This window comes from Rhipicephalus microplus, unplaced genomic scaffold, assembly GCF_043290135.1.
Source record: "Rhipicephalus microplus isolate Deutch F79 unplaced genomic scaffold, USDA_Rmic scaffold_14, whole genome shotgun sequence".
Classification (NCBI taxonomy): Eukaryota; Metazoa; Arthropoda; class Arachnida; order Ixodida; family Ixodidae; genus Rhipicephalus; species Rhipicephalus microplus.
In genome coordinates this window covers 34,185,589-34,675,914 of record NW_027464587.1, presented here as the reverse complement: position 1 = coordinate 34,675,914, position 490,326 = coordinate 34,185,589, and the positions used below count along the sequence as shown (strand labels likewise).

The 490,326-nt window shown below is 45.7% G+C and overlaps 2 protein-coding genes, 1 long non-coding RNA gene and 1 other non-coding gene across 4 annotated transcripts; 2 read left to right on the top strand and 2 right to left on the bottom strand.

Moving 5' to 3' along the window:
* The first annotated feature begins 9,449 nt into the window (after window positions 1-9,449).
* Window positions 9,450-10,259, top strand: LOC119181514 (uncharacterized). Its single transcript, XM_037432768.2, has 2 exons — window positions 9,450-9,605; window positions 9,693-10,259. Exons 1-2 carry the CDS (start codon window positions 9,450-9,452, stop codon window positions 10,257-10,259), a joined length of 723 nt encoding a protein of 240 aa, XP_037288665.2.
* A 135,622-nt stretch (window positions 10,260-145,881) lies between these two features.
* Window positions 145,882-481,331, top strand: LOC119181513 (putative peptidoglycan muropeptide transporter SLC46). The gene is made up of 7 exons (XM_075882962.1): window positions 145,882-145,952; window positions 195,739-195,943; window positions 226,573-226,763; window positions 292,853-293,631; window positions 343,751-343,834; window positions 363,758-363,914; window positions 480,887-481,331. The coding sequence occupies exons 2-7, from the start codon at window positions 195,923-195,925 to the stop codon at window positions 481,029-481,031; spliced, it is 1,377 nt and encodes a 458-aa protein (XP_075739077.1). The 5' UTR covers window positions 145,882-145,952; window positions 195,739-195,922; the 3' UTR covers window positions 481,032-481,331.
* On the bottom strand, window positions 398,911-405,856 carry LOC142784534 (uncharacterized). Its single transcript, XR_012888674.1, has 3 exons — window positions 405,637-405,856; window positions 401,286-401,487; window positions 398,911-399,093 (listed from the first exon to the last, which is right to left on the bottom strand). It is a non-coding gene; the product is annotated as an uncharacterized LOC142784534 (long non-coding RNA).
* On the bottom strand, window positions 451,377-451,449 carry TRNAT-UGU (transfer RNA threonine (anticodon UGU)). The gene has a single exon. It is a non-coding gene; the product is annotated as a tRNA-Thr (tRNA).
* Window positions 481,332-490,326: the final 8,995 nt, after the last annotated feature.

Sequence of the window (490,326 nt, the reverse complement as noted above, 5' to 3'; positions counted from 1 at the left end):
ACGAAGTTCCCTGCAAATGTATAGCAGGTACCACGCCTCTCTGAAGAATAACAAAGGATGGCATAGTGAATGCCTGCCTACTATGCAATGAATAATGGCATAGTGGTTACCCTGCAAGTGTGCTTGCAGCAGCTACCCAAAGAGTGTTTAAAAAATGCTCTGAAAGGCTGCTATTCTAGCATTTACTGCGACAATGCTGCGAATTCAGTGCAGGCCTGGGGTTTTTTTCCCCAATCTTCAAAAAACTTGAGTAAGGTGTCTTGAGTTTGCCATATAAAGCATATACACAAACACTGTGGAACTGGTACATTCATTGCTTGTAAATGCTTGTACCCCGCCGCGGTGGTCTAGTGGCTAAGGTACTCGGCTGCTGACCCGCTGGTCGCGGATCGAATCCCGGCTGCAGCGGCTGCATTTCGAATGGAGGCGGAAATGTTGTAGGCCCGTGTGCTCAGATTTGGGTGCACATTAAAGAACCCCCAGGAGATCAAAATTTCCAGAGCCTTCCACTATGGAGTCTCTCATAATCATATGGTGGTTTTGAGACGTTAAACCCCACATATAAATCAATCAATTGTAAATGCTTGTTGATAAACAGGTTATTTTCTATCAAGTATTCACAAATTTTTTATTGCTTACCAAAGGTCAACTAAAATGAAAAGTTATCCTTAGAAAGTTACCTACTCGGCCATCTACTACCTTTGGCTGTCTTTGCTTCCATGTTGTGATATTTAAGGGCAACATTGACATAACACAGCCCAGGAAACTTGCATTGTGTAAAAATTACACCTCCAGTGTTACTGTCATGAACTTGTTCATTGGCAACTGTAAGAGCAGCTCTATTGTTTATAACATTATTAACTATATGACACTATATACACATATCATGAATTGTGTAAACTATTAACCGAAAATATGATGCAAACTATCATCTTTACAACTACTAGTTCAAATACTTATTGTGTACAAGCTGAGCAGGATAAACATCATTTGCACAGTTGCTACAGAAAACTGCTTATTTCAGTTTTGTTCGTGATAAGAGTCGTGGAAAAAGGTGCTACAGTACAGATGCATGAATTAAAAAGGCAGACATATAGTGCATAAAAAGGATAACCACACTGTGTCTTTATAGAAGTAAAGCTCATTCATTCATATTTCACAGAACTAGAACCACTGACTGAATCTACTGAATGCCAAATTATCAAAAGTATCAAGAAAACATTTAACCAGTGTGTTTTATCAATGCACATTCATTTTCTTGTAAAATACATAAGTACTGTATTATTTTGCATTAGAGCAGTGCAAAAGCTGGAGTTTTTCCCATTTGCGACTTTGTACACAATGGGAACACAACAGCCAAAACGATCCCTGAAATAGTATACCAACAATGTGATTGCGGATGCTGACCACGTATTTCTGAAAGCCTGCAGCAGTTTTGGCTCTTTGCAAATGCAGTTCTGACTGCTTTGGCCACTCTTGGTGGTTGGCATGCTTTTATGATTGTTTGAATTTACGGAATTGCAGCCAAATGTGACGTAATTAGTGAGAGTCTCATGTCATTGAACCATGTACCTGGTTGTCTGGACCACAGAACACGTCCAATTATCCAATTTTTCTAATTGATGAGCTTTTACTGCAATATGTTCCTTCTCCATGTTGTCTATGTGCTACCTTCACCTGAAAAGTGCATTTGCTTGAAGTGGGATGTTGTTGTTGTTTGTCTGCTTTACTTGTAGCCTAACTATTCTGCCTGTGATACATTTTGATGCAATAGGAAAAGAAAGGAGCTTGTTTTATACTACTGTTGTTAGCATTGCAATGATTGTTGCATTTTTATATTGTGTTTCTTGTACATGTATGGTATTGTAAAACAATTTCTTATTTCCTATACAGTACAAGCTTCTTAACCCTCATTTTTTGCCGTATGTGCTCTCTATTTGTTGATTTCACGATGGCTCGAGCTACAAATGATAGTACCTAAAAACTTGTCGCAGCTTGGTATGTTCTTCTTGCATGGAACTTTAATAAAAGGGTGTGCCTGTCATCATGCAAACAAAAGTTTTAAAAGTTTTTGACGTCTCATGGAAAGCCTTATTCTTCATCTTCAAATTGGCCACATCAAGATGAGAGGCGAGCCCCAAGTGGACACTTGCGATATAGCCATGTTTGCCACTTCAAGTGCACCTGTTTGTTGGTTCAACTTGGTGCACTTGCTCTCAGGAAAGTAGCGATGTGCGTTGATGTTGGTCTAAGAAGTATTTTACAAAATATACACTTTCGTAACTGAACTGTTTTGGATTGCTGGTTCATTAAAGAACACGCCCAGCAAGTGGTTATTGTGCTACAAAAAGAAATAAAACAAATTCTTTTCGCATGACTGTGGTACATATTTGCTGTCAAGAGCATTTTCGAAACGCTCTTTTCAAAGCACAGCTGGAAAGTGGGAAAGAAGCAAGGCGAATGGCACAATTCGATTTTTTGTGTTTGGCAGCCTTTAGGCATAAAAGACGCTTTTTCAAAAGTACGTTAGAATACAAAACAACAAATTGAAAAGGCGAATTTTAGCTGTGGTGGTAGCAATGTCAGTGGCAAAATGAAACTGATGCTCATATTGGCAGAAACATATTGGCTTCTCACATTGGCCAATCACCGTTGCTATTGTGCCAATTCTGAGTGACTCCTGCTGTGCTTGTGAAGAAAGGGCTCATTTTTTTGTTAGGCACATCAAATAAAACGAACAGATAATAGAGCTAGGAAAAGCATCGGGGACATTGTGTTATTCCTTTAAAGAGGTACCGACGCCTTTTTTTGTAGGCGAGCTTACTCCGCCATAGAAGTCTCCTGTATACAGAGCAAGTGTGAAGCTCAGCAAATGTTAATAAGATTTTTTTTATATGAAAGTCAATCCTATTGAGGCATGCCTACCAACCCCTTCTGTGTCCATTTCGTTCTCCATCATTTTTTCAGCATTACGACTGCTTTCCTTTGCTGTGGTTCTTGAAAACATGAAAATTGTGCGATGTCCTTGCGTTGTTCTTTTCATTTAGGACATTTTACGCATTGGCTAGACTGAAGCCCCTCCATGCGTTGATGTTCTGTGCTAGGCTCAACAAATGCAAGACAAGAAAGTTCCCTATTTAGTGCATTTTCCCATGGATATGCTGACGAAATTTCCCGCATGATTCCCTACACATAAAGACTTGAAAGAAGCACAAAGAGCCAAAAAAAGTGAAGGCCGCAAGAGCTTACTCGCAACTGAAAGCTTTATCGCTTGAACAAAAAATATAGATCTAAAATTAGCACTCGACTAACTGCCGCGCATGCACATTGTGGGCATGGCAAAATGCGAAAACCTGAACAGTAGTAATAATATAATAATAGTAATGATTCCCTGCCGAGTAGTAATAATATGCGCGAGCACCCCCATACACACATGATATAAATGTATGTATGTTACGTGTTTCAGACAATTGAAATCATGACTGCAGCGCCTGCACTGATGTACAACAAAAGTATGGCATTCATAACTCATGGGCTTTAAGAACATTCCAGGTAGCAGGTTTCGATTGTAACACTACGGATGAACTAGAAGACGCAAAATATTAGTATTGGGAAAGAAACCAGTGCGGTGCTTGCATGCCACTTCCACCAGAACTAAATGCAGGAGCCGAAGGCCCTCAGCAGTGACAGCTATGTACTGGTTCTCATGAGTGAATTCGATTCCTCAAATTCCCTGCAATGTTGCAAAGGTTCCCTTTTCTCTTTGGTCCAAAGTGATGCATACAAATTCTCTGCAAAAGAAATAAGTTCCTGCTCGGAACATCACTGCCTTTATCCATTTTCCACCGGCTAGGTTAGGTAGCCCCAACTACAGCTGCTGCATAAAAAAAAAAAGTGCGGCATGTTGCGTCGTGTCGCCACTGAGTTGACAGTTGCCGACATTTTTTTTTTTTTTTTTGGTGAGGGCGCTGACACTCCACCCTTTAAAGCGAGTAGCACTTCATTTTACAATGTGGTTGCATGAGGATTTGTGCGGGTCTGTGAGCTTTTTTTGTATGTCATCAAGTGTGTGGGGTAGCTTGCCTCATGTTGCCTGTGCTTTAGTCAGTGGCGTAAAGGTGGGGCAAGAGGCTACAAGTGCCCCGAGGTGCCGCATAAGAGGGTGCATCAAGCCGAGTTCTGCCCAACATGTGCTTGCCGGCTTGCCGAGGACCCAAACAGTGTACTAGCATCCCACAGGAAGGTCGCCCCTACAGGTTCAAAACCAGTGGGGGCATGCTGACACACTGTTTCAACACCCCCTTCCACATTTTCTTCTCCCCTGGTACTAGCCGGGAGGCTATGGACTCATTTTACCAGGTAAATACATATACAATAAACAACACAATCTTATGCGAGCCTAGGGCTCCTGGGAACCTGTGACTCGTATAAAGCAAGAAGCCCATGTAAAGCCCATGTAAAGCCCATGTAAAGCAATAAGATAAATGGGTTGATGTAAGCCTGTTTACACATAAGCAGGATTTTAATCACGAATGCACGTGTCCAAAGTCCTAGACAAAAACTTTCTTCTTGTTCTGTGTTTGCTTTATTTATGATCTGGCATGTGTTTGTAGGTGTGCACATATATAAACAAGTACAAATGTAATGACAACGGCACAATGGGAGGTTGAACCGCCTCAACCTCCTTGAAACTTGGATGCTGAACTTCTCGCCTGAAATGTTCCTTTTCTTCTGGTTTGGCCCAAACCACCTGGGTTCTTCAACATGTATATAAGCAGAGTAAAAAAGGAAAAGCGCTGCCCACGGTCTTGTTGAAGAGGTGTGATAGAGAAGCTCTGTACCATCTTATCAGAGAAGTCAGTCTCCAAGCTTACGGCGAGCTTTCATAGGCAGACATCAGAATGAAAGGAGGAAATGAAAAATAAATTCAAGTATAGGCTTTGCTGCGATCGGTTTTATTCTAGTCTTTTTAAGATAAGAAACTCGTTCACATACTGTTTTATTCCACGGAATGACGTCACCTCCTCATGTTTATATGTTTATCAGTAATTTCCCCACGGTAGTTTCGCCGATGGCATATGCGTAGGATGGGGTTGATTATGAGGAATGATGTCCCTGAGTGATTTTTCCGAAGACATCGAGGTGTTTGCGTCTTTAAGTGGAGAGGGAGGTGTCTCGTGTGAACTCACTGCCACTCACGAAATTAACATTTGCGTTCCTAGTGCGCAAAGTCACAAGCTTCTCGGGAGTGCTTGCAGTAAACAAATGCATGGTCATTCAGCTCATTATCAGCCATGCGTCTCGTTGATTGTTATCTTTGAAGTAAAACTGTAAATGTGAAAGTACATTTAGCTTTTTTTGCATGCGTGGTGCATTAATTGTGGCGCGCAGCCGCAGATAATTGGTCATGCTTTCTAAACTCTTGTAGATTCTAGATGCCAGTGCACATGAACTGGTTATGAAACTAGGCTGATTGAAGGCGAAAACGCGGAAATAAAAGCGCTCGGCCCGTCTTTAGAGACAGCTGGAAACACGTACTCGTGATGTCGTAGCTAGCACATGTGGACTGCAGTGCCCGTTTTTCCAGTGGTGGGCCTCGTGCACACTATCACTAAAGAGACACAGAAAGTAGAACTGCAATGGCAAATTATTCTATTGTAATCACATTCATGGCAACATTTCTTTGAACTGAGCTTTAACAAGAGACGAAATCGCTAAAAACTAAATGACATGTACAATTTGCATCCAATATGAAATGTGAACAGCGGTAAGTAATAAAATCGTACAGTGAGCACGCTGCAGTCATTCATCACCATAGGCGCCCATCGAGGAGGTTTTATAGAAACTCTGGAGTAGCAATCCCGGCCGCCACCAACGGCAGCAAGTGAAGCCGTCAGCGGCCATATTGCTAGAGGAAAAACAGGGTGGAACCCCCATAGACCGCAATGGAATACGCGCGTTGCGCGCGTTGGTTTGCAGTTTTACGATAAAAAAAAAAATGAAATGGAAACCACTTTTTGGTTACACCAACAAATAAATGCCTTTTCTTGTTTATTAAACAAATTATTTCATGCACCCGTTGTCAGCTGCACGTTTTCAGATCAATCTGTTGTCGAGTCGAAGAATGCTTCGCATATCGAGCTTGCTGGGGCACTATAGCGGTACTAAAGGGCTGTAGTATATATTGGGGTTTTCAGAAATGTGCCTGCAGGTACTCAAGATCAAAGGGAACGCGACATTTTCTCGCCTCTTTCATATATGTGCTTGTGTTTGTGTGTCGGCAGATTACGAGATAATATATATAAGGAAGTTGAAATAATTAAAGCTAAAGTTAGAAAAGAGAGGTAGTTAAGTAAACTTGGAGTCGCCAGTAATTTTTCTAGAGCTATCAAATTCTAACCAATTTACAGGCGGAACCAAAACCGAAGCACCGATGTCACGTGCAACCGACCAACTCCAGGAGACGTACCCTTAATGAACTGTTCATAAGAACGATTGCAGTGCTGTTAGTTATGCATAATATTTATCTACTTCCGTCGGTGACGTGTGTTGCCATGGCAAGCGCAGCCTCCAGAGCCTAGAAACGAGGCAGCTCAATGTTTGATATAACGCCACTCACTCGTTTTGGCAACTTCGTCTATCGGTGTTTTGGTTTCGGTTTCGTCGGCAAGATAGAACGGATTTCAAAGGTGTCTTATTTTAGACACAATTGCTTATTTTTGAGACTTCATTCTATTGAGCTACGTCAAGGAGGTAGACACTAACAAATTTTTGCAGATGCGCTTATAAAGCAGGAAAAATTGAAGTTGCACTGCCAGGCCGCAGTCTGGTTGTTTGCCCCGTTCTGTCGAGTCAGCATTCTTCGAAGTGAATAGAACAGAAGTGGTTACTGTCCGTAGCCCTCCAACTATTTATTCGAACCGCACGTTCCCAGGCAGAACGCAGCGCACTGTCTTTCGGAAACCTGTAACACGGATAATCATGGCATGGTATTGTTCTTTACGTTTGCGAATTCCTTGATAAACATGCGCCAAGTTCGATATTCACTCGCCAAAGAAATATGCATGCACGCCGTCAGTCTCGCCTTGAATAACAACACCAGAAAACTTAGAATTCAAAGGGCATTCAGAGTCCTAATCGTTCCAATGTTTGATACGTGCAGCCACAGACCGCAAGTCCTTCATCTATAAACTTAAAACTCAGGGACAAAGTCGTGTCAGCGAGCATGTAAAGGTTCAAGTTACCTTCCATACAGCTATATGCTTGTATTACACGCAAGCGCACCTTTGATTTTGTTTCTAATTTAACAAAATACGCGAAAAAAAAAAGGCGATCATCAGCGAACGGAGCGAGAATACTTATTCTTGAAAAGTGAACGGAGGCGCATTCTTGATGCGATTTGTGCAGCCATAAGCGACGCTCGAAGTCACCATGGCCTTGTAAAATCTATAACTAACTGTTTTACAAAAGCATATCACAGTCTCCAAACGCCATAGTGAGGGCGGAGCTACGAAGCGCACTTTGTCGTCTGCTTCCGAGTCTTTCTTTTTTCAGTATGGCGGCGACCAGTGTCACTTATCGGGGCGCACCTCCACTCCATAGAGTTTTCTAATATGCTCTACTCCAGAAGACACCCCCGCATTCACAAACGTTCCTCGACTCGACTTCCACCCTTCCCTTGACAAAGTTGAGCACTGCGCCACCACTTGGCTGATAATGACGCTGCGCTACTCAAGAATCGCAGCAGATTATCGCTGATACGCAGTGGGTTACCGTGCCTAGAGACGGTGCTCCCATCGGCTTTCTCAAGTGAACGTGGAGCGTTGAGTGAAGGGACGTTCTAGAATGCGGGGGATAGTCTTCCTTGGAGTGCATTAACCCTGGGTAGAGTATACTAGAAGTGTTGAGTGGCGTGACCGTGCCTCGCCACCTGATCCCTTCCACGTTGCCCGTAGCGGCGGCACTGCAGCCGAATAGTACTATGCGGAAAATGAGCGACTGTTGGAGTGTGCTCTTGAAGACGCGGAGCGCCTTGCAGGCTGCGGGGAAGTGCTCATTCTGGGGGACTTCAATGGCCATATTTCCGAGTTGGATGGGTATATACAGACGCGAATGACAAACTGCTAATCCAACTGTCAGAACGTCTCCAGCTGGAAATCTTGAACAATATTCCGCGTTGCGAGGGTCAAACCACTTGGCGTGTTCGAGGAAGCGCCACATCTATCGACTACGCTTTGGCGTCCGATGTACAGGTGAAAGTCCTCCAGCGACTCCACATAGATGAGGAGGATACGCACAGCATCGGCAGCTATCACAATCACAATCGGCTGGATTTCTCTAAAGCCTATCATTGAGAGCCAAATACAGAACGAAGGATGGCTCCTACTAGGTACCTGCCGGGCGGCTCACTTAAAACAGTGGCGGAGCAATTCGAGGCGAGCCCGAAAAAGAGAAGAAGCTAAGACATACGAAGAGTATGTGTCAGAGCTATGTCGCATCGTGGAAATGCACAAGGTTTGTGGTGGCACAAGACCTGCACGCCACCACAGAAAACCCTAGTGGGACAAAGAAGTGGCTGCAGCATCGGATGCCCGGTGGGAAGCAAATCGCTCCCATCGTCGAGCAGTCAAAACGAAGGACGCTGTACAAACTGACGTCGCGTGGCAGTGCTACCTTCAATTCAAGCACGACATGCAATCCCTAGTGCATGCTAAACTTGCCAGGTTCAATGCGTTGTTCCTGCAGAAGTTGAAGGCAGAGGACAGGAACGCGGCCCGGAAATTCTGGAATTACGTTCGAACATTGGACCGGAGTGAGCAGTCTGTACACTTCATTGTAGACAGCAACGGTAACCCTACCCAGGACATGAAGGAGGCCTTGACAGGGCACCTGGAGGCTCTGTATGGTTCACGTGGGTGCACGAGGGACCTTCAGTTGGATGAAGGAGACCTTCAGTGTGGCGAAGAGAGGACTGAACAGGGTTCCCCAGAGGAAGGAGCCCTAAAATAGGAATTCAGTCATATCTATATAGACCGTGCTTTGTCCCATCTCCGAGCCCAAACAGCGTCGGGGCCAGATGGCATCGCATCTCGCTTACTTAAGTGCTTGGGGCAGGAGGCGAAAGAACAGCTAGCTGGCCTGTTCAGCGACATAATTGCGGGAGCAGCCATTCCAGACGACTGGCATCGGGGCAAAGTCTCACTCATCAAGCGTGGAGGCAGGGCAGGGAACCTTCAAGATTACCGACCACTCACAGTCACCAGCACCATGTACAGGCTCTTTACCCATGAGCTTAAGGACTGGATCAGTGGCCGGACTGAATCTGAAGGGCGGCTGACAGAACTGCAGAACGGTTTTCGCAGAGGTCGACGACTTGAGGATAACCTTTCGTCCTCACGCAGTGTGCGGAGGTTGCCAGAAAAGAAGGGCGTACGCTTCTATGCTGCTTAATGGATGTGGAGAAAGCTTACGACAACGTCCCACGTGACATCCTGTTCACACGCCTGGAGACACTGGGAATGCCGAAAGAGCTGTTGGCGACAGTCAGACGCCTATACGCCGGCAATAGCGTCATTGCATACTTCGCCAATGTAGAGAGTCGGCCGGTAGGCGTTTGCAGGGGTCTCCATCAGGGATGTCCGCTTTCATCGATTCTATGTCTGCTATACGTGTGGGAACAAGCATTGCTCTAGTCAGGCCTGAGGTTCCGTCTGAAGTATAGCACAAGTGGAATCGACGAAAATAGACGGCTGCCTGGCTTGACGTTTGCGGATGATGTGGTCCTAATAGTGGAGACCAAAGTGGACCTGCAGGCTCTCCTGGACACCTGTGCCGCAGAGATGACTGAGCTGGGACTACGCTTCAACGCCAAGAAAACCAAGGTTGTACCATTCGCGGGCAACAGGGCTGAGGCGGCAGACCTCAAGCTAGGAGGTGAGAGCATCGCCACTGACACTGCCTATAAGTACTTAGGCGTGCTACTGTGTTCCGAGGACAGTATATACGGCCGGCAAGAAGTCCATGTCCGGGAAGTCGCGCTGCGGGCAAAGTGCATCTTCCGGCACCGCATATTGTGGGGCTTCAACCATTTCATCATGATCCGGGACCTATGGAAACTCGTTCACGTCCCCTGCTTGACGTTCGCAAATGCAGTAGTCTGCATGACGGCAGCAACTAGGCAATGGTTAGAGCGGCGACAGCAAGAAGTAGGCCGCACGGCGCTCGCCTGCCATGGAAGGGGGGCAAACGAGGCAGTCTAGGGGGACATGGGCTGGTCTGGTTTTGAAGCTCGGGAGGCATCCAGCAAGCTAACGTACAGGGGCCACCTGCAATTCATGAGTCTAGACAGGTGGGCACGGCGGGTATTTGAATACCTTTCGGCAACGTGCATCCGTACAACCTGGGTGATCCGGGTGTATCGCCTGGAACAGAAGTACATAACCTTTACGGAACCTGTACAGGCAGAAACCGCAAGGCGATATACCAAGGAAGTGCGAGAGCGGCTTCGTGAGAAGGAGAGGGAAATGAGGCGGCACGCAATGAGTGTCAAAGCCACCCTCGAACTGTACCGAACCTACAAGGACACGATCGACACAGTTCATTTGTACGACAACGGCACCGGGAGCTCACTTCTTTTCGAGGTTCACGGAGGTGCGCTCCAAACCCTTGCCTACAGAAGAACGTTCGACAACGCGGTGCTTTCGGTGTTGTGTCGTGATGTGGCAGTGCGGAGTTAACAATTGCGCACATTGTGCTCGAGTGCGGCCAAATAGGCCTCCCGGGGACGGAGCCATTGCACACAGCGCTGGCCTTTGCGGGTGAGGATGGTGTGATCAATCCACAAGCAGTGAAAGAGACGATGTGGCGTGTCGAGCACTGGAGGGCAGTGGTTGTCTCGCAGCGAGCGAAAGCACTGGGTGGCGCAGTGCAGTGACAGTGTAGCAGTGGTTACGAGCTCGAGCAGAGCGTGATTTTGTGTGTGTGTGCTTTTTGTCACCGATTTCTATGCTAGGGTGCCACTACATCCGCCCGTTAAAAAGGAACAGCATCAAATTATCATCATCATCATCATCATCAACAACTAAAAGAGCCGCGCACCGTGTGCAGGAACTGCTATGCGCTTCGGCTCCTCCGTCGCGCTTTCCTGATGCAGATTTCTTCGTACCTGCCCATCGTTCATGTCCAGCACATGATGCCATAGCCCTTGAAGTATGACGTGCCCATCTACTGAATTTGAGCTCTATAAAGCCCTTGTCAGAGATCGAAAATAATTCAGAAAGGGCGTGTCTTATACTGATTTCCTCTGTCTTGACTCTTTGCTCGTTGGTTAGTCCTCTACAATATTCAGAATAACTGAGCCGATTTATTGGAAGTTAGCTCTGCTCAGAAAGCTGTGAGATTTAAAAAAAATACCGTTTCAAACGCACGCTGAACCAGGAGGCCATAAGTAGAGAGGGGAGAGGAGGGACTCGAACCCCCTAAACCACAAAATGTTTTCGTAATTTATTTTTTCATAGCGTACTACAATATTTACACGCATTCACCGCAACCACCCATTGCCAGAATCAGTCATTCTGCTGCAGCCCCCACCCACCTTAAAAAAAAACATTCTGGGTGCTAGCCTTGTACCGAACGTTTACAGTTGGCGAAGCTGAATATAGCGTGTCTCTGTACAAATGCGCACTGTAAATTTCACCTTTTCGACAGTATGACGCCTTGAAAACAGTTCAAGTCTAATGTAGTCGGACGAGAAATGCGCCGCCTTAATAAGAAGCATTTCATAGATATTGTTATTAAGGTGGTATATATATATATATATATATATATATATATATATATATATATATATATATATATATATATATATATATATATATATATATATATATATATATATATATATATATATATATATATATATATATATATATATATATATATATGATTGAAAAAGAAGGTGTCCTTGGATCCAGTGGAAAAATACCAAAAAGTGGAGGACGGGCAAAACGAAAACTTTTTATTTTCCTACGTTTTTATTTTTCACACACACACACACACACACACACACACACACACACATATATATATTTCCGTCCGTTCGTCCATCCATCCATCCATCCGTCCGTCCGTCCGTCCGTCCGTCCGTCCGTCCGTCCGTCCGTCCACTGAAGATCTCAGGAACGGCTGCATTGGGAGCGTGCGCGCCGTAGCCTGCAAAAGCGTGTAATTGCTCGTTTTTAGCGCGTTTAATGTGTTTCTGAGCGTTTATCAGTGTTTGCACTCCGCTAAGCGCCACGGTGCGCGAGTGAATATGCAGGCAGGCGGAAATTGCGTCGATAAATTCACTGTTTCAAGAATCTGCCAAATATACACGAAATTTCAATCGGAATTTCCAAAGAAATGCCTAGCTTCTCACTCAAGAACCGCTTTGAGCTGCGTTACATCATAAGTGGCTACTGGCGAACTACAAAGAAATTAGAAGTATGAAAACTGCGATTAAATCACACGCTCATTTTGTCGGCAGTCTATACGATGTGCAGAGAACAGTGTTCCTCATATGAGCCTACATGCACTCGATCGTTTCAAGAGAAACCTGAGTTACAACTTGAGAAACAATCTGAGAAACCTGAGAAACTTGAGAAACGTTGTTACAACATTTAAACGGTGACGACTCGGTTTCATCATGGCAGTTTTGCGGAAGATAATATTTATTGCTTTCTGAAAGGCTTGTTACATATTGAACATATTAAGACAACGTACAAACTTGTAAAAAACTATGAATATTATATATAGCTCGTCTGTCAATCTGAGTAAATTCATTAAAATCAGTTCTCATTTTGTATCGACAGCTTAAATTGTGCTGCTTTACAAATAATCTATTGGCGTAACGCCATAGCAAGCCAGCAATTTTATGACGATGTTTTGTATTAAAAGTGTAGTTATATTCATCATCATTATCATCATCCCCATCGTCATCACCATCACCATCATCATCACTAGCCTGACTACGTCCACTGCAAGACAAAGTCATTCCCATGTTCCACCAGTTAACTCGGTTCTGCGCTTGCTGCTGCCAATTTATACCCGAAAACTTCTCAACTTCATCTGCCCAGCTAACCTTCTGTCTCCCCCTAACCAGCTTGCCTTCTCTCGGAATTCAGTTAGTTACCATAATGACCAGCGGTTATCCTGTCTACGCGCTACATGCCCGACCCATGCCCATTTCCTCTTCTTGATTTCAACTCTGATACCTTTCATCCCCGATTGTTCCCTGATCCACTCTGCTGTCTTCTTGTCTCTTAAGGTTACACCTACCATTTTTTCCATTGTTCGCTGCGTTGTTTCTGCTCCGTAGCTAAGTATCGGTAAGACACAGCTGTTTTATACCTTCCTCTTGAGCGATAGTGGCAATCTACCTGTCATAATTTGAGAGTGCTTGCCAAATGTGCTCCACCCCATTCTTATTCTTCTAGTTACTTCAATCTCATTGTTCGGCTCTGCGGTTATAACCTGTCGTAAGTAGACATAGTCTTTAACAACTTGAAGTGGACTATCGCCTATCTCTAATCGCTGCTTTCTTCCGAGGTTGTTGCACATTACTTTCGTTTTCTGCAGATTAATTTTAAGACCCACCTTTCTGTTCTTGTCTAAGTCCGTAATCATAAGTTGCAATTCGTACCCTGAGTTACTCAGCAATGCAATATCATCGGCGAAGCTCAGGTTACTAAGGTACTCTCTATTAACTCTTATGCCTAACTACCCCGCAGGGGCGCCTGCGTAAGTAGGCGTTTGGTGCGTAGCCACCCCACGGACCCGAGCTAACGGGAGAGTTTTGACACCCTCCCACGCCTAGCCGTGCGTGGCTTTGCCGGGTCCGGGGAAAAGGGGATCCTGGGGGTTGAGCCGACGATGGGTGATTGGACCTTTAAGGCCCCCCCCCGGCAGAGGCAACACACCCCTTTGGCCCCGGCTTCACGTAGACGGCACCCCTGGGCTGACCCACCCAGTGGAAATCGGCAGTCGCCTATTCCTTTCTCTCTCTCCCTACATCTTCGTCTTTATCTCTCACTTTTTATCTGTCCTGTCCTCTAGTCTCTTCCGTTTACTTCCAAATTTCTTGGCGGCTAGGGTTAACCCTGGGGGACTGGCCTCCCTTGGTCAGGACCACAGTGTTATAGTAGCAATGTATGGCTAACGTGTGTATACGTTCCCCTTGTTGGACTCCATGGTGGGTGGCCAGCATAGCTACCGAATGAACATGCTTTTCTATGGAAAAAAGTTCCCCCCCTTTTCCACAATGATCGGTCCCGTAAAAGGGGTCGCATAGAAGCAAATAGAAACCTTCTGTCTAAAGAGAGCGATTACACAAAATTCTTTGTAGTAACGTCATTGACTGAATAAGATTCAGGACTTATCGCCATTCCCGATTGCAAAAGCAATCAAAGAATGCATTGGAAGCAATTACAGTGCAAAAAAAGTGAATTCAGGAGATCTCCTCATATAAGTGAAAAACAAAGAACAAAGTGACAAAATTAGACACCTTAGAAAAATCGGACAACATGAAGTCCGTGTAACAGCTCACCAATCTCTCAATTACACGCGAGGTGTAATATCAGACAATGAGCTGCTCAAGTGCACTGACGCAGAAATTGAGGATGCTTTAGCGGATCAAGGTGTACTTGCCGCACGAGCAATCATCATTCGTAGAGATAAGAAGGAAACGCGCACAAGGAATGTAATACTAACATTCACAAGCACTACGCTTCCTGCTGCAGTTAAGGTAGCGTACCTTTACCTACGTGTGAGGCCCTACATACCTAATCCTCGCAGGTGCTTCCGATGCCAGAGGTTTGGGCACAGGTCTCATTCATGTCGTGGTAGTCCAACCTGCATGAAATGCGGCCAGAATGAACACGATGATGGCGAGTGCACTAACCCTTTAAACTGTGTGAACTGCAAGGGGCCCCATGCAGCGTACTCACGCTCCTGCCCAGAATGGCAAAAAGAAAAAGACATACTTACACTGAAAACCAAAGAAAACATACCGTATCCAGAAGCGCGCAAGCGAGTGGTTCTTGCCCAAAAGGGCACTTACGCTGAAGCGGTGCGAAGGGGGAAGACACCGCCGACGGTCTCTGTAGGCACACAGGTCGAACTTCAGGACCTAGTGGCCACAGTCCGTCCCTCAGACAAGATCGAAAAAAAGGCACCAATTGCCTTTTTTCAGGGAGGCCCTAAAGCCTCGACCAGTGTTGGTGCCAGTCAACCTAATGTCGAGGCTAAAGAGGTCTCAACAACGGTGCCGAGTAGCCAGCCTCCCTCGAGGAGGCCAGCATTCTCGCCGGGCACCAACACTGTTGAGCACCATGGTGGTGCTGAGTCTATGGACGTGAGTCCATCGGACACTGAAAGCCTGACAGACCCTGCTCCAACCAGCAGGGCGATCAGGCAGCCCATCATTCCTCCCTGCCAAGGAGGGAAAGGGAGCCGAAACACAATTCGGTCCCACAAAAAAAAGAAGTGACGAAGCACACGGATATTGTCGCTTTTTAGCCTATGCACAACTAACTCAAAATACTAAATTTTATACACATCATTTCACGTAATGGTATACATCATCCATTGGAACTGCAGAGGCATGACACGAAACTTAAGCGACATTAAGGACATATTTACAAGCTTCTCTCCTGTAGCGTTATGCTTGCAGGAAAAAAATCTGGGACCAAAAAACACCAAAATACTAAAAGGTTACACTGTTATACGTCGTGACCGCTCGCAAAGCAACCGGCTGTCGGGCGGCGTCGCCATTGTTGTCCAAAGTGGCATTGCGGTAAGAGAAGTTATAGTTAACAGTTTTATTCAAACGGCTGCAGTCACCATTTTATCACATAAAACTATCACTATTTGTTCCATATACATTTCACCTCATACACATTTTACTGTAAAAGATCTAGAATTGATTGCAGAACAGCTACCTAAACCTTTTTTAATGGCAGGAGATTTCAATGCGCACAGCATACTATGGGGTAGTGTAAAGAGGGCAGGTAATTGAAGATTTTATTCTTACTAACAATGTGTGTCTTTTAAACACTGAATCACCAACATGCTGCTCTCCAGGCACAGGAACCATGAGTTGCTTGAATTTGGCACTGTGCTCTAGCTCACTGTTTGCTGATTTTACATGGGAAACAATAAACAATCCTTACGGTAGTGACCATGTACCATCGATTGTAAAACTAACATCACCACTTCCGATCATACGCTCTCGACCACAGCGTTGGAAGCTTCACAAAGCTAATTGGCCTTTGTTCACATAGAGAGCTAATGTACAGGATTAGTCTTCTGAACACCTAACAATAGATGAAATAAATGACAAGATCACCGATTGCATACTGTCTGTGGCAGAGCAAGCTATTCCCCAGTCTTCAGGGCTAGTGGGAACAAAGCTAAAGCCATGGTGGACCAGTGAGTGTGCAAAAGCCAAAAAAACTACAAAATAAATCATGGTGCAACTTACCTAGGTACACCACATGTGACAAACTCCTTGCGTTCAAACAAGCTATAGCAAAAGCACAATATATTCGTAGAAATGCAGAAAAATCGTCCTGGCAGAAGTACATATCTACAATCAATAGCACAACCACACCCAAGAAAATGTGGAACCAAGTTAGAAAATTCAGCGGCGACTATTCCTCATACGCGAAACCCATACTTACAGACCCAGGCACACAGACATCTCTAGAGGAGCAGGCAAACATTTTAGGCGAACACTTTTACACTATATCCAGTTCCGCTAATTACACGCCAACCTTCCTGGCATACAAACAGACAACCGAAAAACAAAAAACTACCCGTAACCGGTGGCCTAGATGAGCCGTACAACGCTCCCTTGACACTCCAAGAGTTAAGCACAGTGCTTTCGGCGGGAAAAAAGACAGCAGTCGGTCCAGACAGAATTCATTACGCAATGCTGGCGCACCTGTCTCAAGCTGCCGTGCAAAACATTATTAAAGTTTTTTAACATGATTTGGAAAACTGGCAGAATGCCCGTAAAATGAAAAATGGCAATTATAGTACCATTTCTAAAGACTGGAAAACTACCGACTTTACCGGGTAGCTATAGACCCATAGCACTTACAAGCTGTATGGCAAAAGCATACGAAAGCGTAATAAACAGCAGACTAACACACACCCTTAAAGTAGACAACCTACTAGATGATCATCAGTGTGGGTATAAGAAAGGCCATTCAACGATCGATCATCTTGTTCGTCTCGAACACACAGTGCGTGAGGCCTTTTTGCATAGGCAACTGTCACAAAACGAGCGCTCAAAAAGGGCGCGCCGCCAAATTCTCGCGACGAAACGCCGGAGTGACGCCGCGAGGCCAACGATAAAAAAAAAGAAAACAAAGATCCAGACTCCCCGGGCGCGCGACTCTCTCCCTCGGAAGCGTGGGTTCGCCGACGAACCTCCTCTCATCGGCGCCCGAGCAAGCACTGGAACTTTCTAGATGGAAAGGGGCGTGGTGATGCCGGGTTGCGTCATCTGTCGCGGACGACCTTCGAACCATCTCGCCCTCTCCCCAGCCTTCGCTGCGTATCGCGCCGACGAAAGGATGAGAACTTTCTGGAATCTCGCGCGGAAGGTATTTAATCGAGCAGCCGAGATGAAAGATCAGGAGAAGACGGAAGTTAGCGCCAGAGAGCGTAGGGATTCCGCCGTGTAGTCGGCGAAGGTTTTGTCCGTAGGGACAAAGCAGGAGAAGAAGAGGATTTCCACCTGAGGGGTGAAGGCTCGAGCTACAGGCAAGAGCGTGTGTCTACCACTATCGAGCGAAGACGCGTGGCAACAGCTGCGTGTGTGAAGCCGACGTGTTTCCGGCGAAGAAGTTTGAAGCTTGGAGAGTGGCCTATTGAAGACGTGATGTTTTCTGGAAGAGAAACTTCGGCGAGGTTTCCTGGAAGAGAAACTTCGGGGGCAGCGGAACGACAACAACGCTGGACTTTGAGTGAGTGATTCTCGGAAGAGTATCATCCAGACTTTTGTTCCAAGAACTTTGGACTGAATAGGTTTTCCATCTCTTTAGTCTTTAAGTGTCTTGGTTGTTCAATGCATTCGACTGCATTGTAATGCGTATTGTTGTCAGTGTCCGTTGTTTCGAGTGTGTCTGATTGTACTGTGTAGTACGTTGTTTGATTGGTAACATATTGTATGCAACTATTGTGGAGTGTGCATACTTGTGTATTGTTTTCGATCTGCCATTATTGAGAATATAATTTTGTTTGTTTATCAACTCTCGGCTCTGACTTGTTCTTTGGGCCACAACCGGCGTCCGCTGGCGTGCCAAAAGGGACCACTTCTAAAATGTCCACGCTTTCGTGGTGCGGTTCGGGGGGCCGATACTTCGGCCCTTGGAATTAGCCCGGCGATCGCCTCCCTAATTAACGGGACCTGAGACAGCAACACTGCCTAGCAGTGTTTTTTGACCTGGAGAAGGCCTACGACCCCACGCGGAGGTACGGTATACTGAGAGGCCTGGCAAATCTCGGAATACGCGGAAGAATGCTTAATTGCCTCTGACTTTCTATCAAACCAAAACTTCCAGGTACGGTTGGGCTCCACACTATCGCGGGTTTTTGTCCGAGAAAATGGTGTGCCGCAGGGTTGCGTTTTGGGCACTACACTGTTCGTAGTCAGAATGAATTCAGTTAATGAAGTAATCCCACCCTCCATCATGCACTCATTATATGTTGACGACCTTCAGATAGCATGTCGGGCCTCAAGCACATTCACATGTGAAAGGCAGCTGCAGCTAACCATCAACAAACTGACCAAATGGGCAGATCAAAACGGCTTTCGCTTTTCTACCCAGAAAACCGTTACCCTACTTTTCTCACAAAAGTGCGGCTTGTATCCGGACCCTGTTCTTAAAATCAACAACAGTGTACTGCCACTCAAGTCAGAACACCAGTTCCTAGGCCTAGTCTTTGACAGGAAACTAAACTTCATTTCCCATATGAATTACACAAAAAAGAAAGCAAACAAAGCGCTCAACGTCCTGAAAATACTATCGTGGAAACACTGGGGTGCCGATCCAGTCTGCCTTTTACGCATATACCGCTCGATCGTGCGCAGCATACTTGACTACGGCAGCGTTATTTACGGTTCAGCCAGAAAATCTTACCTCAAACGTCTTGACCCAATACATCATCATGGATTGCGCTTGGCGACTGGAGCGTATAGAACCTCACCTGTCCAAAGATTATATGCTGAGAGCAACGAGCCATGCCTAGAACAAAGAAGAGCGCTACTTACTGTATCCTATGTTTTGAGAACCAGATCGAAACCAAGCCACATATGTCACACTATTGTCTCTCACATCGGTACCAGAATACGATACAACAACTGACCGCACACGATAAGACCACTTCTCATGCGCTTTGAAGAAATATGTCTAGACTACAAAGTACCGAATCAGGCACTAAGCGTTGCCCGAATGCCGGAAAGACTGGCTCCATGGTTGGACTTTTCGCACTACACTGACTTTGTCTTAACTCATCTAAGGAAGAAGAAAACTCCACGGGAAGTAATCATCCAGGATTTCTTAGCCGTACAAGAAAAATATAACACACACTCTGAATACTACACTGATGGATCAAAAACACAAGAATATACAGGAAGTGCTGTCATATCAAAATACTCAGAAACATGTATAAGACTGCCACCATTCGTATCTATCTTCTCAGCAGAAGATATGCTCTTTTGATTGCTCTCGAAAAAATTTTATCAAGAAATCACAAAAAAGCTGTCATATACACTGACTCACTTAGCGCATTAAAAGCCCTACATTTAAGCTCGGAAAACGAACCGTTTCTCGGGGACATTTTACAGAAGCTAGAAAGAGCTGAGAAAAATGGCAAGACAATCCGGCTTGTATGGGTGCCGAGCCATGTTGGTATCCCAGGAAACGAAAAGGCAGACAGGGTAGCCACAAGGGCAGGTCATCAAAGCGTAGCAGAAATAAGGGCACCATTCAGAGACTGTTTCAACAGTTGTCGGAGAGCTTTTAGGGCAAAATGGCAAGAAGAGTGGCCGGCTCAAGTGCATAACAAGCTTCAAATTATTAAGCCTATTCTACAAGAATGGAAGTCTGGCAACCACCAAAAGCGCTTCATCGAAGTAACACTATGCCGCCTGCGTATAGGTCATACTCACCTAACCCACAACTTTTTATTGCGCGGAGAAGATCAGCCAGAATGCGAACATTGCAAGGAACCCCTGACTACCAATCATATTTTAATAACATGCCCAGTCTTTGAAAAAAGTAGACACATTTATTTTAAACAGTTTTACAGAACACAAACACCTCTACACCCAATGTTAATACTATCAGAAAATGCACCCATTCCCATACAGGATGTTTTTAGGTTTCTAGACGCCACAGGTCTTCTAAACAAACTGTAAACAGAAATCTGTTTTTCACCTCACATTTTAACCCTGTTATCACAATCACCCAGTGTCTGGCACATCATAGCAGTTGTTGCTTTTGCGCCATAAAACCCAACGTAACTATCTTATGCCTAACTGTTCGCTTTCTAGGCCTGTGAAATCCTCCTGTAAACACGCGCTAAATAGCATTGAGGATATTGTATCCCCCTGCCTTACATTCTTCTTGATTGGTATTCTGTTGCTTTCTTTATGGAGCACTATGGTAGCAGTTGATCCCCTGTAGATTTTTAAAGGATATTTATATATGCTTCATCTACGCCTTGATTCCGCGGTGTCTGCATGGCTGCTGATATTTTTACTGAGTCAATCGCCTTCTTGTAATCTATGAAGGCTATGTATAGTGGTTGGCTCTACTCTGAGCATTTCTCTATTACCTGATTGATAGTATGGATGTGGTCGATTGTTGAGTTGCCTGTTAGAAATCCTGCTTTTCCTTTGGTTGATTGAATTCTATTGTTTTCTTAACTCTGTTAGCAATTACCTTTGTAAATAGCTTGTATACTACGGAGAGTAAGCTGATCGGCCTGTAATTCTTCAATAACTTTTCATCTCTTTTCTTATGTACTAAAATGATGTTAGCATTCTTCCAAGACTCTGGTAGTCTTCCCGTAAGGAGACATCTCGTAAACAGCGTCGCTAGTTTTTCTAACACAATATGTCCTCCATGTTTCAGCAGATTTGATGTTACCTGATCTTCACCAGCAGCTTTGCCTCTTTGCATGCTCTCCAAGGCTTTTCTGACTTCTTCTGTCATTACTGGTGGGGTGTCATCTGGGTTACTGCTAGTTCTTGTAGTGTTAAGGCCATGGTTGTCCCGGCTACTGTACAGATCTCTGTAAAAATCTCCTGCTATTTTAACAATCATGTCTATATTGGCAGTTATTTCGCCTTCTTTGTCCCTCAGTACATACATCCGATTTTTGCCTATCCCTAGTTTCGTCTTCACTGCTTTAAAGGTTCCTCCGCTTTTCAGAGCACGTTCAATTCTCTCCATGTTATACTTTGTCACATCGGGTACCTTACGCTTATTAATCAAGTTTGAAAGCTCTGCCAGTTCTATTTTGGTTGTTGTACTTGAGAGTTTCATGATCTGACACTTCTTAATGAGATTCTTCATTTCCTGGGAAAGCTTGGCAGTGTCCTGTCTAATTACCCTACCTCCAAGTTGCACTGCACACTCCGTAATGATACCCGTCAGATTAAAATGTATCTACGCTAAGGGTGGTTTCCTCACTAAGAGCCGAGTACCTGTTCTGGAGCGAGACTCTGAATTCCTGTACTTTCCCTCTCAGTGCTAGCTCATTGATTGGCTTCTTGTGTATCAGTTTCTGTCGTTCCTTCTTCAAGTCTAGGTGAATTCGAGACCGTACCATTCTATGGTCACTGCATCATACCTTGCCAACCACTTCCACATCCTGCACGATGCCTGGGTATGCACTCATTATAAAGTCTATTTCGTTTTTAGTTTCGTCATTAGGGCTCCTCCATGTCCACTTCCAGTTTCCTCGTTTTCGAAAGAAAATGTTCAAAATCCGTAAATTATTGCGTTCTGCGAATTGTACTAGTAGCTCTCCTCTGGCATTTCTAGTACCGTTGCCATAATCTCCTGCTGCCTGGTCTCCAGCCAGCTTCTTTCCTACCTTTGCATTAAAGTCTCCCATCAGTATAGTATACTGTGTTTTTAACTTACTCACGGCTGATTCCATCTCTTCATACAAGCTCTCAACTGAATGGTCATCCTGACTGGATGTAGGCACGTAAGCCTATACCACCTTCATCTTGTAACTCTTATTAAACTTAATTACAATACGTAACACCCTTTCATTATTGCTATAGTATTCCTCTATGTTGCCAGTTATGTTTCTGTGAATTAGGACCCCCACTCTCAGTTCTCTTCTGTAGTTCTATTATTAAGTGTCAAAAGTGTAGACAGGCAAAGGTGCATCTTGTTTTGATAAATTTAACACACACACACACACACACACACACACACACACACACACACACACACACACACACACACATATATATATATATATATATATATATATATATATATATATATATATATATATATATATATATATATATATATATATATATATATATATATATATATAGAGAGAGAGAGAGAGAGAGAGAGAGAGAGAAGGGTATTTTCGCTATTCGACACAGTATTAACGAGATCTAACAGACAATAATGCCAAGGAAAGTAGAGGGGAAGTTATTAGACCGAATTGTAATGTATTGTGAAGAAAGAAAATTGGGTGAAAAGGTAACTTGCCGTGGGCAAGAACCGAACCTGCGACCTTCGAATAATGCATTCGATGCTCTACCACTAATCTACCACGGCGGCTAGTCTCCCAGCCACTTTATAGGGTATATATGTAAATTTGAGCGTGGGAGTGTCAGTCAGCATCCTCAGTAACCATGGCAGCAAGTGTGGCACACTCTTTATGAACCTGTGTGGCATCACGTAGAGCGTGAACTTATTACGAGCTGGCAGCTGACCAGTATTCCCTCGTATAAAACCTAAAGAACCAAGTCTGCCAGTACGAGACCCTCGTTAGTGCGTAAAGCAAAGAATAAGTGTAGACTGAAATTCCCTCGCTTAAATGCACATATACACCCTATAAGGTGGCTGGGAAGATAGCCGCCATGTTAGCTCAGTGGTAGAGCATAGAACGCGTTATTCGAAGGCCACAGGTTTGGTTCCTTCCCATGGCAAGTTATGTTTTCAACCACTTTTTTCACATTTACATTACGATTTGGTCTCATAACTCCCCTATAATTTTTGGCATTATTGTCTGTTAGATCTCTTGTTATTGTGTCAAAACACGGAAAAACGAGCCCTTAAGTATATACTCCTTTCCTTTACTCATTGACGAGGGACTCATACGGGCAGACTTGGTGCCTTATGCTGTATACGACGGACTATTAGTCAGCTGCCAGCTCGTATTAAGTTCATGTGCTACGTGATGTTGCACAGGCTCATAAAGTGTGCCACACCGCCAAGGAATGTACAGGGGGAAGTTATTAGAACCAATGGAATGTACATAAGAAGAAAGAAAAGTGGGTGAAAAAATAACCAGCCGTGAGCAGGACACACGGCTGTTCACGGCTGGTTATTTTTTCACCCACCTTTCTTTCTTCTTATTTACGTTCTATTGGTTCTAATAACTTCCCCCTGCACATTCCTTGGCATTACTGTCTGTTAGATCTCATTAATATTGTGTCAAAACACGTGAAAACGAGCCCTTAGGTATACATTTCTTTCCCTTATATATATATATATATATATATATATATATATATATATATATATATATATATATATATATATATATATATATATATATATATATATATATATATATATATATATATATATATATATATATATATATATATATATATATGCAGAAGAATAACTTCGGTTGCCGCAAGGTTATAAATATGAAAGTAGATGCGCTTTCACATAACAACTGTTTATTGTGCCGACGTTTCGACGGGAACCCCGTCTTTTTCAAGGCATAATACTATTTACACATGTTCCCTGTCTTCTTATAGCCTGTCGAGACAGGAAGGAAGGGGTCAAAAGAAAGAGAGAGAGAGGAAAAAAAAGAAACAGCGAAAAAGGAGGACAAACATTAAATAAAATATAAAAAATCTAGGAGAAGAAGCAAGACCGACACGGCGTAATTAGAAAGGGGCAGCATTTCAACAGAGTAGGGCAGAGGTAGATGAGCAACGTCATCATTGTCAACAATACCTCCCCCGCACCCACTCTTCCCCAAGTGGGCAGGGAGCCGCCGTTCTTGTATTTCGCCTTTCCGTGTAGTCCGCTGGCGGCTCGTTCCTCTTTGAAGTGTATGACAAGTTAATGGGGAGGGCTTAAGCGCTTTGAGTGCGTGCTGGTGGCGTCGGGAGGAACGAAAAAGCCGGTGATTGAGGCACCGCCATCGATATTCATTATATGCATTGGCTCCTTGTCAGTGAAGGAAAAGAATGTGCGTTAAAAGTTAAAGAAGAAAAAAAAGAACAGGGGGGGGGGGGGGGAGACTGTACGACATCCGGGACAGTCACCACACAGTTGCGGCTCACTGGGAAGACATGCATGTATGACGCGCATGTATGAAAAAGTTAACGAAACCACCTAGCTGTCAGCTCCTTGTCAGTGAAGGAACAGAATGTGTGTTGAAACTTAAAGAAGAGGAAATAAAAAAAAGGGGGGGGGACCGTACGACATCCGGGACCACTTATCTGTGCGTTCCGGCTGTGCTTGACGAGGCAAATCATTTCTATGTTGTCAGATGCATAGGCCAAAAGCTTTGTTAGCGGGTAATATTATTGTCATAATGAATATATATATAAAAGGGAAACAAGTGTATACTTAAGGGCTCGTTTTTCGTGTTTTACACAATATTAATCAGATCTAACAGACAATATTGCCAAGGAAGGTATAGGGGAAATTATTAGGCCAATTGTAATGTAAATGAGAAGAAAGAAAGGTGGGTGAAAGATAACTTGCCGTGGACAGGATCCGAACCTGCGACCTTCGAATAACGCGCTCGATGCTCTACCACTAAGCTACCACGACAGCTACAATAACTTGCTGTGGGCAGAATCCTGCCCACGGCAAGTTATCTTTTCACCCACCTTTCTTTCTTCTCATTTACATTACAATTGGCCTAATAACTTTCCCTATACCTTCCTTGGCATTATTGTCTGTTAGATCTGATATATATATATATATATATATATATATATATATATATATATATATATATATATATATATATATATATATATATATATATATACATATATATATCATCATAAGCCTGACTACGTCCACTGCAGGACAGAGGCCTCTCCCACGTTCCACCAGTTAACCTGGTCCTGTGCTTGCTGCTGCCAATTTATACCCGCAAACTTCTTAATCTCATCTGCCCACCTAACCTTCTGTCTCCCCCTAACTCGCTTCCCTTCTCTGGGAATCCAGTCAGTTACCCTTAATGACCAGCGGTTATCCTGTCTACGCGCTACATGCCCTGCCCATGTCCATTTCTTCTTCTTGATTTCAGCTATGATATCCTTAACCCCCGTTTGTTCCCTAATCCACTCTGCTCTCTTCTTGTCTCTTAAGGTTACGTCTACCATTTTTCTTTCCATTGCTCGCTGCGTCGTCCTCAATTTAAGCTGAACCCTCTTTGTAAGTCTCCAGGTTTCTGCTCCGTAGCTAAGTACCGGCAAGATACAGCTGTTATATGCCTTCCTCTTGAGGGATAGTGGCAATCTACCTGTCATAATTTGAGAGTGCTTGCCAAATGTGCTCCATCCCATTCTTATTCTTCTAGTTACTTCAATCTCGTGGTTCGGCTCTGCGGCTATTACCTGCCCTAAGTAGACATAGTCTTTTACAACTTCAAGTGCACTATTACCTATCTCGAAGCGCTGCTCCTTGCCGAGGTTGTTGTACATTACTTTCGTTTTCTGCAGAATAATTTTAAGACCCACCTTTCTGCTCTCCTTGTCTAACTCCGTAATCATGAGTTGCAATTCGTCCCCCAAGTGACTCAGCAATGCAATGTCATCGTCGAAGCGCAGGTTACTAAGGTATTCTCCATTGACTCTTATCCCTAACTGTTCCCATTCTAGGCTTCTGAAAACCTCCTGTAAGCACGCGGTAAATAGCATTGGGGAAATTGTGTCCCCCTGCCTTACACCCTTCTTGATTGGTATTCTGTTGCTTTCTTTATGAAGCACTATGGTAGCAGTTGATCCCCTGTAGATTTCTTCCAGAATATTTATATATACTTCATCTACGCCCTGATTCCGCAGTGTTTGCATGACGGCTGATATTTCTACTGAATCAAACGCCTTCTCGTAATCTTTAATTCTTTTAAATAGTGAGGTTTAGGATTCGTACTTTGCAGTGAAGGGTTTAATTTGCACTCGTGCCTTGACTATAGCCACCAATCAGATAACCTCCTTCTAGTTAATTCTACCCGCTTAAAGTCTATTTTGCCGTCCCTGTCCCTAAACCCCAGTGCCTTGAAAAATTCTGCGGCATCCTAAACTATAGAGTGAGGCCCTTTACAGAATTTTATCAAGTGTTCGGCAGTTTCCTCCTCCTCTCCACATGCACTGCATACCGTGCCTACCCCTTCGTATTTTGCCCGATAGGTCTTGGTTCGCAATACTTCCGTCCTGGCCTCAAAGAATAGAGAACTACCCCGAGTATTACCAAAGATCCTTTCCTTGGCGATTCTCTGCTTGAAAGTTCGATAGATATCTAGTGCAGACTTCATAACCATGCCAATTTTCAATATATCGGTCTCAGCTTCCTCCGCCTTCTTCTTAACCGATAATTCTTTTTGGTTGGGCCCCCTGCTGTTTTCTAAGTATTTACCAGTGAATTTTCCGGTGCGCTTCCTTCATTTTGTATCGACATTCTTCATGTAAAGTAGCTGAATACCTTCGTAGTCCAACGCTCCTTTCCCATTTCTCTCAAACGCTTCTCAAATTTTATCTCGCTGCTAGCTTCCCTGCCCTCAAATGATGTCCATCCCATATCACTTGTACTCCCTGATTTGGGGTATTCCCGTGAGCTCCTAAGGCAAGCCTACCTATTCCACGTTGCTTAATTTCTACTCTTGCTTGAACTTCTGATCCCATGCACAAGACCGCATTGCCGAACGTCAGACCAGGAACCATGACCCTTTTCCATATCCCTCTGACAACATCATACCTATTGATATTCCACAGTGTCCTGTTTTTCATCACTGTTGCGTTCCTGTTACCTTTAGTCGTCACGTATAATTCGTGTTCCTTTAAGTACTCAGTCCCATTGGTTTTATTATTATTATACATAGTACAGTATTATACAAAGTACAGTACACAAAGTACAGTAGACACAAGTAAGGGGCATGGTTGGCAAAAAGACAAATTAATGCATGACAAGGTGCCATAACCCGTCCCAGACTATAAAGCGCAAAAAAAAGCAGTAATGTACACATAATTTCAATGTTTTAACAAAGAAGCAGACGCATTTACAAATTTTTCATAAGAATTCATAAAAAACGTTAGATGAACATTTTATTAAGTACAGACCTGTCTGCAAGACTGAGTTTATAGCAAACAAAGCGAGGAATATTTGAACAAACCCAAGTTTATCGAATAACAAACCAATTTATTAGAACTCAATAATGAAAATGCCACGAGTGTATACACTTCTATTATAAATACAACCTGTGCGATACCGCAGAAAGAGGAAAACTTATTCTTGGAGCCCCACTAGATGTGTGTGTATCTTTTTTAAATGCAATTATTGAGCGGCTCTCTTGCACTATGGTGGTAATTGCGGGATGTGCATTTATTAGTTTAGGGATCATATGCGCTAGTTTTGCGAGCCGTAGTCAGTCCTTATTCTTTCGCTGCAGTATGTTATGCACCTAAAGCTGTATGTATGTTGTCTTTGCGAATATGCAAAATGAAAAGCGACTGGGTCAGATTTCAATTTATCCCATATTATCATGGCTAGCTTTTTTATTTAGGATGTATTCAAACTTTAATATGTCGTGTTTGTTGAAAAGTGGAGTGCAATGTGTTCTAGGTCGAGCCCCTTCAATTATCCGAACTATTCTTTTCTGTATTTTATAAACACATTCTTTGTTTTTGTTTATAGTGTTCCCACATAATAATAAACAGTAATTTATACGCGAGTAAACTAAGGAATAGTACAGTTGCTTCGTTATCCAAACTGGCAAAAAACTTCTGATTTTCCCAATTACACCAATTGAGCGCGAAAGATTTTCATACCGAGAAATGTTCTGGGAAGTGACCCGCTCAATCGATTCCCCTCGAAATTTTACTTGGATGTCATGAGGTATAGTTTTATTTTTTGGGCGAAAAAGAACATATTTTGTTTTTTTGGTGTTCAGCTCAATCTTATTTGCTATCAACCATATTGATAAGTGCTTAAGACATTTGTTTGCTTGCTTCTCTAAGCTATTGATGTCTTTGCCAGAAAAAAAAAAACGTTTGTGTCATCTGCGTATACAACCATGTCCGGGGTTAGTGGTATATTAACAATATCATTGATATATAGGAGGAACAGGAGCGGGCCTAATATAGATCCTTCAAGGACGCCGTACTTAATTTTATTCATTTTAGATACTGCACGATGCGTATCACAATACAGAAATCGATTTGTTAAGTAACTGTCCATTAATTTGAACGAAACACCTCTTATGCCGTATTGGTTTAATTTTGCCAGGAGTATTTCATGTTTGATCGAATCGAAAGCCTTTTTGAAATCAAGAAATATTCCAAGCGTATAAGATCTCTGCTCAAAATTATCTATTATTTTGTCCTTGATAGACAGCAAAGCCCCCTCTGTACTTTTTTTCTTTTGAAAACCTTACTGCTGTTTTGTTATTATATTTTCTTGGTTACAAAAATTTGCGATTCGGCAGTATAAAACTCGTTCAATAACTTTTGAAAATATGGGTAAGACAGATTTAGGTCTATATTTATTTAAATCATTTTCATTACCACCTTTGTGAATGATTGAGACCCTGGCTATCTTTAGCTTATCGGGAAATATTCCGGTGCTTAAAATCAAATTAAATATGTGTGAGAGGGGCACACTAATATACTGTGAGACTGTTTTTAATGGCCCTGCTTTTGTACCATCAACACCTGCCACAGAGTTGTTAGGTAAATTCATAATGAGATAATGTACTTCAGATTCATCAATGGGGGCCGAAAATTGATATTGTAGGACATTTTGTAATGTACGTTCTTGGTTCACAGCCTACTTCGTTATCCATACGCCAAGATATTTGTATTTATCTGTTATTCCTAGCGTGACCTCCTGTATTCTAAGCTAACTGCCTTCATTATCATTATAATTATGGCTGCTGATTCTTTCTTACTGAATCTGAAATCTAACCTACCTCTCTCAATACCGCAGATGTCCATCAATTTCTGCAAATCTTTCTTCTTGTCGGCCATTAGCACTATATCATCTGCGTACATTAATGCTGGTAGTGTATGTTCAGTGAATTTTCTTTGTTGAACAAAAAAGAGGGTGAATTCAAGTCCACATCCCTCTAACTTGGCCTCTAATCCTTATAGGTACATCATGAATCACAAGGGTGACAGAGGAGACCCCTGCCTAACCCTCCGTTTGAACTCGGCTTGCTTGGACACCTGTTTTGTCGCACTTTACAGCTACCTTGTTACCTTTATAGATATCCTTTAAAAGATTTTGACTCCATCTTCCACACCTAGTGTGTCCAGTATTCCGCACAAGTCCTCTTGAACCACGCTATAGTACGCTCCCTTGATATCCAAAAATACTAGCCACGGGCACCTGTTTTCTTTTTCTGCTATTTCAATGATGCACTGCATCAGTGAGAACAGATTGTCTTCCAACCTCCTGTGTTTCTGAAACCCATTCTGTAGTTCTTCCAGCACCCTCTCATCCTCTATCCATGTCTGCAGTCTTTCCTTTATAATCTGCATCGCCAGCCTGTAGACCACTGATGTCGCTGTTATAGGACGGTAGTTGTTCATGTCAGCTTTGTCCCACTTTCCTTTAAAGAGCATGCTCATCCTACTAAGTTTTTATTCTTCGGGGTCTTCCCCATCGATTATTTGGCTCACTACCTCTCTCAAAGTCTGCTTATACTTCGGACCCAATGTTTATATCAGCAGAATTGGAATGCCATCCGGGAATGTTGATGTACTACTGAACTCTCTTCTCAGCCCTTTCCCACTCTCGTTGTGAAAATGGAGCCATTGCGCCACTTGATTGATCCTTGTCTACTGTGGTGCATAAGGTACTTTGTTGATATTTTTCTGACACCCTTGTTTTTATATATTCGATAGCTTTGTAGCATTCTAGCCTAGCACCTTGAGCTGTAGTTATAAACCTCTGCTGTAGGCTCGTCTCAATTCTTAGAAAGTTCAGACGGTCCCAAAATTGCGCAGCTGCCTTGCTATTCTTTTTATGTACTTCTGCCTGCCACTGAGCCCCTTTCTTCTAATCTTTCATTGATCAGAAGGGACGCTTTCCTTCTACAGCTTAGAAAGATTCCCATTTTCTTTCAACATCATCTGTGTGTTCGCCCCGCTGCTTAGCATGTCTGTGTTCCCTAGAGGCTTCCTGACGTTTTTCTATGGCTCTCTTAACTTCCTCATCCCAACAACTTTTGGGTTTGTGTCTTTTTTTCCGAGGTAACTTGTCACGTGCCTTAGCAAGCTCTAGCTCGAACAGCCTAATTAGATTCGTGTATGTCCACACTGTTCTATTATCCTCAGTGATTACTTCCTGAATTTGTTTAGTGGCTATATAAATCCGCCTTTCTGAATGAAAATTTTCCTGTAGTTGCTCGTCTTGTCTCCTTCCCACTTTTACTGTTCTTCCAAAACTTAGCTTGATATGTTTGTGATCACTACACAGACCTCTGAGCCACATTCATCTATGTGTACTCCCCTGAGCCTATCATACATTCTATGTGAAATCAGTGAATAGTCTATCGTCGACTGCAACCTTCCTACTACCCTTGTTATTTGCCCTTCACACTTCTCAGTACTGTTGCAAATGATAAAATCATGCCTTTCACACATATCCATGATCATTTTGCCTGTTGGGTTGGAATACCCATCTATATGTTCTATGTGCGCATTCATATCTGCTAGTATAATTATCCCGCACTCTCCTCCAAATTACTCAATGACCTTCGATATACACTCTACCATTGCCTGGTTTTCCTCCCTGGCCTTGGCTCCCATCCACAAGTACAGAAAACCAAGGAGTGTCATTTTCGCTGCCGCTTACCCTTTTAGCTATAAATGTTTCTTGCACTGCTGCATGGCCCTTTGACAGTCTGTACTTTTATGAATAAATGCCCGAATACCACCCCCCTTTCTGCTACATTCTGTTCTACTACAATATTTCCACCGGTAGTCCGGATTGTTAGGAGGTGTTCCATGTTCCTAAGATGTGTTTCTACAAAGGTGTATCCAATCGACATCTCGTCTCTTAGCTGTTCTTCTATCTCTTCCCACTTCAGTCTGTTCCTGCCACCCTACATGTTAGTATACCCTATGTCTGAATTGGCTCGGTCCTTGTGGCTACGTCTGACGTGGATGAATGGATGGATGAATGGATATGGCTGTACCCTTTAGATCGGGCGGTGGCTGGCGCCACCAAGCCGTAATACTTAATGAACCAAAAACTGTGACTTATTTTATTTTCCTTTAAATAGTGAGGTTCAGGATTCGTACTTTGCAGTACGAATCCTCAGCTTTTATTAAAACCCTTAATACACCTCAATTAAGCTCTTCACTTTGCAGTGAAGGGTTTAATTTTCACTCGTGGCTTGACTTTAGCCACCAATAAGATAACCTCCTTCTAGTTAAATCTACCCGCTTAAAGTCTATTTTGCTCTCCCTTTCCCTAAACCCCAGTACTTTGAAAAACTGCACCATCATTCTGAACTATAGGGTGAACTCCTTTACAAAACATTATCAAGGTTCCGGCAGTTTCTTCTTCCTCTCCACACGCAGTGCATACCGTCTCTACCCCTTCGTATATGGTCCGATATGTCTTGGTTCACAATACTCCCGTCCTGGCCTCAAACAGTAGAGAACTACCCCGAGTATTATCATGGATCCTTTCCTTGGTAATTCCCTGCTTAAAAGTTCGATAGATCTCTAGTGCGGACTTTTTAATCATGTCAATTCTCCACATATCGGTCTCAGCTTCCCCCACCTTCTTCTTAACCGATAATTCTTTTTATTTTGGCCCCACGCTAATTTCAAAGTATTTACCAGTCAATTTTCTGGTTCGCTTCCTCCATTTTGTATCGACATTCTTCAAGTACAATTAGCTGAATACCTTCCTAGCCCAACGCTTCTCCACCCATTCCTCTATATGGCTTCTCAAATTTTATCTTGCTGCTAGCTTCCCTGCCCTCAAATGATGTCCATCCCATATCATCTTGTACTCCCTGATTTGGTGTATTCCCGTGAGAAACTAAGGCAAGCCTACCAATTCCACGTTGCTTAATTTCTAATTCTGCTTGAATTTGTGATTTCATGCACCAGACCGCATTGCCGAACGTCAGACCAGGAACCATCACCCCTTTCCATATTCCTCTTACAACCTCATACTTATTGTAATTCCACAGTACCCTGTTTCCTATTACCGCTGCATTCCTGTTACCTTTTATCGTCACGTGTATTTCGTGTTCCCTAAGCTACTTGGCCCCATCGCTTATCCACACGCCCAGATATATGTATTTATCTGTTACCTCTAGCGTGACCTCCTGTATTCTAAGCTCACTACCTTCCTTGTCATTAAAATTCATGACTGCTGATTTTTCTTTACTGAATTTGAAATCTAACATATCTCCCTCATCACCGCAAATGTCCACCAATTTCTGCAAATCTTCCTTGTTGTTGGCCATTAGCAATATATCGTCTGCGTACATCAATGCTGGTAGTGCCTGTTCAATGAGTTTCTCTTGTTTGACGAAAGATAGGTTGAAGCCCAGTCCACTTCTCTCTAATTTGGCCTCTAATCCTTGTAGGTTGTCACGGACGGCTATTTTCGGTGACACCGCGTCACGGCAATTAACGGGCGCCGTACTCCCCGACTGACCGTGAGAAACGGCGGCACATGAAAGGGAACCGATAAGTGCAAAATGGGGTGCTCTCCTTAGAACGTCGCCGCTGACGGTTAATCCTTTTGTAACTGTGGCGACGTCTGCAAGGTCGTAGAAGGCCGCGGTATACCCCGTACAAGGATTAGACTACAAGACGCCCGGCTGAGAGCTAAGTGGTTGACCGTTCCCACGGAGAAAAGCGTGGGAAACGCTCTGGTGGCCAAGCCGTATGACAACAACCCGACAGGTTGTCACTCTCGCTAGTTGCGGGCCCTCTCCCTATTAAAAAGGGGTGGGGTCAAAATATTTTTGGGGCGGAGTTTTCCCTCAAATAAACGCGCATGATTGGACCCAGGTAGAGGTCTCTTGTCCCGAAGGAAGAGAGCGAGGAGACACGAGGGGGATTTAAGCGCAGGATTTTGCCCTGCTAGGCAGACTAGTCGCTGACCAAGATGGTGTAGAAACAGATCAACAGGCATCTCTTCTAGAAGTTTTTAGTGTGGCTCTGTATCGGCTGGCCACCTAAACTTAGCCGTTCGTCTAGTTGTGACGCGATATAAACGTCTGCAACGTAGACATCGGGACTTCGCTTCGAGTTAGCTCAACCTGCTCGAAGTCACCTGCAAGCACTAGCCTCCCGGAGCCACCAGCGTTGCAACACCGCCGACATCGCAGTCGTGCCAGAACTCTCTTCGACTTCTCGCATCCGATCGTCGGGGACACAACGCTGCCGGTCATCACACGTATGCCTTCACCTGTTTATATCTTCAAACTTTCTCCCCCGTCATTGTATTCTTGTTAGTTTGTGTAGTTTGTAATAGTTCTCTCTCGTAAGCTGATTTATTGTCTCTGTTATATATTTCTTTAGTTGTATCAAGTGTCGATGTATTTTGTTAGTTGTATTGAAGTGTTGTATTAGATCCCGTGTGCTGCAATATCACTAGAGTAAAGTTGTTTTGTTTTTTCACGTCTCTGATCTCTTCACTGTCTCTGCTTGCGTACGGAACGAACCAACCTGCTGTCATTCCCGTCGCCGACTTCGCGCTGGCGATGCTAGAGTGGCAGCTTGTAACAAAACTGGCGTCCGCGAGACAGGACGTTCCGTACAAGAGTAAGACAGTGAGGGGTGAACGAGAACCGTGCGGACAGCGGGGTGATAGAGCCGCACAGTTGAAGCGGTTGTAGCCTGCATAAGATTGCGCTGGTTTTATAGTGGAATTATAGTGACAGTTTGCAGTATGGAGTGTATAGATTTGGATAAGTGTATCGCGCAAGGTATACAGTTAGGCCTCGAGGGCGCCGAACTGAGACAGTGGGTTAAGGAGCAGCAGGAACAGGCGCAGGCGTTAGCCAGAGAAGAGCGGGCACGGGCCCGGGAGGAGAAGGAAAAAGAGAGAGAACGCGAAGAAAAGGAGATAGAGCACCAAGAAAGGGAGAAAGAATGAGAAGCGGCAAGGGAAGCGGCTAAAGAAGCCGGAGAACGGGAAGTGCAGTTACTGCAAATAAAGATTCGCCTCAATGAGAGTAGCAGTGGGAGCAGATCCAGCAGTGAGCACGGCGATGCCGGGGAGGAGCCGAGTTTGAGAATACACGCAGGTAGACTGCTCGTCACCTTTGACGAAGGGAGGGACGACTTAGATGCGTTTATACGCTGGTTTGAGAGCATCGCCAGAGGGCAAAAGTGGCCTGAAAGCCAATGGGTGACGGCGCTTTCGACATGTCTTACAGGAGAGGCGCTAAGTGTTTATGGCAGACTACCACCTGCAGATGCAGCGGACTACACCAAGGTTAAAACCGCCCTCCTGAAGCGCTTTCGCTTCACGGCGGATGGGTTCCGAGACAAGTTTAATAAGGAGAGGCCAGTAGGGGGTGAAACAGCAACACAATACGCGGCCCGCTTAAGACATTATTTCGATAGATGGGTTGAGCTGTCCAAAACTGAGACAGAATTCGAGTCCCTCCGAGCATTGTTGATTAGAGAGAGGTTTTTGCATGGATATGGTTCGAACCTGGCATTATATTTGAAAGAAAGGAGGGCGGAATCCCTGGAAGACATGCTTGAGCTGGCAGACCAGTTTTTGGAAGCTCAGGGTGGAGCAAGCCTAGCGAAAACAAAGAAAGATGGTCCCATAACGGACGAAAAGGGGAAATACGAAAGAGGAGGCAACAGCCACTCACCACTACAAAGGTGCTATATTTGCAATCGTGGGAATCACCCACCACACTTGTGTCGCAACAGACCTGCCGCTAATGTAGCCATCGTCTGCTTCAAGTGTGGGAAAAAAGGACATAGGGCAAACGACTGCCAGTCAGGAGCAAATAACTCCCTCCAGGCATCCTGCCTCTACGCACCGAGGGAAACGCGTGAGGATCCCATATGCGACGGGTATGTCGAACTTAGGAATGGTGAAAAAGTCCCCGTCGTCAACGCCGTAAGGGCGACACCACCGAAAAATCTGGCCGAGAACCTACCAGTGGCCACAGGGACCCTCCGAGGCACAGACATATCAGTGTTGCGGGATACGGGGTGCAACACAGTAATCGTGCGGAGGAAGTTGGTAAAGGAAGACGAGCTGACAGGTACAAGCAGACTCGTCTACTTGGTTGACGGAACAGCGAGGATGCTGCCCGAAGCACGGATTGAGGTTAACACCCCCTACTTTACTGGCAATCTGACAGCACTATGTCTGCAAGATCCACTGTATGACCTCATTCTGGGCAATATCGAGGGCGTAAGACCTCTTAATGATCCCAGAAAGCAGACTGAAAAACCAGTCGCGACAAAGGAGTTTAGAGAAGAGCCTCTGGAAGCAGCTATAACCCGTTCCCAAGTGCACGCACAGCCGGGAAAATTTGCCAAGCTTCGTACGCCTGGAACCACGGCGGGGTTGCCGGGAGATAACTATGGCTGCGAGCAGAGGGGAGATGCGACACTCAAACAGTGTTTTGAGAAGATCGGCAGGAAGCAAACATGCCGAAATGAGAAGGGAATCATCGAGTACAAACAAGAACAGGGACTGCTGTACCGACAATACACAGAGGCCAACGGACGGCTTGTATGCCAATTAGTCGTTCCGCGCTGCCACCGAGAAGCTGTGCTTAAAACGGCCCACGATGGTATAATGGCAGGACACTTGGGCACGCAGAAAACCAAGGACCGGATCTCGGAGGAGTGCTTTTGGCCAGGCATCACAGCTGACGTAAAAAGGTTCGTCGCCTCATGTGACATTTGTCAGCGCACCGTACCAAAGGGCCGTGTACCGCATGTTCCACTGGGGAGGGCACCCATAATCGACACCCCGTTCAAGCGAGTGGCGATCGATATAGTGGGACCGATTCACCCGCCCTCAAAGCATGGGAACCGATACATTTTGACTTTAATGCATTATGCCACCCGGTATCCAGACGCAGTGGCGCTCCCGAGTATCGAAACTGAGCGAGTGGCCGAAGCCCTGGTCGAGATGTTCTCCCGATTTGGCGTCCCCCGCGAGGTACTGAGCGACCGTGGCACGAACTTCACATCGGACCTGATGAAGGAAGTAGCGCGGCTCCTTTCCGTGCGCCAGCTCCACACCACCCCATATCACCCCATGGCGAATGGCTTGGTGGAAAAATTCAACGGCACCTTAAAATTAATGTTGAAGTGCATGTGCGCCGAAAAACCGAGAGATTGGGACCGCTACCTGGCACCTCTCCTCTTTGCCTATAGGGAGGTTCCACAGGCCAGTATGGGGTTTTCACCCTTCGAGCTTCTCTACGGCCGCCATGTGAGGGGACCCTTGGCGATACTGAAGGAGTTGTGGACGAACGCCGACTTGACTGAAGAAGCTAAGACGACGTACCAGCATGTCTTTGACCTTCGGAATCGTTTGGAGGAAACGTGCCGCCTGGCACACGAGGAGTTGGAAAAAGCCGGAGCACGGTACGCGAAGCTGTACAATCGAAAGGCGAAGGAGCGGAGTTTCAACCCCGGAGACAAGGTACTGATTTTACTTCCAACCGACACGAACAAGCTGCTGCTGCAATGGAAGGGCCCTTTTGAAGTCCGGAAAAGAAAGGTGAAGCTGACTACGGCATAGACACGGCTGGCGGCAGAAAAATCTTCCACGCCAACTTACTAAAAAGATACGAGGAGAGGGACAGCCCCTCCACCAAGGTGTGCAACGTGACGTTTGGTGTTGTGGAATCAAGCGAGGACGAGCATATTCCAACCTCTGACTGGCTGAAAGTAGAAGGGGAAGAAGACGTGAAGCTCTCCGACAAACTGGACGCTCAGCAGATCGGACAGCTGCAAAGAATTGTCAGGGAACACGCTCGTATTTTCTCGGATGTCCCGGGCAAAACTGACTGGGTCCACTGCAACCTCGAACCCACCACGAGTAACCCCGTCCACGTGAAACAATATCCTCTTCCCTTTGCAACGCGGGAAAGTGTAGAGAAAGAGGTGCGGGCGATGGAGAAGCTCGGCATCATTGAGAAATCAGAGTCACCTTATAATTCGCCAGTCATTTTGGTAAAGAAACCCGATGGGACAAATCGACTGTGTATCAATTTTCGACGCCTGAACAACGTTCTGGTGGCCGACTCCGAACCTATGACAAGAACTGACGCGGTGTTTGCTACAGTGGGAAAGAAGAAGTATTTCTCGAAGCTCGACTTCGTGAAGGGCTATTGGCAGATCCCGCTGACTGAAGAGTCCAAAGCGAAGACGGCCTTCTCGACGACATCGGGACTATATCAGTTCCGCTTCATGCCATTCGGCATCAAGACAGCGCCTGCTGTATTTGCTAAGTTGATGCGGAAGGTTGCAGAAGGTATACCCGGTGTGGACCACTACTACGATGATGTACTGGTGGCCACCGAGACATGGGAAGAGCACCTGAGGTCTCTGGGACTGCTTTTGAGCGCATACAGAGGGCCGGGCTTACAGTGCGCCCCAGTAAATGCGAACTTGGGGTAGAAGAAATCGACTTCTTGGGACACCGAGTTGGCAGGGGCAGATTGCAACCACTGGGGAAAACACTCGACAAGATCGAAGCTGCACCACGTCCTTCAACCAAGCGACAAGTGCGCGCCTTCCTCGGTCTGACCGGGTACTATCGGGAATTTATCCCGAATTACGCAGAAGTCAGCGCTCCCCTTACAGATTTAACTCGGAAGGGCGAAGCTAACTCGGTGAAATGGACAGCAGCCCACGAGGAGGCTTTTCAAAGTCTCAAACAACATGTCTCGACGGAGCCGATACTACGGCTACCAGAGTTGCACCAACCATTCGTACTTCGAACGGACGCATCGGACACAAGTCTCGGAGCTGTGCTCATGCAGGCCCACGAAGGCAAGCTCCACCCCACAGCTTATGCCAGCCGAAAGCTGCTTCCACGGGAGGCTTCCTATAGTACCATCGAACGCGAATGTCTCGCGTTGGTATGGGGAATTCAGAAATTCTCCATGTACTTATATGGTGTACATTTTTGTGTCCAGACAGACCACCAGCCTCTGAGTTATATCCAACGGGCAAAACAGCTGAACGCTCGAGTACTTCGATGGAGTTTACTACTCCAAGAGTACCAGTTCACCATTACGCATATTAAGGGTAGCGAAAACGTGGGCGCCGATTACTTGAGCCGGATATAGTTCTTGAGGTCTATGAGCATGTTGTTTTTTTTCCCTTCCGTCGGTTGTTTTCTGTTTGTATGTACGTATTTCATTGTATAAGAAGTGTATTTTAAGTTATTTTCTTTTTGCTTGGTGCATTGGTTGTTTTTACTTGCTGTAATGCACATTGAAGGATTGCACTACAGTTGAGCAGCGCACCTGTTCCGTTTTATTTTGTAGTATACATTCGTGCAGTGTATTCTGTATTGATGGCTGCCGTACACGGCTATTTACTCTTCTTGTTTGTATGGCGCATTGATATTGTTGCGTGTAAATGAAGCTGGTACTCTAACAATTTGTTTGTTTTTTTTTCTTTTGTTGTTACTTTGATGCACTCTGCCTAGTTATGTTGTGTATGAGAGGGACAGCCCTCATGTCTCCCTTGTTGGTGGTGTTTTGTTCCTTGTTGTCGGAAAAATTCCCCTCCGTGTGAACAAATGTTATGAATAACATTCTGAAAGTGGGGGGCAATGTCACGGACGGCTATTTTCGGCGACACCGCGTCACGGCAATTAACGGGCGCCGTACTCCCCGACTGACCGTGAGAAACGGCGGCACATGAAAGGGAACCGATAAGTGCAAAATGGGGTGCTCTCCTTAGAACGTCGCCCCTGACGGTTAATCCTTTTGTAACTGTGGCGACGTCTGCAAGGTCGTAGAAGGCCGCGGTATACCCCGTACAAGGATTAGACTACAAGACGCCCGGCTGAGAGCTAAGTGGTTGACCGTTCCCACGGAGAAAAGCGTGGGAAACGCTCTGGTGGCCAAGCCGTATGACAACAACCCGACAGGTTGTCACTCTCACTAGTTGCGGGCCCTCTCCCTATTAAAAAGGGGTGGGGTCAAAATATTTTTGGGGCGGAGTTTCCCCTCAATCAAACGCGCATGATTGAACCCAGGTAGAGGTCTCTTGTCCCCAAGGAAGAGAGCAAGGAGACACGAGGGGGATTTAAGCCCAGGATTTTGCCCTGCTAGGCAGACCAGTCGCTGACCAAGATGGTGTAGAAACAGATCAACAGGCATCTCTTCTAGAAGTTTTTAGTGTGGCTCTGTATCGGCTGGCCACCTAAACTTAGCCGTTCGTCTAGTTGTGACGCGATATAAACGTCTGCAACGTAGACATCGGGACTTCGCTTCGAGTTAGCTCAACCTGCTCGAAGTCACCTGCAAGCACTAGCCTCCCGGAGCCACCAGCGTTGCAACACCGCCGACATCGCAGTCGTGCCAGAACTCTCTTCGACTTCTCGCATCCGATCGTCGGGGACACAACGCTGCCGGTCATCACACGTATGCCTTCACCTGTTTATATCTTCGAACTTTCTCCCCCGTCATTCTATTCTTATTAGTTTGTGTAGTTTGTAATAGTTCTCTCTCGTAAGCTGATTTATTGTCTCTGTTATATATTTCTTTAGTTGTATGACGAAAAGAACCAGCATGACGAAAAGAAGAAACGCCCTCCTGTGACGTCACAAGCAACAGCGCCACCGGGACCTTACTTAAACGCTGGGAAGCTGCTCACCTCCGGGATTTGCGGCCACGAGTGGCATACTGTTAACACGTGCCTTCTTCTGTCATAAGTAGGAAACTTTTGTTCACACTCACCGTAATTGCAGCTACCACAACTTTATGAGGCCGTAAATCCCACCACGTGTGTTGTTACATTTGTGCCATGGGTGTCGACGTTTGTACGTACCGTGCACGCATCGGTACCTTCTTTCCCAGCCGAGCACACGGGTGCCGTCGTGTCGATTGTTTCTTTGAAGCGTTTGGTTTAACCCGGGTACTTTGCCCTAAACCTTCTTCACTGCTACTGTCTATGTGCCTTGCGCTTCTGCTGCTATCAGCTGGAGATGTCGAAGCAAATCCAGGGCCCAAAATCGATGATGTGCTCGCACTTGTCAAGGAGTGTCATGAAGAAACCAAAACGGCTCTGGCAAAAATCAAACAGCATAACACAAGCATCGACACTCGTGTTCGCGCTATCGAATGAAGTATGAAAAATGTGGCTGATTGTAAGGTTAACATCGATGCCGCCGCTGATTCCGTTAAAGAAGCGAAAGTTCACATTAACAAGACCAATGAAGAGCTCGTAGATCTCGTGGATGACATGAATAACCGCATGCGCAGAAACAATCTTATAATTAAGGGTCTTGATGAAGTCGAACATGACTACGTGGAATCGGAACGTATTGTAAGGGAATTTTTTTCTAAGCATCTCCGGCATGACGTTGGCGACATTGAACGGGCTCAACGCGTTGGTCGCAGACGACCTAACTTTCATAGGCCACTCATTGTAAAATTTCTGAACTTTAAATCAAAAATAGAGGCTCTGAGCCTTGGACATAAACTGAAAATTCTCGAATCACCCAAAGTATGGCTTGAGGAAGATTTTTCCCAGAAGGTTCAGTTCGCTAGAATGAAACTGCGTGAATTCGGAAAGGCAAATAGAACTGACGGAGAAAAATACTATGTGCGCTTTAACAAGCTTCACACGGAACGCGGCATTTACCGCTATGATTCATCCATATACCAAGTAGTCCAGGTTTCTGCGAAAAATCAGCCCTCCTCTAGGTGACACACTGTTAGTTGCTCACGTAGCTTCCAAACAATAGCCCCAGTTTCCTTACTCCTAGCAAACTTCCAAACTTCCGCAGTATATTTCCAAAGCTTGACACCCTTAAAGCTATTATGCACACATGTTCAGCCGATATCATTATCGGCACTGAAACATGGCTTTCCGACGAAATATCAAATAAACATCTTACCCTTCCTTCGAACTTCGAAATTTTTCGCAAAGACAGGTGCTGCTCTCGCGGGGGCGGCGTAATGATCGCAGTTAAAGAAGAGTATCGCCCATCACAAATAGGCATCGATTCACCATTAGAAATTATCTGGGTCAGCGTTCACATTGGCCATACACCTTGTGTCTTAGGCGCTTGTTACCGTCCCCCCGATGGTCCCGCAGATTTCGTCGACAGTTTAAACGATACAATCGGCACCATCTTGCACGAATTTCCAAGTAGATTGTTAGTTATAGGTGGTGATTTTAACTACTCAGGTATAAACTGGCCAACAAACTCCGTCACTGCGCAAAATAATCGCCTCGAATGCCTTAGCTTCATTCAATGTATTGATTACCACCAACTTACGCAAATAGTATGCGAACCAACGCGGAGCGCACATTTGCTTGACCTCATTCTCACAAATCAACCCGAAATTACTAACACACACGTCATTGACGAAATAAGTGACCATAAGGCCATACACTGCACACTATCAGTGGCACGCGCTATCAAAACTAAAACAGAAAAAAAATCTTCAACTACGGACGTGCTGACTTACAAAAAATGAACGATATGCTGGAAACCTTAACTGTTAATCTTGAAACTGGGTTGCAGGATCGTACAATGAATGAAAACTGGTGTCTATTTCGCGACAAGCTCAAAGAAATTCTGGCAGCTTGTATTCCAAAAACGGTAATAAGCTCCAGGACGAACGACCCATGGTTTACCCGTGACGTCAAACGGCTTTTAAACAGGAAAAAAAGGGCCTACAGAAAGTCAACTCGAACCAACGATCCTGATGACTGGCAGAACTACAAACAGATTTCTACTTTAACTGAACAAACAATACGTGAGGCAAAACATAAGTATTTTAATATTACGCTCCCAAGTACTATGAAAACCGACCCAAGCAAATTTTGGAGTATTATAAACCCCAAGAACAAAAACATGGTACCCGTCCTAACCAATGCAACCGGGGTTAAGTTATCCTTGCAAGAATGTGCCGAATATTTTAACAAAGCCTTTGCCAAAGTTTTCACTACCGAGCTACCTTTAAATGACTCTTTTGACCCGTCGCAACCAAACATAGATTCCAGTGTTACGCCCTTTGTAATTACAGCCCATGGCGTGGCATGCGCTATCGAGCACCTAGCTTCCAAGACTGACCCCGGGCCTGACGGTATAACAGCGAAGCTCTTGAAAATAACTTCTCCTTACTCAGCTTACCTGCTTTCGTTGTTATTTCAGCAATCCCTAGATTCAGGTTGCTTGCCGGACGATTGAAAATTTGCCCATACCCTACCATTTTTCAAATCTGGCGACCGGTCTGATCCCCTTAACTATAGGCCTATTTCACTTACTTCAATCAGCTGCAAGTTGCTGGAACATATTATTTTCACGCATGTTGTAGCCCACCTTAATCAGAATAACTTCTTCATTAGCAATCAACACGGATTTAGGAAACATTTCTCATGTCAGACACAACTTTTTGAGCTGGTCAATGACCTCCACGTTTCGCAGCACAGGTTGCTTTGTACCGATGCCATTTTTGTCGATTTGTCAAAGGCGTTCGATCGGGTTCCACATCAGCGTCTAATGGCTAAAATTTGTAACCTTAATCTGGATGACAAAACAACCCACTGGATTCGTAGTTTTTTAACAGACCGTTTGCAATCTGTAAAATTAAATGACCACGTTTCTAACCCAGTGGGTGCCTCATCAGGAGTCCCCCAGGGGTCAGTACTTGGCTCTTTACTGTTTCTGATTTATATAAACGACCTCGCATGTAACATTTCCTCGTCAATTCGTCTCTTTGCCGACGACTGTGTGATATATAGAGAAATAGTAACTTCCGATGATGTTTCTACACTCCAGCGTGATTTATTTACTCTAACTGAATGGTGCGAAAAATGGCTGATGAAAATAAACGTAGAAAAAACTAAGCATGTGCAATTTTCTTCTACGACAAGATCCGAAACTTATAATTACCTAATAGATAATGCCAATATAGAAACAGTTTCATCTTTCAAATATCTGGGAGTTACATTCACCTCCGATTTAAGCTGGACCCCCCATATAGAAAAAATCACATCGAAGGCGTGTAAAAAGCTCGGCCTGCTCAAGCGTCACCTTTATTTAGCTAATTCAGAGACACGACTTCACGCGTATAATGCTCTTATCCGCTCTTCACTAGAATACGCGCAAATCATCTGGCATCCACATCAGATGTGTCTGACTAACATGCTTGAATCCGTACAAAACAAGGCCGCGCGCTTCATTCTGTCATCGTATTCAAGATACCAGAGTGTATCTGCCTTGAAGGACGAACTTAATCTCCCCCCTCTCACCCAACGCAGGCAGTTGTCAAGATTAACTTTTTTTCACACCCTGTACCATCATCCAACACCATTCGCTCGCAAATTTATACTCCCGGCACCCTATACGTCCGCACGCGCTGACCACGCTCACAAAGTTGGCCCAATTTTTGCCCGAACAAACAAATATCAGAACTCACCCCTTGTTCTGGCAATCAATGAATGGAATTCTTTACCTAGTAGCCTAGTGGACCAAACAGACACCTCTTCTTTTCAAACCACACTCCTCGCTTTTCTAGCTATTCAAAATACCCTGTAACTTGTCTTCATCATGCTCATCTTTTCTAGGCTGTAAATTTGTGTTCCTGCCTTCCAAATACCAGATTTTCTGTCACTTTTACACCTTTTTTATATGTTTCACGCTGTACTTGCAATTGTGTACTTTTGCTGCCTTTATGATATTGTAATGTCACTTTTGTTGTGTTGATTCTTTCTTTTTACAATATTGTACGTTGTGTCGGCTTTCAAACCATTCCCCCCCTATGTAATGCCCATTTGGGCCCTTAGGGTACCTAAATAAATAAATAAATGAGCGTGGCATGTAGTGATTGATTGATTTGTGGGGTTTAACGTCCCAAAACCACCATATGATTATGAGAGACGCGGTAGTGGAGGGCTCCGGAAATTTCGACCACCTGGGGTTCTTTAACGTGCATCCAAATCTGAGCACACGGGCCTACAACATTTCCGCCTCCATCGGAAATGCAGCCGCCACAGCCGGGATTTGAACCCGCGACCTGCGGGTCAGCAGCGGAGTACCTTAGCCACTAGACCACCGCGGCGGGGCATGTGGCATGTAGTGATGTTACATGACACGCATGTCATGATTTTCATGTAAGGGTCTGTCGCTTGTGTTAGCCATTCAATCGTGTCATACAATACCAGTTTTGCAACATGCCATGTCAACGAAACCACCGCAAGAGCTGCAGGAGCATGAAATGCAAATCATGACATTCATGACATACATGTCATATTTGACCAGTCAGACATGTTTTTCATACAGTGATGTTATGCCATACCAAGTTTGGTATGGATACCGTTATCGATATGGCTAGGAGAGCTAAAAGTTGTAGGCGGCTAGATAAATAAATAAATAAATAAATATATATATATATATATATATATATATATATATATATATATATATATATAGATAGATAGATAGATAGATAGATAGATAGATGGATGGATAGATAGATAGATAGATATATATATAGATAGATAGATAGATAGATAGATAGATAGATAGATAGATAGGTACGCTCAATGAATGTCGCCGAAGTTCACTAAAAATGCTTCGCATTTAAAAACATTAAGACACCACGTGACAGAAAGTGCCACTCGGTGCTCGTGAGCTGGCAGCTGATCGTTCATAGCCACTTTCACTTTCAGCACAATGACAACCATCTACGTCCAGTGAAAAATCCTCGACGTCAAGATACTTTCATTGAACATCGATGCTGGAAGTAACCTGAGGAATTCTCTCCGCTGAACGACTTCGATAGGACCAACAACGCGTCATTGCAGAACACCAACACGGTGTCACTCACCACGTTTATCTGTCTAGGAATGCAGAGCAGTGCTGCCAACCTGCGGAGCCACTTTTGCTTTTCTGGAGTGAAAAAAAATTCCTTAGATTTCTCTAGATTTTCGTAGAGAGCGGTTTTCTGAAGACCAAGGCGTTTTCGCCGTGAAAAACAATTTCCAAGTTGACTCTTTTTTGGTATAATGGTGCATTAGTTTGAAAGTGCTCACTGAAATGACCGTGCTGAAGGTGCAAAAACGTCACAGTGCAAATGCAAAGCTTTAAACAACATTTTACTCCATAAAATCAGAAAGGGAAAGCAGTCATCACATTGGGGGGGGGGGGGAAGAAGGACATGTAGTATCACAATATTTTATATTATTCACTGAGAAAGAAGCAATCATTCCGTCTACACACGCACGACCAAACAAATTTAAAGAAACAGTACATATATTACAAAGCATGGATATAGAAAAACAAATGAATGAATTATATCAAAATAATTTTAATGTGAGCATTATTCATACGCGTCATCTTATTATATGTACATACTCATCATCATCAGTCTGACCTGTGTATGGGGCAGAGGCTCGATCGGCAAGTAAAAGAAGTGTCTTGGAGCCAAAGCGTTGCTTCACAAGTGGTGGAGAGTGCTTTCCGGTAGCCTGGTCCTCTCCCTGCAGCGCTTTTTCGTTATCTTCGACTACAAACCATCCCTGGAGCTCTGGTCGGGTCGCCGTCTGCGCGGTCAGCCTACGGTCATGTCGCAAGACGAGCACAACAACACGGCTCCATCCACCCGCCTGCACCGCTGGGCATGTCTTCTTGGACTGTCACCGTCCCTCAAAAAGATCCCCCGATGTTCACCGGCCTTCGCGGTGAAGACGTTGAAGACTGGTTGGATGAGTACGACCGTGTGAGTGCGCTTATCTATTGGCATGATTTTGTGAAGCTGCCCCGCATACCGTTCTATCTGACGGGAGTCGCTAAGACTTGGTTTTTCAACCACCAGCTGGATTTCTCAGACTGGCCTACCTTTAAGCAGCAGCTCCGTCAGATATTTGCCAACCCTTCTTTACGTGCAGACATAGCCAAACGGAAGCTTGCTGAACGGGTTCAGCACTCCGGCGAGTCCTATACCTCGTACATTGAAGATGTTATCGCCTTATGCCGTCGCGTCGACAGCTAGATGGCGGAGCATGACCGCGTTCACCACTTGCTCAAAGAAGTAGGCACCGTCGCAATTAACGCTCTAGCAGCAAAGAACCCCACCACGGTCGCCGATATCGTCAGTACGTGTCAGCGACTCGATGACCTTCAACTTATACGTTTACAACTTGAAACAGCAGATCTCAGGCCAACGCATGACGGCGAGCTCCATGCGTTGATACGGTCCATGATCCGCGAGGAGCTGCAACTCCAGGACACCTCGTCGTCTTATGAGCTCCGCATCACGCCTTCTGCAGGCAGCCTCCGCAACATTGTGAGGGAGGAACTAGCATCCATGACGTGCGAGCAAGTCGCGCGCTCGCATACCACTCCAAAGCCGACGTACGCCCAGGTGGTTGCAGCGTCCCCTTCTCCGCAAACACTGCAGTGTGGGTCAACTATGCAGCCTTCACTGAAAAACCTCGCCCCAAGGCCGACGCCTCCTTCTTTTCAAGCCTGACGTCCATCTCTACCAATTTGCTATTATTGCGGAATACGCGGCCACATCTCACGGTTCTGTCGTCGACGTCAACAATACGAAAGGCGTGGATATGGTGACTTCGAGAGGGATGAGTTTGCCCCTGCTCCACAACTTCGCCACCCATACCAACTGTACCAACGCCGCTCACCCCCCTCCACAGCACTTCGATGCAGTCATATACTTTCCGCTACTCGCGCCGTTCCTCGTCACCACTTCGTCCGGCTACCACGGCATCTGATCATCGCCCGGAAAACTAAACAGTGCAACTTCAGGAGGGAAAGCTGCATTTCGCGGACTGCATCGAACCCCTCCGGAACGCCCCTCAAATGTACTTTCAGTGTGTGTTGAGGGTATATGGACTGAAGCCTTGGGGGACACAGGTGCATCGCTCTTAGTAATTTCTGTGGACTTGTGTTTTCGTTTGCGCAAAGTGAAGACACCGTATGATGGCCCTATCCTTCACTGGGCTAATGCGGTTTTTGTTAAGTCTTCTTGTGTTTGCACAGCACGAGTTTTTATTGAGGGCATCCTTCACCATATACACTTCCTCGTTCTGTCATTGTGTACCAATGCGCTCATTTTAGAATGGGACTTTCTCTCGTCAGCTTCAGCCGTGATATCCTGCCATTAGAGGGTCATTCGCATGTCAGATACTGCGCTTTCGTCTGATAACGATGCTCATAGCCAGCACTTCGTCACCGCTGATGACTGTTTTATTCCTCCAGGTAATGAGTATATTCTGACCCTGACATCAAATAATATCTGTACTGGTGATGTGTTCCTAGCACCATGTGGACGCTAAATCTCTGGTGGACTTACAATCACTCCTAGCCTGGTGCGCTTTCGTGATAGCAGAACATTAGTTACGGCAGCTAACCCTACTTCATTGCCTGTTGCACTGCCCCAGAGAACCAGTGTGGTTTGCTTCACAGATACCGACCCACTTTCTCTGGTGCCCCTTCACGCAGACTCGCCATCTTCCTCTACGAGTACTGATGATCATGCTACAACAGCTGCTTTAACAGCCACAATCAATCCCGATCTCACGTCAGTGCAAAAGCAAGAACTTTTGGGTATGCTTCAAAAACACAGCGCTTAATTTGATGTAAATTCTTAGCTTCTGGGTCGAACTTCTGTCCCTGCGCATCGAATTGAAACGGAAGGCAATACAATCGCACGCCGCCGCCCATATCGAGTGCCGTCCGCAGAGCGGAAAGTCATCGAGGACAACGCTTCTGATATGCTCAAACGAGATGTTATCCGGCCTTCGTCCAGCTCGTGGTCATCACCTGTTGCGCTAGTCCGAAATAAGGATGGTTCAGTGTGATTCTGCGTCGACCATTGAGAAAATACTAAGATCACGCGCAAAGACGTCTACCCGATGCCACGAGTCGACGACGCACCTGACTCTCTGCAAGGCGCTGAATTTTTTTCCAGCCTCGATTTACAGTCTGTTATTGGAAAATACCTATGCACGAAGCGGACAAAGAAAAAACTGTCTTTGCAACACCAGACGGGCTGTATGAATTCAAGGTGATGCCATTCGGTTTATGTAATGCTCCTGCCACGTTTGAACGCATGATTGACACAGTTCTACGCGGCCTAAAATGGAAAACATGTCTCTGTTATCTAAATGACATCGTCATTTTATCTTCTTCTTTTCGTCAGCATCTTGATCGTTTGGACGTAGTTTTGACGTGTATTTCTAGTGCTGGACTTCAGCTATGCAAAAAAATGCCATTTCGCCAACAAGAACATCAAGGTGTTGGGCCACCTTGTCAACAAAGATGGCGTTCGTCTTGATCCTGATAAGCTTGCTGCCGGGATACGCTTCCCTAGGCTAGAAAATTAAACACCTACGAAGTTTCCTGGGCTTGGCGTCCTACTTCTGCCGCTTCAGTAGTCATTTTGCTGTCATCGCGTCGCCACTGCACAATCTGCTGACATCCGGATCAACTTTCGCTTGAAACGACGACTGCAAGCGTTTCTTTGAAGCCCTCAAGAATGCTTACACGTCTGACCCTGTTCTGTGCCATTTCGACGAGAACGAACCTACATGTCTGCACACCAACGCGAGCAGCCATGGCATTGGTGCAGTTCTTCTACAGTGGGATGCCACTTCACGGGAAAGAGCTATAGCGTATGCTAGTCGTGGTCTTACGGCTGCTGAACAGAACTACTCTATAACTGAGCAGGAGTGTCTCGCTGTTGTTTGGGTCATACAAAAATTTCGACCGTATCTTTACGGACGCCACTTCAGTTATTACAGACCACCACGCCTTGTGCTGGTTATCGACACTGAGAAACTTGTCTGGTCGCCTCGGTCGTTGGGTGCTCCGCCTACAAGAGTACAATTTTGACGTCATCTATAAGTCTGGCAAAAGACACCAAGATGCAGATGCTCTCTCTCGCTGCTCCCTTCCAGTGTCATCATCAAGTAATTCAGCTAATTGCTCGTCTGGTGGGCAAGGCACTGCGTCACCCCCCACATTATCACACGTTGCGGTTATCGACACGACGGCTTCAAATCGCTACACCGAGTTCACCAAACGCCAGCGTGATGATCCATATTGCAATCGCATTATCCAACGCCTAAATGGCATATCACCTACTCCTGATGCTAGATTGCGCCGACAACTATGGCAATTTAGCTCAATAACAATGTGCTCCATCGTTACGTTTACACTACTGATGAACACCGAGGGGTTCCAGTATTTCCACGTTCTCTACGTCATCAAGTCCTCGAAGCCTTTCACGACGACCCATGTGCAAGCCACTTGGGATTTCACAAAACACAAAGCCACACCAGAAATCGTTTTTTCTCTCCGGGCATCCCTACCTTTGTGGCCAAGTACGTTGCATCTTGCCATCTGTGCCAACGGTGGAAGCGATCAACTTCGTCTCCTGCTGGCCTTCTGCAGCCTATCTCGTGTCCCGAGACTCGTTTCGCCATCGTTGGCATAGACCTACTCGGACCTCTCCCCATCACGGCAGCAGGTAATCGTTGGATTGTGACTGCTGTCGATCACCTGACACGGTACGCAGAGAATGCTGCACTACGCACAAGTTCTGCTTCAGACGTCGCAGACTTCTCTCTCAACGCCATTGTATTGCGTCACGGTGCACCTCGCGTCCTCCTGAGTGATCACGGCAAGACGTTCCTGTCCACCATAATCGAAACCCTGCTCACAACCTGTGGCACAGTACATAAGACGACGTCAGCCTACCACCCCCAAAATAATGGGCTGACAGAGAGATTTCATCGGACACTAACAGACATGTTGTCGATGTACATCGCACCAAACCACGACAACTGGGATACGATTCTGCCTTTTGTGACGTTTGCCCATAACACCGCTGTTCAAAGAACTACTGGCTACTCGCCTTTCTACCTCGTGTATGGCCGTTCACCGACATTCACCATTGACGTCTCTTTCCTAAATGGGCCAACTGACGCCTCGGCAACCGTATCAGAGCAGTTCATCACAAGGCTCGAGGAATGTCGGCAACGGGCTCGCCTTAATATAGAAGCCAATCAGCAAGATCACAAGCAACGCTACGACAGCTCTCATCACGACGTCTCCTTCAGTCCGGAGGATGAAGTGTTGCTTTGGACGCCCATTCGTACTCCAGGATTGTGTGACCAGTTTCAGTCACGCTTCATTGGAGCCTATACAATCAATGAACAAACATCCCCAGTGAACTATCGTGTCACTCCCACCAACTTTTCTTCGGATCGTCGCTGTCGTGGTTCGGAGATTGTACACGTGTCGCGTCTGAAGCCATTCGTTTGACGTTCCGTTTCCGTCTAAGACGCGTCCGGGCTGGCCGCTCACGCGTGCGAGGAAATAAGTGTGAGCACTATTCATACGCGTCATCTTATCATATGTACATACTCATCATCATCAGTCTGACCTGTGTTGTGGGGCAGAGGCTCGATCGGCAAGTAAAAGAAGTGTCTTGCAGCCAAAGCGTTGCCTCACATTAATAATAATAATAATAATAATATTAATAATAATAATAATAATAATAATAATAAAAAGAAGACGAAAAGGAAAAAAGAAGAACAGGAAGAAGAAGAATATAAAGTCCAGTACATGAAATATATCTGTGAGCAATCTTTAAAAACTCATCAATTTTGTTATTTCGCAATTTTTGTTAGTTTGTTACTTTGCAACTCCAGCAGGAAATGCTTGGTGGTGCTCATATAAAACATGAAGCGATGCACGCTTACGTAACTTATAAACAATGTCTCGAAAAACGTACTCTAAGGCATTGTCAAGAAATCTGATACAGGATATGGTGACAAAGATAGTTTAACCAAGAAGGCACATTATGCCAGTTGGCAGTTCATCTCTCGCCACCTGTTGAATGGTTGCAAAAAGATATGTTCATTAGAAATGTTGACTGCCGTTTCACATATATTATTGCAGTCTTTCAGCACCCAATTGTTTTTTCAAGTTTTCTTCAATACTGAAGCTGTAGCGCACACACACGTGGACACAGATTTTCAGATGTGCAAATAAGTGCATGAATACAGCCTGCTGCTCTGGCTGCGCTTTACACAGTAATCTTGTTGAGCCACATGGCTCAACGGAGCAGCTCACTAGCAACGTGACAGCGTTAACAAACAAGGGAATTCCGATAAAAAAATGGCAGCATATCCACGGAGTGAATGAAGGAGAGTGGGGCAAAGCATTCGTCCGTCCATTCGTTCTTGCTTCCGTCCGTCCATGCGTCCATCTGTGTGACCGTCCATGCGTCCATCTGCCCGTCCGCGTGTGCGTCTGTTCGTGCGTCCGTCCCTGCGTTCGTCCGTGCATCCGCCCCTGCGTCCATTCATGCGTCCATCGATGCATCTGTCTGTGTGTCCGTTCATCCCTCTATTCAACACTACAAGTACCACCATCTCGCATCTTTTCATCATATATTCGATGGATGGATAGATGGATGGATATGACTGCACCCTTTAGATCGGGCGGTGGCTAGCGCCACCAAGCCGTAATACTTAATGAACCAGAAACTAGATTTTTTTTCCTTTAAATAGCGATGTTGAGGATTCGTACTTTGCAGTGAAGGGTTTAATTTTCACTCGTGCCTTGACTTTAGCCACCAATCAGATAACCTCCTTCTAGTTATTTCTACCCGCTTAAAGTCTATTTTGCCCTCCCTATCTCTAAACCCCAGTGTTTTGAAAAACTCTGCGCCATCATCTTGAACTAAAGGGTGAAGCCCTTTACAGAACATTATCATGTGTTCGGCAGTTTCTTCTTCCTCTCCACACGCGCTGCATACCGTAAATGCCCCTTCGTATTTGGCCCGATATGTCTTGGTTCGCAATACTCCCGTCCTGGCCTCAAACAATATAAAAGTATCCCGAGTATTATCATAGACCCTTTCTTTGGCAATTTCCTGCTTGAAAATTTGGTAGATCTCTAGTGCGGACTTTTTATTCATGCCGATTCTCCACATATTGGTCTCAGCTTCCTTCACCTTCTTCTTAACCGACAATTCTTTTTGGTTTGGCCCCTGCTGTTTTCGAAGTAATAACCAGTCGATTTTCTGGTTCACTTCCTACATTTCGTATCGACATTCTTCATGTACAAGTAGCTAAATACCATTCTAGCCCTACGCTCCTCCCCCATTTATCTCAATCGCTTCTACAATTTTATCTTGCTGCTAGCTTCCCTGCCCTCAAATGATGTCCATCCCATATCACCTTGTACTTCCTGATTTGGTGTATTCCCGTGAGCTTCTAAGGCAAGCCTACCTATTCCACGTTGCTTAATTTCTAATCTTGCTTGAACTTCTGATTTCATGCACAAGACCGCATTGCCGATCGTCAGACCAGGAACCATGAACCCTTTCCATATTCCTCTCACAACATCATACCTATTGTAATTCCACAGTGCCCTGTTTTTCATTACCGCTGCAATCCTGTGACCTTTAATCGTCACGTATATTTCGTGTACTCTTTGGTACTCGTCCCCATTGTTTATCAGTACGCCCAGATATTTGTATTTATCTGTTATCTTTAGCATGACCTCCTGTATTCCAAGCTCACTACCTTCATTGTCAATAAAAATCATGACTGCTGATTTTTCCTTACTGAATCTAAAATCTAACCTATCTCCCTCATTACCGCTGATGTCCACCAATCTCTGCGAATCTTCCTTGTTGTTGACCATTAGCACTATATCATCTGCTTACATCAATGCTGGTAGTGCCTGTTCAATGAGTTTTTCTTGTTTGACGGAAGAGAGGTTGAAGCCCTGTCCACTTCCATCTAATTTGACCTCTAATCCTTGTAGGTAGATCATGAATCACAAGGGTGACAGAGGACACCCCTGCCTAAGCCCCCGTTTTACCTCTGCAGGCTGGGATACCTGTTTTTCCCAATTTATAACTACCTTGTTACCTTTATAGATATGCTTTTAAAGATTAGTGACTACATCTTCCACGCCTAGTGTGTCCATAATTCTCCACAATTCTTCTTGAACCACGCTATCGTACGCTTCCTTGATAACCAAAAATGCTAGCTACAGGGGCCTGCGCTCCTTTTCTGCTATATTGATACACGTCATTGATATATTGATACTGCGTCAGTAAGAACAGATTGTCTTCCAACCTACTGAATTTCCAAAACCCATTCTGCAGTTCCCCAGCACCCTCTAATCCTCTATCCATGTCTGCAGTCTTTCCTTTACAACCTGCATCGCCAGCCAGAAGACCACTGATGTCACTGTTATAGGACGGTAGTTGCTTATGTCAGCTTTGTCCCCCTTTCCTTTAAAGGTCATGCCTATCCTGCTAAGTTTCCATTCTTCGGGGACTTCACCATCGATTATTATTTGGCTCACTGCCTCTCTCAAAGCCTGCTTATACTTCGGACGCAATGTTTATATCAGCATAATTGGAATGCCATCAGGGCCTGTTGATGTACTACTGAACCCTCTTCTCAGCCCTTTCCCACTCTTGTTTTGAAAATGGAGCCATTGCGCCACTTGATTAATCCTTGTCTACTGTGGTGCATAAGGCACTTCTTTGATGATATTTTTCTGTCACCTTTATTTTTATATTTTCAATAGCTTCGTCCCCTTCTAGCCTAGCACCTTGAGCTGTAGTTATAAATTTCTGTTCTAGGCTTGTCTCATTCCTTACAGAGTTTAGATTGTTCCAAAATTTCTCAGCTGCCTTTCTATCTTCTTTATGTACTTCTGCCAGCCACTGAGCTCCCTTTCTTCTAATCTTTTCATCGATCAGAAGAGATGCATTTCTATATACAGTTTAGAAAATTTACCATTTTCTTTTAACATCATCTGTCGGTTCACCTCGTTGCTTACCATGTCTGTTTTCCCTAGAGGCTTCGTGACGTTTTGCTGTGGCTCTCTTTACTTCCTCATTCCACCAACTTTTGGGTTTGTGTCTTCTTTTCCGGGGTGACTTGTCAAGTGCCTTAGGAAGCTCTAGCTTAAACAGTCAATTAGATGCATGTATGTCCACACTGTTTTATTATCCTCAGTGATTACTTTCTTAATTTGTTTAGTGGATATTTCAATTTGCCTTTCTGAATAAACATTTTGGTGTAGTTGCTCATCTTGTCTGATTCCCACTTTCACTGCTCTTCGAAAACTTAGCTTGGTACATTTGTGATCACTACCCAGACTTCTGGAGCCACCTTCATATATCTGCATTACCCTGAGCTTATCATACATTCTATGTGACATCAGTGTGTAATCTATCGTCGACAGTAGCCTTCCTACCTCCCATGTTATTTGCCCTTTACACTTATCGGTACTGTTGCAAATGATCAAATGAAGCCTTTCACTCATATCCATGATCATTTCGTCTGTCGGGTCGGTATACCCATCTATATCTTCTATGTGCGCATTTATATCTCCTAGTCTAATTGTCTCACGCTCTCCTCCTAACTGCTGAATGTTCTTTGATATACACTCTACCATTGCCTGGTTTTCCTCTCTGGCCTTTTATCCTAAGAACACGAAACCAAGGACTGTCATTTGCCCTGCCACTTTTCCTTTTAGCCATAAATATACGATATATACCATATATAGCCATAAATATTCCTTGCACTCCTGCTTGACCCTTTGCCAGTCTGTACTTTCATGAATGAATGCCCCTATACCACCCCCATTTCTGCCTTGTGTTTTATTACAATATTCCCACGCGTAGTCCGGATTGTTAGGAGGTTGTCCATGTCCCTGAGTTGTGTTTCTACAAAACCGTACACCATCGGCTTCTCCTCCCTTAGATGTTTTTCTATCTCTTCCCACTTCAGCCTGTTCCTACCATCCTGCATGTTAATATACTTTATGTCTGAATTGGCTCGGCGCTCATGGCTCCGTCTATTTCTGCCCCAGACTCTACCTATCTTAGATACTAGTGTCCCTTTGGAATTGTATCTGTCCATACCACCTGCCAAAGAGTTTGCCTGGTTGTTTCCCTCGTTACTAGCTATCCTGCACCCCGAAGGGCCCACTTGCCCCCCAAAAAAGCTACTGCGCGTCCTGCAAGTCGCCAACCCACCTCATGACCTAGCCGCCCATCGAAGTGAATTCTGTTTCGTTGAAAACCACTACACGTAAGCACCTCTCTGTTTATTTCTACCAGCTCAAAGGCTTTTTCTCGACTCATCCGCCATATGTCTTGGTTTGCGTTGATAACCGCTTTTTGCAGGTTGCTGTCACGCACCCGTACCTCCGGTATTGTGCATATCGCTACCTTTACCTCAGGAGAAGTGGCGCGCATGTCATAGACGCCTTTCGTCAGTGTGGTTGCTAGCCCTGCTGTATCTTCATTTAAGACATCGTTTAAACAGCGTGAAATTGTCACGAGGTTTCTTCCATCAGCTGTAGTTTTGAGTTTTGTGCTCGCTTGCCTCATGACTGCTCGGTGATTCTCATCAGCAGTTCACTCTGGACAACCATAATTTTCTCAATTTTTTCATCGACCTCACATTGCCTACACTTCGCGTCAGCCCCTTCTCCATCCGCTTCTACACTTGGTTCCTCTTTCAAACCCGCCCCTCATCTTGAACTTTTTAACCATGTCTTTCTGACACCAATTGTCCCTATGACTTATCTCACTCGATATATACAAAACTTGAGCCCTGCCCTACGCTAAATAGAATGTCTAAGCTCTTCTGCGAAATTTCGCGTGTTCATTGTACGTGCACCTCCTCACAGAGTGGCAAAAACAACAAAAAACAACAAAAAATCAAACACACACAAACGCACAAACTAATAAACACATGATGACTGACCCCAGAAAAAGCCGTAAAATAAAATAAGTGCTACAGGGATTTTAACTGCTGCCTTATAATTATAAAGACAAGCTCAAAGCATGCAAAACCACTTTTCTGCACAGTCGATCGGGAGCGCTCAAAAAACACGTCCATCCACCACAACAGAACGAACCGAATGCCATATAGAAGCACCGCCATCCAGCGGACATTCCAAGGAATAGACGAGAGGTGGCACGCGCACACTTTTTTACGGCTTGCGCTTCTTACCTACTTCCCACCTTCAACCACCTTGAGTTCATGGTATATACTAGTTCATTGTATTCATCGCACTGTGGCTCAACGCTCGCTAAACCTTTCTAAAACTAAGGAGGTTACACCACCAAGTATAACGTAACAACCCTTTCTTGTCAGATAGTGCTCAATGTACATGCCAATGGCTGCTAAGGGGGGGTGAGAGACGGGAGCATTCGGCTTTTAGTCAACGCGCACGCCGCGATCTTTCTATTGTTCAACAAAGCACATGTGAAATCTCCCACCGGCACCACCTTGCAGGTCAAAATGTAACACTGGTTACACAATACGACTAGGACTATGACAACGAAGGACGAACGGGTGCCACTTTAAGGAGCTTCGCCCCTAAAAAGCCAAAAAAATAACGCCGCGGATAAAAGGCGAGAAAAAGGAAGATTAGTGTAAAGGAAATCGTTTACTTTGCGGGCTCGGGAGAGAGCACTTGTATTTCTTTGGTTCGAAGTGGGATTCAGGCATTCGACGTCGAACACAAACCGCACAGAAAGAACCGCAACGAAGTGGGCGAGAGGAGAGCGCTGACACAGCGTTCAGGGCTGAGACCACCCCTGTCGCCCCTTTGCACCCATCGGAACCGCTACAGGTCATGGCACAGTGCCTTTGGGTGAGTGTAGAGGGGTTGTAAAAAGAAAAAAAATATGGAAGAAGGAACAAAAACAGGTTGTGGGCGGGAGGTTCCTTCGTCGATATGCTTGCTTCACGTGTGTTAAACATAAAAGAAGAGGTGAATGGGGGGCTTCACCATGAGAACGGCGGCTCGTCCTTTTCTCGACAATATTTTGGTGCCGCGAAACACGAGCGGGAGGGCCTTCAGAAGTGAGACGGAGCAGCCTTCACAAATTTCGACCGCAGTCACAGCCTCGAGGACTATTGTGAAGCCGCCGTTGGTTGAAGCTTATGTGCGAAGCGAAACCATTCCAGAGAGCCAGATCAAGAAGCATGACACCTCGAAATCGCTGAGACTTCGTGCTGCGAAGCGTTTGTGACGGACACCACGTTTACTGCGACTTCACCTAGTGACGGGAGTGGCCACTGATTCCTCACGTTTCCGACACTGGACTGGATAATGGAGGCCCTGTTCGCAAGGCGGAAAGAAGTGCGCAAGGCCGTCACAGAAGCCATCGCCAACATCGAACGTCTAGTACACGTGGAGCGTCTGTCAGTAAGTGAGTTACGATATATTCATCAAAGTTATATTGAGCATTACAAACTTCTTAAAGAAATTGACAAAGAAGTAGAAGACGCAGTTCATATCGATCAATTGGCAGCAGAGATGGAGGAAGCAGAGCTTTATGAACGCCAGATCGTTCTAGCCAAGGTCAGAGTGGAATATAAGATCGCGGACGTATTAAATGCTCAAGAATCTCGCTTGCAGGCCATGAGACAAAGGATTTGCACAGAAGTACAAGCTAACGTGCACTTTTCATCTGTGGCGCCACCATCTAGCCTTTGCTTCTACAGCAGCAATCTTGTTCTACGGAAGCTAGACGACTGAGACTCCCGACAAATCGCTGAACGTGCTGAAAGCCGAAAAGTCACCGATTTCGCCACCGTAATGAGCATCCAAGCACATAAAGAACAACTGCTACTTCCAAAGATCTGGCCCACGACTTTAGAACTTCCATCAGCGTAAACTATCAATGAAACAAATAGCACGACAGTTACAGCAACTCAAGTGCACATGCTGGAAGAGACTTGTACAAAGGAAAAGTGGAAGGCATCTGGAATTCCAAAGGATGACACACCAAAGCTTGTGGATGATTGCACGCCGAAGACGCCAGCTTTGTTGTATTGCAGTCCTCACGTCTGTGCAACCAAATACCTCATGAAAGGAAATCAATCAATCAATCAATCAATCAATCAATCTATTCAAGGCCATTTCACCAAGGGAAGAGAAATTTAAAGTCAACGAGAAAACGGAAGCCTACTACCAGTACTTATCAAAACTACGGCACTTCGGGTAAGCCACAGAAGTCAAGATTAGAGAGACTGTGGTTGGCGTGGGATATATTTGCGAAGATGCGAAATGTTAGGACGACGTCAACCCCCCGAAGAAGACAGCCCAGACCAACGCAGAGTGAAAGGGCTGATGCTCCCAAGGTAAGGGCAGCCAAGAGAAAGAAATCAAGAAACGTTGTGAGGAACAGATACCCCAGAAACTTGCGGAAGAGTCTGCATAATGGACCTTCCTTCGCAAGGAAACTGATCGTAGAAAGCAGTTTACCGAAAGTGACGTGTCCACTGGCAAGATCATGGAAGAAGCGCCATAAACATCGCTGGAAGATCAAGCGCAGAAGAAGACTCGGATGACACTCTACTAGGACTGACGTGGAACTCTTACCAATACCGACGAACAATTTGTACTCGGAACTCATGGGAGCGTTGAGTTTTCTTTGCCGTCAGGTGCCAATGCGGGGAGGGGGGGGGGCGTGGAGGATGTGAAATATTGTGTGAATGGCAAAGACCGCCACTATCATCATTGAGATTAGAGCAGTGCATTCGCTATAAAGAATAGGTGGATGGGTGGGCTTCGCAATGAGAACGGTGGCTCATTCTTTTCTCCGTAACACCGGGGAAGCAAAAAAATTCCGTAGATGATGACAAATTTCCCTTTTCCCCTAAGCACAACAAAACCCCTTAGGTCTAGGGAAACTTCCCGAGAGTTGGCACCACTGGTGCAGAAACATTTTGCTCTAATAGACCTCTACCGGGGTACGTCACAGCGTGACGTCACCGGTGCACGTGCAAGGCGGTGGTTGGCAAAACACTCCCACCGGTGCCTGAGTGGGTGCAAACGCTCGGTGCTTGGGGCAATTTTTTTTCTTTTTGAAAGCGTAATCTTCATCTCACAGTGGCAACATTAGCTGTGACATGTGTCAGAGAACATCTAGGTGTGTGATGAAGTGCGTGATGAAATGTTTGCCACGCTGGCTGGCTGTTTATCTACGAGAAGTGAACACACGTGGTGGCCTGTGCGAGGAACAGCAGCATATTCTTTGAAAATGTGCAGTGTAGACGGTGGCGTGTAGTGTGCGTTAAAAGGCATTGACAATATTGGTTCATCTTTACGGACGGTGAGATTGGGAATATTGTGCACGGTGTGTGCAGTGTGAATAATGCAATGCGTCCTGTTTGCCAAAACACTGGTATTCGTTGTGGGCCGGTTTCTGTAACCGATTGTCGATGGAACTTTACGATGTGACATTTTAGTCAAAATAAAAATGCATTTGATGCGATTATCTGCGAGCGGGTACATCTCAACGTATGCGCGGCTTGCAGAAAAATAAAAGTGCATGATCTCCTGGTGATGTACACGACTACGCATGAGCTATAAGCATGTTCTAGCGTTGCCGAATCTGCATATATGCTTCACCACGGCTATAACTCGTAATATCGGATTCCTGATACGTGTTAATGGAAACAGCGGAGTTTTTAGGTTTCTCATCTACTTTGTACTTTTACGGCTCGATCCTTATGAAGTGGCAATTCGCGTTAGAAGTTTGTGTATCAGACCTAAAAAAGCGATAGGTACGAAAACGCGTTATAGGTGTGAAATGCAGCAATGTAACTGTGCCATATACTATTATATATTATTAAAATGTCGGGTTTTACATCACATGAATTTTCACTGGGTTATTAAGAACTGCAGCAGCAGAACTTCACTTTGATTTTCACGACGATACGTAAACCTCAGCCTATAACCCACGGCAAGAAGTGTTTTTTTTTCATTCATCACCGATGAGACTTTTGGGCAATGAGTGAGAATCTTATCCATGAGGTCGCGCACAGCAGCTCAAAACGATGCTGCCGTCAGTGGTCTACCTCGTTTAAAACTGCATTGCACATGCCACTGTGGAAATTGAGTAAGTTTGCATCTATGTCATGCGAATATATCTCAACGCGCCAGTAATCGTGTACATTCAAAACGTTCGCTTTCGGAAAAGATCAGATTTTTTTAATGGCTGCCATCTACGTGGGTGAAGCCCACTGCATGCTAGTCGCGTCTCTCAGTACTCAGTTTCTCTCTCCATCCAAGTACGACGAGCGAATTCCCACACTATGAGCAGTAACCCTTCCGCGACCCCCTTCTTTCAAAAGCTGTGACTTTAGAACATAGCAATGTAGAAATTTTTGTCGAAAGAATGCAGGCACGCAGCTCTGCTATGCATGAAGATGCCGCCGGAGGAACTTTCTTGCCAACCAGCACCTGCTCCGAGAGGGGGTGTAGGGGGCGGAGCGCCCGCAGTGACGTCCCACTGTTTACAAACAGGGAGAGGTCTATACCAGGCAAGAAAGGAATCGCTTGCAGTGTGCTGCCATCTATCTAAGCACGTGAAAAAACAAGCGGCGCAGTGTTAACCAAGGTTTGGAAGTGCAAATCACGAGCCTGCACTACTTTCTGCGTACAATGAATGTTATGGGATTCATTCCCTACAAAAGCAGTGAGAATACTATACGCACGTAAAACAAGGTGAGATTCAACTATAAAGGTTTGACACTAACATTTATCTATGTAACGTGGCTGCAGAAGATCTCGCGAAGCAGATATGTGTACTCTGGGGAGTATATACGAAAGCGCAAGTTGCCGCGTATTTTCTCGGAAACTTCGCCTTTCGCAAGAACGAATCAGATTCATCGTGTGACGGACGGTCCGGTATATTCACTGATACACGGAACATACAAAGTGGTTTGGGTTCGTTTCTTGCTAACGCGTTAACACTCAGGCTAGCACTTGTCAAGCAGCAGTCCACTACCTGGCGTCTATTACAAACACGCACTTTCCCCTGTCCGTCACTGTACTGCCGTATTTACCCCGCTGTTCACATGCCACAATGCGAAGCGTGCGGTGCACCTAACAGCGAGCTCGATCATGTTATATGGGCATGCCCCGGAGCTACTTACTCAATCAAACACAGCACAAACCCTACATTCACAATCACCACGGCCGAGCAGTGGGAGGCTTTGCTGCTCAGCACGTGCCCGGAGGACCAGCTGTCCGGCTGGCCGAAGACACCGCCAGGATTCAAGGGCTGGCCGCTGCCTGAGAAAGGAGGTTACAGAGGGGTCAGTCTGCCAGCCCCCTACTGCCTTTGACCCCAGCAAGGACACTTGAACGAAGTTTCTTCTTTCTCTCTCTCAGGCTAGCACCGTCGAACAAGGGAGCGTTGCAAGCGTCTGCCTACTGATCGTCCATGAGAGCACGCTCCTGAAATCCACTAGGCGGCGTGACAGCCTAAGCTTATGAACATTGCGAATAGGTGTTTTCAAGTAGATATGGGCAACGCCTCCTAGAAAAAGTATACCTGGAACGTCCCTCTATTTTCGATTGGGAGCTTCCTGTCAGCACACAATCTGAGAGGCCATGCCTCCTGCCGCGTGTTGCGACCGTCCACCGCGTGTGAACGTTTGCCTGCGTACCGCTCAGTCACGTGACATAACAGATGCTCGGAGGTAACTGTGAAAACATTGCTGCTTTAGAGTTTCCTAAAATTTACTAGAGGGGACTCTGTCACTGCGATTGTTCAGCGACCATAGTAAGGATGGGTAGTACACACATTTGCCTAGTCTTCGTACTTGTGGGAGGCGAATCGTACTTGCGGCTTCGTTTATTGCCGTGTATCGGTTTTTTTTTTTTGAAAGAAACATTCAACCCTTTTGAACTTCGTGACCCAACTTGGAAAGGCAGGTCTAAAATAACAAGGTAGTGAAGCGCAACCGCTGAACATTTGTTGATTTTTTTTGTGAGAAAACAGCTCTAAGCCACACGGACACACACGGAGCCAACAGCAGACCAGAAGTACGAAGATTAGACAAATGTGTGCACTACCCATCATTTCCATGCTCGCTGAAGCACCGTGCGTTGCAGCTCCCATAAACATTAGCGCCAAAGTTCCCTCTAGTGCATATTGGGAAACTATGATTGCTGTGTTCGGAGGGGCCTCCGCCAGAGGCGTTCGCCTTCGTACCAGAGGGGGAGGGTAAAATCAGAGGGTAGGGCAGCGCGTTCGCGGCTCACGTTCCAGGCATAATGTTTTTAGTAGGAATTGATATAGGTGTTCTGTGTCTGCACCCCCAAATAAACGTGGGGAGAGACGCTGCTCCGTGAAAGGTCACGTTCGTAGTCCGGGTCACCAATAAATATAGCACTCTGAAACGCGGTTCCGAAAACACAGCGCGGTTTACTAATGCATCTCCGCCATTGTTCCAACTCCTTCTTACTTTCTCCTCAGCAGACTACCCATTACTAGCTTATGTCCCAAGTGTGTCGTGCCAGCAGAAGTATGCCACATTGTCTGTCTATCTATCTATCTATCTATCTATCTATCTATCTATCTATCTATCTATCTATCTATCTATCTATCTATCTATCTATCTATCTATCTATCTATCTATCTATCTATCTATCTATCTATCTATCTATCTATCTATCTATCTATCTATCTATCTATCTATCTATCTATCTATCTATCTATCTATCTATCTATCTATCTGTCTATCTGTCTGTCTGTCTGTCTGTCTGTCTGTCTGCCTGTCTGTCTGTCTGTCTGTCTGTCTATCTATCTATCTATCTATCTATCTATCTATCTATCTATCTATCTATCTATCTATCTATCTATCTATCTATCTATCTATCTATCTATCTATCTATCTATCTATCTGTCTGTCTATCTATCTATCTATCTATCTATCTATCTATCTATCTATCTATCTATCTATCTATCTATCTATCTATCTATCTATCTATCTATCTATCTATCTATCTATCTATCTATCTATCTATCTATCTGTCTGTCTGTCTGTCTGTCTGTCTGTCTGTCTATCTATCTATCTATCCATCTATCTATCTATCTATTCATCTATCTATCTATCTGTCTGTCTGTCTGTCTGTCTATCTATCTATCTATCTATCTATCTATCTATCTATCTATCTATCTATCTATCTATCTATCTATCTATCTATCTATCTATCTATCTATCTATCTATCTATCTATCTATCTATCTATCTATCTATCTATCTATCTGTATGTCTATCTATCTATCTATCTATCTATCTATCTATCTATCTATCTATCTATCTATCTATCTATCTATCTATCTATCTATCTATCTATCTATCTATCTATCTATCTATCTATCTATCTATCTGTCTGTCTGTCTGTCTGTCTGTCTATCTATCTATCTATCCATCTATCTATCTATCTATTCATCTATCTATCTATCTGTCTGTCTGTCTGTCTGTCTGTCTGTCTGTCTATCTATCTATCTATCTATCTATCTATCCATCTATCTATCTATCTATTCATCTATCTATCTATCTGTCTGTCTGTCTGTCTGTCTGTCTGTCTGTCTGTCTGTCTGTCTATCTATCTATCTATCTATCTATCTATCTATCTATCTATCTATCTATCTATCTATCTATCTATCTATCTATCTATCTATCTATCTATCTATCTATCTATCTATCTATCTATCTATCTATTGTCACGATGAATCACAGGTACTTGGGGTTTATTAAACCACCGAATAGCTAGCGCTGGGATGATGCGTCAGTCGTGGTTGGCTCTAGAGTCGGGACGAAGCACGCGATCTTCTTTCTTTCCTCCAGATGGTAGAGCCGCTTTTGCAGTCATCCCACTACGTATTGGTGGAATTATTCCCCCTTTTGAAAAGAAAAAAAAGTCCCAAAAGAGGGAAAGAAAAGTACATAGCACCACCCCGATGTTACGATATAGGCACGTGAAAAAAAAGAAATTGGAAATTCGGATAAAGTAACAGTAGAAATTAACGAGCGTGCCAATATAGGAAATATCAGTGAACGAAGAAGCAAGTTCACAAAAATAAATAAATAACACAAAGAAGAGTTTACGGCAAGGAAAAAGTTACGAACAACGCGCAATAAATGGTTTCATGCGCAACACATCAACGACGTCCGGCCTCGGTCGTGTCCTGCTCCGTGCCTGCAATGTTGTGTCCGGAACCACTTTGTAGTTCACGTCACTGACGCGGCGTAACATTTTATATGGGCCAAAGTACCGGCTCAGTAACGTTTCACTAAGGCCACGGCGGCGGACGGGCGTCCACACCTAAACTTGGTCTCCGGGGTTGTAAAACACTTCTCTGTGGTGGATGTTAAAGCGCCGTGCGTCTGCCTGCTGTTGCTGGCCGATGTGTAGTCGCGCGAGCTGCCGAGCTTCCTCAGCACGCTGTGCGAATTCATCGGCGGCAGTTGCCAACTCGTCTTCGTCTTGACACGGTAGCATAGAATCCAGCATGGTCTGCACTTTGAGGCCGCAGAGAAGCCGAAATGGCGTGAATCGCGTGGTCTCTTGCACGGCGGTATTATACGCGAAGGTCACGTAAGGTAAGATCCGGTCCGATGTTTTGTGCTGTACGTTGATGTACATTGTGATCATGTCTGCGATGGTCTTATTCAGTCGCTCAGTAAGTCCGTTGGTTTGCGGGTGGTACGCAGTTGTCTTTCAGTGTCCGGTGTTGCTCAGTTTGAAAACTTCGTCCATAAGCTGCGTCCCGAATGCCGTCCCTCTGTCCGTTATTATACTGGAAGGAGCACCGTGTCGTAACACGATGTGGCGCATGAAAAATTGTGCTACCTCAGAAGCCGTGGCTCGCGGGATCGCCTGCGTCTCGGCGTAGCGCCTCAAATAGTCGGTCGCGACGATCATCCCTTTGTTGCATTTCGCAGACAGGGGAAATGGCCCGAGAATGTCCTTGCCGACTTGGTCGAATGGCGTGCAAGGTGCTTCAAAAGGCTGAAGCAAACCAGCTGGCTTAACAGATGGTTGATTTCGGCGCTGACATTCCCGACAGCTCTTGACGTACTTCTTGACGCTTGCCGAATGTCCTGGCCAGTAGTACCTCTCGCTCACTCTGGAAAGTGTCCGTGAGTAGCCCAGATGACCGGATGTGGGTTCGTCATGGCAAGCGAAGAGGACGTCGTCTCGCATGTCTCGAGGAACCACCAGGAGGTAGGCACGGTTGTTCGAACGAGCATTCTTCTTGTACAGCACACCGTCTCGGAGGCAGAACGACGGCAACGAGCGGAATAAATGACGTGGTATGATTGTGCCCTGGCCCTCTAAATGATCGGTGATCGGACGAATCTCTACGTCATCCCGCTGCCGTTTACTCAAGCCCGAAGAGCTGATAGCGCTCAGGAAGCTTTTGTCTTCCTCTGCTTCCTGACTGACGACATGAAGGGGGCGCGTGACAGCGTGTCAGCGTCTTCATGCTTGCGGCCGTACTTATGGACGATGGTGACGTCAAATTCCTGCAGCCGCAAGATCCACCGTGCTAGCCGTCCTGAAGGGTTGCGCAGGCTTGCAAACCAACAGAGGGCGTGGTGGTCCGTCACTATCTTGAAGGGACGACCATAAAGGTACGGGCGAAACTTGGTGATTGCCCACACGACTGCGAGGCACTCTTTCTCCGCAGTGGAATAATCCGCCTCGGTACAGGATAGAGAGCGGCTGCCGTAGGCTATCACTCTTTTGATGTCCTCTTGAAGCTGAACGAGCACTGCACCAAGCCCAACGTTACTAGCGTCAGTACGGACCTGCGTGGTAGCATCATCGTCCAAATGAGCGAGAACGGGCGCTGATTGCATGCGCTGTCGCAGTTCATCAAAAGCTGCTTCTTGCTCGTTTTCCCAGACAAACGGCGTGTCGTCTCTTGTGAGACGAGTCAGAGGTTCTGCTATCTGCGAAAAGCCATGAATGAACCGGCGATAGTATGCGCACAAACCAAGGAAGCGCCGGACGGCTTTTTTATCGACAGGAGCTGGTAATTCGGCAACAGCGGCAAGCTTTTCTGGATCGGGCCGTACTCCTTCGGCGCTAACTACATGTCCAAGAAATTTTAGTTCTTCATAGCCGAAGTGGCACTTCTGTGGCTTTAGTGTGAGGTCCGCTGATCGGATAGCCTCCAGCACCTTGCGCAGGCGGTGAAGGTGCTGCTCAAACGTGGCAGAGAAGACCATCACATCATCAAGGTAGACAAGACAAGTCTGCCACTTGAGCCCTGTGAGGACAGTGTTCATCATTCGCTGGAAAGTTGCCGGCACTGAACACAATCCGAAAGGGAGTACTCGAAATTGGTATAGGCCATCTGGAGTCACGAAGGCTGTCTTCTCGCGATCTCGCTGATCTACCTTGATTTGCCAGTACCCGCTTTTGAGATCGAGAGTAGCGAAATAATGGGCACGACGAAGTCTATCCAGTGAATCGTCGATACGTGGTAGCGGGTACACATCCTTTTTGGTCAAGTTGTTAAGCTTTCGGTAATCGACGCAGAAGCATAGCGACCCGTCCTTCTTTTTGACAAGCACGACTGGAGATGACCATGGGCTGTTGGATGGTTCGATAACGCCATCATCAAGCATCTCGCGAACTTGCGTACGTATCGCTTCACGTTCTTTAGCCGACACGCGGTAGGGGTGCTGGTGTATTGGGCGTGCGTCCTCGTACGTGATGATCCTGTGTTGAGTGATGGACGTTTGGCGGATCTTTGAGCAACTTGCGAAGCAAGACCTGTACTCGAACAAGAGCGCTCGTAGCGCAGTCTGGTTATCAGTGGACAGATTAGGATTGATGTCAATGTTTCTCATTGACGTGTCTGCGTTATCCACTATTTTTCACGTGAGGCAGTTGGTTACGTTTGCTACTTCGTGGGCAAACGCTATCGAAGTTCCATGGAAAAGGTGTCGATGCTCGTTGCTAAAGTTGGTAACGAGCAATTCAGATCAGCCATCACGAACGTGTATTACACTTCTCGCTACACAGATGCCTTGCTGCAGGAGGTGTTCTAAATTTGTCTCGGCCTCCACATCGCCATCGCTCAAACCACAACATGTTACGTCGACTAGAACACTTGCTCGGGGAGGAAGCGTCACGCTCTGTTCAGAAATACGGAGTAAGTTGACACGCCTTCCGTCATCCTGCACGTTGATTGCTTGCTGGGCTGAGAACGTGACGCGGCGCTCTTGCAGATCAATGATAGCTCCATTTTCCCGTAGAAAGTCAACTCCCAAAATGACGTCACGGGAGCATTCACGTACAACAAGGCAGCTTGCTATGAATGTATAACCTTGAATCTGTACTCTAGTTGTGCAGGCGCTGAGTGGAGTAACGACATGGCCACCAGCCGTCCGAATCTGCGAGTTATGCCACGGCGTGATTACTTTCTTCAGCTGCGTTGTCAGTTTCCCGCTCAGTATGGAATAGTCTGCGCCGGTGTCCACTAACGCATTAACTACACAATCATCAATTGTCACTGCTATGTCGAGTGAAAGCCGGCTATCCTTTGCAGCAGCAGGTGATGTCGGACTAGTTTCTGAACGGTTCTGCGTCAATAGGAGGTCTTCAGCGCTTCGACGTTCAGTGACCCCACCCCCAGAGGTCGCTTCGGCTAGTTTTCCCGGCGAGGGCTGGGAGATCGTGCAGTAGAATACCGCTGGGGCGTTGACGAAAATCGCCTCGGTGATGGCGAGTGTGACTGGCGCCCGGAAGACGGTGGTGCATGGTGCTGGGAGAGGTAGTTTTCGATGTCTCGTGGTCTCTGGCCGTAACAGGGTGGCGGCGAGTACGCAGAGAAGCGGCGAAGCCCAAGACGGCGATATGGGCACTGGCGGTACAAGTGATCAGCTTCTCCGCAGTGAAAGCATAGAGGCCGGTGGTCGGGTGTGCGCCAGACATCAGACTTCCAAGGAGACGAATGTCGATCATCAATGTACTGGACCGGTTGCACCGAACGATGGGCGACAGAAGCACCACGGGCAAAGGGCAGGGGCGGTGGCGTGTACGTGCCTTCGTAGTATGGTATGTGCTGCACTGACTCGAGTGAAACTGCAGGGACAGGATGAACGAACAGTGGCGGCGATGCAGCAGGGCGTTTCAAGGCTTCCGCGTAGGTTGTCCCATGGCGGTATTCAGCAGAAGCTGACGCAGCTGTATCAGGAGGCAAGGTGTCCCGGAGGGCCTGGTGTAGCTCATCCTTGATCACAGTTGCAATAGAGCTAACCTTAGGATGAGGTGTTACACCAGCCTTTTGCAACTCTTCACGTACAATATTACGAATAAGTTCACATAAGGAGTCATTGCTGGTCCCAGTGGCAGTGAAAATGTCAGCAGTGGACATGCCACAGACTTGCATGTCATATTGGTTTGATCGCTGCTGCAGCATTTTTTTCTATTGTCATGGCTTCGGATAAGAACTCCGCGACCGTCTTCGGAGGGCTTCGCACGAGGCCGGCGAAAAGCTAGTCCTTAACACCGCGCATCAAGTGACGCAACTTCTTGTCCTCCGTCATTCTTGAATCTGCCCGTCGGAAGAGGCGGGTCATGTCTTCGACGTACGCGGTCACAGTTTCGTTTGGCGACTAAACGCGGGCAAGAATAGCTCGTTCAGCTCTTTCTTGGCGGTCAGCGCTGGCGTATGTCTGCAGAAGTCTACGAGAAAATTCGGGCCACGTCGTCAGCTGCTCCTCTCGATTTTGATACCAAGTGCGTACCCGGTCTTCGAGATAGAAGTAGACACGACCCAGTTTCGCTGCGTCGTCCCACTGATTCTAGGTGGCTGCGCGCTCGAAGTCCGCCAACTAGTCCTCAACGTCCTCGCGCTCCGTACCATGGAACGTCGCTGGTGCCCGTGGGCTTTCCAACGTATAGCGGTTCGTTCGACGACGTGCTTCCCGTGCCGGTTGGCAAGGTTTGTACCGAAGTGCTGGTCATGTTTGTTGACGTGGTGGGAGCAGTATCGTGGACTTCCGGAGGGAATCCCCTGATTCGGCGGCTTTTCCGATGCACGGGAATATTGACTGGCACTGGACTCGTATTACGGCTTTCTGTAGCATCCGTGAGACTACCCAGCACCTCCACCAATTTGTCACGATGAATCACAGGTACTTGGGGTTTATTAAACCACCGAATAACTAGCGCTGGGACGATGCGTCAGTCGTGGCTGGCTCTCGAGTCGAGAAGAGGCACGCGATCTTTTTTCTTTCCTCCAGATGGTAGAGCCGCTTTTGCAGTCGACCCACTAAGTGTTGGTGGCACTATCTATCTATCTATCTATCTATCTATCTATCTATCTATCTATCTATCTATCTATCTATCTATCTATCTATCTATCTATCTATCTATCTATCTATCTATCTATCTATCTATCTATCTATCTATCTATCTATCTATCTATCTATCTATCTATCTATCTATCTATCTATCTATCTATCTATCTATCTATCTATCTATCTATCTATCTAATCTATCTATCTATCTATCTATCTATCTATCTATCTATCTATCTATCTATCTATCTATCTATCTATCTATCTATCTATCTATCTATCTATCTATCTATCTATCTATCTATCTATCTATCTATCTATCTATCTATCTATCTATCTATCTATCTATCTATCTATCTATCTATCTATCTATCTATCTATCTATCTATCTATCTATCTATCTATCTATCTTTAGCACTCTGAAACGCGGTTCCGAAAACACAGCGCGGTTTATTAATGCATCTCCGCCATTGTTCCAACTCCTTCTTTCTTTCTCCTCAGCAGACTACACACTACTACCTTATGTCCCAAGTGTGTCGTGCCAGCAGAAGAAGAAAAGTATGCCACAGATAGGTCCCCCCTGCACACAAGTGGTCGTGGGCACTTGAAGAAAAAAAAAATCAGACGGAGCTTGTCTGAATGGGTGCCGGCTTGATCCTTTCAATGCTGACTGTGTCTTCATGCCCAATACACAGGATTGTAAAAGGATGTTCAGAACGCTTGAAAACTAGAAAAGGATCGTCATAGCGAGGCTGACGAGCACGGCGAGACGCATCGACACGAACAAAAACGTGTGAAGATGTCTGTAGGTTTGCCGGCAGAAAAACGTCGACCTTAGTGTGAGCTGAAGTTCGTGATGGGCGCAAGTTTTGCATGAAGATCCGCAGACGCTGAACGAAAGAAGATAGATTCGAAACACTCTGCGTAGTAACGCGGCTGAGGAGGTCACCGGGCAAACAGAGTGTGCAGCCATAAATTATCTCGGCTACAGAGCAGGCAAGTTCTGGCTGAAGTGTTGAACGCAGGCCGAGAAGCACGATGGGGAGGTGTGATACCCAAACTTCGGCATGAGGCTGCGAGGCGAGCGCTGTTTTTAGATGACGGTGGAGTCTCTCTACTAAGCCATTTGATGGTGGATGATACGCAGTTGTGTGAATACGCGCAACCTAGTAGAGATGTGACAGAGGTGAAAAGCGCTGACTCAAACTGTCTGCCTCGATCAGTAGTCACTGTTGATGGTACACCGAAACGGCTAATCCAGGTAGCAAGAAAGGTATGAGCAACTGTTTCTGCCGTGATGCCAGGTATTGGAGCTGATTGAGGCCACCTAGTGTACCTGTCAATACACGTAAGCAAATACGTATTTCCCTGACATGGAGCTAATGGCCCAACAATCTCCAAATGAATGGTGTCAAAACGTGCATTAGGGAGAGGGAATTTTCCCCATGGAGGCTTGGTATGTCGTTTCACCTTGATACGCTGACATGCTCTGCAAGTGCGAACCCAGTCACGAATGTTAGCGCGTATGCACGGCCAGACATAGCGTTCAGTGACCAGATGTTGCGTAGCTCTTACGCCTGGATGGCAGATAGAGTGGAGGGTGTCAAAAACAGCATGACGAAGCTGTGAAGGAACATAAATACGAGTGCAGTTGTGTGAAACATCACACCAAAGCGTAACATCATCGTCGGGAAAGTACTTGTTCCAGTCGTAGGGAAGTAGAGGATCGGAGTCGTGGAAGCTCATCGTCTAATGCCTGTGCCTCCGCGAGCGAGGACAATCAAAGGTCAGTGGTGCCTGTCGTGGCATTGATGGTAATACGACTGAGAGCGTCCGCTGAACTGTTAAAGCTGCTTTTTACATAACGTATGTCTGTGGTGAATTCGGCAATGAAAGAAAGGTGTCGAAGTTTTCTAGGAGTGTGCGTGGCACTGCAGGAACGTAAAGCCGAAAGAAGGGGCTTGTGGTCGGTAAGAATGGCAAATTGTCAACCTTCAAGCAAGTACCTGAAATGCTTCATCGCAAGGTAGGCCACGACGAGCTCCCGTCCGAAAGTACTATATCGGCGCTCAGTGTCGCGTAACTTGCGGGAAAAGAAGGAAATTGGAGCCCATGCACCATTGATCCATTGATGAAAAGCGGCCCCGGCTGCTTCCGAAGAAGCGTCCACCATGAGGCTAGTGGGAGCAGTTGGTGAAGGGTGGTGCAGGAGAGTGGCCTCGGCGAGCTTGGTCTTAATGGTGGCAAAAGCTTGATGCACGACCATGTCCCAGGGAAGTGCGGCTGACTAGGCTCGCGAAGTCGAGAGTAGTGCTTCCAGAGGCTGCAGCAGTGTAGAACATGTAGGGATGAAGTGGCGATAAAAATGGACGAGTTCGAGAAAATGTCGTAGACTTCGTATGGACGTGGGAGGCGGGCACTCGAGGATAGCTTGAACCTTGTCAGGTAGAGGAGTGATGCCATGTTTAGTGATCTGATGTCCGAGGAATGCTATCTCCGAGACTCCAAACTGACACTTTTCTACATTGATGATAAGGTCGTAATCACGCAGTCGAGTGAAAAGCTGACGTAGATGGGCCTTGTGCGTTTCAGCGTCCTTGCTGGTCGCGAGAAGATCGTCGATATAGGCGAAACAAAACGGCAAGCCTCTTGTGACTTCGTCTATAAAACGCTGAAATGTCTGAGCGGCGTTTCTCAAGCAGATGGCATTCTTAAATACTCATGGAGCCTAAATAGGGTAATAATTGCAGTTTTGGGAATGTCAGAAGACTCAACGGGGATCTGGTGATAAGCTTTCACAAGATCAATGTTCGTGTACACAGTTGTACCGGTTAAAAAGGCAGTACAGTCCAGAATATTGAGTAACAGGTATCGATCTGGAATGGTGACTGCATTGAGAGCTCGATAATGACCCCAGGTCCGCCAGTCATTGTTCTTCTTGGGAACCATGTGTAGCGCCGACGACCAAGAGCTTGAAGACGGACGAATGACTTGCAACTGTAACATGTGCTCAAACTCGTTGCGAGCAATTCGAAGTTTATCAGGGCCAAGTCGGCGAGGGCGGCAGTGAACCGGTGGGCCTGTGGTAACGATGCAGTGGGTCACAGTGTGCTTGGGGATCATTCATGGGAGACTGCGTTGTAATCTCCGGAAACTCGTTGAGCAGAGCTGTATATGGTGACGTGGGCGGTTTCACGAATGTGGAGTTTAGGGCCGTAGCGCGTGACAGAAAATCATAGACCGATAAGCCGGTATAGCTATCCACTAGGCGACAGCGGCTCATATACACGAGCAAATGAAAATGCCTTAAAAAATCGGCGCCTAAGATTGCGTAGCATACGTCTGCTATCCAAAATAACCACTGCAGTTTCCTCTTAAGACCGAGATCAAGGGTCAGAGACTTCTGTCCGTAAGTTGCGATGACCGAAGAATTGATCGCTTGTAAAGGAGTTGACACCTCGCGAAGACGCCGGTCAGTTTTGGACGCTGGAATTATGCTGACGTCTGCTCCAGTGTCCACCAGCAAGCGCAGACCTGTGGTTCTGTCGGTGATGTGAAAGAGGCGGCTTGATATTTGGCCTTGATCGCCCGCCGCTGTTATTGACGATCAGCTGGAGCGTTTCCCATGCGCCATAAGCAAGGTGGCACACATCTGCGAGCCCCGGCACGAAAACGCCGGTGCCAATAGCATGTGTTCTGCGGTGAAAATCAGTGCTCGGGCTGGTGGAGGGGCCGTTGCGGAGCAACCGACGTGAGAGATGGTCGATGTGGACGAGACTGGTCATTTAAGCTGCGAATGCTCAGCAATTGCAGACGCAAGTCGGCGACTTCAGCTGCGAGATCTTTTACCGTTTCTCGAAGGGAATCTGCTTCGGAAATCGGAGAGGTGTGGGCAGCGTTTATGACTGCCGGAACAACGTCCATGATGTCATCGGCCATTTCTGCCAGCTCCGACAGCGGCTTATCCTGAGCTGGGACAAGAGCCATTCGCATGGTAGGTGGAAGACGCTGTAGAAACAACTCACGTAGTATGGATGTTTCCGAGCCGTCCGGCTGGTCCCCAAGCAGGTGCTGCAGGTGACGTAGAAACCGTGTGGGACGGCGGTCCCCGAGCTCTTCGTTGCACAGAAGTTGCTGAATGCACCGATGCTTAGGCGGAACGAGTCGGTGAAGAAGAGCCTGCTTGACTGTCGTATATGGAGTGTCACCAGGCGGGCCTACGAGGATGTCGCGTTCGGCCATTGCCTGCGGCGGCAACGCTTCAACGAGGAGCTCATGCTTGCGAACTTCTGACGTGATGCGATGAATGCGGAACTTGTTCTCGACTTGAATGGACCATAGGGGGGGATCGGCGAGCCACAGGTGTGGTAGCGTCATGGTAGCAGTACCTCCAACAACACCCGAAGAGGGTACATGGCCGGGTGCAGTGGCAGCGGTACCAGGGCTGAGGCTGTCGAGATGCTCACGCTGCTCCGTGAAAGGTCACGTTCGTAGTCCGGGTCACCAATAAATATAGCACTCTGAAACGCGGTTCCGAAAACACAGCGCGGTTTACTAATGCATCTCCGCCATTGTTCCAACTCCTTCTTACTTTCTCCTCAGCAGACTACCCATTACTAGCTTATGTCCCAAGTGTGTCGTGCCAGCCGAAGTATGCCACATTGTCTGTCTGTCTGTCTATCTATCTATCTATCTATCTATCTATCTATCTATCTATCTATCTATCTATCTATCTATCTATCTATCTATCTATCTATCTATCTATCTATCTATCTATCTATCTATCTATCTATCTATCTATCTATCTATCTATCTATCTATCTATCTATCTATCTATCTATCTATCTATCTATCTATCTATCTATCTATCTATCTATCTATCTATCTATCTATCTATCTATCTATCTATCTATCTATCTATCTATCTATCTATCTATCTATCTATCTATCTATCTATCTATCTTTAGCACTCTGAAACGCGGTTCCGAAAACACAGCGCGGTTTATTAATGCATCTCCGCCATTGTTCCAACTCCTTCTTTCTTTCTCCTCAGCAGACTACCCACTACTACCTTATGTCCCAAGTGTGTCGTGCCAGCAGAAGAAGAAAAGTATGCCACAGATAGGCCCCCCCCCCCTGCACACAAGTGGTCGTGGGCACTTGAAGAAAAAAAAATCAGACGGAGCTTGTCTGAATGGGTGCCGGCTTGATCCTTTCAATGCTGACTGTGTCTTCATGCCCAATACGCAGGATTGTAAAATGATGTTCAGAACGCTTGAAAACTGGAAAAGGATCGTCATAGCGAGGCTGACGAGCACGGCGAGACGCATCGACAAGAACAAAAACGTGTGAAGATGTCTGTAGGTTTGCCGGCAGAAAAACGTCGACCTTAGTGTGAGCTGAAGTTCGTGATGGGCGCAAGTTTTGCATGAAGATCCGCAGATCTTCATGCAAAACTTGCGCCCTTTGGATGAGCCGTTTCCTTTGGATGAGCCGTAACATGCCACAGTCAAGGCGCCAATATATTTTGACGTGACGTGGTGCGCGTGCTCGCCGGCGTTAATTTTGTCGCGTGACATCGGCGTTGCCACGCAGCGGGCCGTACTACCATACACTCCAGGCGTGCGCCACGCTGCAATGCTTTGACGCACGCGCGTTTCAACGCGTCCGGCGTCTCTTCGTCACGAAAAGAGGGAGATGCAGTGTTGTCTGGGTGACGCAGCATGTTGTCTGGGTAACGCAGCAAGTGCAGCATGTCGCATTTCGCGCCGGTTGCCGTCGGGCACGCCAACGGACGCTGGCCGTGCTTGGCGTCAGACTATATAGTGCTCGCGTTTTGCTAGCGTAGCTTCGCTGTTCCCAGCATGCGCGCGCGTCAACGCTACATTGGAGTATATTGGGCCCTTCATGATGCGCTAGCAGCCGTTTTGCTAGCTCCACATATAGCAAATTTGGTGTTACGCGATGTCAATGAATGACAAAATATATGACTGTTGCAAGATAATAATCCTGACACGCGTGTCATGTAAGAACATGCCAACTTACCACTGTCATAACGAGCTCGCAGCGATTTCACTAGCTCCACATATACTAAACTTGGTATCACGTGACCTGAATAGATGAAGAATGTAAATGACACATCTAAACGTGGTAATCATGACACGGACGTCATGTATGGCATCGATTACTTCCCCCTCGTTACGTTGTGCTGCTTTCAAAGTGACATATCAACATTTATCATTCGAGCTTTGCATATCATCGATTTCCTCTGTACGTGAGATCTGCCAATTTTTTTCACGCTCGTAAGTCATATTGATTGTATTTATTGTATAATATTCATCCGCGAGCTCAAAATAAAAGCATACTTTTTTCTTGTGCATTGATTGTATCCCAGTTAGAGTGAATATTACAAAACGCCGCATGCCGCTAATCCACTCGAGCTGGACCAGCGAAGCGAAATGGTTAGAGCCATGAAATATGCAGTTACGACTAAAGTCCACGCTAACTTCTCCTCCACTTCACCGGTGCCGTCCGAACGACGTTGTTGTACGACACATTTTCACAATTTTGATGCTGCGAGAAGCGTAGGCGTGTATTCGTTTGGATATCCTTGTTTCGATCTCACTGATGGAACCTGCCACATTCGAGTGAAGCGAACTGCGCACTTTGAGAATCTGACCATGGCAGTGACACAAGCGCTACTCAATGGGAAGTTGAATGCTTGTGTTCCGTTGAAGAAACAGCTGCATGATGCTTACAGCGCATGTAATGACGACGGTGTAATTCGTTTGCAAACCATCGGTACGTTAAACATATGTTTAACGTACCGATGGTTTGCAAACATATTACGCCAGTCATGCGCAGCCGTGAGGGCTCGCTACTGACCTACTACTGCGGCAAATCTGCCAGGCAAGATCGGCACACATTACCTCGGAGTACCGTTCAGTTCATACATAAATTCTAGTTTGCGTAGTTTTATGTAGCACGCACAGGCTTACACAAAGCATCGTTGACACACGGTCGATCAGCTGACACCACCACCCTTCGCACTGCAGCAAAAAATGAGATAGCGAACATACAACATTTCCTATCATTTGGTAAAGTGCTTTGATGTGATATAAATTTATTTGATATTTTTTCTGCAGTACAAAGACAGTGACAGTGAACACGATGATTTCTGTGATAATCACTGATTTCTGCCAATCTGGCTTTCGCAAACAATGCATGAGATAATACAGCATACCATCAGTTTAAATCGCTGATTCATGGCATCTACTAGAATCGCGAAGCAGCAGCAAATTACCAAACTTGATATAATCGTGCTTCGATTGCAGGTATGGGTGTCGGCAGGCTGCGAGCCCGTGTTGTATCGCAGTGAGATGAGTATTCAATGGCAGGTGCTGATGTGACTCGGGAAGAGGGCAAGTTGCGCCTTATTGCACCCCTTCGCCTATGGAAATAAGTGCAGTTTGTCTCAGTAATGTTTGTTCACTCACAGTGACATCACAAATTAGTTGGTATTAATACCACACAGTGCTGTCGGTCGCGTATCAGAATATAATAAATAGTGGTCGCTGATTGTATATACGACACACAGAACCACAAGGATGACTTGATAACTTTAGTGAATGTGCACTAAACAGCGACAGCAGGTTCCACTTATGAATTTATGGTAAGCAGTGCACTAGGCACGCTTTTCTTGATCATTATAGTATATATGTGACGCAGGAGACGTGATGGCTATACGATTAACCATTTATTTGTCTTCGTCTTCCTCCTTCTCTACTACTCGACCACACCGTTCTCGTGTGGTTCATCACACGCTTCCCCCCTTTACCGAGAGAGACGTTATTGATTGATTGATATGTGGGGTTTAACGTCCCAAAGCCACCATATGATTATGAGAGACGCCGTAGTGGAGGGCTCCGGAAATTTCGACCACCTAGGGTTCTTTAATGTGAACCCGAATCTGAGCACACGGGCCTACAACATTTCCGCCTCCATCGGAAATGCAACTGCCACAGCCGGGATTCAAACCCGCGACCTGCGGGTCTGTAGCCGAGTTCCTTAGCCACCAGACCACCGCGGCGGGGCCCCGAGAGAGACGTAGATGCAGGGGTGGATGATATTGTTTAAGTCTGCCGACATGAACGATGTCAGTTTGGCAACCGAGTGGAGCCACGCTGCGTTCAATCTCGTAGTTAACTGCCCAAATCTTGCGTATGATCGTATAGGGCCCTTCCATGATCGCGCTGAGTTTGCCGCGGTTCGGGTGCCAGAATGTTTTAGAACAAAGTCTCCCACTTGAAGCTCTAATGAAAGGAACTTCTTGTCATATATGATCTTGTTTTTCTCGTGATATGCCACTGAATAGCGGATTGCGTTTGTACGAGCTTCCTGCAAGTTTTCGGCAACGTCTGAAAAGAGAAAGGGATATGATGGTGCGCCATACATAGGAAAGTAGGGTGGGTAATTTGTGACTTCGTGAGGTGTTCTATTGTAATCGTCGACAACGTCAGAGAGGAGACACGGCCACGGTTTTCGGGGTTCGTCGTTGATCTTGCGTCGAAGGCGAGTTACGATCGTCTGATTAGTGCGCTCGTTTAGGCCACTACACCGCGGGCGTCGTGAGCATGTTAAAAGCGGATGAATATTGTTGTGCTTGAGGAACTGCTTAAATTTGCCGACAGTGGATCCTGTGCCGCGGTCGGTAAGGAACTTCTGAGGCTTTCAAGCAGCGAATATATTTTGCAGGCAAGAGATGTACGCGTCGCAAGTCTCATTCTTGTGTGCGAAAGCTCCGACGTAATAGGTGGCATGATCAACGGCTAAGTGAATGAATCCTTTGGATGAGCCGTAACTGCCAAAACCTCCGCTAGTGTCCGTGGCCAGAAGATCAAACGGTTGTTCCACTGGTGGCAAAGACTCGAAGGAACCAAAGCGTTTGGTTTTCGGTTTCTTGCAGCACTGGCAAGTATCGCAGTGCCGTATGTACTCGTTCACGTCGGTGATGATGTCGGGCCAATAGTACTGTGGAGAGAAAAGCCGCAACGTATTCTTTCCCCCGACATGACTGAAAACGTCATGAGCTTTTTGGAGAGGACCGGAGGGCAAAAGACACATATAATTTTCGTATTCCTCTGCGTTTCACTATATTCAGTCCATTCTCAATGGTATGCTTTCCGGGCGGTTTGTCGTTGTAATGCTCTCGCAGTTGCTCAGCTGATAGGAATTTAACTATCGCGCTTCGAGATAGTGCATGAGCTTCAATGATTTCAATGCCCTTTTGGTGTTTAATGTTCACGTCGCACATAGAGAGTTTCAAGGATCACCAGAAAGGTCGGCCTTGGGCATTCTGGATGCTTTTAATTCATTGCAACGCTGCATGATGCGTGTTCACAGCGAAAGGTTTCCCGTGTAGATAGCAGTGCCATTTATCAATGGCGTCAATAAATGCTAAACATTCGAGTTTTGTGATGGCATAATTAATTTCGTGTTTTAGTAACTTCCGTGAATGATATGCGATTAGGTGTTTTTTACTTTCTTCATCAGCCTGCTTCAAGACGGCGCCGATACCTCTGTTGTATGCATCACAGCATAGCACACAAGACTTAGCGGCATCGTAGATGTTAAGGATTGGCTTATCCGTGACGCCATTTTTGAGCCGAGTGAAAGCCTGTTCACACTCCGAATCCCAGTTCCAGGTGGAGTCTTTGCTGAGCAGGCGTGTCAGTAGTTGAACAATTTGACTGAAGTGGTCGATGTATCGACGGTAAACATTGACAGTGCCGAGAAAACGCTGCGACTCTTTAGGGCGGGATGATGTCGGAAACCGTAGGATTGCTTCCACGTTGCTTTGTTTTGGAGTGACGGTGCTATGCGAAACCTTGTGTCCCAGGTACTCAACCAGAAGGTTGGAGAGAATTGACATTTCTTCAATATCAGCTTGACGTTTTCACTTTTGACAGCTTTTAAAACGCCCTCTAGATGCCTCAGATGGTCTGGAAACGTTTCAGAGTAGACAACAATGTCATCAAAGTAATTCGTGATGTTCTGCAAACGATGTTTTGCCAATATGAATGTGACAGCCCGTTCGAAGGTGGGTGGAACATTCTGAAGACCAAAAGGCATGACGAGCCACTCGTAGTGACCGGTACGTGTGACAAACGCTGTTTTCGGATTGTCATCAGAGTGAATCTTCACGTGCCAGTAACCTGACGTTATGTCGAACTTCGAGAAGTACGCAGATTTTCCCAGAGAATCGAGAACGTCTTCGTTGCGAGGGATGGGCTGATAATCAGGCACCGTCAATTCGTTCAGCTTGCGGTAGTCGATGCAGAAGTGCGTGCGACCTTCCCCTTTTTTCTCTGCCAGAAGGGCCGGTGCAGCGTATGGGGAGGTCGTATGACACCTTGCTTGAGAAGGTCGTTGATCTGTCTGTCCATTTCAACGCTGTCGGTTTCTGAGCATCGATAGGGTGCTCTACGAATGGGAACATTGTTGGTCAGATGAATGCGATGCATTTCGCCATTGATGCACCCAATGTCTGTCTGTGACTTGGAAAAAATGCCATCGTACTTTTGAATAAGCTGCTTCAGTGTCAACTATTGAGTTTTATTTAGATGTACTACATCGCAAACTTCATAACCTTTGCAAAGACGCGCACATGTTAGCCGTGGTATGGTTTTGTGTTCGAGAATGGAGGATGTCATTCTTTTGGCATAGAGCAAAGGTGTCAAGGTCCAACGACAAGTTAAAGAAGCAGACACTATCCAAGCCAAGACGTAAGTTGCTCTTCATGCCTTGTAGAACATGAGCCTGAATTTCTCTTGTCAATTTTCCTATCAGTAGCTTTAAATTAACGTGACACGAAGTTTGGGAGATGATGTGACTTGCTGAACTGAGAAGCATGAATTCCTCATTATTTGCAGGTGAAGTGCCTTTAGCACTGCTTCGCTGATACAGGTAATCGTAGCTCCGGTATCAAGAGTAGCGCTGACAGGGTACCCGTTAATAAGGACATGAAACTGAATTACATGAACTCTGGGTCGCCCTCCTCGTTTCCCTGGTCGGTGAAGAGAGCCGAAATGCTTTGGCGTCGTGGGCATTCATTATGCCAGTGAATCTGTCGGGGTAAGCCATACATCGCGCAGTGTTCGCACTCGCGCACGGGTGTTCGTACCGGGGTATTACGTGGACGCTGACTAGTGCTGTCGCTTGTTACGTTAATCTGTGTATTCTGAGCTGGTGGAAGGCGCTGTAACTTCACTCTCTGCATGGTTGGCTCTACACGAAGTGCAGCTGTAAGCCATGCCGCTGTTGTAGACGAGGTAAGTCCAGTAAGCGCCATCTCCACATGCGCAGGAAGGCCGTCAATGAGCCCTGATATAAGGTGCGCCTCCTTGAGGTCGGCGAGGCCTCCGAGAGATACTTTTTCATTACAATATTCCTCCAGGCTCTGGCCTGGTCTCAACCGACATTGAATGAATTGGCGAAAAAGATTCGTGACGCCACTCGTAAAGCGTTCCTTCATGGTTTCAGATAAGCTCTCCCAAGAGGCGTCAGTGTCGAAAACCTCGGTGAGAAACCAACCGAAAGCTTCACCTTCAAGGTAATCGGAGAAGTAGCACAGCTCGTCACGCTCCGTCTATGCTGGGCCCGCAGTCCTCACCTCGAAGAGCCGGAGCCACTTGTCAAAGGGAACGTCCCTAGATGCTCCGGAGTACTTCGGGATGTTGATGACTATATATATATATATATATATATATATATATATATATATATATATATATATATATATATATATATATATATATATATATATATATATATATATATATATATATATATATATATATATATATATATATATATATTGTGGGCATTTAGTATACCAATCCTCTTCATCTGTACATTATCATCATTATCATTTTGGTTCGTTCATCTCAGCTGTCGGCTGCCGGTTCCTCGGGCCTAATAAAGGTCTTCCAAACCCAGACTTCATACGTGGTGGAGCGTGCAGTTAGATCCCTCGTCATCCTCTCGACCACTCTACCCCTGGAGCTACGTTCAGGTCGCCGCTTGGGCCAGGTGTCCGAAAATATGTCGCACCAAGAAGAGGTCGGTGCTGCAACCATTCCCACTCCGCCACTGCGTGCCGCGCCTTTTCACGTCATTAACAGCCTCCAGCGTGAGCCCCATCCCTTCGCTGATATGCGCGGGGAAGATGTGGAGGAATGGCTGGACGATTTCAAACGTGTCGGCGCTGCTAACCGGTGGGATAACACCTACAAACTCGCTTACGTGTCATTCTACCTCACGGGTGTCGCGAAGACGTGGTTCCTCAACCACTTCATCGACATCCCCGACTGGTCAGCCTTCAAAGATCAGCTTCGCCATGTCTTTGGCACACCGACTGTTCGTTCGGCTCTCGCAAAGAAAGCTCTCGCGGCTCGGAAACAGCACATCGGGGAGTCGTATACATCCTACATCGAGGATGCCCTTTCACTTTGCCGCCGGGTTGAAACCACAATGACAGAATCAGACAAGGTACGCCAGCTTCTTAAGGAAATCGCACCCGTCGCATTCAATGCCTTTGCGATCCAGAATCCGGCTACTGTTGCTGACGTTGCGACAACCTGTCAGCGCCTCGAAGAACTCGAGTCTATGCGCCTACAACCGGACAGTGACGCGGCCCGTATTACGGCAGATCCAAACCTACGAGACACAATAAGGGTGATTATACGCGAAGAATTAGAATCAATGGGATTCACACTACCTTCAGTGTGTCCCATTCAGTCTTCTTTAACATCATTGCGGGATGTCATTAGGGAGGAGCTCACGTCCATGACTCTCACTGCTCTCTCTTTCGGTGCATCTAACACAAGCTACTACCCTCCTTATCGATCGACTCGCCCTACGTGCTATTATTGCGGCTATCGTGGTCACATTTCACGCTTTTGCCGCAAGCGCCAGCAAGATGAGCGCCGAGGGTACGGCATATGCGAACGAGACTATACCGCAGGAGCCTTGTACCAGGGCCTTCGTTATTCGTCACCGCCCCGTCGGTCTCCATCTCCGCCAGCATCCGGTGAACTGCGCAGTAGTCATCGATCAACCAGACGCCGTTCACCATCGCCCTACCGTCGCTCCTCTTCTCCTCTTCAGCCTGCTTCCCTCGCTTCTGATCGGCGTCCGGAAAACTAAGCGACGCAGTTTTTGGAGGACAAACTGCATTACAACACAGTACTCCAATTCCTCCAGCGCGCCCTTACAATATGATTGCCGTCTCAGTTGAGGGAGTGGACGTTGATGCTTTGGTGGACACTGGGGCTGGGTTTTCTATTATTCGTGCTGATTTGTGTACCCGTCTTCGAAAAGTCACGACGCCTTATAATGGACCAACACTGGTTACAGCCCAGGGAACAATGATTCGCCCTTCCGCTCTCTGTACTGCCCGTGTGCTAATCGACGACATTCTTCATCATATAAAATTCGCTGTGCTATCCCCGTGCTCCCACGAACTCATTTTAGGCTGCGACTTTCTTTCATCTGCTTCCGGGGCTATTTGTTGTGCACAACGTGTCGTCCATCTTACTGACACCGACCACTTGCTTAGTGACGAAACCTACAGGCCACTTCGACTTATCGCTGCTGTAGACATCGAGTTGCCCCCAAAAGAACATCAATTAGTCACCGTTTTGTCCAATGACGTTGACTCTGGTGACATTTTGGTCACTCCATCGCCCCGTTGCCTTAATAAAGGCATAGCTCTCGCATCAGGTGTGGCTCGCTTCAACAATGGATCAGCTGTCCTCGCTGCTACGAACACCACACCAGATAAAATTTTACTGCCGCGGGGCACTACTGTCACCTGCGTTGCCGATCTGGAGCCTGTGTGCGTCGTGCCTCTTACCCCTGCCTCCCCTAAAGGCCATCCTGGAGATCATGCTGCTTCCTCGGCATTTACAGCAGCCATCAACAAGGGCTTGACAGTCTCGCAGAAGCAGCAGCTGCTTGATTTGTTGCAAAAGCATGCAAACTCTTTTGACGTTCATTCGTCCAGCCTGGGTCAGACAACTGCTACAGCACATCGTATTCAGACCGACGGAACATCGATTGTGCATCGTCGTCCATACCGCGTCTCCCTAGCCCAACGAAAAATCATTGAGGAAAACGTAGAGGATATGCTGCAACGGGAAATAATCCGACCCTCAACCAGTCCTTGGTCGTTTCCAGTGGTTCTGGTGCGTAAAAAAGACGGTTCCGTACGATTTTGCGTCGATTACCGACCACTCAATAAGGTCACTAGGAAGGACGTATACCCCATGCCACGTATCGATGAAGCCCTCGATTCCTTACAAGGTGCTGAATTCTTTTCAAGCCTCGACTTGCGTTCCGGCTATTGGCAAATCTCCATGCACGAAGATGACAGGGAAAAAACTGCGTTTTCAACCCCGGACGGCCTATACGAATACAATGTTAAGCCGTTTCGTCTATGTAATGCGCCCGCAACTTTTGAGCGCTTGATCGACACCGTGCTGCGTGGCCTGAAATGGAAGACTTGCCTATGTTACCTCGATGACATTTGTGTCTTTTCATCGACATTTTCTCAACATCTGCAACGCTTGGGCGAGGTCCTGACTTGCCTTGCGGGCGCTGGTCTCAAATTAACACCAAGAAGTGCCATTTTGCCAGCAGATCTATTAAGGTCCTCGGTCATGTTGTGAGCAAGGACGGAATTCGTCCAGACCCTGAGAAAACTGCTCACATCTGCTCCAGCCGGTAGACTACAGCCTCTTCCATGCCCAGCCACACCATTAGAAGTTGTAGGCATCGATCTTTATGGCCCGCTTCTAGTCAGTGCTGCTGGAAACTGATGGCTAGTAACAGCCGTTGACCATTTAACGCGCTACGCTGAGACGGCATCCGTTACTACTGGTTCAGCTTCTGATATTGCCGACTTCATCCTCCGAGCCATTATACTGCGTCATGGTGCTCCACGTGTATTGCTCAGTGACCGTGGAAGGGCCTTCCTTTCACAACTAGTGAACGAACTTCTTCGCGCCTCTGGCACAACTCCCAAGACTGCCTCTAGTTATCATCCCCTAACTAACGGCCTCACTGAGCGATTCCACCGCACTCTTGCTGACATGATCGCCGCCTACATTCAACCAGACCGCAAGAACTGGGATGTAGTTTTACCATTCGTCACTTTCGCCTACAATACGGCTATTCAGCGCACAACCGGCTACTCACCATTTTACCTAGTTTGTGGACGCTCCCCTACTTCTTTCCTGGACGTCTCTTTCTTTACCTACCATGCGGATTCATCTCCATCCTCTTCAGAGGAATACGTTTAGCGGCTCGCAGAGAGCCGCCAACATGCTCGTATAAACATTGAAGCCCGACAGCAAGACAGAAAGCTGGTTTATGATGAATCGCATCGTGCTGTATCCTTTCAACCTGGAGACGAAGTGCTCCTTTTGACGCCTATTCGCACACCTGGTTTGTGCGACAAGTTCGAGCAACGATTTATCGGGCCGTACACAGTTCTTGAAGAAACTTCACCAGTGAATTATCGCGTGACGCCACTTGTAGCCCCAGCAGATCGCCGTTATCGAACTACTGAGGTCGTCCATGTCTCCCGTATGAAGCCCTTCATGCGACGTTCTTTGTCCCCTTGACTTGCCGCGGCCAGGCTGGCCGCTTTCACGTGGGGGTAATCAGTGTGGGCATTTAGTATACAAATCCTCTTCATCTGTACATTATCATCATTATCATGTGTTGCTCATGCATCCTCATCGTTGTCACGTATCATCATCATCTTGGTTCGTTCATTTCAGCTGTCGGCTGCCGGTTCCTCGGGCCTAATAAAGGTCTTCCAAAGCAAGACTTTATTATATATATATATATATACATATATATATATATACACACACACACACACATATATATATATATATATATATATATATATATATATATATATATATATATATATATATATATACATATATATATTGTGAGAAGGTTTATTAGCCGTTAAGGACAGCGACGAGACAGCGTGAAGAACCTTCCAGCGATCGGCACAGCAATAAACCGAGCACGAGCCGAGAGAGCCGGTCGATGGCGTCATCAATGCGCGGCAAAGGATATACGTCCTTGCGGGTTATCTTATTCAAACGACGATAGTCCACGCAAAATCAGATAGATCCGTCTTTCTTACGCACCAGGACGACAGGAGACGCCCAGGGACTGTGAGATGGTCGAATGACGTCTCTACGTAGCATATATTTGACTTGATCGTTGATGATGCGGCGCTCTTCAGTGGAGACACGGTATGATCTTTGACGCAGTGGCTGGTGTAGGCCGGTGTCAACATGATGCTTGACTTGCGACGTGCGGCCTAGTTGAGGTTGCGACACATCGAAAGAATTCCGGAACTCATGCAGAAGATCAAGCAGGTCGGCATGTTCGGTGGGAGTGAGGGTGTCGGCGATGGCGCTGGAAAACGTATCCTTGGACGACTCCTCGAGGGCCGACAGTAATTTTGGGTCGTCGCAGTAGTCGTCCGGGACATCAACCAAAGACGAAGGGTCGAGATCCCGCACGCGGCCGAGACATTCTCCCACAAGCAATGTGACAGGTGCGGAAAGCGGGTTGAGTATGAACATATTGCTTCTTCTGGCGGCAAGGTCAATCGTTGAGAAAGGCAGCGGCAGAGCTCGACGACTCGTGAAGATATCGGAAGGCATAAAAAAGACTAGCGTCAGTGTAGGCGTTGCATGAAACTGGAACAAGTGCGAAATTTTCAGGTGGAATATCGGTATCTTCATGCACGAACAACTTCGGCGGCTGATGAATAGCGTCAAGTAATGGGACATCACAAAAGGGTGAAAACTCAACTTCAGCGCGGGCGCAGTCGATGACGGCATTATGGCGAGATAGGAAGTCTCATCCGAGGATGACATGATGCGAGCAGGCAGCGAGAACAATAAACTCCACAATGTAAACAATGCCTTCGATGGACACTCTTGCAGTGCAGGCTGCGAGAGGCGTTACTTGCTGTGCACTTGCGGTGTGGAGTGACAGTCTCGAAAGCGGCGTCGTGACTTTACGTAATACGCGGCAGACATTAGCGGCAATAACAGAAACATCGGCGCCGGTGCCTAAAGGGCGAAAGTACAATAACCTTCAACAGTTACTGCGATCACGTTAGCAGGAGAGGGGCGAGGGCTTAGACAGTTCGAAAATGGCGCAGTTCTTGCCTCTTGAACTGCGGTGCTTAGTTTTCCTGGTCAGAAGGTCTGGGCCGGCGACGCATGGGAGAGGGCGATCGCCGACGAGGAGAGGGTGCGCGTGGCGTCACGAAGTTGGGGTCGTTGGGAGGGGCATAGCGAGGTGACGAGACCGGCCCGTATTGCGCGAAGTGACTGGACAGTGACAGTTACTGGACAGTGACTCACCACCATGCTGAGGCTGCCGAGTCAGAGTGCGTTGCTTCTTCAACTCGTCGTAGCTCTGACACAAGCTGACGACTTCGGAAACTGTGCTCGAATTTCTCGCCAAGAGCATTTGAAATGCACCGTCGTCGATGCCCTTCAGGATGTGTTTGACCTTGTCAGATTCGGGCATGGTGTCATTCGCACGTCGACAAAGGTCGACGACGTCTTCAATATAGCTCGTAAAGGTCTCACCAGTCTGCTGAGAACGGACGCGGAAGCGCTGTTCTGCCCGCTGCTTGCGGACAGCCGGCCGACCGAACACTTCAGCACATGACGTCTTGAAGACGCTCCATGTGGGGATGTTGTGTTTGTGGTTAATAAACCACAATTCGGCGACGCCAGTGAGATAAAATATCACGTGGCCAACTTGTCGGCTTCATCCCACTTATTGTTGGCGCTCCCCAGTTCGTAGTGCTCGAGCCAGTCTTCGACGTCGGTCCCATCCGCACCGCTGAAGTCCTTCGGGTCCCGTAGCCTAGGATGGCCAGGGCAGTTGAACTGGGGTAAAGGCGTCGATGTAGTGGCGTTATCAGTCATGGCAGGCGGTAGCGTGCGGCTTCGCAGCTCCAGGGTGTAGCAACAAGGATTAACAGCACCTCCACCAAATGTGAGGAGGCTTATTAGCCGTTAAAGACAGTGACGAGACAGCGTGAAGAACCGTCCAGCGATCGGCACAGCAACGAACCGAAGCACGAGCCGAGAGAGCCGGGCGTTGGCGATGCTGCTTGCTGTGGGCACATCTTCTTCATCACAATATATATATATACAAAAACAGCACACATATACGCGGATGATCTCGCGAAACTAGTGTAGCTGCTCTTCTTGATCACTTGCCACAAGAATTTTCAGAGGGATGGCTGTCGCGATAGCTGAAGTAGATCAGCTCATAGGTAAGACATACATTAACATATTCCACTGCAATATCCGCAGTATAAAGAAAAATCTAAATTTGCTTCTTGCTTTCTTATCTAAACATACAAACCACTTTGATGTGCTAGCAACTACAGAAACATGGTTGAAAAAAGGAGAGAATGTCAACATTCCCGGATACGAAACCATATCACATCAGCGAGACTCATGTTCATGTGGTGGTGGAGGAACGCTTTTTGTAAAAAAAGGCTGCGCATATACAGTTATATCCTTCCCGAACCACATCTCTCCCGATCTAAAAGCACTTTTTATCAGACTCCACTGTTTTGGCATGATTGGCGTGGTTTACCGTTCACCAAATTCCAATCCAGCGCATTTCCTCGATAGGATGAAAAAAATTCTTTTCTGTCTTTCAACTAAGTACCAGAACCGAGCAGTCATTGTTAGGGATATGAACATAGACACCGCAAACTCTAGTTACACTCATTACGCACAATTGGTTAGTTCTTTCAATTTTCGTAATCTCATACATACCCCTACGAGAGTAACCAGTACGTCGGCAACAACGCTTGATCACATCTTAACTAACGTATCATCGAAAGTGAATGCTGGTGTTTATAATGAACCGACTGCAGATCACCTTTCTACCTTTGTTTCCATAAGGAAAACTCCAAACAATAATGCTTAATTTTTCAGCAATACAAGCAAAATCAATTACAACTTATTACGGAATCACATTCTCTCCATTGAATTTGAAACATTGTATGACGATGACGCCAACATTGAATTAGAAAACATAACAAAAGCCCTTCGCCATGTCATTGAATGCAGTCTTTCAAACGTGTCCGCACGCTCATATAACACCTCGCTAGCTCCTTGGATGACAACAGAAATCCTTGCATTGCTGAAGAAGAAAGACTCTGGTACCACAAGTGGAGACAGCACAAATAAATATTTTTAGGTCAATTCAAATTGTTAAGAAACGAATCTGTGAATCTAATGAGGCAACAAAAAAAAGGTCTATTATTCTCGACTCATTTTCCAAGCACAAGGCGCTTCAAAGAAAACATGGCGAATTGTAAAAGAAGTTGTCGGTAAAGAACTAACACAGCGTGTATCACCTGATGTAGTCGATGTGCGTATACTTGATACATTTAATCTATTCTTTACTGAAGTCGGCTCTACCTTAGCCGTAAAATTCCCTAGTAGTGAAATGAAATGCTTTTCAACCTCCTTAAGAAATACGTTTGCTCTTCACTACATCAATGAGGATGAAATTCATGACACTGTTGCCAACATAAGCACGAACAAAGCCAGTGGAATAGATTGTATTACTGCTCGCTTAGTGAAAGATAACATTGATATTTTGAGTTCCATCTGGTGCCACGTATTTAACCATTGCTTGCGTACGTTGACGTACCCGTTTTGTTTAAAAAACGCCAAAGTTGTGCCGGTATATAAAGAGGGCGATCGCTTTGATCCTTCATGCTATCGGCCCATATATGTGTTCAGCATAATAAACATCATATTCGAAAAGATTCTTGGAAAACGAATGTGCCTAATCTTAGAAAAATATAATGCTTTTTGCCCGGAGCAGCATGGATTTAGATCACACCATTCCAGATCAACAGCTGTGTTATCATTATCACAGAAGATTAACAATGCACTGCACAACAACCTTCTTGTGCCAGTTGTCTTCGTTGATTTAAAAAAGGCATTTGATACCGTCGACCATAATATTCTGCTTATGAAATTAAAACACTATGGATTCCGCGGCAAAGTTTTTAGTCTCCTTTCTAACTACATTGATGGACGCCATCAAATGGTCAACATGCAAGATCTTACGTCGTCATTATTAAACATAAAGACAGGGGTACCTCAGGGGTCGGTCCTGGGGCCACTGTTATTCTTACTATACGTAAATGATTTACAATGCATACTCAAATCGGCCGAGATGGGAATGTACGTGGATGACACAGCTTTGATAGTTACCGCCGATAACATATCCGATCTAGAATGTAGAGCTAATGAAGAACTAGAAAATATTTAAGTGGTTTACAGTGAACAAATGAACACTCAATGCAAAGGGAACCAAATACACCATTTTTCACTCCCGTTACCGAAATGTAAACTGTGAGTCATTTCGACTTACAATGAACAACTGCCAACTTGAGCATGTAAAAGAATTTAAATATCTCGGTGTAGTGTTCGACAGCCAATTACACTGGAATAAACAAATTAACTCTGCTTGTACTAAGCTAGCATCTGGCTGTAGTATGCTACTGGCTGCTATAAATTATTTCAGCAGAAATATGCTCAGAGTCCTTTATTTTTCGTTTGTTCATAGTCATCTATCATACTGCTGAGACTCATGAGGATGGACCTTTTAAACTTACCTTGTTCCTATCCAAATATTACAAAAGCGTGCACTTAGAATAATAGATTATGCGGCATATAATGAACCCAGTGCGTCTTTGGTTCACAAGTTTGATATTCTACCTTTTGATTACTTACGGCAGCATGAAACCGCAGTCACCATCAATAATGTTATTGCACGCAGTGTACCTTTCGATGTATCTATCTTTTCTTCCTCGTCCTGCGTCACTAGATGCATGACATTGCAGAATTTTAATATTCCACCTACTAAAAACGTGTATGGTGAACGCTTACTACAGTTCGTAGGAGCTAAAGTGTGGAATAACATACCACTTCAGATTAAAGATTCTAAGGCTTTCTCGAGCGCACTCAAAAATATTTGCTACATGTAGATCAATAGTAATGACCATGTACTAAGCCTTACACATAGTTTGATGTTTTGTCTGTACTTGATTATTTCAGTATTTATGAACAAAGTGCAACAATGTGTTCTATATACATTTCTGTACGTTCTCTCAAGCATTTACGTCACCTTAAATTCCAATGATCTCTTCTTGTATTTTTGTTCGTTTTTTGAAAAATCAACGTTTTTTGATGTTTGATTTTTTTATATACAAATTGTATTCTGCTTGTATACTTTCTCCCGTTAGACCACTTACTAGCCTATGGCTATGGGTCTAATCAGTGTTGTGTATTTCTTGAAACGTAGTCATAAAAACCTCAATAAAATGAAAATAAAAAGTACTCCTTCATCAAGAATACCCCCCGCCAGCTATCATTGATGATGCAATAAAAAAAGCGGAAAATCTGGACCACCATACTCTTCTACACCACGAAAAAGATACCGACCAGCACCGTAACAAACATTAGCTATCAACTTTCACGAGCAACGCACTGAACATAAACAAGGTCCTAAGAAAACACTTTAACATATTGCAACAGATCGTGCAACTATCCAAAATTTTCACTTCTCCTCCTTGTATTGTATACAGGCAGCCTAAAAGTATAAAGGATCATTTTATAAACTCAAAGATAGGCGTAAAACCTCAAAGAGGGTGTCGCCCTTGCGGAAAAAGCAGATGCAAGGTATGCAAACACATGCAGACAACAACAGTGGCGAAAAGCACCCACTCGGATTTTAAGCACAGGATAAGAGGTGCACTGAACTGTGACTCGGATAATGTCATATACCTTCTGGAACGTGGAGTATGTAACATGCAATACGTGGCCGAGACAGACACTCTGTTTAGAATTCGATTCAACAACCATCGGGCCCATGTACGTTCCCTGCCAGGACTACCACTTTCAAAACACTGTATATTAAAAGACCACATCTTTGATGACGTCAGGGTTACACTATTAGAAAGCAATTTTCGAACAATCAGACAATGGGAACAACGGGAATCTTACATTATCTACAAATTCAACGGAATGAATGAACGCCCATGCACTCTGTCAGCGTTACGATCACTAAAACACGCAAACGCTCCTCTCTAATTAGTAAACTGCCCCTAGCTTCCCTTTACAACAATAATGTTAACGCCTACCAAAGCTTCAGCGTATACACCTATAGAGGAATCGTTTGCCGCTTCAAGCACAGACGGAACGCACAGATTAGTGGTCACGGATGTCGTACAATTCCCCTCTCCTTTACTTCTCTTTTTCTTTTTCTCTTTTTTTCTCTTTCTTTTCTTCTTCGTCTTCTTCTTTTCCTTCACTGACAGGAGCCAATGCATATAAAAATATTCATGCCGGCGACAAAACTACCGGCCATTTCATATCTTCCAACGTTACCAATATGCACTTGAAGTGATTATGCTCTCCCCACCAATTTGCCGTAAACTTCAAAAGAGGGCAAGCCGCCAGCGGATAGCACTGGAAGGTCAAATACAGAAAGGTGGGCACAATGTCCACTCCGAGGAAGGGTGGGTTCTTGGGAGGTATTGTTGACAGAGATGGCACTGCTCGTTTACAGTCACCTTACTCTGTCGAGCTCCTTTCCCTTGCTAATCCCGCCATGTCACTTTTGCTTCTTTCTAACGTTTCCTCCTTCTTTTCTTCTTTTTTCTTTTTCTGTTGTTGTTAATATTTTTCTCCTGTACCCTTCCCTCCCGTCTCGAGAAGCTATAAGAAGACACAAAAACGTGCAATTATTATCATGCCTTGAAAAAGATGGGGCTCCCGTCGAAACGTCGGCTGAATAAACAAGTTGTTTTGTGAAAGCGCATCTACTTTTATACATATAACCTTGCGGCAACCGAAGTTATTCGTCAGTATATATTCGTCAGAGGCCGTGGCACGGCCTCCGACGAAGGCCGTGCCACGGCCGAAACATAGTAAATACGATTTCCTTTTCAAATGTGCTATCTGCAAGTTCATTCTATATATATATATATATATATATATATGAGATATAACAAATAACAGACAGTAATGCCAAGGAATGTACAGGGGAAGTTATTAGAACCAATGGAATTTAAATAAGAAGAAAGAAGAAAGAAAAGTGGATGAAAAAATTACCAGCTGTAAGCAGGAATCGAACCCACGACCTTCGAATAACGCGTTCGATGCTCTCGAACGCGTTCGAAGGTCGTGGGTTCGATTCCTGCTCACAGCTGGTAATTTTTTCATCCACTTTTCTTTCTTCTTTCTTCTTATTTAAATTCCATTGGTTCTAATAACTTCCCCTGTACATTCCTTGGCATTACTGTCTGTTATATCTCATTAATATTGTGTTAAAACACGGAAATACGAGCCCTTAGGTATACACTTCTCTCCCTTATATATATATATATATATATATATATATATATATATATATATATATATATATATATATATATATATATATATATATATATATATATATATATATATATATATATATATATAGTTGACAAAAATAGACGACAAACGTACGACACGCAGTTTTTTTTTTACTAACGTTTTGGCAGGAGGGCCTGCCTTCGTCACAGTAAAAAGTAAAAAGAGCAAAAAGTAATTTTTTGACTCCAACGAAGGCAGGCCCTCTTGCCGGAATGTTAGTAAAAACTGGCGAGGCGCTGAAACACGTTTGAAAGCTCACTGAAAAGTGAAGCGTATATAGGGTGTGTGTGGCGAAAGTTAAAGTGGACGATCTGGCCAGTTGGTGATACAAGATCTAAGTATACTACACGGTAGAAAACACGGACGGCGCTTGTCCTTGCCTTTTTGCCATCCGTGTTTTCGACCGCGTTGTATATTTAGATCATGTAGCAAAAGTTACTGTCAGTGAATTGCTTGCCGCACATGGTCGATGAAGATGTGGGGCGCTTTCCTTCTCTGAGTATGACTATCCACTTCTTCCTCAGCTTCGAGTCCTTATGATATTCGTGAAAGCTAACACCCTTTTCGGCGGTGGGTGACACAGCAGTGCTTTACCATTGCATAGCACTCACCGCGGAGACAAGCGGCCACAGTTTTAAGATACAAAGCGCTATGCTTTTAAAATGAGCGGTGAGAGCAAATACCCACGGTCAAAACAGCGTATAGGTAGCCAAGATAATCAATTGAGTTGCTTCTTTGCCGACTTTTACCATGACGGTGTTTTCTATATTTTTATGTATTTTTTGGCAGCAGTTAGGAACTACGTTCACATCGTCTAAAGCATTTTTGCTGTATTCTTGCCGCAGATCACTTCTGCACAGCTTGCACAGCGCACACGGCCCTCCTGGACAGTTGGACACGTGTCGGCCGAATTCACCGAGTCCGTGCAGTACAAAGGGCGTGTTGACAGCGACCGTGTCAGAGTTTCTGCGCGAGTGCAACTGCCATAAAAGCACCGTTTCAAGCATCGCGGCAACGATTTGGCAGCAGTGACGAACTACATTCACATCATCCAAGGCATTTTTTTTTGCATTTTTGCCGCAGGTTGGTGCAAAGTCTTTTACTGTTGATTGATTGATTGATTTGTGGGGTTTAACGTCCCAAAACCACTATATGATTATGAGAGACGCCGTAGTGGAGGGCTCCGGAAGTTTTGACCACGCGGGGTTCTTTAACGTGCGCCCAAATCTGAGCACACGGGCCTACAACATTTCCGCCTCCATCGGAAATGCAGCCGCCGCAGCCGGGAATCGAACCCGCGACCTGCGGGTCAGCAGCCGAGTACCTTAGCCACTAGACCGCCGCGGCGGGGCAGTCTTTTACTGTTTCGTTTACATTTTCGAAGATATATTGTCACTGCTGCCAAGCTGCGTGATTTCTGTTAAATTTTTGCCATGTGTTGCGTGCTATTTTTGTTACCCGTATTTTTCTCTTTTTTTGTCGTTATATCGAAAGATAATGCAAAGGTAAAGGAAGATGTCAAGAATGGTATCTTGAAACTGAGAGATGAGTGTGAACAAGAAATGAAGCTGTCGTGGGAATCGTTTGAAGCAAAAAATTTTGAATTGATCCCGAGGAACCGCGGGCGAAATGCCAGATTCTTGGGACCCATACAGGGGACACATAGCGGTCGCTGGTTTTCCTAGAGCAGTATTCCAGAAACTCAGAAATTGAAATTCATGGTGTCCGAAAAGAAGAAAATGAGGATGTTCTGAGTGTTCTCTCAAAAATCGGTGAGGCTATTAATAAGCCTGTTCAGGAATTTGACATAAAAGCATGTCATCGGGTACCTGCCGAAAATACGGATTGCAGTAACAATATAGTTCAGTTTAAGTCTAGGCCGAAGTGAGACGTTGTACCAAGGAAAGGAAAGAAGATGCGCATCCGCAACAAGGACATCAGAATTTTAGACTCTGCGCAGATCTACATAAATGAGCATCTCTGTGCTGCTCTGAAGCGCATTCTTGGCACAGTAGTAAAGCAAAGGCATCAAAAGCAGTGGAAGTCTGTCTGGTCTTTCAGTGGTAAAATTTTCGTGCGGAAGTCTGATGACTCTGATGCCATACGGATAATTCAGGAAGCTGATTTTGAGAAAATTAAACTACTATTATCACGTCTTGCAAAGTTACAAAATAAAATAAATGGGTCAAAATGCACTACCATATCCTTGCTCTACCTCAAAATATCTCGCTACATTGTATATTGCAGAACGATGCTTTTTACATCTGGATGCACGTTCCACAGATGGGAAAAAAGATGACATAACAGGCTTTAATAATAAGTTCTCGTTTAGGTTTAACATAAATATGATGAAATGGTGGAACGATGGCTGTGATTTGCTTCGTCTAGAAGGTTACGCTCGCTCTGTAAGTAATTGCCCGAATCATCGAGGAGGGGGCCTTTGCACCTTTGTTGAAGCTTATCGGACACACGAACTGGTTGCCGATTTTTTTTGCGTAATTACGGATGACTGAATTTTTTAACACTTAAAACTGACTTGGAAATCCTTTTTGCTATTTACCGTCCCCTAAAGGGTAACATCGCGAGTTTTCCTAATTTTTTAGTCTTTCTAAGACTATGAGAACTCAAACAAATATGGGCTTGTGTGTGGTGGTGAATTTAATGTAAACCTTTTGGAAGACACTCAAAGCACGAGAAAGTTTATATCGTGCCTTCACTCATCTGGATTTAAATGTCTAATATCAACGACAACTCGTATCACAGTAACCAGTTCATCACTGTTAGACATGATGATTACGAATGATGACACACTTGTTTCTAATGCTGGTACTATTTCATCGAACATAAGTGACCACTGTCCAGTGTTCATGCAATACAGTTCCCCAATAACAGAAAAGAAGCGTGAACACCACTGTTCAAGTACAAAATATTACTGATGAATCACTGTAGGCTTTCCAGCACGCTGTTAGCATGCGTGGCTAGTCTTTCGCTTATATGATTGGAGATTTTTATGGAGGGTACCTAAAATTTATAGAACCTTTTACATATATCTACCTCACTCAGTTTTCATTCGAAACATTTAAACCGTCAAAAAATAGGAAAACTTTGGGTCAAACTTGCTATTAGGCGCTTGATGAACTGAAAAAATAAGCCTTTTCTTTGCACAACAACAGTGTAAAGCATTCAGAGATAAGCTAAAGAGATTTCATTGAAAGGCGGAGATAGCGTATTATGAGAAGTTGTTTTCTAGTATCTGTACAAGGTACCCTGATGCAGCTTAAAAAGCAATGAATAGTTTTTTAGCTAGGATGCTACAAGGCAGGCTTCATGCCACGTGAAATTACGTTAAACAATTGTGTAATGATTTGATTTGATTGATTTGTGGGGTTTAACGTCCCAAAACCACCATTTGATTATGAGAGACGCCTTAGTGGAGGGCTCCGGAAATTTTGACCACCTGGGGTTCTTTAACGTGCACCCAAATCTGAGTGCACGGGCCTGCAACATTTCCGCCTCCATCGGAAATGCAGCCGCCACAGCCGGGATTTGATCCCGCGACCTGCGGGTCCGCAGTTACACAATTGTGTAGTAACTGGTGAAGTACTTGATGATTCTTTCAATAAATATCTCACTTCTGGTATATCATCAATTCGCAATCGTAACACCCTGCAAATTCAGGTCGCGGGATCGAATCCCGGCTGCGGAGGCTGCATTTTCGATAGAGGCGAAAATGCTGTAAGCCTGTGTCCTCAGATTTGGGAGCACGTTTAAGAACCCCAGGGGGTTGAAATTTCCGGTGCCCTCTGCTGTGGTGTCTCTGATAATCAAATGATGGTTTTGGGACGTTAAATCCCACTTATCAATAGTAATCAATACCCTGCAAATGAATAGCCCAATTATTAGAAATGCTGAAAGCCTATTTCTCAACCCGGCAGACGAACCAGGAGTATTCAGAACATTTATGAATATTAAAAATAGCAGTGCATTAGATGTTGACTATCGTCGGATCGGTCCCATAAAATTTGTTTAAGAGCATTTAGCTCCTGCATTTGTGTATATATTTAATTAGGCGGTTGAGTCCAGGAAATTTTCCCGTGAAAGGTGGCGACAAAAACTTTCTGGGAAACTATCCCCCGATATCGATTATTCTGGTGTTTACTAAGGGTTTCGGAAAAAAATGGTACGCTTCAGATTATTCAACGTTTCACTAAAAGTGACATTATAAGTGCCGCTCAGTTTGGAAGGTCTACAAAGTTAGCTTTATTAAAGCTAAAAGAAGTTATTTTAGAGAACATCAAAAACAGGATATTTACATTAGGTTTGTTCTGTGATTTCACGAAGGCTTTTGATTTCACTGACCATGGCACGCGCTTTCATAAGTTAGAAATCTATACTGTTAGGGGTACTCCCCTGGCTCTAATTATGTCATATTTAGCAGAGTGATCACAATATGTGTGTTTAGGTAACCATCACTCATCGTCATTGCCTGTCAGTAGAGGTGTCCCGCAAGGAAGTGTATGACAGCACCTTCTTTTCAATGTCTTTATCAATGATATTGTTAATATCAACGAATCGGTAAACTTTATAATTATGATGATGACGCCACGGTCTTGTTTTTCGACGCAAATACAGATCCGTTGGTGGAAAGTTGTAATCGTTTGTTTTGTAATATTACATTATGGTCACTATCAAATAAACTTAAAAAACTAACAAAAAGAAGGTAATACTATTCAGATCTAGAAACGAGATTCTGAACGTTAAACAAGATAATATTTGAGGTGACCTAAAAATAGATATTGTAGAACAACACAAATTTTTTCGGTGCAACGTTTTCATCTAATTATAGTTGGGATTCCTACGTAAGTCATTTATGCAAATAAATTTCTTTTACCGTCGGAGCTCTGTCGCACTGTTGAGACATTCTTCCTGCAAAAACAAAAATCAGCATATGTTCAGCATTGTTTCAATCACATATAAATTACTGCAGTGTGGTTGTATTTACTACAACTCAAGGTAACATCAACAGAATATTGCTTTTTCAGAAGAAAGCTGTCCGTCACATTGCCAACACTAGTTAGTATCACCGACATCGAGATAATTTTGCAAGTATAGTATAATTAAAATCCAATATATTTATGATTTCCAGATCCTGCGATCATTTTACACATGTTCTTCATTTAAACACTTTATCGAGTTAACTGCTGCATTGCAAAGCAACCGTCATTCTATCGATACTCGGAACGTTGGAGGCTGCCATATACCACACTTTCGCACTGATTATAAACTTCAGTCATTGAAATATAACCTCCTGTGTATTCTTCACAAGCCTAAGCATTTACGTAAAACGGTGCTAAAGACATTATTTGAAATATTTCTGAATGACTAATGTATTCATACATTTCAGTTATTTCTTCATGTTGTACTGCATTTCACTGCACACCTTTTTGCATGGTTAGCTACGATCCTTTTCTTTTAATATATTGTGTTCATATTGTTACCACACGTGTAATTTAGGTATGTGCACCTGTGTAGCGGGGAACATGGTGGTAGCAGAAGAAGAGGACGTTCGGTTGGTGGCAAAAGCTCGCTGCTGCCCGTTCACTGCGGTATACCGTCGAGTCGACCGTTACGTCTGCTTCGAATAAACCCCTCGTAGACGTAACAGAGTGGTGGAGGAGCTGGGTACGACACATCGACGTACCACGGAGCTACAGCTGTTCGGAGTTCGCCGGAGCCGTCGTCTTGCCGGTCTGCCGCCAACAACAATCGTCATGACCCAGAGTGAAGGTCAGGAATCAACCGCCTCGACTTCGCGCCAATCTACACTGGCTACACCAAGGCATCACTACATGGAACCCCGCCCGTTCACGGGAATGGCAGGAGAAGATGTGGACGCGTGGCTAATGCACTACAGAAGGGTGAGCCGGTACAACCACTGGAACTCTATCGATCAGCTGGAAAACGTCGCGCTGTTTCTCACGGACACTGCCCTGATGTGGTATGAAAACCACGAAGAGTCCTTGACAACATGGGCTATTTTTGCTCAAGAACTCAAGAAGTGTTTTGGTGACTCCGACTCAAGAAAGAAAAGTGCGGAGCGGACTCTTGCTGGAAGAGCCCAGACTCCTGGAGAAACCTGCACTGCCTATATAGAGGACGTTCTTAAGCTTTGCAAGATTATAAACCCACAGATGTCTGAAGAAGACAGGGTCGGACACCTATTGAAAGGCATAGTGGAAGACGTTTACAATTTTCTGATTGAATTGAATTGAATTGAATTGAATTGAATCTTTATTTTCATGTCTGGTACAACATGAAGGATGGCGGGAGTAAAAGCTGCACTAAAACAGCTTGACTAGCTCCCGCTACCTAAAAATAAATGGGTCACAAGCAGTGGCATACAAATGAGAACAAAAGCATAATGTACAGAAATTCCCATGCTATTGGGAATAAAATAATTACATAATCTGAACGTAAACAGGATACAACAGTTCCTACGAATAGAAGAACAAAACATCGGTAGCTTGAAGAGGCTGTGTATACATGTGTTGAAAAATACATAAGAGGTCAAACGGATACAAAAGGGTAGATTTCATCATAATACAATTTATAAGAACAGAGATGCAATATTTTTTGTGGTCATGGTTTCTATATTTACGTCATTGCTGCTTAAATAATTCAACATTCTGGGAATAACACTGCGTACCATTTGGTCACCATACTTTGTGCGTGATCGTGGTATTAACCAGAGGTTATGCTTACGGGTATCATATTTATTTTCCGAAGGTTGCAGGTTGGCTAAGTCAGATAGTACAGTTTTTTGCTTCAGCTCTTTTTTTTATAGTCCTACAAATGTTGTAACTGTAAAGATTTTGAAAACTGATTAGTTTATATTTTTGTTGCATGTACATAACTGATTGATACGGTTCTTTCTTAGCAATAATTTTCAGAAATCTAGTTTGAAGTCTAGTAAGCTTCTCAATATTTGTTTGTGTTGTGTCACCCCATACTATAAAGCAATAGTTTACATAGGACATAAATAAGGAATGATAAATAATAAGTATTGTTTTTAATGGAAGTAGATAATTGTTGCGATAAATTATACCAAGTACACGTGCCGTTTTTGTTGCCACCTGCTCTACTTGTGCATCCCATAGCATGTTGTTTGAAAATACGATACCTAATGTTTTGACATTGTCAACTATTTCAATCAGACTGTTATTAAGATAGAGCGGAGAACTTACTTGTACCTGCTTGCCTTTTGCTCGAAATATAACCGCTTTGGTTTTTTCCGCATTTATTAATAGTCCATTGGAACATGCCCACTTATATATCTTCTCTAATATATTATTTCCTTTTTGAATCAACTGGTCAGTATCGTTATGTGCAAAAAATACGCTTGTATCGTCCTCATAAATAACGAATTTTGCTGAAGGGTCTATGTTTACAATATCATTTATATACAAATTAAACAGGAATGGACCTAAAATACTGCCCTGAGGCACTCCAAGAGAATTTGGTTTAGTCACCGAAGAAAAATTGTTTATGCACACGTATTGTTTCCTTTCGCTTAGATAGTCGAGCAAGTCTAAAGCAACACCTCGTACACCGTATAACTCCAGCTTACGTAAAAGTAATAGTCTATTCAGAGAGTCGAAGGCCTTACTGAAATCGATAAAGACACCGAGTACTAGTTGTTTACATTCTATGCTATTTAGAATGAACTCTTTCTGATCAAGGAGGGCAAGCTCAGTCGATCTATGTTTCCTGAAACCATATTGTGCGTCACATAACTTATTATGTTTGTTAATGAATTCTGCCAGCTGGGAGTGAAGAATTTTTTCTATTATTTTAGAGAATACTGGCAAAATTGACATGGGTCTATAGTTTGCTAAATTATTCTTATCTCCCTTTTTGTACAAGATGCACACTTTAGCAGTTTGAAGTATTGTAGGAAAAATTCCTTTTCCCAAACAAAGGTTAATGATTTCAGAAAATGGTTGGGCAATTATTTCGGCGGTGTGTTTAATTGGTTTGATTTGAAAATCAAAACAATCACAGCAGTTACTATTTCTAAGCCGCATGATTGTTTTATATACCTCGCTTTCACATGTAGGTCTTACAAACATAGTACTTGAGCATTTATTGGAAACGTATGATGTCGCATCAAGAGATGTTTCTGGAAAAGCTAAGTTTACTAGATAATCGTTAAATGTATTGGATAAGTTACTACCATTAATAACACAACCATTAATTGTAATTTCCGTAATTACGCTATTTGAGGTGGGTGTTCCTAACACTTTATTGATGTTTTTCCAAGTGGAAGCAGAATTTCCAGCTGATTGCATAAAAATGTTATGAAAGTAGTTTTGTCTAGCCTTTTGGATGTCCTTATTTAGACGATTACGAAATTTTTTGAAGGTACTAAGTAGCTGTGGGTCACGAGAGACGAGAAATGCATTATACATTACATTCTTTTCATTGATTTGATGCAACAGGTCCCGTGTGATCCATGGCTTCCTAATTTTTTTAGATGGGCGGTGGGTAATTCGAGGGAAGTTATGGTCATATACCTCCTTGAATTTTTCTATGAATGTATTGACAGCAATGTTCGGGTTGTCATTTGCGAGAACATCGTTCCAGGATGTATTAATTAGTTCCTGACGAAAATTTTCAAGATTTTTGGATGTTATAGAACGCACTGGTATGGAAAGTCGTTTCTTTTTTATTCGTTGCCTAATAGCTAAAAATATGGGAAGGTGATCGCTAATGTCGCATGAAATGGTCCCAGCTTTAGTATCCTCAGAACTAATGCTCGTGAGAAAGACATCAATTAATGTAGATGAACAGGCAATAACTCTTGTTGGCATATTAATCATGTTAGCCAATCCAAAGCTATCAAACAAACACGTCATCTCATGCTGTGAAGTTCCATTAGACAGCATGTCAATATTAATATCGCCGCCGCAAACAGTTACATGGTTATTGAGCATAGCGTGGTGAAATAGGCTCTCCAAACGAGCCGTGAAAGTTGTAATACTTCCAGATGGAGGACGGTACATAACTGAGATGACGTAATTGCTTAGGACAGCTGTCAGCATTTCACAATCAGGCTCTGAATAACAAAATTCTGTTAAGAGTTGACAATCAAAGGTTTCTTTTACAAGTAAGCAGACACCACCCCCTCTACTGTGCGTGCGATTAACACAGAAAACATTATAACCAGGCATAGAAAATGGGTTATCATCATTTGTGTACCAAGTTTCAGTCAGCATGATGATGTCAAAGCGGAAATGAAGCTCTGAAAACAAGGAATTTAGCGATGCATATTTGTTTCTCGCGGACTGACAGTTTAGCTGAAAAATTTTTATGCCAGGCATATAGTTGTCTCCAATGTATTTATGTAGATCTGATGGTAAAATGAACATGATTCCTAAAAAGTAAAGTTATGAACGATTCTGATTTTTCAGGCCAATTTAGAGAAATCTTCCTTTCTCTTCACCAGAACGGCAGGAAAACCATCTCTGCGTCTCATTAGAACTTTACCGTTCGCACACCACACAAAACGGACGTCATTCTCTCGCGCCCATTGTTTTGCCTCCCGAAGTAGAGTTCGCGTTTGTTTGGTTAAGTTTTCTTGAATCATCACTTCGGATTTGGTATCCCTGAGCTTCTTACGACTATGTAGCCAGCTGTCTCGAACTGACTGTTGTGAGAAACGTACAATGATGCCCGGGGTCCTTTCCGCCTTAGAGGGAAGGCGGTGTATCGCGGTAACATCAGTTCCTGTCAGAGCGGGCATCGCAATTGATGCAGCAATTGCGTTGACCTTATCCAATAAGTTCTCGTGCTCAGTCTTACGAATTCCATGAAACTCGAGATTCAGCCTTCTGTTATGCCGCTCTAGTTCGTTCAGTTCACCTTTTATGTCTAGAATTTGTTTAGTGTTCGAGCTTGATTCTGCGGAATCAACTTTCCGTTTCATATCTGACAACTTGTTATCCTGTTCTTTAATGGCTGTAAGTACTCCATCATATTTGTCAGACAGCATTTGGACGCTGGCCTCGATATGGGCAATAGTATCCTTCAGGTTTTTCACTGTCTCTGTTAACTCTGCAATGGCTAAAACACTGGGATGATCGACAACCTTCTTTGTCCGTGCTCCTCTGCATGTGGGACAACGCCACTGTTTTTTTGTTGCATCGGATTTCGCTCTAAATGTTCTTTCACTTATGCCTGAGCAAGTTCCTATGTGATAAGAACTGAGGCATTCGCTGCACACCATGCAATCATCATCAGAACCAACACACAAGCCACAATCAAAGCAAGGTACATTAGCAACAGTGCTCATGGTGACAAATTCTTGGGCAACAGTATAGGGCACAGTTAAGTGTGTAGTGTCTTAAGAAATAATAAGAACGTGATGCGATTCACAAACCTGTAAACGTAGAAATGTAGTTTTAGGACGCGCCTTTCCTGTGCCGCTGCTGCTGCCCAAGTGAAGACGGCGTCAGTGGAACTTCCTTTTAAAGCTGCTAGAAGGCAGGGGGGCGTCTTCGTCACGTGTGGTGTCCTCTGCGCTCGGCTTGCTGATGACAGCCTTACAGACACGTGTACGTTCGCGATCCGAGATTCCTAATACAGTTGACGCGGACTGAGAGTTCCACGCAACGTCCTGCGCAGCCGGTCACCGGCTACTCCTTCGCACGTGTCGAGACAGCTGCCCAAAACCTCGCCAGGCAGGAAACACTGTGAACGTAGAAATGTAGTTTTAGGACGCGCCTTTCCTGTGCCGCTGCTGCTGCCCAAGGCAGGGATAACCTCACCTCTGCCTCCGACGTCCAAAATCCCTGCCGCACGTTTGAAAAATTGAAGACTCGTCGCATCGCCCCGAAATTTGGTAGGCTGGCAAATGTGACAACGGTTGCCAGCGTCGACGTGAGCCCGCCCACCGACCTTGCCGCTACTATTCGGGCAATTGTGCGTGAAGAGCTGCAACGACAAGGTGGTAGCGTTGACGAAACCATTCCTCATCCACCTACCAATCCACCCTACTACACGGTGGCACCATCAGCTCCTTCGCCACCATCGGTATGTGTGGCAAACATCAGCGAAACGGGAAATCCGCGGCCACGTCGTGACTCATTCGTGGCCGACCAGCGATATGGCCAACGCCTTCGGCACGGCCCCGCCACACAGAGGTGGGCAGCCCCCGCGCAACAAGCTCGTCACCGACCCTTTACAGCTGAGCGGTCCCAGCATTGGTTAAGCGAGCGTTCTCTACCAGTCTGTTACAACTGTGGCTTCGAAGGACACATTGCCAGGTATTGCAACTACCGGCAGCCGCCAAGGTATGACCGATCACCGAGATTTAACCGTTCTGGCGTTACCCGAGCACCGACATTTCCGGGAAGCGCGTTTTACGAGATCCCAGGACCGCTGCGAAACCAATCTCCGGCCTCTGACCGCAGTCTGACACCACCACCTGCCCCTCGCGCCAACCGATCACCGTCTCCTCGGCGCCGCCACTCCTCGCCTCCTACGGAAAACTAGCCGGCGCGGCCTTTGGAGGTGAGGTCGCCGGACAGTCTTCGATTTCAACAGATATACCTCCGTTAGCTTCCATGTTTAGAAATAAGGTTCAAGTGCTTATCGATGGTGTACCGACGATGGCGTTGGTGGACACAGGTGCAAGCGTGTCAGTGATGAGTTTAGTTTTCACCCGCCTTCTTGGACGAAAGGTTATGTTTCGTTGGGACCGTCCTGATACGTTTCGTGGAGTGAGCGGAGAGGTGTTACAACCTGTTGGTGTCTGCACTGTGACTGTTAGTTTGGCATGCCAGAACTTTGTCGCAGAGTTTGCTGTTCTCCCTCATACTACGCATGACGTCATTCTGGGACTCGATTTCTTGAAGCTGTGTGGTGCTACTGTTGATTGCCGCACAGGACAAATTACAGCAGATTCTGATATCCCAGTTTCGTTTATGGAAAACTCGCCCTCTCAAGAAAGTGCTCTTTGCGTGTCTGTGGATACAACTGTGCCGCCGTTGTCTGCAAAATGTGTCCCTGTTGCCTGTTCACCTGCAAGCGAGAAAACAATTGACGCAACTGTGGAGCCCGTACATCTCAGTTGCATAAAGAAGACAGTTTTAATACCCTACTGTACATTATCGGTTGCGCAAGGACATACTGGTTTATGGGCGATTAACTGCTCTAATGAACCTACAGTGCTGCCGAAGGGTCTGAAACTTGCAGAGATTCATGAACACGAAGTATTCTCGCTTGCCACCCTCGCAGAAAGCAATGATTCCCCGGATAAGACCCACTGCGATAATCTGCACGCCAGGGACACCACCATTATGGCTATGACTGATAAGTCACTCAGCACCAAGGAACGTAATGAGCTGGCGAGTATTCTGCGCAAACATGCCGGTATTTTTTATTTCGCTCAGCATGATTCACCGTCATTCCCTGCTTCTCGTATAAAGCACCGAATCGACACGACATTTCACAGACCTCTCCGACAGAAACCATATCGTGTATTGCCTTCGGAATGCGCAGTGATCAATGAACTGGTTTGCGAGATGCTCAAGCAAAATGTAATTCAAGAATCATGTAGTCCGTGGGCCGCTTCAGTAATTCTAGTGAAGAAGAAGGATGGGACATGGCGATTTTGTGTTGACTACCGCCGTCTCAACGCCATCACTAAAGAAGACGTATACCCACTTCCGCGGATTGATGATGCTATCGACTGTCTATCATCGGCCTCTTACTTTTCGTCTGTGGATCTGAGGTCAGGCTACTGGCAGATTCCAATGCACGAGGAAGACAAGGAGAAAACGGCATTTGTTACAACAGATGGACTATTTGAATTTAATGTCATGCCGTTTGGACTCTGCAACGCGCCCGCAACTTTTGAGCGATTTATGGACAACATTCTGCGTGGATTGAAGTGGGAAGTGTGTATGTGTTACTTGGACGACGTTGTAATTTTTGGGCGCACCTTTTGTGAGCACAACACACGCCTTGGCCTCGTACTGGACTGCCTAAGCAAAGCACGCTTGGTGCTCAACTCAAAGAAATGTCGTTTTGGAGAGCGCCAAACGCTCGTCCTTGGACACTTAGTAAACAAAGAAGGCATACGACCGGATCCCGCCAAGACGGCCGCAGTGGAGGCATTTAAGCAGCCAAGCTCGGTGAAAGAACTGCGCAGCTTTTTGGGGCTTTGTTCATACTTTCGCCGATTCATTCCTGGCTTGGCCAATATCGCATACCCGCTCACGTGTCTGCTTCAGAAAGGTGCGCAGTTTGACTGGACCCCGGAATGTGAGTCTGCTTTTTCGGAGTTGAAGTTTCTTTTGACGTCCCATCCGATTCTTCAACACTTCAATCCTCTCGCTCCTACTGAGATTCACACAGACGCCAGCGGTATTGGTGTGGGTGCTGTCCTGGTTCAACGCTTGGATAATCAAGAACACGTCGTAGCGTATGCAAGTCGCTCGCTCAGCAAGTCCGAGCGTAACTACACTGTCACAGAGCAAGAATGCCTTGCAGTAGTCTTCGCAGTGCAGCGCTTCTGGTCCTACCTGTACGGACGCCCCTTTACCGTAGTGACAGACCATCATTCTCTCTGCTGGTTGGTCAACCTGCGTGACCCATCTGGTCGGCTGGCGCGCTGGGCACTTCGTCTACAAGAATATGACTTCACGGTTTCCTATAAAAGCGGCCGATGTCACGCTGACGCAGATTGTCTTTCGCGACTACCGCTTCCAACGATGGAATGTGACGCGGACACCTTCGATACCTACATTGCATCACTCGACCAACCATTTCCCGATAACAAGACCTTTAAGAATGAGCAACAAAGGGACAGCACCATACAACAGCTTCTTGCTACCAAACCAAAATCATCGCCTACGCGCTTCTGCATCCGAGACGGGCTAGTTTACAAAAAGAACTACACCAACACCGGCTCACGATATCTTCTGGTGGTTCCGAAGAGTCTTCGCGTTTATGTCTTGCAGGCTATGCATGATGACCCAACATCCGGTCATCTAGGCACAGCGAAAACTCTTTGCCATCTTAAAGCAAGATTCTACTGGCCCAAAATGCGCCAGACGACGGAACAATACGTGTCTAGCTGTAACGAGTGCCAACGTCATAAGCGCCCAACAAGTGCTCCTTTAGGGCGATTACATCCGGTGCCGCCCCCTAGAACTCCATTCGAGCAAGTCGGGATTGACCTCCTTGGACCCTTTCCCCGGTCTTCTGATGGAAATCGCTGGATAGTCGTTTGCACCGACCATTTAACACGGTACTGCAAGACAGCTGCCATACCATCGGCAACTGCAGCCGATGTGTCTTCCTTCATGCTACGTTTTGTAATTCTTCGACATGGACCTCCCAAAATCGTAATCAGTGACCGTGGCCGACAATTCACAGCAGACGTGATGGAAAAGATGCTTCGTGTCTGTGCTTCAAGGTTTCGGCACTTTACGCCATACCATCCCCAAACGAACGGTCTAACTGAACAAACGAACAGAACTCTCTCGAACATGCTGTCTATGTATGTTGCATCCGATCACAAGGACTGGGACAGTATTCTACCCTTTATCACATATGCATTCAACACCGCTCAGCATGAAACTACCGGCTACAGTCCTTTCTTTCTTCTATATGCTCGACCACCTCATCATACCCTGAATACCATCTTCCCGTGTTTGGACCACCACGATCCCTGCATATCCGAGATCATCTGTCGGGCTGAAGAAGCTAGACGCCTTGCTTATTTGCGCACTCTTGCTTCGCAAGATCGCTCGAAAGCACATTTTGACCGCCGATGCCGACACGTGACGTACAATCGCGGCGACCTAGTGTTGCTGTGGACACCAACTAGAAAACGCGGTTTGAGTGAGAAACTGCTAGCGCACTATGCGGGACCTTATCTTGTTGTAGACCGTATCAGTGATTTAGTTTACCGCATAGCGCGTCTCCATTCAAACGGCCGACGGTCTGCAAAAACTGAACTTGTCCATGTTGCACGTTTGAAGCGCTTTATTCCTCGAGAGACTGTTTGACTCGCCCAGTGGGCTTCGTCTGCGTGGAGGGAAGTGTTACCACAAGTGTAATTTAGGTATGTGCACCTGTGTAGCGGGGAACATGGTGGTAGCAGAAGAAGAGGAAGTTCGGTTGGTGGCAAAAGCTCGCTGCTGCCCGTTCACTGCGGTATACCGTCGAGTCGACCGTTACGTCTGCTTCGAATAAACCCCTCGTAGACGTAACAATATTATTGTTTCATTTAGATTAATGCCAGAAATACAGGTGTACTAATGCTGTTATTTTTCTTGTACTCATAGTATCACAAATTCTGTTCTGTAGATAAATTTGAGTATTCTCTTATTGTTTGTTAGAAGTTACGCCTATACAAGTATTGTGATAAGCTTTGTTTTTTTTTCTAGCAAGTGTGATTATGACTTATACATTTGTGCAAATATTTGCAGCTGTCACTTGTTGCCATGAAATTGTTCGTCTGGGCCCTGGTCAAGCCGTTGCATTACAGCTTTTAACCCAGGAGACGAGCCAGAGTGTGATGTTTTCGTTTTATTCTGGAAAATAAAGAGAAATAAAGAAAGAAAAGCACACAAGTCCTCGAACTGGCATAATACAAACGCGGTTCGCAGCGTCGCCATTGGTCGCACACCAGAACAATAGCTCTTGGGGCGCCGCAAAGAAACAGTGTGCCATGAGCGCACCCGTGATCTTCGTTCTTCTACCTACGATCAGCACGCTCGCGGCCGGTGCTCCCAGCACGTGCAAGCCACGACAAGGGACGTACTATGTCAGCCTGAGGAAAGAACAAGGCTCGACACTAAGGAGCTTTGCCCCTAAAAGTTTTCAGGTATAACGTGGCAGCAGAAAGCACAGGACCGAGTTGACTGGCGAAACATGGGAGAGGCCCTTGCCCTGTAGTGGGCGTAGTCAACCTGATAGGGATGATGATAGTGTTCACGACGGTTGATTTCAAAGTGGGAGTCACCCATTTTCATCACTCCACGTGAAAGCCGGCCCAGAGGGATCCCAATATGTTTGTAAATCAAAACAAAGTAAGTGTACTAGAGATGCACAACAACGAAACAGCAGCATTTCTCAACAGATTGGATTTTGTATGCTGCGCTGAAGTTCTTAGGAGAGCTACAAACAATGGTCATGAAGTCGTGACAGAGAAAATCAGTAGTAATAAATGTAATGATTGCTGGTGCTGAACCGACCTTATTGTGGTTAGAAGATGCATAAACGTAATCAACGAAATTACCTTCCACAAACGTGTACTAAAACTCACGTCGCGATAACGAGTTCAGAGGTGGCTTGCATGGGTTGCGCAATGTTTCTTGGCGCCCACCCATTAGGTCAAACGACTTTTAATTGCAACAATTTGTAGTCCCCCTTGCGTTCAAATTAATTAGCTTTCACTGTCGCGGTATTTAGGTTAGCATAGAAAGTAATTGTGATTGGTCGAAAGTGACTGTAATGTTCTCTGTTAAAATCAGAATATTTGTTTCAAGAAAAATGCTGTGAGCTTCATTGCTGTTTTATGAAAAAGGGTTAGTTACTATTAAAAATACTTGAATAATGTTCAATTCGTATATTCATATTATATTCGTACGAAATTTACATTAGAATAAAATGCTCGCACACATCTAGATAAACACATAGAGGTGTCACCGGTTATGGAGAGGTTGGGTTCTACGTCATAACTGCGCACTACTGCACTATGAGAGTGCGTTCCCCGATCCTAATAAGTTTATTATGTTTAATAATATTTCTTAGCATGCGATTCACGGAATATTCTGATGGCGGCAAAATGAAAGCATTTCGTTGCCTGTTTTGCCCCCGAAGACGTCAAGAATGACGAGCGTGGCATCGGCACACTTTGATGCTTAGTAGGTATGAGCTATGAGTAGGTATGAGGTATGAGATATAATAATCACTGGAGACTTCAATTCACATCATGTGGCTTGGGGTTTTAAAACAGATTTAAGCGGAAAACGCTTGTGGGAATGGGCTATTGACAAGAATTTATCTTGTTTAATTTCGCAATCTGCTACTTTTGTCCGTGGTCTCTCTAAATCTGTAATTGACTTGACATTTTCAAGCTCATCTCTAAATATATGTTCGTGGCAAGCTTTAGACTGTGCTACTAACAGTGACCACTTGCCTGTTAGTTTTGTACTGAACTTTCCGAAAAAACATGTCGCTGAAAAGGCCTACTCACTCCCCATAGAAAATTAGAAAAAGACTTGAGGGCTTCTTTTGATCACCGCAAGGACATACAAGGTGACATTAGGGCTATGAGTCTGTGCGCAGTGTTAAAAAGATCAGTAAAAGACGCAACGTTTAAATTAGACTCGGCCACAAGAGGTTCTTTTAGTCCATGGTGGACTGAAGAGTGCATGAGGAGCTATAGAAAACGGAAAGCAGCATGGAAACAAATGCTGGTGAACCAATGTCCAAAAAATTGGTGTGATTATTAATTCGCAGCAGCAGACTTCAAACGCACAGTAAGTACAGCAAAAGATGGTTATAATATGAAACGACATGAGTATCTTTCTAAGGCTAAAAACAAAAAAGCGCTCTTCAGATTTTTAAGATCTCAAAAGATGTTATCACCCGCTGAAAATACTGACTCTTCTGTTCTTTCCCCCCGTGAGCTCTCTGATTTAGTAGAAAATATTGCTAAAGGGCTCCAAGATAGATTTATGTCAACTATACCACTGCACATTGTGAACCCAATGGCAGGCGAGGATTTCGAGGAGGTTACTTTAGATGAGCTGGCAGAAATAATGAGGCACTTATCTCCTTCGGCACCTGGACCAGACGGGGTAACAAATGCAATGATAAAAGTAATAGTCAAGATTTGTTCAACTGAAGTACTTAATCTGGTGAATTTTTCTTTGACAAAAGCTTGGATACCCGCGGAATAGAAGCTGTCTAAAGTGATTCCACTTCTTAAAAAGCAGCAAAAGGGATTCGGCTTGGACAATGTAAGGCCGATATCACTCAGGTCCAATCTGGTTAAGCTATTGAAAGAGTTTTGAATGCCCGGATAATGAAATATATTAATAATAACGCAATATTAAACCCCAGTCCAATTGGTTTTAGATCCGGTTGCTGAATATGGTGTGCGCATGTTGATTTAGAGAGCCGAATACAAATGGCTCGGCGTCGGCGCCAATACTGTGCTTTAGTTACTCTAGATTTGGCTAAAGTGTACGATGGGGTTGAGCATTCAATTTTATTAAAACAGATGGAATATCACCACTTTCCCAACTACATCCCTGCGTGGGTGTCCGAGTTTTTAAGAGGGAGAGAATATTACTGCTTTAAAGATGGGTACTCATCGAATAGATATAAGCAGTCACGTGGCGTACCACAGGGGGCTGTCCTGTCGCCAGTTTTATTTAACATTTTCTTAAGCTCTATTCCATCAACTAAGCATATTCAGTTATATGTGTACGCGGACGATATTGCTTTCTTTGCAAGTAATACCGGCCTTCAATCATTATACCAGAGTCTACAAAATTATCTCAATATGATAGAAAGATGGCTTAAAAATATTCATATGACCCTGAACGTAAAGAAAAGTGTGCTTCTTGCATTCTCTTTTCTGCGGCCTATCAACATCTCGTTAATGTACAGTAATGAGCTCATTCCGCAGGCGAATTTCCTTAAATATTTGGGCATCATATATAATGACACATTAAATTGGAGAAGTCACATTGATGATGTGTACTCTAAGGCAACACGGGCCATGGGGTGGCTACGGAAGCTTGCAAACCGTAAAGCAGGTTTAAGAAGAGATGTGCTAATAATGATATATAAACTTTATGTGCGGCCCATTATGGAATTCGGATGTGTATTATTTTCTGGCAGCGCAGCTTATAAAATGAGACCCCTAATACTGCTGGAAAGAGAAGCGTTGCGTTTGTGTCTGGGTCTACCAAAGTTTGTTGCAAATAACGTGTTGTATATGGAAGCTCGCCTACCTTCTCTGCTAAACAGGTTTAAAATTCTTACTGTGCAAGCATTCTTAAAGATATACAGTTCACAGCGAAGACTTTCATTTTACGCTTTGATTCAAGAACCGACTTTATTTTTCGAAACCCATTGGTCGCGACTACACACCCCGCAAATAGTATTTGCACAAGCGCTACTACAGCAATTGAATGTAAAAATTAAACATATTGGTCCAATACACAACCTAAAGTCAATGCTTAGCATACAATTCGATGATATATTTCCTCGTAACGCGAAACAATTGGCATATAGGTATTTAAATGACCAGTTAGCAGATTATCTAGCTCACCTAGAGATAAGCAATATCATAGCGACTGATGCATCTGTGTCAAAAAAAAAAAAAGGCTGGGGTTGGCATCTTTTCGCCTTCTTTGGACTGGTCCTTTTCGATTCGGCTCCCAGATTATACCCCGGTATTCATTGCAGAATTATTGGCCATTGTTCTTGCCCTACGCAAATTGCCCTCAAGCGAATCATTAGCAGTTATCATTACAGATTCGTTATCACTTTGTAATGCACTTTCTGCGGCAGTAAATTCAGAGCTGATGAGTACGTTTGGGCATTTAGTACCGAAAAACGTAAAAAAACTGCATTTGCTATGGGTACCAGGCCACCGCGGATTATATTTGAACGAAATGGCGGACTCTTTAGCAGCAGTATCCCTGGGTGGGCCCACCATCCCAGTTTTGCCAAATACGGCTTACGTAACAGCGCTAAGGTTCCGAAATGCTTGCCTGCAATGGGGAAAAGGTATTTTGGATAAATTCAAAGATTTCGAGCATTTGAGCTATTGCTGGAATAAACAGTGGTGTGCATCACGCCAGTTAGAGGTCACTTATACCAGATTGCGCTGTGAAGTTCCACAACTAAATTATTACCTTAACAAAGCTGGGCTCAAGGCGTCACCGCTATGCATTTGGTGCAACGAAATTGAAACAATTGAACATTTCTTTTTATTTTGTCATCGTTATTCTTATCAGAGAAAAAGATTTTTAGTAGCCCCATTACAAAAGCTAGGAATACAAGTAAATCTACCAATAATTTTATCACTTGGCGGAACTTCATTTGGTTACTGCCACAGGGATGTCTGCTCCGCTGTGTTTGATTACATCAATGCAACTGAAAGATTACCGTTCTAGTGAACCCCTACCTTTTCCGATCTTTAGTTTATAATTCGTAGCTATGTCTTTCAAAAACAAAAGATGGTTTGACCGCTTGCTCAGCAAACATTTTTTTGCAATAATACTTTAAGCTAATTTTTCAGATTGGCTTCATTTTCGTTTTAGTTTCATTTAAGTATCCTGCCGCCTGGTTCTTGGCCCATCCCCCTTTGTGGGTAAGCGCCATCTATCAGAGGTCATCAGCATCAGCATCAGTATGAGCATAGGTATGAGCCATTGGTAGAGGCATCATCATCTTTGTGGCAGCGGTTGCGACAGGTGCCATCCATTGCATCAGCAGCGCTCAGCGGTCACCGTGCAAGACCACGGACGTCGCCAGCGGCGTTGCTCAGACTCGGCCACACAAGGTGAGTTGGCACCACTTTTCCGGTACAAACGGGAACGAGCTGAGCTTTGTTTTGTATGGAAGTGGTGCTTTATCCGTCGTTGTGATGCGATATGCTTGGAATCGTGGCAATACCATGAACTTGTTTAGCATATAAGCTGCTCAATGAATTGTTGGAACACCGAGTGAATTTCTAACGGTGTAATGGTGTAACGATGATGACGTCATTAAAATGCATGCAGATGTGCGGTGGGGCTTTAGTACGAACATGTGTAACGTATTCCGAGGATCGTTGGGCGACTCGTGAATGTATGGCGTTACAGGAAACCACGAAGGCGACGTATAACATTTCACCGCAGAGTCGTCGTTGTGCATGGTGAATGAGAGAATTCTTTTGGCAGTTAAGTGAATAACAAAGGGAGGTACACATTGTAGTTTGTCATGCTAATGTGACAGCAAATTTACAGAAACTCCAAAAAGAATGCGTCACTGTGTTATTTCGCAGAAGGCTCAAACGTGGTAAGCTCCCTTGGGCACACCTGCTGTCATGTAATGAAGAGAAGGTGTGCGCACAGTATTGGAGAGGAAGGTTTTGCCCACCATGCTGTAAGAAAGAACATTCTGAGAAATGGCCTGCCAGCAAATTCCTGCGTTTTCTGTTTTTACTTTTTTTCTGCCAATTCACAGGTTGTTTCTGTTTTCAATGAACAAAAAACACTGTCACATTGGCGGAAAATTTCTGTGGCGCTACGTGTTTATACTTTTTCGTCTTTTCTTTTTCATGTCACAGTATTTTCTGTCGGCAATTAACACACATTTTCTCTGGAAGTTTACTGCATGGTATTTCATGGCTTTCTTTTTTTTTGTCGTTTGACAGGTGTTAAAAGCGAAACATTTCTTAGGGAACTTCGGCGACATTGAGCGTATCTATCTATCTATCTATCTATCTATCTATCTATCTATCTATCTATCTATCTATCTATCTATCTATCTATCTATCTATCTATCTATCTATCTATCTATCTATCTATCTATCTATCTATCTATCTATCTATCTATCTATCTATCTATCTATCTATCTATCTATCTATCTATCTATCTATCTATCTATCTATCTATCTATCTATCTATCTATCTATCTATCTATCTATCTATCTATCTATCTATCTATCTATCTATCTATCTATCTATCTATCTATCTATCTATCTATCTATCTATCTATCTATCTATCTATCTATCTATCTATTAACCAATCAATCAATCAATCAATCAATCCTATCTATCTATCTATCGAGCCGCCTACAACTTTTAGCTCTCCTGGCCGTTTCGATAATGGTATCGACACTAAACTTGGTATGGCATAACATGAGTGTATGAAGAACATATTTGACTACTCATAACATGAAAATCCAGATATGTATAACATGAATGTCATGATTCACATTTCATAGTCCAACAGCTCTTGCGGTAGTTTCGTTCACAACACAAGCGACAGACCCTAACATAAAGATAATGCCATGCGTGTCATGTAACATCATGTCTACATGCCACGCTCATAATGCGCTCGTGGCCGTTTCGCTAGCATCACATATACCAAATTTGGTATTACAGTACGTGAATGGATGAGGAAGGTATGATACCGGTGCAAACATGATAATCATGAGATGCGTGTCATGTAACAACATGACTATATGCCAGGCTCATGATGCCCAAGTGGCAATTTCGCTAGCTTTACATATACCGAATTTGGTATTACGGGACGTGAATGGACGACGAAGGTATGATATTACTGGGGCAAATATGATAAACATGAGATGCGTGTCATGTAACAACATGACTACATGTTACGCTCATGATCTGCTCGTGGCCGTCACATGTACCAAACTCTATATTACGCGACGTGAACGGACGACATAGGTAAATTACACAGCGTAACATGATAATCACGACATGCGTGTCATAACATGACTACATACCACACTGAGGATGCGCTCGCGGCCGTATTGCTAGCTTCGCATATACCAAGTTTGGTATTACGTGACGCCAATGAATGACGAAGGTATGTGACTAGTAGAAACATGATAATCATGAGATGCGTGTCATGTGAGAACATGACTACATGCCACAGTCAAGGCGCCAATACATTTAGACGTGACGCTGTGCGCGTGCTCGCTGGCGTTCATTTCATCGCGTCACGCTGGCGTTGCCAGGCCAGGCACTGGTCCTGCCATATACTCGCAGGCGCACGCCGCGCTGCGTTGCTTTGACGCATGCGCGTTTCAGCGCGTCCAGCGTCCCTCCGTCACGAAAAGAGGGAGACGCAGTGTTGTCTGGGTAACGCATCGGCACGAAATGCAGCATGTCGCATTTCGCGCCGGTTTCCGTCGGGTCGCACCGAAGGACGCTAGTCGCGCCTGGCGTCAGACTATAGAGTGCTCGCGTTTTGCTAACGTAGCGTTGCTGTGCACAGCGTGCGCGCGCGTCAACGCTACATCGGAGTATATCGGGCCTTTCATGAGGCGCTCGCAGGCGTTTTGCTAGCTCCACATAAAAGAAATTTGGTGTTACGTTACGTCAATAGATGACGAAAGTATACGACTGGTGCAAACATGATAATCCTGACACGCGTGTCATGTAAGAACATGAAAACTTACCATGCTCATAAGGTGCTCGCGGCCGTTTTGTAAATTCTACATATACTAAATTTGGTATCACGTGATGTGAATAGATGAAGAAGGTAAACGACACATCAAAACATGATAATCATGACACGGAAGTCATGTACGGCATCATTTACCTCCAACTCGTAACGTTGTGCAGATTTTAAAGTGACATGTCGACAACTGTCATTTGTGCTTAGCATATCATCGATTCCCACTGTACGTGGGATCTGCCATTTTTCTGTTCCCAATTGATAGGCAATACCTCGGAAGTAGTGGCATAGCCAAGAACTTTGTTCAAGAGAGATGGGGGAGGGGAGGGGGGCTCACGTTTCAGCGCAGCTTTCTCATTGAAATTTCGAAGGACCAAACACACAAATAATAAATGCATTATCAGTGCCAATTTGTATTAGATACTTCAAATCACTTCTTGAATGCCGCGGACGGTCGAAATATGTTTATTAATGTGGTTTTTCATAAGAACGACATATTGAGAACAGAAAATATCACTAGTATCCCACAAACTTTCGAACTGCATCAGTTTTCAACCCAAAAATAGCGTGATAAAAACGAGCACCACATGGTAACAAAGACAAGAACAACTAATTTAGTGTAAATTCTTTATACAGCAGTATTAATCTGCTTGCACTAATGCTAAGGCCAGGGAAAATGAATATGGAAAAGTAGACTTCACTTACGGGCAAAACACGTCATCGTAAACACAGTGTGCAGCCTGCTTGCACAAAAGACTGTAAACGTAAATTTATATATTAAATAAATGCAGGTAACTAAGCTTGGATAACTGTTTATGATGCCCAAATTAGGGCACAAGGACATGCAGCGCTATCGTAGAAACTGATTTCTTTGGGCGAAGCTGCCGTCACGAACGCTATATGTGCACAGAAACATAAAGAAATAGCTCAGAAATAGCAGAAATAATGAAAGAAAGTATTTCCAATGTGTTTTGAAAATACGGACCATTATGTTGCCCTCAATATATAGCCAGGAATGTTTTATGTAGTTAAAATAGCAATGAGAAATAAGGACAACAAATGAAAGCCACAGACGCCGTCCCAAAGCTGAATCAGTTTGGTGATGCCGTCTATGCCGATCTCTCTATGAGCAAGGTGACACTGCCGATCAACTTTTAAAGTCCACCTGATGCTCGTATTCTCATGGTAACATTAGGTCTTCCTGTTAGCTCCTAAAAGGTGCAAGAAATTTGATGTGTTAAAAGGTGGTGAACAATGGCATTGCGTTAAATCTATGGGTTCATTCACCTGAGTTTTGGAACGGCAGTTCCTTATCCTGGTCGTTCACGCTGATTTTTTTTCCTGCTTGGTATAAAATGGCAAAGTTGACTAAGCGAGGAAGTTCAGCGAAGTGGTCCAAAATTGGGAGACCTTTATAGAAATTCACACTAAGAAGAGAATGTAGCTATCGCGTTCAACTCCTAAAGGCGAAGCTTGAGTTATTGCATGAAATATTTTCAAACTCGCCATGCACCCACCACGCGGCCTTAAAGGTGTAGGAGTGTGCGAGGCTTTTGTTGTGGGCTATGGGTTTTAAACTACGAAGTCAATATGAGAATCCCATGTTCTAGCCCGATGGCAGTGTACGGTTGTAGCACACATTATTACGGCAATATTTCATGTTGTACTGTGAAACATGTATGCAGGACTTGTGTGCATGTAAAGCATGAAGGTTACTTTAACTGCATTTCCAAGCAGAGGAAGTTGATTTGACTATATTGCAAGTATATGCCTGGCTGTGTGGTGGAACACGCGCTTGCCACGCAAACGACCTGGGTTCGATCACCACTTCGACCCATAATTTTAAAGACGATAGTTTTTCTTGGGGTACTTCGACGCAGAAGTTTTGGCCTGTCTGTCTTTTTTTTCTGTCTATCTGTTCAATTGTTTTTGTCTGCCGCAACAATACCCCAAACGGCACCAAACAATACCCCAAACGGCCAACCCCATCTGCAGCACCCACCAATGTTGCTCAAGTTGCAGCGTTCATACTTGTGCGACTGTCAACTAAAAAGCAATTATGGCACATATATGAGGCACCACAACAACAGGACAATATTTTGTGTGTTCTTATACTAGAGAGAGCATGCAGAAGTAATTATAACGACCGTAGCGTTTATCACAATGCTCTGACAATGCAACTTGATGCTCAAAAAAAGCAAGTGTTTTCAGTACTTTGTGCTACGACGACACGGTGGTGGCACGTGCCCGTCGCTTTGCGTTCTACACATTATCGCCTCCAAGACGGGCGCGCACGCCTTCCTTCGTTTTCGAAGATAACTGCCAGATAGCGCTCGTTCCTAACGTGCCTCGATGGGCCCGTTCGCCTTCGCTGCACGGATCGAGACTCACTAGCGCAGCGCCTCCTGAATACAATTCACTTATTTTTTCGCGCAGAACTTCAAATAAACGTTTTGTTTATTCTCTTCAGACGCAAGACTATTGTCTTTCGATGAAATTTGCAGTGAAACATGCAGATACAGGGCCATTTTTATGATTTGTTTTACTTGCATCTTTTTCGATCTTGTGGTCACGCAACGATGATCATTTTTTTTTTTTCACAACCAGCAACACCGAAACTGACACCGACGCTGGAATTTTCGAGACACCAGCTCTTTAAAGCCATCAAAATATTAACTTCCGACAGGCTGATGTCGACAACTGTGGGTGTACGGAAGTGCCAGGCCCACCATGCGTTCCTCAGACATCGTGGAGCATGAGCGTAACCTCATGCTTTAAAACGTTCCCAGTGCTGGCAGTGGTCACTTGAAGAGTGACTAGAATCTGCAGTAGCTTGTATATGTTGGGATATAACCTGCAGTCGCAATGAGAGAAGGCATCGGTTCTTGTGCTGGGAGGCTTGTTTTCTGCTTTGTTCTGCCGCCTTGTCCACCCTAGTCGTAGTTCTCCTAAAGCAGCCCTGGTTTCGACGTCACGCAGAAAAACTGTCAGATTTTGCGCTTCTTTCGATCACCTTGCATTGGTGGTATTGCGGATGGCACAGTTACTAAATATTCCTTCAGGATTGCCCAGTACTTTTCAAACTGTTGGTTTATCAGGGCTAGTACGTTGTTCATGAACGGAATGAGCAGGGTTCTGCGAAAAATATTCTTCCACACTCTGGAATGCATTGCTCCCATTATCTTGCTGCTGGACACCGGCTCGATGGTTGGTGATTTACATGTTCAGTTTTTGTGCCAATGCGTGCACTTGTGCAAATATATCCATGTAATGATTCTCGTTCCTAGAAGCATGTGCAAGCACTCGCATTCTCGCGGTCTTCCTGAATTGTCTGCTGTTCTGCTTCGATGTCGTCAACGGCAGCGCTAATGTCCATGCACCTCGTTTGCAGCTTTTAGCTTGCACCCTGTCCGGTGTCCGCTGGTGTGTACAGCAGTGTTGCCAGTGTTCTCAGGTCACTGCTCTTCTGCTCTTCTCACCACTCCATAGGCACGGGAGCACGTGACAAGTTCCTACGAAGAATGTTACGCAAGGGTACTGATATCCTCCCAAGCCCCCTCATCTGCCTGCTCTCGTGCCGCCACCCGAAGCATTCTTTTCGATGGCCCGCATGCTTGCCTCCTCACGACCGTCGCGAAGAGGCGACGAAGTAGATGTAGTACATTCACTTCGTTCCTGTTGCGTTGTTGGCAAGGTATCACGTGACAAGTTCTTACGATGAATGTTACGCACGGTTAGTGATATTTTCCCAAGGCCCTTCCCCTGCTGGTCTCTCTCCGGCTATATAGCAATGATTTTAGACAGCCCGCGCGTTCGCCTTCTCGCGACTACGTCCACTTCGTTCTCTTCACTTCGTAAGCACGGCAGTACGTGATAAGTTCCTAAGAGAAGTGTTACGCGTAGGTACTGATATCCTCCCAAGCCCGCTCACTTGTCTGTTGTCTGCCCAATAGGAGAACGCCTGATTCAACGTCTGCCACTTAGACCGTTAGACATTTGACTCACGGCAGCGGCCAGTATGGCATAAAGGCGCTGGTGGTTAACGTGCCGATCGACGTGGCCAACAGTGTGAAGTGGCGGCCGCACAACGAGCTCAACAACGCTGCCTTCATTGGAGGATGCGCCGGCTCGCTAAAAGTTTTTCTACAGAAATGAGCTCACCAGAAACGCCCCGTGCACCTCCGAAGAAGCTCCTATAACATCATTCATTTTGCGTATATGGCGGGGATTTAGAAAATGCGCATGCATTTCTTAGTTGAGCTATGTCTGGGGTCCGGTTGTGTCCGCGCTCCGGCAGGTCTTGTTTCCCGTCTCTCACTCCTTCTACCATCGCAGCAGATGCAGGCGCGCGCGGTTATCCTCGCCCCTAGCAACTGGAGCCGGTGGTGCAGGCAGAAAAGCAGACAGTGGATGGATGGATGGATGGATGGATGGATGGATGGATGGATGGATGGATGGATGGATGGATGGATGGATGGATGGATGGATGGATGGATGGATGGATGGATGGATGGATGGACGGAGGGACGGACGGATGGACGGATGGATGGATGGATGGATGGAAAGATGGATGGATGGACTGACGGACGGACGGACGGACGGATGAATGGATGGATGGATGGATGGATGGATGGATGAATGGATGGATGGATCGACGGACGGATGGATGGATGGATGAATGGATGGATATGGCTGCATCCTTTAGATCGGACGGTGGCTAACGCCACCAAGACGCAATACTTAGTGAACCAAAAACTAGATTTATTTATTCTTTTTCTTTAATTTGTGAGGTTGAGGACTCGTACTTTGCAGTGACGGTTTAATTTTTACTCGTGCCTCGACTTTAGACACTAATTAGATAACCTCCTTCTAGTTAATTCTACCCGCTTGAAGTCTATTTTGCCCCCTTTCCCTGAATCCCAGTGTTTTGAAAAACTTTGCGTCATCATTCTGGAATATAGGGTGAAGCCCTTTACAGAACATTTTCAACTGTTCGGCAATATCCTCCTCCTCTCCACACGCACTGCATACTGTGTCTAGCCTTTCGTATCGGACCCGATATGTCTTTGTCCGCAATAGTCCCGTCCTCGCCTCAAACAGTAGAGAACTACCCCGAGCATCATCATATAGCCTTTCCGTGGCAATTCCCTGCTTAAAAGTTCGATAGATCTCTAGCACAGACTTCTTAATCATGCCAGTTCTTTACATATCGGTATCAGCTTCGTTCACTTTCTTCTTAACCAATAATTCTTTTTGGTTTAGCCCCCTGCTGTTTTCTAACTATTTATCCGTCAACTTTCTGGTTCACTTCCTCTATTTTCTATTGACATTCTTCATGTACAAGTAACTGAAAACATTCCTAGCCCAACACTTTCCCCCCATTTCTCTCAATCGCTTCTCCAATTTCATCTTGCTGTTAGCTTCCCTGCCCTAAAGTGATGTCCCTCCCATATCACCTTGCAGTCCCTGATTTGGTGTATTTCAGTGAGCTCGATCCTAAGGCAAGCCTACATATTCCACGTTTCTTAATTTCTTATCTTGCTTGGACTTCTGATCTCCTGCGCAAGACCGCACCAGAACGTCATATCAGGAACCTTAACCCCTGTCCATATTCCTCTCACAACATCATACCTATTGTAATTCTACAGTGCCCTAATTTTTCATCACTGCTGCGTTCCTGTTACCTATAGTCATCACGCAGATTTCGTGTTCCCTAAGGTACTCCGTCCCACTGCTTATCTATACGCAAAGATATTTGTATTTATCTGTTATCTATAGCGTGACCTCCTGTATTCTAAGCTCACTACTTTCATTATTATTAAAAATCATGACTGCTTATTTTTTCTTACTAAATCTAAAATATAACCTATCTCCCTCATTACCACAGATGTCCATTAATCTGTGCAAATCTTCCTTGTTGTCGGCCATTAGCACTGTATCGTCTGCGTACATCAATGCTGGTAGTGCCTGTTCGATGAGTTTTCCTTGTTTGACGAAAGAGTGGTTGATGCCATGTCCAGCTCCCGCTAATCTGGCCTCTAATCCTTGTAGGTACATCATGAATAACAAGGGTGACAGAGGACACCCCCGCCTAAGTCCCCGAATTAGCTCTGCGGGCTTGGATACCTGTTCTTGCCACTTTACACCTTGTTACCTTGATTGATATCCTTGAAAAGATTAGTGACTCCATCTTTCACACCTAGTGTGTCCAGTATTCCCCGAAAGTCCTCTTGAACCAAGCTATCATACGCTTCCTTGATATCCAAAAATGCTAGTCACAGGGTAACGAGCAGTAAGAGACTCAAGCAGGGTCGGTATATCGGCTAGTGAGATTCGTGTGGAGAGGTGCGGCGTTGTGTCTTGTTTTGTGCGCTGAGGAAATTCTGTGTCGATATCTAACTCAAGCGAATCAAAAGAGGATGCGAGGTTAACTTGGCTGGGTGTGAAAGACATGCTTCTGGTAGGTAAGTAGGTTGCGTGAACGAGTTCGGGATGTAGTAGAAGTTGTGGTAGTTAGAATGGTACGGCTTATGGCAAAAGTACTTATCTGGACCTCCAGCTTCACGATGTGTTCTCAAAGGGCGGTGGCTTCAGTTCGGGCTTTTTGAGCTTCTGCTCTGGCTGCAACTGCCTCCTGCCGAGACTTGACCAGGGCGTCTTGTACACTGAAAATCGCTGCTGATGACGGTGCGTGCTTGAAAAAAGAATGGGGAGGGCCTCAGTTTAGGTGTCAGCGGCTTGATCTAGGCTTGGTTGGGTAGGCTGGGCTGAGGACTCCGGTGACAATTGGGAGAATTAGCCCTCGCGTGAAACCAGTTCTTGTCACTGCGTTTGAGGTTGCTTTATCTGCTCGCATGGCTGGTTAAGGTTGCGTACTTCGCATGATCCAGTGACGGTAAGATGAGAGCCCTCGCACAGAATGCACTTGGGCGTGCAAGGAGGTTCCAGGGGTTGATGTTGTATGCCACAACGTGGGCACAGATTAGTCTTCCGGCTTGGGCATACGTCGTAACGATGACCCGGCAGTGATATTCTGGGCAGAAAGTATTCCTTTTTTCGGGGGAATTTTTGCCCGTCATTTTGAGCCAAAGGAAAAAAAGGGAATCTTCGTGATATTTCTGGGAATTTCATGAATGTTTGAATTCTCCTATGACAACCGATTATTAGCGGTCATAATGTGCCTCCATCTGCTGTAATCAGTTCTGAGGCATGCAGTACGCAAGCATAGCATTTGAGATTTGTTTCTGATATTTACATAAGGCGATTGATAGTTCACTAGAGGTGTTAGACTTGAAGTCCGCAATGTGCAGTGTACTAATAGCATACGAATTTTTAAAGTCATGCTTTTGATGTACGGCAGTGAAGAAGTTAGTCGTGATCTCAAAATTTGCTAGTACGTGAGACACGTGTAATCATAATATGTGTGTGCGTGGATGGGGCGGAAATCGGTACTTTTGGGCAGTAAATGGCTCTGGGAATTTCTTCAACGTTTGCAGGAAAAACTCCTCGAAATAGAGAGTTTTCATGTCTCCAAATGGGATTTCTTCGGCATAGTACGGAACATCGCTGGGTGGGAATAGCATGGTATAACTGTCGTTCAAACGCGCAAATTAACAGAAAGGAAAAGAGGTCAAGCGTTTTCTGTTTATTCGTGCACTTGAACAACCGGTATACCATGCATATCCAACTAGCCCAAATTTGGATTTCGTTGTGAGTAGCACGTCCCGTTTACCAGAGCCAACGTTACAGGTATCTGTTACCGTTGGCCCCCTCTATCCCTCTATAGTCGGTGACAACCAAAAAAATAAATATAAGCTCCACCGACGAGGCCCCATTACCCTTATTTCCCATGCCTCCGTGCTACGAAGAAAGGAGTTCCTCATCAATGGCAATAATTTTCAGGCATAGAATCATTAGCTCCCAATACTTCACTGATATTGAATTTGAGAATTCAAGCTGTGATAAAGAAACTGGAGTAGGCACAGAGTTCAGCGTCAGATGAACAATATAGCTGTTGTTTAAATCGCAGCCCCCAACACGCGCATCTCGGAGTCTACGAAGACGCAATGTACATTTCTCGAAGGTGACGCTTCTGTGAGGTACCTTTGTGGCACTAAACCAAACAACGCCACGTTTGAAATATTGCTTAAAATAAAAACAAACGTTTTTTTCAGCTTCACAAAATGAATCAGGAGCATTAGTCCTTACTCATAACGTTGTTTTTATTTTGTCGTTTTACAAAACTTCCGCTTGCAGATTTATTCACCGCCTGTTGTAACTATGGCAACTATGACTCACAGCAAGCGAAGAAAGAATAAGTGCTCTGAGATTGACTTCCTAAATTTCGATTCTTCCGCTGTCGTAAGTATATAATGTGTGTCTCGCGTCACGGTGCCTATGATTGTGTTTGAGGTAAATGCCCTGTTTCATTCAACGTCTCGTTTCATCAAAATAAAAGCGCGTAGCGCACATTGTGTCCAACAGTGCAGGTCATTGCATACGTGATCGCGAACTTAATGCTAAGGGGATGTACGCGGCTATTGTGGCCGTAACTAAAAGCTGCAGGTGAATTTTTTCTTTGCTTCGACAACTTGCACTCTATGGTGTTGACCTGGCGCCGGTCAACAGTAGCGCGACCAAGTTTCTCAAAGCGGGACCAAGTTTTTCTGCAACAGGGGTCACTAGCTTCTATGAGTGTGTCTGTGCGAAGGTTCGAGCAGGCAAGAGGGTTCTTTCTCCAGGGAATTCGACTGAATTGCGGGCCAGACTCGGCTTTCACCGGGCAGTGCAATGCGTCCTTCATGTTTTCTATCACAGGGCTCTAACTTATTGCTATACAAGTTATTGCTATATAACAAGTTATTGCTATATGTAATACAAGTATGCAATACTGGCGAAGTGCAAAAAAGATACGTTGCACAAATGTAAGACTTCCTAATAACACATTGTTTAGTATGATACAACACCTTTTCAAATGTGCTGTATCAAAGTCTTCTGTTTGCTTAATTGTTCTAGCCACGTCATTCCAGGAACAACCGTGATCAACTGATTGTGATTGATTGCTACCGCTGCAATAATCACTCTTGATTGAGCGATCTTACACAGCACGCGTCATTTTGCGTTCAGAAAAAACCTTGCACGGTGTTTTTCATTAAAGGCATTTGTGCATCGATTCTGAGATGCGCCTGAAGAACAGGCGCTTCATCTTGGCACATAATTATGAGCCGGTGAAAATTATTTCTGCTGAGATGACGCAGCTGCGCTGATTGACCTACGTCAAATTAATTACGCACCCACCAGATGACCACAATTCGTTTTATAAATCTTACACCACTGTGTATTCTCCCCACCTGGTTTCTGTATTTTCGTACCAGGCCATGCTAGCAGGTTCTGTTGGTTGCTTTTTTTCTCATGCTTCGTCTGCGCGTACAACGCTCATATTCCTCCCTAATAAAGGCGCACAGCACATCGCATCCCGCAAAAGACCACCAAGATACCCACGTCGTTGCGATACGCAAGTGACAAACTCATGCACGCACATGTGAAAACGCCGATGTCATGGCTTGTGTGGGCGGTAGGTCACAGACGCGTACTTTCAGATTTCACCTTCTCCTTACTGAACACGAATGACGGCGACGACAATCGTACAGAGTGGTCACTTTCAGGCGATGTGCTTGGTGCCGAAGCAGAAATAGACGCCTTGTTGCTGCTTCACGCTGCCTAAACGACGGAACACAGCTTTGCCGCTTCGGTGCATTTCAAAGGCTGCCAAATCAGACACGTCAGCATCGAATGACGGCCGCCGAGGATGGTGCTGAGTGCGAGTGGATGAAATAGCTTCTTGAAGAAGAAAACACCACAGAAAAAATGACTGCGATTTCCAGAGTGGGAACACTGGTTAGCATGCGGAGCATATATGTTGAACTGCGATAAACGTGATTTGTAATTTGCGACATGCGTTGGTGTTATGAGTGAACAAAAGTGAACACGAGTGAACACGCGCGCACGTGTGCTGCGAAAGACAATCTTTATTGATGAGACGCTTTGGGTAATTTGAGCAAGATGGCTTTATGGTCCGTAAAGTGAAGGGTGAGTGGATTTGGTTGCAGCGGTCGAAGGTCGAAATTTGCAAAGACGTGGTTATTGCATGTCCCGAGAAGTGTGGTCGGATGATGTTTGCCGTCATTGCGTTGCTAGTTACAGCGAGTGCCGTAACTCATGCTGAGCGATGAACTTCTACCGGCAATTAACGACTGCTTGCACGTGGCACACGCGACGTAGTCGGCAAATTCGTCGGCGTCGCTTCCGAACGCTTTTTCACCAGTGAAATGGGACGCGGAGCGACCGCACAAACTAACCGAGGAAGGGCGGCACGCTTAGACACTCGGTTATTTATAGCGAGCGCCGGCCCCGGCCTGCGCATGCGCGCGTTAGCATACAGCTGGCGCACATAAAACTAAAGGTCGCGCGGCGCGCGGAGGGTAGAAGCGAGCGCAGCGCGCGCTGTGTTGAGAGGAGGAAGGAATGCACAGATGACTGGCGGAGGGGGAGGGGAGGCTGCGGACGGTGACGGCGCATGACCAGCCTCTAGAATAACATGCTCCGCATGTAAAAAAGAATGGACGCCTTCCGGTCTTGAAGCAGCAGCAGATCCCCTCTCGCCAGAGAATACTCTCGTCACGAACGGCGCCAGGATAAATTCGTTATTGGTTCATCGTAATTGTTACGTCGCAGTGAAGAGCGGCTGCAGTTGGACGCGCAAATTACAAACGAACAGCACTGCACTTTACTTTTTTACTCTTAGCTTTTCACTGGCCATAGATGCAGTGCTTCGCCATTCCTTCTCTCGCCCCATTCGCCCTCTCTCCCCCGTGCACCCCACTTCTGTCGCTCACTGGATTTCGCGCCGACCGGTTGTGCCCCCGCAATCTCCGACGACAGCGCAGCTCCGACTGATTGGCTCGCCCTACGCCATCTCCTGACGCCGACAAGAGCTCTCACCGAGTGGTGCCCCGTCCTCAGACTCCTGCGACCGTGTCCATCTTTCCTATCTTCTCCTTACTTCCGTATTTGTCTGTCCCTGCACCTCTCTCTCTTCCTGTCCTCCTCTCTCTACCTCTATACCTTTTAATCCTCCCTATCCTTTTAATCCCTCCTTACCCTCATGCCTCATGTGCTACTGTTGAGGTGTCCTCCCCCTAAGAGACAGTTACGGGGCTCACTTTTATCTTCTTTTTATTTAGGAATCATCCCCCCCATACGTATACGTAAATGGAGTGAAGCACGTGCCTCAATCTCTACCACTGGCCGAAGGATGAAGGTGTAAATAAATGGTTACGGTACAAATTCTTGCATCGTCATTCATTTTCAAGAATGAAATAATCACATCATGTACTCTCGGCGCCAGAAATGCATTCTTATTTCCTCACGATTTCCTTCAGGGAGGTGGGGCAATTCTTTACAGTGACTCACAGTGACAGAGAACGTGTTCTTAAGTTCCCTAACACTTGCAGGCTGCCGAGGATGGCCAGTTTTTTTTCAGACGTTACGGCATCGTGACAATTGTGTCAACATTATACTGTTTGCCCGCGCTGGGCTTTCGCAATATGGCAATCAATGGCTCAAAGAATCCCACAAAAGAAATCACTGAATCGTGCTCCTCGACCTAGTCCGTTTCACACAACCCCAAAAAGTGCTGCCTTGTAGTCCCCGGACAGCTCAAAGTTATCATTTTTCACAGAAGGAGATCCGCAAGAGAATAGGGAGTTCAGATGTTCATCCCATCAGCTCCTTGGAAAGTTGTTTTAGCTCGTGGAAATTGTGCAGTAACAGGAATCACCTTGTATAATCACCTACCTGAGCTCTAGGGCTCATCAAGACTATGATTGCAGGACTATGAGTACGTTTGTGGACATATTGTGGTCATTTTAGTGTACCGCGTATCCGCCTAGCACAGCCTTACTAGCGGTGAACAAACATGGTGACTCGGCATGGCCGGCGGCCGCGGCGTTCATTTCAGAGCCCGGTTGTGTAGATTCGACGGCATTGGTGGTGGCCGTGGTAGGTACTGAAATTACCTCTGAAACGTTCAGAGCCACGTGCTGAATCACGAAAGTCGGAAAACATGTCAGAGATCAGGGCGTCTTGAGGGGCTAGTTGGTTCATTCTATACAGGAAAAAATTGCGCTAATAAAATAAAGACGGAACAAAGAAGGAAACACTACCATCACTTAACGTCCATCGTAGTCACCGATGTTCTCTTCAAGCGGCCTTCGTGCATAAGGAGTCTTTGACAATTCTCCGAACACACATTGGAGGGCTCTAAAAACGCCACGTGGTAGGCCGCAATCAAGTAGTATCTTTTTAATTTTTGCGCACTTTGAACCAATACGAAAAAAATTAGACAGCGCAGTTTTCTCACTGATGATGGAAAGTTTCATTATTTATGAGTGAGCGCTACAAGTTTTGTATTGAAGATTCTTATCTAGAGAATGCATAAGTGTGGCTAAGCCCCGAACCCTACCTCCCCAACCACCCTCCACAGAAAAAAACGTTCCAACTAAGGTGCTCGTGTACTACTTGTGCGACGCTATTCCACTCGCCATCACCGACGTGCCCGTGGAGTGAAGCAGGAATCCCTGCATTGTTTACATTGTGGACTCATTGCCTGAAGCAACGTAACTTACCATCCCTAAAGAAGTAAGCCATCCCAGACAACTTTTCATCTTCATGACTGTAGCGCTACCATCGCCACTACGTCTGTGACGAACGCAAAAGACTGTTATTTCGGCCATCTACGTTAAGACATATTGTAACGAATTTAGCAGCCTCACAACAACGATGTTCTATTTACACGGTCTATTAAGGGCGAACTTGTGCCCAAAGTGAACGACGCACAGCTATCAAGAAGATCCAAGGGCGTTAGTCCTCGTGAGCCTCTGCCTCGAGCACCCTCGTTCTCTTCTTCACGCGCGTTGGCTGTTCGGCGGAGTACCGGACGCATGCAGGGCAGGCTCATGCATTGCGGCTGGCTTCGTCGCTCGTAGTCGTGCCGTTAGCGTTTCTCTGGTTCCCAACGTCCACGTTGCGCGGAGCAATGGTGATTTCCTGTGGCATTATCCCGCCTCTCAAGAGGCATCGCCCCGATGCTTTCGATGATAATGTATGCAGCGTTTCCGTCTCGGAAGGTTTGTAAGAGGGAAATGGTTGTACAGCAAGCAAGTGGGGTGGCTAGTCTTCGTACCGGTCGTAGTACGGTTTCATGCGCACAATGTGTACACGCTCGGTGGGATTGCGTCGTTTAGAATGCCCATGTCCTGTAGGCTTGACTTCATAAACGAGGTCGCTGAGTCGCTGTACTACCTCGTAAGGACCGAAATATCGACAAATGAGTTTTTCAGACAGGCCTCGTCGTCGTACTGGGGTCCATATCCACACTTTGTCACCAACTTCATACAGTGTTTCACGTCTTCCTCGGTTGTAGCGATCGGCATCGATTCGTTGTTGGTGATATATTCGGTACCTTGCTAATTGGCGGGCCTCCTCCGCTCTCTCTATATAGTCATCGAGATCAGAAGGGTAGTCATCTTGATCTATAGATGCGTCCAGTAACATGCGTCGTAACATGCGTCCAGTGTTGTGGTAACTACACGACCGTAAACTAGTTGAAACGGGGTAATCTTGGTAGTCTCTTGTACGGCGGTGTTACAGGCGAAGGTGACGTATGGTAAAATTTCGTCCCACTTTCTGTGTTCGACGTCCACATACATAGATATCATGTCAGCTAGAGTTCTGTTAAGGCGTTCAGTCAGGCCGTTGCTTTGAGGATGATATGCGGTAGTTTTCCTGTGAACAATGTGGGTCATGTTCAGCAGACATTCCATGAGTTTCGTCGTGAAAGCCAGTCCGCGATCGGTGGTTACAACAGTTGGAACGCCATGCCGTAGCACTATGCTCTGTATAAAGAATTTGGCGACCTCAGCTGCCGTTTCTTGATGCAAGGAGTCTGTTTCCGCGTATCTCGCTAAATAATCAGTCGCTACAACGATCCACTTCTTGCCAAGTAAAGATGTCGGGAATGGTCCAAGGAGGCCTATTCCAACTTGTTAGTAGGGTGCTTTCGGTGGGTCTATCGGGTGCAGAAGGCCCACTGGCTTAGCATGAGGGGCTTTCCGTCTTTGGCACTCGCGGCTTGTTCTGACATAGCGCTGTACTGAAGACAGTAGCTTGGGCCAATAATAGTGCTGACTGATTCGGGCAAGCGTTCGAGTGACCCCCAAATGTCCAGACGTAGGCTCATCGTGGCACGCTTGTAATATTTCTTGCCGCATAGCTGCGGGAACGACAAGCAGAAACTTTTCACGGTTGGGCTTAAAGTTTCTCTTGTAGAGGACATTTCCTCGGAGGCAGGACGATGCGAGGCTTCGAGAAAATATACGAGCTACTTGTACGTCAGCTCATTTCAGGTGTTTGATGAGCGGGGGCAATTCTTCGTCCGCATGTTGAATTTCAGCTATCTGAGAAGTCTCGAGAACAGCCACGAATGGAAAGTCCTCTTCATCCCATAGTGCTGTGTCTGCAGGTGCCCGTGGCAAACAGTCGGCGTCGGTATGCTTCCTGCCAGATCGGTATACCACAGTTATGTCAAATTCTTGCAGTCTGAGACTCCACCTTCCTAGTCGTCCGGACGGGTCCTTGAGGTTGGCGAGCCAGCAAAGGGCACGGTGATCGCTGACTGCCTTTAATGGTCTAGCATACAAGTAAGGCCGAAACTTACTGATGGCCCAGATGACAGCAAGGCATTCTTTCTCTGTGGCCGAATAATTGGTCTCCGCCTTTGTTAGAATCCGGCTGGCGTATACTATCACCTTTTCTTTGCCATTCTTCCACTATATTAGGATGCATCCTAGGCCGATGTTGCTGGCGTCTGTGTGTATTTCCGTGTCAGCTGTTTTATCGAAATGAGAAAGGATTGGGGGCTCTTGCAACTGTTTTCTTAATTCGTTGAAGGCGCTTTGTTGCTCTGTTTCCCACTGGAAAGGTACATCTTCTCTCGTAAGTTTCGTCAAGGGTTCTGCAATCTGCGAGAAATTTCTGACAAATCGTCGGCAGTAAGCACAGAGACCTAGGAATCTCCGTACTGACTTTTTGTCTGCTGGAACCGGGAACCTTGCAACGGCGGCTGTCTTTTCGGAATCAGGGCGCACACCGTGGGCGCTGACAACGTGCCCAAGGAATCGAAGCTCTTGGAAACCAAATTGGCGTTTTTCTGGCTTGATGGTTAAATCTGCCGAACGGATTGCTTCTAACACTGTTCGCAAGTGCTTGATATGCTCCTAGAATGTAGCGGCGAAGATGACCACGTCGTCAAGGTACACTACGCAACACTGCCACTTCAGTCCGGAAAATACAGGGTCCATCATGCGTTGGAACATTGCCGGCGCACAACAGAGACCAAAAGGGAGAGCCTTGAATTCATAGAGTCCGTCCGGGGTAACAAAAGCAGTCTTCTCGCGATCACGTTCATCAACTTCGATCTGCCAATATCCACTTTTCAGATCTAGTGATGAAAAGAACTTGGCACACCGAAGTCTGTCTAATGTGTCGTCAATACGCGGGAGGGGATATACATCCCATTTAGTCACAGCATTTAATTCCCGGTAGTCGACGCAAAACCTTAGCGTGTTATTCTTCTTCTTGACAAGTACTACAGGAGATGCCCACGGACTGCTAGAAGGTTGATTAATATCATCTTCAAGCATCTCCTCTACTTGATTCTTGATGACTTCCCTTTTTTTTTGTGAAACGCGGTACGGGTGCTGCGTACCGGCCTGGTTGTCTCGTCTGTTACGATCCTGTGTTTTGCAATGGTGGTGCGTCGTACCTTTGAACTATTGGAGAAACAGCTGCCAAATTCCCGTACAAGGTCGTATAGCTGTTGACGTTGGATCACTGAAATATTGGGATTTACGGATATTAAGTCGCAGACATCAGATGCAGGTTTCATATCCGTTGACGTTGTTTCGAAGCTGCATATTTCTGTGGCTTCACAAACCTCATGAGGAAAGGCCATGGCTGTGCCCTTTGCGATGTGCTAAAATTCGTTCCAAAAATTTGTCAGGAGGACGTCTGCGTACTCGTTTCGTAGCTGAATAATCCCTCGTGCCACACAAACACGTCTTTTCAGGAAAACATCCATGCTGCTGTCTGCCACACCTTCGTAGTCACCAAATGTATTATTTCTGACTAGAACCATTACACTGCTCTGCGGCGGTACAGTCACATCATCATCGACGATGCGCAGTGGAGTGGTGTATTGCTCGTCTGCTCGAGCTACCTTTATAGCTTGTTCCGTCGAAAATGATACGCTGGACCTCTGCAAATTAATAATGGCACCATTTGCTTGCAGGAAATTAATTCCAAGTATAACTTCTCTCGAACATACGGGCAGGACAACAAAGCAACCAACGTAAGTGAAACCTCGTATCTCAACTCTTGCGGCGCATCTGCCGAGAGGCGTAATAAGGTGACCGCCTGCCGTACGTAGTTGAGGTATACTCCATTCGGTCAGAACTTTCCAGAGGCACTTCGCTAAATCGTAGCTTATCACAAAGTAATCCACACCGGTATCGATTAAAGCCATGAGCTCTAGCCCGTCAATTACCAACGGCAAGTCTGAAGTTATCTTCTCATTACTGCACTTCTTTACCTGGAGACAGTCGTCGTCGTCGTCACGCTGGTGTCGCAGTGGAGGATCTTCGTATTAATCTCACCAGTGGCCTCGCCTCCACAGGTCGTCCACTTCAGTTTCCCGGGTTTGGACTAGGCGAACGATGCCTAGGTGCGTTTGGAAAGGAACGTGGGCTTGGCGAGCGCTGACGTAGAGGGGATGGTGACCGCGGTTGGTGACAACGATGCAGGTCGAAGCTCTGACGTGGGCACAGGTATTCCTCAATGTCGGACGGCCTTTCGCCGTTTCGCGGACACGGTGCGTTGACCGCAAATCCTCGAAGACCAGCTTGACGATATCGGCAAAACCGGTAAAGATGGCCAGCCTCTCCACAGTGGAAGCACAGGGGCTTACGTTCCGCATCCCGCCATACATCGCTTTTCCGAGGTCTCGTCTCTGTCGGAAGAGGTGCGCTGCGAGTTGCCTCTACGATATGGCGCGGGCTACGTGTTGTCGGTGCGTAAGTACCAGGTGTCTCGATAGGCGCACAGTGGACAGCAGGCCGCCTGAGCACCTGAGAATAAGTTACCGCGCGTCGTGTCGGTGGTGCATCCCTTTGCGGCTTCCGTATGGCCTGCCGAATTTCTTCTCGGACAACATCCACAATAGACAGTTCCAGTGAAGCGGGTGGCTGCAGCTTGCGTAGTTCCTCCCTGACAACTGGCCGGACGAGCTCCCGCAGAGTGTCAAGATTATCGACAATGTTTACCGAGAAGACCCCTGCTGATGTACAGGCTACGTCACGATTGTATTGCCGGGCTCTCTGCTGCAGCGTCGTTTCTATTGTTGTTGCTTCCGACCGAAACTCAGCAACAGTGCGCGACGGATTGCGAACGAGTCCCACGAACAGCTCTTGTTTTACCCCATGCATGAGATGACGCACCTTCTTGTCTTCAGTCATGTTGGGATCAGCTCGCTTGAAGAGGCGGGACATGTCTTCTATGTACATAGCGACAGTCTCATTTGTGCGTTGATTCCGTGCACGAAGAGCTGCTTTTGCCTTTTCCCGGCGATCATTGTTGCCAAACGTACACAGTAGCTGCCGTCGGAACTCTTCCCAGGACGCCAAAGATGCGTCGTGGTTTTCGTACCGCACTCGCGCTGCGTCTTCCAAAGATATGTATACGTTGCGCAACTTGCCTGCTTTGTTCCATTGCTTTATGTTCACCACCTTCTCGAAATGATCCAGCCAGTCTTCGGCGTCCTCGAACGGGTCACCATGGAACACCTTCGGTATGACGGGCTGGCTAACAATGAGCTGTGATGGTGCAACTTGGCTAGTCATGGTGGTGGCGTTTCTTGTTTCCGTCGCTGATACCCTTGGCACAGGGGGAAGTGGTCCAAATTCTGGTGAATCCGTTTGAATACGGCGACTGATCTGTTGGTGCACCGGCGTAAGATCCACGGCTTGCGGATGGTCAGGGCTTGGACTTCGCTCTCTCGTGGGGGTTGGAATCATCTACCCAGCACCTCCACCAGAAAATGTAACGAAGGTAGCAGCCTCACAACAACGATGTTCTATTTACAATATGCGAGACTTCAACGCTGACCCACAGTGCGCACATGCCGAAGAATTGTACTTTCCTCCAGTTCTGCTAACGTAATTTTGATTTCGTATATATACACACACAAATGCAAACGCACGCACAAACATACATGAAGTACATGGCTGAACCCCCACCCCCCCTCTCTCCGAGAAACATTTCTGGCTGCGCCTCAGCTCTCCATGTACAACAGAGGCGTAGCTTGCTTGCTACAACTGCCACGTCGCACGCGCAACGCCATAAGACTCCCTTTTGCCATTTTACTGCTCTGGGACTACCACTGACGCCCCCTAAGCCCTTTAGATTGCACCAGTGATGATTTGTATGCTTCTCATTAGTCCTGCTACCAAACGATCGATAATTGTTGCCATCAATCACACGCTAAGCAGAGACTTCACCACCGCCATATGCAACGGCTATCAATGTCGCTTCTAATTTCACACCACCATAGGCGTGCGCAGGGTTCCCTGTCAACCTGAGGTGTAATTATCTTTTGTTATTATTTTGCATGTAGCCAGAACTAGCAGTGTTACAAAGGGCCGATGTAATTTCTCAGCAAGGTGCTGCAAAATGATTATAAACTGTTCATAAGCTGATCATTCACAACCCTACATTTAGTGTAGCATTCTCAGTCAAGTGCACTCGGCACACTATCATGATTCCCTTGCCTTACGCGAACACGTATTGCCGGTAAAAAAGGAATGCCAAGAAGGGTGCATTTTTGAACACTACGCGCAATTTAGCTGCAGGTGGTTATTCTTTTCATTGACAGGACATTTGTAAATTAACTGACATGTAAAGAATGCAAGCTCAAACCCCTAACCATTCCAGATTGCAGTTTGTATGTACACACTGCAGTTTTCCCACACTAACTACAGTGACTTTCAACATGATGCTTACTCTTGGCACTCGATTGTAAAGATTCGCAAGTGCCTTCGCCGAAATACCTAGCAGTATTGCAGTGAAGCCTCAATAAACGCGTGCATACTTACTTTGTTATTTTATAGCTTTCGTCAAACACTCGAAGCTGTGGGTTTGAGTTTAACTTCTTTGTTGTCTTCTAATTTGTTCCCCTGAAGTCTGTGCGTAATAAAGATACTGTGCAACAGCAGCAATCGCCGTGCTTTTGCTGAGTAGCGTAGTAACCGAAGCTGCGCCTGCCCGACCATCGTTTGCGAACTTGACTGCACCGGTGGTCTCGTAAACAAGCATTTTATGGCTCTGTTTGGAACTGCAAACAAAAAAAAAAAGAACTTACCGAGACCAGCATCTCGACGTCACCTCAATTAGCACTGCATACGACTGTCCACTTCTTGGTGTCTCTTGCAGTCGTAGAAAACAGACCAACACTGTCAGCGGCAGTAAAGTGCAGCGTTGATAGAAGCACATTCGCAGCTTTTTTTGGCATACTTGAAGTTTCTACGTGTGCTTCGAAATGATAGAAAGGCATTTCTCACGATCAAGATCACCTCAGCGAAAACAGCGTGCTTATTTAGTCTTGCCTCGCAGCTGCAGGGAGCATCGTGAATGGGTGCAGCCATGTTTGCTTACGACATCACGCACTAACCACTGAGAGTGCAGCTTCCGAGAGCCTCGTAAAGGCGCCTGGCGCAGTGCATTGCGAGAGGGGGGGGGGCTATCCGCTCGCCTTTGTACTCTCACTTCCGGGGCCTGGTTGAAGCGAGTCGATGAAGTGCGGCGAGCGGGGTTTGCTGACATCGCCGACTGCGGCGGCGTGACAAACATCGAGTACATTTTCCTTGTGATGTGACATTATTCTGGATTGAAGTGTTTGAAAGTGTTTCCGGATTCAAATGTATGAAGTGTGCCATTTCTTCAAGACAACGCCCGTTTTGAAATCGTTAGCGAGATCGGAGATCGTGAGCAGCCCTGAAAGTCGTTTCGCAGGTAAACACGGCTACACCTGCGTCTCTACGCCGGCTCGCTGCGCTTCCACCTTTGCTCTTCACATCGATGACATCGAGAAAGTAATAGAGTATGCTAATGCATTACAGATGAGTGCAAAGCTTCATAGTGTTGTCAAAAACAAGCGCTTCATGACGAGTTCGCGTATGAACGGCGTAGGCGACAGCCGGTGCCCACCATGCTAGGCCTGCCTATCGGAGTCATGAATAATCAGCAGCTGTGATGCGCTTATCGTTAAGGAAAGCGTTTTATTCATTATTTTTATGCAATGAAGCGTGGCTGTGCAATGTTTTTTTTTGTTTTGAACTTCATTGCGAGGATACGAAGGCCGTGCAGGCCGAGGCGCCGCATGGGGGTGGAGCCTGCTGCGGATAGTTCCTTCGCCCCCGCGTTTCCCGAAACGTCTCATGCGGCACGCCGCACCATGCGACGCCGCACGCCGCAGCAGACAGAAAATCGCACGTATGTCTCGCGCTTTATCCCGCTTTCTCCTATTATGCACTCTGCGTGCGAATGGCACGGTCGAAGGAACGGTGCGCCGCCGGCTCATCTCGTAGGCCACGCTGAAAGAAGGGCGGAGTTTCCTAATATTTCATCCAACAGGGCACCAACCCTCGCGACCTGACGAGGCTGTGCGAGAGAGGATGGTCTCCTCGTTCCGCGACAATGCGAGGAACAGAATGGTTACCTTTAGAGAAATCCTAATGTATTACCGCAAGGCCCGACTTAAATACCCACCACCAGAAAAGTGCCTAAGTAAGCAGCAGTCCACTACCTGGCGTCTATTACAGACACGCCCTGTCCGTCACTGTACAGCTGTATTTACCCCGCTGTTCACATGCCACAATGCAAAACGTGCGGTGCACCTATCACCGAGCTCGATCAAGTTATATGGGCCTGCCCCGCAGATACTCACTCAATCAAACACAACACAAACCCTACATTCACAATCACCACGGCCGAGCAGTGGGAGGCTTTGCTGCTCAGCACGCGCCCATAAGACAAGCTCTGGGCTGTCCGGCTGGCCGAAGACGCCGCCAGGAGGTCCTGCCACCGCCTGATGAAATAGGTTACAGAGGGGCCCGTCTTCCGGCCCCGCCACCTTTGACCCCAGCAAGGACACTTCGATAAAGTTTCTTCTCTTTCTCCTCTAAGTTTTTTTGAATAATGAAGGAAAAGAAGTGCCACAGTCGTTATTGCATCGCCGTAATTTTGTTTGCTGAAGACATTTGCACAATTTCTAACACACATCACTTCACAGCGATTTCTTTCCGTCACCCGATGCCGTGTTTGCATGATGTGGTCATTATTTCATGGTCGGTAAAGTGCCATTCATCGTAATATACGCACTAATTTATTCGATCCTAGAAAAGTCATTTATTCATCAGAAAATGCAGCAGAAACGGACATTAGGATCTAGTTCTCTATGAATAATATTTGAGTGATTGATTGATTGATTAATTGATGTGTATAGTTTGGCGTCCCAAAACCACCATATAATTATGAGAGACGCCGTAGTGAAAAGCTCCGAAAATTTCAACCACCTGGGGTTCTTTAACGTGCACCCAAGTCTGAGTACACGGGCCTACACATTTTCGCCTCCATCGGAAATTCAGCCGCCGCAGCCAGAATTAGATCCCGCGAACTGCGGGTCAGCAGCCGAGTACCTTAGCCACTATAAAATATCATCTTCAAACGCCGAAAAAAAAGAAGACTGCTGCCTGGAGCGAGCGCGCGCTACTTCACTTCTTCTAATAAACCGTGTTCGTTCGGAGCAGTCTCTGGTCTCGATCGTCTTAATAATGGTGCCATGAACCAGGATACTACCTCCTCGCCGGCAAGAAAGGTCAACCTGCCACAGAGCAGCAGAGAAGAAAACGGCGGAAGAGCAGAGGATCGACCTGGATCGAGCGACGAGACCACGGACAGTACGAGCACCAGAACGGATCGACAAGTAAGGAGTCATTGTTAACCGCCTCAATATGAGCAAAGAAGTGATAACGAAGAAAAGGAAAGCGCTTCGCTCCCACATCACGCGACTTATTAACGCAGCCGAGCAGCAAATTAATGATGGAGCTAACCGGAAGCAGCTGCTTACAACGCAGGCGCAGATTAAAGTGATAAGTGACAGTCTCAAGAGCGCGAACGAGTAAATGGAAAAGTTTCTAACAGAAGACAATGCCGAAGCTGAATTCGAAAGCGTCATAGAGTACGACATAAAATCAACGAAGATCTTATCTGCAATAGAAATCAGACTTCGACAGCCTGAACGATCGGATTCAAGCGATAGGACAAGGCAGGTGACGCCCGCAAGTACAGGACAAGAAGCAACGGAACTAGTTAAGCTACCAAAGCTTGAAATGATAAAGTTTGGGGGAAAAACTTTGGAGTGGAACCGCTTTTGGTCTCAGTACGAGTCGGCAGTTCACATGAGACCGAACATGAGCAAGGGACAGAAGTTCAATTACTTGTTAGCATCACTAACCGGAAAGCGGAGGCTGCTATTGAAGGACTTCAGTACTCGGCGGAGGAAAATTATGATAACGCAATAAAAATACTGCAAAAAACGTTCGGCAATCGAGAACACTCCATTGAAATGCACATGAATGAGCTATTGGGTTTGGAGAAAGTGAGGTCTGTTCAAGATACCGATGACCTAAATAGGCTAGTACAGAGAGTGCAAGTTAACATAATGGCACTAAAGTCACTAAATGTGGAAACCGAGAGCCTGCGCCGATGTCGTTACCGGTATTGAAAAGAGCACTTCCAACAGAATTATCCATGCAGTTCAAGTCAAAAGAGGCTATGAGAAACAGCTCAGCTTCAGAAAACGGTGAGCGAAACAACGCAACGGGAAAAGCGTGCGAGGAAAAGCTGGACAGGCTTATGTTATTCTTAAGAGAGCAAGCGGCTTTTCGTGAAGAAACACAACATGAACAGGAGAGGGTAACTGCAAGACCAAGAGAGAACCGTGGACAGATGCGCACAACTTAAAGCTTCTATAGCTCAGCGGACAGAATATGCTTATTCTGCAAGCGGAAAACCCACGCAACCAAAACCTGTCGTAGGAGCATTCCAATAGATGAAAAGAAAGCTATGCTTACCAAAAATAGAGCATGCTTCAGATGCACGTGACCAAACCACACTGCACGCATTTGCAAAGCCCAAGTAAAATGCAAGCAATGCAAGGGACAACATGCCACGTCAGTATGTAGAACGGTGATGCAGAAAACAAGGGTACAGCTGGCGCCAGCTGAAGCGACAACGTCTACGCTACAAGCAACCGGAAATATCAAGCATAAGTTTGTGCTTTTGCAGACAGCTGTAGCGTGTGTGGAAGGAGAAACATGTGACCGACATTGCCGTTTGTTATTAGACAGCGGAAGTCAACGTTCATTTATTGAAGCGGGATTAGCGAAAGAAATAGGTGCGAAGGTGTTGCGACAGGAAAGGCTGACGATCGGTTCATTTGGAGGAGACGAAAAGGTGAAACTAATGAACGTGGTGCAAGTGACTGTAGGATCACGAGAAACAAGCACGACAACAGTGATTGAAGCGTTACAAGTCGACGTTATCTGGCACAGTTGTATAGCCACTCCAACTAAGAAACTGAGCGAGAAAATGAAACAGCTAAAGATGCAAGTGGCTGATCACAGGACCGAGACGACTGCAACAGATTATGTAGAACTACTGATTGGCTCAGACTATTATACCCGTGACACACGGGCAAAAGTAAAGTACTTTGAAGTAAACGCCTTTTGTCGCCTAAGGGGACCATTTGCAGAAAGGAGTGGCGCTGATGACACACTGCACCGGACTACTGCTTTAGGCGGTGCCTCAGAAGAATGCTGCGGAAAAAAATGGCGCTGTTTGTGGAAGCAGCAAGATTGGAAATATTAAAAAGAATCTGCGCATGTACATCACATTCAACGACGCCGGAGCATAAAACCGTTTTATTTTATTGTGTGGTGGCTTATAATGCGCATACCTGTAATTCTCTTTCGCTTTTTTGCGTGTTTAGCCGCAACTTAAGTTCATCTGGCAACTATGAACAGTCGGTGTTTTGCTGTTTTTGTTTTTGTCGTGCTTTTTACATGGCTGTGTCCAGCTGGGTCAGTGACGGCGTGCCGCGTTTCATCGTGGTCCTGCGTTGTCTCAGCGCAGAAACAGAGATAAAGCAACAGTCGAGGTGGGCCTGACTCTTGTCCCCCTCGGCTCCATCGAAGATTAGCTAAACGCTGTGAAGGCAAGAGTGATGAGCCTCAAACAAAGACTCGTCATGAACAGCTTCAATATGACTGCTTCCGCACTGTCCCCCCGAGCCATCAACCGCGAAAGGTGGGCCTATGTGCGCAACGAACGGTGGTTCGAAGACACATTGCCGTTATTAGACGACGGCCACTTTAAGGAGTGTTTTAAGCCGACTTCATTGTTACAAGATACTACATCGCCGACACAGCAACTGCAGCTGCCAACCCTAACATGATCACGCTAGTGACGTAATGCAGGCGTTTGAGAGTATGGACAGACTATAGGCCGTCACTTTTCAACAAATCGCACTGCTGCTGAAAATGAAAACATTTTCTCAGCGCAAAAAAATACTGACAGGGCACCGAAGTGTTGCGACACTTTTTCTTCTATTGATAAATTATGCACACTGTATGCGAGAGTACTCCCTTCCTGCCAGAAAAGTAGATGCGGGATCTGCTTTTGCGAAAAGGATCTTTGTGGGAAAGGAGTTACTTCTTTGTCGTGTGCCACTGCGCCCGAACGCCTTTCCAAAAGATGTCCCCTTGTCTAAAGGACTTCAGGGTGCCCGTTTGTCAGGGGCATTATTGGGAATTCTTCACTGGTAGAACTCAAAGAATCGAGGACAGACTGATGGCAGTAGACACTATACTGGGATGGGTACTGCAAGGGCCGTCAGAGCAAAGCAAGACAAAACACATAATCAAGCAGTCATGGTTCTGAAGGTCGAAGCTGCGGAGACAGAACTCCAGCAAGAGCTACAGAAGTTCTGGAGCCTGGAGTCAATGGGGATCACAAGAAATAGTTTGGATAACACCGAAAATGAAGAGGTCGAAGAGTTCGAGAGCAAGATTGTACAACAAAACGGTCGCTATCAAGTCAGCTTGCCATGGAAACAGGACGTAAACTTGGAAAGCAACAAGGAAAATGTGATAAAAAGACTACAGCAACTGACTAAAAGGCTGCAGAAAAATGAAGACATGCTGTATCGCTACGACACAGCTATATCAGAGTATATGGCATTAGGAGTCGCAGAGGAGGTCCAAGAGCCATCAGAACAGCCAAATGCACTTTGCTACAACATGCCACATCATGCGATCATTAGAGAGGACCGAGCCACAACAAAGGTTCGAGTAGTGTTTGACGCCTCATCACATTCTTGAAAAGGCATATCTTTAAACGAGAACCTAGAGGCAGGACCCAATTTGAATGAGGACATGCTATCGCTGCTCATTAATTTCCAAAAAGAAAAGGTGGCGTTAATTGGAGATGTTGAAAAGGCATTTCTACAAATCTCTATACATGAAGAGGATAGAGATGCAATGAGATTTCCGTGGTAGAAGCATGACGCTGAAGGAAGGTTAATGAATGAAGTGCAAACATGGCGCATGACAAGAGTAACGTTCGGAACAACACCAAGCACGTTTATACAATTAAACACCATTTGAAACAAGTGGAAGACCAGTTTCCTGATACGACAAGGACACTGCAGAAAGCGATCTACGTGGATGATGTCATTTTAGGAGCAGCAACGCTTGATGAAGCAGTTAAGTTGTACAAAGAGGCAAAGCAAGTGTTCAGAGAGGCAGTGATGAATTTGAGAAAATGGACATCTAATGAAGAGCGATTAAACAAAATAATTGATGAAAACGAAAGAGATGATTCTCACATATATATTCGATCTAGAGGATTTACAATGCTTCTGGGCTTGATATGGAAACCCTCAAAGGACATGATTTGCTTCCTTATGGAAAAGTGGAACCTATTAACAGATACAACGCACTTGACAAAAAGGGCTGTGTTACAAACCACAGCGAAGATATTTGACCCACTCGGTTTGTTGTCGCCATTCACAGTACGCGCGAAAATAGGACTGCAGAGACTGTGGAAAATGAACGTCATGTGGGACGACCAGCTCCCTAAAGATGAATGCGACAAAAAGAAGAACCTTATGTCTGAAGCGGAGGACTTTCGAGTTCTAGAAATCCCACGATGCTACGCAAGCAAGAATCAACCAGTACAAGCATACAAGCTGCATGTATTTGCCGACGCGAGCCCATTAGCATACGGAGCGGCAGCATACTTGATAGCAGTATACCACGATGGAAGCAAAGAATCAAGGCTGGTAACAGGAAAAAGCCGCGTAGCTCCAATTAAAGAGCTGACATTGGCGCGACTTGAACTGATGGCTGTGGTGGTAGCATCAAGCTTATGCGACTACATCAAAGGTCACTTCAACGAAAGTTTTCAGGAAATACACTGCTGGACGGACTCGATGATTGTGCTGTACTGGATCAAGGAAACAAGCAAAAGAGATCCGTTTGTTGCCAACAAAATTGCAGAAATTAGAGAAAAAACACTTCAAGCAAGCTGGTCATTCGTGCAAAGTGACGACAACCCTGCTGACCTACTTACACGAGGAATGAGCGCAAAGGCATTGATAACGTCAAAGTTATGGTGGAACGGTCCCGAATGGATAACATCACTGGAAAAGAACTTAGTAAGCATAATTGTCACAAATAAAGACGTGGAAGACCAGCATAAAACACGTCACCAATGCATGGGAAGAGCCGAAATTGCGCCAATCTTGGAAATCGAAAGGTATTCATTATACGGACGGCTTATAAGAGTGACAGCATGGGTGTTCAGATTCATAAACAACACAAGAAAGGAAAATCACAAAGGGCCGTTGACAGGGAAAGAGGTAACAAATGCAGAGAAATACTGGATAAGACAGACCCAAATATGACTGAGACAAACAAAGGGTGAGGCCTATTGAAACAATCGATCATTTGAAATTAGGGACACGAAGTCTACCTTGATGATGATGGAATCATCAAACAGAAAGGACGATTGCAGTGCAGCCAAGAATGCAACAAGCATGTAATAGTAATTCCAAAGGATGAGCATTTCACGGAACTGCTAATACCTCACGTGCATAAAATGGTATGACATGGAGGAGTTCAAGTGACGCTAGCGCAACTTCGAACTAAGTTCTGGATATTGCAGGGTAGACAAGCAGTGAAAAGAGTTCTAAACAAATGTGTCGTCTGCAAGAGGCATAACTCCAGACTGGCGACTCAAGACATACCTCCACTTCTGGCAGACAGAGTCACTGAAGCAGAGCCATTCATAGTTACGGGAGTTGATTTCACAGGACCTCTTTACGCAAAGGACAAGTACCAGATTGTGAAGCAATATGTACTGATCTTCACCTGCACGGTAACAAGAGGAGTACACTTGGAAGTTACCAACGATTTGTCATCGTCAAGTTTTCTACAAGCATTCCGACGATTTACAGCTCGACGGGGAATACCAGTAGTAATATACTCGGACAACGCCAAAACATTTATAAAAGCTAGAAAGGAAATCAACAGAATGCTCGAAACAATTGAAAACGAGGTCTTAAAGAATTACTGCAGTGGTCAACAAATTCAATGGAAAACGATAGCCGAGTGCGTGCCATGGTGGGGAGGATTTTACGAGCACCTCATAAGAAGCTTGAAGACGTCGATGCGAAAAATAATATCGAAGAGCACAGCTTCGGTAGAGGAGCTACGCACTATTGTAGCAGAAGTTGAAGGAACACTCAACAATTGACCATTGACTTACGTATATGGAGAACCTGACGAGCCAATGCCACTAACGCCGACAGACATCATAGGTGGACGGCGACAGCTTCAAGACGGACAAACAATACTGTACAACGGTGACATTGAAGACGCATGGCGACGCAGATGCAAACTCGTGCGCGCTTGGTGGAAAAGGTGGCATCAAGAATATATCAAGGAAATAGGAGCTACGGTCAAAGCCAAGACACGGCAAGCAAAACCACTCTCACAGGGTGACATCGTGTTGGTTGAGGACAAGGCTCCAAGAACATTTTGGAAAATATGCCGGATTGAAAAACTCTACCCTGGGCGAGACGGAATAACAAAAGCTTGTCTCCTTCGCACAGGCAAAAAAGAGCTTCTAAGAAGATCGGTCAACCACATATACCCAATGGAAGGTTGTTTCAAATAGCCCGCGAGAGCTTATCACATTTCAACTTGGGCGGGCGGGAGCCTATAAAATATCATCATCAAACGCCGAAAAAAAAAGAAGACTGCTGCCTGGAGCGAGCGCGCGCTACTTCACTTCTTCTAATAAACCGTGTTCGTTTGAAGCAGTCCGTGGTCTCGATCGTCTTAATATTTTCGCCTCCATCAGAAATTCAGCCGCCAAATACGGAATTCAATCCCGCGAACTGCGGGTCAGCAGCCGAGTACCTTAGCCACTAGACCACCACGGTAGGGCTGTGAATAATATTTAACTATAATTATGTTGGTTTTTTGTTGATCTTCTCTTGTAGGCCTCAAGTCTGAATTGCTGTTTTTTATAGCAGTAGTGTAAGTGGTAAAGCTTTTTTTACTATGTATCTTGTTTATTATTAACTGTATCAACATCCCCTCCTCCGCCCACCCCCAGTAGTACTCTTCCCGAGAGGGGTATTTAGAAGTAACGTGAACAAATACATAAATAAGCAAAGACATAAATAAGTAATTAACCTAAATAATTGAGTAAACAATACCCCTGTGAAATACGTTTCATGCAGGGATGCGCTAAATGGGCGCTGTGCTGGCCCCAGCTGAGGTCGGTGGCTCGTGAAGGCAGAAGGTCTGGTCCAGAAGCATAACGCCGTCGTTGTGAACCGTCCGATGCCTCGGGAAGAAGGGACTAGCTCGGATGTTTTCGCGGTACCAGAGGCAGTGTCGGGCACGAGCGGCAGAGCTGGGCCCACGTTGCAACACCACGTCCTGAGTGATGGCTACAAGAGGTGAGAAACATGAATCAGGCTATTGGACATCGTGAAAAAAGTGGTTTTAATTCGGGACGTGCAATACGTCTTACCATTAAGCGAAGTAACGGACAATCAAGGAGATGAAAGTAATGGGCACGCTACTTGTAATGAAGGTGATATAAGGGCTTATAATTGCATGCTAATGCTCATACATTCAACGCACCCGCTGGGACATTCTAGTGGCCACGGTGCTCGACTGCTGACCCGAAAGTCAGTGGTATCACTAATGTCAATGTAATCCCTCCGTCGTATCACATCCTTCGACATAATCGCATTAGCCAGTGGGAGGGGGGGGGAGAGGGAGCGTAGTGATAATACAGAAAAGTTTCGTTGCCAGCACTCTTGCGGGAATAGACGACGGTGAAAGCCTTTTTTATAAAGGAAATAGCTGGGGCCACATCTTTGTTGTATGCCCTGCTCTCTATCAGCTTCCGTCATCCCCTCCCGAGTTCTGATGTCTGCTACATGAACACATGCCGTCGTTAAAGTGTCGTCATAGATTATTGGCCTTCCGTTACTTGCCTTCCTTTACGCGGCCGCAGAAGCTGTCTCCGAATGAGTGGCGTAACCAGAAACTGTTTTCCAGGGCACGGGGGGAGGGAGGGCGCCCTCTTGATATAGTCATGTTTCGCTCTTCCATGACATAGAGCATGTAGCACGTAGGTAGCATAACGACTGGTTATTAAGGATAACTGACTGAACTCCCAGAGAAGGCAAGCGGGTTAGGGGGAGACAGAAAGTTAGGTGGGCAGATGAGAATAGGGAAGTTTGCGGGTATAAAGGGGCAGCTGAAAGCACAGGACCGAGTTGATTAGTGGATCATAGAAGCGGCCTTTTTTCTGCAGTGGACGTAGTCAGCATGATGATGATGAAGCCATGGCGAAAGGAAATTTCAAGGGCAGGGGTCTGAGGCCCAGTGTGTGCTGATGCCAAGATACTTATAGAAACTCCTATTAGAAGCAATGGAAGTGTAAATATGAAGAAATGAATGGTGCCAGAAGGATAAATTGCCACCGGCAGCGTTCGAACCTGCAACTTTCAAATTACGCATGCGATGCTCTACGACTAATCTACGGTGGCCGTCGTCTCCCCATCCCGTTTAAATTATGGGATGTATATGTGTAACGAAACCTGGGAGCGTCAGTCAACACCACTTGTTGCCATTCTGTAGAGGTAACATCAATGACAACAGTAGAAGAGCGCTAATTCACAGTAGAAGCAAATTCACAGTAGAAGAGAGTATCCAGGCCTTTATCATATGCATATCTGCGCGAGAAACGACAAACTATTAGGTTATCGTTGTGAAGGTTTTATTATATACAAATTTGTTGCAGACACTCTAGAAAGCACGTGACATCTATATGTAACTTCAGGTTTCTTAGGCAGTGCACGCAGCTAATGCTAATCTATATTTTGAAAATAGCTTCGTCAAACGGCCAATAACGATTCACGTCCCTTTAGAGGTCTAGGTGAGGTTTGTTGAACGTAGAGTGCAGCAGCAGGACTTTTGCCAGACGCGTCGCTTGTGCGTGCACTCAAGAGACGGATAGCGTGTGCACTTTTTTAGAGACGATTGTCTCTCTTGGGGACCTTCAACGCAAATATTTCTGTCTGTCTGTCTGTCTGTCTGTCTGTCTGTCTGTCTGTCTGTCTGTCTGTCTGTCTGTCTGTCTGTCTGTCTGTCTGTCTGTCTGTCTGTCTGTCTATATCTCTGTCTGTACGTTTGTCTCTTTGTCCGTCCTTAACGGCACCAAAGTGGTGTAGCGATACTCCAAATGGCTGACCCCATTTGCAGCGCCCACTAATATTGCTCATGTGTTAGCATTCATACTTGTACGATTGTCAATTAAAAATCAATTATTGCGCATATCTGAGGCACCATAACAAACTGTAAATATTCTGCATGTGTGTCTTTTTACTAGAAAAATGCCCCACCGTGGTGGTCTAGTGGCAAAGGTACTCGGCTGATGACCCGCACGTCGCGGGATTGAATACCGGCTGCGGCAGCTGCATTTCCGATGGAGGCGGAAAAGTTGCAGGCCCGTATACTCAGATTTAGGTGCACGTTAAAGAACCCCAGGTGGTCGAAATTTCTGGAGCCCTCCACTACGGCATCTCTCATAATCATATGGCGGTTTCGGGACATCAAACCCCACATATCAGATTATTACAAGAAATGGCATACATAACTAATTCTAAGGACCGTGACATTTACCACGCTGCGCTAACCACGCGACACTTGCACGAAAAGGCAAGTTTTTCCAACGCTATGCTAAGATGACCCGGTGGTGGCACCTATTCTTTGTCTTGCGTTCGACACCTTATTACCTGAGAAACGGGTGCGCACGCCACACGCTTCGTTTTCAAGGACAACTGCCAGATAGCGCTCATGTCTCACGTGTGACGTGACTTGATGCGCTCGTTTGCCTCGGCTGCACGCTCGAGGCACTCTAACGCAGGGCCTCCAGAATGCCATTCACCATTTTCCTGCGCTGAACATCAAATAAACGTTTTGTTCCCTATCTCCAGACGTAAGACTATCGTCTTTCGACAACATTTGCGGTGTAACATGCACATACGGGGCAAATTTTTTGTGTCATGTGCCTCTGCATAAGCAAGTCACCCATTTCTACGGAAGGCAATATTCCTTCCTCTGCAAAAAAACAGCATCGCTTCGATGCTGCAAGGCATGTGTACGACAGTAAAGAGAATACGCAGCGTGATAAGATGAGCATGACGAAAGGATAGGTTCAAGTAGTCAATGACTGTTTAGGCGCAATAAAATGGAAATGAATGGCAAAAGAAATTACGAACGCGCATTTTAAATATTTATGCACACGACATGACCTATGCCAGACAGACAGACAGACAGACAGACAGACAGACAGACAGACAGACAGACAGACAGACAGACAGACAGACAGACAGACAGACAGACAGACAGACAGACAGACAGACAGACAGACAGACAGACAATGAACTTTATGTGATCTTGAGGAGCTTTCGGGGGAACCCCTATCGGGGATCCGCAGAAGCCGCTGGCCGCGTCCAAGTTGGGGCTGGGACACCGTGATGTTCCGCCCTTTCTTAGGCTCTCTGGATTGCCTGGATTTGTGCGTGGAGCAATGGGCTCCGCAGTGCCTCTTCACAGTCGGCTTCGCTGGATAGAGGGCCGTTAGGTAACGCGGGGCATTGCCAAAGCATGAGCGCTAAGGAATAATAAATTTCATTACATTCTGGACAACTTGAGTCAACGCCCGTGGAGATACGACTGAGAAGGCCCCGCGAGGGGAACGAGCCCGTCTCGAGCATTATAAGTGTAATTGACTGAGACCTATCTAACTTCGGGTCAAGAAGAGGATAGGCCCCTCTACTTAGCTGATAGGGAGATGTGATTTCTATAAACGTAAGGAGTGGATCGTTATGCTGGATTTCATCCTGACCCCATAAGGCCTCCATGCCGCCGCGGCGCGTTAGATCTCGCGCACGGTCATGGGCAAGCTCATTGAGGTTAGGTACGTGCTGATGAACGTCCGCACTCATATGGGCAAGAAACCAAGAGATTAGGTGAGTGCCAGGGTCTGTTCTTTTTTCTAGAATGGAGGCCGCCTCCCGCGCTATGTTACCCCACTAAAAAGCTTTGATGGCCGCTCGTGAGTCTGTTAACACGGTGGTGTGTGAGCGGTTGGTCATGGCCAGGGCTATGGTGACCTGTTCTGCAACTGCGCTCGTAGCCAACCTGACCGAGGCTGAGGAGCGTAATTCCCCGTTGCCGTCAATGACTTCCAGCGAGAGTGTGCTAGACGCCGTACTGAGCCGCTTGGACAAAGACAGTCGATTCTCGATTCTCGGTGACGCTTTGTAATATCTCCCGTGCTCAGGCTTTTCGCCTCTCTACATTGTACTGCGGGTGCATATTCCAAGGGAATGGGCTGACCGCAAAGGTTTCCCGGACCTCCCGGGATAAGGTAATTTCCCGTTCAGCAAGCATTCTGGGAGCCATGCCTGCCTCGTCCAGGTTGTGTCTTCCTGCCCTGGTTGACGAGAGCCTAACCACCTTGGTGGTGACCTGCGCTTCGATCACTTCATCAATCTCGTTGTGCATACCGAGTTGTCTTAATTTGTCAGATCATGTGGTTACTGGTAATTCCCGTACCTTTTTGATGCTCTTACGGATGAAAGTGTCTAGCTCACTTTGTTTCTGTTCTAGTCCAGGTAAGGGCCGATGCTACATAATAATGTGTCTCATTAGGAAGGCATGATGGATCCGAAGTAGGTTGGCTTCCCTTAGTCCCTTTCTGCGTCCTGATACTCTAGCAAAAAGTCTCAGCATGCTTTCGGTTTTGGCCGTGATGTTTGTCAGGGTTTTGGCGTTACATCCTCTCGCGTCAATCAGTAGTCCTAGGATCCTGTTTGAATCTACTCGTGGAATGCGCTGTCCATTTCTTGCAAAAAGGGAGATGGGAATTTGGTCCAGGTGTGGAAGTCTCCTAACGCCTTGCCTGGCCGGCCTGTACAGTAACAGTTCTGATTTGTTTGGAGAGAGTTGGAGGCCCCTGCCTTCTAGGTAGGACTACAATTCGTCTAGGGCTGACTGCAGCGCGTTTTCTACTTCTGCGAGTGATCCTTCCGGGCACCAGATCGTGATATCGTCTGCGTAAACCGAGTGGCCTATATTGGGCAGGGATCTGAGCCTCTCCGATAAGCCCTTCATGTATATATTGAATAACAAGAGGGAGATGACTGCCCTTGAGGAATGCCTCTGGCTCCTAAGGCGAACTCATCTGACTTGTGTTGAGCGATCCTTATGGTAGCCGTTCTATTCACCAGGAATGATCTAACAAAGGTCTGAAACCTATGACCTATGTCAGAGCACGGTTGTTTTATTTTGTTTGAGTTGATCACTAACTGTCCGGAGCTACCTCGTAATTGACGTTACTCACGCCATGCAGCACCTCATAGGGTCCGCAGTACCAACTTATCAACTTTTCCAAGAAGCCACGGTGACGAACAGGGCTCCACGTCAAAACTTGGTGTTTCCTGGAATGTGGGGCACGTCTCGATGGCGGGTATTGTAGTGTCGTGCATCTGCCTGCTGTTGCAGATCGATGTGCAGCCGTGCGAGCTGGCGAGCTTCTTCGGTCCGTTCGGTGAATTCTTCGGCGTAAGCTGTTAACTTGTCAGCGTGTTGACAGAGAAGCATATCCTCCGAAAAATTTTGAACTTCGCGGCCACATGGAAGAAAAAATGGCGTGAAACGCGTTGTTTCTTGAACGGCGGTGTTGCAAGCGAAAATCACAGAGAGCAATAACTCAGCCCATGTTTTGTATGTACTTGTAGATAATACTGGTGACTGTCTCGTGTAGTCATTCGGTAAGTTTAATTTCTGCGGATGGCAAGCAGTAGTCTTCTGATGCCTAGTGCTGCTAAGCCGAAAAACATTTCCCATAAGTTGCGCAGTAAACGCTGTCCCTCGGTCTGTTATTACAGTAGAGGGAGCTCCATGAAGCAATGCGATGTGGCACAGAAAGAACTGCGCTACCTCGGCAGCCGTGTTGCTGCTGCCACCTGGCGTGGAGCGTAGGCGCACGTTTCTTTCGCTCCGTTCTTTTTTCACTGATTTCGCCGATTTATTGTGTCGAACCTTCATGAACAAGCATTGACCGGATGTATGAAGTCGTGTGGACCACCGGGGACCCCGATTCTGAGGTAGGACCACTTTGAGGGAATTTAGAAAACTTTTCTGTGCCCGCAAGGAGCGCCCGTCGCTGGGCCTAACGTCAACATCGGCTTCGGCCGGAGAAGCGGTAGGCCTAGCCCAAGCTTCGGTGAACGATGCTAGTCAAAATCGAACTTTCAGTGATTACGCCAGTGAACATTGCCCTAAAATGACTACGCGTGTAGAAGTCGACGGCTACGAAAATTCACTGGAAGAGTGCACAAGATCACAAGGCTAGAAAACTGCCGGCGAGAAAGTCAGGCTCAAGGGCGCGGACAAGCGAAGCCTAAACCCTGCACTTCGAGCGAACCAAAAGGGTGCCGAGGCCACCGCTGATATCAACAGCTGGGGCAACTACCTCGGCGATGGTGCCACAAGCAGCGATTCCCTTACCTCAAGTGCGAATCGTATAAACAAAGGCAAATTGTTGAAAGGCGCACGCATGCCAGGTTTACCGCACGGTGACATAAAGATTGTGTTGCGACCGAGAGGCGGGCTCCACGGGAGCGATGTGACCCGCGTTGAACTAAGTCGTGCGATTGCGGCGGCGGCACACATACCCGCAAATGGAAAAAACGAAGACGTTGTGTGCCTGAACCTCCAGCAGAATATCGTCGTGGTGAGCACCTCCTAGTGAGAGCACGCCGACCGCTACGCTGCTGTAGGACAATCGATATACGTGGCACGGCGCACGAAGTCAGTACTTATGAAGCGGCTGCCTACGGCACGGCGAAGGGCGTCATAAGGGGCATCACGCTCGAGGACACGGCCCAAGAAATTCAGGACTACGTTGCACACAAGCATAACCCAATGGTCTTACAGGCAAACAGTATCGGTAAGACCCGATTGGTCGTTATTGCTTTCGAAAGGTATAAAGTACCCAACTACGTGAGATACGGCAAACTGCGTACAGCGTGCACGTTGCACAGAAAACAAATGGACGTATGCTATGCGTGTGAAAGAATGGGCCACAGAATGGACGTGTGCCCGGATCCTTTGAACAAGCTCGGCCGGGGATGTGGAATCTCTAAACCCACTGAAGACAACAATTGCATCGTAAAGTGTGGCCTGTGCGGAGGCAATCGCCTGACCGCGGACAGGGCCTGCAAAGCCCGCTTCAAGATGCCTTGCATTGTCCACCGGTGACGCTGGAAGCGGCGCCGAGAGAAGGAACAGTACGACGCTGGGAGAGGTAACCGAGACAAGAGAGGTCCTGCAGGTGGACCCGCCGTAGCGCCTTCAAACAACGAGACCAGTCACAAACGCCGGACTTGAGCAGCAACAACAGTGGCGGCAGAAACGGCCGCCAGAGCCGCTTCCGGTCGAAGTCACGATCAGGGGGGTGGCAAAGGTGGGGGCAACTGCCGCTGGGAGACGACGCATAGGACTGCCTCGGTGTCCCTGACCTATTGAAAACCCTGGACCGGCTCCAGCTGCCGGGCCGGTTTGAGCTACAGGGCCGGTTCGAAGCCCCGGAACGAGTCAACCGAGCATCAAGGGATCACCGAAAAAAAGTGGGCTGAATCAACAGGTCTGCCGTCGCGCGAAACAGTGAAACCGAATCCCCACCCCTCTCCCCTTCCCAATCTCTTAAATGGAATACGCAAAGGACACTAACGAAGCGACAGAGCTTAAGAAAATTATTGAGCGCCAAAAGGCTCAGATCAAGGAGCAGAACGCCCAAATACAAGCGCCTCTGGGCAAGATTGAAACGCTAGTGAGTAATGGCAGCTCGCAAATACAAAACCCCAAAGCAATACCACGGCAGTAAACAATGCCGTAGGCTTGAGCAAGGTGCCGCGTAGAGACCCCCCCCCTCAACCCGCCTAGGGTGTATGACGAGAGAAGCTGAGGCCTCGCAACAGGCATCGAATAAACAAGAAGCAATGGACGCTGATGAGAGCCGTGTGATTGCAGAGACCATGACCACGGCAACGACGCAGATCCCGCGAGAAGGAGAGCTTGGTGCCGTTTTGGCTGCAATCACCCGAATTAACGTAAAGCTAGGCAAAACGGATGCCCGACTCGAAGCTGTCGAGAGTCAGTGTCACACGCTCCCGGTGAAGTGCGACCGCCTAGCGACAAAAGTAGCCTCAACGTCGGTACGGAACCAGTTCGCGTCCTTGAAAAAGAAAAAAAAGGAGCGGGCCAAAAGAATAAAGGACGCGATCGCGAAAAGACGCGGTCGACTCGAGACGCCCGGAAAGGATGATGAAAAAGCTGAGTAAGAAGCATAACAAGACCAAGGGGGGGGGGGACACTACCGTAATTTACCAATAGAACTGCCGCGGCATTCACAATAAAGAAGTGGAGCTACTGTTACACATTGACGGGCAAGAAAAAAGGCCAGATATAATTGCTCTACAAGAAACGAATGGGAAACCAAGACTCCCGGGGTACGTCACGAACGCTGACCCCACAGAGAATAGAACGGCGGTGCTCGTGCGGAGCAACGTGGCGGCTACTCAGCACGTCACGGCGCAGGGTATATCCGAGCAGACGCTGGTAGAAATTCATGCAAGAGAAATTGGCAGCTCGGGCAATCCATTCGTAGTGAGTGTGTACTGCCGGCCGTCACAACATCAGTACGAATTTGACCCAATCGTGAGACAGGCGAAGGGGTTGGCGGGAACTAGGCCGCTCCTGATCCTCGGTGACTTTAACGCCCCTCACACAACGTGGGGATATAAGTTCCAGTCCAAGAGGGGAACAACGTTAGCCAAAGTGATGGAGGATCACGAGATGGCCCTCCTGAACAAGCCGGACGTAACCACTAGGAGAGGCAACAGTGTCGCGAGGGACACTACGCCGACCTGACGTGGTTATCGGGAACACTATACGTCACCTGGGCAAAAAAAAAGACGTGAACTTGGGTGCGACCACAGCGTGATCGGCATTACGATCAGAGGCTCTTGATAACGGGCTGTACTGGGGAAGCCATGTATCACGGATTGGGAGATGAGGAAGTTCACCCAAGAACAAGAAGAGGCGTCCGAGGAAGAATCGAATCCATCTCAAAGAAAACAGACCTACACTGAATGGGCGAGGGACCAGAAGAAGGCCCTACCAAAATTCACCCAAGAAATCGCAACGACGTCGCAGACACCGTACGTGGATGCTAGACTAACCAACATGTGGTTGGCCTGGCACTCGTTAACGTGGCGGTGGAAGCATCAAAGACACAACAAAAACTGGCATGGCACTCTTGAACAAACAAATCGCCGAGCACGCGGCCAAGCTCTGCAGGAAAAATCGGCTGAAGACCTGCGACGGCCTGCAGGGTAAGCTCTCGGCACGGAAGACGGGGTGCCTCTTGAGGCATCTGATCGACCCGCTGAGTAGCGAAACCGCGAGCAATCGCAACCTTGCCAAAGTATTGAACATGTACAAGGGAGACGGCCGCAGACTCCTGGAAAATCGTAAGGTGAAGTACCCATAGACAGAGAAAGGCCAGTCAGTACCCGGTGCCCGAGAGGTACGAGGGAGCCGATAACGAAAAGCTCAATCGGCCGTTTATCATGACGGAAATGTGGACAGCGATAGACGAAAACAACAAAAGAAACGCACCCGGCCAGGACGCCATAACTTACAAACTGCTTGGTAATATGAGCGATGCCGCGGCCCACGGCCTCCTAAGGCACATCGACGAAGCTTGGGAGAGCTTGCGGTTGCCGAAGAAATAGAAGGAAGCCGAAGGCCACTGTATTCCAAAGCCTGGCAAGGCCCTCATGATAGACAACATGCGGCCCATCTCCCTCACGTCCTGTGTTTAAAAGATGATGGAGCGTATAGTCCTTCACCGGCTGCAGAATCACCTTGAAGAAACAGATCAGATGCCATAGACGATGTACGGCTTCAGGCAGCATCTCAGCACCCAAGACGCGACGATCCAACTCCACGAGCTGGTCGTCAAGCAAGCAACGAAATACGCACCACGTGAGATACTCGCCGTCGACCTGAAAGGAGCCTTTGACAGCGTGTCGCACGCGAGCGTGTTGCAAAATTTGAACAAAACCAGGTGTGGTCACAAGACATTCGGCTACATAAGCGACTTTCTGTCAAACCGGACGGCGACCATCAGAATAAGAGAGGAGAAATCGGACCCTGTCGAGCTCGGTGATCAAGACACCCCTCAGTGGTCGGTCCTGTCGCCCCAGCTCTTCAATACGGCTCTTCTGCCCTACCCAGCCTGCTCAAGCAAATCGAAGGAGTGGACCACGCGTTCTACACCGATGACATCACGTTGTGGATGGCCCGAGCAGGGTCCGAGGCATGGGCAGGGGAAGCCTTGCAGCGGGCGGCGACGACCGTGCGCAAGTATGCCAAGTCGTGTGGACTGAGCTACTGAGCTGCGCTCCCGAAAAATCGGAGCTGCTCATGATGCAACCAGAAAACTCCAAGAGCCGCCGCCTAACGTGACTATCACCATCGACAGAATAGCGATCAAACCAACACAGCAAATCAGGATTCTCGGTCTACTGCTTCAGAGTGATCGGAAGGCACGGCCGCTGTCCAAAGATCAAGACTACAACCGAACAGATTTTTGGGATGATTCGAAGCGTATCTAATAGAAACCGAGGCCTGAAAGAGGACGATGTCATGCGCTTGGTACGCGCGTTCGTCGTGTCGCGGGTTAGCTACTGCGCCCCGTATCTCCAGCTGACAAAGGCGAATAGGAACACCCTCAACACGATGCTTCGCAAGGCAACGAAGCAAGCACTGGGCGTGCCAATATAGTCATTTACGCTAAGATTGCTAGACATGGGCGCCCACAACACAGTGGAGGAGCTCATCGAAGCCCACCTGTCTAATCAGAGAATCCGACTGAGTCACACGAAGCACGGACGAGCTGTCTTACGCAAGATAGGATGACAGATCGAGCCAGTACCCATCAAGGCGGCCCTTTCGGAGGACTGGAAGACAAGAACTCAAACGAAACCCCTTCCCCGGAACATGACGCCGGGCACGGACGACGCGAGGCGCACCGCGTGGGCCAAAGCCATGGCCCGGTGGCTGGAACCCCAGGGTGATGTATGCGGATGCATCAGTCCGAAAACACAATGACCGTGCTGCGGTAGTGGTTACGTCTATTGACAGGCTAATCGTAAGCGCGTCACTGAGGAAAAAATACCCTGCAATAGCCGAGGAAGTGGTTGTGGCACTCGCACTCGTACAACCGAGCGTGGACACAGTGGTCACCGACTAAAAGACAGCCTATGGAAGCTTCCGCAAGGAAGTAATCTCATCAGCGGCACGAGCCATTCTATCCAAATGCAAGCCTCCAGGAAGAGCCGTAGAGCTCGTGTAGGTCCCGGCTCAATCGCAGGTAGCAGGCAACACCATTGCCGACTATCACGCCCGAGAATTGTCAATCCGGGCCGAGCATGAGCCGGAAGAGCTACCACACCCGGTTACCACCTTTCGGGACATTATCCAGATGTACTGAGAGGGAAGGTGCAGACTCCCAGAACCGCACCCCGACCTGACCAGGACACAACAGACGATATTGCGTCGAGCGCAGGGGGATCGCTTGCGCATCCCGTACTCCTGAACCGCATGTACTCCGTGGAACACGACACGCTCTGTCCATTTTGTAAAATTGAAAATGGCACCCTGCCACATATTTCGGCAGAGTGCACAGAACTTAAGAACCCCCCCCCCCCTACCGTCTCTTCCTCCCGACACCCCGAATCCTCAACCCCTTGAGCGATGGGAGACCTTGTTATTCAGCCCCGCCCTACCGACTCAGTGCTGACAAACAGGTGCCAGGATCTGCTGGATACATACGGGCCCCGCAACTATAGGGAACCGCCCCGTCTGGTGCTTGCGCGCACTACCAGCAATGTTCGGCTCAATAATTTTTGATTCATCATCATCATCGGCAGCTGTGGCTCGTGGTATCGATTGTGCAGTAGCGTAGCCAAAAGGGGTTGGGGTTCAAACCTTCTCCTCGAAATTTTTCGTCCAATACTACCCCCCCTCTTATCACCTACCGAGCTTATTTTTTTTTCGCCGCTTCGCACTGACAAGATTTAGAACCTAAACACTGCTCCTATATCATTCCTGGGCGCTTTTACAATAAAGAATGTCTGCAAACGAAAAAAAAAAAACATGTCGTGGTGTTTCTCAAGGCATTCACACTGTGAGATTTTGGGCAGGAACCTCGGCCACGAGTGTTTTAGGTTGGCTCGGCGACGGGATTAAGGCTTAAGTGGTGGTCATATTTGTACCCGCCGGAACAGATCTTGCCGGAGTCGATAACTACGATAATTTTCGATAGGCAGAGTTCGTTTTATTGGAAAAAGCCAGATACAGTTGCGAGGTTTGTTGGGCCATGTTCAAGCATATAACAGGGGGCTCTTCGTACGTATGGTACGATATATTCATGCCAGAGAATAACATTTCTATTGAACCATCGCACGTTCTGCTAACATCTAAACAAACACACGTGCGCGCGACAGGTTATTCGGTACATATACCTAACTCGGCTTGTATGCGAGTGTAAAATACATTTATACATATCTTTACTAAGCCTTAACGGCTAAGGGCGCTCCAAAGTGTTTTCTTGTGACGATGGTGCAACAAAGGCAAACGACCAGGGGAATCACAGCCTTCGGGAAAGGCCCACTAAAATGCTCATCATGTAAGTTAGGCTAATAAACAAATAGATGGTGGTCATAAACCTAAAGCATCGCAATGACAAATGCAGTGTGGGCAGCTGTAGTGAGCACAAGCTTTATTTTTCAGCACTCTGGCAAAAAATAGGAAACATAAGCTGAAAAAATATACGACAAACTATATATGTTGATTCGCTGCATCTGTTCGTTGCTTTACATTGACATGACTAGAAGGGCACACCGACCAATTTCGGCAACTAACAACATGACGCATAAAAAATTCACACAATGGAGAAACATGGGTGGCCATGTTATCACGTAAAATTACGAGCGATGTAAATAGCAACCATAATTTTTACGAGACATGAAAGAAACTCTGTGCAAGCAATGTCTTACGCATCAAACAGACACATTACATAGCGCAATATTGTTGATTATCTTTTACAGTTGACACGAAGATTATCCTGCGCATTACATGTCATATTATATGCCCCATATGTTAACGAAAACTTGCGAGAATGGCCCCATGCAAATTTGGGTTGTTGCATTGCCGTTCACACTTTTCGTATCCGCGAACCACGTCAGCAAGTGAAAGTTGCCACTGAAAAGAAAGGGGTAGGCCACGGGAGGAAACGGAATCACTCTGCCATGCTGTCGAAGTGATTTCGAGCAATATCTTTCATACAGTTGAACTTGCTTCCTTACAGCTGGACGAAAAGTACAGCGCATACTGATTTTACCAAAACGATCTTTTTTACCACCTGCCAGGGTGGTCCAGCGCTTATGGTGCTCTATTGCTGACCCGCGAGTAGCGGGATCGAATGCCTGTCGTATTTTCGATGTAGCCGAAAATGCTTTGAGGCCTGTGCACTTTGACTTAGATGCATGTTAAAGACCCAAAGTGGTAAAATTTTCAGAGCGCCCCACTATGGTGTGTCTCGTAATCATATTGCGGTTTTGGGATGTTAAACCCCAACAATTGATCAATAACAACTATGTTTTTACTGTTGCTCAGGAAATCTCAATCCAAGAATACCTTCAGGTAATTTTTTTCCTTAATTTTTAGCAGGTGCCTATTGTTCACACTACTCACACATTCAGCTGAAGCAGTCTACGTTCTCGGTAAAGAAAAAGAATGTCTTCCGGGTGGACTTGTATTTCATGGTGGATGTTCAGAGAGCGATGCCAAACAATTTTTCATTTGTTGTTGTATCTCTCAGGTACAAGAGCGTTCCAGTTCACCTGTTCTCACCGGCAGAGTTGCAGGAATTTTTAGAAGATGGTGCACGTTTGGAAAGAATGCCTCTGGGCAATTCGCAACTGCTTGCATCGCAGACATGCTCAGGGTTTCTCGCTTCCCTCGCTTCCATATCGCAGCCCATACTGCTAATTCCCTTTCCTATGAGAGATAAAGTTCAAGTGCTTGTCAGCAAACTTCTTGGCAGTGGGAAGAGTGGCAGATTAGAGACTATTCTGTGGCGGAAGAGTAGAAAGCATCTTCAAGGTGTGCCGATGCATTTTAAAGCGCTCGTTGAGCTGGTCTAATAAATAGCAGACAGAAGGTCAGAAATTTTGAAAACACAAAGTGCTCTTCAACGCTAGCCACTGGCACGTTACTTCGATTAAGCTGCCTACCTGTGACAAGTGGCATCCTCGTTTTAGCTGGTTGTCAAGCGTGCACTGGGAGAAGTGTCGAATTTCGGAAAATATTCATCAAGCGGCATACCGTATGGTGTTTCGGTGCGACCATCGAGTCTCATAGAAGGGCGCTGATCAACCCAGGCAACGAATTACCCACCAATACGTGTAGGCAGCGTATTTCGAGGGGTTGACTTCGCATTGTTAGGAGGCAATGCACTTAGCAAAGTTCGGGCCGCGATCCTGAATGTGAGAAACGAGAACTTTAGCGACGATACATGTCGGCTGGTAAAGTTCCGCCTTAAACACTAGCACTTGTTTCTCGCCTGGCAGAAAGATTCATGGGTACGTTTTCTCCGCTTCCCTTCAGGGGCCGGTAAGGTTGCGCTCGTTTAGAGTGCCTCGATGCCCGCTCTTGCGCTCAGAGTGAAGCCACCTGTGGCGGCCGCCATCATCACTCCAGCTGTATACAGATTTTACTCTGGCGCGTAGTGGCCCACTAGCTTAACCGGGATGATTGTAGCCCTGAAGAACTCAACATCCAAGGAAAACCTACCGAAGAAAGCAGGCACGTGAGCTCCACAGCTTGGCGAAGACGCTGCGGGCACTAAAATGACGGAGACAGCGGTACAAAAGATGGTAGCACCGTGAGCGGGGGCGTGCGCATCGAGGCACTCTAGCTCGTCCAGTCTTACTCTGCGTGCGAGATGTCTCACGTTTGTGACGGCGCCCCTATGGAAGGCCTATATTTTCTGCCATGTTGTGATGAAATAACAAAAACGTGAGTGCAGGCGAAGGAGTTGATGGCAGCACTTAAATTCCAAATGCTCGCATCAGAATGCCCGAAAAAGACAACCAACAGGCATGAACGGTGCACACCAGAGCTTAAGTAAACTCTTGTTGCTTGCGCTGGCAGTTTTCGACAGAGTTCACACGTTCTGAGAAATGAAGCACTACGCTCTTAGCAACTCTGGAGTTCATTCCTCCATCACTGGTGAACCGATCACTGAAGATTTTGTGTGGCTCGAGGCTGCTTCTGTTCGCACCGGGTTAAGTGCTGGAAGCATGAATGCACGTATGCTTCGTGGTGAAATATTCTGTACAGTTCTGAATCTGCTGATGTAGAAATGTTGACCGCACTCTTAAACAACGAAATACACCTTGCCGCAACGCTATCCTTTCAAGAAGCCGAGTGATGAAAGCTGGGGACAACTTCTTTGCCCGTATTTAAGTGTCTTAGCGCATATACGCAGCGAACAAGCCAATTTTATTTATTTGAGTATAGGTATAGTCCAGTCACATGTGAACTTTACTGAAGATTGCAACCAAGTGAACATTTATCATGAATGATTACCTTGCCCTCACCGATTGCACGATAAAACCTATACGATTGGAGTACTTCATTGCTTTCAAAAGCAACAGTGCAACTGAAAGCTTGCACGAAAAATAACCTGGGCGAAATTGTCTTGCCAACGTGCAGCGTATCTTACAAAAAATTACTATTGTGTGTCGCAAGCATGATTGGATGCACGCAGTAAAGTGAAAATGTTGACCTGATGCTACCACTGCGTCAGGGCTGCTTGACTTATAGAGATTAACATAAACGTGATTGCAATTGGCTTGCAGTCACAGACACCAACAGTGAGAAATTCGCGCAGTAAAGTAAGCGAGACCTAAATGTAATTATGAATGCAGAAGACATGCTGCGTACATACCTCTCATTCCTCGTTGTAAGCGGAACCGTCCTTGACCTGTGAAACGAACTTCGCCTCAACAAAGATTACGCTATCTACGGTTAGCAGAGATTTACAAATAATGATGTCTCCTCCGATCGGGTGGGTGATCGCAATAATGCGTTTCCGAAGAATAGTCCACTTAATGGTGCGACAAGTGGCCGTTGCTCCAAACGGCCACTGTACCTGTCGTTTACAATATCTTACAGTACTTCTTACAGTACTGCCTCGCCACCGTGGTCTAGTGGCTTAGGTACTCGGCTGCGGCGGCTTCATTTTAGATGGTGTCCAAAATGATGTAGGCCCGTGCTCTCAGATTTGGGTGCACGTTAAAGAACCCCAGGTGGTCTAAATTTCAGGAGCCCTCCACTCCGGCGTCTCTCTTAATCACTGTATTTGAGGCGTTACACCCCACATATCAGTCATTAATTCTTAAAGTACGTTTATTTACTCTTTTGACAACCATACGCATGGGGAGAGTGGGATCTCATGAATCGGTATACTTGCACACCATTTGTGTAAACTACCGACGATAGTGACGTCACAGAGGAAAAGCTGATGCTTGTGACCCCCCCCCCTCCCAGATGGGTTGGTGTAAACCCCCCCCCCCCCCCCCCCCCCGTAAAAATTTCTGGCTACGCCCTTGATGCATGTCATCGATCCACCTAGCAAGCTCAGCGCTGCCGAGGCGACAGGGCTAAGAAGATCACAGACGAACACTTACATAATTCTGCACACTCTCCACCTGATCTACCCCATGGCGTATAGAGACATATGCCCGTGATGTGGAGCCGCCCCAACACTATTTCACATGTGGGAATGTACAGCGCACGACGAAGAACACGACACCAATGGCGCATAGTACGAATGAGAGGCGCTGCTGTCTAGCGTGGTGGATCAGCTGCGACTGATCCACAAAGCTGAACAGTTGGCTCGTGCCAGTGGAGCCCTGGAATAGGGGCACCATCCTGCCGGACAGACTACGTTTTTTACCCTGTGTATTTCTTGCAGGCACTGGAGTTCTAGCCTGTCTGGTTTTAGAGGTGAAGCTCCTTAAGCCGTGGGTCGCGCGTTCGCGATGTATGTAGTGGTAGTGCGTCGTAGTGGTACGTAGCCAGCTCCACAGCCGGACTAGAGGAGTGGCACGCGCGCGCTCTTTTGAGTTGAGGAGGAAACTCACGCACAATAATGATAAATAAAAAAGATAGTTGTTTCTGTAAAATTAACCTACAGAGACGAGTATCGGTGACTCAATCTGCAATGAAACTTGGCTTCAATTTGGTGCTTACTAAAAAAAAACTAGTATTAGATGGACGCACTTTGAGCACTATCTAACCGGAAAAGGTTGCCATGTTGAACTCGCTGGGCGTAATCTCCTTGGTTTTAGCAAGGTTTCGCGGGCGTTGGGCAGCAGTTCCTTGAACTAGAGGCGGCGAAACGTGGGAAATAGACACGAAACGCAGGCTGTAAGAAAATGCGCACGTGCCGCTCCTCTAGTCCGGCTGTGCCACTTCTCGTGTATTCCTTGGAATGCCTGCTGGATGGCGGTACTTCTATATGATGAATATATGATAAAAACATGTGAGATAGCGGTACTTGGAGGTTCACTAGATGGAAGGAGGGATGAACAGACGCACGGACGTAGAGACAGACAGATGCACAGAGGAATGGACGGAAGGATGGACGCATGGATGTACAGATGCATGGACGGACGGATGGATGCACGGACGCACGAATGGATGGGCGGATGCTCACACGAATGGACGCAAGGGCGGACGAAAGCAAAAACGAATGGACAAACGGCAGTGCAGGCGGACTGACGGATGCTTCGCCCCACTCATCATCATGCACTCCATGAATATGCAGTGATTTTTTGTATATGACAAAGTTTTGTACTACTACTACACGTTAGGGCCTGTCGCTTATGTTGCCATGCAGTCATGTCATACCATTCCAGCTTTGCAATATGTCATGTAAGCGAAACCACCGTGACAGCAACAAGACCACGACATGTAAATCATGACATTCATGACAAGTAATGATTTTCATGTTATGACTAGTGACTTATGCTCATCATGCAGTCACATTATACCATATCAATTTTGGTATATATCCCATGATGAAAACGGCCAGAAGAGCTTAAAGTCGTAGGCAGGGCAGCTAGATAGATAGATAGATAGATAGATAGATAGATAGATAGATAGATAGATAGATAGATAGATAGATAGATAGATAGATAGAAATGCTCAATGTCTCCGAGATTCGCGAAGACATGCTTGAAATTCAAAGTGATGTGTGTCCACTGTCCTGTATAGATGGCGTCCTTGACTGCCTTAATGATTCGAACTATTGTTCTTCAATTCATCTCCGACCGTTCAGGCTGTTGGCAGATCAGCGTTGATGAGGTGGATCATGAAAAAAATTCCGCCATATCCACGAAGTGAATGATGATGAGTGGGCGAAGCTCCGGAGGTAAACCTGGTAAACCATGAATCCTCTGTACATTTTGCCCACTCGATTTTATTACATCGCTCCCCCTAGCGTACGTCGCCGCACTAAATCGAACGATTGCCTTCAACCAATGACACGCACCATATGTGACATCATTCCTATTTTATAAGATATCGCGTCTTTCATCAACTACAAGTACCGCTTTCTAGTTTATAACATCTTGCATCTTTTCATCATCAGCTACAAGTACCACCATCTAGTAAACACTACAAGAACTAAACTAGAGGTGGCTACATACAGGGGACGGTACCGCCATCTAGTGAACACTGCAAGAGCTAAACTAGAGGTGGCTACATACAGGCTACAGGGGACGCACAGCCCACGCCCTAAGGAGCTTCGCCCCTAAAAACTGCTCTTGTCACCCAGATAGTCTTTACCAGTTCAAAGTCATGCCCTTTGAATTATGCAATGCGCCAGCTACATTCGAGCGCATGATGGGCCTCTTCCTGCGTGGCTTAAAGTGGGCAACGTGCTCCTGCGACTTCGACCGTGTGATAATGTTTTCGCCGATATTTAAAGGCAACCTAAAACGTCTCAAAACTTTCCTCTCGGTGTTTCGCTCTGCTGGCCTTCAACTGAATAATTATAAAATGTCACTGCGGTCGTAGCAAAACTAACGCACTAGGACATCTCGTAAACGCCGTAGGACTCCAACCTGAGTTATGTATTCTTTATTTATTTGTACTGCAATACACTGGAGGTATTTTACCAAGTGAGTACAAAAGACGTAAATATCAGCATATAACACCAGGCAAACAGATGGAACATCCTATCACATTTCACATAGTAGCAGCCATATATTTCAAAGCAAACAAATGACTATCACTTGCGTTTTACAGCGTAAACAAACGTAACAAAATATTACCGATGGCACATCACTCTCATTTTAAAAAAAGAAAAAGCTACACTGCAAAAATATTTTCCGTTAATGACGTAAAAAGGCGTAGGTAACATGCTGCCAACCACTTCCGTTAAAAGAAGGAAGGAAAATAGAATGAAAAGAACGGCAGGGAGGTTAGCCAGCCTATAGGCAGCCAGTTTGCTGCCCGGTGCATGGGAGGGGGATGGGGAAGATGAAAGATAGCAGAGAGGGAAGAGAGATAAACACAGCACATTCGGCCGCACACGCGCGCACTCAGTCATAGTCCAGTCTTGCCTTTCGCGGTGTGTGACATTGCTGTTACAGCCGCCTGTTCAAGTCCGTGTCACGTAGGAATTTCAACAGAGCTTTTGTCATCTTCTTTTGCAATGTCTTCTCTCGCGCACTTGACAGAATAGTGTCCACAGACATTTGACTGTTGTCGATGCGCCCAAAAACGTATGCCAGTGACTGCCTCTAGATGTCATACAGTGGACAGTCCCAAAGGGTGTGGTGTAGCGTCTCTTCGCAATGACAGGCATCGCAGAGAGCGTTGTCGGTCATTACTATGACAAATGAATAAGATTTTGTAAATGCCCCTCTCAGCCATAAGCGATGAAGAAGCGTGACTTCTCTTCGGTCGAGCCCAGTGGGCATGCGGAGAGCCATCAAAGAGGACAGGTGTTGTTGACGATTCGTCTCGTTGCTTGGTGGGCACCATAGTGAAAACGTCATTTCACACGCAAGTCGTCGAAAATTACTGGCAGCATCGGTACGCGAAAGTGGTATGGCTTCTTCTCGTGTTCTTTCAAGAGCTGCCCGCGCGGCAGTATCGGCATGTTCGTTCCCTATGACGCCGCAGTGACTTGGCAGCCACTGAAACGTACCATGATGCCCTTTCTTGTGTGGAGTGCGGAGAAGGCATCGAATTTCGAAAACAAGCTGTTCGTACGGCCCGCGACGCAGTGCTGAGAGCACACATTGTAGGGCAGCCCTTGAGTTGCTGAAAATCTACCATTGTTGCGGTGGTTACCGATTGACCACAGAAAGTGCAGCACGCAAAGCAGCTAGTTCCGCTGCTGTAGATGCCGTGGAGTGGCCAGTCCTAAAGCTGGTGGTAGCACCTCTTGCTGGGACAACTACTGCACCTGACGAACACTCACGGTTCGTGGAGCCATCGGTATATATATGTACACTGTCTGAATATTTCTCGTGCAAAAGAAGAAGAAACAGCCAATTGTTTTAACACGGGCGACGAAAGTTCAGATTTTCTTAGGATTCCTGGTACACTAAGATGCGCTGTGGGTCGAATAAGAAACCAAGGGGGTATCGATGATTTATATGCAGGAGTGAAACCCGTTAAAAGAAAATAGTACGCCAGCGGTCACGTAGAACACATAGAATCTACAGCCCGTTCAACTTTCCCGCAGATCTTCTCAGTGAAGAAATAAAGTAATGACTATTACAGAACAACACCAGCTCCGTAGGGCCATTTCTCACACATCATTGATAATACTATTGCAGCATGTCCGTAAATAACAAACGTGTTTCCAGTAGATTCAACACGAGGCATACGTAATCATCAGGCCTTTCTTCTACAAGTACAAGGTCATTCAAAATTTCCCATTCCGCTATTCCAACTAACCCTGTGGCAGCATCCCATGGAAACTTTTGACAGCATCTGCACATGTTAAAAAATTTACAAAGTGAATTCAAATGTTTAAACACCAACAAGGACAAGTTTCTTATTTACTGAAATCGAGTTTTATTTTCCCATGACCATAAAACAAAATACAGCACAGACATGCTACAAATGGTATGAAAAAAATTTCCAAGAAATAATTTTATTTCGGCGGCTTTGTATCTGGAATTTAAAATACGAAGGAGTATCATAACTTCCAGATATCCAATGCACCTGTGTTGTTTTGCTATTGTAATAGTACTGTGCAGACTTCTTTTCTGAAAAAGAGAAAAAACATTTTGTCAGCACAACCACACCAGGCGAGTACAGAGCAGAACACAGTGCGAGCACAATGAATTTATTCATTTCAAGACTCCTAATAGGCGTTGTTAGAGACACTGGCTTGCAGCACAAAAATAAATGATCACACATATTAAATATCAATACAAATCATACAGAATGAAATGGCTGAGAGCATTAGCAACTTCATTAACACACCAAAATATTGGCTAACAATATTAGTTGAGGCAAAAAAAAGCAAAGGGGTAATTCGACCTAATAAACAACACAATGATTAGGGTTATGCCATGCAGAATCTTCCAGCGTTTTTTTTTTTTTGACGATCACGAATATGCTGGAAAAAATTTTCGCGTTTCTGAAAGTTTAAAACTCGTCGTTTCTGAAAGTTTAAAACTCGTCCTGGTCTTTTAATTCCGGTGCCGAAAATTTTGATCCCTAGTTATGAGAGTGTGTAGTATGGCGCCGACTGAGCTAAAAGTCGTCAAACAACAATTTTTTTTCAAAAGTTCTTTTGAAATGCACTCAATAAATAGCACTCCCAGCAAGGTCACGAAGTCATCTAATTAAAAATAATTACTTACATATGTACATCAATTCTTCTAGACATTTCATCACGACCAATATTAAATGATGTTGCCAGGTTTGGGATTTCGTTTTAGTAACATGGCAAATTCCAAGGACACAAATGAAATACGTGCTGGTGACCTTCTTGACATGCCACGAAATAAAAATAACTTACGCACTGAAGTTTAGCAGATAGTTTAAAAAATTGTGATTTTCACTTTTTTGGGGAAAAGCTCTGTATTCAGCTTCAAAAAGCCTGCCTTGGTGGTCGGACAAGAAATATACACATTTCATCTTGAAGCTCTATTTACTTCCTCAATATAGGTGAAGTTACAAAAGGGGAATATTTTCAAACTCAAGAAGTATTTTTTTTTTAAATTAAGTATCTCCACCACCATTACCGCCACATAACTCAAGTGGCATGAAGCACTCACAAGGGCTACCTTCAACAGACTTTCACACCCCTGAGGTACACACAGCAAGCTTGATACGGAGCAATAATTAGATATGGCTATCATCTGCATTTAATTACCAACAGAGGTGCGCTACAATGAATGTCGCTGGAGTGTGGAGACCAGTAGCGTGACAGATATTTTTCACGTGGGGGTGATGTGTGAGGGGAAGGCTACTTCGGTCATACTTTATGTACATTCTTGTGTGTTTGTATGTCTGCATGTAGGTACACACATGTAGAACTAAGAAAATCACAGCATATCTACGAAGTGAATGATGATGTGTTGGGCGAAGCTTCAGAGGGTTTTATTGGTAACCGTAAATCTATCTGTCTGTCTGTCTTTCTCACAAGCACCTTCTGCTGAGTCATCGATAAACTAGGTGGTCAGGAACCGGTCACAGTAGAAGAACAATCCATGGATTTAGGATAAAAAATAACTTATCTGTGCAGGGGGGGGGGGGGGTGGAGTTAAGCAGCTCCTCCTGCCTTCCTGGCTACACCACTGGTGATGACTTCCAGATGAGCCATCAAGCTGTTAAAAAGTATACAGTACAGAATTATCCCTTACGCACAACATAAATGCCTTGGCTACCAGTTCCTAATTTAGAGTTTTTTTTGCTTCTGTATTCATATGACAGGCTTTGGGTCTGAGAGCAGGGTGCTCTCCTGAAAGCCAGAAAAATAAGAAACGGTTGTTTTACGATAGCGTTTATCAGTATACTGCATCAATGCTACTAGCATACTATGAGACATATGTGCTGAATATGACTAAATATTTTTGTTAAGTGTATAAAACACACCTACTGCGTTTGCAGAGCTCCCCAGGAAAGCAGGATGTCGCACTTTATATCTATAAAGCTGCATGGCTCACCTGGAAGTCACCACACTAAACCCAGTTCTTCTAGTACCCCTGCATTGGCAATTGAATGAAGATGATAACCCTTATCCCATTTCAATACTCTGTCGAGAGTACTAAATTCACTCTTTGTATTCCAGGTCAGTGGGATTCTGCTTAAGATTGCCCTTGCGAGTGTGTCATGCTGCTTGTGTTCCGTAGGCGAAAAGCTGGTGCAGATATATATTAAAAATATTTTTCGAATTTAAAAATAATACCCTCTAGTAATTTCATCTGCAGTTAGCTTGTCCATAGAGCTTTAAAATTAAATTTTGTGCATATTTATAGTCCAATCATCAAAGCAAGTTTTTGATGCTTAATACCAAGGTTTTCCCAAACAAAGTGACTTTCACAATATTTTTCAGAGTATCTGCTTTAACATAAGTGCCTAAGTTATTTTTAATTGGTGGCATGTTGACAGGCCACCAGCACATATTTTATTTGTGTGCTTGAAACTTACCGTGTTCCCAAGAAAGTACCAAATATGGCAACTTTATTCAATATTGCTTATGTAAAAATCCATCTAAAATTGATATACATAGGTCATTATTTTAAAGTTAGATACCTTCATTACCTTGCCACAAATGTCTTTTATCGAGTGCAATCCAAAAGCTTCTTTTGAAGAAAAATTGTTGTTTGACACCTTTTACCTTACTTGGCGCCAAACAGTAGGCTCTCATAAGTAGGGAGGACAATTTTTGGCAACAAAAATAATGACCAGTACGAGTTTCACACTTCGAAAAATATGCGAAAGTTTTATCAGCGATATTCATGATGGTTGGAAAAAGATTGGATGACTTGGCATGGAATGACTTATTAGAGATAACATCAACAGATCGTTCAAGAAATGTGCCAAATATTTTTTTTTAAATTGTAGAAACGAGTCATTTGCGTGCTACATGCAGCGTTGCTTTCCTGTAGCAGAAGGCATCTTCAGATAGGTACAAACATTAATCACGGCAGTGATTATTGAAATTAACACTGATCTGTTTAACCAGTGGTAATAACCGGACGGCTCGAATGGGCGGATTGAACCCCTTCCTACAAAAAAGCCAGCCACGGGTAATCACCGCAGAGCGATGCATTCTGCCTAATTTAGCTGGCGAAACCGAAACCGACGAACCAAACAGTGCATCTAGCATTCGCTTCGACAACGCCCTCCATGGCGACATTGTTTCTCTTGCATTGGGGAAGAAGATTAAGTGAGCGTCTATGAGCGGGCACAAAGCAAATTCTCTAAATTGACGGTTGATAACGGCTAGAGAAACAGTGTCGTCATTGAGGGCATTGTTGAAATGAATGGTAGTTGTGCTGTCTGGTGCATCGGTTTTCATTTCGACAGCTAAATTAGGCAAATTGCTTTACTCCACGGTGATTATCAGTGGCTGCTTTTCCAAAATTACAAAGTGACTATCGACTTTTCGCAGAAAGAACCCGAATTTGCCCATTTGACTCGACCAGCTACTACCACTGGTAAAAAAGGTAATTGTCTTACTTGCTATAATTACTGCCGAAATTAATGTTTGTGCCTATCTGAAGATTCCTTTTGCCACAGGAAAGGCAATGCCGCAACAAGCACGCAAGTACCTCCTTTTTCTAACTTTTAAAGAATATTGGACACATTTCTTCAAACACCATGTATTTCATAAACATGCAGACAATCCAAGGTAAAACAAACAATGAAGAATAAGAAAGAAGAAATATCGAGCTCATAAAGAACATTCCGTAGCCTGGAATGTTTTTTGGAGGGACGGGGGGGGGGCACATGCTGATTGCCATGAAAAATGACTTCCTTACTTATGCTCAGTAGGACAACCCACAACATCCGAATTTGGGAGCAAGGGGAGACAAACTCCTAAGGCACCCCTGTGGCTACAGACCTCCACTGAGCACACTTCCTTGGAATACTGCAGATGTCACATAAGCAGAAGAAAGTTGTCATTATAAACAGATGTAAACAGAGGTCTGTACAAAAGAAAGTATTTACCCCAAGTGAGCAAATTCAGGGAAACTCTATCAAGAGCTGTAAAAAATATGGAAACAATACGTCAACCTGAGAGCCCTTGTCAAGTAACAAATGTATACAGTCAAAAAGGTCAGCAAGCCTAGTGTCATGTAAAAAGACCTACGAAAGCCGCACTCATATTTGAAAATGATGTTGCGAACTTGGAGTAAGAGGCCTTGCCTTGCAACAGGAAAGCTGCTACTCATCACAGATTAAACTTCTTAATTGTTGTACAAGTTGGCAATGATAGGTCTGATCTTACTAGTTGAAAATTTGCCTAAGCATGCACTCTGAAAATTCAGGTATAGTGGCTGACTTTTTATACAAACTCCTTCACAGTACCGCCACTCATCCCACTGAGGTAATGTAAAATTACGAACGAAAATTTCACTGCCCTAGTGGGTGCTGTTTTCACTTATTCTGCTCTAGCTGACTAATTTGGTGTGTTTTCAAACACAGTAAACAATGTGTCAGCGATGTTTACAATACTCTTGCTAGGTTGCCAGCACTAAATGTTCGCTCTCACTACGGTTCGAGGTTGCCAGTGTAAAATTCAACGCAGAAATCACAACTGCACGTCTTGAAGGTCACTTTTCGAAGCCTATGTTTTGAATGTGCGATGTCGAAAGCAAATTTCTAACTGGATATTGACCAGAAAGTAAACATCACCTACATGGTACAGGTTTTTTTCCACTCACTAACGTAGAAGAACATAAACAATGAGTACGATATCTTGACTGTAGTGCTATAACCTGATGTAATGAAGATATGGGTGTCCTTATGAGCTACCTAATCACCTGTCACTGTTCCATGCTGCTGGACTGAACGCTGAACCATCTAGAATTGGTAGTGGAGGATGCAGCAAAAATGATGGCACTTGATAATTTTCTGGTGATGCGTTGACACAAATTTCTGCAACATCAGGCCACCAAGGTGCTTGTGGCTTGAACAGTCATAGTAGTGCTGGCATGAGGGGCAAGAGCTTGTGCAAGAACAACAGAAGCGGCACCTGGAAGAGATTAAAGAGTGAGTGTGACATTGTAACTGCTGTGTCATGAATTCTTGATATAAATAATGTGACATGCTTGTCTAACACGGTGTCAATCCTTTTTCATCAGTCACGTGTGTGCATACCTGCACACTACTGTCTGTGGGATGTGGGTATGACCCACATGTGATTCACTGGATGTGAACTCAGGAACAGCAAGAATGCACTTTGGGAATCTCTGAGTAAGCATTAAGGAGATAGTGCAACAGTACATCTGTTGCGAAGAATAGCAGCTTCACAACGTGTGAAAAATTTCAATGAAAAGATGCAGTAAATATCAGTTGCGGCTACATTTGAACATTGAAATTCAAGGTGGTGTACATAGCCACACTCGTGGTTGTAGTAAATGCTCCAGAAAAGACTAATCAGGCATCGTATTGAAGCAATGTCGAGTGTGTTTGCAATGACGACTATCTTTGTTTAAATCATTTTAATAAATAATAAATATGTACTCATGTATCACTCAACAAGCAGCAATGAATCGCTGTTTTACCTGGCAGAAAATATGATATGCGCATCATGGCACCATCGCATGCACCTGATTTTGATAAACCTGAAGTCTGTGCTCTTAAAAGCACAGATGGATATGCAGGCATGATATTGTACCATCAGCCACTCCTGCGGAATCAGTGCGATTGACATATCTGGTAAGCCCTTAATATGCTGATAGCTCCTAAGTTTACACAAAACTATATATCAACTTAGTAACAATTGACTCAAGGAGTAAAAAAATGCAGCCAAGACAGCTTGCCATTGAATCTTTCACATGAAATTGATTTTCACAAATCATGAGATACACTGTATTTTATTTGAATTTAGTCCACGAGAGAGTTTAAAAACCACACTTTTTAAAGTTAATTTTGTGCCCTCTGCTGCACTGTGAATACTAATTATATTCCAGGTATAACACTAACAGAACTTAAAAACAGTATGCTTATAACGAGTGTGTTAAACCAAATATATGCAACAAAATATAAAAGTAAGTGTATATGGGCTTCAAAAATTCTTGACACTAAACGCATGAGCCATTTACTTGTCCTCTAACATTTCAGTCTCTGAAAGAAATAAGAGGAGCTTTCCAATTTAGTTTACAAAAGTTAGCATTATTTCAACAATTCATGTAAACCATTTTAATATTTATAAGCTAGTAATGACCAAGAGTGTGCAAAAAAGGAATACCTTTTGTGAACGTAAAAGCTTCATGCTGAAATAAATTGTGAGGTTTGTTTCCAACTGAAAAAAAAATAATTTTATTTCTATCACAATATTAAGGTATCAACTATGTTTCTAAGTGAAAAATTGTATTGATTATATTTCATTACCAACATTAGGGTATCAAATCTGTCCCTTTTAAAGTGGAAGTGACATCAAAGATATTAAGCATCTCTCCCCCTGCAAAATTCAAACAGAACTGAAGAAAAAGAAAAGAACACAACTTTTTAATGAAGTTTCACCTTAAAATAATCAACTACTTTCATGATAAGTGCCCCACTATAGTTTATTTGTTTTTTTTTCACTTTTCCGATCTTTGACCTGCAGTATTTACCTGGAGATAACACCAGCCATATAATCTGTAGAGGCTTTAATAAACGCCAGTAGTTAGCAGTGTATTCGTATTCCTTTTTTGTTTCATCCGTGCGTCTAAACTTTGCTGTAATTACTCAACAGCAGGTAGCACCATATTGTCTCATTAATACAGCTGTTTGTTTGATGATAAAAAAACATCTTTATTTCTGATTTCAATAGATCATTTTCTTAATTGTAGTCTTCTTGCCACTTCCAAATCTTATCGCACAGGTAATAAGTTCTTGCATGTATCGGTGTCACTTACCAGTGTTGCATAAGCACACTATTCGAACTGCCAGAAGATAGCTGCATGTGGTTAAATGCACCCTTGTACGGTTTGGACCTCTCATTTACTCATGCAAGCTAGTACTAGATAGCAAAATATTAAAGCAACCATGGACGAAATCGATATGTTGTCTAAATGTTCCTCATGATTGGGCAGCTAGTACTCATCACTAGGATGCATTGCTTCAAGGTATAAACACGGCCAGCACAGAGTCCAGCAACCACATCAAAAAAGTTTTTATCACCTAAAATAAAAAGCGATTTGATTACTTTCTCTGACAGTAACCAACTAAGCTTAATAATAAATGTGTTATTTACCATAGTTTGTTACTAGGGCCACCTTAATGCTAAATTTACAACCAAACATGTACGAAAACCCACAACTTTCTAAATTTTTCACCAGCTATAAAACTTATTTTGTGCTGTACACATATCCAATTACTCCTTCCCTACAGAAAGAAAACTCTGATAATCAGCTAATACGAACTATCATAGTTCACTAAATGTTATCTTTTAATCTACTGGCTGAACTGAGGAAACCGCTTTTTTCTGTTACTGCATTTATTTTGGTCAAATTTACGAAGAAAATCACTACAGCTGCTGCAATTTCTTGATAGGTAATTGTGATACGGTATGAATTCATCCGGGGCAGTATTACTTTTATTGCGATAACAATTATATGAACTCTATCGGCTGGATTTTCCCACCGGCATCGTCTTCAATATTGGTGTCGCCATCACTCACCGTAATTGTATACGTATCTCTAAATATTTAAATGCAAAAAAAGAAAATAATCAAGAAAAAGACTCCGGCTCGCGGAATCAAACTTGGTACCTCTGAATTGTGAGTGCCAGGCGCTAACCGCCAAGCAGCGTTTTTTTACTTTCCTTATTGCCTGTGTACATACAACATTCACGAACAAATGTACATCAAAGGACAAACTGTAACACAAGAAGAAAGTAAAAAGCGTCAAAGTTAACAGACTTTTTAAAATTTCTCCATCTGTAGAAGGCTTTATACTTGATGAAGCCAATCGGGCCCCTCTTGTTGAACCTTTTGGGATTCCACGAATGAACAGATTGATTGAAAGAAGTATTGCCGAACCGGACGTGCATTAACATCAGCATCGCGCACCGCCAGCCTAGATTGCCATATACCGTGCAGGCTCAGTAACATAACTGGGTCGAAAGGCATTCCTTCTTAATTTGATACTGGTAAAAATATGGTGCCGTAGGCATGAAGAGGCAGATCTTTTTTCAAAGTCTTTTAGAGAACCTCCCAGAAAAAGACCGCATCACAGCAGTCCAGGAGAACATGTTCGATGTTTCCAGCTTTTTTGCAGAGAGGGCAATCAACACCCCAAGGCACAAATAAGCCTTTTTCTTGCATCGACGTTTTCATGGGCAAGGTCCCAGTGTGCAATTTAAAGAAAAACGATTTCGCTCCAGGTGATACCTCTAATTTTTTACACCGCTGAAGACATTCTGGCCTGGGCCTACATGGTACAATGTTCTATATAGAGGAACAGGAAGAACCGTTTCTACTACATTTTCGTATAACTTTTTACGCGAAACTGTACTTAGGTATTCCAATGAAAAACATGTTTTAGAAAAAGGCATGAAGCAACAACTTCTTTTAGGTAACCTCTAATGCTTGCTTTCGCGTGACCAGATGCTACCACAAATTCTGGTAACCGCCTTTCAAGCCTAAGCTGTATAACAGTACGTATGAATGGGTCTCAATTATTTCGGAAAAAAACATGAACCGATTAACTAACTGACGAAGGTACAAATGACACAGACCAAGCCCACCATAGCCAACATGTCTGAATAAGTTAGTTTTACTTGTTCGCTCTCAAGAAGAACCCCGCAAGAAAATAGCAAATATTCGATGAAGCTTCTGTACATTCACACGTGAACAATGCAGTACTTGAAGGATATACCAGGGCTCACTGACTAAAATATGTTACAAAAAGTCGCTATGGCAAAAATTGATATCTGGAAACCTTTGAGTTGTTCAGCTTTTTCTCGTAGCTCAACGGCCTGACGCCACAAGTACAGTTCACTGTGACAACAATATTCTAATGGAACACCTAGGTATCGTATTGAAGTAGCCGTCCATGGAATACTAGCCACAAATTGTGGAGTCACAGGCCATTTGCCGTGCTAGTAACCCACACACTTGCTCCAGTTTACCAAACTACCACTTTCATTACAAAAAAAGGTTCACAACTTTTATGGTTTCAGCGATGCTATCACAAACTTTACAAAACAAAGCTATATCAACTGTGTATGCCGTACCCGTACTTTAGCTTCTTGTAGTTTGTACCCTTCTATGTTACTGCTTTTTATGACTCTTTGGCAAAATGACTCTATATAAGTTGAATATAGGAGAAAAGAAAAAAGGACAGCCTTGTCGTACAGAACGTCTGACATCAATTCGTTTCCCAAGAACTTTGTAGATGATTAGCCGAGTTTTACATCTAGTATATGCCATTCGAACTGTATCTCGAAATACTTTACTAACATCGACATAGTCTAACAAAAGAAAAAGAATTTCGTGAGGCACTCGGTCAAATGCTTTTTCTAAATCTATCTGGATCATCGCAATGTGATCGTTTGTGGCATCGCAGCACTCCAATAGACTTCGTTTCTTGTGAACGTTTGTGAACATAGTGCGTCCTTTAATTCCACATGTCTTGTGGTCACCTACAATATTAATAATAACTGCCTACAGTCTCCTTGCTAACACTTTCATCAAAATCTTGTAGTCGATATTTGATAGACTGTTTGGCCTGTACAATTTCACTTCACGTAAATAAACTGTGTCTTCAGTTTTTGGAATTAATATGGCATGAGATACCAAAAAAGAAGGTAGCAAAACCTTTAAGCCTAAACGTCGTTGAAAACCACAGCTAGAATCGGTGCTAGTTCTTGTTCGAACTTCTTATAAAAAGCGGCTGTTAACCCGTCAGGTCCTGGAGACTTTCCCAAGTGCAGGGCAATGATTGCTTTTGTCACTTCCGGCTGAGAAATAGAACATTCTAAGCTGTCTTTCCTGCAGTCTTCAAATTTTGGCATTAATTTAAAAAAATTCATTCTTGAATGCATATACATTTACTTCACATTTATCAAATAATGTGGTCTAGAACTCATTGAAAGCATCCTCTGTATACCTCTGTTCACTTGTAACATTACCCACCTATTCAATCTGATGTACAGAATTCTGCTGAGCGTTTTGTTTTTCAAGAGTGGGCATTCTTTTGGTCGATATCTCTCCTGCGGTCATTTTCTCTGCACTTGATCTTATTTGCGCACCACGATGCTTCTCTTTGTGCAGCCATGAGCGCCTAGATAGGGCCTAGGTGTCACTGGAATTAGTTTCAATTATAAGTGAGTACAATGTCCTCCCTATTTCATTTGTGATCACTGCTTAGTATCATTTGTAGTAGGTAAAAGAAACGGACGTAGACCAGTATTAACTGGGACACGCGGAAGCTTAATTCTAATCTCTTGGAAAATGACATATTTATGGACAGCGTTCGAGAGGCGCTAGTAAACACAGACGGTGGAGACCAAAAATATCAAGTTAAGTGGAAACAATTTGAAGAGGATATAAAATTGAAAGCTATATAGCGCTCAAGTATAATAAAACACGCAAAGAGTGAAGAAGAACACTACGCTTAAATGTGAAACAACTGCTAGCAGAGGAAAGCAAAATGCCAGGCTTATTCATAAATGATATAACGTCAGTAAAGTCCGAATTGGAACAACCGTCAAGCCACATAGAAACACCTCCTTCAAGGTTCAAACAGCATGGTACCTCGATCTATACTTGCTGCTGATAGGCATGTCTGGGGGAACTATCGTGTTTTCAGCGTTACGAGCTAGATTGCGCAATTAGCGTGCGTTGCACATCGGCACGATGCGGCGGTGTGCGCTGTCATCTCCCTCGCATACTTTGCGACACGGAGAGAAGGGGAGCGACCCTCACTCGCGCACCCTAACCTTGTGATGGGGAGAATCGTACGTCTTGGCTAGCCTTGGGCTTTCATTGGAACAATTTTATTGTAGTTGCCAGGCGCACAAAGATAACGGCGATCGTTGCACAGTCTCTGCGGAAAGGGCGCGCTTTTCAGACACAGGGAAGTAACAACTGAGACGCTTATTCACAATCACCTGCACCTGTGAGCACGTTTCTTACATAATGTGTGCGTGAAAAACGTGGGGTACGTTTCTATCTGCTTGCCATTCTGCACGTGACCTTCTAATTTGTTGCTATCGCGTTCATTTCTTCGCCTTTGCGGCAAAGCTGTGACTTTTGTTTTAATTACAATCCGTTTTGTCTTGGTGCTAAATACTTCTATTTGAGGAATATAGAGGCATTCTATAGTCTAGTACGGCTGAAAGCTAGGTAAATTATAGTCGTTGAATTGTATTGCTCCTATACTGACCCATAGTTTTACTATCATATCGCGTAAGGATATATATAAGGTGGTCAATTCAAGTGAAGTTACGCTCTAGATAACTGCATGTCATTGAAATAAGGTAAATGAGCTACGTGAGAAGCACTTTTGCCAGAATATTGCAGAAGGCTTCCGTTATCCGACCTGCATTCACTCCCCACGTCCTTCACAGTCAAAGTGCCTGAGTTGTCATCGTCTCATTTTCGTCATCTAAATTTCGATTCTTTTTTTGGTAGCACAATGATAATATCAGCGTCATGTTCAGCTACTGTACTGTCGACTGCACACAAATCAAGCGGTCACACATTTAGCGTAACAGCGGCGTCTTAATGGAAATGAAGTATTCGCTGAGGTAGACTACTAAAGAAAGAAAATGCGCAAACTGCCACTGCTATGTAACCCCGCAGTGTTTCCTACCATGTACATCATAATCTGAATGCGTGCTGTGTACTTCTTGAACAAAGAATACATCTCAATGTTAATTCGTACATTCCCCGATTCCCCACTGAACACTGTAAAATTCACCGAGCGAATGGGCAATCATTAGTGACCGAAACGTGCCTGTAACCTGCCCGTAGTCGTCGAAGAACCAGTACATTCAATCTAGACGTAGTCCACACGCATGGTGACAACCTGCACCTTTCTGCAGCTCGACGGAAGTATTCTTTAAACGGTGTCACAATGTAAAGCAGGGCCAATTTCCTGAAAAGAGAGAAAAAATGCACCCGTTTATTAGATGGAGTGTAACTCGTCAGCTAAAATACGGCGCTCTTGTGATTTCGCTTGCAGATCGGGCTGTCATTCTTTTTCTTCTTCGCCAGTGCCCCCATACTTTACAACCCGTAAACTTCTAGCACGCGTCGATTTCTTGCAGAGGCATCGCACTTATAAATGCAGTGCAAATCTAGAGCAAGAGAGTCCCATTAGATAATGTATACGTCCCGGCCTTGACTGTGTTTCTCATACACTTTGACCTGACATGTCCAAACGAGCACGGCACTGAATAGAAGGACGAAACCCCCTCCTCCTCGCCTTTTTTTTGCCACTTGCAAGTTACGCAAATAGCGTGGCAGCCTCTTCGATATTCCGTGGAGGTGCTGTGGTGCGGAGAAAATAGCTGACAACGCTGGAATAACTAGAAACACGCTTTCTCCGTGAGAGTTGGAAGGCCTGAGAGACACATGCCATGCACCCGACATCTCGGAGGCCACGGACAGAGGCAGAAAGCTCGACCCCAAGGACGTTCGCCCCTAAAAAATCGAAGCGGAGGATGGAAGGAGTGAGAGTGAAGATGCCGATGTTCGAAAACTGCTTATTGCGTCTGATGGCAGGAACACAACTGAATCGACACAGACTGGTCTACACTCTTTTAACAAGATAACAGCGCCACCAAAGAGTGCACACGCATGCTCTAGGCAATGAACAACTAAAGACAGATGACATAACACACTTTACTCGCGATTACCACACTCCTGCCAAAGAAAATGACAGCCGGTCAAACATCAGTCGACCTGGTGGACGCGCCACCCGAATGCTACGTCTAAGCATAGGATTGATGTAATTGATATGTAGGGTTTAGCGTCCCAAAACCACGATATGAATATGATTGCTAATGGAGGGCTCCGTAAATTTTGACCACCTGGTGTTCTTTGACGTGCACCCAAATCTGAGCACACGGGCCAATAACATTTCCGTCTCGATCGGAAATGCAGCCGCTGCAGCCGGGATTTGATCCCGCAACCTGCGGGTCAGCAGCCGTGTACCTCAGACGCTAGACCACCGCGGCGGGGCTCTGAGCACAGGAGGGGTGGCTCTTTGCTGCGGTGACGACACTGCCGGTTGTACTGAACAATTTTCCCTTTCCAAAACGTCTCTTTCATGCGGCAACGACGTTTCATGTTCACGATCTTCCACATACTCATCTTTCAAAGAAGTACAACACAGGTGATCGGCGTGCCAAAGCGTGTTTGTTTGTCAACGTATATCGGATACGTTACCGGAGATTTCACGCTCGCCACCTTTCCAGGCCGCAACTTCACAAGTTCACCACTAACAGTACGCATGGGCATATAATATCAAACAGAAAATGCTCTAGGCTTGCCCCTACGATTATTTGTGCTGCGCACTACCCTGTCAGACTTAGATTTGATCGTAGCTTCCATGTCTGGTTTGAGCAGAGATTGCCTTGTGCGCCACTTTCTCTTTGAAAACAACTCTGTTGGTGTTTTACCGGTGAATGTGTGCGGCAACAGTGGCGTAGTTCTGTACGCAAAGAGAATGTTGTCAACTTTCTGTTGCAAGGATCTAGAGCTTTGGCTCAGTTCATTCTCTAGCAGCTGCTTCGACAATGACTGTTTAACAGTCTGCCGTGCTCGTTCTGCTGCGCCGTTCGATTGACGATGATAAGGCTTCAGAGTATGCTTCACGCCATTCGCATGCGAGAAATTCTCACTCTTTTGCTCGAAACTGTGACCTATTGTCCGTAACTATCTCACGAGGCAACCCGTAGCTTGCAAACAGTGACCTTACAGTTTCGACAGTTCTTTGCGCAGTAGTAGAAGTCGTAATTTTTACATCTACCGACTTACGATGTGAATCGACTGCGACCATAAACATCTTGTTTTCTTTTTCTGCAAAGTCAGGGTGCACTCGCTCCGAACTGCTAGTACACCATCTCAATGGGGTAAGTGGCACTGGCTGGCCTACTCGTCTTACCCTCAGACAGATGTGACATTGTTTTACAGATTGTTTGAGGCAACAATTTAATGTGGTCCACCATCTCAATGATCTTGCCAAGGCCTTCATTTTACTGATATGTGGGTTGTTCATGTAGCAACGACAGTACTTCCTCCTGAAGAGCACGGGATAGAACGACTCGGTTGTCCCAAACGAAGCAATGCTCCTCTACCGAAAGCTCAAGCCTTAACAAAAAGAAAAGTTGATACTGTGCATCAACAGATGGCGGTCAGCCATGCCAAGTCATTTCGTGAACAGCACTGAAAACATAGTCTTTAGACGTTTCACACACGATGTACTTTGTTGCTAAGGGCAATTCTCTGACGGGGCAAATGTTAAAAAAACTTGTCTACATCATCAGTGGTTTGAGACCATGGCAGACACGACTACCCGTCAGCATTGCTAATATTTGCCTCTGATTGTGTACAATGCGGAAGTAGTAGTTTGACACAAATATGGCCTAGTGGTGGACACGCGCCACTGCCACAGCAGTGCTGCGGTGTTTTGCTTCAAATATTACCGTGAGTGGCTGGTGATCAGTGATAACATCAAAGCTGTAATAGCAAAGTGAGTTGAGGGGCTAGTTGGGTTTTCATGACTGGAGAAAATTGCGCTACAATTGCTGCGAAAAATATAATATGAGAGGAGACGAAAAAGAAGTAGACAGTACAAACTCAAACTATCAACTGAAGTGTATTGAAAGAACTCCGAAGAATGAAGGATTGCCGGAATTATAATAGTCATTTTACGAAAATGGTGAGCTCGGCAATCTTGATCGACGGTCTTCAGGTGCAAACACGTGGGGTGATTACGATTACCAGATGTGATGCTCTTTCCAAGTGGTTGGCAGGGTATGCTGATTAAAATGCTATTTCTGGCTTCTGAAGAATTCGATTTCTGTGGGGTCAGTGCAATGGAGCTGGAGCTGACGCATGCGTTTTCTCTGTCTGATATGTGAAAGGCTTCCCAAATTTTACGTTTAGTCTTCGCGTGTAGGCCTTTTTCGATTTGGCCAAAATTTTAGTTTTTTTCAAACAATGCACTGCACCCATACTCTGCAGTGCATAGCGAGGTTACCTGTGATGGCTGTCCGCTGACATGCATATCGATGCTCTTTGAGCCGTTAATCGATGCACCTTCCTGATTGCCCAATGTATTCTTTGCCACATGTCAGTGGAGTAGAGTATGTGATGCCTACTTCACATTCAACGCATTCTTTAGCATGACGTGTTCGGTACTTTTCTTTATTCGCCTCGGGGTCGTTCACTTTTTGGCACATTCCTTTTAATTTGACTGGAGCTGAGAACAAAACATTCAGCTCATGCCTGGCTCCTATCTTCCTCAATTTATGGGATGCCTTGTGAACGTATGGAATCATTACAGGATTTTAGTCATGCTTTTGTCAAGAAAAGTGAAGAACCCAACAAGCACGTGGTGAGTGACAACACGGCATCACTCATCACGTTTATCTGGGTGCGAAGAACAATTCGCTCTGACACCCGGCATGAAGCAAATCGCTGGAATTGTGCGGCCATCAACAGACGTAAAAACAAATAGCCAGCGTTGCTTAAGGTTTAACCAGCAAATTTCAAGCCTGCGCTACTTTCCACGTACAATGAATGCTCTGAGGTTCATGCACTACAAAAGCACTGACAAATGCTGTGCACGCGTAAAACAAGGTGATTTGCAACTGCAAAGGTCATGTGATAACATTTACCTATTCAACTTGGATGCAGAAAGTCTTGCGAAGCTGATATGTGTACTCTGCGGGCTACAACCAAACGCGCGAGTTATCACGTATTTTCACAAAAACTTCGCATCTCGAAGAAACGAGTCAGATTTATCGCGTCATGGACGGTTCGGCATATACGCCGATGCACGAAACATACAAAGTAGTTTGTGTTCGTTTCTTGCTATGAGTTAACACTGAGGCTAGCACAGCTGAACAAGGGAGCGTCTGCCTACTGGTCCTCCTCGAGAGGACGCTCCCGAATTCTGCTAGGTGGCGTGACAGTCTATGAACGTTGCGAATACCTTATGGTGCCTCTGACGCCACCGTCTGATCTGCGACGTCATTACCGTGAGGTTGTACAACTCTCAGTCGAGACAAGCCGCACCACAATTCTAGGGACCCTGCCCACGGCTTAGTGTCCAGAATGACTCAATCCTTTTTTCTGCGGGACCTTCTAACGAACAAGAAGTACTCCGTCACAGAAGCAGCATCGAGTGTGTGCCAGAGGCTCGAGCTATTTAACTATGCCCGGTGCAGTGCCACCAGCGCTAGGCCCAGTGAATCTCTTTCATAATATGCAGTGTATAAATACAATAAGCACATGTGCAGGTGTGTTGATTGAAACAAACAAGAAGTGAAAATGATCGCAGATTTTTTATTCTGCGGCAAAGATTCTCGGCAAAACGAGCAATGAGCAGGTCCGCGTACACTACAAGCATATAGCAGTGGGAGGTGTGTGCCATTAGCTAGCCATCCTCCAGTCTGCACGCAAATGAATTCATATTCCTCGACATGTTTATACGATGCTGTACCTGCAATCATTTTCACTTCTAGCTTCTTCCATTGTACAAATATTATGACGTTATGAAATAGAAGTTGTAAATATCACTTGTCCCTTGCATGTCATTCTTGTGTGATGCGTTTTTTCTTGTGATAAGTTATTCTCGTCAATATATGCACCAAGTAGGCCCCCGAAACTCTTTTTGAGTCCGTTAGTCCTCGGCATTTCTTGCCACCAAACAATGACTGATTCGACTCCTCAGTCTTGGCTTACCAATTCCAGAACAGCGCGTGTTGCACCACTATCATTTTGATAAGACTTCTCCGGCGGAATTGCGGTGCACTAACTAAAGGAAGATATTGTTATAACCAGAAAAGCTTGTTAATTCAACACCTGTTAATTAGGGAAATAAGACTATTCGGGCATGTCCTCTGGTCTCGGCTAGTGAATGTATCGCTTGATGTCACAAAACTCTAGTTACGGTCATATTTGGCCGCAACCGGGCTACTTCGGACAATCCTTAAAGTGCGCCGAGTGCGAGGCGCTGCAAATCTGCCATGCAGAATTAAGTTTTTAAAAAGCCGACATGGCCGCGGACTCAAAAAAAAAAAACAAATGCGTGGTCGCTTTGGGTAAGCATTAGGTAGGACCCCGTGTTTTAGGAATTTATTTTCTTGAACTTTTCTATCGAAAATTTTTATATGATGTGTATGACAAACATTCAACAATCACGCATGGTCACATGAAAACAAATATCGTTAACATGTGTTCATACGAAATTATTGGATATGAGGCATAAGTGTCACGAAAATTTCGCTAGGGTTAGAGAGTGTTTTTTGGAGTTTACTTTCTTGCAGAATAATTAGCTTTTAACAGAGTTCATTGCTTGTGAAATACCGATTCTCCGGAATTCGGTGTTTATTTTTATATGTAAATTCTCGAAAATACAATTAAAGCGTGCTGCATTAGTGCTGATAGTCTTGTTTTTTTTCATTCTTTAAATTTAACTCAAAATGTTTTATACCGGGATCCACCACGGCTTCGCTTACGTACTACCCGCACGGAACTGACTTTGAAAATATTTATTAAGAGATTGCAAAGAAAAGAAACACTGGGCAAAAATGTGTCGTTCGTAATCGATCCAACAACCTCTGGAACTTCTGCGCACCGCGCTAACATTTACGTCACTACCTTGTTTAGCATGCAACACCAAGCCATTAATGAGCACCATACACTGTTTGGCGGTCCTCAGAGCTTCGAAACTTTACCACCTTTTCGTTATCAGTGGCCAGATGGCCTGACGGGCTCGCGTTGGGCGCGTTCTTAAGGTTGTAGTCTCCACGAAGTGGTCTCTCCTGCGTGTGTTTATCAGACTCCTAATTTGGGAGTGGACGAAGGCCACTTCGAACGCTGCCACGGTCGTGTTTACGAAAGGAGCGCAGTGCCGACTCACGACGTGGAAAGAATCGTGACAGTTCGCACTTGTACTCTGCATACTTTTGAGCTTGTTTTGTGCCTCTTTCTTTCCGTTTGGAAAGCGCACTTGTGTCGAGTTTCGAGCTGTCATAGCTGTTAGTCCATGCTCATCTAGTGTATGCTTATTTTGTACGTGTTTTCGGCTTGAGGTGTGTGCTGCAAGTTTCGAGCTGCTTGCGGTTCCTAAAGTACGTGACTTTGCAATTTGTTGTTTTCGCTGAAACAATGCACAATAAACACTGAAATACCTCTTTAAAGACAATTTTCAATAACGCGTTATAGCGATTCCTATATAGGGAAGGGGGTTAGGGGGACGCAGAAGATAAGGTGGGCAGATGAGATTAAGAAGTTTGTGGGTATAAATTGGCAGCAGCAAGCACAGGACCGGGTTAACTGGCGGAACATGGGAGAGGCAGTGGACGTATTCAAGCTGATAATGATGATGTTGACGATATTGATGATGATGCTGATGATGATGATGAAGATATAGGGAGATCAGCCCCGTTTTTTCACTTCCTGCTCATTTTGTACTCTGTTGGCTGTTGATATGGCGGTTGATGTGCACTGATAAAGTCGAAGAAGTGCATTTTTGAAGAAGAGCAGGAGCTATAGCCAAGCTATTTCTTATCATGCTTTTAGGCAACTGCGTTTCATGGTTACAAAAAAGATGACAGAAAAATAAATCACAAAGCTTTTCAAACTATACAATTCCGATAAACACTCATCTTGTGGAAGCGCGCACCTATCGCACATCTCACATTACGGATATTGCGGGCATTTAGTATACACACCCTCTTCACCGGTACATTATCATCATTATCATTTGTGGCTCATGCATCCACATTGTTGTCGCGTAGCATCATCATCTTGGCTCATTCATCATAGCTGTCGGCTGCCGGTTTCTCGGGCCTAATAAAGGTCATCCAAACCAAGACTTCATACGTGGTGAAGCGCGCTGTTAACAAGATCCCCCGCCATCCTCTCGACCACTCTACTCCCTGGAGCTACGTTAAGGTCGCCGCTCGGGCCAGGTGTCTTGAAATATGTCGCACCAAGATGAGGTCGTTGCTGCTGCCGTTCTCACTCCACCACCACGTGCCGCGCCTTCTCACATCATCAACAGCCTCCAGCGTGAGCCCCATCCCTTCGCTGGTATGTGCGGGTAAGATGTGAAGGAATGGCTGGACGATTTCTAACGTGTCGGTGCTGCTAACCGGTGGGATAACACCTACAAACTCGCTCACGTGTCATTCTACCTCACGGGTGTCGCGAAGACGTGGTTCCTCAACCACTTCATCGACATACCCGATTGGTCAGCCTTCAAAGATCAGCTTCGCCATGTCTTTGGCACACCGACTGTTCGTTCGGCTCTCGCAAAGAAAGCTCTCGCGGCTCGGAAACAGCACATCGGGGAGTCGTATACATCCTACATCGAGGATGTCCTTTCACTTTGCCGCCGGGTTGAAACCACAATGACAGAATCCGACAAGGTGCGCCAGCTTCTTAATGGAATTGCACCCGTCGCATTCAATGCCTTTGCAATCCAGAATCCGGCTACTGTTGCTGACGTTGCGACAACCTGTCAGCGCCTCGAAGAGCTTCAGTCTTGGCGCTTACAACCGGACAGTGACGCGGCCCGTAGTACGGCGGATCCAATCCTACAAGACACGATAAGGGTGAATGTACGCGAAGAATTAGAATCAATGAGATTCACACTACCTTCAGTGTGTCCAATTCAGTCTTCTTCAACGTCATTGTGGGATGTCATCAGGGAGTAGCTCACGTTCATGACCCACATGGCCAACCTGCAGCCCACTGTCTCTCGTACTCTCCCATCATTCCCACACACCGCCGCCGCACCACCAGGCACCGTCAGCTGGACGTCCCCGCCAAAAACGTACGCGTCGGTTGCTGCCGCACCTCCCACAAGCTTTCCCACGAGCTTTTTATCACCACCGCCTGAGCCGTCATCTGTCCCTCTCACTGCTCTTTCTCCCGGTGCAGTTAGCGCATGCTACTACACTCCTTATCGACCGACTCGGCCTACGTGCTATTATTGCGCCTATCGTGGTCACAATTCACGCCAGCAAGACGAGCGTCGAGGGTACGACATACGCGAACGGAACTATACCGCAGGAGCCTTGTACCAGGGCCCCCGTTATTCATCACCGCCGCGTCGGTCTCCATCTCCGCCAGCATCGGGTGAACTGCGCAGTAGTCATCGATCAACCAGACGCCGTTCTCCATCGCCCTACTGTCGCTCCTCTTCTCTTCAGCCTGCTTCCCTCGCTTCTGATCGGCGTCCACAAAACTAAGCGATGCTGTTTTTGGAGGACAAAGTGCATTCCAACACAGGACTCCAATTCCTCCAGAGCGCCCTTACAACATGATTGTGGTCACAGTTGAGGGAGTGGACGTTGATCCTTTGGTGGACACTGAAGCTGCGTTTTCTGTTATCTGTGCTGATTTGTGTGCCCGTCTTCGAAAAGTCACAACGCCTTATGATGGACCAACACTGGTTACAGCCCAGGGAACAATGATTCGCCCTTCCGCTTTGTGTATTGCCTGTGTACTAATCGACGAAATTCTTCATATAGAATTTGCTGTGCTATCCCCGTGCTCCTACAAACTCATTTTCGGCTGGGACTTTCTTTCCTCTGCTTCTGCGGCTATTTGTTGTGCACAACGTGTCGTCCATCTTACTGACACGGACCACTTGCCCAACGACGAAACCTACAGGCCACTTCGACTTATCGCTGCTGTAGACATCGAGTTACCACCACACGAACATCAATTAGTCACAGTTTTGTCCAACGATGTCGACACTGGTGACCTTTTGTTCACTCCGTCAACACGTTGCCTTAATAAATGCATAGCTCTCGCGTCAGGTGTGACTTGCTTCAACAATGGATCAGCTGTCCTTGCTGCTACGAACACCACAGCAGATAAAAATTTACTGCTACGGGAAACTACTGTCGCCTGTGTTGCCTATCTGTAGGCAGTGTGCGTTGTGCCTCTTGCCCCTGTCTCCTCTAAAGGTCATCCTGCAGATCATGCTACTTCCTCGGCCTTTACAGCAGCCATCAACAAAGTCTTGGCAGACTCACAGAAGCAGCAGCTACTTGATTTGTTGGAAAAGCATGCAAACTCCTTTGACGTTCATTCATCCACCCTGGGCCAGACAGCCGCTACAGCACATCGCATTCAGACCGACGGAACATCCATTGTGCACCGCCGTCTGTACGGCGTCTCTCTAGCCGAACGAAAAATTATTGAAGAAAACATAGATGATATGCTGCAACGGGAGATAATCCGACCCTCAACCAGTCCTTAGTCGTCTCCCATCGTTCTGGTGCGTTAAAAAACGGTTCCGTACGATTTCGCGTCGATTACCGAGCACTCAGTAAGATCACTAGGAAGGACGTATACCCCGTGCCACGCATCGACGACGCCCTCCATTCCTTACAGGGTGCTGAATACTTTTAGAGCCTCGACTTGCGTACCGGCTATTGGCGAATCCATATGCACGAAGATGATAAAGAAAAAACTGCGTTTGCAACCCCGGACGGCCTATACGAATTCAATGTTATGCCGTTTGGTCTATGCAATGCGCTTGCAACTTTTGAGCACATGATCGACACCATGCTGCATGGCCTGAAATGAAAGACTTGCCTATGTTACCTCGATGACATTGTTGTCTTTTCATCGACGTTTCCTCAACATCTGCAACGCTTGGACGAGGTCCTGACTTGTCTTGCGGGCGCTGGTCTTCAAATTAACACCAAAAAGTGCCATTTTGCCAGCAGATCTATCAACGTCCTCAGTCATGTTGTGAGCAAGGACGAAATTCGTCCAAACCCCGATAAAACTGCGGCGTTGCTTCTCTTTGCCCGCCCTGAAAAACCGAAACATTTGCGAAGTTTCCTTGGTCTCGCCTCTTACTTTTGGCGATTCATACAAAATTTTGCTTCCATAGCCGCGCGACTCCATAAGCTAATTGCTTCCGGTATGCCCTTTCAGTGGTCTCAGGAATGGGAATCGGCTTTCGACAGGTTGAAGAGTGCCCTGACGACCAACCCTGTACTTTCTCATTTTCACGATGATGCACCGACCTTCCTGCATACAGACGGTAGCGGCCACGGTTTAGGAGCCGTGCTCCTGCAGCACGACAACTCTTCGCGAGAGCGAGTCGTTACCTACGCCAGCCGCGTCCTCTCTGCAGCCAAGAGGAACTACACGATCACCGAGCAGGAGTGCCTCGCCATCGTTTGGTCAGTGGAGAAATTTCGTCCTTATCTGCACGGCCGCCATTTCACCATTGTGACGGATCACTACGCTTTATGTTGGCTTTCAACACCCAAGAACTTGTCGGGACGCCTCGGCCGCTGGATTCTACGCCTCCAAGAGTATGATTTTGACATCGTATACAAGTGTGGCAGAAAGCATAGTGACGTCGGTGCTCTTTCTCGCTGCCCACTACCAGCGCCTCCCCTCAGCGTTTCCGCAATCACTTTGCACAACACACCCTAGGAGTCCACGTCCACGGCAGTTTCCTCACTCGCCTCTATGGACCAGCTGCCTTCGGATGACCCCCACGATTTTTCATGTGGACAGCTGGCTGACCCATACTATCGACGTATTAGAGGCTACCTCACTGGCAGTTCCCTTCCACCTAATGCGAGGCTCCGTCACCAACTCTCGCAGTTTAAGCTGGACAACTCGGTGCTGTACCGCAAAATTTACCATCCTGGCGGTCAGCGCTGGGTTCCCGTTCTACCCCGATCACTTCAATCCGAAGTCCTCAGAGCGCTTCATGACCATCCGACTGCTGGTCACCTTGGTTGCCATAAAACATACGATCACCTTCGAAATCGGTTTTATTGGCCAGGTATTACCACTAGTGTAGCTCGGTACGTCGGGTCCTGCACTGCCTGCCAATGTAAAAAACTACCCACATCTGCTTCAGCCGGTACACTACAGCCTCTTCCGTGCCCAGCCGCACCATTTGAAGTTGTGGGCGTCGATCTTTATGGCTCCCTTCCTGTCAGTGCTGCTGGAAACCGATGGATAGTAACAGCCGTTGACCATTTGACGCGCTACGCCGAGACGGCATCCGTCACTGCCGGTTCAGCTTCTGAAATTGCCAATTTCATCCTCCGAGCCATTATAGTGCGTCATGGTGCTCCACGTGTATTGCTCAGTGACCGTGGAAGGTCCTTCCTTTTTCAATTAGTCAACGAACTTCTTCACGCCTCCAGCACAACTCACAAGTCTGCCTATAGCTATCATCCCCATACTAACGGCCTCAGTGAACGATTCCACCGCACTCTTGCTGACATGATCGCCACTTATATTCAACCAGACCACAAGAACTGGGACGTAGTTCTGCCATTCGTTACTTTCGTCTACATTACTGACATTCAGCGGACAACCGGCTACTCATCATTTTACCTAGTTTACGGATGCTCCCCAACTTCTTTTCTGGACGTCCCTTTCTTTACCTGCCAAGCGGATTCATCTCCATCTTCTTCAGGGGAATACGTTTTACGACTCTCACAGTGCCACCAACGTGCACGTATAAACACTGAAGCCCGACAGCAAGACAGAAAGCTAGTTTATGATGAATCGCATCGAGCTGTATCCTTCCAACCTGGAGACAAAGTGCTCCTTTTGACGCCTATTCGCACACCTGGTTTGTGTGACAAATTTCAGCCACAATTTATCGGGCCGTACACAGTTCTTGAAAAGCCTTCATCAGTGAATTATCGCGTGACGCCACTTGTAGCCCCAGCAGATCGCCGTTATCAAACTACTGAGGTCGTCCATGTCTCCCGTATGAAGCCCTTCATGCGACGTTCTTTCTCCCCTTGACATGCCGCAGCCAGGCTGGCCGCTTTCACGTGGGGGGAATTGGTGTGGGCATTTAGTATACGCATCCTTCACCGGTACATTACCATCGTTATCATTTGTGGCTCATGCATCCACATTGTTGTCGCGTAGCATCATCATTTTGGCTCAGTCATCGTAGCTGTCGGCTGCCGGTTCCTCAGGACTAATAAAGGTCATCCAAACCAAGATTTCACAATATAAATAAATAAATAAATAAATAAATATATATATATATATATATATATATATATATATATATATATATATATATATATATATATATGTATATGTATATATTTATTTATTTATTTATTTAAAATACCTTACAGGCCCTTGTTGCAGGGCATTGTGTAAGGGGGGTTACAAAGGGTGAGTGTCGCGACAAAACCGTAAGGAAACATCAAACTTTGAAAGAACTCACCAAAAAATAACGCGTTATATGCCACTAAAGAGAAAATGTACAAAAAGTCATTTGAAGTTACACATCGGAACATTGCTGGTGGGAGGAGAACAAATATCCGCAATACACTTACTTAAAAACACCTAGCACACACGTAGCCAAAAATATTTTAGAGCAGCATGCAGAAAGCAATTTGTTCTTGTTTAAGAAATACAGGATAATAAAGGGCGATAAGAGAGTTTTTCTCGTGTGTATAAGAACATTATAAAGTAGGAAAATGCAGGCGGTCACAAAGTGTGAAAAAAAAAAACCGCGTTCTCTTTACTGAACGAACACAAGGCCCTAAGCTGTAAGTGGGAGGAAATGGAAAAAAAAACGAATGAATATAATTACACTGGAACGATACAGGACGTGCAACAAATACTTGTAAAGAGAAACCAATCGAAGTGTCTATGACTGAAAGAAAGAGTGAAGAAGTTGTCTGAATTTTTCGGGGTCTGATTGATATACAATGTCATTCGAGAGATCATTCCACAAGCGGATGACGCGAGGAAGAGCCGATGAGTTAAAGGCGTCCGTTGACCAATATATTCGCGTGAAACTTAAGTTATTATGCAGCCTACGAGATGTAACGCAAGGTTTATCGAGTTGGAATGGGAATGGTTTGTTACTGTAAACATACTTATGGAAGAGGCATAGGAGAGAAATATCGCGCCGAGTACTCAACAGTTGAAGAGAAAGGCAAAGTTTAATTTCCGTTATGCTGCTATTGTAGTCGTAATTTCGTGAGATGAATCGAGCTGCCCTATTTTGAATAGCTTCAAGCATGTTGATTAAGTAATTTTGGTATGGGGACCAGATCGATGCGGCGAATTCGAGTTGTGGTCGAACGAAGGTCTGATAAGCTAGCTGCCGAACATGGGATGGGCAGCTATGCAAGTTGCGGCGTAAGTAATCCAATAATTTTGAAGCTTTCGCACAAATGGTGGTGATATGGTGTGACCAAGAAAGATTTGGTGTGAAATGAATACCGAGGTACTTGTAGGATGATGCGTACGACAGAGGGTAGTCATCAATTATGTACGAATGGCTAGAAATATGTTGCTTGCGTGTAAAACACATAATTTTGCACTTCTGCTTGTTTAGCGACATAAGCCATTTTTTGCACCAATCATTAATCTTGTTGAGGTCATTTTGCAGTGTTAGGTGATCATCGGTACAGGTTATTGAGCGATATATAATGCAATCATCGGCGAAAATTCGCATGCGAGATGAGGTGCTGATTGGCAAATCGTTAATATAAATTAAGAACAGCAGGGGGCCGAGGACGCACCCCTGCAGTACACCTGAGGTTACGTGGGAAAGAGGGGATTGGATATTGCTTATTACCCTGAACTGCTGGCGGAGTGAAAGAAAGTTTCGAAGCCAAGATAAAGTGAGCGAATCTAATCGGAGTGAAGATAATTTAGAAATCAGACGACAGTGGGGTACGCGATCAAATGCTTTTGAAAAATCGAGAAAAATGCAGTCAGTCTGAAGGTTATTGTTCATGTTGCAATGTAGTTCTGACGTAAATTCCAGCAGCTGTGTCTAGCACGAAAAACCTTTTCTAAATCCATGTTGGTTGATAAAAAAGTAATGGTTAGATTCTAAGTGCCTGAAAACATGAGAAGCGATTATATGTTCCAGGAGTTTGCAGCAGATGCACGTGAGAGAGATGGGGCGATAACTTTCGGGTGAATGTTTATCGCCGGCTTTAAACACAGGGACTATTTTACCAATCTTCCAGTCTATGGGAAGCTGGCCTGTTGCTAATGATTGTCTGAAAAGGTGATACAGGATATTAACAGAAACAGAAAGGGTGTTTTTCAGAAGTTTGGAATTTATACCGTCAATGCCAGCTGAAGTATAGTTTAAGATTTGTGACAAGAAGTGCGATACCCTCAGGCGTTATTCCAATAGGTTGCATATAATCTATGTTGAGATCGAGAACGTTCGGAACGTCGGCGTGGTCTTCCCGGGTGAAAACGGATGAAAAGAAGATGTTAAATGCTGAGGTGCAATGACTATGGAGCATGGTGATCATCTAGCAAGGAAATCTGTTTAACATCATGTTCCGCAGATATTTTATTCCAGAATTTTCTAGGATTTGATTTCAGAAGGGAAGGCAAATCATTAGAGAAATACTTTAGTTTAGCTGATTTAATTGTGGAACAGTATATTTTCAGAACATTTTTGTACGCCTCCCATGCAGAGGACATACCAAGTCGTTTAGCCGCGCGGTATAGACGCTTCTTTTTATTTCTGAGCTGCCGGATGGGTTTAGTAAACCAGGGGTTTGTTTTATCATTTTTGACCGAAACAAGTGGAATATACCGGTTTGCCAGTGCGCATAATTTGTCTCTGTACAGCATCCAGTTATCATTGACGTCACGACTGGAAGAGGATGGCAGGAATATGTCATTGTAGAAGGTTTCTAGTTCGGAGTTGATTTTGCTGTAGTTAGCTTTATTGTAATCGCGGATTTTTTTATGTTCAATGTCGGAGAAAGGTGGTTGAATGTTAAGGGTTACTTGAAGAAGACAATGATCGCTGAATCCATCTATGTTCAGCATGCTATTTACTGTTTCAGGAGCAGAGGTGAGAATTAGGTCGAGGATGTTTGAACCACGAGTGGGCTGATTCACCATTTGCGATAAGTTAAAGACTAAGGTTAGGTTGATAAATTCTGTAGACATGCGGCAAGGGGAAGACAACTGGTTCCAGTCAATCGCGGGAAAATTGAAATCACCAAAGATGAATATGGAATCGGTATGGCAGAGATGGATGGCCTCAGTGATGCTACTGCGCAGTTCTTCCAAATATGAATGTTTACAGTCAGGAGGTCGGTAACAATTTCCGATGAGCAGTGTGGCGGACTTTGTTAAGCATGCTACCCAGATAATTTCTATGTTAGAGTGTACTTTGATGGCATACGATTGTAAAGTTTTTTTTACTGCGAGAAGAACCCCTCCACCCCGCCTATCTATCTATCTATCTATCTATCTATCTATCTATCTATCTATCTATCTATCTATCTATCTATCTATCTATCTATCTATCTATCTATCTATCTATCTATCTATCTATCTATCTATCTATCTATCTATATATATATATATATATATATATATATATATATATTATATATGTATCTGACGAAGGCCGTGCCACGGCCGAAACGTTAGTAAATACGATCCTTTTCTTATGTGCTATCTGCAAGTTAACTCAATATATATATATATATATATATATATATATATATATATATATATATATATATATATATATATATATATATATATATATATATATATATATATATATATATATATATATATTATATATATATATATATATATATATATACTTCATTTCCTTCTGCGTTATCTGGGAAAACTGAATGCGCAAAGAAATATTCATACAAGGAGAAATATTTCAATGAATATACTCAGGTTTGATCATATTACAAAATTGAAGCTTGTGGAAGTAGACGCAAACATACTATAGGAGGTTACTGCCTCGGATGGAGGTGTGCTCCTTTCGATTGATGATAGCCAGTTTCGAAAGTTTCCTTTGGAAGTCGAAAATTCCCTTTTGATTCCGGACCATTTGACGCGCTACGATACGGCCATTCATCGGACAACTGGCTACTTACCATTCATGGTGAGTAGCCGGTTAGATGCGGGCACCGGAGTTTACTTGATGATTTCTAATCATTCACTATTTTACCAGTGAGTGTTTATCGGCTTTTTCTAGAATTTGTCCCAAAATCACGCAGCGTAACTAAGTAATAAGGTGTGGATTCAGAGCAAGTTTTGGTTTAATACACGGGTGTTGACATTTCCCGTTAATATCTTGAACGAAGTCGCAAAAGAATAGAACTGTGACTTTTCCTTGCTTTTAATAAAAGTAGTTATTAGACTGGCGTAACTAGCCATAAAATGAAAGTGAGTTTTTGTAATAGGCATCTAATCACTGTTTTTTGGATATCTCGAAAGCTCGGCATTTGTTGAATTAGGACAGTTTAGGCGTACTTCACTCGCTAGACAAAAACGTAAAAAAAGTAAGCGTGAGGACAAAAAGGTTCGCATAGATTGAGTATGGTAAATATTAAGACCACTGTAGGAACGTACACGCTAGACGACGCGTATGGCACCACATGGACGATTCGCAAGCAGTGACATATTCCTGTGTTGTTCGGATGACGACGTGGACTGACGGCACAAAGTGGTGTAGTGGGAGGTGTTCGAGGTGCAAAGAAGGGTGTCGGAAATGAGAAAAAGTGCGAGAACCTTTCCCGATGTTGTAGTTTCACATCAAACTACGTGGAGGCATTCTTGCTCCTACTACGCTTCACAATGCGCAGGTGTGAAGACGACGCCATAGCCGCCTCGACGCCCAGCGCTGCCGTGGCAGCGGATGCGGGCACCTGTCTGGCGTGTAGCAACGCGGTTACCCTGCGCGCCGTCCAGCTGAGCGACGTGTGGGCGGCGCTGGTCAAAAGCCAGGCGCTGTGCGTCTTCCTCCTCGCCTACACGGTCTCCTACGCTATGAGGCTGCTGATCACGCAAGTAAGAGCGTCGCACCCGGCTGCCAGCTTACGCACTCACACTTACGTGCCTTGTCACAGCGCCTCATGTATTTATTCATTTATTTATTTAATTTATTTAATAATTCACCTTCAGGGCCTTTCGACATCGCAGAGGGGAGTGGGTTGCAGAGTGGGAAGAAAAAAATAGACAGCAGCAATAACAAAGGTAACGCAATTCATAACTAGTAAAATGCTCGCTAATCATACAATGTTAGCTGAATATGACGAATATCGCGCACGACAAGAACATAAATAATTATAAAATGGGTGAATTTTTTTGCTTATACAGAAATAAATGGGCAGGTTAAATACAGTGATGGATCAACATCTCCAGGTTCACTTAAAATAAGATTATAAGATTGACAGGCACAGCATTAACAGTATACCATATAAATTGTTCAGGTGACATTAGTTCATGCAAGCACTTGTTACTGTACAATTGTTTTGTAGTGCTTTACAAAAGCTCTCGTTGTTGTTGTTAATACTCACAATATCAACCGGGAGGTATTCCAATCATGTGATCTATTATGAGGTGTAAATGGTTTTGAAAAACACATGGTGTTACACACACAAATTCTAACTTCGTGTTGACGATGAATGCGGTGAGATAAGCAATATGGTAGCCACAAGAACTCCTGATGTAATGTGGGTGGTGATATTGTTTATGAAAAAATGATAAGCGAAAAACCTTACGTCGGGAAGCTAGCGATTCGAGATGCAGACGTGATTTCATTAAAGATGCGCTCGATGTTCGGTGGCAGTCATATAGAAGAAATCGACAAGAGATATTTTAGATTAGTTCAATGGATTGAATATAGTTGTGTTGATAGTTGAAGCGTACGCTAGTTTTGGCTTCGTCAATGTTTTATAAAGTAGTAACTTTAGTGATGATAAAGCGCGAGAAGAGTTGCAGCTCAAATAACCTAAAAAATAATTGGCTTGATTAGTTATGTATTTGATATGTTTATTAATTTTTAAGCTAGATGTTATATGCACACCTAAGTATTTATATGAGTTCGCAGTTTCTGATGAAATGTTATCCAGGTGGTATACGGGCAGCATACTGTACGATCTAGATATTCTCATAAATTTACACTTGTTAATGTTTCGCACCATTCGCCACAGATGACACCAGTTGCAAACGTTATTTAGATGGGACTGGAGAGTAGATACATCATGCAGTGAAGTTAATTCTCTAAAAATTACGCAATTGTTGGCACACAAGTGTATATTAGAGGTAACTACAGAAGTAAGATTATTAATGTAGATAAGGAATAAAATACGCCCCAGGACCGACCCTAAGGAACTCCGGACTGAACGATGGAACGTGGCAAGTCATGATCATTAGCTGTTACGAACTGGAAACAATTGACAAGGAACGATTCAGTCCATTTTAAAAGGTTACGATCAAGGTTTAGTATGCTTAGTTTATGAAGCAAAAGCTTATGACTTCCTTTATGAAATGCTTTTGAAAAGTCTGAAAAAATGCAATCAGCAAGAAATGAGTGGTCAAATATCTGGTGTACTTTGTGAAAGAAGTACAATAATTGAGACCCACAAGATAAAATTTTATAAAATCTATGTTTTGAAGAAGTAAAAAATAAATTAGATTACAGAAAACTTATTGAATTAGTAAAAATTGACCGTTTACAGCAGGTTCTAGGTAATTATTTGGGATGATATTTGCAGGTGATTTTTCGCTTACAGGTATATGTAATGAAATAACTTTTCCTGTTTTCCACACGAGTGTAAGAGTGGATGAGTCAAGTAACTGCTGAAAAAATTCAGCCAGTACGAAGACGAGGTGGTTTTAAGGAGTTTTGCACATATTAGCATATCCCGTAGAACAGTGCATTTTGAATGAATTTATCAGCACAGTACACTAGCTACCTCGACAATTATCGGAGACATTGGTAAATAGTTATAACTTCTCTGTACGAAGAATAATATCTGTAGTTCGCGAGAAGTTGTTTGCGAGAACATCGTTCAATAGAGTGGCACGGTGGTTTTCTGAAACAGGGTTGCCGAAAGAATCTTTAGCGATGACGGAATCATCGAGAAGAGGATGAATCGCGTGCGAGAATGTTTTGACGTTGGTTGTTAGAATTGATGGTGATGTCAGTGATAAAAATGAGCCTTTAGCGTGTTTGAGGGCGGCAACTTAGGCGTTGAATGCGTGTGCGTATAGTTCCCAACAAGAGCTGGTGAGTGATTGCTTCGCCGAACAACACAAACGTTTTTTTTTTTACAACCGTTTTAAAGTACGTACCAGGGCGTACGTGGATTACTTATAATGGAACGAGTTTGAATGCATTTGTTTGTTATATGTTGTATCTCAGCCGTGAACTTGTTCCAGTTTGACTGCACAGTACGGTTATTAAAGTTCTTGAGAAATTTGTTCACAAAGTCACACAGCTCCTCATTAATTTCTGAGAAGCTCGCTTTTCTGTAATCACTGATAACTTTGTTCTTGTTTTTCTGTAGCTTTCGAAAAGCAGATGGAATGGAAAAGCAGTGCGTGCGGAAACAGCATTGGCAGCATTTTGCTTAACCGATACGTTTTCGAAATGAAGGTGACGCTACCACTCGTTCTTGCTTGTTTATCATCCTGCCCTGATCGCCACAAAAGCCCAGTCCTACCATTTGGGAGCTTTGACATTGATTATTTCTTGTACCCAAACGCTAATGTTTTGGGTACCAGCAACTGCTCGGACTCAACTTCCATTGTCAAACTCCCGCTGGGCTGCACACCATCAGCGTCATCAAGTGCATTGACGTACTTAAACGGCCAGCACAGCGACTCTGTATACAGTGGGCACGGAAACAGAATTGACAAGGTTGTATTTAACTGACACGTTTTCGCAATGCAGGTGACGCTAGCAGTCATTCTTGCTTGGCTATCATCCTTCCCCGATTGCCACACAAGCCCAGTCCTACCATTTCGGAGATTCGACTTTGATTATGGCTTGTACCCAAACGCTAATGTTCTGGGTACCAGCAACTGCTCGGACTCAACTTCTATTGTCAAACTCCCACCGGGCTACCGAGCACCACATCAGCGTCATCGACTGCATTGACGTACTTAAATAGCCCACACAGCGAAAGCGCATTCAGTGGGCATGGAAACAGCATTGAGAACGTTGGGCTGAACCGATACGTTTTCGCAATGCAGGTGACGCTAGCATTCAATCTTCCCTGATCGCCACACAAGCCTAGTCCTACCATTTCGGAGCTTCGACTTTGATTATGGGTTGTGCCCAAACGCTAATGACTTGGGTACCAGCAACTGCTCGGACTGAACTGCCGTTGTCAAACTCCCGCCGGGCTGCACACCATCAGCGTCATCAACTGCATTGACATACTTAAACCACCGGCATAGCGACACCGTATTCAGTGGGCACGGAAACAATATTGACAGCGTTGTGCTTAACCAATACGTTTTCGCTATGCAGGTGACGGTACCACTCATTGTTGCTTGGCCATCTTCCTTCCATGATCGCCACACAACCCAGTTCTGTCATTTCGGAGCTTCGGCTTTGATTATGGCTTGTGCCCAAACGATAATGTTCTGGGTACCAGCAACTGCTCGGACTCAACTTCTATCGTCAAACTCCTGCCAGGAGACCGAGCACCTGCATCTGCGTCATCAACTGCATTGATGTGCTTAAAGAGCCGGCACAGTGACACCGTATTCAGGGGGCACGGAAAGAGCATTGGCAGCGTTGTGCTTAACTGACACGTATTCGCAATGCAGGTGCGTACGCAATTTTCGCCATATTCTAAGAAATCTGACAAACTTTTTCTGGTTATTTTCCCATGGTCCCGGGTGATGTGTGAATTTCTATGCCAGTGCTACTCAATGGCTATGTCACTGCTTTGTGCCGGTGACGCTGAACCTAACCCTGGGCCAAAAACTTGCGCTCTTTCTCTGCAAGGGCTCGAGGACTTACCCGATAATTCTGCAAACCTAATGAAGGTGCTTCCTAAAGATGTTTGCACCCGTTCTCTTCATTATAAATAAGTATGCCAAGCTGAACTTCTAACCGACGTGAAAGCCATCAAAGCAGGACAAAAATATACAGACTGGACTTGCTATCCGAATGAGGCTGGATGACCGTAAGGAAAAACTAATACCCTGTAGCGTTGTAATACCGCCGTATCATGCGTACACGACACTGTAGTCGAACTTACTGCTCACAAGAACTCATTACTGCTACGTCTCAATGACTTAGAAGACAGGTGCCGCCGCGATAACTTGATATTTTTGGGCTGCCCGACTGGAATGAAATATGGCAGCAGACAGGAACAAATCTAATCGCTGTACTAAGGGCCGTACTTGGCTTGGCTTGTATTGTTCACATTCATTGAGCCCACCGGATTGGCACTTACACAGCTCGCAAACAACGTCCTGCAATTTCCGGGATTGCTTATTATAAAAGAAAAAAATACTTGCAGCACGCGCGCAGCTGTAGCCAAGCAACTTCAGTGTTAACGTTGCTGCAGATCTCAGCGCTATTCACCAGTAGTTGCTTCGAATCCCGATGCTGATCACGCGTTGTTGCTGACCGGGGTCTGCCCGACACTTCCCCGCTGACGTGGGTTGCCGAAACGTCAGGATTACGTCGGACCTGGTCTCTTGCGGTATCGTGGTGTAACTTCGAGTGGAGGAAACGAACGCTGACAAAGTGAGAATACGAAAAACAAACATGTTTACAGCACTATATACATTTATTTACAGCATAGAGAGGTGAAGAGCTTCACAAACCACGAGCGTGGTGTTTGAACCGTTACATGGTTCACAGCAACGTCCAGCACCTTGCGGCGTCGTTATAAACCCTGTCGGGCTCCTGCTCCTTCATTGGAACGCGAATCACACACACACAAAACACTACCCACAGGGCATCACTCAGTAACACACGGTCCACCGAATAGTTATTACACCTCTAGACGCAATGCTCTGAAGAGAGGGGAAATGCGGTTCCTTGCCGGAACAATTTGGCGGTTGGGTTGCTTCTTCCACCTTTCCCAGGAAGTGCAGCCAAGGAGTGGATACTTCAATCGCGTAAACACAACCTGTGCGGTCGGTCTGCTTCGCCGTCTCGCTAAGCAAGCCGGCCCGGAGGAATTGCTTGTAGGGACATTGGCTCACGGACCGTCTTCTAATCATTTTGTCGCTCCCCGCCGCTGGACGCTGGTTCCGAGAGAACGGGGGTTCCGGGCGTGGGAGCGCGGACCAGCTACGCTTCTCAGTGACAGCATAGTGCCTACTGACGCGTGTCACAACAGTGTGGACTTTTCTCCCGCAACCCACTTGGCTCGTAAAAAAAGACTTTTTGAGTTAGCAAGTACTCTGGCAGACAGAGCGTCGTTGAAAATTACCTACAAGAAATTGCTAGTAAATATCAAGTGTTATATTTACCAGGCTAACCCTGCGTTCAGGAAATTCATTACCGTATCAGATGCTCTAACAACAAACTGGCTGCTCGACAACGCGTTTCTACATAGGGATGCCTGAGGTGTAGAGAAAAAAATAAAAACAGACAAGCCAACGTGCTCTTTACGAACATCAGAAGTATTCTTAAGAATCGTGACTTGTTAGCATGCACAATAGACACTTGCTTAGCCGACATAACAGCTCTTACGGAAACGTGGCTATCAGACGGTGTACTAGACTTGGAACTTTTTCGTAGTAGGAAACAATATATGGTATATCGTTGCAATAGGAAAGAGTATCGAGGAAATGGTGTACTTTTTTGTGTCAAATGATATCCCATCATCATGCATTCTCATCACTTCCAACTTGAAAACAGTTTGGGCCACAGTAACGTTCAACAACCAAAGAATAGTCATAGGGTTTGCTATTGTCCTCCTTCATCTCCAACCTCTTTTATTCACAATTTACAAGATTTATTTTTCAATATTAATAAAAAAATTCATTCTCCGCCCCTTTTTCTGCTAGACGACTTCAATTATCCTAAGAGAACGCGGACAGAAAGCACACCTATCTTATCTTCCAATCCACAAGAGTTTCTGGATTTCTACTGTATTTTTTGGCCAATTAGTAACGCGCGCCACAAGAATTACACCAAATGCGTCTAACACTCTTGATTCAATCTTAACTGTCCTCAGTATGCGTCGGATATTCATTAGTTACCAGGTATTAGTGATCATTACTTTCCCTTTCACTGTGCATTATGTTTTAACCGCTGAGCTTTTCTAAAACTACTTATCTCGCTTTGGTTCCCTGATGCACCCTCAGATTGCGTAACTGTCTCTGTCGCGAACGAAAGGCTAGCCGCACACTAAACGTACAAACGTAAGATACGCACACAAAATCGCAAAACATCCCAGAAAGAAGGGGACTTGTCCGAAGAGTTCGTTTCCTTTAATATTTCTACATAAATTGAGACGAGACGTAACTATTTACGAATGTATTGAGACCGACAAAGACAGAGCACAGCACGCTCAGTCGGCAAGGCAGTCCTCTTTGCTGTCTTTTGTACGCATGACGATAGTTAAAGCGCGAGAACAGAACGACGACAAATGAACAAGAAGGAGACGAGCACTAGTCTCCTTCTTGTGCCGCTGACGTCGTTCTGTTCTCGCACTATAATGATCCTCATGTCGTACCAACTAGCCCAAACCACCACACTTCTGTACGCAGCATGTTTCACCCCTGATGCGCTAGTTACGTAAATCATGACACTTGAACTCTAAAAGCACCGTCTCGGTGCCCTTCATACGTAGTCGTCTGAGAAAGTAAGGTATGTTTTCGACCGACCCGGGTGCCGCTGCTCAGCTTTGCTTCCTTCGTTGGCCTATGCAAGCCGAGTTGCACAGCGAAAAGTGCGGAGAAAGTCACGTGCTTCTGCAGAGTGGGTGTGGGATTACGTGGTCACGCCGTTGTCTCGTGTCATCTGCATCCCCACTCGCATAACCGCATTGTTGAAAGGCAGCTTGAGTTCCCAAATGAACATTTTTTTCGCAGCTGTTGCACTTCAACGACGGTGCATTGTGTTAGAAGCGTACAGTGAGCATTGGTTTTTACTGTTGCGAGCTTATTTCGTATCGGTTGCTGTTGAACGCGGTCGTATTCGAAGCTCGGAACTACTTCTCTGAAAATGGTTGGCGCCACACCTTCACTGTTTTTCTTCCCCACTGTGCTGTTGAGTGCCTCAGCGATGGAACACTATAATTGTAGACGAGAATGGCAGTCCCGTTAATACGAGAGGTGCCGGTTAGCCGTTTCCGAGAACGGCAATCACAACTACCGAAAAGCAGTGTAACGTGGCCCACTCGACTCAGCGAAGCTTGCCAAGACAAAAATTGCAGGCATGCCTGACGCAGTAATGCGCTTTCTTGTATGAAATATCGCATCCTGTTTACGCTTTACGTGCGATAACCTCATCTTTGTCCAATGGTTCTTCGATATAGTCGCAGTCAGCCGACCCGCCCTGCTGCGAACGATACTCTTGCGCACGTAGCTTGACACGAGCGGGACCAGAGGCGCTTCTTCTGTCTAAAAGACCAAATGACATTTCACTCTTGCATTATGTTCCGTACCCTGCCACTGCCAAAGAAAACAGCTGGTCTGGGGAAATTATCCGGCTAATTTGCGCTGTTGCTCTTTTGCATTCAGCAAATTAAACACGGAGTGCAAAGCTGCAAGTTTATTGTAGATGCTCAAGGAGTCGTAATGAGGCTGCGAATGGCACACAGGTGCTTTACAATCAAGTGTCGCAGCACGCTTACTTTTAATCAACACAAATACTTCGTTTTTCCAGCTCCTGTATTAGATGGGGGAGGGGGGCGTGATTAGTAGAAGAAGGCGCCAAATTTCTGCCACTCGGTAGAGAGCACGGCGCAGCGCCGCAGATGGCAGCGGCAGTGCCGCTCAGCGCGTTCGATATGAGCTCGCTTCCTTCTCGCTGGCACCCTATGCCCCTGTGCAAGCCACCGAAATGTGACCACCATTGTTAGGGGGAGTCCTCTACTCTTCCTTACTTCCGGTTCCAGAAAACGCGACTTTACGGCCTCTCCTCGTCATTCCATGTTCCATGTGATTGACTGAGGTCGCCCATTTCTTCCACAGAACTGTCAACAGTTTACTGTTGAGTTAGTCACTTTCACGATTTAGGGGCTTCAGGTAGCGGAGTAGTACATTTATTTTCCAACGCCGCTAGAAACCATGCACTGCAGAGAAGCTGGTGCACCGGCTGCACCACCGAAAGCTGTTGCCGTGCACTTGGATTCTATCGAGTGATCATCGTGCAGCTCGTTAGCTACGTACTGAACTTTTTATTTACTTAAAGGAAACCTGAAACAGTTATTTAAGATTTTGTCAGCGTTTAGGCTAGAGCATTATCAAACCATTCACACCACAAATTTAGTAACAAGATTTGTACCAAAACCACTACGGACCAATGTATCATACTCTCCTTGTCATCTCTGCTGGGCCTCCTCAACTCTTGAGGCACGCTGGAATCGCTGGCGATCGCAGGGCCTTATGTGATTCTTGAAGAGAAAAGAAGAGAAAAGTGAGCCCCGTAACTGCCTGCATCAGAGTACGACACCTCAACAGTAGCTCACGAATGATGAGGGTAAGCAGGGATCTAAATAATAGGAATAAATGTATAGAGTTAGAGAGGGGAAACGAGAGAGCGTGGCGCAGGGACAGTGACATCCACAAGCAAAGAGAAGATATGAAAGATGGACATGGTCGCAGGAGTCCGAGGACGGGGCACCACTCGGCGAAAGCTCTTGTGGGCGTAAGGATAGCGTAGGGCAAGCCAGTCGGCCAGAGCTGTGCTGTCGTCGAACATTGTGGGGGCACAACCGGTCGGCACGAAATCCAGAAAACGAGGGCTCTCATGAGCGCGCTAGACGTCTTGAGCTTTTGCCAGTCTAGACTTCGGAGATGGCACGCTGACAGTTTGTACGCATTATCAGGGTAATTCACATAGTGCACCCGGCCGCACGCACGCCGTCTGGAACAGAGACAATGATCGGGGAGTAATTCATATTGCCGTACGCGTTCTCGTTATATTAGGTTTTCGCCCACAAAGCCTGTCAAGTATACCCAGCGCGAACTGCGTCTCATTGGTGAAGAAGGTTCTCAATTTCTGTAGATCATTCTGTTGAAACTGTGCGCAAGACACGAATAGTCGATATTATTCCAGAGCTTGAACGCAATAAGGCCAGAATCTTTGATGGCACATGCATAAATGCCCACACGCTTCGTCGCTTGTCAAATGGTTGACGGCCGACGCTCAGGTCGCTGCTATCAACGACAATGTGTATCGCTGCAGTCTTCGGACTTTTCGTTGACGGGCCACAAGTTCAGCCCAAATAAATACTTCAATCTTTATTCTACAGCCTGCTTGCTTTGCCGACGTCACAACGCCGTGACAATACCTCCTCTGACAGCTGCCGCCATCCTACCAGCCAATCTTCCACGATTTCTACAGCTCATGACAGGCAATCAGATCAGCAACATAGGCGTACCAGTCGGGGGAGGGGGGGAGGGGCTCAAAACCACTCTAACTTTAGGAGTAAATCTGAACAGTGACAACTTTCGGAAGTTGTCACTGTTCGCTGCGCTCCGGGGAAAACTGCAAGTACGGTGGTCGTGAAGTTTTCCTCCGCAGCAGTATTCAGTCAGTTATGTCGTTACGAGGGAAAGGGAATATGACGAGGGAATGTGACAATGGAACAGAATTTTTTCAACATTTCTGCTGCGATAATTTTCTTATAGGCTCTTGAAGGTGCAGGCTGCATATGAGATGCTCTCGCGCCTTTATATAGTTCCCTCACTCATGCTTTTATTTTGCTATGCGTGGCCTTAAATTGAAACTATTGAGGATGCAACTACGCATAGGGACGAACAAACGTTCTATGGACTGGTCAAAGCACTTTCTGCTTCAGAAATAATTTTTTGTCATTGAAACGGAAGAGCATCATTAAGCGCTGCTATGTCGAAGCTGCTGCGAGCCGGTAAGTGTGGCGAATCTTTTTTAGTGTTTTAGTGTTGCCATACTGGAAGCACCCAAGTCGCTTGAGTCACCGACTAACCTTATTAGCCTTGCTTATGGTAGCTCGTAATGATGCTGGTAGCTGGCAAAGTGGCGATGAATAAAGCAGTCGAATCAAGCACATTTGGAAGCTCGGATTTGAATTTTGCCCCACAACTTAATCCACCGGACTATGGTGGTGAAGGTCTGGGGTGTCCCGCACTGAGGAGGTTTTGTTAATATTGAGTTGGGCTAGTTGACTTATTTATAGTGAATGGGCATTTACAGCTCAAAATAGAACTCGCACGGCAAAGAAGCACACACGCATTAGAAGCACTGCCTATTTCTTTTTTCGTCTCAGCAAGGGTGAGCTCACAGAGATGTATCGCGCACAAACTGCTAAATATATTTATGAAACAAGTAAAAATATTCATTGTACTCGCATGAATTCATCTTGACAGCTTATTATTATTATATGTGGGGTTTAACGTCCCAAAACCACCATATGATTATGAGAGACGCTGTAGTGGAGGGCTCCGGAAATTTCGACCACCTAAGGTTCTATAACGTGCACTCAAATCTGAGCACACGGGCCTCTAACATTTCCGCCTCCATCGGAAATGCAGCCGCCACAGCCGGGATTCGAACCCGCGACCTGCGGGTCAGCAGCCGAGTACCCTAGCCGCTAGACCACCGTAGCGGGGCCATCTTGACAGCTGCTATAATTAGCCGCTATAATGTGATCAGAGGCTAGCCTTTATGAATTTTTTAAGGGCGAAGCTCCTTATAGCGGCACCCGTTATTTTTTTTTCTTTATTGCCTTCTTGACTACAGGTCAAGCTAATATGACAATCACTATTACACGTGTTTCATGCGTGACAACGCGTCAAACAAAGATATTACATCTTCATTACAGTCGGTAGTCTTATACACATCTCGCACTTTTATAACAGCTTCCACGAAAACCTCATTAACGGATAGAACTCTCACATCACAGTGTCTGTACGATAGCATACTACGCCAAACCGAATGAAGACCAAGTACAAATATAACATCCAAATGTTGCACAGAACTATCACAAGGCAAAAAACGAATTCCATATGAAGTAAGAGGTAAATCTTTCTTTAAAGTTCTCTGTAAAATGCCCCAAAAGAAAATAGCGTTCTTACAATCAATAAACACATGTTCAATGGTCTCAGGTTTGTTACACAGGAGACAGCTGCTTCCCCATGGTACATACATCCCTCTCTCTTCAAGCCACGTTTTTACTGGCAAGGTTCCCGTATGAAGTTTAAAAAAGAAGGTTTTCACATTGGGTGGTATACACATGTTTTTCACTCGCTTTAGTACGTCATGACCATATGATTTTTCATACCTTGAACGGTACAGGGGCACAGGAAAAACATTCTGTATTAGGTCTTTCATAAGGCGCTTTCTTTTCACATTAGTTAGGTAATCTATCGAAAACCTCGCCCTTAAGAAACGATATGAGAACACAACTTCGCGCAAGAACGGTGACCCGCTAGTCCCTCGTAGCCGTTGTAGTAGTGCGTAACAAGTATAACATTTTTACCTCCAAGGTGGTGCCGGTGAGAGATTTCTTCTGTGCGTTGTTGAACAATAAAAGATAGGGCTCAATGTACATGCCAATGGCTGCTAAGGGGCAATGAGAGACAGGGGAATTCGGCTTTTAGTTAACGGACACGCTGTGAATTTTTGATTGTTCAACAACGCACAAAAGCCAAGAAATGGTTGCTACGTTATACTCGCTGGGCGTAACCTCCTAGGTTTTAGAAAGGTTTAGCGAGCGTTGGGCCGCAGGGCCATGAATACAGTGAACTAGTATATACCATGAACTCGAGGTGGTTAAAGGTAGGAAGTAGACACGAAGCGCAAGCCGTAAGAAAGTGTGCGTGTGCCTCCTCTCGTTCAGTCCTTGGAATGTCCGCGGGATGGCGGTACTTCTATATGAGGAATATATGATGAAAAAATGCGAGATGGTGGTACTTGGAGTGCTGAATGGGTGGAAAAACGGACACACAGACAGATGCATGAACGGACGCACGGATGGCAGCACGGACGGATGGACGCATGGACGGTCGCGGGAGCGGATGCATGGACGAAAGCAGGGACGGACGCACAGATGAACGTGTGGACGCACGAACAGACGCATGCACGGACGGGCGTATGGACGCACGGGTGGGCACACAGACGCATGCATGGATGGACGGAAGCAAGAACGAATGGACGGACGGATGCTTCGCCCACTATCAATCATTCATTCCGTAGATATACTGCCATTTTTTGGAAAGATACATTTCTCAGCTATTCCAAAACGCTTTTGATATTGTTCGGTACGTCAGCTAGCTGTTTAATGTGCATGCAATGTAATAAACAACGCGACATTTCAGATACGTGACTTCATGTAACAAGCGAGGGATTTTATGGCACACAGAAAATTTAGGTGTCATATTTAGTCATAGTCATATTTATGACTATGTCATATTTATGACTGAAATACCTAACTGAAGTCTTTCTGGACCCTGGCATTCAACAGTTTCGGATTAAATTGTGACAGAACCTATGAACTGTGGGAATTGGTATCATGCGAAGCAGTCAGTGATTACGTGTCTCTGCCGCATTTGTAATTTCTCTTTGACAGGTAAGATGCGGTACATCGACGTCTTTTCGTAAGTGAAGTAGCGTTCACTACGCATGTCGACTACACTGTCACTTTAAGGAAAATTTATGGAAGGACACTTAAGAAAACACTCACTTAGGGTGCGAATGTAAATTTTATGGCAACTCAGTACGCGCTACGGTGTCATGATGGGGATATCATTTGTTAGTGCAGTCCTCTGTTGCCAAGCAACAGTTATTTATAGCTTACTGAGTCATGTGAGCTCATATATGTTTTTCAAACTGTTCTAAAAACGAAACCGACAGTGAAGCCACACAATTGATGTTGACCCGACATATAGCCTGCATAGCAGGAGCACTTATGGAATGTTTATCTCCTTGTAATCAATTTAGATAGCTATCATGGTAACCACAATGGACGCCACACCGACCTGATGTCTACATAGTACCCTTTTTAAAGGTGACGTTGGACCAACACTGCCGATGCCGGATTTAAACAGGAAAGTGCCTTATGCCGAGTCCCCCATGGCTCCACTGACGTAATCCTTTCATGGTTATCACGCTGCAAAATATATATTAACAGCTTGTAAAAAAATGAAAAAAGTGTCGTCAACGAGCTTCAAACCTATGGGGCCTCTTTCTCCGCGTCGCATGGCGCGAAACCGCTAAGCCATGACGTCTTCCAGCTTGCTAACTCCAAGCTATTTATGTACGCAATGTACTGTTTGAGACTCCTCAGAGCTTCGCAACTTCAGCGCACTTCGGACAGCAGTGATGAGATGGAGCGAGGAGTAGGCAATGAGCGTGCTCTATAGCAACCTTACTAGAATATTCTATTAGCGTTGCTGCTCTAAAGGTTGTTGCCCCTCGTGTTTTCACGTGCACTCACCTCCTCGGGACGTGGTCTGTCGTGCGCGCGTGCTTAGCTCGTGATGTGGCAGAGCATGAAGGTCACTTCGCTCACAGCCACGGCCGTGTTTACGAAAGGAGCGCGCTGCTCACATACGATGAAATAACACACGCCCGTTTTAAGCCTGTGCGCTCGTTTTGCACGTGTTTCTCTTTGAGCTCTGCGCTATAAATGTCAAGCTAAGGTCTAATTAAATAGGTCGCGAACGCTCGGGCGAAAAGTAGCTCAGAATCTATTGCCAGTGATATCATCATGGGGAGCTATGAGAGCGGCGATTGAAGCGCGACCATGTGTGGAGGGAACAAACACTAATAGGGAAAAATTAAGTTTGAATCAAAGTCAAAGCAGTCAATGAGTTTTTCAAATGAGGTTTTTTTTCGCCAACAATATGACATAGTTGTAATGAACAAAAATGCTTGCGACAGTTTTAATATTACGAAAAATCTTTTAGTGCCCTCTGCCCTTGCTAATATTACTCAGTGCCGCCCTTGCACTACATGGGTACACATGACAAGGCCCACTCATATTATTCGTCTGCGAAGACACACCCCCTCACGTGCTTTAGTGTACTGCGCCTGCTTGCGTAGTCTGTTGTGTGCGAAATTGTTAGGTGCCTTTTAGCCTTGGTGAACGTCTTCAGTGCAGTGTCCAACGGGCAGCGGAACGATGTGAATTAAGGTTAGCGCTGATTGCTTTCGCCGGTAAATGCGGCAACGATGTGCTGTGCAACGATGCAATAAAAACAAACGTATGCCCGGTGATCCATGTCTTCTAGATAAGAAACAAGGACAATGGTTCGGAATGAACTACTAGCTGTATACTTTCATCCATCAATAATCCTGCAACCCGGTTTCCTTCTTGAGCATGCAGTGTCTACTATTCACGTTATCGGTGAGGAAATTGCCAAGTTACTTATCATGGTACAACTCGTATGTCTTCATTCGCATACGTACCGGTAATTTCTCAGAGCATAATGTAAAAAAAGGAAAACATAACGCAGGCAATGTCCCCAGATTTTTTTCTACCTATTGCGATTGTTTGCGGTGTACTAAACTTGAGTTATTGTGACTATTGAATGAAGCTAAAATGTCATCATTTTAGCGTCACTATAGGCGTCATATCTACTTGCTAAAACAGAAAATCACAAGCATTGTGAATGCTAAAGAGCCTGTGCATGTGTGAAACAATTAAGCCAGCTGCAGATATCACTTGAATGCGCTGCTACAGTGTTGTTTGCTAATTTATCGGTTGAAGATGCCACGAACGGCGAATAAAAGTTCCAAGAATAAGTTTTCTTATAAAGTCGAGGCAAAATTAACAGTAGTACACCCTAATAATTCACTATTCAGTAATGAGTCCGTATTTGATTAGCTGGCGTTCGCTTGAAGCGCACTCGTGGATGACTCGCCGGCGATCGCCTTAGCGCGAGTCGTTAGCGATCAGGGGCCTATGAAAAGTGATTTGAGATCAAATATTGCGCTAGTGGCTAGTGCACACAAAATGGCGTCACTTGTTTATGAGATATGCGTCACATCCGCTTTGTTTTTTGTTCAACCGAAGTGTTCCCTCCTCACAGAAATGGCGTTAAGCCCCATGAGCGGCTGATCAGCCGCCAATTTTCTGAACTCTTATGGACCCTTCGCTACCAGTCTATATGTACCTTGGTCGAGTTGTGAGATTTGTTTGTCCGCGCTTGCCCGGTGTATGCTCATTTCGTGCGTGCTTTCTGCTTGACCTTCGCACTTCTTGTTGTGAGCTGCTTGCCTTTCTTTCTTCACGTGACAATACTTGTTCCTGTAGCACTCATTTCTTCGCCTTTGTGGCGAAATAATTACACTAAACGCTTAACTTCCGCTGTGAAGACACCTTTCACTTTCTTGTGACATTGATTCCTAGGGAGGAAGATCGGCCACGTTTTATTAAAGTTTTCGTGTTGTAATCGCCGACGTTTGTGGGCGCCGTTCCTGGGTATATATCAAAAGGCTCATACTCACAGACCGCATCCCATGTTGTATACGGCTATGTGGCACTTATCACGGAAGGAGTCTCATTTCGTATATGACATGATTTTGTCGTTCTGCAATGACCAGACACTTATGTTCGTCATGCTATCGTTCCTTCCTATGCCGATCTAGGTTTATGCTAAGGCAATGAGGCAACTACGAGAGTATCCAGAAGTAGGTGGTCAGATAGGTATACATAAGCACATAGAAATGGTGTAAGTACCTTTGGTTCGTCGCTGAATAATTGAAAGCGCAAGCGGTTAGATACATACAGATGACAAGGACACACGTTTTCTACCCGTTGCACTGTCAATTATTTCACGATAAACATCCATAAACTTGCCCAACTCGTGATTTTGCTTCAGTACCTTTATAGGTCTCCTGAGGTTTGCTTCGTATTTAAAAAATTGATTATTATTGAACAGCTTTTAGTCATTAACAAAACTTCACTGAATCATACCGATATATACTGCTGTGAAGGTCGTGATCTTACAAATACATTCATGCGTACGTTCTGAGGTAATGCATAGGAAGCGTCACGTGTGATACTAAGAAGTTTTAGAATAGCGCACCGCAAGCCCTTGTGGTGTGGTCGCTGCCACTGCGCATGCGTCGTAACGTGAGTCGCCGTTCGCATTCGTGGTTCACCCACAAAAGATCCGAAATAGCATGCGGTGATCGCGGCCCGCGAGGCCCGCGAGGCTCGCAAAGTGCTGTGTGTTGCCAAAGCATTTGGTGAAGCTTCCTTGCATTTAGGTTTGCTGTCGGGGCGAAAGTCCCTTGAGCTTTCCCTAAGAGGAGCAAGCGCTATTCTAAAGCTCATATATTAATTTTTTTGTAGTATTATTAGGCACTATGGCACTATTTAAGTGATCTTCAGTGTATGATAAATCACATGCAACAGCAACTATTGATGAAGTCATCTCTCTCTCTCTCTCTCTCTCTCTCTCTCTCTCTATATATATATATATATATATATATATATATATATATATATATATATATATATATATATATATATATATGGAGACACGTCGTGGTTCAGATGTCATGCGTGTATTTTAAATCACGTGTACCTCTTATTCCTCGGCTTCTTCTACAATCACCTTGTTAATGCGTCACACTTCCCCCTCCACTCGAGAAACTCTCAGTTCAGAAGGTACAAAATAACGCTTCAGTTTGCTAACATGCACAATGTCAGAGTTTCTACCTATGGGTATCACGGAGCGGTTGATGTCGTAGTTCACTGTTGAGATCTTGCGCAGAACCTTGTAAGGTCCTTCCATGACGGAACTCAGTTTGCCATTGTTGGGATGTTACGGTGTCTCGTACAGGACAATGTCACTGATTTGTAACTGAATCGTAAGAAATGTTCCATCATAGATGACCTTGTTCTAATTGTGGTAGGCGATAGAATTGGTAACTGCTGTTTCTCACTCTTCTTCAACAGTTTTTTCTCGTTGTTCCAGTATAGGAGGATAAAATGGAATTCCATACGTTAGGAAGGAAGGGGCGTAACCAGTCATTTCGTGGGCCGTTCTGTTGTACTCTTCAATTATCTCCGGAAGCATCTTACTCCAAGACTTCTGTGGTTCGTCATTGATCTTGCATTGAGACCTCGTTACGATGGTCTGGTTTGTCCACTCGTTCATGCCGTTGCATTGCGGATGATGAGATGAGGCGAATAGTTGGTGTATACAATTATGTTTTGAAAACTGCTTACATTTTCCTGCAATAAATCCCGTTCCACGATCTAAAAGGAACTTCCGTGATTTTCCAGAAGAAAAAAATTGTTTTTAAGCACGAGATGTATGCGTTGCTGTTCTCACTTTAAGAGCAAACGCCCATACGTAGCGGGTCACATGATCAATCACCAAGTGAATAAAGCTTTTTGATGAGCCGTATTCAGAAACTCCTTCAATGGTGTTGATTGCAAAGAGGTCAGAGGGTTCTTTAGCTGGAGGCAGTGACTCAAGTGTCCCAAACTTTTTTTGTTTTCGTCTTCTTGCATCTCTGGCACGTATAACATTGCCGAATGTAGGTGGAAACATCAGGCACGTATATTTTCCGTAGTCCTTTTCTTTTCACAATGATGATGTTGTCTTCGTCAAAACCGGTCTTCGTCAGGGTTTGCGAACAAGTGGACCAGTCTTCGTCAGGGTTCGCGAACGTCAGGACTTGCAACAAAAAAGCTGGGGGGTGCTGAATCCCCCCCCCTCCCAACTTTTTCGGTGGGTGGGCTGGCGGCCCTCTTGCCCCCACGGCTGATACGCCTATGGGCACACACCTCCTTGTCGATACTGGAGCTGAAGTATGTGACCTACTATCAGTAGCTCAACATCGCCGACGCGGCAAGTTTATTTCCAGCCTAATTGCGGTGAATCACATGGAGAGCAGTCAATGACGATAGACATCAGACTCAGGCCTATATTTCGTTGCTTCTTCGTTGTGGCCGACGTCAGAATTGCCATTCTGAGCGCGGACTTTCTGAGCCACTTCAGTAGTGACGTTAGCATTCGTGAGCGTTGTCTCAAAGACAAGGTCACTTCGCTCGCAGTTGTCGGACCGAAGTATGACCTATCCTGATGCGGTATTTGCACTTTCAACCCAGAGTCACGCTTTCAAAAGATTCTGGAGGAATTCCCTGATGTTACTATACCTCGGAACACCAAACTGCCAATCAAGCACAAGGTGACGCATCACATTGTGCACTGGACCACCCGTCACAGCTAGATCTAGGAGGCTCGCTCGAGAAAGACACGAAGTCACCCGCCGTCATTTCGATCCCATACTCTAACTCGGCATTATCTGACCTTCTTCCAGCAACTGGTATTCCGCAATGTACATGGTGCCGAAACAAGAACCTGGTGACTGGTGGTCTAGTGGCGATGGTTGAGCACTCATTGCTTTGACAACGGCAGACCAATATTCTCTCCCTCACATCTGAGATTTCAGCGCTCACCTCACGGGAACTACCATTATCACTAAGCTAGATCTGATGGTCGCTTATCACCAGATTCCAGTAGAACCAAGCGACATTCTAAGGACGGCCTTCAAAACACCTTTCGGATTCTTTGAATTCGTTTGTACGCCATAGGGACTGAACAATTTGGCACGGTAGTTTCAACGTTTCAAGAATGAAGTCACTACTCGCGGACTGCCATTTCAATTTGTTTTCGTAGACGACATTTTGGTTGCCAGCAAAATGCCGGAAGAGCAAGAAAACCACCTGCGGCTCCCTTTGAAGAGTCTAGACGAGCATGGTCTGGTTTTGAAGCCTCAAGAGTGCATGCTTTGTGTTGAAGCACTAGATTTCCTAGGTGATAGAGTAACCCAGCAGGGCATCTTGCCGCTCAAATCATGGGTAGAAGCCGCTAAGAAATATTCGACGCCTACCTCTTCCCTCAAATTGCGCGAGTTTCTCGGGCTGATCAGCTTCCATCGGCGCTTCATTCCATTCTGTACGCACATTCTACAGCCGCTAACCGGGCGCCGGGACGCCAAGAAAACGCCCAAGTTTTGCTAGTCAGCCAAACACGAAAGAGCCTTCCAGGATGCCGAAACTCAGCTTGCCTCCGCAACACATCTGATGCAACTGCTTTGCGACGCACCTAAGTGGCTTCTATGACGGATGCTTCAACGGTGGCAGTGGAAGCATTGTTGCAACAATACAATCGGAAAGACTAGAAACCAACATGTTTCTTCTATAAATGGCTGAAACAGGCGGAAGTGTGCCACAGCACCTTTGCAAGAGAGATGCTAGCCATTTAGTGCTCCGAAAAGCATTTCCGTTTTTTTCCTTGAAGGTCGCACTTTTCACATTTTAATGGACCACAAGATGCTGACATATGTGTTCAAGGCCAACAGTTCATCATAATCGGAAAAAGAAGTGCGAGAAGTTTCTTTCATTGCCGAATTTTCTACGGACATGCGCTACATAGCGGCGATCTAAAATCAAGCACTCGATGCACTTTCCCGTACTGACACTGTTTCAGCGCCCGTCGACTTTGAGAACTTTGCCCCCGCCCAGCGGGATGACCTGGAGCTAACCGAGATGCGACAGAATACACTGCCATTTGTGATCGAAGAGGTACCGCTAGCATACGCAATGATGGTGTTCGTATGCGACACATCGCAGAAGTCTCCAAGACCCTTTGTTTCCAGTTTCGGTGGGCATAGTTTGAAAGCGTTCACAACCTCAGCCACATGTAACGCCTCGTCACAGACCAATTTGAGTGACCAAGCAATAGCGCCGACATTCCACGCTGAATATACGAACAGCGCAACTTAAAAGTAGTTAAACTGTAACTACGGAAGCAAGGAAATAAAAACGGAAAAGAGCCCTACTTTTAAGTTGCCCTGTTTGTATTTTCAGTAATGTCCTACCAACTTGCCAAAGTGTCTACCCTTCATAAATACGACGCTGGGCGAAGACGCACCAAAAATGACAAGCAGTCAAAGTGACTCGTCACACACGCACAGCACTCCAAGCATTTCGGCCAGCGCAGTGTCATTTTGACCACGTTCACTTGGACTTGGTACAACCCCTACCCCCTTCCCGGGGTTAGATACCTGCCCGCATGTGTCGACCGCTACTCACGGTGATCAGAGGCGACCCCAATTCTGGACATCACAGCCACGTGGGGGCTGCCCACTGTGCATAACGACCGACCATGGACGACAATCGTGGACGGCATCCGCTAGAGCAGCAACATGGGGCTTAGAAGACACCACGCGGAGCTTTTGCAGCTCCTCGTGCACAATACTGTGCACGAGCTTCACCAGGTCTCTTACATTCGTGACGTCAGGTGCTGACAGGGCCAACGACACTGAGGAAAGACTGCCAGGACGCTCATACTGATGCGAACGCTGTCTTCGCGTTCTCTCCATAATCGTGGCTTCGCGGAGTAAATCCGCTACAGTGCTGGGAGAGTTGTGCAATAGTCCAGCGAACCACTGCTCTTTCACTCTCCGCATCAGGAGGTGCACCTTCTTCTCTTCGGTCATTGAGAGGTAAGCTCGCCTGAACAGCCGTGACACGTTCTCAACAAACATGGCAACACTCTCGTTCAGACGCTGATTTCGGCAATGAGGGAGCCCTTCCGCTTGCTTTTTTTGGTCGAAGCTTCGGAAGGTATTCTGCAAACGGTTACAAAACTATGGTCAATTGTCAGCGGCTTCATGGTTTTCGAACCAAGTGCACGCAGAGTCCTCGAGGTAAATGTAGACATACCGAACCATTCGGTGCTCGTTCCAGTCGTTGACACTGGTGCAACGGTTTTAATCGTAAAGCCAGTCGTCGAAGTCCTCGTCAGGGTCACCGCAGAACGGCTCCGGGGTTCGCGGGGCGTTGAAGAACCATGCAGGAGGTAGCATCGATGTCTCTCGAGTTTGCGTTTCCGCACTAGCCATAGTTCTGTCGAGTTGTGGAAGCGGTCCAAATTCAGGTGTTAGGCCTAGTTGTCACCGATTACGCCATAGGTCAGCTGGTTCTTTCAAATTGTGACTAGTGTCGGGATCTTGCTGCTGATTGTAGTGCATACAACACTACCCTGCACCTTTACCAGAAAATGTCACATGATTACAGATAAACCACAGCGTCTGTTCACAGGAGCAGCAGCACTGGAAGTCAAGCCGAACCGAACATTAGACCACGAGCAAAACAACCAGTCTTCTTCTTTGGCACAAATAGCAATCTCGTTCCGTGCCCATGGCATTGGTCGTGGTCTATCTGTAATCACGTGTCTATATATATATATTATATATATATATATATATATATATATATATATATATATATATATATATATATATATATATATATATATATATATATATATATATATATATATATATATATTGTAACAGACTAGAAGAAGACAGAGAAGAGAAGCAGAGGAGGACGAAGAGTCTTGGCACGATCGCAGTGTGCTGCCGCAAACGACCATCGTTCACCTCCTGTAAATAAAACCATGTTATCACAGCTCGCAGTTACAGTTGTGGTGGAGGTGCTGGGTAATCGACACCAGAAGACGGAAGGTGAACAGCAAGTGCTTCGATCGAGCCGTCGCATTGCTGGACTTCCACAGAATCCATCTAGTCTGGACATGTCCCACAACGCGAATGAACACCAACCCCTCTCGACTTCTGCGCCGACCAGCTCGGCTCCACAACTGAGAGATGCACGTTCCTTTACCGGCAGACCAGATGAAGACGTCGAGGCTTGGCTCATCCATTACAAACGGGTGAGCGCCGCTAACAAATGGGATGCCGCTTCTCAGCTTTTGTACGTCGCGTTCTTTCTGACGGATACTGCATTAATGTGGTACGAGAATCGGGAGGAAACGCTAACGACGTGGGACAGATTTATATCTGAAATCAAAGAGCGTTTCGGCGACCCAATAACGATAAAGAAAAGAGCAGAACAGACGCTAATGCAACACGCTCAAGTGCCAGGCGAAACTTGCACGACTCACATTGAGGAAGTCATTAAGTTATGTAGGACCATTGACTCCGGAATGTCTGAGGAAGACAAAGTCGGGCACATTCTAAAAGGAATCGCCGAGGATGTTTACAGTTTCCTCATCGCGAAAGACACCTTGACATCTGTCACCGATGTCATTCGTCATTGCCACAATTTCGAGCAACTAAATACGAGGCGCATCACGCCGAAGTTCGGCAGGCTACCCAATGTGACGACAATCGCGAGCATAGACAGCAACCAGGCGCTTGATCTTGCATCAACAATTCGGCAAATAGTACGCGAAGACCTAGGCCTGTACGCGCAAGTGGCAAACCGCCCAAGCACTCATCCCCCCTACCAGCCACCAGAGTTCGAGCGAAACGTGGCTTCATTCTCCTCGCACCGAGTGGCGGAGGGCTTTGAGGATTCTGATGCCACACCTCAGTATCAGCCACGTCTATACGATAGAGGCCCTGCCTATGACGCACGATCACGACGAGCACAGTTACATTCTTATACTCAGGGCTCTCAGCCGGACTACGTCCCGCTGCGGCAAGGACAGTACCAATCCTACTACCAAGATGTAACTTACGACGAATACAATGAATTCCAGAGAGTCGCAGAAAACCGTTTTTCGCGTGATAACGAACTTCCTCGCCGACAGCAGCGGCCCAGGATTCGTTCCATTGAATATAGTATAAACGTGACCCTCCGGTGGGCCACAACTGTGGTGTCACTGGGCACATCCATCGGTATTGCCGCCAACAACACCACCAATCACGAAGGACATCAGCCATATCTTCGCCACCAAGACCCGGTGCTTCATAAGACGTGCGGGCAACCGACTTGTTTCCAAGGGACCGTTTTTCGCGCGAGACCAGACTCAGTGATTCGCCAGTATCCGAGGCGGAGTTCGTCACCACCATCCAACCGTTCTCGTCGCTCGCCGTCACCTCTGAGTCGTTCTTTGCCGCCGCCGGGAAACTAGCATTCGCGGCCAATGGAGGTGAGGTCGCCGGACGGTCTTTTCAAGATATACCTCTGCCTGTTGTTATGATCACAAAGTGAATGTGTTGATTGATGGAATACCAACGATGGCGTTAGTTGACACTGGGGCAACCGTGTCTGTGATGAGCCTCGCCTTCAGAAACCACTTAGGTCGCAAAGTTATGTTTTCATGGGACGATACAATCACCTTTCGTGGTGTAGGAGGCGAGTGGGTTAATCCTCTTGGTGTATGTGTTGTCAGTGTTTCATTGGCTGGAAAAGTATTTGTATCGGAATTTCTGTTTCTATCTTGTTGTTCGCACGATGTCATTCTTGCGGTGCTTCCGTTGACTGTGGTAGTGGGGAAATATCACTAAACAATTTGTTTCTACCATCGCTTTCCGAAGAAGACTAACGTGGCGAAGACAGGAACACAGTGTGAGTGATGAAGTGATAGCACCATCTTGGTGCCTGACACCCGTTCGAGTCTCTTCCACAGCGGTCGACGATGCTTGTGTTAACCTCGTAGTGGGGCTTCTACGCAAGAACTGTTTTAAGAAGAACATACTTGTGCATTGTTCTGTTGTGTGCATGACAAAAGGAGTTGCAACATTGTGGGCACTGAACTGTTCTGCCATGCTGGTTGTGCTTCCTCGCGGGATGAAGATAGCTCTCTTTGATGAAGCCTCATGCAACTCGATAGCAGCAATAGCTACGGACCTTCCCACCTCTTCCTCTGCTTGTGATATTCGCCATAATGAGGATCGAATGCTCGCTATGATCAGCAAGACTCTCAGTACGACGGAACGGCAAGCGCTGGTGCAGGTCCTTTCCCGGCATGTTGCTGCTTTCGACTTCAAACATAGAGATGCACCCCTTCAGTTACCCTCGTCCCGCGCTCGTCACAGAATGGACACTTGCTCTGCACACCCCATCCGCCAAAAGCCCTACCGAGTGTCATCCTCTGAGCGCAAAGTTATCGCCGAACAAGTAAAGGACATGCTGAACATGCAAGAGTCGTGCAAGAGTCGTCCAAGCCGTGGGCAGCCCCGGTAATTCTTGTCAGGAAAAACGATGGTTCCTGGAGATTCTGCGTAGATTACAGGCGTCTAAACACTGTGACAAAGAAAGATGTATAACCCTTACCGCGGATTGATGACGTCATAGATTGCTTGCATGCCGCTTCCTATTTTTCAATGCTTGATTTGCGGTCAGGTTATTGGCAAATACCTATGGAAACCGGCGACAAAAAAAGACTGCTTTCATAACTCCGGATGGCTTATTTGAATTTAATGTCATGCCTTTTGGCCTTTGTAATGCTCCAGCCACCTTTGAAAGATTTATGGACACAGTATTACGTGGTCTAAAATGGGAGATATGCATGTGCTACCTTGACGATGTTGTGATCTTTGGCCGTACGAATATAACAACCGTCTCAGTCTTGTTCTCGACTGCATCGAAAAAGCTGGGCTGGTTCTGAATCCTAAAAAATGTCGCTTTGGCGAACGTCAAACTATCGTGCTGGGGCACTTGGTCGACAAGGATGGCGTCGGACCCGATCCTCGCAAGATAGAAGCAGTGAGCTCTTTTAAATCACCGCAGTCCGCACGAGAACTTCGCTCATTTGTCGGCCTATGCTCATATTTTCGACAATTTGTTCCACGATTTGCGGAGATCGTGTATCCGCTGATTGATTGATTTGTGGGGTTTAACATCCCAAAACCACTATTTGATTATGAGAGACGCCGTAGTAGAGGGCTCTGGAAATTTTGACCAGATCGTGTATCCGCTGACAAACGTCTTGCGACAGGATGCAACCTTCAACTGGACACCAGAGTGTGAGACCGCATGCTCACAACTTAAGTTTGTACTAACGTCAGCATCACTGTTGCGTCACTTCGATCCATCTAGCTGGACTGAGTTCCACACGAACGCTAGTGGTATCGGTGTAGGCACGGTGCTTGTACAACGTCACAATGGCGCAGAGCATGTCGTGGCATATGCTAGCCGTTGCCTGAGCAAATCAGAACGCAATCACACAGTTACGGAACAGGAATGTCTGGCAGCTGTTTTCGCCGTACAGAAGTTTTGTTGTTATCTTTACGGAAGGCCATTTAAGATAATTACCAATCACCATTCGTTATGCTGGATGGTCGGTTTGCGTGACCCCTCTGGCCGCCTCGCACGTTGGGCGCTGCGACTTCAGGAATACGACTTTACGGTGCCGTACAAGAGTGGCCGTCGTCACGCTGACGCAGACTGCCTCTCCCGGATTCCTCTTGCGACTACTGACTGCGATGCTGAGAATTTTGACGACTGCCTTGCTGCTGTTACAAGCACGTTTCTCAACACGGCTGATTTCCAGAGAGAACAACGCAACGATCTCAACTTGGATCCTCTTTTTGCCGCCGCATGTGCCTCCCAACACAGCGGTCGCTTTCCTGTCTGAGAAACGTTGCTCTATAAAACTAACTACTTCAGACCTGGAGCACGTTTTCTTCTAGTTGTCCCCGAGAGCCTTCGCTTCGATGTTCTACGTGCCATGCATAACTATGTGACGTCCGGTCACTTCGGCTTCATACGAACGCTGAACCGCACGCAGGAACGCTTTTACTGGCCCAAGATGTACGAAACGACGAAGCGTTACGTTGCTAGCTGCGAGACGTGCCAACGTCACAAGCGCCCGGCCACCGCTACACCAGGTCCCCTTCAGCGGTTCACACCACCCATCACACCTTTTGAACAAGTAGCAATTGACATTATGGTTCCAATTCCGTTATCTAACAATAAGAAGCGTTGGATAATCGTCTGCGTAGATCATCTTACGCGGTATGCCGAAACCGCAGCTATTCCCTCTTCTACCGCTGCATCTGTGGCGGACTTCTTGCTTCACCCCATGGTCCTTCGCGATGGCCCACCACGTGTTATTATCAGCCACCGTGGCCGCCAGTTCACTGCCGATGCCGTTGAAGAATTACTACGCATATGCACGACACAGTTCCGTCATTCCACACCGTATCACCCGCTGACGAATGGCCTCGTTGAATAGACAAACAGAACGCTGACCAACACGCTTGCCATGTACGTTTCTTCCAATCACAAGAACTGGGATGAAGTGCTGCCTTTTATCACGTACGCGTACAACACGGCAAAACATGAAACAACGAACTTCAGCCCATTTTATCTGTTGTACGCCAGGTTGCCACTAAGCCCTCTAGACACTTTCTTACCCTTCATTCTACACAATGACGACTCTGTATCAAACACCCTGTGCCTCGCAGAAGAAGCCCGTCGAATCGCTCGTCTTCGTACTCTGGCCTCTCAACGTCGTTCGAAGGAACGATACGACGACCGTCACGAACCGGTTTTATTCGAAAAAGGTGACTTGGTGTTACTTTGGATACAGCAACGCGAGCGTGGATTGTGCAAAAAGCTTCTGTCACGTTATTCAGGCCCATTTGTAGTTTTGGAGCGTCTAAGCCAGCTCACTTACGTAATAGCTCGTCTTTTGGCCATTGGTCGACAATCGAGCTGAACGCAGCTCACTCGCCTTGCTCGCCTGAAACCTTTCTACCCTCATTGTGCATCATAACTCGCCCTACGGGCTTCGTCTGCTTGCAGGGGAATGTAACAGACTAGAAAAAAATAGAGAAGAGAAGCAGAGGAGGACGAAGAGTCTTGGCACGATCGCAGTGTGCTGCCGCAGCTACCATCGTTCACCTACTGTAAATAAAACCATCTTATCACAGCTCGCTGTTACAATATATATATATATATATATATATATATATATATATATATATATATATATATATATATATATATATATATATATATATATATATATATAGAACACAAGCGAGTACACGTACGAAAGAGCAATACTTTTATGCCAACGTTTCAGCCGTGGCACGGCCTTCGTCAGGGAATCCCTGACGAAGGCCGTGCCACGGCTGAAACGTTGGCATAAAAGTATTGCTCTTTCGTACGTGTACTCGCTTGTGTTCTTTATACGTACCAGACCCCTTGAACTTCCTGCTGAATATATATATATATATATATATATATAGGAGACATAAAGGGAGATGAAAGTAACCCTAAACAATCTCCGCCGGGACGAGAAAATTACCGGCAAAATGTTAAAAGCAATGTTACCGGCCCATTCTGTTCCCGGTCGATTGTATTTGCTCCCCAAAATACACAAGGCAGGTAATCTGGGACGTCCGATAGTATCCAGTAACAGCACATCAACAGAAAATATATCAGAATTCATCAATTCCTTAATAAAACATCCCCCCAAATTTTCCCTATTAGCTAAAGGACACAAACTACTTCATCTGTGAAACTTAAAGTCTCGACATCCCAGGCGGCAGTTTTCTGGTGACCATGGACGTCTGCTCACTGTACACCAACATACCCCACCATGACAGAATAGCGGCTATGGTTTCTGAATATGTAAAATCTGACTCAACTAGTGTAAGTGGCGAGGTACTGTTTACACTTCTTGAACTTGTACTAAATTGTAACCATTTTGAGTTCAATGGCAAGCATTTCCTTCAGGTCACTGACACTGCAATGGGCACGAAAATGGCCCCAAACTTCGCGAGCACGTTTATGGCTTCACTTGAAATCCCATTCATTGAGGGATGCACCTTGAAACCTTTCTACTACAGAAGATACTTAGAAGATATTTTTATGATATCAAACCATGATGAGGGAAGTCTTTTCCGCTTCATAGAGGATTTTAACAAGTGCCACCCGTCAACAAAATTCACGCACAAAATTTCCAAAACTAGCATTAACTTTTTGGACGTCACTGTCACGGTCGAAAATGACCGCTTATCAACAAACCTTTACAAAAAGCCTACATACCGTTAAATGTACCTAAATTTCAACAGCAGCCACCCAAAGCATTCCAAAACAGGTATTCCATATTCTCAGGTCTACCGGTACCGAAGTATATGCACCGATATGCGGGAACTTGACAGACACGCGGAACACCTAAAGCATTTCTTATTGAAACAAAATTATCCGGAAGACATTATTGATGATGCCATACCACGTGCTCGCAACGTGAACAGGAATGATATTATTAAGGGACCAAACTGAGTATCTAAAACGACTTCCCAAACGAACCTTGTACTAACTTACTCCTCATCAGCGCCACGAATCAACAACATACTGTCCCGCCATTTCAACATATTCCGGCAAAGCAAACGACTAACTTCTATCGTCGCGAAGCCACCTCACGTGGTGTACCGCCGCGATAAAAATCTGAAGGACCTTCTTGTCAGAGCAAAAACAACCACCCCCAAATTTCAATCAGGGTGCCATCCCTACGGAAAAGCTCGATGCAAGGTATGCCCACAGATGGTCACAACACGTGAATCCAAAGGGAACTTCTCTGATTTCAAAGTCTGCATTACTGAAAGCCTTAATTGTGACTCCAGGAACGTAATATACATGCTACATTGCAACATCTGCGGAAGAGAATATATCGGCCAAACAGACACGCCATTTCGGCTGCGGTTCAACAATCACCGGTACCACGCCACTTCACTGCCGAAGCTACCTTTATCTAGACATTTGCGCTTGCCAAACCACAGTTTTGAAAATATCAGCGTAACTCTTTTGCAGTCCGGTTTCTCAAACAGACGCGAGCGCGAACAGCGTGAGGCATATTTTATTTTCAAATTTCGAACATTAGTAGCCGGCATCAACGAGGACCCCGGAAAACTCAACTGCCTCCGAGAAGTAAGCCAGGAGGAATTTGGTGACAAAGATTGATAGCTGGAGACCATGCTTTTTTCTGACTGACTCGTACGTGTACACTGTCCTTTCTTGTTTTTTGTTTTTCGTTTTTTTCCTTTTTTCTTTTCTTTCTTTTTGTTTCTTTCTTTCCACATGTACATACAAAGTGTTTTCGTTCGCCTACCACTTGATGACCATTGAAGGGAAACGGACAAAGATTAAAGGTAAAAAGAGCCGACCGGCCCATTAACAGGAACCCCTTCCTTTACGCACGCCACACGCTGACCGACCCATTACGGGGAAACCCTTTCTTTACGCACGCCGTCAAGGACCCTCCCGGCACCGCGGCGACAATCTTGGGTGGCCCGACACACGTCGAGAACTGAACAGCACGTGATAAGAAACGTATGTGGACGTACACGGACAGTTGGTTTCGTTCTCAGTGTTGACAGTGGTTCTTCCTCTTGTTTACTTTCTTTCTTTTCTTTCTTTTTCTTTTTTTCTCACCCTTTTTGTTTTTTTGTTTTCTTTCCTTTTTTTAGTTCCCTCTCACTCTCGCAAACATGTTTCAAGGCGAGAGGGACGCGGCAGCAATGAAGTTTGGAAATTAATGTCAGTATAACTCATCCCCTGATGAAGGGAGGACCCCTCCCGAAACTGTTGGGAAATAAATATATTTATCCTTGTTGAAAACGCTCCCGTTGTGCCATATCCCATACCTGTATATATATATATATATATATATATATATATATATATATATATATATATATATATATATATATATATATATATATATATATATATATATATATATATATATATATATATATATATATATATATATATATATATATATATATATATATATATATATATATATATATATATATATATATATATATATATATATATATACATATATATATACGTATATATATATATGTATATATATTTATATATATATATATATATAATTGCAGGGACTAAATTCTTGGACGCCGGTAAATAGTATGAAAAAAAAGGAGACACACGTCGAAAAACGGAAAGGTTTCTTTACGTTTCGGCCGTGGGACCGGCCTTCGTCAGAATAACCATTATATATATATATATATATATATATATATATATATATATATATATATATATATATATATATATATATATATATATATATATATATATATATATATATATATATATATATATATATATATATATATACACACAAAGGAGAGGGCGCTTATGGTTGCCGTGCTCTGCAGCCCGTTGAAGCTCCCGCCTGCTGTGGAGGCACAAGCCGCGCACTTATGGTTGACGCGCTATTTCGGCAACGATCAACGCGCGGCTTATGCCTCCACAGCAGGCGAGAGCTTCAATAGACTGCGCTCTCAACACGAAAAAACTGTGCCAAGAGTGTACCTGAAGCAGTCGTGTTCTTTTACATCAGCGTGTTGTAGGGTAACGTGAGATCCAATCTAAATCAGTTGATTGCTAGCCTCAATTCGTATATCAATGCCGTCATGCGCACGACCCTTGTTGGGGCCATCGACTGCGCCCGCGCCGCAGGAAACTTGGTTACTTTGCAAGCGCATATTTACTACCACTATTATTGCTCTTAAAATGCTAGCCCCTGCTTGGTAAAACATTCGAATATATTCCTATCGTATTCATTGCTTCGCCGCTTTAGGGAAACTGTCACTTTTTTTCGACAGCGTATTTTCCCCGTGTTGGAGTTCATACCAGCCAGCATACACCAAAGTTCTTTTTGAATGTATGTGATGCTGGAAATGAGACATTCGTTGCAATTGATTTTAGGTTCCCGCTAAATTGCGGTATTTACAGGACTTGCTGCTGACCAAGACGTGCCTTTACCATCTGGGCTTGGATCCCTCACTGTGCGAAAACTTCAGCAACTTCTCCGACACGAAGAACGCGATTGAGCGGGTGGCCAACAACTTCTCGCTCTTCATACTACTCGTGCAACTCACACCTGCCGCGCTTCTCTCCATCTTCCTCGGGCCGTGGTGCGACAAGTGAGTGCATGGGGAGCAATCCTGAACTAGTCGCATACGTAACAATTTCACGAGAGCTAGTCGGTTCATAAGTACAGAAAAAAATATCAGGGCATAGAAAGAGTATGTTTGAAAATATTGAGATTGTAATGATGATATGGGGGTTTTAACGTCCCAAAACCATCATATTGATTATGAGAGACGCTGTAGAGAAGAAGTCTCCGGAAGTTTTGACCACCTGGGGTTCTTTGATGTGCACAAACTCTGAGCACACGGGCCTACTACAATTCCGCCTCCATCAAAATGCAGCCGCCGCCTCCGGGATTGGATCCCACGACCTGCGGGTCAGCAGCCTAGTACCTTAGCTACTAGACTACTGGGGATGGGGAATATGGTGATTGTAATTACCAAGTTTTTCAAGGAAGCAAGTTTATTCTCAAGTTGGCAGTCGACGTTTGCGCCGTGGTCTTCGTCTGTTTGACACCGTTTATTTATTCGCGCTGGTATTTTTTTCACTGTAGCAGCATACAAATGGATTCTGCGGAACAGAAAACGAGCAATTCGCCAGAGGAGCAATATACTCATTGTGATAGCAGTAGAATAAAGAAATATCAAAGGTGACACTGGTTGTAACCAAGAATTCGACAAAAATATTCCGGGGGGTGGGGGAGGGATAATCCAAGAAAAAATATAAATAAAAGACACTCACGAAAAAACCCTTTAAAAACGAATGCTTCAGCTCCCGAAAGGTGACTTTATTGAACAAGGTCCCCGTACAGCAGCCGGAACATCTGTTTTTTTAAAGTAGTTTTGAATTGGCGTCTTTCTTTTATCTTAGGACCACTATTTGTTGTACCTGTTATAGACTGTATATACTGCAGAAATAGTGGCTTATAATGTTATTCAGCGTCTGCGTAAGTAGGCGTTTGGTGCGTAGCGACACCACGGACCCGAGCGAATTGGGGAGTTTCGACTCGCTCCCACGCCTAGCCATGCGTGGCTTTGCCGTGTCCCGGGAAAAGGGATTCCTGGGGGTTGAGCCGACGCCGAGTGATTGGACCTTTAAGGCCCCCCGGCAGAGGCAACACACCCCTTTGGCCCCTGCTTCACGTAGACGGCACCCCTGGGCTGACCCACACCAGGGGAAATCGGCAGTCGCCTTTTCCCATCTCTCTCCCCTACAACTTCGTCTTTATCTCTCACTTTTAGTCTGTCCTGTCTACTTATCTCTTCTGTTTACTTCCAATTTTCCTGTACGCAAGGGTTAACCCTGTGCAAATAGCCTACCTTGGCCTAGGTGCACTGGGTTATGGCAGTGTTGTACGGCTGACGTCTGCAAGCTTTCAGCACCTGAAAACTTGCAGCATCCCCTTGTTGGGCTCCGTGGTGGGTGGCCGCCAACGCTGCTGAAGAAAATTAAGACCGGCATGCATGGAGCACTCCCCCTACTGTCTGATCGTACCGGCCTAAAGCGGGTACGCACCGATGATATCAATTTCTTCAACCAGCCAATAGAAACATATCCCCATTTCCATGTCCGTCACTGTGAAAAAACCGAAAAGCAAGCCAGGACCGTATCTCCTTTCGTAGTTGCCAGGTGTCTTACTGGAACTCTCTGAGCTGGACACAAAGTAACCAAAATGGCTAGTGGAGACCTTCTCCTCAAAATTTGGGAAAAAGCACAATTTGTAAAGCTAGACATCCTCTCAACGTTTGGTGACGTACCGATCACCGTAACACCACACAGATCTATGGACATCACTCGTGAAGTGGTATCTGACGCAGACTTACTTGACCTGACCGAAACTGAACTTTTGGAGGGGTGGAAGAGCCAAAATGTCACTAATATACAGATAATTATCCGCACAAGAGATAATAAGGAAACACCAACGAAACACTTAATACTCACGTTTGCATCATGTAAACTACCAGAATCTATTCAAAGAGGGTACACGAAGACATCTATCAGGCCGTACATACCATACTCTCGTCGCTGCTTCCAGTGCCAGAGGTATGACCATGGCTCTAAAACCTGTCGTGGTTGCCAGACTTGTGCACAATGTGGAGTCCTAGGCCACGTGTCTGAGAACTACAAACAACCGCCACATTGTGTAAACTGCGAAGGAAACCATGCCGCATACTCACGCTCCTGCACATACTGGAAAAAAGAAAAAGAAATATTTACATTTAAGGGGAGAAGAACATTTCATTTAAGGAAGCACGACGAAGAGTCGCACCATTCTATGGACATACATACGCTGATGCGGCGCGTCAGGGGGCACCACCGCACCAGCCTTCGCCACTCCTTCGGCCCGCGCATGACGAGCTGGCGGTTGTTGCCCCCAAGGCGGCTGTAGTCCAGGCTACACCGCCTACTCCCAAACAGAGACCGGATACTCCAGAGTCCTCAGATCTCAAGGCCTCACCTCACCAGGCGAAGCCCTGAATTCGAACTAACAGCCCGCACGTGCGGGCATCCAGTGCCTCCGAGGAGGCAATGGATACGTCGGTACCCTTGGTGCCGAAAGAGCGGCGTGGCTCCTTGGAGCGCGCAAACAAAACAAAAAAGCAGATAACAGGGCCTGGTGATGGCCCCGTTACGTGGACTCAAACTCTCTGTCTAAGCAGCCACTCGTTTTTCGTACACACAGCACTGTTTTACATTAACCATGAACACTCAAATTATACAATGGAACGTCAGGAGCCTTCTCAGAAACCTTGACGACATCCAAGAACTTTTACACGAACACTCCCCAAAAGGGCTGTGTGTACAAGAAGCACACCCTAATTCAAAACACAAAATTTTTTTCGTAAGTACGTTATTTTCCGGCAGGACCATGATGATGTCTCGACATCATCCGGAGGTGTTGCCATCATAGTGAATCAAGGAATTAATTGCATGCACACACTTACAACTCCAAACATCTTTGGAGGCAGTGGCTGTTCGATCGGTTCTTTTTGATAAACTGATCACAATCTGCACTATTTACATTTATCTTATCTCTCAGCTGCAAAAGCATGATTTACACTCTTTAATTAATGAACTTCCGGGGTCTTATGTTCTCCTTGGAGATTTTAATGCGCATAGCAGGCTATGGGGTGACTCTAGTTGCGACGCGCGAGGTCGGCTGATTGAACAGTTCCTTCTCTCGTCGAGCGCGTGTCTCCTAAATCGAAAAGAACCAATCTATTATAATCTCGCTAATAACACCTACTCCTCCATAGACCTAAGCGTAGTATCTCCGTCTCTTGTGCCTCTACTCCAGTGGAAAGTCGTCAGTAATCTGTACGGAAGTGACCACTTCCCCGTAGTTTTGAGCGCAACTACAGCAACTGAGTGTCCACCACGTGTTCCCAAATGGCTCATAAACAGAGCCGATTGGGAACCGTATTATACCATCACTCGTCTAGATTGGAGCGACACATGTACTTTAAGCATTGATGTTGCTGTCAACTACTTCACAGCGTTTTTGTTTGATGCTGCAACGAAATGCATCCCACAAACAAATGGACACCCTGGAAAACGGCGTGTGCCATGGTGGAACTCTGAATGCCGAAACGCGCGCAAACAGCAAAACAAAACATGGAGGTTGCTTTGGAACTCACCGACAGCGGAAAATCTTGACACCTTCAAGGAAATAAAGTCTCAAGGCAGGAGAACGCATCGGCAGGCCAGAAGAGAAACCTGGCAGAAGTTTTTGTCAGGGATCGATTCATACACACAGGAGGCTAAAGTCTGGAACATGGTCAGTAGGAAAGCAGGAAAACAAGTACACACACTTCCACTCGTAAACACTCAGGGTGATACCTTGGAAGATCAGGCAAACTTCCTCGGTGCACACTTGGAGCGGGTGTCCAGCTCGTCACACTATACTGACGCTTTCCAAAAACACAAAACAAGAATTGAGAAGCAGAAATTAAAACACAAATGCACAAAACACGAAGTATAGAACCAAGCTTTCAGCTTGGCTGAGCTCCAAGCATCTCTTAACTCCTGCAGTACTTCTGCCCCAGGTTCTGACCGTGTGGTGTATGAAATGTTAAAAACCTACCAATGGAAACACAAAAAATCTTACTTTGTACAGTGCTATCTGGTTTTCTTGCACTATCCCTACCTCCTGGAAAGATGCTATTATTATTCCCATTTTGAAAGAGGGCAAGGATCCTTCTTTAGCTTCGAGTTATAGGCCTATTGCATTTGCAAGCTGCTTGTGCAAAGACTTCGTAAAAAATCATAAACTGCCGACTTGTACGTTTCCTTGAAACAAACAATTTGCTCTACCCATTTCAGTGCGGGTTTCGATGGAGTACATCGACCACAGATCACCTTGTTTGTATCAAGGCACAGATCAGAGACGCTTTCGTTCATAAACAATATTTTTTCTCGGTGTTCCTCGATATACAAAAGGCTTATGATACAACATGGCACTTTGGAATTCTAAGAGACCTGTCCCACCTTGGCGTGCGCGGAAGAATGTTTCACATATTCGCAAGTTACCTGTCAAACCAGACATTCCGTGTCCGAGGGGCAACGTTCTTTCCCAAACATTTGTCCAGAAAACAGGCGTGCCGCAAGGTGGTGTACATAACTGCACACTTTTTCTCATCAAAATGAATTCCTTGCGCTTGTTCATCTCTCGCAATATGTTTTATTGTACATATGTCGAGGACGTCTAGCTTGGCTTTAGATCTTGCAATTTGGCAATGTGTGAGTGCCAGGTTCAGTTAGGTTTAAACAAGGTCTCCAAATGGGCAGAGGAACACGGATTCCGACTGAACCCACAAAAAAGCACATGTGTCTTGTTCTCCCAAAAGAGAGACATGCACTCAAAACCCGACATTGAACTGAACGGTCAACGTCTGTCTGTTAATGCGGAGCATAAATATTAGGCTTAATCTTGGACAACAAGTTAACCTTCGTACCGCACATCAAGTATTTAAAAACAAAATCTTTAAAAGCCATGAATGTTTGAAAAGTGTTGTCACGTAATGCGTGGGGTAGTGACAGGCAATGTCGCGTGAATCTGTATAGAAGCCTCATTCGCACCCGCTCAGATTATGGGGCCGTTGTTTATCAGTCTGCGACTCAAAATGCTTTGAAGATGCTGGATCCCGTGCACCATTTGGGCATCCGCCTTTCTACGGGTGCGTTTCGCACCAGCCCTGTAGAAAGCCTTTACGTTGAGTCAAATGAGTGATCGCGTCATCTGCAGAGAACTTACATGTCCTTTGTATATTTCCTTATGGTGAAAGCAGACAAGAAGCACCCCTCATACTCTACTATTATAGACTTGACGGGCTTCATTCTGTTTCAAAACAGGCCTTTGATGAGGCAGCCCTTCTCAGTTCACCTGAAGGGTCTAGCTGAGGAAACTGGAGTGTCACTTGAACACAGTTTATTGGCTCCTGTAGCACTCCCGCCACCATGGCAGAGGCATACTGTATATTGCGATGTGTCTTTCCTAAAGGTTACTAAACATGCGCCTATTTCCCATATCCGAACATACTTTTTGTAACTTCAACACAAATACACACGTCCTGAGTTCTTCACAGATGCCTCTAAGTCTAACTCCTCTGTGTCTTACGCTGCTGTTGGCTCTTCCTTTTCGGATGCTGGCCCTCTACATCCAGGGACAAGTATCTTCACAGCAGAAGCTTACGCGATACTTGTGGCGGTTAAACACATAAACAATTACAAATACAAAAAGCAGTAATTTACATGAACTACCTCAGTGCGGTAACGGCTCTGCACACTCCTAAAAAACAAAAAAAAACCCTGCTGTCCTCGTCTCACTTTACTCCATTTTATGCACACTCCCCACACTCAAACAACATGTTGAAGTGTGCTGGGTGCCAGGGCACCGCGAGATCCAAGGCAACGTGAGGGCGGATCAGCTTGCTGAATCCGTCCACGAAAACACTGCCACTACACCCTTATCAATCCCAGCCCTTGATCTTAAGCCGTCTTTCAAACGAAAGCTCAGGGACTACTGGCAGAGCAAGTGGGATAGGTACGCACAAAACAAACTACACATTATTAAGCCACACCTTGGCCATTTGCTGCCAGTATCAAAATCGCGTCATACAGAGGTAATACTAACGAGGCTCAGGATAGGACACACATACACGACACACACATATCTTTTGTCCGGTGGCGATCCAACATTGTGTGACAGATGTGGTTTAGCACCAACAGTTCTTCGCATTTTAATCCAGTGCAAACAGTTGGGAACTAAGAAAACGACACTTTTCATTACCCTACCGACAACATATACCTTTACACCCTGCAATGTTCGTCGGTCGGGAACCACTTTTTAGTCATAAATCATTGTTAGTGTTTTTAAAAGAAATTCGTAGTTTTCATATCATATTTCCGGGCATTCCGTAGCATGACCTCTCCAGAGAGGTTTTTCCTGAGGTGGCTACACAACAAAGCATTTGCCTCACCACCCTTGGACGCAAGGGTAAGAACGAGGGAGGCAATTGTGCTAATGCCATACATGTCCACCATCGTTTTCTATTTTAACCAACGTTTTTAATCTATTCACAGCACACACACCTTTCACGGCATGGTCATAATTTTATGACTTGTATGTTTTTACCCACCTTCCCGCGAGGAATTTTACGGCCCTTATACAGCCGCTTATCACAATCATTGTCCATATCTTTAGTAAGAAGAACTGGCGCTCTTTGGCCGTGAAATGGCCCTTGCGCCACAAAACATCAAACATCATCATCATAATCATCATCATCATAAAATCATTCAGCGTGATGTCACAAGCTGATATAGTTGGCTATGAAAATATGCCACTGAAGGGATGGGAACAGATGCTGTCACAAGAACTTGCTCAGAATCTCGTTTGAAGGCAGACAAGCGCAAGCACGTCACTTCACGCATTGTTTCGATGCGTCTCGAAAAACTGAACAATTTCATGCGGTCGGCCCCTCATTCGTATTGCGGACACTGAGATTTCTTCTGCTGCCGACCTTTCGTCGCCCAACCTTGTGACAGCTGCGGATTTCCTCCTGCCTCCCGGACAAGAACGCGTCCTTACGGTCAAGTCACGAGACATTCTAGATAGTGACGCTTTGGTTATGCCTTGCCAGCACTGCATTTTCCGAGGGATCACCATCGCATCTTGTTTAGTGGGGTTATCCTGTGATTATGCAAGCATCTCAGCCAGCAACACGACGCCAGAACCACTTCTTCTGCCAGAGGGGACCACTGTTGCCAACATTAGCGAAGAAGCGCCGGTTTGTGTCGTCACTGGTTCATCTGCTTCGTCATTCTCAAAGTGTATGCCAGCGGAAGATTCATCTCCTGCTCTCAAGGCCATTTTGTATGAACATCTCAACCCAACGCAAACCGATGCCTTGATAGCATTATTAAAGAAGCACAAAACTTGCTTTGATGTTTGTTCCGAAGGTCTGGGTCAAACAACAGTGGCCGCCCATCGTATCGACACCGACGGATCCCGTATCATTCACCGCCGCCCTTACCCTGTGTCAGCTTCTGAACGCAAACTTATAGAAGAACAAGTCAACGACATGCTCGCGCGCCACGTCATCAGGCCCTCGACAAGCGCACGGTCTTCTCCTGTCGTACTAGTAAAAAAAAGTATGGCTCGGTACGGTTTTGAATTTATTACAGATCACTCAACAAGATTACTCGTAAGGACGTCTACTCAATGCCTCGGATCGATGATCTTGATACGTTACAAGGTGCCGAATACTTTTCAAGTCTCGATTTGCGCTCTGGTTATTGGCAGACTCCAATGCACGAGTCTGATAAAGAGAAGACTGCGTTTGCTACGCCAGATGGGCTCTTTGAATTCAATGTGATGCCTTTTGGCCTGTGCAATGCCCCAGCCACATTCGAACGAATGATGGACACGGTACTGCGGGTATTAAAATGGAAGACCTGCCTTTGCTACCTGGACGACATTGTCCTCTTTTCGTCCAGCTTCTCACAGCACCTGGAACGGCTAGACGAAGTCCTCACGTGTTTAGCTAAGGCCGGTCTCCAGCTCAACACTAAGAAGTGTCGGTTTGCCAGTCACAGCATCAAGGAATTAGGTCACGTCATCAGTAAACATGGCGTTGAGCCCAATCCCGACAAGGTTGCCGCACTACTGCACTTTTCTACACCAACCACACCCACAGAACTCCAAAGCTTCCTTGGCTTGGCGTCGTATTTCCGCCGCTTTGTACGCGATTTTGCTACTATTGCGGCTCCTCTGAACAAACTTCTAACCACGAGTGCACCCTTTGACTGGTCGAATGACTGCGAAGCCGCTTTTCACACACTCAAGCGGTGCTTCACATCATGGCCAGTGCTTCGCCATTTCGACCCTGCAGCACCTACTGTGCTACACACTGACGCAAGTGGACTTGGCATCGGTGCTGTCCTTCAGCGAAACCACGCTTCCGAAGAACAAGTCGTGGCCTACGCGAGCCGTACTCTGTGACCTGCTGAGCGAAATTACAGGATCACTGAGCAAGAATGTCTCGCCATCGTGTGGTCCATACAAAAGTTTCGCCCTTATTTATACGGCCGACATTTCACAATAGTGACTGACCATCATGCTCTGTGTTGGTAATCGTCTCTCAAAAATTTGTCGGGACACCTTGGCCGTTGGGTACTCGATTGCAAGAGTATGCCTACAGCGTCACATACAGGTCGGGTCGAGAGCACCAAGATGCCGACGCTTTGTCACGTTGCCCGCTCTCGCAAAGCGCCGAAGTGTCACCTTCCATCTGTTCGTCACCGCCCACAAAAGTTACCAAACAGACGGCTGGTGCTTCGAAACAGTTGTCTCGGTGGACCTTTTTTAGTCCACAGATCTCGCCTCGCTCCAACATGCGGATACCTACTGCCGCACAATCATCGATCAGCTCACTGGCTTATCACGTGCTCCAAACAGCCGCCTAAGACGACAACTTGCCCATTTCAAGCTTCAAGATGGAACATTATGTCGGCAAATATACCATTCTCTCGGTAACCAATGGGATCCCGTCATTCCTCGCTCACTTCATCTGGAAGTTGTACAAGCGTTTTATGGTGATGTGACAGCTGGCCACTTAGGGTTCCACAAAACTTACGACCGCCTCAAGACTCGCTGCTTTTGGCCTGGCCTCTCCACTTCTGTCGCCAAGTACGTCGCTTCCTGCGCGTCATGCTAGCACCGAAAACGTACTTTGTCTGTTCCTGTGGGACCATTGCAACCACTGCCGTACCCGTCCACTCCCTTTGAATTTGTGGGCATGGACTTATACGGACCTCTTCCGCTTACGCCAGCCGGTCATCGTTGGATTGTTACTGCCGTGAACCACCTTACTCGCTACGCGGAGACGGCAGCTCTTTCGTCTGGTGCTAGCTCTGATGCAGCCAATTTTTTTCCTTCGCGCCATTATTTTACGACATGGCGCACCGCGTGTGCTTCTTTTTGACCGTGGCAAGACATGCTTTCACATGTCCTTGCTGAAGTCCTCCAGGCCTCTAACACCATCTACAAGACCACATCAGCGTGTCACCCCGAAACTAATGGTCTGACTGAGCGTTTTCACCGAACTTTTTCCGACATGATCTCTATGTACGTGCAACCGTATCACAAAAACTGGGACACTATACTTCTTTTCATCACATTCGCATATAATACTGCCATACAGCGCACGACATATTTCAGCCCTTTTTTTTCTCGTGTATGGCCGTGTACCGACTTTTGTTCTGGACAACACCGTTTTGTCCACATCTTCCAATCCATCTTTCTCTCTCCCGGAAGAGTTCGCTGCTCGCGTAGCCCGCTGCCGTGAAATAGCCCGCGCCAACACTACTACCATTCAGGACAAGAGAAAACTCGTCATTGGTGCAAAGCGTCGAGTTGTTCTGTTCCCCCCAGGCGACGAAGTCCTTTTGTGGACACCTGTTCGTGCACCTGGGTTCTGCGAAAAACTCCTCACCTATATCCTGGTCCATACACCCTCCTGGAACGAACGTCTGAAGTCAACTATCGCGTTGCTCCTGTCAACGCGGATCCTGATCGCCGCCGCCGCCACACCGAGATCGCCCACGTCTCTCGACTGAAACGATATATTCGGCGTCCCAACCCTTTTTAACTTGCTGTCCTCTTTCGCGAAGGGGGAAAATAGTGTGAGCGCTGACTATGTACTTCATCTGTATGACAAAACCATTGTAGTGATCATCATCGTATGTCACGCGGGCTGGCTCTCTCGCTCGTGCGTCTGGATTAAAAAGATAACCTGCTTACTGCCGTACCGGACGTGCTCTCATAATATATATATATATATATATATATATATATATATATATATATGTATATATATATATATATATATATATATATATATATATATATATATATATATATATATATATATATATATATATATATATATATATATATATATATATATATATATATATATATATATATGTGTGTGTGTGTGTGACGTAAAAAGGTAGGTTAGGAGAAGTAGATGAGGAAGCAGTGAGAATGGAAAAACATGGGGTATGAGCCACGCCACGTCTCCCAGTCATCATAGCGTCACACGAGTCGACAGGATGAAGACCTCCCTGCCACTTCATCAGTGTCTCATCATCGACGCAGTTCTACACAAGACGCCCTGACCATGCATCGACTACGGAATCATCTCCTAGCTGCACACAGCGACCAGCACCATGACAGAATCATCGACTGACCTTCCCATCCCTAAGTACACTGGAGCAGCGGACGATGGACCTGCACAGGACTGGTTCGACCTGTTCGAGTTCCACGCTACCGCTGCATCTTGGTCGGAACGGGAAATGGTTACGAACTTCAGCGACTACGTCACCGGTAAAGCATTTAAGTTTTACCTCACCCACATATTCGACAACGATGAGTCTTGGCAAAAGATAAAACAAGAAATGATCGTTTGGTTTAAAAAATACGATGATGACTGTGACGAAGACTTGCTTGTAACCCACCATCCACAGACAGCTGCACTCAGTCGTCAATTTTACAGGCAGTCTTTAACCATTCGAATGCACAACAAGATTCAACCTCTGACAAAAGACGAAGTGGCACACGAGTTCAGTGGCAGACGACAACGCGTATTTCGGGAACAACTCATCCATCGAGCGCAGCTCTCTTGTGCACGAAAGTCGGCATTTCCAAAGTCGTGGCACCAACATACGACACGAGACGTCGCTCACCCTACTGATGCCTTTTATGCTTCGTCTCGCATACATGGCCCACCACCTGGTTTTCTACGACGCAGCTCTTCAAAGGCTCCTAACGGTCACTATTCGTGTCATAAGGACGCCTTGATCATGGTAGACCAGCTGGCACACGGGGAAAATGCTGAACAACGCCATGACGACTCGAAGAGTGAAAATCAGTCTTCACACATTGGATCAGCTTACTTTCCATCTAGCACAATTGGGTCACCTCCTGGTTTTCCGTCACTTGGCTCTTTCGTCGCTCACAATGCCCACCTCACATCTAGCACGCTCACAACTGTCGGGATAGAGCTGCGGAGCTCGGAAAATACTCATCCAAGCCCTGAACCTACCATCCAGATTCAGGCGCAAGAACCACTCGTAAGCGAACAACGAAGAAGCCCCTGATTATGTATCTATCAACTCTGAAGCATTACCTTCATTACCCCAAATGCAGCACAACAGCCTAGAGCCTACTACCTGCCCACTCGACACCACATTCAGTTCCCCAGAAAGTCAGTGTCATGGTCAAAAAGGGCTGCCACCTCAGCTCTTTTCGCAGCAACATCATCAATGCCAGCAAGTCCAAGAACAACAGAGATTCCAAGGGCTATACGAACAAGGACAACTACGAACACAAACATCATCGCATGATCACTCAAGGGTTAAACGAAGGCGTCTACAAGCTAGTCAAGTGAAGCGACGACAAATTCAATATGTCTCGCTTAAGACAAACAAGTCTTCTGATTCAAGATATTTTCGCAAAAAGGAACATCGCACAAGTTTTCTCCAGGAGAGATCAAGACTCAGTCTACAATCAAAGCTGTTTAGACAACAGGACACAAAACGACGAAGAAGGCGCAAAAGCACACCCTATATTCCGGAAGGACGCAGAAATCAGCTGATCAGTCTTGGACAACAAACACGCAGACGGGTGGCGCTGATTGTGTACCAATCAAAGCAAAGAACACGACGCTTACGCAAATCACGCTGCTGGTGCACCAAAGCCTTCACACCACGTTCACTCTTTGCAAGTATAGAAGCACTTTCGTTATCTGCAGTTTCCACGTTCAAGGTGTAGTTGTGTTTTCCAGTATGCAACAGTCAGCCTCATTCACCAGAACTCCAGCACTTACCGGATTGCTGCACTCTCCATTGAAGTCAAAGTGTGTTAACGGAAACTTTCTGGGACATGGAACGATCTTCCCTTTTTAAGAGTGTTCACTTCTAAGCCATGCATGTTCAATTTTCATTTCTGTTCGTCTGACGCGACTTCTTTCGGGGGGAGGGGGAATCCTGTGACGTAAGAAGGCAGCGATGGTTAGGAGAAGTAGATGAGGAAGAAGTCAGAATGGAAAAACATGGGGTATGAGCCACGCCACGTCTCCCAGTCATCATAGCGTCACACACACACACACACACACACACACACACACACACACACACACACACACACACACACACACACACACACACACACACACACACACACACACACACACACACACACACACACACACACACACACACACACACACACACACACACACACACACACACACACACACACACACACACACACACACACACACACACACACACACACACACACACACACACACACACACACACACACACACACACACACACACACACACACACACACACACACACACACACACACACACACACACATATATATATATATATATATATATATATATATATAAGTAGGCGCACTTTCACATAACAACTTGTTTATTCAGCCGACGTTTCAACGGGAGCCCCGTCTTTTTCAAGGCATAATAATATTTAAACATTTTCGTGTCTTCTTATAGCTTCTCAAGACAGGAGGGAAGGGAACAGAATAACAAATATAAACAACAATAAAAAAGAAAAAGAAAAAAAGAAAAAAAGGAGGAAGAAACGTTAGAAAGAAGCAAGAAGGGCATGGCGGGATTAGGAAGGAACATGAACTCAACAGAGTAAGGCGAACGTAAATGAGCTATGACATTTTTTGTCCACAATACCTCCCAAGCATGCACCCTTCCCCCAAGTGCACTTTTGACCACCATTTCTGTATGTCACCTTCCGGTGCAAGCCGCTGGCGGGTCACCCTCCTTTGAAGTTTACGACAAATCGGTAAGGACAGCTTGCGCGCTCTAAATGAAACAGCCGGTGATTGTGGCGCCACTATCAATATTTATTATATACATTGGCTCCTTTCAAGGAAAGAAAAGAAAAATAAAGAAAAAGACAAAAAGAAAGAAAAGAAAAAAGGGGGGAACTGTACGACATCCGGCACCATTTATGTCTGCGTTCCGACTGTCTTTGAAGCGGCAAATCATTTCTCTATTTGCAGATGTATACGCTAAAAGCTTTGTTAGGGGGAAATTTTGACGCAAGGTAGGCTGGCAACTGTAGTAGGCAGCCTCTGAGGAGTACAACGAAGTAGTTCTGTGTGCGCGTGCTCTGGTGTTCGTGTTTCTGGTCCTTCGGTTACGAAAGTAAACGCCCTATTTTGTACCTGCGTACCTGTGTCTTTGCGTTATTTTCCGGTGGAGGTGCGGGGTACGGTAGATGATACGTTCTCCTGAGAGCACCCCTGACGCAAGTCCATCGAGTAGCTCAGCCGAGCTTACCCCTGTGCACGTACGTTCCAGCCGTCGTCTCCAGGTGCTCGAGCCACAGCACGGTTTGCTGCCTGAACGTCAGAGGACTATGAACCAAACACCGCCTAACGTCACCGTGCCAGCACCAGCGCACCTGGTTATCAACCAGCCCAAGACGCCGAAGACATTTCATAGAGATGCTTTTGAAGATGGCGACGACTGGCTCGAGCATTTCGACCGGGTCGCCGTCATCAACGATTGGACCCAACAGCGTAAGCTACGCTATGTGTACTGCTTCCTAGAGGACTCCGCGAAAACGTGGTTTGAGAACCATGAATCAGCGCTTACGTCATGGGATGAGTTTCGCTGGCAGTTCCTCAAGGCATTTGCCCGTGAGGACAGGAAAGAGACAGTGGAGCGTGCTATAGAGGCAAGGGTTCAAGGCCCTAACGAAAGGGTGACGACTTACATAGAGGACATGGATCGGCTTTTCAGGCGTGCGGAGCCCTCTATGTCCGAATCCAAGAAAGTTCGCCACCTAGTGCGTGGTGTTAAAGAAGAAATTTTTGCCGGCCTGATTCGAAACCCGCCTGCGACACTTGCGGAGTTCCATGAGGAAGCCACTGCCATGAAGAGGGCCCTTCAACAGCGTGTCAGGCAGTATAACCGTGGTGTACACCCAAGTGAGGTCACTTCTGTCACTCTCGGCAATGACATCAGCGCGTTGTGAGAGCTTATCAGTGCTCTCTTTAAGAAAGTGCTACAAAAGATGCAGATGACTGCTTCACCTGTAGAGCAGCTCTCCATTGCGGAGATGGTACGCGCCGAGCAACGGCAAGCCGTTCACGCTCCCCAACTATCCGAGGCGCCACAACAAAGACACTGCGTCGAGATGAGCTACGCGGAAGCAGTGCGACGTCCTCCATCGTGCAGTTCAACCAACGTATTTTACCCCAATGAGCGACACGCTCAGCAAATGGAGGTAGGCTTCCGTCCTCGCAGCTCACCGTTGATTGCCGAAGCAAGACCGAGAAAGAGTGACATCTGGCGTACACCCGACCACAGGCCCCTTTGTTTCCACTGTGGGGAAGCCGGACACGTCTACCGAACATGTCCATACCGTCGTGTGGGTCTCCTTGATTTTTGCCTAATGCCCCTCGTCCACGACCTGGCGAGCAACCACTGGAAATAGAGAGTTTCATCTCGAATCGTCGCAGTATCGAACATCGGTCGCTAGAGTCTCGCTCGTCGTCGCCTGCTCGCTACAGGTCACCGAGCCCAGCCTATTCACACGGCGCTTCGAGGCGCCGTTCACCCAGTCCTGCAAGTCGGGAAAACTGAGTTCAGCGACCTCCGGAGGTGAGGCAGCTGACGCTGACTCTACGGAAGATCCTCCACTACGGCGACAGCGACGGCAGCAAAAAGATGTACAGACGCAGTCAAACGTGGTACGAAGAGCGGTGACATCAAACATTGCTGTAACTGTGGACGACGAAGAAGTAATGGCGCTAACTGGCACTGGAGCAGACACTTCCGTTATGAGCATGGGTCTTGCCTGCAGGCTGAAGAAGGTTACCACCCAGTGGGATGGGTCGCAGATACCTACGGCAGGAGGCCGTCTTCTCACTTCGGTGGGACGGTGCACAGCGCGAGTCAGTATTCATGAATTTACGTATCTCGGAGATTTTGTAATACTGCCGAGTTGCTCAAGGGACCTAATTCTCAGACTGGACTTTCTGCGTGAGAATGGAGCCGTGATTAATTTGCAAGAGTCACAGGTAACGTTTTCTACGGCACACGCTTTAGCGCGCAACCCTCACGGCAGTTACGTCAATGCTTTGAGAATTGTTGACGATGACGTCACGTTACCGCCGAAGAGTAGCGTATTGACCTTGGTAGCCCGCGACGTTTTTGATGAATTCAACGACTAAGAAGGTATTGCAGAAGCAAATATCCCGCTGCTGCTCAAACGAAACATCTGCATAGCCCGATGCCTTGTTCGGTTAGAGAATAAACGCTCTCGAGTTCTGCTGACCAACTTTAGCAATGAGTTTCAGCACGTCCCTAGAGACACTACTGTCGCTTTCCTCAGTGAAATCGCCGACTTTTCCAATGATTGATTTGATTGATTTGTGGGGTTTAACGTCCCAAAACCACCATATGATTATGAGAGACGCCGTAGTGGAGGGCTCCGGAAATTTCGACCACCTGGGGTTCTTTAACGTGTGCCCAAATCTGAGCACACGGGCCTACAACATTTCCGCCTCCATCGGAAATGCATCCGCCGCAGCCGGGAATCGAACCCGCGACCTGCGGGTCAGCAGCCGAGTACCTTAGCCACTAGACCACCGCGGCGGGGCGACTTTTCCAATGTCGGCAGATTGGATACGACTTCACCGCATGTAAAAGCTTGTGCTGACCTGGGAAGCCGCATTCACGTTAATCCAGACTTGCCAGATTCACGAAAAGAACGGCTGCTAAACCTTGTGAGGGGATTCTCGGACTGCTTCTCCACAGCATCGAAAGTTCAGCACCACCGTTACAAAACATCGCATTGTTACCGAGGAGTCGGCGCGGCCTTTCGCCAACATCCATACCGTGTGTCCCCGAAGGAAAGAGAGGTGATTAAGCGTCAAGTTCAAGAAATGCTGAGAGATGACGTCATTCAACCCTCGACAAGTCCGTGGGCGTCACCTGTTGTCTTAGTAAAGAAAAAAGACAACACACTACGTTTCTGCGTCGACTATCGATGGCTTAACAAAGTCACAAAACGCGACGTTTATTCCCTGCCACGGATTGATGACGCCTTAGACCGTCTACGCCACGCCCAGTTCTTTACATCCTTAGATCTCTAGTCAGGATACTGGCAAATTGAAGTTGACGAGGGTGACCGTGAGAAAACCGCGTTCGTGACACCTGACGGGCTCTACGAATTTAAAGTGCTGCCTTTCGGTCTCTGTTCCGCTCCCGCCACGTTTCAACGCATGATGGACACTGTACTAGCTGGACTAAAGTGGCAGACGTGTCTTGTATACTTGGATGATGTCGTTGTGTTTTCAAGCACGTTTGACGAGCATCTTTCAAGGCTAAAAAGTGTCCTCACTGCAATAAGGAGAGCGAACCTTACCATCAAGCCCGAAAAGTGCTACTTCGGCTATCAGAAACTCAAGTTTCTCGGCCACGTGGTGAGCCCGCGGGGTGTTCGACCAGATCCGGAGAAGTTGGCTGCCGTTGCCAATTTCCCTCGTCCTGAAGACAAAAGGCTGTTCAGCGATTCCTCGGACTCTGTGCGTACTACCGCCGTTTTGTCGAAGAATTTTCAAAAATTTCGGAACCTCTTACAAGACTGACACGGCCAGATGTGCCTTTCGTATGGACGGAAGAACAACAACAAGCCTTCGTAGAGCTACGCAATCGACTGCAGACAGCTCCAGTGCTAGCACATTTCGACGACACTGCCGACACCGAGATCCACACAGACGCCAGCAACGTAGGAATCGGAGCCATTCTAGTTCAATGGCAGAACGGCGCAGAGCGTGTGATCGCTTACGCGAGCCGCAGTCTCACAAAAGCAGAGGCTAATTACTCTACCACCGAAATAAAGTGCCTAGCAGTCGTTTGGGCCATTAGCAAGTTTCGACCCTACCTATACGGCCGGCCATTTCGAGTGGTCAATGACCACCATTCGCTCTGTTGGCTTGCCAATCTACGGGATCGATCAGGCCGCCTCGCCCACTGGAGCCTCCGCCTTCAAGAGTACGACATAACGGTGGTTTATCGATCAGGACATAAGCATACAGATGCTGACTGCCTGTCTCGTGCTCCTATTTCTTCGACGTCATCTGACACTGAACAAGATTTACCGTTTCTTGGCATCGTCGATGTGGTGCGGATGGCTGAGCTTCAACGTAAGAACACTGAGCTACTTCCTGTCATCCAGCATCTTCAAGGAGAAGACGTTATCGTCCCACGCCGGCTATCGCGTGGTTTAACAACGTATTGCCTGCGAAACAATGTTCTCTACAAGAGAAATCTTGAGAGCAGCCAGGAAACTTTCCTCCTCGACGTTTCAACGGCACTGCGTGAAGAAGTTTCACAGGCGTGCCACGACGATCCTTCTGCCGGTCACTTTGGTTTTGCTAGGACATTAGCACGCATCCGACAAAGGTACTACTAGCCACAGCTGTATTCGTCTGTTCAGCGCTATGTCCGCACCTGCCGTGACTGTCAGAGGCGTAAAGTTCCACGCGCAAAGCCCGCCGGTTTCCTCCAACCTTTAGATCCACCTCGAGCACCATTTCAGCAAGTGGGAATGGATCTTCTTGGTCCCTTGCCTACTTCATCCTCAGAAAATAAGTGGATAATCGTCGCAACCGACTATCTGACTCGCTATGCAGAAACCAAAGCTGTGCCTAAGGGCACTGCAGTTGAAGTCACCAGATTCTTTGTCCACGACATTGTTTTGCGCCATGGTGCACCTGCTGTTCTTATAACCGATCGCGGAACAGCGTTTACGGCAGAGTTATTGCAACAAGTCACCAAGCTGACGCACACCAACCACCGGAAAACAACAGCTTATCATCCCCAAACGAACGGCTTGACGGAGAGGTTAAACAAAACACTGGCCGACATGCTATCTATGTATATTGATGTAGAGCACAAAACGTGGGATGAAATTTTGCCGTACGTCACGTTTGCTTATAACACCGCTGTGCAAGAGACCACAGACCTAACACCATTCGAGCTTGTTTATGGCCGTCGCGTCACAACACCGCTAGACGCTATGCTCCACGTAGACCAGGACACCAGCGGAAATGACAGCGTTGACGACTTCGTCGAAAAAGCCGAGAGAGCCCGCCAGCTTGCACGGAACCGCATTCGCGCACAGCAAGATATCGACGCTCGCCGTTACAACCAAGGCCAAAGGAACGTCCACTATCAACCAGGTGACTATGCATAGGTGTGGACACCAGTTCGACATCGTGGGCTTTCGGAGAAGCTATTGCGAGGCTACTTTGGCCCTTACGAAGTTGTGCGCTGCCCCAGTGACGTGAATTACGAGGTTGTTCCCCAAAGTTTCGACACCAGTTTAAACCGAAGACGCCCACGTCCAGAGGTAGTCCACGTAGTACGGATGAAACCGTATCACGCCCACGAGTTATGAACACTTCGAACTTTTCCTTATTATCCACAACAGCGTGGGTTTTTTTTTGTTGACGTGATCATTTTTTTTCATGACCCCCTCTAGCATCTCAGTCAATCGACCGGGACGGTCGCTCTTGAAAGAGGGGAATTGACGCAAAGGTGGGCTGGCAACTATAGTAGCCATCCTCTGAGGAGGACAACGAAGTAGTTCTGTGTGCGCGTGCTCTGGTGTTCGCGTTTCTAGCCCTTGGGTTATGAAAGTAAACGCCCTATTTTGTACCTGCGTACCTGTGTCTTTCCGACAATATTAATGTTGTAATGGGAGGCTAGGGGCACAGTACTGATTAGAGAGGGGCGGTTGCATCTTTTAGTAATCGTAACACTGACAGAGTGCCTGGGTGTTCATTTATTCCGTTTTTTATTGTGTTGAATTTGTAGAAAAATTAAGATTCCCGTTGTTCGCGTTCTTTGATTGTTCGAAAATTTCTTTCCAATAGCGTAACTCTGATATCATCAAAGCTGCGGTCTTTTATTGTACGGTGTTTTGAAAGTGGAAGGCCTGGCAGGGGACGTACATGTGTCCTATGATTGTTGAATCTAATTCTAAACCGAGTGTCTGTCTGACCCACGTATTGCATGTTACATACCCAACGTTCCAGAAGGTATATGACGTTACCTGAGTCACAGTCCAGTGCACCTCTTATCCTGTGCTTAAAATCCGAGTGGGTGCTTTCCGCCACTGTTGGTTTCTGGATGTGTTTGTATACTTTGCATCTGCTTTTTCCACAAGGGCGACACGCTGTTGGAGATTTCACGTCTATTTTACTTTTAAATTTATCTAATGATTCCTTATATTCTTCGGCCGCCTGTATACCATACAACCAGGAGAAGAGAAAATTTTGGATTGTCGCACGCTCTGTTCCAATATGTTGTATTTTCTTAGGTTTGGTGGGTTGCTCGTGAAAGCGTCATCACTAATAGCTGGCGGGTATTCTTGATGAAGGAGTACTTGGCACATATGTTTGCTGTTTTTGTGGGAATCTTCAGTGCGGGAGCAGATTCGCCAGAATCTGCGTGCTTGGGAATAGTAAATGCTGGTCTTGCAGTGTGGCTGGTGGCAGCTTTTGAAGTGCAGATGTTGTTGCCTGTCCGTAGGTTTTCTATATACGCTAGTTACTAACGCACCATCGTTCATTCTAATAAGTACATCAAGGAAGCTCAATTCAGTGTTAGAGTAAGAGTGTGTAAGATAAATACTGGGGCACACTTTGTTAAATGCCTGCATGAATTTGAGCCGAATGTGTCTAAATCATGAATATATCGTGTAGGTACCGTTTGTAGATTAGTTTGATATCACAAGATGAAAGAAAATTGGACTCTATATGATGCATGAATATTTTAGCGTTGTTTGGGGCCATTCTTGTACCCATTGCCGTGCCGTTGATTTGAAGGTAGTACTCATTTTCACACTACAAACTGTTCAATTAGAGTACAATTCTCGTTAATATTTCAATTACTTTTTTTCTTGGATATGCGATAGGGTTGTAGGTGTCATACGATTCAACAAGTGCCCTTACACCATCGTCATGTGGGATATTTGTGTAGAGTGAATGAACATCCAATGTTACGAGGATCACCTTCTGGAATATATATATATTGTTGTGCCACAGACATGTTCCTCGTTCGGGAGCACGCCTCACAAGATCGAGCCCTGTTTCAACGAACTGTCTCCCCCCCCCCTCCCAGCGCCGCCTTCTGTGCAGGAGAACCGTGCAGTCCGGGGATAACGTCGTTTCCTCCGCCGAACCACTTTGCAGTTCCGGGTATGGCTACGTCTCCCCCTCCGAGCCCGAGAACTGGTCTGAGAGAATGGACCAAAGACGCTATTTAAGGCCGAGCCGGCCCCATGTTAGGAGATTTTTGCCCCAGCCGACGTTGTCGTGCTGGCCGGCTCTGTAAAACGACAACCTGCTACAGTAAACGCTACTTTTGTTGCCGTTTTCCAAACGGATTGCCTCCCTGTTTCACCTTCGGGCTAAGGCTTCATCGAAGTCCGCTCGACGGCTCGCCGCTCCTCGCCACCGCTACCATCGCGACAGAGCAAATTAATAACAGTGGTTGGCAGCTTCAGGATACAATATCCTACGTTTGGCACGCCGGATCAGACCCCTGTCCTCAACGTTTTGCTGCTCTGGGACCCGCTACCCCGATCTCAACGGCTGAAAAGTTGGATCGGATCTCCGAGCACGAGGACGACCGCCGTGATAGCGTTTGGCTACGCTGCGACACGCTACCCCTGTTCTCATCGTTCGGCAAGCTGGGACAAGCAACCCCGGATCTCAACATTGGCAAGTTGGATCGGATCCCTGAAGGCCTGATACTGTTCGACGGCAGCCACGAGTTGGACCATCGTCGGCTACTTAGGTTGGGTGTGTGCCCAACGTTTACTGTTCATTTCGCCAGACCTCTCTAGCACAGGCAGATGTTAGGAGAGTGTTTTGTGTTTTTTATTGGTTATACTTCAATATTCACGTACTTTAAACCACGAGATTAGTTTTGGAGTACGGTGAATATAAGTAGTAGAGCATCACGAGGGACGATATCGCGATGGAGCAGTACCTGGTGCAGGACCTCCTTAAAATTTGTGGAGCCATGGGAATTTCCGCCGGGTCCGCTAAAACAAGGGAAGCGATTCTTGAGGTGATGCAGGCAGAGAATGTGACGGCCGAGGAAGCTGACGAGTTTTGGGAGCTCGTTTGTGAGCAAAAGCGGAAGGCCGAAGAGTGTCGCAAAAGGAAAGAGCATGCTCTCAAAATGAGAGAGCTTGACCTTAAAATTCAAGCACTTAAGTGGGAGCGAGCCAAACAGCAGCTGCACAACTTTCAGACAGGCGAAAACATCGCGCATTTTCTGGATGATTTTGAAGTTGTTTGCAATAATGTGGGTGTTAGCCGCGACCTTTTGGTGGAGAAGCTCGCCACGTTGTTGCCGAGCAAGATCGCGCATGTTTTGAATTGCTTACCCTTCGAGGAAGCAGGAGACTTCAGTCATGCTAGACATGCCTTGATAAGATATTTTTTTCTTTCGAGTCCGCTGACTGGGAAACTCAGAGCGATAGAGACAGCGCTGAAGCGCGTCGAAGGGCGCTAAAGGTAGACGCCCGCTGAAAAGAGCAAGAGGACGAGGCGCGTCGTAAAGCGCTGGAGGACGACGCGCGCAGTAAAGCGATGGAGGCCCGTCGCGCAGCGCTTCAGGATGAGGAAAGTCGCGAGGCATCTGGCGTTGAGGCCCGTCACAAGGTGCAAGACACCGAAGTGCGTCAGAGAGATCCGGGCACTGAGGAGCCTCACGAAGAGTTAGGGGCGGAGGCCCATAGGAAACCTCGGGACGCAGAGGCACATCGTAAAGTGCCAGAGACGGAGCCGCTTCGCAGCGCACATGATCAAGATGCATCGCGTCAAAAAGAGCTTGACGGCGAGTCGCATCGCAAGGCGCTAGAGGTTGACGCATGTCGACAAAATATTGAGCAGTATGCGCGAGATAAAGCGCTACAGAATGAATCGCGTCAAAGAGAGCATGAGGCCAAGTTCGAAGGCCAGAGAATTAGGGCTATCCACGACAGCGATAGACCCTCACACATCAAAAGCTCTCTAGGCGTGTTGGTTGGCTTTGATGGCATCGGGAACCCCATTCTGTCGCAAGCAGAGACAGCTAGCAACGGGCCCGAAGAAAGGCTAGCTAACCAGTCTAGAGTCTTGGCAGTGCCTGTCAAAGGCAGCACACTTGAAATTAGGTGTGTCGAAACAGCCGGCATTCCTAGCCATTCCGTCAAAAGGAGGCATCTGCGTAAGCGTAACGTGGTAAAGACGACGCGCGCCACGTGCGCTAGAGCCGCTGTTAAGCGCCATGACGTCTTCATTCGAGACGCCAGGTTCAAGGCTAGGCGCACGAAAGGGCACCCCATGAAATGTTTGAAGCGCAGATTGTCACGCACATCAAGATTTGGCGGACAGCGTGTTCAGAAAAACCGGCTTTCGGGAAAATTCGAACGCTGAGATCCCCGCCTGGTCTTATCCTTTTCGCTGCCGCGTAGATGCAAGCCAGTGGGGAAACGTTGGGAGCGCTTGAGCGGTAACACGAGCGGTTGTTCTCCGCCATGGCGAAAGGGTCGCTGGTCGAACGGGCGGCGTAAACGATGCAGTGCAGATGCCCCTTTCTTCGAGTTCAGCGGCTGCGGGTCAAAAGTCGCTGCTACTGAGTTCGGCGAACCAGGTGATTCGTCGTCCTTTTGTCCAGACCGCAACCCTCAGAAGCTGTGGAGTGCGCGACTCCCCAGAGTTCGCTTGAGAGAAAGCCGCCTCGCTAATACGAAGAGTGTGTTTTTTTTGTATTCAATTTTGAGAATAACTTTTTCTAGTTTTGTCTTCTGCCGATGAGCAAGGAATGGTTCTAAATTTTTGTAAGTTTTACTTGCCTTGTCATCGAAGAAGCTCCCATTAATATGTTTGTTTGATTAATTTTGTTTTCATAATATTTCAAAAAGGTAATAGTCAGTGTGTTTTATTTAAAATTTATTAATAAAAACCCCTGTTTAAAGTACCTTCTGTGTTTTGCATTACGTGTTAGTATGTACGTAAATGTAGGTCAACTTTTCGCTTTGTTTTGTGTAACGAGCACAAGTTTAAATTTTAGTGTTACTTTCTTACCTTTTCAAGCGTGCATTCCCTTGTTTTGATGATCGTTGGCGGCGCGCATTGAATGTTTGCTTGTAGGATGACAAACTTTGTTATGTTTAACAGTCTGACGCTTGCAAGCGACGCCAATGTGCGTGATTAAGACTTGCTTGGCATTCTAAATTGTAGATTCGGGGCCAAATTGAGTTAACCTCGGTAGCTTTGATCACCCCTAATCTGCCCGGGTCACAATCGAGAATCGCTTGAAAACAAAAAAAAATTCTGTTTGGTTTAGCGGTGTCATGCACTGACACTTAGCTAAAGGTGTGTCCGCATTATGTATTCCTCCCGAGATTCGTTGCTCGTGATGCTATTTGTTAGCCCAGCGTAATCTCGAGGAAAGATTTGGTTTCTGCTGGTCTGGCGACTTCATCAGCATTTGGAGGGTGCTTGCTTTGGCCAGAGTGGTTCGGCTTTGTGTTCGACTCCGTCGTTCCAGTGAACCTCTGCAGGCCTATGGAAGTCTCAACGGGCGGAGAGAGCGGAACGGCTACCGACGGTCAACCAGCATCCCTCCTTCCGAGCCGCGCTGACGGCTCAAAACTCCGGATGCATTGTCTGGCGGCGGGGGTGCTGTTGTGCCACAGACATGTTCCTCGTTCGGGAGCACGCCTCACAAGATCGAGCCCTGTTTCAACGAACTGTCTCCCCCCCCCTCCCAGCGCCGCCTTCTGTGCAGGAGAACCGTGCAGTCCGGGGATAACGTCGTTTCCTCCGCCGAACCACTTTGCAGTTCCGGGTATGGCTACGTCTCCCCCTCCGAGCCCGAGAACTGGTCTGAGAGAATGGACCAAAGACGCTATTTAAGGCCGAGCCGGCCCCATGTTAGGAGATTTTTGCCCCAGCCGACGTTGTCGTGCTGGCCGGCTCTGTAAAACGACAACTTGCTACAGTAAACGCTACTTTTGTTGCTGTTTTCCAAACGGATTGCCTCCCTGTTTCACCTTCGGGCTAAGGCTTCATCGAAGTCCGCTCGACGGCTCGCCGCTCCTCGCCACCGCTACCATCGCGACAGAGCAAATTCATAACAATATATACATATACATATATATATATATATATATATATATATATATATATATATATATATATATATTTATATATATATAGTCAACTAGATCCTCCATGAGTGGTCACAACGTGGTTTATTTCGACGTTTCGACGTAGAGTCTGGCCTTCATCAGGATTCACATATTGAATACTGATTTGATTCATTGATTGAATACTGCGTTTGCCTTGCGTCAATATATATATATATATATATATATATATATATATATATATATATATATGACGAAGAGGGACCACACGAAGACTTATGATGGTAATATACAGATGAGGAAGATGAAGTGTAATGAATTCTTACACGAACTTCCACCGTGGACGGAAGCGGTCAGCGCGAAATACGATGTGGAACAAATACGATAAGACTTGAAACTTGCAACGTGCGCAATTTCTGTCCCGCGACAGCGTTGGTGACGGGGGGCATGAACAGGTGTGACACAGTTAACTGGTGAGGTATGCTCGACAACTTTGTAGAGGCCAAGATAGCGAGACTCAAGCTTCTCGCATAACGCGGGCGTTCCTGTAGGCGTCCATTGAAGTACATCGTCACCAGGTCAGTAGAGAACGACGTGGTAAGTGACATCATAACGATGTTTGTGATCTTCTTGGATAGTTAAAGCGCGAGAACAAAATGACGACAAAGAGACAAGAAGGACAAGAAGAATATGAACCAGCCCAAGCTGCCACACTTCTTGGATAGCTTCGGTGTTCACACGGGCAATATGGCGGCATTGGGCAACGCGGAAGAGAAAGTGGTCGCAAACGAATGGCGAAGAGTTGATGGAGCCAGAGGAGGAAGAAACGTCCAGTGTTGATGCCAGTTGGTGTCCGTACTCTAGAAAAAAAGCAAGAATATCCCATATTCTGTTGAACTGGCGTTTTTTATGCGTACGTGACAAAAGAAACACTGCATTCCAGTTACGATGGTCCGGTCAGATATATATGGACAACATGTCGCACAGCGTGCGATGAAGTGTCTCCGTTAAAGCATTGGTTGGCGGATGAGAGCTAGACGTTGTTTTATGAACCGTTTTGATACTTCAAGAACATCAGTGAACATGCTTGAAAAAAATGCCTTGCATCGGTCACTCAAAAGAACATGAGGGGCCCCATGACGCAGGTAAATAGCATTCAAGAAGAAAGTTGCTCATTCGAAAGCAGTTCCTGAAGTGATCGATGCTGTCTCAGCGTACCGGGTCAAGTGATTGTAGCGTAGCGCTATTGGCGGCCAGCCGGCTAGACAAAAAGAGGATCAGTGCTGATAGCTCGTACCACGAGGTGCCTGGAATGTGGGTGCTTCTAGGTGGCTGTACGCTATGGCTGCTGCTCCACTTCGGCAACTCACTTCTTCCTGTACGTCTCGTCTGCTCATTTAAGTTGCGACAACGGCACGTCTACGTGGGACGCCGTCTCGTCGCAACAGTTGGTGACAACGGACACACGGAAAAGCGACCGGCGCTGCACAACTGCCCTTAGCTCTGTGGCCATGTTCCAGCCAGCGCAAGCCTGGCAGGCATTATTCGACCCGCCACTGCCACCATTTCGAACCTCTCGCCTAGAGTAATGGTTCGAGGAATTTGGGGCGGCCTTGAATCGCAACGGCATCTAGATCCAAGAGTTAATGTACGAGGAATTGAAATATCATCTTCCACATGAATTCAAACGCCGCCTCGGGTACTTCTTCTGGAGCCCTCGCCCATACGACGATCTGCAACGTGCTCAAGTTTTACAGCATCAAACGTGATCTTTTTACTAAGGGCGACACAGTGGCACCTGGCTCATCATCTTCCAAGACGTCTCCCACACCATGGCCACTCGAGACCATTGTCCTGTCAGATATTCGCAACGTTCGTGATGGCGACTACCCTCCCGCTTCAATCAAGCTGTTGACCGAGGGACCCACTACCGCTTAGTTCACGGATCCTGCCTCCAATGTGCCGGTTATGCCAACAAAGGCATTTCAATTCTCTTCGTTGCAGATTTGACACCCGCCACCACCCCGTGCGCCGTCGGATTAATTGCACAGACCTGCTCAGCTGCACTGTCTGCACCGGGCTATTCGACGACCTCAGCTGGGCTGGCTGACCTGCCTGCAGACTTCACGCCTGTCCCGACACATGTGAGGCTCCCGTCACCACTCACTCTATGGACCCAGAGCCCACCGTGACGCTGCACGGTATCAGTTTCCCGAGCACACCGGTGCCTGGGGCTCAAACCCTCGTGGACGGCCTGCCGAAATACGACTTCTCTAACGTTTAAGATGGTAGCCATAATTTTACAGACGTGCCTGCGAAGATTTCATTCTACCTTTCTGAAGAGCCACTTTTGCCTACCTCGACGTTTCCCGAAGCTTAACTTCCTGCCCGTGACATGCTATGGACGAACTTCCGGGATGCTGCTACAATGACCGAAGACCATGTGGGTACCAACCACACTGGTGGGCATCCACGTGACTGTACCGACGAGCACGGGCACGCCATCGAAATCTACGGCAGAGCTCATGCTTTCTGCGCTCCCCTGCTATGCTCCTCAGTCCTTGAAGGTTGACAAGTTTTCTGCAGTGTCCAGTGCGCCTCATATGGTCCTAAACACCCCCCAAGCAGCTGGCACCCAGAAAGAATGACTGGAGCAGAACAGTCAGAACGTGCTCCACTTTTTCGATGTCACCGATAGCCCCCGACAACTGCGACACCACACACCCACCGGATCTCATGGCACACGTGATCGGTTCACCTGCCCTGCCCACGCGAACACACCAAATGATGTCCGGCGCAAGACGAGCAGTTCATCCCACGTCTGCATGACAGACGATGCAGCAGCAGCCGCCGTATGACCACTTCCATCGTTACCGTCCACGTCGAAAGAACACCGGCGTCGCTCTCACGACCCGGCGAGGTTTGTATCCACCAGCCACAACTATGCCCGTCAAGAGCTTCAGGCCTGGCTGTACTGCGCCGGCGCAACCACCGAAACCACGGCACCCACTGTATGTTCTGGCATCGACGTGCTGCACTGAGAAATTGCAAGACTGCCAACAGATTTCTACGTTATCAGTTTCGCCCGCTCCTTCAAACAGCGTGCATGCGTCGCCAACCTCGCCCGTTGCGTGGTTCCCAGTGACGCCCACAGGAACTGTCAGAATATCGTACGCCTTTCACCCTGGCGACATTCTGTCTTCAATGTGGACACTTTAGGAACTGCCGCACGTGTATATAATGTTTATATGCTCTTCTCACATCTTTTACATTCCTTTCTTTACGCGTAACTCACTAGGTGGGGAGCCTTTGTAGCGTGGCGCTAGTGGCGGCCAGCCGGCTAGAGAAAAAGGTGATGAGTGCTGGTGGCTAGTGGCGCGAGACGCCAAGAATTTCGATAGGCTTCTGGCTGGCTGGACGCCACAGCCACTGCTTTACTTCGGTACTCGCTCCCTGTACGTCTCGTTTTTTCATTTAACCGCCTACGACGGCAAGTCTATGTCGGACGCCGTCACGTCGCTGTATGATCACCGCGGTGATCCATCGCTTGCCGTTTGAGGTTGTTGAGGGGGGCTCGAAGAGGTAAATTTCGACGACAGAGAACGGCTCTTCTGGGCAAGTAAGTGATTGTAGGGTCCCAATTGGAGCAGTAGTGGACCACTTGCGGTGTTGGCAAAGTGCGCTCGAGGCAATATACTTAGCTACCATCGTGGAAAGACTTGGCCAGAAAAATCGACTGCGAATGTGCTCGGAGGTTTTGCAGTAACCATTGGCCTGACATCTGGTTGTCATGTGAAGCACGCATAATTTTAGCGCAAAGAGCGCGTGGTACAACGGGAACCTATTGATGGCTTTGCGGGTAAAAAATGTACTGATAGAGCGCATCGTCCTCGAACTTGAATAGCGGGAGTTGCTTCCGGATCCTAGCAATTGGAGCAGACGAAGCACCGGTAAGCCGACTGATGATGTCAGTGCAATAAAAATTGGCTTGCTGATAGTGAAAAGTACTTAATAACGGGTGGATGAACACAGGAAAGAAGTGGACGATATCGACGAGGCGTCCTCTGCATAGCCGATTTGACAAGGCGATGTGACGTGCGCCGAAAATGGCATCAAAGGGCATCGTGACAAAGCGTCGGCATCTTGGTGCTGTCTTTCGGTCTTGTAGATGCCAAAGTCATATGCTTGTAATCGGGGAATTCAAGCGCCAAGCTTTGGCGCCCCGACAAGTGTTTGATTGTCGACAACCAGCATAGAGCATGGTGGTCTGTATCAACAGTGAAATGTTGACATATGGACGAAATTTTTGGATGAACCAGACAACAGCCAAGCATTCTTGTTCAGTTATCGGGTACCCCTTCTCTGCAGAGGTCAGAGTGCGGCTTGCATACGCCACAACTCTCTCGTAAAAGGCATAGTTGCGCTAAAACAGTACGGTACCGATTCCTTGTCCGCTAGCGTCAGTGTGTAATAACGTAGGTGCCTTGCCATCGAACTAACAAAGCACCGGTGGAGATGTCAGTGCGTGCTTGAGTTCTTGAAGTGATGCTTTGCACTGATCATTCCAATCGAAGGAACCGGTACTAGCAAGGAACTTGTAGAGAGGAGCAGCAATGGTGACAAAGTTGCGAATGAAGCGGCGAAAGTACGATGCAAGTCTAAAGAAGCTGCGTAGTTCGTTGGAACGAAAAGGGTGCGGAAAATTCAGTGCTGCGGAAATATTGTGCAGATCAGACTGGATGCCATCTTTTCTAATGAGATGTCCGAGAACTTTTGTAGCTGTGTCACAGACATGGCACTTCTTTGTGTTTAGTGGAAGTCCAGCATTGAAGAGGCATGTGACCATTTCATCTAGGCGTTGCAGATGTTCAGCAAAATTGTAAGAAAACACGAGGATATCTTCAAGGTAGCATAGAAATGTTTTCCACTTGAGGTCGCGAAGAACAGTGTCGATCATCCTTTGAAATGTGGTGGGGGCATTACATAGGCCGAATGGCAATACGTCAGAGCTGAATGGCAAATTCTCAGAGCTGAAGCCTGTTACTAAGGGTGTACCTCAGTGAAGAATCCTTAGACGTCTCCTTGCATCCTACATAAATAATTTAACTCGCATTTACCCAGATGCCAAAGACGTCTTATATGCCAATGATGTCAGCATGTTTGTTTCAGCTGAAAATATAATCGCGCTTGAGGAAAAAATGAACCAGTTTCTTGTAAAACTAAATCTTTGGTTATGTTGTAATAATTGAAAAATAAACACTAGTAAAACGAAGGTGGTACTGTTCGAACCTAAAAATAAGGCTGTTAAAACATACATCTCAAGTATGATGATACTTATATTGAGCTAGTAAATGGTATAAAAGTTCTTGGAGTTACTATTTCAAGCAATATGCTTTGAATCAAACACATTGACAGTGTGCTGGGTCAGTTATCTCGCGTTGTGTGTATGGTGTACAGTGGCACAACTGTTCTACATACAAGGTAAAACCCTTACTTTATAAATCACTTTGCTATTCACATTTTATCTATTGTTTCTGGGTATCGGGGACTACACCTCACACGGACTTGCAAAAACTGTACCTAATGCACAAGAAGTATAATATAATCAGTTTAACTTGCCGTATGATGCTCACACAAGCGAATTCTTTAAACAGGCTGGAATACTACACGTACATTGTCTCTACATTTATAAGTTAGCATTGCCAATCAGGCGTGAACTGAAAGTCGACATTTTTTGTACGACCTCTCAAAACTGCAGCCAAATAATATAATGTTGAAACACAAACTAAAGAACCATAGAAAATGAATACTTCCGTACAAACTACTTCACATATGTTATCCTACATAGTTCCTACGTTACTTAATAGATATGTGAAAGTTGGCATACATTTCCCACACTGTACACATACTCAATTGCGGGGTATACACATGTTTAGTTTTTAGGATTTCTTTGCAATTGCTGTATTGTTATCATGGTTTGCATGTTTATTTTTCGAATTTGTACTTGATTTTTATTTCTCTATTTATTTTCAATTTTATTTATTTATTTATTTATTGTTGTTGTTCTTGTTGTTGCTGTTGTTGTTGTTTTTCAGTTCACATTGCTTACTGTTTGCCACTGCTGTCGTGCTAAAAGGTGGCTCTAAGCCTTTGTCAAGCTGCATCTTTCGGAGAGCAGCTTTTACCTGCAGCTGTCCTTCATCAAACTATTGATAAAAAATGAAGGATTATTATTATTATTATTATTATTATTATTATTATTATTATTATTATTAATATTATTATTATTATTATTATTATTATTATTAACCTTAAAGATATCTGGACCGAAGATCAAAGGTAGCGATGTATTGGGTGCCTTGCAAGGAGTCTAGTGCATCATATATATGCGGCATGGGATATACATCTTTTCGGGTAATCTTGTTGAGCGCGCGGTAATCAACATAAATCGTACCGATTCATCTTTCTTTTGTACCAACACAACTGGTGATGATCAATAGCTGGTAGAGGGTCGTATGATGTTCCTTTTTTGCATATCGGTGACGTTCTCCTCCATTATTTTGCGCTCGGCCAAGGAGACTCGGTAGAGACGACGGTGTACAACAGCCTGAGTTGAAAGCACTGACAGTATAGCGGTGAAATTCAGCAATCAATGGGTATCCCTGACACATTGCAACCGCAACCTCAAGCCATGAGCTACGCTGATGCTGCCTTACGCTACACTCCACGTCCACGTCAAGAGGCCGCACCACCGCATTTTCATCGCCAGACGCCAACGCAGCCACCACCGACGCCTCACCGTGCACCCGCCGGCCGGCGCAATGCTCCGAGAAAAACCGTCGTGTGGCGCGCCCTCGACCACCGGCCTCTCTGCTATCACTGCGGCAAAGCTGGCCAGACCTACCGCCGCTGCCAGTACCGTCAGGTGAGACTGCGTAGTTTCGCCATCGACGCGCCGCATCCACAGTGTGGTGAGAGACCACGTGACATCGCTGACTATCTCGCCGCAATACAGAGGACACTCCGAGGATCATATCGTTTACCTTCAACCGGCCGCTGTCACCGCACGATCGTCAGTACACTGACCCAAGTCAGAGCCAGTCACCCAGCCCGTATCAGGAAAACTAAGGGCAGCAACCGATGGAGGTGAGGTTGCTGCACGACGAACTGCCGAAAATACTCCGCCGCTGACGACACCGCCACGACCAAACTTCGAGAACCCGCCGTGCTTCAACGTAGGCCCGACGTCGAAACTTCGTGACCAGAAGTAGTCCTGATTACGCAACGTCAAAACAGTGGCGCAAACCGTCGTAGCCGTGATACGACGCCGCGACCCAATCGCAACGCGAGGCGAAGAACTAGCAACCTCGACATTCTCATCGACGGCCACAGCGTCACAGCTCTCGTCGACACTGGTGCCGACTATTCCGTCATTCGTGGGGCTTTCGCCGCGAAGTTCAAGAAAGTTAGGACCGCTTGGGAAGTCCCTGAAATCCGTGCAGCCGGAGGTCACCTAGTGACACCTGCGGGAATCTGCGCAGCTAGAGCGATCATTAACAGTCACATTTATCTCGCAAGCTTCGTCGTATTGCAGCATTGCTCGAGAGATGTCATTCTTGGAATGAACTTCTTGAGCCTCCACGGTGCATTCATCGACATGAGAATAAAGTCCATAACACTATCCACAGAAAAAGCACGGCCGCCGCACACGTCGTCAAGAAGGCACACCCTGGATGTGTTGGAACACCAAGGCACCATTCCTCCTCGCTCCAGCGTCAGCATTTTCCGTCGCCACTCAAGAATCAACAGACATGCAAGGCGTCGTTGAAGGCGACCAACACCTGTTAATCAACCGCAAAATTGGCGTCGCTAGAGGAATAGCCGAGTTGCGAGGAGGGAACGCAAGAGTGATAGTTGAGAACGGCAGCAACGAGTACAAGCACGTGAGCAAAGGCACGATGGTTGCCTACATCGAAGAGATAGTAGAAGCCAGCAACGCTTTCGCCCTCAACAATTCCGCCGAATCTACTCCGACGACTGAAAAAATTGAGTGAGCTTTTGACGTTAATCCAAGCATTCCGACGCATAAACAAGAGCAGCTCGAGAACCTGCTCCTGAAATGCAAGAACTGCTTTTCGTCGTCATTGAGAATTCGACAGACACCAGTCGCGAAACATCGAATCATAATAGAAAAAAGTGCTTCCGTCAGAGTGGGTACAGAGTTTCGACACGAAAACGCGAGGCCATAAAACAAGTCGACGAAATGCTCCGCGATGACATTACTCATCACCTCCACCAGATTTCACGGAGTCGCCACGTGACTGAAGTCAGGGGACTGAATGGTCCGGTAATAAACTTTATTCGGGCCTAATTCGTGGCCACGTAAAAGGAAAGTCATATTACAGCAAGACACTGGCACTGATAGCGGCGAGCAGAGCGTCAGTTGTCGATCAACAGACCAGCGGCGAAGCGTGTCGGTATTTATACACTTGCCATCGAACATACTAGCGTTATCGCTAGCGGCGACGTAGGTTCCTGAATAATCTGAAAGGTAATCCACCGCCCGCCGACAAGAAGGCCGTGCGTCATTCTTTCGGCCTGTGCGGCCATTACAGGCGCTTTGTGAAAAACTTTGCCCGCATCGCAGAGCCATTCACTTTACGAGCACTGACGTCGAGTTCAAGTGGGAAATTCTACAGGAGGAAGCACTTGGGGAACTAAAACGACGCTTACGGGTGCCTTCGTTACTCGCTCATTTTGACGAAAACACCAAAACAGAAGTGCACACTGACGCAAGCAGCGTAGGACTCGGCACCGTCCTTGTGCAGAAAACTGACGGACTGGGAAGGGTTATTAGTTACGCTAGCTGTTCACTATATAAGGCAGAAAGCAATCATTTCACAACAGAAAGGGAGTGTATTGCCATCCTCTGGGTGACGTCAAAGTTTCCTCCCTAACTCTATGATAGACCCTTGAACGTTGTGAGCGACCACCACGCCTTCTGTTGGCTAGCTAACTAGAAGGACCCTTCCGGTCGCCTCGCCCGATGGGGCCTGAGACTTCAAGAATACGCCATATTCAAGTCCGACAGAAAACATTCTGACGCCAACTGCCTGTCGCGAGCCCCCATCGAGCCACCACCGCCCGAAGACCTGAATGACGACTCCTCCTTGAGAACGATAACTGCCGACGTCTTTGCTGAACACCAGTGGGCTGACCCGGAACTTTGGACGTTGATTGAATACCTCTATGGCAGGACCTCAGAGATTCGGAAAGTACTCACATGGGCACTTACGTCGTTATCACTGTGAAACGGCCTTCTCCAAAAGAAGAACTTTTGCCCCTTCGAGCCAAGTACCTTGTCGTGGTGCCTTAACCTCTGTGACCAGAACTCCTTCCGACCCTGCATGATGGTCCAATGGCAGACAACTTGGTGTTTCCCGCACGCTCGCAAGGGTACAAGAAAGGTACTCTTGGCCGTGCCTTACCAACGACGTCACTCGTTACGCCAAGGCAAGCCGAGACTGTCAGCAACAAAAGACACTGCTGACAAAGCCCGCAGACTTTCTTCCGCCGATCGAACCACCTCGCCGACCGTTCCAACAAATTGGGATGTATCTACTGGGTCCGCTTCCGACGTTGAATTCGGGAAACAAATGAATCGTCGTAGCTACTGACTACCTCACTGGCTATGCCTATACAAAGGTCCTACCCAAAGGTAGCACCGGAAAGGTAGCCAAGTTCTTCGTCGAGAACATCGTCCTTCGCCATAGCACCCCAGAAGTTGTCATTACCTATAGAGATACGGCCTTTACTGCTGAATTGACTGAAGCGATCTTGAGACATAGCCAGAGAAGCCACCACCGCCTACCACCCACAGACAAATGGTCTCACGGAGATGCTAAACAAGACAATCGACGACAACGTGCGTCGACGTCCAACACAAGACATGGGACGCCAACCATCCACACGTGACGTGCACGTTGTTACACCTGGGAATCCACACCGACAGTCATTGCCTCTGCAAAGGCAATCTAGGTCAAGGCCAGCGATCGAGCCCGCCTGACGCTATCAACTCAACGACGACATCAAGCGGTGGCTCCAGTCTGTCTTACGCAACGCAAAGCGAGCCCCCTCAGCCCACGAGTCCGATGAAGCAATCGGCGCCTTCCAGTCTGGCGAGTCTTACGCAATGCGTGACAACGTCACTCGTCCTTGGGTGTAGCCACGCGCAGCGGCTCCGGATTTGATTATCATGACGCAGCCCAGTGGCGGGTCCCCATTGGAGGATTCTGACATAATGGCCAGTGGTGTTTCTGGTTGGACGTTGCTGATGAAAAAAGGTCCTCCCGGTGCCTATAAAAAAGGCCAAGCGGCAAGTCGCCAAAACTTGACGTATGCGTCAAAGAGAAGCTGATGTATGCCTGCGAGAGAAGACATCTCCTTGCTTCGAGCCCTTTCGCTGTCGGCGCGGCCGGCGTTCTTGTAAACAGCGAGTTTCGTGAAACCCTTCGTATCCTCGTAGGCGGCGCGCTTCGTAACAGAGTACAACATGGCTGTACAAGAGACGACGCAGATTCAACCATACAAGTTGGTCTACGGAAGGAACCCTGCAACGACGCTCGACGCAATGCTGTCCAACGTCGATGACAAAGAAAACCTCGCCGTCACTCTCTAACTTTAGTGCGCTGAAGAATTAATCTCGTCAACTCGCCCGGCTGCGAATCTCAAATCAGCAGACGACGGATTGCCGCTGTTAGAATCTTCGACGACACTTCATGCAATACCAGCCCGGTGAAAGTGTATTGGTATGGACGCTGATGTAGACTCAGCGAAAAACTTCTGCGTGGGTACTTCGGAACATACAGGATAATTTGACGCCTCGGCCCACTCGATTACAAGGTTCTCTCCGACGCCATTGCGAACTCTCAATGGCGCCGATGACGACCTAAAGTCGTCCAAGTCGCGCGCCTGAAGCCGTTTCATGCGTCAAGGTAAAACAGTGTATTTTTTGTTGTTTTATTGCTGTATTGTAGTTTATTGCTTGTACTTTCTTGCAGTATTTCTGCACTTTCATCTTTTGTTAAAGCATCGGGATGACGCCTTTTTCAGAGGAGGGCAATGCCATGTTCCTGTCCTCAAATTTTGTTATCGCCCCGTTACAATATGTTCTGCGCAAACCGCGCCTACGCTGTCTGAGAACTTTTGAGGCTGTAGTAGATCGCTTTGTTAAGATAACGCCCATTTCTTGAACCTTTCAGATGATTCTGAAAAGAGCGTCACCCCTAGCGGTAACGCTAGAATATTCGGTGGAAAGTACATAAATACCGACATGCTTCGCCGCTTGTCAGTTGATCGACGACCCACGCTTTTCTCGCCGCTATTAGTGCCAGTGCCTTTCTTTCCTTTCCTGACTTTCCTTTTACGTGGTCACAAACTAGGCCCGAATAAACAGTTCATTATCGGACCATCTAGCCTCCTGCCTTCAGCCACGTCACGACCCCATGACAATATGGTCTCTTACCCACGACTCCCACTGGCCGTTGATGGCTAGTAACAGCTGTCGACCACTTGACCCGTTACGCTGAAACGTCCTGCGTGATTTCGGCCTCCACTTCTGCGTGGCCACATTTATGCTTGAAGCCTTGTTCTTGCGTCACGGTGCTCCTCGTGTCATATTCAGTGACCGTGGAAAACCTTTCATTTCGCAAATTGTGGAATAATTGCTCAAAGCCTCCGGCACCAGCCACAAGACAACCTTCATTTATCACTCCCAAACCAACGGGATTACTGAGCACTTTCATTGCACTCTGCCCGACGTGATATCCATGTACCTTTAGCCATACCACACCAGTCGGGATGCAATTTCGCCGTTCGTAACGTTGGCATATAATACCGCCGTGAAACTCACAACTGGCTACTCGCCTTTCTAGCTTATCAGTGGCCGATCACCATCTTTCTTTCTTGACGTCTCATTCTTCACAGCCCCTGTTACACCATCACATCCTCCTGTGAACAATGCGCCCCGCCTCCATCACTGTCGCCAGTTCGCCAGACATAACACTGAGGAGAAACAAGTCCGTAAAAATCTGCTTGACGCAACCCACACCACTGTGATCCCGAGTAGCACCACTGACGTGGTGCTACTCGGGACACCAGTTCGCACTAGCGGCTTGTGCGACAAATTTCAGTTACGGTTCCTAGGCTCATGCAAACTCTTAGAGCAGGCTTCGCCCGTTAATTATCGCATTAAACCTGTGATTGCACTAAGTGACCGGCACTGTCGCGATACCGAGATAGTGCATGTCTCATGTATGAAGCCTTTCTTAAGGCGTTCTCCGCATCTTTAAATTGTGGCGAGGATGGCCGCTCTGATGCGCGGGCAATTAGTTTGGGCATTTACCTGACGATTCTTCATTAACTGTACATAACCATCATTACATAGTGTTCCTTATCGTCATGGTTAGTGGACATAGCCCAAGAGTCTGTTTTGTTTTGGCCACGTCTTCCAGGCCTAATAAAGGCGTGTTAAGAAATATATATATATATATATATATATATATATATATATATATATATATATATATATATATATATATATATATATATATATATATATATATATATATATATATATATATATATATATATATATATATATATATTGGTTAGGTTAGGTTAGGTTGGGTAGCTGTGGTAGCTCAGAGGTTAGAGCATCGAACGCGTTATTCGAAGGCCGTAGGTTCGATTCCTGTTCACGGCTGGTTATTTTTTCATCCACTTTTCTTTCTTCTTATTTACATTCCATTGATGCTAATAACTTCCCCGTACATTCCTTGGCATTACTGTCTGTTAGATCTCATTAATATTGTGGTAAAACACGGAAAAACGAGCCCTTAGGTATAAACCTTATTCCCTTATTATATATATATATATATATATATATATATATATATATATATATATATATATATATATATATATATATATATATATATATATTTATATATATATATATATATATATATATATATATATATTGTAACAGCGAGCTGTGATAAGATGGTTTTATTTACAGTAGGTGAACGATGGTAGCTGCGGCAGCACACTGCGATCGTGCCAAGACTCTTCGTCTTCCTCTCCTTTTCTTCTCTACCTTTTACTAGTCTGTTACATTCCCCCACAAGCGGACGAAGCCCGAAGGGCGAGTTTGGATGCACAATGAGGGTAGAAATGTTTCAGGCGAGCAACGTGAGTGAGCTGCGTTCTGCTTGATCATCGACCATTGGACAAAAGACGAGCTATTACGTAAGTGAGCTGGATTAGACACTCTAAAACTACAAATGGGCCTGAATATCGTGACAGAAGCTTTTGACACAATCCACGCTTGCGTTGCGGTGTCCAAACTAACACCAAGTCACCTTTTTCGAATAAAACCGGTTCGTGACGGTCGTCGTATCGTTCCTTCGAACGACGTTGAGAGGCCCGAGTACGAAGACGAGCGATTCGACGGGCTTCTTCTGCGAGGCACAGGGTGTTTGATACAGAGTCGTCATTGTGTAGAATGAAGGGTAAGAAAGTGTTTAGAGGGCTTAGTGGCAACCTGGTGTACAACAGATAAACTGGGATGAAGTTCGTTGTTTCATGTTTTGCCGTGTTGTACGCGTACGTGATAAAAGGCAGCACTTCATCCCAGTATTTGTGATTGGAAGAAACGTACATGGCAAGCATGTTGGTCAGCCTTGTGTTTGTCCGTTCAACGAGGCCATTCGTCTGTGGGTGATACGGTGTAGAATGACGGAACTGTGTCGTGCACATGCGTAGTAATTCTTCAACTGCATCAGCAGTGAACTGGCGGCCACGGTCGCTGATAATAACATGCGGTGGGCCATGGCGAAGGACCATGGGGTGAAGCGAGAAGTCCGCCACGGATGCAGCGGTAGAAGAGGGAATAGCTGCGGTGTCGGCATACCGCGTAAGATGATCTACGCAGACGATTATCCAACGCTTCTTATTGTTAGATAACGGAAATGGACCCATAATGTCGATTCCTACTTGTTCAAAAGGTGTGCTGGGTGGCGTTAACGGCTGAAGGGGACCTGGTGTAGCGGTGGCCAGGCGCTTGTGACGTTGGCACGTCTCGCAGCTAGCGACGTAACGCTTCGTCGTTTCGTACATCTTGGGCCAGTAAAAGCGTTCCTGCGTGCGGTTCAGCGTTCGTTTGAAGCCGAAGTGACCGAACGTCACATCGTTATGCATGGCACGTAGAACATCGGAGCGAAGGCTCTCGGGGACAACTAGAAGAAAACATGCTCTAGGCCTGGAGTAGTTAGTTTTATAGAGCAACTTGTCTCGGACCGTAAAGCGACCGCTGTGTTGGGAGGCACGTGCGGCGGCAAAAACAGGATCCAAGTTGAGATCGTTGCGTTGTTCTCTCTGGAAATCAGCCACGTTGGGGAACGTGCTTGTAACAGCAGCAAGGCAGTCATCAAAATTCTCAGCATCGCAGTCGGTAGTCGCAAGAGGAATGCGGGAGAGGCAGTCTGCGTCAGCGTGACGACGACCACTCTTGTACGACACTGTAAAGTCGTATTCCTGAAGCCGCAGCGCCCAACGTGCGAGGCGGCCAGAGGGGTCACGCAAACAGACCATCCAGCATAACGAATGGTGATTGGTAATTATCTTAAATGGCCTTCCGTAAAGATAACAACGAAACTTCTGTACGGCGAAAACAGCTGCGAGACATTCCTGTTTCGTAACTGTGTAATTGCGTTCAGATTTGCTCAGTCAACGGCTGGCATATGCCACGACATGCTCTGTGCCATTGTGACGTTGTACAAGCACCGCGCCTACACCGATACCTCTAGCGTTCGTGTGGACCTCAGTCGAGCAAGATGGATCGAAGTTACGCAACAGTGGTGCTGACGTTAGTACAAACTTAAGTTGTGAGAATGCGGCGTCACACTCTCGTGTCCAGTTGAAGGTTGCATCCTGTCGCAAGATGTTTGCCAGCGGGTACACGATCTCCGCAAATCGTGGAAGAAAACGACGAAAATATGAGCATAGGCCGACAAATGAGCGAAGTTCTCGTGCGGACTGCTGTGATTTAAAAGAGCTCATTGCTTCTATCTTGCGAGGATCGGGTCTCACGCCATCCTTGTAGACCAAGTGCCCCAGGACGAGAGTTTGACATTCGCCAAAGCGATATTTTTTAGAATTCAGAACCAGCCCAGCTTTTCCGATGCAGTCGAGAACAAGACTGAGACGGTTGTTATGTTCCTCAAACGTACAGCAAAAGGTCACAACATCGTCAAGGTAGCACTTGCATTTCTCCCATTTTAGACCACGTAATACTGTGTCCATAAATCTTTCAAAGGTTCTTACAAATCTTACAAAGGCCAAAAGGCATGACATTGAATTCAAATAAACCATCCGGAGTTATGAAAGAAGTTTTTTCTTTGTCGTCGGGTTCCATAGGTATTTGCCAATAACCTGACCGCAAATCAAGCGTTGAAAAATAGGAAGCGGCATGCAAGCTATCTATGACGTCATCAATCCGCGGTAAGGGTTATACATCTTTCTTCGTCACAGTGTTTAGACGCCTGTAATCTACGCAGAATCTCCAGGAACAATCGCTTTTCCTGACAAAAATTACCGGGGCTGCCCACGGGCAGGACGACTCTTGCAAGACACCTTTGTTCAGCATGTCCTTCACTTGTTCGGTGATAACTTTGCACTCAGAAGGTGACACTCGGTGGGGCTTTTGGTGGATGGGGTGTGCAGAGCCGGTGTCTATTCTGTGATGAGCGCGGGACGAGGGTGACTGAAGGGGTAGATCTCTATGTTTGAAGTTGAAAGCAGCAACATGGCGGAAAAAGACCTGCACCAGCGCTTGCCGTTCCGTCGTACTGAGAGTCTTGCTGATCATAGCAAGCATTAGATCTTCATTATGGCGAATGTCACAAGGAGAGGAAGAGGTGGGGAGGTCCGTAGCTGTTGCTGCTAGCGAGTTGCATGAGGCTTCATCAAAGAGAGCTATCTTCATCCCGCGAGGAAGCACAACCAGCGTGGCAGAACAGTTCAGCGCCCACAATGTTGCTACTCCTTTTGTCATGCACAACCCAGAACAAGGCACAAGTATGTCCTTAAAATAGTTCTTGCGTAGAGGCCCCACTACGAGGTCAACACAAGCATCATCAACCGCTGTGCAAGAGACTCGAACGGGTGTCAGGCACCAAGATGTTGCTATCCCTTCATCAATCACACTAAGTGTGTTCCTGTCTTCGCCACGGTAGTCTTTTTAGGAAAGCGACGGTAGAAACAAATTGCTTAGTGATATTTCCCCGCTACCACAGTCAACGGAAGCACCGCATTGCTCCAGGAAATCAATACCAAAAATGACATCCTGCGAACAACGAGATAGAACCAGAAATTCTGATACAAATACTTTTCCAGCCAATGAAACACTGACAACACATACACCAAGAGGATTAAGCCACTCGCCGCCTACACCACGAAAGGTGATTGTATCGTCCCATGAAAACATAACTTTGTGACCTAAGCGGTTTCTGAAGGCGAGGCTCATCACAGACACAGTCGCCCGAGTGTCAACTAACCGCATCGTTGGTATTCCATAAATCAACACATTCACTTCGTTTTTGATCATAACAATAGGCAGAGCCGGTACGATCTTGAAAAGATCGTCCGGCGACCTCCCCTCCATTTGCCACGGATGCTAGTTTCCCGGCGGCGGACAAGAACGACGCAGAGGAGACATCGAGCGACGAGAACGGTTGGATGGTGGTGTCAAACTCCGCTGGGACGCTGGCGAATCACTGCGTCTGGTCTCGCGCGAAAAGTGGTCCCTTGGAAACAATTCGGTGTTCCGCAGGTCATATGAAGCACCGGGTCTTGGTGGCGAAGACATGGCTGGTGTCCTTCGTGATTGGCGGCGTTGTTAGCGGCAATACCGAGCGATATGCCCAGTAAAACCACAGTTGTAGCACACGGGAGGTTCACGGTTTATACTATGTTCATTGGTACGAATCCTGGGCTGCTGCTGTCGGCGAGGAAGTTCGTTATCACGCGAAGAACGGGTTTCAGCCACTCTCTGGAATCCATTGTATTCGTCGTAAGTTACATCTTGGTAGCAGGGCTGGTACTGTCCTTGCCACAGCGGGACGTAGTCCGGCTGAGAGTCCTGAGTATAAGAATGCGGCTGTGCTCATCGTGATCGTGCGTCATAGGCAGGGCTTCTATCGTATAGACGTGACCGATACTGAGGTGTGGCATCAGAATCCTCAAAGCCTTCCGCCACTCGGTGCGAGGAGAATGAAGCAACGTTTCGCTCGAACTCTGGTGGCTGGTAGGGGGGATGAGTGCTTGGGCCGTTTGCCACTTGCGCCTACAGGCCGAGTTCTTCACGTACTATTTGCCGGATTGTTAATGCAAGATCAAGCGCCTGGTTTCTGTCTATACTCGCGATGGTCGTCCCATTGGGTAGCCAATGTGATGCGCCTTCGGCGTGATGCGCCTCGTTTTTAGTTGCTCAAAAGTGCGGCAATGGCGAATGACATCGGTGGCATATCTCAAGGTGTCTTTCGCGATGAGGAAACTGTAAACATCCTCGGCGATTCTTTTTAGAATGTGCCCGACTTTGTCTTCCTCAGACATTCCGGAGTCAATGGTCCTACATAGCTTAATGACTTCCTCAATGTGAGTCGTGCAAGTTTCATTTGGCATATGAGCACGTTGCATCAGCGTCTGTTCTGCTCTTTTCTTTATCGTTCTTGGGTCACCGACACTCTCTTTGATTTCAGAAACAAATCTGTTCCACGTCGTTAGCGTTTCCTCCCGATTCTCGTACCACATTAGTGCAGTATCCGTCAGAAAGAACAGGACGTACAAAAGCTGAGAAGCGGCATCCTATTTGTTAGCGGCGCTCACCCGTTTGTAATGGATGAGTCAAGCCTCGACGTCTTCATCTGGTCTGCCGGCAAAGGAACGAGCATCTCTCAGTTGTGGTGCTGAACTGGGCGGCGCAGGAGTCGTGAGGGGTCGGTGTTCATTTGCGTTGTGGGACATGTCCAGCCCAGATGGATTCGGTTGAATTCCAGCAATGCCACGGCTCCGTCGAAGAACTTGCGGTTCACCCTCCGTCTTCGGGTGTCGATTACCCAACATCTCCACCACAACTGTAACAGCGAGCTGTGATAAGATGGTTTTAATTACAGGAGGTGAACGATGGTCGTTTTCGGCAGCACACTGCGATCGTGCCAAGACTCTTCGTCTTCCTCTCCTTCTCTTCTCTACCTTTTACTAGTCTGGTACAATATATATATATATATATATATATATATATATATATATATATATATATATATATATATATATATATATATATATATATATATATATATATATATATATATATATATATATATATATATATATATATATTCGTCGTATGGGAGAGTGAAGCTCTATCAACCCGCGCATAGAGAATACTTGATACTTGTGTACTTTCTGAAGTTCTAGCTCGTCCAAATTGGGTCAGATTTACACGGGGTTTTCAGCACTATATTTCTTTTTATTGTATGGAGAAAACGTTGTGAACAAATTTTCTATTCAGGCTTTCATTTTTTCACATACTAGAGTAAAAAATCTAGAAGAATTGAACTTTTGTACGCTCGCACGTTTTTGTTGTCTCCTAAAGACAATAACTCAATTATTAAAATTATTTTCACAACAATTCTTTCCTTTTTGTCCTAAATGTTATGGTATAATTTTGATGCAGATAAGTCCAGTGGTTCGCATCTTACAGCCTCAAAATTGTTTTGTGGGCTTTCTGTGTGTATTTAAAAATCGCGCCAAATTCAACAGGCGCGACGTGGCTTTACCTAGTGCCACCTATGCTCATCGATACTACATCCCACCACCAACCACTCATGTGAATGTATTCGTGCGCCATGAAGAAATGGGATGACTGCACTTGAAAGACCTTTTTCGTGTGTTTGTGTGGGTGGGGACGGGAGAGGTGGGGGAGGGTTGTAATGGTTTATATCTTCTAGTTTTTGTATTTTCATGCTATCTGTCGATTGTGCGCCTCGCGACGATGAAGAGGAATGTTGTGTGTTCCCCCCATGCACAAAGCAGCGTTTGAATTAACACTTAATTTTCCAAAGCAGGGTCACCCTAGCAAGTTGTCTAGAAATGCACGGTGTTCAGAGATGATTGTTATCAAAATAGTTATTCCCTGACCATGCCTAATCATGGTATTCAGTGGCGCAGAGGCTTGCTGTGGTGACAAAAATAACAGCCGTGGCTTCTGCAGCAGAGAGACTGTCCGCCGCGTTTTCCCCTTTCGGTCGATCGCGATGACGCAGATTCAATGACAAGCGCGACATCATGACTGTTTAGAAACCTCATAAGGAAAAGCAAATGAGATTTTCGGATGCAATAGCGCAATAAATATGTATGCATGTATATATACATATATATATATATATATATATATATATATATATATATATATATATATATATATATATATATATATATATATGTATATATATATATATATATAAGGAAAGAAGTGTATACTTAAGGGCTCGTTTTTCCGTGTTTTACACAATATTACTGAGATCTAACAGACAATAATGCCAAGGAAAGTATAGGGGAAGATATTAGACCGAATTGTAATGTGACAAAGAAGAAAAGTTGGTGAAAAGATAACTTGCCGTGGGCAGGATCCGAACCTGCAACCTTCGAATGACGCGTTCGATGCTCTACCACTTGAGCTACCACGACAGCCATCCCCCACGCCACTTTATTGGGTTTATATGTGAATTTAACGTGGGAGTGTCTGTCAGCGCCACCAGTAGCCTTGGCGGCGAGTGTGGCACACTTGCCGCCAAGTTTGGCGGAAAGTGATTGGTGGAAAGTGACAGGGCAAATGACACTCCTTGGTTTTGTGAACTTGGGAGCAAAGGCCAAAGAGGAAAACCAGGCAATGGTAGAGTGTATATCAAAGGACATTCAGGAGTTAGGAGCAGAGTGCGAGATAATTATACTAGGAGATATGAATGCACACATAGAAGATATAGATGGGTATAACAACCCAACAGGCAAAATGATCATGGATGTGTTTGAAAGGCTTGATATGATCATTTGCAACGGTACCGAGAAGTGAGAATGGCAAATAACATGGGAGGTAGGAAGGCTGCAGTCGACGATAGATTACGCAGTGGTGTCACATAGGATGTATGATAAGCTCGGGGGAATGCACATACATGAAGGTGGCTCCAGATGTCTGGGTAGTGATCGCAAACATTTCAAGCTAAGTTTTGGAAGAGCAGTGAAAGTGGGAAGGAGACAAGATGAACAACTACAGGAAAATTTTTATTCAGAAAGGCAAATTGAAATAGCCACTAAATAAATTGAGAAAGTAATCATGGAGGATAATAAAACAGTGTGGACATGAATATAATTAGACCGTTTGAGCCAGAGCTTGCTAAGGCACGTGACAAGTCACCCCGGAAAAGAAGACACAAACACAAAAGGTGGTGGGATGAGGAAGTTAGGAGAGCACAGCGAAACGTCAGGAGCCTCTACGGAGCACAGACATGCTAAGCAGCGGGGGAACCTACAGATGATGTTGAAAGAAAATTGGAAATCTTTCTAAGCTGTAGAAGTAATTCATCTCATATGATCAATGAAAAGATTAGAGGAAAGGGAGCTCAGTGGCTGGCATAAGTACATAAAAAAGATAGAAAGGCCGCTGCGAAATTTTGGTGCCATCTAAGCTCCATAAGAAATGAGAAGAGCCTAGGGCAGATGTTTCTAACTACAGCTCAAGGTGCTAAGCTAGAAGGGGACGAAGCTATTGAATATGTAAGAACAAGGGTGACAGCAAAGTATCAACAAAAAAGTGCTTTATGCTCCACAATAGACAAGGATGAATCAAGTGGCGCAATGGCTCCAATTTCACAACGAGAGTGGGAAATGGCTGAGAAAAGGGTTCCTAGTAGTACATCAACAGGCCCAGATGGGATTCCAATTATGCTGATAAAGACATTAAGTCCGAAGTCTAAGCAGACTTTGAGAGAAGCAGCGAGCAATATAATAATCGATGGAGAAGTTCTCAAGGGATGAAAACATAGCAGGATCAGCATGATCTAAAAGGGAAAGGGGGACAAAGCTGACAAACAACTACTGTCCTATAACAGTGACGTCAGTGGTCTACAGGCTGGCCGGACTCGCTTGCTGGATTCCGTGCCGACCAGTTGTGCCCTCGCGATCTCCGACGTCAGCGTAGCTCTGGCCGATTGGGCTCACCCTACACCATCTTCTGACACCGACAAACTTCAACGACAGTGTAGCTTTGACCGACTGGACTTGCTCTACGCCATTTACTGACGCTGACATGAGCTCTCGCAAGTGATGCCCAGTCCTCGGACTCCTTTGACCGTGTTCACATATTTCCTATCTCTCCTATTCCCTCGATTTGTCATCGCTCTCTCAGGCTTACCACCTCACGCCTCTTGCTCTTTTCTACACCTTTATTCCTACCCTTTCAATTTCTCCTCACCCCCATCCCTTGTGAGCTACTGTTGAGGTGTCGCTTAATGAAGCAGACAGTTAATGGGCTCACTTTTCCTTTCTCCCTTAAGAACCACTTATTAGTACAGGCTGGCGATGCAGATTATAGAGGAAAGGATAGGGGCAGGCAGGGATAGGGGGACTGCAGGCAGGGATAGGGGATGAGGGGGTGCTAGGGGAACTGCAGAATGGGTTTCGGAAACACAGGAGGTTAGAAGACAATCTTTTCTCACTGAAGCAGTGCATCGAAATAGCAGAAAAGGAACACAGGCCCCTGTGGCTAGCATTTTTGGAAAGCAAGGAAGCGTGAGATAGCGTAGTTAAAGAGAAATTGTGGGGAATACTGGACACACTAGGCGTGAAAGATGTAGTCACTAATCTTTTAAAGGATATCTATAAAGGTAACAAGGTAATTAAAAAGTGGGAAAAATAGGTATTGAAGCCAGCAGAGGTAAAATGGGGGGTTAGACAGGGCTGTCCTCTGTCACCCTTATTATTCATGATGTACCTACAAAGATTAGATCGGCTGTGGCGGCTGCATTTCCGATGGAGGCGGAAATGTTGTAGGCCCGTGTGTTCAGATTTGGGTGCACGTTAAAGAACCCCAGGTGGTCGAAATTTCCGGAGCCCTCCACCACAGCGTCTCTCATAATCATATGGTGGTTTTGGGACGTTAAACCCCACATATCAATCAATCAAATCAATTACAAAGATTAGAGGCTAAATCAGAGGGAAGTGGACTGGGCTTCAACCTTTCTTTCGTCAAACAAGGAAAGCTCATTGAACAGGCACCACCAGCATTGATGTACGCAGATGATATAGTGCTAATGGCGATAACAAGGAAGATTTGCAGAGATTGGTGGACATCTGCGGTAATGAGGGAGATAAATTAGATTTCAGATTCAATAAGAAAAAATCAGTGGTCATGATGTTTAATGACAATGAAGGTAGTGAGCTTAGAATACAGGAGGTCACGCTAGAGATAACAGATGAATACAAATATCTTGGCGTATGGATAAGCAATGGGGCCGAGTACCTGAGGGAACACGAAATATACGTGACGACTAAAGGTAACAGGAATGCAGGGGTAATCAAAAACAGGGCACTGTGTATTTACAATAGGTATGATGTTGTGAGAGGAATATGGAAAGGGGTCACGGTTCTTGGTCTGACGTTCGGCAATGCGGTCTTGAGCATGAGATCAGAACTTTAAGCAAGATTAGAAATTAAGCAACGTGGAATAGGTAGGCTTGCCTTAGGAGTTCACGGGAATACACCAAATCAGGAAGTACAATGAGATATGGGATGGACATCATTTTAGGGTAAGGCATCTAGCAGCAAGATAAAATTTGAGAAGCGATTGAGAGAAATAGGGGAGGATCGTTGGGCTAGGAAGGTATTCAGCTACTTGTACATGAAGAATGTCGATACAAAATGGAGGAAGTGAACCAGAAAATTAACTGGTAAATACTCAGAAAACAGCAGGGGGCCAAACCAAAAAGAATTACCCGTTAAGAAGAAGGTGAAGGAAGCTGGGACCAATATGCGGAAAATTGGCATGAATAAGAAGTCCGCACTAGAGATCTATCGAACTTTTAAGCAGGAAATAGCCAAGGAAAGGATCTATGATAATACTCGGGGAAGATATCTACTGTTTGAGGCCAGGAAGGGAGTGTTGCTAACATAGACATATCGGGCCAAATACGAAAAGGTAGATACGGTATGCAGTGCGTGTGGAGAGAAAGAACAAACTGCCGAACACTTGATAATGTTCTGTAAAGGACTTCACCCTATAGTTCAGGATGATGGCGCAGAGTTTTTCAAAGCACTGGGGTTCAGGGACAGGGAGGGCAAAATAAACTTTAACCCGGTGGAATTAACTAGAAGGAGGTTATCTGATTGGTGGCTAAAGTCAAGGCACGAGTGAAAATTAAACCCTTCACTGCAAAGTACGAATCCTCAACCTCACTATTTAAAGGGAAAAATATAAATGTAGTTTTGGTTCATTAAGTATTACGGTTTGGTGGCGCTAGCCAACGCTCGATCTAAAGGGTACAGCCATATCCATCCATCCATCCATCCATCCATCCATCCATCCATCCATCCATCCATCCATCCATCCATCCGTCCATCCATCCATCCATCCATCCATCCATCCATCCATCCATCCATCCATCCATCCATCCATCCATCCATCCATCCATCCATCCATTCATCCATCCATCCGTCCGTCCGTCCGTCCGTCCATCCGTGCATCCATCCATCCATCCATCCATCCATCCATCCATCCATCCATCCATCCATTCGTCCGTCCGTCCGTCCGTCCGTCCGTCCGTCCATCCATCCATCCATCCATCCATCCATCCATCCATCCATCCATCCATCCATCCATCCATTCATCCATCCATCCATCCATCCATCCATCCATCCATCCATCCATCCATCCATCCATCCATCCATCCATCCATCCATCCATCCATCCATGTAACCCAAGGCGGCGATGCGCTGCGCAGAGACGGCAATCAACCACGGGCGCGGGCAATGTGAAACATTTAAATATATTTTTTGCTCGTGCGAGGCCTCAAATGGCGACCGAAAAATATGTTAATTAGCTTCTGGAAAACCAGATGCCTACGCGGTTGCCTACCCCTGTCAATGCGGGCAATTTCGCCAATCACAGTGTGCTCGAAGTGCCGGGAGATGTACCCCTCGCTGAAGTACAGCTCGCACAGAGCTGAGTTTTCTTGAAGCAGCTTGTCAGCGCGCGGAATCGCTCTCCGCCACTGCGCTAACAGTTCTTCGTCCTTCGGAACGACGAACAACGCATGCTTCTTTTTAGCTGACCTGTCGCCTGTAGTGAACCGCGGGAAGAAGCAATGACTTTGTTTTCGCGCCATGAAAGTACATACAAAAACGTTGGTGTCAGAGTCCCACCGCAATTTAAAAAAACGAGGACGAACGCGCCTGTTGAAACTGTCGGAAACGTGCAAACGATGTGTAAACGATTGCGCGTGCCCCCACGCGCCTCCTCCTCGAAAGCTTCAGGGCGCACCGTAGGCGCTCCGTAGGCGCCGCTTGCTGCTCATCACACTTTCCTATTTCAGCCACTGTAGCATCGGCCCACCGCAGAGCACGCGATAATTCATCCGGATGCGGTGGCGCTGCGGTGACTTTCGAGATGCCCATCCTCGCACGTATCAGTCGTTTTTTGTTGCAAATATTTCACGCTACCCTGCGGATTGTAACAAAGTCTACCTGTCACAATCTGGCGGCGCGCTGCAAAACGTGTATTGGCACTGAAAACTGGTGTTTTCAATTCGCTTCGTAGTATACCAGCTACGAAGCTTAGAAGATAGAGAATGAAATGACTGGCCGTGAGCTTGACACCAAAATAATGTCCGTGCAGTTTTCAAATTCGATGCCGCAGTGTTCTCCGTGAAGTCCTAATGTATATGTATAGATATCGGCAACCATAATTTTGATGACTCGTGCAATCAAGGGCTAATTTTACCAGCAAGACATTTATTTTCTTGAAAGCGAAAAACAACATGAATATAAACACAGCATATGCATTAGGGTGAAGAAAACTGCAAGTTATATGAAACTAAGCTAAAGCAAGTGAATAAGGCTACTAAAGAGAACAATGATACAGTGGGCACACATACACACATGACATATAGATTTTATTGGCAAACACAGATACAGTCATGAACCAGTTCACAAAAAGTTATTTCTGCATATGTGAACACAGCAAGACTGTGATATCACAGTTGTTAATAGGTGATTTATAACAATGTGAACAAGAGAGTGAAATCCCAAGAAACTAGAGAGTGTGAGTAATGCACAATACCATAAAATAAAACCTTGTTCGCTGATTTATACTGTGACAGGTAAGTCAGGCGTCTCAACTTCAAGAACTTCATTTTTTCTCTCTTTTTTTTTATTGGACGCATTTTCTCCAGCAAGAGAAAATGCATTCTGGTCAGTGTAAAGAACCTAATTATCCAATTTGTCACTTCTATTTTGTGGTGTTCACAGCCGACCATACTTCACCTCTTCACAGACAGGCAAGAGATAAGGTCTGTTATGCTGTCACTTTTTAACTTGTTGAAACTGAAGCAATAGGGGAGTGCATATTTCATAGCTTTCACCAGGTCCAGGTCTGTTAAGGACTTGGACGGGTACAAAAAGCATGAATCTGCCGGAAGCAAGCTGGATATATTAGTGAAGCAGCAACCTGCTACAATCGTTGTACTTCGTTCTTTCACCCTCTTCCGGGCCACATAGTCACTTACGCAATAAGTGATCCGGGAGTCACTTTTGCGTCCAATGAGATCAGTGTAGTCAGGGAGAGCTTCACAAGCAACAATAATTTCATGAACCTTATTGGGACGCCCCACATCTAGCAGCTCATCCAGCATATTCTGCAATTTTATTGAATTATTGTGGATGCCCGGACATGGAAGGCTGCTCGGAACTCTGGAAGGTATGTTTACACTGGGGGTGACTGTGTGAAACTGTAAAAACTGAGGCAAGTCACGGAGATCAAAAATTGTGTTGGCGAAGGGTGATCATTCGAGCCAGACATATGCTTCAGAATTACAAAAGGATTTCAAGTGAGCCTTGGCAGTGGCAAGACGTCATCAAGTGCGTTTTTGTGACATAGTGCCAGATGGAAAGGGTGCTGGTTAGAGTGACGCGGGGTCCTTAGCAGTTGATTCACCCAGGAACCACCCTCCTTAAAAACGATTTTTTCCAAAGTTGCTAAGAACCCATTGCTAACATGCTTGTAGCTACGGACAATGAATCTTTCGTCGAAATGAGCTTCGCACACAACGCAGTTCATTTCCAGTGGTTTGTCAGCGCGAGGAATCGCCCGCTCCCAGTCCTTGCTCTGTTCATTGTCGGCGGGAGCAGAGAAGAGAAAAGCTTTCTTCCCTTGTTTGCGGGCCGAAGCATATCCCGCATTGCATCCAGGTGCAAAGCAGTGTCTTTGCTGTTTACTCATCACTGTTGCATGGTCACATTGACACGTATTGATCCCGAACAAGTCCAAATAGGCAAAGCGCAGACGTTGCGACTTGCGAGCACATGAGCAAGCGACTAAAAGTGCCGTGCTAGCGGCTGGCAAACGCTTTCGACCGATCATGGTGGCGACTAGCGCGCCGCTTCGTGGCGAGATGAAATACCAGCACGCCTCCTTTCAAGCCACGGCCGGGACTATGCTGACACCTCTCTTTCTAGCCACCATGCCTGAACCATCTTACTGCGGCTGGCTCCCGATCCCTCCGCACCAGGATCCTGGTCTCGAGATTACGACCACAGTCCCCAGCATCCGGTCGAAGAGCAACACGCCCCAGACTGCCCCCCGCCAGGAGACTGCCGCGATGCTCGAGGAGCGGCTCGTTGACCGAGTTCTTCTCTACACTGACGGCTACGTCACAGCGGATGTTCGGCGGCAGCCGCTAGTTTAGTCCCACCCCTCAGCCTCCACGAGAAGTGCCGGATTTCTATCAGTGAGTCTTCCGCTGCTGCTGATCTTGTTGCGATTGATCTCGCGGTAAATCAACTCGCTGTCTTCCTTTCGCAGTCAGCAGCAGTGGTATGTGACTCGCGTGCCAGCATCCTGACACTTGCGCGTGGAGAGCGCGGCGCCCCCATTGCGCAATGGCTCGCGCGGAAGTTTCCAGTTATTCTGCGGAGTGGGTGGGACGTTGTTTTCCAATGGCTGCCGTCGCACGTGAGACTACTTGGCAAGGAGACTACGGACGCACTCGCCAAGGAGGCTCACCACCGCAGCACACCCGTCTCAGCGTTCATCCGCGCGGGCGATGTTGGGCATCTTTATATTGCGCGCCATGTGCACACATTACACCCAGACTCACGTGTGACTACAGAAAACTCTCCGCGACCGCTGCCGAGGACCGGCATCAGCAGGCGTGCCCGGGCCTTCAATCTTCGGCTTCGCACCGACTGTTCTCGCACCGCTGAGAGGCAATTTCGCTTCACCAACAGCGGGAGCACTTCGTGTGCAGGATGCCCGGTGGTGGAGACGACAGGGCACATCCTGTTGCAGTGCCCTGGCTACGCCGAAAAACGCCGGCGGCTCTTCGACGGCTACGATCATCTGGGACTGCCACACGTGAGCCTAGACTACCTCCGGTTTCCCCAGGCCCACCGCTCAAGGCTCATGCAGGCCTTCGAGGCCCTACTTGAGTTCTTCGGTGACGCCGATCTCATCGCGCGCCTCTAGCAAGGCCCGCACCCACGTGTTGTTGTTTGTTTACATCTGTGGCCCCATCCGCCTCCTCTGACGCTCATCACGTGGTGCTGCCAGTCCCCACCCCGTGCCGGCTTGCCTGACTGCTTTCCCTTTCCCGGCGGCAGCGCATGCCCCCGCGCGCGGCACACAGTTGAATGCACCCTTCCTCCTCCTATACTTTTCTCCTCCTGCTTTAACTTCCCTGCCCCATCTCCGCGTGGGGCCGCGTCGGTGCCTTTGTATCGCAAGACAATAACAGATCCGCGCTTTTCTCTTCACTTTTCCCTTTCGAGAACCTCGACAGTAACACACGGAACACGCTCACTATGTGGCAGTAGAACTGCAGGGGGTTAAGGAGAAAATGAACACATCTCCAACAATTCCTGCAAATCCGGGAACAACCGGACGTAATACTTTTGCAGGAAACCAATGACCCGGTCAAGTTGGTGGGGTACAAAGCTATAGATCAGTGTGAACATGGGAGCATCACCGGTTGCTGTGACGCTAGTGTGACGCCACCTCACCGTGGCGCAACGTGAATTTACAAACGTCAGCATACTGCTTCTACTCATAGAGCTCATTCCACCGAAAATGCGTGGCCCAGTTTTGTTTATACTGAACGTGTATAGCAGGCCCAAAGCCAAACATCGTTTTAGCATGTTACGGCGAAAGGCGCGTGAAGCAGCTCGTGACGGGCCCTTGCCCATCGCGGGGGGCTTCAACGCACCCCATGCGGCATGGGGATACAGATACGAAACGCCAAAGGGTGAGCGCCTTTGGGACGTTGTGCAAAATGAGGGGCTCGAGCTTATAACAGACCCTTCTACGGCAACACGCAGGGGCAATAGCATATGTGCAGATACTTTACCCGACCTAGCGTTTATTAGTAACATCTCTAGCGCGCAATAGCACAATACGCAGAAGGACCTGGGTAGTGATCACTCAGTGATCGAAATCCAGGTTGACTCTGGACGTCACCACCACCTTCATCGGTACGCCACCAAGGGCAAGCATCATCGGCTAGTGCATTGGCACGTGTTTTGCAAAGTCCGGAAAGAGCAGAAACGTGGCAGCGCGACTATATCGAGAGCTGGGATATCGAGAGCTGGAACGCGACGCTTAGGGGTGATATAGAAACGACAACGCGGGAGGGTTTGCCGGAAGCAAGAGATAAATGTAATAGACAGGAAACTCGTACACATGTGGGAAGCCAAACGCAGCCTTCAAGACAGGTGGAAGCGTCTACGCCGCAATAGAACACTACGCAGACGCATTGCGTGGCTAAGCAGGGATATAGAAGAGCATGCCTTACAAGTATGCAGAGCACAGTGGGAGGAGACATGTAACGGGATGGAGAACCAGCCGGGCTTGGCCAAGACGTGGCATCTCCTCCGACATCTCTTGAATTCGGGTAAGACCAAAATAGCACACGCGCATAAGCTAAACAAGTAACTGCACGAGTGCAAAGGTCACGTCCGCGGACTTTCTTGATGACGTGCGGAGCCGTTACTTCAAATCCTCAGGCCCCATCGTACACCCGGCGTACGGACAGGGTAGCGAGAGTAACGCGGAACCAGACGAGGACTTCAGTGTGGCAGAGGTGAGGTCGGTACTGCACAAGCTCAAGACGAAATCAAGAGCAGGCCCGGACGGGATAACAAACAAAACAGTGCGTAACTTCAACGATTTGTCGATAGCACAGTTTACAGCTTACATGAACGAGTGCTGGAGTGTAGGCGCTATACCTAGTTCGTGGAAAACGGTGCGCATAATTATGATCCCCAAACCAGGCAAACGGGTAGAGATTGACAGTCATCGACCAATATATCTGGCATGCTGCGTTGGTAAGGTCATAGAACACTTGGTTCTCGCTCGTCTTACCAACTATCTCGAGGACCGAAACATGCTCCCGCACACGATGATGGGGTTTCGTCGAAACCTTTCCACGCAGGACGTTATGCTTCAACTCAATCATGATATCGTAGACAATAACACGTGATCTAGAAAAGCAATATTCGGGCTCGACCTCAAGAAAGCGTTCGGCAACGTTAAACGCACTGAAATGCTTGAAAGCATACGAGCGTTGGGGCTGGGCGAAAGAACGTACCACTACGTATGGGATTTCCTTACAGGTCGCCGGGCCCGCTTAGCCATCGGCGGACTAGAATCGCAAAATATAGACATGGGTTGCACAGGCACGCCGCAGGGCTCCACAACTTCGCCCATGTTTTTTAAACTCCTCCTTGTCGGGTTACCACGAAAATTGGCTGAAATAGAATGCCTCCACCGCAGCTTATACGCCGATGATTTCACCCTCTGGGTTGCCGAGGGGAATCAATCAATCAATAAGTCAATCAATGTTTTTTTAGCATGAGAAATATACATTGTGAGTAAGTATGCATGAAAAGGTCCCAAGGTAGTAAACCATTTCGGGACCACCCATGGCAATACAAAGAAAAAGCAAAAATACCAATAACGAAAGAGCAAGTCGCAAGAACATTTCAAAGTTTTTTTACAAAACAAAGCAAGATATCGAAAATTAACAAAATGAAGTTATATGTTTATTAGTCTTTTTCAATTTTTCCTAAAAACATGGATGTGCATTAAGTCTTTCATATTATGTGGTAAAGAATTCCATAATGAAATTGATGAAAAAACAATGCTCATTTTTCCATAAATAGTCCGAACTTTAGGTAATATCAGGTTATCGGCAACTGTGAATCTAGTATTATTGAAATTATCCAACAAGGTAATAGGAAATATGTCGATAGTGAGGGTGCGGTGGAAAATTTTGATTTAAAAAACACACATTATAAACGTATATTCGGGAGATGGGTAATATGTCAAGCTGGCAAAAAATCGCATGTGATGGCATTTGACGTGAAGCGAAAGTTATGTGTCGCATTCCTTGTTTTTGCAATACCTTCAACAGCCATATGTGCACTGAATATGAATTACCCCATGATTTAATGCAATAACTGAGATGACTGTGTTTGAATGCAGAATACAATGCCTTCAGAGTTTTCATGTTAAAAGACATTCATAACTTGACCAATGCCCTGATACTGTATGAAATCTTTTTAGAAGCAGAATCGGTATGTTGCGGAAATTTCAGATCTGTCTCCATTATAATTCCTAAAAATAACGTAATAACGTATAAAGGAATAACTAGTGAGTTCTTAAAAAGTTGACGAATGAATTCTAGTTTTTTGTTTGGTGAGTGAAAAAGCATAAAATAGGTTTTGGAAGGATTACTCAATAATCTAATATAGTTGCGCCTGTCAACAAGCAAATTAAGGTCAGCTTGAAGTCTGGACACGATAGTCGCAAAATCCAAGTGATGAGAAAAGAGAGTCATGTCATCAGCGTAAAGTAAACAAGAAGAATAATTAAGGCAACGTGGTAAATCATTTATAAATATAAAAATAATAACAGGCCCGAAATTTAATCTTGCGGAACACCTCTAGTAACAGGGTTAGGAGTGGATGTAAAATTTTCGACTGAGACCCTCTGAAACCTATTAAGAAGAAACCTCTGTAATAGCGTTAATGCGGGACCAGTTATGCCATAGTATTCAAAATGACGGACATATCAATGAAACGTTGCAGGAAGCGGCTGACGTGTTACTGGACTACTTCGCGACACGGGTCTCGAATGTTCCGCAGCTAAATCAGAGCTCCCCCTCTACAGACCGACTTGCAGGGGCCGTAAACACAAGAACTCCGATTATTTCAGTGAGCGTGCCGACGAAGATGTTTAAGTAGTAACATCGGATGGCGCCATCATCCCACAAGTTAACAACATTCGAGTACTGGGCTTGCACTTGTCGGCCAATGGCCACAATGGTGAAACCATACGAAGAGTACACGGTGCTGTCAATTGAACGCTTCGCCTACTGCAACGAATAACAAACTGCCATAGCGAAATGAAAGAAAGCAATACCATCCGTATGGTACATGCTTTCTTAATGAGCCGCATAACGTACGCAGCCTTCAGTCACCTTAAGTGGCAGGTGACTGAATGAACCAAGCTAGACCCTCTCATCGGCAAGGCGTACAAACGCGTGGTAGACTTACCAATAAATACGGAAAAATTTCGCGAACCGGGGTTACACAACACCCTAGATTAACTAAGTGAAGCACACAACATCGCTCAGTACGAACGTTTGGCGAGAACCAGAACCGGTCAACACACCCTTGAGAGATGGCATAAACTACCACACGCAGCGTGGCGAAAATGTCGGAATACCCAGACATATTCGAGAGCGCATCATCGTTCTGCCGTCGTCCAGAAATATTCATCCCACTCATCCCCTTGGTCGGCGCAACAAACGTACGCGAAATCTGGAACAGAAATTCGGCAGCAGTCAAGACACCGTTTACGTAGACGTGGCGCATTACGAGCGGCGACGCAGTTTCGCCTTAGCGATCACGAACAACGCAGCAACTTGCATCGCGAGTGCTACAATACGCACCAAAGAAACGTTGGTGGTCGAAGAAGCAGCGATAGCCCTCGCTATAGCTACCACGGACGCTGAAGTCATCATTGGTGATTCTCAGGCAGCCATACACAACTACGCCTGCGGCCGGATCTCCCGCGATGCAGCACACATTCTCAAAATTCACGGAGGCAGTATTTGCCACAAAAACGGCAGTTTCCTCGTATGGACCCCCGGTCACACAGATCCTCCACTCGCGGGGAAGGCGACTGCCCACGCCACGGCTCGAGGCATTCCACGCCGAGATGTGGCACGAGCCAACAGCCCTTATGTCTCGCAGACATCGAGGACAATGTGGGAGTGGAAGGGGGGGGGGGGATCGCATGCCCACTTTCAGAGATATAACCCAACACTACAGACTGAACAGACGCAAATATCTACCACCGCACGATGAACTAAACAAGAAACAGGATTGCCTGGAGACAATTACAGACTCGCACTTACCCGAACCCAGTGATCCTACGCCTCTGATATCCAGGCATTTATACATCCAACGAATGTAAAGCGTGTGGAGCAAGAGCAACGCTGCAGGACATGTTGTGGGAGTGCACCGGTAGCATCCACCAGTCCTCTATGAACCGGGTAGGCATGGCAGTCTCGAACCGTGAGGCGCGATGGGAGGCGGCTCTGCTCAGCCGCGACCTCGCCGATCAACTGTGGGCAGTCCCGCACGTCCAGGAAGCCACCCGTGTCGAAGGACTCGAGGCTGTCACGTAGGCTGGGGTGCTTGTAGCCCCACCCCGCTAAATACCGCCGTACATTCTCACTAAAGTTTTTACTCACTCACTCGTAAAAAAGGCTCGAGAAAGCTGGAAAGCCGCGTGACGGACCGTGAGCGTGCGCTTTGTCGGCCTTTTCACTACGTGGACAAAAATAACCGCGTAACACGTATCTTCCAGGAAACAATTGAGTCGGTGGTTTCTGAAAGGGCTCTAAAGCTTAGAGGTCATATTTTGCGGTTTCAGCTAATATGTATATTTTTGATAATCGATACATAGCTTAGGGGAAAATAAAAAAAAAACAGTTCGAATATCTACAGGTTAGTGCGAATATTATACCTTCGGTTCAATTCACCTCCGAAGTGCCTTTCATTTTCAAAGTCTTGGCTCAAGTTACGAGACAGTCTATAAATATGAAGTTTTACTATGAATCCGTTTTTTTTTCATTGCCATCGAATAACGTTAGGTTTTTCGTGCACAAAGAGCAACGCATGTATTTTTTATCAACGAATTTTCTATAAAGTTATTTTCCCAAAGTAGCTATTCCCATATATGTGACTAAGTTGTCTATCTGGCGACGAAGCCGATCACAGGTTTTCAGAGATAAAACAATGGAAGCCGTGGCCGAAACGCACGTTACCGTTTTTTAGAAAAGCTACTTTTTACGGCATATTCAGTTGTTAATTGTGGTGAGATGGTTCCGTGTACAAATAATAAATCTAGTAAGTTGTAAATACGATTGTGGGATGCCGTGTCAATGGAAGGACGGATTGCAACATAAAACATAACTATTTATTAGCGTAGTAGCTGTGGCGTTGCTAGAATTCCGACGCTGTGCTCGAACAGTTAGAGTAGCAATGATAACTTCCGAGCTTTGCAGCTTGGGTTTATAGCCACCACTGGTGGCGTAAGCCTCCAGTGACGCTGCGGTGGCGCTGTCCCTTATCGGAGGCGCGTTGCAGAAACTGGTCGCGTCACGCTGGGCTAGATAAGGACGAGACGGAGGCTGCGCAAGTTTGGGCGCAGCGATCGCCTCATCATCCCTCGTGGAGTGCAGAGCTAGCAGTGTCTGTAGAAATCTGAAAGGTGTACCAGACGTCCAGAGTGTGTCGAAGAAAGGAGTGGGCTTTGACGTCGGCGGCTGTGGATAGATGCCTGAGGAAGGAGTGGCACTGCCCGGTTTGTTCGCAGCAAATTATGCGGGCTTGAGCCATTCAATCGAGATGCTGACGTCGTTCAAGTTCATGCGCGGAGTGAAGTTCTTGTTGTCGCGATGGACGACTAGCTGGGGCCCGTTGTAGCGTGGCTGGAAAAAATGGCGTGGTACGGTGAATGATTGTCTACACTGAGGATATTTTGATGCTTGGCTGTTGGGCGGTTTTTGTCTGGCCTGATTAGGAATGGCCCGCTGTGGCATCAAGCAGATGGTCGTGGTGGCAGTCCGGGAGGAGGTTGTATTGTGCCAAAATTGCGAGCCGATTATTGCTTCAGCAAAGCCAGTGATGACAACATTACACTGATGGTCGCGACCTAGCTTCTTGAGCTAGGTCGCAACCAAGCAGCCGTACATTTTGATTGTGAACTGTTCGCTGCACTGAGCCCAAAAGATGTCGACGGGCGAGGACTTTGAAAATGGTCTCGTGGGTAGCAGCAGATTTCGGAACGGCTATCGACAAGGTATCGCTGCTTTGTGATTTGGTCGGCGACGAAGATGCGACGGTCTCCAAGTTGGCAGCTCGCAGCCGTGCCTAGGAGCTGCCGTTAGCGCTTCAATCATGCCGAGCGGAGCAGGGTGGTCGACATTGTCGAGCTCTGTCCTCGAAGCATCGGTGGTAGTAACACCGGCCGTGCTCACCAAGCTGCTGTGACGAGGCGGTGTTGTGGTCCCGGCTTTGAGAGTGGAAGCGTGGGCACCTGCGTTTATGCAGGTGTTTTTCGATGAAACTGAGCTGTCTTTCGATGTTGTCGATGTGGTGCGCAAGCTTGCAGAAAGCGGCAAGTTCTTCCGGGTCGGCCATGGCGGTGCGTTTTTTTGTGTGGGTCTCCAGATGTGGGTTGCTGAGATTAGTTGGCGCGAGTAACTTCCACATGCATTGAAATAGGACTGTTCAGTGATTTATTGGTCGGCCGTATCTTTAGGAGTCTTCTTCAAAGCCTGCTTGAGTACACGGTTTCTTTGTGCATCTGCGATGGAATCAAGCTCACAAATCAGAAGGCCACGGCTCCGTCTTGAATCCACAATGTCTGGTTACATGCAGTGCAAGTAAAATCGTCTAAGCCGGGGCAACATCTCGTTTTTCTAAAAGGCTTCATTCCTAAAGATTTCCTCAGTGCTAATGCTTTTTTTTTTGTCCACACCCCGAACGAGACCTTTTCACGGCGAGAGATACTTGCCTGGCCTTGTACTTGGCACCACTCAATTCCATTTGACCTTAGCTGCAATTTGCCGTCCTCAATTTCTGTGCAGCACTTTTTTTTGCCCGGGCCAGTTCTGGTGGAGTAAGGTTCCCCACCGAGTATGGGCATTCGACTTTGATGAGAACATCCTTTTTAAAATAAGTTTATTTTATTAATATTAAAATGAGTTTAGTAGCTTATTCCGACATCCAGTTATCTGCTTTCACATTCTGATCGCGATGACTACAATACATGGAAAGCTGTAGAATTCAAGCCCATTCTACATTTCTTAGCTTCACCTGTTTGTGTTCAATGAAGTGACATTTTAAGTAGGCATATATTATATATAAAAGGAGGGAAAAGTTTGGTGCCTAATAATAGGACCAATTGTTTTTTTTTACTATCGCCATTAGCGATTCTATCAACAATTTGAAATGTGTGTTTGCTCCGCGCCACACTCTATATAGCTTATCTGTAGTGAACAAAAATGGAAGTCGAATGCACTGTAGTAATTTCTCGGTTGTATATCACCCTGTAACTTGATTGATCAGCGCAGTTGTAAACAGGAATGAACTCTGGTTATTTTCAGTGCCTCTTAAAGAAACTCATTTTCGCTGCACATTGACCTCGGCCGACGAACTGCTAGCTCAGCTTACTTCAGAAAGCCGCGCCGGTCGTCTGCCACCTATTCGAGTGCAAACAAAATTTTACCGGTGGAATCAATCGCTTCGTGTTTACAATACTGCTATGGCAGTTAAATAACAAGTACCAGCCCCCCGTTGGGGTGAATTCACAGAGCTAAGGGTGTTCTGAGCAGTGACCTCGTCCACCATGCATTCTGCATACCAATACTGAAGGCGCTAATCCTGGTCCCCATAGCCCGAGGAAGCAAATATAACCTTCTTGCATCTTGTTTAAAAAGCTGCTGAAAATGTGCAACAGCCTCTCACAATAAGTCTCAGACAGCTGTCAAGGAATATAATTAGCATTGTTGAAGCTACAGGTGCGGCGTGACAAAAGCGAGAAGTTGGAGGATCGCTAGGCCGTAAATAGTTTTGACCCCGCGTTATCATTTGCTACGGTTCAGGCAGAAAAAATTGGAATGTTCTCAGGCAAAGTGGTCAATGCGTTATAAAGTAGTCCCGGGCAAGTTCTCAGCAGCGCCTCTCTCACACGCGGAGTGAAATTTCGGTGTCCCGGTGAGATTTAGACACCTAGAGTGTGCTCGAACTTCTCACCTTTTTTATAGTAACTTCTGCCATCTATGAACACAAAAAGTTGAAATCTGAGTTGCCTTGGTGCTGGTGAGCCCTCCTAATTATCAAGTTATCCTAGATGTAATCAATGAACGCTTTTTCAATTTAAACTTTTTTAGAGTTGGTGCCTGATCACGTCATTTCAATTATTTTAGGGTGCTCAATACGTAATCTCTTCACGTCAGAATGAGTTGCCTGCATCCTATAGTTCGTACGAGTTCTTTTAAAGACTATGCATGTTTTAAGTACGCCATGACCAGTGTTGCTGTTTAGATAGGGACGGGTGATCGAGGCCCAGTCTACCGATACTTCACAATATATGTACTTCGACAATTTCATCTTGTCAAAGAAGTAGAAATGCGAAATTTATACTTCAACATGAGCTAGCTTCGGTGAGTCTATATTATATCCCGAGTGAACTAGTCTAACTGTCTTCCTCCGTAATGAGATACGTTTTTTAACATTGGTCTTAATTTCTGTTCCCATATATACAAACGATAACTAAAATGAGAATAGAATATTGAAAAATACAATTTCCTCTTTAGCTTGGTTGTAAGTTAGGTAAACGGTTCAACATTCCGAATGCCTTCGTACATTTATTAGTAAATTCAGTGTTAACGTGTCGGGACCAGGATAAATTTGATTGAAAAGTAACGCCTAAAATTGAATGATTATCTACTAGATCTTTCTGAGAATCACCATAATGCAGTTTCATAATGTAATCTATATTGTTATTCTTAGGATATAAGAGCATGCACTTTGTCCTTTTAACACTTATTTTGTTGTGATAGCAATTATATCAACACTTTCTGCTGGATTTTGCCGCCGGCGTCGCCGTCACTCACCGTATATGTATACGTATCTGCGTATATAAAAAACGCAAGAAAGAAAAATATATGAGAAAAAGACACCGGCACGCGGAATCGACCATGGGACTTCTGAAGTCTGAGTGTGAGGCGTTAACCCCTGAGCAATGCAATAGCACTTCCTTCAACGTTCAAACAGCATGCCATTTATGTCTACTACTTACCGCTGGTGACGGGTATCTTGGGGAAACTATGATAATTTTCGCATTATCAGCAAAACGGTGCAATGAGCACACGTCGCCACAACATCACGACGTGGCGGTGCGCACTCTCATCCCCCACGCGTACTTTGCCCAGCGGAGACCAAGCAGGGTGGGTGCTAATGCCCGCGCTTATCTCGCGGTGGGGGCAATCGTACGTCTTGGCTGGCCTCGAGCTTTCCCGGGACAGATTCTCTTGTAGTTACCGGGCGCACAAATGTCACTACAATCGTTGCGCCATCTCCGTTTGCGAGAAGGGCGCGCTTTTCAGAAACAGCGAGGTTCAACATTCAACATTGTTTATTTGCAGGAGAAAAAATACCAAACTTTTTTCCTGCGGGAGGCAAAGACTAAAGGCTAAAAGCCTGACGAGGTCTCACCGCCTATTAACCAAAAAACAGTCTGCATCAGAGACATATACATTTACACATCAGCAGCATATAACTGTATACACCGGTTACATATTTAACCGGTAGAAGATACTGGCATGGCATAATATATTTCACTTATATAATCAAAATAATCAAACATTCAGAACATGCATTTTTGGTATATGCAAACAGAAGCACACATTTTAAGATACGCTTCGTTCCACACATTGTTGGAGCCAATCCCATTTTCAATCACAGGGAACAATCATAAATACATAGAAAGAGAGCGTACCACTACTCTTACGTGTAAATGACTATGGGTCTACAATGACGTCAGATGAAAAAAAAGAAGTGATTTAGGTTGAGATTTAAATGGTTTAGATATCAGTGTAAAATGTATATTCGATTCGTGAAGGTTTAGCAACTGAATAACATTGTAATCAATGTCCTGCTTTCAGTTTTCGTGCGTGTTTTCTTAGTTTTGTGGGTAAGTTTTCTGAAGCCATATTTAGTTGATACAGTTCGCGGGTGTGAATCCTGTAGTTTCTGTTTATGAACATGTTGCATCAGCTTAAAATTATAAACTTTTCTAACAGGTAGAATTTTGTGTTTGAGAAAACGTGTTTCAGTGTCTAGGTCCCTGGGAGGATCTTTATATTTTTCTATGATACGAAGCACGCGCTTCTGTAATACTGTTAATCTATCATAATTACTCTTAGTTGTTGTTCCCTATACTAACATTTCATATAAAAGTTTGGAGTAGAACAAGCTATAATACAGTGATTTAAATAACCATGAGGGGAGGAGGAAAGCGATTTCACTTAAACACCCCATCGAACGAGCTATATCGGTTAAGAGACAATTAACGTGAGGCGTCCATGACAGGTGCTCGTGAAACCAGACTCCGAGAAATTTTTGTGTACTGACTTGTTCTAGTCGCCGATCGCTGAACGAAATGACCATATTATCGTTTATCCGCTTGTTTAAAGTTCTGAACCAAATAAATTTGGTTTTCCGTGTTTTTAATTTTAATTTGTTTTTTTAGCCAGCTTGAGAGTTTCGAGAGGTATAGATTTGTTGAACCTTCTATTTCCTGAATGGTGGAGCCTGTAAAAAATATACTTGTGTCGTCAGCGAACATTTTTATTTTGGGTGTGTACTGAACCTCTGTAATATCATTTATATATAGAAGAAAAAGCACGAGGCCTGAAATGGAGCCCTGAGGAACTCCTTTTTTATGTTCAAATATTCGGACCGTTCGCTGTCTATGCTAACAAATTGATATCTCGATGATAAATAGCTTTTAAACAAGTCGGAGACTACTCCGCGAATTCCATAGCGGTTTCGTTTCAGCAGTATAATTTCATAATAAACTGAATCGAATGTTTTGCGCAAATCAAGAAAGACTCCTAGCGTGTACATTTTACCTTCAATGTTTTTGGTTATGCGACTTTTTACGCTAATTAGTGCCTCTTCCGTGGCCCTACTTTTGCGAAATCCATATTGATGCGGTGATAAGATATTATATTTCTCAAGATATTTCATGAGGCGCGTATTTATACATTTCTCATAAGTTTTTGAGAATACAGGTAACACAGATATCAGACGATACTTAAGTCACGGCTGTTGCCACCTTTGTGGATGGGTGTAACCTTGGCCACCTTAAGTTTTTTCGGGAAGCTTCCAGTCAAAAAGGATTAATTTATAATATATGCCAATACAGGGCTAAGTAAAGATGCGACGACCTTAACTGCAGCTGCCTTTACGTCATCATAACCACTTGTAACGTTCATTTTCATTCCTTTTATATACCGGTAGACTTCATCCGGTAATACTTCGTGTAGTACGAGAGAATTCAGGGAAACGTTTGCCTCGTTGTTATATTGCGTTGCCTCTTCATCACTCACAGCCACATTTACAAAGTATTGGTTGAATGCATTCGTCAATCCTCTGCCTTCTAGAATGATATCACCAGCTTTTACTTGCTTGGGTGTACTTGATGCTATTGTTCTTCCAGTTAAAGAATTTACTTGTTTCCATATTTTTGCTGGTTCTGATTTTATGCGCGAGAAGATGGCTTCGTAATAGTCAAGTTTAGCCTTTCTAGTGTCACTATTTAGCTTGTTACGGAATTGCTTGAATTTGCGCAATATTTCAACATCTCTAGTAGCAAGAAATCTGTAAAAAAGTGTATTTTTGTGTTTGATGCGCTTTAAGAGGTCACCATTGATCCATCGTTTTCTACTCTTAGCCTTTCGTGTCCTGATTTGTTGTATTGGAAAAGCAGTATTGTAGCGATCTAGGAAGATAGCTATGAAAGTATCATATGTGCTATCTGGACTGCATTGCACATACACAGGTGACCAGTCTGTCTGTTCAATCAAATCAGCATATTTAAGCAGAGAATCGTCATTAATACACCTAGACCCAGAGACATTTGGGTATTTATTTTTACGCAACAGGCTTTCTGTAGAAATATAATTGGGCAGGTGATCACTTAGGTCTGTGCATATTGTGCCTGCAGTGTAATCGCTACTATTTAGGCTTGGTATACATACGCCCAGTGACGTTGAGCTAGTGGTAGTAATACGGGTAGAATTTAAAATGGCATTTTGAGCTCCATATTATGATACAAGTGAGTCGCTTATTCGTGTTCATCTGTACATGTAGTGAATTTTGCGCGTCATTTGTGCGTAAGGAACGCGCGGCACATTTTCATGGGCTCGCCATTGTGCGCGTGACCTTCGAATTTGTTGCTATCGTGCTCATTGCTTCGCCTTTCTCGCAAAGCTGTGACTTTTTAATTTATTAGAAGATACATGAAGATTAAGTTCTTTGAACCAGTTGTTTGACACTGAAGTAATAGTTAAGAGGTCTCGGCAGTGCAGCCCGATAGAGGTCCCATGTGGTTGTGCACACTTGCAGGAGACAGAACTGGGACCACTGGAGTGTTTGTTCCCATTAGGAAAGAATTTAACATGGGCATGGTTGGTCTATTTTAGCCACGTATGACGTGTTGTTGAACTTCACTAGTTGTAATAACACTCGTTGTTGGGCTACTCTGTTTAAATGGTTGGTAGTCTAGCCACTTTCTTGTCTTCTCAGTATCCTGTGTTCTTTAAATTTTTGGCTAGATATATTTTCTTGAAGCCACTCGTTGTAACACATCAAATTTTCTCGTCTGGTGAAGGTACGGCCACAAGCTGCCAATTTTCCTGGCCACAGTTGGTGGCATCCTGCAAGACTTGGGCACCATCTACACCGTGGTGAATATGCACGCCCCCATGTACGTAAACGTGCTGTGTAGCCTGCCCAACGGCTTTAGCGGTGGCCTCGTATGCGTGCTCACCGCTGTGTGCAGTAACGCATCGCTCAACACTTCTGGCAGCATGCGAACTCTCCAGTTCCTCATTATTCTCATGTCAGCCATGGTCGGGCTTGCCTTCGGTCAGTTCATGGCTGGCCAGATTTTTCGCGCTGGAGGCTACCTGCCGGTGTTCATAGTCTCAGCTGGCCTGCTACTGGTGTCACTGGCGTGGGTCGTCGTCATGCTCAAGAACCCTGCAGAAGCAGAAAGGAACCCATGGCAAGCGATGCTTCGCGACCTCATGCAACTGCGGAACTTCGTCGACGGCCTTCTCGTATGCGTACGCAGCAGGCCCAACCGTGGCCGTGCACAGATCCTGCTGCTGATGAGCTCTATGTGTACCATTCTGTTCGTGTCGGAAGGCACCCGAGGCATAAACTTTTTCTACGCCAAAAAGATGTACGATTGGGACGTGAGCAAGTACTCGGACATAAATTCCGGCTTCCTGCTCTTCCGAATGGTGAGCGTGTCCGTGTTCGTGGTGATGGCCAACCTACTTCTGCGTCTCTCGGACTGCACCATCGCCTGCATAGGCATCTGCTGTGGCATTCTTCAGGGCATCAGCACAGGGGTGGCCACCAACGAAGTTATGTTCTATGTGAGTAAGTAAATTAACTTACAATACCACGTGTACTAGCATACTAGCACCATGCCCATCAGATGAAGTGGCTAGCGAAATTTTAATCACCGGAACGCGTAGCTGCTAATCATCTAGAGAAAGCAATACTTGCAATACTGTAGCTTGCCGCTAGCATATTCAGGGGGGGGGGGGGAATAAGGCAGTGTGCATTTGAGAAAGTTGAAAGGACTTGAAAAAGACTTTATGCTCAAAGCAGTGTAGCATATGCGTTGTACAAGCCAAACAGTAGGTATCGTGTGTATTATTCTTGTTAGGGAACCGCACGGTCTACGGCTGTCCCGAAAGTGCGGAACTTTCCCACAGGTCATGCTGGGACCAGGAAAAAGATTATCATTTAAGGCCCATGCCGGGCTGAGCCTCACGAGCTTCAGGTTAGGTAACGCTCAGCCCTTATTCACGCCCGTATTATGCCCGGAAAGGTTCTTCTACCACACCAGGCTTCATAAAAATAGGAAGCTTGTCACACAAACTGCGAGTACAAGATAAAAAAAAAGTTTCAGCTTTTTCGAAGCGTTCCCACTCGCAAGCAAGAACAAGTGAGCATATCGCGACATCGAGTTCTGGCGAGCCTTTGGACGTCTGTTCTGCTGTCTAAATGCTTACAATATTGGGACATATATTGTCAAACCGACGAAGTACGTACTACCGGCATCAAATGAAACGCGAAGAGCGGAGCGCGTGGCACAAGCCTTATCAATGACACAATGTGCTGCGTTCACGAGTCATTGACACAGACAGGCCCGCACATCCGGTGTGGCAGCACTGCACGATCCCTATATAGTGCAATATTTCTGCTTGCGTTCCAGGTTCGGTATTTGAAAGGAACAAAATTTTTTCTAAATCCGAGGTTAAACTACTGCAACTGCGAAGGCGAGTATTGTAGCACGGTTTGGCATCACAGAGTCAATCATCCTGGAATGACTGGCAAATTCTATTTATAGTAGACAAAGGTTGGTTCATTATGCTGGCAATTTCACGCTGTTTCACTTCATGCCGGCAAAGCAAAACAATTTGCACGCTCTCTTCCGAAGAAACACTCGGCATTTCCAGTTAAAATGAAGCCTTTTCGGGTCGTTCTCTGAAAGAAGGGTGTAGGTGAAGCAGCGCTGGCGAACGAGATACGACAATCGTTTGAAAAATCAACCGCAAACCGATTATATTTCTCTTTTTGTTTTATCGTGCCAAGACACTGATTGCACTGCGACGCTGCAGTAAAAGCAAGCAATCGCATGTGATACAATCAAAAGTGCTCGGCACGCCCATGATTTCCGCCATTGTCACCATACGAAAACTAGAGCAGAAAGGGAGATAACGCACTTTAGGTGGATCGCGTAGTGCGGCTACACCGTATGTGCACGTCTGTCATCGGTAATGACTGGACGGCCAACACTATACTGTTTCTAGTGCTTGAAACACGCGCTCTGCTTTTCGGGTTTTATTTGAAGCCGATAGTACACGATCAGTTTAGTCAGCTACTATTAAACTGCTAAGCGCAACCATTTCGACTACGTACACAGAAGAAAAAACGGAAACCAGCGCAGACGTTCAACTGATTTATTATTGCTAAAGCGCACATTTATATCTATTACAGAAGAAGATAAGAACACATGCTCACCCAAAAACAGAAGCGAAAGGAAACTGAGAGGCTACAAGAAACCAAGTGATCATTTGGAGCACCACGTGCGGGACATTTCAAATACACCAATTCTTTTTGCTCCTAAAAATGATCTACTGATGGAGCTACGTCAAGCGATTGTTGCCGCCTCATTTATGATTTTAGTGCCTTCGTTGGGATATGACGTGAGAAACATTGGCTTTTGATTGATTGATTGATTGATTGATTGATTGATTGATATGTGGGGTTTAACGTCCCAAAACCACCTTATGTATATGAAAGACGCCGTAGTGGAGGGCTCCGGAAATTCCGACAACCTGGGGTTCTTTAACGTGCACCTAAATCTGAGCACACGGGCCCACAACATTGCCGCCTCCATCGGAAATGCAGCCGCCGCAGCCGGCATTCGATCCCGTGGCCTGCGGGTCAGTAGCCGAGTACCTTAGCCACTAGACCACCACGGCGGGGAACATTGCCTTTTGAAACAGTGGCTGGCGCCTACACTGCGAAAAATGACAGGCCCAAAAACTACTTCTTCCAGTGTTGCCAAATGTTGGAGAATGAAAATAGCTAGGTGGCAGCGTGGAAGTTGCTAGAAGTGGCCTAAAAATTTACCAAGCAGCCAAAAAAGTGGCTAAATTAACTTTTCAAACATTTTTAGCCATATTCTAGAAACGCTATGAATTTACAAGCAGTTGTGTTATCTTGCAGTTCAAATATAAGTAGCAATCGACATTTTCTTGCACACAATTACGCAAAAACATGAAGGAAATAAAATTTTTATCGGTGTGCTTTAATAATTTAGGGCAGGTGAGGCTTTTAGAGAAGGGTCCATATTTCCGCCCTCATCAAAGACAAGCTGCATATGCACCGAATATTGTTAACAGTAGGGGCGTGCAAATATACAAAAATGGGGATAAGTAATCGATAATTCATAATTGAAGACTGATTATCTTTTTTCCGAATCACTTATGAATGATCACTACAGAGGAAAAAACCAAATAGGACAACGCGTTGGAGCTGTAAGAACAATTTTTGTTGTTTTATTTAGTTTATCACGAAGATACCTGCGTGTGAAAGTGCGTGCAAGTGAACCATGATCAGGTCAAGCTTCTAGGGAAATATCAAAACTCTGCTCCTAACCGCGTCAAACACTTTTTTCCTTGATACTTCTGTGTCACAGAAGGGAATGTATCTTCAATCCCCCACCATATTCATGAGATTCATATCCTTCATTCATGAAATATTATTATGCTAGCTGGTTCTGAGGGTGAAAAATTGAGCATAAGCATATACAGCACGGGAAAAAGAATTAGAATGCGCACTAGCATAAGGTTAAAGAAACGCAGGAAAGAGTTGCCCACGAAGTTTGCAAAAGGGCAGCACCAGTATGAAGCTGTGCTGATAAACGGCCATTATTCTTGGGTGTATGTAACTATTCGAAAATATCTGTCATTTGTATAGCATAATATTTTCCCGCTTATTATGACGCTGTTCTGCCGATTTCTGCGCCCAATCACTGAACAAGCTCGTGTCTCTTCTGTTTTTTGGTCCCACATATTAATGCAAATCGAAAGGAAATAAAGCAGACAAAAATCGACAATTCATTTGGTAGAAAGGGTTACTTTTTTGTTTCCATGACTTCATTGAACAAATTGCCTGAAGAAGTAATTCTTCAAAATGTGATAACGCTACTGCTGAAGTTAGATAAAATAGATGGACTTGGAGATAATTTTTGATAAAAAGCTAAATTAGCTACTCGTAGTTAAACTAATTTTTTGGCAGCTAGCAATTTCCAAATGTAGCTAGATCTAGCTACAAAATAGCTAAATTTGCTACACTGTATGCCACATTCGTTCCTCAAGTTTTGTTATTGCCCCGCCGCGGTGGTCTAATGGCTAAGGTACTCGGCTGCTGACCCGCAGGGCGCGGGTTCGAATCCCGGCTGCGGCGGCTGCATTTCCGATGGAGGCGGAAATGTTGTAGGCCCGTGTGCTCAGATTTGGGTGCACGTTAAAGAACCCCAGGTGGTCTAAATTTCTGGAGCCCTCCACTACGGCGTCTCTCATAATCATATAGTGGTTTTGGGACGTTAAACCCCACATATCAATCAAGTTTTGTTATTCCCTGTTTCACTGTCAGGTTTTTCAGCGGAAACCGCGCCTGCAGTGCTCTAGAAGCTTCGGGACTGCAGAAGATTATTTTGTTAAGATTACGCCCCCTTCGAGAACATAACAGATTACCGTGGAACTTATGTGGCTGCTAGCATTACCGATAGAATATTTGATGGCACTTGTATTAATACCGAAGCGCTTCCCCACTTGTCAGTATATCGACAGCTGATGCTCTGTTCACCGCTATGGGTACCAGTGTGTATCGCTCTATTCTGACTTTTCGCTCCCTGGTCACAAGCTCGGCCCAAATAAATGGTGTCATCTTTGACCTATAGACCCTGCCTTCATCGACGTCACACCCCATGACGATATGTTTTCCCATGATCCACCACCAAAGAGCCCCGTGACCATAGCACGACAGTGGTTCACTCGGAGGTTCCCATCGTGAATCAGTGACGTGCATGCACAGAGAAGGAGGCACCAGTAGGCTTCTGCCGCAAAGAAAGTCGTCGTTGATAGCGATCTCAGCGCGATGAGTCCCTTCCGATACAATCCTTGCTCGCCATGTTTCTTGAGTTGAACACACTCTTAATGTGCAGCCTGGTGTGCTCGAGCCATGCTAAGTCGGTGCCGGAGTTTGCTTTGAAGTCAAGAGGGTGCCCGTTGACGTGCACTTCAACGTATACCGTCCGTTGTGAGCCACCGCCGCCATGGTGTGAAACTCCAACGTTTCGAGACGCTTCTTTGAGTGGCACACCACCGCAAAGTGGCCGCGCTTCTTGCAGTGACTACAAATCACTTTGGCAGCTCAGCAGTCCGACCATCGGTGAAACTCATGACCGCGAAATTTGGAACTGCCCGCTGTGGCTGGTTTTCAAAACTTCCGACACCTACCACTGTGGCTTTTCTTGCCAGAGTCTTCTTTGCAACGTCGTCCACTTGGTAAACGCTGTGCCGGCCTAAAGTAAGTCTACTCTCGCCGAACGTGTACTCTCTTGAGCGGATTACCGCAATATCGTCACCGGCGCTCGGTGGGATCATCAAGTTTTAACTGTCCTGGGAACCGCACACCCTTCCCAAGGCTGTAGAGCATCTCCATCTTTCTCTATCGCCTTCAGAAGAACCCATGTGAGCACTGCGCCGCTAGGCCTAAGTGGCGACCCAGCACGCCTGTGCCCTTGCGGGTGACTTACGGGTGACTGTGCGCTTTCGGGTGACTTGGCCTGACGGCGCGACCCCTTTCACAACAATATGGACGCTAACACTACGCCATCTGCCGACGTGACCACTACCATATGCGTGCAACCTGCATTCAGCCCCAACGACACGCAGGTTAACACGGACGCTCTCGACCTTGACGAGCTCACCTCAGCAAGCGGAGATATATTGTCTGCATCGCTGGGACTAGCGAGCGACATTGACAAACACTGGAAGCTGGCAATTTTCCGTCGTCGGCGTTAACGCCAGAAAAATTTCGACAAAGCTCGAAAGGAATTGATGCAGCCAGGCGATTGATTAATTGATTGATATCTGAGGTTTAACGCCCCAAAACCACCATATGATTATGAGAGACGCCGTAGTGGAGGGCTCCGGAAATTTCGACCACCTGGGGTTCTTTAACGTGCACCCAAATCTGAGCATACGGGCCTACAACATTTCCGTCTCCATCAGAAATTCAGCCGTCGCAGCCAGGATTTGAACCCACGACCTGGATGCAGCCAGGCGTTTCTGCAAGCACTCCGCCCAGCCACGTCAACGCCACGGCTGCCGCGGCTGCGAGCGCTCTCACTTCGCAGGTAGACGCGGGGCCGGCGTCGCACCAGCGCGAACACCACCCGTAACGAAGCCGCGCCAGCTACAACGGACACCGTCGCCGCTTCCACTCACGGACTTAAAGATCATCATGCGCCCGAAAAACGGCCTGGCCATTCGGAACTTCAATATGCATTGAATCTCCCGGGCCGAAGCGGGGGCGGGCAATTCTCAACAACATTGTACGGGCGACCACTTCAATACACGTACTCGGTTCGGCTCGAACATCATATTGCCAGATGCCACATGTTGAGACGGCTGAAATTCTCTGTCCGATCACAACCCTCACGCTTGAGAAGACCTACGAATTCAATACGTATGTGGCGGCCCCCGAGGGCACCTTGCGGTGAGATTTTCATGAGATAGGCCCCGGCACAAATCCGGAAGAACTCACCGTCAACCTCCGCGTGTGCACTCAGCGAGTGACAGTGCAAAGTGCAGGAATGCTTGATGCTACCAAAGCTGCCGTAATCATTTTTGAGGGCCGCCTTCTGCCCCAATATTTAATGCATTAGCGGGGGAGGTGGCCTGCCACCCGCACAAGCCGCCACAGCAAGCCTGTCAAGTCTGCCTACAACCGGGGCACCGCGCAGACGTATGCCCCATGCCGAGCACTCGTGTGTCGACAGCGTAGTATGGTCGACCCCGTTGACAGTCACCCCTGTGCTCCCATATGTCACATGTGTGGGGATGCCCGCTTAACGGGCGCCAAAGAATGCTCTCAGAGACTGGAGGCCCCGCGCCCAGGGCCACTTCCTCAAGTAGTAGCACCAGCCAGGGGCCGTGACCCCCATCGTAACCCACCCACTCCCAAACGCTGGTGGTTCAGCAAGGAAAACGTGATCTCATGCAGCCACTCCCACTCTCGCTCAAGGTCGCCGTCCTTCCCACCCCTCCCTTCTGTTGTACCTGGCCCAGCAGCAGCAGCAGCAGCAGCTGCTGCAGCAGTAGTGGCGGCGGCAGCAGGAGCAGCAGCAAAAAAGCAAAGCAAACAACAACACCCCCTTCCCCCATCAACAGTCCCAGCACACGCTCAGCAAACCTGCTGAGAAGCCCGATCCCACTCAATCAGCCAGCGCCGACAACAAGTTGAGCTGGTCAGCAAAAGTAGATCCTCCTCCCTTCGCTCCTCTCAATACCTTGTCCACCACATACGAATAACTTTTCACAGAAGGCATAAAGCTCAAACAAAAGCTGGCAGCTGTCAGGGCACGTCAAGTGAAGGACAGTTCTAAATTCCATGCCCTAATGGCACGTCTTGTATCACCGCCCGACTCTCCCGAAAAACCCGCCCTAACCACCTTCGAGAGACAGAAAACCTCTAAAATGGCGCTATCAATTCCTGCTGCATCAGGTACCCCAGTCATACGCGAAGAGATACGCAAAATGCCCTCAACGCTCGCGCAGCAGTTAATGCAACAATTCAGTGCAGTCTTAACACAGTTTGGTTAACGCCTAGGCTGTACAAGGCACGCCTCGAGGCCGAAATTGCTTAAACAGGCGAAAATGTTCGCAGGAAGAGGGCCAGTCGTAGCTCGCACGCCATGACAGGTAAAGGTTACCATGGACTAGACGTGGAATCGCATGCATTTGAAATCCTCGCCACCCTTGCATCGACACCCGGCGACCTCACTGTCACTCCAAGATCAGCGTCACAATCCTAGATTCCGATGCCCACGCCTTTCTACACATGGAAATAACCACAGGCAGCAGAGCCCCACCTATTGGCGAACATTTACAAGTTTGGCTGTAGAACTACCACGGATTCCGCAGAAAGCGGAGCCTCCTCCAACAGTACAATGACACACACCTTGCTCGGCCAGATGTCATAGTGCTTCAGGAGCGTGAAACGTCACCCATATTTTCAGGGTATGAGTCCTCTACTAGTAAGATTGAACGTAGAGCGGACATCCTGATTAACAAACCGCAGACTGCAGTTGGCTTAGACAACATCGCAGACACCAACATAGACCATGTGTTTGTGGAGCTAATTCCCAGGCAAAAAAACGAAAGGAGAAAAGCATAGTGTCATCATTGTTAATGTATAAAGCACCGCAAAGCAAAAAGCCAATTATTTGCATGCCCCCGTCCTAGGTGCCTGAATATTAACCCAGGAAAAGGAACTCTTACTGCTCGGGCACTTCAACGGTCTCGACGACCGATGGGGTTACAACCGTTCCGATGTTAAAGGCAAACAAGTTGCGGCTGCCACTGAAACTTTTCAGCTTGAACTGCTTACGGATCCCGTGTTTCCTACCCGGATTCGCAACAGTGTGTGCAGGGACACTTGCCCCGATCTCACTTTCACCCGTGTCAGTGCAATCTATAACTCAGAAAACCTGCAGGAATCCTTGTCTAGCGACCACCTAATACTCTGCACAAAAGTTACAGAGAGCGCAGTGCATCGGTACATTGGACAAGCACGCATCACAAACTGGATCGCCTTTCGTTGTGAGAGTCAACAACTACAACTGTTCGAAGCCCGAAAGAGCCTCATCCGCAGATGGAGGACGCAAACACATGATTGACGCCTCAAGCTAAGGATCGCAGCACCCATCACTCAGGCAGACCAGTACGCTGCAGAATCAGCGCGACTCAATTGGGCCCAGCTCAACGACTCTCTGCGAGGCTCAATGGGCACAGCCCGCACGTGGTACATTTATCGTGCTTTCATGGACCCCACTCGGACGAAAAATGAGACGATTAAGTCAGTCATGTGCCTCAAACACGACTTTGAGGGTACAGATGATAAGCTGCTGGATCAAGTCCGACGCAAATGCTTTGACGATTTCCACCCAACTCCATCACAGGTTGCGTATCGTGGACGTGCCAACCACACTTGCAGCCGACCAATAACGGTGGACGAAGTTTATGCAGCTATTCGCAGCAGCAACCACAACACAGCTGCTGGGGCAGATGAAATCACCTAACCCCTTATCAGGAACCTCAACGACAGCGCCATACAAAAAAATCACGGCGTTTTTGAATGATCAATGGCAACGTGGCACGTTCGCCCCTGAATAGAAGCACGCGGAGGTCATAATGCTACTGAAGCTGGGCAAAAAACCTCAGATCGAAAGCCTCCGACCAATATCCCTCCCTTCTTTCCTTGGTAAACTCTTCGAACGCGTCATCACTAACCACCTGCAAGATTATCTCGTGGACAATGACCTTTCTCCACACTCAATCTGCGGGTTCCGGGTACATGTTTAACGGAGGATGTACAGGTACACTTAAAAGAATTAATTGATAACGCCCCCCAGCAAGGAGAAAAATTATCTTGACTCTAGACATTAAAGGCGGATTTGATAACGTTAGCCACCAGGCCATACTTGAGGGCTTCAAGTCCCTTCATTGTGGGCAGCACGTCAGCAGTTATGTTCAGGCCCTTCTGTCAGACCGCACTGCCACAGTCGGTCTCGGCTCTATGCGATCACATGTTATCACCATTCCAAACAAGGGCACCCCCCAGGACTCAGTGATTTCGCCGCTACTCTTTAATGTAGCTACGGTTGCCCGGACACATGAGCTCCGGAGAATCGATGGCATCCATCACACAATGTATGCGGACGATATCACCACCTGGGCCACGCAGGGGTCCCTTGAAGAAAAAGATGTAGTGGGAAAGAGGGAGGGAGACAGTATCTAGTCGGAGCACCTGGAAGACGACTACGACGAAGAGCCAAGCTCGTCACACTGACTGACGCCCCTTGAACCAGGCAGTTGGATTTAGTTAATAAACCCCTTTATAATTTGGTGGAAGTGTTGGGTAGTCTTCGAAGCTGGAACTACAAAGTGGCACTTTACCTCCAGTGCCAGCGATGCCCGAAGAACCCTCAACCCAAGGTACCTCGCAAGTTCCCGCCTCTACATCTCCCGGCGTGTGGCCACTGCGTCACCTACCGTTCTTCAACGGCACTGACGGCCAAGACGTTAAGGAGTGGCTTACTACTTACCACACGGTTAGCGCAGCGAACAAGTGGGACGATGCGGCTAAGCTCACCTATGTAAGCTTTTACTTGTCCAGCGTCGCTAGTCTCTGGTTGCGCAACCACGAAGCCGACATTGCCAGCTGGGATTCATTCAAGACCTCCTTTTCGCAAGTCTTCGACCGCCCTGCTGTGCGAAAACTCCGCGCAGAACAACGACTTCGTGAGCACGCTCAACATCCAGGACAGACCTTTACCAGCTACATTGAAGACGTTGTTGACTTGTGCAAGCGGGTAAACCCAGCGATGCTCAAAGCCGATCAAATCAAACAAATCCTCAAGGGCATATGCGATGACGCACTTCAAATGTTGTTAGCCAAGGACCCACAAACCATAGCCGATCTCGTCAGCTTGTGCCAGAGTTTTGACGAACTGCGCAAGCCACGCGCCCAAACACGGCGCTTTCTGGAACAACGCGACTCGATTGCGGCCTTGACTGTCGGAGACCAGAACGACATGTTGGCTCGCATGAAGCAGTTAGTTTGTGAGGAGGTCGCTCGGCAGCTCTCCATTTTATCGAGCTCGCCCGAGCCAGCCCAAATGCATCTTCTGGCCCCAGATCATCTGGCCCCGGCCATAAGGCACGTCATATAAGATGAGGTAGCTGACGCTTTGCATTTCGCTCGTTCGCAACGTTTGGAGGCTGCACCCTTGACGTATGCGCAAGTCGTTGCAGCCAGAGCACCTCAACAGCCCACTTATGCTACCTCACCAATCCCTGTTCGGTCATCACCAGTTCCGTTCAGCCGGCCGATTGCGGCGTTTCTGAATCCGTGGCGCACCGCAGACAACGGCCCGATTTGCTATTCTTGCGGTTACGCGGGACATGTGGCTCGCTTGTGCCGCCGCCACCCTCTCGTTCACAGCGACACCATACAAACATCGTCGCACGACTCTCGGCGCTTTAACAACACGGCACGTCAACAAGGCTCCTCTTCACCCAACCGCCCAGCCTCCGAACTTGTTCAGTGTGCCGAAGAGTGCCGCCAATTAGCGCGTTCATTTACGTCCGTCAGACAGAGTCTCCAAAAAGAACGACTTGACCAAGACAAGCCTGCTCACAGCTTCTCCGTAGGCTCATTTGTGTGGCTTTCGGTTCCATTCCAGTCTCCCGGCCTCTCCGAAAAGTTAACACCCAAGTACAATGGTCCATACTGTGTCGTTCAATGCATGTCACCGGTCAACTGAATGGATGGATGGATGAATATGGATGTACCCTTTAGATCGGGCGGTGGCTAGCGCCATCAAGCCGTAATACTTAATGAACCAAAAACTAGGTTTATTTTTTTTTCTTAAATAGTGAGGTTGAGGATTCTTACTTTGCAGCGAAGGGTTCAATTTTCACTCGTGTCTTGACTTTAGCCACCAATCAGATAACCTCCTTCTAGTTAATTCTACCCGCTTAATGTCTTTTTTGCCCTCATTGTCCCTAAACCCTAGTGTTTTGAAAAACTCTGCGCCATCAACCTGAACTACAGAGTGAAGCCCTTTACAGAACATTATCAAGTGTTCGGCAGTTTGTTCTATCTCTCCACACGCACTGCATACCGTATCTACCCTTTCGTATTTTGTCCGATATGTCTTTGCACGCAATTCTCCTGTCCTGGCCTCAAACAGTAGAGAGCTACCCCGAGAATTATCATAGATCCTTTCCTTGGCTATTTCCTGCTTACAAGTTCGATAGATCTCTAGTGCGGACTTCTTATCCATGCCAATTCTCCACATATCGGTCTCAGCTTCCTTCACCTTCTTCTTAACCGATAATTCTTCTTGGTTTGGCCCCCTGCTGTTTTCCAGGTATTTACCAGTCAATTTTTTGGTTCGCTTCCGCCATTTTGTATCGACATTCTTCATGTACGAGTAGCTGAATACCTTCCTAGCCCAACGCTCCTCCCCCATTTTTCTCAATCGCTTCTCAAATTTTATCTTGCTGCTAGCTTCCCTGCCCTCAAATGATGTCCATCCCATATCACCTTGTACTTCCTGATTTGGTGTATTTCCGTGAGCTCCTAAGGCAAGCCTACCTATTCCACGTTGCCTAATTTCTAATCTTGCTTGAACTTCTGATCTCATGCACAAGACCGCATCGCAGAACGTCAGACCAGGAACCATGACCCCTTTCCCTATTCCTCTCACAACATCATACCTATTGTAATTCCACAGTGCCCTGTTTTTCATTACCGCTGCATTCCTGTTACCTTAAGACGACTCGTATATATTGTGTTCCCTTAGGTACTCGGCCCCATTGATTATCCATACGACCAGATATTTGTATTTATCTGTTATTTCTAGCGTGACCTCCTGTATTCTAAGCTCACTACCTTCATTGTCATTAAAAATCATGACTGCTGATTTTCCCTTACTGAATCTGAAATCTAATTTATCTCCCTCATTACCGCAGATGTCCACCAATCTCTGCAAATCTTCCTTGTTATCGCCATTAGCACTATATCATCTGCGTACATCAATGCTGGTGGTGCCTGTTCAATGAGCTTTCCTTGTTTGACGAAAGAAAGGTTGAAGCCCAGTCCACTTCCCTCTAATTTGGCCTCTAATACTTGTAGGTACATCATGAATAACAAGGGTGACAGAGGACACCCGTGCCTAAGCCCCCGTTTCACCTCCGTGGGCTTAGATACCTGTTTTTCCCACTTTATAACTACCTTGTTTCTTTTATAGATCTCCTTTAAAAAATTAGTGACTACATCTTCCACGCCTAGTGCGTCCAGTATTCAACACAATTCCTCTTGAACCACGCTATCGTACGCTCCCTTGATATCCGAAAATGCTAGCCACAAGGGCCTGTGTTCCTTTTCTGCTATTTCGATGCAACGCGTCAGTGAGAACAGAATGTCTTCCAACCTCCTGTGTTTCCGAAAACCATTCTGCAGTTCCCCTAGCACCCCCTCATCCTCCATCCATGCCTGCAGTCTTTCCTTTATAATCTGCATCGCCAGCCTGTAGACCACTGATGTCACTGTTATAGAACGGTAGTTGTTTATGTCAGCTTTGTCCTCCTTTCCTTTATAGATCATGCTCATCCTGCTAAGTTTCCATCCATCATAGACTTCACCATTGATTATTGTTCTGCTCACTGCCTTTCTCAAAGACTGTTTAGACTTCGGACCCAATGTCTTTATCAGCATAATTGGAATGCCATCTGGGCCTGTTGATGTACTACTTTGAACCCTCTTCTAAGCCCTTTCCCACTCTCGTTTTGAAAATGGAGCCATTGCGCCACTTGAATCATCCTTGTCTATGGTGGTGCATAAAGCACTCCTTTGCTGAAATGTTTTCTGTCACATTTGTTCCTATATGTTCAATATATTCGCCCCCTTGTAGCCTAGCACCTTGAGCTGTAGTTATAAACCTCTGCTTAGGGAGTTTAGATGGTTTTTTAGGGAGTTTAGATGGTTCCAAAATTTCGCAGCTGCCTTTCTATCTTTGTTATGTACTTCTGCCAGCCACTGAGCTCCCTTTATTCAAATCTTTTAATTGATCAGAAGGGATGCATTCCTTCTACAGCTTAGAAAGATTTCCCATTTTCTTTCAACATCATCTGTTGGTTCACCCCGCTGCTTAGCACGTCTGTGTTCCCTAGAGGCTTCTTGACGTTTTGCTATGGCTTTCTTAACTTCCTCATCCCACCAACTTTTGGGTTGGTGTCTTCTTTTCCTGGGTGACTTGTCACGTGCCTTAGCAAGCTCTAGGTCAATTAGTCTAAGTCGATTCGTGTATGTCCACACTGTTTTATTATCCTCAGTGAATACTTTCTCAATTTGTTTAGTGGCTATTTAAATTTGCCTTTCTGAATAGTTGCTCATCTTGTCTCCTTTCCACTTTCACTGCTCATCCAAAACTTAGCTTGATACGTTTATGATCACTACCCAGACTTCTGGAGCCACCTTCACCTATGTGCATTCCCCTGAGCTTATCATACATCCTATGTGACATCAGTGCGTAATCTATCGTCGACTGCAGCCTTCCTGCCTCCCATATTATTTGCCCTTCACACTTCTCGGTACTGTTGCAAATGATCAAATCCAGCCTTTCACACATATTCATGATCATTTTGCCTGTTGGGTGGTTGTACCCATCTATATCTTCTATGTGTGCATTCATATCTCCTAGTATAGTTATCTCGCACTCTGCTCCTAACTCCTGATTGTCCTTTGATATACACTCTACCATTGCCTGGTTTTCCTCTCTGGCCTTTGCTCCCAAGTACACAAAACGAAGGAGTGTCAGTTGACCTGCCACTTTCCCTTTTATCCATATATGTTCCTTGCAATCCTGCTTGATCCTTTGCCAGTCTGTACTTTTATGAATGAATGCCCCGATACCACCCGCCTTTCTGCTGCCTTCTGTTCTATTACAATATTCCCACGCGTAGTCCGCATTGTTAAGAGGTTTTTCCGTGTTCCTTAGATGTGTTTCTGTAAAACCGTATACCGTCGGCCTCACCTCCCTTAGCTGTTCTTCTATCTCTTCCCACTTCAGCCTGTTTCTACCACCCTGCATGTTAATATACCCTATGTCTGAATTGGCTCGGCGCTCGTGGCTACGTCTATTTCTGCCCCTGACTCTACCTATCTTAGATACTGGTGCCACTTTGGAATTGTATCTGTCCATACACCTGTCAAAAAATCTCCCTGATTGTTTTCCTCGTTACTAGCTATCTTGCACCCCGGAATGGCCCGCTTGCCCCCCCTCCTAAAAAAAGCTACTGCGCGTCCTGCAAGTCGCCAACCCACCTCATGACCTAGCCGCCCATCGAAGTGAATTCTGTCTCGTTGAAAACCACTCCACCTATGCACCTCTCTCTTTATTTCCACCACCTCAAAGCCTTTCTCTCGACTAATCTGCCATATCTCTTGGTTTGCGTTGACAACCGCTCTTTGCAGGTTGCTATCACGCACCAGTACCTCCGGTATCGTGCATATCGCTACCTGTACCTCAGAAGAAGTGGCGCGCATGTCATCGACGCCTTTCGCCAGTGTAGTTGCTAGTCCTGCTGTATCTTCATTTAAGACATCGTTTAAACCACCTGAAATTATCACGAGGTTTCGTCTATTAGCTGTAGTTTTGAGTTTTGCGCTCGCTTGCCTCATGACTGCTTCCAGCTTGTGTCCTGGGAACGCCCTAATGCAACCCTCTTGTCACCTCTTACCCTCTCTTTGATGGCTTTTGTGCATCGATTTAAATTCGAGTCCCCGGTGATTATCACATGCTGTGACCTTTCAGCTGGAGAATCCTGCACCTGGGGGTTACTTGCACCTGTGACGCCAGCTGCTTTGTCCCCTCCCAGCCCCACCACTACCTCACTTAAGCTGGGCCTTGCGACAAATGAACCGGCTGAACCTGTTTTTTCCAAACTTGCTTGCTCTTCCTTCTCCGCAGTTCTGGTTGCCGGTTCCCTACTGTTCTATCCGTAGGCCGCTTTTCTGTTTACCTTGGCTAGTTCTTCCTCGGTGGACTTCAGCTTTTCTCCCATAGCCCTCGTTTTCTCTTGCTCTGTTGCCAACGCAGTCTCGAGCTCGGTGATTCTCATCAGCATGTCACTCTGGGTAACCATCATTTTCTCATTTTTTTTCCTCGACCTCACATTGCCTACACTTTGCGTCAGCCTCTTCTCCTTCCGCTTCTACACTTGGGTCCACTTTCAAACGAACCCCACATCCTGAACACTTCATCGTCTTTTTAACCATGTCTTTCCGACACCAATTGTTCTATGACTTGTCTCTCTCGATAATGACAAAACTCAAGCCCTGCCCTATGAAAAAGAGAAAGTCTAAGCTCTACCACAAAAAAATTGCGTGTTCAATGTACGTGCACTTCCTCCACGGGGTGGCAAAATAAAAAGAAAAACAACAAAAAAATTAAACACACGCACACACGAACTAATAAATACCTGGTGACTGACCCCCGAAGAAGCCGTACAATAAAATAAGTGCTACAGGGACTTTAACTGCTACCCTATAATTATAAAGACAAGCTCAAAACATGCAAAACAACTTATCTGCGCAGTCGATCGGGAGCGCTCAAAGAACACGTCCATCCACCGTGACAGTCCGAACCGGACTCCGTCATCGAAGCAGTGACACCTGTCGATGACAGACGATGCCGTGGTCGCGAGACCGTCAACATCAGCCGCTTAAGACCTTACTATGATTTCCGTGTGCTTGTTTTGCCGTGAGTCACCAGAATGGCTCCTTTTCAGCACCGGGGCAAATGTAGTAGGGAAGAGGGAGAGAGACAGTATCTAGTCGGAGCACCTGGAAGACGACTACGACGAAGAGCCAAGCTTGTGACACTGACTGACGCCCCTTGAACCAGGCAGTTGGTTTTAGTCGATTAACCCCCTTATAAAGAATATATTCTGCAGCTGGCAACCACGTGCGTCGAACAATACGCGCAGGCACAAGGCATGGCCTCTGCCACGGAAAAATCTGAGCTTCCACGAATTTATCGACACAAGCTCCCACCATCGGCACAGAACGACCAAGGCTGCCACCTCCAAGTCGTCTTTGCGGGCCAACAAATCTCAGAGGAATCCACCATTCGAATAATATGAATGTGGGCACAGTCGAGCTCCTATGCGAAACATACACTTTCCCTCCACCGCACCGCTACACAGCAAGTGTCCCGAATGATATCTATAGCAGCCATTCGTTTCGATAGCATGCGTGAGGCGGACACCCTGAAACTCATACGTAGCCTCGTGGTCAGTAGGGTGACATACAGTTTGCCCTACCAACGTTTCACAAAAAGGAAACAGGACCAAGTAGACCCAATGCTTCGCAAGGCCTACAAAGCGGCACTCAAGCTACCACCGGACAATTCTTCTAGCGAGCTCCTCGCTTTGGGTCTATACAACACCTATGCAAAACTTTCTGAAGCACAACTCGCCACACAACGGCAGCGGCTCACCCAAACACCTACAGGCCGTGACCTGCTCCGACGCCTTGGCTACATCAGCGAGTTTCATGCGCAGCTCGTAGCAAGCCCATTCCGGACCAACTTCGTGCCACTTGTAAGGTCGCTCCCATCCCCCGCAATATGGATCCCCGAATACACCAGGGCTGACGGAAAGCCAGAGTGAAAGCCCTCGGGCGAACTCTTGCGCACAAGAACACTACGTACTATGTTGACGCCACCTACTACGACCATGCAAACAATGAGGCCGTAGCCTCAGTCGTCCACACACTCAGAGACCATACCAGCGCTTCCGTGCAGTGCCACATTACCGAGACTAAATAAACTGCCATCGCGCTCGCTCTCGGCAACAGACAACGATGGTAGCTGACAGTTCTCACGGATTCTCAAGCAGCTTGCCACGACTACCTGCAAGGGCGCATCAGCTAACCCGCTCTCAACGTCATCCTGAGCGCTACAGACACTGGTGATCATTTAAATACACATCCACTCAGAATTTGGCATCGGATTGCATGGACTCCGGGTCACATCAGGCAGCGGATAGGGTAACTCGAGGGTATACGCGAGCCGAGCGCCTGCCAACTCCGTCCCTGAGGAACTCTTCCCCGTCCCTTACGACTATCCGATCATTCTAAACCCTTACAGAGGCCTTAAAAAAGCTTATTTCGTATTAAACCGAACACTAAATAAAGAGGAATCCGTCAGCTCGAGGGAAATTCAAACCAGCACGTTTCCAAATTCGCACACCTTGAGTAAAATGCATCCGTAGGCATACTCGGTGTCTGCCCATGGTGTTCAGCTAAAGCCACCCTGAACCACATCACGTGGGAGTGTCAGGTCATTACAGCCTTAAAACCAATACAAAATATAACCGCAGAGTGATGAAAAGAGCTGCTGGCCAGCGAGTACCTGGAAGATCCGTTGAGTCTGATCTACGGGGCCCGCAGAGCGGCTGCTGCATGCAAAGCTCTAAACTAATCCTCGCCCCCGCCCCCCCCCCGAAGCCAAGTATCTGCGACTACTCGGGCCTTCTAAGCAGAAATTTTCTGTAAATCAAGAATTAAGTGTTCACCATTCACCGGGGATCGGATCAGTTTGTTAGAGAGCCGAGAGTCTAGCAAACTCATGTACAAATGGTCGCGAACTAGATGATCTTCGACAGCAGGCGATGAATATTTGCTCTTGTTTACCATGTTTCGCAGACCCGTGAAGAAACTGTCGACTGCCTCGCTCAGCTGTTGCGTCAGCTTGTGGAAGCGAGAAGTCTCGTACACTTCGTTTACTGGGTGCACGAAATAATTGTGAGTCGAAAGGTGACTTCCGCGTACGACCTGTACGCATTCCCGGGAACACATGCAGTGAAGAAGCGTCTTAACCCACGTCTGGTCTGGCGCTGCGTGCATGCCGGTAGCGAAAGCGTAGTCCTCGGACTACTGTAGCCAAGGAAGCCACTTGCATGCATCGTCCAAAGAAAAAAAAGTCACAACATCTCCAAGGCGTGAATGATAAGTGGGGCGAAGCGCCCACCCGTGCGTCCGTGCTTTCGTCTGTCCGTTCGTTCTTGCTTTCGTTCGTCCGCCTGCAGGGGCGTCTGTGCGAGCAGGCATTTAGTGTGTAGCGACACCACGGACTCGAGCTAACGAGGGAGTTCCGACTCCTTCCCACGTCTAGCCGTGTGTGGCTCTGCCATGTCCGGGGAAAAGGTAATTCTGGGGGTTGAGCCGACGCCGAGTGATTGAACCTTTAAGGCCCCCTGGCAGAGGCAACACACCCCTTTGGCCCCGGTTTCACGTAGACGGCACCCCTGGGCTGACCCACCCAGGGGAAGTCGGCAGTCGCCTTTTCCTATCTCTCCCTCCCTACATCTTCGCCTTTATCTCTCACTTTTAGCTGTCCTGTCATCTTCTTTATTCCATTTACTTCCAACTTTGCTGGCGGTGAGGGTTAACCTTGCGTAGGTTTCCAACCATGGGTAAATACATTAGGTTATAGCGGCGATGCACAGCTGGCGTCTCCAGGTGTTTGTGAATTAACCTTGCAGCGTCCCCTTGTTGGGCTCTGTGGTGGGTGGTCACCATCACCACCGAAATAAGTACTTTCCGTATGGCAAATGCTTTTCCCCTTTCCTGATCGCTACCTCAAAAGGTGGCCCCGCCACGGTGGTCTAGTGGCTAAGGTACTCGGCTGCTGACCCGCAGGTCGCGGGATCAAATTCCGGCTGTGGTGGCTGCATTTCCGATGGAGGCGGAAATGTTGTAGGCCCGTGTACTCAGATTTGGGTGCACGTTAAAGAACCCCAGGTGGTCAAAATTTCCGGAGCCCTCCACTACGGCGTCTCTCATAATCAAATAGTGGTTTTGGGACGTTAACCCCACAAATCAATCAATCGATCATCAACCTCAAAAGGTGTCGCACCGAAGAAGCAGTCACCCTAACCAAACCAAAGCAGAGATTCCCAAAGTATCATGTCATCCATAGTCAAAACGAAAACAAGAAAGTCCAAGCGATTTCACCGTTCCTAGTGTCCAAAACTCTTACGGAACAAATTGGCCCAGGGTACAAAATCACAAAGATGGGAAGTGGCGACCTTCTATTGGAGGTTTGAGACAAAACACAATACGACAAACTATTCAGAATTGTATCATTTGGGGACACTCCTGTTTCAGTGGGCCCACACAGGTCTATGAACACGGTCCGTGGAGTAATTTCTGATGATGACCTTATTGATCTGAGCGAAAGCGAACTGTTAGAAGGATGACAAAATGAATTGTGGTTAAGGTACAGAGAATAATGATCAGGCGTGACAAGAAACAGACTCCTACAAAACACATAATAATCACCTTTCGAACAAGCAACCTTCCAGAATCAATAGAAACCGGCTATTGCAAGTTGCGTGTAAGACCCTACATCCCCGATCCTCGTCGATTTATAAGTGTCAACGATTCGGGCATAGATCGCAGAGCTACAGAGGGCGCGCCACTTGCGCCAAGTATGCATCCATGCAACACATATCCAACGACTGCATCTCAGAAGCAACTCATTGTTCGAACTGTGAAGGAGATCACCCTTCCTATTTACGATCATGCCCCACATGAAAAAAGAAAAACAAATAGTACAACTCAAGGTCAAATTCAATCTGTCATTTCAAGAGGCACGTAAGCGTTTCGCACTTCACAACCACTCTCATCCCTCCTACGCAGATGTGACGCGCCGGGGCGCCGCGCCACATCTTTCTGCACCCGCGATTGTCACACAGAGTGTGGCCGTGGCCATGCCATCAGCACCCCCGGTTGGAGCAGCCTGTACTGCTCCGCCACCTGACAAACAGGGCCGGCAGACCCCCATGTCTGCTGAACCTCGGACCACTGCAAGTGCAGTTAGGTCCGAAAGTTCTCTGAATGTGCCTGCCCAGCAGGCACCATCCACCACTTCACAAGAGGTGATGGATACAAGTCCCCCTCCTCAGGCGCCTCAGACGCCGAAGGATAGACTCAAATCCTACGAGCGCACCAAAAAACAAAAACCTGGAATCACAGGGCCCCCAAACGGCCCTGTAACCTAACGCAACACTTTGTACACACAGCACCATACTACATTAAAATGACACAAATACTACAGTGGAACGTCAGAGGACTGTTGGGAAACCTCGACGATATTCAGGATCTTTTACACAAACATACACCTAAGGTGCTGTGCGTACAAGAGACACACCTGAAACCTGAACACACAAACTTTTTACGTCATTACGTTATCTTTCGGAAGGACCGGAATGATGCAATTGGGCCATCCGGTGGTGTTGTTATTATAGCCAATCAAGGGATTGCATGCACACACCTACCACTACAAACATCCCTTGAGGTGGTGGCTGTTCGAGCAGTTCTTTTGAATAAGCTCGTCACCATCTGCTCTCTCTACATACCTCCACAACCCCATCTTGAAAAACATGAATTGAGTCCCTCATAGACGAACTTTTTATATTCTGCTTGGTGAGGTCAATTCACATAGCCATCTATGGGGTGACTCTGGCTGCGATGCTCGAGGTCGCCGGATTTAACAGTTCATTTTTTCTTCTGGTGCGTGCCTGCTCAATAAGAAAGAGCCAACATATTACAACACCGCTAACAATACGTACTCAACAATAGACCTCAGCATAACATCCCCATCACTCCTGCCTCTACATAAATGGAAAGCCATTATTGATCCATATGGTAGTGACCATTTTCCTATCGTTATCAGCACATCAATAACAAATACATGTCCTGCACAAGTTCCCATCTGGCTCACCGACAAAGCCGATTGGGAAAATTTTCAAAAAAATGACTGTATTATCTTGGACTGACATGGCGGCGCTGAGCATAGATGATGCTGGATGCTACTTTACAGCTTTCTTGGTTCATGCAGCAACAAAATGTATTCCCCAAACATGTGGACCGTCAAGCAAACGACGAGTCTCATATGGTGGAATAATCAGTGCCATGATGCTTGAAAAAAAAAACAAAATAAGGCATGGAAGTTGCTTAGAGACTCGCCCACAACCGAGAATCTTGCAAACTTTAAGAACGTCAAGTCGCAAGCAAAGGGGACGCGCCTACAGGCGAGAAGGGAAAGTTGGCACAAATTTTTATAGGCATTAACTCATACACAGATGAGTCGAGAGTCTGAAGCATGGTTGGTAAGGTGGCAGTACGAAAAGCACATTCACTTCCTCTAGTGAACATACAAGCGGAAAGTTTGGAAGACCAGGCCAACAATCTCGGAGCGCACTTCGAACAGGTCTCCAGTTCAAAACACTATAATGAAGCGTTTTGACGATACAAAACCACAATAGAAAAACAGAGATTAGAGCGCAAGCCCACAACACATGAGGCATACAATTTACCTTTCTGTTTGGCTGAACTACAAGACTCATTTACCTGCTGCAATAAATCTACCCCAGGCCCGGACCGTGTGGCATATGAAGTGTTAAAACACCGGCCCACTGAAACCCAGAAAGCTCTCCTCTCTCTGTATAATGCGATATGACCTTCCGGTGAGCTGCCCTCCACCTGGAAGGAAGCTATCGTTATTCCAATCCAAAAACAAGGCAAGGACCCGCCCTCAGTTTTCAGCTACAGGCCAATAGCATAACCCACCTGTCTTTGCAAGGTCTTTGAAAAAATGATTAACAGGCACCTGACGCACTTTCTTGAAATTAATGGCCTACTTGACCCATACCACTGTGGGTTTTGAGAGGCTTGGTCCACCACTGACCACCTTGTCCGTATCAAGGCACAAATTCAAGACGCTTTTGTTCATAGGCAATTTTTTTCTTTGTGTGCTCGTCGATATGGAAAAGGCATATAACACTACATGGTGCTTTGGCATATTGCGAGACCTGTCACATTTAGGTGTGCGGGATAGAATTCTAACAATTATCGAAAGCTGCCTGTCCAACCGTACATTCTGTGTCCGAGTTGGCACTGTCATATCTCGAGTATTTGTCCAAAAAACAGGAGTGCTACATGGAGGTGTATTGAACGGCTGCACACTTTTCATAGTTAAAATGAATTTCTTGCACCTGTCTCTCCCACGAAATATTTTTACTACATATATGTCGATGATATGCAGATTGGTTACAAATCGTACAACATCCCAATGTGCAAACGTGAAGTTGAACTAGGGTTGAACAAGGTATCTCAATGGGCAAACAAAAAAAGTTTCATACTCAACGCGCAAAAGAGCACTTGTGTCTTGTTTAGCTGAAAGAGGGGCCTCCATTCTGACCCCGACATTGACCTGCATGGTCAACCTCCGTCAGTGAAGACCGAGCACAAGTTTCTTGCTCTCATATTAGACACTAAACTTACCTTAATCCCACACATCAAGTATTTAAAGGACAGGTGCTTAAAACAATGAACATATTGAAAGTGTTGTCACGCACTACATGGGGTAGTGACACAAAATGTCTAATGAATATATATATACAAGCCTCGTACGCACACACCTAGATTACGGTGCTATAATCTATCAGTCGGCAACACCATCACCCTTGAAAATTCTCGACCCTGTCCACAATCTAGTCATTCGCCTCTCCGCTGGTGATTTTCAAGTAGCCCTGTGGAGAGCCTGTATGTGGATTCGAATGAATGGTTGCTCCACCTACAAAGATGTTTCCTGTCTTTTTTGTACTTTTTGAAGGCGAAGGCAGACAAGAAACACCCTTCCCATTTCATAATTAATGAATTTCTTGTTCTGACTTGTTCGAGAACCGTCCTTCGTTTAAGCAGCCCTACGCGCGTCGTGTAAGGGGCCTGTCGAAGAAACAGGTGTGCCTCTTCTTGAACACAGTTTGATGGCTCCTGCAACATATCTGCCACCGTGGCAGTGGCAGCTTAAAGACTGTGATGTCTCTTTTGTTGAAGTCACAAAGCACGCACCGCTTGCACACATACATACATATTTCCTAGAACTACAACATAAATACACATGCCCTGAGTTCTTTACCGATGCGTCAAACACATCTGTGTCATATGCAGCGGTAGGCCAATCCTTTTCCGAGGCCGGCGTTCTTTATCCTGATGCAAGCATTTTCACAGGAGAAGCTTACGCAATACTGGCGGCCGTAAAACACATCAAACAGACGAAATTACAAAAGGCGGTAGCATACACAGGTTCTCTAAGCGTAGTCAAAGCCCTGAAAACTCCTAAAAAACACAAGAACCCCATGCTGGTGTCACTCTACTCACTTCAGTGCACACTGTACACATCAAAACAGCATGTTGTTGTCTGCTGGGTTCCAGGGCGCCGTGAGATACAAGGAAACGTTTTGGCCGACAATCTGGCTGCTTCCGCCAACGACACTACTTCCAATGCATCAATACCCATCCCTGCACTTGACTTGAAAACTTTTCTAAAACGAAAGCTCAGGGGGTATTGGCAGAGCACGTGGGATAAACACGCAGATAATAAACTCCATGCTAACAAGCCGCAGCTAGGTTATTGGCCACCACTATCAAAATCACGACACACAAAAGTAGTACTAACAAGGCTTAAAACAGGACATACACATTCTACACATTCATTTCTTCTATCTACTGGCAATCCACCATATTGTGAGAGATGTGCAGAACCCCTTACGGTTCTCCACATTCTCGTTCAGTGCAATGAGCTAGATGCTGCAAGAAAAAGGCATTTTTACTGCCCTACCGACAGCAGCTCCCTCTACACCCTGGGATGCTCATCGGTAGGGATCCGCTTTTTAAACTGCAAACACTTTTCTCTTTTTTAAAAGATGTACATAGCTTTCACCCGATATTTTGGGGTCATCCGTAGCACGACCTCTGTACCGTGGTCGTGGCTGCGGTGACTACATCTTCATCATGGTTTTATTATCATGACATTTTGCCATCCGCTATCACTACACATACCTCACGGCACTGTCATGATTTTATTACTTCCATGTTTTAACCCGCGTTAGCGCGAGGAATTTTAAGGCCCCTTTAGAGCCACGCATTATATCATTGTTCATATCTGTAGTCAATTGAAATGGTGCTCTTTGGCCATCAATTGGCCCTTGCGCCATTCAAAGCTACTCATCATCATCATGCTTTCGTTCGTCCGTTCGTTCTTGCTTCCGTTCGTCGGTCCATCCGTACGCTCATTCTTGCTTCCATCCGTACATCTCTCTGTCCAACCGTCCGTCCATCTGTCAGTCCGTCTGTCTTTTTCTCTATCTGTCTGTCTGTCTGTCCATCCGCATTTGCTGAGGGAGTCATCTAACTACGTGGTCACAGACCCCCACGAGCTAGGAGGGACAAACCAACTTCTTCTTTCTTCTGTTTACTTCCACATTTCCTGGTGGCGAGGTTTCACCTTGTGTAGCTGCTCCACCTTAGGCAGTTATATTTCGTTATAGTGGCAATGTATGACTGGTGTCTGCAATCCTATGCAAGCGCTTCAGTGTCCCCTATTCGGGCTTTATGGTGGATGGCCACCATTTCTGCCGAAAACAACCGAACTATTATGGGAACACCTTCATTTCCCCGGCTACTTGATCTTCTCCTTCAAAAAAGGGTGCACACCAAAGGACTAGTATATTTCAACGGCCCCGGCCTATCCTTCCTAAAATTTCACGCAATTCACTGTGAAACTTAGAATAACGCGTTCGATGCTCTAACCACTGAGCTACCACAGCGGCCTGTGAAACTTAGAACAAACAAGCAAAATGAATTTCTCCATTTTTCGTCTCAAGGTTGCTGACCGAAGACTTTGGAGTAGGTTACGAGGTAACTAAGATACCAAGTGGTGACCGAACTAACTGAGCGACAACATTTTGAGAAATTTTGCAATCTAAGTACATTCGGCAGCATCCCAATATTCATTTCGCTTCACTGCTAGATGAATATCTCACGCGGAGTCGTCTCAGAAGCAGACCTCCTCGAGCTGTCCGAACAGGAACTCCTAAAAGGTTGGAACGAGCCGATTGTAACTAAAGTTAAACGAATGATCATCAAACGCGATGGCAAGGAAACACCTACCAAGTACCTCATTTTAACATTTGCATCTAGTGTATTGCTTACAGACATTCAGACAGGTTACATCAAACTATCCGTCCACCCATATATTCCGAACTATTGACGTTGCTACAAATGTCAGATATTTGGCCATGGCTCACAGAGCTGCCGAGGTCAAAATAACTGCTCTAAATGTGGAGACCAAAGACACATTTCTGATAAGTGCACTAACACACCTCACTGCGTCAATTGTGGCGGTGGTCATGCAGCAGTTGGGTTCATGCCCCAACTGGAAGAAAGAAAAAGAGTTATCACGCTTAAAGCAAAAAAAAACATCACATTTAAGGAAGCCCGTAACAGATGCGCACCATCATACAAAACACCTTACGCTGATGCGGCGCGCCGGGGGGCAACGTCGCGCCAGCTCCCGCCGCTTCTTCGGTCAGCGCAAAGTGAGCCATCGGCTGTGACACCTGCCCCTTTGCGGTAGCAGCCCAGTCTGGTCCACCAGCTCGCGAACAGGTACCAGCGACACCAGGGTCGTCAGGTACCAAGGCCTTGTCTCACCAGGCTAGGTCCAAAACCCGAACCACCGGCCCACGCGTGCGGACATCCAGTGCCTCCCAGGAGACAATAGACACCACGGTACCCCTGGTACCGAAAGATCGGCGTGGCTCCTTAGAGCGCGCCAGGAAGACAAGAACACCGATAAGAGGGTCTGATGACGGCTTGGATACCTAAACTGAGATCACCCTCTAAACAACATAACTCTATTTCTCGTACACACAGCACTACATTACTTTCATGATGAACGCACAAATGATACAGTGGAACGCCAGGGGCCCTCTCCGGAACCGTTACGATCACCAATAACTCCTATACAAACATTCGCCAAAAGTGCTGTGTGCAAGAAACACACTTAAAATTCAAACACACTTTCTTCGTAGCTACATTATTCTCCAAAAGGACCGTGATGATGCAATAGCATCATCTGGAGGGGTAGCCATTATAGTTAATCAAGAGATTGCATGCACGAACTTACTGCTTCGATTGTTCCTTGAAGCACTGGCTGTTCAGTGGTACCTTTTAGTAAACTCGTCACCATTTGCTCTACACACATACCTCCGCATTTCCAAATGCACAAACGTGATTTCCAGTCCTTGATAAATGAACTTCCCAAACCTTATCTTGTCCTAGGGGACTTTAACGCACATAGTAGTCTATGAGGTGACTCTCGTTGCGACGCGTGAAGTCGCTAATTGAACAGTTCCTTTTTTCTTCCGGAGCCTGTCTCCTGAATCACAAAGAGCCTACATATTACAGTGTAGCGCCCTCGTTCGGGCGGCGCGCAAACCGGAGAGCGCGCGATGGCAACAGAAGAAAAAAGAAGGCGCTAGGCCGTGGCACGTGAAGCCACGGCTCACGTTCCGGGCTGGCATCGGTTATCGTTCAGGCGTGTCTCTCTTTCGCTCCTGTGGCATAAGCCTACAAGTGGTGACCCGGACGAAGACAATGACTGACTCGAATGCACCCGCAACCGAACAAGCCTCACGTCCGCAGAACGTCTCGGCCGTGGAACTGCGTCTCCCATCTTTATGGCCACAGGACCCGCAAGTTTGGTTTCATCAGGTCGAGGCGCAATTCTCCCTGTGCCGCATCGCCTCGGAAACGACACGCAACTACCACGTATCCTCCGTCCTTCCTCCTGACGTTGCCAGCGAGCTCTCCGACGTCCTCTCCAACCCCTCGGACACTACGCCATATCAGCACCTTAAAACCAAGGTGCTGGAACGATTGATGCCTTCGGAACGCGTCCGCCTACAGCAGCTACTTGCAGAGGGGGACCTTGGCGACAGGCGCCCCTCCCAACTACTGCGCCGAATGCGACAGCTTCTTGGGAAACACGACGTCTCTGCCCACTCAGCGTTGCTTCGCGAGCTCTTCCTCCAACGCCTTTCTCAGCCAATCCGCCTCGTCCTCGCGGCGGCCGGCGACGTCAATCTCGACCGCCTGGCGGAGCTCGCCGATCAGGTTCATGAAGCGACCTCCCCATCTGTCAACGCTGTCTTACCACCAGCAGGCACGGCGATTTCGCGCCTTGAGGCCCGCATCGACGAACTCGCCGCCTCCATTGCCGCACTCCGGAGCCCCCTGCAGGAGACTCGTTCGCCTCGCTCCGGTCGTCGACCTCTTCCACGCACACGAGATGCTCGGAGTCCCAGCCCTCCACCCCTCTGCTGGTACCACCGGCGTTTCCGACACCGAGCCACGAAGTGTACACCCCCATGTTCGTGGCAGGGAAACGCCTGCCGGGATCACTGACGGCGGCGTGTGATCTCCCTTCTCGTCCCAGCCGCCTTTTCATGGTCACAGACCAGCTATCGGGCGCCAGGTTCCTTATAGATACGGGCGCGGAAATTAGCGTTGTGCCCCCGACTAAGGCTGATCGTTCAAAGTCACAGGGGCAAGTGCTTCGTGCTGCCAACGCCTCGTCTATAGCATCGTATCGGCTCCGATCTCTCACCCTCGACCTCGGCCTTCGCTGCATTTTCCGGTGGGTTTTCGTCATCGCAGACGTGGTTCAACCGATCATCGGCTCGGACTTTCTCTCATACTTCGATTTGGACGTCAGCGTACGGCAGCGCCGCCGCATAGATGGTAAGAGTCGTCTCTCCATCTCGGTAGTCCTGTCCGACATCGCTCCAATGGCCATCCGCATGCTGATACCTTCCTCAGCGTTCGAAAAAATCTTGGCGAGTTTCCCGGAGTTAACTAAACCGTGCAACCTCACTCAGCCGCCTAAACATACGGTGACACATCACATCGTCACCCGGGGTCCACCGGCAGCCGCTCGACCACGCCGCCTGTTCGGAGACCGCCTAGCTATTGCTAAACGGGAGTTTGACCACATGCTGCAGCTCGGCATTATCCGCCCGTCGTCAAACGCTTGGGCTTCCCCGCTGCATTTGGCGCCAAAGCGTGATCCTGGTGACTGGCGTCCTTGTGGGGACTATCGAGCGTTGAACGCCAAGACTGTCGACGACAGCTATCCTCTACCTCACATCCAGGATTTTACATCGCGCCTCGACGGCTGCACAATTTTCAGCAAAGTGGGCCTTGTTAAGGCGTACCACCAGATTCCTGTCGAGCCCGCCGACATACCTAAGACCGCCATCACGACGCCCTTTGGGTTGTTTGAATACGTGCGGATGCCTTTTGGACTCCGCAATTCGGCTCAAACTTTCCAGCGGTTCATTTTTATTTATTTCTTTATTTAAAAATACCTTACAGGCCCTTGTTGCAGGGCATTGTGTAAGGGGGGTTACAAAGGGTGAGTGTCGCGACAAAACCGTAAGGAAAAATCAAACTTTGAAAGAACTCAACAAAAAATAACGCGTTATATGTCACTAAAGAGAGAATGTACAAAAAGTCATTTGAAGTTACACATCGAAACATTGCTGGTGGGAGGAGAACAAATATCCGCAATACACTTACTAAAAAACACCTAGCACACACGTAGCCAAAAATATTTTAGAGCAGCACGCAGAAAGCAATTTGTTCTTGTTTAAGAAATACAGGATAATAAAGGGCGATAAGAGAGTTTTTCTCGTGTGTATAAGAACATTATAAAGTAGGAAAATGCAGGCGGTCACAAAGTGTGAAGCGAAAAAAAAAAGAAGAGTGCGTGCTCTTTACTGAACGAACACAAGGCCCTAAGCTGTAAGCGCGAGGAAATGGAAAAAAACGAATGAATATAATTACACTGGAACGATACAGGAGGTGCAACAAATACTTGTAAAAAGGAACCAATCGAAGTGTCTATGACTGAAAGAAAGAGTGAAGAAGTTGTCTGAATTTTTCGGGGTCTGATTGATATGCAATGTCATTCGAGAGATCATTCCACAAGCGGATGACGCGAGGAAGAGCGGATGAGTTAAAGGCGTCCGTTGACCCATATAATCACGTGAAACTTAAGGTATTATGCAGCCTACGAGATGTAACGCAAGGTTTATCGAGTTTAAATGGGAATGGTTTGTTACTGTAAACATACTTATGGAAGAGGCATAGGAGAGAAATATCCCACCGAGTACTCAACAGTTGAAGAGAAAGGCAAAGTTTAATTTCCGTTATGCTGCTATGGTAGTCGTAATTTCGTGAGATAAAACGGGCTGCCCTATTTTGAATGGCTTCAAGCATGTTGATTAAGTAATTTTGGTATGGGGACCAGATCGATGCGGCGAATTCAAGTTGTGGGCGAACGAAGATCTGATAAGCTAGCTGCCGAACATGGGATGGACAGCTATGCAAGTTGCGGCGTAAGTAACCCAATGATTTTGAAGCTTTCGCACAAATGGTGGTGATATGGTGTGACCAAGAAAGATTTGGTGTGAAATGAATACCGAGGTACTTGTAGGATGATGCGTACGACAGAGGGTAGTCATCAAGTATGTACGAATGGCTAGAAATATGTTGCTTGCGTGTAAAACACATAATTTTGCACTTCTGCTTGTTTAGCGACATAAGCCATTTTTTGCACCAGTCATTAATCTTGTTGAGGTCATTTTGCAGTGTTAGGTGATCATCGGTACAGGTTATTGAGCGATATATAATGCTATCATCGGCGAAAATTCGCATGCGAGATGAGGTGCTGATTGGCAAATCGTTAATATAAATTAAGAACAGCAGGGGGCCGAGGACGCACCCCTGCGGTACACCTGAGGTTACGTGGGAAAGAGGGGATTGGATATTGTTTATTACCGTGAACTGCTGGCGGAGTGAAAGAAAGTTTCGAAGCCAAGATAAAGTGAGCGAATCTAATCGGAGTGAAGATAATTTAGAAATCAGACGACAGTGGGGTACACGAACAAATGCTTTTGAAAAATCGAGAAAAATGCAGTCAGTCTGAAGATTATTGTTCATGTTGCAATGTAGTTCTGACGTAAATTCCAGCAGCTGTGTTTCGCACGAAAAACCTTTTCTAAATCCATGTTGGTTGATAAAAAAGTAATGGTTAGATTCTAAGATTTCTGAGGTTACACGGGGTCTTCCTACTGTGTTTGCGTACCTTGACGATGTCCTCATCGCGAGCCGCACACCTGAAGATCATGAGCACCATCTACGCGCTCTGTTCCAACGTCTTCAGCAATACGGCTTCGTTGTGAACGCCTCTAAGTGTACTTTCGGCGCATCTGAGCTCGAGTTCTTGGGCCATCACATATCATCCAAAGGAATACGCCCTCTCCGGTCCCACGTTAAAGCAATTCAGGATTATCCTCAGCCTACAACACTGCGCCAATTACGCCAATTCCTGGGGCTTGTGAATTTTTCCAGGCGCTTCATACCACACTGTGCCGAACTGCTACGACCGCTCACCGACCTCCTTCGGTCGACCGCCGGCCCGTCCTACGCCATTCCTTGGTCGTCAGAGGCCCAGGCCGCCTTTGCTTCTGCTAAGCAAGCGGTCGCTAACGCCGTGCTTCTCATTCATCCACGCAGCAACGCCCCTACTCGGTTGATGGTGGACGCATTCAGCGTGGCCGTCGGAGCCGTCTCACAGCAGTGCATTAACTCCGAGTGGAGACCCTTGTCGTTTTACTCTCGGAAGCTACTTCCTGCTGAGACCCGCTACAGCGTCTTTGGCCGGGAATTACTAGCCATCTACGCTGCAATACAGCACTTTCGGCATTTCCTGGAAGGATGCTCGTTTTACGTGCTGACTGACCATAAGCCACTGGCGTATGTTTTTCGCACTAACTCGTCCAAGTACGTGCCCCGTGAACTCCGCCATCTGGCTTATATATCGGAGTTCATGACTGACAACACCGCCGCAGATGCCCTTTCTCGTATAGCCGCGGTTGACTCTCCACCGCCAACCATCGACTGGGCCTCATTCTCCTCGGCACAGCAGGATGATAGAGAGCTTGCCGCTTTTCGGGAGAACCCCCGTTCTCTCCGACTACGCCTGGTGCCTCATCCATTATCATCTGAGCGCTTGTGGTGCGATGTCTCAGCTGACCTTCCCCGCCCTTTCGTTCCCGCTTCATTACGACGCACCGTTTTCCACTCCTTACACGACATCTGTCACCCTGGCATTCGGGCTACTCAACGTCTTCTCACCCAGCGCTATGTCTGGCCCGGAATCAACGGTGATGTGCGCGCTTGGACGCGCATGTGCCTGCCCTGCCAGATGACAACGGTCGCCCGTCCTACTAAGACGCCGCTCCAACCTTTCCTTCCACCCGGCCGTCGTTTCGACCATGTTCATCTAGACATTGTGGGCCCTCTACCAGTGTCTCAGGGGTACCGTTATATATTGACCATGGTCGATCGCTTCACACGCTGGCCAGAGGCTGTTCCAATCCAAGATATCACAGCCGAGACAGTCGCCCGCGTTTTCATTTCTACGTGGGTATCCCGTTTTGGCTGTCCTGGCACCGTGACAACAGACCGTGGACGTCAGTTTGAGTCCTCGCTGTTTACTTGCCTTAATCGCATCCTCGGAGCCAGACATTGCCGTACCACGGCTTATCATCCCTGCGCCAACGGCATGGTGGAACTCCTTCACTGACAACTGAAGACCGCCTTGACTACCCGCCTTAATAGAGCCACCTGGGTTGATGCCTTGCCACTGGTGCTCTTAGGTTTACGAGCTGTCGTCCGGGCAGACCTGCAGTGCTCAACAGCAGAGCTGGTGTATGGCACTTCCCTACGGCTTCCGGGAGACTTCTTCACGTCAACTAAGCTACCAGACCAGCCACAGCAATTCCTACAACGCCTCCTCGACTGCGTTCAAGACCTCCGGCCCACTCCACCCAGACCTTCCGAACACAAGACCATATTCGCCCACCCTGATCTGGCCACTGCAACACATGTTTTCGTGCGCCACGACGCGGTCAGACCACCTTTGACACCAGCCTACGACGGACCATTCCACGTCCTTCACCGCGCCCCCAAAACTGCCACTCTACTTCACAACGGCCGTGAAGATACAGTCAGCTTGGACCGACTCAAGCCGGCGTACCTGGAGACCCCCCTAGAAAGCCTCTCATCTACGACTGATCTTCCGTTGGAATACCAAAAACGGCATGTCACATTCCGACTTCCAGTCTACACGGGGGGCCCTGTAGCGCCCTCGTTCGGGCGGCGCGCAAACCAGAGAGCGCGCGATGGCGACAGAAGAAAAAAAAGAAGGCGCTAGGCCGTGGCACGTGAAGCCACGGCTCACGTTCCGGGCTGGCATCGGTTATCGTTCAGGCGTGTCTCTCTTTCGCTCCTGTGGCATAAGCCTACAACAGCTTTGCTAGCAATACCTACTCCTCCATAGACCTAAGCATTGCATCTCCATCGCTTCTATCCCGACAGCAATGTAAAAACCTTAAATAATCCTTATGGAAGTAACCATTTCCTGGTAGCTTTGAGTACACCAACGCTATATGAATGTCCTTCACAAGTACCCAAATGGCTCACCGAAAAAGCTGATTGGGAACAGTTTCGGAAAGATACTGTCTTAACGTGGAATGACTTGTGTGCATTAGGCATAGAGGCTGCTGTGGACTACTTCACGACCCTTTTAATTAACGCTGGCCCCAAATGTATTCCTCAAACAAGTGGACTATCTGGCAAACGACGTGTCCCTTGGTGGAACGACGAGTGTCAAAAAGCGCGTAAAAACAAAACATAGCGCGGAGATCGCTTAGAGAATCACCGACGGCCGATTCACCGATGGCCGAATCACCGATGGCCGAAACACGCGCCGATTGCCCTCATCCACACATACTGCCTGGAACTTCAGCACAAATACACGTGTCCTGAGTTTTTACAGATGCCTCTAAGTCTAACTCTGCTGTGTCCTACACTGCTGTTGGTCCATCCTTTTCGGATGCTGGCCCTCTACATCCAGATACAAACATAATCACAGTGGAAGCTTACGCGATACTTGTGGCGTCTAAACACATCAAACAATTACAAATACAAAAAGCAGTAATTTAAACGGACTCCCTCAGTGTGGTAACGGCTCTGCACACTCTTAAAAAACAAAAAAAAACCTGTCCTTGTCTCACTTTACTTCATTTTATGCACACTCTACACACTCAAACAACATGTTGTAGTGTGCTGGGTGCCAGGGCACCGTGAGATCCAAGGCAACGTGATGGCGGATCAGCTTGCTGCATCCGTCCACGAAAGCACTACCACTACACTCATATCAATCCCGGCCCTTGACCTTAAACCATCTCTCAAACAACAGTTCAGGGATTACTGGCACAGAAAGTGGGATTGGAACGCACGAAACAAACTACATGTTACTAAGCTACACCTTGGTAATTGGCAGCCAGTATCGAAATCATGTCATACAGAGGTAACACTAACAAGGTTGAGGATAAAGCACACATACAAGACACATTCATGCATTTCAACCAGTGGGTTTCACCATTGTGTGACAGATGTGGTGAAGCACGAACAGTGCTTCACATTTTAATTCAGTGTGAACACTTCTACAATCTAAAAAAACAACACTTTTCATTACCATACCGACAACAGCTACCACTTCACCCGGCTATGTTTGTCGGTAGGGAATCACTTTTCACTCATAAATCTGTGTTAGCTTTTTTAAGAGATGTCCGCACTTTTAATGTAATATACCAAGGCATCGCGTAGCGCGACCTCCCAAAAGAAGTTGCTGCTGCGGTGGCTTCATTGAAAAGCACATGTCTCGCACCCTTTGGACCCGAGGGCGCAGATGAGACACTTGTGCTAGTGTCAAATATCTACGCCGTGCTGTATTATCAGAACCTTTCTCACTATACATTTCACGTCACTGTCATGATATCATTACTTCTAAGTTTTACCCGCCTTAGCACGAGGAATTTCAAAGACCTTATACAGCCATCCAACACATTCATTGTTCACACCTCATCTTATGACCTGGCGTTCTTTGACCATCAAATGGCCCTTTCGCTAAAAAACACTGCTCACCATCAAAGCCACGGCTTAAGGAGCTTCGCCCCCAAAAGTAGGCGGGCTCCAAATACTGGCGGAAGCGAAGGCGGGAACGGGAGACCGCTGACGGCGGGGTGTGACCAGGAAGAGCAGAGACCATACTGGAGAGAACGGAAGCGTCTTTCTTAGTCATGACGAAAGGTATGAATCAGGAAACACCCTTCTTGCATGTAGTGGGGCACGTTTGAGCCGAGGTGGCCAGATGCGCAGGCGAAAGCCCAAGGAGGCTCGATGCGATGATACGAATGCTCGGCGTCCCCAACAGCATCTTTGTTATTCTTGGAAACATATGAATCCTGTTCTTGAAAGATAACTGGATCCATTTTCGTGATGAACTGTTAAGGCTGCGTGAGAGATACGTTCCAAAAAGATGAATTTATGATACAGGAGACAAGCCATAGTTTACCCGAGAGATGAAGTGATGTTTGAATAGAAAGAAGCACTTCTTTCGAAAAGCAACGCACGCTAACCACCTTCAAGCTAGATTAGAATACTTATTGCTCCCCAATTAATGTACACACCAGGTTTAGGCGGCAAACTGTCATTTTTCAATGAGGATCTATCTCGATTCTTAAAAACAGATCCATAAAATTCTTGGAACGCCATTTATCCAGCACCCTCTCAAAAATTACCATTTTTCGACGCCGCGTCTGGTGCTGAAACTGATGTAAGTGATGTTGCTGATAGCTTTAATGACTTTTTAGCAGTCTATTACTGTAACCTGTGACAGTATTGTTAAAGTAATTGAGCGTTCAAAATCTTCCTCTTGATGGTATTTGTGCAAAGCTACCAAAAACGTCCAAACAAAATTCTGCTTACCCTTACACTACAGTTTCAACAGTCTCTTAACACTGGCACGATTCCAGACTGCTGAAAGTTAGTCCATGTCATACAAATACACACAAGTGCTGCCAAAAACGAACTCACCAAATGCAGGCCCATACCATTACCGTCTGTTGTGTGCACACTACTTGAACATGTCTTATCTTCTGAAATCATGCAGTACATTACAAGTAATTATATTCTTTTTTCCAACCAGCATGGTATTTAACGTGGCCGATCATGCGAATCGCAGCTTTTAAGTTAACTACAGACATAAATCTTTATCTTCACGAACTTATACAAACCAATGCCGTTTTCATTGATTTCACAAAAAGCATTTGACCGCGTGCACCATAACAGCCTACTATACACATTGAGGCTCATTATCATTAATGAAAAAGTACTCAACTGGGTCAAAGAATAAGCAACCGATGGCAAGTCGTTGTGATTAACAATCTTCATTCACCATTTCAGCCTGTTACTTACGATGTGCCTCCGGGTTCCGTGTTAGAACCGACTCCATTTCTCATTCATATAAATGATATTCATCAAGGTATACATTTGCCAAATCTGGCTATATGCAGATTACTGCGTTTCGTACCATCCAATAAAATGTAAAGATTCTATACTATAGAAAGAAGACTTCTATACGATATAAATATGGTGTTTACAATGGCAAATGAACGCAAATATTACTAAAACTTAGCTTATGAGATTTGACACCTCCGGCAAAATAACAGCGGAAACTATGCACTACCACTTGGAGACCATCCCACTTAGGTGCATCCCGATCAAGGCAGGCCTGAAGCAATAATTTTTTATTGCATCGATGCTTCTCCACGGGGTAAACATGCGCTGAATATAATGACAAAATTTTACTTTTCTCGGTGACCAACTTGTATCCGGCGTTGGCGTCTCTCCTTCTCTCAGTCAGCCTTCGGGAATCGATGAAACTGTGCTCCAGTTAAAGTTATGTAGGTATTGTTGCGGGCCACAACATAAGACATCTTGCTGCTAGAACGCTGAGTCTACAAAGATAGCCCCCCCCCCCCCCCAAAAAAAAAGAACTTTCTCACAAAGCTCCAAAAAAGCACAAAGGCACAGCCACGATTTCTGACACTTGCCGCAGCGCTCGAAGCATTCTAACACCTTACGGACGCACGCTCTGTCGCTAGAGGCGTACCTGTTCATGAAGAGGTAGGAGCGCACTGTGCCTATTGCTGTTCCATGCTTGTTACAAGGCATACACCGCGGCTCTGCTGAGTTTCGTATTCAAGGGCGCCACGGTTATCCGTCATAGAATAACAGCAGAACTACAATGTCACACTGTTTCGTGCGACCAGGTGTGGAAAACGTGAGCACATATCTTACCTAACACGTTCGCAACGAGACGTATTCTTGCGCTCTCACCTTTTTCCTTCGCACGACAGCTAAAGAAATTGGTAAAATCGAACATTTTGATTCACTATATTACGTCCATGGCCATTCACAATGCACCAGTAGCTTCATTTGAGGCCTATCGTCGTAGCACGCGTAGCTGTCCTTTTGTTTTCGCCGTCACTTTGCAAAGTGATGCAGCAAGCACTTCATGGCTTTTTAGTGGGGCGTCTTGCTAACGTAGTAAAATAATTAGGCTTCCTTTTCAACGCTAAAGGCGCTAAATGCACGCAATATTGAGCTAAATTGTTGTTCCACACTGGCATGCTGCTCATGGTTTTTCAGCAAACTGTGCAAAGAAGTCAATCTTTGCTCTAACCAATATTGTTTCTGTAGGTGCCACTATTCGTGACTCCAATTGAGCGCTCTTGTCCCGCTGCAGTTGTCTAGTGGCTAATGTATTTGGCCGCTGACCTGCAGGTCGTATATCGAATCCCGGCTGCGGCAGCTGCATTTCCGATGGAGGTGGAAACGTTGTAGGCCCGTGTGCTCAGATTTGGGTGAACTTTGGAGAACCCCATGTGGTCGAAGTTTTCGGAGCCCTCCACTATGGCATCTCTCATAATCATATGGTACTTTTGCGACGTTAAACCCTACATATCAATCAATACAACTGAGGGCTCGCCACCTAGCACAAGGCAATGGCATTAACAGGGTCACCTTTGAAAACAGACATGCTACTACGTACCGAGCGTTGATAAGTGGCCGCATAGTTGCTTTATTGTTGCCATGCCACACGCGGGAACCCAAAAACGAAGGAAGCGATGAGCAGAGACCAATTCACAGTGCCAAAATGCACGACATTGCGGTGAAAAGACGCCAATGTATGATTCTACCACTTCCCGATGGATGCAGACGACACGCGATGGAGAACAGCCTTTATCAGAAACTTACGCGTGGGCAAGAAGACACTACGATAGTTAGTTCTAATGAATTTGCTGGCTATAACTTAATTCGACTCAGGGAGTACATCATAATTTAGCCTGAGTGCATTCTTCTCAATATTCGAGTTTTCCTAAGCACGGAGCACAGCTTCGTTTTTAAGCAAGCGCTTTAGGAAATTCACTGCGTTACGTGTGGTTCTGTTTTCCTTTTTTTTGCATATGATTGTTTGTGTGTGAAAGTACGATTGCTAACCAATCTCAAATTAACCTGCTGTAATCCTTAATACCGAATATATATTTTTTTATTTTGCATGTGTGCATATACACGTACACAAATGTGCGCGGGAAGGTCGCGCGTGCGTAGCGTGCGTGTATGTTTGTTTGTGCGTATATATAATTCCCGTGCAATCATAGCATGCGTAGTGTCAGTGCTTATATCTGCTTTGAATTTCAAATACTACCAACCCAAAAAAGTGAGTATTCGAGAGCACGCGGCCTAATTTATGAGAAACCTAACAAGATGGATCGGCGAATGTAAAGAATGGCAGACTCGTATCGCAATCTCAATTATGATTTACCTTATCTCAAGATACACTTACCGAGGCATAGCTCTGTTCTGTAATCTAGTGAACGGCATATGTATTAAACTTTTGACGGTGCAACAGAGCTCAATGAGATAGATGCAATCAGCAGCACGAACTGCAGCGTAGATACCTCGATAACTGATTTTTACCTGTAGCAGTACAGCGACGCTGCGCAAAAGTGCTAGCACCATTCGGACGGGCTCGGTACACATGAGCGGTGGCCTTCTTAAGGCTGATTGATTTGTGGGGTTTAACGTCCCAAAACCACCATATGATTATGAGAGACGCAGTAGTGTAGCGCTCCGGAAATTTCGACCACCCGGGGTTCTTTAACGTGCACCCATTTCTGAGCACACGGGCCTACAACATTTCCGACTCCATCGGAAATGCAGCCGCCGCAGCTGGGATTTGAGCCCGCGACCTGCGGGTCAGCAGCCGAGTACCTTAGCCACTAAACCACCACGGCGGGGCCCTTCTTAAGGCTCGCGTTCGCTAGACAAATTCTTTAGCATGAAGTAAAGGTGCGGGTCACCGTAGAACCTCGATGTGTTAGGGCACAGCGCAACTATTTCCTCTGTTTCACCAGTGAAATCCTTTATGCCGATGAGAATACGGCGGTGCATATCCAGTACCTTTTGGCCTCCGACAAAGCAACGTGATCCAATCCCACATTCGAGAAATTCCAGCACAGCACCAAGCGAAATAAGTGCCGCTTTCACCCTGCTAAGCGTAGTCAGTTTTGTTTTTTTTTTAACCAGTCTTGCCAGCACACGAAGCATTTTGTGGAGTTGCAAATACCTCTAGCGAGACTAGTAACTTTATATTGTCACGGGGTCGGGACGTTGACGATGGGGGCAGACAGCCGGTCAAAAATTAAACTGTTTATTCAGCCGAACTTGTGGCCACGTAAAATTGATTGATTGATTTATGGGGTTTAACGTCCCAAAACCACCATATGATTATGAGAGACGCCGTAGTGGAGGGCTCCGGAAATTTTGACCACCTGGGGTTCTTTAACGTGCACCCAAATCTGAGCACACGAGCCTACAACATTTCCGCCTCCATCGGAAATGCAGCCGCCACAGCCGGGATTTGATCCCGCAACCTGCGGGTCAGCAGCCGAGTACCTTAGCCACTAGACCACCGCGGCGGGGCATGGCCACGTAAAAGAAAAGTGAGATTGCAGCAAGACACTGGCACTAATATCAGTGTCGGCCGTCGATCAGCTGAAAAGTGGTGAAGCGTGTCGACATTAATACACGAGTTATCAAATTATCTAGCGTTATCACAATGGCAGCATGGGCTGACGATTTGGTGCTTTATTTGTGAGGTTTGACGTCCCAAAACCACCTTATGATTATGAGAGACGCCGTAGTGGAGGGCTTCGGAAATTTCGACCACCTGGGGTTCTTCAACGGGCGGCATGGGTTCCCAACTACTCCGTAATGTTCGCGTAGTGGGCGTAATCTCAAGGAAATGATCTTCTTCCGTCCCGAAGCTTCTCGGGCACTGCAGGCATAGTTTTTGCTGGGAATTGTGGACAGTTTAGTGGGGCGATATCAAAGCTTGAGGAAAGAACGTGGCAATATGCTCTTTAAAGGAGTAGTGCATAGGTCCGCCATCTTGCCTGGTAGAGCAACCACAAATTACGTGGCGAAACCACCCTTTGTTTCTGCAGGTGACTTGCTTAAACCTTTCGTTGATAGACAGAGCCTGTGTCCGATCGCCAGTCGACGTGCCAGGCGTGTGAACGACCGGCTAAAAAAAAAGAAGAAACGGCGGCTTTTCAAACTCTATTACAGGAGTCCAAAAGCATTTTTTAGTCTCTCCGGAAACGCCAAGCGCTAAAGCGTATCGTAGTGCTGAACAGCACGCACCGCCACTGCTGCATGGTTAACTGGCACCAGCTACAAAAGAAAAGCGATAACTAACAAACACAATATATAGGTCCTCCGAGATTCACGGAGTGCCCCACTAAGCCTGCAAAAATGATCATTTTTCAGTATATTTTTCGAAAATGGTGCCCAACCCGCGCAACTACTTCGTGTTAGAAGTTCAAGGGCATGAACATCAGAAAACTAAAAAAAAAACACGAGTACGTATCTAACGAGCTACAGAGCGCACAACGGGCACTTCATATATTCGGGGTGGACGGCAACCGCTTTCGGAGGTGTGGCCTGTGTACCAGCTTCTCTACAATGCATGGTTGCTAGTGCCGTCGGAAAACAAATGCCCTACTCTGCTACGTAAAGGTAGAATACGTAGTGATTTTATGTGCATTGTCTTCCCAATGAAAGATCGACAGCTTCTTTTTGTTTTTCTACTCAGCAGTAAAAGGCACAATTGAAACACGATTTCGTCCATCGTGTTCCTTGCTAGTGTCCCTAAATAATTCTAAATGCTGGGGGTACTGCTGCCTTCTCCTCCAAACTTCCTGGAGAATGTAAGCCAGTGGAGTTATTGGCGTTCCACGAGGCAGCGGTGTCATGCTAAGTTCATTAGGTGCTTTAATATTGTGTAAAGGATCGCTTCTGAAGGGGCTAAATGACGGGCCGGCCGAGTGTTCCGACCAGCTGCTAAAATGGCCAATTGTTCACCAACACTGTTCTGAATAGCTTGTATGCTTCTTCGCTGCTACAGTGCCCCATATTTCGGTATTAGCATTTGTTTTTGTTATTAATATACTTTTCAGTCAGACCAATAGGTTGTCTTCTCTGCGAAGTGCATCGAGGCGATTGTGTACTGTAGCTTTACCACACTGAAAGCGTAGTACGGGCATTGCGAATGCCAAACAATGCTTACAAAGCAGTTCCTTTCGCTTTTTTGTAATGAAGTAGTTCGATCATTATACGTATGATTCCACTACAATGAAATTCTTGGTGACTAAAGGTTGCACACGCCAGCTGTCTCTTGCTATAGGGACTCTTTCGCTCAGTGTTCGCTTCAACGGAAACCAATCCTGCCAGAAGCTCTTGGTATGAGGCAATAGCATTCAGGGACGTTGCTGGCATAGATTCTTTCTCAGTGCTTGTCACCGTGGCCTCCACGATCCGGACATTTCCTATCTCAAATGCCTCTGTGGAGTTTTTTCGCGTAACTTTTACTTGTATAGAACTCGATATAGGATGAAGCTAAACCTCTCGAGCCCATGTTAGGCATCAAATTTGGCCTTCGTAGACAGTGTTGTGATCAGCCTCCATGTCTTGGCACCTCTTAGGCGCTTGGGATGGTTTCAGTCAAATCTACTGTCACTGCTCCCGTTAATTTTAGAGGCAGTCGCCGGACTAATTAGAAGGGCTAACGTATCGGCCTCCAAAATCGCATCACTAAAGTGCGTAAAATATAATATTTGTCTCTTTGGGGCGCAGAAAACGCCTTCTGTGGCTCAAAGAACGAGGCAGAGCCAACATTTAACAACGGAACAAAAATATATTCGCAAATACGGTGGGTTAGACAACGAACAAACATGTACAATCGGAAATAATCTAATACAATACGTCACCAAACACAGGATACTCAGAACAAAGGGCTACACAACACAACGACATACACTCAATACAACGGGCACATTGAGTGATTGATTTGTGGGGTTTAACGTCCCAAAACTACCATATGATTATGAGAGGCGCCGTAGTGGAGGGCTCCGGAAATTTCGACCACCTGGTGTTCTTTAACGTGCACCCAATTCTGAGTACACGGGCCTACAAAATTTCCGCCTCCATCGCAAATGCAGCCGCCACGGCCGGGATTCGATCCCGCGACTACGGGCACAAAGAAGTACACACGCTACAGTGCAATCTCATGCATTAACTCATTAATACACCTATAGACTAACAAGTTCGTCAAACGTATTCAGTGTAAAGTTCTTGGAACAAAGCTTGAATGCTTCTCGTCAAGAAAAATTTCACTGAAACTCCAGCGCCGGTTGTCGTCCTGCTGCGCCCGAGGTTTCTTTCGCGGAAAAATTTCGCGTCGTCAAAGTTCCGTGCTTCAAATACAAAACTTTTTCGCCGGTAACACGTTGGCCACTCACGCGGTGCGACCTCAGAGTACGTCTTCGCCTACAGGCAGTAAACACGCCCTTCTTCTCTTTGTATGACAAGCCATTACTCGCAGATGAAAAACACACTTCTTCGCCTGTTAGTTAGAAAAGCCTTCGTCTATTGGCGAGACTCTCTTCATCTCCTCCTCGTAAGACAAGCCTTCACCCGCTAGGGAAAAACACACATCTTCTGATTGCCATGCTATACGGTGCTCGTTTATGTGCGTTCGCCCTAGGTACCCGAAGTTTCATCTGGGCACCACACAGCCAAAGCTAGGGAAGGGGCGGCACCTTCTACGTAACGTGGCGCAACCCTGCAGCATCACGCCCCTTTCCTTTGAGATATTTCTGGAGTTTGCTGGGTGTTAGATTAGTGGCGTGTTAGATTAACCGTGTAGGTTAGTTGCGTGTCGGCGGCGCTTTCAAGGATGAGAGAAGGCGTGCGCACAGAGTCTTCTGATGTTTTAAAGACAACGGTGTTTCTTGGGGACCTTCGACGCAAAAATTTTGGTCTGTGTGTCTGTTTGTACATTTGTCTGTTTGTCCACCTTTAACGATACATCAAACAGCACCAAACGATACCCCAAACGGCCAGCCCCATCCACAGCGCCCACCAATATTGCTCAAGATTCAGCGTTCATACTTGTGCAATTGCCAAAAAAAGCAATTATTACGCATATATAAGGCATCGCAACAACACAACAATATTCTGTATATGTGTCTTTATACTATAAAAGGCATACATAAGTAATTCTAAGGACCGTAACACTTATGGCGATGCGCTGACAGTGTAACGCTTGCACGGAAAGGCGAGTGTTTCCAACCCTTTGTTAACATGACATGGTGGTGGCACCTGACCGTCGCCTTGCGCTCTGCACTTTATCCCCTCCGAAACGGGCGCTCACGCAGCGCGCTTCGTTTTCTAAGATAGCTGTCAGATAGCGCTCCTGTCTCACGTGTGACGTGACTTGATGCGCTTGTTTACCTCCGCTACACGCTCGAGGCACTCTAACGCAGAGCCTCCAGAATACCATTCACCAACTTTCTTGCACTGAACATAAAAAAAAACGTTTTGTTCACTGTCTCCAGACGCAAGTCTATCGTCTTTCGACGACATTTGCAGTGTAACACGCAGATACGGGATAAATTTTTTTTTTACTTATTACTGGGCCAAGTTCAGTGGCGTTCGAACAGCACCTGGTATGGTCACAGCTGTTAAAAATCGGTGGGAGAGGGGGGGGGGGGCACGCTTTTTTGGGCGCTCGTTTGTGATACCTGCCCTAATTTCTTCCGACTTTCTACGCTGCCCGAGGTATCCAGAAGCGGCGACAACCTGAAAGCTGTACTGGTAATATTTGAGGGCTGTTGGTTCCACTAGTGAAAACCTTTTTTGACTCGCCTGACCTTCTGATGACTTAGGAAGGGTTATTGCAGTTGGAGCTGCTTAGAAAAGGTAGTTTACCTCTGCGCTGATTTCATCATCAAGGGGCATAGTAAAATGAACCAGGCGTTTTGAATTCGCCCTCTGGGGCGTTTCCCACTGTCTGCGGCCGGCCTGGCGCCGCAGCCACACCTCTGAGTCAAGACTGCACGTGGGACGCCACGTCATTGCAATGTGCCATGTTGTGCCATCTAAATGCATTGTGTCTAGTATTGAGCTTCTTCCTCGCCGTGGGATAAACTAGGTGTAACTCTTCCTTCTTTCCTGGGTTGGGGAGAAGTGTTTGAGCTTCCCGTTTTGGGGTGGAGTTGAACCCTACTTAATAATACGGAAAGACGGGCTAGTTGGTACTGCTGCATAATTGAAGTTTTTGCGCACACACACAAGGACACAGAAGAAGGGAACACAAGGACCAGCGCAGACTAACAACTGATTTTTATTCAGTAAGAAAACAGAATATATACGCTTACTTGCACCCCATGATCACCGCGCATGAGCAAAAACGGCATCGTACAATCTTAAAAACCAAATATCACATGTTGTTCAGCAATTCAATTTCTTTTTCACTAAGCGATATCGACGGATGGCTGACGCACATATCTTTAAGTCTAGAGATGTGCCACGCTTCTACTATTTCTCTTGTTGTCTGATTTGGGTGTACATACACCACCTCAGTTTGATCAAACAACGGCTTACATGCACTAAAAGAACAACGCGCACAGTGCAGTGCTAAATGTGTTTCCGGCCTCCCTTTCAAGTTGGTCATGTGCTCCTTCAATCTCACATTTAAGCATCGGCCAGTCTGACCGACATAAAAGTTCCCACAACTGAAAGGGGTCTTATAAACTACCTTTCTTTTGCACTCAACCACCTGATGACCTGCACGCTTGGAACAATTGCCTCCGATATCTCTCGTCCTTTCCTCGTACAGACCGTGGCAATTCATTGTATCTGGGTTTCTTCAAAAATTACTAGCGTCCTTGTCTCCTAAGGACCCGTTTGTCGTCAAGAATTCTGAGGAGGTGATATCGTATTTATCGGGAGTTAAAGAAGGCAGCTACAATGGTTTTAGTGTTGATATTCAAGATTTATACTACTCTTTGCCGCAGGATGCTCTGCTAGATTCTGTGAAAGAGTGCATTGAACGGGACAATGATGAAGTGGCCTTCCGTAATCGCAGTGGAATGTCAATAGAAACGTTTCTTGAATTACTTTGCATGTACTTGGACAGCACGGTTGTACTATTTCAAGATAGACTGTTCCGTCAAAAGAATGGAGTGTGTATTGGATCCAAGGTAGCCCCTGTACTGAGTACAATTTTTTTGAGCAAAGTTGACAGACTGGTTGATTCTGAATTGGGTGGCAAGTCCTTAAAAATATTCAGATATGTTGATGATTATTTGATTTTGGGTGTAGACACAGACTGGGATGCTGTCACCACAAGTGTAATGGAGACTTTCAGACGGAGAGGCAAAGGCCTAGTTTTTACATCTGAACAACCCACCGAAAACTGTTTACAGTTCCTAGATATGAAGCTTGTTTTTGAAAAGAACCATGTGTGTTGGAAGTATTCGCCTAGAACAGAGAAGCCCCTGTTGCAGTACGCTTCCTCCCATTCAAGGATAGTAAAAAACGGTATAGCAATGGGGTGTTTCAATTCAGCTCTTACAAAAACATGTAAGCACAAGTTAAAAGAATCTTTCCTTGAACAGAAGGTAAAGCTGGAAAAGGCAGGATACCCTAACTCGTTTCTTCTAACTGCAAGCGAAAGATTAATGAAGAAAATGAAATCCGGGGAGAAAGAGGAAAGAAGCCAAGATACAAAGAAAATTTCGGTAATCCCCTACGAGCATGGTTTCTCCCATAAACTTAAGAAGGTGGCAGCTAAATATGGTGTCAAAGTTGTATTCTCGGCAAAGAACAAACTAGGGGGCGTGTGTCCGGCTGTAAATAATCTGTACGAGGAAAGGACGAGAGATATCGGAGGCAATTGTTCCAAGCGTGCAGGTCATCAGGTGGTTGAGTGCAAAAGAAAGGTAGTTTATAAGACCCCTTTCAGTTGTGGGAACTTTTATGTCGGTCAGACTGGCCGATGCTTAAATGTGAGATTGAAGGAGCACATGACCAACTTGAAAGGGAGGCCGGAAACACATTTAGCACTGCACTGTGCGCGTTGTTCTTTTAGTGCATGTAAGCCGTTGTTTGATCAAACTGAGGTGGTGTATGTACACCCAAATCAGACAACAAGAGAAATAGTAGAAGCGTGGCACATCTCTAGACTTAAAGATATGTGCGTCAGCCATCCGTCGATATCGCTTAGTGAAAAAGAAATTGAATTGCTGAACAACATGTGATATTTGGTTTTTAAGATTGTACGATGCCGTTTTTGCTCATGCGCGGTGATCATGGGGTGCAAGTAAGCGTATATATTCTGTTTTCTTACTGAATAAAAATCAGTTGTTAGTCTGCGCTGGTCCTTGTGTTCCCTTCTTCTGTGTCCTTGTGTGTGTGCGCAAAAACTTCAATTATGCAGCAGTACCAACTAGCCCGTCTTTCCGTATTATTGCAGTTCATTTCTAGTTTTTCGGGCTCTTTTTCTTTGTACCCTCATTTGGACGTAAGTAATCCGTCGATGCTCGTACCAATGATCGCTGTGTGCGAGTGCAAAACGCGCATTTTAAGCTGGCACATAAGACATAGGACTTCGCCGGATGCGATAAAGTTTGCGACTGGATGGCTACCAATGTCGGTTGGCCATTGCCGGAGGGTCTGCAAGATCCTCAGGTCAGAGTGCTGGAGACAATGCCGTTTCCTGAAGGACTGTCTTCGTGCAGCGTGTTCTGAGTCGGCTGAGGGCAAGATTGACTGGAAATCGCATAGCATGTGGTACGATAGTGCTATGAACTTAACAGAAGTACTTTGGCATCAGGTTTGGGCGTGTTTACCTAAGAAGCAGAAGCAAGAGGCGGAACCAGGAAAGGTACTCGTTCTGGGAGACGCACCTGTGGAAGAAGAACAGAGGGATGTGCTCAAGTTAGGACCCAAGTTCTGCGTGGAACCATCGCTACGGATACCTGACAGACTGGCTTTGGTGCGGGACATTTCAAGGAATGTGAGTGAGGAAGAAAAGGATTCTTGCATTAGAGATTGTGTAGAAGTCGTTGCGAATGTAAGGATCAACCGAAGACAACGTCCTATTGTAGGACAGCTTGCTCGCTATCTGTATTCTAAGGAATTAAGGGTAGTGAAGTCAGACAAGGAAAGTCACCTTGTTGTTTTACCGGATAACATGTATTCTAGTAAGGCTTCGGATGTTATGCACAAATGTTTCGAGGAAGTAAAAATAAAACCGCAGGAACTCAAGAAACGTGCTGTGGGGTTGTTGAAGAAGTATAAGTTGGATAGTTTGTCGTCGCTCGTAAAAAAGGAAAAGGGTCATACTTTGGAAGTGTTCTTTGCGGCAAAGACGCATAAACTAGGGGTTCCGTTCAGAGCAATAGTATCGGAACACAATTCGTGGCAATTCATTGTATCTGGGTTTCTTCAAAAATTACTAGCGTCCTTGTCTCCTAAGGACCCGTTTGTCGTCAAGAATTCTGAGGAGGTGATATCGTATTTATCGGGAGTTAAAGAAGGCAGCTACAATGGTTTTAGTGTTGATATTCAAGATTTATACTACTCTTTGCCGCAGGATGCTCTGCTAGATTCTGTGAAAGAGTGCATTGAACGGGACAATGATGAAGTGGCCTTCCGTAATCGCAGTGGAATGTCAATAGAAACGTTTCTTGAATTACTTTGCATGTACTTGGACAGCACGGTTGTACTATTTCAAGATAGACTGTTCCGTCAAAAGAATGGAGTGTGTATTGGATCCAAGGTAGCCCCTGTACTGAGTACAATTTTTTTGAGCAAAGTTGACAGACTGGTTGATTCTGAATTGGGTGGCAAGTCCTTAAAAATATTCAGATATGTTGATGATTATTTGATTTTGGGTGTAGACACAGACTGGGATGCTGTCACCACAAGTGTAATGGAGACTTTCAGACGGAGAGGCAAAGGCCTAGTTTTTACATCTGAACAACCCACCGAAAACTGTTTACAGTTCCTAGATATGAAGCTTGTTTTTGAAAAGAACCATGTGTGTTGGAAGTATTCGCCTAGAACAGAGAAGCCCCTGTTGCAGTACGCTTCCTCCCATTCAAGGATAGTAAAAAACGGTATAGCAATGGGGTGTTTCAATTCAGCTCTTACAAAAACATGTAAGCACAAGTTAAAAGAATCTTTCCTTGAACAGAAGGTAAAGCTGGAAAAGGCAGGATACCCTAACTCGTTTCTTCTAACTGCAAGCGAAAGATTAATGAAGAAAATGAAATCCGGGGAGAAAGAGGAAAGAAGCCAAGATACAAAGAAAATTTCGGTAATCCCCTACGAGCATGGTTTCTCCCATAAACTTAAGAAGGTGGCAGCTAAATATGGTGTCAAAGTTGTATTCTCGGCAAAGAACAAACTAGGGGGCGTGTGTCCGGCTGTAAATAATCTGTACGAGGAAAGGACGAGAGATATCGGAGGCAATTGTTCCAAGCGTGCAGGTCATCAGGTGGTTGAGTGCAAAAGAAAGGTAGTTTATAAGACCCCTTTCAGTTGTGGGAACTTTTATGTCGGTCAGACTGGCCGATGCTTAAATGTGAGATTGAAGGAGCACATGACCAACTTGAAAGGGAGGCCGGAAACACATTTAGCACTGCACTGTGCGCGTTGTTCTTTTAGTGCATGTAAGCCGTTGTTTGATCAAACTGAGGTGGTGTATGTACACCCAAATCAGACAACAAGAGAAATAGTAGAAGCGTGGCACATCTCTAGACTTAAAGATATGTGCGTCAGCCATCCGTCGATATCGCTTAGTGAAAAAGAAATTGAATTGCTGAACAACATGTGATATTTGGTTTTTAAGATTGTACGATGCCGTTTTTGCTCATGCGCGGTGATCAGGGGGTGCAAGTAAGCGTATATATTCTGTTTTCTTACTGAATAAAAATCAGTTGTTAGTCTGCGCTGGTCCTTGTGTTCCCTTCTTCTGTGTCCTTGTGTGTGTGCGCAAAAACTTCAATTATGAACCCTACTTCTTCATTGAACTAATTTTTTTCTCCCTCCGGGAATCTTGAGGCACCCATGCTTAAAAACGCGAGCGCCGACACGCTCACAGATGCTACCATCATTCACGCTAACTTCATCTTAAAAAAATTACTGTGAATAAACTTTCCTGATATCAACTCTAGCTCCTCTGATTTTCTTCTCCTTAGACACTTAGTCGACACTGACACTTGGTCGACTCTGGTCCGGGCTTAGTGCCCCCATCGCAACAAGACTGAAATGCGTCGAGAAAATATTTTGTTTCGGAGGAAGTTCTTCGCGACACGATGGTAAATTATTTCAAGGGTTCCAGCGTTTACCAATATTGTTACGTGATATCCTGGAACTGCGTCGGCGTCAAGTACATAGGGTTATTTACGGCTGAGAAGCAGATGGGAGGTGAGTGTGCAATAAAAGGTATTTATTCGGGCATTCTTTTTTCACTGGTCTTCATAATCGCGTGCAGCATAAATGAGTGCCATATAACACTATAAATCCTCTCTCTGTTCACTTAATTGACTATAAAAAGTTGGCAGTGGCGCTTGGTGTCATATGTACTCAACATGTGGGAGAATCAATAGTGATTAGTTCCTTTGGCTCTCGAACGCATAAGTTATAACAAAGCTTTTAATTATTGTATGGGGCCGCAAAGCTCTTCACAAACAACGCCACGCTTTTCTCGCTGGGTTTACCACAGAGTCACTTTCAAAACCAGTTGACTGTAACGAAAGGATATTACGAGCGTTCAATTCATAACTGATGGCAATCCTTGCGTCAGCAAGCCCATGTCAAGGCTAGTCACAGAACAAGACCCCTCAAGCACTCCCATACTGTAGTTATCGAGGCCATCATCATCGATAAACATCAGTGTAATTTAGGCATTACGAAAGTATTACATGAAGCTATACATACTTTAATTTTTTACTACTGGGCATGCCACATATACTTAGATAGGCGACATTTTTGCTAGATTTCAAAAAATATAGTGACTTTTGACAACTGTTTTCTCGTAGTTTGGAGACATTGACTTGCAAGTCAGTGACGACCCTGGTGTGAGCCCCGAGCTTTCCTATCTGAAACTCTAGGGTCTGGCTCTAGGCATGAATACAGAGCGAGGGGGCCGAAGAGATTGGTACCTTCCTACTCCTCTGAAAGGGGGGGGGGGTCAATGCCTGCACCATACTTTGACCTATTAAGGAGGGGAAACCTTCGCTATCTCTAAAGAGGAACCCCGTGCACGCCTATGGAACTCTGTGCACTTCTGTGGTGCTGACGCGAAATTCGTAGGTTTAATGCCGGCATTGGCGATTCCATTTCGATGGGGGCCAAACGCTTGTGGTGCATCTGCTATTCTGGGTCAGTTAAGAATAAAGAAGTCCACGTGGCAGAAGTGATGAAGGGCTATGGCTTGCCTCGTAGTCATTTCCTGGTTTTGATGCGTAAGACCCCACATGCTGTATTGGTTAGTAGGTGCGTGTATGGAACCTACAGTGAACTTGGCGTCAAAATGACGGCCGCACTGAAAATAAGAGGGAAGACTTATAGAACGGGCGCTCTCATACAATTATTTAAGAAGTACTTGAAATGAGTCTGGTTTCATTATTCAGTGACGAAGGCTCAAGAAAGTTGTGCATGCGTTGGCGAAAATTACCTGAATTAGAAAGCCTTCCTAAACGAATAAACAGTTTTGAGCACTCGTCCCGTTCAGTGTAGTCATGATTTTGGCATGACGTTGACTTTTGATTCTATTACTTGCACAGTTTTCGTAATTTGTCTTTTTCTACAGGCTATGTCTTGGGAACACTGGAGGCATCGGCCCCCATCGGCATCAAGTCGCACGCTTCTAAACTCCTGAACAGAGACGAAACTAGTAAGCTTACGTTGCCTTCCGTTTTCCTTGTTTTCCCGGCGCCCTAAAAGTTTAATACAGAGCGGCAAACCAAATTTCGTCCTCTGAGACGCAGGCAGGATCACATGCGAAGGAATGCGAGACGATGCAATGAGAGCTCAACTATCGTTAGAGTGCAATAGCAACCGGTGATTAAGGTGGTGGCCCCACTTCAGCCGCAACCACTCCGCCTTTTACGCATTGTTTGCGGATGCACTGGGCGTGCTGCGCTTCACACAGCAAACTGAATTTGGCTACTTCAGAAAGCTTATTATCCCCTCTTTTGAATTAAATATGATTTTATTGCCTGGTTGGAAGTGTTACCTGGTAGCAATGAAAATAGTGTGAGCAGCAAAAGCATTTTCGTTGTACAAGCTTTCGTTGTACTGCGAGTTCGGCGAAACTATTCAACGTAACAAAGCGTAATTTACTGTTTCCTTCAAACCAAACGCCATTGAAGTTCATATGAAAAACATTGGATATAAACTAATTAGTAATTTATTTACGTTGCAGTGAAAATGGACAACTAAATGAAGGTTTGTGTAGAATTATCTTTTTTTTTTCTTTACATAGCAAAACCATAATGTATGTAGACTACAGTAAACTTATTTTTCATGCGAAGTCGCTTAGTGCTCTGACAAAATCTTGATGAATTATTACTGTGTCAATGGGGCAGTTTATGGCTGTACTTGATCACGAATTACCGATGAAGCGACGAAACTATACAAGCTGATACTCTGAACTTCTATATAATGAAGCAGCAGGCTCTGTTTTGTGAACTTATAAAGAACAGAAAAATATTTTATCTTTTTTGGCCAACCTACAAGACAGCAATGAATATAGCTAATTTTTCTGCTGGCCAATTCCGTAAAAACTCGCTTTTTTTTCTTTTACGCGCTAACTACCAACGAGTATTGCGCATTAGTAGATGCATATTATGTCTTGTATCCATTTGTGCTCACTAACTTGACCACTCAGTGCTTCAAACTAAATATTTTCACTGAATCATAAATTTAACATGCGTTCTTTGGTGGTAGCTCCATCAATTCAATGAAAAATCAAATTGTTTTATGTGAGCTAAAGCGTTCGCCGAACATGGCGCAATTAGACATAATGAAAGGGGTAAAACATGTATAGATTATATCTTCAGAAAGGGGTAAAACATGTATAGATTATATCTTCAGACTTCATAGTTTGCTTCACAAGGTAGGTCTAGTCACCGTGCGTGACAAACACCAACCGCAAAAGAAGGAGGGCTGAGTAATGAATCCTTTCTACTCGCACCACGTCAGCAGGGGGGGGGGGGGGGGGTGTCATCAAGTGGCAAATGGTGTTCGGTACGCCGGGAAATTGCGCGTCCGTGACGCGTTCGCAGAACCAGCGTTCCCCACCACGTCTTTAGTAATGTGCATCTCTTCGTGGTTCAGCTGCTCGTGTATTGTGCGTTCCTATGAGCTTTTTAATGCTTGTGAGGTTCGAACTTCTGAAAGGAAGGACGCTGACATGCCGTGCGAGTGATATGTATATAGTGCCGCTTCAAAGGGAACACGTTGTTTTTTTAAATGCGAAGCATTTCTTAGCGAACATCGGTAACTTCGAGCGTGTCTATCTATCTATCTATCTATCTATCTATCTATCTATCTATCTATCTATCTATCTATCTATCTATCTATCTATCTATCTATCTATCTATCTATCTATCTATCTATTTATCTATCTATCTATCTATCTATCTATCTATCTATCTATCTATTTATCTATTTATCTATCTATCTATCTATCTATCTATCTATCTATCTATCTATCCGCTTACGTCTGGGTGCTCTTATGATCCCGTGGACCAAAATTGTTATAGGAGGATAAGATAATTTCATGAATATGACGCGATAGTCCAGACATGAATACTTTCATAATCCGGACGCGTACGCCGTCAAACACCTTCCACTAGAGAGTGGCACAAACCTGCGGGCCGGTATGTGCCACAGGTTATCGACACTTTGAATCGACGCAGCAACGACGAGAGTTTTAAGACGTAAGTGTTAGGAAAAACTTGACATCAGCAACGCTGATCCAAAGAATACAAAGAATTAATGTGAAGGTCTCAGCAGAAATCGAACTCAAGCATTATACATGGCAATCAAGCAATCTACTACAAAGCCACGCCAGGTCTCAGAACTACTTTTCAAATAGACTCTAACGTTCGTGAAACGTTAATTGTGGTTGCCTTGCTGGCTATCCAACTATACTAATATTACATATCTACTTCTACGATGCAGTCGTGACGTCGGGTTAACGTCAATTGTACTTAGGTGTCATGCGCTGAAGTCTATTTATGTAAGAGCGTTCAGGGTTACCATCCTCGCGAGCACCTGCGCTTCATATCAGCTTATCGCTTCTGGTGTTGCTAATACTAATGTTTTTATTTGATATCATCACGCAAGTGCAAAAAAACTTGTTATACAAACATGTGCAACGTGTGTCTGCGCGTGCAAGATTTATACATATATATGGCGTCATTTCATGAAGTGTCACGATATAGAAATTGCAACATGGTCGCCTTCCATACGCATCACTCGCATAACATCGATTAATAAGGTACGTAGGATAGGCCGATTTGTTTTTTAAAAAAGTGTGGCGGCAACCTAAATGGCAAACTTGTTGACGGTGCCTGTAGGTCGATATAAAGAAAATCCACAATTTTCCAAAGCAGATGGGTGTATTCCTGCCGACATAGCAGAAGCATAAACAAAACTGGATTCTGTAACTGTTTCGCTCTAAGAAAAGTATACTTAACGCATTGTTTTAAGTATAGTTTTTTTCCAAGAGCTATCAATGAATGGAATTCGTTGAGCGATAAAGTCGTTTCAAGCTCATCCATAGATATGTTTTTAAAACACCTAGCACATATCCTAGTTTGTAATTAATATTATTTTATTTGTGTAAGCATGCTATAGTACATTCAATGATTAACCTTTTCAGCCCTGCACTTTTCATTTTAGTCGGATGCGCTTTTTGGGTGTTTTTTCTAGTAGTTAGAACCTCAGAAGAACACAAACAAAGAACTCAGCCACTGGTGCAAGCATTTTTGGAATAATTAACGAGGTATCAAATTAGGTAATTAGGACCCAGTGATTGAAAGCTGAAAAAAATGGCTGCTCTTTTTCCTGCCAGTCAACAGTGTACAGAAAATAGGAACCAACGTCTTAATTAACAGCCTAATACTCACTGAAACAGCTTCGGTATGTCGTTCCAAAAATGGCGCTTATCCACGTCACCTTACACGCCTCGGCTTCGCCGAAGACCTTAGCCGCGCTTCTTCTTTGTGGCTGCTACCTCCACAAGCATGCCGCAATAGTGACGTTAAGGTGGTAGGCCACCTTCAAAAGTCTTTTTTTCGCGAAAATAAAGTTTTAGGGTTTTGTTTTTCTTGCACGCCCAAACATTCGCATATATGTCGCATCAAAATCCTCCTGGCGTCATCACTTTGCGAGTTACAGCAAGTTTTCCATACCCTATGCTCCTATAAGCAAAACCGAAACCACATTTCCAACTGTGATTTTGGTTTCGAAAAACCGCTTTCAAAGGCAAGTGTTGTTTCGTCTATATTAATGCTATTCAAAATACTTTATGCATTTTATTGTGACTGTTATATAAGATGAGGTCATTAAATACAACTTTGTGTTTAGATGTATTCGTTAGTCTCTAACAAAAGCCACAGGGGGGACGCACGATGCTTGTCGGAATTTTTGTTGCTGGCCTTGGTCAGACTAAGTCAGTCTTCGTTCTGCACTTGTTCCACGTCTCAACGCTACTAGGGCTGTATCCTTAGGCCACCTGGACCATATTACGACCAGCACGTGGAAGTGCTGAACACAGAAGACGAGGAAGCGCAAGTTTGCTGGAAATTGCTACACGACGACGAGGCTGCCTATTGGCACAGACGCCGGTATTTCGGCGACTGCGAAGAAGCTTGAGGACATAAACAAGGCGTACCAGGCTCCACTAGGGAATTCTGTGCTCCAAGGGAACAGGACAAAGGACATTGGTATTCTTTCTTCAGTGTTTTCATCGCTGGCATGTTCCAAATGCATGAACACAACACAGCTCGAGAAACGCTCTCACCAAGGGCTCGGCTTGTGCGGTCGTGTGTACTGACTGTGGGTTCAAGCGCTCATTTCATACATCGAGAAATGTGGGCCGTGCCAATGAGAACAATTTACGTCTGGTTTACACGATGCGCCAGCTAGGAAAAAGGCACGCTGGTGCGAAAAATTTTTCCAAAGTCATGAACATGCCTGCTTCTCCCCGTCACTCCACCTGCCACAAATTGTCATCGCGGCTTTCTGCAGCGGCAGGAGAAGTGGAGTCGAAGTTGATGACTGATGCTGCTGTGAAATTTCATCGTGTTGTGGGGAGTGCCGAGTGTGGTGTTTCAGGTGATGGCACGTGGCAGAAGCGTGGCCATTCATCTTTGAACGGTTGTGTGTCTGTGATTTCTGTTGACACGGAAAAGGTTATTGATGTTGAGGCCCTTTCTAGTTCGTGTAAGTCTTGTAAAACCAAAAGCAAGTTGAGGCAAGATAGTGCTTCTTACCAGGAATAGAAGGCAAACCACACTTCCTACCAAGCAAACCATGAAGGAAGTGTTGGCAGTATGGAGACGGTTGGTCTATACCGAATATTTGAAAGGTCGAAAGGCAAAAGAGATTTGAAGTACCTGCAGTACTACGGCGATGGTGATTTCAAGAGCTATGCCAATGTCAAAGACATGTATGGAAAGAACAGTGTGCAGAAACTGGAATGTATTGGGCATGTCCAGAAGCATGTTGGCTGCCGCCTCAGGAAACTGAAGAAGAGAGTGCGTGGACTCGGTGGTAAGGGAAAGCTCACTGATGCCCTCATTGACCGCCTGCAAAATTACTATGGCATCGCCATAAGGGCTAATGTGGGCAATCTTTCTGCAATGAAAAAGGCTACCCTTGCCAGTCTTTTTCATTGCAGCTCTAAAGACAAGCAGCCGAGACATGGTCTGTGTCCACTTGGACCAAAAAGCTGGTGCGGATACCAAAAGGTTGAAGCACTCGGCCAAGCGAAATATGTACCCAAAGGAGGATTTCCAAATGATGTGCCCAACAAAGTTAAAACTGTATACAGTGATCTGTGCTAAGATGAACTTCTAATGAAGTGCCTTCATGGAACGACTCAAAGTGCTAATGAGTGTTTCAATGGTCTAATATGGCAGCGGGCACCCAAAGAGATCTACGTAAGCTTGCCTACAGTAATGTTTGCCTTTCATGATGATGTGGCAAATTTTTAATAATAGCAGTGTAAGCACCCTAGATATCCTGAGTCAAGCTGGCATAGAACCAGGGTACCACACGACGTAAGCTTGCATCGCCAGGGATCACCTGCGCATGCAGAATGCTAAACGCAAGTCAGCGAATGAGACAAAAAAGACCAGGAAGAAAAGACGAGCAGCCACCGGAACAAAAGGAGACAATAATGCTTCTGCAGAGGGGCCCAGCTATGAATCTTGTGCATTTTAGGCCTGCATGCGAAGATTGTGACGCTTTTTACAAGCTCGGAAATCTTTGTTTACGTTTTTCTGAAAATAACAGTTTGCCCCAAATGTTGCGACGCAAACTACCATAACGTATTTCTCAGCGTATACTTTGAACTGATATTTTGCAAAGTTATTTACAACATATATATCTGTGCAGTGAACTAGAATGAAAGAAATCCATCGAATATTTTTTCGTTCACAGCTGGATTCTCCGACAGGTTCAGTCTAAATTGGCTCTTTTTCCTTGTTTTTTGGCTTTTTAGCATTATTTCCTTGATATTCACTGCATAATATTTATTCTAGTTCACTGCATAGCTCCAACCATTAGTTACACAAATGTCAAAGCTTTACTGAATAAAGCCACCCATTAGTCACTTATCACAGCTGGTGAGGCTAGCACATTTAATGCAATTTTTGACAAAGATTACCTCCCAATATATAAGTATTCAATATTTGCAATGTAAATAGCTGTGTAAATTAAATAAGACATGCTGGTTTTGAGGAAAAAGTTATTTCAATGCTGCCTGCCCTTCAAAAACTTTTTTGTTTTTGAGTGGCTGCCACCTTAAGTGCTGTGGGGATCAATGAAGAACTATGACCCCAAGAACGAGCAGTATTAGTTACGTTTCCAAAACACTAGAAGAAATATTTTGCGGCGGTGTCAATCGACACCTCCATGGCCGAAAGGGGTAAGTTCTGGGTTCTGTTTTTGGTTGCGCTTTTTTTATTACTTCATTCTTGTCCCCTAATTTGTTATTTGTGACTATATTTGTTTTGTTCTTAGAAATATCGCTATGTTTTCGTGTATTTTTTCCTACTGCTGTAACAGCCCTATGTAAGGGCCAACAGTATCCGTAAATAAAACATTATTAAATAATACGTTTTAGTTCATCAGCTTAGGCTCACTGTGAATATTACAACTTCATTTCTTTTTCCCTTCACTATGCTTAAACGTTCTACTTTTCATGGTTTTAAACTAAACGGCTTCGTCATTTCTTACCTCTGAGGCTTTCTCTCCGAGCAACAGTTTAGTCAACCGTAAACCTGCATCACAAATCGGCGTCTGCTATGACAAAAGGAAGCCGTTAGTAATATAGTGGTGGTAGCGGTAGGTGTATTCTTATTAGGAATATGGCAAGCCCACGAGATCAAGTGGCTTTGGCCGAGCGCATGGGGCTCGAGGGCGAAGAGCTAGAGGCGTGGTTGGATGAGCAAGAGGCGTGGGCACGAAGTGAACGAGCTGCAGTACGTGAGAAAAGAAAGGAGCTGCTAGAACTGGTAGAAAAAAAGAAAATTGCAGTCGCAGCTTAAAGTTAGTGAATCGGAAGGCACTCGTAGTGAGTCGAGAACGGTTGACCGAGGATCGGGAAGGAATGCTTTCGGGAACGTGAATCCTGACAGCCTGATTGCAGAATTTGATTGAAACCTGGACGAATTGGATGCATACCTAAAGAGGTTGAAGAACGTCACTATCACACAAGAATGACAGAAAGGAAAATGGACCACAGCTTTAAGCTTATGTTTGAGTTAGGAGGCCTTGCAAGTCTTTAGACGGTCGTGTCCTGAATATTCCTTCCACTATAATAAGGCGAAGTTAGCTTTGCGTCGATGTTGTTTTTTTTTTACTGCGGAGGGTTGCCAGGAGAAGTTTCGCCTGAGCAAGCACCAAGATGGTGAGACCAGAAAACAATACGCGGAGATGCTTTTGAGTTTCTTTGATCGGCGGGTGGAAATGTCAAAGATGAACAAAAAGTATTTTGCACTCCATAATCTAATAGCGTCGAGATCATTTTTTAATAACTGTCATCAACAAATAGCGCTGTTTCTTGGTGAAAAGAAACGCAGCAAGCTTGAAGACATAGCAGAACTTGCTCCTGTTTTGTGAGAGAACGAATAATAGTAGCATCATGGAGAAGAGCGGAGGCTTATTTGAGAGAACGGCCATGGAGTGTTTCGCGTGTGACAAATTTGGTCACAGGGCCCCAGATCGCCGAACCAAGCTTAAAAAATCTTACTGTGAAAATTGCCAAAAACAAGGTACGATACTAATGTCTGCACAAGGAGATGGTTATATGAAGAAAACGTCTTGTTTGCTGTCTCCCGAAGAGAACCCCACTGAAAGTACCAATCGATCATACAAAGAACCAGAGGAACATGTTGCTAGCGCATTGAGAACTCACCTAAAAGCTGTGACTCGCCAGATGCCGGTGTTGCAGGGACAATCGTTTGGCCAGATAGTTTCAGTGCTGTGAGACGCGCGTAGTAGTATGCTAGTATTCCGTCAATTTCTGGTGCCAGATGAAGCTCTAACAGGTACTATTGCCACATTGTACCTCGCTGGTGGCTGTACTATCAGTGTTATGAAGGCAAAGGTTGAAATTCAGTGGTCAAATGCGTTATAAAACTTTTGTACAATGTCATTGTTGACAATGTTTCAGGAGCAAGGGAAGTTCAAGACACCGAAGAAAAGGGGAAATAGAAAATTCTAGAAGTAAGTCGAGATAGGAAAATTCAGCAAGTGGAAGAGGAAAGAATGAAAAAGATTCACCAGGTTCTGTGGTGGTCGGCGTCGAGGGCTGAGAACTGTCTACAACATGTAAGGTCGACATAAACACATTGAATATGACCAGATAAAATGTGAGTAAGGCTGAAAGAGAAGACAGGACTTTAGATTCTTCTAGAATGAAAGTGGTTCAAGTCCTTTAGAAAGCTTCTCACTCACTCGTTCATGGTATAAAATGGTTTTTTTTATACCGTTGCTACTATGCTTCCTCAGACGAAATGATCCAACGGGTGTGCTACATTAAAAACTGCATGGTCAACACTTCACACAAAATACTCGGTTAGCAAGGGCACATATTCTTCGCGGCAGTACGGGTTTTGCTTCAATATCATCGTAGCAAACACTCGGGCTGCTTCTCTGGTCGTGAACCCGATCTCGTCAAGTGCTGGCTTTCGCTCACGAAACTTTGATGGCGGGGCATCAAAGAGTGAAAAAAGACCATTGACCAAGTTTTAGGCGCATTCTACCGGCCTGGCGTTCAGGATCCCATGAAAAGGTATGTGCGCTTTTGCGACATATGTCCTTTGACCTATCGGAAAAGCCTCCGCAGGGGCGTTTGTGAAAGCAGGCGTTTGGTCTGTAGCAACACCACGAACCCGAGCTTACGGGGGGTTTCGACCTCTCCCACGCATAGACGTGTGTGGCTGGGCCGTGTACGGGGAAAAGAGGATCCTGGGGGTTGAGCCGACGCCGAGTGATTGGACCTTCAAGGCCCCCCGGCAGAGGCAACACGCCACCTTGGCCTCCGCTTCACGTAGGCGGCACCCATGGGCTTGACCCACCCAGGGGAAATTGGCAGTCGCCTTTTCCTATCTCTCTGTCCCTACATCTTCGTCTTTATCTCTCACTTTTCATCTGTCCTGTCTTCTACTCTCTTCCATTTACTTCCAAACTTCTTGGCGGCTAGGGTTAGCCCCGTGCAAATAGCCTACCTTGGTCTAGGAGCATCGGATTATAGTAGCGTCGTACAGATGGCATCTGCAAGTTTCAGCATACGCAAACTTGTAGCGTCCCTTCGTTCTGCTCCGTGGTGGGTGGCCGCCAACGCTTCTGAATTAAATTAAAGAGGCATGCATAGAGCTTTTCCTCTGTTAATGATCGTACCGGCTGAAAGCTCGTACGCAACAAAGACTGATTTTTTCAAACATTCTAATGAAAACTTCTCCTATTTTTATGTCATCCATAGTAATAAAACTGGCAAGCAAGCCAGAACTGTATCCCCCTTCGTATTAGCCAGGTGTCTCGGAGAAACTCGTGGGTGCAGAGCTACCAAAATGGTCAGCGGAGACCTCTTCCTCAGTGTTCGAGAAAAAGAACAGTTCGAAAAGCTACACAATCTTTCAACTTTTGGTGACACTCAGATCACTGTAACACCAAACAGATCAATGAACACAACTCGTGGATTGGTATTTGACGCTGATTTGCTTGGCCTGACCGAAGCGGAAATTCTGTAGGCATGGAAGAGTGAGAAGGTGACCAATGTACAAAGGATCGCCATCAGAAGAAACAATATTGAACATCAACAAAACACATAATACTCACGTTCGCTTTCAGTAATCTGCCAGAAACTATTCAAACTGGGTACACGAAGACTTCGATGAGGCCATATATACCTAACCCACATCGTTGTTTTAAATGTCAGAGGTATGGCCATGGCTCGCAAAGCTGTCGTGGTCATCAAACTTGTGCACAGTGTGAGTGTCAGGCCACAATTCCGACAACTGCAAAGAACCGTCATACTGTGTGAACTGCGGCGGAAATCATGCCGCATACTCACGGTCCTGTTCATTTTGTAAAAAAAAAGAAACAGAGATTATCACGTTGAATATAAAAGAAAACATCACACTCAAAGAAGCAAGAAGAAGAGTGTCACCATTTGATGGCCCCACATATGCTGATGCGGCGCGCCAAGGGGCACCGCCGCACCTGCCCTCGCCACTCCTTTTATCAGTGAAGAGCAAGCCGTCGGCAGTGGCGCCTGCCCCCAAGGCGGCGGTAGTTCAATCTACTCCACCTCCTGGCGAATCGAGACCGGAGACTCCAGGGTCCTCTGGTCTCAAGGCCTCACCTCACCAGGCAAGGCCCAAAATCCGAACGACCTGCTCGAACGTGCGGGCATCCAGTGCCTCCGAGGAGGCAGTGAAAACAATCGGTACCCTTGGTGCCGAAAGAGCGGCGTGGCTCCTTGGAATGTGCCAAGAAAGATGCCAAGAAAGAAAGATGGAATGTGCCAATAACAGGGCCGGATGATCGTTCTGCCACCTGAATCATCAAGTTCACTCCAACGCAGGATTTTCTCTGTACCCACAGCAGAATCTCTTCTTTATATGCAGACAGAAATATTACAGTGGAACATCCGAGGCCTTCTTCGAAACCTCGATGACTCACAAGAACTCCTTCATAAACACAATCCAAGACTGCTGTGTGTACAAGAGACGAATTTAAATTAAAAACACACACAAACTTTCTACGTAACTACGTTATCTTCCGAAAGGATAAAGAAGATGTCATGCCACCATCCGGTGGTGTAGATGTTATAGTTAGTCAAGAGATAGCATGTACACAATTACCCCTTCAAACTTCCCTCAAGGCGGTGGCTGTCGGAGCAGTTCTTCTGAACAAACTCGTCACCGTCGGCTCTTTGTACATACTTGCACACCACCGTCTGGAAAAACGTGAACTCCAGTCTTTAAATGAATGAACTACCTGAACTTTATATGGTCCTTGGGGACCTGAACGCACATAGCGGTTTATGGGGTGATTCTCGCTGTGATGCACGAGGTCGTTTCAGTGACCAGTTTCTCTTCTCTTACGCTGCCTGTCTGTTAAATAGAAAAAAACCAACACACTATAACATCGCCAACAAGACATGCTCATATATAGACTTAAGTATCGTATCTGCTTCACTACTGAAATGGAAAGTCATAAATATTCCATTTGGAAGTGACTATTTTTTCTTTAGTTTTCAGTACACCAACAATATATGAATGTCCTCCACATGTTCCTAAATGGCTGATAAACAAAGCCGACTGGGAACAGTTTTATAACATTACTCATTTAAGTTGGACTGAAAGATGTGGGTTAGGCATAGATAAAGCTGCGCAGTACTTCAAAGCTTTTCTTATTGACGCAGCAGCCAAGTGTATCCTACAAACATCTGGACTGCCAGACAAGGGACGCGTGCCATGGTAAAACATTGAATGTCAAAATGCACGAAAGGAGCAGAAGAAGGCATGGAGGTTGCGGCGGAACTGCTCTGGCCACACTTTTCACAGAAACCTCGGGGACTTTGGCAGAGCCACATTTCTTCACAGGGTAGCTCACTAGCAACGTGACAACGTGGGCAAAGAAGGGAAGCCAATAAAAAAAACAAGAAACCAAAGAAAGAACACCGTGGATGAAAGGCGAGAAAATGGGAGGTTGGTGTAAAAGAAAACATATACTTAGCGGGCTCAGGAGAGAGCACTTTTTTTCCTTTGGTTGGAACCGGATTCAGACAGTCGACATCGAACATAAACGACGCAGAATAAACCGCAACAAAATTGGGGAGAGGACAGCGCTGACACAGCGTTGAGAGGGGAGACCACCCCTGTCGGCCCCTTCCACCCCTCGGAACCGCTACTGGGGTTGGCACAGCGCCTTTGAGTGAGTGTAGAGGGATTGTAAAAGAGAAAAGGTTGGATAAGGAACAAAAAAAACTTATGGTCTAAAGGTTACTCCATAGAATGCTTGCTTTACGTGGAAGCGAAAAATTTCTGTAGATGTTGACAAATTTTCCTTTTCTATGTACTTAGAGGGCTCGGGAGAGAGCACTTTTTTTTTCTTTGGTTGGAACCGGATTCAGGCAGTCGACATCGAACATAAACGACACAGAATGAACCGCAACGAAATTGGGGAGAGGACAGCGCTGACACAGCGTCGAGAGTGGAGACCACCCCTGTCGGCCCCTTCCACCCCTCGGAACCACTACTGGGGATGGCACAGCGCCTTTGAGTGAGTGTAGAGGGATTGTAAAAGAGAAAAGGTTGGATAAGGAACAAAAAAAAGTTATGGTCTGAAGGTTACTCCATAGAATGCTTGCTTTACGTGGAAGCAAAAAATTTCTGTAGATGTTGACAAATTTCCCTTTTCTATATACTTAGCGGGCTCAGGAGAGAGCACTTTTTTTTCTTTGGTTGGAACCGGATTCAGGCAGTCGACATCGAACATAAACGACACAGAATGAACCGCAACGAAATTGGGGAGAGGACAGCGCTGACACAGCGTTGAGAGTGGAGACCACCCTTGTCGGCCCCTTCCACCCCTCGGAACCACTACTGGGGATGGCACAGCGCCTTTGAGTGAGTGTAGAGGGATTGTAAAAGAGAAAAGGTTGGATAAGGAACAAAAAAAACTTATGGTCTAAAGGTTACTCCATAGAATGCTTGCTTTACGTGGAAGCGAAAAATTTCTGTAGATGTTGACAAATTTTCCTTTTCTATGTACTTAGAGGGCTCGGGAGAGAGCACTTTTTTTTCTTTGGTTGGAACCGGATTCAGGCAGTCGACATCGAACATAAACGACACAGAATGAACCGCAACGAAATTGGGGAGAGGACAGCGCTGACACAGCGTTGAGAGTGGAGACCACCCCTGTCGGCCCCTTCCACCCCTCGGAACCACTACTGGGGATGGCACAGCGCCTTTGAGTGAGTGTAGAGGGATTGTAAAAGAGAAAAGGTTGGATAAGGAACAAAAAAAAGTTATGGTCTGAAGGTTACTCTATAGAATGCTTGCTTTACGTGGAAGCAAAAAATTTCTGTAGATGTTGACAAATTTCCCTTTTCTATATACTTAGCGGGCTCAGGAGAGAGCACTTTTTTTTTCTTTGGTTGGAACCGGATTCAGGCAGTTGATATCGAACATAAACGATACAGAATGAACCGCAACGAAATTGGGGAGAGGACAGCGCTGACACAGCGTTGAGAGTGGAGACCACCCCTGTCGGCCCCTTTCACCCCTCGGAACCACTACTGAGGATGGCACACCACCTTTGAGTGAGTGTAGAGGGATTGCAAAAGAGAAAAGGTTGGATAAGGAACAAAAAAAAACTTATGGTCTTAAGGTTACGCCGTCGAATGCTTGCTTTACGTGGAAGCGAAAAATTTCTGTAGATGTTGACAAATTTCCCTTTTTCCCTAAGTACTACGAAACTCCCTTATATATAAGGAAATTCTCCTAGATTTGGCAGCACTGGGTTGGACCCACTGCTTAATACAGGAGCCGCATATTTCAGCCTTCGCTGGTTAACTATTAAAGGCGACAATCTTTCTTGGGGACCTTTGGCGCAAAAATTTTATTCTGTCTGTCTGTCTGTCTGTTTGTCCATCCTTAACGGCACCCTAAATGGCACCAAAGTGACCAAACTCGACTCCAAACAGTCGACCCCAACCGAAGCGCCCACCAATATCTCTTAAGGTTTATCGTTCATACTTGTGCGATTGTTAAGTAAAAAGCAATTATTGCGCCTATCTGAAGCACCATGACAACACGTGAATACTATGTACGTGTATTTTTTACTATAAAGGGCATACATAAGTAATTTTAAGGATGGTAGCCTTTATAGCGCTGCGCTGGACATGCAACGCTTCCACGAAACGGCAAGTGTTTCCAGCGCTTTGCTAAGACGACACGGTGGTGGCACCTACCCGTCGTCTTGCGTTCTACACCTTATCACCTCAGAGACGGACGCGCACGGCACGCGCCCCGTTTTCCCGAATAACTAGCACGTAGTGCTCATGTCTTCCGTGTGACGTGACTTGATGCACTCATTCGCCTCCGCTGCACGCTCGAGTCACTTTAACGCAGCGCCTCCAATATACCATTCCCTGATTGTCTTGCGCAGAGCGTAAAAAAAGAACTGCTTTTTTCACTTTCTCCAGACGCAAGACTAACGTCTTTCGACGACATTTGCGGTGTAACATGTTGATACGGGGCGAACTTTTTGTATGCAGTGCTTAGGCGGAGATTTTTTTACAGAGCCTAACCAACAGGCAATAGGTCGGAAATGACACAGTCAGAATAAGATGGTGGTCTTCATCTAGTGGTGCCTTCCTCTTGTTGTTGTTGTTTTCCTCTGCACATGGTTCGTACCCAATGGAGTGGATCGGCCATTTATAAGGTGAACTTTCTCGGTGCTTTCTGCATAGCTTCATTGCTAGAAACGCTAGTTAGCTAACATGGTTTGAAGGGCCAATGTTGAATTTGAAAATATGCAGTGAGCCCACAGTTCAGCAAGAGATTGCTTAGTCGCAGCGATGTACTCCTCAATGGCGAATAAAACATCCCTGTGGCTGTACGCCAGTGCAAAGGCTTCATAAGAAAAAAGAACAGGTTCTAATAATTGCAAGCCCCGTTTTGAAGACGTGGTGCGAGTGCTTTCTCTGAATAAATGGAAACGGCGACAAGATAGTAAGAAGTGACTAATCTTTTTCTCTTGCGTACAGCAAATTCACAAAGGGGAATTTATTAAATCTTATCTATGCAACTCAAATTGAGCGAGGTAACGCGGCAACAAATTACCTCACGCAACATTCAGCATTCTTGAATTGGATAATTCTCTGCGCCAGAGAAATAACAAGTGGTTGTACTCCGGAGAGGCCATCAGTGCAGGGTCTGATAAATTTTGCCTGATTTCAAGCATGCGCAACCGCGCCACCATAATTTGTACTTTAGGTGGGAACATGGAAATGATCAATTCTGAAAGCGACGCCTGCGTAAGACAATCAGCCATTTCATTTAACACCAAACCTTTGTGCCCCGATGCCCAGAATAAATGGATGCTTCGAAGATGACAAGGAACCATTGATGTAAAAAGTTTCAGTATGAATGAGCAATCGGATGTGGACAGGGAAGAGCCCACATAAAACGAGTAAGTTATGATTACTACGACTGGAATCGAGGTATTTACTTTGTGCAAAGCTAACAATATTGTCATGAATTCAGCAAGAAAGACAGGAAGAAAATCTGGTAAGCGCAGTGAAAATGACCAAAAAAACACAGGGCATTATATTCCGATGTCGAATTTTTTGTCTGATTGTGACACATCCGTTGCAATAATGACATTCGTTGGCAGAATACTGAGATGTTCTTGCAGTAAACCATTTAAAATTCCGGTAGGTAATTGCTTAGGGTGAGTTGAGAAAATATCATGGTAAACAATTTCTCGAGTATTTCGTTGCACACCTGAAGGATTATGAGCTTGTACATTTTGAGGCTCGAGTAACTATTGAACAAATACTATTTGTGGTTTTCGCAATCTGGGACAATGCGCAGAGAAAACTAAATCAGGATTGGAAATAAAAATAACGTTATCAGTGTTAAAGGTTGCTTCATATAATCGTAAAAAACAATCTGCACAGTAAGAATGTTAAAGCGACATAAAAGAGGTGGCAGCCGTGCTTCGAGGTATAAAACTGCATTCGCAGTATACTTTGGAAATCCTAAGCAGAACCGTAAAGTTTCCCTTTTTTATAGAACGAGCGGCCGAAGCTTATAGGCTGGTGCACCAGAAAAAACAACTCATGCAGCGAAACTTTGAAACAGGTCGGACATACTTTTTATATATTATCGAAAGTGTCCTCCACATCATCCCAAATCTACAGTTGTTCAACCTCCGCGATGCGCCCAGTGCGCATACTCTTTTTGTCGCGATGTATTCAGTCTGAGGGCTACAGTTGATATGTTCATTATACGCTACTCCGATGTATTTTAAATATTGCAGTTGTGGAATATTTTGGAGCTTATAAATAATATATGCGTGATCTTAAACAGGAAAAACAAGAACAGGACATTTATTGGTATTCAGGTTCAACATCATACCACCCAGCCAAGCTCAAGTTCATTTGGGTATGTTTGCAAGATATTGTAAAGACATTGTACGTCATTTGCCATTGCAAATAAACCAGTGTCGAAGGCATAAACATAGGTTTTCACATCTGGTTGAACGGAAGAATGTGCGGGGGAAAGTACCGACTCCTGAGGTAGACTTCGGGTTTGCTTGTGCTTACACGAAGAAAAAGCAGCTTGAAAAAATTAAATTCTATTCCATTTAAAAACTCTGTCACCCATGCTACAACATAAGGTGGGAACCCATGACTCCATAACTGATTATTCAAGACAGGATACTCTACACTATAGTATCTTTTACTAATGTCTAACGTTACTGAAGTCGCATACTGCTTTTTGTGGTGGGCAAAGTGAATATGACTTTCCAGACCTATATGTGCATGTCATATGGAATATCCAGATCTGCAACCGATTTGGAAGGTACTCAACAGTTGTTTCTCGATAATAAACCTAATTATATGATCATAAAGTACCCTTTCAATATTATTCTACTACAACAAATGTTAAGACTATCGGTCTTATTTTGTCTAGATTACAGCCTGCCCCTTGCTTCTTAAGCATGACATCATTTTGTCAATCTTTCATTCATAAGGAATCAATGTTATTCTAAGGGAATGATTTACGAGACCTGAAAAATCATTTCAATATTCCTGGTTATCTTACTTGTTATATCATCAGGGCCTGGTGCTGCATTTGGTGATCTTTTCACAGCCTGATTTAACTTGGAGGTGCAGATTTATGTGTAGTCAGAGTTGGCTGCTGTGTAAACCGAATTGAGAAGATGTGTTGAGAACCTGTTTTCTAGTCCTTCAGCCTTGATTGATTTTATGATTCTTGAAGTTCTTGGGAGGTGTGAACTACTGAGTCGACATTTCCTGTTATAGAAATCCTCTTGCTACCTCAAAAGAAATTCAATATTGCACGTTGGTTATTCAATTTAGACAGGTACTCGAAATGTTCTTAATCATATTCTATTTCGCTCGCGATACAGGGCGGTTTAATGTTGCTGCAATGAACAGATAACACTTCCAATTTTCTGAACTCTGATTACATATAAGTCTTTTTCATGCAACTTTCCTTCTTCTATAGTCTTGCGTGCACTCAGTATTCAACCATCGGCTAGGTGGGGCACTTTTGGTTAACACCGAACCAATTACAAAATCTTAAGTATTCTTGGAAATTTCTAAAGCAGAACAGGCATTTCTGCCGAGGTCTTCATTTTGACCACTAGACGCTGCCTTAATATTAGAACGCAAGCAGACTTTAAATGTTTTGTATTAGACCGACGTTTTCTTTATCTTTTCAAAAAGTTTTAAAAATATGCGATTTCAAAGTACACGAGAAGATGGTCCCTATTTGAAGAGTAATCAATTGTTTTCCAAGATTTTACTGAAACACTTGTGCTGCAAAACGTAAGATCTAACACTGATCGTGTGCGACCGCGAATAAATGCAGAATGCCTCCCATTTTTGCAGGTAAGATTTTTATGAATCATCCAATACACACAGAAGAACGTAATGTGAGTGTAAATAACCAGTAAGAAGAAATTCATTCTTGCAACTGGCTAAAGCTGTAGCTAAGTGTTGAGCATTATACACACCCGCAGGAAAATATGCGTTTATAAGTGAAAAAGGTCAGTGGCCAGGCATACTGTGGTCAAAATTTCACAGTCTGAGAACAAAAGTTGAAAAGCTATGCTCGCTGTGTGGCAAAATTTATTCGACACTGGCATAATAAAACTACCTCCTAGTCATGGTGGTCTACCCGAAATGCTCTAAAATCATTCACATTATCTCTTAGCAGCGTTGCACCATGTTTCTTTTAATAATATGATATCGAGATATAACTGAAAAGTTAAGCATAGTATGTCAGGTGAAGCAGAAATCAAAGACCGACAATCTTATTGTAGTACTTTCAAGGTACATATGTTGACGAACGAATCACTTCAGCGACTGCCGCTATTAAATTACTCTCCTTGATAAGTGAACTGGCAATGAAAGTCAAGGAATTTTTACTGGAGACCCAGTGCGCTTCTGACGCGTGAAATATTGCCATACATTCATTTTATTTTGATCCCCTGCGTGAGTTGGGGTAGAACGTTCAGACAAATTTTGAGTTTCCTAGTTTTGGGGTTTCCGCTATGGGGCTCATTTCAACATATCTTCTATTGCACAAGGTGTGGACTTGGCTATCGGTACTGTTACTGAAATCAGCTGTGTAATTTCTGAGCAAAACACTTGAGAATTGGTATTCACTCGCTTACGCTCGTACCTATGTGTTCCAACGCTTTCGACACTGCCTTCTGCACAGCTGATTCAATAAAATTCAAAAGCTCTGTTTCACTTAGTGGCTGGTACCTCGATGTAACCCTGGCATATCCAAAGACGCTATCCTTCACTACTCTTATCGCTTATCACCGCGAGCAACGTCGTCTGTCCATCAGTTTAGGTCATTGGCCCTTGCGTGCAGTTGGAGTAATCGACAGCATAATTTCTTGTGCAGAGGCAGCACTCTTCGTTCTAGGCAGTGCACTCATTCAATAAATGGTCATTGCCACAGACCAACGTGAATTTGACTTACAGGCTTCTACACTGTGGCCGAAACACCAACGGTTTCGGCCCTGGAAACGAAGAGAAGCGAGGCGATCGACTCTAAAAATGAGTGTTCATATTTCCAACTCTGATGAAGAAGTGCCGGAAAAGGTAGCAATAACCGACTCACTGGGGACTCTTTCACCGTTTACTAAGCGGTTGTACTGGTACACTGCTATGACCCCTGAATAAGCTTTTTCAGAGTCTGAATGGGTGTTAGCGTAGAGTCGACTCCTCTCTTTGTGCATGGTAAATGAGCCAGAATAAACGCACTCATCGAGACCGAAACAACTGTCATGCACTTTAGCATGTCTGAAACGCGTGAGCGATCTGGTGATATGCATGCTAAACTACCTATTCTGAACTGATGAACATCACTTATCAGTTCGAAGTGCGGCGTCGTGGCCTGCAGCTCCGTCTGGATCACCTTTGGTATCTTGAGAATAATAAATTCGCCACTCGAGGGCACCAGTGCGACAGGGATGATGCCAACACACTGCGGAAAAAAGATTCCAATGGCAAATCATCATTAGGCAAGGAGGCTGGCCAAGAGCTGTGCGCTTGGCCAGGAGATGTATTACACATTACCCTTTATTCGATTGCCTAAACAAGTACTTTACAACGCCAGTTAGTCAAAACAGGTCAAATTCACCCCAAGACACAGCCATACCACCGTCCAAAGGAGACTGAGTGCGAGCCTGGGAGCTGATCAGAAGCACCAAAGGTTCGAATGACCTTGGCTTGGCTTGGCCTTCCTCTTGTGACGATGATCGTTGTTCCCCGTCGTCGTCTTCCATTGTTCATTATATTTACCCCCGTCAAGAAAGATGATACCATTCTGGCGATCTAACTGGCGGGGGTGAGTGGGTCCAAATGCGGATTGAAGCGGTCTCCGTTAACATTATTCCTTCCACGCCGATCACGGTCGCTCGACGGCGTACTGGTTTGAATGGCGTAGTTCACTGGTGAAGCACGGTCGACTTGAGAGTAGATTGGGAGACAAAGCAGGAGCGCTGGGTGGTATACGCAGCCATACATGTATTCCGGGCGCGAAGTTTTGTACAAAAAATGGTAATCCTCGCACGCATCTTTCTGGCGTAGTTGGTTTTTCGTCGTAAACTGCTTGGCTAGTCGCCCTCAGCTTGGCTTTCTGCTTTTGAACAACCTTAATTAACAGCACATTATAACAAGAAGTTGCGCTTTCGCATCGCATATAAATTTTTATTGTAGGTTTCACGCGCGCGTGTTTAAGGAGTTGATTAAGCGTGTGCCCAGCGCTAAGACAGCCCGTTCTTTGAACAGCCCAGGTGTTCTCGGTGTGGATCGCTGTCGAGGCTCTGACACCCATCGTGGCTTCCGTGTTCGGCTCCCAGGTGTACAATGCTTGCATCAGCTTCTACCCTGGCCTGCCCTACTTCGTTTACGTGCTCTTCGAGATATACCCACTCGCGTCAGTCGTGTAAGTACATCTATGAATCATTTACTCGGACCAGCGGTACCTGGTTTGAGTAATTATGCAAAAAACAGAGCGAATATCTTGTTCAGAAAACAATTTATATATGATAATATCGTTCAAGTAGGGGAAGCCTACCTGGCATCCCTATTTTTGTCTGTTGTCACTAATTATGTGTTTCTCTTCGTTTTTAGACCCACTCACTGTATGTGTTATGTTTAGCCACCGTCCTTCAGTCTCAAATCAACTGCTGTAAGGCTCAGGCTACGAGTTGTACACAAGCAACGTGCCGGCAAGGAAGAACGTAGCTATTTTCATGACTGCGAGGTAATAAATTTTGTTTGATCTAATTTGACAGCTAGCGACAGAACGTTACACTTCGTGATGCGTACATGGTAGGGGGTGCTTCGAAGTTATGCCATAGGGAAATACACTATATAACGAGTGACCACTCGAGCCTTTTCGCAAGGAAGGATCTGGCTAACTGCTAGATTGCATACCCATGCTCACTTCTACTCCTTCGCCCAAGGCATGCAATAGCCGTTTCAGAAAGACAATGAAAACCCAATTTTGGCATGAAAATTTTGCAAAAAAATTTCATTGATTTCTGCATTTTTATATCCGCTTTACATCGTGTCTCGCTGACATTGACAGGCAGCTGAATAACCACCTTATTAAGTGCTGCAGTGCCGTTTTTCGTTATGTCGACGATTTTTTAATTTTTCCCAGAATGACATTCACTGTAAGGACATTGATCACATTCTCAAGTGGTTCAGTAAGCATGGAATAGGTCTCACCTTCACTAACAAAGTATGTAAGAAGTACGAGCTACAGTTTCTGGACCTAAAGCTAACCTTTGTTAAAAATAATTTGTGTTGGAAATATGACCCAAGATCAGTGAAGCCTATCTTTAACTACAAGTCTGGCCGTTCTAAGATTGTGAAAAGAGCGATTGCAAAGACAATTTTAAATGTGTCGCCCAGGGAATCGTGTGTGCACGTGTCGAATACTGCTTTTCATAATCAGGTGAAACGCGTAATAGATGCTGGGTCTCCTGACAAGGTTATTTCGTCTGTGTGTGAGTCGATGGTTCGGAGCGCTAAGCTCGTGAAACACAGAGGAGCTCAAGCAAAATGTGATGAAAAAAAAAAGAGCAGTTCTTTCTTATGTACACAAATAGGCGCATGGGCTGAAAAACGTAGGTTTAAGGTATGGCGTCGACGTTCTTTTTTCCGCCAAACATAAGGTAGGTCGCATTTGCCCGATGGTTGATAATGCGCTGAGAAACAAACAAGCCAAAGGGAGATGCGCTGTGAATCATTAGAACAAGTACATCACATGCGTAAAAAAGCTGTGTATTGAACTCCATTATCGTGTGGTCGGGAGTACGTGGGACAAACGAAACGATGTGTGAATGTTCGTTTAAGAGAGCATGAATTATCTCTTCAAAGGGTCGCGCGACTGCATCTACCGGAACATTGCAGGTCATACGGTTGTCGTCCCATTTTTAGAGAGCCACCATCATCTTCAAGCATCCTAACCAACTAGTAAGAGAAACCGCTGAGGCATATTATATAAAAATTTGGTGTAGCAAGTGCATTAGTGAACCATCCGTCACACTGCACGAAAAAGAATTAAGTTATTTAGGCCAATCTTGATTATTGCCATCAGTGTGACAAAGCTACCTCGGTACACCTCTTGTTCTGCGCATGTCGTGATGTAGCCTGCCAGTACCTATATATAGCGTATTTTCGCAGTCTCAGTTGAAACAGAGTAATTCAATAGCTTCATACCCTGATGTCAATATTGTTTCGCACAATGGTGTCTTAAATATGTTACTTCGATTAAAAAACAAATCGACGCCAGGGCCCGATTGCATCCCGAACGCATTTCTCCGTCGTTATGCTGAAACCTTGACGAAATTTCTTGTACTTATTTTTGAATCTTCTCTTCGTACGGCCACGCTACCTTCTGATTTTAAAATAGCCCGTATCGTACCTATTCCCAAAAAAGGCGACCCACTCTTAATTCCCAGCTACAGACCCATATCTATGTTAGCATCCGCCTGTAAGTTACTTGAACACGTTGTTTCTACGTTCATTACACAATTTTTAGATACCCATCAAATCCTTTCTCCATTTCAACACGGGTTTCGCAAGGGATTCTCGACAGTCACTCAACTACTTACAGTTGTTCACCACGCTTCTTCAGTTCTTGATAAGGGGGGACAGGTTGACCTCATACTCTTAGATTTTAGTAAGGCCTTCGATCGCGTATCGCACGACAAATTAATCAATAAATTAGTTCAAATCGGGCTTCCAGCGTTCATCGTCTCTTGGCTAACTGCCTATTTAAGTAACCGTAGACAGTACGTCGACAATAATGGAAGCACTTCTGACGCTCTCCCTGTTACGTCTGGCGTACCGCAGGGAAGTGTGCTAGGCCCTTTACTTTTTCTTATTTTTTGTAATGACATTGTTAACGTTATAAACAGTCCGGTCCAAATACGTCTTTTTGCAGATGACTGTATACTGTTTAATGAAATTAATAGCATCGAGGACCAACTTGCGTTAAACTCGGCGTTAGAAAACGTTGCTTCTTGGAGTAAAACAACAAACATGCAATTAAACCATGACAAAACAGTTTACCTCCGAATGACTAGAAAGAAACACCCCCTTGAATTCTCTTATTGTACTTGTGACCAACCGCTTAAGCAAGTAGATGAACACAAATATCTTGGCGTAACATTAACCAGTACCTTAAGTTGGAACTCTCACATAACTAACATATGCGCTGCCGCTTTCCGTAAACTTTGTTTATTACGACACAAACTCAAAACCGCTCCCTCTGAGGTTAAATACATAGCATATACTTCTATAGTTAGATCTAAACTTGAATATGCCTGCGTTATTTGGGATCCTCACACTAAAACCAATATCGAATGCCTCGAAAGAATTCAAAGAAGGGCCCTCCGCTTTATTTATGGTATGTACGGTCCAACAGACTCCGTTTCTGCCCAGATGGAACGACATGGTATCCCAACATTACAATCACGACGTAAATCATTTAGGCTAAAATTACTGCACCAAATGGTTAACCGGAAGCTCTTATTTGATCACAGCCCCTACATTAGTCGCCTGGAACAACGGCGCGGTCGTCATTCACACTCCCTTGCCTTAACTCCGTATTTCTCCAAAACTAATCTCTTCAAATTTTCGTTTTTCCCGCGCACAATCTGTGAGTGGAACAATTTACCGTTTGCCGCCCTGCTATCGACAGATTCTATTGACGCACATGTTTTCCTGAGGATGTAAAAATGTTTTGCAGTTTTCTTTCTCTTACTTTCAGTGCCTTGTTGTTTCCCTTTGATTCCCTTTGCGATTCACACATTCACACCTAAATCATCGCTGTTACGATAGGTTTGGTTGCATTGTTGTTGTATGTGTGTGATGATTGAATTATTGTATGCTGTGTGATGTTTGGCTTGATTGCCTTACTGCCTGTACCATTCCTGCTTGGGCTCCATGCCTGCAGTATCTTGTAAATAAATAAATATACATATCACCCCGTATTTTTTCTTCGAATAAACAACAGTTGTGAGTCAGCGCCGTCTTTTGTTCCTCTATTGCTCCTTCCCTACCCTGTGTTTTTTTGTGTGTTGCGCTGTAAATAGGATCAAGATAGTGGTAAAGACACTCGCTTTTGGAGCATGAAGGTACAAGTTCAAATCCCAGCATAGCGATATTTTATTTTATTTATGCTGAGTACATTATCAGGTTTGACCGGCCAGTCGTGGCGTTGAAAGCAGTGCACTAGCTCAGCCGCATGACCCTATGGGAGTACCCGCTCTTTATGTAAGTATGTTTTTCTATAATTCTGTCAGCTTGGGTTCGTGCAAAAAAGAGCCATCCAGTTTCCGGAAAGCGAGCGACGTTTATTGCCACATGTTCATCATCGCGTGGCGCGATAACGCACACAAGAAGGATGCGGAGTGCGAATTTTATCAGTGCAGTGCCTGCGCAATATCGACTGGACGATCAACCATAGAGAAACATACTTACATGAAGAGCGGACACTCCCATAGTGGACTGTGGCCCAGCTACTGCACTGCTTTCAGCGCCACGAGGGGCTGATCAGACCGATGGTGTCTTTTGTACAAGCAAAAAAAACAAAGCTATTGTATCCGATTCTGGGATTTGAACCCGCACCCTCATGCTCCGAAAATGAGTGTCTTCACCACTAGGCTACACAGCCAACCGTGCAAAAAGTAATACACCTATAGCACATCTAAACCACATGAATTTGTACCCTTTGTGCAAAATAAATGCAGAAAAACAACAATTTCTAGTCAAACATTACTGATTTTCGTGGTAATGCTTTAAATTTTCTCAGTGGGACACGTTGTAAAGCGGATGTCAAAGATGCACAAATTAATAAAGCTTCTTTTTTGCAAAAATTTGATGCCAAACCTATGTTTTCATTGACCTCCTGAAGCGGTTATTATATGCCGTGACAGAAGAGTGATGATGATGATGATCTCTGTAGTCTTCCCCTTTATACCGGGAAGGCATCTTTTCGTGTCCTGACCGGAACGAGAAAAAAAAGGAAAAAAAAATCACACCATGTCCATGAACATCACAATTGTTCACTGTCTCCTTGACCACCACTGTAGAAGCCTTGCTTTGGTTATTGCTGTCGCTGCCAGGGGGTGCACGTTGGTATCGCGGCTGTCGCCTCCCGGTGCGCCGCAGTCTTTCACAAAGCCGTGTGCCTCCGGTAGTGTGGCGCCATCTGCCTGACGGGGACACAGGCATTCGCAGTCAAGCACCAGGTGTTCAATGTTCTCCTCGTCTTTCCCGCATGTCCTGCACTGCACAGTGCCGTCGGCTAACGACGGGTCGAAGTGACGGCGATACACCTGAGTACGGAGCGCTCCAGCACGGGCCTCAAACAGAAGCGCACTGCCGAAATTATTGTCGTATAATCGTTCGGCGGAGATGGTGGTCTTGTGAGCTCTGTATAAGGCCAGGCTGGGTCTCTTCTCCATAGCCGCCTGCCACATCGACGTCTCAGCTTCCTGCACTCTATTCCGTACTCCTACTGCCCATTTCCTCTCCCTGTCCTCCTGGACAGGGTCAGTAAAAAGGGAGTACTTGCGGCACAGATTGTGGAGACGCCTGCGCCATGGTGTGTTCACGCCCTTGATAGCGGTGTATCTAAATACACGACGGGCCCACCGCTGGTTGTTCATGAGGCGAAGACGTCCTTCGTAGGCCGCCTTGCTCCTTGCCTCGCGTGCCTCGTAACTTGACCATCCGAGGTCGCCCTGTATAGCTTCGACAGCCACACGTCCATAACACGCCAGCGCCAGTCGCCCGACCTCACGTTGACCTCTTTCCAACCACTGGCGTGTTGCTGCAGACAGGCAGATGACGGCGTTGGCGAATGTCAGCACTGGCACATGTACTGCCTTCCACAGTTCGCGCACCAGTACAAACCAGTTGCACCCCCACAGACTCCGCCGTCGCAGCACGTTGTCGGCCCTCACAGAAGCCTGTCGAACGTGCTCCTCTTGCTTGTCATAGATATCTGCGGAGGTGCAAAGGTTGACACCGAGATACCGGTACTGGTTTGATACCGGAATGATTCCTCCATCAGGAAGCTGCACATCAATGGTCTCCACGCCTGAAAACTGCAATATGGCCGATTTCTTGGCATTGAAGTGAAGGCCCAGACTCTTGAGGTGGTCTGCCGCCAGTGTTACCAACCTCTGAAGGTCACTGCTGCGCTCAGCCAGTAATACTAGATCATCCGCGAACACCAAGCCGGGCAGCGTCCATGTCTGCGCCACCCCACCAATCATGAGGCGGAACGCGAAGCCAACTCCCGATTCCACGAGTGCCTGCTCGAGTCCCGCCACATATAGCATGTATAGCAGCGGAGACAAAGGGCAGCCCTGCCTGAGTCTTCTTGTCACTCTCACAGGCCGTGTTCTGGTGCCTCTGAAGCATGCTACCACCGAGCTATCTGCATAGAACCGCCGGAGAAAGTCTGTCCACACGCTCGGCATTTGTCGTTGCTCTAACTGGTGGAAAAACTCCTCGTGTGGCACACTATCATAAGCCTTGGCGACATCCAGAAGGCATCCAAGCAGACCTCTGGTTTCTCTCCGTGCCACCTCGATGGTCTGGGTGAGCACGAAAAGATTGTCTTCCAAGCGTCGGTTCCGTCGGAAGCCATTCTGGAGTTCCGACAGTATGCCCTTCTTCTCCGCTCAGCCGCTCATCCACACCTTCAAGACTTGAGCGAAGAGTCTATATAGGACGCTCGTCACCGTGATTGGTCTATAGTCGCCCAGCAGTCCAGCGTCGCCTCCTCTCTTGCACACGAGGCTTACTCTGCCGCATTGCCAGTCCGGTGGGATTGGGCCGTTCTTGAGGATGATATTGAAAATTTCCGTGAGGTGTTCTCGAGCAGACTTTCCCAAGCATTTCACAAGGCCCGCCGGTATGCCATCCAGTCCGGTAGCAGTGCTTGCACTGATACGCGGGAGTGCACGCTCAAGAGCGATCCTCGTTATCTGCCAATGGTCCTCTTCACTTGACTGGTGAGGCTCATCCGGGTCGCCGTTTACTGCTGAGGTCGATTTGTCATGTGTGGGATTGAAGAGCTCTTGCATGTTGGTCGTGAGGTGCGCTGCGAGGTCGGTGACCGGTAGGTTGCTAGAGTGGTGTCGAATTTCAGGAGCCGGAGTTTGGCGATCTAACGAAGACACATATTCCCAAAATTTGTTTGCACCGTTACGCCCTGCCTCTGTGATAGCTCGCAATTGTCTGCTATTGTACTGAGCTATTTCGCTTTGTACGAGGATCCGCATCTCTCTTTTGAGGCGGAGGTATTCCTCCCAGGTACTCATGCACTCCTCTCCGGGTGATGTTCTAACAGCCGCTCTATGTAGGCGATTCGCCGTTCGTCTTGCAATAAGGGCCCGTTGTACTTCTTCGTCCCACCAGCCTTTGCGCCTTAGGCCGCCGCGGGAATTTACGCGAATTTCGTGCTTCTTCATGATGCGTCTCAGTTCGAGCACAAATTGATCATTTGTTGGTGGTTTCGTCGGTTGAAAGTTCTGCTCGAATGCTTCCGCGACTGCCGCATACTCCGACTGCGGGAGGTGCCTTTCAGCTGGGTTGCGATGTTCCTTCGCAATGGTTCGCCAAGAGGATCGAGAAAAGCTCAACTTGATTCGGTTGTGGTCACTTCCTATGCTGAATTCACGCTTTTCATCGATGTTCATGTGGGTGAGACGTCGTGCTAAAGCAGGTGTCGCAAGCACGTAATCAATACAGCTGCGACTGTTCCTGACACTCCAGGTGTACTGTCTTTCACATTCTGGACGAAGATTTAGCACATCTAAGGCGAGTGTACGTGCCAGTGCCAGTAGTAGTTGGTATTATTGGTATCTTGGAAGCCATCCAGAGCTTGGAGGTGCCAATTGAAATCGCCCATAATGAGAACCTCTCGCTGGTTTGCCCATCTTGCCACGTCTTCCCTGATGCACTGCGCCATTTGTGAGTTTCCGGCATGAGCTCCAGCAGATACGGCAAAGTAGGCCACCCCTACCAGGACTGCCAGCCCTTGCAGGTAGCCCTCGACCCACATATGCTCAACACACGGGCTGTCCAGTTTCTTCCAAGCTGACCTAGTTTTCCACAGGAAACCTATTCCTCCCCCTTTCTTCGATTCACCTGAACGGTTCAAGCCAGCCCACTGCCAACTTTTATGTGCTGGTGGCTCTTCCATGACTCGAAGGTGTATTTTAGCCACGGCATATATCTCTATATCTTCGTCACCCATCATCTGATATAGTTCTTCCCATTTGCTCGCCGTTCGAGCACCATGTAGGTTAAGGAAGCCTACATGTATGTCCTCGTTCTTCTTGCGGCTGCGGCGACGGCGGGTCGACCTTTTCCTTACGTCCTGTGTCAGGAGTGCTTCTGCCTCCTCTGTGGATTGGCCATTTGTAGGATTGCCTGTCCCAGGGCAGTCATCATGGAGATTGTTGGTTTCACCCTCCATGCCTTGTTCTTGTAGTTGCCCGACGGGCGAAGCCCTAAAAAAGCACATAGTCTGCGTCCCAATCGTTGTCCTAGTTGCTCGGGGACGTATTCACTGTAGGAAGTTCCATTCATCTTATCCTGGAGAGCCTTTGTGACACTGACGAACTCCACGCGCGTTCCAATGTCTGAGCAAATTTTACCTAGGTTTTGATTCCACAACTCGCACTTTATCTGCATGGTATCGTCTTTGGGTCCTACTTCTGGGACGCCGTACACCACGAAAAAGGGGCCTTTCGCTCTTGCCTTCCACGAAGTTCTTTGGGACTTGATTTTCTCAGTTGAATCATGTGGAGATGTGTCGTCTAGGATGTCGCTGAGACCGGCGTGCAGAACCACGATGGCCTCTGTTGAATCCTACACGTCCGACGCAGTCTCAATGGCTTCCATTGTTTCCACAAGCCTGGCATCTTTTTTCGTACGGCAGTGTACACCTCTGTGCCATGCACTGGCTTGGAGGACTGCCTGTTTGAGTCTACGTGCATTGCCATCCCCGTAGACGAATGCACCCGGGAGTCCTGCTGGCCGTTCTGGGAGCCGTTGGCTGTTTTCTTGCGCGAAGATGGTATGGAGGCCTGGCTATCCTCTGCCCTCTCCTTGCGCAGTCGCTTCTGAGCCCGCTTGCTGCGTTTGACCTGCCACCCTACGGCCTCCGCGGGAGAGCCACCCACTAGCTCTTGATCGCTGTTGGGCTTGTTCTGGGATTGGTCTATCACTCTGCCAGCATCGACGGCCGCGGCTTTGACCGCATTCCTGTCATCGCCACCCAGTAGCTCTTGATCACTGTTGGGCTTGTTCTGGGATTGGACTATCTCTCTGCCAGCATCGACTGCCGCGGCTTTGACCGCATTCCTCACATCGCTTACATCTTCTGCAGACTTGGTCACTTCTACCCTCCTCGTCGCACTGGTGTTCTCGTGGCTGCTGGTTTTGTCTGCGTCTATTATGTCCAAAGCTCTCTGTAGTGCTCCAACTTGTTCAAGTAATGCTCCTCTCAGCCTTCTCTCCTCTGCAAGTTTGTCCAGCAGCACCTCTCGCTCGTTTTTGCTGTTCACAATATGTGCTTCCAACCGCGCCGCCAGGCTATCTAAGGCCAACTGCCACCTCTCCGACTCCTGTTTGTATTGTAACTGAGACTGTTCCCTCATGACCCTCATTCTTTCGCATATACGACAAAGGAAGGACGAATCAGCCTCCGCCTCTTGCGTTGTCTCAAATGGTGTGTCAGATCGCTCGAGCCATCGCTCGCAGCTCGGACACTGCACCCAATCGACCAGCTATTCTCCATCTAACGCCTTTCCGTTTGACGCCTTCGCCCTCTTGGTGGGCTTCATTTCGGTCGAGTCCACACAACACCGCACTATGGTCAAACTGGCGCCACCTCTCGACCGCAGTCGGTACCACCACGTGTCGGCTTTGGCGCTGCCTCGGTGGCCACTAAAGCGAGACCAGCCTGCTAGGCCTCGTCCCCCACATAGGCTTGTGTAGCGCGTCGTTACACTGTCACCGCACAGAGATGTCTCGATGGTCTCCCGCCGATGCGCAAGATTGCTGAGATACGCTTTAACGGCTCATTACAGCACGCACCACATTACAGCACGCGCGCACCACAGCACCACCGTCGCAAAGCCCCTCACACGTGAATGGATGGATGGATGGATGCTATGAGCGTCCCCTTTATAACGGGGTGGTGACAAGTATGCCACCAGGCTCGACAAAAAAAAAACTTTTTTCTTTTTTTTTCTTATGTTGGCCTAATGCCTCTACTTCGATAAATTCTATCTTAATGGAAAAAAAGGTAAATTTTCAGCTTAAGTTCTCTGCCATTTACGGCACACTGTCCATATTTTATTTTTCCAATATTTATTTTTGTCCTTTCTCTCTAATTTTCTGCCACCAATACTCTAACCGTCTCTTACTTATTTCAATCGCGGGTGTGTTCAGCTTTCCATTGTTGTCCCTAAAACCCAAGGCTTCCTGTAGGCTCGTGCCCAAACGTACACCTGGGTGGATATCTCCACATTCAATCAGAACATGCTCCGCCGTTTCCTTATCTTTCCCGCAGCATGTGCATTGTTCTTCTTCTTTACTGAATCTTGCTTTATAACTACGCGTTCTAAGGCAACCCGATCTCGCTTCAAACAGTAAAGCGCTTCCCCTTGAATTATCGTAAAATGCCTCCCTCCTTATTTCATTTTTGCCCTTTCGGTAGTTACTCAGAGCCGGTTTTTTCTCCATAGCTGCCATCCAGTAAATCCTCTCCGCCTCCCTGACTTTTCCCTTAACGCTCTTTGTTGACATATGGCTCACAATACCAGCCGTATATTTACTAGTGAGTCTTCTAGTTCTTTTTCTCCACTGTGTGTCCACGCTCTTCCTATACAAATAACGGAACACCTTCTCTGCCCATCTACTCTCCTTCATATTTCTTAGCCTTTCTTCGAACCTTATTTTGCTCTGCGCTTCCCTCGCCTCAAAACCTGCCCACCCCATATCGCCCTTTACAGCCTCGTTTGTCGTCTTCCCATGAGCACCCAACGCGAGGCGTCCCACAGTCCTTTGATTTACATCCATTCCCGATTGCACCTCTGCCCTCATGCACACCACTGAGTTCCCAAAAGTAAGCCCTGGAACCATTACACCCTTCCACAGACCTCGAAGCACCTCATACCTATTGTATCCCCACAACGCTCTGTGCTTCATTATTGCCGCATTCCTCTTTCCTTTTGCTGCCGAGGCTTTTTCCTGTACCTCCATGTATCTATCACTCTCATTTACCCATACTCTAAGGTACTTGTATTCACTTACCCTCGGTATTTCTTGGCCTTGTATGGACACCGTCTGATCACAGGGATCATTGAATACCATCAATCCACACTTCGTTACACTGAATCCTAGTCCAAGAGCTTCACCTTCCCTTCCGCATATATTCGCCAGCTGCTGTATATCATCTCGACTGTACGCAAATAAGACGATATCGTCCGCATAAAATAAACCTGGAAGCTTCTGCTCAATCATCATGCCGCCCTGTTTGTGTGACAGATTAAAACCAATGTTGCTACCTTCTAGCGCTTTTTCCATACTCACCATGTACAGCATGAATAACAGTGGGGACAAAGGGAATCCTTGTCTCAGACCCCTGCTAACCTCAACGTTCTCTTTGCTACACATTCCTTCCCACTCAATGCAAACTGTATTTTCTCGGTATATCTCCTTCAAAAGCTGTATACAGTCGTCGCCCATGCCCATTCCTTTCAATATATCCCACAAAATTTCCTGATTAACGTTGTCGTATGCCCCAGTGATGTCTAGAAAAGCCACGTACAAGGGCCTATTCTCTATTTTAGATATTTCTATACACTGAGTGAGAACAAACAGGTTATCGTCTAACCGCCTGTCGACTCGAAATCCGTTCTGAAGTTCTCCCAAAATATCGTTATGTTCGGCCCATGTTTCTATTTTCATTTTTACTGCTTGCATCGCCAACCTGTATAGTACCGTTGTAATGGTTAGTGGTCTATACGAGCGAATCTTGTCCTTTTCTCCCTTGCCTTTATAGATTATAGGCCGATTGGGCTCACCCTACGCCATCTCCTGACGGCGATCTCCAACGACAGCGCACCTCTGGCCGACTGGGTTCACCCTACGCCATCTTCTGACGCCTACAAAAGTTCTCACCGGTGGTGCCCCGTCCTCGCACTCCTGTGACTGTGTCCATCTTTCCTATCTTCTCCTAACTTCTGTCGTTCGCTGTTCCCATGCCTTGCTCTCTCCTTCCCCTCTATCAACCTCTTTACCTTTTAATCCTATCCTTTTAATCCCTCTGGGTGCACGTTAAAGAACCCCAGGTGGTCGAAATCTCCGGAGCCCTCCACTACGGCGCCTCTCATAATGAAATGGCGGTTTTGGGATGTTAAACCCTACATATCAATCATCAAGTATCCTTTTAATTCCTCTTTTACCCCCACCCCTCGTGAGCTACTGTTGAGGTGTCCCCACTGAGAGACAATTACGGGGCCCGCTTTTCTCTTCTTTTCATTTAAAATCACTCCCTCCCCCCTACCACCGATAGAACGATGTGACACTTAAGCATATTTGGCATGGAATTCATTTCTAATGATGGTTAAAGGCGCTTCAAAACATTGCCAGCTGACATTACTGAGTAGGCCATAGAATTGTATTACAGGTTGAAGCAACATTGTTGTGCTCGTCGCACTGTGGCCTTCGACATTAGCCAGTGGCGTGCCGTTGCTCCGGTCGTCTCATTCGCAAGCCGAGCACGCAATCGGAGAAAGCGTGGCCTCCGAGATGGCGGGCGCAAGGCAGGTTTCTCTCCGGATATCCGAATCGCATATGGAGAGCGTGTTTCCAGAGGTGGGCGTGGCCCGTTATTTTCTCCCCACTGCGGCGCTGCTTCATATGGTTGAAAAGGCTGCCGCCCTGTTGGCAAAGTTTTCATGTGGCAAACAAAAATTTGAGCTTTTGTTATATAACTTCGCACTCATTTGGGAGTATGGGGTCAAGGTGTGTGAGAGGTAAAGTGAATGCTTGGGCGTATATAATTTCAAATGGGCTTTTCTGCTGTATATCTGCACCGTCCATATTAGAGCACTTACATTTGCGATGTCTCTGCAAGAGATCAGCATATGCTGGAAACTTGCTGCACATCGAGGTTTGCAGGCTGTATAGTATGGAATGCACTGCTGAAGAAAAAATTGGCAGCATATACACAGAGTGAATGATGGAGAGTGGGGCGAAGCATTCATCTGTCCATTCGCTCTTGCTTCCGTCTGTCCATGCGTCCATACGCCCGTCCGTGCGTGCATCTATTCGTGCGTCCGTCCCTGCGTCCGTTCAAGCATCCGCCCCTGCGTCCGTTCATGCGTGCATCCATGCATCTGTCTGTGTGTCCGTTCATCCATCTATTCAACACTCCAAGTTCCACCATCTCGCATTTTTTCATCATATATTCCCCATATAGAAGCACCGCTATCTAGCGAACATTCCAAGGACTAAACGAGAGGTGGCACATGCACACTTTCTTACGGCTTGCGCTTCGGGTCTACTTCCCACCTTTAACCACCTCGAGTTCATCGTATATACTAGTTCACTGTATTCATGGCACTGCGGCCCAACGCTCGCTAAACCTTTCTGAAACCAAGGAGGTTACGCCCAGCGAGTATAACGTAGCAACCCTTTCTTGTCAGATAGTGCTCAATGTAAATGCCAATGGCTGCTAATGGGGAAGAGACGGGAGCATTCGGCTTTTAGTTAACGCGCACGCCACGAACTTTTTATTATTCAACAAAGCACAGGAGAAATCTCCCATCGGCATCATTTTGCAGGTCAAAATGTAACACTTGTTACATACTACGACTACGACTACGAGGGACAAACGGGTGCCGCTTTAAGGAGCTTTGCCCCTAAAAAAAGTCACACCTTTTGCGCAAAGGCGAAGCAATGAATGCGATGGCACATAATTTGCAGGTCACGCGCATAATGGCAAGCAGATCTAAACGTGCCCCGCGTTCCTCTCGCACAAACGAGGCACTAAACGCACTCAGAGGTACAGATAAACTCGGATAAGCGTCTCAGTTGTTACTTTGCTGAGTCTGAAAAGCGCGCCCTTTTCGCAAAGTGAAGCTGTGGGAAGTGTTTCGGTTCCCCCGGTGGCACGAACCTTTTCGAGGCAAAACGGTTTGGTTCACCCAATAGCCGCTTAAAACCGGCTTGACTTGGCTTAAAGTGTATAAATAGATGGCGTTAGAATCGGTGTGTTAAAAAACACTTTTCAGGCGATTTGGGCATTCTTTATTCTGTGGTTCAGGTAGAGTTCCTCACTAGCTTGTGACACACAGTCTGTGGCGGGTTCATCGTATTCTAGTCGTGATGTTTTTTTCTCCGATGTTGGTGTTGGATTGGACTGTAATCTGTTTGAAATGGCGAGAAGCGCCTCTGCCCGTGGGGTCGTGGTCGCTTTCTGTTGTTAGAAAGTGATTCATATGCAAGTCGCTGCCGCTTTTCTTAATTCCTGTGATGTCGCCGTGCTTATCGAGTAGTTAACGTCATTCGCCCGAAGCACAGAATTAACACCTACCAGCCCGAAGTGTTTGCCACCAAATCTACAAGCAATGACAACGAGCATAAAATAAAGGCCTTTGGAACGCGATTTGTGAATATTTGTCTGATGCATGTACTACGCGGATGTATGGTAGGTGCATGCGTGTTGCTTGAGGACCGATCAAACAGCTGGTGTCACTTGGGAGGAAGTATATACTGTGCCAACGCTTTCATTGAAGCTTGTTCTTGCGTAAATGCGCGAGATAGATACGGAATGCACAAGTTGGAATTAGAGAACGTTCTTGTCCGAGTGGCTTTATTAAGCAGTCGCAGATGATGGCAATTTGTTTGCTTAGCAGTGTGTGTTTAGATTGGGGTAACCAACAGTGAAGGTAGTTGTGTGTGGGTGAGGAAATTAGTTTTCTTTGTTGCGGTGCCTTCCAAACAAATCCGTTATTTCTTCTCTTCATTGCGTCGGTCTCTTGATGTGGCACTAAATTTTGCTATGTGCTCTTCGTGACACTTCCTCTCGCTCTAGAATGCTCTAGTAAAAGTTGACGCTAAAGTTCAGCTGAAGTGTTTAAAGTTCCTTGCAGCTAACCACAGCAACATTTCTTTGTCTATGTGATCAGACGGACGCTCGTTACTTGGCATGCCTTTTATGACGCAAAACGTTTCTTTCTTTTTTTCATTTACTGAACAGTCCGGAAAAAATCGGGGACATTTGTCCCGACTGCGAAATTCGGAATTCGACTGCGAAATTCGGGACGGCTGGTAACACTAGTTTAGGCAAGTGTATAACAATGAAAAAAAATGTAATAAAATAGAAATTTCATTGCTGGGAGCATTGTCGAGCTTCAATTGCTAACCCGTAAAGGTCTTTTTAAAAGTTAACATTGCCGCAATACACCAGTGTCATGGGGTGAAGTGCTTGCAGTGTATTGCAGTAAAGCATACATTATGCGCGTGTGTGTGTGTGTGAAATGGAAGCGTAGCACTGCTATTAGGCCTAATGCGATGCGCCGTGCTTTGTCTCATTACTGGTCATGCGACAGACGGCATCAGCACCAACTTCAACCTTTGTAAAGAGTCCATATGTTCCCCCCATAATTATTTTTTTTAATTGTGGCAAGTGATTCACACTGCAGTAAACTTCTAATATATCGCATGAATAATTTAAAATTGTTGCATGACCCCTAATAAAGAAGTGAAAGATACCTGTGACAGACTCCTTGGTACTCCAGATTTTGTGCCATCAGATATGTGCTCTAAAATGAAAATGATCATTATTAGTGAAATATATACTCAGGCTAGGTATTGGAGACGATTGTGCATGTTTTGCAAATTTTCTTTTAAAAGCTATGCTTCACTTTATCGGGCTTTCTTTAGTTATTAAGAAAAATAGCTCCCCAAGAATGGTCTAAAATTAAACACACAGTTTGTCATGGGGCAAGTTGAGCTTAGCAAGAAAATGACTTATGAAAACCATTCTGTCGCATAACTAAGAGCAAGCTGGTTTCAGGAAACATGTTGACCTGAGATGATGGCACGTGTTCACGCATCTTACAAAGGCTGCTTGTTATAATGTGGCTGTAATTGGACAAATGTCTGTCATCAGGTGTGGAGATACATCGCATCTCTGATGATCAAATTTTTAAAGAATAGGTTTTCAGAGGATGCTAAAAACTTTTTTTGAAGGGGTGAGCATTAGAAAGCATTACTTTATTAAAGTCTCCAATTTCATTAGGTTAGCACTGAGGCTTGCAGGTATGTTAAATGAGCATGGTCACTTGAGTAACACTCAGAGGTCAATAATTATAGGGTGAACAGCAAGGTATGTATGAAACAGGATTATGCAAATTGCAGAAATAGACATAATGAAGTTGTCGAGAAGACTTTGTTAACAGTACATTTACAGGCTTCATGCAGAATTTGTTTTCCAGCAGGGTGCATTTACTTTCGCTGATGCTTTCGATGGCATCATTGCAGTTCATAAGCACTGGTTTTACGGACTGCATGTGATGATCTTGTTTTTTCAAGGTTCATGTACTGATTAAAAAGTATAGGATCAAGAAACTTACATGCTGTCTTAAGGCATAATCAGGCTCACCATAGAGGTAAGTGGTGAGATTTTAGTTAGTTGTATGTGGTAGGTCTGTGTACATAACATCATAGTAATCTTGCAATGCTGTAGCTTTATTTGTGTAACGAGTGAAGCTTCTTTTCCTGTTAAAAATTTCTGCCAAGCAAACAAGTTCCAACAGTAGGATTTGCCCTTGGGTAAAGCAGGTGGTAAGAGTGAGCTTATTCAGAAGCCCTTCAAGAGTACCCACTGAAGGAATTAGTACCTATAGGGCAAAAATTCCAGTGCACCAAGAAGGGCAAGGGAGGACGGTGCAGGTTAATATTTCAGGAGGGCACCTTCAGGACATCATCCTTCTCTAGCCACAAGCTTGTATGGCCAATGTTTAGCAGACTCCTACTAACATAAACTAGGTATAAATGTTGCTTCTCTATTGCAAGATGACACACCATATACCTTTTGAGAGTCTCCTCACCACAAGCCCTTACATTAGCCTAAAAATATTTTTTTCTACGGTGCCCTTTTTTTGTCCTAAACAGTTGTCTGAAGCAACAATATGCACATTGTGACAGTCTAGCTGGTGACCATAGAGATGGCTCCCGCCATCACGATGTATACTCCACTCAAAATGTAAGACACTGCAAAATCCTAGTCCGGTGTGCGTGCATACGACCTTGAACATGCAAGCAGTGACCACTTCTCTTGTGTTCTCTGCACTGGCGCATGCTTGTTGCACACCTGTTCAAGATTGTGACAATGAAATTAGTTCTGGCAATGCTGTCTCAGAGGTAAGACTGTGTACGCCCTTAGGAACACCATGGTGGAGCGAGCAGAGATTCATATCAAATGTAGTAATAAACTGGCAACACCATGGTGATATAAACACACTTGCATTAATTTATTACATTTTTATTGAGGCAGAGATCACACAGCTAAGCCTAGTTGTGATCTCTTTTCATTATTGTCTACATAGTTTTTCCGTTGGTCACAGCACAGGAAGAAAAATTTCTCTGTGGGAGCACCATATTTTAAGCTTGCATGACTCCAATGAAGCACTGTGCGAACAGATATATTGAAAATGTCAATACTTCGGGTCCTATAAATGGTGAACTGGTTGTCACATTCAGCCGGTGATTCTGCAGGAGCTTTAGCATATACTCTAAGGTCATTTTGCATCAACAATGCCACATACAATAGTTTAGCAATGGTTGTTAATGGGCAAGATGATGCATAGCTTCAGGGAGGTAATTAAGCTAAGGGGGGAAAATTATAGATGCCTAAGCACCACTGGAAAAATGAAAAAGCACAGAAAAAGAGCATCGGTCACAGCTGAACTACAGAAAATATTTACACTGCACCACACATTTGCATCGTCTAGAATTTTCCCTAATAATGTTATACCAACCTGCCTAGCAGCAAGTACTTCTAAGGTAATAAAGTGCAGAATGACACTTGCATAAGACAGGGAACAGGGCGCGAGTTAACTGCCATCTATTTATGTTTGTGGCTTTGTTAGAAAATATATAAGGAAACAGACACATGTGAAGAGTGACAGTGTGCAATGTCACAGTCATCAAAAACATCACTTAACATTGCCTGCTCGAGAAATTTTCCTGGTTTTCAAAGTTTCAACAAATGTGTCACAATTAAATACACCACTTCTTTTCCAGCTTGAACTGCTTCCAATAGTTCACATCTATCAGGACTGCTGCCTGTAATCTTTGTCTGGTATTTAATCTAAACTGACATGCCCTAATACTTACACACAATCAGCCATATTTGTCTATCTACCCTTAACAGCCTGTAAGTTCACGTGTAACAACACACGCTCCACCCTTCCAGTGGTCATAGTCCATACGGGTCATTATATCATTCAGTTAGCTGCCTAACTATACTTTCATTCATTCACTTCATATTTCTTGAAAATAGAGATATGTGAACCCTACAACTGCTTTGCAAAAAACAAATGAAGTACCACACTTGCTATGATGGCTTAATTAAAAAAAATTATTTCACGATGATGGCCCAGAAGCTTTCTCTAGAAAACATGTAAAGCCCATATGGAGAAGTATGCGTCCCAGGGAAATTCTGCAACGGCCAAATTCGAAGAGTGTGCAAAATATTCTACGATTTCACATACCAAGTTGAATACTGTTCTATTTGATTCAGTCGCCATTATTTGTAGAACTAAACATTTTTTACTAGTTTAATAAAATTTAAAATGTTAAGTGCACTGAAATAAAGCGAAAATGTGTAAAAGTATCATAAGTTTCATCCCTGGCAGGTTATACGCATTAAACATGACAGCTTATCTAGTGCAGCTGACTGCTTCGCTCTAGGAAAGTAATTTTGCTACCTATACAATTGTCACTTACCCTTTCTTAACACTTCTGTAGATTTTAAGGGCTTGATGTTTTCGCCAGATACTCGATTCCTACTTTTAAGATTTTTAGGAGTCCTTATCATAGCTGCAAAGGGAGATACAGCCAATATTTGATGTACTTGTTTTTATATTGCAATGGAAATAATACATCAACTGGGAAATAGCAATGAAACATTTTGTGTTAAATTTTATTTCAAATTCGTTTTGCTGCGCAACTTGTGTACCAAACAGTGACTGACAACCATTGGGTGTATTTGCACCATGCTCTGCCATGACGAAGCACATGCATGAAACTTGAGAGATAAAAGCTCATGCATGCAGGTGAAATTATTATGTAGTCATCCCTTGAAACATCCTTGGTAATTTTAAATACTTGACTGGGCAGATGTCTGTTAAATTATTCTCGAGTGTCCAGGCTGGCTACAAAATGAGCAATGCTAATAATGTTCTTGGCTTGTGCCACAAATTTTTTACCACTCATTCTTTAAAAATATTTCCTAGCGCTGTTGTTGTACAACCAAACAAGAATATGTACATGCTCTTTAGCATACTGTTATTCACAAACTAAATGCCAGTTCATTAAAACTCAAGATAGTTAAACATTCATATTCCATAATTACGATCAAACTGCAGGCGAGTTATCACAACAACCAATCTTCCACTAATGTCATTATGTTTTCATTATGAATTTAGTAATTTGCATGCTTGCTTCTTTTTTTAAGAGTATGCATATTATTATACAAGACACCACAACTAACTCATTTATCAACTTCAGTATTTTATCACTTTCAATTAACCATCATATTGCAAAGTCTTGAAACAAGTCACTTTTAAGACCCACAAGTTTTCTTGTGCCCTTACAGTGCATCGAAGGCCCTGAAGTGTCAAACAGGCCAAAAGGCATTGGTAAGGCTTGTTCATAGGCATTGGACAAATCTGTTTACAAAATGTGTTAAAGGCACATGCGTGCACATGTTATGGTTTGATTGTACGTTAACATTAAGAAAGGAAGGAGTGGTGCGACATTTCTCGCACAAGCCAAGCATGTGGTTAGCATTGCTAACTTTCACTTCACTTTATTATCTTAAAGACCCCGGTGAGGGGGTATTTAATAAGGGGTAGGTTAACAAATGGAGGTTACAGAGAGTGATCTTCTGACAAGCAATATGTATTTATGTTTTGTGCAAACGTTGATGAACACGTGATGGCTGCAATGTCATGGGGAAGGCCATTCCAGTCCACTGCTGTGCAAAGAAAAAATGAGGCAGCAAAAGTAGTAGTGCGAGCGCGTGCGCATGCGATTGAATAAGAATGGGTTGTGCGGTGAGATATGCGCGTTGGTGGGATAATGTAAGGTGCTTGATTGAGGGAACTGTGAAAGAACTTGTGAAACAAACAGAGGCTGGCGATGCGGTGATGCACAGAAAGATTATCAATATCAATGTCATGTTTTAGGGATGATATGCTTATTTCGTATGAATATGAAGAGTGAATGAACCTAGTGGCACGATTTTGTACAGATTCTATTTCGTTTATTAGGTATATCTGGTGCGGGCTCCAGATGGGCGCTGCATATTCTAGTTTAGGTCTGATGAGCGATTTGTAAGCCAGAAGTTTTATGTCTAGTGGTGCGTGACGCAAATGACGCTTTAGGAAACCGAGGGGTCTGTTCGCGGATGATATGATGTTGTTTATGTGAGTGTTCCAGGAAAGGTTAGATGTTAAGGTGACGCCTAGGTATTTATGACTGAACTTGTTTGATAGCGGAATTAGAGATAAGGTATGAGAATGATAAAGGATTACGCTGGCGTTGAAATGAGGCGAGTTTGCATTTAGTAGGGTTAAGCTTCATTAACTAAAGATCACACCACTGTTGCACGAGATCCAGATCCTGTTGGAGTGTAGTTTGATAAGAAATGTTAGTAACTGTGCAATAGATGACACAGTCGTTGGCAAATAAACGGATATGGGAAGATACATGAACAGGAAGATCATTAATATATATTAGGAACAAGAGGGGTGCGAGTACAAATCCTTGGGGGACGCCGGATGTTACTGGGAGGGAGCTAGAACAGGTATTTTTAATGGAGACGAACTGAGAGCGGTTAGTAAGAAATTGTGTGGTCCATGCAAGAATGTTGGGGTGCAGGTTCAGCTGGGAAAGTTTTAACAGTAGGCGTTTGTGCGGTACCTTATCAAAGGCTTTTGCGAAGTCGAGAAAGATTGAATCGGTCTGAAAGTGATGGTCGAGAGAAGAGTGTATATCATGAATAAATACAGCAAGTTGGGATTCACTGGATAATGATTTACGAAATCCGTGCTGAGAAAAATGAAAAAAATTGTTGGTGTCAAGAAAGTTCATGATGTGTAATTATATATGTTCCATGATTTTGCAGGGGACGCTTGTTAGAGAGATGGGTCAATAATTTAGGGGGGACTGTCTGTTACCTGATTTGTGGACTGGAATGACCTTTCCCTCCATCCAGTCGTCTGGTAAAATTCCTGTTTCTAGTGACAATGAGAACATCATCGAAAAGTACACTGCAATAATTTCCTTAGTATTTTTTAACAATTTAGAGTTAATATTGTGTACGCCAGCTGATGATGAAAGTTTTAATTTGTCAATGAGTGATGAAATGCCACTAACGGATAACACAACAGGGTCCATCGCTGGTAATGTCGTAGCAGGTGGCGTAAGAAACGGTACGTTGGCTTCTTTAGTGAACACTGATGAGAACGCGGTGTTAAAGATATTGGCACAAACAGTGTCGCTTACGTCTTCATTTTTATCGTTTGTAAGCGTGATGTCTCGTGTTAGTTGCAGGTTTATGATTTCCGAGAATTTTCTAGGGTTAGATTTCAGAATTTTTGTTAAATCATTGTGATAGAATGTCTGTTTCGCTTTTCTAATTTCAGCATAATAAGCATCTTCCGCAGCATAGTACTTGCCCCTTGCGCACGCATTACCATTAAACTTCGCAGCTCGGAAGAGGCGCTTTTTTTATTTTCAAATGTTTTCAAACTTGTGGAAAACCATGGTTTATTTTTATTGGCAGTAAAGCTCACTGTGGGGATGAATTTATTAGTCAAGACAGTTATCTTGTCCTTAAGCATTAGCCAGCTGTCATTGAGAGAACAGGAACCGAGATTGAGTTCGAAGTATGGTAGTAAATCTCGTAATTCACGATTAATTAATTCATAATTACCCTTATCATACAAGTGAATCATTTTGCGGAAAATGGAGCGTATTTTTGGGGTGAAGTTAAATATGGTATGGATGACTTTGTGATCGCTGATTTCACGTAAGTATGCAATAGATTTTAAGCTTTCGGGGCTATTTGTTAATACCAGGTCTAAAATGTTTAACGATTCACTAGTGACGTGCGTTAGTTTGGTTACCTGTTGGAGGTTAAATTTGAGGCAAACATCGACGAATTCTCTTGCTTCAGTATTTCCCGAGGTTGGTGAAACCTGATTGAGCCAATTAATGGAGGGAAAGTTAAAATCCCCATAAAGCAGAACACGTGCGTTAGGGTGTTTATTAGTTAGCTGGGATAAGATTTCGTTAAGTTTGCGGGGGAAGTCTGGGTCAGTTCGAGGGGGCCTATAGCATACGCCAAGTATTATTGCTTCGGGAGGGGCACGGCATATTACCCATAATGATTCTAGTTGTGAAGATGTGTTGATTAGAGAGCATGATAGTTCTTTTTTAGTGGCGATGAGTATGTCTCCGCCACGTGAATTTTTACGATCGTGACGAAAGAATATGGTATTTATCCCGCACTAACTTTATAGTTAGTGCTGGAGTTTCAGATTAATTTCAGCCTATTTTTTTAGCAATATATCTATAACATGTGGTACAAATAGTTTCTGTTAGTAATTTCACAAATGACAACACTATTATCAGCAAATCATGACGAAATTTAGATGATAGCAAGGAAGGGGCATTGGCAGTTAAAATGAGAAATAAGCTGGGCTTAGCTGAGCACAAAGTGAGTTCTATTTCATGCGAAGCATTCAAAGTACTAAACTTTGTTCGGTAGTGCCAAGGTCCAGATGACTTAATTTTAAAGTAAATGTTTATATGACTGACCTTGTCAAATGTGTTAGAAAATTCTAAAATAATTCAGTCTATGAATCACTCCATCAAGAGAATGGCACAATTTATGAGTAAATAAGTGGAGTCTAACTTTGAAGCGTAGTTTTAAATCTATACTGCGTGGTGTTGTATGAAATGTAGGGTGATATAGAGGTACTTAGCTGCTGAATAAGCTTTGTTAGAATATAATATTAGTAGTGGTATTACAACATATGTGCAAGTTAAAATGAGGAAAAATAATAATAAATTTTTAAATTTCACAAGAAAAAAAGAAAATTAAAAAAATTACAGCTTATTCATGGAGTGATTGATGATGAGTGGGGTGATGCATCCGTCCATGCATGCGTCTATGCGTTCGATCGCGTTTGAGAATGCAGATAACGCATGGGTAACACTGATGAGACGCGTGCCAAAGGAGCCGAGCACAAGCTTCTTTAACGTGCCCGCCACTCTGCTTCGTTCATGCCCCACCAACGATCCACTACGTATGGGGACTATAAAGGACACTGAGAGATCCGCTCATTCTATGCATATCCAGGCACAGCCCCCCATGCAGCCAATCTGAGAGTAGGGGTATAGCGCCATCTAGTTATCTTTACCCAACTGCAGTTTCTATGTAATTCTTAAGAAAGCGCTGTCTAATATACTGTTCGGCAAATACTGCCTTCCTTTCTTTGTTTTCTCTCCTCTCGGTTATGTGTGATGCTTGTACCATATTTAGGGACACAGTGAAAGATGAGGCATCAGTACCAAAAGGACTTATTTGGTTTACATTCTTTTATAGTTTGGGGGAAGTATGAATATTTAGAGCAACTTGATTTAAAAGTGTATTTATTATGTGTTTGTGAGTTCCTGTAAGGTGTTAACTTAAAATGACAGAAAAAAATTACTTTTGACGTGTCGATGTTTATGTCACTATGAATTAATTGAAACAAAATCTTTAGTTTTGCTATTTTTGCCCTACCTTGTAGTGTTAATAGACCAGCTTTCGTTTGCAACTCAGTAGGAGAATTCGTTAGATTGAATTTGTTATAAATATACCTCATTGCCTTCCTGTGCACCCCCTTTTAATCCTTGCAGTTAGTTACTTTGTATGTGTAAACCCCACAATACTATTATAATCATGTTAGTAATATATTCATTCATTATTATCATTATTATTATTATTGCATTGATAACATTGCACTTGATTTGCAGTTTACTCATTAAATCTGTATTTCACTGTTACACTGTTCAAGGCAGTATTTATAATGTCCTTACAAAGACCTACTTATTTTAACTGCATTTAAATGGACTCAGATATATCAGCCAGTCTTGTGGCACACCCTACAGGACAAGAATATTTTCCTCATTACAGGACATCCCGGGGATTTTTTGGATTTTTGAAGGAGGTATGTATTAGGGAATGACTGATGCACGGCTACCTGTTTTTTGTGCAACCTTACCTTATCTCCAAAAGATCAGGTGATGGCAGTATGAGGCAAAGGAGTTAGACCTTTTCAGAGTAGCTTTATGCCTTTCTATAAATTGCAGTGCCATGTCCTCCTCTGGCAGAGAGGTGCTAGGCAATAGGAGGTAAGGGAGTGCCCGCCCGTTTAAACTTCGATGCAGCACCCAGCAATATTTGGTTGTGCATATGTCCTGTGCTTTACACAAACTGTTTTTTAGTTGTTTGCAATGCTTGAAACACCCTGTGCCTTTCTGAAATGAAACTTGTACTGGCATACAATTAACTGTAAATGTTGTCAGCATTAGATGTACAAAAAAAAAAACCATCATGAAGGCAATGTGCCTTATCACTTATTTGCCTTGCACTACAGCTATTCTGGGATGAAGAGAATGGCCATAAGGAAGATAATAATAATAATAGTAATAATAATAATAATAATAATAATAATAATAATTCACACCAACTGGTTTCATTATAACAAATGATTCCAGCTGATTCCATTTCCAGGCCAGCTGGTTTCATTTTCAGTCTCGAGTGCTTCATGCTGGGACCAACTGGAACATGTTGCTAATGTGTTGGCTTGTACTTAGTCCCAGCTGTATACAGCCATGGTTTCAGTTAAAGTGAACTGAAACCGTGGAGTATTTTCACATGGAAAGGAAAGAATGTAGAAAGTGATGCATCTAAAGGCAGAAAAGAAAACAAAGAGGAAAGATAAAACAGGGAACAGAGCAAGAAAAAAAAGGCGAGCTCTCAAAGAGAAAGAGAGAAGAAAAGAGAGAAAGAAGGAGGCACACGCACACTGAACTTCTCTCGCCCTCATTTTTGAGGGCTCCTCGTTTTTTCCCTGTGTCACTTTTTTACCGTTACCTGGCTAAATTTTCGCTCCTATACACAGATCGACTGAATCGACGGCACACTCAGATTTAGCGTACATGCTCGTTGTCACATTCTGTCCCAAAATTCTCATGCCTGTCGTGCCAGAAAACAGCTTTGCAATGAAAATCACTATCGTGCAGCTGAGGAGCTGTATCATGCACAGGTCATAATGTCAGCCTGATCGCACGAAGTAACGGTAATAACTTAGTAGTACACCATGCATAACACAAACGTTCAGTGGGCCTTTAAGTTATGTTGTCTTAACTGCAAAAGTGCAAGTTGTGCTTTGCCAGCATTTTCCTCAACTATGAGGCATACACTACAGCTGTGTTTTGTGTGAATATAAAAGAAAGTACTGCTTAAAATGTTAAGTACACTGACTATACAATTAAAAATATGATAATCGGCATTTCTAAGAGTTACATTTTCTTGTAAAAAACTGACACATACTTATGTCAAGATTCGTGCCAAAAGTACGTCTTGCCCAAGGATATTTCTGAAAAATTCAGCATATTCCACATAGCTCCGGAATCGACATCATGCGAAGCATGAGGAGACATGCTCAGCATGACCATGTTGTGATTTTTTTATAGCGGCACGTCATGAAATTATGCCAAATATACGTCCAAATGTTCCACACACAGACATACATTGATGAATTCCAAGTGTTTATAAAACCAGTTGTTTGCACTTGTGCAATGATGCAAACATGAACTTGAGCATTAGGAACACCAGAATCAATAAGCTGGTATGAAGTGCTGGTGCTAGTGAGAATGGTAGCCCTGGACGCTGCTGCATAAATCAACTTCAGTGCATGGCACCTAGCAACAGTTGACGTCAACCCGATATCACAGCTGCATCATAGGAAATTGGGCGACCCTTAAGGTTCGCTTTCAAGAATTGAACACGATAATGATACCCTGGCCCTAGTGCGTACTTCAAGCACTTGGTGCATGAAATATTTTCGAACTTGGTATGCACTCACTATGTGGTCTGAAGGAAATGTGTGTAGCAAAATGTGTGCGTTTTGTTATGGCTGGCCACCTTTTAACTATGATGTCCTTAAGATAATCACATGTTCTGATGCCTGATTACAATGCACACTTGTATCAAGAAATATTACTGTGATATTACATATTGAATTGTGAAGGCAGTATACAGGACACATGTGTTTGTAAAGCCTAACATTATTTTCACTGCATTTTCAAGCAGATGAAGTTATTTTCCTTAATTTCCAAGCAGATGTGTGGCTGTGCGGTAGAACGCCTGCTTGCCATGCAAACGGCCTGGGCTTGATCCTCCCGCAAACTGGGAAATTTTTTATTACTTATTTATTTGCATCTTTCTTGATTTTTCCGGTTGCTCACAAGGTTCATCACTCACAATCAACGATGCCCACGAGATTTTTAAAACTATCGCGTTAAAACTGGCATAAAAGGGTAACAATTTGTATGACTGATTGAATAAGCTTTTGCAGCTTATGCCAAATCACAGTGGTGTGATGTTGAAATCCCTAGGTCCATTGTTAGACTACCAAATGTCATGGTTTTCACTTTTATGTCTGTTTAGGGGTACAGCAATTAACTGGCCAGGAAGTGTAAATAGATCTTTATTTGGAAACATGCAAAAGTATGATAAAGTCAAGCTCCCTTTCCCTTGAGTAATTTGAGTTGTATATGTATTTTGAAATGGTGTTTGAAAATCACAGCAGCTGTGCCATTACACCGCTTCGTGGCAAAAGCTTAGTATCGAGTTCTGGAGAATTTCTGCACGTTGCCTGCTGCAGCTCAGACAATCGTTAATCTGGCTTAAAATTATATAGTATATTGCATTCTCACTTTCAATTTTGCTTATTATGCAATTTAACTTACCCTTCGTGAATTCATCAATATTTTTCACATAATAACAGAAATTTGCAGAACTTCATGCCTAAAAATAGTGTGACACAATCTTCACTAAAATATGGCCATCAGTTTATGAGAAAAAAGTGGGACGCATGTGGCTCATCGACCCATGAAGCATCTTTGAATAAGTGGGGCAACACATGTCACATTGTCTCATAAGGGCACTAAGCTGTAATTCTGCTGCCAAATTTCTTGCCCAAAAAGGCCCAATGGAAGCAGTACAGAGGAACACTTCTAAATTAAACTGTGGGAGAAAAATTGCAGTGAACCTTAATTTCAGATTTTCTACGCAATTCTGCGCCTCTGCCTGTGGCATTGAGTCTAGCGGCTCTGTCCCAAGGTCTTCACATACACGTACCCTTTCAGCTTGTGTCTGTCTTGTCGGTAGGTGGCGATAATATTGAAACTCGTCGAAAACAAGGAGAAAACAGCAGGCATAGATGAGTGCACGCATTCATATGAAAATAAAGAAAAAGGAGAATATTGCTTTTCATTCACATTTAACGAAGCTGTGTCTATGCATGTCTTGTCTTGTATCTGCAATGAATAAGGGCGAACATCTTAGTTAAGCCTGCATTTTCGCAAATAATTAAAATTGTGGTAATGAATCATGGCAAGCCACTTTGACGTGGTGTCAATGCACTGAATGCTGTAAGTGTGTTAACAAATGCTGCATCACATTCGTGAACTCTATTCAGGTGTGACATATTTGCTTTTCTCATATATCTTGCATGATTTGATGATCTTGAAAATTCGTGTTCTCTTTGGCTTCCTGGCTGTGTGAAGCAGCAATTTTGCCATATTTTTCTTTTGGCACGAAATTTTAGCAACAGTGTCTTAGCCACAGCTTTTGGTCTCATTGCCTCTCCTCATAATGATAAAAAATATCAAAGAATGTGCTGTTTTGTGGCATCCATCAAACATGAAAAAACAGTTATGCATGTATGCTATGTTGTTAGGCTATGCAAGGAACTGCTTCATCATTTTTCATTCGAGTGCACTTCCACAATGATTTTAGGCAGATATAATTTTTGCAATTTAGAAAGAAAATCTATAGTTGCATGCTAAAATTCTTTAAAAAATCTGAGCAGAAGAATACCATAAATTTGAAACTTTAGCTATCTGGTACGCAATATGACACCAGCTGAAAAAAAAATATTAACAGAATAAAAGATTTTAAACTCAACGTATCACTGATACCATGCATTGTAAATGTGCAATATATAGTTTCTCAGTTTTCTTAATGTTTCTGGTACACCACAACTGGAAGGCATTGTGCTGATGGCAACGTAAAGTGGCAGAGAAAGTTTTACTGAGGAAAGAGTGGGATGCATTCATCCTATTAACCATCAAAAGGTTAAGAAATTGATGCTCAGCAGCGGAGCTTCCTCCACAGCAACAAAAAACCTGCATTGAACCACAGTGCATGCACACACCATCTCTCCAGCACTTTGCTCATGCACTCTGTCATGGCAGAATTTGGTACCAATGCAGTGAACAGCTGTAGGCCACTGTTTTCAACATGTGTTGCATATAAGACTCCATCAGCAACAACGGTTGGTGAAAACTGTTTCATTGCCTTTTTTGTGTTGCCAATGCGTGATTAGACATTCTGAATTACGAGCTTTCCAGTGACATAAAAGAAATGTACATTAAAAAAATTGATTTGCCGTAGGAAATAATCAGGCCCTCGAAATCCACAGAACCGTTAAGAAAGGGTAAGTATTCATTGGTACAAGCACATTCCTGGAGCTGCGCTACACAACTTCTCAAGTCCTTTTTCTTTTAATGTGCCAGGGCGGATGCTGTGTATCATACTGTTGCACAAGTTTTCTTTTATTTTGGTGTACTTAACAATTTAAAACATTAGTAAACTTTTAAAACATATACAGTTTTGCAAATCATGACTGTTGAATTGAACACAACAAAATTAAATTTGGAGAGTTAAATCACTTAATATTTCTAGAGATCGAATCACACTTGTCTAAAACACCCAGCCGACCGCTTCAGTTGCTGTTTTCTGCAGAAATATGTTAATGCCGACGCCGTATGAATATCTAACATGGCATACGGCGTGCTAGGCCTTTGTGCGATAATTTAAGCGTGAACAGAAGCATGTAGCTAAGGTGACATAGAAGCCGTCACTAACAAGAGCCATGCGCTCCGCTGCTCTGGACAAGTGTGATTCCACCTGTACAGCTGCAGTGTTGGCATTTTTTTGGTGCATGAAATTCTCCATGTTCACTTTACATCTGGTCTATTATATAAAAACATGGAAATAAAAAGAATAACAAATAAAACCTTCTAGGTCTGAGTGAGAATAGAAGCCAAGCTGCTTGTGTGGCAAGCAGGCATTCTACCACAAAGCCACGTGCCTGCTCAAAAATAATTTTTATGCTTTACAAATACACGCATCTAGTATACACGCTTCACAATACAATATGTAATATCGCAGTATTTCATGGTACAAATGTGCATTGCCACTGGCCATCCGAACGTGTGATTATCATAATGACTTCGTTGTTTAAAGCCAGCCACGAAAAACAAAAGGCACAAATGCTACTGGAGTATTCTCTTAGGACCATGTACTGGGTGCATATCAAGTTTAAAAACATTTCATGCACATAGTTGCTCGTGGTTTAAAGCATACTACACAGTACCTGTATTGCGTGGTCTATCCTGTGTCCCATCTCTGCGCTCTTCAAAGTAACTATGTGTACGTATCAACAAGCTCGCTTAGCCACCATTTAAAAATCCATTACGCAGACTGCAACTATATGCGAAACCCTTACTAGCACAAGCCACTTTAAACATTGATTACGTAGTAATAATCTGCAGTATGAACTTTTCAAGCAATGTTACCCTGCAAAAAGTATGCACTAGGTGGTTGGAGTATGCACTAGGGATAGGATATCACTGTTTTGTTCTACTCAAACCTTGAGGGTCCCCTAATTTTTTTCACCAAACAATTGTAAGATTCATAGATAGTAATGTTCCACAAGCATGGTATTGTAAATAATCACCCTTTTGGCCTATACTGGAAGAGTGGAGGGGGTATTGTTAGGAGTGAATTTACAGGCTGTTAAGAGTGTATGGAAAATTTGACAGATTGTTGTGTAAGTATGCAAGCATTAGGGCATGTCAGTTCATATTAAATACCTGAAAAAGATCACAGGCAGGGGTCTTGATAGGACTCTTGAAAGCATTTCATCCTAGGAAAGAAGTGATGTGTCATTGACACATCTGTTGAAACTTGGAAGGTCAGAAAAGTATTTCAAGCGTAGGTATGTGACGTTTCTTGACAATACATGACTGTGACATTGCACACTTCCATACTGCACATGTGTCTGTTTCCTAACATACTTGCTAGCAAAGCCACAACAGGGTGTTTATCAATTTAAATTTTTTCAAATGTAGTGATTTTTCCAGGTTTTTCACATAGAATAAAAGCAAACTCCATGACCATAATGTCTTCTTGGAAAATGTGCGGTGGAAAGAACACTTTAGCAGTAAAAAAATAAAATAAGAGGCACTCATATAAAACAAATGAACACATTTTTACACACACACTCATAATGTTGTGGGTGTATGTGGTAAATATAAAAAAATGTGTGTATTTGGTCAAAACAAAACTTGCGACCCAGGCACTGAGGAAGTTGGCTGTTTGGTTTTTGGAACAACCAGAACACAACCACACAAATAAAATCAACTGTAGCTGCAAGTTTGAAGGAGCCTGCGATAGTCCAACAGTGCAGCCAATGCTGCTATGAAACGTAAAGGTGGCGCTATCTCGTGGCATTCGTATAAAGCAAGGGTGCAACAGCCCGGCCAGTTGGCTTACTGGAGCACATTCTAGTTCATTATAATGGCTATAGCCTGCAGGCCATTTAGGATTGGATTAGATTACCTTGATCTAGACTGCTGTATTTACTAATGATTCGCATCCCCGTCTCATTCGTACATGTCTAAAATATACCTTTCAGCAAAAAGGAGTACTTACGTATTTTATGCGACCTTGTCTTGACAACGACTAACAACAATGTCGCAACAACAAAACTGTACAGCAAAATTTACTTTATCCTTTCTTTCACTCTCTTTTTCTTTTTACACAATGCACACATGCTTGTTGGTGTTTTATTTCTCTGGGTTCTGACACATGGAGCACAATCAAAGTACTCAGACACCTGCAATAAAAGCTGCGGTAGCGTTTGAAGTGCTGATGTTTGAATATGGGGTGGAAAAAAGGAATCTGTCAGACCGCAACTGCTTCCCCGATTCCATAGGTAAATAAAAGATGCAGAATCGTGAGTTAGGCAAATTGGTGAGTGTTCACCGTAGAATATTTCACAAAGGAACGGGTTAGAAGCAGTCAGAGAGGGTCACAGTGCTGATTTCACAACTGAAATTTATTTGGAAAAGGAAAGAACATATATAGAAAATATTGACTCATCAAAACTATGCACATGTACACATTTGTTACAACACAGAATGATTCATGTCTTCTCTAAGACCTTATGTTCTTCATCTAGACGAGTGTTACATGAAATACTTATGCACTTGTTGTTAGACCTAATGAAAATGCTTCGGCTACTTCACACATGCGCTAATCAACATGTCAATATTTGATATTTGTTTTCTACAAGTGGGGCACACACAGGGCTGGGTAGTATCGCAATAGTATTTAAGAGATACTTTTGAGTGTCTGTATTGCTGTATCGAGGCACTTTTAAAAAATGTATTTGTATCTCAGTAGTGAAATACATTTACGGTGTATCGCATGTATCGCAATACTATCCAGGACACGGGTATCTTGTTACTTTTTTTTTCGTAAATGAGCTGAGACGTGTTGACAATGGGGAAAAAAATTTCTGCTGTGACCTTGGCACTCCACGGCAAGATATGCACCCACCATTTCTACATTTCTGCTGAGGGCGAAACTGACTCCTACCTTCTTGAAAGCGAGCTAGTTGCTTTGCTACCCGCATCCCATGATGTGTTTGAATGATGGCCTGCTTCAGCAGTATAACATTGTTATACAACAATGTTATACTGCTATATTGAATTCCAGCACAGATATTTTCATTGTGAGGAGTATTGTATACTGCACAATGGGCGCCATTTTTTAAATGTATTTCCTCATGCCAATTGAGCGAGTAGTGTTTGTTTTTCTCGTTTTTTTTTACTTTTCTTTTGCAGTGCCCATTTGAAAAACTGGAGCTTATTGCGGAAGCCACAAACCACCCAAAGAGAATTTGGTGCCGTGTGCCATCTACGATACTTCTTTCTGCAGAGCATTTCTGAAAAACGCCAGCATGGCCAAACAGCGATTCAAAAGAGGTCTTTTTGAGTTTCCTTTCGCATTCCTTGTTTTGTCCGTTCTTAATTCTTTCTGCCTTTTCTAAGATGATTCTAGAAAACACTAAACCTTCAACTGGAAGTTCGTTTGTTTATGGTTCCAGCACTTCGCTTGAACTATGCTCCTTCTAGCATAACTAATAGTGTTGCTGTCGAGTTCCGGATTTCAGTGTACAATGCGTGTGACTGATGCTCTCATATGGCATAGTTTTTTATTGCAAGTGATATCTGTAAATATGTGGTTATTAACAATTATGTGCAGTGTAAGCATCCTTTGTAATGCCTTAATGACACTCGGAGAATGGTGAAAATATAATAAATGAATTTCATTTGCAAGTTTCAATGTGCTGCACATTTTAAATATTATGCTGCACATAACAAATGTTTGTATGGAGTATAACTATCCCTGGCATAGACAAAAGTATTTTAGTATATGTATTCTGGAATACTTTTTTGTCTTTTTGCAAACGTATCTCTGAAATATCCTGTCAAATGAATTACAAATTTATATCAGTATCTGTATTTTATGCTTCCAAACCACACATTTCGATATCTGCATTCCGGAATACTTTTTCGGGCATCTCTGCCCAGCCCTGAGCACACATCCACATGGCCTACAACGAGCTGCCAAATTAGACGTGATTTTAGCATCTGATGGCACTAGCCCCTGCTCTCTTAAGCACACGTTTATGTAATGCCCCATTTCACCTAAATATTCGCAGCTGCAAGACAGTGGAATCCCATAAACCACGCCAGTAGTGCAAGGAGCATATCTGTGGACATGACTGGAGACACATTTGTTCCCTTTCCCTGGCTGCTGACACAATGCTCTATCCACAAAAGTACACACATTATGCACTTTATTACATGCTGAGAATGACATGTTTATGCAATAACGAGCACCAACATTTTTCAAACCATGTGCTATCCTGTGTATGTATGGGATAACTGCCTGCCTCTTTTTCTTGCTAATTTCTAGTGCACTAGAATCACAATGATAAAACTTCTCGATCTTTGAAATAAGTTTTTCCGACAAGGAGCAAATCACGTCACTCGGAAAGCCAGAATTTGCAAGGCGAGCAACTTGTGCATCAAATGCATGCGCCATAAAGTGCTCGCGTAACTTCTGAAGAGCGGCACCCAGCAAAGTTGACACAATGGCTCCCTGTATGGTTTTGAGTGGTATGGTATGGTTTTGAGTGGCCATAATTGGCTTTATGAATCTAGGTTGGTATTGCTATATATGTGATCTTTTACGAAAGCCTGTCTTAAATCGAGAAACTGTAGCTCATCAATTTTTTGAAACTCCAAAGTGAAACGCTGACATTTCGTTTTCCTTAACAACTTTCTTCATATTAGCAACCAGTAAAGAGCAATTGTTAATCTCCAGTAGAAATAAGAAGTCATGGACATATCAAACAGCGTGTGATGATAACCAATTCAAATGCTTTTGCAGCTGCCCGTCTACATACCGAAGAAAAATATAACTAATTACAGGTATATTCATAATTCAATGCAGATACCAGATTTTTGGACAAAATTATTTTCCTTCCAAAACACAACGGCAGAATTTAGGTGGCCTGCATGAGCTCTAAGAACGATGCAATAGAGATGCCACACAGGCACTGAAACAACAACTCATCATTATCTTCTCTCATGCACTGCTTTATACACTTCAAATCTTCACATTGGGGCAAACAATAAAATAAATCTTTTACGTCTATACCGAATGCATTACGGCACAAAGAAGGTTGTTCACTTCGTGATAAGATGATAGACTCTGAGTTAGAAATTCTTAGCGGATCACAAGTCTTCAAACGCTCCGAATTTCTTTGAATATACTCTGAAAACATTTATTTACCAAGTGTCTTTTTCTGAAACAACAGCTCTTAGTGGCAACATGAATCTTCACTGAAATAAAAACTGATAGTTTTTGCCTTTTTGCTTTTTTCACACTTGCCGCTACATGTTCCTGATTAAGCGTTAGTAACAGGGCATAAACTTATTCGTTCAGTCACCCGCTTTGTGCATCAACACTTTTTTTTATTAATATATACCCTATAGGCTCATTCAGGCATTATGCAGAGGGTTTTAGTTATACAATAAATTTGCAAATCAGAACATTGCCCATTATAAAATTAAAGTGGTAAACAATGTAAAATACGGTTCCATAGACAAAGATGCAAAAGGAAAAAAAAATTGTGGCAGGAATGAAAACTCAATAAGAGAGACACAGCTATAGTGCAAAAAAATATATATACAGAAAATTGCCATGAAAAAAATTGCCCCCTATCTGCATATTTGACCAAAAATTTCGTCGAAAGACTATTGTATTTCGCCTGAAAAGAGTGAATAGACAGAAATATTTATTTGATGTTTTGCACGAGAAAACTGGTGAATGGGATCCTGAAGGTGTTGCGTGAGGCATGAATGCCATCTGGCGGTAATTTCAGAAAACGAAAGGATGACCTTTGTTATAGCGAGCACGCAGCACGCAGCATGCGTGCAATCTTGGAGGCCATACTTTGTAGATTTCAAGACAGGTAGCAGCACAGTATCGTCTTAGAAAAGCGTAGGAGACTCGCCTTTCCATGCGAAGCATCGCATTGTCAGCTGCAGTGCTTAGAATTACTTATTTATACCTTTTCTAGTATAAATAAACACAGTGCACAATATTGACGTGTTGATATTGTGCCTCAAATATGCTCAATATTTGCTTTTTATTGACAATCGTACAAGTATGAACGCAGAAACTTGAGCAATACTGGTGGATGCTGTGGATGTGGTCGTACTTGAGCCTTTTTGCTGACAGACAGACCAAAATTTTTGCGTTGGAGTATCCCAAGCAAGACTATCATCTTTAAGGAGAAAATATATTTACAATGAAAGAAGAGTAAAAATAAGCACAAACATGCACTTACAAACTCACACAGATAGGTAAGTCATATGTCCAAGAAAGTATTGAATTGGTTTACAAAGGCGGCATGATCAATGAATCAAGCGATGTCGCCCGGCAGTGTGTTCCAGTGATGTGTGCTCCGAAGTAATGTGAGTGTTGATACATAATTGTGCGTACCAAAAAAGGCTGTATTTTGAATTGGTTGTCAATATGTTTCAAAATATTATGAGGTGTGTTTGTGCAAGCTTTACGAAGGCAGATTTACTACGATGAAATCTATGAAAATGCAACAACAGCAACGACAGTCTGCGTGTTTCAAGAAGGGGTAATGAAAGTGAGTGTGTAATATCTGTAGTGCTGCAGTTGCGAGAATACTACTTGGTGATAAATCCTGCTGCTTCATTTTGTATTGATTCTAGTTAATCGATGAGATATGATTGATGTGGGTTCCAGATGATGGATGCATATTCTATCTTTCAACGGACAAGTGTAGTGTATGCTAGCATTTTAGAGGTATAGTTCACCAAGTAAAGGTTTCTTTTAATAAATCCAAGTGCTTTTGACACCTCACTAGTTATGATATCGATGCGCTTATTCTAAGGCAGGTCAGAAGATAAATGAATTCGAAGATATTTAAATAGGGATACTTTTTCAATGGGGAGAGCTTGAATTTCATATTGACTCATTTCTGTTTTATGTGCTATTGTAAACGTCATGGCCTTCGTTCTGGAAGTGTTAATTTGCCATGGTGACACAAAATGCGAGTTTATTAGGGTCCAACTATAATGACTCGTTAGCTTGGGTACTGTCAATTTTTCTATAAATGATGTAGTTGTATGTAAATAATTTGATAGTTGATGACAAACCATGTCCAATGTCGTTGATGTAAATGAGAAACAAAACTGGTCCCATGATTTATCCCTGGGGAACACCAGGCTTTGCATGTGAAAGTGAAGATGCATGTCCATCCACATAAATTGATTGGCTGCAGTTGCTCAGAAAATGATTTATTCAGCTTTTTTCCAAACCAGTGGCTACCTTATCATTATACATAGAGCCATCTAGAGTTGAAAAGAAGCCTTCCTTGTCAGCAACCAAAACATGCAACTTAGCTTCCAGATGCGTCTCAGACAGCATGAACACCGTTGTGAGGAGTGACCAGGCTATGTACAACAAAGGCAAGATGAAAAAGCCAGTAGGCTTTTTTTGTGAAGCTAAGTTGCGTGTTTTGGTTACCTTCATGCTACCTTCATTTACGTACTCTTCTATGAACATAATGATAAAAAATACTCATGGATTTAATAACACTATCTCAAGGAAATGAAATGACAAGAGAGTGTGCTACTCTTGAAATATCAGCAATAAGTGCATAGCGGAGGACGTTTGCAGCTGCATCGCCAATAATAATAATAATAGCAATAATATTATACAAGGCAAAACATAGCCCAGCAAACCTCTTGTGATGGCAGTTCTAACATAAGCACCAAACTAAAAGGCCTTCAAGCCAAGCCGAATTTGTGGCCACGACAAATATGCACAAATTTACCGATGTGAGAAATGCTGTGCTTGGAAAGTCAGATATGATATGTGATATGTAGAAGGAACATACATCAAAATATTGCATGTACCAACATGGAAGCTAAGGAAGGCTTTAGTCAATGGGAAGAATAAGCTGCCGAGCGAACTTTCTGTAGTCTTCTTTACACTGTAGTCTGCCACGAGTGTGACAACATGTCAGTCTATGAGACCTGTGATTTCGATGAAAGGGTTAAACAACACAACAGTTCAAAATGAAGTCACCAAATCATGGGTGGCCTTGGATGCCCTCGCTGAACATGCGGAATATACAGGCTTTCAAATCGACTGGTCAAGCAACCGTGTTCTGGTCGAAGAAAACAAGCTTGCATCATGCCAGCACCTGGAATCCCTGCACATTCACACAGCTGCACATATACTCAATAAGATTTATGGAACGCTCACCATATACTTTTGGTGCTTACATCACGCACCTAGTCATACTTAAATACGATGTACCTTTCTTATGGCTGTCATTCAGAACATTATCAGGTGCCCAAACATCAGTAAACTTTGTGTTATTTTGGTCGGTGTATCCTTTTGTTTGTACACTAAGAAGAAATAGTTATGCATTGCCTTTTTTTAGGCCTCTTCTAGCTGTTCACTGTAGTTGCAGTCGAAGGAGTGACTTTTTGAGTATTGATCAAGGGTAATGCTTATTTTTGTGATGGTGGCACAGACTGCCGCCAGTTTCCATGAATTAGCCAGGTTTTACCAAAGTTCCTACAGTTTTCCAGCAAGGCCCCAATTCCCCGACTTTCCCAGGTTGGTAGACACCCTGCACAAACAAACATAGATGGCAGTTAACTCGCGTCCTGTTCCCTGTCTTATGCAAGTGTCATTCTGCACTTTATTGCCTTAGAAGTACTTGCTGCTAGGCAGGTTGGTATAACATTATTAGGGAAAATTCTAGACGATGCAAATGTGTGGTGCAGTGTAAATATTTTCTGTAGTTCAGCTGCGACCGATGCTCTTTTTCTGTGCTTTTTCATTTTTCGAGTGGTGCTTAGGCGTCTATAATTTTCCCCCTTAGCTTAATTAGCTCCCTGAAGCTATGCATCATCTTGCCCATTAACAACCATTGCTAAACTATTGTATGTGGCATTTTTGATGCAAAATGACCTTAGAGTATATGCTAAAGCTCCTGCAGGATCACCGGCTGAATGTGACAACCGGTTCACCATTTATAGGACCCGAAGTATTGACATTTTCAATATATCTGTTCGCACAGTGCTTCATTGGAGTCATGCAAGCTTAAAATATGGTGCTCCCACAGAGAAATTTTTCTTCCTGTGCTGTGACCAACGGAAAAACTATGTAGACAATAATGAAAAGAGATCACAACTAGGCTTAGCTGTGTGATGTCTGCCTCAATAAAAATGTAATAAACTAATGCAAGTGTGCTTGTATAACCATGGTGTTGCCAGTTTATTACTACATTTGATATGAATCTCTGCTCGCTCCACCATGGTGTTCCTAAGGGTGTACACAGTCTTACCTCTGAGACAGCATTGCCAGAACTAATTTCACTGTCACAATCTTGAACAGGTGTGCAACAAGCATTCGCCAGTGCAGAGAACACAAGAGAAGTGGTCACTGCTTGCATGTTCAAGGTCGTATACACGCACACCGGACTATGATTTTGCAGTGTCTTACATCTTGAGTGGAGTATACATCGAGATGGCGGGAGCCATCTCTGTGGTCACCAGCTAGACTGTCACAATGTGCATATTGTTGCTTCAGACAACTGTTTAGGACAAAAAAAAGGGCACCGTAGAAAAAAAATATTTTTAGGCTAATGTAAGAGCTTGTGGTGAGGAGACTCTCAAAAGGTATATGGTGTGTCATCTTGCAATAGAGAAGCAACATTTATACCTAGTTTATGTTAGTAGGAGTCTGCTAAACATTGGCCATACAAGCTTGTGGCTAGAGAAGGATGATGTCCTGAAGATGCCCTCCTGAAATGTTAACCTGCACCGTCCTCCCTTGCCCTTCTTGGTGCACTGGAATTTTTGCCCTATAGGTACTAATTCCTTCAGTGGGTACTCTTGAAGGGCTTCTGAATAAGCTCACTCTTACCACCTGCTTTACCCAAGGGCAAATCCTACTGTTGGAACTTGTTTGCTTGGCAGAAATTTTTAACAGGAAAAGAAGCTTCACTCGTTACACAAATAAAGCTACAGCATTGCAAGATTACTATGATGTTATGTACACAGACCTACCACATACAACTAACTAAAATCTCACCACTTACCTCTATGGTGAGCCTGATTATGCCTTAAGACAGCATGTAAGTTTCTTGATCCTATACTTTTTAATCAGTACATGAACCTTGAAAAAACAAGATCGTCACGTGCAGTGCATAAAACCTGTGCTTACGAAGTGCAATGACGCAATCGGAAGCATCAGCAAAAGTAAATTCACCCTGCTGGAAAGCAAACTGTGCGTGAAGCCTGTAAATGTACTGTTAACAAAGTCTTCTCGACAACTTCATTACTTCTACTTCTGCAATTTTCATAATCCTGTCTCTTCATACCTTGCTGTCAATCCAAAAATTATTGACCTATGAGGTGTTACTCATATGACCATGCTTATTTAACATACCTGCAAGCCTCAGAGCTAACATAATAAAATTGAAGACTTTAATAAATTAATGCTCTCTGCTACTCACCCCTTCAAAAAAAATTTTTAGCATCCCCTTCAAACCTGTTTTTTAAACACTGAACAGGCACAGTGACGTGACTCATGAAAGGCATATCCGGAGCTTGTGGTGCAACTAAAATCTTTTTGGAGCAGCATAAAAGCTGCCTGAAGCTTTTAAGCTAGAGCTGTTGCACCACATCTTACAGGGAACTAGTTCATGAACATATGCATGCATGTTCACTTGGACTTCTGCTCAACATAAACGTAGGCTTTTTGCTTTTTTGCAGACATCCCCAATTTATATAAAGCTACCTAGCGCTTTCCGGGAATTCACATGGCATTTGTAAATGACTCTGGCTTTCAACGATAGTTTAGCTACAATATTGAATCACGGACTGGTTAGACTATTTATGCATTGTATTTACTTTCCAAAAAAAAAGAGTCTGATTATATTAATGCTTTTATGAGTACAACCTAATCGTTCAATCTGTGAAGAAGTGGTTGCTGTCATCGTTTATGTACAGAATTGTTAGGTCCCTGATTAAAGAGCACTTCATAAAAAAAAGGTTTTGTAACTGGTTCTTACTGCCAATTATTTATTATGGCTCGACAAAATTTAGAGTTATGGGGGAGTAAGTAGTTACAATTGGCAAACTGTTTGACATGTACAGTCGTCGAGGTCGAGAAGCCCAGCCGAGACATACCAGAATAGTGGAACACCATGCTTTCTAGGAGAAGTAAAAGTGATTGTACAGCATGCAGTATTGCTGATAAAATTTGCCCACTGTATGGACTTAAAACTTAACCACCTTGTATGAAATATTTTGAAAGTAAACTGTAACAAATAGGACCACAAATAAAAAAAAATAAGTGGTCAGTTCTATATGCAGGTACTAAATTACTGTATTTTAATACAGTAAAGCAAGACTGTTGTCCAAGCACAACTAGCTCATTATTACTTCTATCTGACAGTAACCACAACAGTTAGAAACTATTTGGCTGAAGTCACGTGGTAACTTTTGTAGTATAAGCGGGTTCAGATTGTTAAGAAAGTTGGTGCTCAGCATTGTTTTCAACTGCATTGCACGTTCATGTCCACTGTGATAACATCTTCAAATCGCAGGGGTAACATATGGATTTCAAGCGTATGCCATATACTTGCTCCCTGAGAGAACACAACAACGAAGAGTGCACGCATGCTTGACACAAATAATGAAATTTATAAAAAATATGTAGCAGGTTTCGTCTCTTGGTGCAGATCCCTGCAGGCACTTACCTAATTCCCACCCCATTTTGCCAACAAGCAGCCCATGTAAAACGTTCGAACATGCGCTATTATGTCGAGTCATAACCAGTTTCCTCTAACCACCTTGCAGTTAGTTCTGGCACGACATACGTTTCAAAGATCTATTTCTTGCAAACTGTGTGAGTAATTGTAGACCATTCTTCAACAGTTATTTTTGTGCTTACTCGATAGGAAAACATGAGCTACAAATTTTCTAAGTTTCTAAAATATGAATGGTAATTGAATTGTGAATGGTAATCTACACCCAGCCTTAGCATATATTTCCTTTATAATCATTTTCAATTTGAGGCATGGCACAAATTTTGAAGTACGACTGAAGCCTCTCATATGCATGTTTCGTTTATATGAAGGTGCCATTCAACAATCTTGAATTAATCCTGCAATGAACTAACATCTGAATGCCTTGCGAATTGCCTGCCACAAAATATATTTTACTAGGTAAATTGTTCTGTGCTTGTTACACAAGCTGAAGATGATGACAATACTGACTGCCGCATCGTCACTGATGAGGCAGAGGATAGCGCGTGTACAATTTAGGTGCACTCACGAGGCCCAATGTCAGTGCTACATTTCCAATATAAACACGAGCGCGCGCAATATGTATGCTTTACCGCAATACACAGCGTGCACTTCACCGCAAGACACGACTGCCTTGCGGCACTGTTTAATTTTAAGAAGGCGCTTAAGGTGGCAATTTTGAGCGAATATTTATAGTGCTCCCAGCATATCTTCAACTTTATTTCTTTTTTTTTCTTTGTATACACCCACAAGAAAAGACATAGCTTAGAAAACCGATTATCGTATTCGGCGACAACATATTTAAGCCACTTGGAAAATAACGTCGTGTGAACGCCTGGTAATAGTCCATCGCTTCCAACTTGTGCATTTCGTATCTGTCTCACGCAGTTACGCAAGAAGAAGCTTAAATGAAAGTTTTGGCGCAAGCATACACTTCACCGAAGCGACACACGCACTTACCAGACATACACGTACGGCATACATCCACAAATAGCATAACACACGGTGTTCATGATCGGGCAAGTCGTTACCACATTGCTTATAGACAGTATTACAGAACCAGACCACGTATCCATGCGCAGAGGCGGTTCTCGCGAATGCATAAGGCTCCCGGCCAAGCAAAGACCACGGATAAATAACCACCGCACGGTAAAGATCCTCACAAGCTAGTGAGGAACTTTAGACCTTTCGTTCCCACCACCTAAACGTTCCCAAAAAAATGTCCAACACGGCGATTCTGTCGCCGTCTATTCATACGTTTTCAGCCAAGTCAAGCCGGTTTTAAGCGGCTATTGGGTGAACCGAACCGTTTTGCCTCGAAAAGGTTCGTGCCACCCGGTGGCAGCAAACGCGGCCGAAGCTGTGCAACGATTGCAGTGACCTTTGTGCGCCCCGTAACTACAACATAATTGTTCCAGTGCAAGCCCCACGCAAGCCAGGACTTATGATTCTCCCCACCGGGAGATAAGAGCGCGCGAGAGATCGTTTGCGCCCCTCCTCTCTGGGGGCCAAAGTACGTTGAGAGATGAGAGCCGCCGCGTGCTTGTTGCGCCATTTTGCTGAGAATGCTGCAAACACGATGCCCCCCCTCCCTAGATGCTCGCCAACAGCGGTAAGTGGTAGATATAAATAGCTCGCCTTTTGAACTTTCGAAGAGGTACCCCTCGGTGGCTCAGTGGTTTACGCCTCGCATTCAAGGCGCGGAGGTCACATGTGCATGTTCCGCCGGAGCATAGCCTCCTTTATTTTCTGAGCCTGCGCTTTGCCGCCGGGATCAAAGGGAGCCGACCGTCAGGCTGAGTTCCCGCAATCACCACCAGGCGGCGCTGCCTTCCCAGAACCGGCAGAGCCTGTTCACTGACTCCGGTGCTACCGCCGGCACTGACGGGTGGGTCCTTCGTTGCGCGTTTGTAAGCGCGGCAAGCTTAAAAAACAAAAGTGTGATACCACTCCCGTGTGCCACTTAAATATTTAGGAGAGAACATATGCAAGAGAGAAAGAATAAGTACGCAAGATAGCACATTGAACAGAACACCATACCTTCAAGGAAACAGTAGAGGAACTTGTTTATTGCGTATTAATTCATTCGCAACCTGCGGAAACGAACAAGAGGGCGTCGATCGAAACGTTCCTCACACGCACACAGTCTGACGAGCTTTAGTACCCTCGTTGACACTGTTAACAAGCAGCAATCACAAATTCAGCAATCACAATTTTTTTTTTCTGATCGCCGCGTCACTTCTCGGGGCTTTTGTCGAAGGCTGCAAGTAGCGCGGATATTCTTCGAATACGCTAGGCACCACACCTTTCATAAGCCTTCGTGTTTTACATCCTTGCTTAAAATCAGAAGCAGCGAAATGACGACTGCACACGGTTGAGTAGCAGGAAGTGGTGTTCGGCGTCCAATTGTCTCGTGAAATGACTTTTATCCACTTTTGCCGCAACTCCTCGTCGCTTGGAATTTCGTGGAATGAAATTCCTACTTCCTTCTTTTTGCTTGAAGACTTGCAACCGGGCACGCAACAGTACGCCATCACACCTGACGCGGGTCATCACAGCCGAATGAACCACGGAGACTTGTGTGCGTAGGCCGCTGCACGAGACAGAAACGAGACAAACCGTAAACTAACATTCCTGATTACTTAGCGAAATTCGCTGATAGGTGCGCGGAAAAGCCTCACGAGAAAGAAGCGCGAAAAATGATAGCAAAGCATGAAACCGGCCCTGCAAACACGAGGTGCAAACGACGTTGTTCGTTTACACGCACTCACTTATTGCCGCGTGTCATCTGTTCACGCAACACAATGAAGCAACAGTTAAATATCATACTTGCTGAAAGTAGTACGCTGCGAAGATAGGTGCGCGGAAAAGTATTGCCAGAAAGAAGCGCGAAAAATGATAGCCGCGCTTGACAACGGCCGTGCAAACGCGGGGTACAAACGACGTTGTTTGTTTATACGCACTCAGTTAATGCCGCGTGTCATCTGCTCACACAACACAATGAAGCAACAGTTACAATTATACTTGCTGAAAGTACTACGTACCGTTTTGGTCATAAATAATTGGTGTTGCAAACGTATGCGACACGAACAAAGGTTTCCTGGAGATGCGTCGCCGCGGCTGAATGCGCCGACTCGGATGGATGGATGGATGGATGGATGTGGCTGTACCCTTTAGATCGGGCGGCGGCTAACGCCACCTAGCCGTAATACTTAGTGAACTAACCATTACATTTATCTTTTTTTTTCCTTTAAATAATGAAGTTGAGGATTCGTACTTCGCAGTGAGGGGTTTAATTTTAACTCGTGCCTTGACTTTAGCCACCAATCAGATAACCTCCTTCTAGTTAAGTCTACCCGCTTAAAGTCTATTTTGCCCTCGCTGTCCCTAAATCCCAGTGCTTTGAAAAACTCTGCGCCATCATCCTGAACTATAGGGTGAAGCCCTTTACAGAACATTATCAAGTGTTCGGCAGTTTCTTCTTCCTCTCCACACGCACTGCATACTGTGTCGACTCCTTCGTATTTGGCCCGATATGTCTTGGTTCACAGTACTCCCGTCCTGGCCTCAAACAGTAGAGAACTACCCCGAGTATTATCATAGATCCTTTCCTTGGCAATTTCTTCCTTAAAAGTTCGATAGATCTCTAGTGCGGACTTCTTAATCATGCCCATTCTCCACATGTCAGTCTCCGTTTCCTTCACTTTTTTCTTAACCGATAGTTCTTTTTGGTTTGGCCACCTGCTGTTTTCTAAGTATTTACCAGTCAACTTCCTGGTTCGCTTCCTCCATTTTGTATCGACATTCTTCATGTACAAGTAGCTGAAAACCTTCCTAGCCCAACGCTCTTCCCCCATTTCTCTCAATCGCTTCTCAAATTTTATCTTGCTGCTAGCTTCCCTGCCCTCAAATGATGTCCATCCCATATCACCTTGTACTCCCTGATTTGGTGTATTCCCGTGAGCTCCTAAAGCAAGCCTACCTATTCCACGTTGCTTAATTTCTAATCTTGCTTGAACTTCTGAACTCATGCACAAGACCGCATTGCTGAACGTCAGCCCAGGAACCATGACCCCTTTCCATATTCCTCTCACAACATCATACCTATTGTAATTCCACAGTGCCCTATTTTTCATGACTGCTGCATTCCTGTTACCTTTAGTCGTCACGTATATTTCGTGTTCCCTCAGATACTCGGTCCCATTGCTTATCCATACGGCCAGATATTTGTATTTATCTGTTATCTCTAGCGTGACCTCCTGTATTCTAAGCTCACTACCTTCGTTGTCATTGAAAATCATGACTGCTGATTTTTCCCTACTGAATCTAAAATCTAACCTATCTCCCTCATTACCGCAGATGTCCATCAATCTCTGCAAATCTTCCTTGTTGTTGGCCATTAGCACTATATCATCTGCGTACATTAATGCTGGTAGTGCCTGATCAATAAGTTTTCCTTGTTTGACTAAAGAGAGGTTGAAGCCCAGTCCACTTCCCTCTAATTTTGCCTCTAATCCTTGTAGGTACATCATGAATAATAAGGGTGACAGGGGGCACCCCTGCCTAAGCCCCCGTTTTACCTCTCAGGCTTGGATACCTGTTTTTCCCACTTTATAACTACCTTTTTACCTTTATAGACACCCTTTAAAAGATTAGTGACTACATGTTCCACGCCTAGTGTGTCCAGTATTCCCCACAATTCCTCTTGAACCACGCTATCGTACGCTCCCTTGATATCCAAAAATGCTAGCCACAGGGGCCTGCGTTCTTTTTCTGCTATTTCGATGCACTGCGTCAGTGAGAACAGATTGTCTTCCAACCTCCTGTGTTTCCGAAACCCATTCTGCAGTTCCCCCAGCACCCCCTCATCCTCTATCCACGCCTGCAGTCTTTCCTTTATAATCTGCATCGCCAGCCTGTAGACCACTGATGTCACTGTTATTGGACGGTAGTTGTTTATGTCAGCTTTGTCCCCCTTTCCTTTATAGATCATGCTCATCCTCGATTCTGGGATGCGAGCGCCCCTGGCGGACAGCAGACGCAAAAAGAGAGGAGGATGCGGGAGGCGGCCGAACGGGCCCGGCGGACTGACTGCGCGGGCACAGAAAATAAAGGAGGCTATGGCCGGAGTCATTTTTCTGGATTTTTTTTTCTTTTTCGCGTTTCCATATATGTACATACGTACGCATATACGGTGCATGACATCGATGCCGGCGGCGAAATCGAGCCGACAGCGTCCATATATTTCCTATCGCAATACAAATGACAGTCTGCTCAACATGCGAAGTCTGAGTGCCACGTTCTACGCTCACGGGTTACGCTAAACTAAAAGGGTTACTTTTGCTTTCCTTTCATGAAACTAGTGCTGCTTTTCATTGTAACCTCGTTTTAAGAATCCTGCTGTCGAGCCGCACAGGCAGGATGCTGGGAGGAGTATTCAGGTGGTCGCCATGAATCTTGAATATGCCTACACTCTTAGTCAAATCCTCGCTAGACTACACGTCCGAAGGCAGGAAATCTAGTCAAATTATCGCCGCTTCTAGGCGGCTCCGTAGCCGCGTTTCAGAGAAACCGGCCCGAGTTGAAGTGGCCTTCAGAATAGCTGGGACAAAGATTAGCCGGGATTTTAGGTCAAACTTTTTCTCGCAAGATTTTTTTCTCTTTGGTTAGGCGTGACTTTCCATAGACAGCCCGGCCCTAATGCGCTGGCGGAAAACAAGTATTGTTTTACGCTTTTCAGAGCAGTTTCTTGTGGAAAATGCGGCGGATATTACGACTACAGGTAATTAGAAAACCATTAGTATCATCTTCACCTATATATGCGGGATTAACGTGCAAAACACAGCCCTGGAATCGAACTCTGGACCTCATGCACGTGAAGCAGATGGATGGATGGATGGATGGATGGATGGATGGATGGATGGATGGATGGATGGATGGATGGATGGATGGATGGATGGATGGATGGATGGATGGATGGATGGATGGATGGATGGATGGATGGATGGACGGATGGACGGATGGATGAACGGACGGACGGACGGACGGACGGACGTGGCTGTACTCTTTAGATCAGGTGGCGGCTAACGCCAGCTAGCCGTAATACTTAGTGAACTAACCACTAGGTTTATCTTTTTTCTTTAAATAGTCAAGATGTGGACTGGTACTTTGCAGTGAAGGGTTTATTGTCACTCGTGCCTTGACATTAGCCACCAATCAGATCACCTTCTTCTAGTTATTTTAATCGCCTAATGTCTATTTGCCCTACCTGTCCCTAAACGCCAGTGCTTTGAAAAACTCTGCTCCATCATCCTGAACTATAGGGTGAAGCCCTTTGCAGAACATTATCAAGTGTTCGGCAGTTTCCTCCTCTGCTCCACATGCACTGCATACCGTGTCTACCCTTCGTATTTGGCCCGATATGTCTTGGTTCACAATACTCCCGCCCTGGCCTCAAACAGTAGAGAATTACCCCGAGTATTATCATAGATCCTTTCCTTGGCAATTTCCTGCTTAAACGTTTGATAGATTTCTAGTGCGGACTTCTCAATCATGCCAATTCTTCACATGCCAGTCTTCGTTTCCTTCACTTTCTTCTTAACCGATAGTTCTTTTTTATTTGAAACCTGCCGTTTTCTAAGTATTTACCAGTCAATTTCCTGGTTCGCTTTCCCCATTTTGTATCGACATTCTTCATGTACAAGTAGCTGAAAACCTTCCTAGCCCAACGCTCCTTCCCCATTTTCTTCAATCGCTTCTCAAATTTTATCTTGCTGCTAGCTTCCGTGCCCTCAAATGATGTCCATCTCATATCACCTTGTACTCCCTGATTTGGTGTATTCCCGTGAGCTCCTAAAGCAAGCCTACCTATTCCACGTTGCTTAATTTCTAATCTTGCTTGAACTTCTTATCTCATGCACAAGCGCCGAACGTCAGCCCAGGAACCATGACCCCTTTCCATATTCCTCTCACAACATCATACCAATTGTAATTCCACAGTGCCCTATTTTTCATCACTGCTGCATTCCTGTTACCTTTAGTAGTTACGTATATTTCCTGTTCCTTTAGGTACTCGGTCCCATTGCTTATCCATACGCCCAGATATTTAGTAGTAGGGTTGACAGACGGGCTAGTATGTACAAATTTATAATGGAATAATTGGAAGCGCGAAGCAACGGAACACAAGAGAAGAGACAGACAAGTGCAGATATTTGTATTTATCTGTTATCTCTAGCATGACCTCCTGTATCCTAAGCGCACTACCTTCATTATTATTGAAAATCATGACTACTGATTTTTCCTTACTGAATCTGAAATCTAACCTATCTTTCTCATTACCGCAGATGTCCATCAATCTCTGCAAATCTTCCTTGTTGTCGGCCATTAGCACTATATCATCTGCGTACATTAATGTTGGTGGTGCCTGATCAATGAGTTTTCCTTGTTTGACGAAAGAGAGGTTGAAGCCAAGTCTACTTCCCTCTAACTTGGTTTCTAATCCTTGTAGGTACATCATGAATAACAAGGGTGACAGCGGACACCCCTGCCTAAGCCCTTGTTTCACCTATGTGGGCTTGGATACCTGTTTTTGCAACTTTCTAACTACCTTGTTACTTTTATAGATTTCCTTTCAAAGATTAGTGACTCCATCTTGTACACCTGGTGTGTCCAGTATTCCCCACAATTCCTCTTCAACCACGCTATCGTGCGCTTCTTGATATCTAAAAATGCTAGCCACAGAAGCCTGAGTTCCTTTTCTGCTATTTCGATGCACTGCGTCAGTGAGAATAGATTGTCTTCCAACGTCCTGTGCTTCCGAAACCCATTCTGCGGTTCCCCCAGAACCCCCTCATCCTCTATCCTTGCCTGCAGTCTTTTCTTTATAATCTGCATCGCCAGCCTGTAGACCACTGATGTCACTGTTATAGGACGGTAGTTGTTTATGTCAGCTTTGTCCCCCTTTCCTTTAGAGATCAGGCTCATCCGGCTAAGTTTCCATCCATTGGGGGTTTCACCATCGATTATAGTTCTGCTCACTGCCTCTCTCAAAGTCTGTTTAGACTTCGGACCCAATGTCTTTATCAGCATAATTGGAATGCCATGTGGGCCCATTAAAGTACTACTTGGAACCCTCTTCTCAGCCCTTTCCCACTCTCGTTGTGAAAATGAAGCCATTGCGCCACTCTATCCATCCTTGTCTATTGTGGTGCATAAGGCCCTTTTTTGTTGAAATGTTTCTGTCACCCTTGTTCTTATACATTCAATAGCTTCGTCCCCTTCTAGCCTAGCCCCTTGAGCTGCAGTTATAAACCCCTGCCCTAGGCTCGTCTCAGTGGAGTTTAGATGGTTCCAAAATTTCGCAGCTGCCTTTCTGTCCTTTTTATGTACTTCTGCCAGCCACTGAGCGCCCTTTCTTCTAATCTTTTCATTGATCAGGAGGGATGCTTCCCTTCTAGAGCTTAGAAGGATGTCCCATTTTCTTTCAACACCATTTGTCGGTTCACCCCGCTGCTTAGCACGTCCGTGTTCCCTGGAAGCTTCCTAACGTTTTGCTATGGCTCTCCTAACTTCCTCATCCCACCAACTCTTGGGTTTGTGTCTGTAGTGTCTGCAGAGCGACCATGAACAGTCCGAAACAAAGACTCGAAGATGCTTTATTACTTAGGGCACCTACATATATACAGGACAGAGACGCATACACAACGCCCCCTCTCGGGTGCAAAGAGCAGAACGAAACTGAAACTAAAATCACATTACAACATAATCCCTTTCTTATTTAAAGAGGTTAATGTTGTTAGTAGGGGTTAGAACATATAAAGAACACTTATACACAGCATGTACAGCCACACTACTTCAACACATAGTCATTCACCCATGCAGAAGGTCGTCGTTCTCGCTGCGGCCGCCCTGTTGCTTGCGTGGCAGCAGTCTGCACCGCCACAGGCTGAGACTGCACAGGGCCAGATGAGGTTGGTTGCACACTAGTAGGTTGTGGCACTGGCACCGCAACAGCTGGCGCAGCAGCTGTTGTGGTGCCAGCTGTCTTCTTTGTGGTGCCAGTGTATTCTTTTCCGGGGTGACTTGTCACGTGCCTTAGCAAGCTCTAGCCCACACAGTCTAATTAGATTTGTGTATGTCCACACTGTTTTATTATCCTCAGTGATCACTTCTCAATTTGTTTAGTAACAATTTCTATTTGCCTTTTCGAATGAAAATTTTGCTGTAGTTGCTCATCTTGTCTCCTTCCAACTTTCACTGATCTTCCTAAACTTAGCTTGATACGTTTGTGATCACTACCCAGACCTCTGGAGCGACCTTCATCTATGTGCATTCCCCTGAGCTTATCACACATTCTATGTGACATCAGTGCGTAATCTATCATTGACTTACCCATTGTACCACAGCACCGCCGCATGACGGCGAGTCTTTTTGCGGAGGTATACATCTACCAAGTGGGTTTTCGCAAACCGTCTTCGGAAGCTTGAACTGTTTTTGTGCCATGTGTATGTATTTGATCAGCGAGTAGTTTGTAGGGCTTCATGAATTCAAGACAACCACGGTGAGCGCTTACGGCTCCGACTTCGTTTCATGGTGTGCTGTTCCGCAAGAACGATTAACGTGTGTTTGTGCGTCGTTTCAGTGCTTTCCCGTCAACTGTGGGTGTTACGCTCACCGAAATTTGTGGACGAGGCTGTGTTCGTCGTTCAAAACCTGCTTATGTTTCTCGCACGTGCGCGAGCTGTGAGAAATCGGGCTGATTTGTGTTGGGAGGTACGCGCGTGTCAGGGACAGAAGCCTATTCTCAGCTGTTTGAAGACAATGCGCTTTCGCACGTAAACTTTGCATGGGTATTTTAGTGTGCGCACTCTAACATTTGCATTTCGTACGCATGAACTGCTGCGAGCGGCACGCTGGGGCATCAGCGCCTTTTTAGCATTTCGACGATTACTTATTTTTGCAAGAAGAATTTATCCACATTATTTCGCACTAAAGAATGCTTTTTACTCATTTTCAGTCTTTAACTGATCTTATTTATGGATTGTGTCTTCTCTTACCTTTATTCAGTATCACATCGCTGTTCGAGTGAATGCTGAAACGCATACCAAAGTCAAGTATGATGTACACAAATTAGCGACGGACAGGTCGGTCTCCCTCCAAGTAAATAATGCCTCTGAACATCTCTTTCGCGAACGTCGGCGAGCAGCTGCGGTCAAGAAATTGTGTAGAACGAACCTCGAAATATTTATTCTTACTGCTAGCAGCTGCTTTTGAGAAAATGGGGATTTTTATAGCTAATACATTATCTCCACGCGGTACACTGGTTGTCTTGGTCGTGCTTTACTGTTACAAATCCATGCTGGAATATCAAAACTGTACCTAATATTCAAAAGAGTGAGCAAATGTCGGTGACATACGCTTTCCTGTTGACTTGGATTGATTCATTTATATGTGGGGTTTAACGTCCACAAACCACCATATGGTTGTTAGAGGCACCGTAATGAAGGGCTCCTGAAATTTCGACCCCCTGTGGTTCTTTAACGTGTACCCAAATCTGAGCACGCGGGCCTACAACATTTCCGCCTTCATCGGAAATGCAGCCGTCGCAGCGGGGATTCGAGCCCGTGACTTGCGGGTCAGCAGCCGAGTACCTTAGCCACTAGACCACCGTGGCGGGGCTCTCCTGCTGACTTCTGCACCTGACTTCTGACTTCTGTACTTGATGTTCATCATCAAATTACGCACCCACTAATCAAAGGTCGACCAATAGATTTTCAATTTTAATCATTTTCTGCCTCGCGGCCTTTGGTTTGTTTCTGTTTTTGCCATGCTTTCCTAAAATCATCAGTTCAACTTGTTTGGTAGAACAAGAGCATCAACATACATAGGCCAGTGTTTAGAAATCTGTCACGCATGCACTAGTACTCTTTTATTTAGTGCATGACACCGTGTCATACCTCGACAACTGATGAACGGAAAGGTGTTTGTAATCTTTTATTGAAGTAAAACGAGTAACAATGGGACTGCATATCGCAGTGTATGCCCAAATGCAGAGAGATGTATGATATATTGGATAAAATGTGCCATATAGCACTGGAAGATGTTTCCATCTCAGGCCACCTTGTAGAAAAACGACGATCACAAGACAGTGGGACGAAAGGGCGACGCACAAATGCCACGGCTTGCAGGCGACGGGGAACGTGACGCGGGCGCCGGGCGCCCAGCTGGCGTGGTGACGGCAGGGGTGGGGGGCGTTCGTTTTCTTCTCTTTTTTTTCCGTGCTCATGCTTGTGGCTGTTCTTACCGGCTGTTTGCGTGACGTCCATGCCACGCGGATGTTACGGGTATTTTTTTTATTGCAGGGCTCCCTATAGACAGGATTTTAGTCAGCGCGCAGGAGCGCGCCGCCTATGTGCCGTTTGTTATCCGGTCTCTGACTTAGAGTGTAGACTGAACGGCCCTGGTTCAGCGACGACAACGGGTTGGTTACAAGCACGTTTTGGTCACTTATGGTCGCCCATGCGCACTGTGCATTTTACAGTGTTGAGTGAATACGTTTGGAAATGTAAGAACGAACATCAAAATATTTGATGTTCAAGTACGCAACACATGTTCGCAACACATGTTCGCAACACATGTTCGCAACACAAGTACGCAACACATGTTCAAAGTTTGATGCGCCTGGTATGAAACACTGCGGTATCACGCGGTGACCATTTGCACTTTTTTTCTTTAGTGGCATACCTCGGCGAATACTTAGGTTTCAATAGAAAGACATTGTGCTGCATGTGAGACCCTTTGCTGTGCATGCAGTCGAGAGTATATTAGGTGAGCACGACACTGTTATTACCTTTTGCTACCAAAGCATAATCAAAATTCATATGATGAAAAAGGAGACGATGGCACTGTCACTGTGAAAGACATGGGGAGTGAAAGTACGCCGGCTAATTGAAGCCTTATACAGTATACCGGCAAAATTACTTCGCACAAACCTTATTTCAGTGGCATGACCAGGACACTGAGTAATCTAGGGCGTAACTGTGCTTCGCTTGACTACCTCAGAAATAACTGTTCGCAATATAGCAGGAAAATTATGAGTCAGGATAGGAGAGCAGTTCGATTCAATGACAATAATTAGTCCAGTTTTCCCCCAAAAAAGTAATACTGCCATAGGTGCATTGCAACCTCCTAACAATTACCTATAAGACAAATGCAGCAGTTCTCATGCTTTTCCTTGCAAATTGGGCCACAATAATTGCAGTAACAAAAAAAATACTTTCCTTCAGTTCAGCCTGATGATCATGACGGCAATTCTTGCTCGTGTGCGAAAAAAAAACTATGTGCACGCTGGAAACTCTTGCGCTCTGCTGTGTGTCATGGTCTCAGCCACCACCAGAACCCTAGGGTTCCACGATTCATGCGCCCCCTTGAAAGGTGGAGCCATTCTTTGAAGGCTTGAGTGCCGCCTTTCGATTGGCGACCGCCATTCATCTCCCCCGTCTCGTCGCAGCTGGTTGAGTGAGACACGTGCGCGGCGCTTTCTCGGGGAAAATGCCTGGGTTTTGCATGCCACAGTGCATAAACCACTCGCAAAATGGCTACGGGATGTTCAGATTTTCGAAAAATCCGAAAAGGCGACTCTTGTGGATTGTAAAGATCAAGCCCGAGAAGTGGCGACCTACGGACCGTCCGTGTTTGTGCAGCGTAAGTTTTGCCATTCCAGCATTTCGAGAGTAATACTATCAAGCGCTCTCATACGGGCTCTTTCTATCACAATAAAGTCTGATGTGATTGACACTCTTACGCCAGCTGCAGAAGGGCACCAATTACTCTTCAGAAATTTCATTCCGATTGGGCTTAATTGCGACCTCCAGTGCACCTGGTGCAATAAACGTTCATTTGCATGCTGTGTACATGCGTATTTAACTCCGTCATTTCGAATTACACAAAATGCGTTGTTCTTAATCGCTTTTTGTACACAGGCTGTAATGGCGCGAAGATGTGCGCCTACGTTGCGCCTACGTTGTGCGCTTGTTGCTGCCACCGCCTCTAACTATTTCTTTTAGGGGCGACGCCCCTTACGCCATGGGTCGTACGTCCCGTGTCGTCGTAATCGTAGTAGCCAGTTGCATTGCATTGCATGTCAATAAAAACGGTGTCACAGCATATCTACGGAGTGAATGATGATGTGTGGGGCGAAGCATCCGTCAGCCCTTCCATCTGTCCGTCCGTGCGTCTGTGCGTTCGTTCTTGCGTCCGTCCGTTTGTCTGTCCATCCGTCCTTGCGTCCATTCGTGCGTCTTTGTGTCTGTCCATACATCCGTCTCTGCGTTCGTTTGTGCGTCTGTCCGTTTGTCCGTGCGCCTGTGCGCCCTTTCCTAACGCCTACGACATGATATACGCTTTAAAGTTTGTATGCTGCAGCCAGTTTTCGCACAAGCCGGAGAACTCTAGTTATCAAAATGATGACTGACAGTTCCTGGTCGACATGATTTCCCAAAAGAAAATAGTGTGTCGTGGAGATGCTGAGGAGGACATTTGTGATGGGGAAGCTCTTTTCATTGAAGCGTTGACTTCATTAGAGTGCAGCATTTAGCCCCACATAGGTGGATTTCTTGTGTAAAGAATCTTGAAAAAAAAGGGACTGTGGGCAGTGCAGGCCTGGAATGAATGGCTTAGCGAGTCAATGACACGCGTATTCAACTACACTGAGGGAATATGTGCAGGATGATGAGAACTTGTGTTATCCGAGCGATGAGGTTGTGACCATGCTCATATCTTGTGAAAAGAACTTTAAAGTAACCACATCCTGCATAGGCAACCTGTTCACTCTGAAGTCCCCTCTTGTAGCTGTAACTGAATATTTATTCAAAAGGACGAAGGGCGGTGTGCAGGCATGCCAGCAACACATACGTTCTCTGAAAAAAAAGTTGATATCAAGTTATCACATCACATCACTTTATTTTCTTAAAGATCCCTCAATGGGGTATTACAAAATGGGTGGATATACAGTGTATCCAGGCGAATTCACTCGGTAAAAAATTTGTTACATTGTCCAAGACGTTTGGTGAATTAGTAATGGTTGCAATGGTGTGGGAAAAGCCATTCCAATCTGTTGCTGCTCGGAGGAAAAATGAACAGGAAAATGTGAGGGTGCGTGCATGTGGGCGTGACACTCGCAGTTCGTGGCCGTGGCGATGAGGTATGCGCGTAAGGTGAACGATGTAAAGTGGATGACAGAGCTCACTGTAATAAAATTTGTGGAATAATGATAGCGTGACAATACGACGAAGAAGACAGAGATTAGACAAACCGGATTCCACTTTCGATGATACGCTAGCTCCGTAATCATGAGTGGAATGAATAAATCTATCAGCACGGTTTCGGACTGCTTCGAGGGCAGATGCGAGGTACGACTGGTGTGGGCTCCAGATAGCGGATGCGTACTCCAGTTTCCGTCTAATGAATGATTTGAAGGCTGGTAGTTTTACGTGCATGGGGGCATGATGACGGTTGCTTTTCGGGAATCCTAGTGTTTTATTGGCAGATGCTGCTATATTTGTAATATGAGTGCGCCAAGATAGATCATTGCATAAGGTCACCCCCAAATATTTAAACGAGTTAACGGACCGATGAGAACACCAGAAATTGAATACGGGAAATAAGTGGGAGCAGAATATCGAGAGAAAGGTACAGATTTACATTTACTGGGATTCAGAGTCATTAACCATTGCTGGCACCAGTCTATTACGTGGTTAAGATTAGTCTATAAAGCATGTTGGCCGAGAAGATTATTTAGAGTTCAATAGTTGACGCAGTCGTCTGCGAACATTCTGACATTAGCTGAAACTGTTGAAGGCAAATGATTATTGTCAATTAAGAACAGAAGGGGTGCAAGGACGGATCCTTGTGGTCCCCTGAAGTTACTGGGAGCGGGCAAGATGTCGTGCTATTAAGAACGGTTTGAGAGCGCTTTGTTAGAAAAGCCTTTATCCATTCGTGAATATTGGGATCTATGTTTAATTGACCAAGTTTAGTATTAATCTATTTTGTCAAAAGCTTTGGCATAATCTAAAAAGATGGCGTCAGTCTAGACGTTGAGGTCAAGGTTAGTGTGTAAATCATGAAGGAAGATGGCTAGTTGGGTTCCGCATGATAGACCTCTGCGGAAACCATTCTGTGAAGGGTTAAAGAACCGGAACGAGTCTAGACAGTTGATGATGTGAGAGTATATGACGTGTTCCATGATCTTGCAAGGTACACTGGTTAATGAAATGAGTCGGTAGTTAGGTGCAGAGTTTTTGTTACCAGCTTTGTAGATTGAAAGGACCTTTCGCACTTTTTAATCCTCGTGTAAGGTGGCAGTAGCAAGAGACTGCGAAAATAACAAACATAGAGAGGCAGCAGAGATACATTGAGTGTTTTCAAGGAACTTTGACGTGATTTCATCAATGCCTGCACACGAGGAGAGTTTGATGTTTTCAATTTGAGAAGCTATACCGCGGACAGAAAAAACAAGAAGTGGCATTTTTGATTCACTGAGGCCAGAGGGGACTAAATAAGGAAAAGGCGTATCTGTTTTTACGGTATAAACAGATGAAAAATTGCAATTAAATTAACGAAAACATTCAGCATCGGACAAAACTGCATCGAGATCGTCCGTAAGACTTATTGTGTGAGCACTGTGAGGGTTAATTCCTTCCCAAAACTTCTAAGGACTATTTTCTATTAGTTTAAGCAGTTCAACATCCACGAGTTCAACATGCACGAGTAAAGCTGCGCATTCACTTGCGCCAGCTCGAAACAACGAGAACCAGTGAAAGTGAAAGCAAGACATGTGCTGCGGTTAACTTGCAGTGAGTTATAGCGCTTCTTTTGAACTATAATAAATCTATCGTCCAAATGAAGCTGTGACATTCGAAATCACCGTATAATATATGCACTTTGCTTGCTCATTGTGGCAAAGCCGCGTGGTTGCTTCATTTTAACGATATCAATGAGCGCTTTATAAAAATTGCTATTTTACAATACATTTCTATAAAAACACTAAACCTGGTTTGACAGTCCATTTCTGCGTGCGAGCTACGATTTTATGCCATAAAAGCCACGTGTAGATGAAAAGTAGTATGATATGTTTTCTACAACGTTTTGCAAATCTACTCTTTGCAGAAAGGTAAAAGAGATGAAAACAAAATACAATATGCTGTGCGTTGCAAGCTGTGGTCTGTGAATAAGGTAGCTAATGAATAATTCAAAAACAATATATGAAAATATGGTACGCAATCGAATTTTTACAGGCGAAGCTTCTAAAACCGTGGGTTAGTCCATTCATGTTTGTGACCGGTTCGTGACTACCTAACTGTATCACTCACTCAGCGTGCGTTGCTAGTGTAAGTGACAGACGGACGGACAGAGAGACAGAACGATTCACGGACGGACGGAAGCAAGAGCGAACGGACGGACGGAAGGATGAACGGACGTACGCTTCACCCCACTCTTCATCATCTATGATGATGAGTGGGTTGAAGTGTTCGTCCGTGCGTGCTATGCTGTGCTCCGCGGATACGCTGGATAGACGGACGCATGGACGGAAGCACGGATGAACGCTTCGCCCACCCATCATCATTCACTCCGTGGATATGCTGTGATTTCTCTCTTTTCTCACGACAATACGTATTTTTTATTCTTTTTTTTCAGGCAGCTCGCAAACGGCAAAGTACGTTTAAAACTTTTGTGGAAAGCACACAACAAACAGACGCATCGAAACGTCATGTGACGTAAATGCGTGCGTTTCATATATTCAACCTATATACATAGTTTCCGGCTGGTCCAAAAAAACGCTATATAAAGGTGTGAACGTGGCTGGCATCTACAGTATTTTTCTGCTGCGAGCAACTCTAGATACTGTAATGTCGCTTTAAAAATGAAGACTAGATATTATAACTCTAGGAACTTTACATTCCCGATGCGAAAACCGTAGTTCTCTCATGCTGCATGAGTACCACACTTATTGACGCAAAAAAATCTGTATGCAGCCACGCAGCACTCGTTGGCTGGCCATTGTGCTATAGGCGGCTTGCGGAGAAGGCATCGTAATGACTGGTTCCGTAGCAGACGACATGGTTGTCTCCACCCTCCAAAGCGGCGGAGTGGAACGCGTGCATCGAGGAATCCTACGGAACCCTAAAACCCATGGAGGAAGGAAAGGTAGGAGAGGCCCTGACGTCACTCGTTGTCAAGCCGCGATGAAGCCGGAAGTCGACCATATTGACTGGTCAAATTCTCCTCTCTTGATTACATCCGAGTGTAAAGCAGAAGGAACGACTCTCTCTCCGGCTCGGAAAGCACGTGAGCTGCGCAGCGTACGTGTCGTGTTGATCCGAAACGAATGGAACGGGGCTCAACACTCTGGGCAAGCGCGACACCTTCGATGAAATCAATTCGTCCGAGTATTAACAGCGAGTAATATCTCACCGACAACGAATCAAGTACAAGAGAACGCGCGCTAGATGCACTGACAACGGCAATTGTTCTCACGTCATTAATTCAGCAACTGTACAGACAGCACGATCAGTCGTGCGCCTTCTTCTACGGTTGCATTCCGCCACGCGGCCGACGCGGCGTCCGGTCACTGTGTCCGTGTTCCGCGTGAAACTCACTGGCGTCAGCATTCTGCGACCATGGTGACTTCGAGCACGGTGCAAGTGACATTTGAACGCGGTTGCTGTTACGTTGAGATTACATGCAATGCTGGGGGAGAGTATACGCAGCACAACAGAAAAGGTGTTTTAATACGCACACGCAAGTTGTTATTCTACACACACAACACAAAATACGTATGTGCACATGGTCCTCGTTGCGTCTTGCTGGGCTCAACAGCGTCGTCCGTTGTCACAAGCAGGAACACTGCCCAACCATCACTGACCTGCAAGGCTTTCGTCATCGTTGCGCTTCGTCATGGTAACCAACGCCATTTCACTGAACACTAATTGCTTCATACGCTTCATCTGCCGCATGACACATGGATATGCACTAGTTCTACGCACAGATTGATACGTGGAGTTAAACGTCCCAAAATCACCATATGAATATGAGAGACGCCGTAGTGGAGGGCTCCGGAAATTCCGACCACCTGGGGTTCTTTAACGGGCACCGAGATCTGAGCACACGGGCCTACAACACTCTGAGGCAATCCACAACTCTATATGTCCTGACCGGATGGTCTTTGGCAAGCATGATTGTGGCATAAGTAGAAGCGCATAGGGGCAGTCCGAGGCAGATACGCAGTGCCTGACCCTGCAAACTCTCCAATGAATGAGTATTGGATTTGCAAGTGTTAGTGAGTACCGGCAAGCTGTAGCGCAAAAGACCCAGAAATAGGGCCTTGTACAGCTGTAGCATGGAGGCCACAGAAGTTCCCCATGCTTTCCCGCACATGAATTTCATTATATGCATAATAGATAGCAGTCTCTTCTTCAAGTACGCACAATGCGGGCTCCACGAAAGACTTCTGTCGATTATTATGCCCAGGAAACGATGTGTCTATGCATATTTGACACTCTGCCCATTGATGTAAACAGGGTATGGCGTCATTGGTTTGCGTGTAAACGCCATCAACGCGCACTTCACAGTTGATATAGTTAGGCCTTGTTTCTGAAGGTAGGCTGTTGTGAAGGTTGTTGCCCGCTGTATTCGTGCACGCACCTGAGGGCGAGTAACTGCAGCACTCCAGAGGCAAATATCATCGGCGTATATGGATACGCACACTGACTTTGGCAGAACCTTCACCAGACCAATGAGGGCAGTGAGGGTCCTAAAAACACAATATTATTATGAGGTACGCCGTAGTGGAGGGTTCTGTAAATTTCTACCACCTGGGGTTTTTTACGTGGACCCATATCAGAGCCCACGTGCCTACAATATTTCCGCCTCCATCGGAAATGCAGCCGCCGCAGCCAGGATTCGATCCCGCGACCTGCGGGTCAGCAGCCGAGTACCTTAGCCACTATACCAGCAAGGTGGGGCTCGTTTTACGCTCTCTTGGAACACCGTGATGGACAAAATGATTTGTAAACGTTGCTAAGAGTACAGTAACTGCAAGGAGAACACTGCGTAACCATAACACGGCGCAGAGCACGGATATTGTACGCCACGGCTCAGCAAGAGACCTTGGGAGGCACACATGCCACCGCCAGCCACGGCCGCTCACTGCTAGACCAGCTCCACTGCGCAACACGTAACCATAGCAACACCACCATTGTGCCCGGTGAATATGGCCGCCATGATGTCATTTCCTCCACACTTTTCACGTAGCGCGCCGGCTGGACATGCCCTCTCCTACCTTTCCTTCTTCTGTGCTAAAATCCTAGAACTTCGCAAAGTAGCGACACTTGCCTCCTCCGCTTACGTTTCTCCTTTATCTCCTCTCCTACGCACTAGCCTTTCGAACGTGGCACCACCTGCATTGCTCCTGCGTAGCAGACGCTCTTTCGCGAAAAGAGTGTTTGCTCGGCAGGCAGCGCACTGAGAACATTCATGCCAGCCGTCTTACTCATCCTAAAATTATCTTAACAAGTGTCGTGTTAGGCCGTATCAGCTATGTTTAGTGCCATGCGCAATGCGTACTTGGGATCAAGCCTGATATGATATGTGGGGTTTAACATCCCAAAACCACCCTGTTATGAGAGGCGCCAGAGTGGAGGGCTCCGGAAATTTCGACCTCCTAAGGTTTTTTTTTAACCTGCGCCCAAAGCTGCGCACGTGGGCATGCAGCATTTCCATCTGAATCGGAAATGCAGCCGCTGCAGCCGGGATTTGAACCCGCGACCTGCGCGTCAGCAGCCGAGTACCTCAGCCACTAGACCAGCGTGGTGGGGCTGTGATCAGGCCTCGATCAAGTCACTCGGCGTCGCAGTGACCGGATGTTAACTTTGTGTGCGCCACCATTTAGTATGTATGAATTTAACCGTAAAAATGTATTCGTTGGTGAGAGCCGCATTTTTTTTGTCTCACCATTTAGGGCGTCTGCGAGTAAGTTTTACACTGTAAATTTTGTCGCCCAGTCGTTTAAGTGCGGATTCTATGGCTTACCTTTCTGTTAGCTTGCGCGATAGTGCCTGATGGGACGGTGCGACGGTCTTTCGTTACTCAGCGCGTGGGCGGTGCAAGCTTCGCCGTATATAGGATGCACAATATGTGCATAGAGTATTCACCGTGGCTGTGATGTCTTTTCTTAGCGCATGAGTGGTGCAAGCTTCGCCGTATATAGGGTACACAATATGGGCGTAGAGCGTTCAATGTGACTGTCATGCAGTGAAAGCTACAACTCGCATTTACGCTGTCGACGCTGGACGGTGATGTCGTCGACGGTTTACTTTACCGTTTCTTGAGGCGTTTAAAGCCTTTATAATGTGTCGGAGGGTGAACAACTTATACACTCGAACACCTGTGATTGTTTGGTGTAGTGGCTAGATGCACCAATCATATTTCGGAAATCGGCCCTGCGTACGTACCTCACACACGAACTATATCGCTGAAAGAATGAGCTAGCGTATGAATGAACTAGCATGCGACCATACACGATTACTTCGTGAGAGCTCCACTATCGGATATAAACCTTCACACGAAATAGCAAATAAACTATCACGCAAAATGGCACGTATGTGTAAGGTTGCAATACAATGCACGCACCCAATGACTCGAAGGCATGCACGCTTTGCATAGCTGCATGCCTTTGCATCGCGAGTCCTCCAGCTGATCGGTGGGCATAAAAGAGCGACAGAGAGAAATTTGCTCTAAAATATACGAGCACGCAACAAAAACCAAAGGAGAGTACCAATCCTGATGAGAGTTTCTGTACTCCAGTTTTGTTTTTTCAAAAGAGCAACGCGAAATCTCTGAAGTTGCACAGTCACAATTTTGAGCGTGTTTATGCGTACAATATAAGCGCACGAATCAGTACCGCAAACCGCGAACCAGTCGGCGCATAACGGAAAGCAGAACTCATAAGCATCTATTGTTGACAAAATAAAACAGCTTCCGCAGACGCGTTAATGAAACCTGAGTGAGAGATCGTGACATCAATCACTTCACCTGTGACTCTTATACGGTGTTAGAGCATGCATTGAATTGAGAAAACATCAAACCCTACTCATAATGAGAGACACGCAACTTACTTCGTGAAGTGTACTTGAAAATGTGGGCCTCAAGTTTTCATCTTCGATTCTACGTAACCATATCTCTCGTCACAACTCATTGCGCTTAACGGGTGGTATCATTAAGACCTTTCGGCCACCACTAGACTTGTTCTGGCAGCAGAAGGCGCTAAAACTTTTCACGGCAACAGCAACGTTATTCTTATAAGAAAAGTATTTAACAGCACAGAGTGCACGGAAGGACAAGTTCGAATTGCCCAAGCAGATGCGTCGCGCTCCAATAAGTCAGCACTTCCAGGACAAAGATGGCAGTCGCGAGTGATTGTAAACAAAGGAACACTGCGAGTGGTCCCACTTGATGACATCTGTCCAATACAGAGGTGGCGCCGGCCTCGAAAATGTCGAGGAAGGGAAAAGATAGGAGGCGCGTGAATAACCACGTACGCAGATACTTTGCGAAGTTTTAGAAGTTTTACGGAACCCTCACTCAATGCGCCCTCTCGCGTAGCGGGGCGCGCGAGGCGATACTCGTTGGTTTTGGCAGGGAGGCCGGAGAGAAACACGCCGTGCGCCTGCTATGTCGGAGACCATGAAGAAAGCCAGCTAACTACTCCCGCCGCCACAATGCGGCGCGCGCCCCCCTTGACTCGCTTTCTCGACGCGTACACGCATGGAGGGTGAAAGCTTGGTAATCGCAGCCCCTGAGCGACACGTAACGAAATTGCAGCACGCATGGGCTGTCTGAAGGCGAAATTATGCTTAATGGTGCGATTGTGCTATTGCCTCTTCGATTATCCCGAATACTCAGGACTGCGGGGAGAGGCACAACCACAAGACTATTTGCTGATACCATGCGTTACGTTTTGCTACGCGCTGGTGATTTTCTCTGGGAGATGGTTTGTAGAAAAAAGCACGCACGAAATGTATATGAACACTGATAGGTCGCCGAGCATGTTCCTGTAGGTGTTCCTTCTTTCTTTTTTCTTTCTTTCTTCCTTTTTTTCTTCCTTTTGAATGCGAAGCATTTTCAGCAAACATCGGCGACTTTGAGGCTATCCATATATCTATCTATCTATCTATCTATCTATCTATCTATCTATCTATCTATCTATCTGTCTATCTATCTATCTATCTATCTATCTATCTATCTGTCTATCTATCTCTCCGCCTACGACTTAGCTCTCCTGGACGTTGCGATAATGGTATCGATACCAAAACTGGTATGACATAACATGTCTGTATGTCTGGCGTAAGTGACGAGTCATAACATGGAAATAATGACATATATGCGTTGAATGTCATGATTTACATTTCATGGTCTTGCTGCTGTTGTGGATACTGGTATGGCATGACAAGACTGCACGGCGAACACAAGTGACATACCCTAACGTGGAAATCATGACAAGGATATGTCATGTAAGTCCGGACTACACGCCACGCTCATGGTGCGCTCGCGGTCGTTTCGCGAGCACCACATATACCACACTAGGTGTTACGCGACGTGAATGGACGACGAAGGTTAATGACACGTCCAAACATGATAATCGTAATATGCGTGTCATGTCAAACATGACTACATATGGCGCTCATAGCCTGCTCACGGCCGTTAGGCTAGCTTCAAATATACCAAATTTGATATCACCTGACATAAATAGACGACGAAGGTAACTGATACGTCCAAACATGATAATCATGAGGTGGAAGTCATGTACGGCATAATTTATGTCCGCCTTGTAACGTTGTGCTGATTTTAAAGTGACTTATTCCCCTTCCTCCTTCGTGCTTCCCATATCATCGACTCCCACTGTATGCGGTATCTGCCAATTTTCTTTTCCTACAAACCATACAGAAGTCGTGTCTATTCTGTCTGGTTTTTTTTTGCTTGACAAACCACCCCTGCCACCCATTTCACTGCAATTCATAATTTCATTATCTGTGTTGTCGTGCATTGTTGAAAGAAGAGGAAGGAAATTTTCGTTGCATTCGCGCAGTGGCCTATTTTCATTCTTCTATTGTATGCATGTTTTATACATGAAATTATGTTTCTTATTGATATCAAGTAGGTCCATCAATTTCCCTGTGTATCATCGGCCTCTGGCCTTTACTTTGCCATTATTTATTGGACAAAGGAAAGCATGAGACGACCTTATTACAGTGTTCTATAGGTACAGCTGTGCTACACAGCCTGCAATGTATAAGCTTCTTGACATTATGTATGGAATTGAGGTAAACATTGTAACCTCTTTAGTTGAGGTGCTGGACAAGATGGCAAGAGCTTTGATGCACCAAAGACACTGCTGGGAAGAGCCAGAGGGGGCCGACAAGTTTTTTTGAGGACACGTGACACTTCATCTAGAAAGACAAGAGAGCTAGAGCCTTGATTTACAGCATATTCACCTGCCGCAAAAACAAAAACCTAAAGCATGAGGCGTGCATCAAATTGCGATGACACACAAAATAAATAATACAACCGAGGGCTCTTCAATTTATTACAACCCGGAGTTCTTTCATTTGTGCGAAAACGTATTTCTATGATGCTTTAGCTCTCCCCTATATGTAAATGACGCCACACAAACGAAAGAAACCTAGAAGCAAAAAGAAAGAAAGAGGGGCGATATGAGGTGGGGTTCTTCCACGTGCACCTAAATATATGCACACGAAACTCTGGCCAACCAGAAAAAAGGGCAAGCAATAAAAAGCAGTCTGTCTGTGTTATGCACGCATACTTGGGAAGAGTTAGCTTATATAGCGGGGCATCTCCGCCGTGAGAATTTCACTTGAAGTGCGAAAGACAAAGCTATGTCTTCAAGCGCGGTAGCAGTTGCTAGTAATTCTGGTGTTTGAGCTGAAGAGATATACTGTTTTGTAGTTGCGTGGAAATCATTAAATAAAGCACAGGCGCGACAATTTGGCAAACGCCGTTCCGTGAGATTGCATGCAAACTAGACGTAATATGCTGCGCTAGCAGCGTCTGTTTCCCCAACTGTCTTTTCAACGACCACCAGTTGCGAAAAGTAACTTTTTAATAATGTACTAGAACATCTTTGTAGCTACAGCAAGGAGTAGTTGCAAGTTGCTGCGTGATTATGAAGGGTCTCGAATAGGTAACCACATTCCAGCACGGTGTATCTTGTGACTGAAATCTCACGCTGCGCTAGGCAGACGAGGGCCGCTTGACTCATGGGGAAAAATTGCCACCTCCCGCCTTTAGGAGACGACGAAGTTGCACTTCTCCGCTGGTTTACGCGCTAAATGGAACGGCCGTAAATACGGCCACATCGAAGGCGCGCCGCCAGCTAATATCGTAGGTCATTATTATAGGAACCCCCTTCTTGATGGGAGGGGCTTTGAGAGGTGCTGGAACCACCCTGATCAAGGCCTTATTCTTTTTGAGGAAAGCATGCACCACATTTTGATGAAAGTACTCAGAGTATACGACATTAGGCGAACTGGTGTAATATATTTAAAAGTCAACTGTAGCGTGGATAATAACAAACCTACTTGAAGATTAGGAAGTTTTGTAGAACCCCCTCCCCTCCCCCTACTCCCCATGGCCACAGAACTGGTTGTGAGTTTATCAGGCACGTAAACTCTACTGTCAGCTAAAGGGTTCGAGTGAAATTGGCACCCACTTTGGACCAGATATGTCCATTTCTTCGAAACGAACTGCCCGCAATGGTACGACTATGTGCATAACCCTACAAATAGTTTTCGCCGCATTCCTCTAAGTTGAACAATGGTTGACTATGGGCAAATTACATGGGTCGAGTGACATTGGCACACCCTTTGGACCAGATATGTTCATTTCTTCGAAACGAACTGCCTGCAATGGTACGACTATGTGCATAACCCTACAAATAGTTTTCGCCATATTCCTCTAAGTTGAACAATGGTTGACCGTGGGCAAATTACATGGGTCACAAAACTTGAAACGAGAAGTGTCGAAAACTTGAGTTCTCAGGCCTTAACACCCGCCGACATTTGAAGCGCCACTAGGTGAGGAGACAAATTATCAAAACTAATCGCTCAATATAATATCTTTTCAAACAATCGTAATTTTTATATGTCATAACTATATATTTGCTTAATGGTTCATCGGGCACATGGCTAAATGGTTGATTGCCTCAGTGTTTGGCCGAGTGCCAGAGGGTGGGGGAGGGGTGAGGGAGAATCTAGGCTACTTGCTCTCAGAGCTTGTTAAGTTTGGTGCATTTCTGGGTCCACGAGGCATCGCTCAATTTCACGCGGTAGTTTTGTGAGTCCCTTCCGCAGTAAATCTCTTTTATTGTATGCTGTTCATCAGCGTGACATTTAGCAGCTAAACTAGCCCCCAGAATGTGTGAATAGCCACCTTTACGAAAATTCCATATATGGCACTTATATAGGTTATATGTGGCCTCATTTAAACATGTATGTCATCATATGTGGCCACATATAAGCATATATGTCAGCATATGTGGCTTCTATTTCCCATATATGGATGTATATTTGGCGGAGTCGGTTCATGTATGGGGTTATATACAGCTATATATGACGCGTTTGGCCCATTTAAGAGTCAAATCCAGCCTTATAAGGCACGGCCGCACCATATATAACATATCAAGTGGATCTTTATATGTAGAAGTGCTCCCTTGTATGGGGTGAACCACGTATATATTTAGCACCATGTTCACGCACTTTTATGCAGATTGTAATAATAAACAATTTGTGCACAAAGGTGACTTGCTTATTTTCTACAACAACAAGAGTATTATATATGTTGTTTATACCATGAAAAAAAAATTTCAGGTCAGCTTTGTGTACGTGATAGATGCAACTATGCATGCATTCGTGTAATCTAACTTGTAAATTTTCCACAACATTTAGATTTGAAACAATAAGTTACAATTAATACGCCATTAATTGTGTATACGAGAGCAGACATGTTTTACAAGGAAGGAATCGTGCCAGATCACAAAACGTATTGAAGCTCCCGAACTTTGCTATTGTTATAGAGCAATCTTATATAGTATTACGAAAAAACGAAATGCATGCAACCTATAATGTTCACATTATTGCATTGCTTGGAGTGGCAGTAAGAAATGGTATTTTCAATGCATTTTACCTTCCACATAAGTGGACCAAATTGCTGATTATTTCAAGGTGTTGATGGCTATATGCTCCCTTCCTATAACAAGATTTTAGTTAACCCTGTTGACCCCCCCCCCCATCTGCGATTGCTTTCAGCGGCCATTTACCATAACTGCATGCGCAGTGCAATCTTTAAGGGAGTATCTTCAAAAGCAAAAAAAGAACTTACGTGAATGCAACTTGCAGGCACTATTATGAATAAATTTAAAATGGAAGTTGTACTAATTCATTGCAAAGGTACACCTTGCATTTCCTTTGGCTACATATAATGTTCATGGCTGTGCACATATTAAATTTATCGAAAATTTTATGACTGCACTAGTAAACAATTATTTGGTGTAATGTTTGCAAGCGTCAAATAAATCTCACGTCATACACAAATACGTTAAGAAAGGTGCAACTGACCCGCACGTGATACACATTTAATGAACCCTGAAGGTTTATAGCAACATTTAACGTAGGCTGCAGAATTCACAAAACCTCTATTTTGTGTAGGTGTGTCATTACTTGCTCGAGGTCACTAATGCACACGTGTCATCATCAGGATTAGCTTGAACATTTCCTTGCGAATACAATAAGTTTGACACATTTTTTGTGGGCTGGTGTGATGTCTAAGCCAAAGTCTACATTACGTAAACAGCCCCTTGCAGTGCAGGTACGTAATAACTAAAACTGCTTGCAAACATATCATTTCAACACCAACACTGTGGTGCATTTACCTATGAATTATGTATGCCGGTACATACCGACCAAAGTGCGCAATTACACACTCGCGTATAGAGATTCATGGGCACCCGGACACTAGCATTTCCTTCAATGTGGCCAGATATTTTGGGCCATGTCAGAATGATATGAGTGCAATAATATTATTATTATTATTATTATTATTATTATTATTATTATTATTATTATTATTATTATTATTATTATTATTATTATTATTATTATTATTATTATTATTATTATTATTATTATTATTATTATTATCGTTGTTATATCTCGCAAAACGTCCAACGTTTCAATTGCATACGCTGTGAATACTGTGTCGTCATGTAAGGTTCATGAGATCAGTGATCTTGGTGTTCTTTTTGATAGCATGCTGAATTTTTTCTACTTGCATTAAATGTGCTTCCATGCGAGACCTTTTTTCTCTCCCTGTTCATACATATGCATATCTCATTTGGAATGGCCTTGCTAAATCCTACAGCAACGCCACTGAGTGAGTCAAAAAAAAGTGACGTAGCCTGTACATCTGCAGGGGTCTTCTCGGCAAACGTTGTCGATAATCTTGACACTCTGCGGGAGCTCGTCCGGTCAGTTGTCAGGGAGGAACTACGCAAGCTGCAGCCACCCGCTTCACCGGAACTGTCTATTGCGGATGTTGTCCGAGAAGAAATTTGGCAGGCCATACGGGAGCCTCAAAGGGATGCACCACTGACACGACGTGCGGTAACTTATTCTGAGATGCTCAGGCGGCCTGCTGTCTACTGGGCGCCTATCGAGACACTTGGTACTTACGCACCGACAACACGTAGCCCGCGCCATATCGTAGAGGCAACTCGCAGCGCACCTCTTCCGACAGAGACAAGACCTCGGAAAAGCGATGTATGGCGAGATGCGGAACGTAGGCCCCTGTGCTTCTACTGTGGAGAGGCTGGCCATCTTTACCGGTTTTGCAGATATCGTCAAGTTGGTCTTCGAGGATTTGCGGTCAACGCACCGTGTCCGCGAAACGGCGAAAGGCCTTCCGACATCGAGGAATACCTGTGCTCACGTCGGAGCTTCGACCTGCATCCTCGTAATCAACCGCGGTCACCATCCCCTCTACGTCAGCGCTCGCCAAACCCACGTTCCTTTCCAAACGCACCTAGGCATCGTTCGCCTAGTCCAAACCCGGGAAACTGAAGTGGGCGACCTGTGGAGGCGAGGTCGCTGGTGATTCAAAATACGAAGATGCTCCACTGCGACACCAGCGTGACGACGACGACGATTGTCTCCAGGTAAAGAAGTGCAGTAATGAGAAGATAACTTCAGGCTGGCCGTTGGTAATTGACCGGCTGGAGCTCATGGCTCTAATCGATACCGGTGCGGATTACTCTGTGATAAGCTACGATTTAGAGAAGTATCAGCAGATCAGCAGATCTGATGTTACCTGATCCTCACCAGCAGCTTTGCCTCTTTACATGCTCTCCAAAGCTTTTCTGACTTCTTCTATCATTACTGGTGGGGTGTCATCTGGGTTACTGCTAGTTCTTATAGTATTAAGGTCGTGGTTGTCTCGGCTACTGTACAGACTCTGTCAAACTCCTCCGCTATTTTAACTATCCTATCCATATTGGTAGTTAATTTGCCTTCTTTGTCCCTTAGTGCATACATCCGACTTTTGCCTATCCCAAGTTTCCTCTTCACTGCTTTGACGCTTCCTCCGTTTTTCAGAGTGTGTTCAATTCTCTGCAAGTTATACCTTCTTACATCGCATACCTTACGTCTATTAATCAACTTCGAAAGCTCTGCCAGTTCTATTTTGTCTGTTGTACTTGACACTTTCATGATTTGACGCTTCTTAATTAGGTTCTTCGTTTCCTGAGAAAGCTTGCCAGTGTCCTGTCTAACTACTCTGCCTCCAACTTCCACTGCCCACTCCGTAATGATATTCGTCAGATTATCATTCATTGTATCTACGCTAAGGTTGGTTTCCTCACTAAGAGCCGAGTACCTGTTCTGCAGCGACACTCTGAATTCCTGTACTTTCCTGTATCATCTGTAAATATCATCACGAGTGTGATTTAGCTCGAGCCTGGCTGAATAAACCGGTTCCTCACAAGTGGTGGAGGGGCTTTTCGTTCCCCAAGTTCTCTCGCCCGTTCTCGCTGGAGCTCCGCTCGGGTCGTCGCATACAACCGCCTGCCATGGCAACCCAAGAAAACCCTGGCCCATCCAACCTCAACGTCCTACTGCAGCCACTGACACACGCTCCGCCCAACAACATTCGCCTGCGTGATGTGTTTTCCTGTCTCTGAGGCGATGATGCAGAAGACTGGGTCAAGAACTACGACCTCGTCAGCGATTTTGAACAGGTAGGATAATTCATAGAAGTTGCGCAGCGTCCCATTTTACTTGTCGGATGTTGCCGAAATTGATTCTGGAAACACCACCCGGATCTTCTCGACTGGGACACTTCCGAGCAGCAACTTCGTCAAATTTTCGGTGCCCCTACAGTTCGCGTTGAGGCAGCGAAAAAGAAGCTCGCTAAACGTACGCAGCTGCCAGGTTAATCTTACACCTCGTATATTGAGGATGTCCTAGCACTGTGCAAGCGTGTTAACTCCACCATGTCTCAGAACGACCAAATACGCCACATTAATAAAGGCATTAACACCATCGCTTTTGACGCCCTCGCCATGCAAAATACTGCCGCCACCCAGGACGTGATAACCATCTGTCGGCGACCTGACAAGCTTCAGTCTCATCGCTTCTGCTACGATGCCACCGACATGCGTTTGCCTGCACCCCTTGACTTGCGTGCGCTTATCCGCGACATCGTTCGTTAAGAGCTTCACAGGCGCTGCTCTTCCTGCGCTGTGGAAGGTACTCTCCCTTCTACAGAAGATAGCCTGCGACACCTGATTAAACAAGAGATCGCGTTCGACGTGTTCCAACGATCCCTGCGGGCGCCAGGCGCCCACGTACGCCGAAGTTGCCACGCTGTCTACGCAGCCACCGTTTCTGTGCCTACACCAGCAGACCATACGCCTGTGGCTTCGTTGTCCCCGCCAGTGCGTGCACCGCCTTACTACGCACCTCAGCCCCCTTCTCGGCCAATCTGTTACTACTGCGGCTATCGAGGACATATCACTCGGTTTTGTTGAAGGCACCAACAAGATGAGCAACGCGGCTACGCTCCTGAAGAACTTCGAAGCTTCTGTCCGACCATGAACTACCTACGACCACCCTCCCGCTCGTCCTATTACCGTTCGCCGTCTGCTAATTACCATACTGACATGCCTGGGAATTCCCGTACGTCTCGCCGCAGGTCGCTTTCGCCAGGTCGCCGTTCAGTGTCGCCTCTGCAGCCAGGAGTTCGGTTCGGACTGTCACGGTGGATGGACGTGTTTTTTGAGCGCTCCCGATTGACTGCGCTGATAAGTGTTTTTGCATGTTTTGAGCTTGTCTTTATAACTATGAGGCAGCAGCTAAAATCTTCGTAGCACTTATTTTATGGTACGGCTTTTTCAGGGTCCAGTCACCAGGTATTGATTAGTTAGTGTGTGTGTGTGTGTCTGTTGGAATTTTGTGTTGTTTTTTGTTCTTTTGCCACTCCGTGGGGGATGTGCGCGTACATTGAACACGCAAATTTTCGTAGTAGAGCTTAGACTTTCTTTTTTTTTTGTAGTGCAGGGCTCGAGTTTAGTAATTATTGGGTAAAGGGACAATTGGTGTCAGAGAGACATGGTTAAAAAGACTGTAAAGTGTTCAGGATGTGGAGTGGGTTTGGAAGTGGACCCAAGTGTAGAAGCGGATGGAGAAGAGCCTAACGTGAAGTGTGGGCAATGTGAGGTCGAGGAAAAAATGAAGAAAATGGTGGTTGCCCAGGGTAAACTGCTGATGAGAATCGCCGAGCTCGAGACTGCGTTGGCGACAGAGCGAGATAAAACGAGGGCAGTGGGAGAGAGGCTGAAGTCCGCCGAGGAAGCACTAGCGAAGCTGAACAAAGGAGCGGCCTACGGAGAGAACAGTAGAGAACCGGCAACCAGAACGGCGCAGAAGAAAGAGCGAGCAAGTTTAGAAAAAAACAGGTTCAGCCAGTTCGATTGTCGCAAGGCCCAGCTTCAGCGAGGTAGTGGTGGGGCTAGGAGGAGACAAAGCAGCCGGTGTCACAGGTGCAAGTAGTCCCGAGGTGCATGACGCTCCAGCTGAAAAGTCACAGCATGTGATGATCGCCGGGGACTCGAATTTAAATCGATGCACAGAAGCCATCAAAGAGAGGGTAAGAGGTGACAAGAGGGTTGCAGTAGGGGCGTTTCCAGGACGCAAGCTGGAAGCAGTCATGAGGCAAGCGAGCGCAAAACTCAAAACTACAGCTGATAGACGAAACCTCGTGATAATTTCAGGCGGTTTAAACGATGTCTTAAATGAAGATACAGCAGGACTTGCAACCACACTGGCGAAAGGCGTCGATGACATGCGCGCCACTTCTCAGGTATAGGTAGTGATATGCACGATACCAGAGGTACCGGTGCGTGATAGCAACCTGCAAAGAGTGGTTGTCAACGCAAACCAAGAGATATGGCGGATGAGTCATGAGAAAGGCTCTGAGGTGGTGGAAATAAACAGAGAGGTGCATAGGTGGAGTGGTTTTCAACGAGGCATAATTCACTTCGATGGGCGGCTATGTCGTGAGGTGGGTTGGCGACTGGCAGCACGCGCAGTAGCTTTTTTGGGGGGCAAGCGGGCCCTTCGGGGTGCAGGATAGCTAGTAACGAGGAAAACAACCAGGGAGGCTCTTTGACAGGTGGTAAGGACAGATACGATTCCAAAGTGGCACCAGTATCTAAGATAGGTAGAGTCCGGGGCATAAATAGACGAAGCCACGAGTGCCGAGCCAATTCAGACATAGGGTATATTAACATGCAGGGTGGTAGGAACAGGCTGAAGTGGGAGAACAGCTAAGGGAAGGGAGGCCGATGGTATACGGTTTTGTAGAAACACATCTCAGGGACATGGAACAACCTCCGAACAATCCGGACTACGTGTGGGAATATTGTAATAGAACAGAAGGCAGCAGAAAGGGGGGTGGTATTGGGCCATTCATTCATAAAAGTACAGATTGGCAAAGGGTCAAGCAGGAGTGCAAAGAACATTTATGTCTAAAAGGGAAAGTGGCAGGTCAAATGACACTCCTTGGTTTCGTGTACTTGTGGACTGGAGCAAAGGCCAGAGAGGAAAACCAGGCAATGGTCGAGTACATACCAAAGGACATTCAGGGGTTAGGAAGAGAGTGCGAGACAATTATACTAGGAGATATGAATGCGCACATAGAAGATATAGATGGGTATACCAACCCGACAGGCAAAATGATCATGGATATGTGTGAAAGGCTTGATTTGATCATTTGCAACAGTACCGAAAAGTGTGAAGTGCAAATAACATGGGAGGTAGGAAGGCTGCAGTCGACGATAAATTATGCACTGATGTCGCATAGGATGTATAAGCTCAGGGGAATGCACATAGATGAAGGTGGCTCCAGAAGTCTGGGTAGAGATCACAAACGTATCAAGCTAAGTTTTGGAAGAGCAGTGAAAGTGGGAAGGAGACAAGATGAGCAACTACATGCAAGTTTATCCAGAAAGTCAAATTGAAATAGTCACTAAACAAATTGAGAAAGTAATCACGGAGGATAATAAAACAGTGTGGACATACACGAGTCTAATTAGACTGTTTGAGCTAGAGCTTGCTAAGACACGTGACAAGTCACCCCGAAAAAGGAGACACAAACCCAAAAGTTGGTGGGATGAGGAAGTTAAGAGAGCCATAGCAAAACGTCAGGAAGCCTCTAGAGAACACAGACATGCTAAGCAGCGGGGTGAACTGAGAGATGATGTTGAAAGAAATTGGGAAATCTTTCTAAGCTGTAGAAGGGATGTATCTCTTCTGATCAATAAAAAGATTAGAAGAAAGGAAGCTCAGTGGCTGGCAGAAGTACATAAAAAAGATAGAAAGGCAGCTGCGAAATTTTGAAACCATCTAAACTCCCTAAGAAATGAGACGAGCCTAGTGCAGAGGTTTATAAATACAGCCCAAGGCGCTAGGCTAGAAGGGGGCGAAGCTATTGAATATATAAGAACAAGAGTGACAGAAAATTTTAAACAAAGAAGTTCTTTATGCACCACAATAGACAAGGACGTATCAAGTGGTGCAATGGCTCCATTTTCACAACGAGATTGAGAAAAGGCTGAGAAAAGGGTTCCTAGTAGTATATCAACAGGCCCAGATGGCATTCCAATTATGCTGATAAAGACATTCGGTCCGAAGTCTTAGCAGGCTTTAGAGAGGATAGAGCAAACTAATAATCGATGGTGAAGTTCCCGATGGATGAAAACTTAGCAGCATGAGCATGATCTATAAAGGAAAGGGGGACAAAGCTGGCATAAACAACTACCGTCCTATAACAGTGACATCAGTGGTGTACAGGCTGGCGATGCAGATTATAAAGGAAAGACTGCAGCTATGGATAGAGGATGAGGGGGTGCTGGGGAAACAGCAGAATGGGTTTCGGAAACACAGGAAGTTGGAAGACAATCTGTTCTCACTGACGCAGTGCATCCAAATAGCAGAAAAGGAACACAGGCTCCTGTGGCTAGCATTTTTGGATATCAAGGGAGCGTTTGGTAGCGTGGTTCTAGAGGACTTGTGGGGAATACTCGACACACTAGGCGTGGAACATGTAGTCACTAATCTTTTAAAGGATATCTATAAACGTTACAAGGTAGTTATAAAGCGGGAAAAACAGGTATCCAAGCCTGCACAGGTAAAACGGGGGCTTAGGCAGGGGTGTACCCTGTCACCCTTATTATTCATGATGTACCTACCAGGATTAGAGGCCAAATTAGAGGGAAGTGGACTGGGCTTCAACCTTTCTTTCGTCAAACAAGGAAAACTCATTGAACAGGCACTACCAACATTGGTGTACATAGATGATATAGTGCTAATGGCCGACAACAAGGAAGATTAGCAGAGATTGGTGGACATCTGCGGTAATGAGGAAGATAGGTCAGATTTCAGATTCAGTATGAAAAAATCAGCAGTCATGATTTTTAATGACAATGAAGGTAGTGAGCTTAGAATACAGGAGGTCACGCTAGAGATAACAGATAAATACAAATATCTGGGCGTATGGATAAGCAATGGGCCGAGTACTTAAGGGAACACGAAATATGCGTGACGACTAAAGATAACAGGAATACAGCGGTAATGAAAAAAAGGCACTGTGTAATTACAATAGGTATGATGTCGTCAGAGGAATATAGAAAGGGGTCATATTTCCTGGTCTGACGTTCGGCAATGCGGTCTTGTGCATGAGATCAGAAGTTCAAGCAAGATTAGAAATTAAGCAACGTGGAATAGGTAGGCTTGCCTTAGGAGCTCACGGGAATACACCAAATCAGGGAGTACAAGGTGATATGAGATGGATATCATTTGAGGGCAGCGAAGCTAGCAGCAAGATAAAATTTGAGAAGCGCTTGAGAGAAATGGGGGAGGAGCGTTGGGCTAGGAAGGTATTCAGCTACTTTTACATGAAGAATGTCGATACAAAATGGAGAAAGCGAACCAGAAAATTGACTGGTAAATACTTAGAAAACAGCAGGGGGCCAAACCAAAAAGAATTATCGCTTAAAAAGAAGGTGAAGGAAGTTGAGACCGATATGTGGAGAATTGGCATGATTAAGTAATCCGCACTAGAGATATATCAAACCTTTAAGCAGGAAATTGCCAAGGAAAGAATCTATGATAATACTCGAGGTAGTTCTCTACTGTTTGAGGCCAGAACGGGAGTATTGCGAACCAAGACTTATCGGGCCAAATACGAAGGGGTAGACATGGTATGCAGTGCGTGTGGAGAGGAAGAAGAAACTGCCGAACACTTGATAATGTTCTGTAGAGGGCTTCGCCCTATAGTTCAGGATGATGGCACAGAGTTTTTCAAAGCAGTTGGGTTTAGAAACAGGGAAGGCAAAATAGACATTAGGCAGGTAGAATTATCTAGAAGTAGGTTATCTGACTGGTGGCTAAAGTCAAGGCACGAGTGAAAATTAAACCCTTCACTGCAAACTACGAATCTTCAACCTCAATTTTTAAAAGGAAAAAAAATAAATATATTTTTTGGTTCAATAAGTATTACGGCTTGGTGGCGCTAGCCACCGCCCGATCTAAAGGGTACAGGCATATCCATCCATCCATCCATCCCATTCAACGAATGCCCACGCGGAAAACTCCCCGACGCAGTTTTAGGAGGGAAAACTGCACTCACCGCACCGCTAACGATTCCTACAGAGCTCACATCAAGTTTGATAGTAGTGTTTATAGAAAATGTACGCGTTGACACTCTTGTAGACACTGGCACTGCCGTTTCGATTATTCATGCTGATTTTTGTTCCCGCCTTCTAAAAGTCACAACGCCTTATGGCGGCCCACCTCTCCGTGCAGCGACCAACGCTCTAATTCGTCCACTTGCACAGTGTACCATTCGACTCTGCATAGAAGGCATTCGTCATCAAATTGTTTTCGCGGTATTTTGTGAGTGCACCCACGCTCTCATTCTGGGGTGGGATTTTTTGTCTTCTGCGTCCGCTTTCATATCTTGTCATCAGCGCCTCCTGCATCTAAATGCCATCGACTCTTCGCCGCTTGAACACGATCGACGCATCCGCCTTGTCACCACATCAGATTATGACTTCGGCCATACATCGAAGAAATTATAAGTGTTAATGGCACTGATATTATGGGTGGTGACGTGCTTATTCTCCCTTACGGCCATACCCTGCGCAGGGGCGTTGTGATCACACCAGGGCTTATTCGCTTCTTCGATTGGTCTACCTACCTAACCGCCATAAATCAAACGTACGAGTGTGTGCTGCTCCACATGTGGCTCAACAGTATCTTGCGCGGTCGACAGTGAGCCTGTTGCGATTGTTACTCTTCCGAACAACAACCACAACGGTGTTCCAAAGTAACATTCACTGCCATTCAATGCCTCTTTTACACCTGTGTTGGCAACCATAAGCAGTGACTTAGCACCTGATCAAACAGAAGATTTGCTCACCCTGTTTAATAGACACCGTTCTCTATTTGACGTGAACTCGCCCGCCCTCAGAATGACTTCCAACGCTGCTCGCAGCATCCAGACTGACGGCCCTCGTATTGTAGATCGGCGTCCGTATCCCATGTCCCAGGCAGAACTCAAAATCGTTGAGTAAAACGTCTCAGACATGCTACAACACAACATCATACGACCTTCCTCGAGTCCCTGGTCATCCCCAGTTGTTCTCGTTCAAACGAAAGATGGAACAGTGCGTTTATGCGTCGATTACCATGCGGTAAGCAAAATAACGCGCAAGGATGTTTATCCTCTCTCTCGTATCGACGATGCACTGGATTCATTACAGTGCGCCGAGTATTTTTCGGGCCTCGATCTAGGTCAGGCTACTGGCAGATACCAATGTCGGAGTCCGATAAAGAGAAGACCGCCTTTTCAATGCCAGATGGGTTGTACGAGTTTAATGTGATGCCTTTTGGACTCTGTAATGCGTCCGCCACCTTCAAACGCATGATAGACGGCGTATTGCGTGGTTTGAAATAGAAATTGTGTCTGTGCTATCTCGATGACATAGTAGAGGTTTCATCTACGTTCTCGCAGCATCTACAACGTCTTAACGAAGTCCTCACATGCCTTGCAAAAGCCGGTCTACAGCTTAACACCAAGAAATGTACCTTTGCTAGCAAGACAATCAAGGTTCTCGGCCACCTCATCAGCAAAGAAGGAATTTGGCCGGACCCCAAGAAGCTTGCCGCCGTCCTAGGTTTTCCTCGTCCACTACGTCAAAAGAACCTGCGTAGCTTTCTTGGTTATCTTTTTTATTTATTTATTTATTTCTATTATTTATTGCGAATACTACAGGCCAGTGTGTGGCCCAAGCAGGAGGGGCAATTGACAATACACATAACACTGTTACACATGCATACAAAGAATAAAAATAATAACAATAAAAAGGAGTACAAGACAGATTGGTCAAGGCATAGCACACCATACAATGCATATACTTAGCCACAGATGCTTTCCTGGAGCGCTTGGGAAAAATTTTTAGCTTGTATCACTGTTTCCGGGAGCGCATTCTATTCGGAAATTGTACGTGGGAAGAAGCTGTGCTTAAACTGATTAGTTTTGGCGAAGATAGGCTGAAAGTAATGAGCATGCATGTGACGGGTCCTTCTTGTGCTTAGCGGTTTAATCATAGTTGACGGAGTTATTTTCACCTTAGAAGTAGCAATATTGTTGAGGAAGAGTAAACGGGCCAAGCGTCTACGAACTGCTAGGGTTTGAATGCCATTGTCAGTCATGAGCTTCGACGGAGAATCGTAACGCCCATATTTGTTAAAAATGAAACGCACCGCTTTTCTCTGAACGAGCTCAAGCATGTAGATAACTTTTTTCACGTGCGGATCCCATATCACGGAAGCATATTCGAGTTTAGCTCTAACAAAAGTTTCATAGGCTAAAAGCTTAACGTGACTTGGAGAATGCCTTAATTTTCGTCTCAAAAAACACAACTTAGTAAATGCAGCAGAACAAATACGTTTTACGTGGGATGACCAAGATAAATTAGAGTTCAAAGTGAGGCCCAAGTACTTGTACTCCCCAACATCTGCAATACAAGTGTTCTGCAAGAAGTACTGGGAGTTGAAGAAATGTTTTTTGCGCGTTATTCGTAGAAATGCACATTTTCCAGCATTCAACATCATTCCCCACTGCTCACACCAACTCTCTATTGCAACCAGGGATTCCAGCAAAACTTCACAGTCATCAGGTGAGCGAATTTCTCTAAAAACAACACAATCATCGGCAAACAGCCTGATGGAGACAGTTTCGGGAACTACGTATGCTAAATCATTTATATAAAGAAGAAACAACAACGGTCCCAGCACGCTGCCCTGGGGTACCCCAGAGGTAACAGCAAGAAAATTAGAGAAACAACCATTAATATCAACATACTGTTTTCTCTTATTTAAATAAGCTCTTATCCAGTTCAAAAGGCAATCAGGAAGGCCAATGTGTTCAAGTTTATACAAAAGCTTTTCGTGTGGCACTTTGTCAAAGGCCTTGCTAAAGTCGAGGAAAACCACATCAACTTGTACAGACTCGTCCAATACCGCAGAGAAGTGATGAACAGTAGTGACCAATTGCGTAACAGTGGACATATTTTTTCTAAAACCATGTTGATAGGGCGAAAAAATGTTCCTTTCAGCCAAAAATTCATGAATGAACCCTACAATAACATGCTCCAACATTTTACAACAGCTACTTGTGATGGAAATGGGTCTGTAGTTAGAAATTGAAAGTTTGTCTTCCGTTTTAAACAGTGGTTTGACCCTAGCAACCAAAAAATCATACGGGACTTCACCTGATGTGAGAGAGATCTGGAAAATGTTAGTTAAAAAGGCAGATAGCTGATCAGCATACCGTTTCAAGAATCCAATAGGAAGATCATCGGGGCCGGGACTTTTTCTAGGATCAAGCTTTCGTAATAATGCCAGTATTCCGAGATCCGAAATAACAGGTATATTTGAATAATCTGCTGGGCGTTTAGGAACTGATCCGCCTGGTGAAAAGACTGATTGAAAGTAATGATTGAATGATTGAGATATTTCTTTGTCGTCTCTTACAATTTTACCATTTACAGCTATTTCTTTCAGAATATTTTTCTGTTCACCCAAAAACCGCCAAAACTTAGAGGGGTCATTTTTAATGAACTCAGGAAGTGTTACGGTAAAATAATGTGCTTTCGCTGATTTAACCTTACATTCCAAAGACTGCTTCAAGCTTTGTAAATGTTGCTCCCCTAGACTCCTGTTTCTCCTAAGACGCTTAATCTTACGCTTGGTCTGAATGATATCTCGGGTAATACATTCATTGTAACGCTTATTTCTAACCTTCCTTAAGGGTACAAAATGCTCGATGCAGTATTTTATTGTTTCCTTGAAGTGCGTCCACAACGTGTGCACATAATTGCTAGTTTGGATATCAAATTTTAACTCTAAGTAATCAATGATAGAAGCGTCATCGGCACGGTCAAAATTTTTGACATGGTTGACCGGTTGGTCTTCAACACTGCCAAACCCGGTAGAAGAACAATAAAACGATAAGAGCCGGTGGTCGGAGATACCAGGATCTACATTTACTACACCACTAGAAAATACGTCACTAACAAAAAATAAATCTAGAATGGCGTCAAGACGGATAGGTTCCAAAACTAACTGTTTTAAACTTATAGCCAACATCATGTCTAAGAGAGTATCACATGGGTCACTCTCTCCATAAGTAGGTCGATTCCAGTCAAGACTCGGCAGATTAAAATCGCCTGTTACAATAACCGGGCGACCACGGTAGGGCAAAAGATAATCGTACAATTTGCAAAGAAACGAGTCGGTTGCATCAGGCGATCGATAAGCAGCACAAAGCAAGAATTTTAAGTCACAAAAAGATACGTGTAAAAACAAGCTTTCATGATTAGAGATGCCAGGCAAAACCGAGATCTCGATATTGGTTTTAGCTATAACGGCAACGCCCCCACCACGGGAGCCATGATCACACCGAAATATCTGATAGCCACGTGGAACAACTTCACCGTCACTAATCCTATCACTCAGCCAGGTTTCGGTGATTACAACTAGATGGGGGTCATAATTCAAAAGAAGAAGTTCTAAACTGTCAATTTTATTTACAATACTTCTTGCATTAAACGAAATGACAATCAGCTCATCAACAGGGCGCCGGAGTGGCTATATGTTTGCTGGTGCCGGCAATTCATTTGTCTGGACAGGAACGCGCCGGTTTGTGGAATCGTTCCATGCGTACAACTTTTTGTTAATGTAAAGTTTGTCGTGCACAAGCGTAACCTTCTTCCCCTTGTCTTTTTCAGATTTGGCACTCTGCCAAAGCGATCGTCTTTTTCTTAGTGTTTCTTGCGAATAATCATTTTGAATGAAGACAGTTGTTTCCTTAAGTTTTTTAGCGTTGAGCATGACGGCTTGTTTTTCAGTGAAATTACAGAAGTGAAGGATCACAGGGCGATTTGAGGACGGCTTACCTATTCTATGAATTCTATCAACAGACGAACAAGTTACTCCTAGAGTTTCTTTGAAGATGTCGTCGAGAATCAGTTGTCTTAAATCGAGCTCACTTTCCTTCGAGGCCTCCACAACGCCAAATACAACCAAATTGTTACGCCTACCCTTGTCTTCAAGGTCGACTATCTTCGCATGTTGCAGACGTATTGTCTCCTCTAAAGTCTTGACAACCTCTCTAACACCATCAAAAAAATCCATTCTCGCAGCCATTCCTTTTGTTTCGCTCTCCAAATGGCTTAACCGTCCTCCCAAAGACATCACCATTTGTTCTGTTTGCTCAACTCTTTGTTTTACTTCTAGCAAATCATTTCGGATAGCTTGTTGGCCTTTAATAAGTGACTCTAGCATCGCTTCAACGGTAGGTCCTGGATTTTCTTCAATGTCCCCACACAACAATAGCTTACATGCATGCACACAATCACATAGTATACAAAGCATCGTCCGTGGGCACGGCACAACAAGAAGGCATCTTTCGTCAGATCGGTACGAATAAGTACAACTAACCTGCAACAATAAAACGGGAGGCGCGGTGAACATCTTGCCCCGTGCAGCCTCGCCGTGCCCACTAGCCGATCTGTCGTGCACTGTTGGTTTTATAGATGCCCAGGGTGATGACGTCAGGCCTTTGATATGCATCCGCACAGGCGCAGGAAGCACATCGGAAACGAAGCTTGCCGATGCAGAGACGGGGCCGATGCCTGTTGAAACTTTTCCAGCCCAGAAGACCACTTGATGTGACGATGGAATAAACCCGGCGAAAGGCAGCAAAAGGGCCTTACTTCTTACTTCCGGTGCTTCATACGTGGCTTCGCGGAACTTGCGTCTCCGCTCCATCAACTCCTCGCAAGGAACGTCACCTTCGTTTGGTCCGAAGACTGCGAAAGCGCCTTCACGGCATGAAATCAAGCCCTCACGTCGTATCTGGTACTGTGCCACTTCGATTCAACCGCACTCACCTTCCTTCACACCGACGCATGTAGTCATGGTCTAGGGGGCGGTACTCTTGCATCATGACAAAAACTCATGTGATCGCGTCGTTGCTTACGCAAGTCGTGTTTTTACCGCTGCAGAGGAGAACTACACTATCACCGAGCAGGAGTGCTTTGCTGTTTGGGAAGTACAACGATTCTGACCATATCTTCATGGCCGTCATTTTACCATTGTTACCGACCATAACGCCCTATGCTGGCTTTCATTGCTGAAAAACTTATCAGGTCGCTTCGGTCGCTGGGTGCTTCGCTTGCAGGAGTACGATTTCGATGTCGCCTACAGATCAGGGAATAAGCATCAAGACGCTGATGCTCTATCACGCTGTCTTTCGCCCAGCGGATGCCACTCACCGTCGATACTCTAAAACAACAGCACCTCTCCAATCGCAGCGCTAAGTTCATCACCTGGCACCCTATCCGTCCTTGTTTCACAACAACGTGTCGACCCATACTGCCGCGTCATTGATGACCACTTGACCGGCTCTACTACTCCTCCAAACGCCAGATTCCGTCGACAACCTAAACAATTTAAGCTTGTCGGTGCTGCTTTATACCACTACATTTACCACATCGATGGCAACAAGTGGGTACTCGTCTTCCCACGTTATCTGCAACGTGAAGTTCTGATCGCCTTTCATGATGATCCAACCGCCGCTCATTCAGGCTATCACAAGACTTCCGACAAAATACGAAGTCGTTCTTTTTGGCCTGGCCTCTCTTCAGCCGTGGCTAAGTACGTTGCCTCCTGTGTCCATTGCCAACGACTAAAGCGACTGACAACTGCTCCGGCTGGCTTAACGCAACCTCTTCCTTGGCCCGCCTCGCCTTTTGAAGTCGTTGGAATCAACTTGTATGGCCCTCTTTCTATATCATCCAATGGTAATCGCTGCATTGTCACGGCCGTCGACCACCTTACCCGCTATGCAGAAACAGCTTCTTTATCATCTGAGACTGCCACTGAGGTCGCCGATTTCTTTCTTTGCCACATCTTTTTGCGCCATGGAGCCCCACGCATTCTCTTGAGCGATCGTGGAAAAGTCTTTTTCTCTTCTATTGTCGAGCAAGTTTTCCGTGCCTCAAACACTGTTCACAAGACCACTTCTAGCTACCACCCGCAGACCAACGGATTGACTGAACGCTTTCATCGGACCATATCGGACATGATCGCCATGTACATTCACCCCAATCACATGAACTGGGATGCAATTCTACCCTTCATGACATTCGCTTATAATACGGCTACTCAACCCATTACTGGCTTTTTTCCATGTTATTCTCGTCCATGGTCGCTCGCCGAGTTTCGCTCTGAACGTCTCCTTCCTTTTGGCTCCGGCACCCTCGACGGCTCCTTTCTCTGAAGATTTTTTATCTCGTCTCGTACACTGCCGTCACCTGGCCCGCGTTAACACCGGCCTCTCTCAAGACACTCAAAAATCTCGCTTCGACTCGTATCGCCATGTTGCGAGTTTTTCCCCTGGTGACGAAGTTCTTCTATGGACTCCACTGCACGTCCCCGGCTTATGCGACAAATTCATCAGTCGCTTCATTGGGCCGTACATGGTGGTCGAACAGACATCTCCTGTCAATCACTGCGTTTCTCCTCTTAGCACTAATCCTGATCATCGTTGTCGAGCGAAAGACATAGTGCACGTATCCCGCGTAAAGCTTTATGCGCGACGCATTTCATAATGCTCTCAAGCGACCAGGCGGCCGCTTTCACCGCACGGGAGAATTAGTGTGAGCGCGAAAAGCGAATGGCTCTTCACTCTCTTTAGATATAATTATCACCTTTACATCTTCACCACTGTCATTTAGCTCAAGCCTGGCTGAATAAACTGGTTACTAACAATATATATATATATTTATATATATATATATATATATATATATATATTATTCCTGATGAAGGCCAGACTCTAGGCCGAAACGTCGAAATAAACCACGTTGTGACCGCTCACGGAGGATCTACTAGACTATATATATATATATATATATATATATATATATATATATATATATATATATATATATATATATATATATATATATATATATATATATATATATATATATGCGGGATATGGCACAAAGGGAGCGTTGTCAACAAGGATAAATCCTTGTTGCCATATCCCATACCTTCACGAAGACTAACTGGCCCATTGAATTATTACTCCCACTATATATATATTATCATTCTCAGCCTGACTACGTCCACTGCAGGACAAAGGCCTCGTTCATGTTCCACCAGTTAACCCGGTCCTGTGATTGCTGCTGCCAATTTATACCCGCAAACTTCTTAATCTCATCTGCCCACCTAACCTTCTGTCTCCCCCTAACCCGCTTGCCTCCTCTGGGAATCCAGTTAGTTACCCTTAATGACCAGTGGTTATCCTGTCTACGCGCTACATACCCGGCCCTTGTCCATTTCTTCTTCTTGATTTCAGCTGTGATATCCTTAGCCCCCGTTTGTTCCCTAATCCACTCTGCTCTCTTCTTGCCTCTTAAGGTTTCGCCAACCATTTTTCTTTCCATTGCTCGCTGCGTCATCCTCAATTTAGGCTGAACCCTCTTTGTAAGTTTCCAGGTTTCTGCTCCATGGCAAATTACCGGCAAGGTACAGCTGTTATATATCTTCTTCTTGAGTAATAGTGGCAATCTACCTATCATAATTTGAGAGTGCTTGCCAAATATGCTCTACCCTGTTCTTATTCTTCTAGTTACTTCAATCTCGTGGTTCGGCTCCGCGGTTATTAACTGCCCTAATATGACATAGTCTTTTAGAACTTGAACTGCACAATTACCTATCTCGAAGCGATGCTCTTTTCCGAGATTGTTGTACATTACTATCGTTTTCTGCAGATTAATTTTAAGACTCATCTTTCTGCTCTCCTTGTCTAACTCCGTAATCATGTGTTGCGATTCGTCTCCTGGGTTAGTGAGCAATGCAATGTCATCAGCGAAGCGCAGGTTACTAAGGTAGTCTCCATTAACTCTTATCCATAACTGTTCCCATTGTAGGTTTCTGAAAACCTCCTGTAAGCACGCGGTAAATAGCATTGGCGAGATTGTGTCCCCCTGCCTTACACCCTTCCTGATTGGCATTCTGTTGCTTTCTTTATGAAGCACTATGGTAGCAGTTGATCCCCTGTAGATTTCTTCCAGGATGTTTATATATACTTTATCGACGCCCTGATTCCGCAGTGCCTGCATGACGGCTGATATATTTATACTGAATCAAACGCCTTCTCGTAATCTATGTAGGCTATAGTATAGTGGTTGGTTATATTCTGAGCTTTTTTCTATTACCTGATTGATAGTATGAATGTGGTCAATTGTTGAGTAGCCTGTTCGAAATCCTGCTTGTTCCTTTCGTTGATTGAATTCTAATGTTTTCTTTACTCTGTTAGCAATTACCTTTGTAAATAACTTGTATGCTACAGAGAGCAAGCTGATCGGCCTGTAATTCTTCAAGTCTTTGTCATCTGCTTTCTTATGTATTAAGATGATGTTAGCGTTCTTCCAAGACTCGGGTACTGTTCGCGTCAGAAGACACCTCGTAAACAGGGTGGCTAGTTTTTTTCTAACACAATCATTCCTCCATCTTTCAGCAGATCTGATGTTACCTGATCCTCACCAGCAGCTTTGCCTCTTTGCATTCTCTCCAAAGCTTTTCTGACTTCTTCTATCATTACTGGTGGGGTGTCACCTGGGTTACTGCTAGTTCTTATAGTATTAAACTCGTGGATTTGTTACGGCTACTGTACAGATCTATGTCAAACTCCTCCGCTATTTTAACTATCCCATCCATATTGGTAGTTATCTTGCCTTCTTTGTCCCTTAGTGCATCATACATCCGATTTTCGCCTATCCCAGATTTCCTCTTCACTGCTTTAACGCTTCCTCCGTTTTTCAGAGCGTGTTCAAATCTCTCCATGTTATACGTTCCTACATCGCATACCTTACGCATATTGATCAACTTTGAAAGCTCTGCCAATTCTATTTTGCCTGTTTTACTTGAGACTTTCATAATTTGACGCTTCTTAGTGAGATTCTTCATTTCCAGGGAAAGCTTGCCAGTGTCCTGTCTAACTACCCTACCTCCAACTTCCACTGCACACTCCGTAATTATACTTGTCAGATTATTATTCATTTATCTACACTAAGGTTGGTTTCCTCAATAAGTGCCGTGTACCTGTTCTGAAGCGAGACTCTGAATTCCTGTACTTTCCCTCTCAGTGCTAGCTCATTGATTGGGTTCTTGCGTATCAGTTTCTGTCGTTCCTTCAAGTCTAGGTGAATTCGAGACCGTACCCATCTATGGTCACTGCATCGTACCTTGCAAACCACTTCTAAATCCTGCACGATGCCTGGGTGTGCACTCATTATAAAGTCTATTTCGTTCTTACTTTCGCCATTAGGGCTTTTCCATGTCCCCTTGCGGTTTCCTCGCTTGCGGTAGAAGGTATTCAAAATCCGTAAATTATTACATTCTGCGAATTCTACTAGTAGCTCTCATCTGGCGTTTCTAGTACCGATGCCATAATCTCCTACTGCCTGGTCTCCAGCCAGCTTCTTCCCTACCTCTGAATTGAAGTCTCCCGTCAGTATAGTATACTGTGTTTTTACCTTACTCATTGCCAATTCCACGTCTTCATAGAAGCTTTCAACTGAAGCGTCATCATGGCAGGATGTAGGCGCGTAAGCCTGTACCACCTTCATCTTGTATTTTTTATTCAGTTTAACTACAATACCTACCAGTTTTTAATAATGCTGTAGTATTATTTTATGTTCCCAGCTATGTTTCTGTGAATTAGGAACCCCACTCCCAGTTCTCTTCTGTCAGCCAAGCCCCGATAGCAAAGGATGTGCCAATTCTGTAGCACTGTATAGGCTTCATCTGTCCTCCTAACCTCACTGAGCCCTCTTATATCCCATTTAACACCCTCTAGCTCCTCGATTAGTACAGCTAGACTTCCCTCACTACATAAGGTTCTAGCATTAAATGTTGCCAAGTTCAGGTTCCAATGGCTGCCGGTCCGGATCCAGAGATTCTTAGCACCCTCTGCTGCGTTGCAGATCTGACCACCACCGTGGTCAGTTGCTTCGCAGCTGCTGGGGACTTAGGGCCGTAAGTCATTTGACGTCTGCATGTGGCAGGTAGTGTCCAGATACTGCACCAGGGCGGCCAATCCTTCTTTGGTGAGGGAGTGCGTTCCCGGCGGTGGTTACCGGTGAGGCCGCACCCCAGGCCTCTTAATGCACATGGATTATTTTATCCGGTTGGGAACTACGCGGCATCGGGATTTGAACCACGGACCTATTGCATGCGAGGCGGATTCTCTAACCACTACACCATCGCTGCACCTATATATATATATATATATATATATATATATATATATATATATATATATATATATATATATATGAGATCTAACACACAATTATGCCAAGGAAATGTATAGGAGAAGATATTAGAACCAATTTAATGTAAATAAGAAAAAGAAATGTGGGTGAAAAAACAACTTGCCGTGAGCAGGAATCGAACCTACGACCTTCGAATAACACGTTCGATGCTCTAACCACTGAGCTATCGCGGCGGCTATCCCCCCAGCCACTTTATTGGGTTTATATTTGAATTTAAACGTGGGAATGTTAGTCAGCGCCATCTGTAGCCATGGCAGTGAGTGTGGAACACCCTTTTATGAGCTTGTGTGGCGTCACGTAGCACGTGAACTTATTACGAGCGCGCAGCTGATCAATAATCCCTCGTATAGAACCTAACGGCACCAAGTATACCAGTACAAGACCCTCGTTAATGATTTAGGGAAAGAAGTGTATACATAAGGGCTCATTTTTCCATTTTCCCGTATATAAATATATGAATATATATATATATATATATATATATATATATATATATATATATATATATATTGACCCTTGTCTACATGTGGACAAAAACGATGATGGGGGGGATTTAGCGGACACCAGGTAGTGGGCCTCTGGCTTGACGCGAGAACGAAGAAGATCTTGTGGCTCAGCTGTTGAGAACACGCTGATTTCGCTACCTCAAGGCGTACTTGTGCTTTGTTCGCGTTGTACAGCGACACTGGTGGAGGTGCTGGCCCGCGGCCCCGCCTGATGCTCCACACTCCCACGGGGAGCCGTTCATCCAGCCCAGAAGCACTTGTCGACACTACCGTGCATCGCTTCAGTCGTCGCTTGCGAGGCCTTCTTCCAGAGTTCACTCTCTCACAGGAACACTCAACAAAGCACCGCTCAGATCTACCAATGGCCACCACCAATCCACAACAGTTACTACGAGACAGTAGTTTGCCAACCCCATCTCAGGTAACCTTTTTTTCACCGCTGGTGCCTGATCGCTTTGGTGGCGGAGCACATGAAGACGTCGAAGAATGGCTTGATCACTATGAACGTGTCGCTAACACCAACCAGTGGTCCCTTGAACAAAGGCTTTTCCGCGCCTATTTTTATCTCGACGACAGCGCTAAAACTTGGTACGAGAACACAGAAGGCAGTTTGTCATCGTGGAGCGACTTTAAAAGAGGGATGATTGACACATTTGCCGATGTCGACCGGCGCGAACGTGCGCAGCATTTACTCGAGCTACGGGTTCAGAAACCCAATGAAACGGTCGCAATGTTCACTGAGGACATGACCCGTCTCTTCCGTAAAGCTGACCCGCACATGACCGACGACAAAAATTTGCGCTACCTCATGCGCGGCGTTAAAGAGCAATTGTTCGCCGGACTTTTGCGGAACCCGCCAAGCACCGTGGCAGACTTCATCAAAGAAGCTACGGCTATCGAACGGGCGCTTCACCTACGATGCCGACAATACGATCGCTTGTCCAGCAGCGCCCACATGCAAGTCGCCGCTACGGCATCTGACAATCAAAGCTCGTTGCGCGATTTGATAAGAGAGATTGTTCGCGAAGAGCTGCTGAAGTTCCGGAATCTGGTCACGGAACCACCCACGGCGTCTGTCGCTGAAGTCGTCCGCGAAGAAATACGCCAAGCGCTTTCAACAGCTGATCCTACTGACGATCAGCGACCTATGAGCTACGCAGCCGCGCTTCGCCGCCCGCCGCCCGTTGCGTCGTCGTACCGCCAGCCATCGGCAGCCGTTCCTTGGTCGCCACAAGAACAGACACCGCGACGACCTGCCGTCGTACCGCCGTACGAAATGCCGCAGTACCAAGAGCCGTCTCCCAACGAGACACGGCATTTGCCACATTACGAGCCGTCGCGGCGTCCACAGCTTCGTAAAACAGACGCCTGGCGCACTATAGATAGGCGCCCGCTTTGTTTTACCTGCGGAGGTGTGGGCCACATTTCCCGCCATTGCTGGCACCGCGTAGATATGTTTCGACCTCTTCGGCAATGGTCTGACGATCGACGCGCCAACGACGGCTACGCACCACGCCGGGACACTCATTCTCAAGGACTCCCCTTGTCTCAGTCCCATTTTGACAACCGCCGTGCCAATAATGACGACAGTGTGCCTGATTACCAGCCAGGTTTGGGACGTCGACCACGCTCTCCGTCTTCGGCATATTCGCCTTCGTCGCGCCACCGAACTACAGCCGACGTCAGTGGAAGGAGGTCACCAAGTCCACGCCGGGGAAACTGAAGGCGGCGACCTCCGGGGGTGAGGTTGCAGGCCGTCAAGGCGACGAAAAAAAGCCCCCGTTACTTGTACCACAGGACGCCGTAAAGCCGAGAAGTTGTAACACCGACGAAACTGTGACCACAGATCTTACCGTTTCGGTAGACGGACAGCAAGTAACAGCCTTAGTTGACACCGGCGCCGACTTTTCTATCATAAGTGAAAACCTTACCGTACGCCTCAAAAAAGTGAAGACTACGTGGACGGGACCTCACCTGAGGACAGCAGGCGGCCAGCTGTTGATGCCTGTTGGAAGGTGTACAGCAAGACTCGACATCGGTGGCTCTGCTTTCGTGGCGACGTTCGTCATCCTCACCTCGTGTTGCAAGGACTTGATCATAGGGATGGACTTCTTAAGAGAATATGGTGCCGTCATCAACATCCCGGACCGTTCAATTACATTCCACAACAGCCCTGGTTTAGTTGACTGTTCAGACGCAATACGCAACAATTTACGTATAATTGATGATGATGTGGTCGTCCCGCCCCGGTCGTGCACTCTTGTTTCAGTAGAAGGCGACGAAGTGTTTGATGGCGAAAGCATTGCTGACCAAATTGGCTCGCTACTATTTAGTCATGGCATTTTGGTCGCACGAGGTATCGTCCGTCTCACTGGTGGACGCACGAATTTACTTCTGACGAACTTTAGTGCTGAGCGCCGGCACCTTCCGAAGGGCACAGCTATCGCTTCGTACGACAGTATTGTAGAAATGCGAGGCAGTTTATGTTTGTCGGTATTGGACGAAGAGCCTAACCAAGAACCAGAACCCATTCTCGATGTTGGCACCATTCTGTCAAAGGACGAGCGACAGAGACTTCTTCAGCTGCTAGCCGAATTCCGCGACTGTTTTTCAACGACATCACGAGTTGGTCGAACATTTTTGACAAAGCACCGAATAATCACCGAGGACACGGTGAGACCTATCCACCAGAACCCTTATCGTGTAGCTCCAAAGGAACGCGAAGCCATACAACAACAAGTCGCGAAAATGCTTGTGGATGACGTCATTCAACCGTCGCAGAGCCCCTGGGCATCGCCTGTAGTGCTAGTAAAGAAAAAGGACGGCACCCTGCGTTTTTGCGTGGACTACAGGAAGCTGAATCGGGTGACCAAGAAAGATGTGTACCCGCTCCCACGTATTGATGACTCCCTTGACAGACTTCGGCACGCTCGCTACTTTTCTTCCATGGACCTGAGGAGTGGTTACTGGCAGATCGAGGTAGACCCAAGAGACCGAGAGAAAACCGCTTTTGTGACCCCAGATGGTTTATATGAATTTAAAGTCTTGCCTTTCGGTTTGTGCTCCGCGCCCGCAACTTTTCAAAGACTTATGGACACGGTACTTTTGGGATTGAAGTGGAAGACGTGCCTAGTCTATCTGGACGACGTTATAGTGTTTTCGACCACTTTTGACGAGCATCTCAAAAGGCTGGAAGTTGTTTTACGTGCCATACGGTTCGCGGGCCTAACATTGAAACCAGAAAAGTGCCATTTCTGTTGTCACGAACTTCAGTTTCTCGGTCACGTCGTCAGCAACGCAGGCGTCCGGCCCGATCCTGGAAAAATTGCCGCCATCGCACAGTTCCCAGTACCCTCCAATAAGAAGGCTGTCAGACGCTTCCTAGGCCTTTGTGCCTATTATCGCCGCTTCATCGCAGACTTCGCCCGCATCGCGTCGCCACTAACTCGTCTCACAAGAGATGATGTTGTCTTTGAGTGGAACGAAGAACAAGAGGCTGCCTTTAATGACCTGCGTCAACGTCTCCAAACGCCCCCTGTGCTCGCCCACTTCGACGAAGAAGCCCCGACGATGCTTCACACAGACGCTAGCAATGTAGGTCTTGGGGCTGTGCTTGTGCAACGGCAAGAGGACACAGAAAGAGTGATCGCCTACGCAAGCCGAACGCTAACACGCGCAGAGGCTAACTATTCAACAACAGAGAAAGAATGCCTCGCCGTAGTATGGGCAGTAATGAAATTTCGCCCGTACTTGTATGGCCGACACTTCAAAGTTATTAGTGACCATCACTACCTTTGCTGGTTAACTAATCTAAAAGATCCCACCGGCCGGTTAGCGCGTTGGAGCCTAAAACTGCAAGAGTTTGACATGACGGTCGTGCACAAGTCAGGCAAACGACATATGGACGCTGACTGTCTGTCTCGTTCACCCATTGAGTCGGCAACCCTACCCGAGGAGGAGGAAATGGCATTTCTCGGTGTGCTTAACACGACCGCTATTGCACAGCAACAACGTGACGACACTGAGTTGCTTGGCTTAATTAACTACTTGGAAGGCAGATCTCAGAAGGCGCCAAGAGTTTTCGCAAGAGTATTGTCATCGTTTTGTTTACGGGGCGGAGTACTTTACAAAAGAAACTTTTCGTCGACAGGATCCGCCTATCTGCTCGTCATACCAGCAGCCCTTCGTACCGAAATACTCAAAGCATGCCACAACGAGGTGACCTCTGGCCATTTGGGTTACATGAGAACGTTGGCCAGAGTACAGCAAAGGTATTACTGGCCGAGACTAACCACAGCCGTGAAGCACCACGTTCGTACTTGTCTCGACTGCCAGCGACGCAAGTCACCACCGACTAAACCAGCTGGCCTACTGCAACCCGTGCAGGTCCCAACAGCTCCATTCTACCAGATAGGCATGGACATTTTGGGCCCACTTCCTATGTCCACTGCAGGAAACCGCTGGGTTATCGTCGCGACGGATTATCTGACCCGTTATGCCGAGACAAAAGCTATTCAGAGAGGTACAGCAGCGGAGGTGGCAAGATTTTTCATCGAAAATATTGTACTAAGGCATGGTGCACCAACCGTCGTGATCACAGACAGAGGAACCGCATTTACGGCAGCTCTTTTGGATCACGTCCTGATGCTGAGTGGAACAACGCATCGTAAGACCACAGCCTACCACCCACAAACAAACGGGCTGACGGAGCGTCTGAACAAAACCATTGAAGACATGCTTTCGATGTACGTAGACATTGAACACAAAAATTGGGATGAAATCTTGCCATACATAACGTTTGCGTACAACACGGCCAAGCAAGAAACGACCCGCATGACCCCGTTCAGCCTCGTTCATGGACGAGAAGTACGAACTATGTTAGATGCGATGCTGCTGCACGAAACTGACGACATCGACCCAGACGCCAACACGTTTACGGAACGCGTGGAAGAAGCTAGACAACTGGCACGTTTAAGGATCCGCCAGCAGCAAGAGTACAATGCAGGCCGCTACAATGCTCACCGCAGAGCCGTTGTCTATCAAACTGGCGACAAAGTATGGATTTGGACACCCGTACGGAAACGAGGACTATCAGAAAAGCTCTTAAGAAGATACTTTGAGCCATACCGAGTACTGCGACAACTGAGTGACGTCACTTACGAAGTTGTTCCCGACAATTCGTGTAGTACCAATCGTCGCCAGCACCATCCTGAACTCGTTCACGTTGTGCGCATGAAGCCTTACGTCAGCGAGTGATTGCGTGGGACTTATATTTTAACAAAAACTGCATTATTGACTTCGCATCGGGTCGATGCTCTTTGAGAGGGAGGCAAATGACCCGTGTCTACATGTGGACAAAAACGATGATGGGGGGGATTTAGCGGACACCAGGACACCAGGTAGTGGGCCTCTGGCTTGACGCGAGAACGAAGAAGATCTTGTGGCTCAGCTGTTGAGAACACGCTGATTTCGCTACCTCAAGGCGTACTTGTGCTTTGTTCGCGTTGTACTGCGACACTATATATATGTATATATATATATATATATATATAAAATATATATATATATATATATATATATATATATATATATATATATATATATATATATATATATATATATATATATATATATATATATATAAGTAGATGCGCTTTCACATAACAAATGTTTATTCTGCCGAGGTTTCGACGGGAGCTCCGTCTTTTTCAGGGCATAATAATATTTACACATGTTCGGTGTCTCCTTATAGCCTGTCGAGATAGGAGTGAAGGGGTCAAAAGAAAAGTAAAAAAAAAAGAAACAGCGAAACGGGAGGAGAAACGTTAAATAAATATAGAAAATCTACGAGAAGAAGCGAGACCGACACGGCGAAATTAGAAAGGGGCAGCATCTCAGCAGAGTAGGGCAGAGGTAGACGAGCAATGCCATCATTGTCAACAATACCTCCCCCGCACCCACTCTTCCCCAAGTGGGCAGTGTGCCGCCGTTCTTGTATTTCACATTCCAGTGTAATCCGCTGGCGGCTCGTTCCTCTTTGAAGTTTAAGACGAGTTGATGGGGAGAGCTTAAGCGCTTCGAAAGCGTGCTGGTGGCGTCGGGAGGAATGAAAAAGCCGGTAATTGAGGCGCCGCCATCGATATTAATTATATGCAATGGCTCCTTGTCAGTGAAGCAACAGAAAATGTGCGTTAAAAATTGAAGAAGAAAGAAGAAAAGAAAGGGGGACTGTACGACATCCGGGACCACTTATCTGTGCGTTCCAGCTGTGTTTGATGAGGCAGACCATTTCTATGTTGTCAGATGCATAGGCTAAAAGCTTTGTTAGCGGGTAATAGTATTGTCGTAATGAGAACGGACTGATTAGAGAGAAGCGTTTGCGTCATTTAGTGGTCGTAACACTGACAGAGTGCCTGGGTGTTCATTTATTTCATATTTTATCGTGTTAAATTTGTAGATAAAATGAGATTCCCGTTGTTATCGTTCTCTGATTGTTCGAAAGTTGTTTTCTAATAGTGTAACCCTGACGACATCAAAGCTGTGGACTTTTAATGTGCTGTGTTTTGAAAGTGGAAGGTCTGGCAGGGATCGTACATGTGCCCGATAGTTGTTGAATCTAATCCTGAACGGAGTCTCTGTCTGGCCCACGTATTGCTTGTTACATACCCCACATTCCAGGAGGTATATGACGTTGTCTGAGTCACAGTCTAGTGCACCTCTTATCCTGTGCTTAAAATCCGAGTGGGTGCTTTTCGCCACTGTCGTTTTCTGCATGTGTTTGCATACCTTGCATCTGCTTTTTCCGCAAGGGTGACATCCAATTTGAGATTTCACACCTATCTTTGAATTTATTAAATGATCCTTTATATTTTTCGGCCGTCTGTATACCACACAAAGAGGAGAAGTGAAAATTTTGGATAGTCACACGCTCTGTTCCAATATTTTAACGTGTTTTTTTAGGACCTTGTTTATGTTTAGTGGGTTGCTCGTGAAAGTTAATAGCAAGTTTTTGTTGCGCTGTTGGTCAGCGTTTTTCTTGTGGTTGAGAAGAATCTGGCGTTCCAGATTTTCAGCTTTTTTGATGGCGTCATCGATGATAGCTGGCGGGTATTCTTGATTAAGGAGTACTTCGCGCATATGTGTGCTGTTTTTGTGGAAGTCCTCGGTGCGGGAGCAGATTCGTCGGAATCTGTGTGCTTGGGAATAGGGAATGCTGGTCTTGCAATGTCGCGGATGGCAGCTTTTGAAGTGCAGGTATATTTGCCTGTCCGTAGGTTTTCTGTATACGCTAGTTACCAACGCACCATCGTCAACTCGAATGAGTACGTCAAGAAAGTTTATTTCAGTGTTAGAGTAGGAGTGTGTAAAATAAATGCTGGGGTGTGCATGGTTGAATGCATGTATGAATTTGAGGAGCTCGTTTTCCGAATGTGTCCAAATTATGAATATATCATCTAGGTACCGTTTATAGAATAATGGTTTGATATCACAAGATGAAAGAAAATTGGACTCTATGTTGTGCATGAATATGTTAGCGTAGTTTGGGGCCATTCTTGTACCACTTGCCGTGCCGCTGATTTGAAGGTAGTACTGGTTGTTAAATTTAAAGCTGTTCAATTCGAGTACAAATCTTGTGAAGATTTCAATTACTTTTTTGCTTGGATATGCGACATGGTTGTGGGTGCCATACGATTCAACAAGCGCCCTTACACCATCGTCATGTGGGATATTTGTGTAGAGTGAGCTAACATACAATGTTACGAGAAATGCACCGTCTGGAATTTTTACGTCTGCTATTTCCCGAAGAAAATGGTTTGTGTCACGCAAGAAGGACTCATGTGTGGGTGGTATGTCTTTGATTGAAGAATCAATATAACTTGAAATAGGTTCCGTTAACGTTCCCGTGTCTGATACAATGGGTGTGCAGGGTTTCTCTCTTTATAAATCTTCGGCAGCATGTAAAAATGACCAGGCGCCGAATGTACCATAAAGAGTGCCTTTTTGAGCTTTGAATCAATGGCGCCTTCACGTGTGAGATCCTCTAGGGTTGTGCTCTAGGGTTGTGATCTTTTTGTGCTTGGTGGTAGGGTCAGAGTTGAGGTGTTTGTAGAATTGTTCGTTATTTACTTGTCGCTTGCCTTCCTCAATGTAGTCCGATCTATTCAGAACAACCATCGTGCCTCCTTTGTCTGCTGGTTTAATAACGAGATCTTCGCAGTTGCTCAACGTGAGTAGTGCCTCTCTTTCTCTTTTTGATATGGTATTGATGCTTGGTTTGTGCACCTTGTACGCATGTATAACATCTTTCTGAACCGCGTCTATATAGAGATCCAGATGTCGATTTCTGTTGGCGTCTGTGGTCTATTGCCGCCTGATTACCCCACGAAAAATTGCGTTATCTTTTTGTGGTTTATCGAAGAAATATTCCTCCAATCGTAAATTTTGTGCGAAGTCGTCCAGGTTTTTTAGGAGCGTGAATTCATCGTACCTTCCGTTGCCAGGGCAGAATGTAAGTCCGCGTGATAGTACACTCAATTCTTCTTTGCTAAGTTCTTTATCGGAAAGGTTAATAACGTTTTGCTCTTTGGGGTGTGGTGGCAAATTGTTTTGAACGTGAGGTAGTTTGGTATTTTTTCTGTAAACAGCAGTTTTCCGCTGCTTACAGAAAAAATACCAAACCACCTTACGTTCAAAAAAATTGGCCACCACTTACACCTCCCAATAAGTGGTGAGTGATTATCTACACCGAACTTTTAAGATCTCGATGCCAAGATCCTCCCCGCTAACCCTTACGCCGCGACCGACGAGCGAGCGCGTCTCGCACTTATGGATCGCGTTGCATGTACACCCGCCGAACGCGCGGGCCTGGGAAAGAGCTTCGCGTTTGTTTCTCGACCAGAAAACCTAATTAGAGGGTGACGCCCCTTGCTACCAGCCAAGTAGGCTTTCAAAGCGTGTTTATGGCTACTACAGGACCACAAGAAGAACCAACATCAATGCAAACCGAAGCGAACGCCGAGACGCCCACGGAGAAATCGGCATAGACGTATGGTGTAGAAAAACAACAGGAAAGGAGCATGTGGAATGGCTGCAAGTCGGACGCAAAGAAAAACGAGCGCCGAACCGGATTCAAGCATCCAACGAGAAGCCCGAGAAAGAGCCCGTTCCCACGCAAAAAGCTTCGAAGCAACGCAACTTGAAGATGCCCCCTTTTCCTACAGACGACGTTAAAATCGTCTACAGGCCACAAGCCGGAGTCGACTTATCAAAATGGAGTCTAACATCAATAACGCACGCTGTTGGACGAGCGGTCTCACAAAACAGGATTTCTACGACAACGTCCGAGTTCGAGTGCAGAGCATTGAAAACATTATCATTGCTAGTGCCACCGATACAGAACGCGCAACCAACCTGAGAAGCATTGCTGCGATCCAGTTAGGCCGCACTTTCTTCAATGCGAACCCTTACGTGAGACATCCCGACGATGTATGTAGAGGTGTCATCCACGGGCTTCTCCCAGGAACCAAAAGTGCCGAAATTGTAGCTGGCCTCCGAGTTGACTTACGATACACGGTCCTTGGCACTTGCTTGCTTGGTCAGTCTTCCACCGCCGTCATCAGTTTCGATGGCCACACGTCCCGTACTACATCACCTACCAAAGTGGATACTACCGCTGCAAACCCTATCGAAAGTCTGTGCAGTTCTGTCGCAAATGCGGTTCCATTGGGCACCAACAAGACATCTGTCCCAGACCCAGAGAAGGCTTCTGTTACAAGTGTGGACAAGACGCAGTCACCACAGGGTACGAATGCATTCCCAACTGCAAAATATGCGAACAGCCCCATGAAACCGCCGGCAAGCAATGCAAGAAGAAGCTATGACCAAACCCAACACCTTACCAAGTTATACAACAAACGCTCGAGAAGGCAAAAGCCCGAGAGAGTGGGTGTAGTTCCCGCAGCGAAGACTTCACCGAGCTTGACAAACCATCTCCTAGCCCCAGCGGCACATTGCACGACAAGCGTGGCCGAAGCAAGTCTAGGTCTATTCTGCGATCGCGCTCCTGGTCTCGCACAAGATCCCGCTCACTCTCCGCCCAACGCCTGAGCTATGCTGATGCAACTCGCGTAGATTCGACTTCACAGAACAACAAGAACACTCCAGATTGCTCATCTAGTGAATCCACTGCATTCAAGAATTTGGAAAAAATGGTTTCGAATCAGCAAAAAAGCTCTGCAAAACCAGCGTGACCAGCTCCGAAAACAAGGTACAGTTGTCGATAAGCTCGTAAAACTATGCCATGAGCAAAAAAGATCATAAAGAAGCAGAATGCAAGCATTGAGAGGCTCCCTTTACTATTCGAAGAACAGCGCCAAGCTAAACAACTAGCCACAAAACTGACCACACCAAATATTGAAGCTATCGTGGAGGCCAAAGTACTCTCCATTATAGAAACAAAAGTCACCACCCCTGTCTACTCGCAGCTCACGGCGACAATACAGCCACAACGCACATCAGCAGTCGAGTAGACACTCGAAGCACTCGTCCTGGCGAAGTTGGAGCCCATCTACGCCCTAATTGGTGACACGTTCACGACGCTCAGCCGTAGGATGGACACTCACACAGCCCAAATCAACGATCTCAAGTCGCAGCTAACCAACTTCGTGATTCATGTCAAGAACAACTGCACTAGTCACGCGGAGCTTGAAGACTCCCATGGCAGAAAAAAAAACCACGCCCAAAGAGAGAAAAAGTTTCTCACTCCTTTCCTCCCTATGGTGAGCAGGTAAACGTACCAGATATTCACGAAGATGACAGGCTCTAAGAAGAAGATTTATACTCCGCAACCAACTTTTCGCATTTGGCAGTGGAACTGTAGATCATACAGACGTCGGCTGGTTAATCTACAAGAATTTATAAAAGTATATTAACCCGACCTCATCGCTCTACAAGAGAACAATACTGAAAAAGTGCGGCTCGGAGGATACTTTACCGTTGCTTTGACCCCAAGCACCACCATTCTACTTAAGAAACCTGTTGCGGCCCAAGTACACAAGATAGAAGACACTACAATTTAACACCCCATCGTTGAAGTCGTACCAGAACGAAAACACAACAAAGCCTTTACGTCACTAACGTGTACTGCCCACCGCGAGATCAGCTCAGGGACTACGATTACTTCGTCCGCGAACTCAGAAAACGCACAAAAGGCCACCGGTTAGTGGTCGCAGGGGGCTTCAATGCACCCCACACAGCTTGGGGCTCTGCCATCACCACCAAGAAAGGCACGAGAGTCCACGACTCCGCTCAGCAGAATGGCCTCAAATTGTTGACTGATCCGCTCCAGCCCACGAGAGTGTGAAACAGCGTCTTGAGAGAAACCACGCCCGACCTCACCTTTACACGAGATGTCAAGAAGGTGGGATGAACCTGTCTCCCCGAGACGTTTGGCAGCGATCACCACATAATTCAACTCGAAATTGAATATGACCAACGACCTACAAAAACAGGCACAGCAAGACTGACAGATTGGAACGCCTTCAGAAACGTGCTTGATGGTGACAACGCAATACCTGGCCTAGACGCCTGGCTCACCAAGATTCTGGATACTGCCGAACGGTGCACCAAAGTAATGTAGCTTAATGAAGACAATCCGGCAGTAGATTCCCACTTACTCCACCTCTGGAAGGCCAGACGGGCCTTTCTGAAGAGATGGAAGAGGCAAAAATTGAACAAGAAACTCAGGAAAAGAATTTCCTTATTGACAGAAGAGGCGCAACAGTATGCCGAATACCTAGCGAGACACAACTGGCGTGACTTCTGCGATAAGCTCCAGGGTACGCTCAGCACCAAGAAGACGTTCGAATAACGCGTTATTAGAAGGTCGTAGGTTTTATTCCTGCTCATGGCTGGTTATTTTTTCACCCACTTTTCTTTCTTCTTATTTACATTCCATTGGTTCTAATAACTTCCCCTATACAGTCCTTGGCATTACTGTCTGTTAGATCTCATTATTATTGTGTCAAAACACGGAAAAACGAGCCCTTAGGTATACACTTCTTTCCCTTATATATATATATATATATATATATATATATATATATATATATATATATATATATATATATATATATATATATATATATATATATATATATATATATATATATATATATATATATTATGAAGAAGTGCTATAGTGTCTTTACTTTGGGTACATAGACCATCTGAATAATTTTTTCTTTGTTGTTTATTCTTTACATTTGTGTGTATCTTGTACATTACTCACTGTAGTGTCCATGCGAAGCATATGTATAAATGCTGTAATGCTACCCTGGACAGGCGGAAAGGGAAGAACATGGCTGTGAAGTAATGTCAAAATAAAGCTGTCTGCATTCCCGACTCACTCGGCCTTAATCTGTCCTTCTCTTAAAGTTACAGTAAGTTACGATGACAGCGAAGATGTGTCGGAACTACGTGAAGACTACCAGGTAAGGATTCAGAACAAAACAAAGCTACCTCACCGTAACCAGAGAACCTTGCAGTGTTGATCACAACATACTTCCCGTCATGCCTTCCTTCAATGCGCATGTCACTGATGTCAATACCATCAGCACCGAGTGGTTGAAGTGGATGAACTGATTACAAAACTTCATGTTAGCCATGGCATCACAGACAATGCCAAAAAACTGCTTTACTCTCTACTACTGCACTTGCCCCGCCGCGGTGGTCTAGTGGCTAAGGTACTCGGCTGCTGACCCGCAGGGCGCGGGTTCGAATCCCGGCTGCGGCGGCTGCATTTCCGATGGAGGCGGAAATGTTGTAGGCCCGTGTACTCAGATTTGGGTGCACGTTAAAGAACCCCAGGTGGTTTAAATTTCCGGAGCCCTCCACTACGGCGTCTCTCATAATCATATAGTGGTTTTGGGACGTTAAACCCCACATATCAATCAATCAATCTCTACTACTGCACTACGTGGTGTAATACGATTATGACACTTACTGTGTGCCACCTGGTCTTCCTGCTCCCACAGCCACGTCCGCCATTTCAATCACCGATGACGCAACTCCTCTCTACACCCCAGCCCGCAGTAAACTCAATGACTACTTTGCACTACGAGTAAACACTACGTTCAAGGTTTACGGCTTCTGTGAAGCCAAGCAACTACAAAACGAGCTGCTCGATGCATTTTACGCCAGACTACGCCAGTTTGTGAAGCGCTATGCTTACATCGATGCTGAAACCAAAATCAAAAATCAAATATTATTTTTACGACTTCCACACGTCTACGCCAGTGTGCCACGCAGCATGACCTCCACTTGCAAATAACTCTCAAAGAAGTAAGGTTAGTCGAAGAGGTTGAACACACCATCTCCGTGCGAGAAAAATAAGGACAGCAGAGTAAAGAAAACACAGCGTCTACAGTTGCAGTGATTCTCAAGCACAATTCACGACCTCATCAGTCCAAGCACCACGGAAAAGCCCCATCACAGTCTTGTGAGCCTCCGCGACATCAACTGACAGACATGACGCGCTACTAATGCGGAATATTATGGCTTCAGAGTGAAGGATGTTCTAGTTTCCTCTACCGTGGCAAAAAGATGCAGTGCTTTTCACAAGTTGGGAGACTTTGCTCTCCTGCGTCGTTCAGCACACAAAACCATGCATACAGTCGTGCAAGACAACAGCAGGCTGACACTAATGAACATGTTTTTACAACTTCTTCGCATTGTCAGACAGGCACTAGATCTCCACAGGGGGACGTCAAAGTTGATGGTGAGTTAGTCCGTTTTATATCTAATACTGCTGCTACGGTGTCTGTTGTCTATTCAAATAGCTTGAAAAATCTCTCGGGCAAGAAAGCAGTGACAAACACATCGATGAAGGTGCTTCTTTATGGGGCGACCTCACCACTGCCAGTACTTGGGAAGCTGAACGTTGTCATGAGTCAGGCTCATGACTTACAGGGAGCACACTAGCCACGAAGCCCTCTACGTTGTGTTTGGGAACTGCACACTGTTGCTCAGTTTCTCTGCTGCATCTCGTCTAGGACTGGCACAGATCATGTACAGTCTTGAAGAGACTGAAAACAGATTGCATCCAAGAGTGGCCTACGCACATCTGTTCAATGAGGTTGGCTGTCTTGGGGACTTCTGAGTGCATCTTCGTGTGGCCTACTTTGTTCAAACAGTGGCACAACCTCACTGACACATCTCTTTTCTACGTGAGCGCCACTAGAAGAAGACGTTCAAAAGCTTCAGCTTCTCCGCTTCATCAATAAAGCTGAAGAACCAACCCCTTGGAGATCTCCGATTGTGGCAGTGATGAAGGAACATGGCCCTGAGCACATTCAGATGAGTCTGGACATGCGCTGTGCCAATGGAGCCATCCAAGGTGAGAGACACGTCACACCAACTTTCGATGACATCCTTGTTGCTTTAAACGGCTCTATCTTATTCTCCAAGCTTGATATGAAAGACAGATACCACCAGCTCGATCTCGATGCGACGTCACGTGTGATCACCACTTTCCCCACACTTGCTGTACCATCCCGATACAAGAGACTCAACTTCGTAGTCATTTCTACAGCCAGAGCGTTTCGGGACACCATACGGCAGGTTGTAGCCAACATTCCCGACATGTTCACTGTAAGTGATGACATCCTTGTGTGTGGAAAGAGTGAGAGATAGCATGATGAAGATTTGAGGGCCACACTGTAACGCCTACTCCAAGTGGTCTCACACTTTATGACAAAAAAGCGCAGGGCCATCACTACCCTGTCAGGCCATATCACCTACTCATGCTTACTCGAGCCGAAGAACGCCTTCTAGCTCCACGTGGGCATATTGGCTGTTGACGACTGCTGGCTAGTCTCGTGCATGATGTCTCGTTGCGGTCTCTCGGGCAGTATGTACGACTGCAAGCGTCCAACCACCACCATACGACACTGCATCGACATTGCCCTCTCCAACTTTCAAGCGTAATCTCTCACCCAAAGTACTCTCGTCACTTACTTCACGGACTACAAAACTGTAATCCTAAAAGATAAACGTGTTCTCTAACCTGGGAATCAGCATTAGAATACTTGTATACAATTTTATTCAAGTGTAAATAATTGCGTCTTGTGTGTATATAGGTGCATATAATCACATAAATATGTAAGCAGTAAGCATCGTATATATAAAAGAATATAAAATCACACCTATAACAACATGTGAAGCTTTTATATGATGTGTGGGAGAATGTTTCACTGCTTTACCGATAAGCATAGCAGCTTTTCACCGCTCATCACCATGCTCTTCGTGGGGAAGGAGGGGGGGTATTTTTTTCATTGAAAGCCTTTCTGACAGTTGCTGGTCTTCAAGTTGCTCTCTTCCATCAGAAAACAATTCTTTGCTCTCAGAAACCTTTCCGCGGCTCCAGGCATTACTACGATAAGCAGTCTTAATCATGCCATGGGTCTCACCATTTTACCTGTTTGAAGTAAGCTTCACCACGCAACACTGTCTTAGTAAATGATACGTAGTCGACGTGCCAAGGCACCATGAAAGCAGTTCTCTTTGAAGTTTATGTACACTTCGTGAACGCTAGGAGATGACTGGTAGCTGAGGCCACCCCCCCCCCTCCCAACGAACCAGCGCATTACCATGTCTTTCTTCACGACGTTTTCAGGAGAAAATAAATCTGTTCTACTACTTCCTGGACAAATCACAAATATTGTAAGACAGTAGCAGCGTTGGGGTCTCAACGGCGTTTATTAGGCCGAATCGGCTCATCAACGCTTTAAACGAAGACTACGTTTTTTTGTGGTGATGATTATATAGAGATGAAGAAGATGAAGGTCGAACGCTGTGAATATTGTGCTTACAATATTTAGTGCCAATAGTAGCTGGAATAACCTTTTACGAGCTAGTCATATTGAGGCGAAAACGGCGTGTATTGACGAGAACGGACAGGCCCCGCCGCGGTGGCCTAGTTGCTAAGGTACTCGGCGGCTTAGCCGCGGGTCGCGGGATCGAATGCCGGCTGCGGCAGCTGCATCTTAGATTGAGGCGAAAATGCTGAGGCCCATGTGCTCAGATTTGGATTCACGTTAAAGAACCCCAGGTGATCAAAATTTCCGGAGCCCTCCACAACTGTGTCTCTCATAATCATATGGTGATTCGGGACTTTGAACCCCACATATCAATCAATCGAGAACGGACAGACTGTCTCATCAATAAGCGCTGTTTTCGCCTCAGAAATACTGTGGGACTATGTGCACCTTCCAGCTTTAATATAACGCTTGAATGAGCGCACGTAAAACTAAACTGTTTATTGTCGACATAACTACTCCGGTTGCTTTAGGTGTGTTGCTTTTAACTTAAAAGTTATGTTTGCAAGTTTTACTTCAAGGGCGAGATGAAGCTATCGTGTTAGCAATGCACTAAATGCAAATCCTTACTTAGTGTTAACACTTTTTAAAGCATTGACTTGTCTTCAAACTATTTCTATTGAGGCCGTAGGTGATACTTGATACTATGGGAAGGATTTTTCTAATAAGATGTTTATTGCTTGCTCAAATATGGAAAACGCTTACGTACAATATTTGGAATGCAATTTTTAGGCAGAAATGATTTGAGACGTTATATGTGGAGCTACGTGTTTTAGGATTTTAAAATTTTCAATAAACACTCGCCGGTACATCTTTTGGCAATCAGGATTTATTCGATGAACTCTAATTTAAGAGGGTTCGAATGGCATTCTCAAAATCGATCAATAGAGAGTAGCGCACCTCCGTCAGCGGTTGTAGTCTCGTAAACATGTGCTGCTCCCATCTATTACAAGAAACTTTAATGTTGTGATGAGAGACCAACTTAGGTGTTTCGTATTGAGCTATTTGCATTTGTGTGCATACATACGTGCTTCTACGGTCAGACTTTCCAGAAATGAAAAACACAATTATGGATTTCCATAATATTGTCACTTGCACCATTAAAAAACCAATCATCATCATAATACTGCCAAGTGGGTTCCTTTTCTACACTTCCATTTTATTCGGTTTTCGCCCACAAAGCCTGTCTAGAATGCTCAGCGCAAACTATGCCTCGCCCCACCGTGGTGGTCTAGTGGCTAAGGTACTCGGCTGCTGACCCGCAGGGTGCGGGTTCGAATCCCGGCTGCGGCGGCTGCATTTCTGATGGAGGCGGAAATGTTGTAGGCCCGTGTGCTCAGATTTGGGTGCACGTTAAAGAACCCCAGGTGGTCAAATTTTCCGGAGCCCTCCTCTACGGCGTCTCTCATAATCATATCGTGGTTTTGGGACGTTAAACCCCACAAATCAATCAATCAAACTATGCCTCATTGTTCTAAAATCTTCAGGGATACTGTAGAACTTTTGTTAAAATTACCCCCCCCCCCCGTTGTCCGCATTGCAGATTATTCTGAAACCTACATTGTAGCTAGTGATAACGCTAGAATATTTGATGGAAAGAGTATAAATGCCAACACACTTCGCCGCTTGTCTGTTGATCGACGGTCGACACTCTGCTTGACGCTATCAGTGCTAGTGTGTTGCTGTAATTTGACTTTCCTTTTTCGTGACCACAAGTTTGGCTGAATAAACAGTTTGACATGAACACCCAGTCTGCTCCCTTCGTCCGCGTCATAGCTCCATGACATCTGGTGGAAGTGCTGCTCCTTCCGTGTAGCGGACACCCCTGCCAAGTCGTGTATCCAGCGCCAGTCGTCAAGACATCGGGGACTATCCCGAGGAGCGAACAAGCCGCAGGCAAGAAGATCCACCGCCAGAGTTGCCGGGTCTTCTGTCTGCCTGAGAAGACCCGGCAGACCAAGATCCTGACCACGGCTGCAGAAACGATGACAGATCCTGTGCCGCCTACACTGATCCTGCTCCGGCAACTCTCAGACCTTCCATGATTCAGCCCTTGAAGACCCGAAAAATTGAAATACGACCAAGGCGACATTATCAATGCCTGGACCAATGAAGATATGCTTCATCACGCGTACTTCGTCTTACAAGATGCCGCCCGTACATGGTTCGGAAACCAGGAGGGAATCCTGACAACAGGGGACATATTCCGCACAAAGTTTCTCGCAACAGTCACGAGCGTCATTCACGAGGAAAAGCTGAACCACTGATTAAAACCTGTTCGCCGCTTCCAAACGAAAACGTGACGCTCTTCGTGGAAAATATGGCCAAACTCCTCCACCACCCAGACCACTGGATGCCTGAAGAAAACAAAGTTTGCTTACTCATGCGAGGAGTATAGCAGGAGCTGTTCGCGAGTGTGATGCGAAATCCACCGCGCACTGTTGCGGCATTCATCTTTGAAATGACGACGATTGAAAAAAACGCTCACCAGAGAAGGATTGGCCACCCTGGTGAAGTATCTGGCCACTTCCTCCCACATGCTTACGTCAAATAACTCACGGCCCTCAGTCCCCAGCAGCTGCGAAGCAACTGACCATGGCGGCGGTCAGATCTGCAACGCAGCAGAGGGTGCTAAGAATCTCTGGATCCGGACAGGCCGCCATTGGAACCTGAACTTGGCAACGTTTAATGCTAGAACCTTATCTAGTGAGGGAAGTCTAGCTGTATTATTCGAGGAGCTAGAGGGTGTTAAATGGGATATAATAGGGCTCAGTGAGGTTAGGAGGACAGATGAGGCCTATACGGTGCTACAGAATGGGCACGTCCTTTGCTACAGGGGCTTGGCAGACAGAAGAGAACTGGGAGTGGGGTTCCTAATTCACAGAAACATAGCTGGCAACATAGAGGAATGCTATAGCATTAATGAAAGGGTGGTAGGTATCGTAATTAAACTGAATAAAAGATACAAGATGAAGGTAGTACAGGCGTACGCGCCTACATCCAGCCATGATGACGCTTCAGTTGAAAGCTTCTATGAAGACGTGGAATCGGCAATGAGTAAGGTAAAAACACAGTATACTATAGTGATGGGCGACTTTAATGCAAAGGTAGGGAAGAAGCAGGCTGGAGACCAGGCAGTAGGAGATTATGGCATCGGTACTAGAAACGCCAGAGGAGAGCTACTAGTAGAATTTGCAGAACGCAATAATTTACGGATTTTGAATACCTTCTACCGAAAACGAGAAAACCGCAAGTGGACATGGAGGAGCCCTAATGGCGAAAATAAGAACGAAATAGACTTTATAATGAGTGCACAACCTGGAATCGTGCAGGATGTGGAAGTGATTGGCAAGGTACGATGCAGTGACCATAGAATGTACGGTCTGGAATTCGCCTTGACTTGAAGAAGGAACGACAGAAACTGATACGCAAGAAGCCAATCAATCAGCTAGCACTGAGAGGGAAAGTACAGGAATTCAGAGTGTCGCTGCAGAACAGGTACTCGGCTCTTAGTGAGGAAACGAACCTTAGCGTAGATACAATGAATGATAATCTAACGAGTATCATTACGGAGTGTGCAGTGGAAGTTGGAGGCAGGGTAGTTAGACAAGACACTGGCAAGCTTTCCCAGGAAACAAAGAACCTAATTAAGAAGCGTCAAATCATGAAAGTGTCAAGTACAACAGACAAAATAGAACTGGCAGAGCTTTCGAAGTTGATTAATAGACGTAAGGTATGCGATGTTAGAAGGTATAACATGGAGAGAATTGAACACGCTCTGAAAAACGGAGGAAGTGTCAAAGCATTGAAGAGGAAACTTGGGATAGGCAAAAGTCGGATGTATGCACTAAGGGACAAAGAAGGCAAAATAACTACCAATATGGATAGGATAGTTAAAATAGCAGAGGAGTTTTACAGAGATCTGTACAGTAGCCGTGACAACCACGGCCTTAATACTATAAGAACTAGCAGTAACCCAGATTACACCCCACCAGTAATGATAGAAGAAGTCAGGAAAGCTTTGGAGAGCATGCAAAGGGGCAAAGGTGCTGGTGAGGATCAGGTAACATCAGATCTCCTGAAAGATGGAAGGCAGATTTTGTTAGAAAAACTAGCCACCCTGTTTACGAGGTGTCTCCTGACGGGAAGAGTACCAGAGTCTTGGAAGAACGCTAACATCATCTTAATACATAAGAAAGGAGATGACAAGGACTTGAAGAATTACAGGCCGATCAGCTTGCTCTCTGTAGTATACAAGCTATTTACAAAGGTAATTGCTAACAGAGTAAAGAAAACATTAGAATTCAATCAACCAAAGGAACAAGCAGGATTTCGAACAGGCTACTCAACAATTGACCACATTCATACTATCAATCAGGTAATAAAGAAATGCTCAGAGTATAACCAACCCCTATACATAGCCTTCATAGATTACGAGAAAGCGTTTGATTCAGTAGAAATATCAGCCGTCATGCAAACACTGCGGAATCAGGGCGTAGATGAAGTATATATAAACATTCTGGAAGAAATCTACAGGGGATCAACTGCTACCATAGTGCTTCATAAAGAAAGCAACAGAATACCAATCAAGAAGGGTGTAAGGCAGGGAGACACAATTTCCCCAATGCTATTTACCGCGTACTTACAGGAGGTTTTCAGAAGCCTAGAATGGGAACAGTTAGGGATAAGAGTCAATGGAGAATACCTTAGTAACCTGCGCTTCGCCGATGACATTGCATTGCTGAGTAACTCGGGGGACGAATTGCAACTCATGATTACGGAGCTAGACAAGGAGAGCAGAAAGGTGGGTCTTAAAATTAATCTGCAGAAAACGAAAGTAATGTACAACAACCTCGGCAAGGAGCAGCGCTTCGAGATAGGTAATAGTGCACTTGAAGTTGTAAAAGACTATGTCTACTTAGGGCAGGTAATAACCGCAGAGCCGAACCACGAGACTGAAGTAACTAGAAGAATAAGAATGGGGTGGAGCACATTTGGCAAGCACTCTCAAATTATGACAGGTAGTTTGCCACTATCCCTCAAGAGGAAGGTATATAACAGCTGTATCTTGCCGGTACTTAGCTACGGAGCAGAAACCTGGAGACTTACAAAGAGGGTTCAGCTTAAATTGAGGACGACGCAGCGAGCAATGGAAAGAAAAATGGTAGGTGTAACCTTAAGAGACAAGAAGAGAGCAGAGTGGATTAGGGAACAAACGGGGGTTAAGGATATCATAGCTGAAATCAAGAAGAAGAAATGGACATGGGCAGGGCATGTAGCGCGTAGACAGGATAACCGCTGGTCATTAAGGGTAACTGACTGGATTCCCAGAGAAGGGAAGCGGGTTAGGGGGAGACAGAAGGTTAGGTGGGCAGATGAGATTAAGAAGTTTGCGGGTATAAATAGGCAGCAGCAAGCACAGGACCGGGTTAACTGGCGGAACATGGGAGAGGCCTTTGTCCTGCAGTGGACGTAGTCAGGCTGATGATGATGATGATGATGATGATGATGATGATGATTAAAACCTGTTCGCCGCTTCCAAACGAAAACGTGACGCTCTTCGTGGAAAATATGGCCAAACTCCTCCACCACCCAGACCACAGGATGCCTGAAGAAAACAAAGTTTGCTTACTCATGCGAGGAGTATAGCAGGAGCTGTTCGCGAGTGTGATGCGAAATCCACCGCGCACTGTTGCGGCATTCATCTTTGAAATGACGACGATTGAAAAAAACGCTGCAGGTGCGCATCCAACGATTCAATCGCCGCTCGGCTCCCGAATATGCAGAAATGCCACCACTCTGCTGTGACGACCAGCGCGAGACTATTCGAGTGATCTTGTGGAAACTGCACAAGCTGTTTTCTTCAACGCAGCCTCAAGGACTCAGTCACCGACATTGTCTGTGAAGAATTTCGACAATCGCTTAGAGTTTCTGGAGCACCGCAGCCTCAGCCGCAAGCAATAAGCTACGCTGCGCCTTCAAGCCCACGTCAAGAGGCCGCACTGGTGCAGTTCCACCGCCAGCCGCCGCCGCCATCTGGTGCTATACCATCCACCTGGTGTCCAGCGCAACGCTCCAAGAAAAGCAGGCGTGTGGCGTGCCCCCGACCACCGACCTCTGCTACCACTGCTGAGAAGCTGGCGACACCTACCGCCACTGCTAGTAGCGCCAGATAGGACTGCGTGGTTTCGCCATAGACACACCGCATCCACAGCGGGGTGAAAGACCACGCGACATCACTGACTACCTCGCAGCAGCGCAGTGGACACCCCGAGGACCTTTTTGAGGACCTTTTCATCAATCGTACACTGGCCGTACCCGGAGACGGTTGCCTAGCCCGTACTCGGAAAACTAACTACTGCAGCCGATGGAAATGCAGTTTCTGTACGACCAACTGCTGAAGATTTTCCGCTGCCGACGACGACGACACGGCGAAACCCCTAAAACCCACCGCGACGTCAACATAGTTCTGACATCGCAAATTTGCGGCCACAATACGACTTGATGACGCAACGTCGAAGCAGCGGTACAAACCACCGCAGCTGTGATCCGATTCCCCGACCCAACTGCAACGCGAGCCGATAAATTAGCGACCTTAACATTCTTATCGATCGCCACAGTGTGACAGCCCTTGTCGACGCTGTAACCGGCTATTCTGTTATCAGTGGAGCATTTGCCACGAAGTTGAAGAAACTAAAGCATGCCTGGGAAGGCCTCAAATTAAAAACTGCCTAATAACGCCGGAGGGAATCTGTACAGCGAGAGTCTGCGTTAACAGCTGGATTTACCCCACAAGCTTCGTAGTACTACAGCGGAGCTGGAGAGATGTGATCCTTTGTATGGACTTTATGGACTTCTTAAGCGTTCATGGTGCAGTCCTCAATCTGAGATCCAAGTCGATAACGCTATCAACAGAACAAGCCCTACCGCCACACACGCCGCCCGGGAAGCAGGCCTTAAATGTACTGGAAGATTAAATCACCATTCCCCCTTGCTCCAGTATTGACATTTCCGTCAGCTTTCAGAAATCAACACACCTGCAAGGCGCCGTTGAAAGAGACCAGCAGCTGTTGATCGACCTCGAGATTTGCATCGCAAGAAGAAGAGCCGAGCTGAAGGGGGGAAGCAACAGTGATGCTCACGAACTGCAGCAACGAGTACATACACGTGAGCAAAGGCATGACGGTTGCCTATCTTGAAGAAATTGTGAAGCCAGCAAAGCTATCGCCCTCACCGAGTCTACTCAACCTGCTTCGATTAATCGAGGTCTCCACGAGAATTTTGACGTTAATCTGAGACTTCCGAAGCATAAGCAAGAACGGCTGAAAAGCCTGCTCCGGCATTGCGAAGACTGCTTTTCTTCATCGTTGAAAATCCAGCAGACACCAGTAGAAAAGCATCGCATCATATCAGAGGAGAGTACCAGACCGATTCGTCAGAGCCCATGCATAGTTTAGTCATGCGAGCGGGAAGCAATGAGAAAGTAAGTCGACGAAATGTTATGCAACGAGGTCATAAAATCTTGCAAGAGCCCGTGGGTGCTACCTGTGGTGCTAGTGAAGAAGAAGGACAGCACTCTACACTTCTGAGTCGATTATCGTCACCTGAACAATACCACGAAGAAGGATCTGCATCCTCTCTCGCGGATAGACGACACTTCCAATCGACTCCACAATTCAATGCATTTTTTGTCAATGGAACTTAAGACCGGCTCATGACAAGTAAAGGTTGACGAGAAAGATCGAGAGAAGACTTCCTTTATAACACCAGACGGCCTATTTGAATTGAAGGGGATGCCTTTTGATCTTTTCTTGGTCCCTGCAACTTGCCAATGCGTTATAGATACTGTACTGGCTGAATTGAAGTGCAGACTTGCCTCATGTACTTGGACGATGCTGTCGTGGTTTCCTCAAGCTTTGATGAGCATCTTCGGCGCCTTGAAGCTGTACTTTAAGCAATCAAGACCTTCGGACTCACACTCAAGCCAGAGAAGTGCCACTTCACGAACGACGAACTCGTGTTCTTGGGCCATGTGATAAGCAAGTCAGGTTTACACCCCGACACGCAGAAGACAACCGCCATCGCTCCATTGCCTCCACCCACCTACAGGGCCTCCCATCGATTTCTCGGCCTCTGCACCTAGTACAGGCGGTTCTTCAGAACCTTCGCATAAATCGCCGAGTCACTCACTAACTTTACCAGGTCCTACATGAAATTTAAGTGGGAAACGCCGCAGGAGGATGCATTTCAAGAACTAAAATAACGCCTGTAGACGCCTCCGTTACTTGCACCTTTCAACGAATTCACCGAAACAGAAATACGTACCGACGCAAGCAGTGTAGAACTCGGCACCATTCTTGTGCAGAAGACTGAAGAACAAAAAAGGGTCATCAGTTCTGCCAGCTGGTCGCTATCAAGGGGATAGGCCAACCATTCTACAACAAAAAAGGATTGCCTTGCCATCATCTGAGCTACATTAAAGTTTCGCCCCAACATTTACGGTAGGCCCTTCAAAGCTGTAAACGACCACCACGCTTTGTGTTTGCTTGCAAACTTGAAAGATCCATCGAGTGCCTCGTAAGGCAAAGCCTGATAATGCAAGAATTCGGCATATCCACTGCTTACAAGTCCGAAAGAAAGCGCTCTGACGCAGACTGCCTGTCTTGTGTCCCCGTCGACGCGCCACTGCAGGATAACCAAGATGATGACTGCTTCTTGGGAGCCGTAAGCGCCGACGACTTCGCTGAACTACGAGCCGATCCGGAGCTCACGGTCCTTATAGAATACCTCAAAGGCAGTGCTGCCATTGTCTTGAAGGTATTCAAAGGAACACTGACGCCTTTTATCCTGCAAAACTGCACTCTCCGAATGAAGAACTTCTCGGCACGTCGAACCAATCACCTTTTCGTCATGCCGTTCGCATTGCGACCAGAACTGTGACTTGGGTGTTTCCCGCACCCTCACCAGAATACAGGAACATTAATACTGGCCTCATCTTGCAGCTGACGTTACTAGTTGGGTGAAGACTTGCTGCGATTATCAGCGACGGCAGACACTACTGAATAGGCCAGTTGAATTTCTACAGCCAATCGAGCCACCCCACCGAATGTTTCAGCAAGTCGGCATGGACCTACTTAGCCATTTCCAACCCCGACGTCAAAAAACAAATAGAACATCATCGCTACCGACTACCTCACACGCTATGCGGAGAAAAAGGCCCTGCCTAAAGGCAATGCATTCGAGGTACCCAAATTATTCGTTGAAAACATCATTCTACGTCACGATGCGCCGGAGACACTCATCGCTGACACAGATACGGCCTTTACGGCGGACTTGACTCGGGTGATCCTGAGGTACATTCAGACAAATCATCACCAGACCACCACCTACCATCCACAGACCGATGGCCTCACCAAGTGACTAAACAAGATCATCGCCGACATGCTGGCCTTCTACGTCGTCGTCAACACAAAACGTGGGATTCCATCCTTCCTACGTGACCTTCGCATACTCCACGGCAGTGCAAGAGACGATGCAGAAGTCGCCATACCAATTGGTCTACAGAAAATACCCTACAACGCCCCGCCGCGGTGGCTAAGATACTCGGCTGCTGACTCGCAGGTCACAGTATCGAATACCAGCTGCGGCGGCTGCATTTCCGATGGAGGCGGAAATGTTGCAGGCCCGTGTGCTCAGATTAGGGTGCACGTTAAAGAACTTCAGGTGGTCTAAATTTCCGGAGCCCTCCACTACAGCATCTCTCATAATGATATAGTGGTTTTCGGGCGTTAAACCCCTCACATCAATCAGGAGCCCCACAACGACACTCGATGCCATTCTGCCAAACTCCAGTGATGAAGAAAACCTGAAAATGGCCAGCGGGTTAGGGGGAGACAGAACAGGTCGCGGGTTCGAATCCCGGCTGCAGCGGCTGCATTTCCGATGGAGGCGGAAATGTTGTAGGCCCGTGTACTCAGATTTGGGTGCACGTTAAAGAACCCCAGGTGGTCTAAATTTCCGGAGCCCTCCACTATGGCGTCTCTCATAATCATATGGTGGTTTTGGGACGTTAAACCCCACAAACCAATCAATCAATTAGGGGAAGACAGAAAGTTAGGTGGGCACATGAGTTTAAGAAGTTTGCAGATATAAAGCGGCAGCAGCAAGCACATGACCCAGTTGACTGGCGGAACATGGGAGAAGCCTTTGTCCTTCAGTGGTCGTAGTCATGCTGCTGATTATAATGATTCCCCCTCCCCCCAGTTTTCAGTTTTAAGCATCAGGACGATGCTTTTCCAGAGGGAAGGGGGGCAATGCCACGTGCGTTTCTTCTATACACTAATGTTACATTCGATTTTTGCCCACAAAGACTGTCTGAAGACTCGGCGCAAACTGCACCTCATTGTTCTAGAAGGTTCACAGTCATTGCAGATCATGTTGAGATTACGCCCACTTCGTGCGCATTACAGTTTAATCTGGAAAAAATGATGTGACTTTTACTCAGTTTGAGCGTGAAGTAAAGATACTATACAATCAAGAAGGGTAAAAAACAGACGACAGTGTGAGCGCTAACTTCCAATTCTTGTTTATTGCGTACCCTTACAACACATTACATAGCCTATTGTGCCCGTGACGCCACACACATGACAAAACCACACACGTGTGGCACAGCACATTATGAAATAAACGTAGTAGTGATCTGATTACAAATTATCAATTTTATACTAATGCTTCACAGCACACGCTCCAGAAAATTGAGCTCTTTTTGAGATAAAGCCACCGACGGCGTACTCACACACAGCTTCGCACATTTTGCGATAGTGTTCGCCTCAATAATTTCCTTCGTCAACTGGTTACGATTGCGGCCCAAGATGACACACTGATCAAAGCATGAAGTGCATCCACATGTCTTTCAATGGCAGAAAACCACCAGAAGAAAGCTTGTTTTTTACATTGCAAGAGTGCTCGTGCAAGTCGTCATTATCATGCACCAACTCGCCCAGTCAGCAGCACTTATTGTGGAAGCTAAGTCGCCGCTAACGATAACGCTGAATGTTCGATGGGGCGTGTATAAATGCCGACACACTTCGCTGTTTCTCAGTTGGTCGGCGGCCGACCTTCTGCCAGTCGCTAGCAGTGCCACTGTGTTGCTGTAATCTGACTTTCGTTTTTTTTTGTGGCCACAAGTTCGGCTGAATTAACAGTTTAACCTGAACACGCATGCTGCTTTGTTTGTCCACGTCACGACCACGGGACAATATTGTAGTGAGATATAATTTCAATCGGTGACCAGTAAAAGAGCGAGGGATTGTAGGATGCACCGTCTACTACCGGCTTCCGGTTCGAGAAGAGTAGACGATAACGAACCGCTTCGCCGCAAGCCTGTGATTATTCGAGATTCGCGCGTGGTCGCCCGTTTATCTTTGTCCTGATAAATCATGGTCGGTTGTTCAGCCGTTGGCTGCTCCAACTCGAGCATGAAAGGCAAACGGCATGTATCGATTCCCCTGGAACGTAGAAAGAAAAATGAGGTGGGCCGCGGCTCTAAAGAGAGCCAGAGTGACAGGTAGCCTTTGAGTACGTGACGTTGAAGCCAGAGTGTGCGAAAACCAATTTATCACAGGTACGTGTGTAATAGTTGAGAAAAAAAATTAGAAATCAATTGTCGCGCAAGCGCCTAGCAAATATAGTATGGGAACGCACGAATGAAATCGACTTGCCAGACAAGATGAGCGCCAGCCATTGCACTTATATATATGACAAAAAACACAAAAGCTTCACTCAAGAGTATGCTTACACGAAGCGCTGAACGAGTCTATTTGCGTTATTTTGGTCAAACTGTGCGCACGACGGCACCCAAAGGAAGAAGTGCGTTAAAAAAGTGGAAGGTTTCAATTATTCGGTGCCGTCTATGTCTGACTGTATCGTTTATGTGCCACCGTGCCGCGCAGTTCCATCAAGATCAGCGTTTAAATAAGCACCTGGCTTCGAATAAGAAATACATCTTATAGGGCGCCGAAGGCTAGAAAAAAAAGATATCTCAACGCACTCAATAAGTGCTGCGCTTCATGCCGATCGACCAACGATGTCGGCCGAAGCAGCGATCCTGAAATGAACTCTTAGCACACTGCCACAGTCATCCCCATCCCCTGAGATCTTTAAAATGGTGATTTTTTCATCAGCAGTAACGTATGATACAATAAAAACTGTTTTCTCTACCGACTGATCTGCTAGCCAAACTGACAGTATACCCCCGCACAGCATAAAAGCATTGCAGATCATTTTATTACGATAAAAAAGTTTCCTAGTCGTTCATGGCTTCCGTAGCTTGTTATCGTCACAGTCAAGGTTAGCAAAAACAAAAACAAACTTCTACAGCACTGACATTGCACGGAGAGGTAATTTTTTTCAACAGATCTGTACAAAAATGCATGCGTGCCGCTGCTAACCCATGTGGTGCATCGAACCGGAAGCCCTCGTATCTCACAGTTCCCTGCGATTGCCCGTTTTACCAGTCATGTATTGATGATTGATATGTGGAGTTTAACGTCCCAAAACCAGCATATGATTATCACAGACGCCGTAGTAGAGGGCTCCGGAAATTTTGACCTCCCGAGGTTCTTTAACGTGCACCCAAATCTGAGCAAACGGGCCAATATCATATTCACCTCCATCGAAAATGCAGCTGCCGCAGCTGCTATTCAATACCAAGACCTGCGGGTCAGCAGCCGAGTACCTTATCCACTAGATCACCACGGCGGGGCCGTAAGATGTAATTTCATCTAAGATTTCTGAGCATTGAGAATAAGAAAAATAACATGTCCTTTATCTTTTATCAAGACGATAAGATAGGCTGCGAGAATCTTGACTACCTCCGAAACCCCAGGTGTACACTACGGTGATAATAGATAGGTGCACATGAACAGCCTTAGTAAAAGGGCAGACAATTAGCAAGTGAAAAAGAATTAGATGTAAAAGCAAGATTATTTTTTTTTGTTAATTTCACTAGAAATAGTATTTAAAGACCACATTTCACCAAGTTACGGTGCAAGATTAAACGCTGAATTTCGAAGAATGAATCTGAAAAGAAACACCAATAAACGTAATTTTTTTTCCCAAAAAATGAACTCCAAAAAACACCTTCCGAATTTCTAGAAAAATAAACTCCAAAAAGAAGGAACCACATGAACCATCGAAACACTAATTCTTATTGGAATGTTACTGCGCAGGTACTGCTGGTTCGTGTACCGAGAACCTACGTGCATCTGCACAGCTCCACCGCCCAAGAATGTCGAGTTCATGGCGGCAGTGGGCGAAGACTGGGACTGCATTCCAGTGGGCACTTCGTACTCCTGCGCCACCGTCGACAAATAGGAACGCCCCCGTCGCAAGCCTCACCACAAAGCCGCCTTCACTTGCATCTTTCCTTCTCTTTCACGTTCTGCACTGCACCTTCGAAGTGTGGTCATCGCGTGTAAATGGTCTTGACCTACACGTGCTGCAGACGTCGTGACGTGACTGCTTACTCAGCATTTGTGAAGATTGTCACTTCATACCTCTTGCGAAGGGTTTCGATCGAGTAGATTGTCCTGACTACTAGAAATAGTGTACGATATATCGGCAAATGTATGGTGCTATTTTAGACGCATGTTGAGAAGTGGCATGTACAACGTTGTGGTCGTACGAGAAGTTGTTCTTTCAAGTGGCGTTCTTTACATCATACAGTCGTTGATAAAGTAATCTGAAATAATTCAACGCGAGCTGCACTGCCTCATTTCAAACTGTAACAATGTGTATAATGTGTTTTCACGAAAGGCAGTACTGTAGGAAAAAAGCAAAGATTCTACTTTCCGTAGCCGAAAGAATGTCAGTACTGTGCGGTTGTTCTCTTGATTACAAGCCGCAAGTGTAACGCGATAAGTATAGCTTCACCCTTGCAAACATGAATCGTTAAGATGCGCATACTTTTTTATACTGAATTTAAATAATGGCTCATGTACCTGTGCGACAACTGAATGAATACAACTGAGCTTCATTCATATGTTTGATGTGGTCACATGTAAAGTCTCGGTGGAAGAGCACATCGCATACTTATTCATTTATTTATCATAGTACCCACAGCGCCCAAGGGAATTACAGTTGGGGGGGGGGGGGGAGAGAATACAAAATTTCAACACTGAATACAAACACTTACACTTATGCAACACAATAATAACGCAATTCATAGTCAACTATACGTAGCGGCACGTGGGAGTAGACAATACAAAGCATATTCACAGTATAGTTTCGTCCCTACATATCCTCGCCAGTACACTACTCTAGACCCTGAAATAATCTTGAAAATACTTCATGTGAAGTAACCTCTGCCACTTCAGAAGGCAACCTATTCCACCGTGCTATCGTCCTGGGAAGAATGACATTTTAAATGCGGCAGTGCGGCAGCTTGTTTCCCTTATCTTATTGACATTATCTAGTCGCTGTGAAACGTAGTGCGGTTTTCAAAAATTTCGTGAGGGTTCCAGACCTGTACGGCTATCAAATATGTTGTGAAAAAGTTTCCACCTCAAATATTCCCTTCACTTGTCTAGAAGTTCCCAAACAAGCTTTTCTTTTGCTTTTGAAACACTGAAATTTCTGGTAAAATCAGATCAGACAACCAAACAGCCATGATTTGAATTCTTTTTAAATTGGACACATCACATGCCTTCCACGGATCCCACACAGCACAAGCGTAATCTAAGACAGATCGAATGTTCGTCATATATAGTTGATTTTTGGCCTCAAATGGTAACTTGCGTTTCTGCGCAGGAAACCTAACAAACGTCCTGCTTTACTTTTGACGTGTTTGATGTGACGGCTCCAGGAAAGACCCGGTTTAAAATATACACTGAGATGCTTATGTTCACAAAATGTTAGCAGCCTGGTTGAATTTACAGTGTAAAATAAGTCATGTTGTGCCTTTTTTCTAGTGAAACACATATGCAGTTTTTTTTTTGCAATAATGAACATACGCCACTTCCACATCATTCAGAAACTGCATCAAGATCATTTTGAAGATAGTGCAATCATTGAGGTATATATAAGCCTGTACAAAACACAGTCGTCGGCCATTAATTTGATATGCGATGAAATACCGGAACAAAGGTCATTTGTGTAGATGAAGAACAATAGCGGACCCAAGACTGACCCTTGAGGCACTCTAGAGGACACATTAACTTTCCGGGATGCCTTACTATTGATAACATTTTGCCTTCTTACATTTAAATACTTGCTTATCCAGTTCACAACCATATCGTTCACTTTATACATTTTTAGTTTTTCAATCATTGAATAGTGGGGTACGACGTCAAATGCTTTTTTTTATCTAGAAAAAAGCAATCCACAGAGAAACCCTCATCTAAAGCAGAGGATAAGTCATGTGTAATTTCAAGTAACTGTGTTGTGCAGAAAGAACGACTACGAAAGCCGTTCTGCTGAGGAATAAGTAAAGAATACGTGTTCATATGAGTCATTATCTTGGTAGACAGAACATGTTTATGTATTTTGTATGTGAAACGGGGTTTATTGGCGTAAGTAGTACTTGCACAGCAGGTCTATTGATGCGGAAAACGAGTGGCAGCAACCAACGCAGGAATCACAACGCTCGGGAGAACAGCTCGCGCTCGGCTTCTCTCGCTAAAGGAGTGACCCACTGTGGCACATAATCTCTTCTTCCTCTCTACAATACCCCGGTGACGAAGATGAGCCCTCCTGGAGAGTCAAGGTGACGAGATTAGGAGTGGGTCGTGATAGGGCTTGAGACGACTCACGTGGACCGTCTCACGACCAAGGTATCGCCTGTCTGTAGATGGCGTGACCGGCTCGATCACGTATGTGACAGGAGATCGACGTTCGAAGACGCGATAAGGACCATGAAACTTGGGGGCAAACTTAGAGGACAGACCTGGGGAGTGGAAGGGCAGTCGAGACCAGACGAGCGAGCCCACGGCAAAAGTCTCGACTTGCTGGTCGCGGTCGTAGTGGTCTTTTTCGAGTGCTTGCTTGTCCGATGTGAGTGATCGGGCCAACTGACGACACTCTTCAGCGTGCTGCACAATTTCAGAAAGAGGGTTGAACTCAGAAATGTCGGGACGATACGGCAAAATGGTATCATGGGTGGAGCATGGCTCACGCCCATATAGAAGAAAGAAAGGCGAGAAGCCTGTGGCTGACTGCGTCGCGGTGTTGTAGGCATAGGTCACAAAAGAGAAAGAGAGAAAAAAATTGCCCGCAGCTTCCCTCGGGGGAACACTGAGGAGTATGCGGACCATATAATTGGTTAACGGGGTGTTAAAGTGCGACTTACTTGGGTCGATGGCTAAATTGGTTAACGTGGTTGTGAAATGGGGTGTTAAATTGCGACTTACTTAGGTCGATGGCTAAATTGGTTAACGTGGTTGTAGGAAGGGGTGTTAAATGAGTGAACACGTACACACGTATGCGAAAGGGCGGCGCTGGTCGAAGGGACGTCGATCATTGTGTTTGTGGATTCGTTGGAATTCATTTCACCGCGACCTTGGACGTCGACGCGCCGTACAAACCAACCGACGAGCGGCAACTGAGCGAACGAGCGCCGACCTTGAGTATATATACAGCACGACGGCGCATGCACTGTCAGCTGTTGAATGTTCTCGAAGCGCGACGCCACATGCGCGTCCACTGGAGAATCAGGAGAATTGTAGATGTCGAACGCGGTGTGTAGAGGAGGAAGGGTGCACAGATGGTGGAGGAGTGAAGCGCGCGCGGTGTGTAGAGGAGGAAGGGATGCACAGATGGTGGAAGAGTGGGCGACGGCGCGACGGCGCATGCGCGCGCGTCAGCTATCGAATGTTCGAGAAGCGGTGCGGACGGCGCGGACGGCGCGGACGGCGCACTACAAGGCGCGAGTATAAGATGCTCCGCATCTAAAAACTTTATTAAAAAGCCAGTCAATTGTTCAGGCATGGCCCGTCGCCCCTAGCTGTCGGCCGGAATCCCTTGGGACGCGGCAGCAGCAAGGGCTTGACTGATGATGTCGCGCTGGACGTTGGGATCTGGGCTGCAGAGCAGGGCCTCCCAGAATTCTACAGTGTGAGAACCATCGTTTCGACTTCGACATGTCCACACCATGTGGACCAAATTCGCTACCTCATCACAAAATTTACACTGGGACTGGAAAACTGCGGGGTGCCACTTGCTGTAAAGTGCGGAGTTTGGAAAAACCCCGGTCTGTAACTTTCGCCACAAAACCTCGTTTTTCTTACTTAGTGAGTTGTCCGCTCTCGGGTATACTTGCCGATTCAGCCTGTTGTGTGCGACGATTTCATGGTATGTGCGCATATACTCGCTTCTTTGTTCGGTAACTTGGGAGGTCACAAAAGGGAGAGTGACATACCAGTTTGATTGGTCGGAATTGACATACATGGTGAGCATGTCTCCTAGCGTTCGGTTGAAGCGCTCAGTTAGACCATTGGTCTGCGGGTGGTAGCCTGTAGAAGTGCGGTGCACCGTGCGACATGCCTTAAGGAGTTGTTGGACAACTCGGATAAAAAGACACGCCCTCGATCACTTAGTAGTCCACGTGGTGCCCCGTGACGCAGTATGAAGCGTTGCAAAACGAAATTGGCTACGTCACGTGACCAGCCATAGATAGTGGATCGATACCAACGTGGTCGAAAGGGCGCGCCGGACACGGTAGAGGCTGTAATAATCCGGGTGAATGGGCCGCTGTCTTTCGTCGTTGGCATAATGAACAGGATCGAATGTATTTTTGTACAAATGTGTACATACCACCCCAGTAGTAACGCTGGTGGATCCGCTGATATGTGTTTAACACACCAGCGTGAGCATGTTGTGGGTGGGCATGAAAATACGCACAGACACCAGATCGCATGTGGTGGGGTGTAACCAAGAGCCATTTACGACCATCCGCGTGCCAGTTTCTGCGGTATAGTTGCACGTCCCGTATCACGGAATGTGTGGCTTGGCGGCGAAGAGCGCGTGGCCATGGGTACGCAGACGTTGAAGAGTCGGAAAGAATGTTAAGGAGAGATGTTATCAAGGGTCTTTCCGCTGTTCAGACGACATGCTTGAGACGGAAATGGAAGCAATGGAGTAGTTGGCGTCCGATTGCAGGTCTGCGCTGGATCTCACTGGTGATCGTGAGAGGGCGTCCGCATCAGAGTGTTTTCGTCCTGAGCGGTAGACGACACGAATGTCGAATTCTTGTAGGCGAAGAGCTTAACGTCCAAGGTGACCTGAAGGATCTTTTAGCGACTCCAACCAACAAAGTGCGTGGTGATCGGTCACAACGTCGAAACTCTGGCCGTACAAGTAAGGACGAAACTTGCTTAACGCCCAAACGATTGCGAGGCATTCTTTTTCAGTTACTGAGTAGTTCATCTCCGCTTTCGTGAGCGCGCGGCTTGCGTATGTGACGACGTACTCTAGAATACCGGGCTTTCATTGCGCGAGTACTGCTCCCAGGCCAACGCCACTGGCATCTGTGTGTACTTCAGTTGGAGCACTTGGGTCGTAATGGCGTAGAATTGGCGGGGACGTAAGCAGGCAGCGCAGTGTAAGGAAAGCTTCGTCACATGCCGGTGTCCAGTTAGAAAGATTAGCTGGACCATTCAGTAGTTGTGTAAGTGGGGCTATTATTGATGCAAAGTTGTGGACTAAACGGCGAAAATACGAGCACAAGCTGATGAAGCTCCTAAGTTTTTTGAGTGAAGTTTGTCTGGGTCGGGGCAAATTTCATTCTTTGACAAAACGTGACCAAGTATAGTAAGTTGGCGAGCCCCGACGTGGCACTTCTTTAGGTTAAGCTGGAGGTTTGCCCTGAAGAATGATGCGCAGATGGTCGACGTGGGTAGGGAAATCAGGAGAGAATACGACAACATCATCAAGGTAACATAAGAAAATCTTCCATTTAAGGCCGCGTAAAATATTGTCCATTATTCGTTCAAACGTTGCAGGTGCATTGCACAGACCGAATGGCATAACAATGAATTCGTATAGGCAATCCGGCGTAACGAACGCTGTTTTGGGACGGTCACACTCTACCATCGGAACCTGCCAGTAACCTGAACGTAAGTCCAGCGAAGAAAAGAATTCGGCACCTTGTAGGCAATCGATAGCGTCGTCGATGCGGGGAAGATGGCATACATCTTTCCGTGTAATTTTGTTCAGTCGCCGGTAGTCGACACAAAATCTAATCGAACCCTCCTTTTTCTTCACTAGCACAACAGGTGAAGACCAGGAGCTAGAAGATGGTTTGATGACACCGCGCTGAAGCATATAATTCACCTTCTCTGCAATTACACTTCGTTCCTTGGGTGATACGCGGTAGGGGCGTTGCCGCAGAGGAGGGTGCGTTCAAGTGTAGATTGTGTGAGCGACGGTGTTAGTTTGACTCAGTGCCTTTTGAGGAAGGTCAAATGAATCTCGGAATTTATGCAGAAGGGTTATTAGCTGATCCCGTTGATCCGGAGGAATCTTGCTGTCGATGGAACGATTGAAGATATCCGAGGAGTAGTCATCCCGCGTAAAAAGAGGAGTAACAGCGTTCAGTTGAAGTTGGTGGCCAGGGTCGTGGGACTCAACAGGCGCAATAACATTGTCATCAACAGGATAAACATAGCCCAGTGTTTCGTGAGCTCTTAAGGTGAGAGGGCATGAGCTAGGATTGTAAACGACAATTCCGAAAGTACCTTGGTGAGGTGGCAGAACGGCGTACGGCAGAGGCGTACCGTGGCAGCGACTGAAAACGTCAGATGGGGAGAACACAACGGTAGAGCCGGACAATTCAGTGCGATTGACGGGGACAACGATGGCACTAAGATGAGGAACATCAACGTCGGAAGCAACAGGAAGCTTGCCAAGGTGAGTGCGCTCATTGTCGGTAGATGGCGCATCTGAAAACACAGAAAATTCCACCTGCGCGTGAGCGCAGTCAATTACGGCGTGGTGGCGCGACAAAAAATCCCATCCAAGTATCACGTCATGGGAACAAGTGGTCAACACGAGAAACTCGATGTGGTACAGGACGTCCTGAATGTTTACTTTCGCCGTACATGCTCCGACTGGTCGAATTGGTTGCGCACTCACGGTATTCAGCAAAACGTCGGAAGGCGGCGTCGTTACTTTTGGTATCGAACGGCAGAGTTTCTGACTCATCACAGATACGGCGACACCAGTATCAACAAGCGCAAGAGTTCTTAGGCCTTCAACAAACACTTCCAGAACGTTTGTGGGGGACTGGCGAGGACTTGTACAATGCGACGATTTCGCAGCTCGTGCCTCCGGAGCTGCGGCAGTCAGTTTTCCGTCTCTACGGGGTTCGGTCGGCGACGCAGAGGGGACGGAGAACGGTAGCGGCGTGGTGAGGATGAGCGACGGGGACCGAATGGTCTGTAGTCGGCAGCAGGGTGGTGGTCTGGTTCGGTTGGTGACGGGTCACGTTCCACTGATTGTCGGTCGCATTGACGTGGCAGTTCTCGTTGCGCGTTGTACGGGGCCGGTAAAGAGTAGTCAGGGTACCTCGGAGCTGCAGCCGGGCCCGTTGCGAAGCGCCGGCGACAGAAGCGCACCACGTGACCTGGATATCTGCATGCGTAACAGATCGGGCGATTGTCAACTGTGCGCCAAGGGTTTCCGTTATAGCGCTGTTGTGTTGCTGAAAAGGGCGTCGTTGATACTCGTACAGGCTGGGGAGTCGGCCCAAGCGGAGGTCGTGGTGGAGTAGGAGCAACAGCAGCGTAACTCAATGGCGCGGTGACGGGTGCTGTCTGAGAGGCGGATGGCAGTGCCTCAGAGACCTGCGCCTGTATTACCTGCCTGATGGCGGGCGCGAGACGCTCAGAAGAGAGTTCCGTTGCCAGTAGATGCGACAGGCACGAAAGTTGTCGGGCCATCTCCTCGCGCACATATGGTTTGATTTCCGACATGATTATGCTGTGGTCTCCACCCAGGGTCAATGCCGCGAGAGTTTCATCGGTAGCCGCTGGACGCCGTGTCATGACCCGTTGTTTGCACAACTCCTCGAAGCTCTGGCAAAGAGTGGCGAGTTCGGACACGGTACGTGGGCCCTTGGCCAGCTGCATCTGGAAGGCGTCGTCCTCTATCCGCTTCAAAATGTGTTTGATCTTGTCTGTCTCGATCACTGAAGGGTCAAGGCGCTTGCACAAGTCGAGCACATCCTCGATGTAGCTTGTGAAGCCTTCCCCCAGAAGCTGTGCGCGTCTCCGTAGGCGCTGCTCAGCACGAAGCTTGCGTACCTTGGGGCGACCAAACACATCGGTAATGCGTAGCTTAAAAGCACCCCAAGTGGCGAATTCCGAGTGGTGGTTGTTAAAGCAGAGACTCGCTACCTCTTTCAGGTAGAAGGGTACATAGTGCAGCTTCGAAGGCTCGTCCCACTTGTTGCTTGCGCCTACCTTTTCAAATGTCGACAGCCAATCTTCGACGTCTTGCTCATCAGTACCGTCGAAAAAAGGTGGATCGCGCACGCGTAGCGCAGTGGGCACGATGACCATCGGAGGCTGGGTCTTACCTTGCTGGGTGTTTTCTTCAGCCATGTCTGGGATGGCAGGAAGTTTCAGGTTGAGTTACCCCGGCACCTCCACCACTGTGAAACGGGGTTTATTGGCGTAAGTAGTACTTGCACTGCAGGTCTATTGATGCGGAAAGCGGGCGGCAGCAACCGACGCAGGAATCAACGCTCGGGAGAATAGCTCGCGCTCCGTTCCTCTCGCTAAAGGCATGACCCACTGCGGCACATAATCTTCTTCCTCTCTACACATTCAGCACTTGTGAGTGAAATTGGCCTATAATTTAAAACACTAGTGGCCTCTAATTTAAATCACTAAAAAACAAGTTCGTTTGAAGAAGAGAACCCGTAAGCCATGAACGACCCCGGACTTGCTCAGCAAAATTAAACATAAAAATGAACTTTATCACAAATTTCTTTTGAATAAAAATACTGACATTTTAAAAGAATATAAAACATACAGAAATAGACTAAATAAGGAAATCAGTAAGCGCAGATTGCGCTACATATATACCGAACTAGAAACCAGTGCAGATAAGACTCACGCCTTATGGACGAAGCTGAACTTAGTTTTGAACCGTGGTACAACACGGGCAAGTGCGGAGAATCTGATTATAAATCGGCGTAGCGTATCAGGAGCTGAACTTGCAAATATATTCAATGACCACTTAGTCAATATTATGCATAATGAAATGTCTAGTGATTCTATTCAATTTCCATCACGTCCAAATTCATCATCCATATATTTTTGAGCCTGTAGTGGACGAAGATGTTTATTCCGTATTTTCAAAACTGGGAAATATTTCATTTCGTGATTTAGATGGTATGCGATTAGACCCATTAAATATGCGCTAGATATTCTTGTTCCTTATATTACTCACGTATTGAATCTCTGATTTTCAAGTGCAACGTTTCCCTAAAGAATGCAGATAGCGAAATTCAGTGTTTTGTTTAAAAAGGCGACAAACATGATATTCAAAACTACAGACCCATATCTATTCTTCCGGTGTTTTAGAAAGGGTTAGAATAGCTTATGCTCCGTCAACTGTACCAATTCTTAGAAAAACACAACGTGATTTTCCCAACTGAGTTTGGTTTCAG

Excerpts from the sequence above, each read along its gene's own strand:
- LOC119181513 (XM_075882962.1), top strand. The coding sequence starts at position 195,923 with ATGAGGCTGCTGATCACGCAA. Across the intron at positions 195,944-226,572 it reads TGAGGCTGCTGATCACGCAA|GACTTGCTGCTGACCAAGAC; the intron begins GTAAGAGCGTCG and ends CGGTATTTACAG. Across the intron at positions 226,764-292,852 it reads CTCGGGCCGTGGTGCGACAA|GTACGGCCACAAGCTGCCAA; the intron begins GTGAGTGCATGG and ends CGTCTGGTGAAG.
- LOC119181514 (XM_037432768.2), top strand. The coding sequence starts at position 9,450 with ATGGATGTGGAGAAAGCTTACGACAACGTCCCACGTGACATCCTGTTC. Across the intron at positions 9,606-9,692 it reads CCAATGTAGAGAGTCGGCCG|TCAGGCCTGAGGTTCCGTCT; the intron begins GTAGGCGTTTGC and ends GCATTGCTCTAG.